Source organism: Lathamus discolor, chromosome 3 (genome assembly GCF_037157495.1).
Source record: "Lathamus discolor isolate bLatDis1 chromosome 3, bLatDis1.hap1, whole genome shotgun sequence".
Taxonomy (NCBI): Eukaryota; Metazoa; Chordata; class Aves; order Psittaciformes; family Psittacidae; genus Lathamus; species Lathamus discolor.
Genome location: NC_088886.1, coordinates 121,203,139 through 121,760,597, shown reverse-complemented (window position 1 = coordinate 121,760,597; position 557,459 = coordinate 121,203,139). Strand labels below are relative to the sequence as shown.

General features: G+C 43.0%; 20 protein-coding genes and 1 long non-coding RNA gene across 39 annotated transcripts; 8 read left to right on the top strand and 13 right to left on the bottom strand.

Moving 5' to 3' along the window:
* Window positions 1-4,292: 4,292 nt before the first annotated feature.
* ZNF148 (zinc finger protein 148) lies at window positions 4,293-48,466 on the bottom strand. 3 transcript variants are annotated; one of them, XM_065671386.1, is made up of 7 exons: window positions 47,925-48,466; window positions 25,085-25,430; window positions 23,735-23,860; window positions 20,608-20,731; window positions 19,861-19,944; window positions 13,731-13,849; window positions 4,293-13,387 (listed from the first exon to the last, which is right to left on the bottom strand). In XM_065671386.1, exons 2-7 carry the CDS (start codon window positions 25,412-25,414, stop codon window positions 11,795-11,797), a joined length of 2,376 nt encoding a protein of 791 aa, XP_065527458.1. In that variant the 5' UTR covers window positions 25,415-25,430; window positions 47,925-48,466; the 3' UTR covers window positions 4,293-11,794. The 3 variants fall into 3 exon arrangements, with proteins under 3 accessions (XP_065527458.1, XP_065527457.1, XP_065527459.1); XM_065671385.1 differs by lacking the exon at window positions 47,925-48,466 and adding an exon at window positions 35,537-35,813; XM_065671387.1 differs by lacking the exons at window positions 23,735-23,860; window positions 47,925-48,466 and adding an exon at window positions 35,537-35,812.
* On the top strand, window positions 48,016-58,811 carry LOC136010348 (uncharacterized). Its single transcript, XR_010610848.1, has 2 exons — window positions 48,016-50,343; window positions 55,739-58,811. It is a non-coding gene; the product is annotated as an uncharacterized LOC136010348 (long non-coding RNA).
* Window positions 58,812-71,625: 12,814 nt separating this feature from the next.
* SNX4 (sorting nexin 4) lies at window positions 71,626-107,697 on the bottom strand. The gene is given in 15 exon segments (XM_065671384.1): window positions 71,626-73,546; window positions 73,965-74,079; window positions 75,504-75,649; window positions 76,471-76,570; window positions 77,982-78,071; window positions 82,266-82,331; window positions 83,848-83,909; window positions 85,434-85,506; window positions 90,101-90,156; window positions 94,274-94,321; window positions 95,415-95,564; window positions 95,641-95,779; window positions 106,132-106,247; window positions 107,298-107,414; window positions 107,416-107,697. Coding segments are annotated over 15 exon segments (1,374 nt in total). The 5' UTR covers window positions 107,464-107,697; the 3' UTR covers window positions 71,626-73,498.
* Window positions 107,698-117,250: 9,553 nt separating this feature from the next.
* Window positions 117,251-150,555, top strand: LOC136010344 (TGF-beta receptor type-2-like). The gene is made up of 7 exons (XM_065671383.1): window positions 117,251-117,444; window positions 136,610-136,760; window positions 140,615-140,817; window positions 143,781-144,589; window positions 144,696-144,837; window positions 146,062-146,189; window positions 150,055-150,555. Exons 1-7 carry the CDS (start codon window positions 117,393-117,395, stop codon window positions 150,265-150,267), a joined length of 1,698 nt encoding a protein of 565 aa, XP_065527455.1. The 5' UTR covers window positions 117,251-117,392; the 3' UTR covers window positions 150,268-150,555.
* A 2,996-nt stretch (window positions 150,556-153,551) lies between these two features.
* On the bottom strand, window positions 153,552-198,543 carry OSBPL11 (oxysterol binding protein like 11). Of its 2 annotated transcripts, none has more exons than XM_065671382.1 (13): window positions 198,207-198,543; window positions 180,592-180,660; window positions 179,506-179,681; window positions 178,791-178,870; window positions 177,570-177,752; window positions 173,162-173,363; window positions 168,672-168,817; window positions 166,520-166,660; window positions 164,041-164,539; window positions 162,179-162,365; window positions 158,186-158,368; window positions 157,609-157,762; window positions 153,552-155,473 (listed from the first exon to the last, which is right to left on the bottom strand). In XM_065671382.1, exons 1-13 carry the CDS (start codon window positions 198,341-198,343, stop codon window positions 155,396-155,398), a joined length of 2,235 nt encoding a protein of 744 aa, XP_065527454.1. In that variant the 5' UTR covers window positions 198,344-198,543; the 3' UTR covers window positions 153,552-155,395. The 2 variants fall into 2 exon arrangements, with proteins under 2 accessions (XP_065527454.1, XP_065527453.1); XM_065671381.1 differs by lacking the exon at window positions 198,207-198,543 and adding an exon at window positions 197,846-198,060.
* A 4,181-nt stretch (window positions 198,544-202,724) lies between these two features.
* LOC136010053 (glycerol-3-phosphate dehydrogenase [NAD(+)], cytoplasmic-like) lies at window positions 202,725-227,352 on the top strand. Its single transcript, XM_065670659.1, is given in 11 exon segments — window positions 202,725-202,927; window positions 210,057-210,168; window positions 210,170-210,430; window positions 210,433-210,503; window positions 215,883-216,060; window positions 217,918-218,058; window positions 219,270-219,408; window positions 221,869-221,981; window positions 223,498-223,731; window positions 223,880-223,986; window positions 225,277-227,352. Coding segments are annotated over 11 exon segments (1,656 nt in total). The 3' UTR covers window positions 225,374-227,352.
* Window positions 227,353-227,464: 112 nt separating this feature from the next.
* Window positions 227,465-246,431, bottom strand: LMLN (leishmanolysin like peptidase). The gene is made up of 17 exons (XM_065671380.1): window positions 246,007-246,431; window positions 245,598-245,695; window positions 245,466-245,496; window positions 244,884-244,966; window positions 244,313-244,430; window positions 243,262-243,440; window positions 242,613-242,718; window positions 242,265-242,359; window positions 241,274-241,391; window positions 239,945-240,052; window positions 238,193-238,269; window positions 237,441-237,551; window positions 236,562-236,694; window positions 235,819-235,978; window positions 235,094-235,224; window positions 234,114-234,324; window positions 227,465-231,043 (listed from the first exon to the last, which is right to left on the bottom strand). Exons 1-17 carry the CDS (start codon window positions 246,178-246,180, stop codon window positions 230,949-230,951), a joined length of 2,028 nt encoding a protein of 675 aa, XP_065527452.1. The 5' UTR covers window positions 246,181-246,431; the 3' UTR covers window positions 227,465-230,948.
* Window positions 246,432-247,757: 1,326 nt separating this feature from the next.
* LOC136010340 (protein mono-ADP-ribosyltransferase PARP14-like) lies at window positions 247,758-271,835 on the bottom strand. The gene is made up of 17 exons (XM_065671379.1): window positions 271,597-271,835; window positions 268,224-268,363; window positions 268,099-268,132; window positions 265,677-265,943; window positions 264,459-264,695; window positions 261,128-263,412; window positions 258,724-258,960; window positions 258,245-258,466; window positions 257,753-257,816; window positions 256,628-256,777; window positions 255,896-255,958; window positions 254,675-254,842; window positions 253,231-253,419; window positions 252,516-253,124; window positions 251,829-251,974; window positions 250,331-250,505; window positions 247,758-248,800 (listed from the first exon to the last, which is right to left on the bottom strand). The coding sequence occupies exons 1-17, from the start codon at window positions 271,787-271,789 to the stop codon at window positions 248,511-248,513; spliced, it is 5,469 nt and encodes a 1,822-aa protein (XP_065527451.1). The 5' UTR covers window positions 271,790-271,835; the 3' UTR covers window positions 247,758-248,510.
* Window positions 271,836-272,960: 1,125 nt separating this feature from the next.
* Window positions 272,961-292,322, bottom strand: PARP14 (poly(ADP-ribose) polymerase family member 14). 3 transcript variants are annotated; one of them, XM_065671375.1, is made up of 18 exons: window positions 292,088-292,322; window positions 291,878-291,984; window positions 291,748-291,781; window positions 289,817-290,014; window positions 288,528-288,815; window positions 286,406-286,642; window positions 283,318-285,572; window positions 282,689-282,922; window positions 282,193-282,414; window positions 281,121-281,211; window positions 280,056-280,205; window positions 279,458-279,520; window positions 278,283-278,450; window positions 277,221-277,427; window positions 276,539-277,126; window positions 275,267-275,412; window positions 274,550-274,724; window positions 272,961-274,144 (listed from the first exon to the last, which is right to left on the bottom strand). In XM_065671375.1, the coding sequence occupies exons 1-18, from the start codon at window positions 292,278-292,280 to the stop codon at window positions 273,855-273,857; spliced, it is 5,646 nt and encodes a 1,881-aa protein (XP_065527447.1). In that variant the 5' UTR covers window positions 292,281-292,322; the 3' UTR covers window positions 272,961-273,854. The 3 variants fall into 3 exon arrangements, with proteins under 3 accessions (XP_065527447.1, XP_065527448.1, XP_065527449.1); XM_065671376.1 differs by lacking the exon at window positions 278,283-278,450; XM_065671377.1 differs by lacking the exon at window positions 289,817-290,014.
* A 2,649-nt stretch (window positions 292,323-294,971) lies between these two features.
* DTX3L (deltex E3 ubiquitin ligase 3L) lies at window positions 294,972-302,692 on the bottom strand. 2 transcript variants are annotated; one of them, XM_065671367.1, is made up of 5 exons: window positions 302,464-302,692; window positions 301,971-302,194; window positions 298,577-300,118; window positions 297,589-297,806; window positions 294,972-296,007 (listed from the first exon to the last, which is right to left on the bottom strand). In XM_065671367.1, exons 1-5 carry the CDS (start codon window positions 302,639-302,641, stop codon window positions 295,938-295,940), a joined length of 2,232 nt encoding a protein of 743 aa, XP_065527439.1. In that variant the 5' UTR covers window positions 302,642-302,692; the 3' UTR covers window positions 294,972-295,937. The 2 variants fall into 2 exon arrangements, with proteins under 2 accessions (XP_065527439.1, XP_065527441.1); XM_065671369.1 differs by lacking the exons at window positions 301,971-302,194; window positions 302,464-302,692 and adding an exon at window positions 301,741-301,870.
* PARP9 (poly(ADP-ribose) polymerase family member 9) lies at window positions 302,475-313,936 on the top strand. 2 transcript variants are annotated; one of them, XM_065671365.1, is made up of 10 exons: window positions 302,475-302,788; window positions 303,234-303,273; window positions 304,791-305,623; window positions 307,113-307,337; window positions 307,417-307,635; window positions 308,855-308,930; window positions 309,407-309,781; window positions 311,034-311,164; window positions 311,705-311,879; window positions 313,041-313,936. In XM_065671365.1, exons 1-10 carry the CDS (start codon window positions 302,774-302,776, stop codon window positions 313,346-313,348), a joined length of 2,397 nt encoding a protein of 798 aa, XP_065527437.1. In that variant the 5' UTR covers window positions 302,475-302,773; the 3' UTR covers window positions 313,349-313,936. The 2 variants fall into 2 exon arrangements, with proteins under 2 accessions (XP_065527437.1, XP_065527438.1); XM_065671366.1 differs by lacking the exon at window positions 303,234-303,273 and having other exon boundaries at window positions 302,476-302,788.
* Window positions 313,937-315,117: 1,181 nt separating this feature from the next.
* FAIM (Fas apoptotic inhibitory molecule) lies at window positions 315,118-322,309 on the bottom strand. Of its 4 annotated transcripts, none has more exons than XM_065671371.1 (5): window positions 322,075-322,309; window positions 318,432-318,567; window positions 317,850-318,078; window positions 317,048-317,097; window positions 315,118-315,585 (listed from the first exon to the last, which is right to left on the bottom strand). In XM_065671371.1, exons 1-5 carry the CDS (start codon window positions 322,272-322,274, stop codon window positions 315,436-315,438), a joined length of 765 nt encoding a protein of 254 aa, XP_065527443.1. In that variant the 5' UTR covers window positions 322,275-322,309; the 3' UTR covers window positions 315,118-315,435. The 4 variants fall into 4 exon arrangements, with proteins under 4 accessions (XP_065527443.1, XP_065527446.1, XP_065527445.1 ...); XM_065671374.1 differs by lacking the exon at window positions 322,075-322,309 and adding an exon at window positions 321,961-322,062; XM_065671373.1 differs by lacking the exon at window positions 322,075-322,309 and adding an exon at window positions 321,710-321,946.
* Window positions 322,048-333,666, top strand: CEP70 (centrosomal protein 70). The gene is made up of 16 exons (XM_065671370.1): window positions 322,048-322,281; window positions 322,721-322,820; window positions 323,119-323,242; window positions 323,556-323,736; window positions 324,051-324,220; window positions 325,406-325,465; window positions 326,124-326,223; window positions 326,623-326,711; window positions 327,067-327,141; window positions 328,219-328,321; window positions 329,017-329,187; window positions 329,827-329,973; window positions 330,499-330,667; window positions 331,938-332,052; window positions 332,989-333,068; window positions 333,458-333,666. Exons 1-16 carry the CDS (start codon window positions 322,273-322,275, stop codon window positions 333,517-333,519), a joined length of 1,755 nt encoding a protein of 584 aa, XP_065527442.1. The 5' UTR covers window positions 322,048-322,272; the 3' UTR covers window positions 333,520-333,666.
* A 565-nt stretch (window positions 333,667-334,231) lies between these two features.
* Window positions 334,232-367,950, bottom strand: ESYT3 (extended synaptotagmin 3). Its single transcript, XM_065671364.1, has 23 exons — window positions 367,603-367,950; window positions 361,442-361,483; window positions 360,430-360,564; window positions 359,808-359,884; window positions 353,493-353,559; window positions 352,812-352,901; window positions 351,712-351,767; window positions 349,002-349,122; window positions 347,798-347,971; window positions 347,203-347,285; window positions 346,678-346,726; window positions 345,936-346,025; window positions 345,009-345,071; window positions 344,846-344,914; window positions 343,221-343,286; window positions 342,053-342,139; window positions 341,122-341,271; window positions 340,143-340,585; window positions 338,873-338,962; window positions 338,227-338,358; window positions 336,747-336,852; window positions 335,832-335,881; window positions 334,232-334,963 (listed from the first exon to the last, which is right to left on the bottom strand). The coding sequence occupies exons 1-23, from the start codon at window positions 367,870-367,872 to the stop codon at window positions 334,927-334,929; spliced, it is 2,547 nt and encodes an 848-aa protein (XP_065527436.1). The 5' UTR covers window positions 367,873-367,950; the 3' UTR covers window positions 334,232-334,926.
* A 21,374-nt stretch (window positions 367,951-389,324) lies between these two features.
* Window positions 389,325-412,877, bottom strand: CFAP221 (cilia and flagella associated protein 221). Its single transcript, XM_065672851.1, has 24 exons — window positions 412,806-412,877; window positions 411,705-411,876; window positions 411,142-411,242; window positions 410,060-410,152; window positions 409,865-409,960; window positions 409,271-409,371; window positions 406,677-406,780; window positions 404,401-404,560; window positions 403,632-403,755; window positions 403,436-403,545; window positions 403,105-403,215; window positions 402,432-402,519; window positions 400,150-400,239; window positions 398,652-398,747; window positions 397,126-397,216; window positions 395,997-396,124; window positions 395,474-395,554; window positions 394,367-394,474; window positions 394,047-394,223; window positions 392,436-392,594; window positions 391,916-392,010; window positions 391,313-391,402; window positions 390,990-391,109; window positions 389,325-389,746 (listed from the first exon to the last, which is right to left on the bottom strand). The coding sequence occupies exons 2-24, from the start codon at window positions 411,841-411,843 to the stop codon at window positions 389,623-389,625; spliced, it is 2,586 nt and encodes an 861-aa protein (XP_065528923.1). The 5' UTR covers window positions 411,844-411,876; window positions 412,806-412,877; the 3' UTR covers window positions 389,325-389,622.
* Window positions 412,878-417,804: 4,927 nt separating this feature from the next.
* SCTR (secretin receptor) lies at window positions 417,805-437,662 on the top strand. Of its 2 annotated transcripts, XM_065672849.1 has the most exons (13): window positions 417,805-418,067; window positions 421,924-422,050; window positions 424,814-424,924; window positions 428,848-428,951; window positions 429,248-429,345; window positions 430,007-430,139; window positions 431,378-431,531; window positions 431,622-431,682; window positions 432,203-432,272; window positions 434,907-434,998; window positions 435,093-435,231; window positions 435,415-435,456; window positions 436,462-437,662. In XM_065672849.1, the coding sequence occupies exons 1-13, from the start codon at window positions 418,023-418,025 to the stop codon at window positions 436,636-436,638; spliced, it is 1,353 nt and encodes a 450-aa protein (XP_065528921.1). In that variant the 5' UTR covers window positions 417,805-418,022; the 3' UTR covers window positions 436,639-437,662. The 2 variants fall into 2 exon arrangements, with proteins under 2 accessions (XP_065528921.1, XP_065528922.1); XM_065672850.1 differs by lacking the exons at window positions 417,805-418,067; window positions 421,924-422,050 and adding an exon at window positions 422,057-422,187.
* Window positions 437,663-441,002: 3,340 nt separating this feature from the next.
* On the bottom strand, window positions 441,003-445,909 carry TMEM37 (transmembrane protein 37). Its single transcript, XM_065671355.1, has 2 exons — window positions 445,257-445,909; window positions 441,003-444,277 (listed from the first exon to the last, which is right to left on the bottom strand). The coding sequence occupies exons 1-2, from the start codon at window positions 445,557-445,559 to the stop codon at window positions 443,705-443,707; spliced, it is 876 nt and encodes a 291-aa protein (XP_065527427.1). The 5' UTR covers window positions 445,560-445,909; the 3' UTR covers window positions 441,003-443,704.
* A 7,846-nt stretch (window positions 445,910-453,755) lies between these two features.
* Window positions 453,756-457,010, bottom strand: DBI (diazepam binding inhibitor, acyl-CoA binding protein). Its single transcript, XM_065671363.1, has 4 exons — window positions 456,905-457,010; window positions 456,664-456,781; window positions 454,816-454,878; window positions 453,756-454,061 (listed from the first exon to the last, which is right to left on the bottom strand). Exons 1-4 carry the CDS (start codon window positions 456,911-456,913, stop codon window positions 453,988-453,990), a joined length of 264 nt encoding a protein of 87 aa, XP_065527435.1. The 5' UTR covers window positions 456,914-457,010; the 3' UTR covers window positions 453,756-453,987.
* Window positions 457,011-457,149: 139 nt separating this feature from the next.
* On the top strand, window positions 457,150-470,056 carry C3H2orf76 (chromosome 3 C2orf76 homolog). 6 transcript variants are annotated; one of them, XM_065671360.1, is made up of 6 exons: window positions 457,150-457,222; window positions 459,014-459,166; window positions 460,890-460,940; window positions 464,110-464,147; window positions 464,277-464,358; window positions 467,412-470,056. In XM_065671360.1, the coding sequence occupies exons 2-6, from the start codon at window positions 459,034-459,036 to the stop codon at window positions 467,486-467,488; spliced, it is 381 nt and encodes a 126-aa protein (XP_065527432.1). In that variant the 5' UTR covers window positions 457,150-457,222; window positions 459,014-459,033; the 3' UTR covers window positions 467,489-470,056. The 6 variants fall into 6 exon arrangements, with proteins under 6 accessions (XP_065527432.1, XP_065527429.1, XP_065527433.1 ...); XM_065671357.1 differs by lacking the exon at window positions 457,150-457,222 and adding an exon at window positions 457,250-457,309; XM_065671361.1 differs by lacking the exon at window positions 457,150-457,222 and adding an exon at window positions 457,265-457,302.
* Window positions 470,057-477,533: 7,477 nt separating this feature from the next.
* On the bottom strand, window positions 477,534-500,317 carry STEAP3 (STEAP3 metalloreductase). Of its 3 annotated transcripts, XM_065671352.1 has the most exons (6): window positions 499,347-499,529; window positions 491,501-491,550; window positions 487,662-488,145; window positions 486,688-487,215; window positions 484,978-485,142; window positions 477,534-478,993 (listed from the first exon to the last, which is right to left on the bottom strand). In XM_065671352.1, exons 1-6 carry the CDS (start codon window positions 499,512-499,514, stop codon window positions 478,703-478,705), a joined length of 1,686 nt encoding a protein of 561 aa, XP_065527424.1. In that variant the 5' UTR covers window positions 499,515-499,529; the 3' UTR covers window positions 477,534-478,702. The 3 variants fall into 3 exon arrangements, with proteins under 3 accessions (XP_065527424.1, XP_065527425.1, XP_065527426.1); XM_065671353.1 differs by lacking the exons at window positions 491,501-491,550; window positions 499,347-499,529 and adding an exon at window positions 500,219-500,317; XM_065671354.1 differs by lacking the exons at window positions 491,501-491,550; window positions 499,347-499,529 and adding an exon at window positions 499,790-500,000.
* Window positions 500,318-536,550: 36,233 nt separating this feature from the next.
* Window positions 536,551-538,375, top strand: C1QL2 (complement C1q like 2). The gene is made up of 2 exons (XM_065672848.1): window positions 536,551-537,254; window positions 537,633-538,375. Exons 1-2 carry the CDS (start codon window positions 536,616-536,618, stop codon window positions 537,810-537,812), a joined length of 819 nt encoding a protein of 272 aa, XP_065528920.1. The 5' UTR covers window positions 536,551-536,615; the 3' UTR covers window positions 537,813-538,375.
* Window positions 538,376-557,459: the final 19,084 nt, after the last annotated feature.

The following is a 557,459-nucleotide window of genomic DNA, read 5'->3' as shown; positions in this document are numbered from 1 at the left end:
GTTCTCCAGGCTGAACAAGCCAAACTCTCTCAGCCTGTCTCCATAGGAGAGGTGCTCCAGCCCTCTGAGCATCTTTGTGGCCCTCCTCTGGGCTCGCTCCTGTGTTGGGGCCCCAGAGCCGAACACAGGGCTCCAGGTGGGCTCTCACAAACACAGCAACATGCAAACTGATTTCCATGTCCACACGCAGCATGAACTGTGAACAAACGACACCATTTAGCTAATCACATCACTTAATAACCAACAGATGAACCCTAGATCAACAGTAAAATAGGCTATTACACATAAGGAGCATATTCCTAGACTAAATGAAGAGCCAGCATTTTTCTATTCATGCTTGCTCACAGTTGTAAACTGTAAAATGCTCTGCTTTTAAAATGCGTTTTTACCTGATTTTGTTCAGCACATGGGAACATCAGTTATTGATATAGTACCTAAGCATCACCACAAACAACAGTCTTGCTTCAATGCCTTAAAATGGACTCACAGGCAACAAGAACATCCTGTTCGGGAGCCAATGCTGCCAAAGCACATTCCCATACCCAGCGTGGGTAAACCCTATACTGTAAGGTCTGACATGGGACCTTATACTATCCTTGTGGTGCATTTGCAACTAGGTGCAACACCCACCACTCTAGCTACACATTCAACTAGGGGACCAGTCATCCCATTCACTTGGATTTGATTATTTCCTTTAAGCTAACAAATGCTGTCTTAAAGAAAATCCTTCTTTCTGAGTTCCAGTTTGGAGGAAAAGATCGCTGTGGCACACTGGTATCTTTGCACTTGCCTACCCATCCTTCCAAGCTGCAACTTTCTCCAGCTGTTCTGTCTGCAATTAGCTTTATAACAAAGATGATTTCAGGAACTGGCAAGACAAATTGAAGTAAACACAAGATGAGAGAAAACAAACAAGTCATCCTTTTAGCTTTTGATTACATCCTCTGCTTTGTTCTTACAGATCACTGCATGGTCAAGATTACCTTGCAATTGCCCTGAGCATACTCCCAACACTCATTGCTTTATCATCTCTTGTGACTCAGTTTATCTTGTGACAAGACAGGCTGATTGAGAAAGGGCTGCTCCCCAAGAGCATTCAGAGTATAAAAATTATACATTCTGAACAGGCATTACTCATATTAAAACACAGATTTTTTAATTTTTTTTTCATACATTACACTGCTAAAATAACAGTATCCCCTTGCTTTCACTTAGGCCAGGCTAGTGCTTTAGATTTAAGAGCAGTTATATGAGCTCTGCTACTTCTACCTCTCTGAAATGGCACTGATGATCACATCTGACCATGAGACTATTGTATGTAAGTAGAAGTGAAAACTAACATGCTCAGTGACAAAGCTTACATTTCCATAGCTAAGGCAGCTTAGCTATATTACCCCTCTAGGCAGCTATGTACAAGCTACTGCCAATGCACTGACCTATATCAAAAGATACCAGCACAAAGCTTGGTTTGGGACTAGGCACCCACATTCCTAGCTGAGAGGCTTGACAGGTGCAGCCACTGGCCAAAGCAAAGCCAAGCCACTTTGCCACCAGCAAGCAACAGCATACAATGATCACGCAGCAGCATGGCTCCCCTGTGTAAGACAGGTAGAGCTACCCAGGGAGATGGACTCCAAGTTGAAAAACCACGAGCTCCTTGTACACCCAGCAAACATCCAGAAGCAAGTACAAATACGGATGAACTGGATCTCACGCTTCTTGCATGATGTGCACAGCTGCTGACTCTGCAAAAAGTGATATAGTTGACTGAAGATGCACACACACATGCACACATTTCACCGTGGAACCTCACCAAATCCAGTGACTTGTACGTACATGCTTTCGACTTCCTCTGAAATCCAGAAAGCTAGAGCAGATGCTGGAGCAGGGATGTTACGAACCTGAAGACCAGCCCTGATGTAAAAGGGAAGAATGCTGCGGTGGAGACAACTTACCTGAATGACCAGGGCAGGGCTGCTGGCTTCTGACAGGACACGTGGACTTCATTTTAACCCCCTGTTCTGTTGGTAAGGCTGTCTTCTTTAAATGCCATATCTTGAAAACTAAAGCAGACAAAAAAGCAAACAATATTCGATAGGAAACTCTCTTCCATTGATTTGGCAAATACTATGCAGAAGATAAACAACAAATCGGACACTCTTCCAGACTACCTTCCTAAACCAACCCACCTCCGAATCTCTCCCTACTTCCATACACTGCTGCCTGTCCTGGAACTACAAAATAGTTTCTCCTGTGCAGTGTAAGAAAAATACTCATGTCAGAGAGAAAGAGTGAGAAGAGAGAGAATTTTTTTTCAGCCCTCTAAATAATGAGTCATTTTTACACAAACCATTTCTTTCTCCTAGCACAGAAATAAAGCTAAGCTCATGGACTGTTTTTCTCACTCAACACAAAATGTAGGTTCTGGCAATTCTTTTTAACATCAAAAGATTGAATTATTTTCAGTATCACTTTACTATTTGACAATCTTAATCATGAAAGTCAATAAGCAGAAATAGTTTTGATTTCCTATTTCTACTGCATAATTAAAACAAATAAAAATCAATACAACTAATGCAAATGGAGGTAACAAAGGTAAAGACGGACAGCGTGGCCAAGTACACAGACACTGCTTACTTCGGCATATTGCAAAATGCTCTCACAATTTAAAACTATTAAACATTAAACCATTAAAAGTAGTTCCTCTACCAGCTGCATGTTAACATACCATCCCACATTCCTGCCACTCTGCGTTAAAAAACAATCCCAAAACATGCACACTGGAGTACTATTGAAACAAAGTCATACCAAGTCATGTTACTGTGTGAAAACTTCATGAAACAGCAACACCTGTGGCCTCACACAGCTGAGAGGGACTGGGTAAGGACAGCATTCCTAAGGCAAATTTCAGATGGTCTATGCTGATTTAATCACTGGTGACCATCCCAGCTAGTGCTGCTGCCCCTGGGCAAGGCACTAGAGCAAATCTCTTGAATGCCCTTTCTCTGCTACCATGCAACTCCCATCAGCTGGGTTAAACAGCCTCAGGAGGGGTTAGGCTGAGGCCAGATGTAAAGCTCCTCTCATGGAGCCACTGAAAAGCTCCTCTCATGCATCCACTGCTGCCCAGAGGAGGGCTGGCCAAGAATGCGTAGGTAGTGACTCTGTGGGCTCCAGGACTGAGGCTGTACCCACCAGGTGGGCAGCCACTGGCATCTAGACCCGCACTGCTCTTTCTACAGTGCTCATGTGATCATGGCTCAAGTCTTAACACATACGTCACTAGATTTTTTTCTCTTTAAAAGCTATTGTGCAACTTTTACCATTTTCATAGAATCACAGAATGGTTTGGGTTGGAAGGCACCTTAAAGATCATCCAGCTCCAATTCCCCCTGCCATGAGCAGAGACACCTTCCTCTAGACCAGGTTGCTCAAAGCCCCGTGCAGCCTGGCCTTGAACACTGCCAGGGATGCAGCAGCCACGGCTTCTCTGGGCAACCTCTTCCGGTGTCTCACCACCCTCACAGTGAACAACTTCTTCCTTATATCTAATCTAAATCTCCCCTCTCTCAGTTTAAAGCCATTGCTCTTACACAAAGTAAAAGCAACAGAGCCACGCATTTCACGAAAGTCAAGTCTTTCTCAGTAGGGACTCTACCCAAAGATTCAGGGAAATAAATGCCTTTACCACATGAATGAAGGTGAGAAAACTAAATTATCAGTAATTAATGCACATTTCTGGTTTTGTAAGTGCATACATGCTGTGATCTTCATTATCTTTTAAATAGTTGCTGCAATGATAGAAAAATCTAAGTAACAAATACTCTGTATACAACAGACACTACAAAATGACGTAGTACACACATGGCATGTTGCTGCCCAACAGTCCTGAAAACTTGAATAATCAAGTTCACCCTTCTCACAACTGAGATTAAAAGAAAGTCCTGATTCTCATTTACATGAAGAATTGCTGGCACTGAATAAATTCTCTCTAGTGCAAACAAGAATCACAAGAAGAAAGCTGGTCTAATACTAGGTGTTTCTATTAGAGTGATTCCAGTGCAATCTTCTAAAATGACCCAGATTAAAATTAAAGTCTTCCATTAGGAAAGGAGGCCAGGAGATCCAAAAGGGCAAGAAAATCCAGTCAGTTTTGTATGTCTCGAATCAAGTATTTCAATATTTCATTTAATCAGTTCTTGCACAATGATACGTATCTTTACATGCCTTCATCCTTCTCCTCGAGAAAGCAGATTTGAAATGATCTACCATGAAAAATACTGCTAAGTCTATTCATAAAACAGTATTCTATATTTTTATTTTTCAAACAGCAAGTGACCACATTTAAAATGCATCATTTGCAAATATAAATTATCAAACTATTAGTTTAATTAAAAATAAAGCAAAAACATAACTTCCCTTAGTATCACAATACAGAGAAAGGTATTATAAACCCCCCAAAACTAAGTTACCCATAAGAAAACAATAATGTCAAAAGTGATGAAACTCATTAAGACACTTAATGAATAAATCAATCCTAAGAATACAATACCATTCACCATGATTATGTTAAAAAAAAAAAAAAGAAAAAAGCAATCTTTCATTGCATTATACAGATAAAACAATCCAATCCTTCATGCCACATTTTGTAAACCATGATATAAATTACACTCACAGTCAAATGAACAGGAAGAGTAACTCCCAAAATATTTTAAGTTGCTTTTAGGGCAGAAATAAAGGCAGAAATAGAATCATTTAAAATATATCAAGTTTAACCAAAATTCATTTGGTCAAGCCTGCTATCCAAATAGTTTTGTTTCCCGCAAAACTATTTTTGTCTTTTTTGAATTATGAAATTTAAATGTTTCTTTTACATATTAAATGCAAGTCACGTTGAGCTACATTAAATCCTTTTATACTTGGATCATTTTTGCCTTGAGACCCAAACATCTTTCGTGTATCTATACACACACACACACAAACACACACACTCTCTCTCTCGACATCAGGAAATTCCTCATTTCACAGGAATAAAGAAACACTCACATACTGATTTCTGTCAGGAACATAAGAAATATACAAATTCATACTTTTCAGGTTCCTACAAAACCATCTCTCACCTATATACAAACTTTTACTGATGGAATTGAGGCTACGGTCTTTGATAATAAAAGGACGGAAAAGATGTTGTAGGATAAAGAAATACTGTATAGTCATTGAAATAAACCTATTATCCTAATTTTATCTATATGCATTTTTTTTTTATTAATTGAAATACAAAGAAGGCATATGGACTTCTGGAAAATAACACTATATAGGAAATGCACTGTAATAGTGTTCCACTATATATATCATCAGGTTTTCATAATACAATTTCTTCTGTACACTAGATTTTGTACTGATTTCTCTGTCTTCAAATTCATCAATTTCCAGATCCAACTCAGCACTACATAGTATGCCTTCAAAATAAAACGAGGTCACTTGCTTTACTGAATACCAAGTTCCTTGCCAGACAGCATTAAAAAAAAAGACAAGATTACACAGACAAAGTCCAGTATAATTAATTTCTGACAATGAAAATTTCAACCCCTCATACTGTTGTAAAATTCCTCTTACTGAAATGCTTTACTACAATAATAATAATAATAATAATAAAAAGCATACATTACATATAAAAGATACCAGTGTACTAAAAGTGACAGAAGTGGACTAGCAAATCCTTCAAAGCACATATTATATAAATGACTAGCATTTAAAAACATTTTTTTTTCTATAAAATGTAGGTCATATACATTTATAAATTGGGGGTAGGGGGTTCTAAAGCAGTGATGACTGTTCAGATAGTTATGCTGCCCTGTACATTCTGTTATCTATTCAATTCAAACTATAAGTTTGACATATAGATTATTTATTGGAATATACCCATCTCATAGCTTGTAATTTGAAAAATACGCAACTCAAATGAAGACGTGACTTGTAAGTTGACTGTTTATCTGCATATCAAATAAGAAGAGAACTACTCCTTTCTACTGGAGGCCAAAGTCTCATCAGTTCAGTATCGGGACTTAAAGACTCCAGATTTAAGCGGAGGAATTGTCAGGAATCGGCACAGAAGCAGAATAGTATCTCTCATCCTTTAGAGACACAGCTATTCAACTTTTGCAGTCTTCCTCAACTTGCAGAGGTGCAGACAAGCCATTCATTTCTTAAAGTGTGTACGGATGAAGCCACAGATCTAAAGACTGTCCCCTATGTGACTGACATTGTGCTATGTAAACAATGTTACATACTCCAGCAGGAGTACATCTGAATTTATTTATAAAAAAATGATTAAGAATATTCATTAATTCAAACAAGGCTATTAACTCCCAAAGGTATTTTTGGAACTTATCCTTATGCTACTCGTAAAGTTAGCACTGTTGTGTATTATTGCTTACAACCAGTACATCATCATATGCCTTCTAACAGAGCGGTACTGTGATCAGTTCATAGGTATTTACAGGCTTTTTTGTTTTGTTTTCAAACAAGCTATAAAAACATTACATACTTTACAGACAATACAAATACTCAAGTCAAACAAATGGAATGCGTAACAATAAGAAACGTCAAAAAGGAAGACTGACATAAGTCCTTGATTGTCAAGACACATTTATATTTATATATAAACTCTAGCTGTGCAGAATCAAAGATTCAATCATAGGTACATCCTTATTTGATAAATCATATTTACAGCATGATATTGCATAAAAAAATAAAATAATGTTGTTTACACAATATTACCTTTCCATCCATTGGATTAAGGAAAGCAAGAAACAACTCTTAGAAATGTTTTCTTGCCTCAGTTTGTGTTTCCTACCAGAAGATGTAATTTTTTAAAGGAAACAAGGTTTTATATGCCAAGTAGAGCAAAAGCAACTATAAATTTATTTCCCTGACACAAAGCAAATTAAAACTGGACAAAAACTTAAATTTTAACTTAAAGACATCTTTCCATTAGCAGTAACACTTTCTTAGTATCTTAGTACTTGTCCTTTGCAAAGTGAGTTTTAGCTAAATGCATTACATGCCTAACATAAACATGCATTATCGTAAGTTGAATGAACTTTCAAAGTTACAAGGCTTCATTCTACTAAAAAAAATAACACTAGGAAACTGTAACGTTATTCGTTTGCTTCAGTACCGACCATGTAATTTGAAAGTTCACACGTGGACTGGTACCGACTTGCACAAACATATTTCTGCCCGTTAAAATTTTCACACGGATTCCCAGGAGTATTAGTTTTTTCCCTCTGAGTTGCAATGGTATTAAAACAAGCAAACAGAGAATAAAAAAAAAATCAAAGCTCTCAAAGCCAAGAAATTTGTTAGCAAATATACATACATAAAGTAGTCCAATGCTGCAAAATTCAGAGTGAATTCATCCAAATATTCTGGTTCATTTCAAATAGTTACTACATATGATACAAATACTATAAAAATATTCTGAACAAGCATGGTATATAATGTATCTGTCCATGTGGAAATTTTTCATAGGAGAACTGTATACTTTAGAATAAACTCCAAAAGTTACAGTAGAACCCCAATAATTTGCAGCAATGGCTGAGAAACCCTTTACAAATGATAATTCTGAAAATAGTGAAGAAGCAGGCAATGAAAGCAAGGATGTCACATCATAAAATGTACTTTGTTCATTTATTTTGACAACTGTAATTTAGTTTTCAATACTTCTTCTACCTCCCAGTATACTTGTATAAATTCTGTAGTATACTTGGGTGAAGTCATACAGTATTTCTAGTATCAGACCTCGCTACAGTACTTTTTAGACTATTGCAGAGAGGTGGGGAAAAGACCATTGGGGATGTATAAACCTACTGGATGCTCTGATCAGCGGTCAGCAAATTAGCAAGATTTTACTGTACTTCTCAATTAACAATGAAAAGCTCCCATCATCCAAAAAATTGACAAGTATAATCTAAAAATAATACAAGCGTCATTTCACATGAATACTTTCTTGTCCTATTTTCTTCTTGAAACACCATTTTCCTAAAGACAACACTAGGAGACACAAGATCATAAACATAGTTCTTTTATCATCCAATTTAAATTGTTTCGGTTGATATTCATAAACCAACATACAGTAACACACATGGTTAATCCTTCTCCCCAAACCTTGTAATTTATGATTAATTCATTCTCAAATCAAATGAAGAAAATGTAAATGCCTATTAGTATACCACTACGATTCCTTCATTGTCTGTTATATTAATGGTAAAACATATCAAAGGGTTCATGCTAAAAGGGACACTGTCAAGTAATTTAGGACCAAAATATGGTCTATTGTGTGTGTGTATATACATATGCACTGCACATATAGTTCGGTAATAAATGTAATCAATTTCCTCCTGTTTAAAATCATCATTGCTCTGTCACTAGGAGATATCCCCAAAAAATTCCACCTTACACACACACACACACACACACACACACACACACACTCTCAGTGCTTGCATGACCTTTAAGTAAGAGCGCCTGCTGTTAGATTTGTGGAATATAAATGCTCACCCCAGCTTTATGTGGACTGACTGAACAGTATCAGTCTATGAAAAAACAGAAAAACCAAGTTGCTTTTTCCCAGATATACACTGAAAACTAACAAAAATGAGCACAGACCAGATCAAAATGAAGAGTGTGACTCTGTAGCAGATTAAAAGCAGCAAAACATCAGCAGTGGAAAATGTTACTAAATAATGTAATTATTAACAAGCAAAAACTGCCTACATAGTTAAACCTCCCAGAACTACATACACACTTATTTCACAATAAGAGGGCATATGCTTGGGAAATCATTGCTGTATACAGTTGGTTATCTCCTGCAGTACAGAAAGCTTCAAGTATCAGTGGATTAACTACTCACACCACCGCTTTAATTGTACACATGGAAGAATCCTATAAGACAGTCCCTGTGGGCTAGACAGGGACTTCAACACCTATACTAAGGCACCGAGTAGAGCTGTAATGGCTCAGCAGCAGGCTAGAGAATAAGCTGCGACATAAAGAATAACAGTTCCCCAGGTGAGCGCCACATTGTTCTGAGCAAGTTCCTTCACTCTTGGAAGCCAAGAGCGCTTGTTCCCTCACACACGCCAGAAGTAATTCCCAAGTGTGAAGACGGCACGGAGTGAGAACTACTCCTTCCTACTCCTCAGTCACTTTCTCACAGCATACTATCAATGTAGTAACTGTTGAAAATAAAGCTGAGTCAATCTCCTCAGGGAGAAGGAGGTTTTGTTCCTCTGACCTTCCTATGGGGCCAGAGAAGTGCAGTAATCATCTAGCTATTTTTATTATTTTTTTTTAGCTTTTGCTGCTTGTTGTATTTTAAAAATACTATTATTAATGGCCATCTACTTGCAGCAACAGGTCATTAGAACAATGATGCCAACACTGTATTATTCAGGCAGCACAAGCTAGGATGTCATGTAAATGAAACACTGAAAACGAAACGCATTACAAGAGGTGGCTTCCAGGGATATTGGGGCCAGATGTATTGTGTCTGTGCAACACAGAATGGAAAGTCAAAAACCAAAACTGACCATAAAGGAAGAAAAACAGAGAGACATGAACCAGTTTTAAAATATCTTTTAAAGAAATTTCTTTACACATATCATTAATAATCCGTAAGAAATTTACTTTTCTCCCTTGATGCTCATTCTTCATAACTTAGGGCCAAATACTCAGACAAAATTACTGGCAAGTCATAGCATGCTGCAACACCTTCCTATATTATACACAGGATCAGTGATTCAAAACAGAACCTGTTTTGTTATACAAAAGTATTAAGAAGTTTACATAAATTGTATTTCTTGTCAGTATAAGAAGCAAGCTATGGATAATAAACATACTTTCTCCCTCAACTGTACCAGGTGAAGGAAGCACTGAAAGAGCGCTGAAACAGTGAACCGTTAGGGAAAAGAGACGGATGAGTTTCCTAGTAATGAAAATTACGAAAAATGCTGCTACTGCTCTGGGAAGAGGTGGGAACTGCTGTATGATCTTCTAAAGTCCGTTCTTAAAAGAAGGATGTATTTTAGCCCCTTGAGACGCAGTCTTTTCTCCTAGCTGATGGTTTCATCTGAGAGATACCACCTAGCAACAGTGCTATAAAAGGATGTATGCAATCCTATTTAAAAAAGAAACACAACCACCATATACATACATACCTATATATATATATACACATGTGTGTGTGTTTTTCCCTGGTTAATCAGCCTAAATTAGGCTTAAACTGCCTTAAACTACCAGACAGTGTCCCTTTAGGGAAGGTGCAAAAAAATGAACATACAGTTCAAAATCTGTAACTTGTTAACTTAAACTATACAATAGTTATGCTACTCAAATATTACCACCTTAAAAATGCACACATAACTACTTATCGTACCATACTGTATACTTCAAGACAAAGTACTATTCAAAAAAACATATTCATGGTACAGGGATAAACTTGGTAGTTTATTTATACGGTGAAATGCAACGAAAACTTCTGATCACTTGCCTATGCTGGAAAAAGAAATCCTGTTCACTAGCATTATTCAGCAGTTCTGGTTGGTAAAATTGTAATGACTTTCAATAAGCAAACACTAAAAAGGCAGGGAATTTGAATGCCCACTTCTTCAGCTTTCAGGGGTACTTCAATAAATTTAATTATCTGAATTGTCAACATTCTAGAAAGAGAATTAAAATGTTTTTTTATGGAAGCTAAGAGTACCCAATCTCAGGTATACTGAAAAGAATTACTGTATGAGTTGAAAATGATGCAACCATATCAAACCTAAAAATGGTTTTATTGTTTGAGAAATCAAAACTATGAAGTTGACTAAGTGCTCTGTGTTAATCGTTATGAGTATGTAGGGTAAGGTACAACTAAGCTTTTAAATCCTGGAATACACAATTTGTGTAAGCATTACGCAATTGGGAATGTCAGCTACAGAGTATTTTAACTAAAACTTCAGAATCTTGATATCTGCGTATGAAAAAGTCATTAAAAAGTTACATCTAGATTCAGCTGTACAAAGAAATACACATTACTTCAGGAATGAAGTAAAGGCTTTAGCAGTTAGGCATTTTGCTTTAAAAAAAGTGTTTAAAGTATTTTAAATTAATCAGACTTTTAAATAGTAGTCTACCAGAAATCAATTTTTCCTCCAAACGCAACTCGAGGTAATGCAAAGCATAAATAAAAGGGCACATGGTCTACAATTATTTTTGAGAGAGATGGACAAACGATTCTTTCTTTAGAAAATGCCATCTTTTAAAGCCATATTTGCCTGACTTTGAACCTTATTGTTTATTCTGTGTGTTCAGTACATGTTGATTCCCTGCTGAAGAGCAATGACTATGCTGACAAGCTTAGAAATGACAATATGAATAGTGTCAGACAATAAACTGTCCTCCCAAAGCATAGAAGGAAACCAGTAAGGAAACAATCATGGGGGAAAGTCTTACCCGGGGATTTTATTTATTTAAAATTTCATAGAAGGTAAAATATTTTCTGGATTCAAACAAGTGAATAATAAACTGCTTTTGATAAGGGCACCAACATCAGGCAGTTCAACAACTGCTGACTAACAAAATAAAGTAAGAAAAAAAAAAGGAAGCAGTTATTGGTCTTGCTAATATCAGCTTAGTTTTGTTTTAACATAGCGCTCTTAAAAGCTGTACAGAACTCCATCTTATACAGAGCAACCCCCTTTTGACAAATGTGTTCTAAAGTGCCAGTATTATTTACAAAGGTTTCTCAGCCAAAAGTCTGGCCTGTTGTGGCATCAGGTGAAGAAGTCATCCCAGCTCTGCTATCGTTTACATTCACCAAGGGAAATTCTGGGAAATCAGCACTTGTCCCTGGTCCCCGAAGGTTCACCTGTCCATTGGCAGTGCTAAACTGAGATGATATTCCAGCTCTTGCCCCATGGTACTGAGCTCTAAAGGGCTGCTCAAAGGAGCTAATTTGATATGCTTGATGAACAGGCTGTGCCTCCGCTTTCTTCTGAGAAGTTACTTGATCCAAGAAGTCCTGTGTAGAGGAGGAAGAAGAATGATTTGCCTCATCACCTGAAAACGGAAAAGGGTGCTGCGAATCGCCAACAATTAGTCCAAAATGAGACTTGTCTGGAGTTGTTCTTAATGGAGAGTTCATTCCCGATCGAAAGCTATTGACGGGTATAGACGTGTAGACCTTCTCCATGGAAGGAAATGCTGGCTGGGTTGTAAGAGTCTGGTTATCAGTCACAAAATTAAGGCTTGGGTTGTTCAAATAGGCATCATTTTGGCTAGTTCTGTCCAAAGCTTGCTGTAAAAACTTTGAATATTCTTGTAACATACTAGCTTTATCTGATGAGGAAGCTTGAGAGCTTGTTCCAACAGTCTCAGACTGGGTGACCTCAGATACTTCAGAAGAATTGATTGATATACTGGAAGTCACCTCAGTGTCAGCCACACTAAAAGATATCTCATGTTGTCCATTAGCCTTGTGTGAATAATGATCTAGCAGAGTCTGCAGTACCTCATCTGGAATGACATTTTTGTCATGGTTACCTTTAATTTCAACATTCAGTGCCTGTGTGTCTAATATTGAGGCTGTAGCAGTTTCATCAATGACGCTGGCCACAGCCGCCTGCGTTACTGAAGGTTGAGATGCTATGGTACTTACATTCAAGGCATATTCTCTACTGTTATTACTAGCTGCTTGTAGATATCTCTTTTTCTTTAAAAACTGCATTGCATCATCATAATTAGTGCTGCTGTGTACAGGCTTACTGGGTCCTTCCTGTAATGTGTCAACTTGATCAATGTCAGCATTACCTTCAGAGTCCAGTAAACTTTGCTTATCCACAAGATCAAAGGCATACTTTGAAACCTTGTTGTCTTCATATGTAGATAAGGGTGAAATGGTTTGACTTTGCTCAAGTGGCTGTTTCAGACTCCTCTTGCTGTTAACCTTTTTGAGAACAAGTTTAGGTGGGTGTATTTCTCCAGAGTTTGCTTCTTCTAAGTGCGTTCCACTGACCGAAGAATGTGGCATCTCAACAGCATATTCCGCTACCATATATTCATCTTTTACTTTAGTACTAGAAGAGTACAATGGCAAATAGTCATTTTTGTCCTTCTTCTGTTCCAATTTATCTGCACTTTCCTTATCCCCAGATTTTGTTTTCTCTGTTTTCTGCCTTTTCTTCTTTGGCAAGGAGCTGTCTTTCATAGGCGTAGAGAAACCAGAATCTTCCTCTGATGGCAAGAAGCCAACTTTGGTGGCACTTCTGTTCGGTTTCTTGTCGCGGTTTTCATGGCACATACGTTTATGTTTCAGCACACGATCAGTCCTGGAGAAATACTGCAAAAGATTATTTTATTTTATTAGTTATTATAATTTTTAGGAAATATACTGGTGAAAAGAAACTTTTCATTCTAACTAATTTACTTGATGATTCATCCACTTTCCTGATTTCTAATAACATGTCAAAAAACGGTATGTAATCAATAAAATTAAGCAGACAGTTGTGACTCTGCTCCACCTGTGCATCAAGACCACATACCTCAACAGAAAAAACATTTGTTATACGTTTATTTGCACATGCACATGACTACAAGACCTGGTGAAAATCCTATCTGTACTGCTTGGGAATTGGCTGGTGTTTTGTTTTGCAATTGTGAAAGATCTCACTAAGTCATCTTACCTGCAAACAATATTCACACTGGTAAGGCTTCTCTCCACTGTGCGTTCTTTTGTGCCTTTCCATGTGATACTTCTGAATAAACCTCATACCACATTCATCACAACGAAATGGCTTTTCACCTAATAAAAAACACATAGCAATGTTAATCTAAAAAAAAATAAAAAAATAAAAAAAAATCTATCTTCTTCCATACAATTACCAGCTCAAATATTACATTCTCTATCAGAAATAATAAAGAAGATTTAGCCTGTTGCTATGAAAAACAACATAAGGCTTGCTCATATCACTATTTTCCCATCACTCTGTAGTCAATGCCTCTAACTTACTTTAAGCTTTTACACTGGAAAAAACCACCCCAAGCCAGCCACCACCTTCAAACCTAAATTCTTGCGCCCTCTTTCTAATGTAGGTGCAGATATCTGTCTTAAACCTCACAAACGAAGAACTGCAAGGACAGCTTTCCTGAACTGCTGCTGCTGCATAATGGTTTTTTTTTAGGGCAGCCGATTGTATAAAAATACCTCCATTCTCTCACCAGCTCATTAACTCAAACCCATCCCTTCTAGAAAAGAATTATGCATTTCCAAGCTTTTAATTTAACATTTCTGTATCGTGCTCTGTACTTTCCATATTTTTCCTTTACCTGTATGTAGTATTGAAATAACTGTTCTAACAATAGCTATTTTGGTTGGAAACCAAATTTATTTATTATGAATTAAAACATTTTAAAAATTAAGCTGAAAACAAGGCACCTCTGTAGCTGAACAGGCATTTAGATACTTACAGGCTTTTCTGTTTGGTTGGGATGTTTTGCCTTTTTTATTTTTACGAAATAATTGTTCACACAATATTCATTGCCCTGAATTCATCTTCAGTTTCCCCCTTATTTTTCCTCTCAAAGAAGCTCTGCAGTGATCCTTAATGACCCTTTCAGAACCTGGAGTAACTCTTTTTAAAAAAAAAAACAACCTTTTTTCATACATCTTCCCTCCAGTATTTTCATTTTCTAGGTTTCTCTTCAAAAAGACCAAGTGCATTGAAAAGTTCGGTTTGCTTTTACAAAAGTTCACTACTATTTAATAGAGCTCTTCCTGAACAACATTAATATTTACTATGAAATAGTTTTGAACTGGATTGTCTTGGCAGCATCTTTCAACATCCTCTTTGTTCTGATATTGTACTGCACTGGGTTCGGGGATATACATAATCTATCTTTTGCATCCACAAATATGCTATATTTTTCTGAGGTAGTTTTATTATTAAAAATTATTTTATGGAATTATTTATTAAATTTTTAATAATAAATACAAAATGTTGATAAATTTTATTATTTACAGTGTCATTAGAGTGCATATTTTCCATTTAGAATAGAGATATTCAGCCATCCTTCTACAAAAGGAAATATGGTACCTTAAAATAAGATAAAGGTATTTACAGAAACTAGAATGGAAAATATCTGTATCACTCACACATTTGCTTCTAGTCAGATCATTAATGCCCAGTTTCAACCTTCTTAATTCCAAACTATTTCTATATCTCTGCCTTTTAAGCCTATGCCCTATTTCCAATTATTAATTCTTAACTCTCCATGTGGCTTCTCAGCAAGTCCCTTTCTTGGATTAAATTATTCCAATTTATTCTCTCCTAAATCAAATTACCTCCTCTCCTAAAATCTCAGCTTCTATCAGTTTTTTCCATAGGCTCACAACCTCAGCATCCTAAGTCTTCTTTCACATCTAGTCAGAGACTAATTTTTACCATTTCTTATTAATAATTACTGTAAAATTCTGGGGTTTTTTCAGCACCCTTCATAAATTATAGGCCCTACCATATAATCCTCTCATGTACTGTCTAGAAACACACCTTCCTCTCTGGCCTATTTCTTAACATTCAAACTCCAGTTTCATTCTTCATGTTCTCTTTATTTGCTATGCACCTTTGCTACTTTAGTGCTTTACTTCCACCAGCCCTGTTGAGACTTTTCTCAGTTTTTTCAAAGTCCAGTCCTTGTCTTCATTTTTAAAGATGAGCCAAGACGTTTAGTTTTCATTGTTCTTGTTTAATACACAGGAACTCTTCCATTCTCAAAGATGACTACTTAATCCTTGTTACTTACTGTTTTCTTTCCCTTTGCACGGCTATTCTACTTCGTGTTTCTTTTAAATTGCCCCTGCAAGCCCCTATAAACAACCCTCCTTACATTGCCTGGAAGTTTGCTTTCACGCTAAAATCTTAGATTTTAGGTTGGTTTGGTGTTTTTTGTTTGTTTGGTTTATTTGTTTTGGGGGTTTTGTTTGGTTTGGCTTTCTTTTCTTTTTTAGAGAAAGGATCAGTTCTTTGGGATGAAAACTCTCCTGAGCCTTAGGGAAACCAAACCATGACAGAGAAGCAAGACAGCTCAGCTTTGTTCTATCTTTGAACTGCCCCCTAAGGAGTTATCCTGTTATCCAAGAAAACGCAGAGCACTTCATTAATGCACTTACCTTCAGCCTTATACCCATTTCTGCAAATGAATGGTCACAGAGTTCCTTAACATTTGTCTGCTCAAGCTGGCTATTTGCTGGCAGAAGACTCTCCCACCTACCTATTCCCATTTCAAGGCTTAAATAGGGCCAAACAGGGGTTCTGAGTTTTTTCATTGTAGTATATTACCAACAACAACTATTTTGGAGTCTTCGAGAGTACATGGCGGTACCACTGCTGGCCACGCCTTAAGGGGAAGAAAAGTCTGGGGACACTGTCCTTGAATTTCAGCCCTTGAATTTCAGCACAACACAGAAAATAGTATTTTTCAGTAGAATTCCAGAATGCTCTGGAAGTAAGATTAAGAACACTTTGTGAAACTGATACCATACTTAATTTTTGCTTTAATCTTCACAAAGAAGATAATGTTAGGAAAAGATTAAAAATTAATATGCAGATATGCTTCCTATAATAATTTCTCTCTAGCAGAAGCCGGAAGCTTAAGATGCCTTCTGCAACTTTGCTGTACTTTTCAAAGAGGATCTACTGCAAATGGAAAAGATCATTAATAACAACCTTTCTGTAATGCAGTGAGAACCTAGGAGATATTTTTCTGAAACGTGTTGGTGAGTGGGAAAGAATCAGGTGTAGAAAAAAGGTCAAAATTTAAAAATACAAAACAAGAATTATATGCATTATTCTCAAAACCAGCCTATGTTTTGTGCCTTCATTGGAAATCTATTAAAACTGAGCAATAGAACTATTTATAAAGTTTAGTACAAATACCATACGTATGAAGGCTATAACAATCATAAACCCCCAGGCATTTTAAGTATCTAAACAGAGAAAATACAAATTATAAAATACCAAAGAAGGCAACGAAAAAGCAGCATGACTGAATAATGAGGCACTTGAATCGTTAACCCCAGTGTTGCTTTATTCTTTTTTAAATGTAATCTCATTTTTTGTGTTTAAAATGGGAAGTAGGGTGGGTTACAGAATTAGGACGCATGAATGCATGAGTGGGTAAGGTGTATAGACACATCCCCAAGAAAAAAGAAAGCAGACATCTTTAAAGAAAAAAACCCAAAACCAAAGCCATTCAGCATCTGTGAGCCTAATAAACTCAAAATATGAAAATATTTGTGTACCAGCAACTCTCCCCTCCCTTACAACTGACATGGCAATTTTCTGTATCATTAGCGACAAGTTTAGCAGCAGGGCTCTAGCGCTGCTGCCCTCCTCAACATACAATTATTTCTAGTAAGTGGATTTTGGCTTAATGCAATGTCTGCTTTTAGATGCAACTATTTAATTATTTACACAGAATAAGACTGTTCATTGATTGCTTCCTAACTCCCTCATAACATTTCCTTTGAAGGAGCAGTCTGGAGAATCGAATTCAAATCACACTGGAACTAGCTAGAGCACCTGTAAATTCAGGGCTTGTAAGAGGCATAAAATGGGGCTTCTAAGCGTTACCACTGTCTTCAGTGGAGTTAAAACAAACTGGAAAATTTGATAAACATCTTTAAAAGAGTAAGAATCATCCTGTTCTTTATCAGGGCTTTGAAGACTCTGCAAAAGTTGGTATTAAAAGTGGTTACACAGAGAGATAAAAATGCTAAATTAAAAGAAAAAAAACAGTATTGAATTTATAAGGAATATTTCTTTATAAGTACAAATAATACAAAGAGAGCTTCATTTTATTTCCATCAAAGTGAAACACAGACCCACTGCTCACCCTCTGGTGAGAGAAACAAGCTGAAAACTCAGCTGTTCTGGATGGGTTAAATTAATGCAGTCCTAAACAACAGAGTAATGCTACAGAAACAGCTAAGCCCCAGTAGTGAATATTGTCACATAGACTGAAAGCACAGACAGGTACCTAGAATGCCAATTAGCTACACTGTAACTAGGCAAACCCAAAAATTAAGCAGTATTTAAATACTTGCTAGCTAAATGGACTTCAAAACCATTTTATCCACTTGTAGAAGCTGGGTCTTACATTTTCTCCTAACCACCTACTAGGTGTCACCTAAGAAAACACCTGTAATTCAACAATTTAAAACACAAGCACAATCTTCAATTTCCTGAGAAACAATCAAATATATCTCAGGATGCTGAGGAAAGGAGGAAAACATAGTTATCTAATACAGTCAGATAACAACATAGTTAATTTGTTAAATGGCACCTCTTTCCCTGCTAAACAGAGACTAGTATATGTAAGAGCCAGGAAAAAAAAAACTGCAATCCCACCACCCCCTCCCTTCAAAGCTTACAATCAACACAAAATTCTCATTAGAGCTAGAAGTTGAATTAAAAAAGTAATTAAATCTGTTTATAAAATATTTGCAGTCAAGTGTTAATTAACTGAATCACCCAGACTCTCATTTTCAAAGCCACGTACAGGGAATAATCCTCATTCAAAAAAAAAAAAAAAAAAAAAAGAAAAAAATCATCTGAAAAACATGGAGACTGTACTTAAATTTTTGCCTTTTTTTGGAGGGTAAAGGGGAGAGGGCTGGCCAGATAGATGGAAGAGAGTGAATGAGTATTCTTCTCAAGAATAGTATCTACACAAAGTGGAGGCAGCATGGTTCACCAATTCAGAGCCAGAGGAAAGACTAGGAGCAGAACAAAGACACTGGACAGAAGAATGGAGGACTCTTCTGTGGCTGACTGGCTGAAGGAAACCTACTTAGTCTGGACTCATGGCAACCTAGGATACAAAAATCCCATAAACAACAGGGCATTTGTGCATGTAACTCCCTGTACACTGCTCTGAAAATTCATCTTGCAGAGTTTTTTCTCCCTCTCAACTCTTACACATGCACACACTGCACTGCATGTTAGTAGCTTTCATATCCATTTAAATAAATGCTACAGCCAAGAAACACTGTGCACATTCACCAGCTCTGCTTTTCTGAAAAAGAGGCTGAGAAACTGGCATCTAGTCCAAAGGGACCATACTACAAAATATTTAAAGAGGGATTGAAAGGCCATGCACCAAAATGCCAAAAACCCAATGAAGACAAACCTGTTAAAGAACGTGGTTTTGTGCAGTGCAAGAAGATAAAAAAATAAACATGTATAAACTGTAACTCTTTTTGGCTTAAAACTTTGGGCCTTATTTGACCTATACTGCCTATTTCTAAACTAAGCCTCTTATTTTTAGAACAGTTCTGAATTAAACCTTTCAAAAAAAAAAAAGAAGGCGAGAAGTAAATCTGATACCAACACCTCTGGGGTTAGGCATTTTGGCCATTTTAGTCCTGGCACTTTTCCATCAAATTCCAAAATAAAGAAATAAATCTACTGAAATGCAATTTGGAAGTCCCCGTTATCTGAATTAACTTGATACAACAAAGACAGAACTGCTTAACAAACTTTGACTTCTGCGAACATACAAACTTCATGGTTTGTTACTCCGTGATTCTTTACAGAATACTACTTTCAGATTTGCTTACTGGAGTTTATAGCCAAAGAAAAGTGGAGCAAGTTGAAAGCACAACACTAATTTCTTTTTTAAAGTTTTATAACATCTGTTAAGTTAAAGCAAACTACAACAGGGTTTTAGGCTGCATACTTATTACCAGAAACCTTGCCTGAGTGGGGAAACAGTTTTTAAGCACGCCAGTAAAGATACTCAAGGCACTATACTCACCAGTATGAATCTTCTCATGCCTCTGTAGCAGGTACTTCTGTATGAAACGCATGTCGCACTGACTGCACTGAAATGGTTTTTCACCTTGAACAATATAATGCCACATCCATAAGTTAATAACTACACACTGTTGTTTCTGATAACTACTTTTGAGGAATATTAAAAAGTCTGTTAAAAAAACAGCATCTGAGCAAATTCAAAAAATACTCTAGTACCAAAAAACATTAGTCTTACTAAGTATAAGAACTGCAGAATTCCTTCCATGATCCTAAGAGTCAAATTAAGACTAGCACGGAAGTGTGATCTGAAATGGCTGTAATTTCCTTATGAACAAGATCAATTAGGATGCTGGCATAAGACTGTATTCAGGATACTGGCAAGCTGTTATAATGGTAAGTACCTTTTTCACTTCTCCGAACCAGAGAGATACCTCATCAGGCAAATAAGCAGCCGGAACACATTTTACAAAGGGGTCAATATTGGCACTTAGGCTACAAGTCAACCCTTTACTTTCTGATAAAGAAAGAAAAGAAACCTTGTAAACAGTTAGGTCTTCAGTTTATTAAACACATGTTGATTTTTTGTTTCTGGTATTCTTTTGACACTTTGGTGCATGGAATCTCTAAGCTTAGATGCCAAGTTAGCTACACTCTTAAAACTGAAAATCGCATAGAGCTGAAAACATTGTTAACATAAGTAAACAACTCTTTATATAGTAGAAAAGACAAATTTGAAGTCAAGCAGTACCTGTATGAATGAAGACATGTCTCTGTAAATGGTAGTTGGTTCTAAAGGCAGCATTGCAATGCTCACAAACATGAGATTTGTGGGTTTTCAGACCAAGTGATCCATCCTCATTTATTGTAAGGATCTATTTTAAAAAGAGTAAAATTTGTTCTCACACTACCCTCTAAAGATGTCTTATTAACTACAAAAAAAAAAAAAACACATTAATTTTTTCGATGCAGAAAATTAAAGTATTTCAGGTAAAACAATTCTAATTTCTACAAAGCTACGTGTTAGGATTTTAGTATACATTTCCAATTGCAGTCCAATCCAACTTGTACCTCATTTTGCATTAAAGAGATATTTCAACAGGACGGAGACAAAAGCAGCTCATGGAAAATCAGCTTAGAGCTCCCCTATTCACAGCTGGGTTACTTTATATGCTACTGTTTACTTTGTCCGTCTGTTGGAAAGGACATAAAGTAACCAAACCACCTCTGGGCACTGAACCACCGATGGTCATGTTTTAAAGGAAAAGTAAAACATTATATCCTTTTTTTTTTCAAATTACAACTGTAAATGTTTGCTATAAGGCATTAAAACTTTTCCAGAAGAGTCATACGAATTATGTATATCTACATAATACCAGCAGTCCCAGAGGCAAAATTGTATTTTAAAAAGCAAAACCCCAAAGCCAAACAAGACAATAGTATTATTCTTCTCCCCTTTCAGGTTTTTCACTCAATAAAATATTGCTCACTCAATATACATACTGAAGCATCTCCTTGACGAATTCAACTTGCCACCCCCCACTGCTCTGCTGTCAGACAAAGCTTCTATTTTCATATCTAATTAAAAACTTGAACCATATCTACCTTATTCAATAAAGCTCATCACAAAATTTCTCTAATTTGTCAAAAAATCCAAACCCCAAACTCTCTACTAACTCTGGCAAGAGAATAAGAAAACCAGCAAACAAATTACAGTTCCAAAAGTCTTACTTAACTGGAAACAAAACTATAAAGAGCTTAAATAACCTTAAATAAAACAGTTTAGTCCCTTGTTATTAACAAAAAAAAATAAAAGTCTGCGGGGGAAACACATTTTCAATTTGATTAGCTACGATGGTTTAGGTTTTATGATAATGACAGTGATGAGAAGGAGAGTCAATAACTGAAACAGTATTTCTGCAATAGTAGCAAATACTATAGGATCTACTTAAAATTTTAATTCTACTGCATCAAAACGTAGCAAGAGCAAAAGTCTCAAGCTAACAAATTCTTGTGCATTCACTCTGAAGGACAAGCACGTTCATACGTTTGTAAGATTGGTATGTTACAGCTCCAGTAAGTCACAGATACAGGCAATTACAAAAACTGCTCTGTAACAATGTACAGCTTATGAAACATTGACTGGTTATGTAAAATCAATTTAAATACATGTTACAAAATGCTTCTTGTATATTGAAATTTTTAAATAATTGTGCACAAAATACACTTAATTTCAGAGTTATCCTAACCCTGGGCTCTTCTCCTGCATCCATTCATTGTACCACCTCTTAAATGAAGGAAGATAACTTTGTCAGTGCAGTTTTCCTAGTAAAAGCAACAAAAAAGCTTTTATGTATGTATGTGGTGTGCATGTGTGTGCGCATGCATGTGTGTATGTGTGTAAGCATGTGTCTGGGTGCATGGAAAACTACACAGGATAAAAGCTGATGAGTTTTTGATATGATGACTCCATAAATATAAAATTTAAGATGTTTCAGTATGTTAATTGACTTCCATTTGTAAAAGTCCCAGCTGCTCTTTGGATGGAAAACCAACCCCACCACTCTGGGAATGCTAGCTTAAACTGCAGGAGGGTCTCACCTACATCAGCCCTTCAGCTTCCTGCTGCCTTTTTACTCCTCTAATTTTGAAAAAAGGGGAAGGGAGCCTGAAAAAGAACCTGTTTAATGATTCATCTGATTATCTTTCAATCTTTTGTCATCTCAAAAGACTAGCACTGACAGACTGGGAGGTAAAAAGGAAGCATGCAAGTACATGTCTGTAGAAAGAGAGACACATGCCTCTCCTACCTTGCCATGTTTCCATGGAAGTGATCTGTGGACGACCTCAACCTAGATCTCCTTCTTCTACCAAAGCCATGCACAGGATTTGGAACTTGCTTCCACACCCAATCTGAAACAATGTCTCAACTTTCCAAGAATACTACAGATGCAACCTCATTTGACAATGCTTTGAGGAGGACTGAGGGGTCCCACTCCTAGGCCAACAAAAACGAGCACGGGGTGTTTTTCTTGGCGTTCAGATGAGTTTGCCTTCAATGGATACACAGTCTGGATTGATTTCAGAGTAAGTTTCTTTTAATGCTGCTGCATGATAGTATATAAAGCTGATTTTTGCCTATCAGAGCAGCCTGTATATGCTCTATTTTAAGCCTGAAGATTAATACTGATTTGGGGAATTACTAGAAGATATAACACTGCTACCTCATGAGGTGAAAAGATTCTGGGTTTATCTGAAGTGCATCTCAATAGAAGAAAATTGTTTTCAGACATACTGGGATACATACTCTTCATGAATGGATCTACAAAAGAAATTTTGAAGTAACAAACCAGCAGCTATGGTAAGAATCTTTTGATATAAAGAAATACATATATGAAGATGATTATGACCACAGGAATAATCCCTACTGGTAAGTTATTTTTTATATATTAGTAAACTTTTTAGAATTTTCAAAACTACCATTTTAGATTTCTTTTTAAAATCTTTTCACTACTATGCATGAAGCATATAAAATTATCAGGCTCACAGAAAAGCACAACTATTATTAGATAGATACAGAGTAACGATTTATAAACTGTATACAAAGCTACTCATAATTTAAAAAAAAATTATTTGGAGAGAGAACTGCCTGGAGAGACAGATGTTAAAATATGGCAAGGGTTCATGTTGCTAAAAAGAGTTCAAAGAAAAACACTGTTATATCAGGTTTTGGTTTGGGTCTCTGGTGAACTTCAGAGCTGCATCTTTACTGAGCAAACAAACAATTTCCAGCCTAACTACTTCAGTAATGAAATTAGTCATAGTCAACCAAATCTTCAGGTTCTTTTAATCTTGGTTTTGCCAAATCAATGTCTTACTTTTGCTGGTGAACGCTGTTTTCTTTTCTTCTTTTTCTGCAAATCTACTGGCTCTCGTATTTGTTTTTTGTCTCGTTTCTGTTGTTCAGATGCATCAGTAAAGGTAATTTCTTGCTTTACACTGATCTGTTAAGATACCAAGTGCCAGTTTCAGGTAAGGTTCTCACTACAGAAAAGCAATCTTTCAATTTTAGAAGATGACAAACTGCTGAAACAGAAAACCTTTTTCTAAGGGAATTAATCTCGTGGCTTCATTCTGTCAGAAATTTAAGTGAAAGGAATAAGAAGTGCCTTAAACAAAAAAAGGGCATAGTTAATTTCTACAGTGACATTTTGATGTATCCCTTCATTCATCTCCCAAGGTCTTTTTTCCTCCTGACCTGTGGTGATTTTGAGATCAGTTCTCATATTAAAATCACTTCCATCTGTAAAACCATCCAGGTTTTCATACCTATTCTACTTTAGTCTGTGTTGTTGTCAACACAAGATTTAAAGGAATAGTTTATTATATATTTAAGACAGAAGTTGGTTTCTTTTAAGGAAAAAAAAAAAAACCAAACAGTACTAATGAAGTTTTGGGGAAAAAAAAAAATCTTGACCTAATGTAAATTTTAATAAAGAACATGATACTCTTACATTTCTTTTCTAATGCCTCAACCACCTGATCTAAGAGAGTAGTGTTTTAACAATGCTACCTTTCTGAAGGTTATTCTTCGTGTATATGGCTATCTAATTTTAAAGTCTTGGTAACTCTCCTTTATGTTTGAAGGGTAACAGTGATGATGTGCTGCATTACACCAGACGCTGTTTTCAGAAGGAAGTCATCTACATTCTCTCTGGGAAAGCTGAGGTATACCTTCTATCAGGTATCGAGGAAGGGCATATTTATGGTCATGTATGAAGTGTCACAGTCCAACCTGCAGTGTGAATGCAATTGCTAAGCGTCCACATACTTTGAAAACATGCAAGATGCTTCCTATAGCAAAAGAAACTAAACAGTACTATGAACAGCATAAACAGTATGCACCTTTTAATAATGCTATTTATTCTGGTTTGTAGTTACCCTTGAACATTAAATATATTTAAAGGAGCACATTTTAATGCATTAATTCTATGGTTAACAGCCTGCTCATAAAATATTTATAAAACAGATACTGAAAGATTATGCTTAATTGGCAAATTTATCCATGGCCAGAAGCAAATGACATTTTCATAAATAGCATTCATTCATAAATGTTTTGATAATCAAAATCCAAACAAGCAATTAATAGATTCTTGCCAGAGTAGGATTAGACTACCAGATCAAGCTTCCTAGTAATTTCTCCAATATTTCACAAAGAAATTGCTTACAGGGACATTAACAGCATACTGCAGCCCTTGAGGAAGTCTATCTTGCGCATCGATGTCATCATCATTTTTTACCGTCTCCTCATGGACCATGAGTTCATCATGTGAAATCATCTCTTGCTGTCGAAGTTCACTCTCCTGTAACACTTCATCTGCTGCAAGAATTTCTTGGTGTGCCATAGTCCGATCTTGAAGCACTGCCTCTTGCCGTTCTCCCGACACTCCAGACTGGTCAGATACTGCACCCATCCCTACCATAGCCCTGGATGACTGCATTTGGTCTATGCCACCACATTTAAGAAATAATCCTCCCAGCTTGTCTTCAATGTTCATTCTTAAGTGCAATAACCTACAAAGAAAGTTTTAATAGTAAACATCTACAATTGGTGCTCTTGCTTTACATTTTTTACTTAAAAACATTTTATAAGAACTCAGTCAGCATTCAACATACACACATGCACTCCTAAAACTGACAGCTCACTAAAAGCAAAAAGTTGGACATCTCAGTTCAACATGAAAAGATTCTCCCTTCACACACATGCATGTGTACACAATTGAACACTTTCAAATAAAAAGTTCAAAATCAAAGTGCCTTTTCATTACTGGCAAAATTCTGGTAATTAAGCAATAGATAATTCTTCCTTCTCACTCCTCAAAAATCTGTTGGGTTTTTTTTTCCTGTGTGCCCTTTTTACTCTGCTCCCTTTTTCCATTTTGACTGTCTTTTACAAATGCTTCTTTCATATTGGTCATGTTCTTCCTACTTCCTTGTCCTTTAAGTGCCCTTTCACTGCTGCTACCCCAGGGCATACTGTAGCTGCTGGAACATCTAAAGACACGCTACAAGTGAGGGAAAATTGGGCTGCATCAAAAGAAGTGTGGCCAGCAGGCCAAGGGAGAGCACTCTCCCCCTCTACTCCATTCTGGTGAGAGCCCACCTGCAGTGCCACATTCAGCCCTGGGGTCCCCAGCATAGGACAGACATGGGCCTGTTGGAGCAACTGCAGAGGATGGCCATTAAAATGACTGGAGAGTTGAAGCACCTCTTCAACTGAAGACAGGCTGAGAGGGTTGGGGTTGTTCAGCCTGAAGAAGAGAAGGCTCTGGGGAAATCTTAGAGCAGCCTTTCAATACCTGAAGGGGGCTTACAGGAAAGATGGGGACAAACTTTTTAATAGGGTGATGTGACAAAGAGTAATGGTTTGAGACTAAAGGAGCTACTGTAGATTCAGGCTAGAGATAAGGAAGAAATTCTCTACTGTGAGGGTGCTGAGGCACTGGAACAGGTTGCCCAGAGAGGTGGTGGATGCCCCATCCACAGAAACATCCAAGGTCAGGCTGGAGAGGGCTCTGAGCCACCTGATCCAGTTGAAGATATCCCTGCTTTTTTTTTTGGTGGGGGGAACATGACATGACACTAGACGACCTTGAAAGGTCCCTTCCAACCCAAACCATTCTACAATTCCATGAAAATACAGCTTTCTGGCTTAATGTATATGTCAAATAAAGATTACAGAGAGGTCAAGTGTGTTAAGTGTGTTTATAAAAAAGGGATTTACTTTCACACCCACTAAGCAGGAGCGTTAGTCAGGAAATATGAATTCCAGTCATGAACAGCAATACCATTGCATTGACTTCTGGCATACAGATATAAGATCATGATATTTCAACAAATGTCATGACATTAATTGTTTTTTAACACATGGTGGCAGGCTTTTGCAAAACTGGAATTGGCAGCATCTTCTTATTCTACTTATATATGCAAGACAGTCTTAAAGCTCTCCTCCTTGGCAGGAAGCTGTCCTACTTGCTCCTACTGGCTGTCTAGTCACAGCAGTCAGCCTTATTCATCCTACTGCCCAGGCCAGTAACTCCTACCCATTCCACAGTGCTCTGGTCTACTCCTTCTGACAGACAGACATTCTCCCTCCATCCCTCTATCTTCCCACAGCTGGAGAGCAAAAATGACACAAAGGCTACAGCAGACACAGGGATGAGAGCAGAGGCACAGTGGAATTGGAAAACACACAGCGGGGCTAGCCAAAGCATTAGATGGGTCTCTTTGGGAGTGTTACGATTTTGATGCACTCAGAATTATGACAGTGACGTTGGTATGCTGTTATTCATCAGCTTCAAATTCTGTCCCCCTCAGAGTGCAGCACAGTGAAAGACTCCATCCATTCAAGTTTTAAGCCAGAGGCTATGCTGCTTTTCCTTCAGCTCTTGATGATGACTCATAACCAAAGAAATCAAGTCTCTTTGCCTATAACTTGCAGGGCCATCACCATGCAGAACTGCAACACCATACCCCCCTGCCAGTTACAAAAAGCAACACACAAAAAGACTGGATCAAACAAATGGGTAAATTTCAATTTTCAGTTTAATCCATTTCATCACTTTCCAAAAAATATTCTTCACCACAAAAGTATTTTGAAAATTCTCAATGATCTTAAACATCTGTTTGTACACACAAAACTACACTAAGTTTAGAAAATAAACTGCAGTCTTTTGTCAGGTGAGATCCTAGAGTACTTGGTAGGAATACAAGCCACCAGCAGAAACAACTGAAAGATCTTGAAGTTTTCCTTAATTATACTTTCGTTTCAAATACTAGTATTAATTCTTAACCTTCTGAAAGTAAAGTTCACTCAATTTCTTAAAAACAACGAAGAAAGGAATAAACCAACCCATCACACACCCCAACAAATAATCAAAAAACTCAAAAAAACCCCACCATTAACACCTTCCGGTAGCAACTCCTGTCATACAACTTGAGAGAACATTTGTCCCTGTTCTCTGTTGTGACTGGTTCTAAATTTCTGAATATGTCATAGAAAGGCTGACAGACAGAATGTTCTGACTTCTCAGAGTTTCAAATACTTAAGAGGCACACTGAAGAAAAGCTTTTCAGATGATGTGGTATCTTTTCTTTTCAGTAAGCCTTCACCAGCTGGAAGTTAGGAGGTCAGAGTCACCAGGCTAAATCTCTTTAAATATGACATTGTCATAGAAAACTTTAATATTCTTCCTTTCTATGTAAAAAGCACATTCTAGGGACCAAAAATGCCTGTGGCATGAGGACAACATGGGGAAAATTCCTGAAAATTCCTGTCCTGAGCATTTATGCTTGCAGTTTGTCCTTTTCTGTTCTTTTGCAGTTCTAATGTAAAGAAGTTTGAAATCTTGCTCTTGCTTTTCACAGCATCTGACTTCAAATACAGACAACAATTCCTTAATGCCTTGAATGAACTCAGGTAGTGCTAGGCAGCAATCCACTTTATAGTAAGAGAACGAGACTTCACATGCCTTCAAGGGAAAATGCATGTCCGGTATGCCACACAGCCACATGCAGACATTATATAATTCATGAAGTATTTTTTGGAGGTAACTGGGAAACCATACTGATAGTTTCTCAGCAATATCACAAACAAACAAACAAAAGAAAAACCCTGGCACAGCGCTACGGCTGTATTTTTTCCGCTAATGCATATCTCCCAGAGAGACCTTGCAACAACATCCTAAAAGAAGAAAATGAGGATGAATTTATTGCCTTATCAATGTGGAATATCCTGTGCTAAGTAAGAAATGTGAGAAGGAACTGAAGTTCTTAATCTGTCTCCCATGGAGCCATTATTTGATGAGAGATGGTGCAAAATAGATCTAAGGTTGAGACTGGTTTCTTAGGTAGGGAATTTTAAATACGTAGCTTGAAAGACAGGCTCCAAGGGAAACATGCAGATACATTTACTTATTTCAGCCTTTATCCCAAATTAATCCACAGTCAGGATACATCTCAGATTGTCATCACTATACTTTTGTTCCACACTACAGAAATATGACAGCATAAACTCACTGCAGATTCTTTAGAGAATGACGTAGACAGGTACTAGAACACAAGAACTCAAGATGCTGAAACACATTCAAAGGAGAACAAACAGTATCAAGTGTGAGAACATGGTGGCCCTAATCTGTCTGCTCAGGCCACAGCACAGAAGGTTGCTCCACATGGAGGATACCACCACACCATTCTGAAATTAGGTATGGATTATGGGAATCCTGGACTTAAAGCTAGGTAGACGAAAGCAGATAGAGAAACCAAGTGTTTAACGGTGCTATTCTCACCAACATAGGCAGGGAGACTCACAACATGCAGAATCTTAGGACAGCTGGCAAGATACAGCAGCTGCCCAGAAGACAGACTACCAACGTACTGGTATTTACTGGTGGTGTTAGTTTTCTCAGTTGCAAGGGATATGGAAACTTTTTTGTACTCATTCTGACTAGTTAGCTTAGCAGAGTCATGCAACTGAAAGCATTCAAGTTGTTTTCCAGTTATGATCTTGAGTCATATCAGAAGCTGGTACAGTAAGTGTACTGCTTATTAAATCAGGCTTTTCGTAGAAAAATAATGAGAACTCACAGCATTAGGCTGCATATTCTAAGTGATGAAACACAATGTAAGCTATGTGACACGCAGGTACTATTTTAAAATGAAAAACCACCAACAAAAGTAAGCTATTAATCCAACGAGAAGCATCCCAATTGCAATCAATTCACTAAAACACATGTAATTTGTCAAGTGACACCTTCTGGCTCACATAAAAGGTTTGCTATCATTTAAATTGAGTATGAGGAGAAGTGTTCTTGGAAGAATGACAGTGTGATAAAGAAAATGTAAGTTAAAAGCATTCAAACAAGCTCACTTTACCAAGCCTGCAAAGATTAGACCAATACTTTAAGTGCAAGATGAATCTGTGAAATAAAGATCAACTTATTTTGATATTATCTTGAAGGAAGCTACAATAATGCAAACCATGTATACATAAGCACATTTCTTGGCATAAGACATTGCACTCCTGATTGCAGAGATGTTTTCCATGGAATTTCAGAACTTCTATTAAGCTTCACAAAATAATAATATTATTTTTCTTTGAATTTCTAGTTCCCCTATACACTGACAGAAAAAGAGCTGTCAACAAAACCTTTAAAGTATCCTTGTTGCTTGGCAGAGGTTCTCCAAGCCTTTACTTCTACAAAAAACATTTCACACAAGACATCTACAGGCAGAGCCTCCTGGGCAGGCACACAGAGAAAAGGGGAAACTGGAGACACTGCATAGAAAAGGTCTCCTGGGATTACCCCAGCACCTTCCCTCTTCATGCAGTGCTCCACAGCTGATTACAGAACATCCACAACCAGTGAACCATGCTGCTTCGTTTCAAAAACTGCTGCTAAGCCAAACCCTATGGCAGTACTGCAGAACTATTCATTTCAGTAACCCTGACATCAGTTTTTCCAAAGATTTCTAGTGCAGTAAGTTGAGTGCTAAAGACAATATTCCTAATTAAAGAAACAGCCATTTAAATGAGAACGTATTAAATGAAAAGCATGATGTCCTTCCCAAGTCAGAATTAAAAATTAAAATACAATCAAAAGAAGACATTAATGGATTTTAAAACATCTGCTGGGATGGTGGACACTATGAAGTAAAGCTGAACATAGATCCTGACGGGAGGTGGCAAAACCTGTTAGCCACCGGAGTACAACACATGGTCCATCTCTTTTCCTTCACTTCAGCTGATAGTGGATAACAGTTTTTTGTCTTCTCTTTTCTTAAACAAACAGCAAAGGCTTATTTAATTTAATGAGCAAGCACCCAGAGATACTAACTGGGCTCACTTTAAAATTTGCATGTACAGCACTGTTTCTGTAGTTTGGATTTAAAAGATTATTTCTGGAGAATTGAAAAAAGAAAATATGCTTAAGGATTAATAACAAAGAAACAAAATATTAAAATTATCTGCATTTTAATATCTATTTGTAGAACAGAATTCATTTAATGTTTTTTTCTTGGTTTGGGTTTAGCTTTTGTTGTTTTTTTTTTTTTTTTTTTTTAAGATGGGCTTTTTCTACTTGTAAACAATTTCCTGCAAGTGTTTGTTAGCTCAAGACATCAACTTCTAAGTGTTAAAAAGCAGGATTTGCTACTTTCTGTGTCTGTATCCCACTCCTCTTCTTTCCCATATTAACTTCTCACTGTTTTTCCAAAGCAAAGCAGATTAAAGGAAGGTTGAATGAAACAGGAAATGAAAATTTGTTAAAATTTGATTATTTTCCTGGCTTAACATCTTAGATCCTTCTGAAGGATTCTAACACAGACTTGAGATAGAAATATTGCTTCCATATATAACCATAACTCCCCTTGACCGTATTTTCTAAGATCTAACAACCGGAACACAAGAGCCAGGATGCACAACAACAATTCTAACATGCCTTTAGCAGCTCGATACTGTCCTGACGAAAACATCTACCACCTCCAAAATTCCACAAAAGCCGACACAGAGCTCAACTGAAGCTGTTAAATGGCTTCAGGGTAACCTCACACTGGAAGTAGCCCAATCACATTATTTTAGTTCCACATTTTGGGAAGTATGTTTTCATTTAAGGTAAGACAAGACAAACTTCCTCATGAACAAATACCTGAAGCTACAGAATATGTAGCTGAGCACATTCCTACCACATCCTTGCTTCCACAACAGCCTTTGAAAGAACAAGTGCATGCAGAGCCTAAACAACAAACTGTATAAAGGCTACTAGTATAAAATTAACATACAATAAATTTTTTAAAAGGCAATCTATGGAAACCTCTAAGCATATTTTGCTTCTTAAGGCTCATCTCTATGGTCATACTGCAATGATTTGTGCTCCAACTGTAAACTTAAATGCATATAGCATATATAAATCTACAAGATTCTTTCTCCCCTCCCATTTAGTGTAATGCACTGTTGAAAGGTTTATTCAAAATTTTAAAAAGCCAATCACTACACAATCAGAGCAGTTTTACAGGCGTGACTACTAAAACCTTTCTAAGTAGACAAACTTCTACAAAATCAACTACAAATAATAGCTACCATGCCAAGAGAGGTCCACATTCTTCTTTCAGAAAGTGAAGATTCAAATAAACAAAAGCCAAAAGGCCTTTGCACTGGGACATTATTGTGTTCCCTTATTTAGAAAGAGGCAACCTAATTTCCTACAGTACAGCTGCAAGAAATAATCTGACACACAGTCTACCTGCCCAAAGGCGTTAACACCCTGCACTGCTCCCACAGTTAAGCCTTCTTGTTGCCTTCACTGGGTTGAGCACAGCATTGTGCAACTAAGGGAGTGAGACAAAACCGTACCCACCAGAAAAGCCATTAGTTTTCCTCTGGATGAGTAGGTCTGTGCAAGCAGGGTCTACAGGACATGGACAAGTGAAGAAGCAGGAAGGAGGGAAAAGGACCACTTGCTTTCAGAAGCGGTCAGCTGTTACATTGGATTAAAGCATATCAGGAAACCGCTCCACAAATGCAGTGTACACACACAAATAAACAAGTTACAGCTGTCACGCAGACACAACTATAACAGCTATGCCAAATTCAGATCAGGGGAAAAACGTGTATCTAAATTCTCAAATGCTTTTTTCCTAAAACAAAGTATAAAAGTCACAAATAATCCTCCAATTCCTACTGCTAATAAAGAAAGAGGCAGCAACATGGCTTAATAGCATCTTTAAAACTACTTATGTTTCATCATTACCATGAATGAAACTGCCATCAATGCAATCCTCTCCAGAAGAAACACTAACATCCACTTAAAAACCCTATCAGACCATGAAACATATTGAGTATTTTCACATCAGAAAACATATTTATTTGCACTATTAAAATATGGATATAGTCCAATATAAAAGGAAACTTTTATAAACTAGCTTTCACAATGTCAAAAGTTCAATTTTTAACATACTGCAAAAGCCTGGGAAGTAAAAAAATAACACCCTACTAGTGGTTCTTAATAAAGAACATTAAATAACATTACCTATTCTCCCTACTCAGAAAAATAAGACACAGCTAAAATAAATTTTGATTTCTTCTTTCTTTGATTTCTTTCTTCAAAAAAAAAGATTTTGAAATTAACCCAAAATAATTGTAAAAATTATTTAAAATGTGTTGACTTGCAAAAAGAAAGCAATCAAACAGAAATCACTGTGAAAAGGTTCACAGATCATAAAATTAACACATTCTAAAATCTAACATATGATACAAACACTCTTCAGGCTTGTTGCACAGTTATTTCTATATGCCCCATGTTGCTGAATGCATGCCAGTATAGGACCTGATCCCACAAGATTTACACTCATACTGAGCTGCGAATAGTCCTATTGCAATCAATAGGACTACTCACAGAAAATCTATTTATCTTGCATAAAATTAACCATGAGTGAAAAACTTGCCATCTTGCTTGTCCTAAAATCAGTCTTCCTAAAAGAAAATATAAAAGTCACAAATTAGTCTGCAATTCCTAATGCTAATGAAGAAAGATAACAACATGGCTTAAATATGCTATGTAGTAAAATCAGTCCTAGACCATCACCAGCATAACCATAATCTAATATCAAACATGGGTATTGGAAAGCTTTCAATAACAAAACCATAGTTACATGTCACACTCCACAGGGGTGTCACCCATGTAGCAAACACACTTTAATATTCTAAATATTATTATAGACAATGTTACTTAAACGACACTGATTTTGTGGCACTACATTATAAACTACTAGATAATAGTTAAATTTGAGAATTTATATGGGAATATCTACCACTGTACAGTCAATCTCAGAAGAAAAATGCAGAATTTCTGCCCTTACACTATGGAATTCAGGCACTTGGGAGTGCTAACTCTGGAGCACATTATAAACATCGTATGTTTATGATGAAATTTATACGCAGGAAAGCAAGCACTGCACATAACTAAGGCTACCCAGGATTGGAATCTTTGTGAAAATATTTCAGATAATACATCAAATGTTTTTTTAATTCGGTTTTGATAACAACGCAGTTATATGACAAAGCTGAGCCAATCTAACACCTAACTGTCATTGAAAGGGGCAATCCTGCTCCCTCCTCCCAGCTGTGAGAGTCCACCCTACATTTTGTGTCTCCTCTGATGCTTATATGAAGACACACTGGTTTATACACTTCACCAGCCTGGCAATTCTCCCCCACCCACCAGTTATTAATGTTCTGCCAGGTTAACTCACTGACTGGAATTACCATAAAGGCAGTGTGTACAAAGCAGCTCAAAACAGGGTGCATGGGTGGGCCCTTTGCTGTTCAGCATTCACAGCCCATCTCATATAATTACCCCTAGAAAATAAATGGAAAAGAAAAATATGCTGCTTTTTAAGAACTGTGATTGTTATTTTTTTTAAACAAGCCCTTCAATTCCTTGGGTCTCAGTACTCCTCTACCATCTGCAAATATCTGTGAAGCATCTCCTCATCACTAACAGTACACTAGTGTTATTCCACAGATGATGTCAACCTGCTGCTCCTATCAGTTACTCTACTGTCCCAAATGGCAAAGGTCTGTATATATGTATATATAACAGAATTTCTGGTGTTCCTTTCCAGACTGCTTTTAAGAAAAATCCTTGAAATAATATACGCTAAAACCCCTGGGAGAACACAAGAAGTTGCTTGCAAACATACTGAAGTTTGCAAGCATACTGAAGGGACTACCACAACTAAGGTACTTTGGTTCATCATAATTAACCTCTCTAGCTTGCTGACACTGATACTACTTTATTTTTATAAAAGAATCGCAGATATACATGGTCACAGATATATATGAGATCTGTATGTATATCTTTTTCTACAAAGTGTCTTTTCCTCCAGCACACTCGATAGAATGCTCCATAGAAATAGATGAAACTAGTAAGACAGTTTATGATATTCATGCTCCATTTAATGCACACGCTAAAACGTGTGTAAATGGGACACAGGGAGCAGGAAAACGAAGTCAAGACCATTTAAGCAGCTGAATGCTATCTTGCAAAATAGGATCCTATCCTTGGTCCTGCCAGAGATCTTGCACAACTGCACACAAGCCATTTCTACCAATCTTTTTTTTTTTTTTTTTTAATTTAGAAATACGTGATCAATAATTGTACTTTACTAATTTTCTGAGTGCTTACCCTGACACATTTGGGTCTTATTTACCATAAATGCTGAGTACTCAAGGCTGCAATTAAATCAATGACAGCCATACTCCAAAAATACAAAGATGAATGCAATGCTGTATGTTTGGTAAGTTAGTTTGCTGTTTTGTTTTGTTGTTTGTTTTTTGTTTTTTTTTAATAAAAAATGCTCTTAAAGACCTCAGTGGACATCCACACCAAACACAAACTTTCACCTTACTCCCAGGCATCAATTCTCCAGCCACAAAATAAGAAATATCCATCTCTCTTCCCTGAGGCATAGTGAAATACTCGTAATAACAAGCAACGTTCAATATAGGTCACAAGGGTGAACTAATCAGTTAACAGTACTCTTGTTCCTGCAGCCGGTACAGCTCCTGGGAAGAGAAGGCAGCACACCTAAGATGGAAAGGAAAGCCCAAACCAGCTACTTACATAACTTCTGTGAGCAGGTGGACGAGAGTGGTCTGGCCTCTCCTGGGACCTAACCACTGATCAGAAACTGCAATCAACTAGTAGGTTTCCAGCTAACATAGAGTAGCCACTTCTACAGAGAATGACTAGAGGAATGGGGGCACACATGTAAGACTGTCATCAAGAAAAGGTAAGCAAGACAATAAGACTGAAGAGAAACACTGGCTACCACCATGATTTTTTAACAGAACTGTAAGAGATTTGGCCTGTTTCTCAGTTCTGCTACTGCTGTTGGGCAAATCTGTTATCTTGGCAAGTCATTCCCCACCCTGTATCTACTTCCTGGCTTCAAAAACAAGGGCAATGACCCACCCAGGATTCAGGTGCAAAGAGAGCAGTAGGAATTCTCTATAAGGTCCTCACAAGCCTACTCATTACTGTTACAGAATTTCACAAAGAAATACATTCATTCTGCCTTTAGAGGAGGATTAAGCAGAGCACAGTAAGAGAACACGTTATGCAATGAGAAGAAGCAAATTACAGAGCAGCTGCTTATTCAGTGAGCAGCATGTATCCTGTACATTCAAGGCAGGGGCTTCCGGGGATGGGGGGAGGGGGAATACTGTGTTCATGTATCACAAAAGACTACAATGTAATATTAAGGTGCTATATATCAGTAATATTGTGAGGAGGGTAAAATTAAAGTGGCATAGGTAAAGCCCAAGGTTGCAACTTTAATGTCTGCATGCCTGACATACACCTAAAGCTGTTCTTTTAAGAACATTCTTTTCTTGCCTGCAATATCTTTATTTCAGCTTTATTGTTTCCTAAAAGACCATCTACATGCATTAAGGAAAAATGTCAATTACTGAAAAATTCAAGCCAATACTTAATACAACAATGTAGACTAAGTAACATTGGACAATAAGTTAATGGAAGTGTAATCAAGAAGGCTTTGACCAAACAACCTTGAAGTGAACAGCAAAAGCAGTCAGATTCTGGAAGGCATCCCTCATTTACATACATGACAGAATAAAAACTTTCAGGAAAATACCAAAACTAATTTAAACCATAGGTGAGGAGGACATGAATCACAATACAAAACAGATCTTACAAAGCACAGGCAGTATTTCTTACTTCAGTATTTGAAAGCATTATTTCGACACAGACCCTTAGGTTGCAAGAGCTATGCAAGTGGTTTAGAAGACAGAAACCATTCTCCTAAACTGCAATTTTGATTTTAGGACACCACCATGCACTAGGTACAGGCTTTTTCCCTAACTTCATTACAATAAACTTATTCAGGGTAAGATTCCATTCTGTGCAACATCTAGAAAAAAATTCTGCAAAATATTGTTAGCTCTCTGTAGACTAACTTTTCACATGGTGATACCGGCAAGGAACATTTTCTCATGTAAATCTGCTGAGGAAGCAGTGTCATACCCCAGCGTAACTTCATTTTTTATGGATATTTATTTCATTTCACCTGAGTTTCAAATATATCTTTCATCTACACATGGAACAATAACCTCAAAAAATCCAATTAGTCTGAAACATGACTGAACAAATATCTCTTTAACAAAAGATGCACTGCAGACACACCAAGGAAATTCTATACTTTATATATTGTTTTTGAAACATCACAGTGTTACCTTCAGTGGCCATCTTTCAGAGCCACCAGTGGTCTGGGCCAGAAGATCTGCAAAAGCCCTTCCTAAAACTTAAAGACATAGATCTCTGTTGACTGCTCCACTCCTCAAATGCCATAGGTTTACCTTACCCACAAAAAATATAAAGGCCTTTTAGGGACCAATTCCACAGGACTAACACGCCTATCAACTAAAAATTACAAAACTAAACATGAAACATAGAAAATAAACTACTTCACATAAATATCTACTTCACTTTTGTGAACATAAGCACAAGGTAACACACACATAACCATCAATGGAAAAAATAAACCCATATAATAATCCCCTGAGGAAAGAAAAAGAATCACAGGTGACAGTTATTAGTCATAATGCACAAGACATTTCCATAAGGTGTTTGGACCATTAACAGGTGACAGCTGCATAAGAATATATAAAAATAAGCAAAGTGACAATGATTTAGGTATCATTAGAAGCAGCATCTCTGGCAGTATGTTCTGGTGGCGGCCCTTTCAAGGAGCAGAGGATCTTGTGATTCTCTATCAGGGAGACCACTGACCAGCAATAAACAAACAAACAAACAAAAAAAAAACAATAACAAAACAAACAAACTGTAAAAAATCTATCACTGTTCTTCAAAGTATTCAAGCACTTATGAACTGGGCCCCAAGGAGCAATTTTAATGAGCAGAATCAGGGACTGCTGCGGCCTAAACAGCATTCTGTTACAACAGAACATTCATGTTGTCAGCTGATACGCTTTTCCATACCAGCCCTGAGTTCTGTGAGCTGCACATGGGGACAAAAGATGATGATGATCTCTTTCCTCTTCTGTAATAAAGAGTCACACTAGAAATGAGAGGGCAAATGCAGGCTTTCTCTAGAACACGCCAGCGATGTCTCCAAATAAACTGAAGGTTTCATTTTTTTAATAAGCTATGGAGTTTTAACACCACACACCAGCAGAGCTATAGTAGAGATATGTTTGAGGATACTGGTCCATGGCAAACAATAATGTGACTTCTTCCTCATCATCCCTGGAGGTACTTAAAAGATGTGTAGATGTGGCACTTAGGGACATGGTTTAGTGGTGGAATTGGCAATGTTAAGTTTACAGTTGGACTCAATCATCTTAAAGGTCTTTTCAATGGTTCTATAGTATTAAACATCTTCATCAAGAATAAGCCAGCACATAAACAGACACATGTTAGTATTTAAGGACAGTATGAAATCAGCCAAAGGGGGAAGGGGTAGAAATAAATGCTAAATTCATAGAATTTCCCTTTCTAAAACCCCCCTCTTGGAACACAAACATGTTACAAGCCACGTAAATTTGCCAAGACAACAGAGTTTTAAAGAGAACTCTTCTGTACAGTTAGGATTTTTTTCCCCCATTGTTGCAACAAATACCCACCACCTCCCTACTGATAACCAACATTTGTGGTCTGATTAAATCAACAAGAACTACTCCTATCCTGCTTACATAAAATTCCAGAACTGTAAATCAGCCCCTTTTAATCTAGCTAAACCTCGCTCCAAAGGAAAAAAGTCAAATCAAGTAACTACTAAACCCAGTGTGCTTCTGCAGTGTATCATCTTCAAAAGACTATCTACAACCCCAACAAGAACTTCCAGGTAACTCTTCACCTTGATACCCTGAGAACCGTATAAACAAGGAATCTCAGTGACTTCTATTACATACCCCAAGGTGATTACTCCTCATTAAAGTTTTACATTTCTCAAACAATTTTAAACTACTTAAGCCCATTTTCAGATCAAGGCAAGCCAACACATGAGATGTCTAGAAACCATTTTATAAGAGCAATAATAACACAGATATCCTGGTCCATTAACTAACATGGAAAATAATCCAAAAAAAGAAAGCACAAAAAACCTCAGACTTCTCAGGATTATACCCTTTTGAGTAAAACAGTCGTGGCAATTGGATTCTACCTCAATGACTTCTGTACCCGGCAGCTAATCCTCACTAATTAACTGCTAGAATGCACTAAAACAGAAATTTAGATTGATCAAAAGATATTATTCATGTTTATAATAACTTCTATAAGAATTAGGAACGAAAATCTTTTAAGGTTTTTGATGCCATTAACTTATAGGCCAACAATTAAGAGCTACCATCCCAAACAGATCTGAAATTCCTGAGAACCCATAGTGACATATCTTTATGACAAAGCTTAGTCTTAGTGAAATACATCTAATACAACCTCTATTAGTAAGCAAGCAGGAAACCAACCCGTTAAGTAAGAAATCTTCTTACTTTAGGATTCCGGTAGAAGAAAATCCCAGCATGTCCTGTGTTTATGGACTGCCTTCCAGATACTATTTTCTCATCCAACTGTGTTCAGAGTCTCAAATCCTCAAGCCCTCAACCTGCTGATTCAGCTGAATTCACCCAGGTTCCCTCAATGTACGGATGCATTCCATAGGTAACAGCACAACTACTTCAGGCATCCAGGATACAAGCACCAGAGCTGAGACCACTTTGCTGAACCTGCATCCAACCAAAGATGGGAAATGAAGAGCTGCCCAATGTTCCAGCAAATTTTAGGTCTGTAACACATAACTACAACAGATCCTGTGCTTTCCGGGTAGGCAGCCATACTGTCAACACCACCACAACTGTGGAAAGCCTCACACCTGTCCTGTGACCTATACAGAATGTAAACTAGGAACAACACAAAGACTCACTAGACAGGATACTGCAAGGTCATGCAAAGAACTGAGAGACAAGGACTTCTGTCAGTTTGTCCATTTACCTTGCTGTTCCTTGAAAAGTGACAGTAAACTCATACTTAAAGCTGCCTCATACACAGCGTATATAACGCTGAATACAGGTTCCTTATAGGGACCAGAAAAGCCTGAACACACCTAGTTTGCATGATCTACTTTTAACAGCAACAAGCCCACCGGTGCTGCCTACAAATTGCCACCTATTCTACATGTTCAATCAATTTACTCTGACAACTGGATGATCATCCTCTGTACACTCCCTTTCTGTAAATTCTATTTTATTATCCCCCTTCCCAATCCCTTAATTTCATGTAAGATATAAGTATTTCGTGACCATAAAAAATACACTTTATTTACATAAAAATTCTTTTCTATGAGTCACTTAAAAAGAAAAGTTCACAATTTCTACCAGAAGAAAGCAACATTAAAGCCAAGTAGCTTTCCCTTACTTCCTTACACCCCTTAACAATACAAGCTTTTCCTATCCCCAGAAGACAATCACTTAACTTTCACATCTCTTTCTTTGCTGACTCGGATGAAAATTCATCACAGAGCATAACTGTCAGGTTCACTAGTGACAGAGGAAGCTCCTGAGAACAGCAGCCTAATAAAGCTTTCCTCCTTGAGGTATGACGGCAGTCTTTTTAATGTACGGAACGATTTATTTTGGTTTGATATGTTAAAGCAATATTCATGCAGGGCATCTTCACGCTATATTTTACTCCCAAAACCAGTTATAAGGTCAGAACTAAGTTTAAAGCCAAAATTCCATGGACATGTCTAGAAAATCTGCAAGCGTTTGACACTGTCCACATGACATCCTTGTCTCTAAATCGGAGAGACACCAATTTAATAGGTGGACCACTCGGTGGATAAAGAACTGGCTGGACAGCCACACATAAAGAGTTGTGGTCAATGGCTCAATGTCTGGCTGGAGACCAGTAATGAGTGGTGTCCCTCAGGGATCGGTGTTGGTACCGCTCTTGTTCAACATCTTTGTTGTGGACAAGGACAGTGGGATTGAGTGCGCCCTCAGCAAGTTTGCTGATGACACCAAGCTCTGTGGTTCACTTGATACGCTGCAGGAAAGGAATGCCATCCAGAGGGACCTTGACACGCTTGTGAGGTGGGCTGATGCCAACCTTATGAAGTTTAACCATGACAAGTGCAAGGTCCTACACCTGGGTTGGCGCAATCCCAGGCACAGCTACAGGTTGGGCAGAGAAGAGATTCAGAGCAGCCCTATAGAGAAAGCTTGCAGGTGTTGGTCGATGAGAAAATGAACATGAGCCAGTTTCAGTGTGCGCTCGCAGCCCAGAAGGCCAACCGTATCCTGGGCTGCATCAAAAGGAGTGTGACCAGCAGGTCAAAGGAGCTGATCCTGCCCCTCTACTCTGCTCTTGTGAGACCTCACCTGGAGTATTGTGTGCAGTTCTGGTGTCCTCAACATAAAAAGGACATGGAACTGTTGGAACAAGTGCAGAGGAGGGCCACAAGGATGATGAGGGGACTGGAGCACCTCCTGTATGAAGATAGGCTGAGCAAGTTGGGGCTGTTCAGCCTGGAGAAGAGAAGGCTGTGTGGAGACCTCAGAGCAGCCTTCCAGTATTGAAGGGGGCCTGTAAGGATGCTGGGGAGGGACCCTTCGCTAGGGACTGCAGTGACAGGACAAGAGGTAATGGGTTCAAACTTAAACAGGAGAAGTTTAGATTGGATATAAGGAAGAAGTTCTTTCCTGTAAGGGTGGTGAGGCACTGGAATGGGTTGCCCAAGGAACTTGTGAATGCTCCATCCCCAGCAGTGTTCAAGGCCAGGCTGGACAAAGCCTTGGGTGCCATGATTTAGTGGGAGGTGTCCCTACCCATGGTAGAGGAGCTGGAACTTAAGGTCCTTTCCAAACCTAACTATTCTACGATTCTGCGATTAGCGACTGTGGTCTAAAATAACTGTATCACATCCTAGTAGCCCAAGGACTGACCCTCTGCAGTTTATCTACTCTGGTCATTACAAAAATTTCCTTCCATTTAAGATGTGTATGATTACTCTAGCAAAAAGGGAGTTGGCAGTTCATGAATCTTTCATCAAGAACTTATTTGTTTAAAGAAACTTTAAGGACACAAAATGAGAATTCTTACATTTATTTATAGAGTTACTGTTCTATCTAGAAATTCTTAGTGCTATAAATGACCCAACTTAAAAGCCTGACAATTTTTATTCATCTCACATGTGAGTCTCTGTCAGATTAAATATATGTAACAGTGACCTATGTTAGGAACCACGGTTTCTGTGGTCAGTAACAGAGGAGAATCGTACTTCAGGAGGCCAGCAACAGAGATGATAATTTGCTTCAGAGTACTTTTATCTAAGAAACTCTGAAATCGTCTTCTGCATCTGGAAATACTGACTGTTACAGTGTGCACAGACTAAAAAAATCATCTATGGATCCTGTGAAATGTATTCATTTCTTGGCTTTAATACTCATTTTGCTCCCTCTCCCCTCCCTTTACAAAACTGAAGAATGTTTGTGATGCAATAGTAGATTCACTTGTCGAAAGCAAGACTAAATGGTTTCCACTACCAAAGGAAGCCTGCAGAAAGCCAGTGAATTTCAAAGTTGCTTACTTGCTTTGCCCCTTCCCAGTAAACTACAGATCCCAGCTACATCCCAGGCAGCTAATCCACATAATATGGTGCTTATCATCTGGCAAAATACACCTTGCTTTATGCTGAACATTTCTCATACTCAGTGACTAGAGCTTTAGGCCAGACATCACCATGAATACATGCTACAAGTGGTTTATATATACACAGATGGATATCCACACATTTTAGGAGCATATCACCATTTTCTTCTTTCAAATCTAATCCCAACAAACAGAAAAGTAATCTGGTAAATTTTCAGGGCAATCACATAGCAGTTAAAATTCAGAGAGTGTAAAATGACATTTGTTTCCCCTTTCTTAAGCACTGCTTGTGAACACGTGACTACATTAAATTTGCCCAGCATCAATATTTCTCACTTCAACTGTTGCACTAAGGTCACATGACCTGGTCATGATGTTACTGGCATTGTAAACCTTTCTAATGATGTCTTTTAGATCCATGTTGGGGTACATAAGTAGCAAAATTTAACTTTTTGGGAAATTATTACAAAGACATTAAGATACATCTTTTTACCTTATAGATGTAGCTGGCATTTGAAACAATTTTAGAGAAGGCGGCTCATCAGCATCATATCTAAGCTCACTTACACGCCTATTCCAGCAGCCTTATGCATTAGTAATATCATGTGTTATATCAAGAAATTATCTTGGTTTACAGACATTTTATAGGCACCTTGATTTTTGGTGGTGGCTTTTTTTTTTTTTTTCCAATGCAAGAAATCTCAACAATTCATACTTGATAGGCTGTTCATAAATTATACCCTACTGCTGTTTGCAGGTTGGAACTTCTTCCCACACAAATTTCATTTTATCATCAGACTGTTTAATTCTGCACTTATAAAAATGTCATCCTAGTCATAAGTGAAGAATTAGACAGTATTGTCTTAAGGCTTTCTGCATGAACTGTGACAAGATGCAAATACTGTGATACTAATATGCCAGTAGAGTATATGAATTGAAGGATCAGGCCAACACATATACTCCATAAAGAGCTACGTCTTGCTGTTTTCCAAATGCAATAAAATCATGAAGTGATATAAATTAGTAATACATTAACTATATTACAGTATTCACACTGTTACCTCTTGATATCATAGCCTTGAATATATTAACATATTGATCATATGAGTACACTAGAAATTATTTTTGAGCAAAAGCAGTATTAGTCTCTATATCATCTCCCAAAATAAAATTCTGACAATATGGAAGAAGCTATCAGGAGATTCTAACCCCTCTGCATGTTGTGCTTTCCACAGTCTTTCTAAAAGACACTGAATTTCCCCCTAGGACACACTTATAATCAAGTTCTGTGAGAAGCTCTCACAGATATTCCCAGATATTTTATCCCACATGCTGAATGATAAATGAAAAATATCTCTATATGGAATCAAAGGAAGACAATTTAATCACAGACAACACTGGAATACTCATACTGGTTATTGTATCTTAATTTGTACAATAATTTGTAAGTTAAATATGTTAAGCCTATGTCACTTGTATAGTTCATGGCATTACTGCTGATGTATAAAATATTCTGTTCTATGTAGATGATAGAAAAAAATGTGTATTTAGAATGTATATAGAGTACTAACAAGCTAAACAGATGGAGCTGTGTTTTTAACTTCTCTGGAAAGTACAGAAATGCAGTAACTAACAGCATTTGTGCAAACGAAAATAAATTTCATGAAAATCTGAATGAATTTTCTTTTGTTAGACAGAAGTTTGTGCTTGGCATATAGCCATACATTATAGCCAATGGCTGTGTTTTGCTGACATAGCCTGTCAACAGCTATGTCTCAGCTGTTAAAAAACAGTAAGTCAAATGTATAAACTCAATACTAGTTCAAGGGCTTCTGCTTAGATTCCAATAAACAGGAGTGACAAAAAGAAAAGAAATTGATGACTATCAGTACTCCAAGAAATACTATTTCCCCAGAAGTATTTCTGTCAAAAAACAAACAAATTAAAGTGCAAGCTAATTGTAGTACTGATCCTTCACGTAAGGCCTGCAACCTGATAGAAGCAGACACCCATGGCTGCTTACGTCCACAGAGACTCTGTGGGGGTTCATTTGTCTTTAAACACTCAGCTGTGTAGATTAGACTGTAAACTGGAGGCTTGAATCTGTTTCACCATAAACGGTGCTGGTCTGAAAGGCACCTCTCATTAAATGCCAGGGAAAGGCAAAAAAAAGTACTTATTTTAAATAAAACACATTTATTTCTGTTAGATCCACTTAAGAGTCTTCAAAATAAAATATATTCCCAATAGCATTTACTTTTCATTCCTTGTCCCATTCATTTAATGTACAAGACATTATTAAGTTTGGATAAGAAAGCTGGACACTTTGGTTTCATGCTTAGGGTAACAGCAGTATGTTTATTTATCAAAGACATTACACTAACATCACTATTTCTTAACTTTTATTACTTCACAAAAGAAAAATGTATCTTAGATTAGAGCCAAAATTAAATCAAACTTAATCCTAAATTACGCTAAACCCTTAAAGAGGTTTGGATAGATTAAGGCCCACTCTATCAAGCTATTCCATACAGACAGGTCTCCACTTGTAGTATTTACAACAGGACACATAGTGGTCCTCACAAGAGAATGATTCTACAAAGATCCTAGTCACAAAAAGCATCACAGATCTCTAGCAGCAGATACGGAAGACAATCCCACTCTGCTTTCCCCCTAAATACTAGAATACAACAAGCCCTTCCTCCCCATGAGTAGATCTGAAAATATTTTACCTAAATCCATACACTAACAACCCATATCCTAAACATCACTATTTTCAAATTTACATTATCAAGTCTGTGGTGCAAAGAACCCATCTAGAAGTGAGATATACCCTTTCAGATGTACCGTCACCATTATTTCACTGCAGTAACATATTCTTAGTATTCTCATAGTTCAACTCTAGCATTACTTCCAACCTCAATGGTTTTACAATGCCAAATGTCTCCAGGACATGCTACACAGAGCTTTAAATCCTCATACAAATAAACTTGTATAAACTGAACTGAGACAGAAAACAATCTTTGAGAATCTACATAATATTACAGAAGTATGTGTTCCTTCAGATGAACAAATCAGCCTGCAAGATAACTTTTTGAATTGTAATTTTTCCTCCATTTTTTTAACCATTGTGGTTCTTCAAGTAGCTACTTAACTACTTATGCTTTGAATTCTTAATCTACTTTATTGGGGATTCTCCATAAATAGAGTATGTTTGCAATACAGTAGAAATTAAACACATTTGAACAAGAAGGACCATAACAGGAACACAGATTACATATATATCTGTTCTCTCAGGCCTTACCCTGAGGAGTAAAGACAGAAAAAGCACATGTGTACATGACAGCCTAAATGTAAGAGGTCAGCCTCATCTTTTTTAGCTTTATTCGTTACATGAGCCCACTGACTACATATTTGGGAAAGAGGGATATGCAGATATCCAGAAACAACTACAAAGAAAATACTTTGGAAACTGAATAAACACGTACATTCAGCTGAGTATTCATCAAGAAAGGCTATGACAACAGTTTTCAGGAAACTGTGCAGTTGAAAAATTACCTTTGTGGAGTTTTCCTTAACTACTGCAACAAAAGCAGGATTTGATTGCCTCACCTATGAATCTGTCTGTACCCTGTACCAGGAGCTACAGATCCCATGAGATCCACAGGAAAGCAAGCCTCGTGAGCTCTAGAGTTCCCAGCACAACCAAAGCTTCTACAGATGACAGCTGTCACTGGACACATGCACAAACCCCAAACACTGCAAGTGGAACACTGAAAAGCTGCCGGAAGGTACGCAAACTTTTTACATAGCAGAATGCATTTTAAGTCCTGATAAGACCATTCGTTTACCTAGTCCGATGCTTACAGAGTAAGAATTCCATCAAAAATTGATTAGCACTCTTTTTCCACCTCTTTCCTTTAGAAGGCATGTTTCATCAAACTCAAGGGGAATGACTGCAGTTGTACCATTTACAAGGATGAAATCTGATATGGACCCTCCAGAGTGTTTAAGTGTGACAGGCCCAAGTACATATTTTTAGCAAGCTCATAAAGCATTACCGATAATCTGTGAATAAGTACAGCAAATAAACAAAGCAGCTGAGATCCTATCAAAAGGAAAAACATAGTCCTCATAGTCATTTATCTTGTACCAATGGCAAAGACGCTGCTCATCAGGAATAAGACATCTCTCTCATCTGAAACTTCTTGAACCAGAATGCCACATGGATGCAAACAGAGAGACAGGTCATGCTCCAAAAAGACTTTCAAAGCAAGACTAAAGCTGTGATTACTGTATTCCACATATTTACTTCTTTTATGATTGTGCAGAGGTCCTTACAGCTGTTCTGTACAGTTTATGAAAACAAAGTAATCAGAGAGATTATTTACATTTGCAACATAAATGTCTTCCTTTTTTATGAGCCAGCTTACTACAGGCATCGCTACACTCATCCCAACTGAGGCTTGGCAGGAGTTAGGAGAGGAAAGATGATGAAGAGTGAAAGTGTTTAAAGCCCAACTAATTTCTCCTCAACTCCTACTGGTTCCCCCTGTCCTCCCAGCCACTTCTAGACAGGCACTTGTTCACATCTCCCGACACTGCAGAGAGCTCCCTTACAAAAGCTTCCTCAGAACAACTGAGAGGAGATTCGGAAAAGGTTATGCAAAAAAAAAAAAAAAAAAACCAAAAATTAAGCTAAATGAACGCTCACAAGTCGGCACACTTCACCTAGCTTACACCAGGAACAATGGAGACGCGGGCAGCGGGAGGATACGGCCGCCCGAGAAGACGCGGCCGACGGGACACAGTGCCAGCCCGCTTGTCCGTCAGTCTGCAGCTCCCCGGTTCTTTGTCTGTCCGTCTGTCAGACGGCTCCACTGGCAGCGCCGGCCCCATACCGACATCCCCGGCGAGGCCTGCTTGGCCCCGCCGCGGCCCCGCGGCTCCCGGCCCGACGCGCTGGGGGCCGGCTCCACCAGGGAAGCCCCGCCACCGGCCGGGGGAAGAGGAAGGGAGCTCTCGGCGCCCACCCCGCTGAGAGGAGCGGGGCGGGGGGGCGCCCGCCGCCTCTCTCCTCATCCCCCACTCCCCGGCCTCTCCGCCAGCGGGGCCAAGCGCGGCCCATGCGGGCGGGCCGCGCCGGGCCGCTCCGCGCTGAGCCGCGGCTCCCCCTTCCTTTCCTCCCCTCTGCCCTGCTCTCCTCTCCTCCTCCCTCCCTCTCTCTCTCTCGCTCGCTCTTCGCGCACCTCCCGCCGCCGCGGCGGGCAGGCAGGAGGGCCCAGCCGAACCCGGCCAGCTCCCGCTCCCGCCCGCCGGCACTTACCGGCCGCACAGCTGCGAAGAGAAGGCGGGCCGGGCCGGGGCGCGGCGGCGGCGGCTCAGAGTGCCCGTGCCGCGGCCCCCGGCATGGCGGGGCGGCGGCAGGGCGCGGGGGGGAGGAAGCGGCGGCAGCGGGGGAGGGGAGGCCGAGGGGAAGTTGGCGACGGTGGCTCCTTCCTGCTCCGGCGGGGCGAGCGGCGCCTTCCCTCAGCCTCCTCCTGGCGGTGACAGCGACAGCCTGGCCAGAGCGCCGCCGCGCCGCGGTGCACCATGGGAAACACGCCCGGAGGACCGGCGGGTGCTCGGGGGCGGCGGGCCGGCGGCGCGGCGAGGAGGAGAAGAGGGGAGGAAAGGCCGGAGGAGAAGGAGAGTCGGGCAGCGCCGCACCGGGCCGGGCCTCCCGCGGGGCCGGGACCGAGGCCGAAGCGGGCCGTGCCGGCGGCCCGGGTTACGCGTGGGTCAGGAGGCTGGCGCGGCCGTGGGAAGCCCCGCCGGGCGGGCTGGGGCGAGCGCTGCCCTGTGCGCGCCCTCAAGGGAGGTGGGGCGGGAAGGGCCCGCGGGCCGCGCGGCGTAGGCGGCCAGGCCTCGGGGAGGAGATGGAGCTGCCGGGGAGGCTGGGGGTGCGCCCCGGCTCCCGGTGTCCGTGCCAGCGGCGTCATTTCTGCGAGGAGAGGGAGACAGAACGGCCCGGTGGTGCCAAGGAGGAGGCTGAAGTAACCCCTGTCCCCTCGCACCCCGCTGCTTGCTTGTGAGGCCGGGGCATTCTGAGGCGGAGGGGCGCGGGCCTGCTGGGGGAGGCCCTGGGCCGCGGGTGTGCTTATGGAAGGGGTGGCTGTGGACCTCCTGGGGCTTCCAGAGCCCTCGGGAAGACCTGAGATGAGTTCTCTGCGCTGCAATCTCCATAACCGTGATGTTCTCCATGACCCCACACAGTAAACTCTGCAGAGAATTGCCAGAGGCCAGTCTTGAATCCCGTGCATTCCGTGGGGTAGCTGTCCACCTAAGCTGTGTGCGCCTTCACAGCTCTTGGCTGTGCATTGGTCTCTGTTGCATCTCTCAACTTCATCGCTTCTAAGGGTTACCAGCGCTTCCACGTTTCTCTAAATAAAGTCTTTAGGCCAGCAACGCACTTAAACACATTCTTAACTAAATTGCTTTATGTCACTTGCTTATAATTAAGCATGTGCTTAAACTCTCTGCCGGATTAAAGCCAAAATCTGCATAAGCTCTATTGGGTAAAATTTACCAGCTTCATCAGGCTTAGCTTTGTGAGTCATTCAATCAGCAGCAGCCCAAAGCTTTTTGCTACAAGCTTAGTTATTCCCAGGTTGTCCTACAGGATCACCCTGTCTCCATGACAAAGCTTATGCCCTTCGTTCAGGTCCTGTTAGAAGTAAGATGCATCTGCCTGGTGATTCAGCTTTATGTAGGGTTTCCATATCCTTTAATGAGGTGCATTAATAAGATTGTGTATCCTTATGCAAGCCATAGGTTGTGCCACGCAGTTACAGTGTAATAAGCTGCATTAGGAAGAAAATACTAATGACATCAGGGCCCAGTTTGAAGGTCTGCCCTGACTTTATGCAGTACGTGTATTTCAAGATGATTGCATCAAGTATTCATTCTGCATAAGCAGAGGAAGGAGTTAATAAAATGTGGCTACATTTCATGCAGTCATCTACAATTTTGCATAAATACAAGAAATGCTATCAACCTGCGTGACGAATAAAATGGAAAACTATTCAGTTTCCAAAAGTAGAGTTTTAGAAACTGAGCGAAGATGTACCTTTGTGCAGCTTTGATTTTCTTTTTTTTTTTTTTTTCTTCAAAGACACTTAATTTGGTGACTCTGTTCATTTTTACCTGTCAAAAAAAAAATCCTTTGCATTTCATTAAGTTTGAGTCAGGAAGCTCAGCACTAAGGCCTTATTTTAAGATACACTGTGGAATTAAAGCTTTCTGCAGAGTGAGCATAAGTCTTTCTCCAAGGACGCATCAGTTGGAACCTGCTTTTCAGAAAAATTTGTTTGGCAATTAACAGTAATATGGAGAAGAAACAGTGTCTTGTACTTAATGCAGAAAAGTAAGACTCAGCATATTTGCGTCCTCTTACTACTCTCCTACCATTCTTTTATGACCTTCATCAAGACATGCTCCAATTTTCAAATGTCAGTTTGGGTTAGGGTGGAGTTTTCTGTTGTTGTTTCAAGAGGAACTGAGTGCCTACAAATTGTGGTGTTGAGCGAGAAGCCTACAGTGCTTTGTTCATCTGGAAGTCCCCCCAAGCGAGGCAGAGGATAGTGAAGGAACACGTCAGACCTTGGACCTTTGCCTCTTTGCCACCTGGATTTTCAAATTATGACAGTTGCTCACCAAGCCACACAGCTGTGGCACTGATGTTCATATTGGTGTTTTGACACACTGTAAGTACTGTGGTGTTTATTAATGGTTTGACATAACAAAATAGAAAAGGAATATAAAAAGCCAATAGCTTGAAGAGCTTAAAAGAGCACTTGCATTTTAACCTTTTTGTTTGTTTGTTTTCCTTATGCCACTCTGGGAATAGCAGGCAAACACTGCTTTTCCCTAGGGAAGAAGTTAAGAGTCTTTAATATAATCTTCCCTCTCCCTTCTGAATTCTGGAAGTTACCCAGAGAAACCCTCTAAAAGGCAGTGTGTGTGCAGCGTGGAGCACAGTATGGTTCAGTTTACCTTTTTTTTTTTTTTTTTTCTCTTCTAGGAGGGCTAAATAATGGAAAGTGAAAGGGATTTCTCCTTCCTCCCCCGTTTTGTTAATTCCTTTTTCTGTATAAATCAAAAACCCGCAAGTTTTAGCACAAGTAAGCTATATATTAAAAAGTGTGGCTTTTGGGAAGCGTTGGAGAATATATGTGTGTTTTAAAATGTCTTAAACAGGAAGTGGCTTCAGAAGTAACTGTAGAATAAGCAGAACCATCTTCGTCTGACTTCCTGCGTGACAAACTGATGGGTTTCATTCATTCATTTATGCATCAAGCCAGCAACTTCTAATGAAGCAGCAGGTGATCTGGAAAGATCCAGTCTGGGAATTTGAGCAAGAAAGCCGCTGGTTAGCTAGGTTATTGAGATGGCCACTTAGCCCATCTCTTAAAATTATGCCTTCGTATTTGTCCCAGTTCATCTAGCCTGAGCTGCTAATCATCAGTTTAACCCCAATAGCTAAAAGGCTGTGTATCAGAATTTTTAAATCAATTTTCCAGGTCTTGCTTTATCTTTTTAACTCCTTTTAAATTCTCTTCCAGCTTTTCAAAAAGTATTTTTTGCTTCCTTGAAAATAGTGTTAGTGTGGCCCAAGATGAATCCAAGAGGAAGCATGGGGCGTTCAGGTGTGGAAATACACAGTTTGTCTTCCCCAGCCACACTAAACCAGCCTTTTCTGTGCTTGTGGAATCATCAAACAAGTCAAGTCAGTAACATCAGTGGAGGATGAGAGTAACTTGACTTTCAGAGTTAACAGATGTTTTTCTCCCTCACCCACTTGAATTATTCTTGTAGTGGGAAAGTTAGTTTAAGCTTGAGTGTCAGTGTGTCTCACCGGCCTACAGGCTGGGCATGACCTGAAATATGGCCTGGAAACCCTTTGCGAAAAATCGTAACTGCATAAAGGAACAGTAATCGTCATTAGGACTAAACCCAGCATGGAGAGCAAGAAGTAAATATAAATGGCTTGTTGCCACAGAAGTGGAGTTAAACACTACTTAGTCCTCATCACAGATTTAGGTCTTGTTCCCTGTTTGGCAACACAGCCAAGCACACGTCTAACTTCAAAAATGCAAATATCTCATTGAATTAAATGGAGGTATCAGATACTGAATCAGAAGGAAAACTGAATGCCTTCTCCAATTTCTCTCCTTCCCTCCATCCTTGGACCACTAAGGTCACTGTAGCCCTGGTTAATACTAGTATGTGCCAGTGATGAAATGAATGGTGCTTCAGAAATGCCTTGATGAATGCCTGACATTTCAACAGTTGATGCAGTTAGGGAATGATTGCTATTGAAAGCTAGGAAAAAATCCATCTATTTTTTTTTTTTTTTAATTCAAGTATTTCACCAGGGCTTTAACTAGCACAAATATTCAATGCAGAAAGTTAAGTTAGTCCATTGTCTGAGCATCTACTCACTTTGTAAATTGTTCCTCTTCATTTCAGCATCCCTGATTAATTTTTTTTTTAATTGTATTTTTTATAGTAGACTTTCAGTTCATGATCCCACATAAGCCTGATGCAATTGAGTCTGCGTTGCCCTATGTTGCTAGCGGATCAGGAATCAATAGTAATGCTGTCAGTCATGTAGTTGTATGCTATGCATGTGTTGACATTAAATAATGCAGAGAAATGTGATGGTACTGTATGTCTCAAAATACCTGTACATGTGATGCTTGTAAGCAAAAATAATTCATTATGGAAAATATTGGTCAGAAGCAGAGGGGGCATGCACCTGGCTCTTTAACTTGTTCCTGAAATCTTTCTGTTCCCAAATCTGTTTAGAATAAAAATCTGTTCCACCTGAGCCCTAAGGAAGTCTTCACATCAGTTTCTAATGCCACAAACACACCTGACTTGACTCATTCATTTATTTGACAATAATACAGCAGCTTAAAGTGCTTTAAAACTTGAGCTGAGGACATCACAGAAATACCAGAGAAAATGAGTAGTAATGGTTTGATGAGAGATACTCCTGTCTGAAACAAAGAAAGATAGCAAGGCAGCATCAGTCAAGACGGTTTCATGTAGACACAAGACATTCAGATATCTCTAATATGTTTGACTTGGCCACACACGGCATTCCTGTAAAATTAGCATTATAAATCTCAAGATTAAAAGAAAAGAGGATGTTTAATAATCCATGCTGAGATGCCTAATAGGCACAAAAAGCAACAAAAATGATGATAATGTAGTGCTGTGCCTAACATAAATTGTCAAATGTCACAATGAGGTACAATTTAGAGAACCAATTTCTTTGCCTTAAAACACAAGTTATAAACAGAGCAGAAAACTGTCTACTCTTATATTAGCTGTCTACATAAGACATTTAAGTCAAATTAACTGCAGATGGGAAAGTAAGAGGGCCTTAAACTCCAGCATGAACATTTTAGGATTAAACCTTTCAGAATTAACTGTAAAGGAAACGGGATATTTTATCTGTAAAAGAGAGAGGATCCACACAGAGATTTGGTGGACTTTAACTGATGCAATTTAATGTCACACCTTTACTTAATTTATCTTAATATTCCCCAAATGTCACACTGCAGACAAGTTCTTTAGTTTGAAGTATTATGGTGGGTCTGATTTGAAAGATAGCATTAGCTGAAGCATTAACTAAAGGCTTGCCCATATGGGAAGGTTAGTCAGTGCAGAGGAACCAGCTACTTAATACCTGCTTTGTGTCAATAGCCTTTAGTTTACATTAAAGTGGTGTAGGCTGCAACACATCCACCTCACATGCACTGAGAGTTTATGCAGAGCAACTACTCCATTTTAAATTCAGATTCACACCTCTTCATGAGTCTAAGATTTACCCAGTTATAGCAAGACTCAAGATTAAGAGAGCACGTAGGAGACCAGATTGTGATAATGGGAGATTGATACTTATTAACCAAAAGTTCAAAGTTGAAACAGGAAAACAAAACAAATAAATAAGCCAAGCCTGTGGGAGGTAACATGGAAACTCCGGAAAACAATGAAACCCAAGAGGTTGTACCTTCCCAGAGTGACAAGGATGAAGCCGTTATTCTAAAAGGCATGTTTCCTTGCATTATTTGAGCCAGCAGGAAAGCCAACAGAGTATAGAAATCTGAATCTATGAAAACCAGTAAAAAGGAAAATCTCAAATTTCAGTTGGCAGTGATGAAAGGGAAAATGAGAAGAGCACAAATGAACCTTGAATATGAAAATGGGAATGATTCTCAAAGTGAAGAAGTAAAAAAGCCATAAAAGGTTAGAATTAGAACTTACAAATTACTCAACACAGCAAAAAAGGAAGGGTATAGGGTTTTGCAGTCTCATAATAAAGAACACCATACAGTTGCCCTCCCTTTACTGGTCTCCTCTGGTATTTCAAAAATAGCATCAGAACAATAAGGAAACACTGGAACAAGGCCGCTATTAACCATTCTCCAAATCACATAGAGCATATCCATGACTGTCAGAAGCTGGAACAATAGGACTGCCAGCAAAGCTATGGAGCCATATATCTTGACCTGAAAATCAGTCCGAATGGTCTTTCAAAGCATTTGAAAGATTATGTTATGGCAAGGTTTTGTAAAATCAAAAAATCATTTGAAAATCAAATCTCATGAATCTCTTAGAATTATTGATTGTATCAGTAAGGTAAGAATATAGGGAAAATAAAAATAAGCTTATTTTGTCTTCCAGAATATATTTGACAATTTACAGTGTCAGAATTTGTCCAGGAGACAGAAGGCAGAGAGGAGAGTTAGGTGGTCACTTTTCATCAAGGCACTGGGTTAACAACAAAGGCCTCAGCCTTCCCTCCTAAACCCATTTGTTGTTACAGTGCAGATTGGGAAAAGACAAATGCTGAACTGGGACATGATAGATATAAAACATAGGTATGAATTTATGAGATTAACCAGGCCCCAGAGGGGATGAAAAGAAACTTCAGAGACCTTTAAAAAAGCTAGATGAATGGACAATGTAATCGCCAAGGAAGTTCATTATATCTGCAATAAATTATGCATTTAGGAGAAAAGGCAAACTGCTAAGATACCCCACAAGTGAAAAATGGCTAAGGAACAGCTTCAGGTGGGAGGTTCTTGTCAGGGAAAAGCAAGAAGGTAGAGCTGCTGCTAAGTAATTTTCTCAGGTGCCTTTCTCATAAAATGAGAAATGGACTAGAAGAAGTTTCTCTAAGGCCAATGCCAGCTAGTTATTAAAACCTTCTTGGAAGTAGTTATGACCGACTTTTCTTTCAGAATACAAGGATACACTGAATGGAATTGCTCAGGACTTGCACCAGACTATTCAGTGGTTCAACTGGAGAATGAAGACTACTAAATTTTCAGATTGCACCACCAATCTGGAGATGGCTGCAATAACGTCCACGGTCCAGGTTTAGGTTCGGCCGCCTTCTGTTAGTTTAGGAGTAAGGTGGAGAAGATGGAGCTCAGCTCAGTAAGGACAGAGAAAAGGACCTGCCCTGAATCTACAGCGGAGCCACAGGACAGCAGTATTTCAGAAGATGGTTTAGTAGGGGAGTATAGCTGTTCATGAGCTATACATGAATTTATCTGCACACCATCCTGTTACGTATGAACTGGCTTATACCTCTTAAGACACAAAGGGATCATTTCCATTCAGTCTATACAGTGTTGTTTTCAGCTAGAAGTATTATGTCTGGTTTGGGGCATGAAACTCAGGAAAGATATGTCCCAGTCAGAAAGGACAGTAAGAATGATAAGAGATCTAGAACACATGACCAAAACACCTAGGTGAACTGCAGTTGTTCCAGAGGAGAATGCTAAAGGGGAAACATGATAAGAGTCTTCAAATATGTAACAGGCCATTGCAGAGACAAGTGGAAAAAGCTTCCCCTGTCCATGGGAGGTATATAAATTGTAAATTGCAGCAAGGAAGCTTCAGGTTAGGTATTTTTCTGTATAGTAGAAAGCAATATATATATAATATATATAGCAAAGGTCACAAAACACTGGAATAGCCTATAGGACTGTTGAGTCACCAGAGGTATTTAGGAGCAGATTGGACAAATATATAGGGAATGCTTTAGGAAGTAACCTAGATCATTGTCTTTGCCCACAGGTACACCCAGCCTTGTTTGCTGTTGTGCAACAGAAAGCTTAACAACTCCATCCTTTCAGTGTGCAGATAAAATAGGATGAAGAAAACAAAAAGACAGACTATCTTGACACAGATCTGTGGTACAACCTCAAGCAGACTGCTGTGGTACAGCCATCTACAGCCATCTCAAAGAGACTGGGAACTTCAGAGGACTCAAAGAAAAGCAAAACTAGGATCAAGAGCATGGCAATTCATGAAAGATTGAAAAGATTTGGATTATTATCTTCAGAGAAAAACAGTGGAGAGAGAATAAAAGTACGTGAAGTAATGTCTGGTACAGACTGATCAGAAGGTTCTCTTTTTCCTGTCTCATACTGTAGAATAAAGGGACCTTCTGTGAGCTATCAAACTAAAGGTAGGATATTTAAAACTGAAAAATAGAAATTAAAACTAATAAAATAAAAAACCAAACAAAACAACAACAAAAAATCCTCACAACACCAAAGGAAGTACACAACAAGAGACTGAAGTGGAGAACTTCTCTGCTACGGTACATTCAAAGCATTGATACTAAGCCCAAAAGGATTCAGAAAGAAAATGTCTTACCAACATAGGTACATGAAACACCATGAACTCTGTAAAAAAGTCTGGGTCAACTTGCATGACATCAGCCCTTTGCACTACCCTCTGCTGTCCGCCATGGGCCCTTCATGGTTGCACTCCATCCCTCTACAGCTCTTCCAGAGAGAAGCAACATGAGCCCCTGAAGGAGGATACTCAGCCTTCTGTCACCACCTGCAGTGCTCCTGCCAGTGTGAAGACCGAGGCAAGAGCCACCAAACCCATCCCAGCCAGCAGCCCTCTAAACTACAGGGAAGTCCCACCACAAACTCCGCTTAGCTGCTTGCTGTTGCAGAACAGGCATGCAATAGGGGAAAGCAGCCAAAAAGCCAAAGTTTCAGATATTGCTGTTTTAAAAGACAGCAAAGGAGACAAAAAGAAGGACTGCTTGTTTTTTAAGAGGCTACTGTGCATCCAAGTAGGCTGGGGACTGGCTGGTTGTACTTGCACATCGCTGAAAGAACAGAGGATAGGTCTGATCCAAGTCCTTTCTGTCTTGGATATCTGGCAGTATCCTGAGCCAAAAACACTGCTTTGCCCCAAACAGGCTTCATAAAATCATCCTTGTTGTCATCCTACAAAAACTGATCAGGTGTATCAGGGAGGTGCATCAAGCTGTTTCTGTATGTCTGGTTTATCCAGTAACAAACAGTGACAAACATTGTACCTGTAAGCAGAACAGCAAAAGTCTTCATTGCAAAGCCTTACCCAAAGTTAACTTAACAAATATACTTAGTACTGAGTAACTCCAACCATTAAATTTTCAATTATTTATGCATTTCAGCTAGTGCATATGAAGAACTGAACTTGAAGGGTTATCAGTTTAAGGATGCATGTCAGACACATGCCAGAAATTTGTTTAAAACACAAAGCAAACATCAAGAGACCATTTTCTGGGAAGGAATGTGGTGCTGTGTGCAGGGATTAAGAAAAATGTGACCTTTGTAATGCTGATATTTCACAGTATTTGACATGAGGAGAAGCATCCTTCCTCAGCTTCTCTCCATGGGTCCAGTTTGGTAAGGAAGAGATGCTTCACATGGTATGATCTGTCCATAGATGACCTGATTATCAGCAGCAGTTGTTTTTTTTTTAACATGAGAGCTAGTCATGTAACAACACCAGGCTACTTTCAGCTAACAGCACTGATGTGATTTTCAGATTGTACATGACTTCCGAGTAGCTTGATGGAAGAGCACCATCTCCCCTGGTCTAGAGCTTACAGGCTGTAGAGCATCACAGCTGGCATGGCATTTGTGAAGTCCCTTTCACACTGACATAAGCCTCCAGAAGGCTTCATTGAGGAATAAGGAGAACTAACCGTGGCGTGCAGGCGAGACCCTGAAGGAGGACAGCACACCCTCACATTTTGTGCCCCAGCAGATTCAGAAAGCCTGGGAGGTTGGTCAGGAAGCGGACCCATACAACGCCAGCTCAGAAGGCCTCCAGAACAGCAATTACTGCCTGCTTGGGAAATCCAGGGAGCTTGGCTGAGCCTTAAGGACAACCTAAAATGAAAGTGGTCAGAAGAACATCAAAACAATTGACTGTGGGCTTGGAATATCCCAGGCAATAAAGGCTGTTTGGCAGTTGCTGCTTTCCATCTGCAAAGCAGATGAGACTTCAGTGCTAAGGATAATTTAAAAGTCAAAAAAATGATTTAAAATGGCTTGTAATAAATAAAACCATGTTTCTTTTAAAGTAAACTGCCCTTGTTTGCTGGCTGGATGCTTGCACACCAAGCCAGACAAGCAGATGAAGAAAAACTGGTCCCTGGGAGTGAGGGGAGGCTCTTTCTTATCCAGCCTGAGAGGAACTCCAGTGAATGATGGAAGAAACATCCCATTAGTGCTTCAAAGGACAAGTGGGAAAGGAGCTGGTGAGGGAATGAAAGCACGTAACTGGAGAGGACTGGATCTCTCTCTGGGTCAAAACAGCGGGGGGAAAGCCTTGTCCAAGACCAGAAGCAGCTTGCCTTTCCTGCGGCCGCTCCAGTGAGCTGATGAGCACTGCAGAGCTGCAGGTGGTTGTGCAGTTGGTCCTAACTGTCGGACAAAGTTAACTCTCAGTTTTCAGAAGCCAGAGGCACAGAGGAAATCGACCCTGATAAAATACCTCGCAGATAACCTTGTCAAAAATAGGGGCAGGAGATTCTGAGTCACTCATTGACTACAAAAGGGAAAACCCAACAAGGTAACCCAAAATCCATACATCTGCAGGGGAAAAAATAGCTTTTTTATGAAAGAGAAAAATCAACATATTATCAAAGACTCCTTATCAACACCAGTAGATGCAAGCTGACAGGGTGAAATCGATACCAGCTACCGGAATATTTAGGCATGAAAAAAAGCTGTGCCTTGCTTTGAAAAACGTGTATTTAGATGTTGATCAAGGATACTTTCATTTTGTCAGCTTGGCCATTTTTGATCACCTCACTGAGCATATTGAAGTAAAGATATGATAGTCGATCTCATTCCTAATTGCATGTGAAGTGGCAATGTTTTGCAGATTGGTTCCTGCTTGGGAAATGTGTCTGTTTGTAGTACAGCCCACTCATGTGCTAAAATGGCTGCTTTTCCCTCACAGTTTACAGAGACGTTTGCAAAGCTGGAGCTGTCAAAAAAGAAAACATCTTGTGCTCTAGCTGTGCATACTGATGAGTAGTCTTAATGGTGGTGAATTTTTCATGTAAAAATCAGTAAGTCAGTGTCCTGAAGAAGGAAGGAAACCGGGTCGTATTTAGTGCCAAAGTAGAGAATTGAAACCCTCTGGGAGAGACGGTGAGAAAAAAACCAAAACAAACAGATTAAAAACAACCCAAAAAACCCACAAAGCAAGTTCAAATAATCCTTGTTCTCTCAGACAGAATGTGTTATTGATGTAAGTTATGTTGGTAATACAAGTTATCTGAATCCCAAGTAGAGAACTAGAAGAGTAGTGTGTAGCACTGAGTGAGGCAGCATGAAAATATTAAATGCTAAAATAGCAAATGGGCCGGGTCAAAACAGAAAGAGGATGTCACTGTGTCTTCACCGCAGAAACGTTGATCATAGACATATAAAATGGTCAATACTGTAGCTCAAATTTTACTCCAGAGAAAGATGATTTTCATAACAACTTGGAGCTATAAGAATGTGTCCTTTGAAGTTGAAATAGAAGGCGGAAAAGGTACAATAATTGCACTTGACCTTGGAGGAGCTGTACCCTGAAGCCAGTGATGAACACCAGCCACCCACAGTTACATCAGGTCAAAATTCCTACAGAGTAGCAGCTCAGGGTGGTACAGCCCTTTAAAACAACACAGAGCAAAAAAAACCCAACACCGAGTTGTCTGTCCATCCTCAAGTCTGTTGTCAGATGTAACAACGCAACCACCGACAGGAATATGGTGTTCCTGATCTCCTGATGCTGAATTTGCACATCCTCTTACCATTCCCTGTAAGTTGTCTGGTATTTTAGATACAGCTAAATTGACAAATGAAGGAACGTTAACCTGAAGTCATCCACTGCAGCCAGGGAACCTGGGGGTGACAGAGGGAGAGCAGGGAGCTGCTGTGATCCTTCCCTGTGGTGTGCCTGACCCCGACCAGGAGCTGCTAGTAAAAGCACCACTTTGCACAGTCAGGCTGTCCCTTTGTGTTTGCATAGTCTCCAGTGAGGATCGTGGTTTCAGTGTCCAGAAAAAGAAACCAACTTCTCTGCACAGTGCAAGTTTTTTCACATGTAAAGCCTCTAGGAGCAAAACATCCACAACACAGAGCACACACCTAAATGAATTAGCAAGGTTTTGTGATTCATCTTAAATGGATTGTTCCCTTTTGCTCTTAGTAGGTCTTAAGTTTAAAGACATTTGCATCAGAGAAAAAGAAATCTCAATCACCTGCTAGAAAATGAGATGCTGGTCATTAAACGTTGCACTTAATTTAATTGTCATCATGTTGGGTTAAGAGCAGTGATGCTGGCACAAACTGCAGTTGAATTGTTCACAGAATACTCAAACTACACAAAATGTCCCCATTTGATCCCAGAGCCACTGATGCAGCAGCCAAGCCTTGAAACCTGCTCACAAGCCTTGTTTGAGGAGCAGCACCCCTGGCACCAACTTCAGAACACCACAGCGGCTGCTGTCTCCTGTGTGCTGCTGACTGCGCTGTGCCCTGCAGCCCCCTGTGTCATGCTGTCTCCCCACCTCCACGGGTCTCCAGCAGTCCCACAAAGGTCCCCTACAAGGCATCACTTCCTATAGCCTCAGCACATACTGGCACTCCCTTGTGCTGATAGCTGCAGGTCCTGGCTGCCCCCAGCCTCTACCCAACACCCTAAACCCCTTAAATCACTCTTTAAACTGCTTCCTCCCACAGGCACATCACAGCCTAGAAGAAGCTACCAGCAACCCAGGTTTATTCCCCAGGGACCTTTTCCAAGCTGGGAAAGGTGGGATAAAATACTGCCCACTGTCACATCACTAAGCACACTAAATTGTATCTAGGTTTTATTCTAGATCCTTTACAAGGTTCCCTGTGTTTGCAATTAACAAAACATACGAATAGCCAGGGTAGAGCAAACCTGGCACCAGGAAAACAGGACCACGCTGGCTGCAGCACCCCCTTTGTGGCATGAAATAAAGGGTTACTGCGGGTGAGGATGAAGCTGCAGCCAGGAGCTGGAGGAGTAAAGTACACATCATCTGGCAAGTCATAAGAAGAGGCAGTAAGAAACCTTTTGGAGATGTCGCACCTCCATCAAGCAGCTGCCCCCCAGCCCCTGCTGGGCACAGTGCTCTCCCAGCCAGGGACAGTGGCGGTCCCCGTTCGCCAGCAGCTCCAGAGGGAAGGAGAAGCCGCCAGGGCCGTGGGCTGCCCTGGACCATGCTCAGAGGAAGGAGGCTCCCATGGCAGCTGGCATGTTTTCTGACCCAGTCGCACACCGCGGGAGTTACCATATCTGGGGTTGGAGAGCACTGGTTAAACTGCCAGAGGAAGGGATTGTGAGTGGCTGCCATCTGCAGCAAGGCAGTCACAGAGCTGGGCAATCCAGACAAGGAACAAAATACAGGTGATTTCAGCCCAGAAGAGCCTTACCTGCCATCTCATTAATTACAGGCTAGTCACGTGATTCGTTGCACAACCTGAAGTAGCATCCCACGGCAGGTTTTCTCCTCCAGATGCACGGCACCAGGCACTGAGCTGGTACAAAATGCAAGGTTAGAGAACCATGGTATGAAGAGAGAACTTGCCTTCAGCTCATTTCCTAAAGTGGTGAGGCTGTGGCAGCCACAGCACTGGGCAGTTCGTCGCAGCATTTCCCCTTCCTCCCCCCATAACTTCTGCAGCTGCCAGGCAAAGTCAGGCAGGTTTGCACCTCCCTGGCCCTGGGGGATGCTCCAGTGCATTCCATTCCACATAGAAAGGTGCCTAAGGAGCAGCTGCCACAACCTCTGGGGACAGTCCTTAGCCTGTGGAGAAGGACTCTCCTCAAGGGGTGGAAAAAAAATTGTGTTTGCAGCACAGTGGGACCCAAGTCTGAGCCCCTCCTATTTTAAGGGTGCCAGCCAGTCCCAGTGCATCTCATAATGGCACCAACTTGCAGCCAGAAATAACTCAGACATGACAAAAGGCTGTGGACATTGCCAGTGTCCCAGCCAGGCAGTGAGCAGAGGAGACACAGTCCTGGGTGCACACAGGGAAAACATCCAACATGTGCAGCTCCACAGGCAGCACAGCCCAGATCAGTACTGCTCATCTCCATCTCCTCCCTGCTGAGCACAGAGGCACCCAGAAACCAAGGACAGCCTCTGCTGCAGCCCCACCAGTGTTGCATTAAATGAACTACTAGCAACTGAATCCACTCCTCTCCTTTTCCTGCTTTGTGCTGTAGACACCCAAAGTGGAGGATGGAGGTGGGTAACTAGCACATCCTCGTCCTTCTGCAGTTATTTCTGATTCACGTGCCCCTAACCTCAACTTAGCAGCCCAGCCTAAAGGCACATCACAAATTATTTGCATTGAGCAGACCCATGAGTGCGTGGCGGTCACTGGATGAGCTCCTACTGAATCTCAGGATTTCTGGTCACTTCCACACCAGTGCCATGACCAGGATGGCATGGACTAACCTGCAGCTTAGCTCCTTCCGGTGATCTGAAAAATGGCAGAAATAGCAAGGATGAGGCAAAGAGCATGTCACAGAGAGATACATTATCACACAATTGGAGGGGGAAAATGCAAACCTGAAGAAAAACGAGGGCTTGACTGTACCTGGGATTATGCAAGAGGAGGGGAAGAGGCATCTCCTACTTTGCTGGCAGAAGTCAGCACAGCAGAGGGCTGCAGGAGAGATGAGTACCTTGGCTGCACACTCTCTGCCCTGGGGCGTTTAAGTTTTTTCTAAGCAGAAGGTACAAGTTCAGGCTCTGCTCCCGAAGTTCCTGTTGGACATGGTCCCCAGCCAAGCAGGAGATCCAAAAAGCCTCTCAGAGCAGCTGGAACAAAGCTTTGCATCTGGAGCCACGTTTGACTGAAAAGCTCAAATCTGTCCACTCCAAACGCTGAGGAAGTTTGGATGAGAGTGGAAATGCAATGGCCAACATCTGCCGCTCTTCTGACAGGTTAGCCGTAAGCAGAGAAGTTATTTTACTCATTTTAACTCTCTAGGCCCACAGATGGAAAAGGTTTCTCTCACAGACACTGTCCAGTAGGAAAAAACTTGAGCTGAAGGATTTGCTTCGTGGCTGTAACAAAACCAATACATCAGCCTGCAAGGCAAGGCCAGCAGTGAGCGTGTATTAGATGGCTTTTCTTGGGGGTTAGATGATTTTTGGGTATGTTGTTGTTGGTTTACGTTTCTTTTTCAAATGAGCTTGCCTTTCAAGCATCACTTCCCTGTGAGTGCTAGCAAGTGGCAGAGGTGCTTCTCCTCCCCTGCGTTCCCCAGCACACCAATTGCAATGAAATAGCTGCCATTTGCAAATGCTTATCCCGTAACAGTGACTGCTGCACAAAAGGGTTCCAGATTTATTTCAATCCCCAAATTCATGGCAAGCAGCCTGATTTTCAGAGACAAGCTAAAGGCTAGCTAAGAAAGCCAAAGGAGAAGAAACGCAGAAACAACCATTCACCTTGTGAAAAGCACGCCTTAAATCCTTCTCTTTTTCTGTTTAGCTTTGTTTAGTCTAGTTTTGGGTTTCTCTGCTGAGGCCTGCTGGATGGAAAGGCACTTGCTCAAACAAGTTTTGCTTCACAGTCCCACACGCATGGTCACTGAAGCCATTCCAGGGGCTCACCCACCATGGGAGCAGCATGGATAGGTGACAGTGACATCCATCAGCATTTGTGCTGAAATGCTGGGATTTGAGACAATTCAGAAGTATGATTGCAGTCACCTGGGAGACAAACAAACAGCATGTGTGTAAGGAGAGCTGGAGAGCCGTGATGAGCAAACAGCGCTGTGGATGGGACGGGGCAGGTAAGCATGGGGACAGAGAGTGATCACACTGCAAACCCACATATGGGATGTCGCTGTGTCCTGCTGCCTTCGCACGCACATACTGACTGCCCCGCTGCTCTCCACTTGCACAGGATCCTCCGACCCAACAATGTTGACTTGGAGCCAGGCAAGAAGTGTGGCTGGTGGTGCCGGAACCCATGAGCCAGCCTCGGGCCAGGCTGACAGGCAGCGTTGCAATTTGGCCCCAGCAAGAGCAAGCAAGCACAGGTACAGACAAGATTTATTCTTCCTGTTGGAGCACATTCATCTGCAGATTAGCAGTTGCTCTACGCACGCAGAGCCTAGATACCACCAGTTAACTCTTCTCTGCCAGCCCGCAGCCACCCTGCTAGGCATAACACCTATACAGCAACAGCACCCGGCACCTGGCTCCTCTGGGATTAGTGCCCAGAACATCAAGCACATAAACTCGGGTGCCAGAGGCACACTGACCTGCATTTATCTATTTATTTTAAATTTTGAGGAAAAGAGAAAGAAACTTCTATAAGAGAGGAGTTCCCTTTCCTAGAGAACAGCAAAGCTGGTGTTTCTGGACCAAATCCAAGAAGGCTCTGTAAAATTCAGAGTTTCTAGTTTTTACAGGCAAAAAGGGGCTAAAATCTTCAAAAGCAAAAGCACAGCAATCCGCTACAGCTTCTGTTCCTTATTTAGGGTAGACTACATCTGAAATCTAATTATCTCTCTGCAACTGCCTGTGCAGTTAAGGCAGACAAAGAGGGTTCTCCAGGGAGCAATTCCTTCAATCTCCTTTAAACACCTACCTTGGGATGCAACCCACTCCCTCTCACATCTAGTGCCCAAGGATGCTACACAGAAATAACTTCAGAGCCTGTCTTCTGGGATATGCAAGTCAAAATGCACTTTTACACTTGGCAGAGCAGCTTGTCCTTCCAAATATTAGCCTCTTCAAACACTTGGAGGTGAAGGAACATCTCTGGTGTATGTTAATCCAAAGGACTAGCAGCAACAGTAAGATCAGTCAGCAAGAGGACTCAATTTCACAGTTTCTGCTTTGTTTTCCTTTCTTTCCCCAGATTATGGCAGTCTAATAACTGTATTCAGAGTTCCCATACAGCCATGCAACAGTCTGCTATTCCATTCCCTGGTTCCAGAAATGTCTCTTGTTCAGGGGCAGCTGCTGAGACGTGAACAGAATATGACACACTCCCATAGCCAGTTGGGGAAGCACACTTCTTGCCTGCTGCAGCGCGCCACATCTCTGACCTGCAGCAGGAGAGGTTCCAGAGGAGTGAACGCTGGTCATTGTGCTACAAGAACATCAGTAGTTTGGAAGACACGTGTTGACACAGCAGTTGAAGAACTCTCGGATAACTGACCCGGACAGGGCTTGCCTCTCGCTCTGTAAGGAAGATAAGGCAAAAAGAAGTGTCTCCTAAGGACATGGTTCATATCAAAGCTAAGCAGGAGTCTCTGCAGTTTTTAAACATGACACAAAAGGACAAAGTACTGTTGGCAGGACACAGAAAAGGAAAGGGCAGAAAGACAAAAGGCGAGAGGAGAAGCATTGCTGAATATGGTTGCCCAGTCAAACCTGAAAGGCACTCAATGCTGCTTAGAGAGCTCTTCAGTCACTGCAAAACCCCCGCTTCTCTCTGTGTATCGGAACATCATCCTTCAAGGGACTCAGTTCCCACTTTAAAACCCATACATAAAATGTAATTCAGCCAACTCAGCTCCTGAGCAGGGCCATCTCCTAACCACCACAGCTTCATGTGAAAGGCAGTCCTGAAGCCAAATAAACAAACTTCCACCAGCTGAGCCTGTGTTTGCCAAACCCAAACCTCCAGCTGGGCTTGCAGAGCTCTGTGGTTTCTTTCTCTGTGCTTATCTCCAAACCAGCTCCTATTAACAGCTAATTTCCCTCTATGTCCTTATCTGCCTACTGAAAGTGGGATTTTGCAAAGCAGAGGTTATCAGCTGCCAAAGGCAGGCCCCTAGGGCAGCTTACCACCCTCCATTCATGTGAGACCAGACAAATCCTGCCAAAACCCCCAAACCAGGAACCTGCTGCCCTGTGACCCTCCGAGAGCACCTTGGTTAGACCCAGCTCCCTGATCCCTGCATGTTTGCAGGGGATCTCCAGTAGCAGGGGATCTCCAGTACTGCAGTATAAAAGACATCCCACTCCAGGAATGGGTTGTAGGGAGGAAGAAGAAACTTCACCTGAATGAAGTCCAGAATTCTTCAGGACCAGCTGCTGAGGACTCTGTCCTGCTGCTCACATGCTGCCTGGCATTACAGCACCACTCCTTTGGCTTAGCATCTCTTTCACTGAACTCCAGCCCAGGAAGCTCCACAGTGGACATCAACATGAGAGAGAAAAAGGAAATGTTTTCCAATTTAAAAGTAACATGAAACCAAACAACCCCTAAATTGCCTTGTAATCGCAATCATGTCTGTTGGAAGGAAGCAGAAAAAGACCCAGCTAAGCACTATGTATTTAGCATTTTTAAGCTAAAAATAGCAGTAACTGCATCAGCAGGAAGGAGTTTGAACAGAAAGTGAATGATCACCAGCAATTATTTCTGAATATTTTAAGTAAGTGCCCCAAAACTGGAGAAGGCAACACATGTTCAAATCCCTGTCCTGGCTTAGAGGAGAAATAGAAACAGGTAAAGTACTATGGAGAGGGGAGGAACAGTAAAGCCAACCATAAAGACAAGTTAGAGGTTAGGAAAGGTCAATTATCTATAAGGACTAGATGTACTTAGGGAAGATTTAACACTGAGAAGGCTTTTAGATTTTGAAGGGAAGATTTCTCTTGTCCTCTAACAGTTTGGCTTCACAGACCAAGTGTTGTGTCCTCATCCACAAAGGAATCCCCTCCGCCACTGCATATTGCTGACACTTTACATGGTTCAAAGGTTAATTCAGCACTTCAGCTGTGAGATTCAGAGTCTGGTTACAATGTAATAACACGTTCAATACCTAAGGGTATGCTTCTCACTTCATTTAGGAGGATGATAAAACCAAGTTATCATGATTTCTTCCAAGTCACAGCCAAGGTGCAGTGCTAGACATTCGCTTCTTAAATTAACACTTGTATCTGCAGGTCCATAGATCTTCTTCTCAAGCTTACAGAAGTCCCAACATAAGGGATCTCTGAACCATGGATGCTGATTTCCAACAAGTCTTGAACTCCAAGAGAAATTCCACAAGGCTGGAAGAAGGCCAATATTTTGTTTGTATATAAAAATGTATAGTTAGACAGACCAGATCATTATAGGCCTGTCAGTCTGAAAGTAATCCCAGAGAAAGCAATACCTGATATCGAGTTAAAAGAGATTAATGCCAATCAACATGTTCATGGATAACAGATCTTATAAAATTGATTCTCATTTTAATAGATTACAGTTTCCTTGACAGAGCAATAGTATTAATGCAGCAACCCACCATACCACAGCTTTCCTCACTCAGGCTGGGCCAGTCCTGCTCTGAATAAGAAAGTAAAGCCAGCCCGGCATTACTTAAAACAAATTAATATCCGGCTAAAGGCTTAAGATGTAACTGGAAACAGGAACCCTCTGGGGTAGCAGAGTCCTGCTGGGATATGGCACTGACTCTGTGCTGGTTACCACCTTACTAACAGCCTGGGCAGCAAAAGCATTACTGAGACCATGGGTGATGGAGATGAAAAGATTAAGGAGACGCTAGAAGAAGAGGAAGCTGCGTTGCTGAGAAACGGTGACAAGAGTCACCTGATGGAAGCAAACAAGCAGCAGCTTGGTGCCAGACCTGGCACAGCCCCGTTCATCCCCAGCACACTCAGGCTGTGTGGAGAGCCGCTCTGAAAGCGGGAGCATCAGACATGGCTTGAAGCGAGTAGTGATGGCCCCAGGGGCTGACATGCTCCATAGAGGAGAGCAGGGAACATCACACAGGAGTGGGAATGCTTCTGTGACTGTTGCAATGCCTGCTCCAGTCTGGCAAATGCAGGATGAGAGGGATGTTTGGCTCTGCCGCATTGCCCAGGAGGGATCTTCCTGCAGCACGAGGAGCCCTCAGCTGTTCCCTGCTGTGCCCTGAGCATCCAGTGCCCACAGGGCCATTAGAGGCAAGCTGGCAGAAGCCTACCAACAATTCCCTTAGAAGATAAAGCAAACGAGACTTTATTTCCAAGTCTGTGCTCTCAGCCCCTGGAACAGCCATCATGAGATTTGGCCCCTCTCTTTCCAGAGGGATTAAAAACTACAATCAGAGAGCACATGCTTCAGAAAAAACTAATTCAAAGCAGCAATGGGCAAGAGTGACTTTGCCTTCTCTTGTATGGGACCGAAGTCTCGGGTCATTCTTTCTGTCTATGGGCACCACTTCCAAGCAGTTATTATATATATATATATACTGCTATCTCAGGAGCCTTTGCTTTAAGCCCAGCTCATGGCAGAGTTTACCCACTGTGAAAGGCACCTAAGGAACCTACACACAGGCTACAAATCACAGTGTAATACATGGTATTATCAATAGCAATTTACAGCAAGACATGACTTCATTACTAAATCCTGCATGGAAATCTCTGCCAGTACTCATCCTTTTGTACTTAGGCATCCATTATGCTATGGCTGTTGTGATGGCCCTCTTACCTCAGAGCAACAGGAGGGGAGTAGGTGGCATTTGCCTCCCTCCAGATGGAGTTTTATTCCAGCTCGTGCTGGAGACCCACAAGAGGGCGGTCGGGGTTGTGTTTTCCCTTTGACTACATTATTTTCCACCTCAGTATCCTAGGGAGGCTTACCGCAAGAGCCACTTTTGACCTTCTGTGGCCACTTACAGCTACTTTCTGAAGAGAATGTAATCGGTGTTATCATATGCCATGATAAGTACAGATGATAACAGAAAATGCTTACTGCAGATGAAGAAGCTATTGATTCATCACAGTCCTTGCGATGTTTGTGGTATGTGTTTTAGCCTGTTTTAGAGCTGCATGAGCCAGCAGGCACCCAGATCACATAATTGATCTTGCTGGTGTTTGTAGGACCAGGCTGTTCACAAAGTTTATGAGGGAAGCTTCTTCTCCTGTCTCTTCAGAAAATTCAAAGCAATCATACTAAAAATAGATACAAATATTAAAAAAAATTAAATCTCTCCTTCTAAGCTCAAGAGAAATGTTACACCATTACCAGTGTTGAACTCTGCTTTAAAACTATGGTCGGCACCACAGATTTCACTCAGATGTAGATAGTATCGTTATACTGTCATTAGAATTATACAGGTGTGCCTTTGACAGCTCTTGACATTTCCTTACCCCTGGATTCCACCTCCCTTACTTTATTTTACCCCTCCAAAACAAGGGCTGCACAATGCTGCTTTCCCCTCCTGCCCAGCCCATAGGTACAGCAGCTTGCCATCTGTTCTCCTCTCCAGTGCTTCCACCCATCCCACCTTGGCTCTCCCTTCTGTCCCTTCACTTTTTCTTGTCTCCTCCTTACCTCTTGTGCATCTCTCCTCAAAACCCTATCTGCCCTCACACACAGATTAACCCCCTCCTTGCCTCACCCAGCATGATGCCCTCTCCCCTTACCTCCAAATACTCTGCACTTCTACGGTCTGGAGTTGTTTTCCTCCAAATGCACCCAAGATCCTTTCCAATTCAGCTTTGATTTGTGTTTTAGATACCTTCTGTACCCAGTCAAAGCAAAAACATACTAAAAAAAAAAAATAAAAATTAAAAATTCAGCACTGGGAAGGCCAGTCAATGTAAGCCATTCAAAAGCAACTAAAACGCAGAAAGACAGATGCTTCTCCTCTGCGTTTGACCCTACAGAAGTCACAATTGCAAAATCCTTTTGATAACACTGCATTGTACCAAGAAGCTTCAGAAAACAGCAGCCAGAGAGTCACAATCCTTTGCTTATGCAGGAACTTGAGGCTCTCCAGACTGCCCAAGGCAGAAGGAGGTGCTCGCTGCAATCATACTGCCGAGGAGGTAGGAAAAGCTTCCCTGGTTCAGCTTGCATGATAATGAAGCCTGTGCCATTTAAAGAGAGGCATTTCCGTGCCCACCGCCCCTGTCCTCCCCGGTGACCACCCACTAGAGGGAAGCAGCTCACACAAGTTACTCTCCCACAGTACCCAGGAGCTGGATCAAGAGGTCGCATCCTTGGTGAGATGCAGCAGCCCCTAGAAATGTGAGCTCTGCTGTGGCAGCAGGAGGGAACCCGCCAGGCAGGAGGGCTCAAACCACAAGGCTTAGAGCAGACCTTGACTTTGCGGCAGCAGCAAAGTGACTGCTTACACAGGCAATCGCTTTCATTGGCGATATGCAAGTTTTCTGTACTTGGATTTGGCACCAAAGCCTGTGCTCCCATTTCACTAGCTCTCATTTCACTCCTTTGCATTATTTCTGCTGCAGCCCTGTACAAGGGTTTTCATTACCCAGATTGCGCTCCCCCACAGAGCTCTAGGAGCAAATACAAGACATAGACACCACAGATATGCAGAGCAGGGAAGCATAAGGAAACATGAATTAGAGCCCTGCCATGCCATTTCATGACAAGTGTGGGGAATTAAGACACATTCCTTCGCTGTAACCCTTTACGGGAATATTAGAAAGCTTTTCTCATTTCTTCAACTAAATGCACAAGAGAATTTCAGTGGTAGGGAGAATCATGCACAAAAACAGAGGGTCTCATCCCAGGATACAGTACTTACAGCACAACCAGGTGTTCCAGGACTTCAGCCTTGCTCCACTGCTCTGCCGTGCTTTTGGCCGCAGCCGCCACTTCCCTCTGGCTCACCTGCATGAGACAAGCTCCTCAGGCAGCACTCCAGCTCCGAGATTTGCTCTGTGCTTGCCAAGGCATTCCCTGCACACCACTGCTGGGTTATCTCTGCTTTGGCTGGGATGCCAGATATTAAAATAATATAACATTTAAAAAAGAGTTCATAAAAATACTCTATCATTCCATTTCAGCTGGCTCCCTTACTCTAGCTACATTTCAGGAGCAAGCAGTAGCAACTAAAATATACTGACATGTCAAGGTCCTGTGAGTAATGGGAAGGTCAGGGATACCATGAGCAGTGATAAACCACCCAGCAAAGCTTCTTGGGACAGAAGCAACAGCTCTACCTGCAAATCACATCATCCATGTAGGTGAACTCTTTCATATAATCACAGAGATGAAAGTTAAAATGTCTACCTACCTGCTATTATTCTCAATGCCTTCCACCAGGTTTTTGATGTTTACTAGAGAACTGAAGGAAGCTTGTTGAGGCAAAGCGTATTGAGTTACAGGAGTTAAAATACACACTGTAACTGGGAAAATGCATACTTCGCAAGTGTGCATATGTCATGTGGACTCTATTAACCACATGGAAATAGCCATTAATTAAATTATTTCCCCTTAAAGAAGTTAAAAGAGGGGGAGAAACCGTAATTTTTTGCCAAGATTCACAAGTACACAGACCACACACAATGCTTTTCTAGAAACAGCAGAAATAAAAGAAGTTATTGGACATTATCCTTAAATCACCTTTCACCCAATTTCTGTCAAACAATGCAAACCCTGTTCAAATGCATCTTCTCCTACCTAGATGAAGACACATGAAATTCAAAAAGCTAGTTCTGTCTGGGAAAAAACAAAGCAGGGATCAAAGCCGGCTTGTAAAAAGCACCTAATTTTGGCCTTAGCACTATGTTCTTCACATAAAAGGCAAATCAGCTAGCCGAAAGCCAAGATGGACAGGAACTTACTTTGAGAAATTGGAGAGCAATTGTCAGATTGGGAAGACGGCATGTTGTCAAAAAAACCAACATAACAAAAATATCAAAGAGCAATTTTATTTAGCTTATTTGGCACAAAACTTACAAGAACCGTTTTGTTCCCTTTTTAGATTTAGTACAACTAGCAAGGAAAAAAAGGCATACTAATACATTGAATAAGCTGTACAGGCAAGTGAAATGTGGAAAGAGGCACCAGAAAGTTCTACCAAAAATCAAAGTGCATGAAAAATACCTACTCTGAGCGCCTCATGGTATTGTATTAAGGCACCACTCCTTTCGAAGGTTTACTGAATACATCAAGTGTGCAACTTCTTGGTTTGGAATGTAAGAGTCCTTCAGCCTGTATCAGAACTGGATATGCAACCTTTGAACGAAACAATGCTTCTCCTTGTAAGTGTTAAACGGCAAGACTTCTTTCTGTCCAACATCATCTCTTGGCCAGAGGTGTCACTGTCACATGTTTTGAAAGAGCCAACACAGGTTACCAGGGTGACCAGCATTTTACTTCAGTTTTAAGCTGTAGTGTACACACACCAGGCCTATGAATTCTTTACAATGATTTTATAGAAAAGAAATGCTGCAGAGTAACATGGGACATACCAGTAACTACATAACTACATTTAGATAACTTATTAAAAGAACATTTAAGGACTTCCTGGAGTATCTCAAGAAAAAAAAAAAGAAAAAAAGTGTTATAATCCAGAATAATTACACAGACTTTGCAACAGGATTTTACAAAGCTTCCTTCAGTACTAGCGATCAAGTCAGACAAATTCCACGAGACCTCAGAAACTTTAAGTACGCAGAAAAAGACCAATATCAGACAATGGCAGTTGTTTTTCATAATTGGAAACATTTAACAGAAGTACCTATAACTGCTAAGCATGTTATAGTGGTGTATATATATATATATACACACACACATACACAGTGAAACATCATTACAGGCGCTAGACACCTTATCTCACTGTGGATTCTGCACATCACTGCTCTTGAGTACTAGAGAAGTTGCACCAGGATTTTTATTTCAGCATCTTCATTATAACTATTCCTTTAAGAACCGAACCACTTCAGTTACAAGAAGAGGTACCGCAGGCCAGATTCACATCTAGTGTAAACAGGTTCCAAACAACCAAACAGAAGTTGCAACCGCTTCTTACCAGCTTTGACTTTGGTTTTGCTGCTCAGCTGGATTACCAGTCTCCTTTACTTGCAGGAAGAAGTTTGATAAGAAATCAATGCCCATATCAAAACTTAAGTGGGAATGAAAAAATGCAGAATATTGTATCAAACCATTGTACAACACCTCTACTGTAGAGAGTTTCAAACATCTCAGGAGTTTGAGACTGCTTAACCTGAACTCTGGAAAAGCACATTTCTCTATGGACATGCAAAGGCATTTAAATATGCACCCTAGGCATTATAGGATTTCACTTTTTGTCCTCTTTATGGTGTAGACCTCAAGAACACAACTGTGTGTCCCATTATAAAACCAAAGCACCCTTGAGCATTAAAAATTCTAAACAGCAAGGGCTAAAAAAAGGTCATCTGGAAGTGATCTACACATCAGAGAGCATGGTGTTTCACAAGTCTCAGAACAGTTCAGTTCATACTTTCTGGGATAACTTTCCCTATACCTCTGCCTCAGTACAGAGCTGTAGTTTTCAGTAATTCTCTAACCCCTGAATTATTTGCTACCGCACATAAAACATGCCACAGAAGTGGCAATCAGGGCCAAACATTTAATGACATGTCCTTTTTTGTCCTTGAGTAACAATTACAATCAGCAGAAAGAAAAACTATTCACTCAACTCATTTATTTCATGATTCGTAAGTCACGTAGCAACTTGACATTGGTGTTATACATTTGTGCTTCTGTTCTCTGGCACTTGGAGGAGGAATTCATTTCCAGATAATTACATCTTGCTGAAGCATTCCTTTGCATTTGTCCAAACTTGAATTCCCTTAAAAAAAAATTAAAAAAATTAAAAATCTAGAGGTGGAAATACACTTTGTTTGCAAACCTCATCAACAGACTTCCTTAGACAGAAGTATCTACAAAAAAGTTGCAAAAAAACTTCATGCAAGAATAAGGCAGAGACCACACTGAAACTGGACCACACTGCCTATCAGATACATATGTATGTCTCTTTGTGTGTGTATACATATATATATTTATATCTATATATTTGTGTATATACACATATATCAACATTAACATGTCATTGAATTAGAGTAGGATGGAATATGTATGGGGGAGGTTTTACGCTAGTGACTTCCAACCTTCTGTGACTGCAATGTTCCTAGTTATTGAAAGTTTTCATCTGATCCCCTGCTGATATGATAAATACACCAGCCTGGCCTTTCACAAACTAAACGTACCTTTTTGCACATGCTAATCTGCATAACAGCATAGCTTATAAGCGCCTCCTTCAAATCGTGATTCTTTTGCTCTTTAAACCGTTCAATGTCAGCCCAGGCACTTTTCACAAAGTCTCTGGAATTAAAAGCAATTATTCTTGTTAGCAAGTGTTTTACATGTTCCATCCTCTGCCCATCTCCCTACCTCTGGACCCTCAGCAGACAAGCCATATATGACAACCCATCTTCCGGTCAGTAAACCAAGCCCTATAGTTACTATGCATTCCACAAAAGGGACACGCCTCATTTTACAATTGGCTCTACTACCTAATTCTTCATCTTCTTAAGGTTTTGAAAACAGAGAATCAGTTTCACAGGATGAGTTCAGACTGGTTGGTTGGTTTGTTGAGCTTTTTTTCCCCAGTAAGAATCACTGACACAGAACCAGCATAATCCAGAATACACTTTTTCCCTCAGATTCTGTTGGGGTAACCAAGTATCGATGCTAACGTTCAGCACATACAACACTGCATGTTTCTTTTTCAATTGTCAAGTCAAAATCTTAAGTCTTTCCAATGTGAAAACTTAAATGTCTCACTTCCTGATGACAAGCAAGTACAACAAACACAATGCAAATTTGACTTCATTCACTTCAGGAATTTTGTTGGTTTGGGGAATATATCTTTAGATCTCCTTAACTAAAGTGGAAGTAGATTTCTGTAATTCATAGTTTTCATTTTTGCTGGACTATGCGTACAAGTATTCACTTGAAAATTGCTTCCAGAGCTACAAAAGCACATCTCCAGTACTTCTGTCAAAATGATTAAGAAATTGCATTTACTGAAAGTCTTGTTGTTTTGAACTATTCATGAACTACTCTTATCTTTCCAGCTCTATTCCTAACATATTAGGGGATCCCATGTTTACCCCTTGTGTTATACAATGAACGTGTGCTGACACAATCACATTGCTTTAGGAATGTTAGCTCCTATTTTTCATGTAAGGTCCTTTCCAACCCTAACCATTCTATAATTCTATGTTTGCATTCCTGAAGAATATTTCACTAGAGTACCAAGAAGCAGCTACTCAAACACAGCTTGCAAGAACTTCCAGTCTCTTTGAAACAGGAGTTTGTCGTCCTCCATATAAGAAGTTGCAGAATATGAGCTCAGGACACATATACACAAACCAAATTAAATACTGTATTTGCAGCAAATCAGCTTTTGGGTCTTAGGCTATGCAGCTGCAGACCTACAAGCCCACCTGCTAAAGAAATTACTAGCTGAACATAAAAGCTTGCAAGTCAGTCATTAGAGTAGGCTCAGTAACTGGGAAAGTCATCAGGTTTTACATAAGCCATACACTCAGACCAGAAGCTAACTACACGTACTGCACTTTATTTCACAACTTGCAGCTGACAGGAGCTTTTATAGACAGCTCATAAACACCAAGAATATATTAAAAACACTTATAAAATGCAAACACCTTCAAATGCATCCAGTCAAGGACTTTTGCTAAGACAAGCCTTGTGTTTTCTTTGAAAAAGGAAAGCCCATTTACCTGCCCTCCAAATTTTTAGACTTCAGTTGTTCTTCTCCTTCCTGTATCTGCTCTTCTAGAACCTTTAACTTGGCTTCCCTCTGCTCAGGGGTTTCCTGCCCAAAGAGCTTGCTGGTCATCCCTTTCAGGGAGAACGTTCTCACAGTCTACAAAAAGCAGAGACACTCTAGGTTTGGGATTCCTGAGCACAGCCACAAGATATTATGTGGTTTTTAACAGCATTTGGGCTTATTATTCAGCTGACTTTTTTGCTTTTACTTCCAATTCATGAATGAAATTTTCATTAATAGGTAACTTATGGGAGGCATGGTGGCACACATTAGCTTGAGCAAAGTGGGAAGGCAGTAAATTGATGTTCAAACTCTTCAAGGCTGATCCGTGGACGGGACCATAAATGAGTCATTCCACTGATACAGGCAGCCTTTCAGAGCAGTTTTCCTACAGAAGTAGGAAGGAAACTAAGTCTTGCATTCTGTATGAGAAAGAAAAGCCATAAAGTAGCTCTGTATAGAACATCAACAGACTCAACAGCAATATTAAGAATTCTAAACACTTTTTTAAAAGTACCACTTTCAGATGATGTTTTAAGTAACATTACCTTCCATATAAAAGGGACTAACACCATTTATGAGTAACATCCACCTTTCAAAAGGCAGAGGAATCCTTTCATAATTCCCAATGTTTCGGTCTTTAAGATAGAGTTGTTTGTGTTATTCTGCTCAGGTCATATTTCCTGTAACCCTTTACTTGCTCAGAATTCAATAAAAGAAGTTTGGTACAAACAGCTTATGTCACCAAGAACCAAGTTACTTTAAAACCTCAGATGCTTACAGCTCATATGATACCACTTCTAAGCAGCAGCCAGCATGTTAGTGCCATTTAAATGTCATTCTAAGTAACTTGGCTCAAAGAAAAAGTAAATTTAAAAAATAAGGCATCTTGGAGAAGAAAGTGGAAAAAGACTCACTCCTGTTGCCAGCTCCTCACACTGCTGCTTCTTTGATGTTAGGTCCTGTGCAGCCATTTCCAAGTCATATTGCATCAGTTCGTGTTTCCTGCAAACTGCCCTGAAAAGTAAGAAATGAAAGCTCTGTCACGTAATACTTTGTTTTGCTACGTTTCCCTCAATTTAAACTTCACAAATGGCATCATGCTTTTTTTTTTTTTTTTTGGCAGGCAGCACATTCTGTTATTTATCTAGCTCAAATTCAGCATCCTTATCACAGAATGCGTAACTCTGCAAATGCTGTAGTTAATCAAGGTTGGATCCAAGTATAAAGTAAGTCCTTAGTACAGCAGCATTCTGTTCCTCTTTTCAGACTCATTTCAAGACACACTCAGCAATGCAAGACTTACCACCTACTTGAGGACACCACTGCAAAATAGTTTTATTCAAAATACATTACAGAAAAATCACAACTATGACAAAAGGTACCTGGAGACGGTACCTGTCACAGCAGCAACGTATCATTCAATCATAAATTCTGCACAGTTTAAACAACAAAACAAGAAATTGTGCTCCTAGATTCATATAGTGCCTTTCATCTGGAAAAGAGGAGAGTTTTCTCTGGCCACCTGCAGTAAGTCCCAGTCCTGTGTGGGCTGACAACACTTACATCCGTACTCCACAGCCGGATGCACATTTGTCTCCCAAGAGAGGCTACTAGTGTACTCAGTTCCCACACAGCAGCCATCACACTCACCAACCCAATTCTCTACAGCATCACTGGACCTTTCCAAGAGCTGTTCTCCATGGGCTGGCTCTGAACAATAACTTTAGGCTTACAGCATAAAGCAATTTGCTTTTCTCTCCACACTTGTAAAGGACAACTTCTCTCTAAAGGCTAACTTAAAAAATTAAGCAGATAAATCACTATTTAGATCCACAATATTGTACAGTAGATTAAAGTTATGTAGGGCACTTTGAAACTTGCTGGAGTTTGTAATGGCTGAAGCAGCTTTGTTTAACCTATCTTGTTTGAAAACTGAAGCTTTCAGTGCATTGTGGCACTATTATATGAGAAGCCAAGGGAATCACAGAATGGTTAGGGTTGGAAAGAACCTAAAGATCATCTAGTTCCAACCTCCCTGCCATGGGCAGGAATGGCTCACACTAAATCATGTCGCCCAAGGCTCTGTCCAGCGTGGCCTTGAATGCTACCATGGACGAAGCCTTTACCACTTCTTCAGACAATCTGTTCTAATGCCTTACCAGAGGAATAAACAGCATTACTTTCCACAGTATAGTGATTGTAACCTTTCTGTTATTTCAGGAGTTATCAGCTCAGTTCTAATTTATATTGCCACCTGCATGGCAATCAAATATGAGTAAGCAAACTAAAAGGTAAGAACATGGAGATTCCACAACACTGAATTTCACACTTCTTCGAGAACAGTGTATCAAACTAAATTCATACCAACACAATATTAGAGAAAAGGACTACAGCTTCCATTTGAGCTATACACTAATGTACATACCGTAGTGCTTCTGCATAGAAGAGATATTCTTTCAGCTGATCTGCATAATGTTCCTCTTCTTCCAGTATGTCATCAATAGAAGCTGCATACCTGGTGAAAAACAGGCATGGTTAAATATAAAGTTCCTTAATTTAACCTTTAAGGACTACACCTACAGTAACAACAGAAGACACCTGTCTGACAGAAACACTAGTCACAAAGTAAAACAGTGACAGACAGTTCCAAGAAGGGTTGCTTGCTTTTAATTAAGCTCTGAATCAGCTAATGTAAACATTCCTGCAGGACTGTTTCTTTGGTTGTTACTACAATTAATCTTTTGGCAAGTACAAAATCAATCATAAGTTTCCTGCTGAAGATGAGGCATTTTTTGTTAAAGGAAAGAAAAACGATTTATTCCTTCAGTGGACTATCGATAGGCAGCACCAAGGCAAAAAAGACACGGTGCAGAAGAAATCCTGCAAAGCTTAAAGCATTAAGGCATAGGAACTTGAACATCGTGCTTTCTGAAAAGCAAAGAGGCTGCTTTCATTGTTCATTATTCAGCCTGAGTACGACAACTCACAGCGGTGCTCTGAACACCGCAAATTTACGTCCTTCAGCTCCTTGAAAGTCTGTTGCTTTGTCTGCTGTGTAAGTCAGGCATGTCAATTCCAAGCAACAAGAAATTTAAACCTTCCTTTTAGGGAGAAACCTAAAGTACAAGGGCTTGGGCCAACTTCACAGCTCTTGTATTCAGTAAGAGTTTTGTCTTTTCGGTTGATGTCTCCTAAAAATGGCAAAAAGCACTTTCTTTTTCTAGTTTACATTGCTTATCAGACAGTACTTAACTAGTTCACACTCACCAAGATGACTCTGCCTGGACACAAGTGCAGGAACAGGCCTACAGCTAAGAGGTAACTGCACATCTCACTTGGCACTGTGACAGAAACAGGATGCCACTTTAGCCCACAATACAGAACATGTGTCACTGGAGATAAACAGAATGAATGAAAATCACAAATGCCTTCATTTATTCTGCTAACTCAGTCTGGATTCTCAAGTATGTGGCAATTCCCTACACAGCTGCAGGCTACCTGAAGCAAGCATGTGCCCATACTTGTCTAGTGACCAACACAACAGGACCCAAACGTGAATTACAGCACCTCTTGGCTTTAAAGTTTTTGCAAAATCTTTCGAGGTTTTTCCCTTTCTTCCCGTGCCTCTCCAGTAACTGGCTCTATGGAAAAAGTGGCAGTTTCAAGATGAACAGTAACTGGTAATGTGACCTGGGAGAGAACAAGAAATCCTGCAAGCTCTAAAAGGAACAAAAAGGTTACTTAAACCCCTGGGAATCTAAGGGAGGTATCTGAGGGAATACCCTCCTGCTGGAAGTTGTCATCCTCATGATGGATGACAACTATAGATAATATAATTAATACATAACTAGAGCATGGGCAGTAAGGTTCTTCAAAGAGCTACGTGCAGAATAGCTGGAAAAATGGGAAGACTGAGAAAGAGCTGTAGACATGCCCACCTGTTCATCAATTTTGTAAGTTTGCAAGGAAGATGAGTTGGTTTGATACTCTGCAAAATCAAAGAGATTGCACACCCAGGAAAAGCCCTACCAAGGCTATTAGTGATAAATAAGCACAACATGAAGTGACCAGCAACAGCAGATCAGTTTAAGTAGAAGGGAAAAAGAACAGGCAGAACAAGAATTCACATTATGAATCAAAGTAAGGAAGATGCCCAACTGCTGAAAAAATATACTTGTTCTGAAAAAATCCTACCACTACACAGGTCGTAAGTGGCTTACCCTCTCTATTTTTAAGTTCTGAAGTGCAACAGTTTAAGTACAGTGGTTAGATTTTTCAGGGCAGCAGACGGACCACATTTCATTCACAAGAAAGTTCTGAGTTTAAAGCAGTGCTAGAGTTCATTTGTGGCAGAGCTCCCCTGCAAAAATCAAACAAAAAGCCCCAGCAAAGCAAAATCCACCTTACCTGGACATGGTTTTCATAGTGACATGGAAGTTTGAGTTGAGAAACAAAACAAGAAAACCAACTGAAACCAAACCAACCAAAAAAAAAAAAAAAAACCAAAACCAAAAGTAATAAGATGTATTTCTGACTGCCTAAGCTGAAGCTGAAATACTGGTTTGTCCTAAGTAGGTAGGCAAACCAGAGAAAATCTTATGAAGAGACACTGCAGTAAGTTGTAAAGGTACCTAACTCTTCATGGGAATCATCAGCTAAACCCTGGGCTGAGTTTAGACTGGTTCAACCTGCAATGACAGTCTAGTTGATACAGAGATAAAGAATCTCTCATTAATAGACTAAAGGACAGAAGCCAAAGGTCCAGCATTTTTTTCTTTCATCTTTTAAATGCCAGAATTACAGCCATTCATTCAAGCTTTCTCAGCATACTCTGTTGTTTTCTATCACTTCAGCAAACTTCATCCTGTTATATATAGCACACATCCAGAGAAAGCTTTGGGATGTCTTCTCCAAATATTAAGCAGTTTTAGACCATACTAAACAATAACAACTTGAAAGTTTAAACAAACATCTAGTAAAGACTACAACATATGGGCTAGATAGAGGATAATTAAATTAGTCTTGAAGTTTAACATCTATATTAAGCAAACTTCTTGAAGTAGCTTTCTGTCGCAGTAAATTCCTGTCTAATGTTATGGGAATGGTAACTAGACTGGTAAATTATACTTTCAAGAGATCATAGATATGAACTTCACTGGCAGGAGACCACATGGGTCACTGAATTGAGTTCCTCAGTCTCACAGCTGCTACTTCTTGCTTGTCACCAAGAGATTATTGTTGTATGACAGTGCAAGAGCAGAAGAGATGACAGACAATGAAAGCTGCCTCAGACTTCATGCAGTGATTAAAGTTACCCAGAAACTCGCTACCATTACCTTGGATATTTAACCATAACTGTGTTACAGTCAGAAATAGTAAACATCTTGGATGTGTGGAGAGGGTCCAGCCTCCTGACTGAGAAATGTGACCCACTTCTTTTGGTTGGTTACGCATTTCTAACCAACGCACACTAAGATTATGCGTCTTAGTGTGGTATATCCAAACCACTGAAAACCTGTTTTATGCCTCCTTAACTCCTCTATATTATACTGTGTTTTCATTATCTCCTCAATTTCTGCATATTGCAGAAGGTGCTTAACATTGTATTCCACCTCTACTTCCATTATTTGCCTCTGAAAGCAGAATGCATTCTCCATTTCTTCTCACCAGAGTCCTCCACCTAAAAAAACACTATAGCTTTCTTGGTTTGCAAACCATGATGTTAGCCAAAATACAGAAGTGTGAACAAATTATTCAGAGGGTTTAAAATTCTTAAAGATCTGATAAAAACAAATTTTTATGAAGAACCTGAGGGCAGTTTGGGACAGCACTTCAAATCCTTTCACCTAACAAGGCATAACACCAATAACAACCAGGCAGTAGTACAGACATAAATCTGCACTGCAAACTAAAACTGGTAACTTGAGTTCCACACAAGTTCTACTTTATCAGTAAAAAGTACTGTATGAAGTGTCAAGCAGCTTCCATCTCTTGCTGGAGTTGTTACTTATCTGTACTGAGCAATTACAGAAGAGGAATCAGAGTGATGAGAAATCATACTGTTTCACTTACTATATATGACTACCTGAAAAGCAGAGAGCAGTAGCCTAGAATACCACTTCTGCGAGCACTCTGAAGTGCTAGACTCTTATTTTGAAGGCTGTGCTTTGCATACTCTGCCAACTGACTCTAAAGACGCAAAGAGGGAGGATTCTCTACTTTATTACTTCCAGTCAGTATTTGTTTCAAGAATCCACTGGAGTTTTGATGCTGATTAATTAAATTTCTTAACTCTCTGTAATTAAGTCCAAATCTGTGTACCATCTACTGCATGGTACAAAATGCTGCTATCAAAACTAAACTGATCTCATCAGGGCTGCAGTACATTAAAGTTGTATTCCACCAGTTTCTGGCATAGTAGCTTAAAAGAAAAACTGGAAGGATTCCAAACACTTCTACAATTTCAAAATAATAATAAAAAAAGAAAACCTTCTGGTTCTCCTGAGACCTTTTGAGCTACTTAATACAGTACGTGGATGCTAAAATTGTGCCTGCATCCAAATCACAGAAACACTGTACACCTAAAAACAATGCACCCCCAACTTTCTCTGTACTCGTATGTACTTTGGGGTTGAGGGAAAACAGAGGAAAGAGGGAGAGTTCCACATCTGGCTTACATCAAACTATCAGATATTCAGTCAGTACTTACACATCCATGTGGTGGCCAGCACTCTGCAACCCATCCCCCATCTCCTTTTCTATTGCACTCCACTCACTGTAGGAAAAACAAACGAGAAACAACATCACACATGAAGGGTAAGGGAAGTTAATAAGCTGCATCCTGTATATAGTTTCTTTCCAGGTGACACCTGAATGGAAACTGCCTCAAAGCTAAACCTGGCCAGACTATTTTCTTCCTCTAAGGAGGAACACGGACTATGTGGCAAGTCTATTTATGACACTCTGTTAAACAACTGTCCCTGACACCTAAACTTATCTTTACAAGCATGCTTAAGTTTGAGATTATTTTTGAGTAGAATGTCTCAGTTAAATACCTAAAACTCAATTAAAACCAACCAAATAAAAAAATCCCCAAACATACACCCACACCAAGCCCCCCAAACACCACTACCTTCTACTTAAAAAGGGGAGGGACAGAACTTTCTAAACCAGAATTTGGTCTAACATGCTCATCGAGAAGAAACTAAGCCTTCCAGAGTTGTTACACAAGCATCTCATTCCCAAAAAGAGAAGGTGGGATTTGACATTTGCAAGCATTTTACTGCTCCTGAAACCATTTGCTGTATGTTGTTTTCTGTTTTCCCAGCAGACTCCTGTTTAGTTCTATTAATTAAAAAACAAACAAAAAAAAAAAAACAACTTACAAACCATTTCATTACTGCAACTACCTATTCACATTAGGAAGATCATTTAGATATAGAAGGAAACAGAGCTACAATAAAGATAGCAAGAGACTGGTTCCAGACATCTAAGTATGTACACTGCAATTTTAATTGCGTTTTCAGCTTTGTGAAGCCTTATGAGATTTCTTAGTTACAAGAATTACGCCCACAACTCTTTACAACAAAAAAAGGAGGGGGTCCCCTTATATTTCACACAATTTATGTCTAATGCATCTATTCTGCCCTTCAGTTTTTCATAAACATTCCACTCAGCTGATGTTGACATTTGTTTGTCTTTGTGTTATTACAGAACTACACCTAATTTCATTTTAAAACCCCCAATGAGAAAGACATCTGCAATCCATTAACCCAGAGAATTAAATTTAGCACTTGAACAGTGTGTAGAAGCAGGAGGTTTCCCTTAACCAGAAGTTTAGATTCTTTAATTCTCCAGTGAGATGGAAAACTTGAGCATGCAATTCACTCACATAAATCAAAAAAACAACTGGCAAATTTGCTTTAAAAAAGTACTAAAATTCCGTAGATACAGTTGTTGATTTTTAACTGCTAAAAGGACCCAGAAACAACTGCATGAAAATAGGTACCAAGTTACTTTTTGAAGAAACAGAACGCCAACACAACGGCAAAAGTCCCAAAGGTCTGGAATACAAACCAAAAAGCTGAAGTCTCCCACTAGAGACTAAGCTCAGGCAATCCAGGGAGCACTATATCCAACACAGAAATCTCATTAGGACTGCAGTACGAAGTTTTCCAAGGTAGACACTGAAATGCTTTGGACATGCTTTTCAAAAGCATAGTAACATAATGAACAAATTCCCTTCTCTCTGTATCTCTATGTATGTACTTAAAATCTGGATGAACTCTTACCTGAATACTCTTCCATAGTTGCCATGGACTTTATAGACACCATATAGCCGGTCTGCTACCCTCTGAAACATTTTAGAGTTAGGTCTTGGTCATCAAGTGCAGTTACTTTGTGAAAACCCATATATAAACTTCAAGCTACATCCTTAATGTTTCACACAGGTAAACAAGATTAAGCCTAAATCTAATGTAATCCACTACTGAAAGAAAAATCAACAGCACTAAATCTTTGAAGACTGAAGTCACAATCAAGGCTATATGGAAAACTAGTGTTTCATGTATTGCTTTGGAAGCACTTATTTATAGGATATGCCTATGGAGACCACAAATAAATTTCCTTCAGTTTTTGATAACCAGATGTAAGGCATCCTTTAACAAAAAAACCCCACATATATACATATATACAATTGCTTATTTAACATAAAGACAGCAAGACAAAAGTCTGTCCTGACATCAAGATCGTAGGGAAATCTTCCGTAAAATTCTAAGTGACTTGATTTTTCCACCCAGCTCAGTGAAACTAAGGAAAAGAAATGAACTACCCGTTCCAGAATTTACTGCTCTAGCTAGATATGTCATTTCAGCTGTTGGGAGAGTGAGTACCTGTCGCAGCCAGCATTAAAGTGCTGGCAACCTCAGAAGGAAAGACCACATGTACACCCTGAAGCGTCAACTGTAGTCCAGATAATGCCCTCGTAATTGTGATGTACCAATGAATGAGACTGAAGTTCTGTAAGAGTTACTGAATTGCTCTGTCACACCAGTAAAAAGAAAACATAAGCAAATTGCCCATCAGATCTCACACACGTAGCTCTAAGGAAAAAAGGCACTGTCAGAACACCAGCAATTAATCCTCTTAAGGACCTCAACTCAACAGGACAATCCATTACTATCCTTTCTGCCACAAAGTTTCCATTAAAAGTTAAATCTCTGTTGAAGATACTAAAAAGCGTTATCATGCTCATCATTGGAATTGCAATTTCCTATTTCCTTTTTGTGAACCGAGGAGATAAAAAAAAAAGCTTCCATTCTCAACCCACAGAGTACCTTGATGCATGACAGAATTGTTCTCATCATTAGAAAGAACATTATTCATTACAGATTGAAGAACAAGCCAAAAAAAGAAAGAACGAGTTCTGTGAAGCATACAGGATTCATACTACAAGCTCTGGAAAACAAAGTATTATATGTCTGACCAGAAAACCAAGCTTTGGGGCCCTTCCCAGCCCAGACATCCAGCAGAAGCAACTTGTCTTGTGAACAGAGAGAAGCAGACATCTCAGTTTTCTTTAAAAGCATCTATCCATCTGATACATGGCCATCATGGGAAGGGCAGATTAGCAACATGGATGTGTTTACTCTTCCAATGAATGTCAAACTCAACCATCATATTTGGAACTTCTTTCTCTCAAATCTGTACAAAGCCAGCACCCCTTTGCCACCTCCTGCTCCACACTCCACAGCCGGACTCCCTCAGGCAAAACTGCCCTTATTCTAGAACACATATTCCAGTTCTCCCAACTAAACAAGAAATACTGCCTTATAAATAAATTATACTATTTGTCACGACACACATGGGAAATACTTACAGCTCTGACTCGCAGAAGGTGTGATATGACAGACTGCAGTTCATCGCTATAGTGTTTTAGCTCAGTAAATCTCCTGGGAGCAGGAAACAGATAGTACATCATTAGCCACCATGAAAGCAAGCTTTCACAGAATGCAAGATAGAGCCACAACACTACAGCCAGCAAGACAGAGCCTGGATTATGTTGAAGCGAAATTAGCTGAAGACTCCTAAAAGAAGTGACTGCAGAGTTTAATTTCCCTAAAGTGAACCATCCAACACTGGCATGACTGCTATTTTCTTTATATGCAATCAGTGAAGGTTCAGAGCAATTCAAGAGATAAAATTTTACGAAATAAAAAGTAGTTAACTGAAATTACTACATCTATATTATTGGGGTGGGTTTTTCTCTTCTATTTAAACAGGATTTATAAAAGCAAGCATTAGTTAATAGGAAAGTTTCAAATAAGTACGAAGCCAAAATCTGCTGAAGCATACTTCTTAACAATAACTTGTTCACATTCCTGACCTGACAAAGAAACTTTACTTTCAAGCTGCCATCTAGCCAGTTATAATTATAGCTTTTCAGGAGCCCAAGGAAACATTCACAATTATCACAATTCCTCTAAGGCTAATCCATACAGTAACTCTAAGCAGTTATAGATGAAACTCTATTGAGACTTGTACCTGCACAGGAGTCACACGTGGCTAAAAGCCATCAAATCACTACAATCTTAATAGGGTACCAGTCAGATAACCCGCTGCAAGTGATCATATACACACTGCTGGTCTGCCATTGCTGAAGGAAAGAGCCACCTCAGTTAGGCCCTGGTGGTAGTTTAAGTTGATACATTCAGCTTATGCTAATGACAAAGATGAATCAGTTGCCACAGCTTTTCTTGTGCCTGGTAACCAATTAATCCACAGCAACAGCCACTTCTGTATATGTAAACCCTCCCTATTATGCACAAGTCTAACTCATGACCTAATTTGGTACCCAAAAATGTGTTTCACCCAAATGGGAAGCCAAGAACAGCTTTACTTAAATTACTAAACAACGATCTGAAAATAAACAAACACAGAAGAAAACAAGCAGAATCAAGGAATGAGAGATGAAGATTAGCTTTCCAGGTTGATATTTAAGCCCCAAAAGCTACATTCCACTTCCCACTGCAGGCACACAGTCAGGCTTTGTACTTCAGAATAGCTTGTACTCAAGAGGTCTTACTGAAATAAGCCGGGTCACTTGTTTTGGGTGACAAAGTATGAAATTCAGGGGTTTTTCATTTAACACCTCTTCTTCCCCTGTAAAGAAGTCTTCCCCTACAATATTCTCATCCTTAAATTCAGGAAGCAAAAGCTTTATTGCCATTACTAGTATTTTTGCTCTCAAAGAAGCATCGTTGTAAGATCATGACACACACAGGGTTAAAGTACATAAAAAGATTTAAAAGGCAGCAGAGAAACTGTATGGGAAAAATAAATGTAGTCATTGATCTGCACAGTGGGGTTTAGAGAGCGATCTCTTCAGTTTACACTTTATAAAATATGCACCAGGGCTGTGTGTCGGACAGCTGCAGACACGTACAGTGAAGATACTTGAAATAACTGAACTGAAAACAAAAGATTAAAAAGCATGCCTTCAGCTCCGGAAGACTCCCTTTTCCACTCCAGAAATTTATAATGAAAAGTTTTATTTATCCTGTTTTGTGGCAAGAAAGCTTTAAGGAATGCTGTACTCCCTGAAGGCCGGAGTCAGGAACCTAAGAAGACTTTCAAGATCCTGGACTCTGGCAGCAATACAGCTTCTCCTGTGCCAGTTCCCCCTCCATTAAAAGATAAAATAGTAATAATTAAAAAATTACTACTGCAGAATCAAGCTGCCTTCTTTTTACTGTCTCAGAAAAGCATAAACCAAAGCAATGTTACTTTTGCCCAGTCTTCTGTGAAGACTGAAAATTTTACAAACAGAATTTTTCAGGAAAAACTGTTTTTAAGAGACTGGTGGTGTGGCAGATCAAAGGTTTAATTCCCAAGTAGGTGCTCAAGTCCTGCTTGCTGGGGTTTTTTGTAAAAACAAGAAAAAACAACACAAAAAAACAAACAAACAAACAAAAAAACCAAACCAAACCATTATAAAGTAATTTCCAAACTGAGTTTGGTGTAGCACAGAAAGGGACATTTACCTTCCAGTTCATAACAGTAGAAGTGTGAAAAAAGACACAGTTTTGACACTCAGTAACTGAGGCTTTTTTAACTAGCACTTTTCATTTGGTTTTACTGGTTCTGCAACATTACTAACAGTCAAGATATTTAACTAAGCTATTAAGTAGAGCTTCAGACACAAATGAAAAACAGATCAGGTCACATTTCTGTAGGAACACCACCAGGTTTCTCTCAAAAATATCCTTCTTGGTAATGGCAAAGAAGATAATTTCATTTACAGCAGACAGCATTTGAATATAAGTTACTTTATGCATTACGCTCAGCAGTACTAGTACTCCTCCTTACATCAGGGAGGGCAATGCTGTTTTCCTGTTTCGTAAAGGAAGACATCATAAGAACAGAACTGTTCACTAAAGAACAAGTCACTCGTCTGAATAACCAGACAGAAAAAAAAGAAGAGCTACTTAAAAAAAAAAATAATCTCCCTTAGGAAAGGATTTAGTGCTCTCTAACGAAATCTTTCACCAAGAAGAAACCTATTGTTTTGATTAAAGCACATAAAGAGAGCAAGACGATGGGTGCCATGAAGCCAAATCATAAGAGTTCTGCAGTAAACACAAATTTATCTCTGAATACCAGAATACAATATTTTTATCACCAATAAAATGTCACAATTGAAGATATTAATTGCTCCCCACAGGAAGAGGTTTAGTTTCCAGTCTACATTTGACCTCATAGAGCAACATTGTTTCAGCTGTTTAAGCTCCTCACATTGGCCTAGGCTGAACAGTGTGGCTTCACAGCACTGTGAGGCAATCCAGACTGGGAGTTGCAGCTATTCTTCACCTGAACCCTTCTTGGTCCAGGATCCTGAAAGCCTACACTCCACACAGCAGTCAGATCTCATTTCAGCAAGGTGAGCTCCATAAACCCATTTTAGCACCCAGTCACACAAGCACCAAAGGGAACACAAGTAGGGCAAGGTGACAGATTCCAGGCAGCTCAAGCATCAACGTACTAGGCAGAGCAAGGCACTATTCCTCCCGTTAGAGCTGCACACTGTATACTAAAATGTTCTCCCTGAATTAAACCAAAACAAAACAAAACCCCCACACAAGTTATGCTCTCAGTCATTTATTAAACAACTTGTATCCAAAAGTTCAATTTGGAAGCTATGCAGCTGGCACAATACAATAGAAAGCATGTGCCATATCTCTTCAGTGCTGTAAGAGGTCTCTGCTGAGAGACAGACACTCTGGGACTGTTTCTGTTACAAGCCCTTTCTCATGTTTTCCTTGTATTAACTCTTTTCCTGCTTTTTACCGAGTCACTTCTTACAATAGCTTTCCTTTCCTGAAACATTAAGTTATCTTGAAATGTAACGGTATATTCCTCATTTCAGCCTTAACCAGTCTTGTCCCCTTATGCCTACATTCACACTACTGGCAAAGTTTCCCTGCCATGAAAACAGGAAAAGCTAACTCCTCCTATCCACAGATGAAAATGACTGAGGATGAAGCATTCAAACAACGGTCCAATTTTATCTGCAGATAATGAGAGAATCACTATCATTTGATCTCGAAAGTAAATGTTGTCTTTTATATCAAATGCTAGCTAAAAGCTTCCTTGCTGCCACAGAAGGCTGTACAAACAAGCACAATAAAATGGAAGGACTGGACCAAGTCACAGATAAGTCTACAGAGAGGTTCAGAAAGGCATGTACCCTCTAACATCCTTCATACAATACCCATAGATGCTAGGGAAGTACAAAGTGAACAGACAACAGAAAACAGTCAGGCACATGCATCTTCTATTGCCACTGTTGGATAGCAGATGAACTGAGCAAAGCAGTTTGCATAGGTCTCCACTACTTACAGATGCAAAGATGCTGCAAAGAGCAACATCTCTTGACTATTGCAGAAGTAGAAACTCTTGCTTTACCCTCCCACATCACCTAGGGTGTGATCAACCTCCCACTACATACCCTGACATTTCTGACCAGCAGATTGCTCTAGTGCCTGTCCCAGAGCTTCCTAAACTGCAGAGCTGAACTGACCTCGGGACTTCCAAAAGCATCTGTGAAAATTGGCAGCTTGAAGAAAACTATGAACTGTAACACCAGGGTGCGTGCATCCAGAACTGTACACTAGCAGATTTTTGGAAAGACCTACTATCAATCTGTATTCTGTTCACGCTTGGAAAGATCTCTTTGCAAACAAATATTAAGAGGTTCTTTTTCTGGGCCTGAGTTGTTGGGTTTTCTTGTCACTTTCTTTTAATCTAACTAAAATGAAAGACTCATTTTGCATGAAGTGATGGCATTTTTCTGAGTATTTTCTGCTCCTAGAAACAGGATTTATCAAACCTTTTCACACTACCTCCTTACTGGGCTTCTGTTAAGATCTGAAGTGCTGAAAGATAAGTTTTCTTTTCTGAATGTATACTAAGGAGGTATTCTGTCATCTGAAGTTACAGTTGTAACTGGAAAAGGGAAAGTGAGGGAAGAAGGATGTGGAATCTTACTTGTCTGGGTTTTTCACTCTGAATGTTGCATTAAGAGCTTTTAATCTGGAATCTGCCTGAAAAAAGGGGAAAAAAAGCTTTGTTAATTTAATGCAATTAAATTCCAGTGACAAAAAAAAAAAAAATCTCAGCCTTCTGGCAGCACCAATAGAAAAAAATCCTGCTTTCTTCACATATTTAAATCTTCAAACATTGAACAAGTTAACACTAACTACCCTGCATGTCAGATCCTTTATTAAAAGGTCAGAAAAAAATAAGCTATTTTTGTAAGCTAGGATGTAACTGGTATCCACTATAATCAAGCTGGTAAAATCCAAATCCCACAAAAAAAAGTCCCTTCTTAAAATGTTACACAAATCACAGAGTTAAGATACACAACCCTACATTCTTTTTAGATGAAGCAATTAGGTAACATAAGACCATATGGACAAACTATTTTATATTTTTCAAACCAAATAAAACTGGTGGTAGAGTGACCCCTATATGCTCTTTATTACTAGGAACAGTTCCCCAGTGAAATCAAAATCTTATACATGGTGTTCTCTTGTTTTATGACTTGCTTTACAGAAAATATGTAATTTGTGTATCAGAATAGAGCTATTTTAATGCAATGTTCTCTTCTGTAAGACAACATGTATAAATCTCTACAGAAATACCTAATTAAAAAGGTAACTGGCTACCTTACTTTTTGAGATGTTGGTTTACCAATGATTGTAACAGCAGTATGGAACCTCTCTAAGCAGGTCGGTTTAACTGAACTTTAAGTTGTGCAGTGGTTATTTACTCTTAGTAAGACACCAATACAGGTGAGATACCCCAGCCTCATCTGCAGAGGTCCCACATCACCACTTTTCATTTCCATGTGGCATTTCACAGACAGCTCACTCAGGGTTCATCTGTACTGCATGAAATCTCCAACTCCAGGAAATCGCTTTTGAGCAAAACATCTCTCTTTTCAGTGAAACAAAACTAAACACATCTTGCGAGGTGTATAGATTTCCAATAGTGTACTCTTAGCTAACAGACTGTGCTACAACTGCTAGCAGTAACTTACTTCAGCAGTATGTGTTAGTACTGGTATATGACACAGGAATATTTTGTGCAATGTTAGAGCCACCTCGGAGCTTGAAGAGCTATTTTGAATTTGACAGTGAAGGGAACACGGTGTTTTCCCAAAGAAGAAAGTCCTTTCTTTAGGGCTTATAATACATATTTTAGAGTTTCCTTACAGTAACTTCTACAGATGAGACAGGCATGGTTTGAGACTGTTTCACCTCCCACTGCATCAGGGCTGAGCAGAAGATACCCATATTTGAATATTACTGCAAGTTGCTTTCATCTGGAACCACCTCCATACCTGGAGGACATTCAGGAGAGCATCCAAGCTGATGGAAAAGCAGCTTCTTCCTTGCAACTAGGATGAGAGGTACTGACGGAAATCTCACTAACTGTAGCTGTCCTCCTTCCAATTATGAAACCACCAATACAAAATCTACAAACTGAAAGGTAAGTGAATGAAACCTGCAAGACTAAGACTGACTGATACCAGAAGAAACAGGTTCACTGTCACCACTATGTGCAGTTCTCCTCTAAGAATATCTTGCAAAAGGAAGATAAAGGCGTCATGGGGAAGCATGCCCAAGATAGCACAAGGAACACAAAATGCTGCAGTAACTCCAAGTGCTAGCCTTTATGTTTATTCAGAGGGCTCCATGGGATTGTATGGGCTTGGATTCCCACTGCTGTATCCCAACGAGCTATTAACACAAGCCAGATTTCAGATCATTCAGACACATCTCCTTGTACTCTCGCACATTCTCTCCGAGTACAACCACCACCTAAGTACACTGATGTTAAACCAGTCCTTCTCTCTAATTAACTATTTCTCAAATTCCATATTTCTGTTCAAATATCAGGCACCAAAGCCATTTCAGTTTGTTGGAACAGCACACACTCATTCAACAAGTTTACACTTGATCACTTCCAACATTACAGTTACAAGGCAAGTTTTTGCCTTTCCCTTATCCCAGTCACAACCCACGCGCCACCTTCAGTCCCTGCTCTCCTACCCTTCAGCTCACTTAGGACAAGCCCTGAACTTCTCAAGAACCTTACGGTGGTGACAAACGCAGGCTGCCAGGGTAGCAATGGCAGAGAGTAGAGATCAGGACCTGATTTTCCCCCAGTAAATTGGGAACCCTTCTATTCACTATAGTTTTGAAAGTGTTAAAAGCAAGGGCAAAAGGCAACCCTGCATCTAGGGGGACAGACACATGTAGTTACAGACACATGTAGGGCTCTGAATAAGAGTTCAGTAAGTATACAAGCACTGTCAGGCAGAAACCAAGGTCCTGCAAACGCTCAACCCCTTTAAGTAGGGTTATTTCCTTCTTCCTCTTAACAGCACAGTAACTCCCACACACCACTTTTGAGAATTTGACCTGCACAGAGTTATGCTTCTACAAAAATGTCTGTCCAGTCTTAATTTAAGACCAAAGCACACAAGCATTTGAGAGATGAACTCCCCATCAAATGAGGTACTGTCAAGGAGTTTTCAGACAGTTAATTCCTACTATGATTCCATAATCATTTAAGAAAACTAAAGAGAGGGGAACTTTCTCCCTCCTAAAGGAAGGGTTGAAATCCCAAATGACAAATCCCTTAAAGAATAAAATTAATTGCTGGGGGTGGGAGGGAGGAAACGCATGATTTACTGACACAGTTGGCAGTGTAAACAAAGTCTCCAACATCAATATTCAACTATAACATGCCACATTGCATTAATGCCTAATTTAAAGCTTAGTAGCCTGGTTCAAACCCTTTGGGACAAAAGACACATCCTACTTTAATGCACCAGCAGCAGAGACAGCAGCAGCACGTAAACCAGTGACCTGATTCTAGTCTACGACATGTAGTAAAGAGAGGTTTGTTCTTCAGTGCAGTGCTAAATAACATCTAATCTTGAGGGGTTTATACTTCAGATGTTGAATTAAGGGAAGATACCTTTTCGCAAAAAGCTGGGAAAAAGTATCTTCTTTTTCTAAGGAAACAGGAACTGCAAAATAGAAACTATACACGCAACCAAATCTAGAAAGAAAACAGCACTTGCTCATCTCTCAATCTGCAACACACTTTCATGTGTGGAAATATTCTCAGCATTCTGCTATGGGTTTTCTTTCATATACACACCAGTGTGTGCACTCCTGGACATGCTGCTAGTAAAAATTTTCTGAACTCCTACGAGCATAAGCTGAAATAAAGATGTGTTGACTAGGAAAACACAACTTGAGAGCTTGAATTTTTTTCCATTATCAATATTACCAATATGCAAGCTTTGCCATGACGGAAGAGAATTACTGTCAACTTAAGTTATTAACATTAAGTGCCAGTATCAAAGCCCCTTGGGACACTGAAGATAAGAGCACCAGTGATTTTCTTTAGCTCTCACTATTCAGAATAATTCTTCATAATCCACCTAGTGTTCAGTTATGATTTCGTGAAAGTTGATCACATTATAATGAAACAAAAGCTCAGTATTTGTCCCCATACAGTAACTTTTCCAGACACAGCCAAGCAATCTATCAGCTTCTCACAGGTTCTTATCCTGCACAGACACAAAACCTTTGATCATTTATTCCTGCAAGCTTTCCACCCACCACTTTACCTAGCCATGAACTCACTGATGTCAATGGGGATAGTACTACTTCAAGACACATTCTGTTAAACAGTTAAGGGTCACCAAATCCACCTCTCCTAGTCCCTTTCAGCAATTTATCCTTGCAGAGAAGTCCTAAAATTCAGACCCCTTTGCTTACTCTATTTTTATTTTTTTTTGACACCTTGCAACTCTGAACAGGTTAAATCTGACATCCATGCTAAACTGAACCGGTATCAGACAAAAAGACAGCTATGGGCTCAAGTTCATTAGTTTTAAAGCTTTTGAGGATCATAATTCTACATTACTAGCAGAATTACAAGGCTGAGCATCACAGGCACATATTAACAAGCCTTCAAGAGAAGGCTAAGAACATGCTAACAACACTGGGTTTTGTAGTTATAAGTATACATAAAACAATGCCTTTAATTCATTGTAACAGCAAACAGCCTTTCATAAATAACCTAAAACAGGTTTGCTGGAGTATTCCTGTATCATAGCAGTCTTGAGACAATTACCTTTAACTGAAATCCAGTCTCATTCACCATTTCTTTCCATCCACCTTCCTAAAAAATACACAAGAAGAATGTTTAGTGAGATTTAAAAGTGCCACAGCTTTTGAAAGTCCCTGTATCAGAAGATCTTCTCCAGCAAGCTGTTTCAGCTACCCTCCCCATGTCTTTTCAAGAATCTCGGTTAAGAATAACATGTCATTCTGCTATGCTTACATACTAACCTCCCCCAAGAAACTCTCTCCTCTTCACTACTCAATTACCTCATTCTACCAACCAGGGGCAGGAACCACCCAGATTTGACTAAAGAAGTAGCTCAGCTCTTTAGAAAAAAAGGTAGCTATCATCTATTGCCTGTTAGATTATGAGCAGCTTCAATGACCTTTGCAACTTGAAGCAGAGAGTATAAAAAGAATGCAGAGGTGACAACTGTTTACACTGCACATTCAGTAACCTTGCTCAAGTGTAGTGGTTGGTTGTCCATTGCTTTCAGTTCCCATACACTGGTTCATCTATATACTATACTGTGCTATGGTAAATGTATCTGCTCAGTCTGCTGTTTGGGAATCTCTCATCAAAGCACAGAAAAAAAGAGGAATATCCAACTCCTCCTAAAGTTGAAAACTACAAAAATGCAATGCTTTAGCCGACAATTGGATCACAACTTTTGTGATAACATATTGTACTGGTTTTGGACCACAACACATATGAACAGATCACAGTTCAAACCTCAAAGCTGAAGAAACCATGGATATCCAAAAAGAGAACTGGAAGCCAATACTCTCTCTGCAGCCAGCAGTATAGAATGCTAACTATTTCAGCTTTAGTCCTAGGGAAGCTTTTTCAGCCAACAGACATTAAGTTCCCAATATGCCACTCCAAAGAGGTGGAAATTCTGTCTTAAGAGCCTTAAAACTAGACTGGAAAAAAGGCATAAGGTACATGAGAAGACTGACTACAACTGTAGATGGCTGTTAAGAAGCCTTTTAGATAGGTAAGCCTTTCCTACCTCAACTTTGTTCACAGTCTATTCTTGTAGACAAAGAACAAGCTATAGGTAAATAGGAGGGAAGAAGAGCAAAAGGACATTATCTTAAATAAATAATCACTAAAGAGTGTGATTAGAGAGCACATCACTTTACTATACCTGTGTTAAAAATGAATAAAAGATTTTCTCCTGACAAAGAACAGGATGTGAAGCCACACGTAACAAGAAGTTTTCCAAACCGATTCTTCTTCTTTCCACAAAATCCGGATCCATATTATCTGCTGATAGCTTATGCCAAACAAAGTCAGCCTATTTAAATAGAAGAGTGTTATCAGTAAGTAAATAACAAACAACACAAAACAAGTTGCAGCCACAGCCTCCTTACCCTTTTTTCTGGCAAAGGTGGAACAACAATATGTGGATAGGTAACTGACAAATAGTTCCTCAACAACTCAAATTCACTGTAACGTCGCCACAGGGAGTCCACTGGAGCACACTGTCCCTCACTCTGGGACTCAACAGCTCTGAAAGATAAAATAGCAAATTTGAGTGTTTGTAAGCTATTGCCTTTTCCCTCTTACCATCTGTACAGTTATAGCAAAGGCCCTAAAAATAGTTACCCAGTAAAGATTACTGCACAGCTTGTCCATAATCTGAGTAGCCTTAATGAATTTCATGTCTGCAAACTTCATTAAAAAATATTTATAACTCCTGCCTGATAGCACTAATTTTTTAGAAACACATTTTCATCACACCCAAACAAACAGGTATGCCACAGTCAAGTAAACAGTCACACAAGTGACTTAGTTCACATCACCATAGAATTAAACATGTTTCTCTTGAAACGGTGCTAGGCTCCAAGCCAGCACAATTTCATGAGCAGCTGAAGGATACAGAGTATTAGAAGAAGGAATTTACTACTTAATAAGAAAGTCTTTACTCCAGAGGAGAGAAACTGTCCTGCCTGCACTAGCTGGAATAGTTAAAAATGTAACTTCAAAAATATTAAGACATTTTAAAGGGTATTTTTAGAAAAATGTAGCAAATTTCAAAGCACTTCCAAACTTTTTTTTTTGTTTTTGTTCAAAGTGCTACCATTTTATATTTAAGGACCAAGTAGCAGTCTAACAAACTAGCTGAAGAGAGTAAGCAGGTGTAAAATTGATGCATCTGAAAAACCTGTTGAAAACTTAAAGCCAACATCACCTAGCAAGGTATTAAAGAATCTTATGGTATCATAAAAGGAGAAATCATGGAATATTATAAGATTGAAAAGTAATAAAAATGCTTGGGAAAAAATCATTATTCATATAAGACATTTAAAGCAACAGAAATACTTTGTATTATAAAATAAGCATCAGGTCAGTAACACTTCTTGGCAGTTATCATATGTCAGAATAAACACAGATAAAATTCAAACAAGGATTTAACAGAAACCAGTGATGTCTATGTCTACCTTAGTTCTTATATTAAGCAACTAATTAGTGTACAAAGCACTGGCATAAACCTACATGAAACAGTATTAACTATGTTATGAGATTAACACAGGTTACTTGAGGCTGGAAGGGACCTCTGCATGTCTGTAGACCAACTCCCTTACTCAAAGCAGGTGGCTCAGAGCCATATCCAGTTGGGTTTTGAGTTTCTCCAAGGACACAGACTTTACCACCGCACTGGACAACCCACTCCCATGTTTTGCCACCCTTGCAGTAAAAAAGTTCTTCCATTTAAGTGGAATTTCCTAAATTGAAATTTATGGCCGTTGCCTCTTGTCTCTGTGCATCACAGAAAGAGCCTGATTCCATCTCTGACCACACCACCAGGTGCTGATACACATTGCTAATACCCTGTAAGCTATCTTTCCAGAGGTTGGACAACCCCATCTCTCTAAGCCTCTCACTGTATGTCAGATGCTTCAAGTCCATAATCATCTTCATGGCCCTTCGCTGGGCTTGCTTCAGTAGGTCTACATATTGTACTGGGGAGCCCAGAACTAGGAACAGTAAGTTATAAACTACAAGCGCTTAGTCCCATGGTACTCAGCAGAATAGGGTACTACATTATTTCTTCCAGCAGAATTCAGGCTACACAGTTCCTGAATTCATGAGCACTTTCTGGACTAAAGTTTTAAAATCATCTAAATAGCAAAAAAGTAGTGATTTTTTTTAAGCTATTCTTAACCTACAAGTTTAGATTTTTAATGACCTTACTGAAAAACAAATAATCCCACTCCCATTCCTGCATGGTCCCAATTATTTGATACACTTAAAATACAAGAAGCCTTTGTCATCCATTTCTGAACTCTCATTAGAGAGGAAAAGCCATGTTTTACCCTTTTTTAAGCATAGTTACCCGTTGAGGTTGATGTAATACAGAATTGTGCAAAAGGAATTTTTTTAAATAAGGCAGGGCAGAACATTTTCTGTACATCCATCCTTGCCTTGCAGAAAGGACATTTATTCCAGGTGTCTGAATTTGTAGAAAAAAGAAATCACAAGGAAGAAGAAAAAGGATGCATTCATAAGCACTCAGCACAAACTGATGTAGTTTAAAACTGCCTGAGACTGACTTATGATTAAAAAAGAAAAAAAGGTGAGCATACTTCTGGCAGCCATTAATTCACTCTGCCATCATCCCACAGAATTCTTCCCTATCAGAGTATTTCAATTCAACACAGTTGCAACTTCAGTCACAGAGTTTTGAAGTGGGTAAGCTCACCTTAGTGCTGGGATGACAGGCTGTGCAGCATTCCTTCCTACACAAACACTGCACAATTTAAACATTTCAAGAACGCTTCAGCTAAAAGCAGGTATCTAGTGACTCTACTATTGCTGAGTTGGAGATAAACTTAATACATAGAGAATTAAGCTACTCTGCCCTAAAAGATCAGTTGTTCAGTTGAAAGCTGAAGGGTTTGGTAAACAAACTGCCCTTCCAAGCCCTTCCTTTTGTGTATTTGAAATACATAAAAGTATTTCAAAATTAGGGACCCTTTTCAGCTTCAGCAGCTGTCAACCAGTCGCACTAACTTACACCATGGATTTCAAGAGAACTGCTTCTGCATGGGTTATCATCAACCCTTAAGCAACATAGCCACCATCAATACATCATAGGATTACATGGACCCTGTCTGAAAACATACTGCACAAGCAAACATGAAGAGAGAGACAAGAAAAAACACAGGCTAGGACTGCCTGGAGACCCATCCATACTGCAGGTAGAGATGGAGCTGCACCAGCACAAAGACACCAGAGACTCACCTAGAGTTAGGCAGACACACTGCATAGAGTGAAGCAGACAGCAGCCACCCTTACTCTAAAAGCAGGAAGATTACAGATCCAGATCCCAAGATCTGGAACAAGGAGTTCTCTGTAATATAATGGATGTTCTATCAGACAAGAAAGAGAGTAAGAAAGTAAAACAAAAATAAGCCAACAAACAAAAAAATCTGCAGGATGCATTTCGTCTATTGCTATTAAATGTCTCAGTCACTCCTATGCATAACCATTTCCTGGCCGTGGCAAATGCCACCCTGCAACTGGCACAGGAGTTGTGTTTAAATAGCTCTTCATTCCAATTTTTATTTTTCTCTAATAGGAGAGTTTCATTATTCATCTGTTTTTAAAATTCAGCTGAAGTTTTAAGACTGACTGTACCACCTCATAACTAAAGGCAGGCTTGGCCTGCACATACTACTGACACTTCATGTCAGCCTAACACATTTCAGACATACAGTAGAGTTACAGAGGCTTACGAAGTTACCACCAAAGGCAAACTGCAAGAAGAATAGGTCAGTTTATTTTTTAAATATTATTCTTATTTTTCTTGTCAATACGAGCCCCTAAGGGAAACTACCGCTGGCTGCAATTATTTTTCATCTCCACTTAACTTGTTCTATGGGCTTACATTGCCATGAACAACTTCAAATATAAAAGTTTTCCACCTCCTGAATACAGAGTACTTAGAAAAGTTTGGCTGTTTCATTTCAACACAGTGCATACTGAAGTGTTGTCTTCTGCCCCTAACCCAATCAATTCCCAATGCAGTGGAAGTCCAATCTTAAATTTATCACTTTCTGAATAACCTACAACATCAATGAGATCAGAGAAGAATGAAAAGAAGTTTCTCTTTCAAGGAAGTTTCCGGTCCAGACATTCCTACTCTATATTCAAGTGCACTCCTACAGACATATAATTTCACAAGATAATAGAAAAGAACTATCCCAATTTTTGGCAGTATGCATTTGTAAGTGGCCTCTCTATAGCACTCAAATACAGTTTCGGTAATAAACATTAGCAGTATGGTTAGGCAGTTTATCTTACACAGTTGATCTGCCATAACCCATCCTGCTCTGGCATGCCATTCCTCTACACACCCATTTTTGTCAAGTCAGCTTTATCATGTAAAAGCTGATGTGTACTTTTCTTAGAACTCTCAATTCCTGCAGTCAAGAGAGTCCCATTATCATTTAAATTTCAATAGTTTTAACACCACAAGTGTGAGAAAAGAACTAAGTGCTCTGATACAAACTAACAGGAGAAAAAGAAATTAAAACAAAAAGAATGTCTTTGGAATTTAAAAGTGACTTCACAGATTCAAGCCTGTTTGTGGAACTACATATACTCTACTTCCGTAGTACCAGTTACAGGTTAGAAGAGAAAGCACTTATATTTAACATTCAGTTCTACAAATACTGAAGGAAGGCAAATACATGAATAGGATCCTCACATATTTTAATAGTGTAGCAGTCCATTTATCATTTGTAAGGGTTCAGGTCAACACACCATCAGTAAGCTGTCATTGTACAAGATCACAAGAGAACCTTCCAGTGTAAATTACTCTCTTAATGCTTCATGACTGTTTTGAACAGTTAATTATAAACTAGAAGCAGTGAAGACCATGTGGAGCCTTAACTGTGCAAAAACATTTCTCAACACGCCTCCTGTATCAGCTTTGTATTTCTCAGAATGAACAACACCACATTAGTTATTAACAAACAGAAAAAACCCAAACCCACGTAACAAACAAATAAAATGAAAACACATGAATCAGAGTAGTAACATCTCAGCCCACACATGCACACAAATATCAAGCAGAAAATTAAATAGTAACCAAAATTTTTTAAAGGTCATCTAGAAGTGTAGCACTTCAGCAGGGAAGGACCACAGCTTTATAGAGAAGCTTCGTTCATGAGAACAAACCGCTACTACCGCCACACAACAGAGATGCAGGTACCCTGTCACTTGAAGTTTTACATCCACAACGAGCCTCAAGAACTCAAGGATGAAGGAAGCAGACTGCCAGAAGTAAACTGTGCTACTCACCGCACTTTCCCTGCCCACACTGAAGAAACTATGGAAGTTTACTAGATCTAAAGCCTACTGTCATTTCTTTCTGACAAAGTCGATCTGTGGACAACAGGCTAGGCTTCCCTAAGTCTAAGTTAATCAAGCTTTTACAACCCTCATGAGGGGCACACAAGCCCTACATTATACCCTGAAGAAAAAGGCTAAATTACTACTAGAGAACCTTGAAGGTCAAACCTGAATGTATAGTTTGCTCTTTTTTAAACAGACAGCATCTGATACAATCCCCTAAACGCAGTCTGTGTTAAGGAGCCTGACGTTATTTCTCTTCCCAGATCATACTTACTTTCTTTATTCTAACATGCATTTATTCTCACCGTCTTAGAAGTGTGAATGCTGCCTTTTCTGGTTGTAGTTGTTGCTTTTCTCTTTATATAACACAGTTTTTGTCTCTTAACTGCTTTTCACCCAAAACAACAGGTAAAGGAAGCAAACGTGACAGCAAAACAGGCAGACACTTGCCCAAAGAAATGTCTGGATGTTCTTTGCCACTGCAAAAAGTTGCAACCTAACAGTTGCACCTCAGAAAGAGCCTGCCACCACACTCTACAGGGTAGACATCCCTGCTGCCTCTGCCACCAGAAGCACCTGCCCCAGTCTTTTTTTTCCCAGGGGCTGTGAAACTTCAGTTTAGTCATTTCAGGAGGGCAGTTCTGTAGCCCCCAACAAAGCAGCTACGTTTTATAAATTAACCCACTTGAATAAATGTAGCCCGCATTTGAAATTATGATACTAGTTAAGATTCTCCCTTACACCCAGGTTTTGATACAGTAAAAGCAGTCATATTCTGCTCTCACAGCACGGCTGTGTGTTGGGTAAAGGAAGGGAGCAGCAAAGTTCTTTGCAAAGCTGTGGTGGGAAAGTACTGTACAGCCCTCAATTATGAGCTTGAGTTCACACCACTGCCTTTTAAATGAGGTAATAAGAGTCTGGAACTGCATGTACAGATTTGGGACAGGCAAGCAAGATGATAGAAATCATTTTTTTTAATCACACCAAAAATGTCTCCACCTGGTTACATACAAGGCCATAAAATATCACCAATTACAACAGTATTTTTCCCCAGGAACCCCATTTCAGAAAGGAAGTAGAAATCCACAAAGGTACTCATTACATTTAATACCTTCATTACCATCTGATTTTTTAGACCACATTATGAACTCCATCATTAAATGCAAGTACTGCAGAGCAGTTTCAATTAAGATTATAATCACTTGTTGACATTCAGTCAAGCTTCTCAATTCGTTTTGGTTTTAAAAATACAATATAATACTTGTACAGTCTTCAGGCAGGAAAACCATATGTTTTCCCTCTAAGTACAGTTATAACAATGTGAGTTATTCATTGACTGAATTACCTGCCTGAAAAAAAAGACAAAATTGAAACCTTCAGCTTTTACGTTCACAACTGATGTTATCGTAAGTGATTAGAAGATTACATTAGTCCAAAAGTCATTTTCATTGACCTTAATTCAAAGTGCCAATGTGAAAACTTTAGTCAATCTAATTAACTCTTCCCATTTCCCATTTAAAACTAATTATCTGAAATGAGCCATTAAACAATTCTGAATGCAATAAAAAGAGGAATGGCTGCAAAGTATTAAATCAGACAAGAAGGAAATACATCTGTTTACTTCCTTGTAAAAGCAATCACCTCTTTGACTGCAGAAGCAGTAACTTCGCTTTCAGCCTTTGACCTTCCAGTGTACAAGAGACACTTCTACTCCCCGACAGCGGGCAAGGTTCACTCTCTTTGTAGACGAATACCGTCTTAAAGGGCTGGGCAACTTTTTACATTACCTCTTAGAAATGGTCTCTGTATTTAGGCTTCTCAAGAGATAGAAGAGCAATCATTATAGATCACCTAGGTGCTTTCTAAGACACCAGAAGTCACCTAGCAAGCTGTATGAGGAAGAAGCAGTTCTCTTGCCAGAAGATACATCACAGCCAGCTGATATTTCTTTTTTCCCCTGTCACCCAGTTTGCTGTATTTAATTAAAATATACATCTACTGGGCATGTTAATGAGTCACAAGATCAATTAAGTAAAAATCAGCAGTCAATTAAATTTTCAACTCTTCCATCTTCTTTCCCCTCCTGACTCTTCCCTGTTTAAAGCTCATACTGAATTCAGACTTTCTTCCCCTTTTCCTAACATCTCCTTTGGAGGGAGTAGACACGCCTTCCTGACTCTAAGTGACCAAAATCTGCATTGTTGTTTTATCAGAAGACAATATTTCTCTGAGGGCATTCATTCTGAGCCTCTCCCCTGGAAATGCACACCTGGGCTCTTTACCTAGCCCAGTATGGAACAGAAGACTTTGGGTAAGGAACTCAAAACAGATTGTAACAAAGGAAAAACTCTTCAAGTCCCATGGTGCAGCACGGCTGCTACTGAACTGTGACCTGGCTGGCTACTGATTTCCACATTCATTTCTCTTACTGAAACTTCTTTAAAATTCCTTATACTTTGGATGGGCAATCCAAGGTCTTAAGAGAGAAGCAGGTATCATTTATGTCACAATTGGAAAACTTTCCAAACACCGAAAGCAGAACTAAGATGAGTAACTTCCCCAGCCATGCTGGGGGAGTAACAAGGAACTATAGTGACCCACCCCTTCAAATCACTTCAAAAGGAAGTAAAGACTAGTAGGGCTAGAAACTAGGGATCTGGCTATTAAGCAGTCAGCCAGCAGGCTGTGTAAAGTTGTGTTACTTTTTCCTAAAGCCATATTAAAAACCAAAACAAAAAACAACACAAACCAACAAAACACACTGCAGTCATCATATTGTGACCAGGAGGACCAGACGGGGAATCTGAAAGTCAGCAGGGGTGGAAGCAAAGTTAACTAAATGAAAGTGTCCTACTACCACAGAAGAAATTGTTTACTTTAAAGGAGAACAGGAAAAAAAGGCACTAAAGGTACTAAAAGTCCATCAGCACAGAGCTGATTAACTTTCAGCTCTGAAATGAAAAGGGCACAAAACCTTGAGTCAAATTCTAGGTTTTATACTACCTTGGTTCTTGTAGTTTAATGAAGACTCTGATACAAGACACAGCTCTCTAAATCTCTAACAAGCAACCTAGTCTGAGTTTAAGTGAGATCCTGGATAGTTGCAATTTCCCTTACAGAAAGCAAGTGATATGCTGAGCACCTGTATCGCAAGAAGGAATACTTAGCTGTACATCTTCATTATAAGAATTTGTACTTGCCTTAATGCCATTTCCACAGAGGCAGAAGTGTCCTCTGTTCTCGCAGGGATAGTATAAAACCTAAGTTATTTTTAAGTAACTGTATAGTTTAACAGAAGCTGTGAAGCAAACTGACTTGAAGACTAATTGAATGGAAACAGCTCACCACAGAAATCTAGTTAGCTAATGCAGAAAGGTGTAAAGCAAGAAAAAAGGGGATGCTTTCAGGAAGCATGACCTTTGGAATTTGCTGAGACTCTGCAGTCTCCAGCAGTAGACTCAACAAAACAGAACTACACCGAGGTATAATAGCACTTAAAAAAAAAAAAAGTCAACAAAAGTCACATGAAAATGTGAGAACAATAATAAATCTTTTCATATCGAAAAGAAAAAGGAAACCACACCATCACTTGCATTTTTAAAAGAGGTTCATCAGCACTAGCAAAATTAACGCTCAGTTCCTGCTCTGTAACATATATACAGTGGTTGCAACTACACCCATCTTGTGTCTCTTACCCAGATGCAACTCTTCAGGTCAAACTGAAATTAAATCCTAGATAGCAGTAACGGCAGAACTCTAGCTCACACAAACATAATGCAACTAGTATTAAGTGGTCTTCCTTTTATATTACTATAAACTGAGTTTCATTCTTCAGCTACAAAATATCCTATTACCCACAGACAAATTGCTGTGAAGCCCATCTACAGCTACATGCTCAGCAGGAAGCACATTTAATAGCACCAACTATATTTATGCAAGAAATTTTGCCTTCTCAGCAGAAGGAAGAGAGAACCTATTTTATTAGAGATGTGACAAACCCACATTTTCAGTAATTCTGTGACAAACACGTAATTGGTCTTGGTATCTGCTGACCACAGAATAAAATAAATCTTAATGAATTAAAGAAATCTGGGCAGCAAAATACAGTTTTGCCACTACAAAAGAGCCACTGGGAAAGACCAGCAGGAGTGAGTGAGTGAGTCTAAAGTAATGGAAGAGAGACTGGGAAAGGAGATGCAGTCATCATATTCTGGGGCTGCATAAAGACACCTCCAGAGCACACTTCCCATCACAGTCAGACACCAAGGATACCAATTTTCTTCTCTCTTCCTTCAGAAGTATCATTAAAAGAAAAATAACATTACTTATGTGAGCAGATGTGATCTTTGATATCAATACATTGTAGAAGTATTTTATTTTTTCTTTAACATCTGAGCAACTGACAAAGAGCAACAATATCTGAAAAATATAATGTCCATCTATTTTGGATTTTATCCTTAAATGTTATCAAAAATATAGTAAACATACCCCACTAGGCCTGCAGTCAGTGTGACTGGTATGTTCCTTCATCAATTAAACAAGCAAAGTAACTTTTACCAGTAACTAGAGACTTATGTGATAGTATTACAGTTTGAACTCTTCAGAGCCTTTGCAAAATGCAACTGCTTTATTTCAGGAAGTTTTATCTGTACAGCAGATCATTCCAAAGGCAAAGCCCAAAGGTTAAAACTGTTATTATAAAAGAGAGGGAGAAAAAACTCCTAATAAAGTCTAAGTTCGAAATTCTTGCTTCAGCTGAGTAACACGATCCTGTGTAACAAGAGTTATCTGTAACTGTTTGAAAGTAACAACTTGGAAGATATTTTAAAGCTTCTTTTCACTACTCAAGACTTGAAGTTGCAAGTTATCTTTGTAGTACTAAGCATGTTTACCATAGCTGTATTATTAATCTTGTTAACACAAGAAGAGAAATAGCAAGCAGTAAGTTCTCCAGTGAAAGCTCAAGCTAGTATGAAGGAACAAAATAGTTAATTAACCTCAACCCTTTGAGGATCTACAAGGAGTATGTGGTGACCAGATCAAGCAAAACACTTCAAATATTAGTGGGGCAGTGAATTTTGACCACATGGCATAAGTCATGAGATTTCTTTATTTTCTTGTGATCTCAACCAAGCCCAACCATCACTTCAGACCTCAATGCACAACCTTTCTCACATACAATCTCATACGTAAAGTTTATCCAACCCATGTCTAAGAAACAACCAAACAGCTGTTGACATCATATTAAAGAAACATCTTTCGAGCACTCATTTTTCCACATACACAGTTACACAACATCAGCATTAGTACTGCTGCAGATCTGATGCCAAGTTTTCACAGGAAAAGATCCCCTAGAGTAGGTTGATAATTGCATAACAAGTCATAAACCAGCTAGATCCTTTCATCAGCTGTACCTGAATATTTTCAGGGGTGGATGGAGGGAGAGTATGTTTAGAATGGCACATCCACACACTGGAGAGTGAGCTCTCATCACCCACCTTGTCTCAATGAGGTAAGCGGTATACGTTTCTTGCATGTTCATGGCATTCCTCCCAGTCCGTTTTTCAGCTTCTGAAACAGTGATTTCCATTTTTTTTGCCAAACAGTCTTCCATCTTTTTAGAAGAGGAAAATAAAGACTCATGTAACATCAGCCACACAAGGCAAAGGCCACTAACCCTGCCTCCCCTTCTCCCACACCACATTCATTTAAATAAGACAGGTCTCTATAGGATAAAGCCTTTGGCAGGGCTTCGTTTTATACCTGTGTTCTGTATCACATTTGCAAATGAAAATAAAAAACCTGCTTCTGGGAAAAAAGAAGACCAACAAAACCTACAAATAGACAAAAGCCATCAGGAGCCAGGAGGACAGGAAGGAAAAACATTTTTTCTCACAGGCAACAATGTAAACTTTCCTGGGGAAAAAAACCCAAACAACCAAACAAACCAACAAACAAGTCAACTCCAGTACTTTCTACCCAAACACTTCCCAACTCCCGGTGAATCCCTCTTCAGGGCACCTAGGAGACACCTCTCCCCTTCCACAGGAAACAGAATACATCCGGACTGAGATGGTTTCTATTTAATCTCTCAGAGGAGGATCGTTATCTTTTACACATTGGTGAGCAGAAACCAGTCAGGACCACACACCCACCCTAGGAAGGCAATGCTGAATTGAAAGGGACGTGGGCTCATTTGTGAAATTTAAGGGGGAGGAGAAAGACAAATTGAGAAGATACTTAATAGCAATAAATAGTAACAGAGATGTGGCACCAGGGATGAGGACTGATCGCGCACAGAGCCCTCTGACCCGGTGCACAATGGGGCTGGAAGGAGAAGCCCGCAGCTCAGACGGTCGGGCTGCACAGCTCTGCCCCTAGCTCCCCCAGGCAGGGGCTCGGCCCCAGGCAGGCAGCGGGAGGGCCCATCCCCACCTGTAGCCCCTTCCCGCCGCGGCGGGCAGCGCCGGGCTGCCGTCCGGCCCCGGCCTCCCCGCGCCTGCCGATCCCCGCACCCCTCCCCGCCCGCCCGGGGCCAGCGGCGCGGCGCCGGGCAGCGTACCCAGGAAAGCCCGGTGCTCAGCCCCGGCGGAGTAGGCCGTGCCGAGGCCGGCAGCCCGCGGCAGGGACAGCGCCCCGCCGCCGCCACCCTCCGCACCCTCACCGTGGCCGCGGACTGCTCCGGGGGCAGGAAGCCGCTGCAGGGTGCGGCGCCGTCCTCCTCCGAGCGGCTACCGCTCGGCTCGGCCTCGGCGCTCTCCATAGGGATACGGGGCTCGGCCGCCTCCCTCCGCGCAGGCGCTGAGACCGACTTCGGCGGGCAAACTCATCGCAGGTCCTAGAGAGAGCGGCGGGGCGGGGGTGGGTCCGCCCGGGGGCTGGGGAGCTGGGTGAGGCGGCCCGGCCCGCCTCGGCCGCTGCTCATCCGCTGACTCGGCCCAAGCCCATTGCAGGCTGCCGGCGTCCTGAACGCCCTTCTGCCCGGAGCTGCCCTGTTAGGTGCCCGGAGGTGGGCACCGCCTCGGGAACACGGGGTGAAAGCCGCCCCTCGTTGTCATACTGCTCCGCTCGCCCAAAGCCCGGCGGCGTGAGCCTCCAGCCCAGGAGAGGGACAGCCCTCCTGCCGTGCCCTGGGCGCTTACCCTCGTTCGGAGAGTTGTGAATGTTCATTTCCAACGTTTATTTTTGTTGTCGTTCCTCTCTTAGCTCGCGGGTCACTGAGGAGTCCCTGATGCGCCCATGCTTTGTCTCACCTTTCATCCGCAGCAGGACGACTTGGCATTTTGCTTTATGGAGCCCCTTTCAGCAGCTGCTAACTTTCCCACAGGATGTTGGTCCACATTAGGCAGCTCGGGTTATTTTTTTAAAGCCCATCAGCCCCTTAACTTCCCCGCTCTCACTCCTTTACAAGCACCAAAGGACTCAATCATGCTGTCTTTGCTTTCACTTACCCTCCCGTCTGCCCTGCTTTCTCCATGGGCTCCCTCTCAGCGGCGGTACAACATCCAGAAGGGTATTCTCTGCCCACCATATACCTGCCGGCTAACACCAAAGAGTGTCCCATCCTACCACACTTCATCGGGAGGTACCGGAGTGGTTAAAATCACTGGAGTTCAGCCCTGCCATTTGTGTAATAAAAGCCTTAACTGTCTTGTGTCTTATCATCGAGCAGGAACAGTCCCTACTGTGCATTTCTGCCCGACAGCTCCTACCAAACAGCAGTTACTACATCAATACATGTATATATAAATATATATATATGCAAGGTCCTACCCCTGGGTTGGAGCAATCCCAGGCATAGCTACAGGTTGGGCAGAGAAGAGATTCAGAGCAGCCCTGCGGAGAAGGACTTGGGGGTGTTGGTTGATGAGAAAATGAACATGAGCCAGCTTCAGTGTGCGCTCGCAGCCCAGAAACCAACCATATCCTGGGCTGCACCAAAAGGAGCGTGACCAGCAGGTCGAAGGAGGTGATCCTGCCCCTCTACTCTGCTCTTGTGAGACCTCACCTGGAGTATTGTGTGCAGTTCTGGTGTCCTCAACATAAAAAGGACATGGAACTGTTGGAACAAGTCCAGAGGAGGGCCACGAGGATGATCAGGGGACTGGAGCACCTCCCGTATGAAGACAGGCTGAGGAAGTTGGGGCTGTTCAGCCTGGAGAAGAGAAGGCTGCGTGGAGACCTCATAGCTGCCTTCCAGTATTGAAGGGGGCCTGTAAGGATGCTGGGGAGGGACCCTTTGCTAGGGACTGCAGTGACAGGACAAGAGGTAATGGGTTAAAACTTAAACAGGGGAAGTTTAGATTGGATATAAGGAGGAAATTCTTTCCTGTGAGGGTGGTGAGGCACTGGAATGGGTTGCCCAGGGAGGTTGTGAGTGCTCCATCCCTGGCAGTGTTCAAGGCCAGGCTGGACAGAGCCTTGGGTGAGATGGTTTAGTGTGAGGTGTCCCTGCCCATGGCAGGGGGGTTGGAACTAGATGACCTTAAGGCCCTTTCCAACCCTAACTATTCTATCATTCTATGATTCTATGATCCTATGATCCTATATATATATTCATTACTGTAGCCTTTGGATTTACTCCGTCACAACCCCATGGTGCCCATGCAGTGTTCATGGAGCCAGCAAACTGGGTGGAGGAGTTCTTTCTGTTTACTACTTGTACACCAAACATCATTTTGGACACTCGTTCAGCCCCACCATTCTCTGGTCTACATATTACATCATTTCCCTAAGATTTCCCATTTTTGCACCAGATTCCTGTCCTTTGATTCAGACACTACGGTTTTTGTTATTCTCATGTAGCTTTTTTTCTTTTCCTGCCCTTTTCAAACCCCGGTTAAAGGCCACCTCAGGGGATTAAAGAGTTGATACTACAGGTTTTTTTGCTTTGCCTTTTTTCTGCTCTGAGGAGGAAATGTTTTTTTTTTAGTGTTGACCAGAGCTGAATTTGCATAGATTTTTCATCCAAAAATTAATCTTTTTCTTTCAACTACAACTAAAATAAATCTCCAAGTCCCCTTTGAAGACCCCCATGAATTAATATTTGGCGTCTGGTTTCTATTCTGTTGTCTTTAATGTTTATTCAACTTTTTCCTCAGATTGTTTGAACTGATACCTCAATCCCTTCTTTCCCACCCTTCCACTAGTGTAGCTGGATGGAGTTTCACAAGCTTTTCCACAAAAGGCTTTCCTAGAACAAAAGTTTTTTACAAGTATGTGAACTGCGATTTGTCCTCTGAATAGGACTGATGTAAGATTTGTTTTCTGAACCCAAAGTCCAGTTTAGATGTAAAAGCGTGATTGCACATTGTAAGACAAGGTCTGTTTTCCATTAGGGCATGGTTTTCTTATGTTTACTCAAGATGTACATTAAGATACATACCTTGTATCAATTACGCTTGCATTTGCAGGATGTGCATACTGAAATTTTTCTGATCCATATCAGTGATACAATGGAAATATTTATGTGAAGCTCATGCAGGATATCAGACTTTGTATTAAATATTTTTATTATGGAAACAATATTATCAATAAAGTACAGTCATATTTTCAGGTCTAACATCAGTCGTTTCAAAAGCTATTTTCAGCTTTGAGTTTTCTTCATGCTACTAAGAGACGTGTTAAGAGAAGAGTTAAAACACTATGTATGTAAGAGGAGGGTAATGACAGAAGTGCCTGTATCAAGATGACCAACAGCCTGGGTAGCCCTCACATGCGTTATACCCTGGGGAGCTTTAGAGGAGAATGTGAGATGTCCTATGCAATGAAGAGGTCATCCGTGAGCACCAAAGCTTCCAATGAAGTGCTCTTCCTGGGCCACATTTCACCACCTCAGCCTGCAAAGGAGGCTAGCAGTATTTCCTCCCAGAGGAAGGGTCCCAGCACAGTACTGCTTTCAGGAGTACCTCCAGAAGCTGTGCTGCTTTGGTCAAAAAAGCTGTAGTATTCCTCCCCTAGCTAGGCACAAGCTCTGGTGCAGCCACGCTCTCTTCAAACCCCCTCTTGTCAGGATGCGAGTCCGATTTCCTGCAGGTTACTGAAACCAGGACACTCTCCTGCTCTTCACTAGGTGGCATGTCCCTTGTTTATCAACCATAAGAAGCCAAGCTCAAATCAGCTTCCTACCTACAAGTCCCTTTAGTCTCTGAAGCTGTCATCGGAGAGGTAAATTTTCTCAGAAACAACCTTTTCACATGAAAGCACTACTGACTTCCTTACCGGAGAATTACATATCTTACAGGAGAGAAAGCAATACTCCGTGTTCACCAAACACAGATGCTTCTTTTTGCAAGTTTTAGTACACTTTCTCTAAGCCATGACTCCATGCAGAAGCAGCAGACTGCCCCATTGCCCTCCTCCCAGGTGCCCTTCTCTCAGTTCTTCCTGACTCCCAGCACAGTCTCTGGCAAACAGGGACCCCCATCTTTTTCTAATCTGTAAGTCCATTCTTTGTAATCCTACCGTTACTCTGGGTAAACTGCTTTTTTATCAAGCAAGCTAAGCGTTTACACTTCCCTTGTAAGTAGCTTCCTGATGCTTTGTGTAAGGTTATGCATGTTACCTTTCTTGCTTGAATGTATTGACAGCCTGGTTTGTTCTAGCAAATAACATACCCTAAACAAAAAAATAAATGCCATAGTAATGGGATTTTTTTCAGACAATTCCCCTTTGTTACAACACTAATTTTCAGTAACTTCATTTTGAGTTCCTTATCCCTTCAACTTCTTAGTAGTTAGAATTAAATGAAAATACAACCATCACCAGCTACCATCTCTTTGCTACTGAGAACTTAAATGAGAACACCTAAAGCAGTGGCTATGCTTTGCTTCTGCTCCACAACAACCATGGCATTTCAACAGCTTCAGGAAGAAAGAGCTAACCGGCCAATATTCCTGCTGATGAGAGGCATGCATCTACGAGCTGGTGCAGTGTCTAGCAGTGCCAGTGCTTGCAAGCAGTGAGGTACAGTACAAGTAGATTCATGGAGCAACACAGCTGGAGCTGCAGACTGCCATCGCACCACACATATTTTAGGGGATATTCTCTAGGGTGCCTCTTGCCCATTCCCAGGGACTGGTCACCCATCGCACCTTCCAGTTTAACCGCTACTGAAAAAGAATTTAGCGTCTCTGTGCCCTAAGACTGCCCTGTAGCGCAAGCCAAAGCAGGATGGCTGGGAGTGTCCCTTCAAAAGCACATTCCTGATCCTTGCTTCAGGCTCCCAGATCCTACCATAATTTCACTACCAGTAATAATAACGCAAAGATCAAGAGTCAGGCTCTCAAACTGCTCATGCCTCCCTCTACAGGTTAATTCCTTCAGACCCGAAGGCGCTTGCTAACCAGGGGCATCCAATAGCCGAAGTGATGCCATCTTGTGCTTTGGTCTTCAAAGGCTGATCATCACTGAAGATCCTGGCGTCTGTCTGCATGTGATGTCATTTGTATGATGGAACAAAGAACAGTGCTTGCTTAGGCTCCCTAAGAAAACAACACAGAGGAGTGAACATCAAGGAACTGTCAGTAAAAGGCATAAGTAGCTGCTTCAATGTGGAAGAGTGCAAGAGGAAAAGTAGGTTCAGAAAGAATATATGGGACATCCTCTCCTCACATGAGTTTAGGCTCCTTATAGACATAAATGTCTGTATGAAATGGCCCCTAAACTGTAAGAAAAGTTAAAAAAAATTGTTAATTATTCATTGAAGGAAAAAAATCATGAAAGAATAAGTGGAGAGTGGAAAAGAAGTATGGATGTCTTTTGGCGTGAGGGAGATCACCCGATCCCACTCAGTCTGAAACTGGTAGCAGGGGTCTCCATCCATTTCAGCAATGGCACATCTGGATCCATGAATACAAACAAGAAAGCTAAAACTAATCCACATTTTTTAAAGGATCTGTACAAGCAGGTCAATAGTATGAATGAAAATTTACTAAAAATGGCTTCAAAAGCAGCACAAAACAAGGCATGAGAAAAATTCAAAACTTCATGGGAAGTAAACAGTAAGACTTCAGACAGATTTGAACAAAAACCCCACCAACTCTAACACTTTATATAAATGGGCACATTAGACCTTTACTTAATCTTGCTGCAGCTTTGGTCAAGGGGCCTGTTGCATGCAGTCTAAAAGAAGTTGAAAGTCAGACCTTTGTTTCTGCACCACAGAACAACTCCAGTAAAAGTCAGGCATCACTTAGAAAATGCATTTATCCTGTGTGGCTCCCAAAACAAGTGTTAGTTGAGAGGCAGGAGGATGGGGAAGTTAGCAGGGCTATGGAGGAATGGTTGTGTCAATGCAGATAAAGCCACTGCGTCCAGAGGTATAGGTGTGTCCCTCAGGAGGTATTGCCAGCTTCGACTGTACTCCTTGTGCTACCTGATTGTGAAAGGTTACCACACTATCACTGGGACAAGCTGCGGCAAGAGAATGGAAAATGACAAAGGTGAAGTCATTCCTTTAAGTGATAGAGGGCACAAACTGTCGTACCATGTACGTGACCTCAAGCACCAGAACTCTATGAAGCAGTAAGGGGGAAGGTAATGAGAACTTTTCCTAGAGAGCTATGGGCACATTTAATGCCCACCAGGCAATGGTGTTTGAATTTATCCAGCCCTCCCAGAACTGGAGCCAGTGTCCTTGTGAATGCAGGATTCAGGCAACTGTTGCTGATGGCACAGCGAAACCAACGCCATGCTAATAAGATGCAGAAGTGATGACACTAAAATTCCTGGGGTTTAATGAACTGCCAGGACAACATGGGAGTAGTTCTATACAACTGCACAATATATGCACATAAATTAAGAGTAGGGATTTGTGCTTACTAATAGAAGCTGAGTCCTGATCCTATCAGGTAGCCGCTTTCCTTAGACCTGCCTTTTAAAACTTCAATGTATAAAGCAAATCCTCTTCACAACAAAAACACTCATGGACCTTATCTGAAGCCCAGCATCGATATTGGTAGCAACAGACTGAAAAAGAACAAAGCAGATGCTACAGATATTAGTCGAGTCATGTAACATGAAAGAAATCGAGAGGGTCAGGGGAACATCTGATTGCAGGAGTAAACCCAGCACCTTTTGTTGTAGTCAGTCATTTTAAACCCAATGCCCCTGCTATCATCTCTGGGGTCTAGCAAGCATGGAGGAGGTTCAGGAGCATTGGCCCTTGCATTAGAACTGTCCAGGGCATGGCTATCTGGTTCCCTTCTTCCCCTTCCCTCCCTTCATGCTCCTTTCACATGAAGGTGATCTTTGCCCCTGGGAAGAATAAGAGGTTTGACTCACCTGGGTCTGGCACTTGTCCATCATGATGGTACCCTGCACAAGAGTCTTTAGTGCCTAACTTGGGAGCTTCAAATCTATTGATTGATTGCAGAGCCTTACCTCCCACAGCGGAACCCCAGGCTGTTTGAAACCTTCGTTTAAATATATACTATATTGTTTCAGGTGTCCAAAGTTTTATTTTACTTCTCTAGTAAATATCTTCCCTCTCCCAGACGAGAACTTTGGGAAAACTGCTCCCACAACTCAACTTAAAAATCACCCTGCAGAGACCTTATGTTCCTCAGCCTAAATCCAGCCTTCAGTGTGTCTTGAGTTATGAGGTTGTCCAGACCACTAATAGAAGAGCAGGGGGATTTACACCAAAAGGAATAAACAAGCCAACAATAAAAATAACCATTTATCTCTTCTTCCTCCCCAGTGTCTCACTCCAGAGGTCACTGTGTTCTCTCATGGAAGCAAAGCTCTATAATGTGAGTTTAGGCACTTTAAGCTAAGTGAGGACTTGCTCACTTTCCCCTGAGTATGTTTGGTGGATTTTTAGTTTGCATTTTTCCCTTGGATAAGTCTGAGAAATAAGCAGGGGCCCCAGAAGAGAGCTGTTGGTCAGAAAAAAGTCCAGGTCAGTGGGGCACGTGCTTTGTGGCTCCCCACTCAGTCCGGGGTTACTCAGCCATTGTGGTAGGAAAGAAACAACCTCGCATCCTCATGTTCTTCCTATTTTGCATGAGGTTTGCTTACAATAGCCTCAGCTCAGTGGACTGAAAATGCAGGTTACAAGAAGGTACATCTAGCTCTGTGCAATCTCACATGCATCAAGGGCTCACCAGGCAGGTTCTCTCCATGCAGAAAGCAGCCTGCAGAGCCTAGCGGCCAGTTTATGAAAGCAAACCCCTGCCCAAGTCACTACAACACCATATTTTTCCAAGCAGCAGGTCCAACACCATCTAGAAATAAGTACAACAGTTTAGGAAGAGTGGGACAAACATCACTTCCCAAAAGCTTCCCCTTGCTGAGCTTCCTGTGGAAACCCAACTGCCTTGTAAAGATGCCGTTGCATGGGACAGCTACTGCCTTTCCTCTCATTTTGGTGAGCTCCAGCTCCAAATCTCTCCCTAAGATTATTCTGCAGACAGGATGAAGCATTCAACAGGGTTCAGTTTGGCTCAGAAGTTGTTTGGGATTGCCTGGGTTTTTGGAAAACACAGCTCCCACAGCTCAGGGTCCCTGGCTGCAGGGACATTGTGCAGGCTTCCTGCTGCCTTCCCAAGTTCTGCTGCTAAAAAAATAATACCCCTTGCACTTCCAAATCATACAGCGTGTTTTGTCAATGTCCACCGTGGTTTAAAGCCCCTCTGGGCTCCTGCTGGGGACATTATTTCTCTCCGAGTTTCAGAGGCAGCAGGGGATTCTTCCTGATTTTAAAGAGGGCTCCCATGGATCATGAATAATCTGTGACGTTCCTAACACAGACCTTATCCAGTTGTCTTGTAACACACAGAAGGGCTCACATGTGAAAGTCCAACTGGTAGTCTGAGTGACCTGTGAGCATTTTGAAGTGCTCTGCATCAGAAAGAGGAGATCTGGGAGGTCACCCAAAGAAACCACTGTGCACACAGCAGTTTCAGTACGCTTATTGGAAAATAATGTCTTTCTAAAAGTTTGCCAAACATTTGCTCATGTCCTTAGCCCTCAAAGGCTATACCTCAGCTGTTGTAACTCAGGCCAATGCATTTCTTCTTGATTAATACTACACAGCACACAGAAAGATGCCCAGTTTGATGTAAAGACAATCAAGTGAGGGACAGCACTGCAGCACCTTGCTTAAGAATCAAGTCAATGTCCTCCAGTGCTGTGAGCAAGAGGCAGCTCCCCTGGTCAGGCAGACCTTCCTCAGGTACCTTCTCTGTATACCCCACGCAGTATCTTCCCTTCAGGGCATCCACCCAGCTCTCTGCTCTTTTATTCCAGGTGCATATGGCCATTTCTCTATGGAGGACAGGCTAAGATAGCTTGCATCTGGGCACCCTGAAGCAGGTTGGAGCGCACCAAGCAACTCTCTGCAGAGACATGCTTTGTGTAGCCATGGCATAGGAGACACACTTTATCAGCTGTGCCTGTACCTCATCTAACACCTCCTGTTTTACTTTTTAAATACAGAAGAAGGGAAAAAAGATACTATTATTATTCAACACCCTAACAGAATAACTACTATAAATAGTTTTCAAAACAAGTGGGTGCAGTTTATTGGATAGATTCATACAAAGAAAGGACCTTGAAGTTCAACGGAACAAAATGCTTACTAACAATGATCACACATACGCATGAGCATATACAAATACACTACGTATCCACCATATACTGATTAATGAACTGAAAGATTAATTGTAAAATGGGTAAATAAAAAGCTGGAGAATCACTGAGTTAGAATGCTATATATGCGCTAAAAATGATTTGATGTATTTGTCAATAGCTGTAAAATATTAGACTCACCTTTGAGAAGGCATTTTGGCCGCAAAAAAGCCTTAATAACAACCTCTCTTTCTCTGCCACACACGAGTACATAGATCGTCATTTTAACAGTCTTCAGCATGGGGGTAGATCATAGGGCAAGAGTCTGAGGATTTTACTCCTCCTTTTGCCACTGGTTGATTGTGTTACCAAGGAAAGTTGGATTTCTGCTACATTTCACAGTTTCCCTTTTGTAAGTGGGATAATATTTCTTACAAGTTTTTGTAAAGCAGTTTGAGGTCTCGGGGAGAAAGCAGCTATTTAAATGCTCTATGTTATTATTTTAGGCCCTGATTCAGGAAAACATCTAAGTATATGTTTAAATCCTGCTGCTTTAATGGGTCGAAAACACCTACTTTAGGCTAAGCTTATATTGATGTGGTATTTCTGAAAAAGCTGCCATAAAACTTCTAATTATCCCTATTAAAAATAAAGCCTGTTGAAGCTTATTTAAAAGATAATTTCTAAAAGGGGGAGGAAAAGTAGCATATTAATGGCAGCTCAGCATATTGAAGCATTACCTTCCGTGTTTAGTTCAGATGAGAGAAGCATGCAGGAGTACCCATGCCTTTTTGATTAGATGCATGGAGCAGACATTAGGTCCCCTCCAAGGATCCTCAGACTTCATGGAGCTGGGAGCAGCTCTGCCTTGTCATCAGAACAAAAAGAAATCAAACTCTTTTCCTCAGAGCTGGGCTTCTTCCCCCGGCTCCCCCTCCCATATTTGTATGTATTTCAAGAGCAGAGTTGGGCTTAGCTTGCTCTTAAACTGCAGTTCCTGGGCGGACCCCACACACAGCTGGGCTTTAGTGGCTGGATCCGCCTTCCCGGCAAGCCTAGCCGGCAGCCTCGCAAACTCGGGGCTCTGGGCTTGACAGCAGAAATGCAGAAGACGGGCTGCACCGAGGGAAGATGAATTGGTCACCGCCGTGAAGCCCGGCTTCTGGTTGCTGGCAGGATCCAGAAAATGGGTTACTGGAGAAGACTGGGTCTGCTTCCCTTGCTGCTGCTCTCCTTCTGTGAGTACAAAAATGTTTCTGGTTAGGCAGAGTATGTTAAGCAACATACTCTGTGAGGTCGTTTATTTTTCCTTTCTCCAGCAAAATAGCTAATCTTTGATTTCTCCCCTGACAGCAATTAGATGGAGGATTGCAAATAGCTGAGAGTTTAGTAGAATACGCTGCTACGACTGCATCAGCTGTGTATTTCTCTTACGGCAAAGGGCGAGCGATTGCCTTGGTGGAAAGCGCTGCGTGCTCGCTTGAGCAGCTTGCAGATGTCAGTGTTTACAGTGCAAAAATATATATAGGTCAGCATTACTTGTTGGAAGTTTTTATTTTATTGAGGGAGATTAAAAGCAACTGAAGTGCACCGCTGAATGATCTGGCTTCAACAGTGTCCAGATGTGGTGATGTTTGCAGCTTAGAACTTTTATCAGCCCCGCTTCATGCACAGAATTAATCGAACTATTAAAGAAGGAAAGAAGTGGGGAGAGGGGGAGGAGAAGTGTCTTTGCAACAACATCTGGTTATTCAGCAAACCTTTCCAGCGCTTACGTAAAGATTTCTTTGTAATAAGTGCCCTGTATCAGTTTTGAGAGTGCTTTTTCAATACTGTAGATAAAACCCTTCAACAGCACTTGAAAATGTGCCCATCCATAGTTTAACTTCTCTGGTTTATATCTTGATGATTGTTTTATAACAGGGAATAGATTTGTATATAAGTGAGTGTTATATACACATCTCCTAAGTATGTGTGTGTGTCTTTCTGTATATACAGTGCCTATGTACGTGTATACACACATATATCCCTATATAGTATATATTTATATATTTGCATGGACAATGGCACTTTTTACAGTGAACTCTTTTACAAACACAGACCCGTTCCCCTTGCTGTGGAAATTCCAGTGCAACTGAGATTGCTTTTTGCTCAAAGCAATGAAGTAGGAGGATTATAATTCCAATATTTTTGCATCCAAGTGAAACAACTGGGGGCAGGGATCTGTATCTGCATTCACTTTACAGGGGTCCCTCTATCTACAGGAATAGGGAATGAAAGAATATGATCAGTTGGTGTGTAGGCAAATACAAGCCTTCCTGCAACTCTTGAAGCAAAGAGACCCAGATGGGGGGACTTAGGATGAAAGGCCTGGTTGACTTTTCAGAAAGTTATGGAGATACATAGAGTTCTTCATTGTAGATAATACCCTAAAGTGTGGCTTGAAATGTAGGACGCTATACTGATAACATCCTGCTAAATTAATCACATTTGGAGCAGAACTGAAGGAATTATTACAAGGTATTATTTAAAGCACAGCCTTGGGTTGTTTTTGGTAAGAAAGAAGACCACTAATTATCCTTCAGAAATACCTACTTTTGGAGTTATTTAACTTATGGCTTCCTTTTTCTGAAAGGCAAGGGTTTTAATCTGAAAGAAGCCAAACCAAAACATATTATGATTACTAAGTTCATCCAAAAGGTTACATGAGTGATATGATGACAAAATCTGCCTCTGTATGGGGAAGAAAAAAGTAAGCCAAAGCTTGCTTTCCAGCTCAACAATGATAGACGTCTTCTGGAGCTACATCCGCTTCCCTGAACATATAGTGCTAAGATTGACCCTACAGTCATTCTGAGGCAGTAAAGTGCCCTGGGATCCCACTTTGCATTGACTTTAGGGAGAAGGGAAAAGCAGGTTCCCCAAATTGACAGAAAGTAGATATCCAGCTGTTCTTCAAGCAATAAATCCCACAACTCAGCTTGGTGAGAGCAGCAACATCACTTATAGCACAGAGATTCAAGACTTGCCATGGCCCAGACTGCATCTCTCTTATCCCAGAATAACTCCATCTGAGCATCATTAGGGACTTTGCTGCTCTCCGTAAGAGTTTACATGAGAGCAGGAGAGATCCCAGTTTGTGCTCCACATTACCTGTCTCTATCCCTTTATCACTAATATGGTTGAGATCAGACAGCACATCTTGACTGCTTTCATCCATATGTGATAGAGAAAAGGACTGTAGACTGACAGACTGAGTTCACTGGAGTTACTGGATTTCCCCATTTTTCCCCGGCCAGCCCTAGCAAGGTTTCCAAAATCTACCCTTAAACTTCTCCGCAGTGGCAGTGGCTGCTGGAGGGCAGCATTTTTACATGGCTTTCTCAGCAGCAGGTGCAGACAGGAGCCGGAGTTGCACCACTGCTAACACAAACTCACACAGGTGAGTGGGGAATCCTTACAGAGCAGAGAGCTGGCATGGTTCTGGATTTACCTAGCCTAAGACAAAAAATTACAAGGATCATTGGGGATTGCAAAACCTGTCTTACAGTGCAGGGGCTGAGGGCTTTCAGTGTCTTTGGTTTGGAGAAGGAGCTGGGAGCTGAGCTAGGCATCATCTGTAACCAGGTCCCAGAAAGATACTTTCTGGCAAAAGGCTTCCTCTTCTATGGGACACAGGGAAAACAAGATTTACATGCTGGAAGCTAAAACCGGGTGCTTTTGTGTTAGAGCACAACACAGTAAAGTTGTTCCAACAGGTAATTACTCAGGCTCAGGATGTGGCGAATTTTTGTGCTCAAAGCCTTCAAGACTGCAAGACGATCTGCTCAGCAGACTAGAACCCATTCAGAAGCTATGTACTTGATATCAGGATTACTGTGTCGTGCACATGGAAACACTACAGCCTTAAAGTTAATAAACAGGAGTTTTCCTGCTCTGTTTTGTATCAGAATCAGGAAAGTCTCCCTTGTGATCTGTCAGGAATAGGGCTCAGGTCGGGACATGCAAGTATGGGGGTGAGTAAAATCTTGTCTCACAGAGACGAAAGCACCACAACTCTCTGAGCTGTTGAGACAACCTAAAGAACGTGAGCTAAGTGTCACTGGTGTGACGACAGCTCCCAGGGCATGAAGAGCCCCAGGAGCCCAGCCGAGTGCCTTTGGGCATTCAACCTCCAAAAGAGGATATGAAACTTACCATCTGCCAGGGCACGTAGCTCTTAGGAAGGGAGAGCTGTACCCCAGGGAATCTGCTGAAGCTCCAAAGAGAGAGAAAGAGGATTTGTGAAACAAGGGGAGGTTGCAGGTCTGCTGCTGCAAGTCCAGGTTGGGGTCTGTTTTCCCATAACTCAGTCTCCCATTAAAATGCTGGCTTGCTAAAATATCCTGACATGTTTTGGTGTGACTCTCCCGGACTCCCTTTGCCACTGTCCCTCAAGGCACTTTGATGGCTCCACAGAAAGCACATTCAAGGTGATATCTCTTGGTAGGTGGTGGCTCTCTGAAGCTACAGGCTCTTCCCTGCTTACACAAACCAGCCCCAGTTCCCGCAATGAGCCTCTTTGGCTAAATACATGTAGCGTATATAATTCATAAATCGTGACAGGGAGCTCCAGGGCTGTCAGGAAAACATCTCTGGCTTTTCATCTGCTCAAGAAGTCTCTGACCTATCCCAGGCTCCTCAGACAGCTCATTCAAGAAGTTGGCCTCTCATTTCTCAGGTCGCCAGAACTAAAACCAGGGGTCATACTGCCACCAAGCTCCAGCCTGCTCCTCAGGCAGGGGAGCTATTGGGACTGCAGCCCAACACCAACTATACACCCAATCCAGTAACATGGGGTGAAACATGAGCTAGTGAGAGCATGAGAGAAGGAAGAGGATGAACGAAGAGTCACCCTCCATTTCAAAAGTAAATGCATCCATTTGCGGAAAGGGGCTTTGCCTGTCCAAGGCTGAGCCGGAGCAGCAGAGCAGACCTCTCCTCCGAGGCTATGCAGCACATGGAGGTGGGTGCTGCCTGCCCCAGGACACATGGGTGTGGGGTTATGACAGTCCTTCTCAAGTGGCAGCATATTTTGCTTTGATGTTGTTTTTAAGGCAGCAAAAACACCAAGGAAGAGATTATCACCCTCAAAACAAACCAGGAGGCTGCAGGGGTCCCATGTCAGCTGGGTGTTGGTAGCTGGGTTGGAAGCAGGCACTGCATCCCACTGCCTGAAGGAGAAACTCGCCCATTCTACCATGAGGCTAAGTAAGAACAAAATTGCAATACATTCTCCAGTTAGGAAATGAAAGGGGAAAGCACAAGAAAAACCCTGACAGTGCAAACCTGGTGTCCTCTGCAGTGTTGGAAGTGGTGTAAGGCTCAGCAAGGAAAGTGATGGGCTATTTTGAATTTGCCTGTACACTTCTCCAAACCTGATGCTGCAGTTTCAGCCCCTGGTGCAAGTTAGACTAACTGAAGCTGGCAGTGTACAGCTATATCAGATTTATGAAAGCAGGCATTTCCTCTCCCCTTGCATCTCCAGCTTTGCTCAGGCCTGAGAGGGGCTGGTCATCATTAAAGCTACTCAAATCTGTGTTTTTGTGAGGGGCGTTTCAGAGGAATGTCCTTTTTGAAATACAATGCCACGGATCATGAAATCAAAACACACTATTTTCTAACAAACCCAAACCCAAACCTGATTTTTAATGGCGTTTCACTGGTGTTATCACTATTAATGATGGTCACAAAGACATTTTTGTGTACTAGTAGTAAAAAAGTTCAGCCAGCTGCAATCACATTTGTTGCTCCCATTAGCAATGGAGTCCTGAACAGATGTATCCCACACATTCACCGAATATGCAGAAAGCAAACATTGGCATTAAAAACAGGTGACTGGGGGCTTTTATTCTGAGAAAGTATTCAACTCTACTGCCTGTCCTCCACAGCTTTATATTGTTTCATGGTTTGTTCTGTCGAGCTTATTTCCTCGGGACATTATTTTCCTCTCCCCTTAGTGATAACTCTTTGCAATAACATTTGCTTTCAGCCGGGCTGCACAGTGTTGCAGTTTGCTATAAACTAATGAACTCTCCCATAGATTGTCGTGTTTTCAAGGAAGCGCAACATCTGATCTTTTTGTTAAAAAAAACCAGTCCCACCAAGGAGACAAAATCAGCAGCTCCCACACACTTTGCTCTTTTCACATCCAATGTTTAGCGCTGTGTGCCAAGTGAAAGCCTTGCGCTGGAAGGGGCCTCCATGTGGAGGGGAGATAACACTACTGATGGCTGCTTGCCTTATCAAACCTGTGGATTACAGCTACATTATGTCCATGCTGGACCCCAACTGTGGGATAACATTTCCTTAGGGATCTTCAGGGGGAAATGAAGGGGTGGCTGAAAGCCGTCTTGGCCCTGCTTGCATGCACACCCCTGAGTTCAGAGATGACTGTTGTGATCCTGCCTCCGGAAAGGGTCTGTAACCTCCACCAGAGTCATATTTCTTGATTGTCGGTTCATCTTTATGTTACAGCCCATGCAGGGCTGAATCTGTCTCCTGCCAACTGCTGGTAGCTGTTGATCTTTTAGAAGTGGGAGAGCCTGTTTATCGTGCAAGCCCCTCTGCGGCCCACACTCCCACCAGTTATGCTGCTGCAGGACTTACCCTTTCATGGAGCTGTTCCACTGCAGTGTTTTGCTTCCCATTGATAAGCCAGGAACACGCCTGACAAACAACAGCTGATTTATATACAAATGCATCTCGGCATTGGGGCAATTAATATATCCAGCTGTACACCACAGCCTGCCAGTCTGCACCGAACAGAGGACTATCGCCATGTGGATTCTAGAAGCTCCGAGGATATGCCTCAGCCCAAGTGTCACCCTTGACTAGACAGGATTATTTACATCTGGATTCAATATTAAAATAAAAAAAACATATTAAAAAGAAGACCATTTCAGCATTTGCGGTGTGCGATTTGCAGCGATCAGCAGGAGCAAGCTGTAATGGGGAGCTGATGTGCTGTTCCAGCAGTGGCAGCTGCTGAGTGTCACTTTGCAGAGTCCTGCGCTCCAGTTCAACCCATGCCTTGGCCACGACTCATTCTCCGCGTGGTTGAAGCATTATCATACGCTCTGCCTGGGCCTGCAGCAATATCTCTCACCTGCCCATGCTGTGGATGGAGATGTTCCTTTCAGGTCCATGTCATTTACTCTTCACTGGGCATGAAACTCCAGCCCTTCAGGGTGAGCAGAGGTCCAAAGAAAGCTCTGTCCAGCAGCTTCCACCCTGGCTCCAGAGTCAGTGCTGATGATATCAGGTATCTGAAGGCCTGCTTTCACTCAGCCTGCAAAGAACTGTTGTCCCTGACTTGCAGCATATCATGGCAAGTCCTCTGACCATGTCTGGTCAGAGCCTGGGAGCTCAAGAGTCCATGTCTCCAGGGCTGTCACACCCTAATATGTGCCCTGTGTGCAAAGCAGTGCAGGTGAGCTTGTGCCAGCAACTGGAACCAGTGCAACCATGGCAGTCAGCAAACAGGGCTGGTTTATTGTCCAGGTCTGGGGTCTAGGCAGGGCTGAGCCCTGAAGCAATCACCTAAGGTGACACCAACTGATCAGAAAAAAGTCATTTGATAAGGCATCTCGTTGCCCCAATATCTGAGCATCTCCTAATCTTTTCATGTCGGTGGACAGTAAACAGTCCCTTCAACACACCTGTGAAGATGTTCCCTCTGGGAACAACACACTTATGTTGCTGCTTCTGGAAGGCCCAGAGATATATGCCAAAGTTACTGGCCTGATGGTTGTTACATGCCTTTTTTTTAGATCAACAATGTGAAACTCAGATTTTGATACTGATCCCTTCTCATTTTAGCCATCCCAAACCAGAAGGCTTGACCTCAGTGCACTGTGTACCCTATCAGAAAGATGATACTGCCAATATGAATTCATACTGTGCCCAGCACTGGAAATCTAGAGAAGAATTTCTTCTCTTCTGCAAAATCAGGAAATCAGACCCCTTCCTGGAAACAGTTCTTAGGAGTGCCATGACCACGTATGCCACAAAGGTCTTTACGACTAATGCTGGGATAGATATTTCTTTCGAAAGATCCATTCCTGTTTTCAGGTGGATCTTTAATAAGATGCCACTCGTGCAGGATGAATGCCCATGTCCTCTGACAATGTTTGTCAGAGCAGGTCACTAGTTAACACAGCTGGGACACAATGAAGAACATCTGTCTGATTTTGCTTGATAAAACTTCCTGCCTGGGAGACTGTAGACACTAACACCCAGTGTGGAAGTAACTGAATCAGCTGCATAAAGCATTTTTTCCACACTAGATTTATCCCAAAATTAGTCCAACCAGTCCATGATAGCAAACAAGACCCTTCTTCTTACAATGGGAAGTGACACACAGAGCCATAAGCAATGAGCAGTTGAATGAATCATCCTTCTTCAAATAGACCCAGGGTACAAGTGTCCACAGAAATAAGACCAATGAATCCCCTGGGAGCTCAGTTCCTGCCATGCTTTTAATATGTCAAAAGGCAGTCAGTTGTAGAAAATGGTCGCAGACATTCCCACCAAAGGGGATTCCCACCAGAGGCAATGTTTGGCTACAGATCTCAGCTCACATTGAGCTCTGGTTTTGTGTATTTGCCCTGTGCTCACCTGTCTGCGAATAGCATCACAAGTGGCCAAGCTTGTTTTTCTCACCCATGCCAGGGCTATTACCTTTGTAACAGGCTGTGGCTTGGGAAGCAGCTTTTGGGCAGCAGCATTGCTTAGCGATATCCAGACTGTAACACCTTTCAGGTGGTGTCCTGGGGCAGGATACTGACTTGAAAAGACAACGCGCCACTGCAAAATCATGAGATCTCAGAGTGGGGGGTGGCGAACAGAGAACATTTCCCTCTTTGTCTGTTCCTCCATCCTAGAGCAGCAGCTTTGTCCCACGCACCTCATCCCCTGGAGCCACTGAGGCTCCCTGGAGCTGAGCTGCAGCACTGACCAGGGGCTGGGATCTGCGGAACCTTCACCTGCAAGAGTGATCCCTTGAGAGGTATCACACAGATGTGCAAGCGCCTGTTACTTTCATGTATAGAGAAAATGCACTTCAGGCCCTGTCAACAGGTCTCCTGTTCCATTCCTGCAAAAATTCCTTTCCAAAATCCTGCTGCCTCTGTCCTACCATAGATCTCTTCTGCTTAGAAAAACAGAAGATATTCACATTGAATTCTACTCTATTGGACAGTGCTTTTTGGTAAGTTAGAACACAAGCTCCTTAGAAGATATTTTTTTCAAGAGATTGAGAAAGAAGTGAAAAAGAATGCACCATTTATTTATACGCTAAATGCGGGACGCTTTAGGAGAAGCAAGAAAGTTTGTAGAGTCTGTAACCCAAGCTAGGTTCAAGTTCAAGTTCCCTCTGACAGCACAAATTACTTAATTGCTGTTAGAGCTGGTCTAAATGAGGGCAAAACTCATAATAATTTTAGCAGACATAAAGAATGGGCAGTGCTGGAACAACCTGATGACAGCACACGGACAGAGAAGTAACAGAACATGTCTGTCCCAGCAGCACGTCGCACAGTCCCTCGCAAGCCCCGCTTTTCTTTGGGAATACAAATAATGCAAATGCAAAAAAATCAAAACTACTCAATGAGGAAAAGTCCACCCGAGACTGGAAGAGCCGTTCCAGAATAACGTCTCTTTGTGGGCTCATGAAAGTCCTTCTAGCAGATGGTAAATCGAACGTGTGCCAGGAATTTCAAACACTCCTCCGGAAGTTCATGTAAACCATCAGTAAACCATTTGCACTTAAAACAGAGCGAACCCTGTTGCCCAAATGTGACCCAGATAATGTTTCTGACATGTTTACATCTTTGGACAATACCTTTAAATTTCAATTCCATCTTTTCATGGAGATCCAGGATTCCTGCAGAGCCTGAACAATATACACAGAACTGAATTCCAGAGTAAAGCGTGCTGATAAAAGTAAAGAAACCAAACCAAACCAAAAAACCAAACCTGCTGTATAGCAGTTTACTTGAGTTGCAGTAGTTAAGACAGAGCAATGTCTGCAACCAACTTCCAGCTCACTTGCTTTTGCTGTTAGGTTCATTGCTGCTGCTTTTCAAGGTAGAGAGGAGGACTCCTGTCTCCTCTATCTTCCTCAGAATAAGGTGCAGAAGCTGCTGTTAAATAGGATATAGGATAGACTGTTGGCAGCTCTGGAGAAACAAGAGCAACAAGAATTATGGCAACAGCATTGTGGAGTTTGTTGACTCTTACCCTCTGCCTTTCAGCTCCCAGACCTGCAAGTGCTGTGAAATCCTCAGCAATTTATGGAATAACTTGCAACAAAATGAGCTCAAACCACTGGTGCGTGCCCAGGCTGTGACTCCTTCTCCCAGCCAATGTGGGAGGAAGGCAGAAGGGACTCATTTTTGAGACCAGGCTTTAGTCAAAACTGGATCACTGCAAAGCGATCTTCAAAGGGCTGAAATGTCAGAGCCCCCTGAAAACATGGCATGCGAATCCCCATCATCAGAAGGCACTTTCCATGGGGGACATGCTAGCTTAGCCCTCTACAAACTTCACTGGCAGCATACGCACACCACACGACGGCATATGCTAAAGCATCGCTTTACCCTGCAAACCCCCCGATAAGCAGAGGCACTGGCATGGCTGCTAAATTTGCTCATGAACATTGTACACAGCAGTTTCCCCCCCTCCTTGGGCCTTGCATAAATTTCTCTGCTTTCCACCCTACACAGAGAAATAGCACGTTCCCCTCATGCGCCATCTGGGCTGGTGGGAGCTGCTGTGGCCGTGAGGCCATGGTGTGATGCTGGTAGAGTAACCACACGGGACTGGATGTATGCATAGCTTTTCCTTGCCTGAGCCCCAGCTGTGGAGTTTTGTCCCTCCCAGCCCCCAGACTTGTTGCTCAGGCTGTGCTGCTGGCCTGGCTTACCATATCAGGGCTTTTCCAATGCTGCACTTGGAGAGGAAGAGCAGGAAAAGGTGCAGAAGGTACAGAAGAGAAAGGAATGGGGGCAATAGGTTCAGTGAAAGGACTCATTGCCTGCAGAGATCTTGGGTTGCACTTTGAGACACAGGATGACAATGGGACTTGGTTTGCATCATAGCTCCTCGCATTTGACTTTCATAGCCCAGTACTTAAGCAGCGACCTCCAAATGCCTAATGGGATAAGTACAGTTATTATCGGGCAATCTCACAACTGCTTTTGTCTGTCAGGGAGGTTTTTGCCTGGCATAATAATGGTTCTGTAGGAACCTGCTATAATTACTGAGCAACCTGCGACAGCCAGCACACACTTGGCACTTAGGAAATGAAAAGATCCTGTGTTAAACTGCTGTCCTGTGTGACTTGAGGGACTCCTGTGCTTCAACTCTCCCTCAGGCCACCTTTTCAGTGACAGATGCACAGCATCCCTACTCTCATCCCAAGCGGATAAACAGGCCTTCAGAATGGCCCCCAAGCCCCTAACTTGTGGGTTCTCTTCTGGTTTTAGGACAGCTTTGCTCATTGAAGGAGTCAGCACAAGGCTACATGCACATGGAGCTGTGAACTTGCCCACCAGCATCCCCTTCAGGGTTGTCCTGTTTTTCTCCCTTAGGACCCATCATCTTCCCCTGGGATCATGGCTTGGTACTGACATTCTTTTCAAACAGCAGCCCAGCAAGTGGCAAATGCTGTTACATGATCCATCAGCCCAGCCAGGTGTGATTCAGCAACTCAGCTTAACTTGGATTTAGCTACTTCCCTGGGTGCCTTAGAGGTATGGAGAAAACCAGTGCAAATAACATGCACCTGGGTAACCCCCAGCCAGTGACTTTGCTGATGTTTCAGTGAAGAGCATCAGCAAAATAGATGCAGAAATACACACAACATCTTCAGACACTGCTGAATGTTTCAAAGACAGTGAGAAAAACAAATTAAATAGTGCACGGCCACTTGTGTTTCATCTAGTCTCTGTTCCTCCACCTTCAGCTCAGCATCTCTGGGTGCAAACTGGTGGTAATAGGAAGGATGTTGTCTGTAACACCAGGAAGAAGAACACTGCTGAAAGAGCTTGAGTTCAGAGTCTAATGGGAGTATAGTTTTTGCCTGACCTGGTGCTCCTAGTCCTTCTAAAGCTGAGCAAGGGCAGAACATCGTCCCCATCATGTTGGGCTGGGTCTGCTGGGCTTCAGGACCTCAGGTCTGCAGTGCTGGCTTGCTTTGCTTTTCAGACTTTGATGTTAAACTTTCTTTGGTGAGTAATTTTCACGTTTGAAGTAGCTCTTCAGCTAAAAGGCAAACAGTATGCAAGCATAACATGTTCCAAGGAGCAACAGAAGTCCACAAAGATGCTTAAAAATAATTAAGTGAAATAAACTTTATCTGAATAGCTTCTTGGGAGTAAACGGAGAGGATTTGCTTGTAATGCCCTGTCATGTTGAGCATGCAGTTTTTCCATAACTCTTTTCTAATGGTTTGCATGAGAGCATGGATGCAAAGCAGCCGAGTGGAGATGGGGAAGATCCTCCAGGAACTGCTTTGCATGTGGAAGTTAATTCCAGTTCAGCCACTTCAGAACATGTTTTCTGTTTACTTTCCACTGACACGGAATCAGCCGCAGTTGCGTCGCATGCGGGATTGGTTAGCCAGTTACATAATGCTCAATAAATCCAAGAGAAATAATATGAAACACATCACCCACTCTAGGAAGAATAACAGTACCTCAGCCGGTGTCAGCAACCCACCCGGGCCAGGCACCGGTGAAGCATCTGAACCGATGCTAGGGGGATGAGGGGTTGTGCTGCTGCACAGTAGATGTGATTAGGAAAAATGCTTGTGGTGTGTTTAGAAGCCTTGAAGACAGACAGATTGCCTGGACAGACCGTGTGTCATGGTAAGGGTATATCAAAAAGCAGAGCTCTCACTCCTGCGAAGAGGGCAGCTCACCCCATCCCACAGGGCAAGGCAGGCACGTGCTCGCGCACCCAGCTCCAGCTGTATCTGCTGCTCGTGTAGGGCATTACTTCACCTCATTAATTTTCCCCTGAGTACTTTGTAAAATCAACGGCCCTGTAAACAGAAAGAGCAGGATTTGGCAATTAAACTATTTACCACAGAGTGTTTCCTCAGTGGTGGCGTGGAGGAGAGAGGATGCTTTGCTGAGGTGTCAGTGCTGGTGCCCAGGGAGTGAGGAGGAAGGGGGACAACCCAGGATGGGGCTGCCAGGCTAAACACAAAACAGTGGTGCTGACTTGCACCCAGAAGAGTAGGGTGTGCAGGAAGACAGCAGCGCGAGTGCCCCAGCTCTCCCAGGAAAGCTGTCCAACCCACAGAACCATTGCCCCAAGCACACTCTACTGCAACGGACCAGCTCTTCTCCTCCTTTCCCACATTTCCCTGCCTGCTCTGGCTCCCTCACTTTACTTCTAATCCCAGGGGAAAGCTGCTGCCGCCTTCACCCACGCTGTGGTTAAATACCAGCAGAGGAAGAGCTAGGGATGAAGGGGTTAATTACTACAGGCTCAGCACAAGCCAAGTCTGTAAGTGACTCCCTACTGCTATTTCGAAAAGAAGCTGCCTGGAAAGGGAAAGGAAAAAAGAAAAAAAAAAAGAGAGAGGTTTACTTTACAACCATCATTATTTCATCTGCAGAGTTTATACAATGGAAAATAAAAGCCAGGGTACACGAAGTCAAATCATTTCTGTTTCATTAATGGTATGGAAATCGTTTTGTTTTTATAGGGGAAAAACAAATGTGAACTCGGTGTGTGTGTGCGCGCGCGCATGCAACTCCTTTCATTGCAAAGGGCAGAGCAGTGAAATCCAGAAATAAAAAATGACTCAGAGGCCGTAGGATCTATGAGTCAGTTGAGCTGTTGTTGTTTTTAAACACAAGCAAGAGCACAATATGGCAGATAATTGCCTGTGCAGCCCTCCGGTCACAGGCGTCCCCACCAGCCTGGCCATCCTGCAGCAGCATGCCTGCTCCCTGCCAGCCCACCCCAGCACTGGGCACCAGTCAGACCCTGCACTGGCACCCAGACCCAGAGGGATTGAACAGGGGTTCTCCCAGCAGGAGCATCTCTGGGGGAACAGAAAGTGAAATCCGGGGCAGGAAATTTGATATCTCCTGGAGGGGAAACATCTTGCTACTGGTGGAAGAGAAGGATCCCTGGGTGTTGCCCAATTTCATTGCCTTGGGCAAGAACAAGATGGGCTGTAACAGTGGATGGAGGGGAGAAGCAGTTCTAAGGGCAGAAGAGAGTGGGGTTGGGTGCACTGCCCCTGTCCTCACCCACAGGCACAGACATCAACTGACTGAAATCAAAGAGAAATCCCTCTGGCCAAATCCTCCCTGCCAAGTGCCAGCTATTGTCTCAGCAGTACTGGCTTTGTTGAGGCATGACCCTAGGGTATTGCTCTATGAAATGTCCCAGTGCCCCAGAAGAAGGGTCATAGCGCTGACGCATAGAGAATTTGTAAAGGGTACCCAAGCAACACCGGAGATTACCAAAGCAGAAGGACAGACAATATTCTGCAGAGCTCATCTCTCCCTGGGGTGAAGTTAGATCATGATGTAATTTAAGCATCTGAAAGAGATTGGAGAAGTCTGCTGGTACAATTCATACCCAATTTACTTTGTAATGGGACTAAGCAGAATTTGCTAAACACTTAATTTAAAGGGATATTTTCACAAAGGAAAAATAAGTGGTGGAATAAGTCACTTACCAGCCTGTTTGAAGAAGATCCAAGCAAACCAGAAATGTATACTGCAAGCCTTTCTGGCACTGGAAAGCACTGATGTCTAACGCAATCAAAATCAGCCTTTTTTTTATTCACCAGGAAACATTACTGGCTCATATCTTGCTCCATAGTGCATTCTGCCAAGTACAGTATCTATTATGCAGAACGATGTGGGACCACATACCTGAGGGCAGAGCCTGGTCTTCTGAACTGAATGCAGCCTGAGAGCTGCTGGGTTTCCTGGGGGATCTGGGTGTTTGTGTCTTGCAGGGGCAAAAAAATGGGATAATAAGTTTTTTCAGGTCCATTTGGTCTGCTCTACCTCTCCTACAAAGATGAAGATGCAATCTTTGTAAAACATATAGATAGAGTGGCTTGGTACTAAAAGCCTCTTTAGTTCAACAGCTGAAAGTAGCACCAGATACCACCACTAGAGAAGCAAAACTGTGTTGGAGGAAGCCAAGCTGCATCTGAAAGGAGGCACTGGAACAGATTGCCCAAGGAATGTAGCACCCCTGGCAGTGTTCAAGGTCAGGTTGGAAGGGGATTTGCGCAACCTGGCCTAGTGGAAGGTGTCCCTGCCCATGGCAGAGGGTTGGAACTGGGTGATGTTAAGTCCTTTCCAACTCAAACTATTCTATGATTCTATGAACATCTTAAGGCCTAGTTCTGGGGAGATCCTGCAACACTACAGTGAGACCAGGTGCTTTCTGACAGATCTAGCTCAAGCTTGAGCTGCCTGCAGGAAGTCTGGGGTCTCTGTTACGCAGCTCATGCTAGACAATTGCAATGGGGGCTTCTGACCCTGCATAGGACCTCCTTAAATCAGGGACATAGGAATTAACCTGATGTAGCCCATCTGTGGCACTAGTGGTTGTTTCATGGAGGAGGCAGCTCAGAAGCAATGTGCCAATGGAGAACACCTAGGTCCTGGTGTTCTCACATGGGTCAGCAAGACAGTGAGTCCATCAGCCCTGCTGTTGCTTAAATCCTAAAAACAGGTACTGGATATAATATGGAAGGAATTTGTTTCTTCTCATAATGCTTTTATGAGAGGCTCTGCTATTGTGTAGTCATGTCAATAGCTACGCATGAAAGCCCAAGGTAAAGCCTAATCCTAAACTTAGCAGTGAATGAAGGACTTGCGGCTGAGCCCAGGCTCACCCAGGTGGAAAAGCAGGTCTCAGCACAGACTGGGTTTCCATCAGGCCACCTACTGGGGGTTTCCAGGAGCAAAATGGCTGCAGGGTTGAGATAGAGGTGCTCCCCAATCCTGTTTTCTTGTGCTGCTGTCAGAGAAAGCCATGCAGCATGGCAGCTAATCTCCCAGGCCTTAGCCTCTCCAAGCGCAAAGCCTGGGGATTACAGGCTGACTGACCTGCATGGAAAAGATGATGCAGAGAGCTCCTGGAGCCGCTGTAGTATCGGCAAGTTGGGAACCCCTCTGCAACTGCTGAGTTAGCATCAGCTGCATCCCTGGGTGCTTAGAGAAACACAGGAAAGAGGGGGTAGACCTCACTGTAGAGCATTAATGACCTAAAAATGTTCATTCCTTTCTTTCTCCTTGAAAAATAAAAAACAATTTAAGGTAAACTTACTATTGAAAGATGGAGCATAACCTGGAGGTCCTATAATGGCAGTCCTATACGGAAGAGGCCTTGGACCCCTTCCTCTTCATGAGGAGAGCTGGGGGTGGTTCAAGTGTCTTAACACCTCATACCAAGCACCTTTCCTTAAGCCCATCTGGTGTTTAGCTGTCACAAAACAGCATGCTAGAGAGAATAATTGAGAATTGAAACTGCTTATTCTGCCCCACAGCAAAAATGCATTGCCTGCCATCACTTTGGCTATGAAGTGATAAAGGAGAAACTTTCCCTGTAATGTATGCACTGTGCCTCCACCTCCGTGCACCCCAGGCTTGCTCCTTAATGATTCATCCTCTTTGAGGGCTGCAGTGTGCAGAAAGCTGGAGCCAGAGTTCGGTGGTGGATGACCTACCTGCTTTCTGGGGCTGCACTGGTAGACACAAGCTAATGAGAGCCCTATTTATCCCACTGGGTTCTTACACTGCAGTCACCATTGGCAGCTGAGCACATGGCAAGCGAGCAAAAAGCTCCTCTGTTGGGAACTGACTGCTTCCACGTCTGCAGTGATGGAAGAGTATGAAATTCTCTGGGAGAGCTGTTTTAGATGACTCTCTTCTTGGGGGAGGAGAATGGGTTATTGACTACAGCAGTGGGCCTTGCAGGCAGCCAAGCAGAAAGCATGGATGCCCTGAGGACAACGAGAGGCTGGAGGGCTGCCCTAACATGCATGGAAAAATATGTCGGTGTCCTTGGGTGGTGGTATCGCCCCTGCTGCTCTTGCAGGAGACTCAGGCAGTTTTGGTGTAGTTTTGTCCTTTATTCCTCTCTACTTGAAAAACATCTCATATTCTCTCAGTAACCTCTCTAGGGTCTCCTTTATAGATACCAGAATACTCGATCCCCGTCTCGTGCACAGGAGAACAAGCCTTCCTATTGATAGGAAGCCAAGCTCACTGTGAGCCCACCTATCGGTGACTTCAAACCATCTTTCCAACTGTCATTCCACAGTAACTTTGACTAACTGTACTATTTATTGGCTCACATCACATCCTTATGGCTTCAATTTATTTTTGGAAAACTCAACCCACATTTAATTAGTTTATAGTTTGTTCCAAGTTTTGCTTATCCAGCTTTTTCTTTTTTTTTTTTTTTTTTGGCTTTTTTTTTTTCAAGTTTGTATTTTGATGTTTAGCATTTGCCTTGGCAACATCTGGAACCCCTTTATGGAAGTGTATTGTTACTTTTACTGCTCGTGCAGCTTTATTAAATCATCCAACTATTAATATTGAAAGTGTTCATCTGGGTCTAATCAGGGCCAAGATGAGTGATGTGGCAGTTAAATTGCACCTACCAGCTAATGGTTCAAGGACACAGAGTCCTGAAGGAACTTGCAGTGGGCTTTGTGCTCTTCTTTTTAGCTTCCTAGGAGAAGAATAAGTGGAGAAAAAAAAAAAAAGAGGTACTCCTGCTCTGACTTTTCTTGCAAAGCAGACAACAGAACTGCAGCCTGAGCTAGTTTAGAACCATTTCCCTCCAAAGAATTTTGTCCGGTTACCACTATATTTCTGGATCTTGTTTCCATATTTAACTCTTTCCTCTGCCCTGGCTTCTCCCCTTCGCAGAGCAAACGACTGCCAAGTCAAGATCCCTACCACACGAACCACCACAAAACTGCCAGAGCTGACGTTTTGCTCTGAGACCTAAAGTAACTCCTCGAGATAAATAAGTAAATAATATAGCAAGTGGGTGTATATAACAAGCTCCATCTCTCTTCTGCACCAGTGACTTCTACAGCCTGGATTTATACATTTGCTTCTCCTCCGCAGGGCCCTCACATATCCCTGGGATGATGGTGCTGAGCCCATGGTCCTGCATGAGCAGGAACCAGGGAATGAACAGGTTGAGCTGGAGGGGTGAAAGAAGAAATATGGCGACATCACCAGAGCACAGCCTGGGTGTAGTAGGGCTGGGTTTTGGGGAAAGAAACCAAGTTACCTTCAATTCTCTGTTCCCACGTACTAACACTGATGGAGCTTGTAGAGCGTAGTGGCTGTCACTGTGAATCAGGAGCCCCATGCAAATGCTGGGCTTAATTTCTGATCCACCTCCAAAACTCTTATCCATGAGAGGAGTTTTGCCCAGGACCCTTTCAGTCCTTCCCTAGCAGAGCGAGACAGGGAGATGTGGGTAGCTTGTGCTGGCTGCAATTGCTTCAAATCCCGGCTGCAGTCACCATTTCAGTAGCTAACCCTTCAACAGATGGGAAGCATTGGATTTGTTGAGGTAACTGACAAAATCCCTAGGTGCCTCAACAAGACCAGAGCAGCTCAATGGGAAGGTGGGATGCTGTGCAAGAGGCTGTGGACAGCATCCTCACTTGCTCTGCTCCCAGCTCCCCCCCTACCTTGCACGACATAATCCCTGCTGAACTGCATTTTAAGCCTCACATGGGTCATTTAAACCAAGATTTCCTCCTTCCTGCCTTCAGGTGCAACAGGCTTTTCTTCTGCAGCCAGGTTTTCCCTCTGCTGTTAACTTTGGCCCTACATAGGAGGCCGTGGGAGCTTGTAAATGGTTTATTTCTGTGTGGGCACCTTCCAGCAGCGATTTATAGCTGTCACATGGAGGGGGGTCTGGGACAACAAGGGAAGTTGAGCAGGGCCATGAGATGCTCAGAGCAGGCTGTGTGCCCTGAATTTGAGAAGCAGGGAAGTTAAAATGCCCTTTTTGCCATTGGGACAGTATACGAGTTAAAAAGGGACCATAGGCTTGGCCATTGGCCATGGGCAGGTCAGAGATATGACCACGAAAAATGCAGGAGGTGCTGCAGGTTGCCCACACAGGGTGTGCTCCTGTATCAGCAGAGCCTTGCCTGCAGGACTGAGGCTTTGCAAGCCACAGCCAGGGATCTTTCAATTCATTTCTTATTCAAACTAACGCTGGTGATGGAAAACCCCTGTGACGGCTGTTGCAGCACAGTGATCCATGACTGTCCCTTTCACAGGGGCTGGGAGCACCCAGTGCTGATGGACGCCGGCAGTAGAGAAGCACAGATGGTCCAAACCTTCAAAAAATTAACTGCTGAGTTCAAGTTCCTACCTGAAAACTCTGTTAGTGTGTTTAAATGAAAATTTATAAATATAAATTTCAACATAAGCCACTTTGTGGCTTCTTTTTTCTATATGTATATATAGAAAAAGACATTCAGCAGCCTTAAAACAGGAAGTTTAAATTTAGCTGGGATTTATCCCTTAACTGAGCATAGTTCATTCACCCTTTGCATAAAAATAGAGATAATTCTATGCCCGTGAGATACATGCAAAACAGCTCCACACAGGCAGCAGCTATTCCTGCCACTGCAGCTAGATCTGCCACTCTAGGGGCAGGAGAGCATCTCATGTTGGGCCAGGGCAGAGCAGGCAGCAAAGCCATGGAGGGAGCAGCCTCTGTTGCCCCAGAGCTCAGGAAGTCTCAGCCCATGGTTTATTGCCAAAACCAGATGCTTGGGGAGCAGGCGGAAAACACGTTTCCTGGATTGGGCTCATTGAACAGGCAGAGGGAGGATGAGGAGGCAGCAGGACAGGAGGAAGCTGCCACAGCCTGGTCATGCATTCCCCGAGGGAAGGGAATAAACAAAGACTTCATGCATGCAGAGAACTAGAGATGTCACTTTTCAGATGTGGCATGCACTCAGGATGAGGGGAGGCACTGATTTCAGCCTGGGTTGTAGAGGAAGAAATAAACTTGCCCTTGATGATAAATAGTATGGGAAACACAGCGGGAAAACGTGGTTCTTTGTGGCTTCCCAGGCTCTGCAAAGCTCTCGCCCATCAGGACCTGCCTCCACAGTGTCTGCATCCCTCTATCTCCTCTAGGCTTTGGCATCATCTAAAGCACATTTGACCAAGCAATGGAGCAAAATCAAAGCTATAAAAAATACAGTCAATTCGGGCTTCTTCACCACTGGTGTGTAAACCGCTGAGAACGGTGGTTACTTTTCCCCGCTCCAGGCAGGCATGGCCACACTCACCCTCCACCACCTCTCTGCCCCTGCAGCCTGCAGTGCCAGAGCTCGCCGCAGCCTGAAGACCAACCTGTGCAAGTGGTGTGACTCCACGCCACCAGCCTGCGAGGAGAAGGTGTGCTACAGCAACTGCAACCTCAACTCCTACTGCGAGGACCCCTACGAGATCTGTGTGGCCATATGGTAAGTGGCAATTCCCTTGTCCTGGTGGGACACGAGTGAAAAAGAGGTTCACTGTGCAGCAACTCCTGGGAACACACATGTATGTACCCCTACACTTGAACTATTGCCCATTTGAATAATTCAGGACTTTCTCTTCCTCTCCCTTTGACTCTATTATAATTAAAACTACAATTCACAGTAAAAAAAAAAAAAAAAAAAGGTCTGCCCTATAATTAGTACCTGTTTATTTTCTAAATAAATTAAGCATTTAAGTGCCTGATGCGAAGTGTGGCAAGTTTGCTCCAGGACCTCTAAAGCCCCATAAACCCCTCAATTTAGCTTTACAAGCTGAACCCAAGGGCAAAACCAGCACTCCTGACCCCCAAACCCATGATGTCCTCCCTCATCAGGCTGGTGAGACCCTGGTTTATGCACAGGGGTGCAACCAAGGCTGCACATGGACGTCTGAGCTGGTACCAAACTGGTGTTAATCCACTGGGTATAACTCACCTCCTTCCCATCCCTGGGAAAAGCCCTTTTCTGCTTCTGCAGGAGATACCTGGGAGGGAAACGCAATCTTGCATTTCAGAGCATGCATCCACCCCATCATTTGGCCGGGAAGAGAGCCTCCCCCAGCTTTTGGTCCCCATGAGCAAAACAAAGAAACATCCATTTTGGGTCTGCCCAGAGTGATTTTCCTCCTCTTCCCCTTTTAATTTGGCTGCCAAAATGAAAGCCAGCCAAGCACTTATCACTGGGCTTTATCTCAACCTGCTAATTAGCATGAATGCTGTATGCTCCACTTCCCGTAGGAGTTTGCCTCAACATAATTGTTGCATTATGGACTTTAAAAGCAAACAAATCACAAACCCAACAAGAAACCCAAACAAACAAAATCCACCCCCTGCCCTAAATTCCCCTACACACACATGGAGAAACCACCTTAAAACCCGGGTAGGCGATCCAGCACCTTGCTCGATTTTCTCATTGACAGCCTACATATACAGAAAAAAGCAAGACCCTCACAGCGTAAATCCCCATGCCAGGGAAGCAATCCCACTGCACAGGATGGGCCTGCACTGTGCATCATGTATTGGATGGGGAGAGGCAGCTGTGGGGTCACAAATAACCCACCAGCCCTGCAACCTCCTCCCAGCATCTCTCACCCCGTTTTAAGATTAAGATCCCCGCAGTCAGGGCTCACCTCCAGGCCAGCCTTGCTGCTTGTTGCTCACTTGCAGAGGCATATTTGGATCATATGAACTTGTCTTCTGTGGATATCCCAGTCATAGGTCCCATGCTCATAAGCAATGTGCTCACGTCCTGCAGCTTGCCCAGCCTGAGCAGCCCACAGAGGAGGTGCTGGAAGCTCCTCTTACAAATTACCTGGAAACCCAAAAAAATGTGAGGAGCACTGAAGCTGGGGGACTTCATCAGGGAGAGGACGGCAAATCAGGGTCCTTCCCTCAGCTCTTATGGCTGATTTCCCAGCTGACCTCGAAGGCATCGTGAAACCTCTCCATAACTTCACCTTCCTGCTTTGCACTACTAGGCTGGGAAGCAGAGGCTGTCCCTTGGAAAGTAACTAATGGTTGTAATTTCCTTTGAGTGCCCCCAGGAGTAGCTGCAATGCTTTCCAGCTGCCCATAGCTCCTGTAGGGCCTGTCATTCCCCATCACATATCCTCACCCAGGGCTGTCCTTCAGACCCAGCCAGTGCTGGGTTATCCTGCCTCCTCTGGAAAAGGCTCCAGAAGCAAGGACCAAACCCCAATGCTCTGCTCCCAGCTCTTAATTACCCACTGACTCTACAAGGCAGGTGCTGATCCTCCCCATAGAAGGGCTGCATCCCAGGTTGCATTTCCCTGATGGTGCCTGCAGGGCAGGAGCCATCTGTCCCCGCATTGCACAGCACGTCTTGCACGCCATGCTAGCTCCAATCTGGCCCTCCAAGGGTGAGAGGCTCTTTGGTGACACTAACAACTGTGTCCTCATCCCATTTCCATGCTCCAGCTCCTTTCACATGCCACCATCTGCCCCACAAAAGGACATTCTTGAGCCTACCTGGGCATCTCAGTTTTTGAGGATCACTTTCCTCACCCAGCTTGGTTAACAGTGAGTGGAGACAAAGCCATGGGTCCATCAAGGACAACTCCACAATACATCAAAAGAAGGGAGCGCCCAGCACTGGGATGTGGCTGTGCTGGATCCTCTAGCCAAGCCACCTCATCAACATCATTGACCAGTGTTGCCTGAATCCACTTGGAGAGCTGAGGTTTTCCAGCAAAACAAGCACCCTGTGCTTGAGGAGTCAGACAACAGCCAGAGCCAAACCCATCCTTTTGCTCTGCATGTGACACTTTTCCACGGCTTTAATGGAAACCCAATCTAGGTGCTGCTGAGCAAAAACTGTGGCATGTGAAAAGGACATAACTAACAATGCTCAGCAGCCAGACTAAGAAAAAGCTCTAAGGACATCGGCACTGTGGAGCTAGACCTGATGCTATGAGCCACATTTCAGTGAGTAACTGGAGTTTCATGAACAAGATATTTTGGTAATAAGCCTTAAAATATTTCACCTGTTCTCACTGTGCTTCCTGAGTGCCTGTGCACAGTCAAATGTATCACAAGCACTGGGGTATTTTGCATCTTCACCTCAGAAACGGAAAAAATCTCTTCAGAAGTCTTCACCCTGCCAGCTCTGTCTCTCAGCCAATGGGAGGGACGTCTCAGTCTTCCCTGGGTGATGTTATGACCATCTCTGACACAGGGTGTGTTAAACGGACCTCAAGAAATACACAATGATTGAAACAAAAAGGGAGAAAAATAACCCCCAAACCCAGCAGGTCTGTCCTTTCCTTTTGAAAGGAACAAATTCCCTAGAAATGCCAAGAAATTACACTTTAACCTGCATCTTAATGACCTAAATGGAAACAAGGAGGAGCTATGGTTTGTTTGCATCCCCAGTGCTCCTCAGTCCCAGACACGGTAAAGACTGGGACATCACCAGGTGTCATTTGTACTTGCTCGGTGTCTCAGGCCATGGCATAAACGCAGACAGAGCCCCGTGGTTGGGGAATTGTATTGCCTTCACGTTATAATTTGGTAGCTCCAAAGGTCAAGCCATTTCTAGAAATAGCCCCGACCAGCAACTGAAGGGCTCTACTGCCGCAGGCTGCTGGAGGCAGGAGCAAACAGTCCTGCAATGACAGGGCATGACAACCAGCAATTAGTCCAGAGAGAACCTGGGATGAGACGGCTCTTACCCACTCCACCTGCACACGCAGGCTGAGGGCAGCAGAAGGGAGCACCAGCCAAGCAGTGAGCAGCAGGCATTTTGGCCCCCACATTTCCCCTGTAGAAGTGAAATTTGGGCAGCAGAGACCCCAACCCCTGCTGAGGCAGAGATGTTACAGCTTGTATTGCAGCAGAGGTGACATACAAGGTAGGACCTCATTTTGGAGGGTTCCCTTAGGATCATGCAGCCCCAAACCTGCTGGCCTAGCACCTGGTGCTAGTGAAAGAGAAATTTTGCCCCGGGGCACTCAGCCTTAGGGTTGGCACTACCCAATCCAAGGTGCAATTGTGAACTGGTGAATTATCTACTGGAAACAATCAGAGCTTCTGGCTCACATCCTAGTATTGGCACGAACTAAACATTTCTCTTTTCAATATTTGGAAGAGACAAAGAGCTTTAACAAAGCCCCTCCAAAGCATGTGTAATTAAAATTATACCAGAACCACTGCAAACAAGTCAACCCCTACACAAATTTGCTTAAAACAAATGATCTTAAACCCAGGTTTAAGATGACACGCAGGTGACACAAAGGCTGAACAGCAAGACTAACGTTTTGTTGGTTCATTTGGCACACGCAGGAGACAGGACAACGAGAGCATCAGGATCAGCACGCTCTGCCACAACCCCCACCGCCCCATTGAAAACCTCATGGTCCCCAACTACAACACCTCGCGCTGCATCATGACCCATCAGCCCAGTGAAGAAGGGATCATCTACATCTGTGGCTGCGTAGACGAGCAGGAGTGCAACGATAAACTCATCTTTGAAAACCACACCAATGGCAAGTACTTTTGTTAATGTTATTTATGGGGGGAGAAGCACCCAACGCTAATGACAACTTGTATTTCCAACAGAGTAGGAAGCGTGATGCTAGAAAGAGCTCTGTCAGTATTTTCTTTGACCTCCCTTTGTAAAAGCTAGGTAAAATTTTTACCCTGTTACTGAGCCCGGTATTTTGGATGCTAAAGCATCCCTCCCAGCAATGCCTCCAGCCTTGGCCTGGAAACATCAGGTGATGGAAAATCCACCACCGTATCTCCCAGTAGGTTGTGCCCTTCAGTGCAAGGCGAATCGGCCAGGGAACCTGAAACCTGACACAACCTAGCGTGAGTCAGTGCTCTGAAAGCTTTAAATAAATCCTGTTGGAGCAAATCCTGCCCGGCACACCCACCGGAACTGCTGGAGTCTGCCATGGCTGCAACCAAAAAAGGTGGCCAGAGCCACCCCAGTGCTGCACACACACATGAGCACGGCCTGGCACACCTGTAGGTGCTTTTGCAGATGGCTGGAGATCCAACAGGAGCTGTAAATCCACATGAGGGAAAACTAAGAGGCAGCTCGTTTCTGTACCTTAGGAGTGTCGTACACTTTGGAAATGCTTTCAGCAAGATCCTGAGCCTCTGGGGGTTTGTCCAAGCCTCCCTAACTCCAAATGGATGAGGTTTATCTAAGTGTCCATCAGGAATCTGACCTGTAACAAAAGCAAAGTGAAACCCCTTCAATTTTCCATAATTACAGAACAGTGAGATGCTGAAAATGAGCCTAAGCAGACTCTGCAAGTCTGCAGCATAACTTCTCCTGCAACGAAAGGAAGAAAGTAAAAATCACATAAAATGCAAATTCTCAGAACAAACAAGCCACTTTTAATGAAGGAGAATGATGCTAAATTTGGCAGTTCTTTGCTGCTTCCTGAGCCAAACATAACAGGTACACACACTTCTATGGAAAGATAGTCAAATCCCAGAGCCGATGCTGGGATATGTAATTGCACACAGAAATGACAACTGGCTCATTGGAAATGCCGCCCCCTCCGAAGGCTTCCACAAACAGCCGCCTCCTGCCAGGCAGCACGCAAAGTGCTGCGAGAGCAGTGCAGGCCTTAAGCAGCTATCTCCTCCTGGTGTGGTTTGTGGGGCCAGCTTGGCAAGCCCCACACTCCAAGACTCCAGCATTTACATCCTTTTTGTCTGCTTTAAGGGATCGTTTGCATCTTAAATATTAACTTAGGGTCATCTTCAACGGTACAGACAACTGCTGAGCAGAGAAATATCCAATACAGATGAGCACTTCTCCGGCAGCTGAAGCAGGCAGATTGTTTTCCCATTTCTCTATTTCTTAAGCCCTGCTTCCACATTTGGGCTGCTGGGTGGCACTGCCCTAGCACCAGGGCTGCAGGGGGCCACATCAGAACTCGGAGACCACCCTACCGAACGTGCCAAGGCACCATTTCCTAAAGCCATGCAAGCAGAAGCCTGGTGGACACCTTGAGATACTGGGTAGGGTTGAGCATGCAGAGACCTCTTCACCCCTGCACCAGCTCAGCCTAGCCCTGGAGGTCCATCTCCCCTCAGCAGGGATGGAAAAACCCATGCAGCAGTGGTCAACAAAGTATGGGTTTCTAGACCTGTGGTAATCATCAGAGCAGCTTTGTTTCCTGTGAAAGGAGTCAAGCCATGCTGCAACTTTTCCCTATCAAAGCGCTTGCATCAGGAAGCAGCATCCTCATGAAGGAATTTGCTGAAGTTGTGTTAACTTCCCCTTTTCAGGTCTCATGCATGCAATTCCCTTAAAAACATCTCTTTCTTTAGAGTTTCAAAGATGGGATCTTAAGCATTGGGTAAATCCATCGAAGCAGTAGGTGATATCCAGGCATAACGCTTTCCAAGATAAACATATCCTTGAGTTAGTTATTGATTTATATCAGTTTAGGCTGATCTTGTGGTTTAAACCTGAAGCCTGTTTTAGAAACGCTTTCACAGCCTCGCAGAAATTAGCTGCAGCACTTTTTTGTGAAATTTGCCAAGGAAAATAGCTAAATGCTCTGTTTTTCCAGAACCTGAATTATGATCTGCACACACTGAGGTCAAGCAGCGAGAGTTCTGCTTATGGAATGATTCTTATCCCTCTTCCCCTGGGTTATTATACTTGGCAGAAAAACCTCTGACTAAGATTTTACTTGAATATCCCTACTGAAGTCAGCATGTTTATTCCAGGAATCGCGAACATCAAAAGATCGAACAATTGTATGTTGTGTGAGGGTTATGGCTTTGTGTGTGTGTGCCCCCCGCCCCCCCCAATGATTTGAAGGCTCACAGGGGTTTAAAAGAAATAAAACAAAAGCAGCCATGCTAGTCAGTTGAAGGGGATTAGTGGTGTAATATGGCAAGGAAGGAGATGCCAACACTGGCAGACAGCACCGCAACGATGCCCCTTTACAGTAATTATTGCGCAAAGCATCCCATGCTCCCCTGGGCTTGGTGGTCCTGTGCGCTGCCCAGGCCTCAGCACCGCCCATGGCTCTCTGTGCACCACAGGGGTCCAGCAAGGCTCCAGCCCCAAAATCTCTCCTAGATTTCCTCTGTTTCAGCCTTACCTCAGCTTTATCAGTGCTATTTCTGCCCCAGCTCCCCTTGCTGTGAGCACAAGCGTCACTTAGAAGCCACCAAAAGGCAACTGAGCCATTTTGGTGATGGCAGCAGGGTCTCACATGCTGCACTGCCCAGCCCAAGTAATGCTGGCCTGCATCCTGCCCTTCACTTGATATACAGAGCTAAATTTGTGACCTAACTGCCTACTTCTGGGTTCTTTGCCAGGATGGGATTTGTGTGCAGTGTGCATTGTGGCCTCGCAAAAGGCTGCGCGTCATTAATGGCTTCACCTATTTTCCTCCTCCACATGATGAAAAGGAGCTGTTGCAGACCCGTGGTGGCAGCATCCTCACCTTTGCTCTCCTCCTCCCCTCAGGTTACTCCATGCTGCAGAGCAAAGAGGTGATCCCGGTGGCCGCCATCAGCCTCTTGCCCCCACTGCTGGTGGCGGTGATGATCACGGTGATATTTTACCTCTGCCGCACGCAGAAGCGGCGCAAGAGAACCAAGGCATGGGGTGGGAAACCGGGACAGCCCCCGGCACTGCCGGAGGCAGGGAGGTCTGCCGAGCGGGAGGAGAAGCTGTCCGTGCTGATGGATGAGAGCCCAACCAGCGCCAACCCTACCTGCGCCAGCAGCCGCCCCGCCGAGCTGCTCCCCATCGAGCTGGATGAGATGGTGGGCAAAGGGCAGTTCGCAGAGGTGTGGAGGGCCAAGCTGAGCCATAGCCGCTCGGGGCAGTACGAGACGGTGGCCGTGAAGATCTTCCCCTGTGAGGAGTACTCCTCCTGGAAGAATGAGAGTCAGATCTTCACTGACACCAGCCTCAAGCACGACAGTGTCCTGCGGTTCCTCACTGCTGAGGACAGAGGCACGGGGCCCCGCCGCGAGTACTGGCTCATCACCGCTTACCACAGCCGGGGCAACCTCAAGGACTACCTCTCCCGCCACATCCTGAGCTGGATGGACCTGCAGAAGATGGCAGGCTCCCTGGTGAGCGGGGTGGCTCACCTCCACAGCGACTACACCGCCTGCGGCAGGCCGAAAATCCCCATCGCCCACAGGGACATCAAAAGCACAAATGTCCTGGTGAAGAACGAGCAGGAGTGTGTGCTCTGCGACTTTGGCATCGCCATACGCCTTGACCCTTCCCTGACGGTGGATGACTTTGCCAACAGTGGGCAGGCAAGTATGGTCCCCTGGAGAAGAACTTCTGCAAAGCAACCCTGGTTGCCCCTGGGTCAAAGTCCTTGCCCACCCCTGCTAATGCCTCTCTTCTCTTTATGGGCAGGTGGGCACCGCCAGGTACATGGCCCCAGAGGTCCTGGAGTCCAGAGTGAACCTGGAAGACTTGGAGTCTTTCAAGCAGATGGATGTCTACTCTATGGCCCTTGTTCTGTGGGAAATGGCTTCCAGATGTGAAGTGGTAGGAGGTAGGAGCATCACACTGGGGCTTCCACACACCTTTTTGCTCCCTTTCTCCACATACAGAGATGTGGCTCACCCCCACATCTCCACCAACAGCATGGGATCTGGTCTGGGGTGGCTCGGGTCTCTGCAGGGCTTCTAAGAGCTGATGGCAAATCCTCCCCCATAGCTGTCTTCCCTGTGTGCCATGGCTCGAGGGGGCTGGCTCAGTGGGAAAGAAGCAGGATGGGACCCCAGGGGTCATTTGGTCCAGCCCCTGCTCAGAGCCAGCTGGCCACCAAGTCACATCTGAGCCAGTGCCAGCAATGCAAAGCAAACCAAGCAGGAGGAGCCAAAGGTTCCCCCCTCTCCCTGGCCACAAGCACTTTCTTTCAGACAACACAGAGTTTATGTTGCAAGGGGGACTCACAAACTCCAGCCTCTGACAGAGCCACAGCCTGGCATCTGAACTCGCATGTAGCAAAACATTTAACTAACTGCCCTGCTGTTAGCCCCCACCTGCCCTTCTGCCTGCTCCCCTCTTTCCTTTTTACCTCTCTCCAGTTCCTTCCCTAACCCACCTACTCGCAATCCCGGCCCATGGACCTGCAAGAAGCTCCAGACCTTGGGGAGATAGCTGCCCCAGCTGCCCTGCATGCCCCACGCTTTGCAGTGGGAGACCCTTGCCTGGCTCAGATACCCCATGCATCTTTTGCTCCTGAGCCAGTGTCCTGGACAATCCTCTTCCCACTCTTATTTCAGCTACATTTGCATCTGGGCAGGAGCTGGCAGAAACCAGGGCGGCCTCTCATTTCTGCAACAGGGAGTTTCTCCATGGCCTCCCAAGACATGGGACTGCTCTTCTGGAAGGGCCATTTCTCCTCTAGCTTGATCCATGCCTACAGCAGGAATTGGGAGGCTGGTACTGTAGTCATCTCTCCCATCTTTCACCAGCACAACACAATTTTAGAGTTCAAAATATGTCTCACTCAAAGACAGACCAAGACCTTTCTAGTGCAACTCTTGGGTTCCGGAAAGTGGTCGGATGCTTCCTCGATCCTGTATCTAAAAACAAACTCCACATGAAAACCCAGCACTATGTTCCTGTGTTCAGATTCTAAATTGTTTCCAGATCTGTTTATTTTTACAGACTGATAAAAACAAATTTATTCTCATCTGGTGGACCATATCAAAGCAAAGCAGTGAATCCATTAAAAACATCCTGTAATGCAGATGTTGCTTCCTTGCAGAGGTAAAGAATTACGAGCTGCCTTTTGGGTCTAAAGTCCAGGAGCAGCCCTGTGTGGACACCATGAGGGACATCGTGCTGCATGGCAGAGGGCGACCCGAGATTCCGAGCAGCTGGCTGGTGCATCAGGTAAGATGGGATTAGCTGGTTCAGAAAAAAGCAGCCCACATTGTGCCACTTCAATAAACCAGCCTGAAAAATGATTGAAGTTGTAATCAAAGCAAAAGCGGGCAGAAGTCTTGGGTCCCACTTCCAGCTCCATTTCTGCTTGCCCATGTAAGCCCCACTAGACCCATTTCCCTGGGGTATAAAAGACACCAGCCACGGGTACAGCAAAATTGACTGATCAATAGCCACGATCAGAAAGTGTTATGAATGCCAAGTAACATTGTTCAATTATCCTGAAGATAACTGCAAAATGGAGCACTTTGGTGAAGAATCTTCTCATGAAAGAGTGAATCCCTAGAATCCACCCCACTTCTCCCCTAAGCGCCATATCCAGAAAGCTCTAGCTCAGAAAACATGCAGTCCCTCACACAAAACCGTCTCCCAGCAGGGACAGAGGGGAGGAAGGTGCATCCAGCCTTCTGCCTGCTTGGCTGGGAGGGTTTCAAGCTCAAGCTCATGACAGGTCATGACTTGGCATGTGAGAAGAAAGACTTCCACTTCTACAAGGAAAGGCAAAACTGGAAGGATCTCCCTCAAGTGAAACAGCCAGGAAACACACATGAAGCTACGAGCAGGGAACCTGCTAGTTTCAAGTCTTGCCAAGGGGAAGTCTTACTGCAGCCTTCAGAAGCTCTGAAAGCAAAGTGTTTCAGCATAATCTAGTGTTCTAGAACAAAGATACTTCAGCAACAAGATGCGCTCTGCTAAAACCATCCACAAGCACACCCAGACCAACCAGCTCCAGAAACATAGCTTTCTCCTGGCCCTGACAGGTCCTCTCTTCCCCACATCCAGTATTTTCTTCCAGCCATTTGGGACACAGGGGTAACAGGCACACTGACCACAATTTTCTAATCCTCCCAACTTTAGTACTGCTTAAATTTCATGTCTTGTGGAAAAACACCATCCACTGATCAACAATTCAGCCCATCTGAATACCAAGCTGAAACACTGAGCTTGCTGGCTCATATAGCCTTGCAGCATCCGGTGCTTCGTTTTGCAGTATCCACCTGTAAAACAGACTGCTGCTGCTTCCACTCTACCTGCATTGCACATAAAGCCTAGCTTTTCAAAAGGAAAGATATAACTTCGTGATCTTAGGAGGCCATGTGTTCCCTACAATATCTCCTCTCAAAACTGTACTAGTTCAAAGACCCACAACTGACCTGACTGACTAAAGCTGCAAACAGCATCAAATGAATCTGCAGTTTTTGCTGGGCCACCAGTGAGTTTAATCAGTCTGAATTTCACCTGACCTTTTCCCCTGATGAAATCAAATACAGGAACTTCAATCAGCACTGGTACAGTCTTTGAGTATTCATCTTGGACATTCACCTCCCAAAGGTCTCTGATAAACTTTGAAACCACACGAAAAATATAGCGCCTGGGTTGTCAAAAAGCACATTCTGATAGTGCCTGACCATAACTGCACCATTTGCTGAGCTGAAGAAGGGCTGACTGCAATCTCCACTGAGAAATAACGTTGCTGTAGCTGGGTTGGCCTAGCACATAAACAGAGCAAGGCTTTAAGGTAGCAACTTTCATGAGACCACCAGATGTTCACTAAGGAAGAGGAACAGAAAAGCTACATTGTGCTCCTGAAAGCCTCCCTCTGACGAATCTTAGGTGACCCAACATCTCCTTACAACCCTGGCTTTACATGGTTTTCCGTGCATTTTGCAATCGGTCTCCCCAGGATCAGGCATGGGGCAGCACCACCTGCTGGGAAGCAGCAGAAAGCCACCGGTTTGTGCCACTCCTGGGGTCAACGGCTTCATGTGGGAGGAAGCACTGGGTGACATCAAGAAAAGGTGACGAATTGCTCACCTGAATGGGAAGCTCCCGTAGATGTTCCCACCAACAAAAATAAGTTTGATGCAGAGCTCCAAATGCTAGTTCCACGTTTCAACCACCAGGATCACGCTCAGCCAAATGAGGACCTACATTGTTGGGCATGGTTTAAGATTTTCAGCAAACATAAGCATTAACCCCCTTGACAGGAGGGCTGACTCACCCAGCTTGCTGCCCATCAGCAGCTCTAGGGCAACTGCTTGCAATGCTGCACAATAAAACTAACTGAAGAAATGCATCTCCAAAGTTCTCTCAGATAACTTACGAACACCTTAAGCCCATGCTTCTACCTTGCTTCCCACTCCATCACACTGAAATAAAAAAAACAAAACCCAAAAGTGGTTATTTAGGCCCAGGTAAATTCCCGGATCTGGTTCATGAAACAGCTGAATAGACTCTTGACCTGGCACAAATGAAGGGCTGGTGCAGGACAAGAAGGAGCAGTGTGAGCTTAAGTCAATATTGCACTAAAAATACTCTTGTAAAACTCAGCATTCTTTGGAATGCTGGGAAATCTGAGATACCAAACATAAAACCAAAACTAAGTCCACTTTGTGAGCAAATCAAGACATTCCAGTTGCACCATTCAAAAGAGCATCATTGCTACTTACAAGGCAAACTGAAAATAAATGTCATGATTTCAGGGCAAAATAAGCAAAGGAAACCTAATGACTAAACCATATGACAGTGCCACATTCTGTTTGAGAAAAGGCTTATTTTAAAAGCTTCAGCTAAGCTAGCTCATTTTTGCATGTTAATCAATTATCCTCAAATCCTTCCAACTAAGCTAATAAATGAGTGACGCAAGATTTACTGAAACACACCATCTGTCAGTTTTACTGCATAATCCTGTTCTCCCTAATCCATATCCATTACAGAAGACTTAGTATAGTGAACCTTAGCAGAGAGCAGCGAGTTCAGACTGAAGTGCAGAAGGACAGAGGACACCAACAGTACATCTCTGTATTTTTCTCTTGTGTCAGTCCACACAACTTTCAGGTTGTCTTAATTGCAAATTAAGAAATACACAAAAACCCGCTGAATAACATGAAGCTCTGCTTAGAATAATGATTTTACCACTGTGTTGCAAACCTGGTTGCCAATGATGCAAAAAGCAGTAGCATGTGATAGGAATTATATAGGCAAAAAGGTTCAACACAGCTGTGTTACTAGATTAAGAGTGGGAAAATACCATCCAAATTTTGTTTCTAAGGCCAAAATATTGGCACTCCCTTCACGAAACTACAGTTGGAAGAAAATACATTATTGGGAGACATAGCCATTGTAACTGAGAGGAACTGAATGTGTTCTGGAGGATACTGAGAAGTATCTGATCCTACCTAAACCAAGACACTATTCATGGTGAGAAAAACAGTCCAGCTGCACTCTGCAATGAGTATTTGGCACAGCACACCCTCTCAGAAAGCTGCTAAAAAGAGAAGTTATGTTGTCAAAGTTTAATTCCAATCTTGCCTTTGAAATTTCTCCTTTCACACCCCAAACCTCCCCCCCATCCAGATGCAACAGCCAAGTGACAGGTTTGAAACCCAGAGATCTGGGCTCTGGTGCCAGCCTGCAGTTCTCCTCTCCCACCCTTCCTGATTTTAGGATGCTCTGATCTGAACAGGCAAGGCTCAGGCAAGAGTGTCTACTTCCTTCCAGCCCCTACAGAAGTTCCACAGTTAATACAGACCAGCTTCCAGGGAATATTTCCAGGGAGCATGGAAAATGCTTGGGAGTGAATCCCAGGTGAGCCAAGGCTACTACCCTAATACTAGCCGTGGCAGTAATGGGGCAAGCATTGGCACTCACCACAACTTACCAAGGCTGTTTCCTCGTGCTTAGGGTTGGCCAAAAAAAGCGTTTCTGCAGGAAGCTGTCGAAAGCATGGTAAACCACTGCTGTTGTGTTTGATCAGCTTCCAGCTCCTCTTCTTCCTGCCTTCAGATCTTAATTTCAGCCCTTCTAACTGCAGGGCATGCGCTTTCTGTGCGACACCATCACAGAGTGCTGGGACCACGACCCCGAGGCTCGCCTCACCGCCCACTGCGTGGCTGAGCGCTTCAACCTGATGGCACAGATGGATTGTGACGATATCCTCAATAACAACACAGACAACGAGGCCAACAAAACAGCTTCTCCAGGCGGGGAGCACCAGGACAGTGACGGCAGCAGAAACACGCAGTGACACAGCAGGCAAAAAGCCTCATCACGAGAAACAAGAGGATAAGTGAGAAGCACTTAGCTCATCGGAAAAAAACCTTGCTCCATTTTTCAAAATGGAACGAAGATCTAGTACATAACTTATTTATAAGATCTGTTTCCTCCCACAGATAAGTGAACTATGGAATCAATACTTTGGTTAAAGTGCAACCTTATATATGAACTGATTTTGTACTTACTTTAAATGTATAATGATGCAAAGCATTCATTTTATTATTTTTTAAAATAATAATGTTTAATCTTTTATTAATAAGCTCCAGAATTCCATGTCTATCTTTTGAAGTCCTTCCATACTGCCCATCACAAGTTTCTAATTGCTTATTCTGCAGAGATCAGGAGAATCGTCAATTTTCCTTTTTTAATGGCGTCCACACACAACACAAAACAAAAAATCTGTTGTAGCAGCTTAAAAAAAATAACATCTTGAGATGTTACACACCCTCAGTAGAAGAAATGCTAGCACCCAAGAAAATTACTCATTGATCAGGCAGTCCTAATATGGTGTAATGATAGCCAACAATCTAGTTAGCAAAAGCCTGATTTGCTGCAACTCCAAGATACCTTTTTTCACTGGGGAGTTCCTGCGTGCATTTGATAAGTTCAAGTGGGGCATGAAGTTTCTTTGATAGAAAACAAAAACCACCAGTGCAGACACTAAGAAGTCTCCATGCAGGACACCTAGACAACTCTTTCCCCATAAAACACTCCACTTTCCAGCCACTGTTAGGCAACAGATTTGTGCCACAGATATAGTGTCAACACAAATGTGTTGGCAAATTCTTCTTACAACTCTCACGCACCCCTCTGCTGCGTTACTCAACCCAAAGAGACACAACCAAGCAGAACCTGGAGCTTCAGTCCTGTAACCACCAGACCAAGCTAGGCTGCCTCTGCAGTGGAAAGGTAATTAAGGAAAGGTAAGTCACACCTCAGTCATGAACCCGGGTTCTGTGCATATCTTAATCCTTCCACCCTTGGGAGCAAAAGGTAACAAAAACCTCACCTGCTACTAAACCCTGCAAGCCCATACCCGATACTCACCTACACAGAGGTATATCTTCCAGGATAGCATCAGAGAGGAATACTTTGCTTGCCAGCATGCAGCTGAATGGATCAGCCCTACAAGAGAGGGGACTGAAGGCTGTTTTGGTTTTCCAAAATGCACAAGTATGTCAGCACCAGCCCATACAAAACACTTTTCCCTCAGTTTCCTCTTCTTTGGACCATTTCCATAGCCCTAAGCTATCAGCCTATAACAAAAATGCCTTTAAAACCTTCAAAGAAGGATGGAAAGGGAATGCATTAGGTTGCATCAAATCTAAATAATAAAAGCTTACTTCAGCTACCAGCGATAAGTCTCCACCTGCAATTGTGACAATATCTTTTACCTTCACCAATCCCCCACTGTCATCTTAGGATTTTTGCCTTTTCTTTTGCAGTTTATCCTCCCCAGTTCACCACAAACACATCCTTTCCACCTGACTTCAGTTTCATTTCTTTAATATATTGACCACTGCTCTACTGTATGCATGCCCAAGAGAAACAGAGAGCATGGGGCATGTTTTCTGACATGGAGATAAACTGTGGGAACACACCAAAACACCCCCGGGCTATCCCGTCTTTCCTTCCCATGCAGAATTTCACCTACCAAATTTTGCACCAAATTGTTTGGAAAGAACACCAATTAACGCTTACTTGTTCTTCAAAGTTCACTTCAAGAGGCTTTAAAAGACAGTCTGACCCATTCTTCCCACAGGTCAGTGGGTCAGAAGGGGATCAGCACACACGAACTAGACATTGAAGGCTGAATCTCTGATTCTGATAGCTGAAATGCAAATTATCCTGGGAGACAGACACTTAATGCTAGGCTTGACAGTTTATCCTGTCAATATGCTGACAAACTTCTCAGTCTATTCCCCTCCCCATTGATAAAATCTTGAACATTCCAATTTACATATTACATTTTTTTTCTACGAAAACTAAGTCCAGAGTCAAGCTTTTAGGATTATACACCTGAACGCCTGTGTTAACTAGGAGTGACTTGTTATACTCTCAGTCTTCCATCATCAACAAGGCATGCAGCACCTCTGAAGAAAGCCACTTATTTAACCTCCAAGATCTGTTTTTAACTCAGGGAGTCTAAAACCACCGAGATCAGTAAGAACTTTGCTCTTAGCTTCAGTGGAGCCCAATCAAGCCAAGAAGACAGAAGGGAACATAAGGTGAAATCCTACATTTGTCATGCTCCTTGTTGAACACACTGTGGTTCTAGCAAATACCTACATAGGAAGCAGCAGTGAGCCCTTCCCTTTGCTCCAGAAGGCACAAGATGGAAACAACAGCAGTTACACAAGAGAATCAAATCTGGTCAGAGTTAAAAATACCTCCATCAGTCCACAGCATGCTTTCAACTCTCAGAAAAATCACATAAATGTCTTACAATGTAAGCTGGATATTCAGCGGCTAGATTCACTTTTTTGAAACTGTTTTCAACTATGGCCTTTGTTTCTAGAGGTAACTAGAAGTTTGCATCATAACAAAATCCACATCAGGAATCCATTCCAGTTCTTGTGATCATTTCAGCAAAGGAAGGCTTTACTTTCTTTTTTTTCCTAGCAGTACCCCCATATTAAAAGAAATCGTTTCATGTATTTTAAAAGACTACTTCTTCAGTGTTGGGTCTATTTTTACACAACAAAATCAGTAACAGCTTTCTTAGTGTGAAACCACAAGAATACCATATGAGGGTAGAAGAAAAATAACTTGACTGATAATATTATATAAGTAACACAAATGGGTTTATGGTCAACATGGGGAGCTTTTCAGTCTTTTACAGCCATCACCTCGACAGATTCCCAAATCAAAATTTTAAGCAGAGCTCAGTGACTGAGTCGTAAGTCTAGATCTTAAGAAGCACAAGTTTGATCCCTGGAGCATGCTCAGCTGATAAAGGTTTGTTTTCTGAGCTGATCACTATATTAAAAGCTGGATGTTGGACCAGAGCCCTTGCTGTTTGTTTAAAGCAAATCTACCATGTGACACAGACAGAACAAGTATGAAACATACACAGTGGTGTCAGCTTATTTTCTGGTCCTCTACCACCCCAGTCTGGTGCAGGTACCAATGAAATATGGAAGTTCACATTGTGCCACCATGATTCCAACTCGAAATGCTAGAATTGGCCAAGGAGCACATCCCAAATATGCCACAGACCTAGAAACAAGGAGAAACTAATCCTACTAATCCCACTGTTTTCATGGTCATTTTTATTCCTGGTTAAATATGGAAATGCCCAGCAGATATCCAGAACTAACACAACAGGATGATTGTATCGAATACTACAAACAAGACAGCAGGGCCCAGAACGTTCTTCTGCTGGAGAATATAGTTACTACTGAAGTACATGGTACCAAAATATCCCACCATTAGGGGCCAAGGAAAGCCCAGACAGATGGATTTCCAGCATAAAAGACAACAACAACCCACTCCTCCTGGTCACCCAATCTCCAGGAAAGCAGACAGAACAAATGAGTCATTTTGTAGTTTTATTACCCCCACCCCCACTTCTCACAAACGGACTATGACTCGCATTGAGATCTCAGTGCACCTTACAGAAAATAAATGTACAAGAGGATCCAAATAGTTGTGCATAAACCCAACTCCTTTTCTGCACAATTTGCAGTTTGTGTTGAAAGTTAAACATGGTTATTTAAACCTTCTGATGCATTCTTACACTTGTATCTTCTCCATGACCTTACCAGATCACATATTTGTGAGTTCTCATGATGCCGCATCAGGTGCGGCCATTGCTGAGAAGTGGCAGATAGCATTATATACACTTACTGGAAGACTACATCAGAAGAAAAAGACAGATTAAGGCACCACTGTTGGAAAAATTAAGGTAGCTTGTAGTTACAACAATAACGAAAGCCATAGTAAGTACTATTCTTAATTGCCAGCAATTCTTAGACTTCAATAAAATATTTATAGAAAAAAAAAAAGGATGCTTGTACCTGAATACAGTTTCCTGATGTCTGATTGTTTCAAACCAACACCCAGTCCTCAGCATAATCAGCCTTGTTTTTTATGGTAAGATAAAAAGCCAGGACCTACATCCATGTATTCACAGGTCACATTTCACTGCTTTCTTCTGAATAACACCACAGGAGAAAAACAACCAAAACAATCCAAAGCACAGTTTGTAACACTGATACTTCATCTCTGAGATGATTAGATGGGCAGAGACATTGAAATACAAAACTAAGTTTTCTGTTCATTTTGAAAGCCTTAGTCCTCAGGAAGGGAAGGTGGAGGAGGAAAAAAAAAGGCCAAACTTCATTATGCTATATCATGAGAAAAACCAAAGTCGCTCGAAGAGATTTAATAAAATTAGGAGTTGAAAAGTGTTCAAATTACTTTTCCAATTCAAGTCAATTATTTCAAGTATATTAAAATGTTGCAGAGGAAAAATTTCTCCATGGTTACAATTCTAATTGCTTTTATAAATCCATAAAAAAGAAAGGGAGTCTCTACATATATCCCATATTCCTCCAATGCATGCATGCGTTTTCTCTGAAGAAAAAAAAGTCATCACAATCCAGTTGTTTCTTAACACTGATTTCAGGCACATCTTCCAAATACCCCTTCAGTTTTCACCAAAAAGGTTAAACACTGGGCATAAAAGCAGCAATTCTTTTTGTTGCTATTGTCTACATGGGTAATGAGCAGGTTTCGGTTATTAAAGAGCTTGATGCAGAGTCTGAAAAAAGTTCCCATGTCACTCCAAAATCCAACAGCTCCTTCTCCTCTGAGGCAGCTTTTGCAGTCAGATCTACTTAGAAGAATCTTACGCAATTCAGATAAAATCTCTTGGATCATACAAAAAACAAGAATGTACCTGGTTTGTCTCTATAGCTTCAATATTATTTTACTTTTCTTTAATACCTTTAAAGTGCCCTAGTATATTTATTTCTTTATGCTCATTTAAACTTTCACAATTACATAAAAAGGGAACACTCTGTGTGATTACTGTACTTTAAGAGACAAGAGGAAAAGGAGAGGAACATCAGAAAACTCATCTTAAAGCAGCTTTTCTAGTTAATATCCGTTTGCTGAGCTTGTGCAGCAGAGACTGTTTTCCAGAGGGGTTTATGATAAACCCAGCCATCTCCCTGCAATTTGAAGAGAAAATATGGTTACAATAAAGACACCACCCCAGGAGAATTCCTTTCACACAACTATTAGACTGATAGCTGTGAAAACCAGTGGGACATAGCTTATACCTTTAACTCCCACTGATTAAGACAGAGACCAACGCTGCAGGCTTCCAAGACTACTTCAGAACAAATATGGACTCTTGCCGAGCCACAGTGCTTTCTGGGAATAGACTGCACTTGTAATTAACCCAGATGCAAAGCCACTCTTCTCAACTTCATGATCCAGATTACTTTATGAAACCAAACAAGCAGCCAGCAGAGGCGCAGCTATCCAGGACCGTCAGCTCTAACACAGCCCAACTGCTTACCCAGAAACAAAGGAGCTCAGGATTACGTTTAAACATTTTCTGAGTAGATCTGTATCTAGTGTTAGCAACAGAATTTCACCTCTTCTGAATCTAGATACTAACAATATAAATATCTAAATCCGAGTTAGTAATACTAACATAACTTTAGAGAACAAAAAACTTCACTGAAGCTAGCACATAGTCCTGACCTGATAGTCCTGAAGTTATCATACCGGCAGTCCCCAGGGTTCCTGTGCAGGCTGCAGCTCACCTCGTTAAAAGTCTTATTGTATTATTATTACTACCATTACAGAATAGAGTTTAAGCCATCCAACAAATAAGCTCCATCCAAAATGTAACATACAAGAGCAAAAAAGTTCTAAGGTGTGAGAGCCTGATCTGAAATCAGACTCCACTGTCCATTGTTCCAAAGATTGGTCTGAAGAGTTGAGATGGGATTCCACCTATCTTTTGTCTCAGAGATGGGTGGGAGGAGTTGAGATAAGACTCCAATATCCATTGCCTGGGAGAAGAGTGTGTGGAGCTGGACTGGGACTCCACCATCCATTGCCTGATGGATGAGTGGGAAAGAGCCAAGACTACCATCCATTACCTCGAGGATTGGTGTGAGGAATTGCTACCCATTATCCCAAGAACTACCACAGACCTGGGGGGGTGGTGGGTGGGTGGGTGTGTGTACAGACATGTGCAGTTTGCAGTTGAAGAGCTGGCTGCAAGACCAGGAAAACTGGTCCACCAGGAATGTGTAATACACAACATGAAGAACAGAGGTACTCCCCCCAACTCATAATAAAACAGGGAAAAGATAATCACCAAGGGGCACATTGCCAGGGAGCCACTGCCATGAGGATGACTCCAGAAGGACAACTCCGTAAGGACATTCTCCACCTATGAGGACGTCACAGACATCTCGTGGAGTTGCCCTCACGGTGACACACTCTATGGGGTTCCTTCAAGGGGACTCCAGAAGGACGCCTCCATGAGGACACCCATCTCTGACGGATTCCTGGGGGACACTCTGCCCCGATACCGACTATGAACCCTGAAGAACTCCTACTACCAACAATGACAAAAACCGATCCCCAGGACACCGCTGGACCCACGGTGATGACTCTCTCTCTGCACTCCAAATCCTTGCTTCATTTTCTACCTTTTTTCCAATTTGTCCAATTGCTATTACCTTTATTACAATAATTTCTCTATTTTATAATAATTATCCTTTCATAATAAACAAACTGTCCAGTTACGGTACTTGACCCCGTTTGCGTCTTAATTTCAACTCTTGGGATCACGAACTGAAACAGGGTCTGGCACTGGGGTTTTCTCCAACCAGATCCTGACATAAGGTGAGAATGAACTCATTTTCCTTCATGCTAATAGTACTATCTTGGGTTCATACACACACACAGCATAAGCAAAATTAGTACTATTGATTATTTTCTTTGGGTATTTATGATTACAGTCTACTTACATGCGTACATGTAAACCTGTTTTCCATATACCACAAGGAAGTGCTTGGTAAAAAGAAACTGGACCACAAAACAGGCAAACATTTTGTTGCAAGGGAATCACAAAGTGTTTGGGAACTGAAGTCACACCTTTATATGTTTAGAAGTGCTTATGCCACCTTACTGCCAAGGATTCCATGGAGATAAACTTTGAGTTCTAAGGCCAAATACTCAGAATTATTCTGACAGGGCATGGACCCATACCGCAATGAAAGCGCCTGCCTTCACTGTAGTTCTACCTCCACCTTCATCATTCAGCTGTTTGGGAACTTACATCTTTAAGGAAGTATTTAGTACACCAGGGTGTTTCTGTTTCAGCACGAAGCCTCTCTTCGTTCCTCTGTCGCTCTTCAAGGGCTCGCTTGTGCTCTGTAGCCTTATCAATGTCTCCATCCCGCAGAGACTCTGTTACATGCTGCCACAGCTTCCTACAAAACAAAGTTTTCTCAGTCGTCTACCTCAAACTATAGGATTGCCTCATGCAGTTCTTTCAGAACATAAGCACTCCCTCTAGTTATACATGACAAACTAACCCAGATCAGAGCACGATGGTGGAGCGCATGTGGAAGGGCTCACAGCTGAGTCTTATAGCTACACTAACAGTTAGGAGCAGATAGAAATAGCTCTGAGGTTTTGGCTGTGCCAATATGATGTCTGTTTGTATACCCTGTAAAATTGTTATGGAAGTGATATTCAACAAGCAGTTCCTTCTGAGGCCTTCGCTTGTCAGGAGCTGCCCCACTATGTAAGCATTTTCCACAAAGGAAAACCTGAAAATGTAGATATTCTAAGGCATTCAGCAGACTGCTTAAGACAAAAAGGGTCAGGCAATAGTAAAACACATACTCTACCTAGATTCAAATGGTCCTTGTTTCTCAAGGGGCCGGACTCGTTTTCTTGTCACTGACAGCTTTGTCAAGTCCACATATTTTGTCTCCCCGTTGCTGTAGGTGAACTCAAGCACACTGTTCCACTCCCCTTGCACTCTGCACACTACTGTGTTTGTCATGTTCTGCTTCACTTCACCTGTGACCCTAGGAAAGAAATTTATTTTTTAAAGGCCATGGCTGAAAACACCCGAGTATTTTTCCCTGCATAATCATTCAACTTAATTCTGAATGAGTCTGCAAACTTGTCACACTGTCTTGAAAGAAGCTGGTTACTTGAACTGCATTTGTAAGGAGAAGCTCACAGAGCAAAGTGACTTTCACTCGTTTCTGTAGTTCTCTTCACGTTACCCAGCAAACTCTTTTTTGGCTTCAAACCTTTCAAACTTATTTCAAACCTTTGAAACAGAACTGAAAATGGAAAAGAAACTAACACAAGCTGGTTCACATGTAACAAGCAGTTAATTATTTCCACATGAAACTCAGATCCATAACTCAGACTTCAAAATTGAAAATTAAACTTTCTAGCAAGAATGTATCTCACTACCTGCTGACACTCTCTCTCATCTTTACGTTTTAATGTTCTCCATGTGTAGATGGTCTCATTTTTATGTTCCTCACATGAGGAGCAGACACACAAAGGCAAAAAGCAAGACAGGAAACTAGGAATCAGGAAAAATGCTTTTCTTTCTTGTCTCTTCCACAGAAAACTCTGCCAATAACAAGAAAACTGAAAAGGTCTTTCTAATATGCAGTATTTCATTCTAAGTGTTGCACTGATACTCAAGTATCACCATAATTACACACACTGATGCATATTTTCCTCCTGATCATCAAGACCTGTCCAAAGACGTCCTGACAGTCACATCATCCTGAATCGGGGAGTGGAAGTTTACTGATCATTGCCAGACAAGCAAATTACCATCCTCAAACAGAACTTTTCTCCTAGAAAAAAAGAAACGAAAGGGTCTGCACACTATGCAAACAAGACTTGTGACATCCTCACTTGTAAGGTGCTCCAGGATTCACAAAGGACACTATTTCCAGCTCCAATTAAACTTCAGTTGCCTGTATACAACCTCTCTAAAACACACTCTCCAGCCTCCCCTTCCTGCATTTTATCAGTGCCAACACAAAGCACACGTTACATCTCCTTTGACACTTACATTATGTGCAGCTAATTGCCAACTCGCACGCCTCTGGTTTGCTCTTATTTTCTTTGAACAACTGCACACATGAGTAGACAGCAGCACTTCTGTGCTTCCACCTTGCCCATGCTGGCTGTGAGATGCCACATTCAGAGCAAGAAGGAAGTACAGGACATGCAGATGCCACTTCCCTTCTTTTACGTACACCAGTTACTTCAAGGTGTGTCTGCGTCTATCCAAGTCGTGTCCCCCCCAAGCTTGGCATCTGTTTTCATGCGATGTGTTTGATGAGAAATTAATTTCTGAGGCAACAGGACGAGTATCACAGACTAGTTCCTCCAGCATAGACATGCCAGTCAAATCAGACCCGCAGGGAACCCCCAGGGCAAGTGGGGAAAGCTCACAGCCAGCTCGAAGCAGAAGGCAGCAGCCAGGGACTTCTGATATATCTTGCACATGGGGAGGTGGCTGGAGCTACATCAAGGTCCAGCAGCTCAAACCTAATCTAACTTCATTAGGGAGACCTTCAAAAAAAACCAAAACAAACAAAAAACCAAAACAAAAACCAACCCCAGACTGATAAGCATGTGCTGCTCACATACAGTTTTCTATTATAAAAATTAAAGATTTATTCAAGAAAACAGGCCAGAGTTGGAGCAACACGAACAATAAAAGCACGTTTACATTAAATTATTAAGGTGGGGTCGAACAAGCACTAACAGTTTCTGAAAACAGAGAGTAGGCAGCAAGCAAGCAGCCATCATTTTTTGCTTCTTTTTCACCCTGTAACCTCCACACCTCCCTGAAGCTACTACACGTGGTGGAGTCCCTGTCCTTTCCCCCAAGAGATCTCTGAACCGACTGAATCCACAGGATGCCAGAGACCAGCCTGTTCAGACTCTGCAGTTACATCTTCACAACTTTCAGTGCTTAAATTTTCCAAGCACCGTGTGGTTACAAAACAGTACTGACACCCAATATTTTAACACCAATCACATAATCACTGTCTCTGCTCAGCTTAAAATAAACAGATACATCGCTCACTGCTGAGGTACGGTATTGAGCTGCTACATTAAGCTCTCATTGCAACTTGCGTTTCTTCAGGTTGCATTGACACACAGCCATTCTCAGCACTGTAGATCATAGTATCTGCCTGAACTAATATTAGTGACAAAAATCTCCTAGCACTTATTTGAAAGCTTGGCAGGACTGATACATACCTAGCTGTTCACAATCACCATCCTCTATTTCATCAAGCTAAAGAGGTACAGGACCAAGGAGCCAACATCCAGCTGAGGTCTAACAACTAGGGTCGCTCTACCAAAAAAAGAAATCTATAACATTGCCATAGCAACCCACTTGCACTCTGTGTAACCATGACAACACTGCTGCTTCCCCATCAAGAGATTCTTCTGGCCATGTCCAATCATCACTGTGTCACATTTTCAATAGTTACAGTACCTTGAACAGATCCCTCTTCATAAAGCTTCTACATCCGTGACTAATTTCAGAAATACATAACAAAACATTTTCTAAAATTAAATCACTGAAGTAAAATTGCTTCCTCTCACTTATTTTTTATGGTACAACAGGAGCTATTGCAAGGTGGAAGATACATTATAGCAATGGGGGAAAAACCGTCTCAAATGATGCATCACATTAAAATTGTCGTAAGTGAAGAGTTGCATCTCCAGATGCCACTAAGATAGGGAGCTATGCTTGCAAGTTAAATTCAAAGCATGTATGGAAATTCATAGCGCAATGCAGTTTACGATGGAGGTTTTGGTGCATTTTTTTCTTTGTTTTCTTTAAACCAATAAATATGGCCTTACCCTACCATCTCACAGAAAGTGATTTAGAGAAGACTGACGATTTTTTGCAACCTGTGACAGTAACCCACGTTTAAGAAGTTCTGATGCTCAAGGCTGTTACATATTTCATTATTATCTCTAACACATTTAATCTAAAATAGGTTTAAACAAACATTGTCTAGTAAATGTACGAGTACAAAACGCTCTGAAATCAGATATTCTTTGTGTGACTACTTCTGAATTTTCTCCTTCCTCAATTGTCTCTATAATAGCACAAAGCTAATCTGTAGCAGTCTTACTACAAAACGTCTAAAACCATCAATGTTGGTGATTTTCTAAAGCTTTTGCACCAAGTGTGCCAACACTTCCTAGAATCTGCCAGAAGTAACGCTAGTCAAACTTTCCCTGGATCTTTTTTTTTTACCTGTTAGTTTTTAACCATGCATAGCCATGAAGAATTACCACTATGAGTACTGTCATTTCTGTCTTTAAAAAAAGATATTTTTACCTAGAGATTTTCTGTAAGTTGCTTAAACTTGATAGTCTTAGGTTTCTCATACAGAAATCCCATGACCAATAAGTAACAGAAGACCAGTTACTATTGAAACCTGCAGTGCAACTACAATGCATGTTGCAAACAAATTGCAACATTCAAGACAGCAAAATCAACTTCAACTCAAACAAAGAGCAAATCCAAAAATCGGAAACACTAACCAGCTTCTAACAGAACTACTAGAATCTGTAACAGCCATAAGTTCTGCTTTCCCCGTGGTTTGAACACTGAGTCAGACAAACATGGAATTTCCTTACTGTTCTTAAATGCAACCTGATACTGTTTAAGAGCACAGTAGTACCTCAAATATTTATAAACAGGAAAAACTACATTTTCTCAGACTATCATATAAGCAATATTTAACATACCGAACAGCTGAGTTACACAGATACTACAGTTCTAGAGCACAGACTACTAGTAAAAGGCAAGGGGGAAACATTCTTACCGATGCAATTTGCCACCATAGAAGGGCTTAGTGTGAAAGTTAATACTTGCAGAATACCCAGTCTTCACACAGTTAATGTTGACTTTTCCTCCCAGTTCGACCCAGGGAACAGTTAAAATTGACCGAGCGTATGCACAGGGCAGAGAGAACGTGTATTCTTCCCCATGTTCCAGGAGACTTAAGAGACCTGTGTGAAGAAATACAAGAATCTCTAACATGAGAAATCCCCAAATGAGAAACTGATAGCCAGGAACAGTGCTGTTCCTCACAGCCCCTCATACCAAAAAGGAAAAGAAAAAAAAAAAAAAAGCCACAAAAGTGACATTTATTACAGGTTCTAGACACATTTTCCTGAAAGTACTAACCTGACTAACATGCATTTCGGTTTCTTTTGGGAAGAGACACTTAACCTAATAATATTGCTCCATGAGTACAATATTGTGCTGCACAAAATACTTTCCGGTAGTATGTAAAAGGGCTGGACACTCTCTTATTGATGGTTCTGGAGCACTGCAACACAATACTTAAGAAAGTCTGACAGAAGTAAGGAACCCTGCAGGATCCTGAGGAAGGCTACTGCTCCTGTTCCGTTTTCCTTCCCTACATCTCACCCTATCTGAAGGCAGGCAGCAGAAACAATTCTCCTTACCACACCTCTCTGTCAAGATAAACCCAACTCTTTCCTGACAATAGCTTTTGCAATAAATGTCATGAATCTCAGAGAACACTAGAATTTTTCTTTGGGTTTTCAGATGCATGGGTTTGCTTGATTCCTGTTAAAACCAAGAAAAACCCAAACAGACAAAAAACACCACAAGATCTACCTCCTGCCCTTACAAAAACAATGACAACTGCTGCCTGCATCAACTCAGGCCTCTGTAGCATATAATCATTGCGTGTTTGACATCAGTATGAAAATCATGAGAAATTCTGAAAAAAATTGATACGATTTGAGAAATGCCTTAGAGGAGATACCAGCTTCAGAATTTACCTGGAACAGCCAAAGCATCGAGATGTGCCTTCCACACCCCCTGCCATGCTCATCCCCTTGTCCAAAGCTGACATGCCATAATTTAATAATAATTTTATGTGATACTTTTATATATATTATTAATGATATTAATAAGCCACAGTTTATATGCAAGTGCCTGGAATCCCTAGTTACTGGGCAATATACACAGGGGACACAGAATGGGAGATGCTGTCTCATCTCTTGCAGTAAATACTAGTACTAAAGGGAAATTGCAGCTTAAAAGCAGTTACCCTTCTTTTCCCCTAAAGGATCCAATTTCTCTAGTTAAAAGAAAATTAGAACTTGCATAGTAAAATACATTAAGTGCAGTACATGCAAAAACACTTCTATTGCACAAATGTCTGATGCAAATGAATCTGATGCTTTGGAAACATTAGTAAATATCAGTTCACATCACAGTAATTGCCCTTTGGTTTAAAAGTCAAAATTTTATCTCCAAGTATAATCCTGATTTTTGGCAAAGCATAAACCTGTCTGTTCCCCCATATGAAACCTTCCTGTGTAAATTTTCCTGCTACTACCCCAAGAAGGGCTTGTAGTACCTCCTGTACTTTGTAAAGAGCAAAAATAAATAAGAAATCACTGAATGACTGTACATTAAAGCCTGCAGACAACAGAAGAGATCCAGGAGTACAGGAAAAAAAATAAAATCTGAAAACCCAATGACATCTTCTGCAAGCAGTTTTTTTTTTTTTAAGCCTTTGAAACAAAACTACTGAGCAATATTCATGTGTATTTCTGCCAGAGGAATGTAACACCAAGTTTCCTATCAAACTAACAATATTTTAACAACCTTCTGAAATGAATAAAGGACAGAAGTTACACTTACCCTCACCAATCATCGTCACTCCTATTGACATTCCTAAGAATTTACTTTTTGTCCAGACGTGGGCATTAACACACATCTTTCTCTCTACACATTCAGCATAAAACCCTGAGACAGGAGGATGGTGGGACACTTGCTCAGCTACAAATTTTACTGTGTAGTAGTCCAGCTCTGTTTGGCCCTCCGTATCTTTAGACAGAGTTACTTGCTCTGAGGGGGAGTGAGCAGAGAAGTTACTGCCAGCATCAGTGGCTACATCGTTCTTCGGCATCCTCCAGGAGCAGTGAAACGTCTCCCCAATGATTGGATTGTATGGTTTCTTTGCAATAGCTCCCTTGCGACCTTCATGAAATGAAGTGAGATAATACTCAACAAAGCGGATCATCCTTTCCTCAGGGGTAGTGCCATTTGTGATTGCAATGAAGAGATCCGGATGGGACATGAAGTCCGCATACATCTCCAACAACGACCGCTTCTCTAAAATAAAAGTGGGAAGAACCACCTGCAGTAAAAGAAAATCCAGAAAACTCTAGTAAGGAGAAAGGCATTTTTATAAGGGAAGTTCTCAGGTGGAGGATTCTGTCGTATTTTAGATACCACACTTTCAGACACAACTTTCTTGTCCCTCTCAAAAGATGTAAGCAAAACACAGTAACCAGAGGTCCCAGAAAAGCAATTTGTAAGGAGAAGAAAGCCCAGTAAGTACTATTAGAACTGAAGAGGTTGAAAGGGACTGAGTATCCCTCAAAAAACATAAAAGAGCTGCAAGGAGAAAATGTGTCCCAAATTATCTGTGGAGGACAAAAACAAGCAGGAAAGAGCTGAAACTGTATCAAGGAAGGTTCAGAGCAGAGGTTAGAAAAGGTTTTGTCTAATGGAGAGAAAAGCAGGGAAGCTATGCCAGTGCAACTGAGAGCCTGCAGTCTCTCACCACAGCAACTATGACAAGCATCACTGAGAAATAACACAGTATAGGTTGATGCTCTAACTCTGAGCAGACAACCTTACACTTTTCCAGTTACATTCACCTCTATAAAAAAAAGGAGTCCTGCTTTTGCTGGGCCAAGAGCAATACTGTAGAATAAGAGGCTGTAGGTATCGGTCTTTTCCTTCCCTGCAGCAGCAACTAACCTCATGTAGCTAACCATTGTAAACACAGGGTGTCTCAACTATGAGATCACGAAAGTCTATTTAAATCAGCTGCACTTGGAAAGGTAAAGCACAGACTTCAGACTTTTAATAGACATAAAAGTTAAGCTGAATATGCTTGCCATGTTGCTGCAACACCAACCTGGAATATTAAAGTTGCTTTTCACTTCAGTCAAGTGCAATTCTAACAACTTCATTACCTGTTTTGAACTCAGGCTTGTCCCATTTCAATGCTTTGCCTGCTCTGAACTGAAGACAATTCTACACACACAGCCAAAAGTTGCAACTGGGAGACAGAATTGACAACTTGCTGCAACTAAGAGAAAATGATACTCCAAATGCAATCTTCAATAGAAGTGAAACAATGACTTAATGAATTCTTGATTAAGCAGCAGGTGCTTAAAGTTTGGCTCACAGGCAGCAGAGCCTGTTCATGCCACCTTTCTCCCTAATCCCCCCTCAAAACTGTGAAATGTAAGCTCCACAGTGAAAGTGTTTCTAGAGGCCAAGCAGCTAGTGCTCAAAAACACATAGCTGGGAAAAAATAGTTCGTAATTCCAAGAAGGAGAGTGCTTTCCTCACTCCATACTACTGTAGAACCCAGTTTTGATTTATTAGTGTCTAGTGCTCATGGTAAGAAGTCTTCACAGAACTGAACTGAACATAAACTGGTAGCAACCTAATTTTCCTAGTTTTCCTGTCCAAGTTGTCTAGTAGCAACCAAGTGTTAATTTTTTCAAAGCTGCTTGCTTTTGAGATTGGTGCACAAGTTTCAGACCCAATTCTCTCCACTATAACTTTGCTCCTGCTTGCTAAATCTGTGAGCAAACAGAAATGAGAATGGGACAAAGAGGCATAAACAGACATCTGAGGATAGATAATGGGGAACCAAAGGAAAATTTCTTTGCAGAAGCAGCATGAACACAGATACAGGGTTATGCAAGTTGTACATAAAAGCATTATTAAGAGAAAAAAATATGATGGAAGGAAATCCGAAAGACAAAAATATGAGAATACCGTAGAAAACTGTATGCAAAGAATAAGGTGCAAACACAGGAAAGAAAACAGGCCATTATGGAAAGGCCAACAAAAACACAGTGGAAAACACAAAGACAATGTAATAGAAAAGATACAGCCAGTTTCACTAAAGAAAATCACCCCCTCACCACGTTTCATTTAAAAACCTGCCTCAAATGGGGACAATGGATCTCAGAACTGCAAGCTGCTAGTGGCCACTATTTCATATTAAACTCAATATCGCTCAGTACAGGAGCTGAGTTTAAAATGCCACTTCACTTTTAGTGCAGCCAGTCTTCACGCTTCAGCCACTTACTCTTGTTAAGTCCATGCCAAGTTTCAGCTGAGACAAGAGATGCAGGATAACACTACGCTGTTCTTCTACCGCTCCTAGGTCATCTTCTTTATTATCACAGATATCCTCCAGCTCCTCATCCGGATTTATTTCTTCAGGTTCCTGGAATAAGAGCCGTAAGTATCACCTCAAAGATGTGACTGACCAGACAATATGCAAAAAAGTCTTCATGTTATATTTAACTGTCCATGTATTAAAAATAAAAAGACTAAATAAATCCCTGCAGAACACTACACAATGGAATCTACTGCCAAGATAAACGACAGCAGAAGAATTGAAAGGAACATTAAAATAACTCAGTGCAGATTTCATCTAGAGGATTCAGGCTAAGACTTCTTACCATCTCTCACATGGGTTGAGGCAGGGAGGTAAGCTTTAAAAGCAAGTATGACCTGTTTTCCTCTAAGTTTTGTGACCTAACAGAATGGCTAGCCTCTAACACATACACACCAAACTAGCAAAGTAAAATCCAGCAGAGATTCCAGCCACTTCAATAACACCCTTCCAATTCCACACCACTTCAAGCTTTCCAGTGTTGCCATCACCACTCCAAAGGCTGTAGCAAGTGGTAGTTCCTAGTTACTTGCTTACTGTCATGCCAAATGCCAAATGTATCTACAGGCCAGTTTTCACAAGCATTATCAATGTTGCTGCTACTGCTGATATGTAACAGTAAAGGAAAAAGTAACCTGGAGTTTCATAAACATTAGCAAAAAATATACCTCACATACACACCACAAACTCTGGTTGTCTGTTAGCATAACTAAAGCACCCAGACAGACCAGCAGAAATTGTCTTAACAGCCCCAGAAGTACCATTTTAACAACTGTCACGCTACAAGCAGAAAGTCGAACACTTCAGGTGGAAGGGATGGTCGTATTCCCAGGGCTCTGAGCAGCATCCTCCTGGGCCAAACAGCTGGAGGGAGGTAGATGCAGAGGGCAGAAGCACTGAATGCCACCGGGGGGCAGCAATATGCCTCTGCCTAAGCAAAGCCCTTTATCCTGGAACAGCTGGCCAAGCTCAAGGCAAATTTATGAACACTCAACCACCAAAGCCAGGCGGCCAAGCCCTCACAAGATCTCAAAGTTTGGTGAAAAAAGCAGTATCACACTGGTGACACCTTTCCAAGGATGCTCTATCATAAATAAGGGAGCTGAAAGTATCTAAGGGGAGTGATAATCCTAGTCATATCCCAAATACATTAAGCTTTTGAACTATAACTCGCATGATTATTGGAAGAAGGAAGGAATTAAGTGATTTTTAAAATCCTAATCCTGGCTTGTTTCTTTTTTTTTTTTTTTTTTTTTTTAATTTAGCAACCACGCTGATCCATTTAATAATCTATAAATAATACGCAACTGAAAAAAAAATCATTTCAATTTTGATTTTGCTAGAAGATAGTACAGTGCTGTTGCAGGCATACAACAATACACTATCTTTTCAGAAAGACAGTCTCATCCAAACAACTGTGTGAAACCAACTAGCATAAAAAGAATGTAATTATGATTTTGTAGCTTATCTAGGAAAACACATTCTTTACCATAATCCCTGCTGGTTTTTTACTTCAGTATACTGCACTTCAATTTTGACAGTTATGATGCAGACTCTAGCTGTATTTCAAATACATTAAGCCATCCTGAAATCAAGTAATGACAGCTGCTCAGATGAAGAAAAACAGATGCAGCAAGAGCTAGAAAAGAAAGATGGAGAGATTTAATAGCTGGAGACCGACAAGTGTGTCTTTCATCTGCTTAGGCAGCTCTTCTTGGGCCTGTTTTGAGTGTCATGAATTCCAGTTACGCTTTTTGTGCTTCAGTATCTACCTGGTTTAGATCAAAATGCAAGGGAATACTGCCTATTCCAACACCTTGCATTACCATCCCAATTGCCTCCCTCTACTTGACAGCTAGTTACAGAAAGCAACAAATGTTTATTGAAAAAGCAAGGGTGAAAGTTTCATTTACTGCAACTGTACTCACCCCTCCTCTGACACAGCTAATCAGAAAGCATGAGAAAAATTGTCACCAAATCATTTTCACATAATATGAAACATTTACAGATACTCCTCAAAATAATTCCCCACAGAAATGGGATATTCACATTACCTTACCCTTGTTAGCTGGCAGGGCTCTGCAGTGGACTGCTCTTCTCTGACAGATGCTGGCTTGTTTACCTCTGCTGGGAAATTCTGGGCTGATCCATTTTTGAAGTGGTTTGCCAGAGATATCTTCGGTTCCAACCAACTGATCGTTGTTCCTGAAGCAAAAGAAACTTTGCGCTGAAACTTGCTCATCCTCCGGAAGGTCAGTAAACAGCAGTTTTCACAAAAGAGCTGTTTTTTAAGGAATAAGCTGAAAGCAGCCAATTCCTCCTGCAGCCAATCCCTTCAGCAGCCACTAAACAAAGGTGGTGCAATGAGACACCACCTTCAGTGATCATTAGCACAAACACTGCGATTGGTGAGCTATAATACATGCAACTTGGACTGGAGAAACTAGTTGGTGTCATGAAAGGTGTAATCAGATACTACAAGACGAGCCCAGTATCACCGGGAATGTCAAATAACCCTTACAATTCTCTTTAACTGCTACCAAAAAAGCAGCCCACTACTTATCAGGCTCTCAAACCCAGCTTGGTTCTAGACTAAAGAGAGCTAAAGAAGAAAGTTTTGTTGCCAGTGTTTTCTCTGGAGTGGGTACTGGTCTATTCTCAGCTGCAAAGGAAGCAAGCACACACTGTTGAATAAATAATGGTTGCTAAAAAAAAATATATATATAAAGCTCCCAGGCTTGGACTTGGAAAGCTATTACCCCACTTGATGATTCCAGCATCTCTGGTTACTCCCAGCTAATTTATCAGACCAGATCAGGTTCCTCATCAATAATACAAATGTTCCATTCTTTTTCAAAGGCTAATATATTGGAGTGCCCTATACATTTATTTTACAGAAGAAAACACAAACAGACAAACTATCTTGGTTGGGTTGCAAACACAGAAATTACTGGGAAACCTGAATTTCTACCATCACACAGCAGTTTCCTGTGCCTCAGAACAGACACTGAGGTATCCGTCGTCTCTTCCTACATGATACACAATCCTTTATTTCCAGACCTCTATTACCTGGAACTAGGTCACACAGAATCACAGGATGGTTTAGGTTGGAAAGGACCTTAAGATCATCTAGTCCCAACCCCCCTGCCATGGGCAGGGATGCCTCACACTAGACTATGTCACTCAAAGCTCTGCCCAACCTGGCCTTGAACCCTCAACCACAACAGGCAGAGTGAGTTTAATGCGGCAGTATTTCCACCAGGAGAATACTGTGGCAATAAAAAAGTCCAGCTTTACAAATGGGACAACTTTTTCTTGTCTATTCTATCTTGTCTACTCTATCTTAAGACAGTCTATTTTCATCAAGTGTATTACTTATGCATCCATTACATAGTACGAAACAAGAATCCCTCAGTAGCTGAATCTATTTAAACAGAAGTTTTCAAGAAGTAAAAAAATAAGACGCACAATGTAATTGTCACACTTACCTTTTCATAAAGGTTTTACTCATCTTAAAAATCTCTTCATGACACCTGTTTTCTGAGCTGTAACTTTCAACACAATAATCTCCAATTGCATGTTCTAGGCTGCATTCAATCCATACTCTATATTAGTTTGAATTTAACAAGCAGCTTCCCTTTTATACTCCCTATCAGCTACTTCTAAAATAACCTTATTAATTTTTTTTTAATTTTGGCTACTAAATTCTAGGAGATTTAAGTGATTTGAGCTACGAGTTGCATTTTAATATTTGTGAATGGACAGAATACCAAATTAATACTTCTATTTCAATGGAAGATCATACTGAAATCTGCTCTTGACTATTTTGAGTAGGCACAAGCTATTCTCTTTACTTGTGATCTCCTCCTCCAAAAGTTTTCCCCCATCTTTTTTTCTTAAGCAGTTCTCAGTACTTCCCCTCTGCTATAACACAGGCCTCAAAGTGCCCATAGTCTTCACTTTTAACATTCTTCTTCAAGAGCTGCAAACTGTTGTTGCAATTCACAACATTATCAATAACAGCAAAGTTTTGGCTTTTTTAAAAATCTGTTACATTTCACCACTTTTCACTTGAATTAAGGAAAAGTTAACAGCTGCAACTTTAATTTTCTTCCCATTTGTGATTTACGGTGCACCTTGACGCAGTTGGGGCACTATGGTTTTTTGTCTTATAACAACTTACAGCAAACTTACATCTTTTACAATCCTTGGGTTTTTAAGCCTGACAAGCATCTGCCTGACACATTTTTAGCGGTCAGGTACCAAGCTAGCAGACCCAGACATTTTATTTTTCACTTCATGTTTAAATCTATGACGTTAGACAAGTCTCCACCATCACTTCTTGCTGCACAACAGCCACTTGTATCTAGCTGAAGTATACCGATCTGCCCTTATGATGCTAGCAGGATTAAATAGTGTGTTTGATAGAACAGTCTGCATTCAACATTTTTTCCTCCATCACTTTTTTTTCCTACACTTAAATATAGAAATGCCTCTTGCAGCATTTGAATTAAGCCACAAGCCTTTTCCTTCCTGTACAAACTTCTGAAGCCTACCGAAAATACTACACCAGTTGGGCCACAAGGAGAAGGATCACTCTTTAGTCAGAAGGAGAAATCTAAGCTAACTGGATTTAAAATAAAGTTCTTTGCAGTCCTTCAAAGGAACGAATGTATTACAGTGTCTCTAGAAAGGCCACACACATGGGACAATGGAAGGCTGCAGTGCCTTATTTTAATGGTCTGATTTTAACTCGGGTCCCAGTAATTCACCATCCAATCTGCTGCTCCTCCCCTCTCCATCCATCTCTTTAGGATGCCACCAGAAATCTTCTAGATTTTGACATCTTCAAGCAGTTTTTAGATTTGGCCATTAAGAAGCAGATACCAACTGAATAGCAGTCAGATGAATTGAACTTTTCCCCGCATAGCTTAAAGAAATGTAAAAAAACCATCAAAACACACACACAAAAAATATCTTGCTTGTAAGTTATTACAATGCTCAGTGCACTCTTCTTATTTCCCCCAATACAGTAATGGGTCAAAAAACCCCTCCTTAGTAGCACACACACAAAAATGTCAAACCAGAAAGACTTCTAATGTGCACCTCCCACAATTATGCATCAATAGTTAAACAAAAACCTGAGGGAACTGGAAGAGGTTTCTCAGTGTGTGTACCTTCAGCATTCAGACAAAGATCTGGAGAGGCTCCATCTGTTTTTTCATTTCTTAAATTTTTTCAATTTTAAAATTTTTGAACTCAAATACAGCAAAAAAGTTGATTCATCCTCCTCATATACTTCTCTTTTAATGCATGTGGTAATTTTTATATAGCTTTTATACTCTTATACAAAATATTTTTCCATCTTAGAAGCTAAACCAATTACAGCTCTGAAGTAACATGCACTGGCAAAGCAAGTACCACAAATATGAGAGGAATATGGGAAAGATAGAGAACTTCTGAGCATAGTTTGTTACATACTCACCCTATCATATCTGCTGTGTAAGAGAAGTATTTGAGAATCCTCAAACGCTTTTTGTTTACAAAAAGCCACAAAGTAAACACCAAAAAAAATCACAATAAGATGCAAAAAAAAATTACAATCAGGAAAGAACATATTCAGATCCACACACTACACACAAAATAGTGGAACGATTCTGGTAAGCACCTACTTGCACAGATGCGACCGATTGTGCAAAGGCAGCAATGTGTATGTTTGCTGTCTGGGAAATTATATTATAACCCAACCATTAGCAGAAAGTTTTGGGGTGGTTGTTAAAGAAAAGTATTCCGTTGGTTTGGGACTTTTGTAGATTGTTTTTTGGTAGGCTTTTAGGGTTGTTGGATTTATTTGGGGTTTTTCGCCTTTTGCACACACACCCCCTCGCCCCCCTCTTTTTTTTGTACCTTTAACCAATTTGAATTTGCTTACAAGTCTATCCTGACCTCGGAATGCAACACTCAACCTCCCAGTTTAAAACATGGACCAACTCAAAATGAGAATACTGATACATAAACAGTATTAATAATAACCTGTGCAAATGTAGAGCTTAAAAATGTAATGCTCCACAAAAAATGAAAACTACACACAAGTGAAAGTTTATAGTAAGTATTTAGAGTGCAAAAAAAGCCAGAAAAGCATGACATCTGACAGAGCTGTACTGGACACCACATACCCTAGAATATACAACTGCCTAACATTTCCTCTTTGCTATTACTGTGGGCAGTCACATCGCAAAAGCAGCCTTCTTGTTGTGGTACCTTTAAGTACTTTATTCTGTTGCGAGATGCTCCACAACAATTAGATGTTACATTTATGCACCTACTGCTGCCGCACCCTTCTTGATAGAATAAATGAGAAAAAAATTACGACATGCATGCAGTTTTACCCAGCGCTAGCAAGTCAAACTCTGAAAAAACTCACAACAAACCAGGCAGCTGGCAGTTTTCTCTGCCCATGTGAAACTGCAGTGGAACAAGCAACTATGCAAGAAGGAAAGGATGCATATTTGTTGCAGAGTTTTCCTCTTTGTGAGCATTTATACTCACCTGCTGCTAAGTATCCCTTTTGTTGAGAAGCATGTTGTAACTGGAGAATATGGAAACAGTCATTTAAGCAGTTCATAGTTGCCATGGAAGTTGCTTTGAGCATTAATAGGTCTTGATCCAAGGATGTAAGGTGACCAGAGACAGGAAGGCATTCTATGCTCCTGATCAAGTCTCTCTGCTGGCCCTCAGCCTGAGACATCATCTGTCAAACAAAGCAGTTATTTATCAGGTGATGGAAGTGTGTTGTGTGATACAGGTTTAGCTGTGCACAGAGAATCCCAAATGATTTTATGATGATAATAAAACTGTAAGATAATAGATGTATGTAAAGATAAATGAGCTTTTTTCCTTGATGCAGATACTAAAGAGTTATTAAGTGCATGATGAAATTCCCATGACAATACATCATACCTCGTTAACAAGCAACAGAATACCAAAGTGACTTAAAAAGAGAAAAAGGCAAAGAGGAATATGAACATGATATTTGCTGCAGTGAATATCAAACATTTTCATGCCTGGTTGATAAGGATGGGGTGAGGGGGAAACCACATACACACACACACTCTGTGTGAGGAGTAATTAAGCTCTGTGTTCTGCAGCTTAGAGGAGGATCTAATGAGGTACTACCCATAGATAACAAGATCTTTTTATACCCTACAAGAAGGGATCCCACACTTTAAAGGAAAAGACTTAAATCACTCAGTTTAGCTCTCCTTTATTGTCTGCACTGCCATCACACTTAGGTTTGCTATCTCAACATTTACTTTGCAGGGTGGGGGGGGGAGGGAAAAAAAAAGAATTTTCACTTACATTCTGTGTTCAAATTACAGCTGTTCCATTGTCATAGTCCCCCTTGCTTTCCCTCTTTCACACTAAGGTACACACCCCTACATCACAGAACCTGCAACAGCACATTTGCCTGCAAGAGGTATAGCAGCAAAGCACACCAGCCATTAAGCAGCACACTGCAGTCTTCCAAAAACCTATATACTTTCCTCTTTGTACTCACAGAAGCAAATTACTGCCCAATTTTGAATCACAGGGATGAAAGCAACCTTCTATATGTACTAGTCCCTTTTCTGGGGAGGTACAACAAACAGCACTAACGTAACTGGACAGCACGACTCTGCAATCATAATGTGTTCTGGCAGTTATGTTAAATGTAAAACCAGATTGATTTAGCAGCGCAGAAGAATTTCTTTAAAGAATCTGAGATGCATTCATGCAGTATCTTTTTTTTTTTTCAGTACCTTTGCCTGCAATCCCTTTCCCTTTCAATGTTTTATGCAATAAATACTTGAGCAATAGCGTATTCTTCCAAGTTCACAGTATGCGGTATTTGGAACATTTTAGGGCCTGGCTACATAGCATATTGTCCTGTGTTCAGCAGTAGCAGTCATTTTTCTCCTTCTTAGTGGCTGGTGCAGTGCTGTGGTTTTGACTTTCAGCCTGGGAACAGCGCTGATAACACCGATGTTTTTAGTTGGTGCTTAGCAATGTTTACTCTGACCAAGGACTTTCTGAGTCTCATGCTCTGCCAGGGAGGAGGGAAAGCCAGGAGGAAGAAGGGACAGGACACCTGACCCAAACTGACCAAAGAGGTATTCCATACCACAGCGCATCATGCCCGCTATATAAACTGGGGGCAGTTACCCAGAAGGGCTAGATCACTGATAGGGTTGGGCTGGGTATCGGTTAGCAGGTGGTGAGCAGTTGTATTCTCTCCCCTTGTTATTTCCCTTATTATTATTATTGGTGGTAGCAGTAGTGATTTGTGTTATACCTTAGTTACTGGACTGCTCTTATCTCAACCCATGGGAGTTACATTCTTTCGATTCTCCTCCCCATCCCTCTGGGAGCAGGGGGTGAGGAAGGGAGAGGAGTGAGAGAGCTACTACATGGTTCTGAGTTACTGACTGGACTTAAACCACAACACATGCTATGGTTTGAATTTACAGAGCACTGGCTCTTTGGAAGCGGAGCTAACTGTGTACAGTCAGCTTTAGCATGTCCCAAGAGAGACAGGACAGAAAGCTAGTAAAATGGTTGTATAGCCTTGCCTATGCAAACACACCAGTTACTGTCAGAACATGTGTCTTATTTTCTTCCAGTCGCAAATATGTCTTTGTTTGCAAGTTTTTTTCCAACACTGAAACACTGTTGATGTAAAAAAAAAAAAAAAGACAACAGATAATTAGTTGACAAGTAGCTACAATCATTCTGGTGATCTTCACTCTTAGTAATTTACTATGCAGTAGCACCTGAGCACTTCATTTCAGGACCAGGCCAAACAATAGGACAAGCCATGCTATGCTCAGCACTGAAGTTCAAAGGACACAGTTCACACATTCCTAAGTTTTTCCTGCTTATATACTTAGATTTGTTAAATAAAAAAGAAAAATAAAAAAATAAAAAATAGTGCCAGGGGAGGAAGAAGCACTGTGATTAAACCCTCAAAACCTATCAAATACACAGGCTGTAGTTCTCACTTTGCAAACACAGACAACTGCATTTAGTGGAAGTCAGCAGAAAGATCCTCTTAGATCTCCTGTTGTGCAGGGTATCCAAATCAGCATGGCATGTTTTCAGCCATGGGAAAGGGGAAGTAGAAAGGAAAGGGACTGACAGAAGACTCAACAACAGTGCAATTTATGGAGGAAAAAAAGAAGAAATACAATCAAAAAAAAGTCACCATGCAGCAGAAACTTTGCAGAGGAAGCTGCAACACAGCTTCTCAAACTGAATTGGTAAGTATTCAAGCTGTATCATGCTCAAGCGTAACAGGCATGCACCGGCCCGTTAAGTATTTCACTATATCTTAAAAAAAAATAAAAATAAAAATAAAAATAAAAAAAAATATGCGAACTAACTTTGACATTCAGAAAAGCCACTGTTATCGAGGAGGCTCCATCTGTACAGGTCAAAACATTTAAGCTGATAAATAATAATCATGCTGTGGCACTAAACTCAGTAACAATCAAAAGGGAACATGAATAGTCTTCTGTGCTCTTGACAGTGCTAAGAAAAAGCATTCCACTTCTCAGCCAGTGAGAATCTCAATTAGAGGATGCAAACCACTGCTTCAGTGCTCCAGCTCACACACACTCCTCTTCCCTCCCTCAAATTTTGAATGCCATACTGCCACTTGAAAAGTCAAAAAGTTAAAAGCCATGAAAAACAGGAGCCACAGGTACGCCAGCTGAAGTTCTCCTGGGTACCTGACAGGACTTCACAAGTTTTTGCACTAGCACTACAGGAGACTTTACTGCTATTAGAGGATATAAACAAGATGGCAGCAGCTATCCTTTCGCAAGGCATCTACAAGAACAGTCTGTTGCGGACAGAGATTTTCACAGATTCTGAAGAAGGCAGTCACCTTGTCTAGACTACCAAGTAATTATGCCACAGCACTTGATTTAAATCAAGGAACAACGATGATGGCAACATACCACATCAGGGAAAGCATTTTCGATACCTCCTTACAGCTTCCCATTGATGAACTTGACACATTATTTTACTTAGCCACATATTTTAAGGTTAATGATGCTCACAATATATAGCACTCCTCTATTCCAGTTTATCCAAGTTCAATTTCTAACTATTTGCACTTCATGGGTCCTTGTTTGCTAAATTAAAAAGGCCTCCACAGGAAACTTATTTTTGCCAAGAAATATATCAAGCTACACTTATTACACTGCTAACATTAAAATAATCATTAATAAATGCTATTACTAATATAGGTTTGAAATTCAGCAACAAATTCTCTTTTACTATTATCTTTAGATTTGCATCATCTACCCTGTAAATATTCACAAGCTAAATCAACCAGCAGTCAGTTCATTATGTCAGTCAAGATGGAAAAAACCCACACTTCTTAATTGTTCATTTTATTTTGCTCTTTTTTGAGTCACATTAATCCCTAGACAATTTGTCCACATGAATTAGCGTACCAGAAAGCAGTATCAGTATTCTTAAACATCAATCATGACCAATTTCTCCTTGGTTATAGGAGATACAGGTACAGCTTAGTCCATTCTTCTACAGCTTGACATGGGAAGAAAACAGTATATGATATAACCGTTTCATAGTACATGATGCTGTACTTCCTTAAGGATATTCCCTTGTCAACTAAAGTCCTAGGATTTGCAAGGATGAGGAGAACATGCAAAGCTCTACCTTGAGCATGAGGATCTTATTACAGAGTACAAAAGTCAGAATATAAACTACACAATTCTACACTTCTACAATTATTCAAAGCAAGTTACTTATTCTCACACAGCTACGCAATAATAGCTTAGGACATGCTATTGACAATATATTCAAATAAGAATAGCAAGTTTCTCTACAATCCTACCAATAGCAGCACAGCTCTTTCAAAAGATTATGAGATAATTTAAGGCATACAAACCTCTCTAACATCTACAAGGTGATCTGGCTGCATAATAGGAACTCTTTTTCCGGTTGGCAATCTATGATGTCCAACACTGAAAAAGGAAACTGCATTTTGACTTGGTCTTCTTTGCACACCAGGAGAGTTGGCACTTCCTTGGGATGCAAGAGAGAAGCTGCGAGATTTCAGAGGAGGATTGTTCTAGTGAATAAATAAGCATATTGAGAAACATTTACAATTAATTCATAATAACCAGCAAATATTCTGATTTGACACAGTAGAACAGTTTAATTCTTTTTTTTATAGAACAAGGACTGATGATGCAGCCCTAATAAGATATTAGTAGCAACTGATAAAAATATTTTGTGCTATCTGCTAACAGTTGCCCTGTTTTATAGCCTAATTATGAGCAACCTGTGAAACGATATTGATCAATATGTACCACTTCTCTGCCTTGAAAATTAGGCCACAGTAGGACTAACTGTTTTTACTTGTTAATGTGCAATAGTACTAGAAACTGACTCATAACATATCTTGCAAAGATATAGCTGGCATTTAAGAGAATGGGATTTCATATGGAAATATTCATTGAACATACCTCTTACAATAAAGCCTACAAGATGTTGATCTTATCTTGAAAGCAAGGCTTTATTCAGGTATCAGAATAGGTGCTACAGTAACTGGGAGGTTCTGTGAAATACACTATATTTACAACTATCACATGGTTAGCAAATGGAAGCAACAATCCTCAGATACAGAGTTGAGGACTTGCTTCTCAAACATGGGAATTAATCCTAAATGTATTTGTGGGATATTTAGTGGCTTAAAAAAAAAAAAAAACAAACACCAACCAACCAACCATTAAAAAGAAAAGCTCCCAAAATGGAAGGGATTCAAAAACACTGAAGACCTGTTTCCTCACTCATTAAAAAATGCAAAACATCTGGGAATTCTGGGATAAGATCTCATCTTTCATCTGCCTCCAATACCTGCTCACCAATACCTGCTCAGGGAGGACCATTCAGGTCTTCAGTGGCAAAAGGACTTCACTTTGTTTCATTCCTAAAGACTATTTCTATTATAAGTCAGTTATTACTCAGAAAAATACTTATTGACTTAAGATTCAAACCCAACCATATGCCCTTTTGCAGTATCTCCGAGGTAACAGGACAGCAGTATTTGCAGTTCTACAACCTGCCTAGCTTATTTCTGCCCACAAAAACAGCAGTTACACAATACCTTTCCAATAGCTTCCGTGTGATGCTGCGTGCATATCTGAAGTCTGCTAACCCAGTGTTGACGTTCTTTAGCATCAGTAGCTAATAAAAGCAAACCAAAAGGATTATGCAAATGAAGACATTTCAAAGCATGGGCAAAATAACCCTGCTTTTTTTATTTTCCTGGAATAAGAGTACAGTATGCTGAATTAGAAAGCAACAGCAAGTCTTCAAGGGAAGAAATACTAAAAGATGTTAGATACAGATATAAGAGATATAGGATACTAGATATAGACATAAAGAGCTATAAGCCCAGATTTCCATAGCCTACAAAACTCAGAGAATGGGCTTCTATAACCACTACAAGAAGGCTAACAAACTGAAAATTAGGAAAAATGTAGTTCTGTGCAACCATCTACACAGTACTGTTACCTACAATGATTTAGAACACTTTGAATCAATTAAAGGACATTATACATGAAGAGTAAACCCTGTCCTATACATCTGAAGTTTGTGGTCTTCTGAAAGTCACACTCAAAGAGTACAGAACTATCCAAAGGAAGGACAGTTTCTAACTGAAGAGCAGGATGAAAGTTTCACATGTAATTCTCACTGCATCAGTCTGAGAAACAAGTTCTTGGTTTGGCCATGCAACCAAACCCAGTAGAGCAGCTACAGATGAGAGCCAGGAGTGTCCTCTAGTGGAGGAACCCCTTGCACAAGAATCCAGGTCCTACCTCTGAGTTTATACTGCTCCCCGCTGGCAGCGTTGACTGTAAACGTATGAGAGTCTTCATCACTGGGTGAAATTACAGCTCCAGCTAGCTGCAGGGTACCCCTGGGCTTTAGATGTCTAGACTGCTCATTCACAAAGTACTCCAGCAGACCAGCGTCATTGTTTAAAACAAAAAATCTGCAACGAAAACAAAGTAAAAGGTAGTGGGAGAGGTTAAGACTTTCATTACAAGTTGGCACAGACAAGGTTGGGACTTAAAAGACCTGAGTCAGTACAACCCCAAAAATATGAATTATGTCCCCAGCAAGACTGCACAAAAATTAAGTTCTTAGCAGTTTTTTCCATAGAGGCCAGGGATCACACAACAGAACAGTGTGCCCATGGAAGAGAGCTATTCCAAAATTTTGGGAATCAAAAGAATATCCTGAATCTCTAAGGCTTAATACGTCATTAAACTACATTCAATCTCAATTGAATGTAACAGTAGGTGTACTGACACAAGTCATGGCATGCCACTGGTAGCACAGGAATTTGGCCAGCGTGATATGCCAAGGACTTGTCTCTCCAATACTAATTTGGTTGCACTGTGCTGCTCTAGAAACAGCATCAAACAGGTAGCCTCATCAGACTGTTTCACCTGTCAAAGAAAATGAAGTTATTCCAGGGGAGACAAGCAACCTGGGGAACTATGGCGAAAAGCTTGCAGAGTTTGAATTTTTTGTAAAGAAGCCTTAATAAAAAAAAAAAAAATGGTATGATGGTATGAATGTGAATATCACTAAGCTGAAGACTTAGCAGAAAAAAAACAAAGATAACCTATTTAATGGAAAAGGAGAAAAAAATTAATGCAGAGTTTTAAGCCATCAAATGAGTTAACTGCTTCATACTGCCTATGCATTTTTTCTTATTCACGCCTTAAAACAAGTATTATTCATCTACATATTAGCATAATCCACACTGAGAAAAGCATAACTCTTCCATAATGTTAGTCTAATAAAAGGGAAATACAAGTATTATTTAAAATATCTGAAATATGTTCATTTAGATGCTGCAAAAACATTACTAGGAAGCACCAGAAAAGACTTACCGATATTGCCAACCAGTGACAAGATTCGTGTATTTCATTAAGTAGCCATAAATATTTTCCATGTGATCACTATTAAAAAAGGGAAAAAAGAGAAAACCAATTGCACAATACCAAACAAATTTTCGATCTCCCCAGATTTTGATCATCACTATTTACTCTCAGAAAATGAATTTACATTTTCAATTTAGAATGGCAATACCATCTTCATAAAGCTACCAACACTTAACAGATCTTCCAGCCTTGATTCCAAGACAATTTCATAAGATTGTTTAAGCAGACACACCAAACTCCAAATAATTTCAAGGCACAATTAGTTTTACCTATACTTGAGTTTCATTCAGCAGGCATTTCTGGACACATTTGTACTAGTTTTAGGTAATTAGAGACTTAGTATTCATGTTGCTTCTGTTTCCTGCTCCCTCCTCTAAGCAAGCTTTGTGGTTTCTGACTCCTGAACAAAATTAACTTTCATTAGCTCATTAACAGAACCTTGATCATGATCACCAGCCAAAGCCAGTCCCCAGATACTCCTGCACCAGTGTGGTTTTATTTATCCTTAATGCCCAGAACCAGCCCCAAGTACATCAACAGTTATGCTCCTGAGCAGGTGTTCCTACAGAACACAATATGCAGGTGCAAGCCACACCAATATACTCCAAAATCTGATGCATGAGCTGAAACAGCTCCTCCTCCGGCCTGGCAGGAAAACCAGGTAATTTCTCTTTCAGAGATGCAACTTGTAACATCCACCATCTACCAAAAATGAGAACCCATTGAGCCATTCAGCAGAAAGGCTTAATAGCACACTACAGGCAAAACCACATTACCGCTTTTGAAAAATATCAATTGTCTTAAATAAGGCTTACAAGTCTTATGGCTAGAAACCAATCACATTTTCAAGCCACAGTTTAAATACCTACTGTACACCACACGTTCCGATAATCCTAGAAATGACACCTCAATGCCCCTGCCTCTTACAGTAGGGCATAATTCTACACTGAACGACATACTCTTGGTAGACATTAAGGTCCAGCACGAGGAAAAAAAATTCCTATTATTCCAATGAAGAAGTGAAACAATGACCCAAATATCAGACATTAACTACTTGCTTTAAAAAAAAAAAAAAACAAAAAAACCACACACTTGTTTTAAACTCATTCATATTTTAAACTAAAATTTCTGTAGCTTGCAGTTAATGTTGAAGATTAAATGATAATTATTCAAAGACTATTGGAGCAGCAGCCTGTCTTGGTCATTACAAAGATCAAAGTAGCTGCCTATCAGCAAAAGTAGAAAGATGGGGAAAATGGTACTAATAGAGCCTAGAGATCACCTCCCTTAGTGGGTTTTGGTTGCATATAGTGGGACTAAGTACTGGGGTTAACTTTCAAATAATAACTGAAGCTGCTGTCTGTATCTCATATATAGACAGTGTCAGTATCACCAGATTAATTAGACATCTGGCAATTTGATAAATATAATACATTACCCTAAGTTTCATCTTAAAGGAGGATATTTAGGATGACACTAATGAAGATAACCTCAGAGTAAATAACTGTCATATCACGGCCATTCAGTAATACTATTCAAAGAAGAAAGGCAAGAATCCACATTTTTGAAGAAAAAACAAGTTGCTGGGTTTTAATGTTACACTTAAAACCAAAACTGTGTTCTAGATTCTGCAGCAATCAGTATTGCAGTAATATCCTGCAATGGAGAGCAGCCAGCAGGACTATCTAGGAATTTAATTTCTAATAGCTCATTAAATGGTACTTACAGATAAAAAAACCAACCCTATAGATAAAAATGAAACCAGGGAGAGCAGAGGGTATTCAGGCTATGATACAGTTTAAACATAGAAAAATGCTAAAGAAGATACAACCAAATTCACCCTCTGCAGATGCTTCTCATTTGTTATAACTGGCATATAAGGGAAGCACTTTAGACTTGCTGTCTTAATATAGCTGAAGACTATAAGATTGTATAGTCATAAAAATGCATGAGCTTGGGTTTTAACCATCTGAAAATTGTCCCTAGTCACAAGTAGTTGTTTTTCAATTTCAGTGAATGCAAGCTTCACCCCTGTTTTTCAGTTAGACATCTTACAGAGCCCTGCACAATTGGGCTAGAGCTTCTGCACTCTCCCATTAACCAAGTTGCCTAAATCACAGGTGTCTTCAACAGAGACCAAGAAAATTCAGGAAAGTGACTTCAGACTGCAATGAAAACATCTGTGGCCTATGGAAGTCCATTCATCTGACAGTCTTTGCTTAAAATAATTTGACAACTTTTTTGAGCATGACAGATGAGATTTTGTCAGACTTTAGAAAAAGCAAAATGTCACCATAGAAGGGGGTGCAGCCCTTTCAGTGATGTACTTCACATCAAATGAACACTTGACTACATTTTGCCTTCATCCACATGTTCCTCTCTACTTGCATTTTCACTTTGACTGGACTCAAACTTCTCCAAATGCCTCCTCTTCAGTAATTCCTATCTCTAGCCTCAGCAGTCCCAGAAGTTGATAGTGTCACCAAAAAACTCTGAGAACAGCACCCCAGAGAAGTCTGAGAAAGTGACTGAGGATAAGCAAGACAGTCACCTCCAGCATTATGGACACCACTGATCTGGAAGTTGCATGTTACATAAACATGAACACAAGTGCACAATGTTAAAACACACTGACCAGCTGTGTTTCAGAATCCCAAACTGTATGCAAGGGGTCCCCAAACCCCTTATCTCAAACAAAGGAGCTATAACTCAATGTACAAGGTAAAGCTCAGAAGTATATTTAGCAGGCTTCCATTCACAAGCAAAAAGACTCCCATTCACAAGCAAAAAGACCTCATTCAAGGTCTGCATAAGATCATAGGTACATACTTAAGGACCAATGGCCAAACCTCAGTACAGAAGAGCCCAACAGTAGTGATGCACATCCCAAGACACACAACCATCAGCTCCAGGGAGAGATTCCTTATGGACTAGCCTCTGCAGCAAGGGAGGAATATAACATGTCAGCTGCAAGAGATAAGACAATGAGCTGTGGCTTGCTTTTTGGGAAACCAGGGAATGCCAGAAAAGCCAGCACCCAAAGATGGAGCATGAACAGAAGTCTCTGCTAAATGAGCTGCCTCTTGGACAATACTGATTATTTTCCTACTTAATTCTGTCCATACATCTGCAACAGAACTGCACAAACCCAAAGGACTGTACTTTTATGTATCTACATATAAATACATTTAGTTTTCATTCTGCCAAAGGCTGGGCAAACTTTTAGCACCCGTGCAAATAAGGGGTTAGCCTGTCTGAAGGGTATGATAAGCTTTGGCAATGTTTAAAACATTTCCTGTGTCAGAGCCTCAAGGCAAACAAATAAGCCAATGAAACAGTAAAGACACAGACATTATAAACACTAATCATACTCTCCCAGCCCAAATTCTCACACCACGTGGGCCAGGGAATTTTCAGCATTTGAACTAAGGATTATTTTTACATACATAACAATTTTATATGCTTAAAAAAATAGATTTAAATCCAGTCCACAAATTGCAATTCACAAAAGGCAGAACCTGTAATGGTACACAAACCTGTTAACTACAGTTAACCTCCTAATCTTCTTCTGGGTAAGTACTAGTACTTTCCTGTGAATACAGGAAACATTCTCAGTATTATTTATAGCAACAAGACCATGGAATTATAACTAGAACATTTCTTGAATGATTTTAAGATTAGTGCCTCCATAGCAAGAATTAAACTGAACTATTTGTTTTGCTAAAGCAGTGGTGTAAGGCAACTAACATTGTAAAAAAATAATAAATAAACCACCAAGAAATAAACCAAAACCACAAAACCCCAGTCATATTTCACTAGTAAGGGATTAATAGCAAAGCTCTTCAAAGCACTACAGAAAGCTTTTAAAATGGTAGACTTTGAGAACAAGAAGTTGAGGTTCAGGCACTGGCTCTGCTCACAGATAAACACAATTTGTAAAATAATAAGAGTAAGATCTTCCTTAAAGCCCTTTCCAGCATTGTTTCTAATGAAACAACAGTAAAACCTGCTTCAGAGTCATCTGTGTACTTCAGAAGTCTCCACAATTCCTCACAGTAGCGTTTTTAACTTCCAGAAAATAGATTTCAGAAGCAAATTTGACACTAAACACTGAGCAGTTTATCAACACTGACAGCGAGGCCTGGCTCCACCAGCATCCTTCCCAACTTTAAGAATACCTTTGCATTCACACTGCTGCCTACACGCATGTACATGTACCTATAGATACGTATGTCTTTTCATAGCCAAGATGCTGTTCTTGCTATTCAAAATCTTCACAGCAGTCTCAGATTGTCAAAGGAACATCAACAACTCAGCAATGATGAGTCAACAACCCCTAAAGTCTGTACTTCTACAGAAATTCACATCTTTCTGTCAAATGTTGGGGGGGGGTTTGTCATCCTTTAAGTGTTGCAACAGACCTGTCACAGCCTTCAAGATGTAAACCAAAATTCCATCTTAACTTTTGGTGGACTACTTTCAGTAAGGATACTGTGTAAATCACAATCCAGGAATAAAATTACACAGAAACTCATGGTACGTGTCAACTCCAGCCCGGCATATTTGCCACCCCCCAAAACCTTCTTTCTTTTTTTTCCCCCAAAGGCTGAACACCACTTTAACTGGCTGCCCATTTATCAGACTTCTTTAGTTCATAAATATTGAGAGATGGATTGAAACTGTCCCTTTAAGCAAATGACTGAAGACTATGAAAAATCACAAATCAGTTCATACTCTTGCCAGAAAACTATCCCTCCCCAACTTTAAAGATGTTTACCATAACCCAGATTTCTATGCATCTACGTGCTACTAAAATACAAGAATGAAACATCCACAAAGGATTACTGTTGTTTATTTGTGCTTTTCTAGCATGCCTCTTCAGTTGCAGCAGCTGCCAGTGCCTTGCAGGGTGATCTGTCCTGAGGGAGGAATGAGGTAATGATAGCTGGGCCAAATTCCCCCCATATCCTGTTTACGAGCAGCATCCAAGTCTTGAATGCAGGTGCTGAGGAACAGCAGTCCCAGAATGACGTCCTTCAGGAGTTTCAGCCAAGACACTCAGGCTCACACCTGACAAGGGTTGGGCCAACATTTTCTTCAAGAATAAACAGCAAGGCAGAAGGCCTCCCTGCCCCTTTTTCATGCCCCGCACAGTGCAGCTCTCCCTTGAAAGCCCCACACAAACAGGTCACCACTACCAGTAGCACAAAATTACACCCACCTAGAAAGCAATTACTGAAAACTTCCAAGGCTGCCCTTCTGGTGATTTTAGTTTTGCTGGGACACAGACAGCACCACGTGGTATATTTTGAGCAGCCAGGTCTGTGAAGGCCCAACAGCTGTTTGAACAGCAAACGCAGCAGCCAAAGGCTTCCCAATCTGTGTAAGGCTTGATTCGAGTCAAGTGCATTTGCTGAGTACATGTGGATTTGCTTCCAACAGGAAGGACGACCAAAAGACTGGAGCCTATGCAGATGTCAGGGAGGAGTCCTGAAGGGGGATCCAGCTTCCATAGCTGCCACCAGTGCTGTTATAACAGTGCCTTCAGGCCCTGGCTACAGAACAGACTCCCTCCTGCTGAGCTCACAGCAAGAGGCAAAAACGTGGTGAAAGAGACTGCCATCAGATTAAAAGCTAGCAAAGCATAAAGAAAAGGAAAGAAAGAAATCAGGATCTCAGCAGTGCAAACCAATGAGCGGTTTTGACTAGGTAGTTTGAAAAAAGCAATAACCATTTTCACTGAACATGTTCATCTCTATTTGCCCAGAGACTCACTGTTGGCAATAGCTCCCTTCATCACCGACCACTGCAAAGTGCTTATCGACAACAAACTAGTTCCCCTTTCTGTTAAACAGAGAGAAAGGGTGGGGAAGAAAAGGGGAAAAAAGCCTGTATCAGCAAGAGAAACTTCAGACATATCTTGTGCAACTGCAAAGATCACTTACTCCCAGGAAACTACCATCACATTAAGCACACGCCAGTGCCACAGCTCATTCATGCAAGAGCAGGTTCCCCAGTACGCCCAACAAGCTAAGACAGAAGCATATGTTGCTTACAGAGTACCTATATCAATAAATTTGCTCTGCTTTTCCATCAATAAATCTGCTCTTGCAAGAGCAAAAAACTAACCTTGCTGTTTCATTCATCAGCAGTGATCTACAGTCAATGGTAAAGTGTCAGCAAACCTCCTGCTCTTCAGCTCATGTGTTTGACTACTCAATTATAAGTTTAGAAACCAACTAATGCAAGGGGAAAAGGTCCAACAATATGACAAGAACAAGAGCCCCTGGGGATGCTTCAGAATACCACTTGGTTACAAGCATGCTAGTGACACACACATCCTCATTAGGTATGAAACCCTCTCTTAACATGTTACTCCTGAGAGCACAGACATGCATTGGAAGAGAAAGGCAGGCTTGCACAAAGGAAGGGTGCAGCAGAGCTGAAATCTGCTGTCCATGAGCCTGGCACCATACAGACCAGGCTTCCTATCCCAGGATGAGGGGCTCTCCCCACTGCTCAGCCTCCCCAGCTCCCTGCTACCAACATGGCCATTGCATTTGTACCCAAATTTTCTATCAATGCTAGTTCCCAAGAGGAATGATAAATCAAGCATACAGAGTTTCTTTAAAACCATCCTAACTAAACTTGCATTTGATTCTCCCCTTTCATGCACTAATGCCACAGGTCTATTATATACAAATGAAAATGTATTGTAATGCTTTTACAGGTTAGCAACAGAAAAAAAAGAAAGAGAACATTTAAGTAATAAGCAGCAAGCACTGCTCTCACTGGACCACTGTTAAGCCGATTATTTAACTACTTTATCATTTAGAGAACTCTTTACCTTTCAAAATACATCTGCCTGGAAAAAAAAAACCACAGTGAGCTTCAGCTAACCAATTTCTCTTGCACATACCTGAACACCTCAAGTCAGCAAGAACCCCACTCATGTACAGCTTATTTGTGGATTTGTGTCAGCATAATACAAGTGAATCTGGACCCAAGAGTCAACAGCCAACTCTGCAGATTTTTCTGCAATGATAACTACTACTCAAACTATCAGAGGAAAAATAACTGTAAATTTAGGCAACAACATTTTAGAGCTGGAGCACGCAAGAACCAGATACCTCAAAAGGTCTAAACTCTCCACTTGATACCTCTGGAGAAAGATTGTTGCCGATAGTTTTGTTACTGTTCACATTATCAATTTACATTAGCAAGCTATAATACACAGTTTCACACACTATTGTTACCAAAGCCTTCCCTTGAAGTCTGGTTTCAGAAAATTCAAGCAGTCAAATTAAAGCTACTCTGCTCAGCAAACATACTGGCATAATGTAAGTGAGGCAAACACGCTGATGCATCTTTGCAATTCTGGACTACCTGCTACCCACACAACCTCAGAAAGCAGGGGCCCTCCGTTAAGTGCCATTTACAGAAACTGGTGGAGCAAACCTCTGCGTCACTTAGTTACTCTTAAGCACAGTTCAACACTGTTTAGCTTACTACACATTCAATCCCAAGGCATCTTAGAATCACAGAATCATAGATTAGTTAGGGTTGGAAAGGACCTCAAGATCATCTAGTTCCAACCCCCCTGCCATGGGCAGGGACACCTCACACTAAACCATGTCACCCAAGGCTTCATACAACCTGGCCTTGAACACTGCCAGGGATGGAGCACTCAGAACCTCCCTGGGCAACCCATTCCAGTGCCTCACCACCCTAACAGGAAAGAATTTCCTCCTTATATCCAATCTAAACTTCCCCTGTTTAAGTTTTAACCCGTTATCCCTTGTCCTGTCACTACAGTCCCTGATGAAGAGTCCCTCCCCAGCATCCCTATAGGCCCCCTTCAGATACTGGAAGGCTGCTATGAGGTCTCCACGCAGCCTTCTCTTCTCCAGGCTGAACAGCCCCAACTTCCTCAGCCTGTCTTCATACAGGAGGTGCTCCAGTCCCCTGATCATCCTCATGGCCCTCCTCTGGACTTGTTCCAACAGTTCCATGTCCTTTTTATGCTGAGGACACCAGAACTGCACACAATACTCCAGGTGAGGTCTCACAAGAGCAGAGTAGAGGGGCAGGATCACCTCCTTTGACCTGCTGGTCACACTCCTTTTGATGCAGCCCAGGATACGGTTGGCTTTCTGGGCTGCAAGCGCACACTGAAGCCGGCTCATGTTCATTTTCTCATCGACCAGCACCCCCAAGTCCTTCTCTGCAGGGCTGCTCTGAATCTCTTCTTTGCCCAGTCTGTAGCTGTGCCTGGGATTGCTCTGACCCAGGTGTAGGACCTTGCACTTGTCGTGGTTGAACTTCATAAGGTTGGTATCAGTCCACCTCACAAGCGTGTCAAGGTCCCTCTGGATGGCATCCCTTCCCTCCAGCATATCAACCAGACCACACAGCTTGGTGTCATCGGCAAACTTGCTGAGGGTGCACTCAATCCCACTGTGCTTCTAGTCTAGTACTGCCTACCATATCACAAATACAAATATATGACCTTCCAGTTTGAAGATGTATTTGTGATTATGACTTTGAAAATATTTTATCGATAATTACACACTACCATTGTGGACTTTGCAGCAATAAAACACTGGATATTAAATGGAAGGTAAATACACCAATCAGCTACTCCAAATAAGCCTCTTGCCTTTTAAATTATTTTTTAACCCTTTCTGAGGCACTTCAGATTAAATACAGAAGATAATTATTACCACCTTCCAAGCAAGCAACAACACACTTAACTGACTAAATACTCAGAAAGACATGAGCCCGAAGTACAAGACAGGCAAAGAAAAAAAAAGCATGGACCAGCAGACTCTAGAAGCAACAGCCAATAGTTTGAAATCTAACTAGCAGTCACAAGTGGTGCACTTCAGGGGTCTACACTGCTAAATGCCTCAGAGCTGGCCAATGGACCACCATCCACCCTCTGCAACCTCTATGGTGAGATCAAACCTATGGGAGCAGTCAGGATGCAGTAGGGTGGGCTGCCTTTCCAAGAGATCCCAACTGTCCAGAGGAACAGGCTGAGTAAGACCACTTGAACTTCAACAAAAGCAATGCAAAGCCTTGTGCCTGGGATGGACTAACCCATGGATCAGTGCAAGCTATGCTGTGCCAGACAAGAACAGCCTGAGGAACCTGTGTCTTTTCAGACTCCTTTAGAAGCAGGGAAGCCTTACAGGGGGTCTCATCACTATCTCCCCTACATAGGGAGAAGATGGAGACAGACCTTTCAGAGATGTACAGCCGAAGGGCAAGAAGCAACAATTTCAAGTTGCAGCAAAACAAAATTTCTTGTTTGACACATGGAATAATCCTTCAAAAAGAGAGGGGTAAGCCCTGGGCCAGGAGTCCAGAGAGGCTGTGGTATCTCCATCCTTGGAAATGCCCAAACTCAATAATGGCCCTAAATGACCTCTTCTAACTTTGACCTGGCTCTGCTTTGAGCAGGAGGCTGGACTAGAGATTTCCCAGAGGTCACTCCCATCCCAAATTATAATTCTTGTATATAGAGAATTCAAAAACATTTCTACTTTAAACTTGAGGCATAAGGTATTCAGAAGGTTTAAACTCTAATTAAGAAAGCATGTGTGTTAACCACCTGTGATTATGACAACACACAAAAAGAGCGGGAATACTTCTAGTTTCATGCTTTGAGTAGACAGTTGTTCCCAGACAAGGAATTATTCAAAACCACTCCTTTTCATTGTGCAATGAGCATCAGGCATTATTCATCTGGCACTCAGGCGCTAATAAAGAGAGTTTCCTTGAGGTTTTCTTCTCTTGTGCTTGTGACTAACATTTATGAAGGAATCATGTACTGAACAATAAAAGTACAAGGACATTATCATCCCATTTTACACACAGAGAACTGACGCACAATGAATTTTCAGTCCAACTCTGAGATAGCTGTGGCCTAATTTTTGTTTTATTCATGCATTCAAATCACAGCTTTTGCTCGTTTCAGCTGCAAAAGTTTTGCAAAATCAGAGCCAACTGTTTCAAACTAGGCCTCCAAGAGAAAGAGGAACACATGGTTAGCAATTACAGGGGAAAAACAGCTTAAACAATATGACTGTTACCACAGAGGAAGCAGAGCCAGGGTCAGAAACCAGTTCCTTAATATAGCATCCTGCAGCTCTGCCCAGCAGATCTCACACTTTCTCTTACATCTCCACTGCAGGGAATAAAACCAACTTCTCAACACACACTGGGCTTTTTGGGAAACTGATCTGTCACTGCCTAAATGTTAATCAAGATTTTAGACATTTGCAGCCTCACCAAAAACTCATGAATTTATACCTGGGAAGAAAAAAATAAAAATGCATACCTGTAGCAAAAAGCCTGCCCCCTGCTCCAAAGCAGGTTGTCAAATATAACATTTGTCTTAACAAAGAAACACCACTTCTCCCATCCCACTTCAGCCTGCCCTCCCCTCCTATTTCAGCATTAGGCACAAAGTACAGAAAACCTGAAAAAATACACGCTTCGCAAGCACCCTGAAAAGTTGCCTGGCACCATTACCAGCAGGCAGTGATCCCCTACAGAAATAATTCATCAGCACTGGCAGGTGATCAGAGTGCATGTCAAGGCAACAACCTTAAGTAAACAGGGGTCCTTGCACACAGGCCTTAATTTTCATGGTACAATGAGCACAGCACAAGAACATGTGTAGGATAACCCAACAGCAGCAGCTGGTGCTTTCTGCTTCTGCGTTAAGCAATGTGATTAGGTCAGCCACTTGCAGTTTGTTTTTCATCTTCTCTCTGGGGAGAGAGGGTGTGTAGCAGAGCAGGATGTTCATGTTGTGGGCAATTTTAATTAACTTGCTGCTACATAATTACATTAGAAAAGGTGAAGCTGAAAAATCCCCTTTGCACTTAGTGAAGGATAGACATCTGTAACGGCCACTAACTCCTGCAGAAATCTATTCCATGGAAACCACAAGTTACTAGATATTTAGAAGCTATTCAGAAGTTTGTGCTTCTTCAGTTTAGCTTCATATGAACTCTGAACAGACAGCCCAGTATTAACACAAGTATCCTGCTATGCCAGAACCAGCTCCCACGTTTGTCACCCCTGCCCCAGCAAGTTTTACAGCCTGCCCCTTCAACACAGGGATGCTCAGAGAAGCACAAGAGGGACACTGCTCTTAACAGGTGTTCACTGAGGAGCCACAGAGCTAGAGAAAGAAACCCAGACCTTGCAGACCTTGGCTCAGGAATGTGAGTTTAGATTCCCTGCTAGAACATCAGCCATCATGAAGCCCTGCTTAAATTACCCAAACCTGTTTCCCCAATTCTATCAAATTACTACCCCTCACACAGAGATTTACTTCTTTTAATTTACAATGCTTCTGAGCTTCCACCTACTCCAACCCCAATCTTCCACGTCATACATACATGTGTGAACAGGAATGGCTCACCTGCCTTTCAAGAAGTGCTTGGGGCTTCAGCAATGGGTAAAATCAGCTTGATAAAAGATGACTTTAACGTTTTAGTAACATGGAATGGATCCTGACATGGATAACCATTTGATGACCATTCTAAATATGGGCTTCTTGTCTATTCTAATGAACAAATTACGCAAAATGCAGCATTTCTAAATTACTATTATGAATATGGTATACTCTGAAATGAGGATAAAGAAATCCAGACACCAGATTTTTCAGTCATTTCTCTCCAATATACTGAACAAATGTGAAAGTGGTTCTGTTTTTTAGTAAAAGGAACACAACATAAAAAAATCGCAAAAATAAATTCTGAATTTCACAGCAACCACTTGAAAAACTCTTCATTTTACCACCCAATTCATCACACCCAAAGGCCAGCAAGAAGTCTGAAAGCAAGCAGCTAGGGCATTCCAAAGGCTACGCAGTGGTAAAGAATCTTCACAGACCACTAGAAACAGAAGGAAGGAACACCAGGGCTCATTCTGACACAGGCTCAACATCAGAGCCACCATCCCAGCCTGAAAGCTGCCAGCAGAAGTATAATGGAAGGGGCAGCAGAACCCCCATCCCCATTGGTGGCTGGTGCCTCAATGTCACAATGCCAAGAGGTTCTTGCACCAGTGGGGAACCAAGGAGGTGGGGTGGGCTGTAAGAGAGCAGAAAATCAAAGCAGGAGCAGCCCTTCTCAGACCTCTCAGGTAACACCACAAACTTACAGCCTCTCACTCCCTCTGCAGTTGCACACAACAAGGAAGGTGTTTACACAGTTACCGATTACAACGAATATACAAAAACTCCATGTAGGATCCCAAATAATTTTGTTTTAAGCTGTACAGAAAAAAAAAAAACCCACAGAACAAGAGAGGTGGGTAATAAAAAGGAAGTACTAGGAGTACCAGCATCAGAGATAAAAGTCCTAGGATGGCACTAACATTTACACGAAGGTTTAGGAGGTTTCCTTTTTTTTTTTCCACTTACCAAGTCACAGGGACTTAAACTTGAATTCTGGCCTGCTCACAGGAGTCCAGAGTTAATCAGGTCAGCTAACACACTCTATTGCAGCCTAAGCAAGAATTAAAGGTTTACATTAATACTATGATGAGAAATGCTGAGTTCAGAGACAAGAACACATGACCAACAAGGGAGAGACTGGCAACTTGAAGCATTGTTGAACACTGTGCTGCCATTACCTCCTCTATCTATTCCTACCAAGCTGGTTTCAGCTTCAAAAGGCCAAACAGATGAAATTTATCCTCCCAAGATCAAACATTCTTGGAATTTGTTCATTTTCTTGCAACTAAGACTGACATCAACACCACCCTCAATAAAAAAAACCACCAAAACATTCTTATCAACATCCAGTCAGGATCACATCAGTTTCAAGACACTTTATTACTACTAATTACATCATTTTTGCAAGATAGCATGAATAAAAATCATAAACACTTCCACAGCCTAGCTCAGTCTCACTCATTTTGCTTCCATGTGTTCGACATATAAAGGATTGTCAGTGACCCTCCAAGTTAACTGGGATCAAACTCAGAAATAAGCATTTCCTTCAAAACACATTTCCTATGGGATCACTTGATGAAGAGGAGTTCATGATCATCTCAAAATGCACAATTAAAATATATTCATGTGTTTCAGCTACCAGTTCTTCTCTTATGTGTACCACACACTGACCTGCCTGAACACAGGAGACTGAATTAAGGTAATTGTTTACTCTGTTTTTTAGTATTTATAAAGAAGGCCTGCAGAGTGCCAATTGCAAAATAACCAAAGCCCTTACAAGAAGGCTGAAAACCATTTCACCTGCCTTAAATTTGTAATCCTTTTGCATTTGATACAAAGCAATTTACAGAGTTGCCAAAACCCTTTTTCTGCTGTTTGTTTGCACTTCTGTATGCTTACTCTCAGCCTCTCCTACTCTGGCCTAAAGCCACATGGAGTAATTCTGCAAGAGAATCTGCCTTAATTTGATAACCTAATGACAAGCAGAAGCCACCCAGCATGGTGCACCCTCTGACCTGCCACTGTCACCACTAGCAAAGAAAAAACAAAAGAAAAAACATATATAAAAAGTAATATGAGCCTAGAAAATTGGCTCCTTTACTTAGAAGCTACATTCATCCAAATGTTTTTCTATACAAACTCACAACTGCAGCACTTAAGTAAACTTATAGGAGCAGCTAACTAAAATTAACTTGTTCCTTTAAAAAAAAGAATATGCAAAAAGCCTGTAGCATTTTATAAATAGATTGGCTAAATCCATAGTAAGCAGATGTCAAAACCATTTCAGAAATAAGGAACAAAGGCAGCTATCTATAACAAATATATGCAGAACTGAAAAGCAAACAGGTTTTGAAATATAACTTGCAAGTTTAAAAATCATCAATCATCTGGGCAATTCATTCACATTTTACATGTATTTCTACCAGCAAGAGAATAAATGTTGGAAATCCTTTTAATACCAGCTGAATTGACTTATGTATCTGAGAGCAGAACCACTAAGAAAAATGTAAGAGGACGGCACATTAGCGTGTCTCCTACTGGGAAAGACAATCTTGTTTCTCTAGTCAACCACAGTGCTTTGAAATTCTGATTATGTAGATAAATGAGAACCAGTAATTGCAAGTCACTTCTCTCAGAATTATCTGAAAGCTCCTCAAGCCAAGCTGAAAGGACTTGTTACACTTCTCTGGCACATATTCTGACCAGCTCTCTATTCAGCTCATAGACAGAGATTCGGCTTTCTGGTTGTGAAATTTTTATGTTATTTGAATGACTACAATTCTCGTGTCACAGAAGTACCTGCCAAAACTGTCTCCCTTCTTTCACTGCTTTGAAATTACTCTGTTCATTTAAGCTAGAGCAAATCAAAAACCAAATGAAGGTCACGAGTAAAACCAGAATTGCTGAATGCAAATAACTCTTCATTTGGGCAACCCTACACTTACTTCCTAGCTTGGTTACTGCTGAAAATAGAGAACCTGTTTAGAAATATGTTATAATCTTAAACTACTTTATCAAGTAATCTTTTAATAATTTTAAGTTTTTCCTAAGTCTCACCTCATGGTAACTTTTGCCAAATGAAAATAGGGATAAAGGGCTTAGTGTGTGGCACAGCATCTCAGCCTCTCTTCATCTACTTAATTGCAAGTTCACATTCACACTAGTCCTGACCCCAGTCAGGAAAACGCAGCCAAGGGTTGGCTGGTCTCAGATGCACTCTGACACTGATCATGTATTCATAAACAAACAAGATCAGTTCCTGTCGGATGTCTAGAAGAGCCATTTCTCAAGAAGCCTTACCTCCCATTAAGTCAAGAAAAAGAGTATCTTCATGCCCTCTGAAGAAACTGCGCCCTTAGAAATTCTAAAGGAGGCACTGCTTTACTGAACTGCCTGAACTCACCATACATAGGCGACACGCAGAAAGCATGCAAAGAGACTCAGCTCTGTCTCTAGATCATCTGAGGCACTTGACAGCCTCCGATTGTCTCTTCTTTTCCTACTATGATAAATGTCTGGTGCAACTTTGTCACAGCTATTTAAAAATCTCCCTATCATTCCCCTGCAAAAATATGAAGTTTTACTTTCTGCTTCATTTTTTACTTTCAAGACATGCATTTAACTCCAAGAATGTTCAGTTTCCACCTCTCTGAAAGATTTAGTTTTCACTATCTTCAGGTTCCACAGTGCTGGAGATTTTTTTTTTTTTCCAATAGTCATAATTCCCTATTTGGAGCATTAAAGTATCAAGTTGTCTAAACTTGATTATCTTGATTAAAGGACTTGTCCCATTTGTCTGAAAACTATGCTACAGCTGTTTTGACAAGATGCTTCACTGAATACAGAGCTATACTTGAGCCCCAGATGACCAACTACTTCAGGACTCTACTTCTGATAAGCTGTGTGACCACACACTTCTCACAATTAGTGCTATAGAAGTTAAAGATCAAACTTCTACCAGAACCTCCCAGCAAACCAGTTTCTAAAACCCATATTTTAGACAATGATTTATTATGAGAGGTCTTTATTTGTCAAATACATTTTAGAATAGATGTAATACACAAAGTGAAAACTAAGCTACAGCATCCCAATCCAGGAAAACTTCATAGGAAGGCAGAGGGAAAAGGTGATATTTTGTGGGTAGTTAGATACAGAGACAAATGAGGAGCAAATAATTGATTCTAGAGCAGAGATTAACAGTGAGGTACCTCAAGCGTCCACAATAATACAATTAGTACATTAAACTTGTCCCAGTGATCCAGAAAGAAAAAAAGGACAATTTGCACTAGGGTATTAGAGCAAATTTAACCAGATATCAATAGGTGCACGCAACAATATGTACAGTTTCCACCTACAGCTGTGAAGCCACCAAACTCTTGCAAGCAGGCTCAACTTCTCCCCTACAAGCCACAGCAAGCACTTAAGGAAGAGACAAAACGCTTGGACGGATAATTTTAAAAAGTGAAATTTCACTGCACAGCACTGACCCATGACAACCATTTCACGCATACTATAGTAAAAAGGGGTTCAGGCAAAACAAATTGGGTATCTCATCTCTTCCACTACCTCCAATTCCACATAAAAATATCAAAATTGAAGTATTTTATTGCATAAACTAACTCCTGTGTTTCACAGGTGAAACACATGCACAGTAAGTGCTTGGTCACAGTAATACCAATTTTCATTAGAAAATTCAGACTTATCTTTGAATCTATAGGGCTGTTTTTTCTTTTAAAAAAAGTTTACAAGCAACTGGAAACAGCAGATAAGACAACTGGTAACTGGATCTGACAAGAAGCTTTCCCTATTTAAAAGCCTGAAATATTGGCCTTGAAATCATAACTTTTCTTTCCGGCACTAGTCACCAGAGAAGTAAATTACTCATGACCCAGATTCCCAGTGATGACCGAGCTGCTTGCTCCCTATTAGGATCATCAGGCACTCAGAGCCGGCACAGCCTGGTGCTGGTTTGTCTAAGACATCTGACGGTCCTCCATCCCGCACAACACACACAGAGGTACCACACTCCAGTTTTGCTGTCTCCACAAGCAAGAAACAGCAAGCCAGTCCATCTGGGCTGGCAGATGACAGCTCTGGAGAGTCTCCATTTGAAGAAGAAGTGTGCAAACTTCAAATCACAGCAGTATTTTCAACAGCAACATGGCAGATCTCCAGTCAAGGATGAGACACCTCAAAGCAGCGAGAGATTCAGAAACCTCTCAAGTGATGCCTCAGAGGGCCTCCTATCAGTGTGTGTCTTTCAACCTGAAACCACATCAGAAAAAAGTACACGAAAACCTCTACACCCCTCAAATGCACAGGCAGGTCATTTAAAGGAAGCACTTTAGTTTGAATCCATCTCGAATTAATGCTGTGTGCTCAGCTTCTCCTATTTTCTTTGCTCTCTTCTGCTGTATTTGCCGTATCTGAGTAATCGCCCTAATTTACGGTAAGCACATCCATTCTTAAAGTCAGATAAACCAGAAACTCCGTGCAGACTCAGTTTCGCTATCAGCGACAAACAGAAAATATCAATTAAGAAAAGCAACCTGCCATTATGTTATTACAGAAGACACACCGACCTAGAACTTGGCACAAAGTTTAGCTTTTTGGCAAGGCTGGAAAGCGGCAGAAAGCCTTCTACAACTTTCAGCTGGTGCCCACGCTCTGAGAGAGGAAAATAAGACCAAACCCGAAGGAGCAAAGGCACGTTCCGGGCAGTACCTGCAGCCCGGACGCGGGGCTTTGTGCTGGCACAGGCGTACGGAAAGCGGAGCCGAGTGACGGCCGGCCCGCGTGCCGCAGCCGCTCCGAGAGGACACTGCAATAAGAGAGCGGCGGCCGGGCTCAGCCCGGAGCCGGAGGAGGAGGAAGGGTCCCCGCCTGGCCCCCAGCAGCGGCGAGGGCGGCCACAGCCGGGGCATCCGCAATGACAACCACGCTCAGGGCGGGCAGGGCGTGGGCTGCCCCGTGACGGGGACGCGGGGCTACGAGCGGACCACGCCAGGCTCAGCAGCACGGACGGCTCCCGGCCCACCGCCCGCACCTCACCCGCCACCCGCAGCCCCCGGCCCGCCGCGCCCACCTGTACTGCCAGCCCTTGGCGCCGCGGCCGCCTCCACTCTTGCCGCCGCTCTGCCCCGCCGGCGGTGGCGGCGGCTGCTCCGGCTTGCCCTCGCCCTCCGACCCCTTCATGGCCGCCGCGGGGTCCGCGCACTGCATGGCGCCGCGGCTCCCCGCCCTCTCAGGGGCGCCCCCGGCCCCGGGCGGGCCGCCTAGCCGGGCAGGGAGCGAGCCCGACACAGCAGCCCGCCGGCCCCGCTCAGGCAGCGCCGGGGCCCGGCCGCGCCCGCCCCATGCGGGCTGCGATGGCGGCGGCTACCGGCACCCCCGCGCCCCGCTGGGCTGGGCTGGGCTCCCGGCACGGCGGCGGCGGGCTGGGGAAACCCGCCCTCTAGCTCCCTCACCCCGCGACCGGCCACACCACCCCTTCCGGGTCAGCGCCGCCGCCATCGTTAGTGCGGGCAAGAGGGCGCGGGCTAGGCCGAGCTCCGGCACTCCGGCTGGAAACAGCAAACCTTGACAGTGATTTCGAAGTCGTGGCTGCAGCCATTCCCCCTCAAAAACGTGAGGCATAAGAAGAGTGAGAGATCCAAGCTGTGTTGTTACAGTCCCGGACATGAGAGTCTGTGGCTGGGATCTTGCCGATTGTTGTCGCAGAGACCAAGCAAAGCCACAGCACATCCAGGTCCTGAGAGGAAATGCATTTTTCCTCCAATTTTTCTTCACGTTACTGCATATGGGCAGCAGCTACACAGTTTTTTTTTTTTCGTTCACAGGATGATGGCAGAGCTAACAGGGAGAGATTGGTTTTGTTATGTTTAATCTTTCAGGCCAGGCTTTTGGACAACTAAAACTGAGCTGATTGTGCCTGTGTTGTTTCTTAAAATCAGGGGCAAAGGATCTTGTTCTGGCTTTAAGCAATTGGCACTCGAAGAAGAGGAGGGCAGAATCAGACCATGGTTAGCAAGGTTCCTGTCCTGCTCCACATCTCATCTGAACTCCCTCCTCCCCTCTCCAGCTCTTACTATACACCTATAGTGTTGTGAACAATCATTACACAAAAGATGCTAAAAATCCCCAGTGTGAGAATGTAGATAGAAGCAAAAACATAGAGGGGAACATATTTCAGACACCCAGGGAGGTTGTGAGTGCTCCATCCCTGGCAGTGTTCAAGGCCAGGTTGGATGAAGCCTTGGGTGAGATGGTTTAGTGTGAGGTGTCCCTGCCCATGGCAGGGGGGTTGGAACTAGATGATCTCGAGGTCCTTTCCAACCCTAACTATTCTATGATTCTATGATTACTTACTGGCAGCAGCTTCCTACCCAATGACAGCTGCGCTGGCCTTCCCATCTTCTACCAGCACATTCCCACTTTCCCAGTAACATTCAAGACATCTTACCTTCTGCTTTCAAATGAGGATGGAACCTTATGAGCATCATGTCTTTATAAACTTTAATCTGGCTCTAAATTACCAGCTACCCATCCCTCCTCGCCAAACACACACAGATGTAATCTCAGCTAACAGACCCAGGCAAAGACTGCCAGTTGCACCTACATCTATTATCTCTCTCACAGAGATATGTTACTACTGGATAGGCAGAAAATCCCCCACTTCTGCCTTTACAGAAGCGTGCTTGTCACTGCAGGTGAAAAACGGGGCTTTTTCAGCTGTATTTTTGTCCTGTGGAACCACAGGCAAACAGATCAGCAGATTCATGTTGCCCATCAAAGAAAATTTTGATGAGAACTGCACTTCTCTTTCCCTCCAAACATGTTAGTTACTCCTCTGCCAATGACAATTTCAATTTTAATTGGCAATATAATGTAATTGCATGGTGTCCTAATGCATGCTAACACCATTTTCCACTGAGATATGCCTCGAAAAAAAATTGAAGTGAAAGGAACTTATGCAAGAATTCCACTTGTGTGTTTTATTTTCCCTATCCTTGAGGACAACCGCTCCCAACAGAGACATGTTTTTATCCATGCTAGACCTTCTGTAATCCTCACAGGCAGTCGGTCGGATGTTCCTCCACCTGTAACTTCTCCTGCACGTAAGGCAGGCCAGCAATCCTTAGTGCATCTTTCTGCACCCCCCCCCCAGCCTCTGGTCCCTGGGCAAAGGGCGGTAAATTCACATTTGCTTCCCCCGCGTGTTTGCTTTTGACTCTTTAGGAAAGGTGTTGCACTTGCAGTACCAGAGGCTGTCGTAAGATGGCATTGGCAAAACGCTTGATAGCGTAGAAAGGCTAAGAGCTTAACTACATTTCCTAAGGATTTGCAGTTCAAGCTGCCTCTCTTATCTTTACGGTTGGTACTATTTATAACTTGTGTTCAGGTTCACCGCTCTCAGTCTCCTTCCCCAGTTACAACTCAGTGGCTCAAAATGAACGAAATCCCACCTTGGCCCTTGGCAAGCACAGCCGTGGGTAGGGAATGAGGTCCCTCTGCGGTGCCCTGCCTGCGGCCTGCCTGAGCCTTTCCACTCACTGGGATTTCTAGATCGGGAGGAAGAAATGAGGAGGAGCTGCAGATCTGGATGAGGAAAGCATGGATAGGATACCATATATTTATCGACATTCAAATCAAATATTTGTAAGCCTGATTATGGCTGAACCGGATTGTGTTTCATTATAACTCATGTTAAAGCAAATTTGCCATCATTTATCATTCTCTTAATTTTAGGAAACTGTTCAGAATCTGATCAAAACTACGTACCACTCTTGCTGATTTCTTCTGAAGCTTACAGTCTGGCTTAGCACCTCTTCAGATCAGTACCATTTCTTCAGAGCGGCAAGGTCTTTCCATGTTCAAAGAGTAAAGCTCTAAAACTGAGCTCATTTTTCCTCACCTGTTTGCTTATTATATATATTATATATATGTATATATATATATATAAATGATGATACTCGTTTTCTACCACTCCCTTGTTGGTAGGACAGGATTTTTTTTTTCTTGACATAATAATTATGTTTGACTGAGACCAAGTTTAACAGTTTTAGATGTATGTCCTTCTCTGGTAGCTGATCCTCAGAAGATAAACAATTACTGCTCCTGTCTGCTAAGGGAACTGCATCCTCTACAGGCATGCGGAGGAATGACATCAATCCTGGGAAAGAAAAAACAGAGGTGCAGCCTGTCTTTATTGCAGGAGATGTGTGATTTTTTCTAATCATTGCTGAACTGGGAGAGCTGCTGGCTAATGTGAAAGTGACCAGGAAAGTAATGTTGCTAATAGCGCTTCACATCTGCATTTGTTAATTGTACAGTCCATGGTTCTTAGTGTTAGATTCTTTCTCAAGGCAACTCATACTTGAGTTTATTAATAGTCTGGAAAACATTTGAAGTTTTCTGGGCTCTTAGAATCATAGAATAGTTAGGGTTGGAAAGGACCTCAAGATCATCTAGTTCCAACCCTCCTGCCATGGGCAGGGACACCTCACACTAAACCATGTCACCCAAGGCTTCATACAACCTGGCCTTGAACACTGCCAGGGATGGAGCACTCACAACCTCCCTGGGCAACCCATTCCAGTGCCTCACCACCCTAACAGGAAAGAATTTCCTCCTTATATCCAATCTAAACTTCCCCTGTTTAGGTTTGAACCCGTTACCCCTTGTCCTGTCACTACAGTCCCTGATGAAGAGTCCCTTCCCAGCATCCCTATAGGCCCCCTTCAGATACCAGAAGGCTGCTATTAGGTCCCCACGCAGCCTTCTCTTCTCCAGGCTGAACAGCCCCAACTTCCTCAGCCTGTCTTCATACGGGAGGTGCTCTAGTCCCCTGATCATCCTCGTGGCCCTCCTCTGGACTTGTTCCAGCAGTTCCATGTCCTTTTTATGTTGAGGACAGCAGAACTGCACACAGTACTCCAGGTGAGGTCTCACAAGAGCAGAGTAGAGGGGCAGGATCACCTCCTTCGACCTGCTGGTCACACTCCTTTTGACACAGCCCAGGATACAGTTGGCTTTCTGGGCTGCAAGTGCACACTGAAGCCGGCTCATGTTCATTTTCTCATCAACCATCTTCTAGATAACAAATATGAAAGAACTTCCTATCCTTACTAAGAATAAACGATACCTGCCTACTAGAACTGTAGATGCCACGACACAAGAACAAGAATATAAATTCGGTTAAAAGAACAGTTTTTCTCCTTCAACATACTGAGTGCACAACTGTGTTCTCCTGACCATAGGTGAAAAAGATCAGTAAGGTCAGGTAAATGTGTCATAAATTATTTCACCCACCAGAGTAGTTTACACTGTAGAGATAATTTGAAAGAATATCTTGATTTAGGAGCTTTACAGCTATCACTGAGTCACTGGGTCTGTGACTTTGCTGTATCTTAACATGCATATAAAACACTTCTCTGTTTGACATGTGGGATCTCTGGTTCTCTTTTTAAATGGTTATTCATCGGTTCTTCTGTAATATTGATAAATCAAAACCTTTTTTCATTTGGGCTCTTCAGTGACTGTCAGTCCTCTTCTAATTTCCTTGCTCTTCTCTATCAATCCCTATGCATCATATTCTGCTGCAATGCGTGTCCGGCTGAAAGCACCAGACTCACAGGTGGCAGCAGCTGACATTGCCTACGAAGTTTCCATCTCTGTCTGCAATCCATTCAAGTCCTTCACACTCACATTTGGCACCTTTTCCAGTTGCCCTCAGCATGACTTCAGATTGGGTCATGCTCTGGGCTCCAGTATTACATCACCCCAACACGATCCAGATGTGGAAATGTAAACTGCAACAGCAGCAAAGACTTGGTTTGGCTGGAAGCCAGGAGTGTAATCCCAGTGGTTTCCCCCACTTTGAGGCACCCTCTGAGGAAAGGACCATGCCCTGGGGGCTCAGTGAAGAACACGAATGAAGGACCTTGTACTGCCTCCAGAGCAACTTCTTTGGGCTTGCTGCCTGTGTATGGCTATTTTTCTTTGATGCTTCTGTGTGGAGAGAAGAATAATTGCCACAGCCCAGAGCTGTCATCTTCATCATGCAGCCACGACACTGCTCTGCAGTCATCACTTGAGAGCACAGCCCAAGCCCCATCCCTCTCACCCACATATGATGATCACACACTCACATTGCTTTTTAGCTTTTAGACCTCAACAGCATGCGATTCAGCCCACCACCCGGCCTCACCACCTGGGAACAGTTAAAGCACTTACAGCTGGTCTTGGCAGGGACTTCCAAGTCCTTTCACAGACTAAAGCTTGTCCTAGAGAGGCAGGTTACCAGCAGCAGGAGATACTTGATGACCAGAGTTCAAGACATTTCTCTAACCACAGTACCAATAAGCACTTTGGCTCAATCCCTTTGCCTGCCTTTGCATGGCTGCCCAGCATGCAAAGTTTTAATCTGGCAGCCTGCTGGAGCTGCTGTTGACAGCTGATGTGCATCCTGGGTCTCCCCCAAGCACCAGCCCTCTGCTTGCTTAAGTCATCCAGGGACACCTCCCTGCCCTTTTCTCTCCGTCTCATGAGCAGTCAGAGAGCTCAGGGTATTGCCTCACCACTCACTGTGGCAGAGTGCAAGCTGTTCTAGCACAAAGGGCAATGGCTGGAGCCCATCATCCCTGTACGGGCCTTCTGTACCATGGGAGGGCTTGCCTTCTGCCTTGAGCTGCCTCAACAGCTCATGGGTGACTCTGCTCCCTGAGTTAAAGGCTATCTTTTCCACCATATTATTCACCACAACAGAGAGTGAAACAGAAGCTTCCTCAAGATAGCCCCCTACTCAAGGCCTTTGTGTGGGAAATTTAAAAATACACATTTGTCTGCTTAGGGCCTTACTTCTTAAATAAATGTAACCGCATGTGAGCTCGTCCCTGAGGAGTCAGTCCTGTAGCACACTGTGGGACCACCTAACAGGTTCTCTGCACAGGGAAGGTGAGCAGCTGCTGAATGAGCTGGACTGGGTCCCCACCTGAGCACATACAGACTTGCTGCAGGGAGAGAAGAGGCAGTGAAGGAAAGCATGTCTCTGTGCCACCAGCATGGGTTCAGTGTGTGTCCAGCAGATGTGAGGGGAACACATGCTGTTGTGGTTGAGGGACTTCACAGCTTTTTCATCCATCTCATGGCCATCTCCAGCTTTTCTCTAAAGACTTTTTCTGACCTATCTTACAGCAAAACATGGCATTGCTGCCTCCATCTGTTCTGCAGCCCACCATTAGGACTCCTTTCCTCCATGATTCTCAGTGTCCTGAAAAGCTAGTGTTTTTGTGGGGTTTTTTTATTAATGTCTTGACTAACCTTGACAGCTGCTGAGTGAATTCAGTTCTTCAGTCAATATCCCCTCCTCCTAGAAGCATTTCCTTTCCTTGCTCTACTCCTACACACCTTTCCTGCATGGTTTCTATGGCAACATTAATAACTCTCCATCTGCTGTGATCCCCATTATCATGTTTAGCTGCTTGTTATCTCAGTCAAATGCCATTTCCACGTGTAACAAGATCAGTTTGGAAACCAAGCCAAAGCACTTGGTAATTTTTTTGTGCGCAAACCTGTCCTTCATAATTTGATTGCTATGTTTCTATGTAAACTCTGCTTGTGGGATATTAATACTGAGCTGTTCCCATTTTCGGATCTCTTACTTGTATCTGCACACTCTAGTTCTGCATCTGCTTCGTAATTTCCAAATGACATCTTTCCTTCTTGTTGCAGCCTGTGCTGCCTACAGAGTAGGTATATTTGGATTCTGGAAAATCTTTGTAGGCCTGTTTGCCTGAGATTTCAGATCTATTTTACAGAAAATTAACTCTTCAGTAACCACTACTGGTTTTCTTTCAGAAAACACATTTTTCACTTCTGCTATAGTGTTGTTGCTTTTCCTAAAAACCTTTTCCATGAGATTACAGAAGGTCCTAAAAAGTATAGTTAGTTTACAGTTGGCTTCTCAGTCTGTTCAGGTTGAATTCCTTAAATTACTTGGACTTACATAGATTTCCATGGGGCTAAAATCCAGTCTTATTTTCTGCTAAGCATCTTTTTGGAGAACTAATTTAAGTGTGAAGAAAAAGTTCTTCCTACATAATCCCATCAGAACCTGCAGTAGAGAACTCAACTAAATAAAATGAGTGGAGTAAAAACTTCACTGTTGCTTTGTTTTCTAGATCCCATGAGTCAGTAAAAGCAGACTGCAAGAAATCCATGTGAAAGCTGTATGTAGATTGGACTGTCAGCTCTTAGGGACATAAATTGACATTATTTATTTGTAGCTTACATCCTGGAAGAGTTGCTTTGCATTATTACATGCTACTCAGTATAAATGGTTGTTATTTACTACTTATCATTAAAAATAATTAAGTGTGCAATAATTTAGTGGATTTATATATATATGAACCACTGCAAATCTTTCTAGAATCTTTTTCTAGAACATAACTGAGGGAAAGCTTATGTGCAAAAATTTTCCAGTGGGAAGCAAAGAGGCCTATGATATATGAGTAATTTGATGTCCATGAGGCTGACTAGCATAAGGTGATGGCTGTGTATGGTGCTTGCAGTTTGGGTAGACTTGAAGCATTTGGTTGTTGATTGTCTGCAGACCTCATCCAGGGGAAGGTTTCTGTGGACACTCACAACAGGTGAGCTCCTCTCACACACCCAGGCTGAATTTGGACACCTTTGTTCTAAACTCCAGACCTACCCCAAGCTTAAGTCTACCCATGGCTAAACAGGTGAGAAAATGAAATGTTTGAGTCCTGCTGACATCAGCCCACAAAGTTTGCAAAAAAAAAAAAAAAAAAAAAAAACCAACCAAAAAAAAAAAACAAACCACAAAACTTGATGTTCAACTCCTCTTTCCCTAAATTCTGAAGCCTGCATTCCTAGAGATGCCAGGGAGCAATGCTGTCTGGTCACCACCCCAGGGAGTGCAAAATTCATATTCTGCTCTGCTATCAAGTAGTCACAAGAAAGAAGAGACTCCTTCAATCTTACTTCTCACCAAAGGGATCAGACAAATTAAGGCAGAATATTACCTGTAGCTCTGTATGCCTGTATAGGATGAGAACTGTGATGCAGAGAGTGCAGGACATCTTAGGAATATGCAGAAAGCCCAATGAAAGAAGAAGGGAGTGATATGCAGAGAAAACTATCCTTCAACCAGCCAAAATTAAAGGTACGGGTAAAAATAAAACAAATCAGACCTGCATAGGGAAGGAAAACAAGACCAAAAGGGTTTTTAGCTGCATGATTACAAATGAAACAAAGGAAAGCATCACCAGCAGTAAGAGCAGGGCAGATACCTAAAAGCCAAAGGAATATATTGCTTCAGTTTCTATGACAAAAAAAATGTAACCCCAGAGAACAGAGGCAGCACACTTAATGGGCTAAAGGGCATGGATATGTAAATCACTGCATGCAACACAGCCACAAAACTCAAGGGCTCTTTACCCTTCATTTCTGAAGACTGAATAATCTTCATCACTGAAATCTGTAGGCTTTTCAGAGCAAATGTTAGCCATGAGTAACCAAAAACACTGAGGGAAGCAGAAAATAGATTAAAGTGCAAGCTAGGCATGTTATATGTAGACTACCCCAATATCTTTCTTCGATAAGATGATTGCATTTACGGACAAAGGAAAAGTAATAAATCTTATCAACCTGGACTTTGGTAAAGCATTTGAATTGGTATTATCTAGGTAATTATTAGTTAAAGTCAAGAAGATGAGTATTAACGTAAACACTATAAAATGCCAAAGGAATTATACTGGGGGTGAAAACTACTGATGGGGCTGGTAGCAGAATTATGGGGCTGAAGGAACTGGTCTTACTGAGTAATTTCATTAGGCAGCTCAGCACAAAAAATGATGAGTGGTGTAATGAAATTTGCTAACAGCAAGGTTGGGAGACATTTTCAATAGAGAGGAAATACCACAGGAAAAATTATATGATTGTTATGCCCTAGTAACAGACATGGGATGAAATGTAACAGCATAAAATACAGGGGCATGCACTGAGAGATTGATAACATTTCTGCTGTAAATTAAAATTTATGTACTAAACATAAACAGAAGAGGAAGAGCCATGTTCCTAGTGTAGTTATTAATAAAGTAAATACAGTCTTTTATGTTGAACATTAAGTAAATAAATACAAGGCACTGGGTAAAATTCTGCTGGGGTTTTAGGGCATCATTCAGCTTATCAGTGTTCAGCAAGCCTGAATTCATGCTGGAATAGGTACAGAGAAGTGCCATCCAGGTAATCAGAGGAAGAGAAAAGAAGAAAGACAGCATGTCTTGCTGAGCTTGGCAAAATGAACAGTGAGAAGGGATCCAATTCCTTTCTGTAAACAGATTTGGGGTTTAAGGCAGGCAGAGCAGGAAAATAACCACCGGGGAGAAGAATCATTCACATCTACAGACAGCACTTGTGCTAGAGCAGGTGGGCATAAATTGGATATGAAATAGGGAAAAGGGCTCTCACTGTGAAAGAAGTAATGGTCTCGAACAGCTTCACCTTAGAAGAAGGGGCAAAAAACCTAACCAGTATTAAGATGGAATATGATGAGGCTGGCATCAACAACTGGGCTAAGAACTCCAGCTCACGTGGGGAAGGAGAACAGAGGATTAACCCTATCCCATACTCATCTGGTATATCCTAGTCACTCAATTGTATAGAGCATGCAAATACCACCAACCAGTGGCCAAGGAAGCAAAGCATGCAATAGCTGTATCTGTACCTTAGAAGAGAGCATACTGATCTTTACTTTGCCCTCAAATCCCTCTCTACAGAACACCCAGCCCACCTGTCGTTGCTGTCCATCCTTGGCCTGCCAAGTTTGACATTTCTCAGCTGCATTTTTCAGGGTGTTCAAAGACTGCTTTGCTATTACAGAAAGAACCACACCTGGGGTAGGAAAAAAGTGCCCACTGGCTGCCCTGGCTTTGCAGCACTAACACTGAGGTTTTTCTGTTTGCAGCAGCTGTTAGGCAGAGGAAGACTGGCTGTGTAATCTCTGGCTGCTGACATATGTGTGACCCATAGGTGTGGGCAATCAGGTGAGCTTGGGTGGGGGTGGCCTTCAGAGGGTTGTCTTTGTCCTCTCTATTAAGCAGACCTAGCTTTTATGCCTGATGTGTACTAATGACTCACACATGAGAGGTAGTGCTCATGGGCTAATGTGAAAAGCAAACATTGTGCCTTTGCGGGAAAGGGCAGATCCCTCTTCTTGCCTGATAAAGCAACAGTTGTCAGCATCCCCCCAGTATGGCTCTGGGGCTCTGGTATCTGACAAAGGACCCATTTCTTGGGGCCATTCTGTGTCCCCACACAACCCTGTCACTGAGACAGCCTTGATATTCAAACCTGCCAAGTAACACTGCCTGCAGACTGCCCAGAACAGTCCTTTGTGCATGAATGGTTTCCCATCCATCTCCGTGGAGCAGTGAGTGCACAAATCCAGAGGGCAGTTCAGCACTACCACAAGTTACCTACTTCCACGGCCAGTTAGTGGAAGATGTATAAGCTAATGTGTGCTCTCAGACCCGGGCTGCATTGTCTGCTCTTTAGAAGTGCTGCTGTACCCATGTGCCTGCTCATCCCCTGCCAACCTCACCCCTGCCAGCTTCTGTGCACTGACTAAATGGTTAGTGCAACCTCAGTGTGGAGGGCACATATAGCCATCAGTCCAGAGGCCACCAAACTGATATAGTTCCCCGTTGTAATTAAAGCTGCCACATAAATTTATATGAAAACATTACAGTTTGCAATACTATATAGACTAGGAACACCTGTTTCATGCATTGGCTGTGGAAGCCAGTTCTTCACTGAGTGTGTCCTTTACTTGAGGCCTGGGGACTCACCAGGACAGAACAACAAGCAGAGAAGTTTCAGGGACTGAGCAGGGCAAGAAAGATGATGGCTCCTCCTCACCTCCGCAGTATGTCTCCTTCATGGAAGGAGTATAAGTTGAAAGGAGAATAGAGCTAAGAGGCACAGAGGAGCAATAGAGCAAGGGAAAGAGCAAATAATGATGAACAAGTAGGAAACTGGTGGAAATAGCTCTGTAACCGCAGAAAGGCTCTTGTGCATTGCCTGTGCTGAAACTGTGTATGTGGGCAATGCCGCTTCTCACTGAGCTCCCCATCAGGCTTCACACATGGCCAGGGGCCCAGCTACACCTTCCTTTTCAGCAACCTGGGATGGCCATTTTGTCAAGGTATTTTGTAGGCTTTTGCCCTAGTTTGTTATGTCTCCAAGCACTCTCACCACCACCAGGACGCACCAAATAGCTGAGCCAGTGAAGCTCAGAGCGGGCGAGCTGAACATATGTGTACCTCCAGAAACACCCACGGGCTTCTGAAATGCTGGCAGCCAGCCTCCATCTATGAATCATGGGGTCGGGTGTCCTTGTCACACACAGCCAGAAACCCACTGTGCCAAGCTCTGGTGCAAAGGCAGCAGATGTGGTCACTGCTGAGCCTACAGCCTCCCATAGGGGAAGGGAGCTGGAGCATGGCAGGATGAGAGGAAGGAGGAGCACAGACACAGGTGCAGGAGTGCAGGGGAGGTAGCAAATGCAGCTCTGGCTCAAAAATGAGAGAGAAAGGCTGCTTTGAAGAGGATGTGGGGTCAGTGGAGAGTTGTGAGGTAAAATGTGATAATTTGTAGGGGTTTATGCGTGGTTAGACCATGTTGGGGGAAAGGAACAACACTCCATTTCCTTCTTTCTTGCAGATAAATTTTACGGGATGCCCCATATTGAAAGTTGTGATATAACCCCTAGTTTATCAGCTGAATTTGTCTACGCAGATGCACTCATAACCTTTCCCTGGTGTGCTCCTCATCTATCGGAAGCATTTAAGCCATGATGCGCCTGTCTGGCAGAACGTGGGACCTCCAGATGTTTCTCCCTGCCCCTAAGGGCCCGGCGTTTATCCTTCCCAATCTCTGCCACCTTACCCACTCTACAGAAACCCCCTGGGCTACCGATGGGCGGGAAGGTCTCACACCACGAGAAGTGCCGGGCTGCCCTGCCCTCCCCACGCAGGTCCTCACCCCTGTGGATGCCGGAGAAGGTGCCCCTTTCCCGGTTCCCTCTCCAGGGCACTAAATAGCAGGGCAGCCCCTAGGGGAAGCACCGGCGCAGGCGGAGCTGGGGGGCAGTACCGGCACTGCCCCCCGGCGCCGCCGCCCGCTCATGCCCGTCCCTCCCGCAGGCGCCGGGGGCCGGGCCGGGCCGGGCCGGGAAGGGCGGCGCTGGCAGGCGGGCCGGGCCGGGCCGAGCCGAGCCGCCGGCAGCAGCGCCGGGCGGCAGGGCAGCCCGCAGCATGTCGCCGCTCCGCGTCTGCATCGTCGGCTCGGGGAACTGGTGAGTGCCGCAGCGCGGGGGACCGCGAGCCCCCCCGCCTCTTCCCTGCTCTCCTCCATTCCCCACTCCTCCCTTGATTCCCATTTCTTTCCTTTCTCCCACCCCCTCGTCGTCCTCCCCAACCCCCGCAGCGGGCGCACACCGGGACAGCCGGGCCGTACCGCGCCGCGGGCCGGCTCCCCCCGCCGCTGCTGAGTGCTTCGCAACAGGTCGGATGCTGAGACCGGCGGCGCCGGGGGCAGCCGTGGGTCTCCATGGTCCTGAAACAGCGGCCCCGGTGCCCACCATGTCGTGCCTCAGCCTCCCGGACTCTCTGAGCAGAGACAGCCGCCCCTGGGAGGTGCAGCAGGCAGTGAGAGCATGAAAGACACAGGGCTCCTGCATCGCTGGGCTGTGTATGCCATTTAAAGCCTGATGACAGGCTAGAGAGATTCACAAGAGGAGCAGAGCTGTGCCTCTGCGGCTGTGTATGCTGGTGACTGGGCCCAGGTGGTTCAAATTTAAGCATTCAGTAGTGATGCTGTTAGTGTTCCTTTGAAAGAACTAGGGCACAGGCTCCATTTAAAGCCATGACTTATTGGCATCTTTCACTTCCATCCCCCTCGGCATGTCATTTTGCATCTCGGTGCAGATGCAGCCCTGTACAAGCCTTGCATTCAGGTCCCCCATTTATCCTTTTCCACATTCATAAGAATATGTTTGCTACTGCTCAATCCCTTCTAGCCTGGACAGAAGCTCCAGGGCTCCTTGAGTCAGACCCCAGTGAAGGCAGTAAACCCTTTTGCACCGGACTTTGCTTCTTACTTCTCTTACGGTTTTTGTAAACTGAGTACAAACAAACAGACCAACGTGTATGTGCATGCATTTGGGATTAGCAAACCCAGCCTTCAGGTAGCTCTGTGGACTGTTTTTGTACCAGGCAAGCAAGCCTCTTCAAATTTTTAAAATATCTGACAGCTAAATGGAAGCAAATGCCAAAAAAAAAATCAATAGGTGTGGGAGTGGTTGCTTATGAGCTGCTGGAAACACAGCATACCTAAAGTACAGCTCTTTGCCTTCCTGCCTTGCAAAACCAGTCCATTGCTTTCCAAGCCCCCACGTGCATGCTCTTTCTGATCACAGGCTCTTTGTACATGACATCTCTCAGACACAGCCCTTGACACGTAACTGCACAGCTAAGTCTTCTCTGGGAACTCATCATCACGCATCTGCCTTTCTCTGTCCTGACAGATACAGTCCTGCCCCATGATTTCTGTACCAGCTTTTTTCTGACTGCTGCTTTTCGCATGTCATTCCAGGGCTTGCATCCCTGTCCTCTTTTCCTTCACCTTAACTTAACCACAGACATCCAAGCCTGTGCAGGCAGCTCATTGCCACTTCCAAGCCCCTGAACTCCCATGGCTGTACCCCTGGGAGTCAGCTCCATAGTTACAGCCTTCATTGTTTTCTTACTGCATCTTCAAGCAAGCACCCCCTGCCCTTCCCAAGGTGTCCTCTTGCTGTAAGACGTTCTTCAAAACCTCTTGGTTGTCTCCTTTCAGAAGCCATACTTGAGAAAGGAGGAAGTTTGCCTTTTTCACATGTACCTACAAACTTGAAAAGGGTTACGCCACAGACATACAGGGACCCCAGCCCATTCAATACTGTGTACTTACTCATGCTGCCTGTCTGCCTGGGCCCACCTCTTGCCATATGTACCATATACATAGCCTGTAAATCCTTGGGGAAGAGATAAACATTGTGCTCAGATGTTCAAATAACATCTATTCATAGGCTCTGTGGCAGAACAGGTTGTATTAGCACAACGTAGAAAAGCCATGTTTATCTTTGGCAAACATTTTTATTCTTATGTTCCTCCTGAATATTTGGGTGACAGTTCAGATCACTGCTCTTGAGTCTTTCCTGCAGCTCAGAAAAGAGGCTGACAATGCAGCATGTTGCAATAGCTCATGTCAGCTGCAGAAGTTCAGCAGGTCACTGGGACTTCCTAAGTCAACAATGCCAGGAGGCTCACGAGTGGTATGGTTAAACAAAGTACTGCACTGCATTTTGTGGTTGCCAGCCAGGTGCAGGAGGGTATGTGTTTACATTAACCATGGTTCAGTTACCTGTCTTTAAAAATCGAGGTTTAGTTCACTGACTGGCTTTTCAGAATCCAAAATCTCTCCCAAGCTTCTCAGATTTGCTTGGACTGCAGATTCTCTAGCAAAGCTCCTGCTTGAGCGAGGTTCTTGTCTTCAACATGGACAGATGGCCAGGCTTTTTGCAGAGGTGCGTGGAAGGAAAACAAGAGCCAGCAGTCATAAATTGAACCAGAGGAGGTTCTGACTCAGTGTATGAAGAGAGGAGATAAAAACAACTCTCTGAGAATAATAAAGCATTGGGGCATTTTGCCCAGAGAGGAGGTGGTTCTTGGAGAGTTTTCAAGACTTGATTGAATAAAGCCCTGGGTAACCCATCTGTGCTCACTGTTGTTCCCACTTTGGAGACCTCTGATGGCCCCTTCCAACCTGAGCAATACTATAATTTAAAAAACTTGAGGTGGTTGCCTAAGAAAGAGAGTGGAAGAAGACATGATCATCTTCAAATATCTGAAGGAGAAAAACAATATTCCACCCTTCTAGTCTAGAAATGGGCTTAAACTGTGACTGAGGTTAAATGTGAGGATGCTCTTCCTAATGCTGAGGATAGCAAAGACCTGAGATGGGCTGGTTGGGGAAGGGAAGAGACCTGCAACTGTTGAAGTCTTTAAGACCTCCTCAGAAAAACTATTAGGAACAGCATAAGTTCCTAATATACTTAAAAGTATTTAACAGACTAGCTGCTTCTCGGGGTCCATTAACCTTTATTCTTTACCAAATCTGAGGCATGTCTCAATCACTTTCATATTCACATATGTAAATAACAGGTCTGACTTGAGTTATTCTATATCAAAGCTTTCTTATTATACTGATAGAAAATCTGCAGATAAAAGCTTTTATTTTTTTAGCAATATGTAAATCACTTCCAACACGACTTAACATAATTGGGGAAAAAAGCCCTGATGGGCAGTTTTTACTTACTTGTAAAAATTATCTAAGTGGAGTTCTCTGCTTTCTATTAATCTTCACTAAATTGAGTTTTGGAGAAAATAAAACCATGGCAAAATCTTTCTATGTGAGCATCCTTGTTTGCATAAGCAGCCCTCTTCTGCCAAGCCTGTGTAGTCTACCAAACACCACCTTCATAGGCAAAACAATTCTTCTTCCCAAGGCTGGTGACTGAATTTTAAATGGACTAACTAAAACAGAGCATCAGGTTTTGAACTGTTTGAGGGGTTTGTGGTGACTGATCAATGTCTTTTAAGCACTAAATTCTTTCTGCCCCAAATCCTCATTCATCTAAAGAGAAACCAAAAGAAAACACTATTATTTATGGAGCTACCTTTATGCCTGAGATACCTTCACTGATATCTTGTCACTAGGAAAACACTTGGGTGGCAACACCAAAGTGTGGTGGTAATGACAGCTCTGCTAGATCAGATTTATCTGCTGAGAGTTGAAAGTCCCATTCAGTATTTGAGAGGTTAGAGCTGCAGTGTGCATCTTTCTTCAGAAAATCACATGAACTTGGTCATAGCTAGAAAAGTTGGTTTTATGGACAGGCTTGAGTTCTCAGTTCATCATGTAGGTTGTGCTGGAAACTCCGGCATAAGCTGGACAATGGATTTAGACCTCAGGTTTATCTGGGGAAAAACCAACCAACCAACCAACCAACCAAAACCACAACAAAAGCCCAATCAAGCAAAAAAACCCTAACCCTTTTCTTTTAATATATATTTCTTATGCAGAGCACAATTCATCCTCAGTTCAAGCTTTGATTGTGCTCTCTGTAGGTAGCAGGGTAAGAGAACCAGAATATAAGTGATTTTATAAATGATATGAATGTATGATATGACTGCATGTCTTTTTTTTAAAAAGCAGAACTCTTACAATAAAGGTTCACCCCTAAAACATTTCCCTACATGTTTTAAAGAGCTAAAACCAATCATCCCTTAAAAACCAACACCAAAACCCCAAACCAAACAAAAAAACCCCAAACAAAACAAAGCCAAAACCAACTAATCAAACAAAAAAGCATTATGGCAGCTCAGGATATAGCATATAGTCAACACTCAGCAAGTGAAACATGATCTCAGTAGTATTTCTTTATCATTAAAGATTAAGACGAAGTCCTTACTCTTTTATTGCTTATTGAGCAATTCAGCCTTGTGCAAACCTGTTATATCAAAAATGTGGTTGAGCCAAGGAGAGCCAGTTACAACGTGGTTTCCCTTTGAACCATTGGCAGCACAGACCTACCTGGACTTCGTCTTGGATATGCTGGGGACTGTTACCGTCCCAGAAAACATATCACAGCTAAATCCTGTTCATATTGCTCATTGCAGGTGTGTTATAAGTGGATCAGAGGACAATAGTATTGCAACTGGAGCTCCTCCTTCAGTCATGGCAGTAAAATGGCCAGTACTCAAAAGATTGAAGTAGCATGAAAATGGAAAGAGGGAACAGAGGGGTAAAAGTAATCAGCCCTCCTCCCCGTCTAATTTAAAGATCATTAAACAATACTGCCAATATTTTCTGTGGGGTTTTTAATTCTCTCTTGCCAAGAAAATAAGTGAATGTTTGCAATGCTACAGTGGTGATGGGGAAATAAAATTAGTGTCTGAGCTGAGATTAAAAAATGCTCAGCCTGCCTGAAGAAGAGTAAACTGGATGGTTAAAATATCCTCAGGCTGCAACTATTACAGACCCTGTTATGGTGATAAATAGAACAATAAATAAAGAGAACCCATCAGGCTGAAGAGTTTATTTTTAAGAAAAGAACAATTTCTGAGGATTTGGCTCTTACATAAAGTAATTGCAGCTGTTTGGTTATTGTTAGGAAAGCGGGATGCACCTGTTTTAGATGAGATGTACAAAGACTGTCACAGCAGATTGCTCAGCAGCGCTTTACCACCTGGGTTGTTCTACATTTGGTCATCTTCAGAAAAAAGAAAACAAATAATTAGCCAAGGATCAAGAGAGATTTTAACTGTAGATACTGTATTTTCAGTGCTGTTGATGGCACATCATTAATTCAACTCCTTACTCTTTAATGTGACTTCAGATCCCTTGGTTGCAGGTTTTTTTTTCTATTTCTACTTTCTGTGGTTTTAAACTGAAAGGGTTTTGATGGAGGGCAGTGGATAAAGCCTTCTGATAAATGTAGCAAGCACCTGAACTACTCTATAGCACAGGCCTTTTTTATGAGTTCTTATATTTAAAATAATTTCTGTTTCCAATTCACAATAAAACTTTTTGTTTTCTATTTGTTGTTTTGTTGTTTTTTTTCTTTTTAAAGGGGATCAGCCATAGCAAGAATCATTGGCCAAAATGTCCAGAAGTCCAACAGATTTGATCCTACTGTCAAGATATGGGTATTTGAAGAGATCATCAATGGAAGAAAACTCTCAGAAATAATCAACCAGGAACATGAAAATGTTAAATACCTGCCTGGATACAAGATACCCAAAAATGTGGTAAGTTGAAAAAAAACCCCAAACCACTGGAATACTTTTGTTTTGTAAGGGAGACAACATCTGGCAAAATTAAGGAAGTCATTCACTGCTTCACTCCGGTTTGCCACCTAACTCACTGGAATACAATTCACTTTTGTGACTTCTTGTCTCATGTGTCACACGTAACTTCAAACAGCCAACTGTCAGGTGCTGGTAACGCACCCTCCTCCTCTCTGGCAGAAATCAGCAGAATTCTGTAGATGGCAGGCAGAGATCTATCTGTCTGCACAGAGCTATTTCAAACCCACAGCATCGCCTGGAAAAAAAAGCAAAAGCTACTGCTCTCCCTTCTAAAAAAGGAACCAATAGCACAGCTAACAGCTGTGGCTTACAAGGGGCTGAATAATGAGCTATTGGCTCATGGGTAATTTCAGGCTAGCAAGACACTGCTATAATTAATAATGCTGTAAATTCCACCAAAAATATGAGGTATTTAATTTTCATCAACATTTAAAATACCGAGTTATGCAATTCTAATTAATTAAATTAATCAGCTGAGATGATTTACTGCTACTGAAGCAAGCAAGGTGAGGCGTTTTGCCTGTTTGGGATTTTGCCAAATGCCCCTGTTTTGTGAATTAAAAAAAGTAGCACCACGTTTCTGGAACAGTTGCAGTGGTAAAAGGAAGTTCAGACACCGCACGTGGTGGGTCTCCTTGCTTGGAGAGTGGTTATATTTAGTACTGCATTTAATGCTGCGATTGCATATTTGCACTCCTGTGGTTTGAACTTGGCACGCAGTTCTACTGGGGTACAATTGACTTATCACTTAGTTTTACAACCTTATAGCAGGTCAACAGGCTTGTCATCACCACTTGAGATCAGCCTCATCCTCTCTATAGCAAAGTCTGAGCCTTCACCGGCAGTAAAGCCTGGAGGGACCTTCACATCTTAATCTCTTACTGAGGGAAAAAACAACCAAACCCAACTAATTTTTTTCCTCACATTGCTCTACAGCATTCTGGAGAGAGGAACACAGTCTGTACAGCACTACCAGCCTTTGGCCCACTCCCACTTTGCTGTTACTCTGGAGAAGTAGCCTTGCTGGCAGCAGTTCTGGTTCTCCCACTAGGAATCCTCTTGCTCTAAGGCTGGGTGCTCCAAGGCTGCTCCCAAGAGTGATGTTTTCCCTAACTGTAGACTGCTTGTGATAGCAGGCTCAAAATCACCTGCCATTGCCTTTGCAGCCTGGCTTAAATTGTTGTTCTGAGTAATGCTAACATTCAGAGGAAGATAGAGTTTTCTAGTTATTAAGCATGCTGCACAGGGTTTTGTAACTGTTGATCAATGTTAGTATATATTTAAAACAAAGACACATAACCCCCAAAGATTATGCTAATCTCTGCTTTTTTATATAGTTTATTCCTAAATCTCAGCTGGTGACGCGTGGAAACTAAAGACTGCCGGAAGAGGCTCTGTCTCACCATCCCAGTTTGTTCCTGTGCTCCTAGTACTACCATTCACTCCAAAAGAACCATATAGGGTTGCTCAGGAACTGCCTGAGGGAGCTGATTCAGCAAAGGGGCTTCCCAGGGTGTTGCAAGTTTAGAAAGTATAGTGTCTTCCCCACATTATCCTCACAGGGCTGGGATAAATTACAAAAAAAATATATTAAAAATCCAAACCTAAAATAATCTGCTTTGGATATTTCAGAGGAGATCTGTAGCTGCTCAAATGAAAAGCTAGCAGCTGTGCCACAGTGCCAGTTAAAATTAAGGCTGTTTTTGCAACACGTCTGCAAAGGCTTCAGCACATTGTTATCTTGTGAGGTGTGAGGATTCCTACCTGGGCTCATTTTGGTTGTCACTCTTGTCCCAGGTGGCTGTACCAGACGTGGTTGAAGCAACAAGTTGGGCAGATATTCTAGTGTTTGTTCTGCCACACCAATTCATTGGACGAATCTGTGAGCAGGTTGCAGACCACATAAAGCCCGGGACATTTGGGATTTCCCTGATCAAGGTAAGTTGTCATTGCCACAAGACTCTATCTGTATGGAGTAAATAAATAGCTTCAACTTAAGGATAAGAGCTCCAGCCCTCAGCTGCATGCTCTGCATAAAACAAGCATTTCTTTCTGCAAGCGTTAAAACTTACACAGCCTCTGCCAACCCTTCTGCTGCCCATGAGAGGAAAGGATGGGAAAACTTAGCCAGGCTAAGAGTATCTGTCTTTGCCAGCCATCTTTAGCCTGGATAAATTCCCACTTGGACCAGCATGGAGGGGAAAATGGACAGTGAGAGGACTGCACAAGCTGATGCTGCTGCCAATAAAAATATTCAGACTACAGCCTCAATTAACTCTTAACTGGAAAGAGTGCTGGGTCAAAGTGCCTCTTCCAAGTACATGCTAAAGTTGTTCTTGGCAGCATTAAAATGGCACAATAACAACTAACGATGTTGCAGAACTGAGACCATTTCAAACTGGCATGAACTGAGGAATCTCTTTTTAAGGTTAGAGGTACCAGATTACGAGAATCTTAAAAGGAATTAATATTTTAAGAGAATCTCAAACTAAAAGCCAGAGGCAAAGCATAGGAATACAGTCTACCTCTTCTTCTTTTGATTGCATTACAGAAAATATACAATTTAAAATTGTCATGAAAGAAATGTAATTCAGGTTTTCAGACTGCAATACCAGCTCTTTCCCTCCCCACTTTGTTCCCCTATAGAAATTATCTCACAAGAAGCCGTACACAGAGGAGATGAGGTGGGGAAGGACAGAAACTCCTGCAAATTTACTTCTTTCTTTAGCTGAAAAAACCAAACCCAAACAAGACAGTTCAGTATACTCTGTAATACCAATGAAGCACTCTAATTAATACTTGGATCTTGCAAAAACTCCACTGGTTATAGGCTTAATTTAAAAGTCTGGTTCTGTACTACAGAAATTAAACACAAAGGAATAATACAACATTAAAGAAAGCAGTACTGGATGCGAGGCTTCTTGCAGGGTTACCTCACTGTTGCTTTCTTTTCCCTGAAATGGCCTTGAGTTTGCAGTTATCAAAGTGCAAACCGAGAACATTTGGGTCAATGACTAATGCTAGTTAATATAAGACACAGTTAAAATCAGAGAGCTGCAGGCAATAGGACACTTTCTGCTTTACCAGTGCTCCACTGCTGTCATTTTCTTATTCTAACAATTTGGCTTTGACTATCACCTTTTATTCAGGGGATTGATGAGGGTCCCGAAGGCCTGAAGCTCATATCTGACCTCATTCGAGAGAAACTGAAAATAGAAATCAGCGTGCTTATGGGGGCCAACATAGCCAAAGAAGTGGCTGACGAGAAGTTCTGTGAAACCACCATTGGTAACTATTGCAAAGAGCAAATTAGAGCTGCTGGCTACAATTCAACATCACCTGTGGCTGGGCAACAGTGATAACCTCTGGAGGAAGCAGGAGGATGTGATGGGTCCCAGGTGGTTCCCAAGTGGCACAGCGAATGTTGAGCTCATTAAGGGAGGCAGAATTATTTCCAGGGCGTTTGGTGCTGGCAGGATCAGATCCAAACTGACAGCAAGTTTCAGTGCTGAGAGTTAATTTAATCCATTAAAAAATTACAGCTTAATCCTGTTTCTTTAGGAGTTGGTGAGAGCCACCTTTTGTGTCTGTACAGCTCAACACTGAGTACATCAGCAGTTGATACACTATGCAGTCTAGACAGAGAAGTGTAATCAGAGGCTGATATGTGCTCATGCTCCCTGAGGTGTATTTCTCCATCTTCAAAATTTCTTTGTTTTTTAAAAAACCCAAGCAAACACCAAACCAAACCCCCAGTAACATTCTGTTCCTCCCTCCCATTCCGACTGCTTGCCAAGACATAGCCTCAGATCCTCCCAGCACTGGGTCTGACCTGATTTGGAAAGCTTATACAGTAGTTTTTAAAATCCATTGATTTTTAAAGTCAGTCAAAATTAAAGTTACATAGTTCCATAGCTAGGGAAGGAAAATAAAAGCAACAATACTGCTCCTTTGCTTGCGAATTTCACAGTGGTAGTGAAAACCGTACCAGCTGGGCATTTGTTGTGGGCAGAGCAACTGGTGCAAACAGGACTAGCCATGATTAGGGAAACTGAGCAATATTTATTTATCCTACACCTGGGTCAAAGCAATCCCAGACACAGCTACAGGTTGGGCAGAGAAGAGATTCAGAGCAGCCCTGCAGAGAAGGACTTGGGGGTGCTGGTTGATGAGAAAATGAACATGAGCCAGCTTCAGTGTGCGCTCGCAGCCCAGAAAGCCAACCGTATCCTGGGCTGCATCAAAAGGAGTGTGACCAGCAGGTCAAAGGAGGTGATCCTGCCCCTCTACTCTGCTCTCGTGAGACCTCACCTGGGGTATTGTGTGCAGTTCTGGTGTCCTCAACATCAAAAGGACATGGAACTGCTGGAACAAGTCCAGAGGAGGGCCACGAGGGTGATCAGGGGACTGGAGCACCTCCCGTATGAAGACAGGCTGAGGAAGTTGGGGCTGTTCAGCCTGGGGAAGAGAAGGCTGCGTGGAGACCTAATAGCAGCCTTCCGGTATCTGAAGGGGGCCTATAGGGATGCTGGGGAGGGACTCTTCATTAGGGACTGTAGCGACAGGACAAGGGATAACGGGTTCAAACTTAAACAGGGGAAGTTTAGATTGGATATAAGAAGGAAATTCTTTCCTGTTAGGGTGGTGAAGCGCTGGAATGTGCTGCCCAGGGGAGGTTGTGAGTGCTCCACCCCTGGCAGTGTTCAAGGCCAGGTTGTATGAAGCCTTGGGTGACATGGTTTAGTGTGAGGTGTCCCTGCCCATGGCAGGGGGGTTGGAACTAGGTGATCTTGAGGTCCTTTCCAACCCTAACTATTCTATGATTCTATTTCCTTGGACACAATTTAACTTCTGATGGCCCAGTTTGAAACCGTGCTGTGATGGTGATTGTGCAAAGAGCTTTGCCCCTTGTTTTTGTCCTCATGGTAAGCCACGTAGCCTAGAAACAGCCACCTCAAAGTGACTGGGTATCCCCGGCATCAATTATTGTGAAGAGTGAGAAGCAAACCCCAAATTTCCTGTGAGACAGGGCAGAAACCTCACAGCTACCAGAGTGTGATGCCCCAGGCTAGTAAAACTCCCTGCTGAGCATCCTCTGAAGGAAATTGAGGTACTTGTATAAAAATTAAGTGAAACCCCATTCAGAAATCTTTGCCCAGCTGGGTGCGGGCTCTCTGGATAAAGTCAGACCCCAGCCTCTTTACTGCTGAGGGCTCTTTTTCAACACCCGGGGTAAGCACTGTAATGACATTATACATGACCTCCACAGAACTGGCTACCAAAATGTTCCAGCAGTGCCAACATTCAACTTCATTATCTGTGGATCTCCCTGTAATTGGAAGCATTAATCATTTGCACCCCACAATAATATTTAGCAAGGACACCTGCTTACATTTTTAAAGCAGAAATTATACTGTTGTGCTATACAAAGTGATTTGTAAATATCATCTTTTGCAAGGTTTGTGGTTATACAAGATTTCTCAGGCAGAAAGTTGTGTTGGGGGCCATCTCCTTACAAATTCTTTAAAGTGTTGTTAAGCGATGCTTGATCAATGCTGTGTGACTTGCATACATTTAACACTGGCTCCCAGCAGCCATGAGCTGCTGTCACACGAATGTCTTGTTTAGTAGCACCCAGTTACTGGGACAACAAACCTAAAGAGATCCCTGGGACCTTATTTCAGGTTTCAGTTAATTGTGTGTACTCTGAAACACTGCAAACTCATTCTGCCATGTTACTTCCCACAGGCTGCAAAAACGAAAAACAAGGGGAAATCTTTAAAGAATTAATGCAGACCCCCAATTTCAGGATTACCGTGGTGCTTGACTCTGATACAGTGGAGATCTGTGGAGCCTTAAAAGTGAGTGATTTCAAAACAAAATGTTCTTATTAGGGCCACATTCTACCCTCACCTGAGTCTTCTGTAAGGCACAGGGTCTAATATGAGATACCACTGTGTGACTGAGTGAGCACAGATGTGTAGTTCATGTGCCAGTTTTCCAACCTGTAAAGAAGGGAAAATTTACTTAAAAATACAACTGCTGACAAAGTGTTTCCAAATAGTTGTATTTTTACTTTTATTTTATCAGAAGCACCTCTGCTGCTGAGGGCAGAATTTGGTCTATGTATTTTCTTGTCTGCACATTGTAAGCACATGAAATACTCTTACTACATATAGCAGCTCCCACTAATAACTTATTTCCATGGTTCAAGTAGTAACTTGCTAGAAAGTTTGCATCAGAAGCAATGCTCTGTGCTGGCAGCACATCCGTGTGGCATCCACCAATGCCCACCTCGAGATCCCAGGCTGGATCAGAAATGCTAACAAAATCACCAAATTTGCAATGAGGCAGCACATTCAAAGTTTGATTTTAAATGTGCTGAAAGTGACTCCAGCCTGTGATCCTTTGTACTTTTTTAGACATTCAATGATTTGTACTTCAGTAATTCACCTTTCCTTGGAGGAGTGGGGGAGGTTAGGAAACAATTGGTCCTGTTTAACCTTATGTACAAGAAGAAAGTTTTGTTTATGTACAAACTCCAATATCCCCTGATTTTGCTTTTGGTCACAGACTGGAACCAGGGGCAGGCATGCAGGGGAGAGGGGTTGTTTCTGCTTGGTGGGAAATCTTTGTTCTTCTCGAGATCATTGCTTTGGCATTGCCTTTGCTAAAGACAAAAAGTCAGCACTGGGGCACATGCATGTCTGGTGCAAACACTTCAAACACTTCAGTGGCAGTACTAGGTGACATATTACTCATACACAGTGAACTATATTTATGTAAGGACTTATTTAGGGCTGGGAATTGGAAGGTGGAAAGGGGGTGTGCAGAACAATGGTAAGGAATTGTGAAGATGTTTAGGATCCCGAAAGATTTATTTACAGCTGTAGGAAAGGGCAATTCTAGTGACTGTTTTTACATGTGAAACCCAGATTTGATCTCCTGCAGCATCTGTAAGTAGAACCCATGCCTGTCTGAGACCCCCAGACAAAACCTAGAAAAGCATGACTCCATGTGGGACATTTAAACTAATTAAAACAGAAAGGTCAGTGCATCCCAACTTGGAAGTGGCAGAAAAACAAAACATTAATTGCATACACACTACGTGATTGCAGCATATTGAACAAGATGTTTTGATTTTTGCCCATGAGAATAACAGCAGATACTTCCAAGAAATCCTGTAGTATTTCAGCTACTTTTGTTCAACAGTAACTGCTTGTCTACCTTCTTCATAAGATAAGCTCATGGCCATTGGAAATTGCAGACAGATTTGTGGGATTTACTTAAAGCTCAGTGCATGCTGATAAACTGCACATCTTGTCTGACTATTTTATTTGCTTTCCTCCTCTGTATTTCACAATGAACTGGTTGTAGAACATCGTAGCAGTGGGAGCTGGGTTCTGCGATGGACTGGGTTTTGGCGATAATACAAAGGCAGCAGTGATACGCTTGGGCCTTATGGAAATGGTGGCCTTTGCCAAGATGTTCTGCAGGGGACCGGTATCAATAGCCACTTTTCTGGAAAGCTGCGGAGTTGCTGATCTAATCACTACCTGCTACGGGGGACGCAACAGAAGAGTAGCAGAAGCCTTTGCTCGCACAGGAAAAGTAAGGAGGATTTTGAAATATTTTACACTAACATGAAGAAATCCCTCTGTATCTTACAAAGGCATCGTTGGCCATTTACCTTCTCAATAGCTGCTGGCATTGCAGCAGTATCCCCTGTGACCCAAGTAACCCGTCTCCTCTCTTCTAGTCCATTCAGGAACTGGAAAATGAGATGCTGAATGGGCAAAAGCTGCAAGGTCCTCAGACCTCAGCTGAAGTCTACAAGATTCTGAAACAGAAAAATATGCTCGATAAGTAAGTGCTTTGATTTAAAAACCCCAACTGAATCAACAACAAATTATGAGTGAGTCACAACCTCCTTAACGGTACTCCTTAACAGTACTTCTGTTTAGTTACCTTGCTCATTTCTGCAACAACTGCTGTCTACATCTTGGGCCACCATTAGAGCTCCTCATTGCCGTGGTCAGCAGAATGGGGTGAAGGCTAGACAGCATTAGAAGAAACAAGCCACACACATGTAGGAAAAAAAAGAAATAATAATCCAAAGGAGCTACCCAGACATCCCCATTCCCCTAGACAAGGCTGAAGACCATAGGAGTCAGCTTGCAAACATAATCTATGGGTCAAAGGGTTTCTTGCTCTTAGTATATCAGCATTACAGCTTGCAGCAATACTGCTGTCAGTGCAAATATTAATGAGGTTCTCTCAGTATAAAATTTGGGAGCATACTCCTAAATAAAACTTTTTACATGCATTGAATAGGTAATATGTGCTGCTATCGATGCTTTAGTGCCACAAATAATGCTGAGATAAAAAAGTACCTCTAATTCTTTGGGATTATAAAAGATTACTTATAATTTTAAACCTTTGTCTCAGTTTATGTAATAAAAAAGCTAAACTTCCTTCCATCCCATTCCCTTTCGTACATGAGCAGTACTGAGAGGCCAAACGCCACTAAAGGATACTTAAAAACCCTCCAATTATTAGAATTATAACAGATACAGAAAATCAAAGTGGCATTATCTTTCAGAAATGAGAAAATAAAAACTCCTTTTGACAGGACGTGAACTTTAAATCAAACTTGAGCTTATAAGTATCCTATAATTGCACTTAGTTACATATTTGGCTCCAAGTCATGTAGCGGGCTCATATTTTACCACATAATGACTAAGACAGCTTGGAAAAGGGAAAGAACCTCTTAGCCAGGAAAAGAAAATTGTTGGACATTTTCATTCTTTTTAGTCTTTTAGACCTGAATAATGAATGCAAATTATACCTGCATTCTGTACACAGGAGGAAAAAGAGGATATGCAATTCAAGGGTTTTTTAATAAAAAATACTGGGTAAGCATTTTGTCTCTAACACAGCTCTTTCTGCTGTCACCCTCCAAAAATTGCCCCTAGTTCCTCTTAATTGCCCTTTAGAGTGTAGATTCTTCCAGTAAAGGCACCTCTGAGTTAAAATTACATTGTAAAGAGAGAGAAAGAAGAGAGTGGGTTTTTTTCCTTCCCATTATAAACAGAACAGAAATGTTTATATATATCAACTTTTAAAACTATTTTCGTTGCTACTCACTCCTTTTAGGTTTCCACTATTTACAACCATCTATAAGATCTGCTACGAGGGTCTACCGATTCAGCATTTCATCGCGTGCCTGCAGAACCACCCAGAGCACCTTTAGAGATCCTCTCTCCTCACCCGGTTGCATTCTCATCTTCCCAGGACTTCTGTCAACTCCACGGCAAATAAAGTAGAGGAACAGGCTGTGTGCCAGTGCTTGCTGTAAAAGCAACAAAGAATGTATTTATGTATCCTCATTCTGGGGGTAAAATCTGCCTTTAAGTTTAACGCTATACCCCACAGGAGATGAATGTAAAATTTAACAGTATTTGAGTTACTAATGTGGCATTTCCCTATACTTACCTTCTTGTCAATTGAAAACCGTTCCCATTGTAAGGAACTCAGTCCAGCTCATGTGAAGCTCAACATTTTGCCTACTAATATTGCTTACAGAAGAGCACAAGATACAGAAAAACTGAAGGACTCATCCAAGCAGACAAGCTATAGTACAAAAAAAGGTCTGACAGCAGCAAAATGCAATCACACAGGCAAACGTTGAGTTTCCGTAATTCCCCTCAAGCACAAACAACATTTTATACTTTGTGTCATTTATTCCTTCCTGGATTTCATTTCCCAGCGTAGCCTTTTTTGGAAAACGGGCATTGTCACTGTGCTCAGACACACACGAATGTTCAGCTGATGTAGATATAAAACAGCTTTAGGGGCAGGGCAAAGGAGAGAAGAGGGTTTTCTTGCAGGGGGAAGTTTGCTTCAAATTCAGGAGACTAAGAAACCTCAGCAGTAGCCTGACCTTTGTTAAACTTACTGTACTCCATTGAAATACAGACAAAACAGTGGGAATAACCAAATACATTTGTGTTAGGGTCAGGATTTCTCAGCAAGTCATTGTCATAAACTGGTAGAAGCTGGGAGGGAAGAAGCAGAGGTTGGCAGGGAGGGTGTATGTGCAGTGCTGCTGGTCTGAGGACGCAACCAGTAACAGTGAACCCCCCCTGTGATACTTGACTTTTTATACACGCATCAAAACGACCGCTGCAGACGCACAGAAATGCTGTAAAACATGCATCTGATGCTGGGTTGCATTTTAACTCTGCTGGGAAGCGCCACTGGGCTGATACCAGCACAGCTTCCCGTGTCGTCCCAGGCTGCAGAATAATGCCTGTCCCTGCTGTAGCTTAAACAGCGCATCTCACAGCTGGGGAGGGGGGCTCTCTCTCCCCTCCTGAACTTTAACCACAAACCGGTTCATAGAGCAGGGGTTTTGTTTTGCTACCGCTGGCGCTAATGTTAGAACATTGAAAATTTTTAAACGTTATAGCTGCACTTGGGTAACTTTACATACCTGGTGTTTTTCACAGCTAAAGCCATCTATAGAATGAACAGTGGCACATTTTATAAGCTTTGATACCCTTTTGAAAGAGTCCTATTTTGAGACAAGGCGAACCAAAAGGAAGAGCAACCTACTTACGCTTTACTTTATCCAGTTTTCCAGAACAGCAGAAAGGAAGGCAAGTGGGGTTTTTTAATCTCTCTATGTATTTGTTGACGTATTGCTTAGGGGAAAGAGAAAAAGCAAAAGAAAAGCTAGATTATAAAATCATCTTTACTCTGCATTTTAGAGGAATGTTGTTATCTCTTTCACATTTATCAGAGTAATATATATAAATGTACTATAATTATAAATCTATTGTAAAAAGCTCAGTCTCCCAGCTAGCTCGGGTACCAGAAACTGCAGCGGCGCTGATCCCTGCTGCAGAGCAGTGAAGGCAGCTGTGTGTCTGGTCGCAGCCACCGCAGACACCACCACCATTCCTTCTGCTGAAGTGGGAACCATAGCCGAGTTCTTTACACAAAACTGGGAATGATGATCTCTCATTCCAAGTGGATAAAGACTTGAATATTGCATAATGTTTAAGCATCAAATACACAAGGATGGGATAGAGAATTCAGGAACCTCCCCTCTTCTCCAGCAGGCTGAACTTCTGATAAGTCATGTACGAGCTAATAATAACACAGAACATTTCAAATTCAAAGTGTATCAAATAACGGTTTAATAAAGTGATCATTGTGCAGACTTAATGTCATTTCATGTTTGAAAATTGGCTCAAAAATGACTGTTGCAATAATAGTCATTTATTGTGTTTATTTCTGTGGTTAATAACTGTCAGCTCAAAGGAAAGCACAAGAAGAATCAATTTTCTAAAGACATTTTATTGATGAACATTTTTTCCTTCTCTTGAATGATATACTTTTCTTAAACAGTAAAATAAGGAAATTTTTACTCCATAAATAACAAAAAATCAGCCCTTATATCTCAATCCCATCAAAATCTATGTAAAATAGTTTGTTCTGTATTTACATTCTGTACTAAAATAGGAAACACATGTTCAAGGTCAGCCAGTTCTCTCACAACAGTTGTTTTATCTCCAAGGTAAGCTTCACATTAAAAAGGCAACATTTGTGTTTTGGAAGTCTGGTAGTATAAGATCACATATTCAGCTTACAAATAGACCCAAATCCTGAAGACTGTTACATCTTGCAGGGGAAAGACCGTGACCTGCTCAGCCGGCTGAAAGTCACACCTAGGAAGTTCTCTGTAATTAACCTACATGCAAAGTCGTGACAGTCTCCCAAGATCTCAGCTTGGTTCAAGAGCAATGGGTTTCCATCTTTTCAGTGTGATTTTACTTGCTGCATGTTCCTCATCATAATTATTTGAAACGTTAGAAAAACATCTTCCTAAAATATGACTTGCCTTGACTTCTAATTGAGCCACTACAGATTGGAACTACGAGGGTAAAGAAGAAAGACTGCCAATTTACTTCCATAAGCAAACACAGAGCTAACCTGTGGGCATTACACGCTGAACATGTTTCTGCTACAGACAAGGTAACTCTCTCACCTCTGAGCACCATCTCCAGGGCTCCTGCTGCCCCACCTGCACTGGTGAACACACAAAGGAGTGTTTGGGCTGTATTTCAGAGTTTTCACACATCAGAGATGCATTAGGATGGACTTGCCACAATAGGGGTCAGGACACCTAAAGTAGCTGCCTCAAGCTTTGTATTTATTCAAAGCCAATATCGGCTTTTACAGGGCAAACTATGCTTAAGGCTACATAACTGATTAGTTTAAGCTACAGTTGTAGCTGTCTTCTACAGTCAGAAATGGCTTATGCTTCCTACTGTATGTATTTTGCTCTTAAAAACCTGAGATGTGTTTTTACTTCATTGTAAGATTTGGAAGTTCACAGCAGTCTACAAGTTTAAGTCAAACAGAACTGAGGTAGTCAGTTTTACTCAAATACGCTTTTTTGACAGTCACCAATTCATTCTCACTTTAACTTGAACTCAACACATCTCTTGGCAGTTCCAACACGGCTACAGCTGCTATTGCACTGACAGGACAGAACGCGTTGGATTTTGCTGGCTAAAACACCTTCCTTGCCCGACTTCCCAAAGCCACATCCAGTTCTGCAGTTCACAGCCAGTTGAAGGGCTGCACATCAAAGAATTTATGACTGATATTTCAGATTATTAAGGCAGTAACAGTTTTACTTCACGGATGCAGCTACTCAGCTAAGCCAGGTGAACCTGACTACAAGAGCTCTAACAGGCAGGCAGGTTTTCCCCTGTGGGTGCAACACCCTACAGCCTTTTTCTTTAGAGCATGCATACAATTCAGAAGTAGGTGAGCAATGAGTTTTTGAACCATCTCCCAGTAACTCTCATGAAGAGAGAATAAAAGAAAAACCCTCAAGATAAACAACTGTGTTGAAGACAAAAAAAATTCAATTAAATATGACAAATTTCACACTTACACAGACAGAAGACCAGCATATCAAATACCGAGCACAATAAATTAACATCAGTAAAAAAGTTTAACAGTTATAAAGTTAACCAGAAAGTTCAGACAGTGCAAATATTTCACAGTAAGAAAAAATAACCAATAATTTCTTTTCAAGTATCAAAAGCATTGTTTTGTCGAGGGACACCATTTAAACTGTATTATTGCACAACAGACAAAAAAATACAACATCAACCTCTGGGACCCAAGATGTATTCTCAAACCTTTCTGTTTTCTAGGAATCAATTGACACTGACTGCTGATTGTGCATATATTAAAATAATCAGTGTTCACTTATTAATCTGAGTGTTTCTTAATTGGAATTTGTACATATTTAAAGCATTTCTAATTTGTATTGCTTCTCAGAAACACCTACTTAAGGCTAGCCTAGGCCTTGTGTAATTCAAAGCAAACTTAACCTGCAGTTAAGAAGGGGAACTAGCCCAGTGCAAGGTACTCCCTTGACTGTGATGCCTTCAGACAGTTTTAGGTTGCAGCTTACCCACCTCAGTGGTGTTGTAAGGGTTTCTTTAAATAAAAAACCCGAACAGGATTATTTGCTATACATTATAGAGTCAGAAAACAAATACAAACGTCCTCACAAGTGTTCTATAGAGCAGCTGTCCTTAGGTAGACAGATTTTGCTCCTTTCCTTCCTCTTACATATTTTGTCCATCAAGTGATTAACTTTGTACCAAGCTGTGCCCCCATGTGGTTCAAAACGTCCAATTCTCAGCTTCTTACAAATATCCATCCATAGTATTTGTATGTCCAAGAGAAAAAGTGGAGGAAAAAAAAAAGCTAAAGACATATTTCTTTACATATGCGATGCCATTTTTGGTTTAGAGAACTCACATGGTCCTGTAAGATTATAGCTGCCATTGCTACTCGTTTGCCCTTGAACAAAAAGAACAGCTGCGCTGATGTTCATACTACTTAAAAGAATGCCATTATTTAAGAAACAAACCAACAAAATGAAAAGCAATCAGAAATCCGACCCCAATTTTACAGATTGGGTGTCAGTACTGAAATGCCTTTGCCTAGCAAGAGAATATTCAAACATCTGATGTATTCGATTTCACAGTAGAACTGGCACATACTAAACGAGAATGGGATTTCCAGAGTTGTCTTGGTTACCAGTCTGAAATTCTGCTTTGTGCACCTAGGAAGGTTTAAGTGAACCCCAAGAATTAGTCACTTCACTGCAAACTAGTATGAATTCTGAGAAGCCTCAAGGCTGCAGTTGTGGGGCAGTTGCCAACCACCGGTCCACTCTATTAAATTATTTCTTCTCCCCATAATTTGTGGGAATTGGCAAAACCACAAAATAAATCCCCACACCTATTCGGGCCTGGGTTATTAGCAGTGGTGACAACTGATTTTTACATGGCTTTTGACTGAACCACTGAGGTATATTTCTAGTTGAAGATGCTTTGCTGCCAGTCACACAGAGGTCATAACAAAAAAACCAAACTCTCAGTTCTGTAACGGAAGAGTTCTTGTTTCAAATCTTGACCGAATTGCCAGGTAGTGTAATGCAGTTGGCATAGTGCATCTCGTTACTGCCTCAAAAAAAAGGTAAGTCAAAGGTTGCAATCCAGGAAAATACTGGCACTTATTGAGATGACAAGGTAAATTTTTCTCCTCTCAGACTCTGTCTGCTTTTGTGAGCACCTCCATGACTACTGTCTGCACCGATACTTGCCAGGAGAGATGAGTTTCAGCAGAAGACAGCTGCCTGCAGAGACAAAAAAACTCCATGCTCCATAATAAGGAGTGCAACATGATGGTGTATCATCTTGGAAGAGCTTCTTGCCCCATGCTTAACTCTAAGCGCAGAGAAACAGTCCTGTTAGCAGGGGAATTAAATTAGCCATCAACAGCCAAAGGGTTACAACCAGGCCAGATGAGCAGGAGCATAAGTCTAAAACAAAAAAAACCCACAGTAAAACTTATAAATGTTATATTTAAAAAGATGATAAAATAACAAAGAGAACACTAAAAACCATCAAAAAGCAAAACCATATTTGTGGTAATCTGCACTGATTTATTCTAGCTTTCAAGGCTGGAACTCAAACCAGCCAAACAACATGATTATTCCCTTCATAATTAAATAAATTTCTGCATTCATTCACTAATAGCAATTAGGAGAAGAAATGAGAAAAATTTATGGGTGTGGCAAGGGAAGAGCAGGAAGTTCCCTACGGCATGAATGGGGAGAAGCAATATTTCAAAACCATAGACTCTCAAAAGACCATTTTATTAATGCTTCTGATCTGTATGGCTGTAAGTCATGTAAGTACCCAAGCCACAAAACCAGCAAGCTGAAGTGAGGGATAAAATAGGGGAGGAGGAAACCCCAATACATGAATCAGGGAGTCTGTCCATATGGTAAGTAATCCACACAGCCATGAGGCTTAAGAAAACCATGGACACACATGTAAACTTGAACAGATAAAAAATATATATATGTAAAGATTTATATATATATATATACACACACACACATATATATAAGGCCCAGTTAGAATTAAAGTTGTCTGGGGATGTGAAAGATAACAGGAAGGGATTCTATAATTGCATTGCAAATAAAAGACAGACTAGGGACAATGTGGGCCCTCTCCGGAAGCTTTCAGGAGAACTGGCTACCCTGGATTTGGAGAAGGATGAGGTTCTGAATGACTTCTTTGCCTCGGTCTTCACTGACAAAGGCTCTGACTGCACCGCCCAAGTCCTGGAAGGCAGACACAGGGACTGTGAGAATGAAGACCCCGGGCCCACTGTAGGAGAGGATCTGGTTTGAGACCATCTTAAAAATCTGTACGCACACAAGTCCATGGGACCTGATGAAATCCATCTGCAGGTCCCGAAGGAGCTGGCGAATGAAGTTGCTAAGCCACTGGCCATCGTATTTGAAAAATCATGGCAGTCAGGTGAAGTTCCCAATGACTGGAAAAGGGAAATATAACCCCCATTTTCAAGAAGGGGAAAATGGATGACCCAGGGAACTACAGACCAGTCAGTCTCACCTCTGTGCCTGACAAAATCTTGGAGCACATTCTCCTGGATGGCATGCTAAGGCACACGAAAAACAACAAGGTGCTTGGTGACAGCCAGCATGGCTTCACTAAGGGGAAATCCTGCCTGACCAATTTGGTGGCCTTTTATGATGGGGCTACGGAACCGATGGACAGGGGTAGAGCAGTTGATGTCATCTACCTGGACTTGTGCAAAGTGTTTGACACTGTCCCACACAACATCCTTGTCTCTAAATTGGAGAGATATCGATTTGATGGATGGACCACTCAGTGGATAGAGAACTGACTGGATGGCTGCATGCAAAGAGTTGTGGTCAATGGCTCAGTGTCCGGCTGGAGACCGGTAACGAGTGGTGTCCCTCAGGGATCGGTGTTGGGATCGGTGTTGGGACCGGTCTTGTTCAACATCTTTGTCAGTGACATGGACAGTGGGATTGAGTGCACCCTCAGCAAGTTTGCTGATGACACCAAGCTGTGTGGTTCAGTTGATAAGCCGGAGGGAAGGGATGCCATCCAGAAGGACCCTGACATGCTTGTTAGGTGGGCTGATGCCCACCTTATGAAGTTCAACCATGACAAGTGCAAGGTCCTACGCCCGGGTCGGAGCAATCCCAGGCACAGCTACAGGTTGGGCAGAGAAGAGATTCAGAGCAGCCCTGCAGAGAAGGACTTGGGGGTATTGCTCGATGAAAAAATGAACATGAGCCAGCTTCAGTGTGCGCTCGCAACCCAGAAAGCCAACCGTATCCCGGGCTGCATCAAAAGGAGCGTGACCAGCAGGTCAAAAGAGGTGATCCTGCCCCTCTACTCTGCTCTTGTGAGACCTCACCTGGAGTATTGTGTGCAGTTCTGGTGTCCTCAACATCAAAAGGACATGGAACTGTTGGAACAAGTCCAGAGGAGGGCCACGAGGATGATCAGGGGACTGGAGCACCTCTTGTATGAAGACAGGCTGAGAAAGTTGGGGCTGTTCAGCCTGGAGAAGAAAAGGCTGCATGGAGACCTCATAGCAGCCTTCCAGTATCTGAAGGGGGCTATAGGGATGCTGCGGAGGGACTCTTCATTAGGTACTGTAAGGGATAATTGGTTCAAACTTAAACAGGAGAAGTTTAGATTGGATAGAAGAATGAAGTCCTTTACTGCGAGGGGTGTGAGGCACTGGAATGGGTTGCCCAGGGAAGTTGTGAATACTCCATCATTCAATGTGGTGTTCAAGGCCAGGTTGGACAGAGCCTTGGGTGTCATGGTTTAGTGTGAGGTGTCTCTGCCCACGGCAGGGGTGTTGGAATTAGGTGATTTTAAGGTCCTTCCCAACCCTAACTATTCTATCATTCTATGACTCTGTGTGTGTGTGTGTGTGTGTGTGTGTGTGTGTGTGTGAGACAGAAACACCAAGCATGACTTCAAACAGATGCTAAGAGATGTGAATCGCCTAGGTTACTGTTTTCTCATTCTAAAATCTAACCTACAGGCCTCAAGTCAAGCTTTTTTCCTCCACCAAAAAATTAAACTGACAAATCTTTCATGTTCTGGGATTACAGTTCTGGGTTTACAGCATTAACATTGTCAGTGGGAAGTTATACAAGTGAGAACTCACCTTCCAGCAAGGTGTTAATTTTGAAGGTTATGATAATGATATGGCCTTCCAAAACCAGCTCAGATTTTCTGGTGACTTGCTAGGCTAAAGCTGGATTTCTGTGATGACTACCAGAAGGAGACATGACATGAAGTAGTTACGTTTCAGACACATTTCTCTTACGTTAACCACTAACTTGCACAGCTACACAGCAAGAAGCAGGATGCCTTTGCCTTCTCCCTTTAAGTCCTGTATCTAGGATCTTAGAACAGCCAGGCCACGGCTCTCCTTTCCTGCTCCCTGACAGTCAGAGCTGACACAAACCCTTAGAGTTTTCAGACATTTAATATAGTTTCACTTCAGCAAATAAGGCAACTTACCGATTGGTGCAATTCTTGTTAAATTAGAAGCTGGAGGATCTCGCTCTGGGGGACAGGAGTCACAGAAGTCTGAACAAGCTGGACAAATCAGATTCCCAACGTGTATCCAGCCATTCATCTGAATGCTCACAGTTAACACCTGACCTGAGCGGCTGCACAAGTACGCCGTGTCCTTGACCCACACATGCAGCCCTTGTGGAGAACAAGAAACCTTAAAATAAAAGAATGAAAGTCAAGTCTGGATTATGATTTCTCTGAAAAATGTTCTGCGGGTTGGAGGCTCTTTCAGTAAGTTAGTATCACATTCAGTAAACACTTGGTTTTATAGAGCATAGATTAACTGCAAGTGTTTTAATGCATTCAGAGCAAATATTTGGTTCAAGGAGGTATTAAAGGACTGACTGTACTCTTTCTGCAATTATGCAGCTCACCAACTGAGAACCAGAGTAAGATCCAGCTTCTGCCAATGACTACTTTTTTAGAGTTGTGCTGTTGTTGAAAGTGACACCTTTAGTAAGGTAGTCCTGAAGATAAGGAGGATAATGAAAAGTAAGTGACATGCACAGCACTTTCCACCTTTGAAAAATCAGAGGGACTAATTAACATTAAGCTTCAACAACAGAAGATTCCAGTGTAATTATTCCTACTTAGCTGCAGAGAAAGCGCCATACGGGTAAGACAGGTGAAGCCCCTAGCAAGGCTGGAAGTAACACACAAACCATGCCAGTGGTCACACATTTAACCTGATGCATGATCTAAACTACAGGTCTAAAATAATTAGAAGATAGTTATAAATAGAAGATAGATATAAAACACTTAGAAGATACTTATTTTCAAAGCATGTCATATAATCTAGTGATTAAAGGCAGAGAATAGAATGTACAGTGTCCAGGTGCAAAGTTCTAACTGTTATAGTCTGTATTTTATGCCAGACTTTTCCCTTTAGCATAATTAAAAAAAGAAAAAAAGGATAAATGTACTTGGTAACATCCACTACCCCAGTCAGGGTAACTGAGTTTCCTCCTGCACTGTTCCATGACAAAAGCAGATTTCTGAATCAGACACACAGAGTTTGGTCCATACTTCTCTGCACCATAGTTTTTGGTAGGATCTAAGGTAGAAAGAATATAGTAAATTGCAACTTACTAGGGGAACAGAAAATTCACATCAATTTAATATTCTATAATTAGTCAGTGTCTCCAAAGGCAATTTGAGGTTGGAATCTTCCAGACCATTAATCATTATCAATTTGGGAATTATACTGCCTTGAATATGAAGTGGGAAGAAACCCAAGCAAGCACTTTCCATCAGAACTATGTGCGTATGTTTGCCCCACAGAGAGTGCCAGCTGTGATTACTGGCTGGAGGGCAGAGGGTGTTTAGTTGGTTTTGAGACAATTGCACACCTAAGTAACATCCTACAGCATTCTGGAGCTCTGCAATATTGAGCATTCATGCACTATGCTAGGAGGCAAGCCTGTGACCTGGTAATTTGCAATGCTTCTTGCCTTGAGAAAAAACACACTTACATTGATGGAAGAGAATTATTTTTTCAGGAAGTTAAAAAAATAACCAACCAACCCACCCCCCCCACACGCCTTTTGTCTTATATTTGGATCATTTGGAGTTAATTTCTGTTCAGTTTGTCACTCCAGATTAACAAACATAGTCTCTTAAATACCATACTGAAGTCCTGAAAACTGACCTGGTTGGTTTTCAATTATTCTACAATCTGAGCTGCGTTGAAATTCGCCACTTAAATGCCAACTGAATTCTTGACTAAAGGGACAATAGTCAGCAATTTCTACTGAGCCACCATAATAAGGCAACTCTTCTGCTGGTACTCCATCAAGACTGTCAAAATACTGCAAAACAAAACAGGTAGTGAACAGTCTGTGCAAAGACAAGTGAACAACTTTTTTATATAGAATCAAGCGCTGCAGCTGTAACTACTCAGGAATGCTGTTAATAATAACTTACTATACCCATGAACCAGATGAGCCAGAAGTGTTTGAGAATAAATAATGCAGAAAGATTCACATTTGCATGTATCACCCCCCACCTCTTCCCCTGCCCCCCCACCCTTTGCAGTCATAGCATTCTCTGGCATGAAAAGAACAAATTTCTTAGCATGCAGTGACACAAAGCAGCAGACTGGGTGAAGAAAAAACTCTTAACAAAACATTCTGGGGTACTTACGCTGCACAGCAACATTTCCATCTGATATTTGGTTAAATGGCCAACTGATATCCTTATTGCTTTATTAAGATCACAAGGCTTCTTTTTCCAGCCTCCAGACTGCTTATAATAAGCTAAGCAGACATTTTTCACAATATCTACTCTGGTCTACTAGTTCAGAATTAAAAAAATGAAACAAATATAATCACCTGGCTGCAAAGCACAAGAATTAAACCAGTTTGTTACGTGGCAAAGCAAGATTCATTATACCTGATATTCCTGAGGTAACTGCTTTGGAAACTTCTGCAAGTTGCACACTGCTACTGCTCTTTGGTCCTGCCTGCAGGTTAACTGCAAAGGATTACTCCTCAAAGTGTCACAGTATGGACTGATTAATTGCCTCCTCAAAAAGAAAAGTCACATTAGATCAGTGTAACTGCTTATCATAATTTAACTAAGCAGCCTGTCAAGTCAGGCTGTTCCCGCTCTCCCCCACACTTGGTCAATCAGACACAAAAGCTCTCACTTCTTCTCTGGAGGCTAATTATTGTAATTTGTCTGGTTATGAGACCTTTCTAATTTGAAGAATATCAAGCCAAAGTTACAATGCACCTGTTTAATTTTAATGACATTGCTTTGTAAATTCTAAGGAAAAAAACCTAAAACATACAAGCAAAACAGGACACCACACAGCTGTGTCCTAGAAATTTACTAGTACTGTAACAAAGAAAGAAGAAAGGCTTTGTGTTGAAGATGCCTCTCAGAAGGCTTTGTTGTGAAGATGCCTGTCATCATCTTCTGTGGCTTTAAGTACAATCCAGTAACGCAAAATTACATGGGCCGCATTCCCAATTAACAGGGACAAAATAAGAAAGCAAACACTTCCAGATTAAGTCCCTCTTTCCTCTCTAAAGCATAGCCCTCAAAGTGTAGAATGTGCTTACACTACAAGATGTTTGGCTCTGCATTTATTGTGTAGGATACTTCTGCTCTTAATACATTTTGTGTGCTCCTTCTTGGGTGCACTCTGAAAGTACTTATGAGGGCATTCCTTGTTAATCTGCCTCTACTTCTTTTTACCGAGTTGCATGTGAAGGACAAATGTAAACAAGCATCAGAGTTTTGTCTTTAAAAAGACTGTATTCTTACTTCTGTCTCTTTTGGTCAATCCAGAATTTACAGCTCTTCATCACAAAGTCACAGCCTTTATTGCGTCCCCAATCTAATTTCTCTGCCATGCTGTAATTTGCTTTATACCAGCTGCAAAGGTATTTTGAAATGAGAACACAGTTACTTAAAAAAAAAAATCAGTGTTCTGATTAATAAAACAACAGTTCAAAGAACTTCAAACTATGCCTTAAGGTCTTCAAATGAAGAAAAAAAAAAAAAAAAGGAAGCTGCATCCCCTTCTGCCTATAACAAAATATATTGCAATTTCACAATTTTTCAAGTCACAATGAATTAAAAGAAATTTGCATTGCTTGCTTCTTCAACAGCAATGCATCGTGATCTTCAAAGGAATATTGCCTACAAGAAGATAAAAATTTTGACAAATTCTGCTTTTGATCTGCAAGAAGAGTTGAAAAATTATTCTACAGGTTTTATAGATGCAACATAGAAGACATACTAAGAAAAAAGTAAACAGATATTACAAACAGTACTATGCATTGCAAACTAATCCAAATTTTAAAGGCTAGAGTAAGAATAAATGGGTTCTGAAATACATAAAGAAAAATGAACATACTAGGTTTACCTCCTTGTATAATGCAATGCTTATTACACCCATCATCTACTGTGTTGCAGTTTGATAAGCACAAGTTCATCCATTCCAAGTAAAATCAAGTACAAAGAAAAATCAAATAACCTCTTTCCAACCTCCCCCCATCCATATCAATTCTTACCCTGTATCTTCCATTAAGGCTAACGTGATCCTGGAAAAGACTCGATTCTGTGTATGGGATCCAGTCATTGCTTCATTCTGAAAGTCATCAGTTACTATTAGCAAGCCACTGAAAAGCCTTATTGCAAGAAAATGCTTCCTATGAACGATTTTATTTCCAGTCCCTTCTTACTATCAACAATCAAATTCCAGCCTCTTCCATAAAAGTGATTAAAGTGCAACTTCTTTCCCTACTCCACCCTACAAAGCTTTAGAATTCCAGAAGTCAGAAATATCATTCCAAATTCTGGCTAAATCTTATCCATGACCAACGTGTACTTGTTTTTCTCTAGGCAAAATAAAACTCTTCTCTCTTCTAGCATATTTATCAGCAGCAATCACACCAGGTCTTGTCTCCTTTTGGCAAGATGAAAGCCAAACTCATTTAATTTTCTTGTGCAAGACTGATCTTTACTTTCCGCACAATTTCTAGTAGTCCTTTTCAGCATAGCCCACATGACTCAAGAAATACAGCACTCCAAAAAAAGCTTTATTAGAGTGGCAGTTGAAATTTTCCACCTCTTTTATAAGCAAGCCCACGCCATCCTCAAAAGAGGAACTCCGGTCACCTTTTCCTAATTAGTTTCTTAAGCATCTTATAACTGGCAACTGTAACACCCATGTCTTTTTTCCTGCTCAGTCATTTCCATCTGATAAACTTCAGGCTTACAGCAAAAGTCACTCACCCTTAACTACAGAACTCCGGGATTTCTACTACTGAACTTCATCTCATTTCTATTATTTCTTCAAAACATGTAGTTTTCCAGCCTTTCCTCTCCATTACTGCGATTAGGAGGAGTTACCACTAGCAAACTTAGTAGTATCAAATTTGCTTTCTCCAATGATAACCTGATCAAGACCAAAACCAAACTATACCAGTTACTTTCCAGATACAAAGTTTCTCTGGAAAGATAGAAAGGAGGCTAGTAATAGTATCCTATTACTATGTCAATCCTATCCAGCCCTTAGAATTATCCTCATTCTAACGGCAGACTTTCCATTTGGCTTTAAACTACTGTTCCACACTAAAGGTTACTGAAAAGCAGGAAAAGCTAACAATTTTGGCCTCAAGAAAAACCACATTTTTCAAGATTACTGCCAAAAAAAGTCTATGCTGAAGCATTACCTTCTTGTTTACTTCACTGCATATAACAGTAACTAGAAAGTGTATCCCTGCAAACACACTACAAAGTTATAAATGAAAATAAGCTTAAACGAATGAAAAGCGTTTTCAGGATGAAAAGCATTTCCTTGATCAGATAAGGTTCTGGAGTAGAGATAGCAAAAGCTAACCCCAGGGTACGTGAATAAAGATTAAGTCAAGATAATGAATAGACAGAACAACCAAATATTTGAGGCAGAGGGTGACAAAGTTGAAATTACTCAAAGGAATACCCCTTTTCCCTAAAAAAAAAAAAAAAAAGCATACTTTCTCAAAAAGGCAAATGGAAGACAAAAGTAAGCGAAATTAAGTCTTTCAGTAATCATCTTACCTCAAACTCATACTCTGAGACTTAGCAACAAGATAAGAAAATAGATTTATCTAGAAATGGGATGTTTAAGTATTTTTAGCTTAGTACTCTTTGTGATGTTTTCTGATGAAATTTGATACAACTGCTTTTCAAGGCTCCATTAGGTACCACTATAAACCTAAAAATAAAGGCAGAGGAACAGACGTTCCCACCCCCACCCCATCCCTAATATCAGCACTAACCTCCAACAATCTTTTTTCCCAGTGATTGAGCTCGGTACCCATGCCACCTTGATTTTCAAGCTCCATTCCCTCTAGAATTGGACAATTAAAATGTTTTCGAGCTTCTTCCTAGAAAGAAAACATTTCAGCTGAACGCTCATAATATTGAGATAGACACCCATATATAGTCCTCATGTTCTAGAATTCTCTCTTCAAAGTATTTTAGCATTTCTTTTTCTACCATCTTGATTTCCTCCAAGTATAAAAACACTTCTGCTGAGAAGCCGAGTAAGCCAGCAAGTAACCCAGCACCACATCTAACAATGTGTCTACTTATCTCCTGGAAATACATGACGAAAGTTTACAAGACTAAAACACCAATGGAATTAGCTGAGAATGGCATGCACTCACTTAAAAACATAAAAAAACTAAACAACCAAAAAAGCGAACAGCATAGGAACACTACCACCCTGCTTCTGCCAAATGTTTCAGATAAAAAACACGTTTCTACTTGGAACCTGTATGTGTCACCTAGTTTTGTATGGGGAAGTGTTTTCTGCAAGGTATCTGAAAACCTTCAGGGGCATCACAACAATGCTGTGGTTTCACAGTCAGGAGCCCAGCTACACTCTTGGTAGTGCCATTGAGGCACTACTCAAGAGCACCTTTAAATGCTCTGAAGAGTTTGTGCAGCATGGCCAATTTAAAAAACAGGGGTAACTACATCTGCTCTATATAGTAGGTTACATGTAAAACAAACAGGATTATTTGTGGCCAAATATGATTAACGTTGTAACTTGTTTCCAATCCAAGCATAGCTTAAGCATATGTTGTCTTGGAGGCGGGGGAAGCAAGACAGATTTCAAGAATACTTGAGGAATTTCTTTTTTAAATGTGACAAAACGTTCCCTGCATTATTTTGTAATCACTAAATTAGAAACAGATTAAAGCAGTGCTTTTAAAGAGAAAAGTAGAAAATAGGATGAACTTATAAAAGAGAAAAAGCGGTGACAACAGTATCTGTTAGGGCAACTAGATGGCTAAGCTTGTAGGAAAACATCTAAAAAGTAGGATTAAGGAATCTATTCAACATCAGTTTTTCTTAACCTTTTATAGCTTACCTCCCAGTCCCTTAATTGTCTCTTTACTATGTCAATTTACTTATTTCATGCCTTTGTCAACCATTTTCCACTTCACTTTTGAATCTTACCCTCTCAACTAATTATACTGTCAGGGAAAGCATATTCATTACTAGGTTATTACTTCCTAAAGGAGAAATATTTATGACTCAAGAATGTGATGGTAACCTTGGCATACAAAGTTTAAAAATTTAAGTTTATTCACACTTACTACTACACGAGGTGTTATCAGAAGATAAACAGTATGGCGCAGCATTTTTCCCCCACGTATGTCCCATAACCTCACTGCTTTATGAACGACTTTATTGCTCCACTGATACAAACCTAGACTGTAAGAACAACATTCTGGTTACACATCTTTCCCACAAATACATACTACTGAGCAAAGAATTATCTCTGTAAGAAACAGAATCATGAATAATTTCTGCACTTCCTCATGCTTTCCGAAGTTTAAATTTATTATGCAACATTTCTCCTTCGCAAGATATGCATTCATTATATGCACACGTCTGATTTAATAAGCCAAAGATTATGAAAAAGATACCTGTAGACTCAAGACGTATTCTGTGCAGTTACCAAAAAGTGCAAGGAACAAAATAACAATCCTCAGAAATGCTGTTATAAAAAAGGTGAACAAAATTCAAAGTTTTCTACCCTCCCACCTCCATAAATCGCTGGAACACTTCTACAGTATCAACTTAATGAGGAAAACAAAATGAATAACAATTGTTATTGAAGAAAAAATTTCTTCAGTAACAAGTCTGAAAAATCACACAATAGACTACACACATTCTGCAGCGTGTAGTCAGTTCTGCGTAATTATAAACCTTGACTGATATATGTCTTAAAAATGAACTGCACTGACATTAGACAGACTACAGAAAATACAAGTCTCAATTTAGTTAAGGTGTTCAGCAAGCATCAAACTTTAAGCATGGGTAGTTTTAATGCTTAACTTCAAGCCTCCTGATAAATGAAATACTGCCTTAGTTTGTAATATATGTGGATAATACAAGTGCTTACTGCTAATGTAAAGAAAGACTAAAAAAAAACAGCACACATGAATGTTTGAACATAATAAAGGGAAAAAATTCTAAAAATGGAATCAGGCTGAATTTTCAACAGGCAAAAATACATTCCAAAAAGGAAATGTGAAAATATCCTTCAATGGGAGTACAGAGAAGTCTCAAAAAATAAAATACCTTTCATTAAAAGGGGGGAGTCCATCCGCATATCTTGTTGTCAGAGGTTTTCCATCATCATTACGATAAAATGCAAACAGTCCAGCAGAGAAACCCTTGAAGTTGAAAACCAAGCACACAGAAACCTTTGGTAAGACATTCACATGCAAAGTCAAACACCATGAAAGAATTATCACACCCATCACAGATAAACTGGAAGTACCACATTTCAAGGCAGTTAACACAAATTGAAAGAGGCAAAGCAAGAGCTTTCCTCCACCAATCATCCTTCTCTGGCAACAAGCTGGAGGTACACGAGAAAGCAGGCACAGATTTCAGGGAAATACATTTTATAAAATCAACCCTTACCAGTGCATGGATAATCTCATGTTTCACTGTAGATAACATGCCAACGAACTCCTGAGCTTGTGTTGAAATCATATTTGGACACAAGTTAGCATATCCTGCTATTGGCCTGGAAGACAGTTTTAAAATTAAATTGTTTTCAGTAACATACTAGAAAATTCAAATGATACTCACTTGAAGAGGCAGAAGATTTAAAATAAAAATGAGTGCTTCCAAACAACTTCCCAGGTAATTTCTAAAATACCTGTTAACAATACAGCAACTGTGTTGCTGTCGGTTGAAATGGGGAGGGATCTCTATATTCAGTATTTGGCACAGGTGCTAGCCTGTGTAAGAGATCTGAATTTAGGTGAGGCAAACTATAGAGGTACAAAGTGTTACAATGACTACAACTGACATTCATTTCAACAGAAGCAGGATCTTGAGATAAAGTTTAGACAGAGGATTAGCTTTGACTTAAATGACTTTCAGCTTTGCAAGTTAAACACCACTTGATGGTTTTGTGGTTTTACATAAATACAGCACTTGTCTATTTCACTAACGACTTCTACTTTGCTGTATTATGCAACACAATTAAAACTCCACATCTAACCAATTTAAAACACTTGTAAGCTTAATTTAAAAAAGAGTTTGCAACACAGGGAATACTTGCCTGTCCATTTCAGCTTCCAGTTGGCAGTAGGCTGCATATGCAATGATGTTTTCATGGCCACACCTTTCGGTAGTGACAGCACTAACATAAAGTACAAAGTCAGCGTCTCGAACCCCTTCTTGGTCAGGTAAGCCGGTGGGCCCACAGTGCCATTCATTTTCACTGCACACCCTGCATTGCTTTGACAATGTTCAAATGGAACAATACAAATACTTCAGCAACAATCAAAATTTTGCATGACAAAATTCAATCAGTTTGAAGTCAAGAATAAATCCCATTGTAAGCAAGCAGAAATGAGAAAACTCCCTGCAAAGACCATCAATGAAACCAGAGCCAACTTTCAAATTACTAGCTCTTTTTACTTATTACACACCAGGAAGGTGGGAGCTTCTGAAGGAACAAAAAAAAAAAAAAGTTCCACAGAGCCAGATATCCCCAAAATAGCACCCTTTATTCACTACAAATTGAAAAATTCTTGGCTCACAGAAATAGTACACCTAAGTTGTAACTGCTTTTCACATGTAGTGTGGTACGTTTGTAATACTGTAGCTGAAACTTCAAGAGAAAGAAAGAAATCTACTGAACACATACTGTGGTTGAATTAAAAATTCATGCAAAAGAACAAGTCTGAAACATTTCCTGCACTGTACTGCTGGTTCAGAAGATAACCTCTTAAAATATGGTCTTGAAAAAAAAATAAATCAGAATTTATTATTAATTCTGGGAAAATTGGACAAATTACTCATGGACCAAGGTGAATTACAAAGTGAGTAGCAGTAATTCAACGAGCTTTGAATCTCATCCTCTTTGTACAGTTCACTGTAACACAGGCTTAGAGAACAGTAAACAGTCCAGTTCTACCTGACTTTTGGTTGAACAGAATAAGCTAAAGAAAATCCCACTAACTGAAGTTGTTCTATTCTGCCACTCAAATGTAGCGATCCCCCACAAAAAGGTCACTTCTGCACAGTTAGTAATATTAGCTTTTTTATTAATTTCCACAAACAATAATATTTCAAAGGTTAAGAAGTACTTGGATGGCTTAGCTTACCTGGAGATGTTTCACTGGAACTATAACTGGCCCACACCTTGTGTGGTCTGCACAGGCTCCTCGGCAGTATCTGTGAGGGTCCGCTTTCCTCCTTAAGTATTGGTTTGTGGCACACTGCCTTCAATAAAACATGAAAGACAGTCAGCACTGGTTTATTATTAAGCTGTAGAACAGTCTTACAGCACCCAACAGCACAACGAATACAGGTATTTAATGCAACTCCACAGTGAGAATTGTTAGTTACCCTGCTCTGGAAGATAATGCAGTTAGAGTATCCACATGTTTAAAGAGAGATTAGGAACAAGTTCATAAATAGAGGTATGTATAAAGGAAACCAGCAGCAGGTATACCCTTTAACAGCTCTGATACAACACATGGAGATGTTGACCATGGAAGGTAGGCAGATTTGTGTGTGCTCCCTAAATAGCATCTGCTACCACCACTGGGGCAGGTGGGTCACTGGTCTGATTCAGGAGGGCATTTCTTACACTGCTGTTCCCACTTCAAAGGCTATACAATGCAATGTTAAACATCAAATATAGCAAGGGATTTTCAACAAAGTTTCACATACCTGCTTAGTAATATAGTACCCGTGGATTTGCGCACTTGAAATGTCTTCTCCAAATAAGATATAGCTTGTGGAAAAAGTTTGCTCTGAATAGAACAAAAATAAGTCACCCAGCAGCAGTGCAGATATAGCTCACCTTAAAAGCATTAACTACCAAGTTATATGGTAGAGCAGAATAGCAAAAATCCAGACTTCCTAAGAAGTTTGACTGCTATAAATATATTTAGGAAATACTTTGTTTCAGTTCCAATATTCTGTTAATTCCAAATATTTCACTATTTTGTATTAGGATGGCAAAATAAGAACAGAACCAGCACTAACTTGAATGCACAGCTTCAAAGAGCATTCAAAAACTATATACATCCTGCCCACTGAAACCTTTACACCTTGGAATATAGCAAACACCTGTCAAACAACATTCAACAGAATACTGGAAGCATTTGAAATAGAGGCATCATCTGTACACAAAGCCTTAGTCTCCCAGACTAGAGGATATGAAATTGCTGGCATTCAAAGCCTTTAATTAAATTTGCACTAAGCTTAGCATCCATGTAACAAGCATGTACAAACAAAAATATGACATACCTTTATGAGGTGTCTTTTCTCAGGTAGCAAACTATTTTATAAACAAAACAAACAAGCTTTAGTTAATAGGATTTTAATTCTCAGATATGTGTGTGCGGGGGGGGGGGGGAATTGTCACAACACTATACTCACTCCTCAACACTTCTGTCGTAGGTGATGTTAATTCTAAGCTGCTGATCCACATTTCTCTTCAAGACATGATTTTCCTTTAGAGGGACTTGGTAGACAACCTGGCAGGGAGAGGACCAAGCCGCTGGAGGAGGCCAGCCACGCCGACGGGTGCTTCCGCTCCTCCTCACCTATGAGAGCACCTTTTTGTCGTCCCCCCCCCGCCTTCCTCCTCCCACACGGCCGGGACGGCCAGGCAGACCCCGCACCGCCCCCGCCACCCTCACCAGCGCTGCCACCAACCACACCGTAGGGGGGCCCAAGCGGCCAGACCCGCAGAGCTCTGCCCGCGCCGGGCGGGCGGGCGGGCGGGCACGGACCCCTCGTCCCCAGCCCCTCGCCGCAGCCTAAGGACCCCCCGCGGCGGCCCCACCTCCTCGCCGCTGGGCACCCGGTGGTGACAGGAGGAGGAAGAGGATGGAGAAAGGGCGGCGACACGGCCGCAGCCCAGAAGCGGCAGCAACAGCAGCGTGGCGGTAAAAGCTGCCAGCAGCGGCCGGCAGCAGCGGCACGGCCAGAGGCACCCATCGCCCGGCTCGGCGGCCATCTTCGACTGCCCTTCCGCCGCGTCGCCATGGAGGCAGCGCCGGTGGTGGTGGTCCCGGCCAATGGGCGAGCGGGGAGCACGGGAGAAGGCGGGGCGGAGGGGACTGACGCTCCTGATTGGGAGGAGCTCACCGAGGGGTGGGGCAGGGGCTGAGGTGAAGGTGACGGAGGGCGGCCGCCGCGGTGCAGTGTAGAGTAATGCGGCGTTGGCGGGGCAATACAGTGATGTGCGGCACGGCGCGGCACACAGTGCAATGCAATATAATGCAGTGCTCTGCAGTTGAGCCTCCTGCACAGTGGTGCAGGGCAACAGTGTGGTGCCCATGAGGCAAGGCAGTGCTGAGTGGTGGGTGGCAGTGTGGTTAGGGGCAGTGCGCCACTGTGCAGGGCAACACAGGGCGATGCAGAGCTGGGTGGCGCAATGCAGCGCCGTGCAGTCTGGTTGGATGCAGTGTGGCACAATGCACTGTTGTGGAGCGATCCAGTTGGGTCCATGCAGTGCTGAGGGGAGCGGTGCATCACGTTGCTGCAAGCCTTACAGAGCTTCAGTTGCCCTGCTGCTATTAAATGCCAGTTAGGGGCTTGGGAGCCAGGTGCCCAGCTCAGCAAGGCCCCTCATTCTCTCACCTAGACTGAGCTCCTTGGTCGCGGGGAATCCTGCACCTAGAGGAGTTTTCTCCAGGCTCTGAGTCTGAAATCCTACTGCTGGGAAGTAAAATCCTCTTGCAGCCAGCCCATTCCAGTACTCGAGTCTGGAGCTGAGATTTCAGTCTTCATATGTGATGCAGCCCTTTTCTCAGCCCTCAAACTCTGTACAAAGTATCCCTAAATTTCTAGTACAGAAACTAGTCAAGAAACTTGTAACACCACCAACAGGGATAACAATTGTCTGGGGTTGTGTAGTGCTTCATCTTGCAGCTCCTGCTGCGTTCCAAGGCATTCAATTATAATGAGGGCCATGCAAATAGAAGGTGGTGTGTCCTGGCTCACCCAGTAGCTCTGTGGCAGCAGGGGAGAAGCTGGTAGATGCCTGGTGCTGTCAATTCTCTGGCTAGTTTCAAAATACAGAAAAGCACCCAAACAGGCAGAAAAGGGAGAAAAGCATCCTCACCTTTCCACAGGAAGCAAAATCTATTAAAGCAGGAGTGGCTTAAACTCTGCTTTGCTTTAAATGGGAATTTATGCAGGACACGTGTCGCATGGGCATCTGCTATGAAGAGAAATTTTTTACATTGCTGCCTGTCACCTACAGATACCATAAGCATTTTTTCCCCTTTGCAGGTAATGAGAACATTTTGGTGGGGTTTTAAGACATGCTGGCAGCTATTTGCAGCACAGGTCTCCTTTGAATAATTTCACCTGGAGCCTGTATACAAATCTGTTACTCAGACAATACAAGAAAACAGTTTTGTCTTTTAAGCCATTTCTGCTTCTCACTATTCATAGCATCCCTATTACATAAAGGCATTCAAATGTAAAGCAACACATCTACTTGAAGTGTGTTCAAAATACCACACAGCCCCTTGGTCACTGTCCCCTGATGCCCCAAGTGGGATGCAAAAAGGTAAAACCTGCAGGTTGAGGTAAGAACAGTTTAATAATTAAGGTATAATCCTACTACTAATAATGAAAAGTGAAATAACAAAAAGAGAGAAAGCAAAAAAGCCCAAGTGCTGCGCAATACAGCTGCTCATCGCTTGTTGACCGATACCCAACCCAGCAATCAGTCCCTTCGGGTAACTCTCCCCAGTTTATATACCAGTTTATACAGCACAGCATGATGTGCTGTGGTATGGAATACCCCTTTGGCTAGTTTGGGTCAGGTGTCCTGTCTCTGCTCCCTTCGGGCTTCTTGTGCCCCTCCTCACTGGCAGAACATGAGAGACTGGAAAGTCCTTGATCGAGGTCAGGACTACTAGCAATAACTAAAACATTACTGAGTTACCAACACTGTTCTCAGGCTAAAGCCAAAACACAGAACTGAAACCAGCTACTGGGAAGAAAATTAACTCAGTCCCAGCCCAAACCAGGACACTTCATAACACAATGTAGCAGTTTGAAACTACTTTCATTAAAACTAGGTGTATATGGCTTTTGATAGGCAGTTGTAAGATTGTAACTATAATTAAATGTACAGCTAGCAAAAGATAAAGTTTTCAAGTGCTTTAAGCATGGTAACTGAGTTATGCACCTGGAGATGACCCTCTGCAAATCAGTAATTCTACAGAGGCGTTAATGTTTCCATACTGACCAGAAGACAAGAATCAAGAATTCCCCTGCTAATTCTCACATGTAAAAGACACTAGAATTTTCTGGGCTATTAAGAATATGCTAACATCTGAAAGTAATAAGGTATTCAGGATATGCCTGCATGTCACTAAATATGACAAACATTGCTGGATCTTTCACATTATCAACCACACTGTCATACGTGTCACTAGAATCTGCTGTGTTTTTTGCTGGTGGCTTGATTAGTCCTTTGCTCCCAACACAATACTGCCCAGTGAGGACCCGAGCCAAGTACATGTATTTTCTGCCATTCACATCTGGTCTGGAGTAAGTATCCTGAGCAGAATAACATGCATTAACAGCAAAGTAGGTCCCATTCCCAATGGCTGCAGCTGTTCGGAAAGACAACATTGGCAAATATAGTTAGTGTTCTTATTCCCTTCAGAATCCCTAAAGCTCCCCCACCCCTTCCTTTTTCTTTTTTTTTTTTTTTTTTAGTTCTGCAGAAGTTATAGATTTGATTAAACAGCAAATTCTAGTAATAATCCTTTGTATAAAGAAGCAAATCCAAATCCACTTGGATGCCGGCTCAGTATCAACACCCAGATTTTGACTGGTAGTGGATGAGAAAATGAACATGAGCCGTCTTCAGTGCGCTCGCAGCCCAGAAAGCCAACCGTATCCTGGGCTGCATCAAAAGGAACGTGACCAGCAGGTCAAAGGAGGTGATCCTGCCCCTCTACTCTGCTCTTGTGAGACCTCACTTGGAGTATTGTGTGCAGTTCTGGTGTCCTCAACATAAAAAGGACATAGAACTGCTGGAACAAGTCCAGAGGAGGGCCACGAGGATGATCAGGGGACAGGAGCAGCTCCCGTATGAAGACAGGCTGAGAAAGTTGGGGCTGTTCAGCCTGGAGAAGAGAAGGCTGCGTGGAGACCTCAGAGCAGCCTTCCAGTATCTGAAGGGGGTCTATAGGGATGCTGGGGAGGGACTCTTCATTAGGGACTGTAGTGACAGGACAAGGGGTAACGGGTTCAAACTTAAACACGGGAAGTTTAAATTGGATATAAGGAAGAAGTTCTTTAATGTGAGGGTGGTGAGGCACTGGAATGGGTTGCCCAGGGGAGTTGTGAATGCTCTATCCATGGCGGTGTTCAAGGCCAGGTTAGACAGAGCCTTGAGTGGCATGGTTTAGTGTGAGGTGTTCCTGCCCATGGCAGGGGGGTAGGAACTAGATGATCTTGAGGTCCTTTCCAACCCTAACTATTCTATGATTCTACGACTGTCCTTTCCTACAGGAGAAGGGTTCCACTTCTTTGGATCTGGTCCTTCATCTTTGAATGCCACCAAAAAATAAACCTGACTGTACTAGAAAAACTGGACAAAACAATCTTTGAACTAATGCAGAAAGTCTTTCTTCTAAATACTTAGTAATTGTCTGTAACAACTATTAAAGGGGGATTTCTTTGTAAATTACTTCAGAAATTTCAAGGGATTTCATGGGCAGGGGAGTGGGATCTTCTGATTGCTTGTACTGAGCTTATCTTTGGAAGCAACAGGAGAATTATCTGCACCCCTACTTTGCTAACTAGGAGAGGAGATACCAGCAGCTTGTGATGAATATCTCAGCTGAGGATGTTGAACAGCAGTCCTTGTTCCTTTCTCAGAGCAGATCATACAACACATTTCTCATAAGCTGCTCAGCCTTGATTTCAGAGTAGATGAACTTCTGAGGGTGGCATTAATCAACAAGGGATTAACCAAACACGTTAATTCCTCTGTCTATATAGAGTATGTTCTGGTGTTTATTATTTTGTTCTCCAGCCTTATTCTGCTTACATGTTGTGCTGACAGCACTGTAACATTGACATTCCCTGGTCATACATGTTTACAAAATTAACTGCTTTGGATAATGACTCACCATTCTTTCCAGCATACCCACGATCAAATCCATTGTAGTTGATTGTGTTCAATGAGGATGCAGCTGTCCCATGAAATAGCAACTTCTCATTATTTTTATTTTTGTTCTTTGCACAGACAGACGTCTTCTTTATTTGGTATGTCTGCCAGAGCAAGGGATTTTGTATTCTTTCGATCTGCAAAGTTACAAAATAGAACTGTATTTATACTGGTAGAGAGCAATATTTATCATGGCAGGAAAGCATTAAAACAAACCCAAACTTCAAGAATTACAGTAATTGTCAATATGCCTTGTTAGCATGTGGTTTGGGTTGGGGAACTGAATACCTGACCCTGCTGAAAAATAATCAACCAACATAGCTTACCAGAGCTTTTCAAGCTTGATAATTTTTGGCACACACTTGTTTTCCGCAGTATACCAGGTACACAGGCAACCACAGTAGCAATGCATTATAATTTTTAGAAACATGCTATTGCACCACTGCCAGAATCAATGATGTAAGATGACTTCTGTATATCCTAATCACCTTTACCTATGATTTTCTCAGTAAACAATAGACTGCAGCAATAGCATTACATTGAATTAAAGTTTCTTTTCTACATCTCAGTTTGGAAGTCAGAATTACTTCCTTTGCCGTGTAGTTTAGCAATCTGTAAGAATTACAGGTTCAACATAAGGCTTATGTAAAAATATGTTGGTGGAAAAATAGATGTTGCTGGCTCGTTATGCCAACAATGTGAATGTAGCTCAGGAGGAAACTATGTTGAAGTACAATCTTAAAGGCGTTGCTGTAACAGCTTTCCATTTTCAATGGAAAATGACTTCAGTGTCATTACCTGATTTTTTCTATTGTATTATTTTGTTCTATTTGTGTCTTAATGACCAAGCTCACTGAACCTCATGATGGAAGCAAATTTTTCAAACACATATTCTTACTCTTAATTTTATCATATTTTCTCCCATTTATTGCTCCTCCTGATTCTGAATAATTCCATCTTCCCCCTGGTAATTAAACCTCTGTGCACTGTGCTTCAGACTTTTCAACAAGCAGGATCAGACCTTGATACTTTGGATAAAATCAGATCTAGCTGAAAGGCTCTGGAACTGACAGGGAAGAAGTAGTAAACTAGTAAAAAGATTTGTGGCCAGTCTGCAATGATTTTGTATTTTCATTTGTATTCTATTACTCATATTGGCTTATGCTTCCATTTCAATACAGAATTTCCTAATTGGAAATATCACATTAACTACTGAGTACAACATTAGATGAACACAGAGTCAGCCTGAAGACTGATGGTCAAGGGTTTTGCACTATTAGAAGACAGAAATGGCAAGGCAAGTCTTAGGAAATTTATTTATATCCACCCTGTACAGTGCTGGAGAGGATGACATATGAAAGGTATATTAGGTTTCAGACACCTTATAAACAAATATTTAGAAACTATATTAACGTTTTCAGCCTAAGAATTCTCTTTTTTCCCTCCCCATAGTATTTCACCTTCTCTATGACACAGCTGCCACAGCCCTTCTTAAATCTGGACTGAACTTTCAGATATTCCTCACAAAATGGGTCGAGATTCACCACTTTGAGCTGTTCGTTTTGCATGTCTTCCCAGTGTGAAGGGAGTGTTATTGGCTGCTTATCTGCAAAAGAGACATTGCATTATCATCACAGATATCTAGCTCAGTTTTGTAGGCACATCTTACAAACCAATTGCATGTACAGGGCTGAGAGGACAATACCTTACACAATACTTTATCCCAAGAATGTTCTCTGTCTTTAATAGATCCCTGGCTCTGTAATGCACTGCTAAGACTTTACATTTTCTGTAGTCTAATTACCCCCATGCCAATATCTAACCAAAACAAGTTTGAAAACATAAAGGGATTTAATGTATTCTCCATATTCCACTTCCTTTGTGAGACTTAAGCATAGAATCTATGTTCAGTGTGGCATTTGTACAGATAATATTTAAAATAGGTGTTCAGACTGCAGTCATATCTGCCACTAATTATGAAAGTACAACTGCTGGCTATGGCATGCACAGGGGAAAGTCAAAAATTCAAAGAGAGAAAAAGAAAAAAGCTATGACTGGATTATTTCTTTGTCACAGCTGAGTTTGCATTTACCAGAATTATCATTCAATGATCACTATTAAAGGAAAGTTACAAAGCTATAATTTACCTTCATTCTTTGACACACGTTGAATGTTTATGTTGTTTCCTTGGTCATCATTAGCCTGTAGAGTATTCATATCAACCTTGTAGTTCTTCCCATTAATTTTGACTGCAAGATGTGGCTTTTTAGCTATTTTGGCATCCTCCAGCTGCATATTTGTAATTTTATCAAAAGCAACAAAGCTGTCATTGCTTCCTGGATACCTCCATTCTACCAGGTTATAAACAAGCTCTGCTTTGGATCGTTTTTCTTCAGTATCCTTAAGGTTTTGGATTATTTTTTGAACTTCCATAGAAACCCAGCAGACGTCCTTGGTGATACCAGAAATTTTAATGCAAGGAGGGGAAAGTTTATTTTCAAACTGAATGGTAACATGCTTTCTACTCTGGAGATCCTTCAAAGTGTCAATTTGCCTCTGATCAAAATGTTCAATTAGCTCATCTGAAATAATGTTTTCAAAATGATCTTTTAAAATTAAATCCTTTAACCAAGACTCAGTTTTATCCACATTTATTTGGCTTTCTCCACAGATTTGGAATGTGGCTAAATCAACTTTCTTCTCCAAATCCACAATCTTTTTCTTCCTACTTGGTTGTTTTTGAACCTGAAAAAATGCTGTGAAGAAATACATGTTAATTATTACTTTTAAATAAAAGATCTTTAGTTCCATGTGCCCATGCACACAGAAAATCCACCTGCTTACACTTAAGCAGAGACATACATGAATTTATTGCAGATGACTTTGAATCCTCTCTTTTCTTCATGCTTCTGTAAAAGTCTTTGAGCATATTTGTTTGGAAGATGACTATTTTAATTTTTTGCAAATGCTGTACTGATCTTTTGCTTGCAAATTCCACTATAGCATCCAACATGTCATCAGCTACCTTTGCTGGACTCTGTCCTGCTTGACCTAAACAAAAATAAAAAGCATGGATCAGTGAATAGTACTTAAATCAAGATAGCATCCAGAAAACAGAGACCATGCCCCCAGCTCATACAGACAGGTGTCCCTCTCTCCCCCCACTCCATTATGCTTTCTGGCCAAAGCCCCATGCTTAACCGCAGCGTTACACCTAAGACTGGAGGTCAGGGAGCTGACACCCTACACAGAGCCAGGAACCCCTTCTGGGATTCACCTTCATTTACTTTGAGACTCCAACAAGAACTTCAGCCTGAGCATCCCCCTGATATTTTTAATTCCACGCACCACTAACTCTATCCCCATCTTTAATCTGGGTACCAAAGTAAAACCAAATCAAAACTAGCAGAGGCACAAGCCTGCATTGTATTTCAACATACAAACAGGAACACCAAGCTCAAAATAATTGCTTTCATTCCCCTACAACAAGCCTGAAGTGCAACCTACAGCCTATCCTGAAATGTTGGTGGGAGCCCTGCCAATTTCAGCTAATGCATCCCTTGGACAGCCATCGTGACACCAGCATGCGGGTGACGTTGGCAGTCCAAGGGACCTGCACTGACCCGCACCCTGATGCACACACCTTAACCAGGCACGCTGAGCAAGGACCAGCTCATAATTTCTTCTTCCCAAGTCAATGGGAGCCTTGGTCTGAGAAGCACACCTTGCTTTCTGCAAGTCCCAATCCTCAAGCTAACCAGAAGCTTAAACCAAATAAGCTAGCCTGCCTCTAAGCCCTCCACTGGAGCAGGTAGGCTGAAACAAGATCTATAAAGGTAAAAACCACAGGTATTCTGTACCCAGCCCACAATTTCTATAGTCATCCAGTTTTGCTCTCAGGACAATTCCATCTTTCTTCATGTACAAACCCCAACCCCAGCCTTTATATGTGGCTGAAAGCCCAAAGCAAGGTCTATGGGAAGTTTGAAGGAAGTTGCAGGGTTGCCAGCTGAGATACACAGTCTGTTTTGGGGCAGAATGTCTTTTAGAGAGCAATACCTTTTCTTTAGGGGTTTTTGCTCCACTGATGTTAACTGTAATACTTATACTCAAAAAAAAAAAAAAAAAAGGCATTTTTGAAGTGTGCAGGTGGTGTTTGAACTGACTACAATGAACTTTCACAAATCACAGCTTACAGAGTTTCTTGTACAAATTTACTGTTGTCCATATCAGAGATATTAATTTTGCCCCAGTATCTGAACCACTCCCATCATGGCCTTCATCGCTTTCCTAAGAAAATGCAAACCTGTTCCAATTGCTGGGAAGGCGACAGATTTGTACATCCTTAGCTCGCACTCGTTAAGCACTTTGGAGACCTGACTGCTCACGTTCCTGTTGTGAATCAAGTGGATGATTTTACTGCATAGCAGTTTTCCACCTTGTGTAGTAATAAAGCCACTTTGAAACTGCCCAGCTGGAAAAGAGAAGATAAAGAAGGAGACATAATATTTTTGAAGTGGCTATCTCTCCTGATAGGACATCTGGTTATATTGATGACAGAAGCAGAAACAGTAGAAAGAAATCCATTGTGAGCTGTATTATTCTGATTTCAGTTGATTCCAGCTTTCTCTGTTAATATTTTGATTGCAGAACTTCTTTGAGAAAGTAATACAAGTAGTTGTATGTTTTCTAATTTCCCAAAATCTCTGCTACAAGGTATTTGCCTGTTAAGTACAAATTAAGAATTTATGTTTAATTTAAATAAAGCTCACTTTTATTTGAAAACATGCCAATAGAACATGCACAATTCATTTATGTGAGAAATCCTTTCTTTTATGTCACTTACTCCTTGAAAGCTCAAACCCTTATTCTGCAGAATAGCTGAACAGTTAAAATACCACCATTGAGATATCTAAGAACTGTGGTATGGAATCTTTCAAAAGATGCTTGTGTTTTTCAGAGCACTCATGTTTGACTGCAAACAGCTCAAAAAGGAGTTACACTGTGAGGATGAATGGACCGATGAACCATACCACTTCACTGGTCACAAAGGTTAACAACGGATTGTGTGATGCTCTGCATGTGCTGAGGTCAGGCTGATAAACAGGGAGAGCCTGCACAGCCAAAGTCTGGGAAAAATATCCAGGACACTCCACCTTGAAAGTTAACTCCTGGATTCAGAGCAGGAACATTTTGTTTATGCAACCAGAATACATTCCTTTCTGCACTCATAGAAGCCAACCACAGTGAGTCGCGATGTTACTGCTTTGCTGGTCTGGCAGAATGCAGACCACAGAAGAACTCATTATCAGGGTGATAAGCAAGGCTACACTATTTCAATAAGAAACAATAATGTATCTGTGAATTCATACAGCTCAGATTTACTATTAGCTTTTAAAGGCCAGTCCTGCACTTGCTTACACCAAAATACAGCCTTCCACCACTTTGTTCAGTTTCAAAACTTGAGCTCTCATGTAGCTGACAACAGACTTTTAAAGATTTCTAAAAGTGAAAGCTGTTTACATACCATACTGAGCACATTCTGCTTCTACCTCGGAACCAGCAGCAGCCATTATTGCTCTGAAGACCCCTTAAATTATATGAGAAAAGCATACACATTCATTAAGTCAACATAGCTATTTCTACTCAAAACTCTACCCAACTTCTGTACTCTACAAATATCCCGAATTCTCACATGGTAAGATTCCACAAAGTGCAAAACCTTGTCCATTACACTAATTCTGCTCCTTGACACACAACACAGCTGCAAAGAGAACACTGATTTCATTATTGATTAGAAATCTTTAAGAACAACTCCTATTTCATTGTTTCACCAGCCAGTAGTAAGCCCCTCACCAAACTCACCGACTGCTTTAAATTATACCACCTGATGTCTTCCATGCTTGCAATTCACAGTGCCACCAAAGAATCTCTGCTTCTTACAGGTCACTCAGCCAGGACTTTGGCTCACAGGAACAGTTTGTCAGGATTATATTTGATGTGAAAATTTCCTTTTATTTAAGCATTTTTGTTTTTATACAAGAAAAATCTGGTCAAATGACTTCTGTCTGAGTAGTCTGGAAACTAAATGGAATATTCAGGTCACATACAAAACCCGTTTAATATCTATCTCCTAACTAATCGCAAGTCTCCCTCATCTGAAAAATATTTCATGGAAGTTTCACATATGGACAATTCTTCCCCCTACCCCCTTCTAAAAAGCAGCCATCACTAAAGAGCTACATATTCAATACAATACCTGACGTGGCATCAAATGTTGGATTTGATATGTTTACAATAACCTCTGTATCTTCCTCGGTAATATCTCCACTGGTTACTTGGAGTGTAATGGAACCAATCTGCATTTCATGTACTCCCAGTGCGTCAGCTGAAACAGGCCTAATAATACCTACAAAGGAAAGAAAAATACCTTAACACACTTATCCTCTAGTTTGGGGTATTATTCTCTTCCACTGACAGAAACACCAACTTTTAATTTTAAGGAATGTGCTCTAGATCACTTTGATGGGCATAGAGAGTCTCTGCCTTTCTCTTTACTCCATTTCTGAAAGCAGGAAGGCACAGTGTTCTTCCCATTTACATACTGTGAAAGTGAAACTATTTCTGTTCTTGTAAATTCACGCAGAGTAAATTCAGAAAGGGACTCTTGGGGTCATCTGATCTGACTAGCTCTGTAACCAAGTTTCCCGGAATTAACTCTTTAACAGGAAATGCAGTATGCAGCCGAAGTATTTCCAGTAATGGAGATCCCATCAAACCAATTTTGTAAGCTATTTCATCTCTACCCTTACAGACATAAAATTGTTCTTTACTTCTACTCTAAATTTATCGAGTTAATATTTTACCTGCACATTCTTAAGTTCATCTCACTGATACTCAAAGCAACTGAGAAGAAAGAGCTACATATTCTTATGAATAAGGCTCTGCCACTGATGCAGTTCACTCATATGTTTTCGCTATTGTGTCACACTACCACCAATTAATAAATGGAATGAAAATTCTCCATTCTGTATATCTCTATACAGGAGATGTGCAGAAATACATGTTACTTATGGCTTATTTGGGAAAGTGACATGAAGTTCTTATACCCTTCAAGTAGAACAAAGTAATGGCTCTCCTACCAGGACATCCTCTTCCATGTGATAAGACAGGCCTCACTAACATAAGCATGCCCTCAACAAATGAAATTCCTCTATGATTTTTACAAATGGAGTTTAAGAATGCCAGTCCACTAGGAGGAAAAAAAAAATTGCTCTGTGTCTTAATGCCATTTTGTCTGTTTCCTGATATGTATAAAGCCTCTTTACAGTATTTACATTCTCCCGTGTCCCACCTCCTACTTGCTAGCCAATACACAACTTACTTGACCATGGTGCTGCAGCACTGCAACTTTCACCTGCTCTACGTTGTAGTTCCATGTTAAAAGCCTGAGGAAAAATAAAAAAAGAAAGGTACCAAACATAGGAATATTCAGTATGTAACTCTGAAATACTGTCATTAAGAGTCATGTAGCTCTTGCTGAGCCATCTGACATGCTTTACAGTCATGTTTAGGTATCATAAATAACAGTGGAAGTCTCAGTGTGAACACTGTGATAATAGATATCGTCTTTGCATTGCCAGACCTCTGTCAAAAGATAAGTGAGCATCTACAGGTGTTAATAGTGCCGGCAGAAAGGCCAATTTTGTCTGCAGCTTATGCTTGCTGAGAGTTTATATTCCAGAGATACTGGAGAGACAGCCCATTGTTACTGACCAACTGCTAAATTATTCCCCTTAGAAAGCAATGTAATTAAAATATTGTAAGGCATAACTAGAACAGTATGTGACATAGATGGCTTTCTCCAGAGAACTACCTGAATATTATCCACATCGTTCGGATTCAAGACAAAATGAACTTCCTGGAGAGTCTTCCGAGTGTGACTACTACTGAACTTGAACACCACATCAAACATTAGTTTAGAAACAGTATTTTTGGGAAATCCGAATCCTCCAGTCCCAATAGCTGGGAAAGTGATTGATTTCAGTCCAAGTTCTTCAGTTTTCTTCAAGCAGAGGGTGATTATATCTTCTAGCACCTGTAAAACATAGCAGAGGGGTTTTTTTTATCTTCATTTTTTTTTTTTTAAAGAAGGCATCATTTATCCTTACTTCCATAGAGACTATGCTGGTATGAGAAAAAGCTCTCAGTACATCAAAGAATCTTTAAGGTCACTCCAACAGAAGTAAATGGAGTTGAGTCATCTAAGCTATTTTAAACCCTGAAACTTCAGGATAGGATCCCAAATAAATCTGTCTTCAAAATTACTAATTTTTTTAAATAATTAAAAGATACCTCCATGGTCTGTCCTCTTCCTCGATTCCACATGGGAGTTATGGCATGTAGCACAGTCTTGCAGGCCAGAGCATAGCCACTGGTGCAGAGCACCCTTCCTTCATCAGCAACCTGTCTTTGTTTTTCGTTATCAAACTCTGCTTGGAGTCCTGGTCCTGCCTTTTCCAGCAAGGCTTTGCAAAGAGGCCCCACTCCAAACTTCAAATCTGTGCCAACACTGTTAACAATAACATCCGTCTGCAACAGAATTACAACAAAAGTATCCGTAGTCAGACTTCAAGTGAAATTACGCATCAAGCACTATCAAAGCCATGCACAGCATGAAAACCAAGATGGCAATGAAAAAATAATAGGATAAATTTCAGCACAGCTTTGCATGCTGAGCGTTCCTGGACTTGTAGTAACCCTGCGCTAGGCAGCATCAGACCCACTGGAAGTACCAGCACCACAGGTATCTACACATGAGCCGGGCAGGTAGGCAAATCTGTCAAGCCCTCAGGGGAGGTAAGGCTGTGACTATCTTGTCCCGAGCAGATACTAAATGTCTGGGCATGTGAAATAAACCCAACCTCTGCAGCCTGCCTCATCCCCTCTCTCCAGGCCCGGCCTTTCCTACATTTCCTTGTGAAGAACTGCAGCTGCATCACTCCTTCTTCTCTAGCATCATCGCATGATGCAAAATACACATATTGCATAAGGTATGCCTAATGTAGAAAGTTTAATGCCCCTTTCCACCTTTTCACTGGAAGTGGGATTATCTACACCTGATGAGAAAACCAGCACCTCATGTACCAAACCAAAGTGGAGAGAGGTTGTTGTGCTCTCATGAAGTAAAATGGGCAAAGCCTCAAATCTCGTATTTGCTTTGTTTTTTTCCACTGAAGATGTTTTAATTACCAAATATTTTAATAATTAATATTTCAATGTGCATCATACTGAGGGGCGGTTTACATCTAGTGTTGCTTTTTTATTGGTATGGCTTTTGCAGGCACCAAAATGACAAAAAAGAGCAACTAATATTGAAACATGGAACAATAATAATTTAGGGAAATTTTAAACTCCCAAAGTATAAAGTTAGGGGCTGTTGAAAGAGAGAGGTTTATCAAGACGCACTTTGCATCACTGAAGGGAAAAAACACAAGAGAAAAAAGCTACATCAGAGGTGTAAGTTGTGTCTTGATGGTCTAGATTAGTAGTAGTTACAGTCTCTGCTAGCAGAAAGAATGAAAAAAGAAAATAGGGATATGGGATATTAAAATCAGGCCTAGAGTTTGGCACAACAATCTAAGTATGCCCTCTGCTATGGGATCACTTTCCTAGCGCTCAGTAACTTCTTCAAAAACTCTGTCTTTAACCCATCCAAAGAGAAGGGAACTAATAAAAAATAAGCTCCATCCCCACTCTTAGCATGACTCACAGCAGCAGCCCAGACAGGTGCTGGTTTCCCATAATATCCTACCTAGGTAGGTACAGATCATACATACACTTTTAGAATGCATTTTATTATTTGCCCTGTAGAGAAAAGCTAAAAAAAAACCCAACCAAGAAACCCCAACCCTGTTTTACATGTTGACCTCCTTAGACCTGGAGCACAAATAAAACCGAGGTGAGAACAAAACACCCCTAAATTCACAACTGCCAACTAGAAACAGCTGCAGAGTGACAGATCCCAACCTGAAATCCATCAGTTTTGCAAGCTTGCATCCTTGCTCAGCTGGCACATAGCTGCTGTTTCCTTATGTAGCAACTGCCTTATAAAACAATATAACCTGTCCTTCCTTTTCTATTGAAATTTAAAGATCTTCATAGAATCATAGAATTAGCCAGGTTGGAAAAGACTTTTAAGATCATCAAATCCAACCTTTACCCCAGGACTTCCAAGTCCACCACTAAACCATACAATGAGGGCCCCATCTACATCGTTTGTGAACACTTCCAGGGATGGTGATTCCACCACTGCCCTGAGCAGCCTGTTCCAATGCCTGAGCACACTCTCTGTGAGGAAATTTTTCCTAATATCCAGTCTAAACCTTCCCTGGCAAATCTTGAGGCCTTTACCTGTTGTTCTATCACTTGTTGCTTGGAAAGAGACTGACCCCCACCTCACTGCAACCTCCTTTCAGGTAGTTGTAGGGAGCAGTAAGGTCTGCCCTGAGCCCTCTCCAGACTAAACCACCCCAGTTCCCTCAGCCATTCCTCATAAGACTTGTGCTCCAGACCCTTCATCTGATTTGTTTCTCTTCTCCAGACCTGCTGCAGCACCTCAATGTCTCTTTTGTAGTGAGGGCCCAGAACTGAACACAGTACTTGAGGTGCAGCCTCACCAGTGCTGAGTACAGGGGGATTATGACTTCCCTGCTCCTTCACATCAAGTTAGAGGGGAAGCAGAAAATTAAACACCTACCGTGGCTTCCTGAACATTTTTCTCCTCAACTTGGATGCAAAGACCTTCATTTGTTGTAACCATCTGCAGATGATCTCTAGCCATCTGAAGATGCTCTTTTCCCTCCTTCTTTTGGCTTTCTCTCAATTTAAGGTTTCCCGAGCTTGAAGTCTGCAGTACCGGGAAGGATAACTCAGCTGCAAACACTTTTTTAACTGCCTCACTCAGAGCCTGAACAATTCCTTCTGCATCATCCACAAGATGAATCTTCTTCAAGCTGATGTCCCCCTTGTACTCTTTCAAGGTCTCCTTGATGGAGGCTACAACCGAATACGCACACAGTTCCAGTGGGAAGCCAAAAATCCCTCCACTTATAGCAGGCAGAGCTATAGAACGATGATGAAACGTTTCAGCCAGTTGCAGACTTTTCTTCACTGTCTGTCTTAACAAGCACACACACTGCTCTGCTTCATCCTTCCTCCACCTGGGCCCAACAGCATGAATTATGTTCTTGCAGGGGAGTTTCCCTGCACCCGTGATAACCACACACCCAGGCTGCAACCTCCCGTTCCTCACCAGCTCATCATACTCCTGCTGTATCTCTGGACCAGCCGCTTCTAACAGCGCCCAAGCAACACCGCCGTTGTGTTTTAGGTCTTCATTACATGCATTTACCACAACATCAACGGGATGAGTGCACAAGTCATCTTTATAAACTGCTACTACAACTCCATCTGGCAGCATTTTCTTAAAGTAGAGCTTGCTTTCCTCTGTATCACCATCTTTTTCACCCATCTTTTCTTGTTGGTGCTGTTCTTCTTCCAGCCTAATCAAACAGCCAAATCTCTTCTTTGCTTCAAAAACACATGACTCTTTCCTCTCAATGAAGAGCTCTTTGGCTCCTGGCTTATCAATTTGCACAGTTTTCAGGTAAAGGGATGAGAGGATTTTTTCAAATGTGGTGACTGCATTTTGTACTTCTGCTCTTGGTCCACTCACAGAAATACATGGTGTCTTGGTGTCAAAACGTACTGTCATGCCTTTCTTCTTCAGCTTAAGATAAACACTGGATTTTTCCTGCTCTACAAACTGCACTACCACCACTGACTTAGCCGGGATTACTTTTTCCATATGTGTGTTTCTGTCTATAAAATCAGTCAGTTTCTGATAAACTCCTGCTACATCCTTAGAAAATCCAGCAATAATCACTTTATTCTCTTTTCCAGGTTCGTCAATGACTACGGTTTCCTGGGAAGAACGCAAGGAGGCAAGAAGACTCTTCCACTGCTCCTTTTTAATGACCTCACAGTCCTTCACACTGATGCACTTATATTCTAAGCCTGTCTTTATTTGCTTTTCTGCTTTTAAAAGATCTTCGGAAGCACCTCCAAATAGCATAACTGTATCATCCCCAAGCTCATAAAAACTATTAATTTTTTTACTAGTGAATAATGTCTCTGACACTGTTTTATTATCTACACGCTGTAGATAGTAGAAAACATGGGGATCAATGGTAACTGATGTACACGGCATATTCAATGCCTTTTCCAGTAAGTCAGCTTTGATCTTGGATACTTCTGCAGGTAATCCACACAACTGAACAGTATTTTTTGTGTCATCATAAAAGATCTTTAAGCGCGGATATTCTTTGTGAATGTTTTCTTCTAGCCCAGCATTGTGCAGAACAGCATACTTCCCTGGGGTCACCGACACAGAAATTTCTATGCTTTGTTTTTCCCTTTCACTTTGCTTCATGGCTTTTTCCATGCATTCCCTCACTTCTTTCTCTGCACTGTCCACTGCTGCTCTGTTGCCTGCAATCACCACCGTCTCCTCAGAAATCTCAGTTATGATCAAAGCAACATTTTTCATCAGTCTGTTTTTCATGTCTTTCCAACCCGCTGAATTTACTTTACATTTTATGGCGACGTAACGTGCCATGAGACGTGAGAACTCAGTAGAAGCATCTTGCTTCCACGTCTTGATCAAGTTAGTCATTGGCTTTTTCTGCTCTGAGAGGGATGATGACGGGCACAACATAATTTCTGGGTGTGCACAGTCTGTCTGGGGCCATTTTAGCTCACAATGGCAAATTGCCATTTCCTGGTTTATGTCTTGCATCAGTTTGGCCTGTCTTTGTAAAAACTGCCAGACATACGGATCTAGTGGCACCCCAATGGGGTCTGGCATCTTGACAGTTGGTCTTTCTTCTCCATAGAGAGCCGTTCCCAAGGAGTGGTAATATGGATGCACGGAAATTGGTGTCTGTTCCAGGAAATGCTGCTTTTCCAAGACCGCGTTTACATCTAAAAGCGCACATACAAACAAACACACGTATATCGTTAACTTCAAATCAAGCAAATGATTTTGAATAGAATTACAGTAAATAATGATTTCACTTCTTTTCATTTGAAAGAACTACTCTTACGTCTTTCTGATTTCCAAACTATTCTGTAGGGGACAAGATAAGAGGCTTGGCTCCAACCAGCTTGGTAAATATGCTTGTGCCTGTACTTAACCTGTACAGCTACACCTTGCTCTCATTTGCAAAGGAAACCCCACCCCGCAGCAGGGCCATACCAACATAGTGTTATGGAACGTTCCTTACTCTCAACTTACAATAAAATACTTTGTGCCACAGAAGTTTTGCTTTCCTTTTTTTTTTTTCTTTAACATTTCGGTGGGCACAGACAAAGGAAATTAATTATAGTGTTGGCGGGGATTTAAAACTACACGACAATGATCCAAGTTACCTATTAACTTAATGTACTACATAATCGTAAGCAAATTCTGAGAGTCAGAAGAAAAACAATCCCCTGGCAGATATCTTTAATTAAAGGAATTTACTAAGCCAGGGGTCTCCTAACCCAGAGATATTTACCCGAGGTTACACTGGCATAAAAACGGGATGGTGATTCAACAAAAGGCATAGTAACAAGTTTGCTCTTCAGCTCTGCTCTTCCCTCATAATGAAGATATTTGACCTCAATTAGTTTCTGAAAGCTGCCTGTGAGAACTGCAGTCATTGACAGATCCTGCTTCCTCTACCTGTAAGTACCACTAATGTTGTATTGCAGATAAAAGCCTGTGTAAATGGGGAAAACACAACAGTGGGAACAACCCATGCACAAAACCAGTATTGAGCTGACTTGGGTAACATAAAAACCAGATTGATTCTGAAAGCCTAGACATGCAGCAGTATTTGTAAATCCAGAGCACTTCCCAGGAACAGGACAGTGTACACTACTGGCTTTAGCGACTACAAGACAAGTTTCTCCTAATGCCCAAATTTGCACTCATTTTCTTTCAGGTCCTCTCCATGAGAGCAATTTGGTCAGGCTGAGAGTGTTACCTTTGTGATCAGAGAAAGTAACGATGGCGAAGTTCTGCTCGGGGAAGAACTGGACGTCTGACACAGTCCCCCCACCATTCCGCGCACTCTCAAAGTAGACGGTGATGTAGTCTGTGGAAACACCGGCTGGTATGTTTTCAGCCTTGATGCTGCAGGTCAGTTCAAGAAGCCTGGCAGACATTTGGAATTCTTTAACCCTCTTGTTTTGTGAACATTTTTTGACAAGTTCTTCAGTATCTGTAAAGAAGAACAGTACAAACTGACTGTGCGTTCCCGAGCCATTAGCAGCCCCAGCTACCCCCCTCTACCACTTCTGGCAGAGAAAAGAGCTGAATCTGCTTTTCCTTGTGTTTGCAGCAAAGCCGCCTTTGGTGCCAAGTCACTCTGTGGAGTAGAACAGGGGAAATACACAGCCAGGTGACTCTCAGCTATTCACTGCCACTATGCTTCTGTTCCCCTCTTACTCATCTCTTGTATCAACTAAGCGCTTCTCACTGTTCCACCGGCTTCTCAGATGGAGACTTTATACACTTCAGTAATTTGCAGAAATCATCTCCACCCTCAGTGTGCTTCTAATTCTGCTCCACCTAACTCAAAACAAGAGACACACAATGAAACTTTCTCATCCAATTTCAGTTAGTGAAGATACTACAACTTTTTCAGTGTAACACTTGGATCACAGGCATTTTCATGGAGGTGTATATAAAGACTTACATCTTTCTTCAGCAACTACAGTCCAGATACTTGTTTAAAACTCTGAATCTCTAACAGGAGAGGAATCAAGCTGTGTGTCCTGATTTAGGCTGGGAGGGAGTTAATTTTTTTCCCAGTAGCTCGTGCAGTGCTGTGTTTCAGCTTTAGCCTGAGAACAATGCTGGTAACACACGGATGTTTTAGCTGTTCCTCAGCAGCATTTACCCTGGTCAAGGACTTTTCAGTCTCTAATGCTCTGCCAGTGAGGAGGGGCACAAGAAGCCAGAAGGGAGCAGAGACAGGACACCTGACCCAAACTAGCCAAAGGGGTATTCCATACCATAGCACATCACGTTCAGCATATAAATGGGCGGGAATTACCCAGAAGGGGTTGGGGGGAAATGAGGAGTGTGAGCGAGTGGCTGCATGGTGCTGAGTTACTGGCTGGGCTTAAACCAGGACACTCTGAAAGCCATTACTCACACATACACATGGAAATGAACAATGGTGCTCATCCTGGCTTACCGATGCTTTTTGTAAAAGTAGCTACGGCAACATTTATTTCAGGTATCACTTCCATGGTGAAGTCGTCATCTGCTGCCAGGCCACTGATGCTCTCCAACAGCAGACATAAGCATTTTGGACTGCATTCCTGTATGTTTTCAAAGACCACTGAAGGCGAGGTCTCCTTGGGCTTCCCTGCGATGTTCGTTGCAGAGCCAGCTTCCTCCTGGAGTTCACCACTTGCAACAAAGCTTTCTGTTTTCTGCAAGGCTTCTGCATCATCTTCAACTGAGAGAAATAAGCCACATGACATATTGGTGCACATTTCCTAGACTAAGCAGATTTCACTCACCCCTTCTCTCCCAGTATTTGATTACTTAGAGATCACCTAGCTAATCAAATACTGCAGGATACCCGGGACATTTTGGGATCCAAACCAGCCCAGATGCAATATTCTGCAGGCAGCTTCTTCAGTGGCACAAAAATAGCCATGAGTTAAACAAGTCTAAGGTCACTGGTATGTCTCCAGGTCCAAGACAAATAAAGTAACATAAAATCCATTGAGATAATTGACCATGGCTGCTCAGGCATTGCTAAGGTTAGCGAGAGGCCCTGCAGCCTCTGCATCTGTTTCTTAGCCCAGGTCTAACAAAGCCTGCGCATAGCTCGGGACATTCGCAGGCACCACAGGCCAGCTCTGCACAACTCAGTGCAAAGCCTCATGATGACCACCGTGCGCTGCCATCAGCGCAGCATTACGGCCATGAAGAACCCATGTGCACAAAAGGCTGGCAGGGATGCAACAAAATTTTGCAGATGGACAATATAAGAGGGGTGCCCCCTGAGCACTCCAGAAGTCCAGCGGCTGCCAGAGAAAGGCAATTCTCTGGCCTCGCAGACACGTGAGGGTGGAGGCAGGAAAGAACCTCCAAATGGGAACATCCTCCTCTGCATGCCTGAGTAAACTAGAAGTGTCATGCGGTGACACAACTGTCCAACAGGCCATAGCAAGCAGCAGTCAGGGTGGCGAGGGACCAAAGGGCACCCCAGGGGGATCAAGATGGCTCAAGACTCACAAAGAAAGGCAGCTCCTCACCCCAGTGAGCACAGCCAGGAACATAAGCCCCTCTCACTTTGGTAACCAGCACATCCCTGCAGCATGGTGGGGAGATGACAATCGCATGGAGCCCTGGCACTCACAACCCTCAATGTAAACCTCTGGGGCCACCATCTCCTGCTGTGGCACAGAACACTGAACTGGGGGAAGAGGAGCTCAGTGGAGCAGTTGCACACCTGACCGGGGGTGGGCGAAAACAAGGTCTCTCCTTGCTTTTGCTCAGAACACCCAAAACCCCCTAAATCCTGGGGTAGTGCCCAACAGGCTGCCCGTGGGGGGCAGCCCCAAGGATGGAGACAGGGAAGGCTCGAGCAGGTGGCAGAACAAACAGGCTGGCTCTGCCTGCTCACCGGGTGTACAAGTTTTCCCAAGGCACAAGAACTGACTCTAAACCCATAACGTTTACAGAAAGCAGCTGCCTTTGAAGGCCCACCAGCATAAGCCAGACAAGAGCAAAGCAAAAGAAAGAATCACATAAGCAGCAGCTCTGCAGATGTCAGTTATTCATTTCTAGATTGCCGACAGGAATCATCGACTCCACTACGCATAATGAAGAAAGTACAAAACAGCCAAACCTGAGAACTAGGCTGACCCAACGAAGCGACCAAGAGCAGCACCTGTGGGTTTTGCAGGGTCCTCTCCAGTATAATTAAAAACCAGTAGGTGCCAACTTTGAAGACCTGATTTTGAACGGAGGAAAACCACCCAAACCAGCACCAAACAAAACTTCATTGAGAAAGGAAAAGATAGGGCAGTAATTACTGAAGTACGTCCTGGTTAACAGGTCTGTCTTGGGGCTGAATGCTTACTCTTTACAGATGTGTGTATATTTGGGTGTGCAGTACTGCTTTCGAGATTGCTTTCAGAATCATAAGGCTTAGCATAGCACTGCTGAAAGCGGACATAACCGGAGTCACTGAGGTACAGGGGAGATGCACCTCTTGCCTTTAGACTCTTGCAGTTAGACCCTTTTAACTGCAGGGAGCGAAATGACACCAGACCTTCAATCTACGTGTTTCTATGCAGATCTTAGAGCAGTCGTGCAGGATAAGGGAACTAAATCCACCTCTGGAGATGTCCCTCTGGTTAAAACGGCTCTTTTAGAAGCTAAACCCAGGCTTGTGCTCTAAGCCTGGCAAAGCGAACTCCACCCTTGGTGATCCAGCCTACAGCGTCCCTGGCCAGACATCTTTCCCTGTATCACCTGAGCCAGGCTGCCAAACGCAGAAACTTTCAGCACAGCTCCCCGCGGAACTGGTGGAGAAAAGCACCACCACTTTTGCTTTACGAAGAACCAGCACAAGGGTGATAATAACAACATTTTACCTTTCGGGTGAAGGTTGCTCGTGGCATCCAGAGCCTAAAATAAAACAAAACCAAGACACCAGTGACTGATTTGACACTCACACCACCACTGCAAAGCTCTGGCGAGGATTACAATTTTTATTCACCTTTGTGGGACTTAACTTTTCTTCAAACACCTCCTCTTCAGCAGCTAGTGCTGTGTCAGGCTCTGTGACAATCAACTTCAGTTTTCCTTTTTCTCCCAAATATAGCTCATGAGACTGCTTCTCAAGAACGCGTTGCTTCACTAAATAAAAACAAAAAACCCCAGTGACAGCCTGAAGGGAAATACGACTTGAATTATGCAGCAGTTTTCCACGATTACGTTAGGACACACGTGCTGTCCCCCACACACAAAATGGGAGAGCTTTAATCTCGTGACGCTAACAAAGAACACAAGAGGCTTCCCTCCCGACAGTACAGGAGAGGATGTCCCTTCTGCAAAAAGCCCACCAGAGATGCAAAGCTCAGCTGCACTACAGATCCCCGGTGGGCAGCCCTGCACGGGGGCTGCAGCACAAGCGCCCCAGTACTGGCCCCCGCGCCTTGCACACCCTCGCTCTGCCAGTGTCAAAAGGGCTTTGGGCTGTCTGTCCTGAGCTTACCTGCTGGGCGAGTCAGCAACCAGGAAGCACGATAAGGCAAGGAGGGGAAAAAAGTGTATGTATATATATGTTAATGCGCATGCATGTACATACACACGTACATGCATACATTTAACACAACCACAGCTAAATGCTTTCCACCTTGCTGCAAACTTTGATAAATACACACATGTTATACATAATTTTTAATATATGCCTGCACCACAAGCTCACTGCCCTGGACTTCAAAAGAGCAGACTTTGGCCTCTTCAGGAGCCTGCTTAGTAAGGTTCCATGGGATATAGCCCTAGAGAGCAGGGGGGCCCAAGACTGCTGGTTGATATTCAAGGATCACCTGCTACAAGCTCAGAGTGCTGCATCCCAACTAGAAGGAAGTGCAGCAGGAGGGCCAGGAGACCTCCTTGGATGGATAAGGAGCTGCTGAGGAAACTTCGAGGGAAAAAAGAGGCTTATAAAAAATGGAAGCAAGGGCAGGTGGCCTGGGAAGAATACAGGGATGTTGTCTGGGAAGCTAGGGACCAGGTTAGGAAGGCTAAGGCCCAGTTAGAATTGAACCTAGCCAGGGATGTTAAGGATAACAGGAAGGGATTCTACAGGTACGTAGCAAATAAAAAACAGACTAGGGACAACACAGGCCCCCTGAGGAAGCTTTCGGGAGAACTGGCTGCACAGGATTTGGAGAAGGCTGAGGTTCTGAATGACTTCTTCGCCTCGGTCTTCACTGGCAAAGGCTCTGACCGCACCACCCAAGTCTTGGAAGGCAGACGCAGGGACTGCGAGAATGAAGACCTTGGGCCCACTGTAGGAGAGGATCTGGTTCAAGACCATCTTCAAAATCTGAACGCACACAAGTCCGTGGGACCTGATGGAATCCATCCGCGGGTCCTGAAGGAGCTGGCGAATGAAGTTGCTAAGCCACTGGCCATCGTATTTGAAAAATCATGGCAGTCAGGTGAAGTTCCCAATGACTGGAAAAAGGGAAATATAACCCCCATTTTCAAGAAGGGGAAAATGGAAGACCCAGGGAATTACAGAGCAGTCAGTCTCACCTCTGTGCCTGGCAAAATCTGGGAGCAGATTCTCCTGGAAGGCATGCTAAGGCACATGAAAAACAACAAGGTGCTTGATGACAGCCAGCATGGCTTCACTAAGGGGAAATCCTGCCTGACCAATTTGGTGGCCTTCTATGATGGGGCTACAGAATTGATGGATAAGGGTAGAGCAGTTGATGTCATCTACCTGGACTTGTGCAAAGCGTTTGACACTGTCCCACATGACATCCTTGTCTCTAAATTGGAGAGACATCAATTTGATGGGTGGACCACTCGGTGGATAAAGAACTGGCTGGACGGCTGCACACAAAGAGTTGTGGTCAATGGCTCGATGTCCGGCTGGAGACCAGTAACGAGTGGTGTCCCTCAGGGATCGGTGTTGGGACCGGTCTTGTTTAACATCTTCGTCGGTGACATGGACAGTGGGATTGAGTGCGCCCTCAGCAAGTTTGCCGATGACACCAAGCTGTGTGGTCCGGTTGATACGCTGGAGGGAAGGGATGCCATCCAGAGGGACCTTGACACGCTTGTGAGGTGGGCTGATGCCAACCTTATGAAGTTCAACCGTGACAAGTGCAAGGGCCTACACCTGGGTCGGAGCAATCCCAGGCACAGCTACAGGTTGGGCAGAGAAGAGATTCAGAGCAGCCCTGCAGAGAAGGACTTGGGGGTGCTGGTCGATGAGAAAATGAACATGAGCCGGCTTCAGTGTGCGCTCGCAGCCCAGAAAGCCAACCGTATCCTGGGCTGCATCAAAAGGAGCGTGACCAGCAGGTCGAAGGAGGTGATCCTGCCCCTCTACTCTGCTCTCGTGAGACCTCACCTGGAGTATTGTGTGCAGTTCTGGTGTCCTCAACATAAAAAGGACATGGAACTGTTGGAACAAGTCCAGAGGAGGGCCACGAGGATGATGAGGGGACTGGAGCACCTCCCATATGAAGACAGGCTGAGGAAGCTGGGGCTGTTCAGCCTGGAGAAGAGAAGGCTGCGTGGAGACCTCATAGCAGCCTTCCAGTATCTGAAGGGGGCCTATAGGGATGCTGGGGAGGGACTCTTCATCAGGGACTGTAGTGACAGGACAAGGGGTAACGGGTTAAAACTTAAACAGGGGAAGTTTAGATTGGATATAAGGAGGAAATTCTTTCCTGTTAGGGTGGTGAAGCACTGGAATGGGTTGCCCAGGGAGGTTGTGAGTGCTCCATCCCTGGCGGTGTTCAAGGCCAGGTTGGATGAAGCCTTGTGTGGGATGGTTTAGTGTGAGGTGTCCCTGCCCATGGCAGGGGGGTTGGAACTAGATGATCTTGAGGTCCTTTCCAACCCTAACTATTCTATGATTCTATAATACATATAAAGTTATATTCCACATAAACTTCATTATTCCAAGTGCAATCTAGAGAACACTACTCTGTCAAAATTAATACACATATGCATATGTATATATATACACACAGGAATATATTTATTAACTTGTAGCCTGGAGCTATTCAAAATGCAATCTAGAGGCTAGTACTACCAAATTTAAGAAAGTACACGTGAGCAAATACGTATTATACATTCTACATTGCACATTACGGGATGTGTATGAGGCGTTATAAACTATAGATTTGTATATTACCTACCAGACTGTACATACCACATCACACTCAATAATTCAGTCACTATATAGATAAACTTGCGGACAGTTACGCCTCGTGAGTTACACCGCAGCTCACGCTCCGCACGCAGCCCAAGCACCAGCCCATTTCTCGGGGGAAGGCAGAGGCAACCCCGGCCGTCCCGGCCCCCACCGGCCCCCTCGCCCCGGCCCCCGCCCAGCCGCTCACCTTCGGGGTGCACGAAGCAGACGAGGAGCTGCCCGGCGCCGGTCCCGGCCCGCAGCTCGCACTCGCCGCCGCCCGAGCGCTTCTGGCTCTGGAAGTAGCAGAGCAGCTTCCTCCTCAGGGCGGGGGGCGGCTCGGCGGAGCCCCAGTCGCCGCGCACCAGCAGCGGGAAGCCGCCCGGCCGCTGCCCCGCCATGGCCGCCCGGCTCCTGCCCGTGCCCGCTACCTTTCGGTTTCGCTTCCCGGCAAGGGCTGGGGGGCGCGGCCCCTTCCGCCCGGCAGCGGCGGCCGGCGGGGCCCGGGATGCCGCGGGGCACGGGGAGAAGCGGGCGCTGCGCCGGGACGGGGCTCCCGCCCCTCCCGGTTTCTCCGCTGCCGTCTGCCGCGACACCCCCGGCCCGGGCCGCCTCCCCGCGGCGCCAGGCACAGCCTCGCACCCGAGCCAACGTTGCTTCCACCGGCAGCAGCCCCTGAACCACCCAAAGCCGCCCCCGGCACCCCCCTCGCGCAGCTAAAATGTCCCCCCTCTGCCCGTGCTGCGAGCTGGCAGCCAACAAGGTCATCCCGTTGTTCTGCCTCCCGCTTTGCCTTTAGGTTACGGTAAACTCATCTGGGGAAGCAGCATCCTCTACCCGTCACCTGCACAGAGCCCAGTGCTGCAGTTTCTGCTCTGCGCTTGGTGCCCTAAGCACCTGTAATGCAAGTACCGGTGAAAAAACGCCTTGGTGGTGACGCAGGGGCTGAGGACAGATGTGTTACTATCCTCTGCAGAGAAAGCCCCGACTGCTGCATGTGACCCATCAGCTGCCGTGCAGCACCCAGGGCCATCACCTCTGGCTCCTGTCACATCGATGAACCGGTGACTGCAGCTATTTGTCACAGGGATTGACTAAGTTTGTCCATTTTCAAAGCAAAACTTAAGACACTTGCCCCCCACACCCAGATCAAGCACTAGGAATTCAACAGTCAGCGTTTTCCAGCAGTTAGAAAACTGACACGATCCAACGCAATAAAGCCTAAAGCAAGTGGTTCCAGTGCCATTGCATAGGGAGCACTGGGGTGGAGTGTGAATGAGCAGCCTGATGGTGGTGGCTCTCCCATGATACTTTCAGGTTCATATTATTGCACACCACCCTCCCTTGGAAAACATGCCCTTTGGCAATGTTTACTGCTCATCTGGACACACCAACCCACCATAAAACTTCAAAGTAATAGCAACCTACCTACATAAAGCAAGTAGTGGAGGATTTTACCTGAATCATCCAACAAATGAAGTCAAACCTGAATCATTTGGAGGAGCCAAAGGTTTTTAGAATGTGGAAGGGCTGCATCACTGTGCTTTTTCACTGGAAGATCTTACAACATCAAAGGCTGCAAGAGGTTTATTTTTTAACTCTGTCAACATGCTACAAAGATGATGTTGCTTCAGCTCCCATGTCAGGGACAATACAAATACCAGACTCTGAACTTTGGCTTGTTTAATAGTTACCCTTCCGAGACAACACCCTGATGTAAACCTTAACTCCCCCACCCCTCTGTGCTTTCCTTTGCTCTATTAATTTATCCTTAAGATCTGCAGCTGGTATATGACAACAGAAACACCGTCTCAAGATTTACCTTCCTGTCTCTCTCAGGCTAAATAGCTCAGGCAACACCTGTAACTTTCTGTAGAACCACTTCTTACCCTGCTAAAGAGGGTTATTGTATTAAAAACATGCAACTAGGTCTTTGAGCCATCAAGTTCATTGAAGTTCACTGGTTGAAAACCCATACTAAGTGTTCAGAGAGATCTAGACAAACACAAGCCATTAACTACAACTAGTTCATTTACTGAAAACCACTGTATCAGAATTTACAATGCAGACTGTCACAGAGTGCAAGAAGACACCAGAAATGCAACACTGAGAGAAGATCCCTTCCACTCCCCCATCAGCATTCCTCACTGCCTAGTGTAACTCAGATGGCCATAAGGCTGAATGGAAAGGCTAATATGGGACAATAAGGATTGATATGTAACCTAACAGCCGTTTTCTGTAGAATATTGAGCTCTCGTGTTAAATATGTTAAACAGCTACGCCGAGTGTAAAGAAGCAGTCTTTCAGTGTGTCAGAAACTGACAGAGGTTGCTTAAATGTAAACAAGCTGTAAGAAATTAATTTGTTAAAACTACTTGTTCTTTTCACTGTATATTTTGTTATAAAACAAAAATTGCAATCCACCAAAGATTGCAAGACCAGAAATGATGGCTGCAATCAAAATGCTTATGCAGTGAAAGTGATAAGGTATTCTGGGTAAGCTTGAGTGTCATGAAATATGATGAAAATGGATGGCTGCTTCACATCATCAGCTGAACTATCAAACCGATCTGTAGAGCTACTAGCATTTTTTGCTGCTGGAATAATTGATCCTTTTCTGCCCTGGGAATATTCTCCAACAAGGACTCGAGCCAAGTACATGTACTTCTTCCCATCCATATCTGGTGTAGAGTAGATGGCATTGGCAGAATAGCTGGCCTTAACGGCAAAGTATGTTCCATTTCCAAAGTGTGCAGCTGTAGTCAGAAAAACAAATGTGAGCATTTCATTAGCAGCAATCATTCACCTGCCATCTTCAGAGCATGTGAGTCTCCTGAGAGTTTTGCTTTTTATTTTCAATAGGGAGATATCAAAATGGGTTCAAACTTCAACAGCGGAAGTTTAGGTTAGATATAACGAAGAAGTTCTTTACTGTGAGGGTAGTGAGGCACTGAAACAGGTTTCCCAGGGATGTTCTGAATGCTCCATCCCTGTCAGAATTCAAGGCCAGATTGGATGGGGCTTGTGCAACCTGGTCTAGTGGAAGGTGTGCCTCCCTATGGCAGGGGGGTTGGAACTAGGTGATCTTAAGGTCCTTTCCAACCCAAACCATTCAATGATTCTATTCAGGAAAATAAGAGTTGTTTTGAAATTCACATTACCGTGCATTCCAGCATAGCTCCGGTTAAATCCACCGTTGTTAATGAAGGTTAATGAATTCTTACTTGTCCCATGAAAGAGATGCCTCTCATTATTTTTGTTGCCATTTTTGTTATCCATTTCACACTTTTTTATTTGGTAGGCCTTCCACAGATATAGGTTCTGTACCCTTTCAATCTGCAGAGTTTGAGAGCAAAACAGAAAGAAAGAAGGTTGCCATCATCAAAAAACATGAGTGTATATCAACAATTCTGTCTGCTTCCAAGATTCTACTCCTAGACCTTATGCATATATGTCAACTATGAAATAAGTTAGTCAAGTCACTTCAAACTCTGGCATGATGGACAGCAGAATCCAGCCCAAAACATGACAGAAACACTCCATGGGAAAAACATAGGAAAGATTTGCAGGTTTCAGGGGCAGAGATGCCATGCCTACCTGCAAAGCAGACATGGCTTAAGCAAGCAATTGCTCTGCTCTACTATAGCAAAAACAATTTAAGGGAAGAGCGCACTTCCTTGGTGCTGGAGAATCAACAGCTTAGAAGTTGTTCCAAATATCTCAACCACAACATTAAACTGATGCTGATTAAAGTTACCGACAGCCATAAAGACTTGTACAGCTTCAGAAATCCCAGTGGAATTTATTTTTCCATTGTTAGTATTCTTCATCATTGCTATCAAAAGCATTTATGCTCAGACATGATGACAGGATTTTACCTTTTCAATTTTAAATGACTGACAGGTCTCCAGAAACCTTTTCTGCACATCTCTATATTCTCTTGTTTCTGGTCTTAGTTCCACTATTTTGAGTCGCTGGTTTTCCATATCATCCCATGTTGCAGGGAGTACAATTGACTCTTGACCTGCAGAGAAACATAAAGCATATTTGCCCAAATTCTCTGCTTAAAATGAAACATGCCCTACTACAAACCCTTCTAAACACCCATACATCTAGCTTATCACTAGTGCCTATTGCTCTTTTTCAGCCAAAAGTATTCCATGGGTCTTTTATGAGAGGATTAGGGCTTTGTAGTTTCTAGTTTGCCACTGCACTGGCAACTGATGTGCTCGAATAAGTAGTTCCTAGACAAGTCTACTCTTCACAGCTGAAGAGGGATTCTCTGCAACATCTTTTACTGGTAGCTTTCCCTGCAAATTAAATTTTTAAGTATAAGGAGCAAATGCATATTTACTGAGTAGTTAGTTCTCATCAGCTAAGAGACTAGTAGCAAAGCATTTGAACGAGGAAGGATTTCAATTAAAAAGTTCAAGAATATACCCTCCATCTGAAAAGCAGAAGACTTTTAAATGGAGAAGACTATCTTCCTTTCATCCCTTCTCTCATTTCACGTGAGGCCTACTAATTATCTGTGTTGTTAAACGGTAACACTGACTGATGCATACGTCGCAGACATCCAGCGTTATAGGTTCCTTCAATTAGAAGTGATATTTCTCGGTAAAAGAACAAAAAATTAAAACCTGAAAATATGTGCAGGAGGCATTACTAAAGCACTGGGGGCTGCACTGTTATTTAAACCCATCCACATTCAAGGGTTAAGTGGTCAAAATTGTTCCATTAAGATACAAAATGTGCCCCTGTAAAACTGGACAGGACAAAGAAAAATACTAAAGGGAAAGTCCTGTACGGATGAGTCAGGAAAAGGCAGCTCTTTCTATTGGAAAGGACCAGAAGTAAAGGGAAGAAGATACATCTCAGGAACTCAGAAGTGAGCTGAGATCTAGAATGATCACTGCTACAAACATCTATAACTACTGCCAGTAAGCCTGTTAAGAACCTCAGAATGCACTACCTACATTTAAAAAAATAAGAAAAAGTAACTGCAGGATTCTTTTATTTTCATTTCCCAGTTCAGGTCCCTCCTGCATCCTCCAGAAACGGACCTGCACAAAACTCCTAACAACATTTTGCCTGTTTTTACCATTTCTTACTCTGCGGGAACATCAGTCTGTCAAGATGCTTTTACTTACATTTATCAACACGTATAATGGGTGTACATTTTCCCTGGTCGTCCACAACATGTTTAGCTTCTAAATTCGCTGTGTATTTTTTCTCATTAATGATGACTGAAATTTCTTTCTCCTTTGCTAGGAAAGCATTTTCCAAGCGCATATTTGTGAGATTGTCAAAGAGCACATAGGAATCCTTTTCATAATATTTCCACTCAATTATGCTTTTAAGAAGTTCTGCACTGCTCTCTTTCAGTTTAGCATTTTTTACCCTGAAGATCATGTCTTGAATAGTTGAATAAGCAATGCAGACATCTTTTGCAACACCTGAAATTCTAATAGAGCTACCGGCCAAATAAAGAGCAATTCTTAATTTATTTTCTAGGTCATGTAGTTCTTCACTCTGTTCTTCAAGGAAATCAGAGATAAACTCATTTGTGATTTCTGCTTGAAACTGTTCCTTTAAGATTGCACTTCTCAACCAGTCTTCAGTTTCTTCCACTTTCTTTTTGCTTTCACCACAAATCTGCACAACAGCCGGCTCGATTTTCTTCTTCAAAACTGCTTTGGCTTTTCCATTTGGGGAAAGATTCTCAGAGCTCTGGAATGCTACATTGAAATACACAAATAATTAGTATTAACCATTATCAGCTGGTGCTAAACAGATTGATCTATAATATGTATTTAAATGACATTTACTTACACTTTAACTTGGAAAGCTGTAATCTGGCTGCTGTTTTAGCAGAATTTTCTCGTTTCTGCATGCTTGTATGGAACACACTCAGCAGATGTGGCTGAAAGATGACAACTTTAACAGTTTTCACATATGGAGCAGAGTTACTTCTTGCAAAGTCAGTTACTGCATCTAGCATGTCTTCAGCAACTGCAGCTGCATCACGGCCTGCCTGGCCTGAAACAAGCCATAAGTGTTTTGCCTTAAAAAAGCACCAAGAACTGTTACAGATAGTTAAAAAATCTCTAGAAGAAGTTATGAACGTACCACAATCACTTGGATCGTAAATATGTCAGAAAGAACTGCAGGCTACCAGTTTGGACAGGGAAAGGAGATTTGAGACACCTTTCCAGGAAGAGAAACATGAAAGCTTGCTGTTGTTGACATGGCAACTGATCAGGTTATGATGTAGACGTTATGGTTTGGTTACCTAATAAGCCATGGGCCTTAGGCTCAATGGCCCAGTGGCAAACTCTTTGCTCAAAAAGCAAGTCTAGTTTTATCCATGCAAGATGTCCCTGCATGCATGGGGCCTAGTTCTGGATTAGCTGACTAGGGATTTCTACTGAAGTGAAAATTACAAGAGAAAAAAAAGGGACAATCTGGCCTCTCTGACAGGTTCACATTCCATCCATAGGAACCTCACTTGTGTGGCTGCTAGCCAGAGCTGCATTATTTACTGATTTCAGCAATGGAGAAGCAGTTGCCTGGATATTCTCTGATAAGCTACCCACACATATTAGGCTGCTGCGACATACACATATGGTGCTCCAGGAAGTATAGACATACTTTTTAATCCCTGTTAGCGAGAATATGTCAGATCTAGAGCACTCATACTCTTCACATACCATCTGACTGCAAGGAGTGAACTTTTCTAGGTCTTTATGAACTTCTTCTAGTAGTTTTAAAGTCTGCGGTTTCTGAATACATTTTCACAAAGAATAACCCCTCCAGATAAATCAATTTCATCACTTGAACCCTGAGATCAGCAGAATCACAAACACTAAACCCACTTCACAAGGAGATAAAGACCTGTTCCTATTGCTGGGAAGGCAACAGAGGTGTACTGCTGAAATTCACACTCCTGAAGCACTGTGGAGACTAGCATCTTGATATCATCTTGGGCAACAAAATGAATTATTTTTTTGCATGGCAGCCTTCCCGCTTGGGTGGTGATATAGCTCTTGTTAGCTTGTGAAGCTGAAACATTAAGTAGGAGAACATAATCAGTCAACAATTATCCACACTATAGATGTGTACTAATCCTCATTGGGACATGATAAATCATGACAAATACTCCCCAGAATAAGCTTCAAGTCTCCTTCCACAAACTATGCATCCTCCTCTCTCTATTTTCACTTTCAAGGCACAAGGATCCATTTTATGTCTGCAAAACATTTGCCTCATTTGGCAAATTAATTTTGTGTGCACCTTTATTTGTCAAGTTTTCTCTGCAGTCTTTGAGAACTTCCTACAGGTTAGTCCTGTGCTTTGTCTTCATGCACACACAAGCGTGCCATCTGCCTTCACGCTGCTCAATCTGAGTTACCCGCTCGGCCTGCACAACAGAGATTTACCTCTCATACCCTTCACATAGTTCTTTTCCTTTGGTCCTCCAAGCTGACCTCCACACCAGCATCCCCCACTGCCCTTATTCTGAGGGCCACACACTTGTCCATCCTTACTCCCCATCCGTTACATCTGCTGTTCTAGCTGTATCTGGTTTACAAATAAATGCCTCTTCTGAGGCAGGAACCCAGCTTCCCCAGTTTTCCCCTTTGATAACACACAGGATGTGATTGCGATTTGCTGTTGGCTTAACTAGCAACCATTTTCTCAGGCGTGACAAAAGGAGTTGCTTTCAGTGGGGTAAGGCTTCTCTATTAACCTGTCAACATCATCCTTGCTCATGGCTCTGTTTGGTGTAGATTTGATTTGTTTTTATCATGGAAAGCTTTATTGGAATAACAGGATGCAATAATGAAGACATTTAGTTCTTTATAGATGCTTAGAAGCCCTCTCTTCAAGACATTTCTTTTACTTCCCTCATTAGACGTTTTACAAGTATCACATTAACTGATTAAAAACTAGCTGATGTAGCACAGTGCATAGTACAGATGGATGTACAGTAGGCACTGAGAAAGTATTCCAACAGATTCCTGCCATACATGAACACTTTCAGGAAGGAGGTCAGAAAGGTACCATACCTAGTTGGGCACATTCATCTTCAACTGCTTTTCCAGCACCGTTCAGAATTGCTCTAGAGACACCTTAAATGAGAAGAGGCATATGAATCCACAGTTACTACTGTTAATGCCATAAATTCCCATCTGAGGTAGAACTGCACACCACATAATATCTAAAATATCTCAATGCTGATAACAGTAAAGGTTATAAATGAAAAGCAGCCTAAATTTTAGGCTTATGCTTTTCAATTCAAAGTGATGCCTAAAGTAGCTAACAAGTTTCTCTGAGGTCAAAATGTCACTGAGGTTTGTCTTCTCCTTTAGTCTGACAGATGTTCTATGAAAGGATTACATAAAACAAAAATTGTGAGATTCCCTTTCCTCAAGAGTCTTAACCATGCCATCCTGTAGCATAGATTAACAAGAAAAAGGAATTTTCAGACACTTCCTAATTGAACCTTTGTACCCCAAGAAGCAAAGCAGAAACCACACTGTGAGACAAAAGGGTTTGAAACATTGTGGGGAGAGAAAGGAAGAAGGTGGAAGAATACTTCTTACTCTCCTTATCCAGCCCTTCCGATCACAAGCACTGCTTTCATACATAAGTCAATTAAAGTACCTATTTTGAGGCTGAAGGTTTTGTTTGTTATGTTTACAATAACATCTCCCTCTTCTTTGGTAATATCACCTTCTGCCACCTGGAACACGATGGAGCCAATAGTCATTTCATGTACATTCTGTGCTGGCATTGAAGAGGTACCAGAGAAAGCTGCAGGAAAGAAAGAGAGCAGAAGGGAGCAATGAAGTATGAGGCACTTGTTCGTGGGCACAATGCCTACAGAGACCACAGTCTGGCTCCACATTCAGCCTGTGAAGAAGACTGCTTGCCATGTTAACTGAAGATCATTCCTTCTTACAGGAGTCTCTTATCAACCTTCACCTATTCCCATCGTTGCTATTCATGCTGAGATGGCAGAAAAACTTGTTTCACTTCACACCCGGTATACAGACACTCCCTTGCAACATTTTACTGTATAAACCTTTGCAAACCGCCAAGGTAAGAGAGTAGCAAACTCGCCAAGTCTCACTCCCTTGCTCCTCTGTCACAGAGTTTTCAGGCAGGTTCTCTACTGTGTGACAGGAACTTTTTACCTATGCCTTATTTGTAAAAACTGGATTAAGTTTTCAACCATTTCCTACACTCTGCAGTTCCATTAGGCTGGATAACACCAAAGACATTTCACTCTGGTTTTGCTATTCATCTAAATGTGTAAAAGATTGAGAGCGTTCCAAAGAGGCCACTTGAAGACACATAGCCAGGAACTCACCTGACTTCCCAGGACATAGGAAGACACTGACCTGTTAATGATCTAATCAAGTACTGCAGCAATAAAAGAAACAGCCCTACTTGTGCCCTCAGCACACAGTAACTTCTGCTGAATGAATCACAGGTACTTTTTTTTTTTCCTTAGCATCTCCAACACTGTTTCAGACATTACAGAGATGCTCAGCCTGAAAATACTGTATGTTGTCTTTTCAGCAGCCATTTCAACTGCTACTTGGACTTTGGGAATGACATGCCCACCAAACACATATCTAAACATCCCTAATGAACACCTTCCCTGGAATATTTAAAAGAATAAAAATATCCAGCAGGCACACAACTTCTGTGAAGCAAGCTTACCTGTGTCTTGGCTAGTCTCGCTTGGAGAAGTCTTCTGCACTGTAACATCTACAGTATTTCCACACCTGCTCTTAAGTTCATCTGAGAATTCCTAGAGAAGGAAATTACAATCCACCCCTGTAGAAGTCCTTAGATTAGTTTTCAAACCTTTATTTCTACTGTCTAAAAAACCCCACACGTATTTAGGAAGAGCTTAATGCAAATTACTTCATACCATATGCCTAGATGCTCATGGCAAGTCCTGACACACAGTTGTTTTCAGAGAGCAAGGTTAGCCAGTGTGAGCAACAGACATAATTGATAAATAACTAAGTCAAAGCCCTAGTTACCATTCCAGACGGATACATTACTAGATGGCTCCCTTACACCAATGCCTAGTCTATCTTCCAGCTCAAATCTTGCAGCTAATACCACCCTTCTCTTTGCACAACAGCTGAGACTCTGGTGCAGTAACCTTCCAGTTTGCCTTTCAAAATGTATCAGCTACTGCACAAAATAGCAGAAGTCAAGAGATGCAGAAACATTTATTTGGGCAGTAATTCACAAGGGGTCTATTTTGAGAGATGCGTGTGTGAAATGAGTAACTTCAGAGCAGATACAGAAAATTTGTGCTAACATGATACTGAAGAAAAGGGGATATGGAATACTGATACGTTTCTACAGGAGACGTTTATTCTTCCCAAAAATAGACACTAGTACTCCATTGAAAGCACTCTTCTTTCCAAGAGTGAAGGTGTCTATGCAGGAGTTGCAGCAAATTCATTTGTAGGCAAGTCCTTGGTACTGAAGAATTAGACGAGTTCATGAGATGAAGGCACTTATATTTTCATCTATATTATTACCAGGAAACAGAAAAGGATGGAAAGGGAATAGGGCTGTACAGGACAGGCAGGTGATCATGAACAGAAAAAAGAACTTTCAGTACACACAAGAAAGAGACTGTCAGCAAACTTCTTTAGTAGAAGCCCAAGCACCCTGTGGATTCTTTGGAGATCATCACACAGCCAAGTATCAAGAGATAGAACCCTAGTAAACTTGCATATAATAGACACAGAAATATATGGTAACTCACCTGAATATTAGCTATGTCTTCTGGATGCAACAGAAATTGAACTTTCTCAAGAGAATTTACTCCGTTTTTACTACTGAACTCAAACACCTTGTCAAACAGTAATTTAGCAACAACAGACCTTGGGAATCCCAAATTCCCTGTCCCAATAGCTGGGAAAGTAACTGACTTTAAAGATAGTTCCTCAGCAATCTCCAGGCATTTTGTGATGATGCCACCCAAGACCTGTAAAGCACAATTGTTTTTTCAATTACTGAAAGTAATTTTTTCTTCCCAGTATATGCAATGTAGCACATCCCCTTTAGCTACCTCTTGGTATTAAAATACAGTAATTGCACACATTACAAGGAATATATTAGTAAACGAAGGATCAGGCACACAGTAAAGAAAGAATAGGCCACCTTGCTTGACACTCTCCCCCATTTCAAATAAAAAGTGGCATTAAACCCAGTATAAAGACCGGTTAAATTAGAGTTCAGGCAAATAAAACCCCTTGTACCTTTGTAGATGCGTATCCCTGTAACCACGCAGGTACAACAGCATGAAGCACAACACTGCAACTTAGATTGTAACCTTTTGTTTTCAACACAGAACCTTCCTCAGGTGTTTTTCCTAGGCCTTCTTCTTTTAAGCCTCTCTGAAGCATTGGCCCCGCCTTGCTTAGCAAAGCTTTGGAGAGGGGCCCTTTATCAAGCTGGAGATCTTTGGCAACACTGATGACAACGATGTCCGTCTGAAAAACACACAAGCAAAACCTCTAGTTTACAAGTATCAAATTCAAATCTCACACTGATGAATCTAGTACAGTCTGCCTGCTGATTTACAAAGTAAAGTTTTGGGACTGCTATCTGAGAGTGAGCAAAGAAGTTATGCTCAATCCTAGCAACACAAACCTGCCCAAAAGCTGAGTTAACAGTGAAATACATTTCAAACCAATGGGAGAAAGTGAAATTTCTGCATTCCTGGTCTACTCATTCTGCCTCCATTTGGAAAATGTTTATGCAAGTTTGTTCTCCAGGAGAAACTAGCACATCAAACACTGAGGTAAGCAGGACCTTACACATGTAGCTGGTTTAGAGAAAAAGGAGAAGCTTGGCATTTTAAGAGCAGGTAATTTAAAACACTTACTGTAGCATCTTCAATTCTTCCTTCTTTCAGTATGATGTCAAGACCTTCCTCAGTGGTTACCAATGGGAAGTTCTTGCTATTTTGAGAAATTTTCCTTTTCCTAGGCTGATGAACTGTACTGGTCTGATGCAGTGAAGTGTAGAAAGGTGGATAATCTGAAAACACTTCTCCAAGTGCCTTGCTGAAAGCCTGAATTTTATTCTGTGCAATATCCACAAGATGAATCTCCTTCAAGCTGATGTCCCCCTTGTATTCTTTCAAGGTCTCCTTGATGGAGGCTACAATCGAATACGCACACAGTTCCAGTGGGAAGCCAAAAATCCCGCCACTTATAGCAGGCAGAGCTATAGAACGATGATGAAACGTTTCAGCCAGTTGCAGACTTTTCTTCACTGTCTGTCTTAACAAGCACACACACTGCTCTGCTTCATCCTTCCTCCACCTGGGCCCAACAGCATGAATTATGTTCTTGCAGGGGAGTTTCCCTGCACCCGTGATAACCACACACCCAGGCTGCAACCTCCCGTTCTTCTTCACCAGCTCATCACACTCCTGCTGTATCTCTGGACCAGCCGCTTCTAACAGCGCCCAAGCAACACCGCCGTAGTGTTTTAGGTCTTCATTAGATGCATTTACCACAACATCAACGGGATGAGTGCACAAGTCATCTTTATAAACTGCTACTACAACTCCACCTATGGTCACCTGCCCATAGGGTTTACCTACATTACTATGTCCTTGCTGTTCTTCCACCTGCTCTTCTGACTGCTCTTCCAGCCTCACTAGACAGTTAAAGTCTTGTTTCGCACTGGCAGCAAAGAAGTGTTCTCGCTCCTTGAAATATGGCTTGGCTCCTGGCTCTCTAATTACCACACGTTTATAATGCAAGCCAGACAGAATTTGTTCAACTAAAGTAACTCCCTTCAGCACTTCTTTTCTTGGCCCACTCAAGGATATAACTCTACATTTATTCTGTGTGATAAAGTCAACTTTCACATCTTTATTCTGTAACTCACCCCAAACACTGGTCTTCTCTTTTTCAAAAAAGTTTATGACTGCCATGGGCTTTCCTACGATGAACTTTTGTACTTGCGTGTTTTTATCTATAAAGCTAAAAAGTTCCTCAAATGCTTTTTCTACTGCTTGAGAACAACCAGCAATAATGACCTGACTCTGTGCCTGAGTGACTGTCACAGCTTTATTAGAGCAGTTTTCTTTAGTGAGCATTCTCCATTCCTGCTTATGGAGGACTGACTCATCCTCCAATGTAATGCTTTTGTAGACCAGTTCCTTCTTTATTTCTTCTTCTGCTTTTAGGAGATCTTCAGGAGCATTCCCTTTCAAGATGATAGCGTCTGGGCAAAGCTCATAAAAGGCACTAATTTGTTTTGTCATAAACAGGCTCTGTGACAGGGTTTCATTATCAATATGCTCTAAAAACTGGAAAATATAAGGGTGGACAGTAACTGTTTTCTTTACCATTTTGTGTATATTCTCTAATATTTCCCCTTTTACTTTATAAACTTCCTCAGGCACTCCATATAGGTTAATTACCTTCTGCAAAGGATCATAATTTATCTGCAGGGCTGGGAACTGCATATGACTTTTTTCTTCAAGGCCAGTACTCTGTAAAATTGCATATTCCCCTGGACTCACCAACACCATTTCTTCAGTTCTTTTTTTTTCTCTTTCAATTTCTCTGGTGGCCTTTTCCATCAGAAGGGTCAGTTCTTGTTCAACATTCTTCACAACTTCTTTTTCACCTACTAGAACAAGTAAGTCCTTGGAAATATATGGGATTATCAGATACTCACCGTGGGTAAAGCCATTTCTAATGGCTTCCCACACCTCTGCACTTACTTGACATTTAATTGCTTTGTACTTTGATATGCTATGTGAAAATGCTGTGGAAACATTTTCATTCCATGTCTTGATCACTCTAGATACTGATCGCTTCTGCTCAGACAAAGTAGCTGAAGGATGCAAAGTAACCTTTGGGTCTGCACAGCAGGGTTCAGGCCACGTTAGCACACAATTATGCTTTGCCATTTCATAACTTATTGTCTCAATTAGTCTATTATTTTTCAGCAAGTAATACCAGATATATGGATCCAGAGGCAATATAATTGGATCTGGCTTCTTTATTTGTGGCCCTTCCTTTCCATAAAGAGCTGTTCCCAGCGAGGTGTAGAAAGGATAGACAAAGATTGGTGTTTTGTTGATTGAATGCTTCTTTGCCAAGATATTGGTTATATCTAAAAAATAAAAAATAAAAATAATAAAAAAATCCCGAACAATTATGCTAGCACTTAAAACCAAAGAGTTGTTTTTTTTTTTAACTCTTTTTTTTTAACTTTTTTTTTAACTTTTTTAAGAATTCCAAATTATTCAAGAATTACTGGTTTTAAATGCAAAAACTAAGAGAGACAGTTAAGAACCAACACTGTCCACCTCCAGGAGGTACACACAGCTTTGTCCCCACTTTTGTTATATGCTGTACTTGAAGTGTTCAACTCAGTAGTTATCTGGGCTATTACTCAGCAGTATAAAGTGATCACTCCTCCGTTTCCAACCTCCCCCAAAAAGAGCACCTACTTTCTTCAACTTCCTTCCAGCTCCCCCTTTCACTCCAACTCCTCCAGCTTCCCTCTTGTCCTCCACCTTCCACAGATGTTCATGTTTCTGTCACTGGCTGGACAAACCACAGCACCTGCTCTTTGACCAAAAACCTGCCCAAGAAGTTGTCCTCACACAAGCCAGACAGCACACATTGCCACGGGGCAGCTGATGGTGAAGGTGGTAGCTGCCGGGTATGTGTCCTGCACTAGGTAGGCCTCTGCTTTCTCTACTGAACTCAAACTGCAAGCTGAACTCTGTCAGGATCAAGGCCTGGATGAAATAAACTATTCTATGCTGCATGCTCAGCTGGTCCAAAACATAGGCTTGCACTCCAGTTGGCAGAGACCTGCTGACAAAGCACCAGACCTACTGTATTATGAGGGCAAAACAGGCATTTCTCTAGAAAATCCACATTTGGATCTTTAAATGAACGGATCTCAAAGAAGTAAGATTTGTATTTTTGCATTACCTTTATGGTCTTTGAATGTAATGATAGCTGCATCTTCATCAGGCAGCTGCTGAACATCTTCCACATGTGCACCTCCATTCTTCTTATTCTCAAAGTAGACAGTTATATAGTCACTAGGTATGTTTGGTGGTATATTTTCAGCCCTAATGCTTTTTGTTAGCTCAAGGCACCGTGCAGTGATATTTTGTTCCTTTGCTCTGTGGTTTTGATTAAACTTCTCAACAAATTCCTCTGCAGCTGAAACAGGAGAAGAAAAAAAGAAAAAGAAGCAGAAAAAGAAAAACCAAGATCAAACTAATATCTTGCTTTCTTATCATGATGGTAGCAGACCATCCTTGTGTGCATTGACCACAGCACTGAATTACAAAGCATCTATTAACTAAGAGGTGCCCACAAAGCTACTTCTTTCCACATATTAAGTATCTGTCACCTAGTATTCACCACATGGTTGATCACAATTGTTGACTACAACTACCGTAGCCAGAATCTGTCACTGGTTTTCCTACTGAGTATCACTGGGTCTATCCTAAACGAAAGTACGATCCGGTTCATTTTTGGGCTATGGCTTTATACACAACTAGTCAGACATAAGTCAACAGTTCAAATTTGGATTCTTTCAGGTTTATGATAAACACATTCTATTTTCACTGGGTTTTCCCTCTGTTGTCATCACAGTAAAAGGCAGTCTTTTACATTTGCCAGGCAAACACACGATTAAGTTTTTAAAGGATCTATTTCCTAAAGGCTACACCAAAAACCTGGGAAGGGACCACAATATGAAAGGCAAATAATTTCTGACTTCTAAACCAGAAAACACTTTCTCAGAGACTAAAACTTCTTTGGTTTAGCTATACCACAGACTAATCCCTTCACAACTTTAAGATTCCTGAGCAATTTAATTCTTACGTATTACCAATAATACAACTGTTCCTGCTAAATTGAGTCAAAGTGGCATATAACCTATTTTTACCACATTCTACCTTCTAAAGAGATGTACAATTTTTCCACACAGAAGACAGAATTCTCTCTTCTTTCCTGTCCCATCTCCTCACCCAGACTCCAGTACATGTAAAATCACCTTGTCCCTAAAAGAGCTCAAGTGCAGCAGCACTTGAAGAATCCTGGAACCAGTTCACCACGCCAGTGTAATTCAGTTCTCCTGGTAACACGGTGCTGTTATCTCTACAACATCAGCTATGGCATTGGCTTACACTATTTCTGAATCTGGTCTTATCAGATCACCCACTGTTGCCCATGTCCTGGGATGGAATCTGTTAATAATATCAACCATAAGTCAACCGGAAAGTGCCCCTGACGTGTCACTGGTGAAAAGTAGGAGCAAACACCTCTCTGTCACCTGGAAGATGCCTCTGCTGTAAATCACTAATAAGGCAGAAGAGAAAGTATATACTTTTTAGGGTATCAAATACCCTAAAAAAAAAAAATCACAGTAGGCACGCCGTACCTTTACAACTAGCTGGTACTGCAGCATCAGGCAAAGCACACAGTGTTAATCCCACACTTCACACAACTGACAGCTGCTACTCTGCATAAGGACAGCATCACTTGCCTCAGCATCCCAGGGTCCATGCAGTGCAGTCTCCAGCAATGACCACAGCAGGCATCTTTCTAGAGAACAGCTGTGAGAAGATGCTGCTTCCCTAATCCTCTCCCAGCCTCCAATCTATCACAGTAAACCTCACAGGCCTAATGCAGCTTATTTAACAATGTTGAAAACCTTTGTTCCACCTACTTGTTCAATTTTCCCTCAAATACATACAAACTTACTACACATGTGATACCTTTTGGCAAGGAGAGATTTTATCATCAGCCTTTCCTAAGACCAAATACATCCTTATATTACTTGCGTAAAGTTAGAGTTTGGTTTTAGTCCTACCTGTTCTGTTTGCTATCCAAATCAGAGGGTTTACTTACCCTCTTCTGTCTACCTTTTTTCTGTAAGGTATAGAGGCCAGTGCATGTCATTAACTTTAGCAGAGTAAATCCTCATTTAAAATTACGTAACATCAGATTAAACTTTAAACCTATGACAGAAAATATTAGTCTCCCTCACATACACACATGTAGCTAATAAGAAAAATCCACAACTCTGACTCCTTACCAGTATTTTCAGTAAAAGTAACTACAGCAGCATGTATTTCAGGTATCGTTTCCACACTGAAGTCACCATCATCCTCTGACAAGCCACTTATGTTCTCTACCAGCAGAATTAGCATGCAGTCTTTTACTGTCTCCTGCACATTTTCAAGCACAACTGTGGTGGAAGGCAGGGATCTTTGAGAGTCCTCCACTTGGCCTGGCTCCTGGAGAGTATCCACTTGCCATGGCTTCACAAGCAGGTCAATTTTCTTCACCGAGTGATTCTTCCTTTGCAAAACTTCTTGGGCATCTAGTTCCACAAGAAAACAAAGAAAGATATGATCTTCCCTTCCTGCCATAGCAGAGCAACATGCTAAATTATACTCTACTTTAAAAGCCTGGCCAGCCATATTTTATTACATCACAGAAGAACAGAAATAAGACACAACTACATTGAACGTTAGGGTCAGGATAAAAGCTACGGTATGTTCTAGATGTCCCCAGTGTCCCCCAAGAGAGAAAAGAAAAGAGTTATTTTTTGAGGTAAGTGCTGACTCCTGCTAGGACACCTCAAGCGCAAGAAACTGTTCTCCAGATCAGTACCATTTAATAAATAGCAAATAAAGAAACGGTCTTCCATCCTGCTTATCTTGTGTATTTAGCTAGTAACTATGTAACTATATTTGACCATGCTAAATATATATATATTTAACTATTCTTTCTGCATAAACAATTTCCTCTTTTTGCGTACATCCTTCACACACTAACAAGTAGCCAACAGCACTTTAGTGTAGAGGAAAACAGAGAAAAAAACAGATAAATTGAAGCTATTTTTAAAAATCTTTTTCACCATAAAGGTGAGCATTCACCTCTCTGTCTTATAAATACATAATATGTATTACAAATTTTCCTTCCAATTCTCAAAACCCTGGCAATTGAAACAAATATGAAAGAAAATACAACACAATAGTATTTACTCATGATTTGCAGGTAACAATGTACTATGCTTTATCCAGTCTCCTAAACTGGAATTAAAGCTTATGCATTCTGTAGTCTCCTGACATCATTTCTCCAGCATTATTCTCTGTGAGCCTTGATCTAAGTACTTGGGACAGCTCTAGAGAACCACTGTGAGAAGCACACATCTGTATTGGATGGACAGGCACATTTGTTCCTTTTTACATCCTGACAGACTTCGAAATAATACACCATTTCTGACGGATCAATGCCCACAAAGAGAGCCAGCACTGGTAAAGGCCTATTTTTAGAAGTGAGCTTTAGTAATGTAACAGCCAAAGGATACGATCATACGTTCCTCATCCTGAAAGGTGATGATAATTTGCTGATCTTTCTTGACGTAGGACTTAATGGTCCCCCCACCAGACTTCTTTTTATTTTCAAAGTACATTTCCACAATCTCATCTTCTATTTCCTCCCCAGAGGCAGTGGTTACTACTATGACAGATTTCCTAGGGCTTGCTTTTTTCACTTCCAGTTTCTCACATGATCCTGAAATGAAACATCACTCCCTAGTGCAAAAGTTGACAAAAAACCCAAGCTTATTATCTTCCAAGTTTTCACAGCACTTTTTGTTCAGATCATGGATAAGATGAGAAAAAAGAACACGCAAATAGTATTTCAGGTGTTGTTTTTTATTACAACAGCCTTCAAATCCCAAATAAATTGAGCATATCACTAGCATGAGTTGTTGTATAAATAGGTGAGGAGAAAAGGCTTCCATTAATCCCCAGGCAAGAGCAGCATAAATAATGGCTATGAAAGCTTCTTTACAAATCCACGATCAGAGTATCTATCACTTTTCTGCCTTTCCATTTACAGTTCCAGCCATTGCTGCGGTTGCTGGGTCTACACACGTTGTGCCACCAGAGCTCAGGTGTACCTGGGGTACACAGCTACAGATGTTCTATCACAGATCTCCCCAGCAGGGCTGGTGACAGCAGGGAAGCTCTGTGTAGGGACATTACCCAGAACTCAGCATCCACTGCATACTATCCCTAAGGAACTGACATGTCTGAGGTAGCCAGTGAAGAGGGGAGTTTCCTAAAGGAACTCATACAAAGGAAAAAAAAGGGGTATTTATTTACCTATTTAAGCTCAAGATCATTATTTCTACACTACATTAGAGAAACACCACAAGCCACCCAGGTGACCAGTGGACTATTGCAGCATAGAGGTCAATGAAAACCAATGAAGCAAGAATACAGTGGTGTCTGTTTGGTGTCATGCTTGCCTGTCTTCTCCTGCTGAATTCACACAGAATAAGTTTCCTTAGTCTGGCAGGTGGGAAGTGACACCTGAGGTTCATTAACTAGACATAAATAACAATGATTTCTCAGTCACTGGGTATTTCAAGAAGAAAAGAGTCGCACTCTTGCTGTACCAGGAGCTAGCACAGATTGAATTTAGTTTTATTTGATATTGTCAGAATCACAAACTTCTATATATTACTTTTTGCAAACCATGTGTCAAGTGTGGTCACAGAAACACTCTTTAAGCTCAAGAAGCCTCAGGCGTAATGTTAAAAACCAAACTAGCACACCATCATGCTTCATGAACCCTTGTAAGCACATCCTCCTGTCCATTACAGCACAGCCCTCACAGAGGAACTGTGTGTTGAACAAGAAATCTGTTGAGGACATTCCACCCTGGAAGGAAGCTCCTTTAGAAGTCAAGCGTCCCTGTATAAGTGTCTATCGTGATGTATGCAGACTCTGCACCACATCTCTACCTGCTGGCTTGAAACAATAAGGAGCATGGCTAAATTAGAAACCAAAAGGTAATGGCAATATCTGCCAAGCTGCTTTCCTGGCCTTGCATCCTTGGTCTTCACCTGTGCGCCACTCTTATTGGCACAAGTAACTCATTTGCATGTAGGATAAAGGTGGTATGTGTGACTAGCCAACTCTGGTCCGCAAGGAGAACACAGATGATGTCTGCTGGAACCACAACAAAAACTGCATGAAAGTTAGTTCGTTCAGGTTTTATGCATGCCTTGGAGTTTACTTAAGCGCTATCCTTTATAAATTACATTAAATTTAGGTTTTAAAAAACAAAGGGGAGTGGTGGAGGTGGTGAAATGACAGAGCACATCTCAACGCCAGCCTGGGCAAGCTCTCGACAAGCAGACGGCTCTGCCACCGTTCCCTTTCCCTCCCTTCCCCGGCCCAGGGGTGTCCAGACCCGGAGCCCCGGCCGCGCACCGAGCCTCACGAGGACCCTACCTGACGCCTCGGCCCCGCCAGCTGGTGCCACCTCCTGCAAGCGGAACCGGAGGAGAGCGGTTACGGCGGCCCCGCTCGCCCGGTCGCCCTGCACGCCCGGTCGCCCTGCACGCCAACCCGCCCGCCTCACCTGCGCCTGGCAGCCGTCCGGAGGCAGCTCGGCGACGACTAGCGACAGCTGCCCTCTGGGCTCCCACTCAAGCTCATGGACGCGCCGGTCGAGCACCCGCTGCCTCGCTGTCAACACGACACACAGCGGTGAGGGGAAGGATGCCACCGCCGGACCTCCCGTTCCCAAACGCGGATAGCGGCCATTGGTGGCCCTACCCCGGCCGCTCACCTTCGGGGTGCACGAAGCAGACGAGGAGCTGCCCGGTGCCGGTCCCGGCCCGCAGCTCGCACTCGCCGCCGCCCGAGCGCTTCTGGCTCTGGAAGTAGCAGAGCAGCTTCCTCCTCAGGGCGGGGGGCGGCTCGGCGGAGCCCCAGTCGCCGCGCACCAGCAGCGGGAAGCCGCCCGGCCGCTGCCCCGCCATGGCAGCGCCTGCACTGCCCACCCGCTCCCCCTTCAGTTTCGGTTTCATTTCTCCAGCGACGCGGACAAAAGCAGCGCCGGGCTCCGCCCCGCGCGGGGAGCGCTGCGGGCAGGAAGGGTCCTGCCCCCGGCCTCTGTAAGCAGACCTGGTTACACAGCCCGCTCTGCTCGGGAGGCCGTGAGCGTAACGCGGTACTTGCACAGAGCCGCGGCAGAACCTGGTTTTACAAAGGCAGCTGTTCTCAGTGCCTGAGCTTGTAACGCAGGCAGTGGGTAATACTCACTCTCCCTGCCTTACGTCTTGAACCCAAGTCGTGGCACAAAGTAGAACTACCTGTTTCCATCATTCTCCATCGGAAATACTTCTATCACTGTGCAAGATTGCAACGAATTAGTATTTCTTAGGAAGAAATACTGTGAGGGCGGTGAGACCCTGGACCAGGTTGCCCAGAGAAGCTGTGGATGCCTGTGATAAACGCATAAATGTATTGGCTTTCGCAAATCATAGGTGTTGCTATGTGGATACAACTGTATGAGATTGCAAAACTCGCTAAAGACACAAGATTAGACAACAAGCTGAAAACGGCCAGAACTCTAGAGCAAAATGGAGTCGCACAGCAAAAGAATTCGTAAAGGTCAAAGAAAAGGGGTGGGGTGAGGGGTGTGTTGATATGAGGAAAGCTAGTGCCTGGAAAACATAGGGTTAAAGTACTCTTAGCTTAACTTAAGTTGAAGATAAAGAACAGTATTTGTGTTGTAAGACTGTGGTGAGATAACAGAATTTAGTGGCCCCACTAAACATGAGTGAATTACTTCACACCATCCTTCTACTTAGTTTAGAGACAGTGCCTCCCAAACATCAGCTGGCTTTGGATACTCCTTGTCTGCCCATCCTGTTTTGCTTGCAGTAAACTTTGGCCGAAGGTCACACTGTTCTAAATCTTTGCCAGATATAGGAAAAATTACAGATATGGCTGGTTTCAGCTAGTTTTGTGATTACTGGGCCATCCAACTGTGCCAAAGGTGAAAAGTACACCATGAGGAAGGCTGCTTACTTCATCTTGGAGACCCCTGCCCTTAAGAGGAAGACTGCTTACTTCATCCTCAAGACCCCTGCCCACGATGACTGGAGAGCAGTGCGCAGACGCCAAGAGGAGGAGACTTACGATAATAAATTCCTGGAGCTAGTTATAATATTCCCTGCCTATATGCAGGAATTATGATTACGTGTATGACTAATGCAATAGTGAAAGTAAACCTGTAACAAATGCTAATCAGTGTGCCTCTGGCTACAGTCACGCGCCCAGTGCTTTTGCTTCTGCTTTATTGACTTTGTCCCTCCATAAAACTCTATTATCTTGATTAGAGGAGTGAGCCCCTATTTCACACGCCCCATCCCTGGAAGTGTCAAGGTCAAGTTGGATGGGGCTTTGAGCAGCCTGGTCTAGTGTAAGGCGTCCCTGCCTATGGCAGTGGGGTTGGAACTAGATAATCTTTAAGGTCCCTTCCAACTCAAACCAGTTTATGATTCTATGAAAGAGTGTTCCTCAGACCAACATGTCACCTAGCTGAGGCAGCTAGCCCAGGACTTTCCCTTGCAAAGTTTCAGCTATTTCTTGCTGTGTATTTTACTAATGTGCCCAAATCTGAGACACTAAAATAGCAGATAAATGAAAATTGGTTTTGTCAGACATGCTGACTGGGCCCATGGGGATGCCTTTGTTTCTCAGTGGGCCATTAATCTTTTGTTTCTTAATTTACTGTTCTCTTAACAGTTTGCCCAGGCACATGCTCTCCTCCCTTGCTGTAACCCAGGCAAAGTAGAATCATAGAATCATAGAATAGTTAGGGTTGGAAAGGACCTTAAGATCATCTAGTTCCAACCCCCCTGCCATGGGCAGGGACACCTCACACTAAACTATGTCACCCAAGACTTTGTCTAACCTGGCCTTGAACACTGGCCGGGCATAGAGCATTCACAACCTCCCCGGGCAACCCATTCCAGTGCCTCACCACCCTTACAGTAAAGAACTTCTTCCTTATATCCAATATCTGACTTTGAAAGCAGATCAGCTAAGTTTCTTTATAAATGGCACAGCTGGTTATAGGATAAAGGTCAGGGAGCTTTCAGAGACAGTCACCAGGACTCCACTACAAAACTCAGCCTGCAAACTTTGCCACAGATAAAATGGGAGCCAGCGAGTTGTCAGACAGGGGCCCAACACTGAAGAACTGGCTAACTGGGACAGAAAACAACACAAGTGACTGAAAGAAACTGGGGAGATTCGATATTCACGGCTTGTTTCACTGTGCAGAAAAGCACAGCCATTTAGAAACAACTGGAATGCTAGTATCTGACTGCACAGAAAAGGAGGAAACGTGAAATAGTGTAAAATGTGAAAACAAATGTGGTAAAACAAAACTACAGTAGAAAAGATACTGTAACCCACATGGAAACCAAACAGTGCTGATACTATGACACATGAAAGTCAGGGAGGTAAAGTAATACTGCCTATTTACAATGTGGGAACCTAAAATAAAGAGAAGAAAAAAGGAGGTGGCATGGGGTCCAAATCACCCCAAGTCGTGGTGCTGGTGGCAAATTCTTAAATAAAAAAACAAAACAAAACAGCAATACTTATTTAAAACAGGAGGGAAAGGCTGTACAGAAGAATGCAGAACTGGGCAGATGGTATTTTTATATTTTATTTATTGGTTATATTCAATAGTCTAACAAAAATGGTTTAACTCACTAAAAATTATGGCTGCACTATGCAAAAGTTACTTGTTCTACACCCCCCCCCCCCAAAAGGTAATTATCAAGGCTATTTAGACTGTGCAGAGCACAGCAACTAGGTATCTTTGTTATACAATTTAAAGCATATATTAGAACCAATGGGAAGAATATAGTTTTATAGTTGTAAAGCTGATGTAAAAGTTGTATTTAAGCTCAAACACGATGGAAGGCACAGAACCAGGACCCCCTGATCAGAGATGGCCACAGGCACCATTTACTTTCCATTCACTCAAACCTGCCTCAGCATTTAGCACTCCTACATGTTAAAACCACCACAGCAGCATCCACATATCCCTTTATAAATTATCCATGCTAATTTAACCTGTAAACCCCAAACCACTACTGCCATTTCTACCCTGGAAAAGAAAATAAGTGAAAGATCACAGCCTGATCACAGCTGATGCTGTAACAGCTGCATAGAAATTTTCTAGGCAGATGAGTTACCTGATGCTATCCATGATGATAGACGTAGTAACACAAAGCTAAAGCATTTTATCAAATAAAAGCTATTAGTGATCAGGCTGAGGACTTGTAGGGAAAAAAGTGCAGATCAGATTCACTGGTAAAATAAGATGCACAATCTGAAATTTGACAAGTGCAATGAGTACTCATACTGCACTCACAAGACCCAAATTCTGTAAATGCTACACATTTAGAGAAGCATTATTTGAGGAAGTAAATGATGTGTAAAAAGAGCATAAATCACTTGATGAAAAAGATTACTTTTCTTAGCTGACTGTGAAATACAAGTGGTTTAAGTGCAGCAGTTGAACAAAGTAATTTCTTCTTAGTGATTGAATAGTAAATTAACTGCTACATGTTCAGTTACTGCACTTAAGGGTTGACAGTTGATAAAATCCTTTATTCAATTCCTTTTGCTTTCAATTCCAATCGAACCCGGAGCAGATAATCAGGATCAGGATAACCGAAGCTAGGAGAAGAAAAAAAGAATACTTCTGCAATGAAGCACTTCACAGTTCTACAGAACCTTCTCATTCAAATCTCTTAGAACACTTTACAAATTTTACGCACTTCCTTCTTAATCTACAGAGAAAACAGATCCTATTTTGCAGATTAGAGAGGTAGTACATCTGTAAAGCTAAAAACTTCAAAAAAGGAACTGCTGAATTTGGTTGCCCAAACTGACACCGAGAACTTGATTTTCAAAGCCGCCAGCTGTCTCACTTGAAAATGATAGGGCACTTGGGCATGCATCTTTGTAAAAATCAGAGGTAAAGCGTACCCGTGAGCATCCAAAACACAAATAAAATAGCACCTCTGGATTTTAAGTAGTGCATCACCAAAAGCAGGTATGAAGCAAGTGATAACAAGGGCGAGCAGCTGGGCAAAGGAAGCAATAAAGTAAAACTGATACTTTCTGTCCTTTTATGATCCTAGCCCAAGAAGGGGGATCTAGACATAAAACTTGAGAGCTTGCAAGAAGACACCTGCCCCTGAGAGGTTTAAACAAGCTTGAAAAGATTGTTCCAAGACTTCCTCTTGTCTCTGTAAGACTTTTCCCAGGAGCCAAATTTTACTGATATTTATCTGCAGTGAATCGTATCTTTCAGAATGGCCAATGGTATGTGCATTAAGGGGTGGAATGTAGTGAATGTGGACCAGAAGCCTGTTATACATTGAGGAATTAGCGATCCACAGTTCACTGGGGCAGGCCCAGGCCTCTGCCATGCTGTGCTGCGCTAGATGTGCAGCATGACCTTCAGTGCTGTGTTGTGCTGTGCACATCCCATGGCTGTGTAACAGGCTCGGGCAGCTCCCACTTGCTCCTGGTGATTACACCACCTGTGTATCTGCCTTTATCTAGAAGTGCAGCAAGTCCTCAAGAAATACTGAGCAGAGTTTCTCTTCTACTAAGAAAATCCTGTAATAGCTCGAATGACAAAAATGTGGTAACCCCTCATATGGATGTGGTCGGCATGGCATCCTCTGCTCTGATTGGAAGCCCACTGAATGCTGTACAGCTCAGGGTTCATAGCATCTAAAAGAACAGAACCATATCTATACTACAATCTCTTCTTGCTGTTAGACTTCATATGTAGAATTTCAAATCACATTTTCCAGGGTCCGAGTGCTGTCTTTACTGGGGTCATAACAGACCAGTACCTCCTGGTGCAAACCAGCAGGTAACAGAAGAGGCCAGGATCAGAAGTCCAACCTTCACTGCTATCAAGAGCATGCTGTTCTGTACTACAAGTAGTTTCTAACCAGAGCAGTTATTAACTGAGTATGCTTTACACAGCTCACTGGTGAATGTGTGGCCTGTAGGGCAACAGAAGCCTGAGCTCATCCTGGTCAGCTGTTCGGACTGTTCAGTTGTCCGAACTGGTGAGGTCATTCAAGTCTGGATCCATAGAGCATTCCACAATCACTTTGTCAATGACAAAATCTGAATGCTCTAACATGGAAAATATTGAGGGTAGCCTTCCTGACTCATCTAATAAATAAAATTACATGAAGAGCAATAAAATTACATAAAGAGAAGACTACTTACTTGGTAGGTCCTCCCACCATGGAAGTTTTGTGGTGAATATCATTCCATGTGATAACGTCTGTTGAACCAGTAGTACGTGATTCTCCCACTGTGAAAATCAGTTCTTGGTTAAAGGCTTTTCTGAGGAGCTGCAGAATTTCTTGCCCTTCTTTATTGTCAGGTAAATAGGCTTTTCGAAAAGTTGAAGAATAATGTTTCCCTGGGTTTGGATGGTTGTTCTGTTTTGTAAAAAAAAAAAAAAAAAAAAAAAAAAAGAGAAAAAAAAAGAAAACAACGAAAAAACCACTGTATATCATAAATGTTTTGAAAACATGAAAATGACACATCCCAGCTTTTGCAATACTTTTTATCCCGTCTTTGATTGAGGAGGACATAGTATGACTGATGACTGATTTTGAGGAGTTTTCTCATTAGATGATTTCTTTCATAGAAGTTTCATTCACATTTTCTTGTCATCACTCATGTATCCATTGTTATTTTAAAATTTGTTTTCTTATCTTTGCTCTCTGAAATGCATGTCACCCCACCCCCAACTTTTTCATTTATCCCATTTTTAGTCTTAGTCATGACTCTTAAGCACACAACATAAGCTGATACCTCACCTGAAAAGCTTACAAGCCAGCCCGCTATTCATTTTGGCCCACTGGTGTCTGCAGCTAAGAGAATTCCCCCAAAAATACTCACTATACTCAGAAAATGTTGTTTAAATGATATTACTCCATAGATTTCAGTTCAGCTATCCCCAGTGTGCAAACTACAGGCAGGTAGCTCTGTCCTGCTGCAAATAAAATGGCTACTATTTAACTTTCAATTCCTACTGCATTACTTAATTGCACCCAAAAATACTGAATTAAGTACTTGCAGATTTGTACAGAACAAAGAAATATCTCTCCTGGAAGTGCATCAAAATGATAGGAAAACAGTTAATTTTATGTTCAATATTGGTTTTGTTGTGGGAAAAATCTCTTTTATAAATCTTTATACTTACAGTTTGAATACCACCTCGCATATTATATGTAATCTCAATAGTACCACAACTGGGATAACCAGGGAGAGCTGAAGACAGAATTCTACTTGACATTCTCCCCTCTGGCTGGTCTCCTCTCATGACTCCATAGAAAGTATTGCAAATAGGACAAGCTTGCTTGTAAGTCATGGCCTGGTCGATGCAACTTTTGCAAAATGCATGTTTGCACTTTCTCAGTGTTTCTTTGTTATTAATTATCTCCATGCAAATTGGACACGTATCTTTGTCATTTTCTTCTGTCTTTGCCTTAGCCTGTCCTTCAGAAGTAAGATTATTCTTTTGCCTGCCATTGTATTTCTTCTCGGATGCTCCTGTATCTTCTTGATAGCTGAGATCAGAGGTCGATGGTGTCCTATTTTTACTTTGTGTTGAGTCTTCAATGGGAAGAAAGTTCATAATGTACTTTTCAGCATCAGAAAGATGGTTTGGTAAGCCAATTAACATCAATTTGTCTTCTTCCTTCTTAAGCTTTACATGCAGATTTTCCAATTGTTTCCCATTAAGTAATATATTTAATCTTTTCTCCTGACCTTCTGAAAGCTTCAAGCTGATGATTTTTTCTCTTAACATTGCAAAGGCACTCTGAAATGCATTGATGAAACACTCAGTAGCATGTGAAGACATATCAAAAGTTTTGATCCTAGGCCTAAATGTTATCAGCATCTTCTGGTCATATGAAATGTCTCTCTTTTCAATTGTGGTATCAAATTTGTCTTTAATGTCTTCAATTTCTTTGCTTAATATTGTCTCCAACAACTTAAACATAGAAGCATCAACTTCAATTCCGTTCCTGTATTTGTACAGTTCAGATGACATTTTCAAATTCTTTTCAGCTTGGCTGTTTTCACCTTCTTCTGCTAGAATTTTTTTGGCAGCTAAAATTTCACTTGCGGGACCACAAAGTAGCAACTGATTCCCTTCCTCTTTGGCAAGAAGTTTACTAAATTTAGCATTTAATTTCGCTATTATCTCATTTAATGCATAGCTGTTTGCAACAGGAAGTTCTTCCTGTCTCAGGTTTTCCACATTTTTCTGAAAAGTTCTGATAAAAAAATTGCTAGCTTGTTGTATTGATGCAGGACTTCTGTCAGAAATGAAGCCTACTGATATGCTTCCATTGTAATGATCTTTACTTGTTATACACACCCCAAAACGTTCATGTAGTTCTTTGATTTGTTCTTTACAGGTATGACTGAAATATTCATAGAGAGCTGATGGAACTGTAAACTCATTCACTTCTTCAGTATTCAGACCATTTTCATCTTTCAAACCATTCTTACTTTCAGAATGTGAAAAATCAAGGTTCGGATCATTGCCTGAAAGGATATCCTTAAAGTAGCAATAAGCTTTTTCAATGTCTGCAAAATCTCCCGTCAGTTTCTCAACTCCATCAATATCAGGATTTCCTTCTCTCTTTAAATTTGGACATATAATGGTAATTCTCTTCCTTTGCTGTTCAGTGAACATACTGGTATTCAGAGTCGCAGATACTATAAGAAATATCTAAAAACATAAGAAGAAATCAGTATTTCTTTTTTCTAAGGCTGTATGCTTGCCGCGTCTATATTTTCAGTAAGGAAAAGCTCTGGTACATCTCAGTGGGGCCAGGTTACTATAGACACTTTTACACATACTATTTCTCTTCTGTCATGTATACTGACATTACGCATATGTAAGTAAAGCAATTTGCTTCCAAGTCAGCAGCAAAAATGGAACTTCTTAATGTCATCAGCATTGCAGGTACAAAGATGATAACTTTGCTATTTTGAGACTGTGACCAGTATCCTCTGCTCCTGACTTCCAGTTATATAGTTACCATAACTAATGCCATTTAATAAGACAAACAGCCATTCTCTGTAACTAAGCTGGTCACATATTAGTCCCTTTCCCTTCTCATTATCATGCCCTGAAGGTCCTGTGCATCAAGTACATGGAGCAAACAGACTTCTTCCTCTCCCTACAATCCTCAAGGTTCCTGAGCACCAAGCCAGCTACTCCTCTCCTTACTGGCCTTGAAGCTAATCAGCATGCAGTGCATTGTCTACAAAATCAAGCAGTTACAAGTCCCAGGTGGGAACCTGGATCACAACTGTTCCTGAGCAGTGAGACCTGTGAACCTCCAGTGGCCAGGGATACTTCCACCATTCTCTGCTTTGTCTGAGAACTGAGTAAATGACTCATACTTTCGTGTGTTTTTTCAAGTCTAGATATGTTACATCGATACAGCAAGCCAGGTACTAAGATTTGACATGATCTGCAGAAGTGATTAGAAACCACAAGCTAAGATTTGCTATAAAATTCAGTGCTATGCTATTTATAAAATTGTCCTACACGGATTCTGCGTGTAGAAATCCTGTGCTATTCTGATCATTAATTCTATGCTATGTTAATCATAGAATCCTTAAAAAAAAAAAAATAAAGCTTTAATTGTAAATATAACTTGGGGCCATCACCATTCTGCCAAGGTTCCCCAAAAGAAACTGCCTGTCCCCTTAGTGTCTAGCAGCAGAGCTACAAGATGTTTTAACAGAACATTTAATATTGCATTGTTCATTAATTATATTTTAAAAAAAGTCATGGTTTAGTAACTCAGGGTTAAGGCAGAAAACAGGATTCTGAAAAATAACAAGCATGTTCACATCTTTACTTTGCACAGACAGAAGGATAGAGAAATTTGGAGTACACTGCTACAGACACAAGGTAACCACTATGTTAGCACATGCTATACTTGTTATACTACACAAAACAGGGTACACCCTTTGGGGGCAGCTGTCAGTGTCTATGTAGAGTCATGTCCACATCATGTAAGGCGTAGCCTGGCCCTACCCCATGTCCCTAACACACAGTTGGTCTTTTTTGCATAACTTCTAGTTCAAAGTGTCTGAAATAGTGTTTGCTGTGCTGCACCAAATCGGAGCAGATATTTTTAACACTGAGGCAAAGGATGGAAGCAATTAGGGCTGTTGGAAGATGCAAAATGTGCTGAAATAGTGTTAGAGGTCTATGTAGCAGGGAGGGATCCAAATCTTATACCATTCTTCCACCTTTTGGGAGCAATCCTCAGTGCATTCTATTTCCTGAAACCTACCAGGGTGCTGCTTTGAGGAACAGTGGTTGGCACATACCAAAGCCATGCTGGAGAACATGCTGCCTGTTAGCATGTGTGGATGGTACACCATTCCAAAGTCATTCCTTGGCCCCATTTTATAGACTAAGATAATGTAGCTGACATTGAACATTCTGTAACATGAATGAACATGTCATGAAATATCGAAGCACAACATAAAGCAACACAAAGGACTTGTGAAACTACAAGCAGTCGTGGCACTGGTTGTTACTGCTCTTCCTGGTGTACCTTTTTGGTAATGACTTCTCTTGTGGTGGCTCCATGGCCTTCGGCTGCCTGCTGCTCCTGCTGAGGAGGTGGGGAAGAGCTGGAGGGGATGGGGCAGCTAGGGAATGCCTGCTTTGTAAACCGGCTTTTGCTCAGGTCTTCTTCTCCCCGCTGGATGACTATCTTCAGGTGCCTGGCACCGATTTCCACAACGTGATCCGTGCGAGATTCCACACTCTGCTTATCTGCAGTAATTTGAGGACAGACAGACAAGGCCGGTAAAGTTACCTGACAGCTTGACGGCTACAAGTGGTTGTCACAGAGACCACCTTCCCCTTGCCCACCCAGGGGTGCCCACGGCAGCCATGGCCAGCCCCCTTACACAGTCACTCGGCCGAGGGGCCTGCGTGTGAGCAGCCCTCCGGGGTGGCGGGGCTCGGCAGCGGAGCCGCGGGTCCTGCCGCCTTAGAGCCGCACCGCCCGCCCCAGCCCCTCTACCCAAGCCCGTACGCACCTTGCTCCTGCTGGAAGAGCACCCAGTAGGTGCTGGGCACGGGGCCCGCTCGCACCTCGCACTCGCCGCCCCCCGACCTCTTCCTTGACTGGAAGTAGCTCTGGAGCTTGAGCAACACCTTCTCGCCGGCGTCGGGCGCGGGGCAGAGCCGCACCAGCAGCGCCGCCGCCGCCGCCATAACGCCGCTGCCGCCGCCGCCCGCTTTCGCTTTCGTTTCCCGCTCCGTCGCTCGGGACCGCAGTTCTCCGCCCCGCGCTCTTCCCGCGGCCGAAGCTGAGGGGGAGACGGCCACGCCGCGCGGCTCCGGTTAATGGGGATCCTCCAGGTAACAGAGCAGGGCTGGAGGGGGTGGAGAGCTCGGGGCCGGAGGCAGCCCCTGAGGGGGTCAGGGGGGCTGCGGCTGGAGCTGCCCCTGTGCGACGCGCCAGGCCGGGGCCTCCCTCACAGCTTTGCCACCGGGCTTCAGGCCCTGGGGAATAAACCAAAGCCCAAACGGAAAACCCCAAAGCAAGCGCTCTTTTCTGGCCCGGCTCTCGGGAAGAAGTAAAATTTTCGGCTGCTCACCACCCACAGGTGAGCCGGAGCTATCGTAAGGTGTGGATAACTTCACGCACAGTGCTCCGGTCACCCCAATTTCAGCCCTGCATAGCACTTCAAATATCAGAACACTTCGTAGTTGGTTTTGGAAAGGTATGCTTGCAACAGAACGCCTCCTGCAGGACCGCGGCGGTCAGGCGGTAACATGCACTTCCTTGTCTTTGTTACAATAGAGTTACCGTCCAGAGACCTCTAAAGAGAAGAGCGGTCCAGGTAAGCCTCTCATTTAGCCATCTGCAAAGTGCGTTTCTGCATTTAAGTTGAACACTGCCAGACACAGCGAGAAAACTCGAAAATATTGATGTGAAATAGCCAAAAGCAACCTGGAATGTGTGAATTAGACACAATTATGACAACATTATTATTCATTGCTTCGACAGGATTTGCTTGCATTTCTCTTTAAAAAAGAGCTCAGAAGTGTTTTGATGAATCAGTGTGTATATAAGTGCAAAATGTTAAACTCTTCACAAGCAGGCAGCATGCTCCTGAGGGAAGTTTGATGAAACTCATACAAATTCATTTACAGTAATTAATACTGTATGTAGTGCTGCTGACATCTGCCAGGAGAGGGCTGTATAGCCATACTGATAATGTAAAAACAGCCCCACTGTTTACCATTGTTTTTTTCCCTAAAAAAAGTGGTTTCAAAAACCCTTCTGCGGACAAGGACCTGGGGATGCTGGTCGATGAGAAACTGAACATGAGCTGGCTTCAGTGTGCGCTCGCAGCCCAGAAAGCCAACCGTATCCTGGGCTGCATCAAAAGGAGCGTGACCAGCAGGTCGAAGGAGGTGATCCTGCCCCTCTACTCTGCTCTCGTGAGACCTCACCTGGAGTATTGTGTGCAGTTCTGGTGTCCTCAACATAAAAAGGACATGGAACTGTTGGAACAAGTCCAGAGGAGGGCCACGAGGATGATCAGGGGACTGGAGCACCTCCCGTATGAAGACAGGCTGAGGAAGTTGGGGCTGTTCAGCCTGGAGAAGAGAAGGCTGCGTGGAGACCTCATAGCAGCCTTCCAGCACCTGAAGGGGGCCTATAGGGATGCTGGGGAGGGACTCTTTGTCAGGGACTGTAGTGAGAGGACAAGGGGTAACGGGTTAAAACTTTAACAGGGGAAGTTTAGATTGGATATAAGGAGGAAGTTCTTTCCTGTTAGGGTGGTGAGGCACTAGAATGGGTTGCCCAGGGAGGTTGTGAGTGCTCCACCCCTGGTAGTGTTCAAGGCCAGGTTGGACAAAGCCTTGTGTGGGATGGTTTAGTGTGAGGTGTCCCTGCCCATGGCAGGGGGGTTGGAACTAGATGATCTTGAGGTCCTTTCCAATCCTAACTATTCTATGATTCTATGAAATCAGTAACAAAATACTAAAATAAAATGCCCTGGAGAGAGCAGAAGGAGGCTTCTGTTGGGAGAGAATAAACAGTAGGTAAGTGAGAGAGCGAGAACAAGCAGCAGGAGGAGATGCATCTTAACCAGGTTTCCTCATCAGGTAAACAGTACGGCAAACTCAAATCCTCAAGTCACGACAGGTGCAGTGACATTATTGTAATCTTTTAGTGCTTACTTGGGCTTTCTAAGCCTGTGGAAAAGGCAGAGATCAGACTCTGCCAAAAATTTTGTAGGTAATGAGAGTAGGATACAACTGAGAGCTATAAACCACACTTCCATATAAAAAGCAGTGTTCTGGCAGTAGTATCTTGGATTTCACTTCATATTATTCTGTATCCTAGGGCCAAGCATGGTAATGGATGAAGACAGCTTGATGATTCCCATCAATAAAGATGCCTATGAAGCTCTTAAGAAAAGAGAGGACTGTCTAAGTAAACTTGTTTTCAAAAAGTTTGCTTGTACATTGACCTTCAAAGATACAAAATGCACTGTTGAAGTATACAGGAAAAAAACCAAGCAGGGAATTGAGATCTGTGTTTGTAAGGATGATCTCACAAGACACAAGGCTGATGCTTTGGTGAATTCAGCCAATAAATTTCTTAATCATTCAGGAGGCCTTGCTTTAGCCCTTGTGAATGCTGGAGGGCCAGAAATACAAGCAGAAAGCAATCATTACATTCAAAAGCATGGAAAACTCACAGCTGGCAAAATAGCAGTGACAGGTGGAGGGAAGCTCCCCTGCAAAAAAATCATTCATGCAGTTGGTCCATTGTGGGTTGTTTCTGAAAAGGAAAGATGTTGTGACTTACTTCAGGAAGCTATTTGGAATGTCCTGAGGTATGTTATTGTTCCCAAAAATGGTATAAAGTCTGTGGCTATTCCAGCAGTGAGTTCGGGTGTTTTTTGCTTCCCAATCAATTTGTGTGCTCAAGTGATTGTAATGGCTATAAAGGAATTTATCAAGACCAGTCCACCAAGTTGTCTCAGGGAAATCCACCTGGTGAACCCTTATGAGCCTATAGTCGAAGAAATTAAGAATGCCTGTGAAAAGTTTTTGGGTGATACCAGTTCACTTGAGGAAACTCTTTCAACTTCATCGAGACAGCTTTCAACTTCCATCAGGCATGGAGGTGTTCACTTGAGCGTCGTAAGAGGTGTCCTTGAAGAGCAGAAGGTAAGTCTGTCCCATGATATGCTGAACAAGAAATTGCCTCACAATCCTTGCAGGATTTGGAGCCCAAGGGTTCAGAACACATATTGATCCACTAAGTAGTTATCTTCTCAGCCTGATGAGAAATTACAAATGGCAAATAAATTACAGCGGCAAGGAGTTGTTGGTTTTGTTTGCTGTTTTTTGGTGAGGTTTTTTGTTATGTTTGTTTGTTTGCTTGCTTGCTTGTTTATCTAAATGGGTATTAAAAATCAGAACGTTTTTATTTCTTTTTTGTATGCATGCTGTTATGGCATTATAGGAAGCAGCTAAAGATTGGATGATGAATAATAACTTACCCCTATGCTAATGTTTATCTTATTATAACATCATGGGAGTTCACATTTTATCATGCATTCCCTAGAAGTCTACTCTTATCTTCTGCTTTTTTTTTTTCTGTAATTTATGTTCTCATAGATGCCACTGCTGGAGTTACTCAGCAAACACTGCAACAGCTGAAAATAACTTACACAGATGATGTGTACCTTACCTTTAAACAGTGCACCATTGAAATTGATTCGTTCAAATTCTTAGCTAGAAAATATGAGACAAAATATATGAGTTTAGTCATAGTAACCCCACAGAGCTCTTGGACTGGAAGCTACGTCACAGGGATAGCATTTAGCCATTTCTTTAAAAAAACAGTATTTGCTAAACACAAGTCATAACTTTTATTTTAAAGAGGTATCTTAATTGAACAGAAAGTTACTTTTGTTGATGTGACAGTGAAAGATCGCAAAGTTGACACTGTGGGGAATTTTATTAAGCAATTATACAGCATTGGAAAATACCACATGCCTTCAAGACTATGAGGAAAATCTGCTCCAAAGTCTTACAACTCTACAAAATCTTCAACAATTAAAAGCGAGAACTACTGTTGTTATCAGCATTCTGAAAACACATTTTTTGCATTTTACATATTTAATTTGAAATACAAGAGACCTGTGGGAATCTGGTTTTTCCACTGGAATTTGAAGCGACCATAGCTTTGGAGTTCTGCTGTGTGCACTGACCCCACTAGTCTGGTGACTGCTGTAACAGGGGGAGCATCAGCAAGGGCTGGGATAACAGCCACAGCAATAGTTCTCTCCTGCTTGTTGATAATTGGCTGCAGAATTGCATTTGGTGAGGCACATATGGGTCACTTCCATAGCTGCAGTAATAACTCTGCTGAACACAGAAGACTGGAATGGGTCTTGTGCATGCTGTTGGTTTCTGAAAAAAATGTAGGCATTTACTGCCACCAGAATGTGCGTACTTTGATGTATTCCAGTGCTGTCCTTAGTAATAAGCAGTGCTTATTAGCAGTGTTTGAAAGAGAATGTCAAACAGCTGATGTGCTGCAGCCACGCTTTTTTAAAATGAATTGTTCCTAGAAAGAGTGCTCTCTATAGTAGCAAAGCTTGCATATTGTAAACTTGAATTATACTGAAACTTTGCTCTTTTTTGCCAGACTACAGATGTTGTTAATTTTGTATCTGTGAATGGCGAGCCTTACTCTCCAGTTGCAAGAACACTGCTGAAAAAAGCAGGTTCAGCTCTTCAGGATGAACTTAAGTCTCATCTTAAAGACCTTTTGTCTTATAAAATCTTACGAACAAGAGGCTATAATCTGCCCTGTGAGTTTGTGCTGCACACTGTATGGCCACAATACCACCACCCGGTGTTACTGTGTGAGGTAATAATCAGTTTGATTGGTTTTTAATTAATTTTCATCTTGAGTGATGTGGGGACTAAACCAGTTGCTTTTCATGCAGGAATTAAAAGCTGCAGTGACCAGATGCCTGTGTTATGTTTGGGACTGCCAATCTCCCTCAGTTTCTTTTCCAGCAAATGGCATTTGCTCATCAGTGCTGCCTATTGGTGTAGTGGCACAGATCATGATTGAAGAGGTTTTAAATTTTGCCAGGGCACAGCCTGAGAAGAAGGTAGATGTGCAGTTTGTCCTTAGCCCAGATGACAACAATGGCTATAAGGTAACAAATATGTTGCTAACTACTAACAATGAAAACCCAAAACGGTAAAAATATTCTCATAGATGACTACAAATTAAGAAAATCTGAATTCTGTGCTGCTTACGTTTGTGAGCAGCAGGTCTATTAATGAAACTATTTCTCTCATTAACAGGTATTACTGATCTTTACAGATCTTTATTTATCTTCACTAAACCCAAAGTCATCACCCTGTGGTTTGATAAACAAGTAGAAGGAGCTCTGAAATTCTCTTGACTGTCAGCAAATTTATAAGAAAGTCTACTCTTAACGTATTAAAGAATGAACTTATTCCTCCTTGGGAAATGTCTTTAACCATTTTATTATTTTCTTTGTATGACACTCCTAGGGCAAAACACTTTTACCATGTTTTATGACCTAGTGTGATAGAAGGGTTGCTAATAGACAGTGGGTAATTTTAAGTGCAGTGGGCCATTTTCCACCTTGAATATTTAGCTGATGTGATTAATACATACGTGTTTTAGATAGCTATAAAAATAGAGTTTGCTTTTGTCCCCATTTAACTTCAACCATTCATAGTTTCAGCTTGGTGCAAGAACTAGGTGGAGGGCAGTTGGAAGGATATGATCTTTAAGGTTCCTTCCAATGCAAACCATTCTATGATTCCATGATTCCAAGATCAGATCTGTCTTCTGTAACTGTCTCATAAACTCTCCAGAAAGCTGTATGTGCTTCTCACTTAATCCCTTGATAATCAGGGCACATCAAACTCTTTATGCTGAAAAAAGGAGAGGCAATTTGCCAGATGCCAAATCCACTGCCTAGCAGGGTAGCGCTTCTCAGAGGCTTTCCATGTGTGATCATGAAGAGGAATTTTGAGGTAAAGGAAGGGGAATAGTTTGGATTTTAAAACTGAGTAAGGATTCATCAGCATTAAACTGCAACTAATGAACGTTTGTCTAGTGTGGTTCCATGAGTTCCAGATATCCCACACAACAAGCAGTTGTTAGAGGTGCCATTCAGTGTATAAGGGGTGTCTTACCTTAGGAGATGTAGAAGAACAGGAATGCTTTTGGTACTGTCAGCAATAAAATTTGGGGAAAAGCTGACAAATGTCCAATGTCAATAATTTCAGAACTGGGGGGGAAGCAGCTGTAAACTGCTTATCTATTAGTTTTGAAAAGACAAATTGTGTATTTGACAACAGCGATTTCAAAATGCTCCTAAATGTTTTTCTTCCAAGGTTTTCCAGAGAAAATTCTATTCAGCGACACAGAAACTGGGAAAAAGTCAGTATTACAACAGAAGTGATCATTTGAGTAAGTAATGGGCAGAAGCGGCATTTCAAGTAAATGAGCATTCCAATCTGAGAATCTGAAATCACCTTCCTTTAGAAAGAGCTCAGTGTTTGCTTATGTGTCTTGCGGGAAGGAGGCAAAAATGTGAGCACTTTGCATTTTTACACTGATAGCAACAGAACTGGCCACTCCTTTATAAGATTTTAAACATAAAAATCATTGCCTCTGCTTAACCTGTTAGAAGTCATTTAATGGAAGGCAAATGAATTCTGCACGTGTGTTTTGGTTTGATTTTGTTCTTTAGTTGATTTGTGGTTGGTTTTTTTCCTGGAAACCTTATCTCCTGGTATCTAAACTCTCTTCTGTTTTGAGCATACCAGACGAGCAGCGTGTTTTCTGCACACTGCATCGTGGATTACACATAGGAAATTGTGACAGCGCTTGAAAGCTCTTCACTCTTCCAGTGCACTTCTAAAAAGAAAAAAAATTTCTTTCAGGTACAGAGTCAGGCAGTCAAAGTGTAAAAGAAGCTGCAAAGAATGAGCCTGCTATTGAACTTAGAGGGAATATACATATGGCATTGGAAGCAGCAGAATCATGGATCCAAAGCATGATACAAATTGAGGGAAGTCATCATGCTGTTATTGAAAACAACTACATTTTTAGCCTTGGTAGAAAGGAGTTTGCAGAGCTATCTCGAAAGCATCATTCTAGTGTATGTGTATCAGAAGTGGTGAAAGGTGGAAAAGCAAGACTGGAATTTCGTGGCCCTCCTGATGCTGTGATTGATGCAGTGCTCACAACTGAAAAATTACTGCTTCATATACAAGAGGACACTACAGCCAGACAAAAGGAACTGCTGTACTTAATGGGTATGTAAACAAGTGTCTAACGAAGTAAGTAAAGTAAGCGCTTAAATAAGGTCAAGTATGAAGCAACATCTATCTGTGTAATGCTGAGTGGACAGACATGCATTCAGTTCACACACATACTGAGCATAGCTTTAATTACTAATATTACTGTACTTCTACCTGAGCCCCTGAAAGACCATTTGTTATCTTTGGTTACCTTCTTGGCAGTATTTCCAGTTGGGCACAGCTTATAGTAGGGCTGGCCATCATTGTATAGCCAACTCTAACTGGCTTCCTCCAGGGCAGCATCACTTTACAGCCTGGCCACTGGTGACTGACAAGATTTGCACATGATAAACACACACCTTTGCTGAGCTCTTTTGCTAGCTACAGCTGAACCCTTGTTGCAGGACCCACCTTGGCCTTGTTCTGCAGAGTCTTTGACTTTCCTTGAGGATGATAGATAAGGGGGCTGGAGCACCTCCCATACAAAGACAGGCTGAGAAAGTTGGGGCTGTTGAGCCTGGAGAAATGGCTGCTTGGAGTCATCATAGCAGCCTTCTAGTATCTGAAGGGGAACTACAGGAATGCTAGAGATGACTCTTTGTTAGGAACTGTAGTGATAGGACAAGGGACAATGGGTTTAAACTGAAATGGGGGAAGTTCAGGTTAGATATAAGGAAGAAGTTCTTTACTGTGAGGGTGGTGAGGCACTGGAATGGGTTGCCCAAGAAGTTGTGAATGCTCCATCCCTGGCGGTGTTCAAGGCCAGGTTGGAAAGAGGCTGACATTGGGTGACATGGTTTAGTGTGAGATGTCCCTGCCCATGGCAGGGAGGTTGGAACTAGATGATCTTAAGGTCCTTTCTAACCCAAACCATTCCATCATTCTATGATTAAGTTGACAGAAGTAGTACATTACAGAAAGCTATCGAGTGGTCAATTTTTGTCTCATGTTTGTATAGTCATTCAATATAGATACCGTTATATAAAAGTTGGGCTATGGAGAGATGTAATGGAGAAGTTAAATTGTTTTCGTTTTTTTTTTTTTTATTGCCTTTCTTGTTTCTTTAATAGATACAGAAAAATTATATATAATATATATAATCAGTCCCTTTCAGTATTAGCCTCTGGCATTACTTCAAAGAATATTTAACATTATTTCTTTTTAACCAATCTATGAAGCTAAAGTATTGGATCCCTGGATCCTTCCTCATTGCCTGCACCTCAGATATTATGACCTATGAAAATTTTACTCCCTTATTTGTATCTAGGCCAAGCAGAAGGACACCTTCACAAGACAAATACTACTAAATGCATCCAGATTTCACGGGTAGAATTGCACCTTCAGGAGTTTAAAGACAGAGAGAAAGAGTTTGAAAAAGCTGGGCTTCGTGTTCTCAAGGTAAAGAGGGTATTAATGAAAAAAATAAATCTCAGCTGATATATTTGAACCAAGCATGCTTTAAAAACTCAGGTGAACTCTTTCAATATATTGCTTTTAAAAGCTGAGATCAAATCAGCCTAATCCTTAAAACAGATGCAGTCTTTACTGCTAATAAAAAGCATTTTAAAACATAATGCAACTCCAAAAGTGTGGTTAAATTCTAAGAAGTCCTTTTAACTGTATTGTATATTCTGTTTCTTATTTCATGCTTCAAATGTTCCTTTGTAGGACTCTAGAGAAAGATGAGGTTGGTATGTTAGAATGAGCACAATATTCCAGGTCATTAATGCAGCATGTTTGTTTTCTTCTTGGACATGGAATAGCAGCATGATTCTTTTTCTGTGGCTCAGTTGCACACTTCAAATACCTGATCTGCTCTGTGGTCAGTGCCTTTAAGTTAAATCAAAAGTTCTGCCACTATAGAACATAGCCTGACCAAGAGCACTCACGAATTTCATGGATATTGGTCTCTGCTTATACTACACTCTTATGTTACAGATTGAAAAGATACATAATCCTCTTTTATCTGCTGCATTCCAACGAATGAAAAAAAAAGTAGAAGAAAACCAGTATACCTACCAAATAACACACAAGTTGTACCAGTATGTTCCGGTGCAGTTCTGTAGCTTGGTGTGCCAGACTGGGTTTCACAGGATGTATTCTCCACCAACAGGTAATAATTTGTTTTGGCATCTTTAATCAAAATTAACATAGTGACGACTACTAAAGTTAGATTAAAATCAGAAAAAAATGGCATTGCTAAACAAGAACTGTCTTACCTGCATTTAGAGTCGTATGAGCTTACTTTTTTATCTGTGGTAAGATTTTCCTTCCTGATACTGTAAAGTCAGTAAGGCTCTGTGACGACAAGCAGGATTCTAGCCTAGCAGACACTGCTGACAGAATATACATACACATAATGTCATGTCCATGTTTTCTTTTATTGTGTCACTTTTTAAAGCCAGAAGTCAGCATCTTTATTTACCTGCTGCAGCTTGATGTTTTAAAACATCTTCAAAGGAATCACAGACTAATTGAGGCTGGAAGGTACTTCTGAGAGTCATCTAGGCTAACCCACTGCTCAGATCAGGTGCGGTCAGAATCTGACTGAGCAGACTGCCATTCAAACTAGAGCATGCTTAGGAAGAAAGTTGTGGTGTCTATGAAGTATTGTAGTAGACAGACATTTCCAGAAATGGAAAGGATAAGCATTTAGTTCTTCATTCTGCAACAGGTGAAGGGTCTGGTATTTTGCTGGTCAAATGCAGAACTGGGATTTCAGACAACAAAAAAGGGACGTCTGCCTTTCCTTGTCTATGCATATATGTGGGACATTTTCACCCTTTCAAAGTAATAAATAGGATGATGGTCTCATTTAATTTCTTTTCACTTCTCCAGGCCATACAGTAATAGCATTTTTATACAGCATTCTTAAAAATCTCAAAGCTTTTATTTTATAGCTTACTTTATTAAAATCTTGCTGACTTATCCAAGTCCTTAGTACACGCTGACTGAAGCGTTTATATAAATACATTATACCCTGATGTTTCTATCACTGGATTAACAGTTAAATCTGAATGGTCATCGCTGGAGCAGCAGTTAAATCAGAATGGCCATCAGCTGTCACTGCTCACGATTCCAGTGAGAGACCAGTGCTAGCATGAGAGCCACTTAATGCATATGTACTTGTGAGAGGATGGCACACATTCAGCTGTAATGTAAATGCAATAAAATGTAATACTGAATCAAGAAGCAGACTTCTAGTACTACCACCCCACAACAATCGATTGTTAAAGGCTTTTATTCTTCTAAAAATTGTTCTTTCTTTTTCCAGAACAAAAATATGGAGCTGGCATCTACTTTAAAAGGAACCTGAAAAGTCTAATTGAGGGTAAAACCACACAGGAAACAGACTCTAAAATGTATGTGTTTGAGGCTGAGGTATTAACAGGCTTATACACTAAAGGCAACTCATCTTATATCATGCCACCAGCAGTGGAGGGGGATGCCATTAAAGTATATGACAGCTTGGTAGATGATGTAAACAATCCTGACACCTTTGTCATCTGCAACAGTGCTCAGGCCCTTCCACGATATTTGTTGACTTGTAAGGAAACCAGCAGTATCCTGAATAAGAATTAATTAGATCTGTAGCTATTGTGAAGCCCCCTCAGAACAGGGTCTGGTACTTCTGGTACCCCTCTGGTAGACGATGTTTTTGCTGTGAGCAAAGTGCCTTGTGCAAAGTGCTCTGAAATATTCATAAACAAATGAAGTAAGTCAATATGTTAAGGAGGTTAGAACAAAACTATCTGTGAATTGAAGCAGAAAGAAAAGCATCACAAAATACAGTTTAACATTTATCTGGTCATTTACGTTATGCCTTAAAATGTTCTTAGTATGTGACTATACACCTGATGTTTGCATAGGTTGTTACTCTTTCATTACATTTTCTTAATCTGAGATATTACGTATGTTTGTGAGACATAATCTGAGATATTATGTATGTTTGTGCCTTTGATTCCTAATTTTTCTTCTGACTTAAACATGTAAATATATGACGTCAAAGCTATTTCTGACTTTGGGACATGCTACTAAATGCACATAGTTATGGTAAGTGTGAGGCAATACTTCATACTTTCTAACAGTAGTTGCTATTACAGTTTTTATTAGTTAAGATATTCCAAGTATTGTAGACATATGTATTCAAAATAAAAAGTATGACTGATACTATCGGCTAACCTGTTATTTTTCCATATAATCTTAAGAACATGACTTGACTGAGCTTCAAATTTCTCAGTGGCACTGAATCTCTTTGAAAGGCTACAGAATAGTAGAGAACTGATTCAAGCTGCAGCATGAAATTTCTCTTTAATTAATCTCCTTTACCGGTATCTTTTGAAGATTACAGTGTCATCCTTGTAGCCAGGTACCCCTATGCTGGGTCTGGAGTGACCCAAAGCCAGTGACTGGAAAAGTCTAAGAGCTACTATAACTTATGTTAATGTAAAAGGGGATTCAGTCGAGCTCTTAGGTGCTTTGCAACTTTCTGTACTAACACCTGAGCTATGCCTGGTGTTAACAGGGTTCAAAACAAATCTTTTGCCCCCAACTAAAAGCTACTACCAGATTTGTCCAATCTGAAGCATTTAAAACCATCAGTTACAGCCCTAACTAAACACCTACAGGGCTGTAACAGTGCTGTAATACAGAAACAAAGGCTTGTCTGTCAGTATCGGGCCTGCTTCTAGCCTGAAAAGCCACCTGTGGTTAAAATGGTAATTATGTGGGGAGAAGTGCTCACATAAAACTACTAGAAACTAACATCATCTTATGGAAAGCATTTCAGCCACATATAAAGCACTATGCTAACGGAGAGCAGTTTGAACCCAAAAATAGAGATGAAATTAGCATTTAATAAAACTTCTCCAAATAATCTATTAATTAATTTGTTTGCTATAAGGGTGCTGAGGCCCTGGCAGAGGTTGCCCAGATAAGATGTGGGTGCCCCATCCCTGGCAGTGTTCAAGGCTAGGTTGGATGGGGCACAGCGGTCTAGTGGAAGGTGTCCCTGCCCATGGCAAGGGGTTGGAATTGGATGAGCTTTAAGGTCCCTTCCAACCCAAACCATTCTATGGTTTTGTGAATTCCAGCACATTTGTACTGCACCCACAACTCCCAAGATTAACAGTCACAGTGCTAGGGACCATCCAAAGAAAATTAAGTTATAGAAGTCTAACTCTGAAGTCTTCAGTGAGGTTGCAAGTGGATTTTTTTTTTAACTGATTAACTACATTTTTTTAATAGAAAAAATGATTACTGAGAAAACTTTACCAGCTTACTCCAGTGCCCAGCACACACTTCCTCCTCCCTCCACGTACACCCGCAGTTTAAGGGATTCAGTCTTGCCAAATATTTATCTTCCATTTTATTATAGTGAGGTATTTTCTAGTATATAATTTCTACTTCAGCTCACCAGTATTCTGTGCACTTGGTGATATAATGTATATATTTATATACTTATATATACATAGCATTTTTAAAAAACGGTCCTGTAAGAGGTTGTATATAATCATTTTCAGCTGGTCCATAAAAGAATAATTCCATATACAGAAACTAGAAAATAAACCCAGGACAAACCAGATGTACCAAGTAGTACATATTAAAATAATTACCACAGTAATTGAAAATTCCTTATCTCAGTCCTACAATAATCAGTTAACTGGAGGCTACTCCACAGTCTCTGGGATTTCTCTGTCGTCCACAATAAGGGTATGAATAATTCCTTCCTTTCGTTTCCCACTACTGACAGCCTTAATGCAACAGCTGTGATCACCAACACTGAAGTGAGTTTCAGTCCCATCTTCTACAAACTCACCCTGGGAGAAAAGAGACAAGAATAAAACCAGACGTGCTACTTTAGTAAAGTAAAAAGCTCAAGCACATCAGACTGTTTCCAAAGTCAAGATCCCTCCTGGTTCCCACAATTACAGCAGCTGTGAGTACCTGTGCCAAATACAGTGCAAATGCTGAACAAAACTGCAGAATCTCAGACTGGGGCAGTGTTGAGGTGTCCAGTTAAAGATTTGTGACTATTAGGTGGCAATCAAAATTTCACATAATCAGAAGTGGTAAAACTGAAGCTTGTGAATCAGTATTGTTGATCCATGCCAGTAAAACAAAAATAGGAAAGAGAGTTTCCTTCTGAGTTGTGTAGTGCAATGAGTAAGTACCACACAACTGAGGCTGAAGTGGCAGTAAAACATGAAGTATTCAGTGGTGCCACCTACAGCAGGATGAAGAGATGCCTGACTGGAGCGTAACAGTTCTGCGGTTGTGCGGTTTGGATACGCAGCTCCTGCTGCAATCACATTATTTCCCATTATGGATTTTGCCACTGATGGCTGTGTTTTTGTCATGATCTTTGGGAGGGTAGAAAAATCCGTGTGCTACTCTAATGCAAGCAGTTTGACAATGAAACCTGTACATGTAGCTGGCAAGAATATCTCCTAGTGCATTTATTACATCATGGGAAAGGCTGAGAACCATCAAGAACAGAAATTCTGGTTCATTGAGAGAGGATGTTTCTTCCACTGATTACCACAGAAACATCTGGTGAATCTTTTCATCGTGTTTTCAAGCACAGCAAACTTGTTGATTTTACAATTTGTACTCATCCAGGGGCTTACTCGTGGCAGTAGTAAACACAGTGACAGCTCTCTAGCGAGAAAGCACATCATTTAAGGATGGGGAAGCCTACATAGTATGCATATTGAAAGCCCTTTATATCACAGTATAAAAAGACACCAAATAGAGTAAACATTCTAGCCATCAACCTAACCTAACAAATGATGCAGATGTGACAGAAAGATAAAAACTTGTATTTGTTCCAATGAAACTATTAAGCCCTGTGTTAGGAACCATCTCTAGGTGGAAAAAAAGTCAGACTACATGTGTTTAACTTTCAGTCACTGCTAACACGAACAGATTTGGAGGAGGTAGCTCTACACTCTGCATTATGCTCAAGTCCCTTCCATTCCCATGAAGGTTTTCTTGTGAAAACCCCGGACAACCGACCCACATTTATCTTGACTGTCTAAAAAGTGTAAACAGAAGCATTGTTTACCCTTAAATAGCTAATATTTGGCATCCTAATTCAAATATTGTCAGTTATAAGATACAGTGATGATCATTCAGAACAAATTCTTAGTGTACTGCCTGTCCAGGTGTACGCTCACACTCTGTGGTAAAGTGAGGTAATGTGCCCCTCTGTGGCTCACTTTGCTAAGCTTTGGTTACCTAGCCATAGCCTGTGAAAAACCTGTGGAGATGATCACCTACCGCTGTTTCCATTTTTTGACCATTGCACCACACATCCATCGTGTCCTTTTCTGTGAAGGAAACAGAAAACAAAAAGTAGAAAAAACAAGATATTTTTTTCCCTTACAGACAAGAAGATCTAAGAATTTTAGAGACTTACTGTGGAATTTTACTTTTGGTTCCCAAAACAAGCTCCTTGTTAGCCACAGTACCCAGGCTACAGGGTTTGTTCTCATTTTGGAGAGATGGGAGGCTCTGGCATCAACTGGCAAACACCTTTTGCTATCAACATAATTTTTTACCTCTCCCTAGACATGGCTACTGTTCTGTGTTGTTCTGAATATTGTCAGAGATATTCTGACATTCTTAAACTGAAAAATTTGAAGAAAGAAATTTTCTTGAAGAAAAAAATATTTATGAATTTTCTTTCAAGAAATTTTCTTGAAGAAAGCAGAATTCAGGAATTTCTGCTCATTATTTGAGTGCTGCTCATCCAGTGAAGCTCTAACATCTTCTTCCAGGTCAGCAGTGTTATTTAACATGCTTTAACTGGACAACTGTCTTGCTGCCTTGCTAGGGCTTTCTTCTCTGTTTTTTTTTTTTTTTTTTAAATCTAGACCATGCTGCCGTAGGCTCACACAGGTGTAACAAGACCATTATTTTTCAAGCTGTCCTTGGTATCTAATCCTAAACTTCAAGACCTAGGATTTTACACTGCAGCAGTTCTAGTCACTGAACTGTGCTTTCTCTTCATTACCAGTTATTAAATGCATACAAGTTTACTCAAAGGCAGGAAACACAAAGTCATTCAGTGTTTACTTACCTAGAACAACTCTATAGTCTGCACCACCCAAACTCAGTACCCAAGTATTGGTTGTTTTTGACCTGTTCTCCATATACTTCTTGAGGCTCTTCCCATTGATCTCCAAAGTATATTCATATGCAAAGCCACTGATGGCATCAATGTTAATAGTAGCTTTTGTTCTGGATGCTCCAACAGTGAATGTTTCTTTACCCACTAATTTAAACATCCATTCTTTTCTTATTTCTTCCTGCAAAATAAAACAAAGGCAATGGGTATTAATTGATAAAAACATGAATGCACATTTTAGTGTAAGAAAAATTAACTAGAACTTGGGAAACACCTCAGTACTTAACTATTATTTCAGAAAGAATGAATACATGGTATTATCTGTGTCTACAATGCCTCTGTGCAAGGACAGCAAAGCACTTCATGAATATTCATACCTTAACTGTAATTGAAAAAAGAAATCAGCTAATATTAATCAACTGAATACACCTCACTTGCATTTATTAGTCTTTTTGTTTGTTCTTATGCCTGTTGCATGGAAGTGCATTTATATAATCTGTATCATAGTGGATTTTGAGAACATAGCAATTTCACCTTTCCATCAACATAGACGACACGTTTTCCTGAAGTGGTCCCATGTTCAAATTCAATCTTATGAACACCATCACTTAAAGCTACTTCCCAAACAGCCACCAAATCTGTCATCTTCTCTAAGTGGCTGTACAGAGACCTATGGAAAAAAACAGTAACGTAAATCGTCATTGAAAGATTTCAATTACTGATGTCTATACTTCAAAGCTTACTGCATTAGGGCAAGTCACTTTTTATAAATGAAAAATGAGACTTGAAAGAATAAGCCTACATAATTGCTTCTTTTTCGTGTTTTTCAAACACTTAAATATGACAAAATATCACAAAATATAAACAGACACTTAAACAGACTCACTTTGACAACCACCATACAAAGACATATATATCCATCTAACCTCTCTAACTTCCTCTTCAGGTGACAGTATGGTTACAAAATTACACTTGGAATTCAGATGCTCTTGGACAGTTCTGCAATGTCTTGGCACGCATTAAAATACAGTATTTTGATTGGTCTCTGAGAAAGTGTTTTAGCATTTCAAACTTGAAAACTAGTCAGGATGACCAGTTTAGCTTTTACCTGTTTTAACAGCTTTCTCTGTCATCTTTCTCATACATTACGTACATCATTCAGCAATGCAACTCTGCACACAGAAACACTCACAAAGGCAGAGATCTGGCAAGATCATCCTTTCGTTTAAGTAATCTTTAAAGTTCAGATACAGTCAGAAGTGACCACTGGGACTATGGATATCTTTCCAAATCTGCCCATAGCACAATACCTCTTTTTCAGTTTAAAGTCATACCACAGTGATTTTTTACCTTACTTCATCTTCACAGATAGTAATCTCCTCTCGGGATGCCATAGTAACCTATTAATCCAATTAGCAGCAAGAAATAAAAGAAGAGCAGAATAGCAGCAGAGAAGCGCTGAGACCTAGATCTCCCCCGTTTACTCCATTCAAGATAAAGGACATCTTTTAAAGTGTCATGAACTATCATGCACTGCCATATAAATGATGACATACAAACATATTTCTTTCCTCTGAAGACAGAAAGGCAAATGTTAAGTATTCTTTTACAAAATCAGAAGGTGCAATTTACCCTAGCTTTATCAGCACATCACAGCTTTGTCAGTTACTTGATGGAAAAATGGTTTCCCTAACTTGTGAGCAAGAGTTTAAAAACAAAGAACTTGACCAAAACAGGAACCAATTCCAGATCTGCCCATCTCCATCACAAACTGAAGCAAACCAGGGACTGTTGCCACTTTTGGGAAAGCAACACAGAACAGGCAACAAGGCCAACTAACTCATTTGATTAAACCACTTCTATCTTCATTGTCTGTGCATATCAGTAAGCATAATTCAAGTAAGTGCAAATAAATTCATTTTTTATGAATTGCACTTTTCAGTAAAAATTAATTAAAAGTGAAGTTCTCGGGTCTCTCTTCAGCAGAACAGAGGACCCATTTTAAATGTACCAGCAGAGGTGCATTTAAAAACTAAACCTCCTCCACTCTGTCTTAAGCTCTTATTTTAAAACATGCTCAAGTACACCATAGTATTACTGTTGTGGTTTTGTCAGTATACACATTTCTGTTCATAAACTGCAAATAACGTTTTACTGTTCCTAAAACTTTTCTAAGGATCCAAGGATTTAATTCTTACAGTAGTGAGATTGTTTTGGTTGTTCCTAAAATTAAGGATTGGTTTCTGCGAAGGCTCACATCCTCTGGCACATGGTGGAAGTCAGGCTGGGTATATTTCACAGAATCACAGAATCGTTTGGGTTGGAAGGGACCTGAAAGCTCACTCAGTTCCAACCCCCTGCCATGGGCAGGGACACCTTCCACTAAACCAGGTTGCTCCAAGCCCCATCCAAACTGGCCTTGAACACTGCCACGGATGGCGCATTCACCACTTCTTTGTGTAACCTGTTCCAGTGTCTCACTGCCCTCACAGGGAAGAATTTCTTCCTAATGTCATCTAAATCAACCCTCTTTCAGTTTAAAGCCATTCCTCCTTGTCCTATCAATACATGCCCTCGTAGAAAGTCTCTCTCCGGGTTTCTTGTAACCCCTTTAGGCACTGGAAGCTGCTCTAAGGTCTCTCTGGAGCTTTCTCTTCTCCAGGCTGAACAGCCCCTGCTCTCTCAGCCTGTCTTCATAGCAGAGGGACTCTAGCCCTCCAAGCATCTTCGTGGCCTCCTTTGGACTCACTCAAGCAGGTCCACGTCACTCTTCTGTTGGGGGCCCCAGAGCCAAATACAGCAGAGCAGGGACTCAGAAATCAGCTCCCTCAACCTGCTGATCATGCTTCTTTCAATGCAGTGCAGTACGCAGTTGGCTTTCTGGGCTGCAAGTGCACACAGCCAGCTCATGCTAAGCTTCTCATCAATCAACACCCCCAAGTCCTACTCTTCAGGGCTGCTTTCAAGCTATTCTTATTTTGGCACTTCCCTCTTCCCTTCTCCTCAAAGGAGCGGGTGCCAGGCTTTCAGAGCAGACCCAGCTTCTCCCTGCCAATAAATCAATACAAGTGGCCTCAGGTACAAAGAGAAACGCCAGAAGAGGTGGCACCTGGAGCATGTCTACAGGCTACCCACAGCGATGGCATTACCCCCGGCAGGGTGCAACCCTGCTGCATGAATACTAGCAGGTAATTTAGGATCAATGCCGCAGGGGTTAGGAAGCATCCCAGAACATGCAATTTCCTTTCTTTTGTTTTCCTTTTAACAAACCATGGCACTGTGGTAATCAAACCTGAACTCAAACTCTAGGCCAGCTCTATGTCTTCTGAAGGGCAGTCGGTACCCAGGGTGCGAAGGGAGAGCCGTACACTGCCTGCCGCAGCCAGCCCTCCCACGGCCCCTCGCTGGCTCTCATCCAAGGAAACGGGTTTGTACGGACTGCCGAACGGCAGGCATCTCTCTGCGTGTTCCGTTAAACCAAGCCAGCAGTCCAAAATGAGACTTTCTTCTCTACCCATAAGGACTTGTTCTGAAAACTAGGCTAGGATTACCGCTCTGCATGCACCTAATCCATGCCTGGTAACAGGCAAGAAGGGATGGTGCACTAGCAAGTGTATGAATTACACAGACGGCAAGTTTCTCCACACCACCCACATTTACTGCCAGCAAAGACTGGGGGGTTGGTTTGTTTTTGTCTGAGCTCCCAGAGCCACGCTTCTGGACCCTCGCCAAGCAGCTTACTGCGATCGCCTCGACCCTGCATACCCCGCGGAGACACGCAGCTGCCCGACCCGCCGGCAACACAGCCCCACCTCGACCCCCGCCGCAGCACACGCCGCCGGACACGCGGTCCGCTTCCTCTCCTTCCTCCTCCTCTAGCCGCCAGCCGGTCTCCAAGGAGCCCGGGAGACGCTCCCTCCGCCCGCGCGGGCCCGGCCTCCCCGCCAGGCAGTGTCGGGGCGGAAAGGGCCTGAGCTCCGTGGTGCCCGAGAAGGGACGGGCCCGCGGGCGGGCGGGCAGCCGCGCGAGCAGCCCGGCCATGCCCGCACCCCGCCGCTCCTACCTGCGCGGGGCTCTCCTCCCCCGCGGCTCCCCGCGCCGCAAAATGGCGGCGTGCGCCCAGCGCCGCCCCGCGGCCGCCGCCTCCCTGCTTCCCGCCCCGCGGGCGGGCCGTTACCGCTGTCCGCGGCCCCCCGCGCTTCCCGGCGCGGGCAGTGCCGTAGGAAGCCGTGCCCCGCCGCTGACGCGGGCCTGCTGAGGCGGCCGGTCCCGGTGACCAGCCTCTTTGCTCTGCTGTATCCCGGTGGTTGGCTGCAGGCGGCGGCGCTGCGCCCGGCCCTCTCTGCTGGCGATCCGGGAGCGGGCGGCCGTCGCCATGACGGAGGTACCGTGGCGAACCCGAGGCGGATGTTGTTACTGCTCGGCAGTGAGAACAGAACGGAAAGAAAACAAGGAGTAAAGCCCCGAGGCAGGCTCCCGCGGCTGGGGCAGGGGGCTGAGGCCGGCTGCACCCCTGGTGCGCTGCGGTTAGCCAAGGGCCGGGCGTTGTAAACCTCCACTCATTGCACAGCCTTCTGGTAGTGATGAGGGCAGCTGGGTGCTCTGGGTACTGTTAAATACGCTTTGCACCAGAACTTGTTTCAGAGCCTATTGGGACGTCTCACGAGCCCTTCTACAGCGAGTGGGGCTTTGGGGGTCTCGGGGGTTGGTTTGTTTTTATTTGGGAGCATTTGGTACTTTCTGCTGCCTGCACAATAGGAAAGACAGGAGACCGTGAGCTGATCTCGGGAACTTCGGTTTCTGTCTCCTTCTCCCACCTGCAGCAGGAGAAGGCTGAATGGGAAAACTTAAATAAGCTACTAATGCATCATGGGTTGAAACCAGTGAGTCTTGCTGCCCCGCAAAGCTGCACAAATACAGCAGGTAAGGAAATGCTAATTGTACAAGGTTTTGTATTTTGAAATAGTAAGCCTAAGTTCATAAGGCATCTCTAAAGCTGTCACTTGCAAAGGGTAGCTGAGATGTGATCTTCTTCAGGTACTATCCCTGGCAGTGTTCAAGACCAGGTTGGACAGAGTCTTGGGTGGCACGGTTTAGTGTGAGGTGTCCCTGCCCATGGCAGGGGGGTTGGAACTAGATGATCTTGAGGTCCTTTCCAACCCTAACTATTCTATGATTAAAAGCCTTTTATTATGACTTTGCTTATTTTATGTATCTCCAGATATGATTGTCTTAGACAGTCAGTCTTCTCTAGGAATAAGACTTGCATTAAAAACACTGGTGGAAAACACTGACCGACAGCAGAAAATGATGCAGGGGCTTATGGAGACCAATCGTTCTCTTAGGTAAGGATAAGTAATGGAAGGAGCTTACTTGCTAATGCACAGGAAAAGCATTATCAGTGTCCTGCTCCTGACAGGTGGAGCTCTTGTTACACCAGCAGCTTAAAACTGTTTTCCTAAGATTATTGGCCAATATGCAGCAATGTTGGCCTAGTTCCTTCTGTGCTCTTCTGCTATTTCATCTGCTGCTGCTTCCCATACCTGCTGCCACAGGCTATTATTGAGCATCATCAGATAATACTGTCAGTCCTGTGCTTTCTTCACTGTCTTTAGTGAAATGACTTTAATTTAAATTAAGGATATATTTTTTTTTCAGAGATGAGATCCGACAGGAAAGTGGTCGGGCATCGCGACAAGAACAACGGGCTAATGATTTGGAAAATGTGGTGAAAAACATTAAGTCCAAAATTTGCCAGCTGGAAGACGAGACAATAGCTAAAGTTTGCCAGCAACAGAATCAAGTCAGAGAACTTCAAAAAGATCAGCAGGCTTCACAGGTAATTCAGATAGTGCTGTCTGAGGATTCAAACTTCTGACTTGTTTTGAAAGCTCTAAAAATATTTACATTGATCAAAACAAGCATGAGTTCTGGGCCATAGAGTTAGTACATTGTTTATAGCTAGGATTTTTCAATCTATACAGAATTGTATAGCAGTAGCTTTGAAAAATATCTGTATCCTTCTTTCACTGCCTGTTCGGTATGGCTGAAATTGAGCCTCCTTGGGACCAAGTGCCTACCTGGACACATACAGTACTGTCTCCAGTTTGTGGGGTAGAATAATTTCCTAACTCTCCCATTATCTATTCACAGGCAAAATATCAACAGCAGCAGGAGAAGCTGCAGGAACAGGAAGAGACAATTGCCCGTTTGCAGAAGGAGCTGTGCAAAGTTGGACTGGAGGAGCAGCAGCGTGTTGCCACTCAAAACAGAATGTTTTGTCGCTTTTGCAAAAGAGCTCCCAAGTCTCTTCTAGATCAGCAGTAAGCAATTTCCTTATGTTGGTGAGCGACCTATAACATTAAATGAAGAAACTGACTTTAAAGTAACTGTTCTCAATATTTGTATTTAAGAAAAAAAAAAAATAAAAGGCTCGAGACCTTAGGAGTGCAGGCTGAAATATGAATTCTTGCACAGGTACATCAGTGCAGGGATTTAAACAGTGTGATCTGTATAAAACCATGGCAGAAATTCAAAACGTACACGCTAGGTGTCAGCAAAGAGAAGGGAATGATCCACTCTACTCTGTTAGGGTGATTTCATCCTGGGACTCTTAACGTTTAAAAATGTAAAGTAAAAAACAACCAAAGAAGAAAACAAGAAAGACTATCCCCAGCCTCACCAGAAAGAGCCCTTCCAGTTCTGGAAAGTGGTCTTTGCACCTGCAGACTGAAGGTTTGCTGCAAGGCTTCCCAGGTACTTTAGGGAAAGTTCTGTGAGTATTCCAAGCCTGTGTCTCTTGCAGTAAGATCTCCATAGTTCCGCTGTAATCGGAGATTTGACAGCTCTTAGGCCCCAGGTAGCCACACTTTATTGGGCTGCTGTCAGCTGATTACCTAGTCCTGGCTAGCAATGTTTTCCTGGGTAGCATTTAAAAGGGATTGTGTGTGCATAGCCTTTTTCTTGTGCCCTCACTCTATGAGAGGGAGGATCACTGAGTTTGGTTCCCTGTGCATTCTCACGTGTTGCTCCAAAACAAGCAATCTCAGAATGCTTAAGAGGAAATTCAGTTTCTCAGCTGCTCATTTTTTTGTGGGTCTAGGTTTTGCAACCACTCTGAAAGCATATTTAGTTTCTTCAGAGACGGATGTTCTCGGGCTGTGTGGGACCTGTGCTTTCACCTCCTGCAATGGTCACAGAGCCCTAGCACTCAAGACTGTGCCTCACTGTTACACTTGCTGGGGAAACAGTCACAAGATAATGAGACTGTCAGGATAATTTAGCTTTTTTCTCCTCTTGAATAATTTTGCTGCCTTTTAGACTAGTGTGTAGTTAATGTCTGTTCTGTTCTGGAAAACTGTGACTGTGTTTGGTATGAGAGAGAACCTTCTTGAAGCAGTCACTTCTGGAGCATAGTGCAGATGTACAAACTGGCCTGTTCCAGGCATGGTTTTTACTGGTTTTGGAGAATATCTGAGATTCAGTAATGCCATTTTTCCTTTCTTTAGGTTCCTTTGTCTAATTGACTATTATGAATCTCAAATTAGTGAAATGAAAAAGGAGCTAAGGTAGGTCTCATCTGGTACCTTATGGTTCTACTGTTCAAAATTTTCATACTTCTTACTGTTCTTTAATCTTATAATGATAAATTTTCCGTGTTCCAGATGTCACTAGCATGTAAGAAACAGCAAAGAGTTGTAATGGTCATGGAAGTTTGGATTCATCCAGGGAATAACTGTCAGTCATACTAAGCAGCTGGTCATACAGGAGGCTGGGACAGCTAGGAAGTTGGGTTTTTATTCTTCCTTTCCTCTTTTGCCGTGGTTCCCAGGCAGAATTACTGCATTAGCTGAGCTCAGGTGACTCATTTCCCTAAACAAACAGGCTACCAGATTTTCATCTCTGTCGTGGGGCCTAAATGGTACAAAGCAACAAGCTGAGATACCTGAGGCATTCCTACCATCTGAGATTATTATTATCATGAGCAAAGAAATGCGATTTGCTTGTATGGGAATTTCTATCAAGGAATAAGTATACTTAATTAGTACAAGAAACAGCTTCCTAGAAACAATAGAGAAGAGCAGTGGATCTTAGGGCAAAATTTCTAATCTATTTACTTTGCAGTTTATGGAAATATTATTACCATATATACTGCCAACTAAACCAACATAGATCTTTGAGGTAAGCAAATTATAGTAAACTGAAACGATTTATGTTTCCCAATAGGCAGTATAAAAAAGATGAAGATCAGGTACAGAAAGAAGTGAAAAGCAAGGAAGAATTCTTAAATCTAGATGCTACTCCTAATTACAGAGCACTGCTCACGGTATGGAACTGCTAAGAATAAGTCTGTGCAGATCTCTAAATGGTAACTCTTAAAATGCCACATAGAAACATACATGTATTTGATGCCTATCCCCTTGTTCCTATCATGTGTTCTTAACTTGCACACTCTCTGGGTAGGGTTCACTGTCTTTATGCAAAGGTTCAGTGCTATTTTGTGAGTTGTCTTTGCTTGGGGACTGCATAACCTCCTTAATCACAGGTTCTCCAACTGTCGTCTAATGCAGCAGGCTCTTGATCTTAGTTGACTAATTCCTCATCCACACTGTCTTGCTGTATAGGGAATTGGGAGCTCTTCTTAACATGTACGTACTTTAAATTGTTAAAGCTTGTTGATTATGGAATGAGTGAAATAAGAGAAGTAACACAGCCTATGTTGCAGTCTTTCCAGAAACAACTTATTGAAACAAAAACCAGGAATGAACAGCTTTTGCTTGAAAATATAAATCTCAAGAAAGATTTGGAAACAAGGTGAGAAAGGATAAGCATCATCCTTTGCAAGGGCACTTCAGCAGACTGCTTTACAGAGAAAGAAGCCAAAGCACCATCATTGTAAAAGTGTAGTATGGAATCTGCCTTTAAAAGTGATACGTAGAACTAAGAAATGTCAGCAACAGTCACCCTTCCCTCCATATGCTGTTAGTAACAACAACTGCTGATGGTTAGTTTGCCATTTATTGCTCTTACCATGTGGAAATGCTGCAGAATTTCATTTCCAGAATGCTGCTGCGGCAGTGGCAAAGCTTGCTTACTTTCTCACTTGGCTGAGTTTTATAGTTACCTTCAAATGCAAGACATACAATATGGTACTTTTTCTTTCTAACAGACCAACTGCGCAGGAATTAAAACTTTACAAGCACCAAGTGAAGAAACTAGAGAAAACTTTAAAGAAAACTATCAAGTAAGTATATTTCTACAGTAACTTCTATGAATCCTCTGAACATCTGAAGGCAAAGATACTTTGCACCCTGAAATGTAGATAGCAGCTTATAAAGCATGTACCGTATCCCGATTTCTGGGAGCCTGGCTATAAGCAGCAAATGCTACTGTATCTCCAAAGACACACTCTGAATCTCTGAAATGATGGTGTGGTTTCTTTAGGGGGCACAGCAGTGTGTCTTTTTTTATTTCATTTTGTCTTTCTGGATTGGATTTGAGCGCTATCACAGGCCATATGGACAGGACCAAACTGTGGTGTTTGTTGCTTCCATGAGCTGTAAAGAAATCTACTGGTTACCTATGGATTATGAATGAGAAAGTATGAGTTGACAAAACATTGCAGCCACTGAAGTTATGTCCATATTATTCTTAGAAATTGACTTCGTTTTTTCTGAAACATTACTGAGAAAATACATTGAAGGTATTAGAAATCCAGTGTTGACAGAGTGTTTTTATCTGTAATTTCACTTAATCATTTGTTCATGTGTATAATGTATGATAAAAATTTTATAGTCTGAAAAGGACATCACTTGCTTAAACTTTAAAAATGTTCTTCATTTTACATAAGGTATATTTACATGGTCTTTTCTCTCGTGCAGTGGATAGTTTTATAGAAAGTCATCTCAGATTTGACAAGAATAGCGAGCTATGTATAGAAAGCCAGGAAAGATGTTCAAGTAGATAAACACTGTGAGCATGGCATTTGACCCTTTTGAGTAAAATTCTGGATTTTAAGTCTTCAGCTGTAGTAGAACCTCTGTAACATAACAGCTGTGCAGCTGGTGGTGTCCCTTCTGAATCAGCATGCAGTCTGGAGTAACCTCAGCCTGGAGACTGGAGATAAATTAATGATGCTTACATTAGGTGCTACATTTTTCAGCTAGCTCGGTTTGATCAGTTCTATTGGCAGGTGTCATATAATGAAGATTTTTACTTTGTAGGTGTATGTGTACTTCATACCTGGTTCTTTAATCAAGTTGAAAGTAGTATCTCCTGCTAAGGCTACTTATGTAACCCACTGTATGTATTTGGCATGTAGATCTTCGGGGAGTAGTACTGGAGAAAGAACAGAAGAAAAGAAAGAATCTGAGAGTATCGCAGGGGTGGATAGGCTGCAGGCAGTTTGCCAGCAGTACTTAAAGGTATGCAGATTTTATCTGTGCTGTGTGTATCTAGCACTATTACTACAGTGAAATATAACACACGAGTTTTGTTTAAGCATGTAAACTGAAGCATGCTGTTTTGAATCTAAGAGTTCATATGAAGTCCTCCACATGAGATGCGTAATGTTTTGGATTTGGCAGTTAATGTAGGCTTGTTCTTAATTTTCTTAATTGTTACATCTTAGTGTAAACTACCTGAAAATACAGCATGGAAGCAGAGAGTAGGTTGGGAAACATCAAATGAATGATTTAGCTGAGGTCTTTTCAGGACAGGGGATTTGTTCAAGGTCTTGTGCAGTACAGATCCCTATGTTACTGTTTTAAACATGCCTGAGGAGAGAGTGGCTTTTATTTTTCTTTGAATAAAATAAAAAGGCAAACATAATAAAACTTAGCAAAATGTAAACTGTGAAAAGAACAATGCCTCAAGTGTATAAATGTTACATATCCCCAAAGGGGAGTATGTTCGCATTGCTTTTATGTATCTTCCAGCTAGTATATTTTTAAATCTTTGAAAGTATTACATATTGAATGCTTCTGTAAAATTAATTGATAATAACTTATTGGAGCTATTTGTGATTTAACATTTAGACCATCATGACTGTGGTAGAGAGGGATTTTATTGTAAAATGTCATACATATTTGAACAAAACATTTGTTATTTGTTGTTGAAGGTTTTGTCCCATATTGATTCTGTCTTGCGAAGCCCAAGAGCTCCTCCGTTAATATACAGGCGCAGTAAAGGGCCAGTGCAAAATTACATTAAAGAGAACGGGCAGGAATGTGGATTTGAGCACCTTCCACTTACTGTAGAAATGTGGGCAGATCAGCTAATGGCCCTGAAGGTAATGCGTTATTGTACATGGCTTTATATTCTTCCTATAATCCAGTGACCCCTCCTTGGTCCCTTCCTGTGTGTAGGTTTTTTTTCTGTGTGCAGCTTTTGTTACTGCCTGACTTGGTGTTAAATTTTAAAAATGATTCTGCTATTTATATGCCATTTTAAAACATAGTGGGTGAAAAATGTGCAGTGTTCCTACACACCAAAGGTATTCCTCTGTGTATATCATCTAAATGGGTTTGTTCACTGCCGAAGAAGGCACTTAAATTTTAGAGTTGGTGTGCTTCGTGCATTAATGACAATCCATTCTCTTTTTCCCCTTTGTCTTGGCCAAACAGTAACTTTCTGATCGAAATACAAGTGAAGGAATTCTGGTTAAAGCCAAACTCTCTGTGACCAGCACTTCTTATTTCACTGAAACTGTAATATTTGAAGTACTTTAATTGTTAGACTACCAGGTTAAGCAAGACTGTAAGAACGTAAGCGAGATACTGTGTTGAAGTTCCATGAAAACTAAACCCTTACTGTCTCCAGTATGAGAATGTTTTTGCATGTGAGAAACAGAAAATCTGTCTGTTTCTGTAATAAAAACACCTTCAAGCAGTTACTAAAATAAGTTGTGTCCCCTCCTGTCTTTTAAAAGGATTTGCATAGGTCCTTGAGAAAACTGTCTCTGGAACTGGCACCCTGGCACACTGAAGACCCACAAGACAACAGGGAGTCCATACGAGTTGAAGACCTCCAGTTCATAGTAGATGCCATTTTGGAAGAAATAGAAAATAAGGAAAAGGTAATTCTTCCAGGGGTTTATAATCACAAGTTACTGTGGAAATCTCAAATATGGTCTTAGCACGGTGATTAGATTTGTGCATTTGAAAGCCTCCTGGGGTTTAACAAATAGCTGTTTGAAGACATTCAATAGTCAGAGACTATTTTAATATAATGGATAAATTCACCTCAGGGAGGACTGCTTTAATCAAAGTCATTTGACCAGCGAGGAATTTGCATTGCCCTGTAGTCTCAGGTTATCCTGTTCTGTCTGTTTCTCAGTCAGCATTGAGAACACATAAATGTACTTGCTAGGCAACAGAGAGGAAAACTTTAGAGAGTTTTTTTAGTTTGCTGGATATTTGTGTCTGAAAACTCTCTTTTCAGTATGTCTTCAAATTTGAGAATATTTGAAATGCCGTGGTTTCATAAGGGCAGTTACACCCATTTTTCTTCATAGACTAGTTTTAAGAATGTTTACTGTTTAAAAGAATCCTTGCTTTGTTAAGTAGTAACACTGACGAGTCGCTCCTTCTGCTTGCTACAGAGCAGCCAGACACCATCCATACCAACCCTGTTAGCAGTAGTCTCTCACTTCCAGAAGCTGTTTGATGTGAATTCTTTCAGTGGCATTTATCCACGAATGCATGAGGTTTACACAAAGCTTGGGGAAATGACCAACGCCATGAGAAATCTCCAGGAGCTCCTGCAACTAGGTAAAGACTTGCCACCTAGCATTTGTTCACACCATTTCCAAAGGGAAGGAGACAAGCAAAAGTCTAATCGCTCCACTGAAAATTTGGTGAGATGACAGGAAATGTGTAAACCAGGTATATTCTTCACTGGAAAGATAAAAATAGGTCAATTGGCAGTTTAAATAGCAAATCCCCATTATTTGTAAGCCTTTGGTAGTTGCTGAGGAATACGAGGGAAGCAGAACAAAAGAGTAACAGAGGAAATTGATTTAGTTCTTGACTATCTACTCTAAAGATAACAAGTTTAAGAAAAAATAACTCGGCCTCTGCTGTAGATTTCTCCTCAGTGATTCATTCTAGTGTAGTTATGTCCAGTCCTCAGAAACTTCCGACTTATGCTGCTAAACTTAGAATCATAGAATCATAGAATAGTTAGGGTTGGAAAGGACCTCAAGATCATCTAGTTCCAACCCCCCTGCCATGGACAGGGACACCTCACACTAAACCATCCCACACAAGGCTTCATCCAACCTGGCCTTGAACACTGCCAGGGATGGAGCACTCACAACCTCCCTGGGCAACCCATTCCAGTGCCTCACCACCCTAACAGGAAAGAACTTCTTCCTTATACCCAATCTAAACTTCCCCTGTTTAAGTTTTAACCCGTTACCCCTTGTCCTGTCACTACAGTCCCTGACGAAGAGTCCCTCCCCAGCATCCCTATAGGCCCCCTTCAGGTACTGGAAGGCTGCCATGAGGTCTCCACGCAGCCTTCTCTTCTCCAGGCTGAACAGCCCCAACTTTCTCAGCCTGTCTTCATACGGGAGGTGCTCCAGTCCCCTGATCATCCTCGTGGCCCTCCTCTGGACTTGTTCCAACAGCTCCATGTCCTTTTTATGTTGAGGACACCAGAACTGCACACAATACCCCAGGCGAGGTCTCACAAGAGCAGAGTAGAGGGGCAGGATCGCCTCCTTTGACCTGCTGGTCACGCTTCTTTTGATGCAGCCCAGGATATGGTTGGCTTTCTGGGCTGCGAGCGCACACTGAAGCTGGCTCATGTTCATTTTCTCATCGACCAGCACCCCCAAGTCCTTTTCTGCTAAAAAACTTAGCTAACATTAGTTTATTTCTGACCATAGGCACTTAGTTTTCTGTGAATGGTGGAACTTGTATGCTTAGGTGTGGGAAAACCGAATAAAATCTGGGCACCTGCAAGAACTGGATTGTATCAAAAAAACCTTCCTGTTAAAGCTGTTACAAGGAACATGAAGCGTTTGTTTTTCCATAGACAGCTCGGCTCCTCCCACTGTGGTAGTGGATACTGTTGGGAAACTGTGTGACATAATTAATGAGAACGTGGCTGAGCAGGTACAGCAGCTTCTGGGGACCCAGGACATCCACAGGTATGTGTGGCTGCTCCACCAGCGGCCCTTCTACAAACATCAAATCTAGTAATTGAGGGAACAGGCTAGAATTGATACCGAAAGAAGCTTCACTTATTGGTTACAAAGTCAGCAAGCTGTTGCAGGAAAGGAGTTGCTACCTCCTCCATAAAACAAGTCCTGAATATTTTCAAAAGGATAAAGGGGGCAGAGAGAAAAATTACAGCCAGAAGATTCCAAAACCCTTCCTTGGCTTGCATGGATGAGGTGATCAAATAATGTTTCATAGGATGCATGTTGCACAAGAAGACAAAGCAAATACTGCATGTGGGTAGGGAGGAGAAAGTCTTGCAAGGTTTCAGCTGTAACGTACAAGTTGTTAAGAGAGTTGGCTCAAGCTGACTGCAAATACTCTGGGAACCGGGCAAATCCTGTTGTATCTTCAGCAGATGATCACATACACACGCTTGGTAGCAGACACACTCAGCCTGTGCTCTGGAAATGTACTAACACAGAGGCAGTTAGGGAGCCTGACACATGCTGAGTTAGTGATACTGACTCCCTCAGCCTTCCTTGCACTCACCACAGTTTTAACCAGGGAATGGCTGCTTATAAAATATTTCCTGCTCCACCTCTAAGGCAGTCATATCACCCACCCCCAGGCAGTATATTTAGCATACACAAACTGATGTTCCAGTCCAAAAATTAGCTGGTGGCATGTAAGGAGGAAAGGATGTATGTAGGCCATGAAGAGTGAAATCAGAGCTCCTCTTTTGACAGCTAATAGTTGGCTGCAGGTTTCAGAACTTAAACCCACATTTTTGGTATAGATGGTTTTATATGCTGTTAAGCAGCAGCATTATTAGAAAGTCGTGGCATAGTATGACAAGCTAGCAAAGAGATGAATTAAAAATGTCCTGGCACCTTTTATCTGACAGTCCTGTTTGCACCTTTCAGTATAATCAATAAGTTAGAAGAACATGAGTGCTTCTTTCCACCATTTCAAGCTCTCATTCAAGATTTGCTCTGTCTTCTAGGTGAGTAATATTTGCAACAGTTGTAATGATCTTCATGCCAACACTTCTTCCGAAAACTTTAAATAGCTAACACGTTTTGTTTACTGTTGGTGTACTAAAACACAAGGAGGATGTGAGGCAAGGCGCCAACTTTTGCCTCACTCTCTTTCCATCTTTTCTCAGGAAGTGACCCAAATACATCATTTTTATTGAACAAGGGGTTGTATAGAGTCAATCCTATTACTCGTAAGATAAGCTAAATAGAAGGTTTTCTCCAAAAGTATTAGAAAATGTGAGGAGTTTATTTTATTTGCTAGCTGTATTTTTAGCATCTTAGTTAGAACTCCGGCTGAACTCAAAGATGTTCTCAATACACACACCTTACTGTCTTGCTTTTTGTTCTGTTTCAGAGATCTGTAACCTGGATGATATTTTACCAACAGTGCGAAAGTTGAAGCTGGCAGCTAGTTAAGGGTTACTGTGGTCTTCTTTAGCAGGATCATCTTACCTGTGATGGAACACACTGGTGCCTATGACATGACAGCTACCTCTATCCTCTATTACCCTAACCAACAGACTTTTAACATAATTAAAAGCTGCTGCATTTTTTTTTTTATTTTACTTAATTCTTTGTCATTTTAAGAAAAACTCACTATAACCCTGATCAGCCGTCCCTGAAAGAGAACCAGTATGCTCTGTATCAGCTCAGGAAACTGAACCCAGCCCAAGGCCAGATGTGCTCTAACCACTAAGCATTTTGAATGTTGCTGACACAGTAAGCATGAGATAAAGGTGCTCTAACTGCCTTAGCCATAACAGTTCCATCAATGGCCTGGCTTGGTTTGCTGGACAGCCTATTTTAAAATGTTTACATTTTCAGATCAGTTTGAGATGGAAGCAGATTTTTACTGGGTGAGTTATATATTGCTGGTTATGGATGGAGGTAGACTAGATTTATGTAATCTAAGCCAAAAGTATTTGAAACTTGTTTCAGGTGGTGGTTTATGGGCTTCTGCCTAGCACAGATTTGAAGCTATGTATTTCAAAAGTCAGTTTTAGAAAGGCATAGATCAAGATCATTATGCAAGACAGAAGTTTATTGTACAGAAACAATACACCAAGCTTCCAAAAATAGTTTTGGTATAATTTGCTCTGCTATTAAGAAAGCTTACTTTACAAAACTCTGCTGTTCCTCAGGCAGAACACTTTATTATCAAGGTTTACAAGATTTTGAAATGTACTGCAATAAAGAACAAAACACGTTAAGGCATCACAAACTGAAACCTTAATGACTTGGTGAACTGATCTCCCTCCTCTTGGAAGCTCGTTATATACATATCTGCAGCCACAATCTGCCAAGATACTTTTGAGTAGTGGAATACCAAATTCTCAGTTTCTCAAAAGCCAATTGCCATTAAGAGTCTGAAACGGGTTCTTCCAACGGCTTCTGTAGCCCTCAGATGAAGAATGCTGTTAAAATTTATTCTGTGGGAAGTACAAGGCTTTCATGTTAAAACACCATGAACAGGATCCTGGGGAAACGAGACCGCCAAGCAAAGTAATGACACTGAGCTGACATTCTGAAGGATCTCCAGGCACAACACTTCCTTAAGAGGGTATCCACAGTTGAGGGTTCTCTGGGAGAGAGGTGCCAGAAACAGCAAAAATAAAGAACTCCTTCTTGAGGGGCAATTTATTCCCAATGTGGGGCAGTTTTGTTTGTTTGGGGTTTTTTTTCAGAGTAGGATCCTTAAATTTACATGCCCTGAGCTGGAGATTGCTTCAGTTTTGCAGTGACTGTTCAAAACACGTTAATTACAGGAGATATGTACATTCTTACAAAGTTGAAAAATTAGTAACTTATGTACATGAGAAGGAATCATGTTTTCTTGCTCCGACTCCTTGTCAGCTCATACCTGCAAGACAGACACAGCACATAATTATAGTTGTTGCAGACTTTCTTTAATGTTTTAACTGGCACAATAGGGAGAACTTGGGCTGCTTTATGGCCTGTGCTTCACGGGCACCGTGGCAAAGGAGCTGCCGGGACAGGGTCAGCCTTCACCAGGAACTTGGGATGAGTCATTTCCTCCTGCTCCGTAATTGCCATATCCCTCTGTGAGGCACACAGGCAAGCAGGGCCAGGGGAACTTGGTTTTCCCACCCTGTCTGCACGGATGGCAGGCTTCTGGACTACCCGTGCTGCATTCCTTGGGCTCCATCAAAGGAGAAAGAAGGAAGAACTACCACTATTAACCACAGACACAGAAGGGGGAAAAAAAACAAACTCTAATTTCTCAATCTTTGCCTCATTCCAATGCTTAACTGAACCACAATGAACACACAAGCAAAATTGCAAGTGGCTTATTATAATAGTTTCTGTAAATGCTTTGTAATTAAAGTTTTATCATATATACATATTGCTGATCAGACTATTAATTTAGTTAAGATCTTTATCCAAGTTAAAATTTGTCACAAGGTTGCTTTAATAACCATAATTCTTTTACTTATGTTTCCCAGTGCTTTTCATGGTAATTTAAAATATGCTGAAGACTATAATTGACATACTAAAGTTGTTTCACGGGCCAGGTATTGCATAAGAAACTGGATTACCAGACAATTTAGATAAAACTACCAGATTAGCTCCAAGTTAGTCCTGCGTTTGTGGGTCATATGTTCTTGCTCACCAAACCACAGGGCCCCTTTACCAGCACCCCAACAAGAGGTGCACAAGCTCCAGCAAAACAGGTGGCAGGGTCTGAAAGCACGGAGATGAAAACTTACCACTGCGCAAAGCCTTTTATCAAGTCCTCCTGCGACAAGTCAATCCGCACCTTTAAAAAGCACATTTTCTTTCTGTGTATGTTAGCGTACAAATTGATTAGCTAAGCTAGCACTCCTCCCACGTCAGACACACTTAAGGTTAGGCCCAGGGAGAAGGAGCTTCCTGAGCTCCCAGGACCCAGGCACTAGCCAGCCTCAGCACTGCCCCTGGCTTTCTTAGTATAGAATCACAGAATCATAGAATAGTTAGGGTTGGAAAGGACCTCAGGATCATCTAGTTCCAACCCCCCTGCCATGAGCAGGGACATCTCACACTAAACCATCCCACCCAAGGCTTCGTCCAACCTGGCCTTGAACACCGCCAGGAATGGAGCACCCACAACTTCTTGGGGAACCCATTCCAGTGCCTCACCACCCTCATGGTAAAGAATTTCCTCCTTATATCCAATCTAAACTTCCCCTGCTTAAGTTTTAACCCATTACCCCTTGTCCTGTCACTACAGTCCCTGATGAAGTACCACAACTTGGGAATTTTATCTGTCACCAAAGAAGTGATTCCAGTTTACACAGAAAGATTAAAGCACCGCTGGCAAATTCTGGGTTTAATCACCCGTCTTTTCTGAGCTTCGTGTTTGCGCTTTTGGAGCCATTCCCCAAAGTGGCAGCAGCAGATCCCAGGAAACACATTTTTACTTAAGAAGCATCCCTTTGAAATGAAGCAGCGCACAAGTCATGTGAGACCATACAAGCTTCCACATGGGTACAGCCTGACTTCAAATGAAAATCTGACAGAAAAAGTTGTTTCCAGATCGCTAGTCCTACTCCTGAGGCTTAGTCACTAGAACCATGTTTCAGGATCCCGCGCTCAGAATGCTCAGCTCTATTAAACCAGTAGAGCAGCTTTGTTAAACTTACTTTCCCCAGCTCCTTCCTGTCCTGTGAAATGAATGGCCTGCTGTTCTTCACCGCAACGTCCAGCGTCCTTTTCTTGACGTCTTCCAAAGACTCAAAAAACTCAAACCTAAAAGTAAAGTTTGGAAAGGAGAGACTTAACAATTAAAATCCTATAAGCACTGGTGGCCAGAGAAGGAAGGTACAGAAAAGGCAATTTTTATTTGCATTGTAAGAAATCTCTTCCAGGCCTCACACAAGACTATGACACTGTTGTTCAGACTGCTCACTGTGCCAGGGGGAAGGAGGAAAACAAGCATCCATGATGAGATGCTATTTACCATCATTTTCCCCCTTCATGGAAGATCAGCATGTTTTCCGTGCAACCTGCATTACTCAGAGGAAGTAGCTGAGCCAACCCCCTAAGTTTACAAAGTCAGTTTAAACCACATGAAGAGAAGACAAAGGTTGAAATCTGTGGCAATTAAGTTCTTAATGGCTCCGACTCATGCCTCTGGCACATGTCAACACATCTGATGTCAAGTGAGTTTTGTCCATGCTAAATCACTGAAGTTCTGCCCACCTGAATAGCTTTTCCTCAAGTCAGAGCTGTAAAACAGGTAATGTGTTTTGGAGCTAAGTATTGCTCCACCTATTACACTTAATTGAGGATGTACAAGACACGTCAATACTGAGGATGAGGAAAAAGTGATGCTGTTCTAACAGCTGTGCTGGCACAAGATCAGTGGTGTTACAAAAGAATAGTAATCCACCACTTTAGTGTTTAAGATGAAGTATTTTAAACTCTTTTCTCCATTCCTGACCTATACGGACATGTACAGGAGGGACCCAACATAGGAAAACTGAGCCACCCAGGGTCAGCCAATACTCACGTACGTGTACCTTCCTCTAAATATGGGGTTAAAACAGCCTCTCAAAAGAGCTATAAGCATTACTATGTTTGGTTTTATAGAAAACACATTCCAGTTCAGTAGGGGAACTGTGGACATGACACTGTCAGCAGAGGTGGGAGCATTTCACTCTGCTCCCATCAGGTCTCGAGGAGAACATCCATCCGCCTGTCTCAAGAACAGCCCAGTCTCAAAAGGCTTTGTATTTCTGCCTTTGATTTTTGGAAAGCTGTCAGAGAAGTGTCAGGCAAAAAAGTACAAACTGAGAAAGTGGCTTTGTGAAGTATCTGAATGGAGCGATTGCCTCTGCAATAACAGGGAGTTAAACACGGGTAGGGAGATGTCTGCGTGCAAAGCAGCAAATGCAGGCTGCCCCTGCTAGGATGGCAGAAGGGGTGGGAGCAGACGCCACTGCAGACAGACCAAGGCCAGCCCCAAGTACTTGCAATCGCAAAGTGCTGGGGTTTTCCGTAAGACCTGCAAGTGTCCACAAGACAATCTTTAGCAGCACCAGGCACAAACCTTATGCATGCCCTTTCATTACACAGAAATCATAACTATTTCAGCAACAATCATAATGAACATTTTCTTACTTCTCATCATATTGGGGGTTCAGAGTTTTTTTCTTAACAGAAGTCTTCTTCCTGCTTGTCCATCTTCTATCTGGAAGCAGGTATATACGAACATATGGATCTACTCCACGATTGGAAGAGGGTACTAAGTTTCTGTTAAAAGAAATATAGTGCTGACAAGCAAGGTACATTCTCACACTGTGTCTTCATACCTTGTCTCTCAGAATCAGACTAATCCTTCGTGGGTTCATGGGCCAGAAACATTTATCTTGGGAATTCGAACATAAGTAAATAAAACTTTAAACAAAATTTTCACTGCTCGAGTGTGTGGTCACTTACTGGGATTCCTAAATTAATGTTAACAAATTTAGTCACAGGTATCCAGGCCTTGTTATGATGCCCATCATGACATCCCAAGGCATGCACCAGTTGTCAGTGCTGGTCAGAAGTAGTTCTGGGTCGATGAAAGCTAAGGTACCTCTGCTGCACTGCACTGACCAGAGCTGGGCTTAGCGAGGCTGCACAGACTGAAGCCACCCAATGCTGATGCATCTCAACTGGGCAGTTTACAAAGCACAAGGCTCTGCTCCATCTTTGCTGATCACCTGACAAGCTCAGAGCTCTTTCCCTTTCCTTTACAGACATAGCAAGCAACTGTCAGCATTACCTGCAGCCATTCACCAGCACGACGAGACTCTGCCGTATTGAAGCGTATCGCACCGTGAGCTGAATCTCTCCCAGAGGCATTTCAGTCCCACTGTAAGACAATTGCACAATCAAAGCTTTTAAACACAGCTATTTAACCGACCACACGCACAGGCCTAGCAGCACAAAACAGGACACAAAGTTGGTGCTGCATTTTTAACAAAAACTGATTTTCAGGGCACTGTTCTTCTTTCTGGCATCCTAAGGTTTGATGTCTAGAGAGCAGCTGGACCACAGCGGTTCCACAGAAACAATGCTCCTGGTGGTGCCAGCATTGCCTAGCCAGCCTTCTGTAACAAGTACCCCATTTCAGTGCCTGAGTACAAACAGCCAAAAAACACCTATTTGGCCTGCTGTAGATGGGGCAGCAAAGTACAGGTGAGCACATTACGCAGCTCCTCCAAGTATGCCAGTATTTGCAAAATGAGACCTTTTTTATATTTCATACTGCATGTTATTAAAGTGGCTTCAAATCCAAAACCATTGCTTTAAAATCGTTTAAAAATGGTTTCTAAATGAGGCCCTGCTCAGAGCCAGAGAATCTGCCAGTCCAGAAGTGCTAGACTGAGCAGCTGGAGCTGCGGTTGATGTTCAGGTTTGTAACTGCCCTGATGCTCTCTTAATTGAGGTGGACCTTCTTTGCTACTTCAGCTCACTAAAGATTCTACTAACTCCATTCTGCATCCCAGGAGAAACAGACCCAGTTCTCCATCCTCCTCGACAGAGCCAACTACCTGCAGCCTCACACTTAGTACAGTGGGAAGGACACACATGTCAGAGCACCTAGTCACAAAAACTTTGCTCACAGCATTCTGAAAGTCTTAAAAGTTTCTGGATAAAACACAGCATCCAAAACTTTAAGCAGCCAGATAATGCTTATCAAGATTTTATGTTTTTACAGAAATGGGATATTCAGACTTTCAATATCCTTTTGCTAAAATCATGGGCATTATGGAACCAAGGATATTCTCTGCAAGAGGCTCTTAAACAATATAAAGCAAACACAAGCAGCATCTCTTAGGAGAGCCAGAGAAGGAAACACTTTCTCTTCACACCTGAACTGATATTAAACTCGTAAGTTACTTTGCTGTTGACTGGAATACTTAGGTCGTAAGATGATTTGACACAAAATTCCAAATGACTTAGCAGTCATGAATGCAACCATATGCAACAGCAAACTATAAACCCTAAACCTTTCCACACAAGAACAATTCAGCTGGAAGAACACCTACTTATGAAGTTCCAGATTGCTGCTACTTAATTCAAAGCAAGAAGAAGGCAGAGAACCCAGCGAAGCAACACTGGGTGCAAGCCTCAGTTCCTGTACGACTGGCAGTGTGGGTGCTACCGCTGCTCTGCTATGCAGTGCTGATGATGTGTGATGCTCTGGATTTTGGCTGTGCTCTGCCTCATTAGGGCCAGCAACAGCTTCGCTTGGTACCGGTGCTGCTGAACTGTCCTTTGTGTCCAGGTCTTCTCTGCTGTCCTTTTTCAGCAGGGATTCAGGTGCTGCAGAGTCTTTGCTCACTGGAGGTACTTTTGAGACTTCTGGGTCTGGCGCGGAGATGACCTGTTGCTGGTTTCCACCCTTCTCAATGACATGCACAGGTCCTTGCTTTGAGGCACTGACACCAGCCTTGACTCTTTGTGGATCAGGTTCTTCAACATTCAAGGTCTAAAAATCACAAGGGAGAGAAATGAGTGCTGCTCCCAAAGCACCAGGGTTAATGCGAGCACTATGACCTGGGATGAAATTTCACCACAAAACTGTAACAGCATGAATCTGCCACTGGGAATGAAAGAGCCCTATGGGATTAGCTGTGGTGATCTCTTCCCTTGTCCTTCTGTGTACGTATTTAACGCTGTCTGAACACTAACGCAGAGCACAATGAGAAAACAGTTCCTAAGCATCTGTCTCCTTTACTGTTTAGCAGCTTTGATTTCACCAGCTTAGATTTTCTCAGTCCAACTCTTTATTTTCATGAGAAGGTTTTCAGCAGTGGTACTGCACTGTTTTAGGAAGCCTCAGGGATACATCTCAGCTCCACCATGCACTCTTAATGGCACTTAACGTCCTTGTCACTTTCGTTTCCTACTCATCTGTGAAGCAAAGCTGCATTTCTCTACACCCCACTTCTTCCTCCATCTCTTTTCTTGTTAGAGATGGGTGTTTCCATTGAGGAAGCCAAGTGAATACAGCAAAGAACTTACCCGCAACACAAGTTTCATCTTAACGAAGCTGTCTGAACTGGAATGGTCCAGCTGAAATCTTTGATCCAGAGTCATGTTTGGGTCCGTAAGTAAGTGGGAGAGACATACCACTGAAGATCCCAGGACACTGTCCCGATCCTTGTCTTTTATCTAGGAGCAGGGGGGAAGTTATTAGATGGCAAGCTGGAAAGCTACCACTGGGAATAGCAAAGCAAGAAGGTATTTCAGGCAGAAACCAAATTAACTTATTTACTCCAGGACATACTATGAAGTATGGTTACTTCCAAACGGGCGATGCCACTGTTTCAGGAGTGTAACAAATTAGCATGTTTGAGTAAAAATCACATCTCCTGTGTGATTCTGTGATTCTGTGATTCTGTGGAGAAGGAACTGCCTTATCAGGCCCTGGCATTTACTTGACTTTCCTTACTTGGGAGAAAATGTCCCAGGCACCAGGGATAACAACTGGTCTTTACAAGCTTTTTAGGCAATAGCTTGTTTAGCCTATTATCCTCCACATACCTTCTAAGTTGAAATCTATTTCTGTAGCCAAGTGAACAGCCAGAGAACTGGCTGTGACTGCAATGTATGCTGGTGAGACGCAGGATTTCTTAGTGAGACAAAATATCAAGGTGAAGAGATTGAACTCTGGTTGAGAATTATGAAGGCTGCAATTTCTGACAGCAAAATATTCATGGTTTTACTGCACACAGACCTGCATAAAACCTCCTTTGCACATGATCCTAGAGCAAAGGTAGATACCGGCATCACCTAACAGAGAATCACCCATGCAGCAACAGGTGCTGCTTCCACCTCTTAAGTAGGAGTACAAGCACACAGAAACAACCAGCACTGAGATCACATCCACCACAAAACGGGTTTCTTCCTAAGGTTATGCACTTGGTCTTCAAAGGAAAGGCTTTTCTCTCACCTCAACATGGAGTGACTGGGAATGAGCACTATGGACAAAGAAGGTGAAAGCCTGGCCCCATGTTGGATCTCTGCTGAAATTGCAGGTCTGCAACAAGAAGATTGCGGCAAATGTATCAGCTTATTCTATAAACAGCAAAGAATACCACAACACTGATTACCAGAGAGGTGACCCTCTTGTTTTATTCAGTGATGCTACACCCTAGCTGTATTGAGACAGTGAAATTTCCAGGTCAGAACTGTGCAGAAGCGAAGTCTCTGGCAAAATCAGAACAAGTTCTGTGGGGCATGGAAATGCCGACAAACAAGTTTGGTGAGCTGCAGTTGGCCCCAACCAGCACAGCCTGGACCAGCAGCCTACTTTCCTCCCACCCTTCCACCAAGAGAGTGCCAGGGTGCTGCTTCCAGCCTGCAGGCACCCGCAGCCAGCTCCCAGAGCTGCAGTGAGCTGGCAGGGAAGGGTAGGAAAGCTAGAGGGGTGGTTTGGTGGGTGTAGAGCTTGGGGGAAGAGTGTACAGCTTCAGCACCATCCACTTCAAGGATAAAAGCATGGAAAACACCCACAGGGGCTGCAGCTGCTCCATAAACCAGCTGCTTCCGCCAGGCCATGAACACAGCAGCTGCTAGGAAGGCAGAACTCAGCTGTTGCTCATGCTCATCAGGCAAAAGTAAGTATTAAATAATGAAAAATTAACTGAAAGTGAAGAAAAAGAGATCTGGATACATCTTGTCCAGGTTAAAATCAATAAATAAAAAATAAATCAGTAGAACTGCAAAACACAGGAGGAGACAGATGAGGAAGCAAATGCCTCTGATGACAATGACACCCTGCCCTCAGAAAGCATGAGCCAGATTGGAGACCTATCATTTTTAACTCTTCAACCCTCAAAGAACTAGAGTACCTGGCCCAACAGGACCTCATAACCATGAACACAAAACCACACATCTGTACAGCACTGGGCAGGCACCCACTAATCAAGCACAACCCAGTGACATGATGCTTCCACATGCTGAAGCGGACCCCCACATCCTAGCCTCTGCAGCTCCCCCTATAACTGCAGCTTTTCACATCAGCTTCACTGGTCCTACCCTTCCTAGGGGTTACTTGCTGATAGTCTCTCATAAAATAGAAAGTATTTAAGGAAAGCAGAGGAGTCAAACAGCCTCACCTTGCTTTTCAGAGTCTTGTTTCCTACTGTGAGCAGGACGAAGGAGGAAGGTTCTCGTTCCATCTTCTGTCAATACAAGGAAAAACAAAAATAAAGAAAGCAGGAGAAGTAAAAAAACCAACAAAACAACAACAAAAAAAAAAAAAAGAAGATACATTTATACTTTACAGGAAACAACATTAAACCACTACTTTTAGTGAGATAAGTTGCTGGAAAGCTGACACTAGTTTTCAGATGTGGGACATCTGAAGAATGCAGTACACAGGAGAGACTCCAGCCAAAACGCAGCACAGTCTTACCCTCTGCCATCTAGAGTACACATTTAAGCCACAGTTTTATGTATTTAGGTTTCAATAGGTCAGCAGTTAAAAAGTTGTCAGGAGCTGGAAGGAAACAGAGAAGAGAATTGAAGGCTCAGTGGAAACCTTCATCATTCCTGTGTGAAACAGGACTCTCCAAATTGGTTTCCAAGGCTCAGGAAACTTGCTGTGAAGCAATTAGAAGCAAGTCTTTGGCGTCAAGTAAGAATTCCTTCCAGAAGCAATAATACTGAACCTCTTGTATTGTGCTTCTTTGCACTAATGCTGTAGAAGTTAAGGCTGGTCTTGGCACAACACTGTATACAAAGTGGATATGGTGAAGTCCAAAATTACGGATTATCAAATGTGATGCATATGGCAGTGCTGGGAACTTATCTAAAAAGACTGCATTTAAGAGGAGAGCTACTCAGAGAGAATAGGAAGCTTTATCCATTGCTCAGAGCTGTGGTGATGTGTAGCTTGTTCAAGAAAAAAAGGAGAACGACATTGCTCCGTGTAACCGCCATTTACATCACAGTAGCAAAATGCAGTATTTGGGAAAAAGGAAAGCAGAAGCAAAGAGAGAGAAGGCGTGAGTGACAGCGTGGCTTCTGAATCCCTCTAAAACTGAGGGGAAGGAATCTGGTGGGGAGGTCTCCAATGGACAGGAAGGTTACCACAAAAAAGCATATTCCTCCCAGCCCAATGTGGAAGGTCACGCTGGAACAGCTCAGGATGGGAAGAAGCCCTGTATCAGCCAAAAAGGGTAACACAGAATCATAGAACAGTTAGGGCTGAAAAGGACCTTGAGATCATCTAGCTCCAACCGGCAGAGATGCCTCACCCTAGACCATGTCGCCCAAGGCTCTGTCCAACCTGGCCTTGAACACTGCCAGGAATGGAGCAAGCACAACTTCTTGGGCAACCCATTCCAGTGCCTCACCACCCTCACAGTAAAGAACTTCCTCCTTATATCCAGCCTGAACTTCCCCTGTTTAAGTTTGAACCCATTATCCGTTGTCCTATCACTACAAACCCTGACGAAGAGACTTACTTGGTTTGATGTCTGAAGGCTCTGTGTCCAAGGTATAAAATAAAAATAAAGACAGCCCCACACACAGTCAGATATTTCTGATTCCCCCTCGGACCTCCTAGAATTTCACTGTGGTGGGGGGTGGGCTTTCAATCACTATTTTGAACCCCAGTCAGTTTGATTGTGGTGGTGGTAAGATTATTTCTTCTTAACCATAGCTAGTTTCAGTTGCTACGATACCGCATAATCCAGAGTGTTGTTTTGCAAGCATGGGAGAAGAATACAAATTTTACCTTGAGGTACTTGTTATTTTTGATCTTCTTTGCTCCACATTCCCCATTCGAATACTCAAAGTGGTTTTTCTGAATTATTAAAAGAGTATTTAAAGCCAGTTAAATTTGTGGGCTTTGATAAAAGGTTAGGAGTGAAGGCTGCCTGCACGTGATTTGTACTTACTGGAAGGTTGAAGGCACTGTCCAAGTAGACTATCAGAATAGCTGTAGACAGACCCTTCTTATCCTGTGAAGGCCAGAAAAGACAAAACACAAGGTAGGCATGATCACCCATCAAGGACAATGTAAAGCACAACACAAATTCAAAACACAGTTTCTGAAAGCTAAGCATCTCTTCACCTTTCTCCTAAAACTTGCAGTTTAGATGAGCACAAGCCAAAACAGCATGACAGTTTTAAGCAGACCAGGAAGAAAAGCTGCAAGTCTTTTCAATTCATTGGCCTTAATGCTTTTCAATCTTTCTAATGCAGAACTGCTTGGATTCCCCAGAGCAGCAAGACACCTAAATATACGCTCAGCCACATACATCCACATCAGTGTCAGCAGAACAAAGCCTGGAAACAAATTTTATTCACTTTAGTGGAACTCAAATGCTTTTGCTTGATTCCGAAGCAGCAGCATCCCTGGGAGATGGGCTTTATCCAAGCAGTTCTGCTGGACAAACAAGCCATCACTGGGAAGCATGGCCCTACCAAGCACCAGTGCTGGGTTACTTGTCTGAGTGGTACAGGTTAAAGACAGGGGTCCTACACAGATCCTAGATGATGAGAGAAGTGAAAAATTATCAAAGAAGGGAACTTTGCAGTGAGTAAGTTCAAGCTTTGTTAATTCAAGTAAAAAGAGCTGCCAGATTTGGGTTACACCTGAATTACCAAGGGACCTGGGGCAAGAAAATACCCTTCGTCATCAGGAGGGGCAGAGAGGTGAAATCACATCAAAACTTTTTCAGACCAAAATAGAATCATAGATACACAGAATAGAAAAATAAGCTCCTGTGAGTTTGCCTCGTGTCCCTGATTTCACACTCCTTTGTTGATCACTGGATGGACAGAGGTCAGAGTACTGGAATCCTTTAAGAAAACATACTCACCTCATGTAGCTTTTCTTGGTCATTTATTAGTGAAAGCCACTCCAGTTTTAAATGGAGGTGTCCACTTGTTGTCTTACTTAAGGGAAACCACTAAGTGGAAATAACAAAGAGTAACTTGAGAAAGGTGAGGCAGAATAAATCTTGCGTAAATCTTGCATTCTGAGACTTACATACAATAGACAATATGAATTGTACCCTGAGCGCCTTAGCTTGCATTTTTGATACTTAGATTGTAGCATGCCCATCTACTCAGAAACACGAGCCAGAAAAAAACAAAACCAAGATACCACGTACATGCAAAGCACATGGATATTTCCCACCAGCAGCACAAGACAGGCACCCTGGCACTGTTTGCAGAGTGCTGGGTTACAGAATGAACCACAAGAAGACTGGATCATTTCTTCCCCCAGCAATCAGACTGTTTCACCAAACTAACTTGCAGCCTTGTACAAAACGCTTGGTACTTACAGGACACGAGATACCAACATAAGATACCTCACTGCTGGCTCAGCATAACCTCAGGGCTGCCTGAGTTTGCCAGCTTCATTGTAAAAATTATTGTAACGGCTACTTGAAGTTTTATGAGTAAAGGTATTTTCTCTTTGTGAAAATACCACAGTGCAAGCATGCAAGAAATCTTTAAGCATGCAGAAACAATGCAGTAGCAGAGGGAGAGCACAAATAAATACATGTAAGCATATACTGCCAACCACATACAGAAATATAGAGCTGTGATCTTTACCTCATCAACAGTTCTGTCATTCATTACATCCACTAGGCTTATAAGCAAGCTGAAATACAAAAAGCAAACATTTCAGTGTATATTTAGGCATGCAACATATTGTTGTTGAGGGAAAAGCCACCACCAATAAAGCCCACACTCAAATCTGCTTCAAGTAACACCTTCTCTGCATTACCTATGTGCATGCGCGCTGGAACGCACTTACACTTCTGAAGTCTCCCCCTTGAAATACTTCCAAAACTAAAGTAAGTTGAAAGTAAATCTCAAGTTGTATAACCAGCCTTCTAATGGCTTCCTAGGATTCCCTGAAGGAGTCTTGGACCATTCTCTACCTTGTTCAAAGTTAGCTGCGCTAAGAACTAATAACTTGGTATCAATATGTGGACAAATGGAAAAACTTCCTTCAATATTATATTTCCAGTATGAGTAATCTGGGTGTTCTGCTGTAGAGGTTACTAGACCCTAGTAACCAGTGCAACAAGGGTCTAGTAACCTCTAATTTACCTGCCCTCCACCTTAATTTACCTGCCCATAAAGTCATCTTTATCTGGATCTTCATCATACAAGTCCACTTCTAAGTCCTGACCAGGCACTTCATGAACAACAAACTGGAAGAGAAAGAAGTATCGATTAAAATTAAAACCCATTTACATAGGTTTATATATGTGACATGAACACTTCACAGCTCTTTAACACACTAAGGACATTCCCTGCTGTTTCATGGTTAATTGTGAAAGAAATACAATTGATTATAGGTGAAAATATTTCAAAACCAGTTTGCTTGGTTTCGAACTGCAAGTTAAACCTCTCAAACTGGTATTCCTAATAAGCAGAGAAGAATCAATACTAGAACAGATTACAGCTGCACAGACTGCTGTACTGATTGATATTCAAAGCAGCGCTTTGCACCTCCTCCAAAAACCCACATATGGAAATCAGATCAACCTGAATGACATTTCAAGTTTGCAATGTAAATTTGAGTTAAAGGGAAAGCAGTGCCTCAATCAAGTAACAAGGAAGTCCACCTGCTCCAGTGCAGTCAGCTAAGAGAAGGTCCTCCAAGCACAGGGATGTAAATGGCTGTGCATCCTACAGATGGAAAGGTCAAAAGATTCAGTACCTCAAATGTCTCATTCCAAATGGGATTAAGGTCTCTGGAAACTGTCTTGCTTCGATACTGCACCGTGCCAACGCGAAGAAGAGCATACGGGTCCGACTTCCCCCTGATTGCACCAAGGAAACTGTCTTTCTGGACAAGGTTTTCAGCTTCTAGCAGATGAACCCTTACTACTCCCTGAATAAAAGAAGATATAAAATTGTTCATGAAAAGGTGATCTTTGAATAATTATAATATGCTAACTCCTAAAAATAGTTATTTCAGGCAGCAAGGGTAGTCACCATGACAGCTTTGCAAAGACATGTATTTTGATGCGGTATATTTCTAATGACAGTTGTATTAAAACATTGTTTGCAACATTTACCTACAGGAGTAAAATAAAACCCAACTCAAAGAAGCACCTTAAACAGATACACAAACCAGTCTAGATAAGCGGGTAGAAGATATTCTTCAATTTGTTTTTAAATCAGAAGCATGCTTATGCACACAGCATTACAAGTAAAAATAAAAAAATAAAGCAAATCAAAAGTAAAAATCAATTCCTGCTAACTGAAGGAGGAACTAAGCACCCATCGACAGGTTCTTATTTTCTTGTGGAGTGCCCATTCAACTTCAATTTGGTGATGTAAGTTTGTAATCGGGAGCATCCCTTTGTCATTCATTCATATTTACCCCCATTAACGAGTGAATTAGGTATTTGATGGATAAAGGAAACTGAAGATCTGGTTATGTCAAATGTTCAGATTGGTTATTGGGTTTTTCCCTGATTCTTTTTCCTGTAACAAAGAGAAGTCACCCTCCGAGCTGCCCATTTACACACCTTCACAGTGTTAGCAACAAAACTAAGCAGCCTGACACTCACTGCTCGTGTATTTACCTTCTCTAAGTGAAGAGCTGTGGTATTCTCAAAGGTGACCAAAGTCTTGAGTTGGTCAGTGACTCAGTGTCGAAACAAACTTCTTACGCCACATAGAGTAGGACCCTTCTAGTCCCACCTCTTCCCCAAATTGTAAACCACCCAACATCTGCTTTTATATTTCCGAAATGCTGGCTACAGAAAGCCTACAATCCAGGTGGAAACAGCTGATACAGGAGCCTAAGACACTAAGCTTGTATGCATCCACATTGCAGCAAATGCAAATTCAGGCTGATTAACACCTCTGCCGAAAGAAAAGAAAAAAACAACCCAAAACTGAAACCAACTCACATGCGGGATGGGGAACCTCAAGTGGGCAATGTTCATGTTCTTTTTCAGAGGCACTGTGATCCTGTTCGGTAGAACCAGCCGTGCAGCAATGAAGTCTTGAATTAGTGAGTCTGACATTACACTGCATGTGGGGGTGGAAAAAATGCAACCTAAATCTCTACAGTCAGTCAGAATTTCAGTTAGAAGGAAAGAATGAGGCACAGTGAAATAAATGGGCACTGTAAAATGAATTATACTGCTTGCCTTCATAGAATCATAGAATGATTTGGCTTGGAAGGGACCTTACGGATCATCTAGTTCCAACCGCTGCCACAGATCAGGTTCTAGTTCCAACCCCCCTAACACCTTTCACTAGACCAGGTTGCTCAAAGCCCCTTGGCCTTGAAAACTTCCAGGGATGCGGCAGCCACCTTCTCCCAAAGAGTTATCAAGCACTGGAACAGGCTGTCCAGAAAAGTGGTGGAGTCACCATCCCTGGAGGTATTTAAAAGATGTGTAGATGTGCCACTCAGGGATATGGGTTTAGTGGTGGACTTGGCTGTCTTGGGTTTATGGTTGGACTAGGTGATTTTACGGTCTTTTCCAATATAAATGATTCTGTGAGTGCCTACATACAATTGCACACAGGCAGAAGAAAGTCATGCTTGTGACTTAGCTTAGAATAAGAGGAAATGGACAGTTCAACACCAAAACCAACCACCAAGGGTGGACATGGATCACTGCAGAAAGTAAGGCTGTCTCCTGTCAGTAATCTGTATCCAGCTGAGCTGCTGCAAAGAAGAACATGAGCATGTGGCAGTCTCTCAAGATCTCTTTCAATCTATTCCCTATCATTCTGCAAATTAAGTGTCATTCCCTTGTGGCACACACTGTGCAAGTGCCCACTTGATGCAGGGATGTTCCACTCTAGGGTTACTAGGGCTGGAGGGGAATTCAGATCTACCAGGCTGTAAATAATGAATGGAAGCATAGGCCATATGATGAGGTGGTCATACCCCCAAACAAGTCATACAAACTCATGTGCCTCATGTGTTTCCTTGGAATGCCAACACCAGTGACAGACAAGGCGAGGAGGGAATCAGTAAGCTGCTTCATTTCACAGGGGGCTCAGAGACCTTGCTGTAAAATGGAAGGAGAAGCCAGCCACATTCAAAACAAAATAGCTTGGCTTATTTTTGCATTAAACATCTGAAAGACTTCCATCCTCTTTGATAAACCTAGTGCTTACAAGGTAGCTTCTCAGGGTAAGACTGCACAAAACTATCACAGCTCTCAGATGAGGCTAGATTCAGAGGAAAGTCCTCTCCTACTCCAAATGTGAAACCAGGAGCCTGAAAGCCCTTGGTCAGGCTGTTGGCTTTCCTATCATAAAAAACCAACCAACCAACCCACAAGAAGGTCACAGAACTGTCCTTTCTCTTGAGTCTCAAGGTACACCCAACTAAATACAGCTTGTACACGAGGCCAGACGACTGCATCCAGTTTCATTACTCTTAAATAAGCGCAATTCATTTGAAAGGGGGAGCTCTTGTTTAACCTGTACTTCAACCTATTCGTGGTCAGGCATGTTTTGCTCCTGGCTTTCATGTGCAGTGCTGACGATCAAGAAAGGCTTTCTGTGTTCAAATCCCTGTGAGAGAACCAGGGAGTGAAAATTTAGGACACCACATTTGCACTTCATTATACGAGAGGCTGTAGGTTGGAACACCTACACACCTTCTCCCTGCAAGGATTAAGGAAAACATGTTAGAAAAGGCAGATTAATTTCTCTGATAAAAACTGGAGCTCCCAAGGCTCACTTCAGGGCAAAAGGCCACTCTTGCCTCAAATTAAGAGAAAAAGAAAACTTCCTCTTACTCAACATCAAAGGTCTTCAGAGACCCTTTAATGCATAAACTGGCACCTGAAGCAGCCAGCCACTTCCTGTGAGTCTGCAAAGCATGAGCTGGAGAGGAAGAAAGGGGAACAGAAGTGTCTGCAATTGCATTTAAAGGGAGAAAGGCAATGGCTGAGCAACCAAATGTATTTTGCTCTTCTGTAACAGAAATTTCTGCTTGCACTAAGGAACAAGGACAAAGTGAACCTCCAGCCTGGAGAAACAGTTTGAAGCTTAGTACTGAAAACCACTAAGATTTTCATCCTTGCTCTGCAAGTTTTATGTACAAGATCAACCCAAGAGGCACTGGGGAAGAACTGCTACATTTTCTGAAGAACCTACAGGGTGAGCAGATTACACAGACAGAGAAGTACATTTCTTGCTATAAATCTGGTGCAGTTCTCTTTATCATGGTTTGTATTGCAGTTTGTCAGAGGGACGGCAACTTTGTGATATCTTGCCTTTTTTTTACTTGAAGGCAAAAAAAGGTAAGCTCAGACTGCCAGTCACCTAGGTCTACCTCATCTACCTTTGCAAGTGACTGGCATGTGGAAAACATAAGGGCTTGCTTTTTAGTTTACAGAACAGTGTTGTTTTGAGGATTTATTATTTCCATCCTAAACGCAATGAAGTGATTGAAGCGATTTTGACAGATTGTAAAAAGCACACTCCTCAGGTTTGCAAACTCCACAGCCAGATACAATGGGATGAGTATCAGCACATCTTTTACACAATGCTCCTGAGAATAGCTTTGATGGTTACTGAAGAATGCAGTTGTCCCAGCTTCCAAAGCTTTTTTAAGGAAGAGTAAAACGAAGCAAAGCGAACACTCACTTAATCCCTGGAACATCCAGGAGGTTGCTCATGCCTGCCCAGTTGATTTCCAAGTGCTACAACAAGATCAGGGAGAAAAATGATACAGGACTATTAAAATTTATTTCAGAAAAAATGTAGACTTTAAACGGGAAGCAAATGCTTTTAAAACAAAGCCAGCTGTTTAAAGAAAGCAAAATCTGCCCCAGTGACTGCATCTGTACATTGAGACCAACAGCTGGTACCTATTCCCTTATCTATTTTATCTGCCACACATGAAATAAGGGTATCACTTGGACTTATCCTGCAAGTACAGGGAAAGAGAGCATTCAGCCCCTAGCAATGGCCACTGGCAGATGCCCTGGGGTTATACATAGTAAATCTGACAGCTCTACTGAGACTTTGAAGTTGTTTCCTCATCCTTTCACTTAGGGGTTGGCCTATACCCTGAGGCAGGGGGATTTACAAACACCACCTGACATCAGGAGTTTGTATTTCTATTCACACAATAAACAAGGCTTTTTTCATGTGCTAAAGTAATACTATTATATCTAAACACAAAAACACCTCATCCAAGATCAAAAGTGTATGACTTCCATGAACTCAAGCAGACCATAACCCACAAGAAGCAAAGCTGTGTGCTGTAAGATAACTAGTTTTTACAAGACTAGAAGGTTTCTCATATTTTATTAAACCACAATTCAATTACAAGGGGAGTGACCTTAAATTTCCAAAGCACAAGCATGACTGAATGGTCTCCCAAGATAAGTGTATTTCAAATCTATGAATAGGAAGAATTAAAATCCAGCTGCCAGGAAACTTGCAGCAAAGGCCTAGGAAATAGCTCCTGTGCTGTCACCATTGGAAAGTCCTCCCATTCTTAGAGTGAAGCAAGTAACTTTTTAGGTATTACTACAAAACAGGGCAAAATCATTCCTGTCCTCTTGGAGCTCAATAGAAGCATTGAACAATCAGGAATTTGCTATTCAAACACCTTCAACAGTTGCACAGTTTGGGTTACCAGGGATGGACAGCTTGTGTCACTCACTGAAGACCTATCCATTCATCAAGATAGACCAAGAAGCAGGAACGCTGCAGACTGAAGCTCACTACAGACTCACCGGTTTCTGCATAAAAAACAGGGTCACTGCTCCAACGAAAGGTGCATCGGTTAGAAGAGGTTCCAGTATCACCCGCAATGTTCCATACAACTGCAAATAGAAGAGAGCAAGGAAAACAGAGTCTGAAGGTACTTTCAGGATGCAGTTTCAAAACTGTGAGCTTTTCAGTGATGGAGATAATTTTAAAAACCCTACTTGAAGTAATTTTACTTAGAATTTAATGACAACAATAACCTCCTCCCCCCAGACACCACTGTTATTGGTATCAGGCAATGCTTTCTAAGTTTGTGGCGCTTCTCTGCAACCCTGACTGCCATATAATGCAGTGACCTGCTTATTAGCTTTCAACAATGTAAGAACCAATTATGAACATCCTGACAAATCCATCTCTTCTGAAGTTCTCTACCAACCTGCAACTCTTTTGAGTGCCAGTGGCAGCAGGTGTCCTACACGAGCTCGATGCTCTAGCACTGACCCTGTTTAAAAGCCACATCAAGAGGTACTTGGGTGCCTTCCATGGAAGGCAACATTTGCCCAGCCAAAACCAAAGCAGGTAAAACTGATCACTGCAAGCCTACTCGTTGGTGGTTTTCCAGTTAAGTGTCGTGACCCCCCGCTCCCACTGGTACATGCTAACTCCTGCACCACAAAGCCTTGAACAGACATTAGCGCTGCACGCACCTGTACGCCTTTCACTCCAAGGTTAAATTTCGATATGTCCATGTGAATCTCACAGTCCCCTACGTAACTGAAAGAAAATTCTCACGTTAATCCACAGCCTGAAAATTTTAGGCTGCACAGAGTATAAATGAAATTAGGTTCATTACTGACAACATCACCCCATAGGCAGAGATGGATTTTCAAGTAGCTTAAAAAGGAAAGTTGAGCAGATGGAACAAGGCTCAGATCTTCACAAGAGAAACGATGCAGTCAGCTGCAACTGATCTACCTGCAAATTGTCAAATCAACATCTGTATTTCCATTCTTAACACTCACCATTAGCTGAGGCAAGCTTGCTCTAAGGAGGAGATCAACAGCCTCATTCAAGTCTCAAAGTGACAGCAATTGTCCCCTTGCTCCCTTCTCTGCCAAAGGCCTGATCCCACCCCACCACCTGGTGATCCAGCTCCCAAGTTAATGCAGAGCCATCCTACCATTACATATGGGGTCTTCACCCTGTCCACTTGAAGGACAAATTCTTCACTAAAAATAACCTGCTTTCCTTGAGGCGGAATTAAAAGACAATGATTTGGATCAGATTTTGGTCAGTTGCCATGGAGAACATCAGGCTTTAAATAAAACAAATGCTGAGGGTGGTACTTTTGCAACTTAGAAACCACCTTAGACTTTAATAAAAGTACAAGCATCACCTTATGCAGAAACCGATAGCCACTCCCTGGGAAGCAGAACCTGGCAGATCTGTTGATGCCGCTGGCAGAAAACAATTGAAGGGAGCTACCAAGCTCCTTTTCAGTCCACTGAGAAATAGCTCCTTCTGGATGCAGACACACAAACACCCTGCAGGTAAAGCAGGGTGTAAAGGTACCGCAGCACAGTGAATGTGCTGTGCTTGCCACCTGCATGCACAATTTCAGCCCATAATCAAAGGACAAGATTTATCTCTGACCACATGTATATGGGCAAACAGTGCTGTAGTTGCCAAGAATTCACCCTGTAATTTGCACACAGACATATTACCTCTCCCCCAGAAAAATGTCAGGAATGAGTAACCTGGTGAATTTGTCTCCATTTTGCAAGCAAAGTTCTCAAATATTTATTTACAGTAGTCACTTAACAGCATTTTAAAAGCTCATAACACACAAATCAAAGCCTTTATGCTAGAACATTCTCATTTTTTCAATAACCAACCTCACAGGCCATGCCAAAGTTAACACAATCTTCCCTATGAGCTAGTCACGTAATTAAGCTTGTTTTTACGTTTATTAGTTTCTACAATTTTGACATTATCTTACAGCCCATTACACTGGGTGCTAATAGAGTTTTGTCACAAGAGAAGTCTAAATGAGAAGCCAAAATGAGTTCTTCAATTTGCAGTAATTAATCCAAAAGGATTTAATTCAGCCATTGCCTGTGTCCATCACAATGAATAATAGCTGGGTGTTTCAATTTACAACCTTTATTGCTTTCCACAGAGTCAAAATCTCTTCCCACCCAGTCCTAGATGTCTCTTTTCTCCAGTAACACTACAATACATGCAAACTGTGTTTTAAGATGTCTGAGAAGTCTTTACCTCTTTTATCAGAGCCTGAACCTTCAATTATCCTTAAGTCTGCTTCACACAGGCATCACCCCCACACCAGGATGCTCAGTGAAAAGGATGCATGCTTTGTTCACTAGTTTTAGTCCTCATTCCCAGTCCAGGCTGCTCATGCCTTCACCTGCCACCTCTGCTTGGCGTAACTTTGCTGTGCTCTCTGCTGTTCTCCCCCAGACAGAGCACCAGGTAATGCAGATAAGCACGCCTGTGCCATGGATGTGAACTGGAGAAGCCTGTATAAGTGGATGTATCTGTATCTGTTCTGTACTTGGGTGGAAAAGCTAGGCCCAGTGTTTATGATACAATGGGTGAAAGCACGGATGCTACAAGAACACATACTGACAAGTTTGATTAACCTCGGTATCTATGTGTCCCTTTAGAAAAGGCATGTGCAATTCCTCCCTCTGTAAAGTAACTCCACACAAGCCTTATCTTCTCATCAGCCCACATGCAGAAAGTCAATCTGGTCCATCCTTCTCAAGTGCTTTGTAAAGCAGACACTATTGCTTAGTCTGCCTGACTTTGGACTTGGGTAAATGAGCAAGCAGCATTAGACTAATAAGAGAGACAAGAAAGTGTGACCAAGCACAAAAACAGGCCACCTCTGCCTTTTCCCTTTGCCTATCAAGTCAGACTCCCGAGGGCAAGTACTCCCTTTTTGCTCAAGACTGACAAGTTTCCAAATTGTGTTTAGCTCCCGTAAGATCCTACAAACTTAGTTAACCCAAACTCCACCAAAGCTCTTAACCTTCGTGCTTCTTTTAATTACTTTCCCCAGTTCCGCACTAGGTGACAGAAACTGTCTTCCGTTCTAAAACTTGTCCATTAGAAAGTCCAGAGTCTCTTCTAAGAGTAAATTGCAATGCCTATGTATTTTTATACATATTTTTTCACCATTCTTCTGCGACTTCTTATGTACTGTAAATGCCACAGAAGAGCCTGGAAATGACAATGTGAAACAGTTCTTCTGGAAACTAGATGATCTTAAGGTCCTTTCCAAGCCTAACTATTCTATGAGTCTGTGGATTGAAATATATTCTTCTGGGAGGTAACAGTGCCTTCAAATACTTTGAAACTTCTTATTATAGCCAATGATTACATGGCTACACAGTAGCTCAGGCAATTGCAGAATTAGTGGGAAGAAAAGCAGCTGTAGGAGATCAAGTGGGTGCACTTGAAAAGTTCCCACTTTGAAAAATGCAGTTTTGGAGACCATTTCTGGAACGCTTCAACTTGAATTCATTTGGAAAATGCAACTGTCAGTCCCCTGTGCTCAGGGGACAGATCCATGATTTGGATCTAGGGCAAATTGTTTAGAGCCCCCAGAGCATTGCCAGTTTATTTCCAGCTGGGATCTCGTATTTCAGGTTTGGGGATTTCAAATCCCAGTCTGTCAGGGATCTCATATTTCATTTAACCACTGCAAGAACCCTGATTCTTTCTTACATGTCATATGAAAGCTGCAGATTGGGTAAATCTGTTGGAGAGCAGATACATGAGCAGAATACAGTCACCAGCACCTTCAGACAGACAAATGACAAACTGTGCACAAAAAGACCTGAGGGTACCCTGTATTCCTGTTCAGTCCTGTAAGCTGAGACAAAGTTTACACAGCTTAATTCCGCCAATTGTGCGCATCATCTCAGGGACCAAGCAAAAGATTTTGAAAGATTTATAGCCTCCTTCCTTGCCTTTGCCAAAAGGCCTCTGTGCCTCACAAGTAATCACCTCTGCGCCTTGGTTCTCTTGCCAAAAACTCAAGTACAGTCCTTTCACATGGGGCAGCAAATACTGTAATGAGGCAGCGCTGTACAGAACCATTTCCAGTGCTCTGATGCTACAGACATGTAATCTGTTGACAGATTTAATTAAAGCAGCTTCTCAAGTTCTGCTCCGTGCCATACCAGATCTATTGCATCAGTGGCTCTGCTGACAGCTACTGCCCATAGAAATAAGGGATCTCTATGTGCTATTTTTCACAGTTCCCATGTCAAGGATGTAATCTGTGACATCACATGACAAATTTAACACAGAGGAAGTGCTTCTTCACACAGCACAACCCTGAACCATAGCATTCAGCACCACACCATGTTCACCTATGTGAACCTCATGAAGTTCAACAAGGCCAAGTGCAAGGTCCTGCATGTGGATCAGGGCAACCTCAAGCACGAATACAAGCTGGGTGGAGACTGGACTGAGAGCAGCCCTGAGGAGAAGGACTTGGGGGTGTTGGTCGATAAGAAGCTCAACGTAACTCACGATGTGCACTCGCAGCCCAGAAAGACAACCATATCCTGGGCTGCATCAAAAGGAGTGTGACCAGCAGGTCAAGGGAGGTGATCCTTCCCCTCTATTCTGCTCTCATGAGGCCCCACCTGCAGTACTGCATCCAGCTCTGGAGCCCCCAGCATAAGAAGGATAGTGAAACTGAAAGCAAGAAGCATTTACAGAGCACACTGAAATTTCTGGATGCAAGACACTGCCTAACACAAAGGGTAACTTGGCACTGGAGTGGGGCAGAGCTGCTAAGGCAGAAGCGCTGTCCACAAGGATAAGAGCATCCTGCGTGAAGTAGCTGCTCAGCCTTCCCTGCTGCAGCCACCCTTGTCAGTGGTGAGCCAGCCAAGAGGCCAGCTCACATAGGTTCACCAGCGACGGAACTCCCAGAAAACTACAGCTAGCAAGCACCAAGACAGAGAAGTCATGTTTATAACATGGAGACATGTTAATCCTTTAATGTCCACTGCAACATAGCCACACTTCTCTGAAACCTAACCCCAGAGAAGAAAGTCAGTCGCTGTGGTCTCAGCATTGCAAAGTATACCACACTGGCACCCACAGCACATTGCTCTCTTCTCCAGAACTGTGATGCCAGGCTGCAGCTCTTTGGACAGACCCAGCCATTTAAACATCACCAGCATGCAGCTGGCAGAGAGGCAAGAAAGGTAGTGCAAAGGGCAGCAGATTCACATCGGGCAGTTCAAGTCCACCTCCTCTAAGCAGCTCTTCTCCCAGCACCAGCTGCACTAGTGCAAGCACTCACTGCTATTCATGTAGCTAAGAGAGCCTATTTTGTAATGGGGGTTTGCCTCATTATTTCCATTCCAGAAAAGTGGAAATTGTCCATTTCTTTGATTAAAGAAACAAAAAAAAAAAAAAGTAAAAAAAAAAAAGGTTACTTTGGCAATCCAGAAAAAGGCAGGAAAGCACCACTACTCGTATGCTCATAGATCTGCTCCTCTCCATTTGCGGACTACACTACCTCCTGTGGACACTGTACATTTCACAACTCCCAGCTTAGTTGCTGATCTTAGTCTATTAATGTAAGAGAAACTGGGTCCTCAACAGAGCCCATCAGAGAGACAAGGTAGTCTGAACACTCCCTGGAGAATACAGAGAATACTTGGGTTATCAGATGACAGTTCAGGTTAAGTTATCAACAGATGAGGAACAGGAAGTGTCTGGCCATTTGGAGATGCTGACGGGTCTGCCAGAGGGACAGGAATGAGGAGGTGTGGGAATCCCTCTGCAGAGGATTGTTAAAAGACAGTGAAAATGAGTATGTGGGAGAAGCAGCCTGGAGAAGTAGTTTAACAGGGAGCAGCAGCAACCTCCTGCAGAGCCTTGAAGGCATCAAATCCCTCAATGTCAACGTGGAAGGCAGAAATGACTTGCCAAATGCTCCTAAACTGGTCTGGCTATTACAAAGAGCACTTCACTGACAGCACTGAAGCACAACATGTTCTGGATGAAAAATCAAGCATGTCATTTTGCAGGGAGTGATTGTGCTCTGCCAGGGCTGGGGATGCTGCCATGCCGTTGCCACATTAAGCAGCAGGCACAGTTCTGAGCAGCTCTGTGCTGTTGCCAAGACACTCTACAATATCACAACTGCCTTTTTCTGGCACTACCATGAAGAAAAGCAGTTTAAATTAGGCAGCTCAAACTGCTAAACATACAGAGCTACAGCACCATGCAAGTGGCAATTCCCCCAGTAATTCCATTCTCCAGGCTAAGCAAGGAGAAAGTTTAGCTCTACATTACCTCTGTTGTTAACAAAACACACAAGCTCATTCAAAACAGCCTGGGAGGTATGAAATGTTTTATCTAATTTTGCTGTTGTTGTTGCTAGTAGAGCTAGAGGCAGTTTTCTGCTCAGAGAACAGCTGTGATCAAAAAAGCAGATGTGCAGGGTGGAACATGCAACAAATGGTGATTAAAACAAGAGGATTAATCTAGGGGAAGGAATTGAAAAATAAATAGCATGAGTAGTTCTGGAAGAACTGGAGAGGTTGCACTGAACAGGAACCATAGTGGGACAAGACAGACCAAGTGCCTCCATGCCTGAGAGCTGTCAGAACAGAAAATACAATTCCAAAACTTGGGTTCTTACTACTACAAATGGCAAAGCCAAGGGGAACATTCCTATGCCCATGGCAGCAGTGATGGGCCAGAGCAGGTAACACCTAGACCTGTGCAGGTGACACTGCTTTCTGACTTAAAGGCTGCTGCATAACATCTCACTTCTCCAAATATTGAGGACATCCAGCCGGGGACAGATTATCTTGCATCATGCTAGTTCAATGTAAAATAAGGACGTCTGCACTTCGTGCTGATCTTAGTGGCCCACATGTTCAGTCCAGCATGACAACTTATGTGCAGGTGTCAAATGGGCAGTGAGTTAAGAACCATCTACATAATCAGTGATATAACGTTACCATATCTGCAGGTCTAGGGTAACTTGTCTTCTGTCGACTTCTTTGGTGTAGGCTTTTATTCCATTGATTCGAGGACACTGAAATAAAGACAAACAAGATATGACATAGTTAATATCTTTGAAGTTAAGCCTAAGTGAAAAGTCCTCCTAACTTCAATCAATTTGATTACAGAAGCATTCATTAAAGACTTCGCACAACTGCATGTGAAGTACAAGTAAACTATACTAGTTTTTCCCTTAAAGAGGCAGTGTGAGCAGCTTTTGCAGTCCTCAGATCCAAGGCTGGCTGCAAGCACTCCAAGCTGCAAGCTTTAGGAAGCACTGAAAACTCCTGTCGCAAGGGTATTACAAAAATAAATGTGGATACATGCCCCTTTTTCCATCTCCAATCCCGTGATACTGACAGCTGGTGGGAAGGAATCTGTGTGTCTCCTGTACATTTCTTCCTTCATGGTGAAGACACTCAAGTCAACATGAGGAGGGAACGAAGGAGGCAGCAGTGTTGTACCAATACCATTTTATTACACATTCAGGGCTATTAAGGAGCTGAACATCAGACTCCCCTTGCATCCGAGTTTTTCAGAAAAGACTGACCTGCAAATGTTGCAAAGGATTTACACTACCTTCTCGCCAAAGTGGATCTTGGTAAAGGTGCATGTTTTCAGGTGTACATTCTTTGCTCTGATTTTTGGTTCAACAATTTCTTTAAATGTTTTTTCCAGGATTGTCCCAAAGTACGGCCAAGCCTGTACAAGGACCTAAAGAATAGCAAAAGGGGAAACACTCAGAACTCTTTGTATAAGATATCTTTTGTTGAGAAACAGACACAAACATTACAGAACACCTGGCTATTAACGTCTGTCCTTTTACCAAGTCACATTTGTGCAGTTAAGTCATCCTTATGGAAGGATCCATCTCAACTCCTCAGCAAAGGAATTTGTTTTAGGAACTGAAGGGTGAGTTTTCAGCACTATATTACATAGACTATAGTCTATTGACTGCTTCTAACCTCAGGGGCTGAGCCAGCAAAGCCCAGGGTTAAAGCTGCTAAAGCACAATAGTTCATAATTGCTCTAAAGTGTCACAAAGCTCCCTGGGGTAAGGTTTATTTAAAAAGGAGCAGAAATGAGCTTTCTATGAAGAGGAAAGTTTGTTAAAAAGAAAACCAGGATAGTTACCAGGTGCTAATTTGCAAGTTCAACTGTTTTGCTTTGAATTCCAGAGTCCAGCTCCAGTCAGAGCCTGACTAAATCTGCTTATAGGAGCACCTGCCTCGGCGTTCACTGGGGACCTCTCTGGTAAGAGGAAATGCAACTGTTTTTGCTAAAATGATAATACTGCCACACATATGCATACAGACAGGCATACACAAACACACACACACACTCCTGCTTGCTTTTATTTTTTTAATCTCAGAATGAAGAGTTGTGGTCAAAATTCATCAAGCCTGTATCACCAACCAGGCACACATCTGGCTCTCACCAAAACCTCAGTGGCAACTCTATACTAGAGTTGGCTCCAAGACTGAAGTACAGACACCCATATGACTGAGCTGTACTGTAGTGACTTGATAACTTTCTCAGACCTGGCCCACAGTTTGTGCTATGATGCAGCTCAGAGCAGACGGCTCCTCACCTTGTTCAGCCACTCCACTCGTTCAACATCAGGGAAGTGAACCTGGATGCAAAGAAAAAAGCAAAACAAAACAGTGAATGCCACGTGCTATCTGTTTCTGCATACTGCAACACATGCAAAACATACCATAGCGCATGAACAAGCTTCAGAGTAAGTCGAGATCCCTCTGCCCTCCTACATACATCCTTCATAATTTACTACCTCGAAAAACAGTAAAAGGCAAAAGAACACACGTGCACTGATACACCAGCATGCCTCTGGGCACACTTGTATAATTAAAGCAAGTATCATATCCTGTTCATGGCGTACAGCATCATTAGATTTCTCATCCTTCTCTTGGTCATGCCTTGGGAAACCATAAGGACCTGCTTCCCTTCAAGATCATGAGCTGTGCGGGTCCTGTTTCCTGTACTGGCTCACCTCAACCAGGACACTGTGCTTTGGAAAATAAGAACCTGCTTAGGGAACTCAGTTTATTGGTTGTGGCAGCATTTCTCCACCAATATTAACATAGTGCCAATGGCTTCAGGCAAAAGACGCACTGTGCCTATTAGCACACACTATCATGTATAACACTCCAGTGTTCTCATATCTCAGAGCTTTTTAAGAGACTAAGGACAGATTAAAATGAAGTAGTCACTTATGCATCATGTTTTCAAGTGGGATGCATTGAATGCCAACAGGAAGCATATGTGCCCATAACAAAATCCTCCAAGTTCCCTGAAGTGATGACTTGTTTAATCACCATCAGGACAGTCCGATATGAGGCCACTCACAAGTTACTAATTGATCTATCAGACCTCATCAAGAAGCTGCTGAGTGAAGAGCCACAATCACCTTACTACAATCGCACATTAAAGTCTTATGGATGTAGTATTTTCAGCCAGCGCTAAGAGCTGGTACCAGGTTATTGCAGAAGGGAAGGACAGTGCAGCAGGCGGCATTCAAGCCCTGCTCAGCTCCACAAGAGCACCCCAATACAAAGCGACTCCTTCAACTATCATCTAGCTTGATAATAGTCGTTGGGTAGGACAATATATTACTTCCTTGTACAAGAACTGTGAATTACACTCTTCAAAGGCTTGCTGTTTGACTCAGCAGCTTTCAGATAGGTGCTCAGAGATGTTCAGATGGAATGGAGAGTAGCTTGCCTTTTATTCCAGTTTCATGTATGATTTCAGAGCCCATTTCCCCTGCTCAAATAATGTTCCAAATTATCTTCAATTATTGCATTAAAAAAAAGTAATGATATTACTGCATTCTTTACAAGCAATTTCTTTTGATGCTCTAAATAGCAACTTTTCCATTAAATAAGGCAACACAAGACCACTGAAATGTCAGCCCACCCAGCTCTATTTGCATGATAAAGTGAGAATACAGCACCAGGAGGGACAATCAATACTGAAAAAAACACTGCTGACATTTTACAGTAAGGCATATTATGCGAATTGGGGACCTCCACTTCACCTGCCAGCCTTTCATCTTTCACCGAACAGTCCTCTGCCAGGACACATAAATCCTGGGTAGCCTGAAGGTAGCTGGTCCCCAGCTCCTACATAACTGCCAAGTGCCAGTGTTCCACAGTACTGGTACCACAGCTCTGGATCAGTCACAGGCAGGGCAGAGAAGTTATGGAAGTTGCACGGCAAGCTGTCCTTCAAAAGACCTTGCAGCAAGGAGAGAGATGTGACCCAAAAGGAAGGATAGACCAGGACTCAGGGCAACAGTTAAGCTATGACTTTCTCACCACATCCCAGTGAGAAAGTCACATCCCACATGTGAGATCCACCAATGTTAAGGGGAGAAATGTAGCACAACATAAACCACAAAAGATGGCTGGGATTATTCACTAAAGCCGAAGCTGCTAGAGATGCAACTGCAAGAGGCAACCAAGAAGCAAACTAGTGGCTTAAAAGACCTAGAACTGCACCCAGAAGCATCAGGAAACAGGCAAAAACCATGAGAAGGAGGCAGCAGCTAGATCCAGCTTGAGAAAAAGCAAAACTGAATTCACTATTTGGGCCACAGACACTGGCCAAACCAGACAGCCCACGGCAAACTCCAAAAGCAACCACAATGAATCACTTACCCCTGTGTCACACCTCAGATTGCTGTGATAGGATTAGCAGCCATTTGCGGTACACTTCCATCCACCTGACACTGCCTCATGCATGTGTTTGCAACACAGCTCCTACCCAGGCACCCTATGCCTCAGTTTCCTTTGACAGATAGAAGGAATAGCGTTGCTGTAGCTCTGTGGTACCAAACACCACCAAGAGCTCCTTGGCTGACACAGCAGGGCTCTCACAGAGGCAAGCACCACAAATTGGCCAACTACAGGTTTCTGGTGAAAACCAGCTTTCTGCCTATTAGGAAACACCACCACGTATCCATGGGTTCCCAGTGCCAAAGGTCAACTGAGCAGTTCTGCAGAAGAAGCAGAGCTTGGTATCCAAGTGTTACATCTGTATTATCCACTGTCTAATAAGACATAAACTCTGAGCACAGCCTTTCTCACCCACAGGGTATTCTTATTATGTGCATGTCCCACTAGTAGAATAAGAGCTCTGCTCTAGTTTGGCCTGGTGACACTACCAAGCTCTGTTCTTATCCCAACAGTTTACTGCAAGAACTTACTGTATCCTAATATGTTTTGGGACACACACCCCCCCCCCCCCCCCCCCGAAAAAAAACCCAACCAAACAAACCATCTACAGTTCCGTATTTTAACCACATGCTCTGGACTTCAGACTCACTTCTGACCCTTGTTACTGGTGACAGCCCTAGCCGCAAGGTCTTGTCCTCAAGTTTGTCATCAGTACAGCACAGGTAAGAGAAGCTCAAAACACTTCCTATTAAGCCCAGAACGAGCCACAAAGAGCTGCCAAAGTTAACACTATCCCAGAAGAAGAGTTAATCCTGAGGCCTCGGGCAAGTCACACTATCAAAATCAGTTTTCCCCACTTACAAAAGCAAGCCTACTTCTTGCCAGTATTTTTGGAATGATGCAAAAATTACTTAGCATTTGAAAAGAGCTTTGAAGATCAAAACCACCAGGTAAGGGCCAATTACCATCAAGTAAAGAAAATGTGTAAGTTTCTGCATGGCTCCACCTTGCCCTAGAGCAGGGAACACCAACAATTATAGCAACAACAAAACCCATGTCTGACACTGTTGTGTCATTCTCTTCAACACAGGAATCTATCCATGGGGGGGTGTGTATGCGTTTGCTTGGGGTGCTGTTTGGGATTTTGTTGTTGTTTTGTCTGGGGGGTTTGGGTTGGTTGGGGTTTGGTTTTGTTGGGGTGTTTGTGGAACACACACACAGGTTTTTAGCTCCCTGTGCAGGGGCAAAAACAAAAGTCTAAACAAACCTTTTGGAGGAATTAACTGGCAAAGTTTTAAAAGGACTGCTCTGTACCCAGTAATATCCATTCATCCTGGTAAAAGGAGTTTAACATCAGGAAGAAATCCAGCATGCTCAGACATTCTCACCTGCAACCTGCTAAAAGCTGCAAGAGCAACGTGGAGAAATCACCACCGCCAGAATGAAAGAGCCAGAATGAAGGTGGAAGCCCAGCTACCTCTGTGCCAGGCACTGACTGGTTTTACAGAAGTCCTGCTAAAGGCGGCACAGGCTGAAGTCACCTCTCCAAGACACAGACCTGGCTCTGCTCAACATGAGCAGATTTTCAGCCTGGTCTCCTGAGGAAGCACAGCCTGCCCACGTAAGATGTCTAGCACAGGAATGCCTCTATTCCAAACTCACTGGCTGGTTTCAGCCAAGAAACCGGTGCTGCAAAAGAACCGTGCAAGCTCCCTGAAACAGATGGTTGAGTAGATGAGGGAAACCCTCCCCGCGCCCCCTCTGAAGGAAAGGCTGCAATGTGAATGCATCTCCTAACAGCCGATACCAGGACTGAGCAGAGCCCAAGTCACGTCTGAAGGAGCCACTGCACTGCTCTGAGGGAGAATGGTTTTTAACCAAGCAGTGCAATCAGTGATTGGTCTTAGCTCTTCACTGGATGGACCCTCCTCATTTTACCACAGGGCACATGAGCAGACAACTATTCACCAGTCCCCTAAGACACTGCCATTGCTTCACAACTCCAGAACCTTTTCTAGGATTACAACACTGCACATCCAACCCTTGCTTCCCTGAGCCTGAATTGCATTCCTACTCCCACCTCTGCATGTCAGGAGAGAAGAACACAAGGGACATTTTTAGAGCTGTTTCAATTGAAGGTTCATGAACCGTCCCTCCGGGAGTAGGGGGAGGACAAGAAGGGGGGGAGTGAGAGAGCGACTGCGTGATTTACGGCTGACTTTGTTTAACCACGACACACTGAAAGGCGAAAATTAAAGATAAAAAAAGATGACACCCCAGAGAATGAACACAGAGGAGGTGAGACTCAGTCCCCAGGACAGGCACAGGGTAGAAGCAGATGATCAAATCAAAGAAGGAGATAGAAGAAAATTTAAAACAGGAGTTTAAGAACCATGTCAAGCACAAATGCGGTGTGGAAGCAAGCACCACTGATGGAGAATAAAAGTTACCACCATAGAAAAGGAGGAGAAGTGGCCGTATGGATAAATGCTAAGACTAAAAGCACACAGTTGCAGCCCCTTTATCCCTAGATCCTACATCCTGCCTTCCAGCAGCCAACTCCAAGGATTCACAAGTCAGCAGCGAGGCCTCTGAAGACAGTCTGACCGCACCGTCTCTATGAGTACGTGCTAGGCCGTTGGAGACAGTGCTGAGAGCCCCTTAAAGCCTTCTCTTCTCCTGAAGGGTGCTGAACAGCCCCAGCTCTATCAGCTTCTATTCACATTCCAGGTGCTCCAGACCCTGATCATCAGAACAGGCTCCGCTGGAGTCTCTGTCAAAACCCTTCCTGTGCTTGGGAGACACAGCGCTCACTGTGCTGCCTCCTGAATGCTGAGTCAATGATCCTTTCCATCACGCACTAGCAGAGCCTGACACTTTCAGCCACAAAACCCAAGAACTTTGGAGGGAGGGAGAGAGTGTTGTGGGGGGTGATGCTGATTTTTCAACACTAAGAAGCTCAGTTTCTTGTTGCAGGATTCAGGGCACTTGAGGATAAAATACAACACTATTCTTACATGATCAGGGCAAGAACTGACACCACCCCGCTCTTTAATGCTCAGGGTTGTGTTAAATGCTCTGTCAATACAAACAAGCAGAAACCTCATTCAGACACAGGCTTCTGTGCCCAGCGGGAAGGAATATGTGCAGGGAGCTGCACCAGCTCTGCTAGGAGACCCTGGCCTCACTTCTCAGAAGCGCCAACTGCTTTTGTTTCCCACACTATTAAGAAAAGCCAAGTGCTGTAGGCTATATAAAACAGTTCGCTGACTATAAATGTCTCCATGCAACACTCCTTACAAATAGAGCTCTTTGATATTCTTTCTTACAAGAAAGGCATTTCCCTACCAGTCCCTGACATGTCTTAAACGCTAAGCAAACGACTATGAAGAAGGAAAAAAACAGTCCTCATCCTTTTCCATTATCAAACCAAGGCTACACAACAAATAACCAAAGACATAGAATAAAACCTGCAGCTAGTTTTTTGAGTTTCTTCACTTTAAAACGTAGAGTAGCTAGGAAAATAAGTGAAGAACAAACAGGGGTTGGCTCTCCATACCATCAAGAGATGCCTCTAAATATTGTTTCTGGAGGCAGAGAACACTATGTTTATAGATTTTTGTCTTCTTCCAATGACACTAAAGAGAAGGGGAAAAAACCTTCTGGATGAGAAGGTCTAAAGTAAGTAACATCTACACCAAAATACCTGCAATGCAACAGCAGATATTTGAAAGAAGATTTCTCCAGAGATACGGCAGTGTCTTCTACCAGCGTGGTTACAGCAACATGCACACCTCCTCGACTAAAACAGCTTCCAGTTTAGCATTCACTTTACTGAGCAAGACCTCAAAATCAGAGACGGCACCGCTCGGTTCAAGGCATCGCTGCAACCTCTGTTCTTTGCCCTTCGGCGGCTCGCTACGGAGCACCCCGCTCCCCGCGCTGCTACGGCTGCACCGCCGGCCGCTCCCCAGCTGCGCAGCCGGGAGCCGCCCGCCGCACACCTCGCAGCGCGCCCGCTGCCCGGGCTCCCGCCGCTTGAGTCCCCACTCACCCAGGCGGGCAGGTGCGTGGCGGCCAAGCCCCGGCACACCGCCTCCCGCTCGTCCTCCAGCAGCGCGAAGGCGGCAGCCAGCCGGTCGCGCTTCCACCGCCTGTTGTGTCCCCAGCAGAGCCACAGCGCCAGCCCCAGCAACACCCAGCTGCCGCTTAGCCCCAGGTACCCCGCCAGGTAGACGGGACCGAGCCACAGCAGCGTCCGTGCGGCGGACGACAGCAGCAGCCGCGGCAGGGAGCCGGCCCGCCGGGCAGCGGCGGGATGCATGGTGCGAGCACGGAGCCCCCGGCTCCGCGGGGTCGCCCCTGCCGAGTGCGCCGTCCCCGGGCGGCCGCTGCCGCAGGTGCCCCCGCCCGGCGGGGAGGCGCGACCCCGCCACCGGGACACCCGGCCGCCAGCGCCAGGCGCCCGCCCCGCCCCGCCCCGCCCCGCGAGCTATGGCGCCCCCCAGCGAGCGCGCCGAAGGGGGCGCGCACACAAGGGGCAGGCGGGGGCAGCCCTTCCGCAGCAGGGTGGTGGTGAGAGGGGGGTCACAGCGCCCCGCAGGGAAAGGGGTGGGAGTGGGGAAGCCCACCACAGGCAGGCAAGGCGCGGAGCAGCTGACGGGCTGCTGCTGGAAAGGCGTCTGTCCCACCTGCCGGAGGCAGCTCTGCTGCAAGACACGGGGTCACCCACCACTGAACGGGAGACTGACCCTAGAAGGGCCTGGATTGCTCCACACGTTGCTATGATCCAGTTCTTTCGGAGGACCTAACCAAATCCTGCTTGCTGCTTAAGGATATAAAGCATAAACAGCCTTTGGGTTCTGAACAGCCTTGCAGCCCAGAGCAACCCACCTGCCCTTGCTGCTTGGAAGAATAAGAGTATTTTTCTCTCCTCTTTTGATTTTGATGGGGATGTTGGGGTGGGGGTTGGATTTTGAAATACTGGGAATTATGAATTAGGGAATGAAGCATTATTTGGGCACCATGAGACACTTTTTGAGACGCTTTTACTCCCAGCAATATTAATTCTAAAACTTTCTGTACAGACCTTAAAAGAGAGGCTGTAATTGTATGGTTCGACACTGCGTTTCTGTGTTTTCTACTGCAGCTGTCCCTGGATCAGGCAAATGCCACTCTTTGTTCAGCGGATAAGTCTGGAACATCAGTGAATGATGTTTTGATTGTGGTGCCTCTCTGATATTGGATGCACAAGATAACAAGTGATGAGCCAGACACAAGCCTCCAAAAAAAAAAAGGAAGCTGACCAGGGCTGGGAGAACTAGGTTTGGCCTCCATTTTGCCATGAAATTGGTATTTAATTATGGGTCAGTCAATAAATCAAACACCACCACAAGTGATCCTCATTTGTATGTCAATCATTTCGCATGACTTATCAGGAACAGAAATTAGTTCAGGCATCTGAAAAAATCAAGCCTTAAATACCTTGCATTAGACAAACTCATGCATGAGAGATCTACTATTAACACGCATTTTTGGAAACAATCCCCCAGATCTTTCCCTTCTGTTAAATGAGGATGAATATGCTCTTCTTCCTGTGGGTGTTGCAAAGGCAGGTCATTATAAAATACACTTAAGAAAGGGCATCTTTACACAGTGGCCAGTAAACCTGTAGAACTTGGAGGAGGCTGCAAGGCAGACAGGTCCAAAGTGGGACTGGATAGATTCTCAAACAACAAGGCCCATACATGTCGTCCCTAACATCACAGATACACCAGCTGCGGGTGCTGGGGGAGTCCATGGGGAAAGCACTGCAGGAGGGACGGGGCCTCCTCCGTAAACAGCAACTCCTGTAACCACTGAAAGCAAGTGGACTGACAGGCTGGCCCCAGAGGGCATTTCTGTTTGTAAAGCTATAAAGAAAGACCAGAAGCTGGTGGATCTAAGGACTAGAGTAGCTGCCTTCTTGATATCATACATAAAAACCCCATGCAATGGTTATTTTGCACGATTATACACATCAGGAGATTTGTTTACAGGCAAAACCACACATGGTTTTGTTCTAACTGTGATCAAAGACTGAGGCTGACTTGTTATTTGGTTTTCCTCGCTGCCATTTAAAGCTTTGTAAAGCATTTTCAGTGTGACATCTCAGCCAGCGGATGAAACTTCACACGGATAACCTCAGCCCCAAAGTCTGACCTTTCCGAAAAACAGAAGCTTCTGAAAAAAAGGGAGGCTTTTTAGGGATTTGAAGCTTAGAAGGTTGCTTTTGCTGCAGGAGAAGCTATAATAAAAGGTGACCAGTGTTTTCCTCCTTCAAATTACTACTCTTAAAGAGTTTGACATAGCTCAAACTTGGAGAGCTATGCATTTTAGAAGCACCAACAGGTGGCAGACTATAAAGCATGGAAAACAGAGGGGCTGCAGTGAAATACGTACTGGATAATTTCATAAACTGATTTTTCTTGTTTCTTTCTTGTTTTCTTATTCTTCACTCAGCTGATCACAAAACCCTAAGTTCAGATGAAAGGATAAGAGACCTCCCTCTGAACAAATGAACAGGGCACTTTCAGTCCTGCAGCACAGCCCACAGCTGCTGTTTCATGAAGGAGATGCTTCCATGAAAGCAGAACTCTGTCTCATCCTGCACTGTCCCCCAAGACCCCAAGCTCAGAAACAGACACACTGTCTTGGGCACTGCTTGTTCCTTTGCTGCCAGCCCTTCACCTTGTGAAAAGATGGTTCCTTTCTAGAGCTAAAGAGGTTTTAGGAACTTTAAACAATTACACAAATAGCATAGAATTTCTTTACACTTTGCCTCATGCTACTTAAACATTTTAAAGTTAAACAAAAGAAAAAGAGGAGTAGAGGTGAAAAATTACTTTTATCTGAACAGGTAACACAGAGAGCTGTTCTCAAACCAAATACTGTGCCCATGATAACATGACAAATCAATAGCCTTTGAGAGCTCTGTTTATGATGGATAGTAGTGACCCTTTAAAGAATAATTGTTTCCTGCAATTTTCGTAAATGCCAGAGGAAATACTGAATCACCAACCAAGTGGACAACTTAAGACCTACCAGTTTCCTACAGGCAAAAGTATGATCTTGACGGCAGTAGACTGCTTTCAAGCACCAGCTACCTGAGCCACTTGAAGCCAATCTTGTTTTCAGTTACAGGAAAATTCACAACCTGTTTCTCCCGATATACACAAGACAGTCACCAAGGTAACAACCCACAGCTATTGTTCTGGCCTGTGACAGTCTTCACCTCTGATTTGCAGATATCACCAGTGTAGCTTATTAACACAGGTAAAAGCGTATGTTGTAGCTGATTATGACACAGGGATTTTACAGAAACTGTGAGGCTTTGAAAATGTATTAGTACTAAATTTGCTGTCTCTCAAGCTGGCCGTGGTAACTAAGGCAACCCATTTTAAAGGTGGGGAGCTATGAAAAACCACTGCCAACGCTTTTTCTTTTAACTATAGAAAATATGCAAAGGACTTAATCTGAAATATCAATTGAAGTGCATACCAATGAGCTATCAAAGGCTTTACTGAAGATGACTTTCTAACTTAACTTTCTTGTGGCTTCAAGGTTTGTGATCAGTGTGAAATTCCCACATTTATGCTAGCAAATATTACAGGGGCACTATGTCTTTTCTCTGTGCATCCACAGCAAAATAGAAAACACTTATGTAAGGATAAAACCTTACTCCTTGCGGTAACAGAATGACTTCTGTATCAAGACCTGATTAAAGCAGTTGCCTCTTTTGGCACCCCTTGTCACTTGACAAGAAATTGTTATTTAGTGTCCTCTAAGTTCATAGTCTCCATCCACACACTGTTCACCCTGTCAAGCAAAGCCATATCAAGATTTTGCCATCACAGGGCAAAAGCCTTGTATCTACTCCTACTCTCTGTTCTCAGGCAAACAATCCCACTGAGTCCAGAGCGCATTTCCCTGGGGAAAGCTGCAGCTCCTTCATTCTGCCTGGTTCTGTCTGGAAATTGAATGTGAGCTGGGCAGCTCAAAAGAGCCCATGTTACATTGTTCAGCCAGGTATATTATTCTGGCTGGAGACATGTAATATGGTCATAAAAATAATTATGTGTGTATATCTTGTTTTGGGAATCATTCAATTGGCATAAACAATATCAACCTCAGGCCTAGCTATGGGATTCTGACTAGCTAAACCAAGACTGATCTAGGGCTAAATAGTATTAGCTATAAACCTGGTCTGGACTGGTAAAGCTAATGGGATTTCTTCTCAAGTGAAAAATGATGATGTGCATAAGACTGCAAGACCAACGCTTTAGTTGGGAATATGTGCAAAGCCAGGCTGGGATTACTATTGATTTTAAAGCCTCTGCACCACTGTGCTCACCCTCTCATTCTGTGCCTTCTGTCTGCCTAGTTCGTGGCTTCTCACTGCTTTTATGCCATGGGGAGTGAAAAGAGGTACTGAATAGCTGGTACTTTTGGCAATATAATAAAACCAGAAACAGCAGTTTATTTCACATATCCACCTGTTCTTTCTACATCAAGGCCATTAATATGAGGGCAGTGCAGTAGGATGCAGAGTATCCACCACAGGAGGTAATGGGTGGTGTGGTCCAGCACCCCTTGCTCAGCCTCGTCCTTCCTGTCAGCAAATTCCACACTGGTCTTACACTGAGAGGCGCAGTGGACACCTGGGTAGGCAGGGCGCTGAGAAAAGCTGTGTTTTGGGTACACAAACTGTATAACTGCACTGGTGAGGCACGAGAAAGTGAAAGAATACAAAGTGCATTCTGTGACGATAGCAGAAGGAGGAAAAAAATTAACTTGCTTTACGGTGAGGACACGATTTCCTAGTACTTCCGAGTCGGTCTGCGAATTGGAGCTGCCACTTTCCTGCTCTGGGTACGATTTTCACAAGACACATCATCTTACCTTTGTGTCACCTCGGAGCCTGCGCTGACCCGTAAGCAGCTGGTGCCACCTCCTGAACACAGCTTTTGCTTCCTGAAGGCAGGCGGCAGGAAATAGAGCTATCAGAGGGTAGTTGGGGCCTGTCCGCCCAGATCCGATCCCTGGATGCTGTCACAAGGTGGCTTTGCATCCCGACATTGATGTCAGTATGCAGTCCAGATTTGGTAGGAAATTTATGATCTGGATTGAGGAAAAATAATTTTTGCTTGGGAATCAAATCTTGCTGAAATTAGTCTGTATTTCACACCTAACAGAATCAGCAGAGAACTGCAACGAGCCACAGGAACTCCCATTTATTTTTATAAGTGTTTGCTGAGTACAACTTCTGTTACTGTACTATATATTTTAATCTCAGAAGCACAGCCTGTTAAATCTGTTTGGTTTAAATATTGCCATTGTTATAGCATCAATTTATTGTATTTTGCTGTTTGAACAACTGCATCTTCAGCAGGATCTGTGAGCACAAGATACAATGTCTTCCATCTAAAAACAGCACGACAGATTACTTGGAGGATAAAATATTTCATAAATTTAGTTATGTCAATTAGAGAACAGCAAGCAAGAAATTCCTAGGGAAAAAAACTGTCTCCACAACCTTTTAAATCCTTTTCTACTTTGCTGAATGAAAGAGCATGCTGGTACCGGCTACTGAAACACATTAGGCTGTAAAAATTGCCTTTCAGTGTGTGTTGAATTTCCAGAACAAGCTTATTAATAATTTATAGCTTAGTCTGTAATCTGTACACTTACATCTTGCTGTATTTTAAGTGCTTAAAGGGCTTGACTGAGGTCACAGAAACCTCTTCTTTATGGAATTCAAGTGCTCAACCTTTGTGAAACACATTTAAAATGTCAAGCAGTGGAAAAAAGATAATTCATGAACTACAGAACTGCTGTCCCAACTGGCATCTCCCCATCAGCTGTGAAACCAGGAATAAGAAACATTTCTTGGAGGGCTACATCTCATTTAGCTGACACTTTCCATTTGAGGTGTCACAAAACAAAAGCGTTTCTTGATAAACTGGACCTTGTCACTCTCTACAACCACAGGAGGTTGTAGTAAGATGGGTTGTGGTCTCTTCTCCCAAGTAATAAGTGATAGAACAGGAGGAAATGGCCTTAAGTTCATCAGGGGGAGGTTTAGATTGGAAATCCAGAAAAATTTGCTCACAAAAAGGGTTATCAAGCATTGGAACAGGCTGTCCAGGGAAGTGGTTTAGTGATGGACTTGGCAGTGTTAGGTTAATGATTGGACTCAATGATCTTAAGGGTATTTTCCAACCTCAATGATTCTATGATTCAATGATTCTACGCTGTACCTAAGAACACCATCCCTACAAAGCTAGTTTCTTTGCACACAAGCTTTGAAGAAGTAATGGATACCTCATCTGCTACACCTTCTCTCCACAGAAGGAAAGGAAGGAGGTAAAAACTGACACTTTCTGCTCCTTTCTTTCTTCTGCAGGGCTCTGTCATAACTGCATATTTAAAGTACAGCTTTGCCAGAAGATTCTTTATGTCTGTGGTCTGTGCTTGACACGGCATGGGACACAGAACATATTCAGACCTACAGAGCAGCAGCAGGAACAATGCATGTGAAACTGACAAATGCTGTTTGCATTTTTGCCTGCTCAGACATCCCGTCATCATAATGGATCCTGACACAGGAACACCTGCCTGCTGTCTCCTGCTTGGAGTGTGGGCTGCCAAAGATGGCACAAGCACGGTTTGCAGTGGCACAGTCAGGCTGGGGCAGGGTTGGGAATTCAGTCAGTCAGAAGCCACTTTCTTCAAGCCAAGTTATTGCTGAGGAGCAATGACAGCCTCTTGCCTCTATGCCAGGCTGCACCTCCCAGCTCCTGCTGAGTTTCTGCTTAGTGTGCTTAGCTTTTTCTTTGAGAATGGAAAATATATACAGCCTGACTCAACTGCTGCCTCTGAAGAGCTCCTACCAACTCTTTTTAGGGTGTGTTTTCAGCAAAAGGTTGATGCTCTAAAATGAAGACCTGAATCTGTGGGAGTGCTGCCTTCAAAGCCCCAGAAAGGTCAGTGAAAAGCCTGTTCACAGCAGAATCAGTGCTGAAGCCATTAGTGTCCAGAAACCTCTCTGAGCAGGCAGAGCTGCTGTGTGACAGAGTTTTGCAGTTGAAGACATGCACTGAGTGAATTTTCAGATGACTTTTCTTAGCTTGTTATGACCAGCTGCAGCATGCAAACAAGCTCAAGACCTGACAGAATTGCACAGTACTGTGGAAGCAGTTTACCAAGCAAAAAAAATGGTTTCTTTCACCCAGTGCTTCTCCCTTTGCAGCAATGGGTACCCTAGAACTGAATAAGGCTGGGCACGGAATAATGAATTGTTTGAACTGGAGAAAAACATGATGGTATTAGTTGGGTTTTACAAAACACAAAGTGGCTGAGAAGAACTTGAGGAAAGAAGACAACTTTGGAGTAAGCTAACACTGCTGCTCACAAACACAAAATCCCCATCAAGAGAAACATGAGATTACAGTAAACTCAGCAGATTCAAAGCCCACCTCAGCCACTTCACTGCATCTCTGTGACACAGACAGCTGGGCCTCGTGGGCTAGACCCAAGCTTTTAGTACTATCCTTCTAAAAGGGATGACAGGTGACATCTCAGCATGACCATTAAACCCTGACAAAAGCATGCTGACAGTGTGCCTTTGGCTAACTGTACCAAACTGCACAGTACAAAGTCCTCCCTAGCACTGTGCACAAGAATATCCTTTTTATAAAGAGTTTTCCCTCTGCACCTGCTCCAGGTCATTGCTGGCAAGTACCAGCCCAATCAGAGAGCAGACCAGTGGCAAAAGCAATTTTCATCCCAAGATTATTTTAAAAACCTTGGAAAGTTTGAGAATCTTCAGAAGATTCCTTCTTTTTTGTAAAAGTCCTAATCCATAGCCCAGGTGCTATCTTTCCACCAGTGAGCATGCTGATCAAGGTCTCCAGGGCTTTGTACAACAGCTCTTCTGCAATCTCTTAGTGGCCTCTGCTGGCCAGGACTGAGATCCTGGCATCTGTTTAAGTGTTAACAATCCTGAATCCAGCTAAGATCTACCTAGGTATTTCATTGGTGACGACAGTAGAGGCACAGTCTACAGCGCTGTATTAATATGCAAACATCCCACCTGATACTGAGCATGTTGCTCAGATCAGTCACCGTCACCAATACAGTATCAAGGGCCTTGCAAAATAGCCCAGATTTTCCAAGTCTTTCTTACTTCACTTCTGCATGCAGGTGCAAGCAGCCTTTCTAGTATGTGAGGCACTATAAGCGATGTCCTAGAGAAAATTCTTTCCAAAATGTTCTTCACCCAAAGCTTTGGTAAGTGATAAAAGTGCATAAGCGGTATGCAAAGGCGTAAGTTGTATGTTGAGATTGGTACTCAAGGATAGATGTCCTCCATTATGGATAAAAAGATAACTGAAAAGGAAAGTAAGAAAACACTTAACACTGAGGAATATGAGAGTAAGTGACCAGAAACACATCATTGGCTGTTGCAAACTGTTATGGCTCCATTACATGTAGTAGAGCCAGATTAATACAGAGCAGCTGATTGTCTGACCTGCAGTTCAATATACATAGCACTAATGCTATTAAAGCCCATTTCCAAAAGCGGAAACTGAAGTAGAGAAGTTAAACAACTGGGTCAGTAATACAAGGAGGAATCCTAGCTGGTCTGCGATTTCCAAGCCAATGTTTGCACGATATTTGTGGCCCTGGTCTTATTCAGAGAGCAAGAGAGAGAGTGTTAATGAATCGGGGAAGCCAGCACTACATCTGGGCTTATGTTAACTGGAGTAATTGTTCACTGCTCTCTTCTAAGGTTTAAAAAAGACAAAAAAAAAAAATACAACCTCTAAATGAATATTTTTTTTCTTTATGTAAAAGCGTAGTAGTTGATCCAATCTTGTTCTTCCATGAGCTCCATTTCAGAGAGCAAATACTGTTCATTCTTAGGGTAAATCCAGTGTTGCAAATTAAACACTCACAAACAGGTGTTAGGAAGTAGCATTTGGAGCTCTGGACATCAAATTTTTATGTTTTCACTGTGTACTTGCACTAGAAAAAGAAAACATTTGTCTGGAAAACCAGCTAGCTCCTGCCACTCAGTTTCTAGAACTTCAGGCTTATTATCTTTATTTGTAACCATCCTTTACCAGGTCAAATTTAATACACAGGAAATTTGAGGAACAGAACATTTTCCTGAGGAAGTATTTGTCAATGAGAGATGAAATTCTCTCCCTGCAGAGAGAAGGCACAAGTGTCTGTAGTTTCTCAGAGAAGGACGGAGGGGTACTGTCAGAGACTGAGACAGTTTCTTTAACTCAGACAGGAAACTTTATTAGCAGGAGGAATCATTGTTAGCAGAGGGGCTGTGCTAATTTTTGTGCTCTTTACTTTTTGTACAGTGCTATCCTATTGTATGTTTTAGTAGACTCTGAAAAAGCTTGAGACTGGGAAAAAATCAATACAGAAATGAGTTACCTGCTGTCCAGAAAATAAGAATTTGTATCTCTGTGTTACAGCATATGGTGTTACAGAGGAAACATGGGGAGAAGCACTCCACGTCCCTTGGTCTTGGTGCCCTCAGCTCTGTGGCTTGGAGCAAGCTTTGTTCATTATGTTTCTTTCATTTTGGCACAACAATTAAGAGATCCATTTTTCACCTGGCTAGCGAGCAAGCTGTCATATATGATGAACTGCTTCCATCACTGTATACAAAGGAAAGACCTACTGGAGGCAAACTTTCTCATACTAGCATTTTTTTCCCTATACAGAGAGTGCTTGCAGTGCAAGCCATTTGCTGCTGCTAGTCCTGCCTGGCTCACAACTGTGATCTATGGGATACAACCTTGTTTCCAGATTGCAGCAAGCAACAAATTTAAAAGTAAAGGATTGCTAGTCATATCATATTTTTTCTTGAAGTCGTTCATTTGCATTCTCTCACAATATAGGCCAGTCTAATATGACACTAGTAATACTCTATCATTATAAACATATTTTTCTCTTTGCTTTTTTCTATGAGGGCTTGGTTGTCTTTCACTGAAGCATTTCTCTTCTAGAGATATCATAGCTCCATGTTTTTTCTCTTACCTTCTGATCAGTCTTCAGTTCCTTAGAGGCTCATGATTACCTATCAAAAAGCTTGTTGAAGCATGAAGAGAAAGGTGGATTATTTTATTTAAAAAAAAAAAAAAAGAAAAAAAACCCAAACCTATCTCCTCTTCCACTCAGGAGAATTCCTACAAAACTTGCTTTTTGTATATTATAAAGAAAAAAAATTAATAACGGAGAGAGAAAGGGAGAAGAGTCAGGAAAATTCCAAGGCAGCGATGTTCCTATCATTCTTTCCCACATTAAAGAAAAATCGTGAATCTTTGGAGAAAACACGAGAGAAGGTTCTTTTTGCTGTGGTAACAGAACTCTGGAGCCCCTTGCCAAAGGAAACTGGAATGCTAAAAAATCACATGGATTCAAGGAGAGAATAGACATGTACTGAGTTTTGTTTAACCTCAACAAGTCTGTTGAGGTTTAACACATGAGGCTCAGGAAATCCCTGAGATGAGAACAGTTGGAGGCTGGGAGAGCTTTGGGGGAGTACTGTAAGTTCTTGTCCTTACACTCCCCTAAGTGATTGCTTATGGATACTGGGATAACTCTTGGTCTGAACCCTTATGGCTGTTCTTATGGTCCCATGATGCAAAGCAATAGTGTTGGGTGAGAAGCCCACTTATCCCCCTACAGGATATGATCATAGCATGATGCTTTCCATTACACATTGTTAGGGGAGTAAGGCAAGGGCTAAGTCCACCTCACTGAACCATTCAGCAGAGTTAGTGGCTATTCTGTGAGGGCAGCTATACTCCCAGCTGTACACTCAGCTCCCTCAGACTTCCATTTACAGTGGCTGGGGGGCCAGATGCCAAACCAGGTCTATTTGTAGTTCTCCACCAACAGAACTGCTCTGCTGTCTGTTTCATGACATCCACTGTGGTGGCAATAGAAATCACAGACAGAAACTGAATCCTGTATATTTTTTTTTTTTTTGGTGAATTCTTTTGCAAAAGGCTAAAATATTCCATTTCTTTCAAATAAAGTGCCATCTGGGCATGCTTCTTCAATAATGGCAGGATTAGAGTACCAAGGGCCCTGGAGGCTAACAGTTGTAAGAAAAGGCTGTCCTACACTATTTACCAACAAAACCTGGTGAGATGGGATGTGCCGTTCACAACGGACTGAGTGTGATAAAAGTCCAAGATTCTGTTTACTGAGTGTGCTGGGTTCAGCAGTAGCAGTCTTTTTTCTCCTTCTCAGTAGCTGGTGCAGTGCTGTGTTTTGACTTTTGGCCTGGGAACAGAGCTGATAACGCAAATGTTTTTAGTTGCTGCTCAGTAATGTTTACTCTGACCAAGGACTTTCTGAGTCTTGTGCTCTGCCAGGGAGGAGGGGAAGGGGGGAGGAAGCAGAGACAGGACACCTGACCCAAACTGACTGAAGAGGTATTCCATACCACAGCACGTCGTGCCCACTATATCAACTGGGGGCAGTTACCCGGAAGTTCTAGTTCGCTGCTCAGTCAGGTGGGGTATCGGTCAGCGGGTGGTGAGCAGTTGTATTCTCTCCCCTTGTTATTTCCCTTATCATTATTATTACTGGTGGTAGCAGCAGTGCTTTGTGTTATACCTTAGTTACTGGGCTGTTCTTATCTCAACCCATGGGAGTTACATTCTTTCGATTCTCCTCCCCATCCCTCCGGGAGCAGGGTGAGGGGGGGAATGGGGGGAGAGAGAGACTGCTTGGTCTGATTTACGGCTGGGCTTAAAGCATGACACTGAGATAATGTTCCTCTTCTGAGCACCATGGCCTATAAAGTCATGATTGATTTCAAACTGAAAACGCAATAGTAGCCCCGTCTCTTTGTCCAAGTCTTTTTTATCTGTTTTCTGTAAATTAGCTTATAGCTGAAAACCATCTTTCCACTGCCTGCATTTGTTTCTAGTATGTTTGTTACCACAAAATCTTTTGCTCAGAGGAGCAGAGCAAAGGCCCACTAAACTTATCTCCTTGAAAACTGTTCAGCTTTTCCAGTAGTACTGTGTGATTTTGTTTGGCATTTTTCAGTAATGCTTTTTCTTACAGAAAATTTAAGTCAGATCAAAGTGCAGAAAATACATCCACAGGAGGGCAGGCCTGAATCTAGCAGTACATGCTGGAAAGGCATAGAAAGAAAGATAAAAAAAAGTTGTGTTCTGCTGAATGGAAGCTGTCATGAGTCAATCAGAACCCAACAGATAAAAACCAAGAGATGGTCTTTTTTCTGAATGGTTTCATGACAGCAGATGCCTGTAAAACTAAGGCTCTAATAAGGGTTCATGTCTAATAAGAAGGCTCCTAATGAAGCTTCTGACTGACTATAGTTTACTATAGTTAAACCTATTATGACAATTATTGGTTGAAGTGAGGAAATCCAAACAGGACTGGCCCCAACAGTGCTGACCAGACAACCACGAATTGAAATGAATAGAGTCGAATTCAAGTGCTCAACTTGGCCTGTGGGTTTCACATGTCTCACAGCAGTACTACCTTCCAGCATGGGCAAGCAGGATTTGTGATCCGAGCTAGCTGGGGGGAAAAGTGCCTCACAGGAGGTCATTTCTATGCCTGTGCATGCAGTTCATAGGCACATTTGATGTGCACAAGCAGAAGTGGTGTCTGGCTCCACAGCCAGACTAGACCCTGGACATGCTCAGGAAAGAACTGCCATGAGTGGGCACCTGATGTCCCACTCCCTGGACATGGAGTCTGTGCACTCTCACTGCCAGGTTCCCTACTACCATGGAGATAGTTTTGCCTCAGAGTTAATTACACGTGACTGAATCAAATATTTCATACTGTACTTGTTTCTACTAAAGACAGTTTGACATTGCAGTTTGAGATGCTAAACCTTTCATAATCCAGATACATTTTTTGCTTTGAATGTCATCAAAGTCAGAACAAAAGTAGAGAGTTTATTTCATGTGGCAGCTGAAGTTCCCGTACTTATTGCTGCCCAACATTGTCAACTCTCCGTTTTCTTTCAGTCAACTGAAAACTCAATTTTCTCTCTGCAGTTTTCATGGGAGCATATTAAATAAACTTCCTCTTTTCATCAGTGACTCACTCCTGGAAAGGCTACTTCATGAACAGTATTTCCATTCCAAAGGAAACAAGCTGTTCCTTCTTACATTACTCAAGTAGCTGAAGACAAACTAAAGTACATTACGTCAAAAGATTTCAAAATGGATTAGATACATAGCTCAGAGACAGGTAGCTTTTTATCGAGTAGTTTTCTGATATGAATTGATGTCTTCTAATGAAATCGCTCAAGCCAAATTCTAAAATTGACTAGAAATTCTGGGTGCCTGGCTGCAGACACGATCACATGGAGTCCATAGGTTCATATCCCTCTCATGGTGTTTAATGTTGGTCACACAAAATATCAATAGATTTTTTTGCTATCATGCCCATACAGAATGCAGCTAACAGGATTAGGTAGAAGCCTTGTGTGGGATAGTTTAGTGTGAGGTGTCCCTGTCCATGGCAGGGAGGTTGGAACTAGATGATCTTGAGGTCCTTTCCAACCCTAACTATTCTATAATACAGTTCTACAGAAATTCTTTTATCAATTGAGTGCTAGTCTAAATTAGAGTCAGGATCTAAATCATCATACCTGGTCTGAGATTGCTAACAGCCACTGAGACATCTGTTCAAGTCTGCAGCTGCAGATTTTATGTAAATTAGTATCTGTTTTCTGAAATGTGAACCTTACCTGGAGATGTGAATAAGGTGATGATATGGGTACTGTCAGTAATGATTTCGGAAGTGTTTGGGGTTGAGCTGCACTGCTAATGTTATTAAGGAAAAGATGCTAAGAATCCCCCCAACTGTTAAGTCCCCAAATAAACAGTTGGAAAAAGGTTATCTTAACCCCATGGGTCTGAAAAAGTCAGGACGTTCTTGCTGAAGAAAACCAGAAGTACAATCGTATCTTTAAGCAAAGAGAAAAGAGAGAAAGACTTTTATAAAAACCAAAATATCTCCATGGCAGTGTCTAGTACAACATAAGAAAATGCAAAACTGTCATGTTACATGTCCGTCACAGGTAGAATGTACTTGAAGACTCTGGGGAACATTTGCAAAAGGCAGCACTCCTTAAAGCATGCAGTAGTTCAAGTGTTACAAGTGACCAGGAATCTTTCCAGCTGAAGGAAAGCCCATTAGAGCCAAGTAGCTTTCTGAGATCTGGCTACTGTGGGTAAGTCCAAAGGCTCAGTAACTCCAATGCAACACTGAGTGATAAAATTAAAACATTATTAGGGTTTTCTCCATGAAACACCAGGATTGTTCTGCTGTTGGCAGTGTAAGAATTCACCTCAGGTGTATCATTTGTAAGTAGGCCTTCCAAGAGTGCTCCATGCCAAGAAGGTATTATTCCATTGCTATCAGTGGAAAGCTTTGTTGTTGGACTTCTGCTGGATAGTTACGTGCACTGTTTCTGTTACACATAGCAAGTGCAACAAATACTCAAAAGGAACAAGATAAGAGATAGGCAAATGCAGAAATTAAAAAATAAAATAAAATAAAAGTATGCAAGACTTTCCAGTGTTGAGCTGTATAAAAATGACTTTCAAACTGATCTGAGTTCTGCCTGAGGCTAAACAAATAAATGCCGATATAATTAGTTATTTTTGTCTCTGTGTCATCATGTCTGGATTTCTTTACTTTCAGGGGCCTGAAATCAGATAGCAAACATCACTTACTCATATTTGCATACTTTAATAGAGACAGACTGGTACATACACTTGTCTTAAGGATAAGAGAGACTACCACAACCTCTTGCATGATCAGTGTGCTCAGTCTCACCGAGTAACTTTCACTTTAAGCCAAAAAGTCCAGTGATCAAACACAGGCATCTCTTTCCATCACTGATACCACTCTTTCTTTGGTTTTATCACCCTCTTATGAGACTTAGATTGCTCTGGTTTAGTGAAGAGACCCTTTGGGAAAATATTTTTTCAACTAGGCCACTCTCACGGACTTTATCTACTCTCAGTTCAACCTTTTGTGAAGCACTTTCTTCCACTATCTATCTCCCCCCCCCCCTTGAATATTTATTCTAATCTAATACATAAACTTCACTTTAGCAATGATGTTTGATTGCACATCAATCTTCAACTCCTGAAACAGACACTCACTTGAATAATAACTATAATAACAGTAATAATTCATCACTCCTTTCCCACAAGTACATGAATAGCTTTACTTCTCCTGTGTGAGATATCATCAGTATACAGAGTGAGAAATTTTGACATCTTTCAAGGTACTTACAAAGTTATGTCACCACGTTTCATTTAAAGGAGATTTTACTGTGATCTGGTGTGCTTGCAGGGTTGGAAAAGCAGATAGGATAGTTGTGCTTTTCCATTGCCTCCTCCTTGATATTTTCCACAGCTTTTTGGTTATTTTTAAAGTGATGAATATAAATTAATAATGTTGCTCTGTCCCTTTGGGAGTCTAACACACTCCGGAGTAATAAGCACAAACAACCTGTGGGGCCTGAGAGACTGAAAGGAGCACTGTCCGTAATCAGCAAGTTGCTGCAATGTCTAAGGCATTTATTTGTTCACATTCTGGCACAGCTCTTTGGGCTCAAATCTACGAAGATATTTCGATGCCAGGGGCAACAAAGGGAGTTAGATACTTGAATTCTTTGCCATCTGCTCTCAGTGATTTGCAGCAACCTCTGATGCCATTATAAGCACATAAGATTTAAGAGAACATTTAACAGCATTTAACAGCAGAAGTCAAGGCTTTCTAAGGAAAGCAGGCTACTGTCAGACACTCCCTGTGTAATCTGAGCCTAGAAGGATGAAGTGGTTTCTGAGGCACCATGTTCCAATCTATCACCTTAAATACAGGATTATGTCAATGGCAAATATTTAATGTACCAAGAAACAGAATAGCCCAAAAGGGCTAATGCTAATGCCATTGATGTCAGTAACAAAATGCCTGTTGTTTTCAGCCACAGCAGATCAGAGCCAAAACTCAAAACTTCTGAAGAAAATTCAGTATGTAATTTTTGCAAAATTAACTTTCCTTTTATCTGCCTATTGGTATAAACAGAGTCTTCTAAATAATACATCAGGATAATGAATCCAGGAGTGGCTAAACATAGTCATAATTATCACACCACATCCACATGTGACCAGGAATTTCTCAAACTGTGCAGCCAACACAGTTTGAGACTCCAAAGGAAATGGCAGAAAAGTAGTTTTAATGTTAACACAGACTCTGCTGTTTACAGTTTAATTCTTAGAGAGGTATTCTGCTGGAATTGTCTTGGGGCCTGCTGCTCCCTTACTGCACCCTCTTTGGACCAGAAAGCATCAAGGATGGCAGCCAGTAATTTCAAACACTGACAGGCAGAAAGAATCAAATACATCTAAAACTGTGATTTTTTCAGAGGCTCGATTATTCTCTTAACGGCAGGACCAGACCCTAAACCAGTCTTCAGATGAAGCTGGTTCATCTTTATTGATACCAGGACATAAATACCAGTTTTAGGGCAGAGCAGTAACAGCCTGGAGTCTCATAGTGTCTGGTGCTGTTATAAATTACTGTTTAGTGGATGATTAACTAACACATTTTTTAATTGCATAACTATGTAAATATTACATAGCTGCTTTGTTCCTTTTCAGCTGTTCTACAGTATAACCAAACTACTAAAAATTCTGCTGTGTTCCAGCAGTGGATGGAAATACATTGACATGGATGGGTTATTAGCAGGAAGCACTGAACTTCCGGAGTTTGAGATTCCCTGGTCTGTTAGCTACATGAGGAATCAAAAGCTTTTTTGCCTGCTAGCTCCGGGGCTGGATATTGGTTGTCAACAACATTTGTCTGCATCCTGAGCTGTATCTGGCTTTCTTGTACCAATATGTAAAATGATTGTCCATGTCTACCAACAGTACTTGCACAAAGACGTCTGTGCCTATTGTGCTACCAGAAGTAACAAGTTTGTTGAAGCACAATGCTGCCTGCAGGGAAAGGTGCTTCAGAGGCAGGGAAGCAAAGAGAGAATTGTTCGAAAGCAAATCTCTCTTGATAGTTGATGTCCATTTTCAGCATAACATACACAGAACTAATCATGCAAATCCAAACTTAAGGGAAATAAGCCTTGATTTCTTCATCTGGTGTTCTGAAATTCAGCCAACAATAAACACAACCAATATCCCTGAGGTAACAAGGTGCATTGCTGATCTGTATGCAATGGATATGGGACTACTGGAGACTCCACACTGTGAAATTGTTATAAACCAGTAATGAGTTGGTGATGGAAGTATAAATTTGGCTCAGACTTCTGAAGCTAGAAAAAATCAACTGATGAAAAATAATGCACTGCTAACTCAGTCCCTTGTGCAATTAAAAACTCACAGAACCTAACTGAAGTAGAAGGAAAGGAAGGAAGGAAGCGGGAAAAACTGTAACCATTTAAAAATGTGCCCAACTAACAGTAATATTGGGTTCTGGAAATTTTGTTTCTTTAAGGGCAAAAGGGCATGCTATTGCTCCTCATCCTAGAGAGCCCTCACTCAAATGCAGTTTAACCTTTGGACAGTAAAACATGAATGTGTTGGAACTAAACAGTGTCTGGCACAAGTGAGCAGCTCATCAGATGTTTTTCTGATGTACTAGCACTTTGGAAAATTTATTCCTGCAGGTGTTCTGAAATCACCTGGAGTTTTACAGGAGCTGCTTGATTTAATTTGCAAGTCCCTGCTGTGGTCATACAGACATAGTCTGGGAGGACCCTCACAACCAATTAGCTTCTGCAGGTGTTAAGTGGCACAAGATAGCCCTGTCAGATGTGGCTGGCTTTGGTTTTTTGTTTGGGTTTTTTGTGTGTTTTTTTCCAAATCCTGTAATTTCTTGATCCTTTTTGTGGTTCAAGTTATCGTCATGATATTGGGCTGGTTTTGGTTTTGATGAATTCAGCTTTCTTACAGGACACAGAAGGACACAGCCAATGAAAGGCAGCAGTACAGCAGTATTTATGGGAGACTTCTGACAAATTACAGCTTCACAGAATTGACATGTTACTTGCGACATCCATAAAAATGAAGACTCACAAGGCAATTTTGACCAAAGTCCTTCAGTCTGTGGGAGCAGTATGAATGGGGATCCACTCCTGCGAACAACAGGTCTCTTTCAAGCACATGCTGAGACCCTGCCACTGACAATACCCCACACCACAAGGTCCTAAGAAGAATTGTTTGTGACTGTACACTGGATTCCTGATGGCTTTCCAGGGCCTACACCAAAGCAGCTACCAGTGATCAGTCTTTAGCACAAGTAAAGCTGGAGGAGGCCAAAGAAGTTTCTCAGGCTAGAAAAGCTGACTCCTGTGCCACCAGACTAAACAGTTGTAGCCTCTGCTCACTGCTTTAAAAAGTTCTCTCTGAATGCTTTTCACATTTCACAAAAAACCAGAAAAAAGAAACAAAAAATTTGAGAAGATTTTCTTATCACTGTATACTGCTAGTTGCAACTGCTTGAAGAAGGGGACTTAATCCAAGCAAGCAGTGTTGGTACTCAGTGCACAGGCTGACAGCAGGAGAAGCAGAAAACAAATGAGATAAAAACATTGTTTAAACCAGTTCTGCCTTAAAGTAACTTGTGTGCAAAACCTAGGTACAGCAGTGACAGGGATGGTTTTCAGAGGTCACAGAAGCCCTTAGTACATCAGCTGTTTGGTGTCGCTACAGGGACATTACAAATTATGTACTTAGTGATTGCAAATGCTAATAAACAAATAAGTTTACCCACACTAAGCACACAGAGAAATCCTTATTCTCTGCCTTTATCCACCTTCCTAAGGAAATGCCATTGTGTATATCTTACCTGCTAAATCCTAAACCTGCTGCTATTTCCAACCAAACTGAAGAAACAGAAGAGATCTCAGCAAGAATTAAAATTCTCCACAGTTAAACAGATGGAGAGAAGCCTTCACAGTGTTTCCATAAAGCAAAAGATGCAGTGTAAGCACAGCTCTTATTAAACACAAGAAAACCTGTGCAAAAGAGAGTCCAAATAAATGCTCAGACCACAAGACAAACTTCAACTGGAGTTCGGAATAATTGAACCTTGAATTATAAATCCAAAGGTATCAAGGTTTCTTTAATTTGGGGTTCATTAAACTATTCTTATGAGCTGAAAATACAGTTTCACCCACTTCTTTACATTAGACACGCACTGCTGTTTTTCTCCCAGCCGTCTTATAAAATAAAATTAATTTACATTTTATAGACCTGGATGAGTTTTCTCTCATCATGGAACAGTTAGTGAGATTAATAACCCAGTTACTAGCACTTCAGATCACGGATCATTTCCACATAAAAACATTAACTTTTTCTTAATTCTTAAAATGCACCTTTTATTTGGAGTTTAATGCTCATTTCTTATGTAATAAAAGAGAGAAAAGCTAAAGGATGAGTCAGTATTTATTAGCCTTGATAATAAGACAGGCTTTTTCAGGCAAGATGGATATATGTTAACTGATAAAACTGTTCCATGGTTATTTAGCCAATTAATCCTTTCCAAACAAGGGAAGCAGCAGCAGTTTAATTTGCAGTGAATAGAAATAAACTTGTCACATTCTGCATATCAATTTACACTCTTATTTCCCAGTTAGCTCAGTAAGAAGGCAGTTCTTTGATCCCAAAAAAAAGGCAACCCACAAATTAACATTAGAATAGATGGAAATATGCCTATATATATAGTTTTAATTTATCTTTGTTTGCAATCTGTATGTGAACTCAATTGGTCCATTCATGATATTAATCTAGAATTGAATGATACATTTCCTTTAAAAGAGAGTGATTTCTACCTTTAATAGAGGCATAACAAAGCACATTAAAAGATGCCTTAATAGACTGTTTTCCAGAGTTTGTAAAAACAAAGGCCTAAGGCTGAAGTTTGCACTAAGGCTGCTTTAAATATCAGTGATGTTGGGTGTTAGCACTTCACCCAATTGCTATTGAATTGCTAGCTGATCCTTAAAAAAGACCCTACAGAGCATCTGAGTGTTTATTAACAGGTATTAGCAGTCTGTCAGAGACAACTGCATATCTGTCTTTTAAATATAAAAACGCACCAGAATGTATGCTCTGGTTCAGTACATTATCAATTATAAATGATAATCCAGATAAAAACAACTGTCAGAACTATTACAGTGTGCTGGGTAATGTTACACCAAAAGCACAATTTCCATTACATCATTTCTTTTTCCTCTGATTTATTTTCTTTAATACCACAGTCCTTTGCGTACAACACTGAATAGGCTTAGAACTGTGAATAACCACCAACTGGAGGTTAGAATTCTTACAGTTTATAATTTACAGTTATATTATAAAATTCTTACAGTTTATATATTCTTACAGAATTCTTACAGTTTATATCCAATTTCTAAAAGTGTTCTGTAGTCAACCAGAAGAATACTTAACTGGCTTCAGGTGAAAACCTAAGACTTCTAATTATTTAGCCAAGTTTCACGTTCTTAGACACAGCTGGATTGCCTCTGATAGATTAGCACCTTGAGAAGAGTTGGCCTTGTACTATGAGGTATCTTGGAGGGAAGTAATGTACAGAAGTTTGTGTATTCCTAGCTGTCCCCTTGGATTTTAGGAACAATTTAACAGCTTTTCCTTACCTCCTCTGCATACTGAAACCTGGCCCTTAATAAACTTAAAATGCAGAAAGAAGAGTTGCTTAAACAGCAAGGAGGTTCATTTCTTCAAAGACTGGTGTCTCCAGTGGAGAATGGAGAAGCATGGCTAATTTCCATTGGGATAATGAAGAAACTCTATGAGGAAAGAGGATACTACTGTAAGAAAAAAGAGATCAATTTTGGTTGATCACCAGTTTTTGAACATCTGTTCCATCTTTCCATTTTTTGTACTCAAAAGAAATTCTGCACATATCCAGGCCTGCATTGTGAACTATCCTTTGCCAATTATTTCTCTGAAGTGCGCAAAAATAGTATGTAGCTAGCATAATAGAGGCTACTCTGTGGCATTATTTTCACCCTACTTTCCCACTGTCTATCTCCCTGGATAGTTTGTCTACACTGATCTCCTCTATCTGAAATAAACTTATTTTCTTAGGGGTTTTAAGAGTGTCTGGAAAGAAGTATGGGTTCTAGGAATGCAGTATGTATTCCTGGATTTTCCATGCCTTTTAGTTCAGAAAATTTATGCTTTTCAGCACAAATAGCCTAGAGCACTCTTCAAAATGAGCCATCAACTCACTATGGACAAAACCAATTTTGTCTGATGTCCAGCTTGCCCACAAGAAAGCAAGAGACATCTCAGCTGAAACAAGATACGCTGATGTATTTGCTTTCCTAGGGAATACACCCTGAGCATCGCAGGTCTGTCATGAGGCTCTGGAGTTCATTCACACAGTCCATATACCCTACTGCCAAAAGAGCTATACATTGATTTAACCCTCTGAATATTTAATGAGATCTGCTTGGACATTTATGGACAGCAATTGTGCTCAAGTCTTCCCTTTTATTAAAAGTCTCAAGTGTGTGATTCCCAGTCAAGTCTGAGATTCAGTGACTTACCTGCAAAAATTCAAGGCCAGGACATGACTAAAAAAACCCCCAAATCAGAAGAATTTGGTCATGGAGACTTTTTACTTTTTATTTGTAAATATTGGGCTGTACATTAATTACCAAACTATTTATATGGTGGTACTGTGGTTTTCTGGTCCTTTGCACCAGGACAAAATCAGCAGGCACATGGCTGAGGATTCTCGCTGGAGCAATTACTGGGGGGGGGGGTGGGGGGGTGGTAATGGTCACAGTGAAAGTCCTTGAAAGGTGGTATCACTGGTGGTTCTCTTCTTTCTGGATGAGAAGTTGCTGACCTCACTGAACATAAGTATATGTAGCAGGGACATAGGCAGCCTCATGCACTGATAGGATAAGCAGTGCCAAGCCATGGACTTTGTAAAATTATTCTTATTCCAGAACAAGGGTTTTATTAAGTGCTTTCAGCTTCATTTCCTCCACATGTTTTTGAACCTTCTCTCTGAGCTTACTGTGTTGGAGTTGAAAATGTCCATCTGGATGCTTTTGCAGGTCTCTGCAAGAAGTTTAAAATGTCATTTGTATTTATAATAACCAGGGAAGCTACTTAGGAGTGCTGACCGAAACAAAGGAAGAGACACACATAACTTCTCTATCTCTCTCTCTTTTTCTTTATTTTATATATATGTGTGTATATATATATTTTATATATATATAAAATTAACACAGAGGGTATTTCATTACTTATGCAGAACTGGAAAAGGAGTGTAACTATGAAACGAACATTCACTCTTGGCCAGTTAGGATTTCCTAACCAAAAGGAACGTGACCAGCAGGTCGAAGGAGGTGATCCTGCCCCTCTACTCTGCTCTTGTGAGACCTCACCTGGAGTATTGTGTGCAGTTCTGGTGTCCTCAACATAAAAAGGACATGGAACTGCTGGAACAAGTCCAGAGGAAGGCCATGAGGATGATCAGGGGACTGGAGCACCTCCCGTATGAAGATAGGCTGAGGAAGTTGGGGCTGTTCAGCCTGGAGAAGAGAAGGCTGCGTGGGGACCTAATAGCAGCCTTCCAGTACTGAAGGGAGCCTATAGGCATGCTGGGGAGGGACTCTTCGTCAGGGACTGTAGTGACAGGACAAGGGGTAATGGGTTAAAACTTAAACAGGGGAAGTTTAGATTGGATATAAGGAGGAAATTCTTTCCTGTTACGGTGGTGAGGCACTGGAATGGGTTGCCCAGGGAGGTTGTGAGTGCTCCATCCCTGGCGGTGTTCAAGGTCAGGTTGGATGAAGCCTTGTGTGGGATGGTTTAGTGTGAGGTGCCCCTGCCCATGGCAGGGTGGTTGGAACTAGGTGATCTTGAGGTCCTTTCCAACCCTAACTATTCTATGATTCTATGATTCTAACTTAGCCAGTTAGGAAAGCTAAATACATACTACACTGAGTTTTACATTTTACCTGTGAAAGAACATATGATGTAATGGCCAGTACAACAGCATACACATGAAAAAAACTGATTTGCCTTAAAGAGAAAATGTTGAAACTGCTGTAAAGGAGCAATGTATCTCTGTCCTCTAAAGAAACATCACCCTACCCATAACAATGAAGAACCTTCTAGTGACAAAAGAAAGGACTGGGACTTCGTTGTTTACTGATATTTTTTTGTTTCCCTCTTTACAAAGCCAAACAGGGATGGCCCTAGAGCATCTCAGTATGACTTTCTACATAATTCTGAAAGGGATGCTTGTCTTCAGATTTCCTCCCATTCCTCTCCCTAAACTTCAAATCATACCTACCTTTCTTCTTTTGCTGATTTCTCTTTGCTTTCTTCTGAGAGTGTCTGCCCAATTTGTGGAAATTCAGCTTTTACCATCTCTGGAGTAAGAGTAATTTTGAACTCATTTTCATCTGTCTCCCTAAAAATTAATAAGTTAAAGAACAGTTGTTTTGATCCTTTTAAAAGTATTTTTTAGCGAACAAAAAATGAAAGTATGTTTCATGTAAGAGCAACTGTGCTTTTGCCTTTGGGGACCTCTTGGGACAGGTTTAGGTACATCCATACAAGTCTTTAAGAAATAATAATCAGTCACATTTAATTCAAAACAGAGGAGAAACTTACTGGTCGATTATATTCTCCTTGTCTCTCTCTGGTAAGTCACATAGCATTGGTGGTACATCTCTTGGAAGCATATCTGAACTGTAAGGATCCCTGTGATGGAAATGGTATTAGTTTAAGAGGGGAAGAGAGTAACTGCACTAAGTGTTTATATTTTGAAGCTTCATAGTAGTAATTACAATGAAGATGATGTAGTCAGCAACTGCTGTGATATGAGGGAACATGAGCCTGAGACATGCTGGCTACTACTGAGTACAGGTGCCCATATGTTAAAGGTTTTACCATTCATACTTCTGCAGGACAGACAAGAGTTTGTAGCTCCCAGGCTCTTCTAGGACTGAACCAAAAAGTATTCAGGAGAGCTATTATTGAAAGTCCAGACTGGAATTCTTCCAGGGCTAGGTATTTCCTCTAATAATATGGTTCTTAACTCACCTTTCAATGAGGTCAGCAGGGGTTTTTCCCATTGGTTTTGAATTTCTGAGCAGCAATGAATTCCACCTGTAGCCCCATTTTTATCTGTGGGACTAGTTACTGGTCAATGTAGTCAGAGACAGCAGAAGCTAGTGCTGGGTTGAGGCACTGTACACTCAAATTCTTTCTTACCTAGGTGTTGTACTTGTCCATGTGGGAGTGTTAGAAAAAGTAGAATAAACCACTGGAAAGAATCTTTTCCATTCCATTACTCCAGAAATCACATCCTGAAATGACAAGTGCTACAGCAATCAGATCTCTAATACATAATGCAGTGTATGCAGTGTATGCAGTGGAGGGAGAGACTTGATGGGCAGACTGACTTCTTGGCTGAGAACTGAATCTGGCAAGCTGAAGTTCTCCATATTTAAAAGATGCTTCCTCCACTGCAAGGTCATGAAAATACAATAGACAGTGAAAAGAAGGAAAGAGCAGAGAAATATCCAGGGATAAATAAGAGGCATGGATAAAGACTAAAAAGAACAAGTTATTTTGACCCATGTACTGACTATTTAGGTGTTGCATAATTTACATTTGAAAACGTTTTCTATCTAGGATGACTCTTGATCTTCCTTTTAGATTACTTGGAACAAATTCTTAGCAAAAACATACCCAAGCCTGGTACTGATACAATAAACTCAAAAGGCCATACCTTGTGATGTAAAAATTTCTTTTGTGTGACTGGAATACTAGATCCTTTGGGACATTCCTTGGTAAAGGTGTATTTTGGATGAGGACAAAGATGATATTCAATATTTGTTTCAGAATAGGCCAAAGGAATTAAAACTGGAACTAATCCTGGAGCAGGATTCTAAAAACAAAGAAGAGATTATCTTACAAAATCACTCTGAGCACCATAAAGAACTAAACTGATGAAAATTCAGTTCTTATAAATGATGTAGTCTCCCCAGATTCACACCTGTGTCTCATTGTGACTGTTCTGTTTGGTCTGACCATTCATTTCCTGTCTCTTCCCCTCATCACAGACCCATAATCTGCCGGTTTATCCATGCTCTCTGCTGTCTAAAATACAGCAATTTAGGTGTCATCTCCAAGTTTGGAAGAAAAAACTGTTTCCTGATTACTCCAAAATCCATTGCTGATTCTCTGAACAGTTCAGAATGGGAACTGACTTTGCTGTGGTGGAAGCTAGTGAGCATTTCGTCATCCATTTTACTGCATTAGCATCTGTTTCTGAGTAAAGACTAATTCTGGGTAGTGTGGGATCAAGCTGTGCCTGGCTCTTACACTGACATGACAGAGGGATGAAACTGATGTGAGAGTGATGCAGAGAGGATCTCATCACTAAGTCCACTGGTGTCCTGGCTGCATGCAGTGAGTACAAGTCTATACCATATATGTTATTCCAAGATCACAATACTAGCACTCTGGGCTCTGGCCCATTGCAGCTAAGTACTGCTGAAAGACAAAGCCAACCAAGTCAGACACAGTGACTTGCTGGCTTGGAGATGCTGCCTGTACCCATGCACGGCACTTCACTGAGCTATACATCTGTCTTTGTCTGCTCAGAGAGACCTCAGGGACCTCCAGGCTGTGATGCGCTGTCAGGAAATACTTTCTGCACTCTATGCCAAGTAGCACAATTTACATGACAATTAACAGAAAATCCTCCCACACACGTGGCTGTGATTTTTTGAATCTCTGTGCATAATAACTTGGAAATGTGGTTTTCAGATGCTATCAGAACTATTGGAAACTCTAGGGCAGCAGGACACAACATGAGTAAAGAGCTTGACTTCACTTTTCTCAGTTTACCTAAGGATCAGGCAGAACTGCAGTCACCTAGCTGAACAGAAGAAAGACTGCACCTGTCCCAACTACCTGGGCAAGAGCATGAGGTTATAGAAGGACTGAAATGCCAAAATCATGGCTTTTCTTCTAATGTCCAAGTGAGGAAACAAATGGAGAAGATGGGAGAGGCCCCATGGTGTTCCAGGGAATCCTGGGATCATTGACCATTTGTGGAGTGTGAGACTGGAAGGGTCTCCTGTTCACTGGCAAATTTGCTTTATCATTCCTCTCCTAAACTGACCAAATTCCATCTTAAAATGAAATGGTACCCCTCTCAGTGCGATTTGCTCTGTGACTTCTATCTACAAGGGGGATTACTCTCACTGTAGATAGGTTTATGTACCAAACTGAGTAAGAAAATTGCCCACCAATTCCACATCAGGCTTCTGATGAAACAAACCCCTCTTCCCCTCTGTTTTTAGGTTCTTTGTGGAAGTCAACTTCTACTTACAAAAATACGAAGTGGGATGCTCTCTGTAGGGTGGACTAAAGCTTGGGGAGGAACCAGTTTTAAGAGGCTGATATCCCTTTCTGCCACTTCTTCTGGGGATGGTTTGTGAAAATCTGCCTTCTGGGAGACCAGGTCAAGGTGCCCCTCAGGAGAAGCAATTACTTGAATCAACTCATCCTTGAAAAATACAGACGTCAAATGCTTTCAGAGTATAGTAAGCCTTTTGGCATAAAATGTTGAGACAAAATGAATCAAATAATTGTAAGAATGTAGGGCTGGGAGTGACTTCAGCAAAGTTTGTATCTGAGATGACTTGTTACCTGGGCTCCCTGCCTCAGTGGTCGGGAAAGTTTTTGAGGTTTGTAGCTTGTGGCTGCATAGTGTGTACAGAATGGCTGATACTTCATAATGCTGAAATGCTGAGGAACCTAAGTGCAAATAAAAAAGATATGCTGCAGGACATGACAGTAACTAACCACTACTGATTAACTCATAGGTGGAATGGAGCATTACAGCTTTATCACACACATCACACCTCTGTGGTAAAAGACACTTGGATCACTATTCTGGAATGTGGTGTATAACAAAGCTTTGAGAAGCCATACTTCACCAGGACAAGCTGAATGAGGGCAGAAAGGAATATTTCCATTCTCACTTTTCTATAAAATATCATGGATTTAATAGGGTTTTGCTCTAATATTCTGAACTCAATTTGGTGGACAAAAGCTGTGTTAAGTAATATACATAACAGTCATAGATGAACCAATGTGTAATAAGCGTAAAAGACGCTACAAGAATGCTTCTAGACTTGTTACACCATCTGAATAAAAGAAAGAAAAAGTGAACATTGAGCCCAAATCTGTATTGATTTGAACTTGGGGGAACATTTTGACTTCAATGGGGTGCAAAATTTGAACTTTTGTTATTCAAAATTGGAGAGAAAAGGGTTTAGAAGTCAGGAGAAAAAGAAAAGTTTCTGTACTCATAAAGTTGAAAAAAAAATATATATTTCAAAGAGATCATGCAGATCTGAATGCCAAATAAACAGAAGACTTCCATTACTCTCTAAAAGGAAAGACACTTCTATAATATCACTTTCATGAAACTCTGAAATCAAAGGAAAAACTGTGTGGTGTGCAGGGCTTGTAGTATCTTTATTCATAGAGGGATTTTGTTGGTTAAAATATAATAATTTCAGCTGAGGTGGTTCACCTCTATCTGGAGAGACTACTGCTGGCTACAAGCTTGTTACTTATGGAAACAGGTAAAATTTGTTTTTAATAAAAACATGATAATCATACAGCTGTATTAAGACAACATTTCTACTGGGCTGCAGACTGGAGCCACTGAATCAGGCAGAAAACATGTCTAACTGGACCGGTGAAAGAGAGAAACATGATACATCTGGGGAAGCTGTTCTGACTCACCTTCAAGTCGTAAAAAGGAATAACATGTCTCACTTTCACATCTACAGATTCAATAGGAACTAGGCCAAGAGCATCAGGTGCCTGAAAAAATAGAGTATTTAAAACCCGGTAATATGATGGGTCTTTGTTTTTGCATTGTCAGCAATCCATAAGCACAGCTACTTGAAAACATATGGAAATAATTATGCAAACATTTTGTTTGATATTTCTCATGTCCTGTCTTGGACTTTGGCATTTCAGTTGCTTCTCATTTCTTTCCTTCTGCAAAATCATGGATGTTAACTAACTCTGATCATGAATGTATTATTCAGAATTTTAGAATGCCATTAAGAGAATGCAAAGGTTTTTTACTCTTTTCAGCAGCAGCCTTAGTAAATCTGAAGTCCTGAATTAATTTCTCAGAATCCCAGAACACCAGTCACATTGTGAAATTTTAATAAAGGCAGTACAGCGCCTGAGGCCAATGTCCACAACAAACTTCTATCATCTTGAGTGTGAGCTGTCATTTCATTACTGTACCTACCAAATCTTGCTGCAACTCATAGGAACTGTAAAAGGGAAATTCAAAAGGCAATATACGATCTTCAGTTATGTTGGAAGAAAAGCCCTTACATTCTTCACTCTTCTCTGGTTTGCTGAAACTCCTGCTTTCTGTCGTGAATGGAAAGCAAATACTAAGATTTTTTTAATATGTGTCAATACAGTGTTTCAAAAATAGAATCAAGCCACAAAATATATTTAACATCTTCATAAGACAGTTTATGTCTAGTAATTTTAATATAAATTTTAATTTATTAATTTATAGCTTGATATTTATATATTGATTTCTAAATTTATAAATACAATTTTTTAAATATATACAAGTAGACATCATTCAATATAAAAAGGTAATATTTCTTACAGACTTTAAATGCCACATCTACAATATAGCAGGCACAATATCTTGACTATCAGACAGAACTAATTTCCCCTTTTCTAAAAGGACATTAAACCTCACATATTCCAGCACGGTCCTCTACCTCATTCTGCTCAGCAAGGCAGAGACAGGTTAGAAGGCCTCTGTTACACTAACTGCTGTTATGCCTTCTACTTGAAGCATCCCTGCAATTTCTGCATTCTGGGAATTATAAATGCCTACTTGCAGAAGCAGGAAAAAGCCTGACATGGAAAGACATTTCAGCAGTTGTCAAATTGTGTGTGTACAAGGGAGTGGGAAATAAGAAACACAAATTCTCTTCTGTCCCCAGTATATCCAACTGTGACTGCCATCCAAGGCCAGTTTCCTTCTATGGCTGTTAAACAACAAGTAACTTATCCAGGCCAGCACTTTCATTTCACTGTAAAGTGATTTTTTGAAAGCACTTGTATGAGAAAATTATAAGGAGGAGAACTCCTTATAAAAAAAGCCTTATCTAGTTGAAGATGTCCCTGTTCATTGCAAGGGAGTTGGACTAGGAAGGTCCTTGAAAGGTCCCCTCCAACCTCAACCATTCTGTGATTCTATGATTCTACCTTGTCACACTGCTCTCTTTTCTAGGAAGACTCCTTTTTAAGGATTCTGTCTTTATATGTAACACACCTGACACACTGCAGTACAACCTGGATTACCATAATTCATAGCCAAAATATCAACTTGTTCTTCTATTCCTTACCATACACAAAGCCTTCCTCCAAGTCTCTGGCTTCTCTGCTTAGCCCACGGAACAGAAGCAGTAAATGATTTAGCCGATTCTGCACAACAATCTGAGAGAATGATTTTTAAGTTTAACATTCAGCCAAACACTGTAAGATTTACAGCTGTAGAAAGAAACATCCATTAGAACTGTATTTATTCTACAGAGCTCACTTGGCCATCTCTCAGATTTTTCAACTATGGTTAGTTTTCTGATCAGGAGAGAGAAAATGGGAAAAGAGAGATGCAGAATGGATCTCAACTAACATGACATTATTCAACAAAACCAAGTTTTCATTTAGTCTTACAGGTTAATCAGACTTTTTAGCTAGGTCTTAATCCTTCAGCTGTGTCTGTTGGCATATACAGATTTAACAGTGGGTAGGTAGTCAGTTGATCAGGGCCATATGAATAGTTGTGGCTTAATGAATGAAGAGAATAAGTATTAACCTGCACTGTGAAATTTGCCTAGTGCCATATACCACAATGAGGATTCCTAGGTTTTAATACCAGAAGGGGCCATTTAACTACCTCCTTATTTGTGCGATAGAGGAAAGAGTATTTCATTTCAGAACCTCTGTATGGAGCCTAATATTGTAAATAGATTGGACACTATCCAAACTGAACACTAGGAAAGTAGGAAACATCCATATTGCTTGCTAAATTTAGATTTATTGGAAAAAGAGCAGTGGAGATGCAAGATAATATTTAAATCCACTGAGTTAAGTGATTTTACTGGTTAGTCTTTAACTTCCATGTTGGAAAGTCCTAGTCCAACCTCCTGCTCCAAGAAAGGTCAGTGACGAGATAAGACCAAGCTGCTCAGGGCTTTACCCAGTCTGGTCTTGAAAACATCAAAGGATGATGTAGACTGTACAACCTCTCTGGGTAATGTTCTCCAATGAATGACTGTCCTCATGGTAAAAAAGGATTTCCTTATAGGTGGTCTACACCTCTCTTATTTGAATTGATGCCCATTGTTTCCCATACTCCCACCATGCACCACTCCAAAGATACTGGCTCCATCATCAAGAACTTCATCAGAGTTGTTGGAAGGTACTGTTCTCTCTCTCCACTTTCCCTCTCCAGGCTGAGTAAGTGTCTCTTCACAAACTGAGTGCTCAGGACCCTGTCCATCTTGGCGGCTGTACACTGAACTCACTCCAGCTTATTCATGTTTTTCTTGTCCTCGGGATCCAAAACTGAGCAACTATATGCTTTTTGAAATCTGCTCTTTAATACGTAGAAGTATTTTTCACTTAAAAAAAAAGTCTAAATCCATTTGCATTTACTTAGCATTGATTGCAATATTAAGCACCAGCAGGAGCACCCACAGAATACAAAATTTACTCCTAATTCTTATTTCCTGGTGAAACAGGGATATATTCATTAAACTATCAAATCCCTGGCTAGCTGTGAAGACTCCTTATGTTCTGGCTTGCATGTTCTCTTGTGCTATTTCCAAGGCATCATGCCATCACACCACATTCTGGTTGTTCACATTACCCTGTATGCTGCCTGTTGGAATTTCCTGAACATCCTGTTTCTGTTCTCCCAAGGGTCATTATGGAGCAGGTCAAATGTGGGATGGACACCTGGATACTGCATGGTATTTAAAGAACAACAACAAAAACAAAAAAAAACAAAAAAACAAACAAAAAACAAAAACAGAAACAAAACAAACAAACAAAAAGCAGAAAAGAAAAATCACAACCCTTTCACAATTACTGAGAAATTTCTTTCAGCCCGAGCCATTTCTTGGCCTGAATCTGTATGCTGTTTCTAAACACTGAAATTAAGTCAAGTGAAAGCATTTGCAGTATTGGAATTTAACCAGAAGCCTTCACTGCAAGGCTTAATGGGAGGTAATAACCGAATATTTTCAGATGCAGTATGGGAACGCAGAGATAACGTGGCAGGGTTTGCATCCACACACATGATAACCACATATTACTCCAGTGTAATACATGGGCAGTCAGACACTGAAGAGAATGTAGTAGTTCTCTACCAAATCCACACTTCATCTTGTATGGATGTGAGCTGTAAGCGCTCAAACCAGTGGCCCACCCTGTCTCCAGTAATGGCTGACAGTACACACATAGAGAAGGGCAACAGACAAGGATAAATTTAGAGTGATAATTCCCCAGAAAAATGTCCCCATATGTAGTGATCTCTGGTTCTGGACATACTTGAGGAAGAGGTGATGTCTCTATATTTAATGTCTTAAATTGTTGAAATACTCTTTGAACACAAGTAAATCTTCCTGATGCATTAATCTCTTTTAAAGATCTAGTTTTAAACTGTAACAGAAGAACATGGCACTAGAAGAGACACCAGTGCTCCCAGAGTACAGTACCTCTCAGGAGGAGAGCAGCTGCTCAACCAACATTTAGATTAGGAAGGCCCCTAGAACACCACCCCCACACAACCTCATGCCATGCCTCACCAAACAATGTTATAACAGGTGTAAGAGTACAGCAAAAGACAACTTCCACAGCTATTATGTTCCTCAAGAAGGCAGTTTGTGTTACTGCCATTAGAAGTTCATTCAGCAGCAGGTTATCTATTAAATAAAGCTCCAAATAATCCTAGGAACTCGATGTTAGGAAGTACCTCACACCACAGAGAAGGACAAAAAAATCTAAGTACCAGAAAGGTTCCTGTCAATCTGACATGCAGGTAAAGCTTGTAAACCTTGTGATATGCTTAACCTTATATTTAGGCACGACAAAGGTACTCCTAAGAGAACTTTCATAAAGAAGCAACATGAATCTGAGGTTAGGCCTGCAAATATCCACTTGTCTCTCATATTAGAGTAGAATGTCAGAAAATGTGTTGTGCATGTAGCACAGTGCTACTGTACTGAAAGTAAAATGGGAAATAAGACACTGACACAGAAATACGAGTATTAGGAGAAAAAGTATGCAGTGCCAAATATCTATCTGTTTGTTAGCTTAGTAGGTGATAATAACATATGGCAGACAATAACAACATATAAACAAACCTGGTCAACAGGCCGGATAACACGTCTGAAAGAAACTTTTACTTCATTCCTTTGAAATTCCTGTTCTACGATAGGATCTCCTCTCTGGATCTAATTTATCATCAGGAAGAACAATCACATTAGAACAAAGCATCCAGTGGATTCTTTCCTCCCTTACAACTAGTAGAATTAATTTACGCTGTAATCTTCTGGAGGTGCTTGTTAAAACACAGACTTCATTCCCTTCTAGATAGTGATTACTGCAACCCTTGAGCAAGTCAAACAAAGTTAAATAATGTCTTTTTGGGTCTGGGTTTCACTCAGATCTCTGCCCTAATGAAATACAGTTTATTTTGCATAGACAGATTCAGCCAGAGAGGGGTTATGGAACAGATACCAAAAGTTAGCACTCAAACAGATCATGGCAGCGCTACATAAATTTCCTGCAGCTTTTCCATGTTCTGTGAACATCTCCTGTCATGGTTTCCAATGGTGCCAGCTCCTTAATCTGCTCATGTGTGAAAGTTTACTATTGATATCATTTCACTTCTTTGAGACCCCCTCAGTGTTCAGGCATGCTGGATGAATACCAGTGCTTCTTTTCATTGTGCTGCTTTCACCCCAGTCCCACTCACCTATTGTTTCATTTCCAACATACTGTTATGTCTTAAATAGAGATCTCGGCATTATTTTGCAGAGTCAAATTTCCATGATTTTCATAGACTGAGGTTTTAGTTAGTACAATGGAAGACAGACCAGTTAAAGGTCTCCAGGACAGCCACTCCCAGGCTGTATAACAAAGTGGCCACCCGAGCAAATGATAAAAGGATAATAAATACTCTGTGAAGCCTAACGACACTCAAGGTGAAAAAACTGACAGCATGAGTGAAAATATGCCTCTATCAGGGAGTCATGGGGGCAATTGTGAAATCAGGCAGGGATCTCCAGATCCTCTATGGTCAACATGTAGGTAAATAAATGTTTCTAAACAAAGTTAATATTCATCTAATTCAGTCATACATCAATCTCACAACTTAGATTCCCTTTTTACTCACTTGCTCCTTTGCATTAAATATAATGTTTGAATGAATTCACTGTGCCTAATTCACTGTATAAATTAAGCTTTTACCATATCTATAATTTTATTCCCATAAAAAGCTTCTTGGCAATCAATGGGATATCAAAAGCTACTTGAATATCCAGGAGGCAGGATAAGAGGGACAAGCCCCACCTGCCCCTGCAGGCTGTGCCACCTGGGGAAAAATACTTCCTGCCACCATGTATTGATGCTGTCACCTCTGTGGAAGATGACTTGCAATCTGGGATGACCAAAAGAAGCCAAAGAGAGAGAAGGTGAAGGTCAGAAGACCAACCTCATGAAACACCTCCTCATGGCTCTGTGTGAGAGTACTGACTGTGTTTTTAGCTCTTTGACTGAGCCTTTCAGGACATCATTTCTTCAGAGATGTACAACGTAAACAACAGGTTGGATTCAGACATGGTGCTGACAGGATTACATAGCAATGTTGCACTGTGATGTGGCTGAGTGCAAATCTGCAAACATCTAGTTACATTTCCATTAATAACTTATCCTCAACATCAAAATGGACATGGAACTGCTGGAACAAGTCCAGAGGAGGGTCACGAGGATGATCAGGGGACTGGAGCACCTCCCATATGAAGACAGGCTGAGGAAGTTGGGGCTGTTCAGCCTGGAGAAGAGAAGGCTGCGTGGGGACCTAATAGCAGCCTTCCAGTACTGAAGGGAGCCTATAAAGATGCTGGGCAAAGACTCTTCGTTAGGGACTGTAGTGACAGGACAAGGGGTAACAGGTTCAGACTTAAACAGGGGAAGTTTAGATTGGATATAAGGAGGAAATTCTTTCCTGTTAGGGTGGTGAGACACTGGAAAGGGTTGCCCAGGGAGGTTGTGAGTGCTTCATCCCTGGCGGTGTTCAAGGCCAGGTTGGATGAAGCCTTGTGTGGGATGGTTTAGTGTGAGGTGTCCCTGTCCATGGCAGGGGGGTTGGAACTAGATGATCTTGAGGTCCTTTCCAACCCTAACTATTCTATGATTCTATGATTCTATGATTCTCTGTGTCTACCTCCAAGAGAAAAACCACCTCTGAAACAGTGATACACAGGCATAATAAAGATATAACTACAGTAACCTGTACTACCAGTACAGGTTTGCAATGGATGTATGAAGAAAAACTGAAGATGTAAAGAGCTTGATGCAATTCACTAGCGCACTGTGTAATCTGAAAGTATAAGGGGGTTTTTAAACTTGTAGAAAAACTAACCTTGTATTGTTGTTCTTCCCTCTGTCGGTTTTCGATAATCTGTTCTTTAAATTCTACAGAGATTGGATCTTGGCCTTTACGAACTTGCCTGCATTTACAATGGAGACAAGAAATGCTTTACTCAATGCACAGTTTGCTTTATTTAAAGGCTAACAGACTTATTCTTCTCTTCCTAAGGGGTCCAGGGATCCATAATGTTTAGCATAAAAGGCAGATCTGCGGATTGCAAATGAAACCACAGTGTGCTTACACACATGACTATGTGTTTTGCTTTATGCCATTTGATGTACATATGCTGTTCTGTTCACTCCAGTGTACATTTTCACCCAGATTTATTGACAACCATACCAAAAGCTTCCTTTGCCTTTAAGGGCACAAGATGAGATGTCTGAGAACAAGGTTAAATGAACAAGGTTTTCAACAGGTGTCTTTCTGAACACAACCATAACACAATCAAAGACCTCATTGAGTACTACTATGGATTACTGCTGAGACTACACCTATGTAGAAAAAAAAAAAAGAAAGAAAACAACAGTAACTTAACTGTAAAACAAACCTATCAGGACATGAAATGTCAGCATTATGCACTAAAGGATATTGCATACATCATTCATAGAGGCCTTAGTTAAGCAAATCCCAGTTTCATTAATTTGGTTAACTAACTAACACTTACCACTTCAGATGACTTGCTTCCTCTTCCTGAATATTTTGTTTAACTTTTAGTTGAAATAGAGTTTCCTTCATCTGTCTTGTTTTTATTCCTTCACAGCCTTGGGAAAGGACCGCAGGAATATCAGAAAACCGTATCACACCTCAGCCCAGATTGAATTTTGAATTGCAAAATCCACTGTTATGATAACTGAACTCATTAAGACACAAAGCTAAGGTAAGATTTGTTACAGAAACTACAGTAACATCACCTCAGCAATTCTGGAGCAGAATTCCTCATAAAAAATCTACAAATAATGCTACAACCAAGTTTATGCTGCTTAATTACATTACCTTCTTTCAAGTCTTTAATCCTCAATTTGCCTGGTTCCTGATTCAAAACAGTAGCTACAGCATATGGATTTGACAAGTCTGTGGGGAATCTGAGGTTCTGGTATTCAATTTCCTATGAGATATAAATTAATAGGAAGAAATACAAATAAAAAATATTTTCAGCCCAGAAAAATATTTGAAATTATTATCTGTTCACACCTTTACTTTTTGAATAGGCCTTGCTCGTGGTCGACTGAATTGGTTTCTTCTCCACATCACAAATTTTCCTGAAGACGCAGCTTTTTTCTCTGGGTGACTCTGTAGTTTGTCAAAATGTTCTTTTCTAGGTGTCAGAAGGACAGATATTGCTCTTGTAAGTATTCTTTAAATGGCATATAAGTCTAATACATGCATTTACATCCCCTTTAGATATACATGGAGACGTAAATGTATCTCCCAAATGACGCTTGGAAGCAAACTTCCTACTCTTCAGAGTTCACAAAAAAATTAGTGCAGCCCAAAAGACTTCATTGCTCAAAATGCCCTGTATGTTGCAAGGCCTCAGCAGTAAGAATAACACAGAACAGTTACAATAGAAACTGAGGATGATCAACACTTCTTTAAGGGTATGTTACTTTTCATTATGCTCCACCCCTGGCAGTGTTCAAGGCCAGGTGGGATGGGGCTTTGAGCAACCTGGTCTAGTGGAAGGTGTTCCTGCCCATGGCAGGGGGTTGGAACTGGGTATTCTTTAATGGCCCTTCCAACTCAAACCATTCAATGATGCTACAATTATGTTTATTTTGGTACAGTTTCACTTCATACAGATTAAGGACATTCTGAGCAAATGATGTAGAAGAGCAAGGTACATGTACTAACAGTCAAATTACATAAGTGCATAGATCCAAATGCTTGAAATGATTACAGCAAACGGATGTATCTTTTAGCACTGGGCAAAAATACTCAGAGATCAGTCAGCTACACATACGTTAGACCCAGATGTGGTGTTGATGTTCCTGTGAATACACATACATAGGGTTTTGACTTAAACTGTGAAATCTGTAACTGCATTGTCATTTGTGCTGTTCCATATCCAACTGGGGAATATTTCACAGTTAATTCCACTTTCCCATTGCCTGGAATGATTCCTATGATTAGAAGAGAAAAACAATGAGTCCATCTAACATGAGCCCACTTAAGTATGCTGAAATTGACTCTGGACTACATTTTTGTTTTTAAAAACAGTATTAATATTTGAATGGATGGCAGTAGGCCTGGAAAATATTTCAGGTCTCAAAGCATTTTTCAAGAACTATCCATTGCCAGATAATTGGAGATATTTTGCAACAGCAGAAAGATTTGACAGTAAGACTATAGTATTTCCTACTATTGTGAAAAATGATTGCCTCTTTGTATGTAGAAATTCTTCACTTGCTTCTGCCAGTCCTAAGTCTCTGGCATGTCCTGCTTTCATGAACAAGGCATTATAAACATATTCCTCTGCCTCCCTCCAAGTTGGGGAATCATCTGGATTTGATGCATTACCTGTCTCTACTTGGTCTTTTTTCATTATTACCTACTCCATTATTTTCTCAGCCGCTTTAACCACCCTTCATATCTGTAAACATTCAGTGGAATTCCAGGATGCAGGCCCTGATGCTCCTAAGCATTTTGCAACAAATTTATTCAGCTCATCCGAAATACTAAATTCTCATCTCTGTAAAGAGACCATTTCCTGGTTTTCTGTATCCTGCTGTTTTAAACACCAGTTAGTTTCATTGGGATGTTTTGGGGGTTTGGGTATGTGTGTGGAATTTCTTTTATTATTTCATCATATCTCACAACACAACAGCTTGAATAGGCGCTAAAACTTCTTAGTGCTTTTCAGATATCATTCAGTGCTTCAGAATTCCCAGCTACCAGTTTCTGACTTCACTGTTACTGGGTTGATATTTTTTCTGGCATATTTTGTTCCCCTTTCTTCCAGAACTAAAGCAACTTAGAAAGCATGGATTAGTTCCAGCTACTTTTTCTATGACTGTGCAAAACCACAAAAACTTCCTGAGGAATTTTACAACTTCTCTCTCATTTTATTCAGTTGTAATATTGTTCCTGTCCTCACTTGATATATCAAAACTTCTTTAAGCACAAAAAAAAGAAAGAATATTATCCTGAAAGAATGACCCTAATCAAGGCAGCACCATAGTTCATCTTTGTGAACCACATACCTGATAGAATCCAACTACTACTTCTAAAAAATGAAAATCCATCTGGCAAGACAGGGAAAAATCATTGTACATACAGAAACAACTGCAATTTTTATTTCATTACATAAATAATCAAAGCTTAAATTCCAGTTTCACAAATGGTGCCAAGTGCCAGATTTAAGGTTTTTATTTATTTAGATCTTTATGTATTTCCATGGAATTGACCAGAATGCGTAGGTGAATTATGCAGCTAGGTCTGCACAAACATTTTTGTCGGAACACTTGGGCACTTACTTGCATGCTTCTGCCAGCATCTGGCCAATGTAACAATGACAGCACCGGACCAGCAAAGGTATGTCTGTCTCAAGACAGAGCCGATCCAGCATTACACATGAAAATAGCTGAGCATACTGTTCCAAAAGTCCCTGCCTCTTGTAAAGCCTACACACAGAAGTCTAGACTGACTCTAACATCCATGCCCTCCTACGAAACACCTGCAGTGGTGTGTTTTGTGCCCTTCACTGTAACAGCTCCTGAAGCATCAGATACAGCTCTTTAAAAATTCTTACAGACCGCTAGCGAAAACCAGGTATGGGAGTATGTTTGATAGAGCATAAGTCACCTTTTATTTCCTGTACCCCCAATCAAGTAATCTGATGCATGCCTACTCCACAAAGACAGATGTTCCTTCAATGGGGCAGGAGACAGACAGTCCTTGGGAAAAGGTGTGATAAAGAGGTGAAGGCTGGGCTTCTTGCCCCTCTCCTTTCAAAAGGCTATGCTGGCAAAGAAGAGAATACAAAGGCTGGATGGACTGCCTGGGACATCCTGTATTTTGCAGAGGTCTGCAGCTGGGCATTGACAAAAAAAGAATCTACCAGCCACAGAGGGCTATTTGCTATGAGGCTGCATATGACTCCTAATAATTATCCATCATGTACCTGGAAACACTCTGAAGCAAAGACTTTTACTGTACAGCACTGAATACACTGTCACAAGTAACCACACTTCATAAGTATGCATTTAACATTTAGAACTTTAAATAAGTTCAATTTACCATATGTTGGCTGGACAGTGAAGGCTCTGTGAGGCTGAATTAAATCAACGTGGAATTCAAAATCTATTGGACAGCTGCACTGCAATGGGATAACATACTCTTTACTGGAAAGAGAGAAAGGAAGAAATAAATTAATAAAACTACAGTTGACCATCAATTACAAGTTGGAAATTTACATTATGCACAACATGCACTGAATTTATCTGTGTTCAGAGGAATGGGTTACTTATTAGTGTGAAAACAGTCATTCCTTGTTCCAAAACAGCAAAGTATTTCAGACATTTCACTCACTGAGGAAATGAGAGCTAAATCTTGATTCAAATGATGGATATTTTACATCTTGACTTACTTTCTCCTACCCATACAGAATCTGATTACAGTAAAAATAAAAGAATTACTTTTTAGAAGTTATTTATGTGTATCCTCAAATTCTTACAAACTGCAATATCTAGCAAGTACCAACAATCCAAATGAGAGCAACGGTAAGTACAGAACCAGAAATCAGTCTTCTTCTGTGGCTCTCCTTGTGAAAAATGATGAGAAAACACTGCGCAATATTCAAAAGTGTTGAAAACTGCAACACATCAAAATGACTGGATTTTAACCACTGGGGAAATAATGATACAATGGCATGATTTTCATAAAAGCCTTTTATGTCTCACACAAGTCATGTGAGGGGTTTTAGCACACATCTTTTCAAACTGTCTTGCTTTTGTATGCATCTATTTTCATGTATCAAGTTGAAATGCAAAAGCATTGGTGTAATACCATCTATCATCCTACAAATCAACACCAATTTACCTAGGCTTGTTTCTGGTTCTTGTAAACTATCTGACTGAAATCACACCCTGCTGATTAGCAAAGAATGCATGTTATACAGTTGTTCCTTTGGAAAGCATATTTTGAAATGCCTAAGGAAATAAACAATAATAACAAAGTGCTTTTTACTCTGCTTCCATATGACCTATTCACTTAGAAGATGCAACAGCAGACTGAGGAGGCAATTTAAGGTTTAGTGTGGCTTGTACGGTAACCAAAATGCCTTAAAGCCAAGAGAGTTATGCTGGCTGCTGCATGATGGACCTTCTGTACCTAAGGAGAAAGCTGGGTGTTAGAACATAGGATTTATCCTACACTTACTGGAAGTAAAAGGCAGTTTTTCCATTGATCTCAGTGGGCTATGGATTGAGCCCATAGTCCCTTGAGCTCTGTACAGTACCAAGCATTTCAGAGAGCTTTCATTTTCAGGAAAGTTTTTAACAGACTAATGATGAAAAGTACTTGTGAAAGTTAAGGTTTTACCTTAAAACCTTAGGTTTTAAGAGAAACCATCAGTTTTCTCTTCAGGAACAATTCCAAATTCCCTCAGGGCATCTCTGACCATCCCTGTTGCATTGAAAAACTTTCCCATTATTTAAAAATGTATTTTGCACTCTGTCTAATCTCTTCTTTGTATTCTGAGAGTATGAAAATTCTGTATACTTCAACACTTGTAAAAATGAAGGAAATAAATAGAATCACATCATGCCTAGAGGCACCCAGAGAGTCGGGAGTTATGTCCAGCCCCGTGAGAAAGCTGTAACATCACTTTTGGTATATTCACTAGAGTTTAGCAGATTAAGGGGGACTAGAAAAACAAATGAACAAAAAGACGCGAATGTTCATTCTGCAATGCTGGGCCCATTTTTACTGCAGAATTTTGCATGTTCCTTGTAGGTGCTTTGCCTGTTCTTATTTCTATCTTTCAGTAAAATTCATGAGTTACTTTCACAGGTGTCCTGGGTTCAGCATTACCAGTTATTTTTCTCCTTCTTAGCAAGTGATCCCAGCTGCTTGGCTTCACTACCCCTCCCGGCCTCCCAAAACCAGGCTAAGAAAAAAACCCTAGCTGCTAAGTCCTTCAGTTCCTAGGTTTCACTCACATCTTTACAGCGACACATATCACCATCACTACAACTAATATAGCCAATATACTACAGAACTAGACCCTAATCAACAGAATTTCCCTTCTCCTTTCCCCCTTCCCAGTTCCTATTAGCAATTACTGTGATTATTTCATGAGAACACTCAATGTTACATGTATGCAACAGACAGAGTAAAATGAAATCTCCACTATTTAGAGCTCCACATCAAAAGATGCACATCAACTATTTTTAAACAGAAGAAGTAAATATAATGACTGATCAAAATCTGGAATGAGTCTAGCTATTTGCTGTCACTTACACCTACCATAACTTCATTTCCAGAGTACTTCATCTTGAAAGGAAGATCCATTCATATACTAATGCTAAAAAGACATAGCACTTGGAGTGTACAGGTTACAAACAGCAGCCATATTGCTTCACATATGATGAGTGAAGTGAGTCAGCACAGATTCAGACTGATGCCCCAGTTACATCTATGTATATGTTTAGTTTGCACAACATTTACTTTCCTGTGAACATGTGCGTGAAACTATTCATATACAGAATTATTCTACAGTCCAGATGGAGGCTGACTTCCTTAAAGCTTTCAAGACATTAAGTTGTACAAATAGAGAAAAAGGAGATTTTGCAGATTTTGTGCATGTGGACAGATATCTGTCCTTAACTCACCTCTGACCAACTGGTACATCAGACAGATTTATAAATGATGGAAATTCTACAACATTCATAGCAGGGTAAGCATGCACAGGAACAACTAATGTATCATCTCCCTGGGGAAAAATAAAAAATAAAAATGAAAGTGGTAAATACTTATTTCTTACAAGGAATAAATGCTATGAAAAGAAAATGTTTCTGTAGCAGTTGGCCAGTAAGTGGGCATAAAACATTTTTGAGATCATCACTGTGTTGCACCTCAAGATTTTGATATTCTACCCACTTTCAGAATCCATCTGTATTTCCATACTTTCAGCAACTCTGTAGAGTTCCTCTAAGCCTGTTCAGCTAAGACATTGTATCAGTGTGGCACAAAGACTGAACCACTGGCAAAGAATAACAGAATAAGGAAGATATTCCACCTACAGCTTCGGGATGTTTACAGAGAGAAAAATTTTAAATGCTTAAAATGAAATACTCCAATCCAGACTTACTGGGAGTAAATCCATCCAGCTCTAGGAGATTAACTGTACCTTTACTTTATCATCATGTCCTAATAGTTGTTTCATTCCATTACAACTGTATATATATTTTATAATAAATCCTCACCTGACAGTGAATTCTGATGCAGTCATAGTAGTACCGCCACTCATCAGGACAAAAATCAACAGTAACCACATATGACAAGCCAGGGACAAGCCGGTACTAGAAAATGACCCAAAATAAGGCAGAAGACATGTAAAAGCTGCTTATATGACACAAAACCAGTGTTGCATGCAAAGAGCAGTGTAAAGGCTTTCTGACACTTACTGTTTTGTTGTATTTGATCTGAAAATACTTTGTCTGTGGTGGTATTATGTGAAGGTTTATTACATCAACAGAAGTATTTATTAGCTTCTGTAGAACAAAAGAAAACAAACCACAAAACACTTTACAATGAGGTCAACTGAGAATGCCAACTGTTCTTTTTGTAAAACTATCCATAGCAAAGAAGTAACAATTTTTACTTTAGAAGAAATAATTCTGAATATGCTCTGAATTTAAAAGAAAATCAAGTAAAATTTGCATCCTGCTGTTTCAGTCTTTGTAACTAAGTCCCAATTCCTTACCTAGGAATAAGTCTTGCTAAAGACAGTGCTGATGTTGAATCAAATTCTGGTCCTGTTTTGCTTATGTGCAAAAAGAACAAAAAATGAAACAACCTGTTGACTTCACTTTTACACAGGTCTGAAACAACAGACATTTTGTAATATTCCATGGGTTTGTTTTGCATCACAAAGCAACAAACTGTCGGATGGTGTCAGTTCAGCCTGTAAAGTCTCCTGCATCTTGTTTATTTTCATTATATCTGGAGAACTTAGTCCACCATAATCACCCAACCTCTGCCTTAAAACACTTACAACATGAATAAAGAAGGCAGTCAAAGGGAAAGAAGAGAGAAGTAAAGGAAATACTCAAACTAGGAAAGGTAATCAAATCCATGCACTGTTTCTTCCCTTAGATTAAATTGCTTTTGGCAGAAGACCAGAGTTGCTTTCAAAATTTTCCCACCAGTGAACAGGTTTGCAGACACAATGACAATCCAAGTACATTTTGAGAACAGTCTCTTAAGGAGCTCAAGAATGAATCCTTCAATCATGATGTGCAAGTCACATTCACTAACAGTACTTGCAGACACAGGAAGCAGAAAGGTAAAACAGACAAAGGTAAAGGACAGTGATACACACAGCATGGTACTCATCTGTTTTGTTACCGCAGGGCCACTCATTTTAAGTGCTGCTTTTTAGAGCAGTCTAGAGAGCAAAAGGCCTCACAACCACAAGCAGTCTACTCAGCTTCTGTTATCCTTTTATGAGCCCCAAGAGGATCCCTGCTTGGACACTTACAAGTATCTGTTGGTGATGTTTTCCAACTTCATACCCTCCATAGTGTAACACAGCAGGCTCAGCCTGTACGATTTTGCTCCTGTGACATTCCAAATAAATTTCTATAGAGACAGAAAATAAAACAAGGAAAAGGAGACCAGATGAAATGCACATGGTGATTGTTACTTATGTTGATAAAGCATTTTATGCTGCACCCAATGTATTATAGAGAAAAAAAAAAAAAAAAGAGAAGATTATTTCTCCTGTAAGTAGGCATGACTCTTTGAGTGGAAAGTTATGGCAGCATCTATTACCCCAGCAGAGCCATGTCATCAGTTTTCTCCTAGCATCATGGCTTCAAAAAGCCTCCCCAGAATGTGAGGGTCAACCAGAATCCTCACAGCCACTATTTCTTTCTTTCTAGTCATTCTGACTATCTATCCTATGATTTGGGCTCACAGGAAGACACAATTTAAGCAGCAGGATGGGAGTTTTGCTTATGAGTTACAAAAAAATATAATGATAATGAAGTGTCTCCTCGAATTGCTCCAAGGTTGGGAAATAGTCAGAGAGCAGAAACTTACTTGTTTCCAGCAGGTGATGGGGAACAGCATGTCTTTTTTTAGGTTCCTCCACTAGGCTGTCCAGAAGGATACTGGGCATTTCCTTGAAGGATTTTTCAGCAGTCGTGATTTCTGTCGAGGCTGATCGAACTACATTCATGTTGGACAGAAATGGAGTCAGTTTCCTCAGCACCTGGGGTAAAATCAAAATAACATAATGATCAAAATGTATTCCCTTGCTCTGATAGAATTTGTTACCTAAACCTGCCTAAAGACATTAGGATAGGGAGTTACTTTCTTTCCTACTGAAGTAGGTTTCTCTGTGTGTACTAAGTGCAAGGGCTGACTGATTCCATGAAACATTGCTCCCACTGCAAGCCCTAGCACTTTGGCCATGTTCTAAGGCTTATCAGGGACATTTGCCTTTCACGACTGTGTAAAACATCTCTCTCTTCCTTTACATCTCCCATCACAGAAAAGGAGAGAAGGTTCTTCTGATAAACCTGCTATCCAAACTGAGTCCTACAGAAATATTCTTCCAATCTCTCATGAGTGTTTGGGTTGTTAACTTGCAGATTAAGTTTTTATTTTTAAATATTAATATGAGGGATAAGAATATTGGCATCTGAATCTTTTGTTCGGACAGCATCATCTGGGTTATTTAATGAAGATAACTGTAAATCCAGAAGGCCTGGGTATTATAGAACCTGTGTTAAGTAAGCACAGTTATCAGAACATAAACTTCTCTAATGACAAGTGCAAATATGCAACAAGGAAACCAGACACAACCTATCCACAAGAAATTATCTTCATAAAAATAGCATATAGCTTTTAGCTCTCCTATGAACCAAAGAACTTATTTTTGGAAAAAGCATGCTCAAAAGCCATGCTGACCTTTTCAGCCTTCAAGAAGGGAGTTGAAACCCCTTCATTTTGTCTTTGTTTTTCACGAAGGGAAGGTGGGTGTGCAGCTCAGGATGGTGCTGCATTATTATCAATGGGCAACTGAACTCACCCAATGCTTGAATGACCCTGAAGGGCCCCAACTTAAAATTAACACTGATTATTAAAAGTTTGAGGGAAGAAGGGCAGAGGGGAGAACCAAAGTGATGCCCAGCATACCTGGATCAAGACTTCTGAGGACTGAAGAGGTCCACCTCCCCTGATCCATTTTATGGTCTCATCTCCAGCATTTGTCTGGTTTTCTAGCCTGTTTTAGATCTTGCAGAAGTTGAGAGGTGCTTCAAACTCATAAAGTGCAGCTTTGATTTATGGCTTTGTGCAGTACTAAATAATAAATAAGAAGCCTAAAATAATGTTCTACCAGAACCCTGCCCTCAAGAATATTTTCCACTCTATGGCTCCAAGTGCAAATTTTCCATTTGCAACAGAAGATCTGTAAGAGGAACTGTATTATTTTGCACAACAACAGTAAATTTCTGCTGAGGTAGTGACACCAACCAAACTCGGATGGAACCATACTAAAACAAATTCTAAGCACGAGGTTTACATTCTTTCCACCTGCGTTGTTCAACTTTAACTTGTATGACTGTCACCCTCCTTCTCCTGGTCAGCACTCCCCCTGAGGAATACAGCTTTTGAAAAGCTGTAGACAGACTTATATTAGCAAAGGATTTCTGGTGCAATCTAAACCGTAATTTAAAGTGATGTCACCATCCACTCACCAACTTTAATGACACACTGCAGTATTCCTCAAAAGGAGAATAATGGATGAATGTTTACTTGCCAAGGTCCTGGAATCTCTGAGTGATAGAGTGATGATCTTAAATTTTCCAGATACCTGCGTCTATCCTTAACTTTTTTTCGTGCAAAGCCCCCAGCAGGAGAATCCTGTACAATCCCGGTTTCCTTGGAGGCAACGGCCAAACTCACCCCAAATGCCCTCCAGCCTGGATAGCACTCTTCTTCTGTCAGCACTTGGGTTTTCTAATCCCTCGGTGCCTCAGAGCTCCTAGCACACCTCACCACCCGAAAGGGGCGCAGTTTAACGCTATTACATACTGCGTGAGTCTTGCAAAAGCATGGACGTGCTTTGTGAGCAACACGAAATGTGCTTTTAAGGTTCACTCTATGTAATTAGACTAGCAGAACTGCTTAGCGGGCAGAAGGGCTTATAGCTCCCCAAAAGGCAGCCCTGCCAGTGCCACATCTGCCTCAGCCTCCAGCGGTGTCGGAAGGGAGCTGGACGTCCCACCCCACCTTCTTTCTGCCACTGCGAGGGAAGCACCACGCCGAGACTGAGACTGAGACAATCTGCGCTTCTGCCCTTGTTTTCCCGGCCCGGAGGGAGCCCTGCTGACCCGCGCCCTTCCTCACAGAGCCTCCCGCCGGCCCGGCAGCCGGCCCGGTCCCCTGCCCGCGACCCGGCCCGGCCCGGCCCGGCCCGGCCCTCACCCCAGCACCGCGCCGCGCCGCTCCGGTTGCCAGGCAACCGGGCAGCCCAACTGGACCGCACCACTCGCGGTTGGAGGGGGTGGTAAGTGCTGGAGCGACCCGCAACGCTCGAGTGCGCCCATTCGGGGCGCGGGGGGGAGATCCCATCAGCTGCAGTTCATCTGGCTTTGACGGCAAAAGTGCAAAAAATAAAAACGAACCCACTTTTGTTTCGTAGTAAGCGTCGTTTTCAGGATCCACAGTGTGGCATCATTCCTTCAAAAAATCGTCATTCCTTAAAACCACAGAAATTGTTCTTCCTTGACAAGGCTCAGACAAAGCTTCTTCTCTGAGGTGAGGCGATACAAAGCCAGCTTGCATCGCGCAGTGTCTGTCGGGGCCTGCGCTGGCTCCAGACAGACTTGGAAAGTTTTATTACAGTATTTTAAAATTGACCATCTCTTCCCACAACCTATACAGTCTCACTTTTCAGCAGTAAAAAGCAGTCCTGTGAAGCATAACCCTGACACCATTTTGTCAGTGTATTGCTCTTACCACCCACAACTTATTTCACATTTACATATACGGAGGACAAGGGAAAGCGCAAACAGATTGGCAAGACTGAGAATAAACAAAATTATTATCTAAGAATAAATAAAATTATTCTCTTTCAGCTTTATAACATGGAGATAGAATGTGACCAAAAGTAGTGCAATGCTCAATTTCAATGAAAAAGGAAGGAAGAAAAATTTCACATCATAAAATTCATGTCCCTAAAAGTGGTTCCATACTTAGTAAAATGTAATTGCTGTTGATTAGGAAAGAATGACACCTGCACCCTTGACAAGGCGGGGGAGAGATGACCAATGATGACAGCATTCAAAATGGGCTTAGGAGAAAGTTCAGGATCTGCTTCTACAGTGCCTTTGCATGAGCTGCGACAGCCACTACCCACCATTTCACAGCATGTTGTCTGTCAGAGCTGGTTCTCACCTCACATCTACATGTGCCCAGTGTGCTACATCACTCTGAAGGAATGTCACCCCTCAGAAAGGTGCCTGAAACATCTCTTGCCTGCCAAAACTCCTGTCTCAGCCTTCCTTTCCTGCATGCTTCCACCTCTTCCTCATAGCTCCATGTGCGCAGCTGTCTGCCTCTGGTGGAGATTTGACCATTTCAAACAGTGGGAGTGAAAGTAAGCTAGCACGGTTCGAAACCATCCATCACCTCAGCTGGGTAAACAGACTAAGGCAGACAGTTTATTCTCCACCCAACAAGCTGGAGAGATGGTTTGACAATCTTTTTTCTTGCAGAATGGATCTGCTAGAGAGTTCTCACAGGGGACTACTGCAGTGCCCCGTCCCTGGCAGTGTTCAAGGCCAGGCTGGATGGGGCTTAGAGCAACCTGGTCTAGTGGAAGGTGTCTCTGCCTGTGGCAAAGGGATAGAACTAAGTGATTTTTAAGGTCCCTTCCAACCCAAACCATTCGATGATGATAATTATAGTGATAACTGATGATGATGACGATGATGGTGGCGGTGGTGACTGGGCTGCCTGAAGAGGGCTCCCTGGCCCAAGGGGTGTTGTCTCTGCAAAATGCTGCGTGTTTTGTGTGGCAATAAAAGTAGATGCACACAGCCAAGTGCAACGCTACATTGTTTAATTAGACAAACACCCCATTTCAGTATATGCGAATTCTTGGTAATAATTCTCTGTAGTCTGCTGCTGCTGTTAGGTTTCCCAGCCCGTGGCATCTGTCCCACTGTGCTGACTTCTGCTGCACTGTGAGTCAAGCAATGGTTTGCACAGGTGAGAATTTTCCAGGTTTAGTTTTGCATCCAGCTTCTTTCAAATATTCAGCCTGCACATTAATATAATGGGAGGGTCACAAAATGTTGCCTCTTCATTCACACTGTTGGTGTTTAAATCTAGCATCATCTCCAAAGCTCCATTGCCTATTTCAGAAAATGCCCCACATTCTGAAGTATGTTCAGGAACAAAGCTCCCTCAATTACACACACAAACATGAGGAGGAGTGGTGGTTTTCAGGGGAAGCTGTTACAATATGAATGGAATAATAAAATATTCCTTCAGCCAAAGGAAGAGAGAGAATGACTTGGCACCCCACTGAGATAATGCAGCATTGCCAACTTGGTTTCTTCAGACTACTGTAATGGCATTGTCTGGCTGCCTCTCAGACCCCCTTTTAACAATTTGTTTAACCCTTTGACCAGTTTCAACCAAAGTTTGTGGAAAAACATTGCTTTTCAAGAAATGAAAGTTACTACAAGTTTAGTGTGGACAGGGGCAAGGAAGACTGAAACATTTGCCCTTTTCAGGGGAAACGATGCTGTGTGAGCATGGCAGCTGGGCATGTGAAACTAGCACATGTGAAAGGGCAAATCAGGACAGATGTAGTGTGGAGTTAGAGCAAATGCTGCCAATTACTCCTGCTCTAGGGATGTGTGGATGTCCTGGTTAAACCACAACAGGAGAGAGGTGAGGGTGGCATGCAGGGAAATGGAGAGCATTGCAATTCGACAGTCCTAAGGAGCATGTATAGAGATGAACTAGAGTTACTGAGGTCAGAGTGGGCATAGAAAAGGAAACTGGATTCCTTCATTGTGCTCTTCAGTGGGTAACTTCCTTAATCCAGTGGCTGGATTTTCAGTGCACAGGAAACACTGTATGTGTTATGGCCATAGTCATTGACTTTACTGGTAGATCCTGCATTCTGGACAGCTCCTCATCTTATCCAACTTGTCTGGGATGATGGGCACTGGTAAATTGGAACAGGAGCCAGAAGATGTTTCAAGGCAAGCAAAGAACAGCAGTGCTTTGAGAAAGAATACTAGTGCATGTGTAAACTTTGGCTTTTTATTGAAGCCATACTCATCGTGCCTACTCAAGTGAACCTAACAAGCTGGGACCCCACAACCCCACAACCAAGGTAAGCACACAGCCCCTTTATAATAGTTTTGCCACAGAAACAAAATCTGGAAAAACAAGTGCTGTGATGCCAGGGAAGGGAACTGCTGAGGAACTGCTTAAGGGGAATGCAGGATAGCTGAAATCTCCCTCCCGCCAGCAAGGTAACACAGAGATCCAAGCATGATGACAGCTTGCAACCTATAGCATCAGGACAAAATGCAGGTTTGCTGTTTCTCTAGATGTTGTATGAGAGGCTGAAGTCCAGGGAACATTTATAGTCCTCTTTGGCATGGGTGGGAAAAAGCAGACCCTTCATTTGCCCTTTCCGTGGTGCTTAGCCCACACTCAAGGTTGTCTTCAGATCCAACAGCTCTGTTTGCCTGGGCTTTGTGAAACACGCAGGTAGCCAGCTCACCTGCAGCAGGCTCTGCCAGCCTTCTCATTTCTGGCTCTCAGGGATGTGTGCTCACTGTGGGAGGCATGTGCAGCGCTGTCGAGAGCAGAAGCAGTGCAGACAGCCTTAATCACATTCCTCCAACTCTGTTTCTCAGCAGGGCATTTATTCCAGGGCTGTATTTCCTCTTGATTGATTACCTCTGCTATTGTGGGGCTGACATCTTACATGGGAGTCCTGCTTGGTTCCTTATCATGGGAGCATGAGGAATGGCCATTCCCCAGCAACACCCGTCGATAACAGTGAATAATAGCCAGGAAGGGAGGAAGGCGATAGTAGGGACATGCTCAACAGAGGTGCTGTTATTCTTGGGACAGGAGGCTTCTGCAGAGGAGGAGAGTTTGGGGGGTGAACAGGGAAGGGTGCTGCTGTTGCTGATGCTCTCTAGGGCTCAGCAGCTGGAGAGAAACATTGGCTAAGAATGGTCAAAGCTGGAACAGAAAAAAAGGAAGGAGGGAAAGGGATGAAGTGAAAGAAGCTAGGAGCCACACTGCAGAGCATACAGACAGCCCAGTGTCCGCTGGTGTGTGAGGGATGAAGGAAACAGACTGTGATTGACGATGTGGATCATCTGGGTAATCATCTTCTGGATTTCAGCTGTCCTGGTAAGTGTTCAGAGCTATTTATTCTCAATTGCATGGAATCACCTGTCATATGAGTAAGTGCACCTCTATTCCATGAAGTTGTGCTGTCTTTGTTTAAAAAGGTCTGTGTAGAAGCTGGAATATTTTTTATTTTATTCTCACTTCTGCTGCTTCCTGCACAAATTGACAGATGGCTGGATGCTGGATGCCTCAGTTTCCCGACCTATTTAAATAGCAGTATTACTAACATGTTTTGGTAAACATAGCAAGTTCTGTGATAAAGAAAAGATTTTATGTTATTTGGAAAAACTTTGCTGATTTACACCAGCAAGCAATCCCCTAAAGGGGAAGACACCACTACCAATGCCTAAGTTGACTCAGAATGAGGGAATGCAAAGCAATGCTTGACTCACAAAGTTTGGTTTCTTCCTTTTAGCTTTATCACTTTATTGGGATGTTTACTGACAAATTGTCACTGCTGAGCTCTGATTCACCCACAGGGACAGCAGAACCTGGGCTGTGATCTCCAGGAGCTGCTCAGCTTATTCAGATTTTGAAAGCATACAAACCCAAAACTGAAATACATCCAGCTTGGGTGTGAGATGTTGGGAAAGGATCAGACTCTCGTCAAACGCAAAAAAATTACTGTTTCATTACAACTACTGTAAAAATCATTCTGTTTGTCCCAGCAGGGGACTTGGTTCACACTCTGAGAAAACCTGAGCTTTGTCTAGACATTTTAATTACATAGTAAATGCAATCTGCAAACATTTTTGCTTTTTGAGTGTCTTCCACAATAAGAATAGTGACTTTTATGGGTTTCTTGTCATTTTGCTTTCTTATAGTTAGGTACTACCTAAAGGACTCTGTAAACAGATATGATTGTTCAGTGTGCCACTGAAAGCATCTCCTTCCACTTGTTCTTTTCTAATCCTTAAAAATATGTATTTTGATTTTCCCAGGCATCTTTTATTCTCCTTTCAATCCTTTCATTAAACTAAACCCACTTACATTCAAATTAAATATCTGTGAATTCTGTGGCTGTAAATATTATTTATATCAATTAATCTATTAATTTCACAGGTTAAAAGCTGTAGTTGACTGTTGCTATCAATATCACAAACCGCAGCATTCAGACCATTCTAGTTATCTGGACAGCTAATAATCACAGCTATTTCTATGTGAAATGGTTATGGTATCTTATATTGTGTTTAAACAAAGTAGGAGGTTGTCTTACCCTCTCATCAAAATCTGACACCCAGTGAGCTGGGAGCTCTTTCAGTGAACTGTTGAGGAAGAGACCAAGAAGCTGCATGTAAAGGAGCCCATTTACCTCCTTAATTTCAAGGTTCAGGGGCAGACTGTTATTCCCAGTTGTGGAGAGTAACAGGAGCAACACTGAGTATAGTCAGTAGCAGAGCGGGGTTATCTGCCCATGGTGTAGGAAGCGGGATTTTGCATCGCTCAGAAAACAACCATGCTGGACCTGCAATGGCCCTGCTCATACCCAGCCTGCCCCTTCAGATGCCAACATTGGCAAAGACTGACTGAGGACCATGCTTGTGGAAAACAAGGTCTTTAAATCAGCACCTGGGGACTAACCGCTTTCTTTGGGTTTAAAATCCTGTTACCCACACATCTTCTAACTGACAGTAGTGTTTATCTGATTAGGAGAATAGCATGTCCATCACTTGGCAGGGTAAGACAATAATTGTAAGACATTAACTATATCGTATTCCTGCTTGAACAAAACATTTTATCTGAGAAAATAATGCCGTATCAGATCAGCAGTGTGGTCTTCCCAGATGAATGTGCTAAAAGCCTGTAGCCTCATTCTAGTTGTAGAGAAATAACATAGGCTTTAAATCTCTTTCTAGAATGAAAGCTTTCTTAGGACCTACATTCCTTAAAAGAAAATGGTGCCTGCAAGATGCATAGGCTTATTTAAGATGAAGAATTTTCCTGTTTCTGAAAGTGTTAGTAATGCGATTGCTAGCATTTATTTTTACATATGTTAGTATCATCCTGAATGACCTGTGTACAAACCAGACCAGTTCTGTTGGCCAGTTCAAATGCTCACCACTAATACTGTTTTTTAACATATTTTCAAGGCAACTTTTGGGCAGAGATACCACAGAAGTATCTTGTAGGTCTTAACTGGCACATTTGTACTTGTGAACTCTGAAAATGTACCAAATTGCTTTACCGTTGGTAATAAAATACATAAAAATAGAGAGTGACAATGCACATTTTAAAAATCTGTCCATTTTTAGAAATTATCAAATTCAGCCTTCAGCTAACAACTGGAACTGCTAAATGCAATTACGTTTCTTTAGACATGTTGCTCCAGTCAGATATTTCTATTTTTATTAAGATTAAATGGATTTTTAAAATCTAATTTCTTCAAATAATACATAAAAAACATTTAAATCCTGGTATTGAAAGATAGTTTATTTCTCCTGAATTCTTTGCATGTGTGATTCCAGGAAGTTCATTACATTAATGATAATACATTATCGTTACTAAATATTTTTTAGTTTAGTTATTTCATGACACAAAGATGAGGAAATAAGATCATCAACTAAAATACAACCAACTGAGGAGATGATGCATGATACACTGCTGAAAAGATCAGACATTTTTCAGAAATACAATACCCAGAATAATTCCAGCCAAATTGTCTGTTGGGCAAAAATGTAATTTTAGAAAAGCAATTGTTCTCATTACAAGGTTTTCAGTGATCATTCTGTCTCTTAAATCTAATCTGGAAGTGATCAGCGATGCTACAAGATTGAGTATGTTGAGTAGTATTATGATGCTGCTGGATTGACTTTTCCACACAAAGTACATTAAAAAATTCTAATTGATGCTTTTCAAATAATACATCCTGGTGACTTGTTTTTAATGGTTTAAGCATGTGTGCATATACACGTATGCCTATATATGTGTGTGTACATGTAAGTTCCATAGTGGGAATTTATAAAGATTTTGGGGTTTGCTCATGAAGGAAGGATTATCTCACCTGTTATAATGGGAACCTGCTTATATTCAGTATTTTTATTGTCAAAAATAACAGAAACTAGTAACATAATAGAAATGGTGAAAGTACTTTTTTACTGCAAGACATAACAACAGGGAACTTGTCCTGCGAATGATTTTTTAATATATGGCATTTTAATGGTTGGTAGCTGGTTTTTACATTTGTTTTGATCCAGCTACATATAGCATAACCTGCACATTTAATTACTACATCAGTACTAAGTTAAGACTAACATTTCCCACACCAGTTTGTGAGAAAGGAGGATGAGGCAAGACGGGAAGGTGAAAAAATTACCTTAGGACAAATTACTACCTAGGTTCTCGCAAAAATCTGGGTGAGATTTTGTTTTTAGGTTGGCTCCTGCAGCTTCCTTATCAGTAGCAGTGAAACAGGCTTTGGTGGTCTGCAACCTGTGGACATATTTGGATCACTTGTGCCTGGGAAAATGACCCGCCAGGTCTATTGTTTAATGCTGCCAGGGGCAAGTAATTAATTCTTTGTTGCTCTAGGAGAATCCAGCAGTGCCTCGGATGTCTCTCCAGTCTTTTGGAAGAGCATCCTGCTCATGTACTTAATTTAGCAGAATAACACATCTTTCTCAATAACAGTAATGTCAGCAAAAGAGACAAGGCAGAAACTCAGACTGTGCTTGCCTGCTGCTACTATAAAAAAAGCAGACTTACTTAGGAAAACTGACTATTTCAATTGCCCAGAAATACTGCCCAGAATCAGTTTATAGGGTTGCGTGGGGAGAATGAGCATAAGAACAGCAAACCCTGCTGAAGGGATGTGAGTTTTAAGAGAAAAAAGTGATTCCAATGCTTTTAAAATTTGCAGATCAGAGCTGTCCCACCTGTCTGTGACCTCCTGAGTGTCCTGAAAAGAGAGGAAGAAAACTGTGCTGAGACTCTCTCCCGGGAGGCAAAGAATAGAACGACAGAAAATGATCTGCTCCTGAGCTCAGGTAAAGGCTGAATGCGTGTGCATGGCAAAAAGTGCTTTCAGATGAGCTAGATGGCCTCAAAATCAGATAACCCCACACTCCTTCCCATAGGAGGCATGCACCTTGTATACATCTCTCATTTAGGAGCGGAAAAATGGGTAAGATCTGTTGTAAGGCTCCGAGAGTGGGATTTTGAACTTACTGTGACAGCAATAGATGTAGGAGCTAACTCAGCTGCTCAGCTGCAGTCCTCACAGCCAGGGAGCACATCAGCAACAAAATCTTGCATATTGCAGAGGATTTTCAATTCTTCTCACCTTGGACAAGGATGGAAACAAACTGAGTGCAGGTGTGGACCAGCACTAGCATAAATTAGCAGGCAGTACTGCTTTCCAGATGGTGTTGTTTTAGTTCAGTCAGATAATTCTACCTTCTGTGCCCGCTCTCCCGAAATCTAGAGAAAGAGAAGTTAAAACTATCAGATTTGTTAAATCTTTGAGAAAACATTTCCAGTGGCTGTCAAAATTGCTCTTTTAACATTGTAAAGCAGATTAAACAAGGCATACTGCCATGAGCTCAGAGATACCCACATGGCAGAAGGCTTTAAGCTGAAAGTGGCCAGAATGTCTGTGCCCCTGTCTCTGCAACTCTGCAGACACACCTCTTGGCAGTGAAACCCCAGAGGAATAAACAAGGGTAAGATGTACATCTTTCCCCAAGTAATGCTTCTCAAAGAAAGAGCCCAGGAATTTCCTTTTGCTGGTCTTTGCTCAAGGAGGATTTGTTACCTTGATGAATTATGAAGTAATTCTGGGAAATCATGCATCTGAAAATACCTCCTTCTGGGAGGATACCATCCCAACATTGTAATTTTTCCAGGTATTTCTGTGCACTGAGTCTGACTTGGGGACTTTATGCCAGTGAGATTGGCATGAAGGTTCGATAACCCAAACAATGCTGCATGGCTAGGTATAAATATCACCCAGTGTGATGTTTCATTTGCTGTTAAACTGTTGCTTTGATGTAAATGGGTACCAAGTTCCGCAAACATTTGCACAGGGAGGACACTGGAGCTGAAGTGCCCTGGCTGTGAAAAGCTCTGTATTTTCCGGCACCAGGACTGCTGTGCAGGAGGATATCAATACACTTCCAGAAATGTAAATATCTTTGTTGGGATAATGGAGGCTGGCCTTGTAAAGCATGAAGTGTTTGAAGACAGCATTCAGCACTTTCTCCCCTCTATTTTCAGTGAGCGTGCAGGGTATTTGGCACACAACAGGACCTGCCAGGCATAGGGTGGTCCTTGTATGCTTCAGTGGCCTCTCTTTTCCCTGTCATGTTACAAACGCCACAGAGAAGGCTTTGCTAAAACCAGTGATAGTGAGCAGAGGCAACAGGGACCTAGTCTAGATTTCAGACTATGTCTGGAGAAGGACAAAATAAGAAAGGCCAGGATTGCAGTTTGTAGCACAAAGGACATCAACTGTAGGTCTTCTCTATTAACACTCTGCACCACAGACCAAAATTTACCTATGCCAGCTTGTAGCACCTAAGCAAGATGTCAAAGTTGAGATCACCATCATGCTGTGCTGCATTGACCACCAGCTGCCTGACGTATCTCTACCAGTCCTGCTAAAAGGCAACACAGCCAAGCCAAGGGCACACAAAGCTTCCCTTGCACCCTGACTGTAGTAGGGGGACCACAACAAGGCCAGCCTTGGCTGGGGAAAATGGAGTGAATCTGAGCAGTGTCAGCCAGTCCCTGCAGCTGCTAGAGGCCTCAGCTGGCAGAAAGTGCAGGCAGGGCAAGGGAGCCACAGGATTGTGCCTGCAGAGCCCAGCAGGGCTCTAGGTTCAATGGCTGCTCTGACATGGGTCCTCCAGCAGCTGTGTCACACTATCAGAGGTCTGGCCTTGGACAGAAAAACAGTATGTGCAGATTTTGCCAGAATATTGGTGTGTATCTGTGTTTTGCCCTGGCCTGCAAATGTGAATTCTTTCCCTTTAGAGTCCCAAGGACTGACAAAGTTTGGCAAAGCTTTGCTCTCCTACAGTAGAAAAGCCATAGAGCTCAGCAGCCAAGCCCAGACGGTTGGCATTATACATTTCAACACAGTCCCAGCATAATGAAAGAGATAAACAAGCAGAGTGGTATTTATGGTGATAAAAGGATGACATCGATACTATTCCTCTCTGCCCTTTCCCCAGTATCATTCTGAAGCTGTTTAAACTCTCAGTCAAGTTATATGTTTTTCTGTTTACAGAAGGATTATGTAAAGAAAACATATGTGGAAGCTTTAGAAAGCTTCACATGAAAGAAGATGTGGAAGCTTTAGAAAGACTGAAAAATGAGCTAAAAAGTTCACATCTGGTTTCTTTGATCTTTCCAGGGCCATTCAATAGTTACTAGAAGACAGATGGATAGTCAAGGACCTGATAAAAGATCACAACGCCCCAAGTTGCTCTTTGTCTGGCTAGTATATATCAGTGGACTCAAGGACCAGAATGGGACAGGCCTACAGCTTGCTGGGGGGTGATTGAAGCAAGCAGGACCTGTTCTGCCCTATCCAGTTGTCGACAGGTTTCAACAGGTCTTGCTCTGTCTCATCCAGGCACTCTACTGTTCAGAGTACTGAGCATCTTTGCTCCTGTAGCTGCCTTGGTCCCTGAGAGATGCTGGCTGGTGCTTTGTTACTTGTTTCATTGTGCTTTATTGTTGGGAGAAGTTTCATGGTGTTTCATCACTTGGAGATGCTGCATGGTGTTTTGCTGTTGCCCTCTCAGGCAGATGTCCTGGAATGTGGGACAACATGAGCTGCTGGCCTTCATCCACTGTGGGACAGATTGTCAATGCTCAGTGCCCTGAATTCTTCCAAATGCTGACTGGGAAAAAAGGTAACACTAAAGATATGCTTTTATTGCCCACGTATGCTTTATTAAATATGTTATTTACAAAGATGCCACTGTCAGTTCTGAGCTTGAAGTGAAATTGTGTCCCTGCTTCTTTTAAAGAGCAGTGTTCACTTAGCAGCTGCATTTCCAACACTAAACTGAATGTGGGAAAGTCTGGAATTGAAGTAGCAAAGTGTTTTAAGTGTTTGCTTGTCTTAATCAGGTGGAAAAAAGCACAGGAAGTAAATGTCCTGAAAAGCAGTTCTTAGCATGATTTCTTAAGGGAAAAAGTTTTCACCACTCAGCCTCTGTGTTTATGTATTTCTGTCTTTCCCCTTCTAATAACTCCCAGAGTCAGTGGCTGATCTCAGCTGAGCTTGACACAGACAAAAATTCATACATCATCAAGTTCACACAAGTTTTGGCAAAACAGCCAGCCAGGTGGGGGCAAAAGATCCTTTTTGAGCTTCCGTCGAGGAAATCTGTACCAGAGTGTTAATCCCTTGGCTGTGACAGGCTCCACACAAGTGGCACAAATTCATGGAAACTCAGATGTCGTGGCTTACCAAACAAGTTACTCAAAAAGAGATGAGCTCAAGCAACACTTCTTGTCCTTTTCCTAGGATTTTTAAGATAGAAGTGAAGCGAAATTTATTCCCAGTGTGCTGCAGTAATCATGAGCCATTAAGTAGGAGTTTCTGTCTGCTTTCTGTTCATTTCTACTTTTCAGCAATGTCCAAGAAATGTACTTAGATTTTTCTTCAGCAAGTTAATGATCCAAATTGAAATAGGGTTTTGCATTCTTGAATTATAGGACACAGATTAATAAGGTCTAGTACTTACAGAAAAGCAGACATTCATTTTATGGAGGAAGGAATGGGAGACAAAGTATTAGATTGTCTAATAAAAATCAGAGAAGACAGAGGAGAAGCACTTAGAGCTCTTTAAATAAAAGCAGACATGAGACATTCAGATTAAAATAAATACTGTGCTACTTTCTGTACACACACACAGTAGCTGCCCATCAGGTCCTATAATCTGGTTTAAAGACAGAGGATAAACTACACAAAGACACAGATCACTGCTGAAGAAAGCATCCATCTGTCATGTGCTCACAAATCTTTGAGTAGTGATAGCAGCTCTTAAACACATTAAATGAAAACCCTGCTGGTACAGCCACTAGAGGGAACTGCACTCTGGCCGCCTTACCGGGAAGGAAAACAGGAATTTGTACATCCAAAGGTCATAATTACATGTCAAGTGTGCACTGCGTTATCTTGGAGATCGTCTAACAGCTTTAAACTTTAGTTGCCCTCTTTATCGAGAGGCTAGGAGCTGAACAGCTTCTGATAAGTAATAATCAGGGTGACAGTGTTCAAAAGACATGGTTCATTGGAATTTGCATCTTATTTCAGTCTCTGCATCTGGCATTTTGGGTCAAAGTCAGCAAAAGTTTATTCTCATTCTCATAGCCACATTCTCCTCTGATTTTATACTGTGGTTGGCTTGTGACTCCTGCGTTTAATTACTGTTAAAGTCATTGCCCTGTTTGAAGCGATTTTGCAAAAGAAAAACAGAGATCTGTTTGCTTGGAAAAAAGGCAAAAGTTTTCTCTCCTCACCACTGACAATGCAGATGGGTAGCCACAAATGCCAAAGAACCATACGTTAAGGGACACAGATAGCTCTGAGGTCTGACCAAACCCCTGGTCTCTGTGCTTTGTGCTGACATCTAGACTTGCATCTGCAGCCCAGACTGTCTGGCCCCTTCCCATAGAACAGACCAAAGAAACAAAATAATCTGTAACCTTAACAGTAACATAACCAAAGTTCACGTGCAGACCTGCACGTTATGTCTCAGGCAAGAAATGTGGAAAGGTGCAATAACTGTGGGGATTTGGAGTCAAAGAAGGCCACATCAGATGTCCCCAGTTCCACAGCCATACCTTTAGCCAGTGTTCCCCCTTGCCTAGGCAACTCCAGAAGACTCGAAGTCACCAGTAAACACCAAGAACTGATTGTTAGATGGACTGCAGGCCCCAAGTCCACTCTGAGTGGGGCATGCTGCAGCTTCCCCAGTGTGTGTGCCACCCATACGCAAGTACCATTGTTAAAATTTTGCTCATAATCTTCCATCCTTTGCATATAACGCAATCACATGCACACACCAACACAGAACTTCATGTCTTCTGTCTGATATACTTTGACATCCTCAGGCAAAAACCAGTTACGGACATGTTTACAAGCACAACACTTTGCTCTGAGTTAAGTATGTGTGTCTCAATAATTGAAGCTGAAGCAAAGAATTTACCACCTTATGACTCTCTTGCTGAGTGCCAAGACAGGTTGGGGAGAACTGTTTGGAAGAGCTATTTCTCTCCTGTTGTTGCTACACTGCAGCAGGACATAGAAAACCTGGCTTAAAAAGCAAGCCTGGCCCTTTGAAAGATGCTAAGCTGGAACAAGATGTTCATAAAAGCGTCAGAATAATGGTCTGTTACTGACACACCCAGAGCTCTTTCTATTTGGAAGTCTCAGCATGTTTGCTGTGCCTTGCAGTTTTACAGACGTTGAGCTCAAATCAAGTGCAGACATGCTGTCAGGTCACCAGAATTAGCCCAGAGGTAGCAGGAGCCCTGACTGTCCTGACAGTTGCAGCAGGGCTTCAAAGAGCATAAACCAGTGCCAAACACTGCTGCAGACGCATCTACCTCCCTTCCCTCCACACTGCGGGAATGCTTTGCAGGAACTGGATGGCCTTAGAGTCTTCAGGGACAAATGTGTGGGAAAAAAAGTGGACTTTTATGGTGCCTTCTGGCAAGGCTTCTACCAAGAAGGGCTGCTGATTTCAGGTCCTCTCTAAGTCCTTGCTAGCATTGACATTGCTGCAGCAAAGCCAGAATTTCACTCCATGTTTCTAAAGTGTGGCTCCTGCTTGACAGACTAATGTGAGCAGGATAGCAGGTACTGGTTTTACTTCTTTGTAAAAAGTTTCCCTTCTCTTTAGCACATAACCTACATTCCCGCTAGGGTCATTTGGTTCCAGTGAGATTGTAAGGTGTGTAGGGCAGGACTTCCCACTTCCACTTTAGTCCCAAACATGAATATGAACATGTTCAAACCTGTCCTATTCAACCATGTGCAACTTTCTGGGGATCCATCTCACTCAGCCTTAGGAGCCTACAAGTCAGACATCCCAGCAGAAGTGGGTCAGACAAACTATCCTCTGCAGATGCCTGTCTGAAAATGAGGTGAATTCCACAAATGCCTCTTTTTTCTCCATTGACTAGAAAGACATCCACGAGGGACACGGTTGGACTCAAACATGCAGTTTCCAGAAGTCTAACTTAAGTGAGGGGAATCCCGTCCTAGCCTTTAATTTACAAGTAAGCAAGGAAATCAACAGTGTAAGATGATGCCAGGACCCGCATATGGGGACAAAGCTTTCATTTTTTTCATTGAAATCTCACAAAAAAGCTGTGACCATCTAAAGTCTTGTGTTCTCTTTGGACCATAACAAACCACAGTGAGGAGGCAGGAGCATTCAGGAAAGTACCAGTTTTGCAGAGTATGAATCTGTGATTGAGCAAGTCATGTGTTTGCTGATCTTGGAATACTGACAAAGAAATACCAGATGTACTGAACAATATTATTTATGTTGCAATTAATAAAAACACATCCATCACAGTCATCCCTGAGTGGGCAAACAGTATCATAACCCGTACAAGTACACTAAGCAAGTGTCAACATAATGAGCTCAGCTGCATTTTACTTCCAGCTATGCAGAGTGTATTGCCTGGGAGGAAAATGTTCTCTTTACTCTTGGAGCAACCCTATAGGTTGGTGACTGACCCCCGAGGAGACCAAAGATACAATTTGAATTGATCATGCCTGATTTTGTCTTTTTTTTCTGTTGTTACCACACAGGTTTTGTCTACCGAAACTGTACAAGTGAAGGTTGGTCTGACCCATACCCAAGACCTGATATCGCTTGTGGCTACAATGTCAATGACACAACGAATGAGGCAAGAGTGAGTATGAATGCCTATGACCACAGATCTGCTGCTCTGGGGCCTTGGGGGAGGAATATGTTATGAAGAGACTGAATGAGGTTGTGATTTAGCTCCGTTGGGGTTATGCTTAAAAGTGTTTTTCAGCATAAATGCTTCCTCCAAATTATCAGAATGGGTTGCTCAGGGTAAAACTTCAGTAGCTGATTTTACAAGAAAATTTGTTTATTAAATAGGAACAGACACCTTTCTTTTGGTATGGGCTGATTTCTACCAGACAGTCAAAAGTAAAGATGTGAATATGTGTTCCTCTGCAGCGCTCCTATTTCATGACTCTGAAGACCATGTACACCATTGGATACTGCACCTCCCTCGTGACGCTGATGATAGCCTTAGCAGTCCTGATCTCTTTTAGGTGAGGAGAAGCATTTGGCCAGGACCTCTGGTCATCTCAGCCAACACAAGATCCTTCTGTTGGCTTTCAGGGCAAGTAAAAAATTGAAGTATACAGCAGCAATCTGTCACTTTATCTTCACACAACCTTTTAACCTGGAATTTGTACCTTGCTACTTATTCAGTGAAAAAAGATTCCCTTACAGTAAGTGACAGAAGGGCAGAAGGAACCCCAACTATTTTGCAAACTTGTCTTATGGCTGCACAGCCTCTGGACCCAGATTATGTGGAGACTTAATATAGAAAACGTTGCATGCACAAGTGCACTGTGCAAGCAAACCAAATAAATCCACCCAGGTGTGGATAAACAGCTTTGGTTCATGTTACTCCAGAAAGAAGGGAGGCTAGAACAAGCGTATCGGCATGAAACCATAATTTTTCTGGCAGTGTTCAGCTTGTTTAAATATCTGAGTGGAGCAGAAGTGACTTCAGCTTTTTAAGGTCTTCTCCAGGATATCCCTCTTGGGAAATGCATTAGTCTTCCTTTCTCAGGCAGAAAAACAGTGTTCTTAATTTTTCAGTTCAGCATTAATAAGGGTTGAAACCTGCCATTTACAGCCATAAGCTACCCATGTTAGCTAGGAATGTAACTTCAAGGGACCTCTCTCTCTTTTTTGCAACAGAAGACTTCGCTGTACGAGGAACTACATCCACATGCACCTCTTCACATCATTCATTTTGCGAGCCTCATCCAACTTCATCAAGGATGCCGTTTTGTTTTCCTCTGAAGACATAAATTACTGTGGAGCATACATGGTAACCTCTGCCTTCTAGCTTGCTGCATGCCTTGGTTTCCTTGGAGGATCCTAGCAGTAGCTAGGGTGCAGGAAAGGAAATCTCTGTCCCAGCTTTCTATTCAACATATGGGGTTATGGAAGAAAAGTATGCCTTTTCCCTAGTCTGTCAATTGCTGCCACATCTTGGTAGTTCCTGGCTGAGGTTTCTCTGTTTGGGAGTGTTCTGGATGACTGAGGAAAGCATGAGGATGCAAAAGCAGCCCAGGCTGGAGGATACACACAGAAACCCAGGTGTAGTTTCTCATATAGGCTATAGATGCCCTTACAAATATTGGAACAGAAGGTATCCAGGTCAGTTTGAAGTAGATTATTGCATTCATCAGTTCAACTGTGTTAACTAGATGGCTGCAGAAGACACCAGGAGTTCAGCACATTGACCCAGAAATGCCTAAACATGGGTGTCTCAGGCTTTGAACACAGGATACACAACCAGGGTGGAGATTATTACACGGATTTTAGATCCTGGTAGATGGGGCTGGCAGGAAAAGTATAAGAATACATTAAGTCTTGCTGACTTATACTGCAGGGTGAGACCTGATAGTAAGATATGGGTTTGCACTCATATCTTGGGAAGGCCTGGAAAAGAAAAGGAACCTCCCAAATTTTGAATTGTTTTTTGTCTTTTTTCTTGATTGGCAGCAAAATATCTTGAAAATTGGGAGTGCAAGTGAGCACTGGAAATGTTATTCAATACTTTAAACCAAAAGATAAGAATTAGGGGGGGAAACAAAGAAGAAAAAAACCCACATCACAAAAAGGCCTTTTTTTCTTTGTTTTACCCACACTCCCCCCAGTTTTGCTGCGTTCCTGGTGCTGACCAAGAATGTTTTGAGCAAATTTGAACTCATCTTTATTGACCCTTTTTCTTAGGAAAAAAATACTGACAAATACATTCACGTGCTTCTTTAAGGTGGTATTAGTGCTACTGATACTAATAAGGTGAAACCTCCTTTAAGTGAGACAGTAACACAAACCCATCCCCATGACACCTTTGATTCTTGCTAGTGAGGCAGTTGATTAATGCTTTTACGAATGCCAACCTAGCTTTATTATCATGTGATCACCTGTCTCAAGGCCACCTGTTCAGTCCCCTAATTGCTATAAAATCTCCATTTGCCAAGATTTATTTACAACTCTCTCTGTGCTAGAAGGTAGATGCAAACCCAGGCAGAAGCTAATTATCCTTTCTTTCCTCAGGCTGGGTGTAAGCTCACCATGGTCTTCTTTCAGTACTGCATCATGTCTAACTACAGCTGGCTCCTCGTGGAGGGACTGTACCTCCATACTCTCCTGGTTATTTCCTTCTTCTCAGAAAGGAAGTTCCTCTGGTGGTTCATCGCTCTCGGATGGGGTACTGGTTTTCCTTTCAGTAAGAATAGCTGTGGATTTGTTTTGCATTTGGGATGGACTTGTAGAGCAGTAACTAGTTTTCCAATTGCAGGTGCCCCAACTGTATTTGTGGCTGCATGGGCGACTGCTAGGCAACTCCATGAAAATATTGGGTAAGTTGTGTGGATGTGGGGAAGGTGGCAAACCATGGGGAGCATGCAGCCCCTGCACAGGCTGCTCATTCCTAGGCACTGGCAGCCAAGCAAACCAACCACCACCCTGTTGTGGTGTGAGCCTGGATCCTGGTGTGGGTGGGAGTAGAGGTCCAGCTAAGCAGCCTGAGAAAGACCCTCAGATTTGATCTGAGCATTTCCAGGGGTAGGAGGTGGCCTTCAAGTACAAAGTCAGTCCACAATGTTTTCAGCATCTGTATTTGACTTTTTGATCAGTGAAACTTTGTTCTTTTCTCCCTTCCAGAATCTTGAACAGGGGTTGTACTCTAAGGGCAGGGTATACTTTTATCCAGTGCAAGTGGACAGTTTTCATCAGAAATGTTGTACCTTTAAGTGAGAACAGGAAATTAATTTTGTAGAAGGGAATAGTGACCTATCTGAAGTGCAAAACACACTAAACCTCTTTGAAAAGACACCAGTGTTTTGATAACTGACTGCATCTTCTCTTCTATTTTTACAGGTGTTGGGATATCAACGCTAATGCCAATACCTGGTGGATCATTAGAGGCCCTGTAGTTTTGTCTATTTTTGTAAGTCTTTTCTGGGACATGCAGATTCAAACTGTATTTTCAAATACTGTGAAGTCAACATGCTTTAGAAGCGTGTTAATGAACTGATTTAGACATGTGCCTGAACTGGTGTGACACATAGTGCTTAAGCAACTTCTGCTCAGCAGGATTTAGTCAGTAACTAATGCCCCGAAGCTGAGTTCACAAGGAAAGCTAGAGTGTCCTCCCAAGAAGCAAGAGCCTGAAGAAGATCGGGTTTCCACATCCTGTTGATTTCATATGAACTTGGCTGGCTTGTGGAAGCTTGTTTTGGACTGTTTCAAGGAAGGCTCTGGAGGAGAAACAAATGGACTGTACATTTCAGTACAATCGCCTTTGTGTCTCCTGGTCAATGCCCCTCTCGGCAAAGCCAAAACCAACGTGCCTTACATGACCAATAACTTTTGCTTTCAACAATGAAAACAGCTCACATGCTGCCCGCACCATATGTTAGTGGCCTGTAATTACACTATTATGGAATTGCTCCCTGAAATGAGCATGCACATCCAAATTTGGTGTGAATCTGCCCAGTACAAGGCAGTAGCAATGTCAAGAGCAGTTTGGTACATATAATACTCAGCCTCTGTGGTTTGAGCATTTGCTGGTACTCAGGGTCTTAGGTACCATGGGGCAGAAGCTGCCTCTTGAAGGTAGTTGTTCTGCCCAATGGAGATGCTCTGGGGCAGATCACTATGCAATGACCTATCTGAAGCCAAAGCCCATGTACAGAAACATGCAAAGTGCTAGTTACTCTCAAGTAACCTGCTGACACTCCAAGGCAAGAACCCAAGAGTTGGTCTAGGTTTCTGTGTTGCCAGTAGGAGCCATTATGTTTGCAAAACACAAACTGCAACACTTGCATGCTGTTTTGGAAACCCAAGCAGTAGTGATGGTGGTCTAAAGTTCTGCCCCCATTTACCCCAGAGCAACCCTTCACCCCACAAGAAGAAGCTGAAGGCCACACAAATGATTCAGGATCAACTTAATGAGGCCACAGCATTTATTTTCCTTAATGTTGTAACCCTGATGCTCCAGGAGCTACGTAGCAATAGTTAAATGGCACCAAGGCCCAGGCACCATGCACAATCTTCATTTACTTTCTGAAGGCCACCACCCTCATCCTCTTCCAAGTTTCATCAAAATCCTGATCACATCTAGCTTAGCAGGAGCTGCCTGCATGACTGTCTCTTTACCTAAGAGAGGCTTTTCTCAAGCACATAGCCACAGACAAACAGCCAGTCCTTCAGAATTCAGATCTAATCTCTTTATTCCTCACAGCACACCATCTTTAGCAGTTCAAAGGCCAGAAAATCAACACCGATAAACTCTTTTGTACTCCTAGGCTAACATTCATTGCTGTGCTGCTCGGGGGCAATCTCTCACAGCAGGAATCCCGCTGTCACCCCTTCCACAGTAGTTCTTCATCAGCAAAAAGTCCTGCTCAGCCTACACTGGCCTAGTGGAATAAGAAAACCAGAATCCTCAAGCCTGAGCCTCCTTCCCCCACAGTAGCCCCAAAATATTTCAGTCTTTCCTTCCATGTTTCCCAGCCCTCTCCAGACACTCTCAGCTTCCCTGACCACACAGGGAAAGTTGCTCCTTCTTCATCCAATAATTTAGGGAACACAGGGACACCCTGGATCTGTCCCATCCACAGTAGATCCACTCCTTTTAGGGAAACTCACCACCTCAGAGCCCTGCTCCAACACCCACAGGCACATCCATGCCATCATGAAGAGGATGCATCACTGCGATGGTGCTCCCAGGCAGAGGGGAGAGTTACAGTGCAGGGTGTTACAAAAGGGGCTCAGGTCTGCAGGCTGTGTGGGAGCAGCATGATGCTGGGAGCCCTGGTGCAAAGAGCAGATAAAATCCAAGTCAATCCCCGGTGTTACAAGCTGGCCGTGGGAGAGAGGCATGCTCAGGCCAGCTCTGCCTCCCCTGGGGCTCCTGCTGTCTGCCTGAGGGTCAAACGAGCACAAACAGCTATTGCTTCATCTTCACCCAAACTGAGCAGCCAATCAGCATTTTTATCTGATAACAGACCTTGGAGAAGGGGAAGAATGCAAAAGGAAGAGCTTGAGTATCGACTCTCTCTTATGCTCACTTTTAACTACTTTGCCTCCATCAACCCAAACCATGCTGTGTCTTTTGGCAGAGAGCAAGCAGCATTTTCAACCCCGCTTAGCAAGCGGTAGATCCAGCACTGCCCTTTTGCAGTGGGGCCAGACTGTGTAGAGTCTGTCTGAACCCCAGACATAAGGTATCCTACCGATGTGCTTGGTCTCCTTGCCCTTTGGTCCTTTGTCCAGATAATAAGCCCTGATCATCCCCATAACTAAAGCTGCAGCAAACCGGCAGGGAAAAGCAACCATCAGCCAAACCCAGGGGTGGCTGGACAGACTGGAGAGGCAAGGACAGGAACTGGGATGGGGACAGAGACTTGGGCAGGCCAACCTCTGTTTTGGCTGTTCAGCCTAAACACCCAATTGCTCTGCTGATACCTGACAGTTACATAAGTGTTTACTAGGCACTTGGTTTTGCTGTTTGGTTGTGGTTTTGCTTTGGTTTGGAGGGTTTTTTTCCCATCCTTTTTTTCTTTTTTTTTTTTTCCAGATTAATTTCATTCTTTTTGTCAATATTTTAAGAATCTTGATGAGAAAGCTCAGCTCACCTGAAGGACGGAGCAGTGATTTCAACCAGTACAAGTATGTCCCTTACATCATGACTTCATGCACATTAGCTCACCTGAGCTCTTCTTGCTCCTTCTACATCAGCTTTCCCCTCTGTCTTTGTTCTCAGGAGGCTTGCAAAGTCAACACTCCTCCTCATCCCTCTCTTTGGGATCCACTACATAATCTTTGCCTTTTTCCCTGAAGATGCAAGCAGCGGCACAATGGAAATTCAGCTGTTTTTCGAATTGGCTCTTGGATCATTCCAGGTAATATTTGATGAGTTCTTATTTCTTTAAAATAAGAAAAAGAGGTATAACATGTAAGTCTGCCACACAGCAGAGTCCCAATGACAAAATCAAGCTCTTTGATTGCCCTTGAGCTGCCTCATCCCTATTCAAAATCTGACACTGCAGTTCTAATTCTGTGACCATGGTTCTTTTATCTTCCAGGGCTTTGTTGTGGCTGTACTTTATTGTTTTCTTAATGGTGAGGTGAGTTTTGTGTATATAACATTCTTTTTTTATTGCTCAAGCATGCCTCATTAATCAGTACGATACCTCCAATGAATTACATGTTTTAGCTGAGGGTTTTCTTCCTAGCTACCTAAAGTCACTCAAGAAACACCTCCTAGACCTGACAAGCTTGACTAATTGTATGCCAGATGCAAACTTCACCTCTCAACTACTGCAGCTCTTTCATAAATCAGATACAGCATTATTACTGTCTAGGAACAGAGGGTGGGAGTACCAACCTGCACATGGGCACACTGACAATCAACTGATTCTGACATACTGTGCTATTGGCTGTGATCCCACATCTGGCTTTTGTGTTTGATCCTTGGGTGGCAATTTATCAAAAGCTGTACTCAGTCCAAGTTTATTAGGACTCTCATAAGGTAAAGCTTCTCAAAGAAGGACCATTTTCTTCTAGTCATAGGATAACTCCCAGGCTTCAGGCCTAGAACTTGCACTTTGAAATACTGCTGCTGGTAGAGGTGGGGGAAACATTATCCAAACCTGGGAGATCCTGAGGTTACTGGAAGTGAATAAAACCAAAACAGTGACCAAGTTTGGAAGAAAAGTCACTTTGAAAGGGAGGAGGGGTTTGAAATACTCTGGCTGATTCTTCAGCAGGGTGCAGGAAAAGTTGTTTCGAGGAAAATCTGCCTTTTTTTTTTTTTTTTTTTTTGAGTGTCAAAATGTCCCATTTTATAATTAATACAAAGATCTTGGAAAAGTCTAAACCAAACACTAGCTAAGGCCAGCTAGACTCTATGAACAGGAAAACAGGTTAACAGAAAATTGTGTAGCTGCAACAACCGTATCACTAGAAGTGACAAGAAACAGGCCCTATCCATACCCCTTAAAAGGGGGGTTAAACAAATCCAAACCTTGGCAAAAGGAGCCCTCTCTCCTTCTCGTGTTACACTGCTCTCTGCAGTGTGGGTCTCCAAGGCAGACTAGCTGAACTAAGTATTTTGTGACCTCTCTACCTAGGTTCAGCTGGAAGTTCAGAGAAAATGGAGGCAGTGGCATTTAAGCAAACACTTGCGTCGGCATCTCAGCACCTCAGCGAGTAACGGAGGAAGTGGCTTAACTCAAGAGATGCAGATGGTGAGGTCGAGCCCACCAGGGCACAGGAGAGCAACACTCCAAAGATCAAGCATGATTTAACACTGCATGCCTGGAGGATACCTCCATGCTCAGATACACATGGGTAAGTCCCACGGACTGTACTGGGAGCCTTGTGTATGTATCCAAAAATGGGACTTGGCTGTAGATCAATGGTTCTTGAAGCACATCTGTTCATTTATATCCTGTGTAGCACATCAGTTATTTTGCGAGGCAAAATAGGCCAAAATATTATGCTCTTCCTTGGGCTTCTGACCACAGTCATTTATGTTTCTTTCCACACCAATATTTTTCAGCTACTTCTACTTTAAAGTGACTTTTCATTTTCCACGAGGCTGTCCATGTTCCAAGACTAAGCCAGCTAGTGACTTTTAGATGTTCTGTTTTTTCTGCTGTTGAAGCTGTGAGGACATTCCATTTTATATTATTAAGGTTACATGCCACCCTTTAACACAGCCCATGGGCTTGAAACATAAGATTAATTAATCCCTAAAATTCAAAAGTTTTCTGTTGTGCTGATGGATGATGGACACTGAGAACATAAAGCACAGCTGAGCTCCTGTTTCCTCTCTGATTGTACAGCCATTGCTCCAGTGACAGTGGCAGGTTCAGACAGTTTTCTTCCTTTGCCTCTTCTAACAGTGGAGACCTCAGAAATAATAGCATCTAAATTTGTATCTTTGTAGCTTGTTGAAATGGTAAAAAAGCCGTTGTAGCACATTCCAAGGGCTGACAAGAAAACTTCAGTAAGATGGCTCTTTCCTATTGTGTCTGTGCCTCTGAGACTTGTTCAGGTACTCTTTGAAGGGAATCAGTGAAAGCCCTTGAGACATTTAAAACTCAATTGAACTGGACAGGACAAGGTATCTTGTGAAGAGCAACATCAGAGTGTTTGGCAAAAGTCTCTTTAAAATCTACAATCACTCAGCATGCTGAAAGCTGTAAGACTGTGCACTGTAATATGCTATAACAAGTTATCTGAACTTCTGTTACAGCTTGATGCTCTTAAGGATAAAAGTGTTAAGCAAATTTCTCCAGCTTGAGTGGCAAAGGATAAAATAAACCATCTGGCAAATGCAATCAAGCCTCCTACCTGATTTTGTGTCTGCATTTCCCCAGTTGAGGCAATTCTTGCCTGGTTTTCTACAAGGACAAAGGTGACTAAACAGAAAGCAAGTGGTGCTTATCATGCTTCTCCCTCCTCACCATGCATGGTATGTCAAATGCTGAACAATCAGCATTCCCCAACTGCTCTGCCAAAACTGCCCTGACAGCATTTATTCACACCAAGCCATTGTGGTAGACTCCTGCTATTTTACTGGAAGGCAAACATGCAGAGAAATCCAAAGCATACTTTCAAAGCCAAATTACCTGTGCAGAAGCAGGTTTTTGAGTGCCATTAAAACTGCTTCAAACCCCGAGATTCAGGAAAAAATATCTTTTTTTCCTCTGCCTGCACTGCAGGCAGCAGCACTGATGACAGTCAGGCAAGGGAGAACACATCAGTAGAAGGGAGGGTTTGGTGTTTGCTCTGGCTTCCTCTGCCCCATTGGCTTTGCCTACTGATGCAGATCACCCAGCAGTAGTGGGAGAGTTGAACCTCTTTAAAACCAAGAAAATAAAAATCAAATATAAACTGGCAGCTGTTTTCAGGAGTTGATTTTAAACTTAAGTTTTTGGAAACATCAAGGTTTTGAGTTGACTTTGTCCTTTAAAGCTCAGCCACAGCAAGTGGAAGGAAGAGCAGAAGCAGGATCAGTCCCACGACCAAGGGAGAAGTGAATGCCCCTCCATGCATGTTTGGGTGAAAGATCCCACTTCCAGCTGACTTACCCAAGCCAAGCAGAGCCTCCAACGTTCTTGGGGGTTCACTGTCCCAGAGCATTTAGCAAGTCAGATACTTCCAAAAAGATAAAGCCAATAGCCTAATTTTCTCTCTGACATGCAAATAAGACCAAGAATTGTTTAATAATTTGCATGTTTCCTGCGAGAGAATTAAGCATTTATCAGTCAAGCCAAAGCAGCTATTTGTTTTAAATGCAAGTGCCTCCATCCAGCATAAATGAGGAAATAAAGATTCAGAGATACACTAACATGCAATTAATTAGATCTGATGCAGTTATTGGCTCTCCCACAAGCCAGTGCTCAGCCGTGCAGTGTGTAGTTAGGACCAGCACTGATGGCACAAGGTCAGGTAGAGCCCAGGCTGATACTTAATTGTACAGGAATCCTATTGAAACAGGGGAAAACCACATGCCCCAAAATAAAATGATGCTGGTTTTTGTATTTTAAAAAAGTTCTAGCATAAGTCACTGCTTTAGACAGCCTTTTTTGTTTTATTTAACTTGCCTGAAATGGGGAGGGAAAAAAAAATGAAGAGGAAAAAAAGGAAGCATTCCCAGATTCTGAATTCTTCAGGCATTGAGCACCAGCCTGGTCTGTATGAAGAGCTGAGGCTCCATAAAGACCCTTAGATGTCAGTTGCTACGTGGAATCCTCACCATTTTGGGAAGAGCATGTCCTTTAGGCAGGTGCCCCCAGGCATTACGATGCTGTGACCAGGATGTAGAAAGCTGCTGTCAAACACCACCGTAGTGTGATGGGTCTCACCTCACCCATCTTCTGCACAAGGGCTGCAAAAGCACCCTTCCCTGCTGGGCACCTCTTTTGATGAACTGTACTGAAAAATATTAAAGAAAAGAGTAACTTTGCTTTGGGAATGCTGTCATGTTTATAAGCAGAGAAACAGGGAAGTAAATCTCAGCAAGCAATGCAAAAAGTGGGAGATGAACGGGTGCAAGGCATACAGACTCCAGCATCAGTGGCCTTAAACCACTGACACAAACTGAACACAAACTCCATATTCAAAGTCCAGCCACTTCCCTTTCTCTAATACTTGCTCATTCAGTGTAATGAGCTCATCCAGTGACATTTGCTGCCAGTAAACAGGACATGAGGACCATCTTTCAGACAACTAGTTATCATTGTGCAGGGTCGCTGCTGATAGCCTCTGGTTTGTCACTCCGGATCCCCTGAGAAGCCAGTTGCAGCTCTGCAAGCCAATGGTGCAGGCAGCAGCTCCAGCAGCCTGAGCATCAGCAGTTCAAGACCTAAGGCTGAGTTTAAGAGGAAGTGATTAATGGATTTACTCTCCCAACACAGCAACAAGGAAGTTCCCAGCAAAACTATCAGAAGCAAAAAGCAGTACTGTTGTTCAGTGAATTATTACATTGTGCAACGCCTCACTGGGTATCAGGGGAGCTGAAATTAGCTTTTTCAAAAAGGGAAGGTTCAAAGGGGTTGGAGCCACAAGAAGGTGAGAGGCCCCAGGAATCCAGCCAACACCCCTTCCAGGACATCCCCCCGGGGCGGACCTTTCTTTCACCCAGAGATGAGGACCTTCTTAGGCGTTCAAGCCGACATGAAAGATTAGGAAGGGCCATTACCTGCTTACATAAACCCCAGCAGAGGGAAAAAGAAGGCAGGTGAAGACACTCATCCTCTGTTCATCACCTTTTCCTGACTCACAAAAGCAAGCAAGACTCAACCCCCAGACCAGATGTCCTTCCACGCACAGCTGATGAAGGTACTGTAGACTTAAACATGCCAGTAACAGTCCAGTATATTTCTCTAGCTAGCATGCCATGTACTGTTATTTCCCTCTTATTGCAAGCAATGGTTTGTGCACAAGCTTCCAATTAAAGTTGGTAACTGAGTAAGTCTAAACAGCTCATTAACAAGAGGTGACATTCATTATCCTGCTTTTAAGAGATATTAAACCATCTGAGACAGGCCAACAACCTCTCCCATCAGAAAGAGAACACCAGGTGCTAATTAATTTACTTGAGATTACATAAACTATTTCAGTGGTGAAGAATGGAAATGTTTTCCTGACATTTAACTAAGCCTCCTAGTACAATGAGCTTGAGAAAAAAACTGTGTAAGCACATTTTTACTCATATACCACTTCTGCAGGCCAAACAAGCAGAGCTGGGGAAAAGAGAAAGGATGCTTCAGACACAGGGTGCAGTGTGGGAAAAGGGAGGTGAAGGACAGAGCTCTTTAGCTGGTAAACAGAGCACATGCAACAACAGGAAATCATTAAGATCCTGCAAGGTTATCTGCAATTCCCATGGAGCAGCACAGCTGACTGCCCATCTTGTTTTGCAAGGCAAGAAAGCAAATCTGGCTCCTTGGATTGGTGTGGACACTCTGGAGGGGGAAGGAGAGGGGAGTGTGCAGCAGCCACAGCTCCCTTGGTCAGAGATCAGCAAAGCACCATGCAGTCATTTCTTCATTGTCTACCTGGGTAAACACATAGAATGGCAGCTGGGAGATTATGTAAACTCCACTCATACCCTTAAATCTGCACCCCAGTATCTAAATATAAAAAGAAAGAATTACAGTTCTCTTATTTCAAAGAAATTTATTTAACAAAGTTCAGGAATATTGCTTGACACTTCCACAGGCTTCAGAAAATGAACCCATTGCTGCACAGGCTGCTTTATATGAGGATATATCCGAGACAATGAATTTAGCTATCAAAACAGATCTTCTCCCAGCATTAGTAAGTCAAGCAGTACTATACAAAAACAGTTGGAAAAAGGTTACTGTGTTTTCCCTAGAGGATTCCCTACCCCTAACAAAAGGGCTCTCCTTCGGCTAGCAGAGGGCATACTAAAATCATTCATAATTGCACCAAGTCTTGGGTGAACCCAGTGGCCAGTTTCACTGCTTCCTTCTAACCGGAGTGGGAGGCACCAGACTGGGATAGAGTCAGGGTACTGCCCTCCTGCTAGCAAGTGAAGAATTGATTTCCGGTTTTGGATGTCAGCAAGAAGGCACTCTGAGGTTACACCCACTTTTCTAGACAAGCCATGGACACTCTTAACCTTTGGTAGGTGAACTGTCTTGCCTGGCGTAGGCACCGTTAGGCACCACAACTGAGTTATTAGTTAAGGCACTCTACACCACCTAGTAACTCCACAGTGCAACAGTTTGGGACCAGAATTTGCAGACTCCCTCCAGGATGAGTGGCTCTGCTAAATTCAGCAGCACTGTTCACACTAACATGTACACGTTCAGCCCACTAGCACATCTTGAACAGTGCAATTCAACAAATCACAAGCACCTTCACAGAAACACAATCACAGTGCAGTTTTCCAGAGGCAGGTGAAGGGCACAAGTCCTTGTCCTTAAAAGCAGGTCAAGAAAGCCTAACAAAGCCCCAGCCATTGCAAGAGCTTCAGAAGCTGGCTGGGTAGCACAGCTCTGTGCATTATCTCACCAGGAAGAAGGGCAGATTCATGTGCAAAAGCACAAGTGACAGTGTCCAGAGCAAGCCTGGTCTGAAACTGCATCATGAAACAGGCATAGGAGTATTGTCTTTAAAAGTTATGGAGATCTGAGAAGGAATGGAGACTGTCCTCATGAAGGCAACCAAGTTCACAGGAGCCCATCCGGCAAGTGCAGATGTATGCTTAGGCAGGACTTCAGATTCTCAGCTTTCAAAGACAAATCTGTTTACTCGTGGCTCACTTTCACAGCTTTCTTGGCCTTGGTGCTATGATGCTTTTGTTTCAGGTGAAAAATTGTCGAACTTGCTGCACAGGAAATGAAAACCTTGCTCAACAGCTATCAGACAAGCTACAGCAATGAAACATGTAGAAACATTTATCCTAAAACACAAATACAAGCGAAGTTACCAGTGGATACAATACAAGCTTAAACCAGAAACCCTGAAATACTCTGAAGACATTATCACTGGCAGGCAACAGAGTGCTGTATGCAAGACAGGAGGATATACATAGTAGGGTAACCAGCCCCTGGGGTCTCCTGCTGAGGTCTCTCTTTTTACATCAGACACCATGGGGAACTTCAAAGCTGCATCAATTTCAGAGATCTCAATTCAGGCATTGGCAGGAGGAGAACCTGCCTTAATGCAATTTTGACCAAGACTTCTTGTGTTTCCACCAGCTGTGACAGATTAGAGCTGCTGTCATGGGCTCCTTCTCCTCCCAGGCCCACTGTTACTCAGGGGAAGAGTGGGACTTTGGTCACAAGGATTTAGAGCTTTCACCTCCTAGAAGAAATGCTACAGGAGGCTCAGCTCCAGGATGAGATTTCCTATTGCCCAAGCAGGGAGCCCCGACAACCAAAACACAGCCTAGAAGGTTTGATGCTCTCAGCATGGTCTGCCCAGCCACAACACCCACCTAAAGCCCTGCAGAGCTTGTCCCTTTTCTCCCAAGTGGACAAAAAGGAAACCAGGAAGAGCAGCAGTCCATTATAGTGAACTCTGCAAGGGCAAAGGGAGCCAGTTTGGGTGACCTATTGGCACACATCCTACAAGCATGGCAGAGGAGTGGTGACAGTGAGTAGAGGATGTGAGCACAGGAACATACACTGCTGCCCAATGAATGCATCAAAATCCTTCCTTCTACACCTGCATCACACCCAGAGACTGCCCTTGGCCCCAGGACAGCTACATCTCTCTGCCCCTGTCAGACCTGTCCCAGAAAAACAGGTCAGATACAGGGAACATGCCAGCAGACACACAAAATGAGTAACCAGATCAATCATGTGTGCCTTCTCTTTTGAAACAGAAGTGGAGGAGTGAGATCCAGTTGAGATTTTCAATACTCCATGCCACTGAGCATGGCCAGCCACAAATCATCTGTCGCCAAGGCAGAGCAGAGCCACGACACACACCAAAGTTATGTCACTATTCACAGGCTCCAGAGTACAGGGGAATCATAACAAGACCAAACCGATAAGAGTACAGGCTTCGTGTAAGCCTCAAAATAGCCTGTGTGTGTAGATCACAGACTGCTACCCCTCCACATGTTTGACAGAACACCCTCTTTTAATCCACTCTTCCACAAACTGCACTGCAGCAGTCAGTCCCAGTCTGCTTTGCTCCTGTTGTGCAGCCCTTCACGCTGACCAGTGGGTGGGTAAGTCTTCTACAGACATCAAGAGTGACTCATGCTTCCCCACCTTGCACACAATTTAAGACATGCTGTCCTTTTCAAGCTTCATTAGAAACTCTTTTTCCAGTCTCATTGGCAAAGCTGATTACACAAAGGTGGAGGTACACCCTTTGCACCTAGATCTTGCCTACCCTGTTCCTGGGGTGTGTGAGGCTGTTGATGTGAAGTCCGCTGATCCCGTTAAGGAAGAAGAGAAAGGCAGCAATGAACTCGCACCAGTATGTCAGTGTGAAGCCCGTGAAGGTGAGGTGATCCTTCACAAGGATGGAGAAGCTCAGGACACCGGTGGCTGACAGCAAAAATGAGGCAAGGATGAGAACTGAGCCCATTGACCACTTCCGCCTTGCACTGGCATCCTCACAGACCTGGGACACCATCAGCAGCTCCAGGCCAAATATGGCAACCACAACAGCAAAGGACACCATGCTCCTGACAGGAATCACCCCCATGCTCAGCCCCTCCACCTCGGCCAGGCTGAGGTCAGTGACACACTTCAGGACACTGCCGTTGCTAACGGTGCAGAAGTGCCACAGTCCGAAGAGCTGCCCCTTTGCAAAGAGCCAGCGGCCATCGCAGACAGAGATGGATGACAAGACCACTGCTATTGCCACGCACAAGATGATCAGGCTCCTGATGAGTGTCTCAAAGAAGGATTTCTGCGGTCTCCGGTGTGCCAGCAGCCTCTGTGCCTTAAAGGGTAGTGGGGAAAATAAAGCCTGGGTTAATAGCACTACTTAAGGGTGAAATGAAACCAGAGGTACAAAGCTATGGGACTTCAGTACTTGAAAAGATCTGCTTGTGTACATCAACCCCCTTCTCACGGGGTAAGGTGATGCAGTCACAGACTGTACCTAGGAGAAAGGAAGGGTGGGTGAAGCTCTCCCGGTTCCCCTGCTGCATGAACAATGAACGCTTCCACATCAAGGCCCGGGCTCAGGATCACAAAGGCTGTGGGCTGAGCAGGATACCAGCCCCGCGGCCCCCACCGCACAGCCTCCTGCTCTGGCAAGGCTGGAGGAAACCACCGGCCCCTGGGAGAATGGAGCCGACGGATGGCCGGCAGAGGAGACAGAAGCGGGGCGGAGAAGAGGGGAGCACCCAGTTACCAGCACTGCCCTTTTTTCCCCACAGCCATTTCGGGCTGCCGCCAGCCGGGCTCTCCTTTCTTCCCCCCTTGCCAGGGGCAGCCGGGGCCCGGACCCGGCTCCTCACCCATCGGCGGTACGGTTCGGCTTTGCCCGGGGCTGGGCTGTCCAGATGCACCCACTGAGGACCTGCTAGGGCAACGCACAGCGCTTCCTCACCGAACCCCTCCAAGAGTACCCGAGATCTTAAACGCCGAGCCAAGCACCCCGCAGCGCCCTCCAGCTCTGCGCCGCAGGCGGTGGTGCTCAGGGAGCCGGCTGCGGGCACGGCTGCGGGCACGGCTGCAGCCCCGCCGGAGACGAGGAGGGAGCTGCGGACCTAGGGAGCTGCTGCCCGTCTGGGGAAAGCCCGGGACGTGCCGGCTGCGCCCCGCAGCTCCAGGAAGGGCCGCGGCGTGCCCAGCCGCGCAGGGACGAGCCGCAGCAGCTGCCCCGCGATGGGCAGCCTCGGTACCCGGAGGAGCCTTCCCCGAGCCCCCCTTCCCCGGCGCTGCCCCGGCGGCGGGAGCAGGGAGAGACGTACCTGCGCCCCGATGGCGGTCATGGTGCCGCCAGAGCCGGAAGACGCGGGCGGGCTCCGGCCGCCGGTTTTTATGTCCCCGGAGGGCAGTGGGCAGCCAGCCACCCCCACTCCCGCCCCGCCCGCGGGGCCGCGGCACCCTCCGGGCCCTCCCGCAGCTGAATCAGCACCGCGGCCCCGACGGGCGGAGCCGGGCCGGGCCCATAGCAGGGAAGGCAGCGCTGCCCTGGCCCGAGGCACAGGCTCGTCCCGGCCAGGTCTGGAGCACGGCTGCCCTGGGAGAAGGTGTCCGGGCAGCAGCCGCATCCCCTGCCCGTGTGTCACCGGCTGCCGGAGAGCTCCAGGTTTGTTTCTCGGCCCGATGCCAGGCCGGCATGGGACGGGGCACGAGCCCTAGACCTGCTTGCCCTGCTCCGGGGCGCACAGCCCGTGTCTGTGTGCAGCCCGCTGGGCGGCGGGTGCTGCCCTTCACCGGAAGCGCGCCCCTAAGGAGACCCGCTGCCCCGCTCCGGAGCGGTGCGGTGCGAGGATACCCAGGCGCTCCAGTGGACACAGTAACACGCCATCCTGCTCTACCCCTCCTGCGCCCCCGCAGGATCTGATCCCGCTGTTGTGCCGCCGAAGCACATTCGAACACAGGCTGTCTTTGCTGTGAGCTGCTCACCTTGCGCTGTGTGCGCACTCTTATCTGGTACCGGCGTACTTAACCTTACGTATCTCTACGTGTACCGTCAGCAAAAAAGTTTCTGCTCGTAAAGTTCTATGTCCTTGATCTTTTTCTCGCTCGTGTTTTGCCATCTTCTAATGAATTACTAATTGCTTTACTTTTTTTTCGGTCAGAAACAGCTTACAAAAGAAAGCCCAAGGAAGCTGGGTTCTGCTGTGTCATCAGAAACTCGTGTTCTACTGCCAAATTCTGATTTCAGTTCCAGCGAGAGGTCTGTAACAGCTCCACAGGGTCCAGCGGACAGACGCACAGGTTGTTGTTCTGGGCCTCCCTCGTACATAGCCAGGATCAGAATTCGACCATTCCCTCTCCGGCTGAACAGAGCTGGAAGGATCTCCTTCTCCAGCACGGGCTGGTAGAAGTTACCATAACTTCACCTTTCTTCCAGCTTCCATTTCTGAACAAATCAGTTGTCTACACAGATTGGCTCCTTATGTTAATCTCTGCACAGTTTCACGAGGGCTTTCTGTGTTTCCTTTAAAAATACACGTGTGTCTGCTATGATTTGGCTGGGGATGTTTTCTGTAACACTACTTCTGGTAAGAGTGAGAGCTCTGCAAAACATGTTTACTTCAGTTTTCATACAGAGCATATGGTGATACATTGACCTTTCTTTTTCCCTCTTCACGCAAAATCTGTGGTTCAATTGTCGATGGTCTCCGCTGTATACCTTATTAGATTATATTTCTATCAAACACTGAATTGGGGTTTTTCTGCTTTTGCAAGACATGGCAAATTTTTGCAAGGTCTGTTGTTAAAACTTCTGTGCAGGGTTTGTGGTCTGCAACATTTTTTGTTTCCTGAACATGTTATCCAAGCTAGCAAACTTGATGCTTTGCCAAATCCCTTTCATTTTAGGTTCATCAGATGATAGAATAGCTTTATGAACATCTGGGACTCCACAGGTTAAACAGCATTTCCATATTGCAGTGTTCAGGCTGTTCACATCAATTTGCTATTGCATCCTTCCACTTCCAAATGTAATGATATTTATGGGGTTTTTTTTTGCTCAGAACCCACGAGGAAGTCTTGTCTCATGTGCTGCACAAGCTGGACAAATGCTGCTTGCACTTAACCGTACCAAGCAAACGCAGGCTCCGGCCAGACAAAATACACCGACTCTTATCTGGCAAAACCCTCACATGATTTACACTTTCTGTAACACAGGCTCAGTCCTGCAATGCATTAGGTAAGGCCCTCAGTTAGCAAAATCATTATGCATAGATCTGCTTTAAACAGGAGTCATACCAATGACTTTAGCAATTAAAGAAAAATAACATTTTAATAGTGAGGTATCTCCCACTGAACAAGATGTTTCTTCTTCCTGTAAGAGCCAGTGGTAAGGCTCAGATGAGCAAACACATTTGCTTTGTCCAATGAGGAACTTACAGTGGTTACTTTTGAAACCAAAACTGCTCCCTGTCCTACTTGGATTCTTTAGTAGATACAGAGTTTTCTGCTAAGCTGGGTTATTGAGGAAAAGGGTGGTTTGGGGATGGTACTTTTGCTGCAAATACAAAATTGCTTTAATATTTTGTATTTAATTTAATTTACTTTTCCCAAATACAAAATATACACCAGAATTAAACTTGACCTGTAATCAATAGCAGTGTTGAATTGGTACTTTCAGATTCACTCTTTGCTGAAGTCACCCAGGACGATTGTAACAGTTGTGTAAATCAGACAGTAACAGTTTATTAGCACTTAGTTTCTGCTGTTGCTTTGCCTCCTAGTAAAGGTGTCTGGATTTAGGAAGCCTGCTAGAACTGTGCACCCTTTTTTCAAAGGGAAAGGAGTTTATCTTCATTGTCTCACAACAAAACAAGGCAAGCTCTGTCTTTTCAAGGTTAAAAAAACCCAATAAAGTTGCTTGAAAAGATGAATTGTGGGAAAGTGCCTCAAGGTTGCTATTTTGGAAAATCATTTGTGAAAATCAGTGTCTTACAGTTGAAAGAGCTCAGTGCTTTAAGAGAAAAAAAAAGTTTGTTTTGGTTTCCCCCCTCCCCTGAAAAATACATTACCTACGTCACAACAACACAGTAAGTGACCTTTAAAGTACTTCAAAAGTATTTTTGGTTCAACTCTGTTGAGTTCTTGGTATATTGCCAGTTTCATTATTTTGTTCAGAAAGTCCCTGTTCTCCATTGTTTAAGTGGGTATTTCACATCCTATCCCTGGACAGAAAGTTTTCAGGGAAATGTGTTCATAAATAATGGAAATTATCAGAGACTGTTGTAAAACATGGGGACAATTTTATCTGGTTCATTTAAAGGTATGAGAAGTTTAACACTGCAGAACCTATTCCAGCTTTTCTCCTGCAGAAGCCTGAATAAGGTTCAGGACAGAAGCCTGAGTATCACCAGGGGCTTAGGGAACAGTTACCTAAAGGAGTATTTCACTTCAAGGTAAAGCAAACACCAGTGCCCGAACACCACAGAACTGCATTCATCTAGTCTTGAAACTGGTTACATCTCTAAATGCATTTTTCTGTTGAATAAAATTCTTTCTGGTCATCTCTTCAACTCTTGGCATAGCAACTGATCTGGCTACGCACTGAAGCCCTCATCTTTGTCAAATCCCTATTTCGTCTTTCAAAACAGAAGTTGACTAGATCTTGGAGACAAATAGATCTCCAGTATCTCAGACTTGAGACTTTGGAAGATGCCCAAAACCTATATGAGGGACAAAATGATTTTCTTTGTGTCTTCCTCAAAAAGAGAGCATGTAGAAAATGTTATAAGGAAGAAGGATGAGACGAGCTGCCTCGTGTCACTGCTTTTACTGATTTTTATTTTCCTTTTTTTTTTTTCTTTTTCCTGGCAGAAATCCAAGCTAAAGAGACTGCATTCAGCTCTGCTTGGTTCAGTCTAGCTGGGCTCAAACAGAGCTTCTTGGAATGGGGCAAAAATTCAGCAATTGCTCAAGGCAGCACGTGTAACAACGGGAGCTGGGGTTATCCCAGGCCCGTATAGCTCAGACCAACCCCCTATCACAACTACTTCAGGTCATGATTTTCCTCTCACCACTGCAAGTTACTGAAGCCAAGTGGACAGCTGCCTCCTCCCAGCACATAAAAGAGAAGCAGTTAAGCACGTGAAGAGGAGAGAGCTCCTGGGCCAGATGGTTTCACTTTGCCCCCTGCCTGGACACCTCTCCTGTGCCACTGGAAGCAGACTCCTTACCCAGTCAGAGGCCACCACGTTCACCTGCAGTCCCAGGTTCTCCCACTCCCTGCTGGATGTAGCGAGAACATCCACCACCAAGGTCTAGGATCCTGTTTTTCATCCAGATCAAACAGTACCTGTTAAAGCACTCATAGCTGGGTTAGAAACATGCCAGTAACGTGCTGGTCCATTACAGTGACTTCAAGCCCTACCCCAATAAATGCAAAGAATAAGAAGAGACTTTAAGCAGAAGAAGAGGTTTAAAGGAATGCAATTTGTATCCTGGAAAAATTGTTTCTTCACTTCTGATCAGTTTCTGGACTACCTCAGCAGCATGTTGCAGAGGACCAACGTCGGGTGCTTGCTCACTCACGCTGCTTTGGATTCAGCTCTGTTCAGGGACCTCTGGTAATAGTCATGCTGGCTTAGAACACCCCTCAAAGTATTCGCATCTGTCCATTGAGACAAAGTGATGCTTTGAAATATAAATTCACTACAAAAAATAAAACTCTAGCCCTTTTAGCACTACTGGAAAAATTGGGATAAGTATTTCAATAGTGCATAAGCTGGGTGAAATCACATTATTCAGTTTCTCTGCTGTCAGAGATACATTTCTTCTCTCAGTAAAAAGCAGACCAATGCAGCTAAATACTCAGATTTAGAAATACCAAGTATGTTACCTTTCAGATTCAGAACTCATTCACAAGTGGTGTTTGTTAGGAGCAGGTGACATCCATCTATCTTAGCCTTTTGGGGAACATGGTACGAGTCAGTGCCTTGCACACTGTGCTGGAGACAAACAAGATGTCTCTCTGGCTGCATTAGCCAAGCAACGTAAGCTGCGTTTAACTTCCGTAGATGCGCTAGTTCTAGAGGAAATATAAGATCATTCTATAAATGACAAGACTCATGCCTAGAATGGATTACTGTTATATTTGCACTTTAAATGAGCAGCTGAAGATTGGCTAATTTATAGAGCAGTTACGTGAGCCTGAGGATAGCTTACATACTTGTGGGCAGAAGGAAAAAAATAATCAGATTCTAACTTTTGTTTGATTCTACCAACTTTTACACTTCTGAGTTTATTATTGCAACTCTCAAGTTTGTTATGTCTGTGTCATACCAACTTATCTTAACCTCTAAGCAGCTTCGACACTTTGTAAGACTAAATAACCCTTTTTAGGTGCCAGCTGTGCTATTCAGGAATTTAGTCAAGCCAAAATAGACATACATATTTTTTGGTCTCTCCCAATTTATATTTAATCCCACCAAACCCATAAGATGGCTCAGATGCATAGTCACCAAGCTCGAATGGCTAGTTGACCCAAAGTGTTATTGCCCAATACTGTTTGCTCTGAACACTCACTCAGGGAACAGAGCAAATATTTTAAACAGCAGCAAATAAAATTGTCATTTATTTTTAGCAGTATCATCACAGTCAAATAAGTTCAAAGGTTAAAATACTTGCATTGTGAAACAAGATCACTCCAGATGAGGACTGAAGAATTGTGACAGAAAGAGGTGCACACTGCAGTCAGCCAGGGAATGCTTTTTAGTTGAACACAAAAACCAGACTTTTCAACTCTGTGACGTTATGGGCCTTAAGCAGCACACCAGTAGTGATTTGTTATATCTGTGCTGGAAGAGTTGCACCTTCACGTATGTTTGCTAAGAGCAACCAAAACCTAAGGAAAACAACATCCCCTTTACAGCTTATCCCTAATCACACCGGGTGCTAACCAACTAGTTTCTCTGTCCAAGAACTAATAGCAGAAACATGATAGAAGGAACACTGTCTTATCAGACAAGTAAGTTAACATTTATTATTGCGTATCCAAAGTCCATATTCCATCCTGCACACTAAGCTAAGTCAGCAAACCAGACCCGAGCGCACACATGCCAGCTGGCCTCTGACCTCCTCTGTGTTGCGCTTGTTTCAGCGCACGTCTCTTCCCCTTCGCAAGAACTGCAAGGATCAGGATGTTGCTGGTCTTTCTTTGAGAATACAGAGGAAATAACAACTCCCTGAATGGGTGTCAGAACAATCCCGTTTTGCAGCACTGCCCTGCCATCAAAAGCATCTGTTCCTCAATCAAGAGGCCTTTACTGCAGACAGAGCAATGGTTCTGAAGTCGTATTTTGGTTTGAGGCTTGCCACTTTTGTTTCAAATGCTGAGGCTGTACACCTTAATGGTTGTCTATTTTTACCACTTTAATAAAGTGATAAAGTTTATTAGAGGCAGTTACCTCTACCTACAAACCTGTTCGCAGATGTCCTTAAACCACCGTTCCCCTAGCATCACTAAATAGCCAAAGTGCTATTTATGCAACCCAGGAGTCTCACACTCATACTAGCAAGCACTGCGTGGTCAGGAAGTCAACAACATTTCCAGACAGTCCAACATCCCATCTGCTTATAGACATTCATCCTGCTGCTACACAATCAGCCCCCCTGAGTTGTCTTTTCCAACATTTCCCCTGCAGTGGCAGTACCCACAGTTAATAGCTGTGCAGCCAATTTGCGTGCTGCTGCTTCTCATCATGAACACTGTGCAGATATCAGTACCTTTGTCTCTGCCTTAGTGCCTTTCATACAGTCTCTTACTGCATAGCTCTTACTTCCACAACATGAATTTTTCAGCTTACTCTTGAGGTGCCCAGTTGACAGCTTAAGGGTAGATTCATTGCCAAAGGGTAAGCTACCTAGTGAAACTACTGCTGTTACTTTCCTAAGAAAGGTGAAGCTGCAAGCAGGAGAAAGGTGTTACTACAGTAAAAGTACCTGAGTAAGGACATCCAAGGTAGACCTCTCAGTCTCTGCTATAGACATATTATAGCAGTGATAATTAAATAATAACAGCATTATTTAAGTACAAGACAATGTGTAACAGCCTGGCCAAGGCCACTCTAGGATTAGTACTGGGTAGATAGTGATGTTTTCCTAACGCCAGATGGGCATGAGAAAACAGCACTGTAACAATTACTTAAGTCTCACAGGGGAAATAAAGCCAAATGAGGACCAGAATATAGAACTTGCTACTCCTAGACCACTCTTTAAACAGAATCCAATTCCACTGCTTTAGCAACCAAAAATTCTGAAAACACCAGTTTTGACAGAAGGCATCTTAGCAAAGCACAGCACACTCACAGTGTATCAGCTTCCAGGAAACAAGAGAAGGGGAAGCATTTGCCAGTATAAGCTACAGTCTGCTACAGGCTGGCAGAATCCTCCATGGATAAACAGCTTCACAAAACACAGCTGTGAAAAAGGAGCTGGCTGCAGAATTTAGGGCTGGCAAAGAACTAAAATGATCTCTCACACTGAACATCTGCTTTTACCGCTCTTTAGCAAGGTGAATGTAATCAACACAATCTCAAATAACTAACAGATATAAAAAAGGGGAAAATAAGCCAACCACAAATACTTACATTACTTACCCAGAAGAACAAGAATAAACCACCTTTCTCCTTATGAGAACAGGGAACAAACCCTTCTTTATTGTAACAAATTTTTAAGGATGAGCGAGTAGCTCCAAGAACATTTCCCATTAAAAGTAGCAAAGGGAGGGATTTATAATTTTTGAAAGCATGTGAGATGAACTTATCTCTCCATTTCCTACCGGTGGCATAAGAAAGTACAAGTTAGATACCACACACAGCAAATCCTGTGTAACCTAGTACAGAACTATGTATTTATCTAAGCAGATATGTAACAATATGTTTCATCCCTATGTATTTCTATAAATCAAGTGCTTATCTGAAGACCATTTCATTTGAAGCCCTCACTTGTTCAGAGGCTAACCAGTACAGCTGGAATTAGAATGCCTTATTCCTGTGAAAATCTGAGACTTGATTCTCATCTGCTCTATCCTGGAATAGTTCAACATCACATTTTAAAAGCAAAGTCTCCCTTTTCTGCATCAGCAGCTCCAAGAGACCATACAAGGAAGACCAAAACAGGTAAACACCTACTAGAGGTGGTCTCAACTGCAGGCTTTGTAGTAAAACTTGTTGATGGCGACTGTAAGACTTCCTGTTTGAGCAGCCTTGCTAGTGTTAAGCCAGCCTATATACAGCTGATTCGCTCCTCACTGCATCCTCAGCATATGGCAACACCAGTACTCTCTATTTACAGCAGCAAAGTATCAAGGGCATCGACACTGCTCTCTGCAGAGCCTTTTCTTTTACAAAGGTTTTATGTTCAGCTGCCAAGTGTTTGCCTTCTCTGCAGAAGCCTAACATTGTTGTTGGGAAATAATACCTCTGAGAAGTGTTTATGAAAGATTATTTGGCAATTGTTGAGTGAACCTCTGAAAGTCCCAGGCAACCAATATCAAGCATCTTGTTTTAGTACACACAGCACCAGACCTAGCCTTTTCACAATAATCTTCGGGGTGCTCCAGGTTTTGTGGGTCACCACTCATCTACGCGAGAAATGAGCCGAAGCAGGATCAGGCATCACCGGGTTGGTTTGGGTGCTGTGTGTTGCACGAAACAGATTACTGAGCCCCCTCTAGTGGCATAACGACTGGAGAGGCTGGCTTGCGCCTTGCAAAGGGCCTTCGGCAGCTGCAACACGGATGGCAATTGAGGGATGACCATCACAACGGCTAAAGTACCAAATGCACTTTAATGAGTTCCATTTTGTTCCCAGAAGGAATTTATACCGTGTCAGTACATTAGGTGGGTACACAGCTTCCCCTGAACTACAGGCATGAGTGTAACCGACTACAATATACTAGGTATTTAAAATTACTCATTATTCTCAGAAACCATTTTTCCACAGTATTAGAAATAAGGCATGTTTCATGTTTCATGTGCAAGTTGCTGCTATATCCAGTCCTCAGATGCCATATTTGCCTTTTAGCTCTTCCACTTTTGCTATGTAGGCTTTCATTGCATCTTCTTTGGACATTCCTGAAGGACAGAAGACAGGAGCAGTCAGATACCTTCATATGCAAGTCACAATTCCTTGCTATAGCACGTAACCACATGCTACCAGAGTGCAAAGGAGCCAAGAAGGTCACTTCACTACAACTCTAGTATTAGTTTTAAATAAATGTATTCAGCAGTCATGAAGAAACAGTGTTTCAAAGCAAAGTTATATTTATACAGACAGTAACAGTGTTTAGTTTTATTAACTCCATTCACAATTATTACAGGACAGCTATTCAGTCAGCTTTGGCTGCATTTAGATGTAGCCCTTAAAACACCAGAAAAATCCCATTTTCAGAGATAAGACCACTTGTTTGGCTCCTCATTTACAGGAGAGCACAGCTGCAACCTCCTCTTAGGAGGCTGCAAACCTTTCCTGTTAGGAAAGCTTTAAAAGAAACAACTGGGTGGATAGCTTGGTCTCTGGGGTACTAGGCTGGGACTTGGAAAACAGATTTGGGTTTCTGCTGCTGTGGCAGTTCTCCTTTGGGTAACATCTTGGGCCAGCTGGGCATTTTGCACCTTAAATCCCTTTCACACATGCTACATTTTTCAGGATTACTCCTGCCTTGTAGAGGTAGTCAAAAGACTTTATTACCACAGCATTCTGAACTTCCAGAACTCTTGTCTGATAAGGCAATGCTATTTGTTTTTCTTGCTGAACCACATACACCTTTTCTGATTAGTTTGCCTGTGACTTTATTTACTTATTTTTCATTTTTAAGCAGACACTTACCTTTCAATGCATTCCAGGCATCCCACTTTGCTTTGCCTTTGAAGTCCAGCATGCCAGGGCGGTCTGAAAGAGACACGATAAGCAACAGAGAAGAATTAGTTTGTGTGGTCTGGGTGTAGGTACTGTAGTAGGTACCACACTACACTACTACTGTAGTGTAGTACCCACTCCTTTCCTGAAGGCTATTTAGCTCTTAACTAAGATAAAATACAACAATTGGTCTTTGCAGCTATTACTTACTAACCTGTGGTTAGGAGATCACCTCAAGGGAACCTGTTGTAATGCTACTGGTAGCAACGGAGATATTTTCCAGTTGCCTTAAGACAGCAATGGTGTGATTTGGTTTTATTCTACTTTCTGAAGAGACTACTGTTGTGTGACAGCTACCCAATTAAAGAACATCAGCTCCACAGTAAAGCAGAAATGCCCTAAGGTCTCTTACACAGAGACATGAAAACAAAAGCTAGTAGCATACAGCTTAGAACCCCTTATCATGCAGTTAATGGTATGTTTCTAACATATAGGTCTTATTTTGTTCTGTCATTTAGGGGTACCAGCTTTGAATTTTAACTACCTTCATGTAAAGTCCCCTCTGGGTTTTCCCTTCCTGACTGATTCCTTAAAGACAATTCTTAGGCTTAACAAATGGAACTGGACATTAGCCACAAAAATACCCTTGGCAATATGACCTGCAGAGCTAGTTGGCAGCTTTGCTTCTCTGCAACAGGAATCATATTAGCTTACTCTTACACAGACTGATTTTCCAGCAATTTGTGTTAGCCACTGCTTCACAAGAATGCAGCAACTTACAGAAACGTTGGTATATTAACAGCTCCAGAGCACCATTTCACCTTGAAAAACATTAATAATGCCAAGGTCCAGCCACATCGAAAGGATCAGATCTTAAAACCAAGGTCCATGCTGCCCATCTTGGGAAAGAGACTGCAAGGTCGCATACACTTCACTGCCAGCTTTTAATCCAAGCAACACACAATAAATTTCACCAGCAATTGGGTCAGGAGGCCAGCACTCCAAACAAGCGACCTTTTCCCCTTTCTAATTCTAGTCACTCAAGCGTTACACAAGGTCAATAGAGACAGACTTCATTCTCAATACTATTCCTAGGCTGAGCTGCCACTGGCAGAAGTGTAGTAACAGAAGTAGCAGGAGAGAGTTTGTACAGGCACCTGCAGAGATATTTCTGCTACGATTTTTCCAAGAGATGGTATTTAATTGCAGCTACTATAAAAACTTTCTTCGGTTCTTCTGTTTTGGCTTTCCAATACTATTTTTAGCAGCCAATCCAGTTTAAACAAACTGCCCCCCTCCAACCCATACTGCAGTTCTGCACTTACATAGTCTGCTTTGCTGTTTAAGCCTGTTTAACTGCTAAGAGTTTGTATTCAGGCAGCATTCCTTAACCTAAGCAGCTACTTCATGATAGAGGACTCCTAAAGCCCCAAACCTAATATTCATACAAAACTAATAACAGAAACGATTCTCAGACTGTTGCTGTACGATTTAGAAGACCGCAGCTGGGTTAATCTAAAATCCACAAGTTGCTCAAACCCTTATCGGGTCAGCTTATGCCTGCCTGCATATAAATCTATGCCAAGTCGGTACGGAGTCATTTTGGCTCACCCGTGGGGCTGCGCGAAGCGAGGCACGCAACAGGGGAGAGGTTTTGCCTCCCAGAGTGCCTCCAGCTCAGCCCTGACCTCAGCCGCCTCTCCCCCGCCAGCCGGGCCCCAAAAACAAGCACAGAGCCCAAGAGGGTCGCGGGGCGGCGCTGCCCAGCCGTCGCCGCCACCACCACCCCGCCCGGTGGGGGAGCGAACCGGCACCTACCCGTGTTCACGTCGCCCACCGTAGCCTGCTTATAGAGGCTGTAGACGTCGAGCATCTCCTGGTCCGTGGGCTGGGACTTGAGCTGCTTCACCTCCTCGGCAGCCTTCTGAAACGCAGCCTAGAGACAGAAAGGCCCCAGGGAGAGGCTGGGGTGAGCACCGGCAGGCTGCAGCTGCCACCACGGGGAGAGGAGACACCCTCCACCCCCCGCACTCCCCACCGGCCTGGCCCGGCACCGCACCTCAGACATAGCGACAAGTCCAGCACGCTCCTAGCCCCCCAGAATCTGAGCACTCCACCCCCGCCGCTCGGCCGCCTCACCCCTCGCCAGAGCACTGGCTGGCCAATCCTAGCGCCACGGGAGGCACGGAGCCAATCGGTGCTCAGCAGGGGCGGGGAGAAGGCAGGCAAAGGGCCAATGCGGAGGCGGCGCGGCATGGGTGGTGAGCCGGGGTGCTGTTCAAAGGGTGGGCTTTGGAGGGGGGGAGAGGACCTGCTGCGGCTCTGCTGCGCTGGAGGGGGCGGGGACAGGGTGCCTAGCAGCCAATCCCTCTGCGCGGTGGGTTGGGGTGTAAGGCAGTGATTGGTGGGGCTGTATGAATCGGGGCGAGGACGGAGACCCGGAAGTGCTGTGGGGAAGTCGGTAGTAAGGCTGCGGGGTGGTGGCGGGCGCTTCGGGTGGGGTGGGGTGCTGTGGGGCACGGTGCTTGGCCTTGAGTAGATGTGCTGGGGCGGGCGGCTTCCGCCGCGGCCCTGGCGCCGCTAACGGCGGGCAGGAGCTGGGCGGGCAGCGGGAGGTGTCTCCTCACAAGAGATACCGGCCGTCGGTGTCTCAAGGAGGGTCCGCCCTGAGGAGGCGCGCGGTAGTGCCTCGTCGCAGCCCTAAATCGCGTCCCCCTGGAAAATCGGCGATTTCCGGTTGGCTGTGCTCCCCAATCTGTATTCCTGCGAACGATCTTGTGTGCTGTTCAGGAGAAAGTGAATTGAATGCTGTCCCCTTTACACTGATACATCTCATGCCCTTGTAGAATAGCATCAAGAAAATACCCATCTTTGGTGTTTAATATTAATGTAGCTGTTTTCGGGTGCAAACCATACTTCTCTTTATTGGTGTCTTTTATTTATTTATCACAGTTTATTTACAATGAAAATGGAATTGGACCTTGGGGAATTATTAACCAAGGGGATGTAAAAGCAAGTTGCTCTGTGATATGGAAGGTCTGTGTCCCCACAGTGCAAAAACTAAAGAAAGTATTGCCGGTTTGCTTTGTCAGGATACAGCTAGGGTAAATACAGTGAGACTGGAAGGTACTTGGATATCTATATGATATTGTGGAGCTTAAGTCATCTCCCCTCGCAGCAACAAGGGTGGGGTGGGGAGAGAAAGACGCACACAAAAAGAACATAGAGGGATCAATAGGTAAGAGAATCCCTTGCAGGAGTGGAACTGGTGACTGAATTGGCTGCTAAGGGATAAGAGATGCAGAAGTTGTGCTGTACCCTGGCTGATTTCACAGCACTGAAGTCAGCAGTCCTTGCTGGTTGCTGCAGCAGCCCCGACAGTTTAGCTTGTGACCAGAAAGTGAGGTTGTTAAGGGATACCAAGCACCAAAAATAGAAAAGGTTGTAGAGATGAGAAACAGCTTGTTTTCCTGTAGAGAGAGAGAGCCCAACAGAGCCACACACTGGCTTGTTTGAAGAGGGGTTTGGGTTGATAAGGGGATTCTGTTACAGATGCTGCTCTCTGTTGAAGTAGTGTAAGCCCTGTAGAGCCATTCTAAAGAACTACTATTATAAGTTAAATGAAATCCATTAATTATATAGTAGTATGTGAGAGTTATTTGCATGTGTACATGGGGGAGGCTTTTCCACTTCCTGTAGCGAAATTAAAATGAGCATTGTGTAAGAGCTTAGGCATTTTTCAGGGTATTATGTTCTCTACAACATAAGTATATTAAAAAGGTTTTGGTTCTGTTCATGTTAGTACATTCTTTTATAGCACAAAGTTACTTGCCTAGCAGAGTTTTCAGTCACTTAAACCCCAGACTACGTACTTGCATTTAACTGTAAGGTTTTTGTGTGTTTAATCGGAAGTCTGGTGCTATATTACACAGCACAGGTACAAATACGGGACTATTTGGTATGCAGTATCAATAATATCCTAGGTAACCCTGTTTTGAGAGCCTGTTACTGTTTCTGTAGAAATAATAAAGTGATGTCCTGAAAGGCATAAAGCTGTTGAATTTCTTGCCATGTTTTAATCTTTGCATGAGGCCCACCTGCACCTTGTTTTCCAGCTGTGGTCATGCATAGAGGAAGGGCAATAATCCCTCTCTTTAATGTTTTCCAGATTATTCAGAATTAATTCTCATGTCAGCAGAAAACCCAACCATCACAGTTCGTCTTGTTCGTTCTTTTGAACACCGGAATTTCAGACCTGTGGTGTATCATGGAGTTAACTTGGATCAGACAGTAAAGCAGTTCATTACTTTTGTGCGGAATGGTAAGGGGCAGTTCAGTCCCAAGGCAGTTCGTTTCAGTCCCATTTGTTGCTGTCTCTGCACAGGAAAGTGGAGGGGAGCAAATGAATGGGAATTCTGCAGCATTGGTAGAGATGCCAGATTTGTGTGCTTTCTTCGCTTGGATGAGAAGTCTGGAGCTAATAACAGCTTCCATGGTCAGTGCGCCATGCCTGAATTTGGATAGACTGCTCTTCCTGTCCAAATCCCTATGCTTAGTCAAAAAGAGAGGAGGGCATTGCTGCATTTGGCTCAGTGCCTCAGGCTCCTTGAGTAGTGCTGTCAAGCAGCTATTCATAAATTAACAGGAGTAAATTAATAGAATTTAGAGAGTCTTTGATCCATAGGAAGTACACCAATATGTGGAATGTGGGAATGCAAGTCTGTTTGCTATTTGTGAGAAGAGAGGATCTTGAAAAATTGTTTCTGACACTGTGAAGTCTCACAGTGCATGTTTGCCTCTAAGTTTCTGTTTCTATCTTGGGCTTTGTGGTGCAGGTTTACTCATCGGTGGGCTTTATGTTTCAGAAGCCTTGTTGAATGTGAGAGTGTATCTAAAGATTAGTGTAGACCAGCCCATGTAGTGACTCAGTAGGTAGGGTGTTGCCCTAGTCTTGCAGATGTATTTCTACCCACCTAAATGGAGACATTCAAGAGGCGCAAAATAACATAATTTGATATTTTTGCATGAAGTCAGATTAAATAAGTCTTGAATTATTATAGCTGATAACATCTGAGTAGCTCCTAGGACATTGTCTTGGGCCCCATGGCTGTATTGTGTTTTTAGCCGCTTCCATAATTCTAGACAGGGATAGGCATGGCAAGATCCTAGGATGCTTTTACAAAACTACAAGCATTTCCAGAACATATGGTACAGCTGTTGTTATGCAGAAGAAAATAAAAAACAATGCTAAGAAATTTGCTTTTGATGTGTGCAGAACTGCAATTCGCTGTTATTTGAGACAAAGCTAGTGTCTTGAACAAGACTTTTTGGAACCTCATTCCACAGATGGATAATGCTGTGCCTGGTCCAAAAGATATGTTCTTTCCTTTACTATAATCTGTTTTGAAGGGAGAGTTTGAGATAAATTGTTAAACTACTGGTGAAATTATGGTTTCAGCCACCTTGTTACCAAGCACCCCTTGGGTGGCTGGTCCTTCCAAGGCCCTGGTTAAATCCCTGGGTGTCCCTGGGAACCCTGGCACCGGGAAAAGAGTTGGTGTTCTCACAGTTGCTTATGGGCTGTGTCCTGCATGTGGCTAGAGAGTTAATTTTCTACAGTTTGGCTTTATTTTCCTAGCTGTTTCAAATGACTGTGTTTACTGAACAGTTCAGTTACGAATGACAGTTGTCAGCTGTTTGTATAAGGTAGAGAGAGATGTGCAAACCATTAACAGGATGTTCCTGGCAGATTTCTGAAGGATCAGACTGCTGTGATGTCCTAGTTGCATCGACTCGCTGTCCTCATGGGCTGTTTTGTTTAGAGGGACTTCATGCTTAAGTGAAGTTAATCAGATATGGAGTTACTATAGAATCTGAGCCAAAAGTTGTGTTTTAGTATTTGATTCTCAAACAAGTCTTATGTATTGCAGATTTATTTTGATGTAAAGGATGTCCAGGATGCATACATTGCACAATAATGGAAAATAAAATGTTGGAAATAAAAAAGACAACTTTGTGTTAACTCTGTGCTTTTATTTTATCAGATGTGTCTTCAAGAACAGGTCTTCCTCCTCCTTTTAAAAATTACAAATATGGTAGGTGTTGTTTCTCTCCCCCTTTGTTTTAATTTCTGTAAAATGCAGATGTAACATTTTATGCCAGTTTTTATAGAATTTAAAAGATAACTGCTGTAGAATACTCATGTCAATGGTAGTGCCTGCCTACGTTTGCAACTCTCTCCAGCTCTTGTAGCTGGGATTATGCCACTGGGATCATGTCTACAAAACTTCACCATTATTTTGGAGTTCTGTATTAAACTTTTAATTAGGCTACATGTTATATATTACTTGCTAATTGATACCAATGGGTATTGGTATTACTTTGAAATTACATGTATAAGTGCCTTTTAACTATGTTTTTACTCTGGCAAGCAACTTGTGGTCTCGGATGCTTTGAAATTGTAGTTCTTTATGTGCTTACATATTTCAGTCTCTGTTTACTAATTGTGAAGTCAGAAAGGTTAGAGAAGCAGGAAGTGAAGGCAGTAAATAGAAAATGCTTAGGACTTGTATACTTAAATAATTTACACAATTTAGGAGAAGTAGGGGAACTGTGCTCAGGGTAGATATGAAAACTTTTTAAATACAAGCTGATGGAATGAAATAGCTTGGTGTGAAATTTAGGCTGACATTATCCTCTAATGTAAAGCTATGTGTGTATTTGCTGTCTGTGAAGACTGGCATGAACATAAGCAATTCATCTGGTTGGGACAGAATATACTTTCAGAACAGATTAAATTACTTCCTTTCTGGGAATTTAATTCGGATGTCAGTAACTTATCTTTTCCTAAACTTGGCAATTCTAAAAGTTCCCTTGGAGTTTTGCTGCAAGTGATCCTCCATCTTCCATGTTCTTGGAGTCGACAAACTCATTCCTCTACAGTGATTCAAAGAATTGAATGAGGAACCTACTTAATACATGTGTATGGTAATAGACTCTATTTGCCTTTAAAAAAAAAAACAAAAAAAGCAAAATCAAGAAAAGCCAAGCATTTCATTCTGTGTTCGTGCTGATGATGAAACAGTGCAAAATGAAGGCAGATAAAGAGTTAGAAATTAAGATTCATAATATATCAGTGGCAAGGATTTGAACGTTACTATTATTTTTAATATATTAGGTTCTTAAAATATAAATCTAGGTAACTGTAAGTTTGCACTTGGAGTTGCCCTTCCTCCCTCTAGTATCTGTGGCTTTGGCTAAATGAGGGCGTCCTATCTAGAACTGCAGCTATCAGTTGTGTTCCTGGTGTTGCCTCACCCTGCTGCTAGTTCTTTCATCACTTAAAGCATCTGTTTAGTTTTTCCCAAGGCATATGTTGTGGCTTAGCACCTGGTTGCATGTGTAGGACTAATGTGTGTGAAAAACACTGCATAACTTCAAAACCTGTTGCACCAGTTGGTGCAGGCCTACTTTTACTGTGACAACGCTAGCTGTGTGGAGATTTACACATGGGAAAATTCACAGCTGAATTCCTCACCTTCACTTCAGTCTGTGCATCATCCAGTTTCATGTCTTTGCCATCTCTTTTGTTGTCTACTGTCTATCTTGTGTTTTGGTGATGAAAGGGCAGTGAAACTTCTGCATGAATAGTGCTAGTGAGAGTCAGATTTTTCTTTCCGCTTTGGCAGTGGCAGAAATCTCAGCTGGACCTGTCTATGTCTCACTTTACCTGTTTCAGCTTCCTTCTCTTCAGAATCCAGCACCATTTTGTTATCTCAGTATGATGTGTAATACCATTGCATTTTTCCTCTTCATTTGGTGCTCTAACTCACATCTCAAAGCTTATGACTTACATTTCTCTTAATTTCTTTACACGCATCATTCTTGTCCTTGGTCAAACTCTTCTCAGTCAATCTTCTCATCTTCCTACCCTGTCATTGCCATCTTTTCACTGATGGTGGCAGCCTGGGTGCCAACTTGTCTCATAGGCTGCTTCTCATTTTTTTTTCCTTCTGTGAATGTGGATCAATATGATAGATAGTTCACAGAATCAGATTTAGAAATCTATTTCTTAATCAGCTGTCATGGAAGATCTGTTACGAGAAAAGGAATGATAAAAATTTGGGAATATGACTGAATGGAACTATATGGGGATGAAATAGCAAAGGGTGTTTAGAGGACATACGGCTTTAGCTAGGGTGAGAAGAGCCTACAGCTTCATCTCTGTAACAGAGTTACAGAAGCTATTTAGTAGCTCAGATTAACACACGGTAAACTGCTGCATTTGTGAACAAGTATAATTGAGAAAATAGTTCAGAGAATGATGGGCAAAGGTTAGAGAAAAGGGAATGTGACAAAGTAAGTGAAGCTTAAAACTAACAGGCAAAGGCTGGATTGTATTTGCTGTGGTAGAAAGCTTTCATGATTGCAGTATTTTGTTTCTGTGATTGCTTGGTCTTTTTGCAGTGCTTCTATGCAACATGAACCCTGGTAACTGCGATTTAATATATCTCTTGCTTTTAATACTGCAATTACTACACCAGGTTGGGCAAAGCCTTGGGTGACATGGTTTAGTGTGAGATGTCCCTGCTCATGGCAGGGGCGTTGGAACTTGATGATCTTAAGGTCCTTTCCAACCCTAATTATTCTATGATTCTATGCTAAGCCTGCCTTCTCAGTGCCGCACTGCACAAACATATCAGAGGTAAATATTATTAAAGAGGGTATAGCATTAAGAAGAGGAGAGGCTGTACATGTTCATGGAAAATGGACTTGCTTAACAAAATTTCTACCATGGGTGCTTTCTTCATGAGGAGGAAAATTTCAGTGAAAGGTCTGAAGTGGTCAGGTTACTGCATCTTAATCACTTGCTGCTTATCAAATTAACTGTAGTAGTTGACAGTGCATAAATATGTTTGTCCTGCCCCAGCTGCATGTGTAAAACCTGTTAGGTTAAAACACCCTAACTGGCATTTAAATTTGGTGTGTTTTGATGGGCAATTGGGATGGTCATTAGTTAGTTGTAATTCACCCAGCAGAAAGAAGCCCAATAGGATGTAGTAGTGTAATGTTGGATTGACTGGTTTAGGACTGTGGCTGCAGCACTGGGAAATTAAGATGTTTTCTTTTAGGTTTAATAAACAAAATTGTTAGTAATAAAAGATTTCAAACCTTATCCTTTTGTCTGTCTCTTTTTCCCCAAGTACAACTTTCAGTATTTCCTGCCTATTAAGCCTTATTTTAGGAAAATGTATTTTCTTTCAGATACAATGAAGATCATTCACCAAGCACACAAGTCTAAGGTATGATTATTAGCTGTGTTCTTCCTCTTTTACATGCTTTAATGCAGGCAGATCTCTGCACTGTCAAACAAGACTGGGCAGAGGCAGCAAATTCTTATTATCTTTGTATTCTGGTTCTCTGATTTGTAGACTGGTGAACTTGTAGTGAGTTTGGAAGATGATGACAAACTGATTTTGAAAGAAGACAGTACGCTGAAAGCAGCTGGAATAGGTAGGAGTGCATTTGTATTGACTGAAGGTGCTGTTCATTGTGGTTGTCATTAAACTGATAACTGGCTGATTATGTTTGGATAGCCTGCTGAAAAGTAAATGCTATTCCTGATGCTCTTTACACTACTTGATAATTATTCAGGGAAGAAGGGGGGATAATGTACATTCAGATCATTGGACTGAGGGCAGCAGGTATCTGCACTCCAAATGTTCAGAATGCAAATTGTGATTTTTAGAGGGTATGCTTATAATTCTGCTGAGAGTAATTTTAAATGATTGACAGATAGGTTATTAGTACCATGTCTGCTTAGTCTTATCAGTAACATTTAAACTGATGTTTTGGTTAGAAATGTAAGTAGTGGAACCAGCATGGAATAATGAAATAAGATTAGATTTGTTTAATGTGCAGCATACAGTGCCTGATAGCCAGATTGCTCAGGAAAACTCAAGCAATATCATTTAGAGAATGTGCTGAACATAGCAAAGACTTGAAGCTTGACCTGATTTCTCACATTTTGACAGGGGACTACATATAGGGCATGTCTTTTGGTAATAATGTAAAGACATGTCTGTCATGATAAAATTGATGGTCCCTGGATGTCCTTTGGGCTTCTAATAAATGTGGCTGAATGACTTTGTGGCAGCAGGGTACTTAAGGGATGTAGTTCCATTCCACCTCGATATGGACATTCACTCATTTGAATCTGATTTGCCTAGCTGGAACGCATAAGTGCCTGTGCTCTAAGTGCAGGGGTTTCACAGAGAGAGCTCCATCCTGCTCCCAATGCCCTCTGATTGCTCCCCAGCTAGTGAATGGGATTTCTTTCTCATAGGTTTCTTGGCTCTTTTGTTTTCTCCCATTTACTTTCTGATTTTAAGTGACTTGGGATGTCTCTCTAATGTTTTATTCTGGGCAGCACTGCAACTGGCCTAAATATACCTTTCCTAAAGTCTTTGGGTGTTCCTATGATATGAATGATAGTTATTCTCTGGTTGTACTAAACTAGGTCTTTTTATCTAGAGGGAAAAATAAAAAAGGTTCCTCAGGAAGTAAGATTTCTGGCATTCAAGTCTTATAGATTTGTAATTTAGTTAGCAGAAGATTCATTTAAACATGATTTTTATCTACCAAAGGCATAAGACACAGCGTAGTTCAAGAGAGGGACTGATGACAGTACTAAATGTTGAATTAGAAATTACATTGTCTACAGCTGCCTTCTTTCAAAAAGGTAGTGATAAATATTTGTCTATATATCCACCTTTGAAGCTAGGTTTGTAGCTACAGCAGTGAAACAGTTGGATGTGATCTTCAAAAACATGTCAAAACATCAGAGTAAATGTTACAGTGAAAGGAAATCAGAGTAGACCAGCTTGTTCTGTGTCTCTATACAAAGAAAGTGGTGGCTTATTCAGGGCAGAAAACAATGTAAAGCTGTTTTCAGAATAACTAGCAGCAGTTAGTCAATAATATATACTGGGTATTTGTAACACAAAAGAACTCTCGTTTTGTAAAATGCAGTGTGCCATTTTGCCATTTTGAATTTTGATACTTTCCAGTGTGTCTTGACAAAAGAATTAGCTAAGTTAGGATTGGGTTCTTTATACTAAAATCTTCAAGATTTTACTTTTCTTCAACAAGAAGTGGAAAAGAGTGGAACCAAGGAAATGAAGACTGATAGCAGATACTACTCTAGTCTGCATTTTGTATGGTTTCATTTAAATCAAAGAAAATTTGAAATCTCCTCTTGACATATTACATTTTTCCAATATCTAGTCTGGACAAGATTTCCTAGACTAAAGCAGAGAATTGCTGTTAGAAAACCTCGGAAATTCTGAGACACAGAGAACATTTTTTTTTCTAAGCTGTAGTTGATTGCCCTTGGCACTTTACAGGGTTGGGCTAGAGAGTTATAAATTATGAGGACATTAGATAAGTATCCTCGGGAAAGCCTCTGTGGTAGTGATTATTATTACAGTTATTATCTAGCCAGCAAAGTTAATGCTTGCCTGATTTTTTTTTTTTTTTTTTTTTTTAAAGCAGGGTGTATGTTAATCAAGTGTTCAGTATTCATTGCAAACAGTCTTGTCTGTTTTCTGGTTGAGATTCTGAACCCCCTTCTAGTCTTTTTTTCCTTTTTTTTACAAGACAGGCAGACTTCATTAACTTCAGGTTTAATTTAAAAAACAAATGTGGAACTTATTGGCTCAGCACCTTAAAGAATTCCATGTTTAATAATCGTGAAGGCTTTCCATCAGATTTGTCTCTGTTCTGAATTAGTAATGTTGCTGACTTATTGTTTTAGAAGAGGAAGTCCTTGACCTACTGGGTTGAAAGAATTGTGACTGCTCTGAACCTTTGTGGGTCCTTTAGCTCTACCATATCCCCTGTGAATAATTAGAGGTATTTGAAGGTATTGCTGGAGAAGCCAATTTGTGTCTTTCACTTTGCATATTGTTGAAGCCTCATGAATTAATCATCATCAGGGCAAAAAATTAACTTCTTCAGACACATATTTTGATGTGTCATGAGGGAGAATGTAAAGTGATCTGTAAAATATTCTACTGATCCTCTAAGTATTATTATACCTACAGGCTAATTTAATAGAAAAAATAGTTTCCTTCTCCCTTTCCTAACAGAAAAATGCACAAAAGAAAGATAAAATCATGCTTCATTGTTTTTCTAGCATGAAGGTGTTAGAAATGCAGTCACTTGTTTGTATAAGCATTCAACAAATTAATTCTGTGAAGGCTGTGTTAAACAAATCTTGAGGAGGCTTGTGTACATGTTTATTTCTATATATTCAGGTTCTTGGGTTTTTTTTGTGTGTTTTTTTTTCTTTGTTTGCTTTTTTATTTGGTTTGCAGTATCGTTAAATGACATCTTAATACCAGAATCTTTTTTGCAAAAATAAGGGGAGTGGAATGTGTGGTGATTTATAATTGTCTTTGACTAAAAATTCAATTTTTTTTAGTTGTTTTCTAAGGTTCCAAGTAGGTGGTTGCTGGATGATTCATTTGCTGCTGTGCTAAATATTTATTTTTTATTTGTTCTAGCAAATGAGACTGAATTAGCATTCTTCTGTGAGGAAGATTACAGAAACTACAAAGCTAATCCTGTTTCGGCCTGGTGAAGATCCCGAGAGATTGTTTTGTTTTCCCATACCTGTTGTAAATTTTCCTTATTCTGCTTAATGAGATTTTTCTTAAAGATCAATAAATCCTGGAGGATTGCTTTGCAAACAGTGCAATTCCCTTCCTATAGAAATTAATTTCTGCCAATATGCTGAGAGAAGGAAAACTGGGGGACTTTCTTTCTTTCTCACATTTCTTTTCCTTTGCTTGCCTCAGGATGCAGGCAGTGCAATTTCTGACCTGTGACACATTCTTTGTGTGATCCTACAGCAGATGTTAGCTACATATGGAGATTATATAGTACACAGTAAGGTTTCATCACAGTACTGACTTCTAATGAAAACTGAGATGTTTTGCAACCAAATCACTGGGTGTTTTAGAGAGCTTGAGAAGAGACTCTCCCTGTTTCAAGTCAGAGCTTTACTCCTCACATTTTATGTTTGGTCTCTTTTGTTTAAATAGTGCAGACTGGCAAGTGTTCCATGCTCTTCACTGGTGAATGCTTTCTTTGATACTTTCAGTCCTCTTTAGCATGCTGAAAGGGACAAATGACTGGGAGGCTTTTGTGTTCAAGGACCAGCTTGCCTGTTTCTAACTTTACTTCATGGAGACACCTTCATGTAAGAGGTATCAACCTGAGCTGTGCCAAGCCATCAGTGTACATAAGCAGGAGTTGGGCATTCTTCCAAAGGGAGTGAAATCTCATGGTTTCAGTTTTAAGAATAGAACCTGAATGATTGCACTGTTGTGAGTAGAGGCACAGTCTGGGAGCCACATGTCTTGAAGATTGGAATTGATTCTTTTCTGCTTTCCATGAGCCAGATACTCTGTTGCTCTGTTCCTGGTAATTCCAGGCTTTCCTACTACATTAACTAAATCAAGAATAAGAAAGAGACCAAACATGCACCGAGTAAAGCACCTTTGGATAGATACTGCTTGTGAAATTGGGGTTTAGAAGGTATCAAGATGGGACACTGTGCCTTTAAGGCTCTCTTCACTGAAGTAGAAGTGATGCTGGCTCTCTGCCTTAGCAGGCTTTTTGGGCATAGGCTCTACTGGATCAGACAAGACCTCATGTGCAATTGCTTTAGATGCCCACGTCTATGCTCAGCTCTGGGTGACAGTTGACAACACCATTTCCACAAGAGACTTTCCATAGAAGTAAGCTTACAGTTTCCTAGAGCTTTGATTATTATTTTTTTTTTTTTGACGTGATAGCAAAAGCAGATACGTGATTTCCAAAGAAGCTACATGAAAGTTCTCTTTATGTCAGACGTAGGGCTAAAGAAACCTCTGTTTATTGTTCCCACCTAATTTTCTTCATCCTTCCTGAAAACTTGCTGGTTTAGGCTGGTTTTGGTAGCTGGTATTACTCGCCAACAACAGCTTCAAATAGAGTTTTATTCTCTTGTGAAAGTAGTTTACCACTTTGTCATCTGCAATTAAACAGATGATTGTATCTCTGTCTTGTGAGAGGAGTCATGTATCACTGTTCTCTTGGGATTTAGATGCTGTTATGCATGTGCTGATGAATTTGTGAGGAGAGCTTACCACTTGCCTCCTCTTTCTGTCCAGGCTGCCTTTCTGTTGCTGGTACCTGCCCCCCCATACATGGGCCGATGTCTCAGTTAACTTCTTACAGAGTCTGTCATGTTTTCAGATTGATCAGGCTTATACAAGTTTGTACTCGTCTTCTCAGATGCATTAGCTCAGTTTAAGCTAATGCATTGTGCTTCAGAGTATACCAGCCTTGTTCTGCTGAACTTACAATGACGAAGGTAACTTTGTAAGAAGTAGATGGCATACTGGAGAGATCGATGTCTCAGACTGTCCTCTCAAGTCATCCAGATGACATCTGTGAGCACACTCGGGCTCTAAGACTGAGCAAACACTGTAATTCTTTTCCTCCTGTTCTGGGGATTTGAATTTTGTCTCCAGCCGTTTCAGACAGATTTGGATTGGTTTTTCAATCCCTTTTCTCTAAGGCATTTGTATTTGAAAGAGTCACCCAATTTTAGAAATGATCTTTTCTGGGCTAGTACAGCTACAAATGTTCAGTGCCACATCGAGTGTGGCACAGTGAAAGAGCAATTCTACAGCATCAACAAAATGGTAAATGTTTTAATGCAAATATTCAAGAATTATGTGCCTGGACTCCAGATTAGCTTATCTTTCCAAGGGAAGAGTTAAACTACTGCTTTGTGAGCTCAGTTCACCCTGGCAATGGCACTTTGTTGGCTTCTTTCTGCAGCAGCACAGTAGAGCCTTTTGTAGTGCTCTCAATGGCCATACTTGTAAACTGTTTTCTTCCTGAAGTGTTTTTTACTGGTTTGGTTTTTTCTTTTTTATTTTTTTTTATTTTGCTTTTTAATTATATTTGGCTTTTAATAATGCTTCTTTCAAATAAAGCCTGCAAAACCATAGTAACTAAGAATTTGTTAAGATAGATGTTCAAACATTTTTTAGTGGGATATGGTATAACTTTGTGTCAAAATAGATTTTATTCCAGGATTGTTGAATACTGAATGAAATCTGTGAACACTGGCTAATAAATTACTAAAGACTGAGGTGTTTTTGCCCATGTTGTTACAAAATCCTCTTTCTACTGAAGGAAACCACCTGCAGAGTTGGTACCATGGTTTGTTATCCTGGCAGAGGTCATGAACAACATAGAATCATAGAATGGTTAAGATTTAATAAGATAACTTCTCCTGGGTTATAGCACTGTAGCACGGAAAGGCAGTCAAACTGGAAGCTGGGAGGCAGGAACGGGGTAGGGGTAGTGAAATGTGGGGCTTGGGTGTTTCTTGGAGAAAAATCACTTCAGAGAGACTGGAGTTCTGGAGGTATGAAAGAATAGCTGCTAAAGGAGAAGACAAGAAATTAGGAAAGGAATTATTATGAAGAGGAAGAAGAGGTAACAGTGTAACTGAATAAACACGCAAAAAAGAACACACTTAGCACAGAAATAATGGAGTAGTTCTTTTTACAGCACTAAAGGTATCGAAATGGTGCATTTTAATAATTTTTGGCATTGAACTCATAAACTGTTTGAATATGCATCTTGGATTTTTTTCTGGTTTTGTCACATTGTACTTTCTGCATGCAACAGATTTTGTGTATTTTTCTGTCCAGAGGTAGTTGTGTTGCCTCTTGAAGAAAGAGCTAAGAAAACTGCTTGATGTTGATAGCAGAGTTCAATGCTGACAGTTATCAATGGCAAAAAGAAGTCCTCAAAGGTCTGATATGCACCACTGTTGGGGAACTGCTTTATCTGATGTAAGCATTCTGTCTTAAAGGTGATCCAGAGATACGCTGTAAGCTGTTGTGTTTCTCTTTCAGACTCTGGGAGTATTCAGCACATCCTTTGACAGTTCATTTACTTAAAAATTAGCAAGTAACAGTCCAAGAATTACCACAGACATGACAGGACACCTGTGGGTTCTGTCCTTGGAAACTAATAGCCCCAGAAATCCTCAGTGTCCAGAGATCAAGAATGAAAAGCCAGAACATGCAATACTCATGCTTGGTCTCATATGACTGATGGCATCCTGGCCCCAGAGTAATGGAGGCTGGAGGCATTACGAATGATTGAGGCAAGTGCACACTTTTGCTTACTAAACAGTTTGGACTGAGCTCTGTCTTCCTGGCTGGCACCTAGTCCTCCTTTTTGTAGCGTTAGTTGGCACAGATTTGCAGATTAATGACTCGAGCAAGGCATTGACTTTTCCCTGCTACTTATTTTCCTATTGAGTTAGAGAAACTTTTTTGCATGTTTTCCCAGCCACTTCCCTTTCCTTCTTGCTGCCACCTCTGCTATCTGCAGTGCTGCTTTAATGATTAGGTTTGTACCTCATCTGATATGCAATAGCAGCATTTCCAGTGGCAGTGAATGTACATTTTTATTTTTTGTATTCATGAAGAAATATGCTTTGAAATAGAGGAGATCTATACTACCCTAGTAGTGCACAACAAAGGATCCTTTGTTGATTTACAGGAGGACTTGCATAGGATAGCACTGTCCACTGGTCAGTGGAAACAAATGTTTTTACCATAATGCTTTGTATCTGGAAAGGAAGCAAGAAGTTATATCAGGAATGTAAAAAGCAGTGAAAAAGCTAAGACCTCTTGCGATAAACTGTCTTTGCCTCCAGAGAAAGCCACCAGATGTCAGCACAGCCTATTCTTTCATTCTGCACGATCTGTAAGCCAAGAAATACATATGTTTACATGCTTATCTGTGAATTGGTTTAGCCTGCAAAGTCTGCACTAGGTTTCTGGTGATGAAAGCGGAATCTTTCCTTGCAGAAAATACTTCTTTTTATATTAAAATCAAAAAGTGGCTAATTGAACTGGTATGAGTGCTTAAATTCCTCTTGTTGGACAGCATCCTTTGCAGAGTGAGTTCCAGCGTATTTAAATCTTTGCATGCTATGAGGAGGCATTTGCAGAACATTCATTTGAAGAATTGTCTGGAAAAGATCAGCGTGAATTTGCTGAGATTTTGTAAAGTAGACTTTAAGTGCGCCTATATTTTCATTTTATTTTTCTTTTAACCCAAGGAAAATGACCCAGAACAGACACATGAAAAGCAGATCAAAGCATCTTCAGCAACACAACTTAAACACACAAATGTATTCTCTGTGCTTCTGACCCTAAACTCCTGCTAGTTCTTCCTTGTAGTGCAAGGGGTAAGGAGGAACTGCACTGTGTTCTCTGGGCCACGCTTTCTGAACTGTTACCAGCTGAGATGGGATATGAGTTTCAGAGACCAAACCCAAGCACTGTGCCCAGCTTTATGCCTCCAGTGACTGAAGTGTGAATAGATTATGCCTGGTTAAATGGGTAAATTTGAGTTGTTGCACAGAGTCAAGGTGTGACAGAGCTTTCACTAAGATTCCTATCACTTTTTTTGCAGCAGCTTGGAGATGCCAGGGAGACTATCAAAGAAAGTCAGGTAGAGCCTGGGTGACATTTCTGTTTTGGGCTGCTTCTTTAGTTCTTTTCTTCTACCCTCTTAGCAGTGGTGCCATGCTAGAGGTTTACCACAGCTTGTTGTGTATGAAAAACTGCTTATTGATTCTGTGTGTATGTGTGCAGCCAGCATGGTGTTGCAGGTTGTTTGGGAAGCATTACCCTTGCTTCTCTTCCTTCTGCACAGCACCCAGTTCTGCTTCACTGGGGACTGGGACCTTATCTTGAAGCATGGTGTGCATGGCAGATAGCTGAGAGGAGGGGTGGGTGTTTCGGCAGTGGGGAAGAAGATGAGGCACAGAGCTTTTATCTTCCTATAGATACGGTATTTTTAGTCAGATGTGGGTTGCACCTTTTGTTTGCTAGCATCCTCTCTGTCTGATAACAAGATTCTTCCCTTTGAAGTGGGCCAAAAGCAGCTAGCTAGAAGACTGGGAGTTTTAATTGGTAGTAAATACTTTCAAAAGCTCAGTATGACGGATTAATATGAGAATTTACCTTTGTATGTCCATTTCTGCTCCCTGGCAGGTGACTTAGAGTCATGGACCAGGAATGTAAGCAAGTTCTGTAAGAACTACTGCTGTCTGCTATCATTCCACATCTTGGAAAGGTTTAATTCTGCTTTCTAACCTGAAGCCTAGGAAACATATTACTTAAGGGCAGTTTGGGAAGCCTTTTTTTTTTTTTTTTTTTTCCCAATGAACAGAGATTTTTAAAATGGAAGGTGTGGTATTAGTCTGTTTTTCACACTACTTTGAGGTCACATCTTTGCCTCTATGCATGAATTTGTGTCCACCCAACTGGGGGACATCAGTTTGTTTCAGTTAGCAGCAATCTGGAAATGAAAGCTTAATATCCTAGCAGTTAGTATCATGGCCATTTCTTCACACTACTCCCCTGCCCTATCCCTCCCAAATCAAATAATCCTGGTTCTGCAGAAAGCAGATTTGAATCTTGCAAAGCAACTTTGTTTTCTAGAGCACTGAATGAGACAGCTACTTAAAAGCAGACATCTGATTGTAGATAGCTCTTTAAGCCAGCAGGCTGGCATGCAGCAGCTGAAGCTAGCTAATTGCAGATCAGATACAGGAGACAGATAACGAGAGTAACTAACCAGCTGAAGAGCAGCTGTAGTGGGTCCTCCAGTGTTGAGGTTTCTAAATCTAAAGCAGATTATCTTTCTAGGAGTACAGTAGTGCCACTTGAAGTCTTTGAAAGGTTCCAGTAATACTATGGCCTATAATATATGATCCTCATGACTGACCAAACACAATGGTTATTTTTAGTCTTTGATTATGAAAGTACTGCACATGCTCTGCTAACAAGAACTGTCCCTAATCATAGATGGTATCTTCCTGCTGTATATTGTATGCTCAACTTTAAAATAAGCAAGCTTCTGACTTGCACAAAAAAACCTTTTGCAGAAATTCTGTGAAACTGACGCTGCTTATTAAGGCAGAAAATAAACAGGTAAAAAGAAAATCTCTGTGGGAGTAACATATCTTGTTCCTCAAAGCTGAGGTGAGGCCTGCAGGTCCTGCTAGCCCAGTGCATGAAACCTGAGCTCAAGGATACCACCAGGCTCCTCATGCTCTTTGTAGCAGGTCATGGCAGCAGTGCTGGCCATGGTGGCGGGACTAGAGGAAAAACATTATGCTGAGGTGCTGAAGCAAGTGCATCCCCCTAAAGATTTAACTGTAGTTTGATATATCACTTTGTAAGTAAGTCCCTGAAGAGCAAAAAAACCAACAGCACTGTTAAAAGCTTTGTATTATAAAACAGAAGGAGAGAGAGAACTGTACCTACAGAGGTTAATCTTCAGCACAGGAATTTAAATGAACTCATTAATATCAGCTTACAAATTAGCTCATTAAAATGCAGCGCTGCAGATCCCAAAGTTGGTTGATCTGGTATGACACTTCTATGGAGGAGTGACTTAACAAACAGAGAACAAATTGTTAGTATTAAACTCCCTTTTTCTTTCCAGTCCCATAAACCCTCATCTGGAACACCTTCTTCCTTGAACTCTGTACCAACGGCACTTTCTGTTCGGTGAATTAAGCTTGTTTGATCCTGTTCTACAAGCACTGTGTAATATCACTGCCTCAGGTGATGAAATGCGTGTCTGTACACACTTGTGCCACCCCACACGCACAGGAACCCTGTGGCACCCGTGGTCACAGCAACGGTTTGGTTTCTTTCTTTGCCAAGGTGAGCAGCTCCAGAGAGGAGCCTTCAGCCCCGGAGCCTCAGCTCTGAGCGGCGAGAGCCACCGAGGGAGCAGAGCTCGGGGTGTAGAGGGTGCCGGCACTGGGCTTGTGAGGGAAAGGAGCACGATGCCAGGGCTGTGCCCGGTGTGCCCTGGTGGAGGCCCTCCTGCAGCAGGGGCTGAGCTGTGGCACTCTGTCAGTAGCTAAAAGATGTCAGGGGAGCTGAGAGGAAGCAGGACCTCTTGCTCCAGGCCAAACTGTGCAGGGGCTACAGGCACCCACCATAGCGCATACAGAAAAGGCGGAGGGCAGTAATCCAGGAAGCTGGGAGCTAGTAACGAAAAATAACCACAACAAAGCAACACAAAAAGGAGGCAGAGGACAATTAAAAGCAAGGGGCTTCCTCCCAGATCTGATGTCCTCATCCAGAACTGCAGTTCTGCAGGGGACTAATGGGGAAATGTGCACCACACCAAACGAACAAGCAGCTGACACGCTAGTAAAGAGGATCACTACTGGTGCCTCCAGGAAAAAGCGGTGGGTCATAGTAGTGGGTGACTCTTCAGGAACCTGCTTAGTAAGGTTCCATGGGATATAGCCCTGGAGGGCAGGGGGGCCCAAGACTGTTGGTTGATATTCAAGGATCACCTGCTCCAAGCTCAGGAGTGCTGCATCCCAACTAGAAGGAAGTGCGGCAGAAGGGCCAGGAGACCTCCTTGGATGGATAAGGAGCTGCTGAGGAAACTTAGAGGAAAAAAAGAGGCTTATAAAAGGTGGGAGCAGGGACAGGTGACCTGGGAATAATAATAATAATAATAATACAGGGATGTTGTCTGGGAAGCTAGGGACCAGCTTAGGAAAGCTAAGGCCCAGTTAGAATTAAATCTGCCAAGGGATGTGAAAGAGAACCTGAAGGGATTCTATAGGTATGTAGCAAACAAAAGACAGACTAGAAGGTGGGTCCCCTCCAGAAGCTCTTGGGAGAACTGGCTACCCTGGATTTGGAGAAGGTTGAAGTTCTTAATCACTTCTTTGCCTTGGTCTTCACTGGCAAATGCTCTGACCACACCACCCAAGTCTTGGAAGGCAGATGCAAGGGACTGTGAGAATGATGACGTAGGCCCACTGCAGGAGAGGATCTGGTTCGAGACCATCTTAAGAAGCTGAATGGGACCTGATGAAATCCAGCCATAGGTCCCAAGTGAGCTGGTGGTTGAAGTTGCTAAGCCACTGTCCATCATATTTGAAAAATCATGGCAGTCAGGTGAAGTTCCCAATGACTGGAAAAAGGGAAATATAACCCCCATTTTCAAGAAGGGGAAAATGGAAGACCCGGGGAATTACAGAGCAGTGAGTCTCACCTCTGTGCCTGGCAAAATCTTGGAGCACATTCTCCTGGAAGGCATGCTAAGGCACATGAAAAACAACAAGGTGCTTGGTGACAGCCAGCATGGCTTCACTAAGGGGAAATCCTGTCTGACCAATTTGGTGGCCTTCTATGATGGGGCTACAGAACTGATGGACAGGGGTAGAGGTTGACATCATCTACCTGGACTTGTGCAAAGCGTTCGACACTGTCCCACACAACATCCTTGTCTCTAAATTGGAGAGACATCAGTCTGATAGGTGGACCACTCGGTGGATAAAGAACTGGCTGGATGGCCGCATGCAAAGAGTTGTGGTCAATGGCTCAGTGTCCAGCTGGAGACCGGTAACGAGTGGTGTCCCTCAGGGGTCGGTTTGGGACCGGTCTTGTTCAACATCTTTGTCGCTGACATGGGCAGTGGGATTGAGTGCGCCCTCAGCAAGTTTGCCGATGACACCAAGCTGTGTGGTTCGGTTGATACGCTGGAGGGAAGGAATGCCATCCAGAGGGACTTTGACATGCTTGAGATGTGGGCCGATGCCAACATCATAAAGTTCAACCAAGCCAAGTGCAAGGTCCTACAGGGCAATCCCAGGCACAGCTACAGGTTGGGCAGAGAAGAGATTCAGAGCAGCCCCACAGAGAAGGACTTGGGGGTGCTGGTTGATGAGAAAATGAACATGAGCCAGCTTCAGTGTGCCCTCGCAGCCCAGAAAGCCAACCGTATCCTGGGCTGCATCAAAAGGAGCGTGACCAGCAGGTTGAAGGAGGTGATCCTGCCCCTCTACTCTGCTCTTGTGAGACCTCACCTGGAGTATTGTGTGCAGTTCTGGTGTCAACATAAAAAGGACATGGAACTGCTGGAACAAGTCCAGAGGAGGGCCATGAGGATGATCAGGGGACTGCAGTACCTCCCGTATGAAGACAGGCTGAGAAAGTTGGGGCTGTTCAGCCTGGAGAAGAGAAGGCTGCGTGGAGACCTCATAGCAGCCTTCCAGTACCTGAAGGGAGCCTATAAAGATGCTGGGCAAAGACTCTTCGTTAGGGACTGTAGTGACAGGACAAGGGGTAACGGGTTCAGACTTAAACAGAGGAAGTTTAGATTGGATATAAGGAGGAAGTTCTTTACTGTGAGGGTGGTGAGGCACAGGAATGGGTTGCCCAGGGAAGTTGTGAGTGCTCCATCATTCAATGCGGTGTTCAAGGCCAGGCTGGACAGAGCTTTGGGTGACATGGTTTAGTGTGAGGTATCCCTGCCCATGGCAGGGGGATTGGAACTAGATGATCTTAAGGTCCTTTCCAACCCTAACTATTCTATGATTCTTACAATGATAATTTTCACTTATTACCTTGATAATGAGACTCTACCAGCTTCTGGCAGTAATGAGCTTTATTTCCATAAATTTTAGGTAATCATACAACTCTACTACTGCCATTACAGTAATAGTATTATTTAAGGGGGGAAGGGAAGAAAGACTCAAATGAGATCTGATATAATTATATAGATGAGTTCAGAATATCTTTTATAAACTATGGATGCCAGTGATTAAAACTGGCCTTACTCTTACAGCTTTTCAGTTGGTTCTTACATATCCCAGAGGCACATGGTAGGCAATACAGAAAATAAAAATATAAAGAGTTTACATTCCAGTTATATATTCTGCAATAATATATATATCTGTGTGTACATATATACAGAGAGAGAGAAAAACTCCAAGTACAAAACCAATTTTGGTACATTTTAAGCTAACTTCACTGAACCCCCATCCACATTAAAAATGTGTAGGGAAAAGGTAGCTGAAAAATTCCTCAAGCTACTTCTCAGTGTTCCAGAATCAGAAGTTACACAAAAGGTTGTGTCAAAGCTTTTAAGGATCAGTCGCCTACAGAGGGCACCATTTGAAATGCTGTTCTGCATTTGCAGGAATTGGTTTCAGTCCTTCAAAGGGACGGTGACTTGCTGGACAGTATGTCGGCACAGGCATTACCTGGAGACACTTGACCGGCGTTTTTCTGGAGGCTGTGGAGAGGCAGTTATTGTGGGGATTTTGAGCTGGCTCGTCTGTGTTGTGTCCATCTGAAAAGCACCATGCTGACTCACTGACAGAGCCAGCTCCTCAGATAGGTCCAGGTGCCTGGCTCTGCTTCTGCTCATGAAAATAATCCCTTTGCCATTGATGGGAAAGGGTACGTGTATGTGAAAGTCATGTAGGCAGAGCAGAGATGCAAAACTTACTTCTGCTGGGCAGAAAGGTGAGGTTTTAACCTTGCAGTGACTGTGCCACTTCATATTAAAAAAATAAAAGGCATTGAAATTTATGAATGCAGCTAGGGAATCAACTGAGAAGTACTGGTCTGGGGAGCTGCCAGACAGCACCTCAAGTGACTGATCTGACTAACAGAGTCCATCAGTTTCCCATGTATTAGTGCTGCTAGCTCAGCTTTCACAGTCATTTTTAAGGCAATAACTGTCCTAGCAAATTGGCAATATAATTTAACTACTACTATCTAAACTAGTTTCATGGTCATCCATTTTTCTAAAGTCACCAGGTTTTATTATTTTCCCACAATTATACCAAAACATACACATATATAAGAAAAAGAAACATCTTTATAGAAATGTTGATAGTGCTTTGTAATCCTCTGTCACAGCCAGGGCTCCATTAGACATTGCTAGAGGTCTCCCTGCTTGAATATTCCCCTGTTGCACTGGGCAGAACAAACTTCACGTATCTCCCCTTCTCCCAGCCCCTCCTGATTCGCTGAAGTCTTTGCTGGATGCAGGGCAAATTGAAGATGACTTTTGCTAGAATCACAGTACATGGGACAAGCAGCGTGAGCGTGTAGGTTGGAGGCAGGTAGAATTTGTACTGGTTCTCATCAAAGGCCCGCGACCATCCGTACGTGAGCGTGTGCAGAGTGCTGATTACCAAGGCAATAAATCCAAGGGTGGACTAAAGGGAAGAGGAACACATGCTAGTTAGCAGAGGATCTTGTGCCTGGCTATTTTCCTGTATTTTTTTACACTATTTAGTAAATGTACATAGCACAGAGAAAGCAATGAGTATTCCTGCATTTCTCAGACAGAATAAAACACGACTGGAAGCCTTTCCTGGGTAGCACTCCAGACTGCAGTTTTCTTTTTCTAATCAGAGGTTAAGTGTAATATTAGAAACACAGCAGGAGCTTCCCAGAAGATGCTGCCAACCCGGCTGAGAGGTGGGCTCTGCCTCTGTGTGAAGCAGCAGCCCCCAGCTCCTGTCGAGCACATAAGTGTGGGCAGCTTGCAAATGCTCCTCCCAAGCTGCAGCTGCCAGCTCCACTGCCTGCTGGTCCATGGCTGGCAAGAGGCTGCTGACTGGTGGGGTGAAGCTTCAGTATTGTGGCTCTGGACCAGCAGTTGGCACTGTCAGACGTTGGTGAAGCTGCAGCTTCACACAGAGCAAAGATACCTTCAGGTAATTGCCATCATCTACAGGGAAATGAGATTGTGGAGACAGAAGTGCTCTGTTCTGAGGTTGGCAACAGCCCTGAAGGTTTTCCTTCTCTGTCCTAGAGATCTGTGTTGGTTCATGACCCAGTCTGTCATGCATCAGGCTGTGTGATGGACTTGGTTCTTGAAATGGGGAGTCAAGAGCCCTTTATCACTCAAGGAAGCAGCAAGAGCCCAGCCCCTGTTCTGCAGACACAAACTTACCCCATTTTCAGCTGAGACCATGGCTCCCAAGCACCCAGAGACAATATTTTGCCTGAATGGTTCCAGCTCCCTCTAAGGGTTGCTTGCAAGAGGGGTTTTAAACTGTGGTCCCCTCACTGGTGGTTTCCTGCCACCATCAGAGATGGTGGCCCCCAAGTTTGCCTGCTGGCACTCAACAGGAGCCAGGTACTCGCTTCTGATGGCATCTTGAAGTGTAAGACTTTGGTGCTGTGTTTTCAAATAAAAGCTTGGGAGTATCGCTCAGCTGCCCAACTTTGAATGATTGGTCTAAGGCTGCAGTAACAACCAAATTTCAGGATGCCTAGACAGGGAAAATTTTGCTGCTGATGTCCCTAACTTAGGGAAGGAAAGCCTTTACAAATCAAAATATTTGGCTTGGTGCACCTTGGCAGAAATCAACAAGAAACATGGTCTTCCTTAAGGTATGTCCAGGGAAGACATATTGAGCTGCTCTGAGCTTCTCTCCAACAGGCAAAAAACAATACCTGGGTGGCAAAAGGCTGTAAATACCAGCTTGAGCCTCATCTGGCAGAGCAGAGATGTAAAGCAGGGCGGGGGAAATGGGACAGAGTGAAGTCCAAGGGCAACAGATGTTTTCTGCCCTGGGTGGATGCTGCTTTTCAGCCCGAGCAGGGCTCTATGCATAGCAGACATGTCAGAGCTGGAAATAATTTGTTCCTCTACAGTTCCTCTTTCAACCACTGCTGGTACTGGGGGAGAGTAGGAGTGGGAATTACTGGGACAAAAGGTGATAAACAATCACAGGTGCTCAGTGACCCATCTTTGTGCACAGATGGCAGGGTGCATGAGACTAAAAGAGCTAATTGTCAAAAAATGTGGATAAACTGCCCGTGGCTGGAAGCAGTGCTGGCAGCTCCTCAGACAGCAGCAAGGGGCTGATCCGCTTGTAACACACAGAGGGGCTGTCTGCTGAGAGCAGAGGGTACCTGGGAAGGGTCCCAGTGCTGATGTTGGCTGAAGGAGCTGTGGTCAGCAGGGCCCCATGGCTGCACCCACCAAGCAAGCTGTCAGCCGTGTACAGGTTGGGCTGTAAGTGCATGAGAAACAAAAGTTTTGCTGATGGCAGCCTGGGTCAGTACATATAGCTCAATATATACTCTGTGTAGTGCAGTGCAGAGCCTGCTGAGCACCCCACGAGAGCTGATTTGCCAACATGCTTAGCCCTGACACCACACTGAGTTTTGAAGCTCTGCTGTCGTTTATCCTCCCCATGCAGATCCTGGCTATGAATCTTCTTTTTTTGTTTTAAACTGTGGCAGGGGTTTCTTTTGCACTGTCACAGCATGGGCAATGTGGTGCCACCACCCATGTAAGGTGTTAAGGCCCTCTGCAAGACAGCTGTATGGAAACGGTATCTTTCTAATGCGGGCTTTGCATGTATTTTCTATTCTGTATTAACTCTTCTATCTTCCCCATCTCCCTGGTGACTGTGAGGCTCCCTGTGAAGGTGATTCAGTCACATGTGCCTCATTTAGAAATGTCTAGGCAGCATCCAAAGCAAGCAGTCCCTTCCTGACCCAGATACATTTCTGACTTCTGCTGTCATCAGTCCCATGAAGTCATTAGCTCCATGGAAGTGGCTCTGGCTCACACTTCGTCAGCAGGAGGGTTAAGAAAGGTCTGATGACAGATTCTTTACATCTTGAAATACATAAGCTAATAAAGAAGCCAGGTCAATTCAACCTTCAAATTCCAGGAGGATTTCTGAGGATGGGAAGGTGAAGGCAATCATACACATTTTTGCTTCTCAGCCAATTAGAGTTGATTTGTAAATCACTGGGGAACGTTAAAGATGTCTCCTATAAGTTGAATTACATATGAATCATTCCTGTTACCTGGTGTCTAGATTCTCTACCTTTTCTGTTAATCAAAACAGGACATATAGTGGAACAATTTAACAATATTTAATTGAAATTTGTATATGTGGAAACTATGACAAAAATTAATCACTTTTGTTCCTAAAACCTTAGCAACAACCTGAACAGGATTTTCAGTGCACCAGGCAACATATGCGTATTTTAAGAGCATGGCAGTATCCCATGACACTAGTACAGGTGCATACACTGCTGCTGGACAATGTCAGACTTGGGAAGCTTCAGATAAGGAGGGAACCAAAGTGGCTCCTGAATTTGTACTAAGGCCCAGCCCTCTCTCAAATGCGGCTCTTGGTGCAGTGTCTCAAACACTCCAGGCTGTTCAACTGAGATGACAACGAACTGCTGTATTTTCTGGAAAACATCTGGCTGGGGCAGCTGTGCTCTGCATTTTCCCTCTCTTCACTTTTCCCAGGCACGGGAAGCCACAATGCTTCTGATGCAGTGTAAACAGATCAAGTGCTAGACATCCCAAATATTTGAGAAAGCAGCCTCATGCTTCACCCTTCTGTATTTACATGCTGCTGCTGTGCATTAATTCAGGGAGGATCACATCGCACTATGTGAATATTAACCTCTAGAGTCTGGGAGCAGTAGCTGTATCTGCTTTAATTTCTTCAAGAAACTTATTGAAGAGTAAATAATTTAGAAGAGCCCTCATTTAAATAAAAACCCCCAAAATAAAAAAAAATAAACAACCAAAACCGGAAGCTAACATGCTAAGAGATCTGTAACCTCCTCTTTTGATATGACATTTCCACAGTAGGTCACAATACCAGCTGTGCCTCTCCTGCACATGATCAGCTGGAAGCTCATGTTGCACTGTCATACTTTATCCCACAGGAATAGAAACAGGCATGGGTGTCTTTCCATGAACTAGGCCAGCCAGCTCCCATACAGGGCAGCCAAGAGCTATTTTGGAGCTGACCATCATGTATTTGGTCTCAGCGCTGACATACCCGTAGAAAGATGTAGGAAAAGGTCCCAAAGGGTAGATGCAACAGTTGTGTTACATGCACTGGTAGGAGATGGCAGCACTACCTGCCCCAACAAATAACAAGCAATAGTCTAAGAGGAAATGGCCTCAAATTGCAGCAGGGGAGGTTTAGATTGGAAATCAGGAAAAATTTCTTCCCTGAAAGGGTTGTCAAGCACTGGAACAGGCTGTCCAGGGAAGTGGTGGAATCACCATCCCTGGAGATATTTTAAAGATGTGTAGATGTGGCACTTAGGGACATGGTTTAGTGGTGGACTTAGCAGTGCTGGGTTAATGGTTGGACTTGAACTTAAGGGTCTTTTCCAACCTAGATGATTCTATGACAACTTATATACTACATGACACAATGCCGTCACCCTCCAGGAGTGCTGCCGGGCTGCCAGGGTAACAAAAAAGAAATGCAGGGGGTTTTAATGCCTTACTCCAGGCTGCAAGGAAAGACTTTGTTTGGGATTCCTGGTGTGGGATGCTTAAGCCAGGAGCAATTTATCCAACAACCCAGCAGCTGCAGCTCTCCCCTGAGACATGGTGGCAAGAATTAATATGCTTCTGTTGTCCGATCTGAAAGAGAGGTTTATAGCTGGGTCTCCCGTCTCCCTGAGGGACAGTCTCCTGGGATCAAGCTCTCCTGGTGAGGCTCTTCTACTCAGTGCAAATAGTTACTTACTAGCCCACAGCAGGAGAGGAAAAAAGACAAAAACTGACTTGCTTGTTTGGTGATGGGGGCATTTGTGGGGGAATTGGAGGGAGCAGGCTTCAAACTCCTGCTCTAATGAGTACTGAATTATTTATATGCTGTGGAAGAGCTTCAACAGGAGAGGCAGCATGACAGGTATTCACCTCTGCACCCGTGAACCCTGCCCTCCCCTTTTGAAAGTTTAGGTGTGTGCTGGTGTGATGCACAGAGAGGGTCTGCAGGGAAGATACAGCGGGACGCGGTCCCATGGGGGCTTACACATGTTGGGGTGTCTCATGGTGCCACTGCAGCAGAACAAGAAGCCTGGTGCATGCAAAGCAGCAGTGACATAGGAGACACAAATAACAAGGGATTTTAGGGCTATGGGATATGACAGTGGCATGGTGAGTGGAATGTGACCTCAAAATCCTCTCTAATGTGCAGGTAATACTTGAGGAGTATTCTTATTCTTGAGGAGTATTATGCTATCCTTAGTTAGCCTTATGCCTGGTTTCAAGCACATCCCTTGGAATGTTGCAGCCCCCAAGTTTGGGGTTTGTGAATGTCCCACGTGGTGGACTCAGGTCACTGAGGGAATTTGGCTCTTGAGAGCTTGGACATTGCTGCAAGTGGAAAGAAGGCTCCTAAACCACTGACTGATTTTGGAGAAAGAAAAACTACATTCCTAATTTACTTTTTAGTATCAGACATGGTCTTTTCATTCAAATTGTACTCAGTTCTCTGTGCTTCTTGGGCTCTGGCATTTTTATAGACCAGCCGAAGCATTTTTGAACCTATTGAGTATTTGGGTGTATGCAAGCTCTGCCAAACCTGACCTTCCCCTGCTCTCTCTTCCCAGGTGCTTTCCTTGACAGAAACTCACTCTGTCTGAAATGCAAGGGCAGATCTGTGTCTTCCAGCCAACCATCTCCTTGCAGGTTACCTTCCTGCCCTCTACAGCCTGGTGCAAACTCCCCACAGCAGCTCCAACATCTTGTGCATGACTGACATGCAACTGGTTCCAAGGGGGATCTTACCCATGGAGGTGAACAACCCTGCCCTCTCAAAATAACCCCAAGGCTTTCTGCCTTTCTACTTTGTGTGACTTAAGGAGATTTTTAGCTATGAATGGCAATGCTTCTCCCAGCCACGGAGTGAGGGAGAAAAGGACTCTGCAGGTGGGTGTCATGCAGGCAAAGCCCATGCTGTTTTTTTCTCAAGATCTCTAAGTAATACTGCCAAATGCAGGGTGAGAAACCAAGACATTAAAGACTCCCTACTGCTAAGCCTGCCGCTAATCCTCATGTAGGTGCCCATGGCACATTATGTTCTACCTTTCCCCCTGGGAGAAGCACCCCATGCAGACAGGGTGAGCCCTGAAGGAGAGCAGTATGCCCCCCCCCGGGACACCCACATCCCTATGCTCTGCTATTGATTCTTGGTGTCACCTCCTGAGCAGGGTGTCTATGGCACTGGGGTGCATGGGGAGGTGTGGAGTGGCAGGCTTTGCCCCTGACACTGATGTGCAGCTTGCAGTTGCCGTGCTGGAGCAGGGATGTACTGGATGACAGGTCAACTTTTACCCTCTGTGGTCTGTGTGAGGGTCAGACTCTGCAAAATCACTCTCTGGCATCGGTAAATACCAACTTTACCTGAATGAAACTGAATTCTCTCCAGTTAAGAGAGTTCGCGATGGATGGAAGTGAAGTGACAGCAAGCAACGACAGTAAGCCCAGGGCAATTATTCCAACAGAGATATAAATCTCCATCCTCCAGACTTCCTCCTCTACCCAGATATTCATCTTCTTATCCACAGCCTGGAATGACAATGAAGGTTTGTTAAAATGGAATGCTTAGGAATAGAGGAGCTGAATTTTGTCTATTTGTTTTGGTTTTGGAAGCAGGTTTCCTCAATGAATACTTGGTCCTATTCATGCTACCAGCACTATGTCTATGTGGGAGGTGTGGAAATGCTGTTCTATCCCACCACCATTTGGTCAAAGCTAGGCTTGATTTGAAGCCTACTAGGAACACCTACTGAATGCTTTCAGCTCCCATAGCCTGTAACCACAGCAGCAAGCCCCAAAGTTGCATTTGGAAAGATAATCAGAATGAGAAGTCAGTTTAAAGCCATGAAAACAAATATAGATGCTTGAATATGCAGTACTCTCCTAATAACTTTTGGTTTAAGTGCATTTAGGGGGGAAATTGTTCCTGCTAATGGAAGGGAAGATGGGTTTTATGCTGCATGCAAAGAGGAGCATTTAGAACTGTCCTCTTCAGCCCATTAAATGGGCTTAATTTACTAAACAAAGATGTTGCTAGAAAACAGGAGGTAGAGGGAAATGAACACAGGATGTTTGTCTGGGATTAATGTGTGTGGCAGTGAAGAAGGACCTGCTCAAGGCTGGAGCTGAGAGGTTGGGAATGTTGTTTGATAGATGCTTTGGACAGGCACTGCTGCCAAAACCAGCCATCCTGCTCCCCTCTGCACCCACAGCCCTTCCCCTCCTCTTGAGGCAGGTATCCCAGTAGAGAAAGCAGACTGATTGTGGGGCAATTCCTTCATTAGATTCCCCGCTCAGCTGCACAAAGCTTGTGCCATCACATGAGAGTGGAGTAGAGCAGAAAGAAGCCAGGGGCAGAAGGGCAGAATGCCATTTCCTCATGACACTGCCGAGTTACAGAGCTGGCTGAGCTGCCTGCAGGTAGCACTCTCACACTGGATGAACACTGACAAGAGTCTCAATAAGGCAGTAAAGTCCTTTTCCATTTCCTCCTTCTCTTAGACTATGACCAGTTCTCCACCATCCTATTGTGAAACTTGTGGAGGCACATTGTGAGGGCACACCTTCTACAGAACAACTGCCACTCCCCTAATTATGACTTGGTCACTCCAGCAGGCACCTACTGTGAATGTCGGTGTGCACAAACAGGGCTCTCGCAAAATCTAGGAATAAAATTTGAGTACTCTGTTTCCTCCACTACTGGATTTCTCCTCGCATTTTTCCTGCCTCTGCACCAGTCTCATACATGCCAGGTGCCAAGGCACGGCTGGTTTCAACGGCTTGCTCATGCTTCTGGGGAGCTATGGCACAGGGGAGTTTGATCCTGGTCCTGCTAAGATGCGTGTGCAACACCCTGCTAAGATGGTTGGTTCTCAGTTTGGGTAGGTGCATGCCTCATGCATGGTGTGCGGTTGCCCCATGGAGGAAGAGCTCATATAGATAACAGCTTATTTCCACTGTCCCACCCATCCTTTGGAAAATGAATGAAAAAGCCAAGATACTAAGCCTATTACCCAACATCTGATGTGTGTAGAAGATTACTACAGGTGCTGACCTGAAGACTACCCACATTACCTGCTTGACGGCTGTCTCAATTAACTGGTAGCGGTGGGAGCGGCGCATGGGCAGACAGAAGCTGTACACAGCATGCAAAGCTGCACAGAAGAAGCTGAGGAGTCCAATCTGCTTTCGGTGCTGGAGCCACTGGTCGAGCCAATCTGGAAAGCGCCTGTATTTGGTGCCATAATAGAGCTGTGAGCAGGCTGCCAGCACCCCAGGCAGGTAGACAAGAGACAGCATGACATAGGCCACGCAAGGCAGTGTTGTGTTGACCACCTCAATGGGGATCTTGTACAACTTGTTCTTCTGCTCCCTGATATAAGGGTGGATGACCTGCCGGATCAGGTTGTAAGTGAAGAAGCAAATAAAAAGCCCCAGAGCCAAAAAGATGGGGATTTTCCAGGCTGGCAAGAGGCGCAGTGGAATGTTCTCGATCTCAGAGGCTGATGACATGCAGCCCATATCTACAGGGGTGAATCCCATGACTTGAGCAATTTCTGCTACAGTGCGCTTGGCTTCTTGGTTATTTGAGCAAATTAGAACCTGCAATGAACAGAAATATAAACACAGGACAAAGAGAGATCAGGCTGCTAGGAACAAGTGTGGCAAGAAGGATACTAAAGGGAGCCTATGTTAGGAGCACCATGCTTCCTGGCAGGCTTTCTGATGGGAATTTACCATGGCTGCCAAAGCCCTCTCTCCTGGACAGGCTTCCTTTCATGTGTGCATCACCAGTTTGTTTTACTGGTTGTGTTTAGATAAACAAATAAACACTTTTCACTTAGGCAGAGGCTCCATAGACTACAGAGCATGAAGTAAGTGAGGGTGCTTAATTTCTGAGCAAAGAAATGTGGAAGCTATGGGGTGGTCTCTGGATGCCACAGCAAGCACCCGGGCCCCTTCTGCTGGAGCCTAAGGCCATTTGCTGGTGCTACCAGACCTCAGCTGCTGAAAGCTGGGATTTGGCCCTTGTCAGAAGAAAACAGTACCTGCTTATTTCCATCCCTGGCACCTGACTGCAGTGTCCATGCAGAAACCACATTAAATCCCTTGACCACAGTGCAGGCTGGGAACAGGGAAGCCAAGTACTCAGCATTGGATTCTTTGCAATGGTTGATCTCAGTGTTGTTACTAACGTCCACCAGGATCTTGCCCACCAGCACGTCAGCCAGGTCACAGAGGGTGGAGTAATGTTCCCTGAAAACTGCCACAAAAATGACATCCGTCTTCTTCACCGCCTCAGCCTGCAAGGTAACTTCTGCTGCAGAAGGGAAGAGGCCAGCTTTTCGCCTTGGGTTGCGGCTGCCAACCACCACCTTGAACCCGGAGCACACCAGGCGGATGGCCAATGACCGCGCAAAGTCCCCACTCCCCAGCACCCCAATGGTACGGCCGGCCGCAGGTGTGATGCTGGGGTCACCTTCTATGGTCTGATGGCCCAGGAGGGGTTTGGCCATGTCTCTTCCAGACATCCTGGCAGGAAAACAAAGGGAAATGCAAGTTAATTGTGAAGCTCTAACAGAGATCCAAACCACATCTGTGGTCATGGGGAAGAACCTCACTTGGGCCACTTGAACAAAAGTGCATGTGGTTTTGGTTCCAGTAGCTCAGGACCCACAATCCTTAGTGGGTGCCAAACCCACCAGCAAGTGAGTGATAATGTGCAAGCACTACTGGAGTGGGAAAAAACACTACGATGGGTTGGAAGGCAAAGGGGTTTAGGATGGTTTCTTGGATTTGTGTGATCCAGCACCTGCTGGATACACTCATCCGTCCTTTGCTGTTCTTCATGCTGGCATCTCACACTGCAAAGCTAGGGCAATGCTAACAGCGACCAGGACCAGCAACTCTCAGACCTCCATGAAGCTACCAGGCATCTTTCATAAAGCACAGAGCCAGGGGTCCATGAGGATCCCTGAGCCTCCATTTGAGAAAGCCAGATGGGTTGCTTCTGATTTGCAGAAGCAGAACCTAGGCAGCGTGTTTCAGTTGAAATGAAAGTATCCTAAAAGAGGTAAACGAAGAGAGCTACAGCCTTTGCTTGTTTCAATATTTGGGTCTGGCAAGTGCTGTTTGCTTCAGCTCCTCAATGAGTAATGAGAATTTACTCATGACATTTAAAAAATATATTAAAATATGATGGGATTTGCTCATGAAAGATCTTGATGAGCTTTACAAACATTAATGAATTTTGCCCTGTAACACTCTGCTCTCCTTAACGAATTAGATATTGAGCCACAGAGAGGTTTAAATCAGATCAATAAATTCACAGACAGCACACCAGGCAGGCCTGGAGGTCAACAGAAACTCAGTCAGGGAACTGCCAGGCTGCTGCCACCAGCTGTTCAAATCTGCCTCTTGGCCTAAGGAATGGCAAATTTGCCCTTAAGGAATGGGGAACAAGACAACTTGGTTTTGGCAGAGTACAGTCTTGCCTTATAGCTAGTCAAGTTCTTTCAAAGTGAAGGTGACCACTCTGATGGGGTGACCTGGTCCCTGGCATGGGCTGTATTTTTCACGGGCTTTTGGAAATGTTCTTCACCCAAGGCTTTTCACCATTGGCACAGTAGTGGAGCAAAGGGGAAGGGCATTTCTGCATGAATAGTTACCAATGGGAAACAAAGGGTAAGAAGAAATACTTTTCATAATGGGAATAGGTTATCAAGAGATTTCCCTGAGGATCTGTGTTCAACATGCTCATAAGCGATCTGGGAAAAGGAGTGAATATTGAGAAGATGAAGCTTTTGCGTGATGATCACTTAGGACAGTCAGTCATTATTGTTGAAGAATCTGCAGAAGTATCTCCTCATTCAAAGTGCCCGAGCACCAAAATTCACTACTGACACATGGCAAGAGCTGCCTATGGGCATAAGCCCCTCACCCCTAAATATATGTGCACTTTAATGAGCTGTAAATCTGTTAAGATCACTCAGAAAAATGATATGAGGGTTGCATTACTCTGAAAATACCAGCTCGGTGCTCCCAGGCAGGCACACATCAAGCCAAGCCTGAGTTACTGGAGGAGAAGATCTCTTGCACAGGTATGAAAATCTCTCAGTCCTGCTCCTCATGAAAAGCCTACAAAACACCTTCAACAGATGGATGGTGAAACTATGATTCACTATCCTGGATACAAAAAACATCACAGCTTCAGTGACAATAGTGTTTCAGTGGCAGAGGTCTGCTTGCTTTCCTTGCCTCTCACCAAGTATCCCTTGTCCCAGAGACCAAGATACGTGTTCATGGAAGAAATGCTTCTAGGAGAAAACAAATGCCAAAGGAAGACATGCAGACTTCTCCCCTTTAACAACACCTTTCCTCTGCTCCTCACACATCACGTAGACTTTCTCTCATGCTCTAGATAAGAAAGTCCTGTTAAACTCAGAATTACTCATACTTCACTCTGAAGTATGTTCCAGACCTGCAGAAGGGTTTCAGTGCTGCAGGGCTGATTTGGTGATGCTGGCTGTGTCAGGTTGGTTAACCCAGGAAGCTGCCTGTGCACAGACCCCTGCCAGTCACTAGGACGTTAGTCATCCAGGAATTAGTAGGAGAGGCATACAAAACAACACAGAAAATGCTATATACCACTGTATAAATCCATACTGAACAGCACACTGCAGTTGTGCTCACTCCACTGCAAATTAAAAAAAAGGAATAAGCCTAGAAAAAAGCCGTAGGGAAAGAGTGGGTGTCACACTGCCTGGAAAAGGGTGTCATACTGTCTGGAAAAGGGCTGTCAGCCTGGAAAAAAACCACATGGGTGAGGAGAGAGAAGGGACCACCTGGGCCCTCTCAAGGTGAAGAGCAACCTCACAAATGGAGCTCTGGTCAATTGCTGGAGGGCATCATGGAAACACGTCCTCTTTGTCCACAACCAGCTGTGCTGCAAAACCACTACTGTAAAGTAAAGCAGAGCTATCTGAAAAGATGTTGGGTTGTTTTTCCTGGCCCCTTCTTATAAGGGTCTTTATCAAAAGCTCACTGCTTTACTTCTTAGAAACCTTCTTGCTGCACCTAAATTTATTTGTGACCAGAACTGTTTGTTCCAGGGCCAACTCTATTGTTCAGCCTAATGAGCTTTCTTTCCTACACATTTCCCCACCTCCTTTTCCACCACCTGGATGTCTCTCTGGCTCTCAGCCAAGGGGAGAGAAATCAGCATTCAGGGTGACAAAGTGGTTGTTACCCGCAGACACATTTCACAATCGATCTAAAGCACCTCAGAAGCACTCTCCGTGCTCTCACCGGGACGTGAATTTTGCTGCAAGCTAATTTTACTGTAGTGTGTTTTCTCTGTCCTGTAACTGCCACTGAACATGTAGAGAGATGTTGGCAATGTTTGGAGATAAACAGCTTTGCTGTCTCCAGTTATTTTGATTAAAAAGGATGACAGAAGTAAATGGCCTTTGAAGTCAGCAGGATAGTTGAAAAGTAAGAAGCCTCAAAATCTTTTATGTGGATCTTGGTGTGATTATTTGTAATGCTTTGACTGTCAGAGCTTTGGAGCAGGACCCATCCCTGCTGTATAGCCCTTGGTAGGATGGCAGCATGGTCCCTGCTGCTGGCTGCCACCTGCCATCACTGCCATGCACTAAAATCCTCCCAAGGAAGGAGGAGAAAATCCCTCTTTCACTGTAAACGCACATCACCAAGATAAATGCTGTGGTCTCTGCCTAACAGATGCCTGGAAATGGAGTGTCTGATTAGGCAACAGTTTCTTTCACTTCTGTATCTCTGCAGAGCACGCAGACCCCCTGTCTCCTGCTGCTGCCCCATGCTTACCATGTCTACACCGCTTTTTCTGCACCTATGGGTAATGTGTTACCTGCTTAAAACAAAGTGCAAAGCACTGTGGTCAGGATGCTGCAAAGCCACCTGGAAACAAAGAAGGCCAAGAGTGAATACCATGGTGTTCAGACACATCTTTATCATGCTGCAGCCCTAGATAAACCTCATTTCCTGATCTTCCCTACCAAGGATACTGCAGCCCTTCTGAGTTATGGCACGTGCAATTCAAGATCAGTTTCTCACCAAGGAAGCAACAAGATGATTTAAAGCACAGCCCTCTGGAAGTAAACTAGCTTCAAGCCTAACTGGGAAGCAGTACCCTAATTAAAGTATCTAATGCAGTGTAAAGCTGCCCTTCAGCTAGACTATTAACGACACATATCACTGCATGGGGGTGCTATGTCCAGCTCTAGCTTGCTTGTTCCTGCGTGCAGTTCACTGACTGCATTGCAATTACTGCTATTATTTGCAGGACAATAGCAGTAATGGCAATGAGCAAGATGGGGAGCTCCCCCTCTGCCAGACACCCTACCAAAACTGGCCAGAAGGCCCGCCTGCCCCAGAGAATGGGATCAGACAGACAAAAGCTGGGTGAAACGAAGCAGTCAAATCTCTGTTGCCCAGGCAGAGGGAGGGAGGGGCTCTCACAGAAGAAAAACACGGATAATTCGATGTGTTTTGCACCTGAGGCTTGGCCGAGGCTGTTAGCTTAGGCTCGGTGCCAGGCAAACAAGGTTTTTCTGCTTCCCTGCCCACACTGAGGGCCCTCGCTCAGGTTTTGCAGCAGGACAGCAGGATGGGATGGAGCTGGGCTGCAGGAGCCCACTCAGGTGTCTTTGGGCTCACAGTAGAGTCAATCTGCCAAGCAGATCGTCCCCCACCGCTAACGGGGAGCTGGCTCAGTCGTTATCCTCTTTTGACAGACGTGGGGGACCGAGATACTGATGACAACAGGACTCCAGCAAGTTTGCCTGGGAAGACCCAGATATTCTTGACCACATCTTTAACAACAAGACCACCTTTTTGGGCCCCTTTCACTTCCTCTGGTACAGCAGGATAGCCTAGCTGTCTCCTGCAATTCGCAGTCTGGAGGTGCTTGAGTTACAAACCCTGAAGGATGGATTTGTGGTGGCAAGGCACAAACTTCAGTTCTGGCTAAAAGAAATCAACTCATTTCACTGTCTTAGTTTTCAGATTTATCAGATAAAAGACAAAATGTTACCCTAACTCTAAAAAGGCAGTGTCTTAAACATATAGCTGTCAAACTGTGCCAAAATACATGGCAGCAATCTCATAAGGAGCTCCATGTAATGGTCCTGCCCAGTACAACTGGCTCCTGTTTGCACAGAAGCTCATCTCTGAGCTCAGCCTCATGTAGGCAGGCAGACCCAGCAGCACCTTGGCTAACACAGCTGCTTTTGTGTCTTCCCCCAAGGTTAGCTTTAGTCTGACCACAACTGAGCCTTGAGTAGCTGTGAATTCAACCTGACGCAGGTCATCACAGAGCCTGCTCTGTGCCTCAGCTTCTGCATTGGGAGTTATTTGAGATAAAGCACATAATTATCACCTACATCCCCTAATGAGCACTTGGGTTGAAAGATCAGCAAGCTGCATGAGGAATCAGCTGATGTAGCAGAGCACTTGGTTAAGTCATTGCAGAGGAACATAGTGCTTTCTGTACCGCTATGGTCCCTTTGGGTGCTGCCAGCCATGACTGCCACCCAGCTCCATGGAGCATGGCCCCACAAACACACACACTGGAGGAACAGGAGTGATCTTTGTCCCCAGGGGACTTTTGGTCTGCATGGAGAGACCTTTGAACCATGAAGCTGCCCTATAGCTTCTGTTTGCAAAGCATCTCCTGCTGTGTTAACCCCTTGAGAAGCCCCAGCAGACAAGGAACACTCAGCACCTGAAGTCTCAATTCAGGTCTTAGTGTGAGCAGAAATACTCACTTTTTTGTCTAAAGCTGTTTTGTTTCCAGATAAAAGCATTTAAGACTCTTTTCCAAATAAAACCATTTAAGACTTTTCCACACCTGGAATGCCCCTTCAAGGAGCACAGCGAGTACTGTGTACCTGTTGGGACTGGAACAGATTTAAAAAAGAAAAGGGCTTATCCAAAGCTGCTTTAACCCCAGCTCTCGTGCACCTTTCAGGAAACTTTTCGGTCCTGCCCAGGCTGACTGGAAATAAGCCCTCTGCTCTGCAGGAAAGGGAAGGAGGGGAAAAACCAGGCTTGCTGCCCCTTTCCCTCTTTCTCATTCCGAAGCAGAAGGAACTCCCCAAAGGCACAAACCAGGAACTGGCAAAGGGAATAAATCACCCTTCAGTATTCAGTCAGAAAAGCCGTGTTGCAAACCTACCCGGGCCACCAGCTAGGCCTTAAGAATGAGGAAATGCTGGCAGCTGGGCTCCTCCCGCCACCATCCTTCATCCCCTTCGCTCATGGGGCACATGGGGCATGGAGCACTGATGGGGAACAGGTGGGTTCACCCTGCGCCTGTACTGCAGGGTAGGGAGGTGGAACAGGGGGAGATGGTCACACCGCGACTGCTGGGTGCTGAGGTTGTCCCCTGCGATACTGTGGGGACAGATCTGCTGCGAACTCCCCAGGTTGCTGTGACCCCAAACCTGCTGTGGGACCCGTGGGGTTGCTATGTGTCCCCCTGGCACCGCTCTCCACCCTGATGAACTTTGCATTCCCAGGTCCTCATCCCCCCCCGACCAGGGAAAATGTTTCTGTTAAAACTGAAGCTCCTACAGAGCCCAGCTTTCTTTCCTCTGTATATGTTGATCCAATCAACCTCATTGCTTCCTCTTGTACCCCCAAAGGACACAGCAAATCATTGCCCCCCCCTTCTCTGCAGACACGTTCTGCATCTGGAGAATGGGTTTCACATCTCCACCAGTTTTTCCTGTACAAGTGAAACCCAGCTCTTTCCTCAGAGCTGTTATTTGCCAAATGTCCAAAAACTCAGCCTCTCTTCCTTGTTCTCATTTTCCTTAGAGGACTCCCAGAGCTGCATATTCCAGTCGAGCCACTGAAAGGCACCAGCTGGAGCAGAGATGCCACTTCCCCGAAGTGCCACTTCTCTTTCTTCACCCCCGCAGGCTGTTTGCTTTTGCAGAACTGTGTGACACTGTTGACTCATGAGCCACGGTGCCCATCACCCTGTTCTCTGGCTTGTCATGGCCACTGCCTGGCCGGTCACTCACCCAGCGTCCACGCGGTCGATCAGTCCTACCACACAGGTCATAACATGTGCCTTTTTTTTTTTGTACCAGATTTCCATTTGCCACAGTCTTTAATACTTAGTCTCCCCTCTAAAATATTTCCAGTCCCTCACAGCTCCATATCACCTACAAATTCAGTACGTGCCTCCCTTCTGCATCACCTGCTATTGAAAACATGGGCTGACAGGCACTGACCTTCCCCGCTCCGTACACTCTCCTGTTTAAACATTGATAAATACTGAGGATGTTGGTTTTGGAAGCCAGCAGTGAAGCCAAAGGCATGTCCTTAACCCCGAGATGTTCTTCCCCATCGCCAAAATTCAAAAACATCTTTCAAAACAGGGAAGGTGGAGGAGAAAGGGCTACCAAAGTTTCCCATGGGGGCAAAATAACCTCTTTTTCCTACAGATGCTCAGACATTTTGGGTACAGTTTTCCTATAGAAATATATCAGACTCTGGTCACTTTGCAGGAACAATTTCCCAAGGTTACAGATGCAATATTAATGCTGAGCAGAAAAAACACCTGCCTGTGACATGGAACTGGAAAGCAAACTTTTGGCCTGTTATTTTCAACAAAACTCATAGTTGCCCAATGATAGATAGTCCCCAAACTCTCCTCTCCCACATTTGTCTCCGAAGGCAAGGGGCCCCTCTTTGCAGTACCCCTTCTCTGCAGGAAAGTCCTTGTCTGAAGAGCTTCCTCTGCTCTTCCACACAAAGATGTTGCTGCCTGTGCCTGCTGTGTTGACAGAGTAATGAGAAGCCTGAGAAGGACCTGCCCTGTAATAAAACTTCATAAAATGGGAATCAGAAAGTCTGGGAAGCCCAGTCTTCGTTGTAAGACAATGGAGAGCACACACCTGAACCAAAACAGGGTTTTGCTACAGCAGTGCTGATGCTGACATATCGTACAGGATGGGTTATTTTCCCTGCTTGTCATCTCACAGTTATCAAGTGACATAAAGGGGTCGTTTTACAACAACTTCAGGTGTTCTAAAGTCTTATGTGTCTTCTCTTGCTTTCTTTTGGGGTCTTAATTCACTTGCTGTTCTTACCAAGTTAATGGCTATCTCACCCATTTCTGAGCATTCCCCTCCCCGAAGTGCAGGGAGAGCAGGGAAGCAGCCAGAAGGCCAAAACGGTGGAAGTTTCTCAGGCAGATCTAATAATGCCCTGCAGCCAGACAGGATGGGAGGAGGTGCTCCTGCCTGAAAGAAGCTCCTGAGCTGGAGAAAATCTCTTCTGCTGTCTTCCGGGCAGTGTGTGTGCTGTTCTGCCAGCAGCTTGAGGGCTTCAGAGATGGTGAGACCTCACTTCAGCAGTCACTGCAGGGAGCTGGCAGGCTCCAGCTGTTTAAAACTTCTTTGTTGCTTTTCAGGAAAGACACAGAGGAATTCCGCTGTGTGTGCATGCAGATATTTGGATTGGCTATTCCTTCACTGCAGTGACTGTTAGAAGGGTCTCCAAGATCAGCATTCCCTCACAGTTCTTATTTTGCCTCTCCTGGTGACTCAGAAGATGCACAGGACCACATGGGGGGAGAAGACGGCCCAGGAGGCAGTGTGGGGTGGAGATGCAATCTATGGCACGGGGTCAGCCCGGCTCCCTACTGATCTCTTGTTTCCCTTCCTTCAGAGCACAGGCACAGCACACAGTGCACAGAGGTAGCTCTGAGCCAGCTCGGAATAAACACAGGAGTGAAAATGGGGTGCTCTGCCCAGGAAAGGTCCTAATGTAGGGCCACGTTCTGCTGCTTCTGCACTTCCCAGCAGCTCCTGGGAAGCGCCTGGGAGAGAAGGGGGAAACGCAAAAGGCTGACCACATGGTTCTGTTTGGGGATCCAGGTGGCTGGGAGACAGAGACTGAGAGTCAGCTAATTGCCCTGGGGTGAGCATTCTGCCTTCCCCTTCCTACATTGTTTGCTTGTGCTTGGCAGAAGTGTAAGCCTTTGGTCCAACATCCTGGGGAGCAGAGCTCACTCCACCTTTTCCCTTGTACAGGCAGGGATCTTGCAGGTCAGCCCAGGGAGATGAATACACCTGGACCCTTCAGTTGAGGGACGCTGAGCCACTGGTGTCTTGCTGTCTGGGTGCCATCTATTTTATACTTCTTCCTACTTTTCTTCACTCCTTCAACTAGGTGAGACCAACAGGAAAGGAGGAAGAAGAGAGAAATGTTACTGACCTGGGAGAAGATGGGAGGAAAAGCAAAGGTAGACATCAGGTGGCTTCACCAGGAAAGGATCACAGAAGGATGATGAGTATGGTGATCATGCTGCCTTGTGAATATAGCACTTGTTTTGCCTGAGCACACTATGTTCCCATGGGCAGGTTCAAGACATGCCACAGACATACCTGCTGTGCTGAGCAGAAGAGGTGTCTGAGAAGGAGAATACGTTGGTATAAAGCAGCAGCCGCAGAAGCTTCCGACTCAAGGGTACCTTTTCCAGGAAGACGGATTCTGGTGCACATTTGCACATGTACAGGAGCAGGTGTGCACAGTGTGCCTCCCCCCAAGGACCCCCACAACTTAGAGGGACCCATGTGTGCTGGATGAGGACAAACACCACCTATTTCACCACTACTCAGGTGAGCCATCCTGTGCCAAACTGTGCTGGCTGCTGCAGAGGGAATTAATGCTGTCAGCTTGGTCAGTTCTGTCCATCTGGGATCCCACTTTGATGGTCTTTAATGTGCTTTCTTAAAACCAGCTCTTACTCTAAGTACATGAAGCAATACATGTTGGCATCTATTAATGCTTGCACATGACCATGGTATCAGCATACTTCAGTGGTGAACACATTAGCTACAGACCCTGATTCTTGAAGCCTGTGGTCCATGGGGAGCTCTCAGAATATTTTTTCCAAAGACTACAATGGTGTGCTCATAGGAACTAAATAGAAATGCACATGTTACCACAATCAAGGCTTTAGAGAGACTCATTGAAAATCTGAGAACCCGGAAAAGGAAGGAACTTCTGTTTCAGTTCCTTACACCCTGGGCAAAATCATCAAAATGTTCAAGGGATTTAGGCCCCAGAATACCTAAGGCTTTTGGAAATGTGATGTAGGCTCCCACGTCGTGCTTTCAAAATGTTTTATCCTTGCAGTTACGCTACATTTCACTTTAACTTAGATGACAATGGGAAACAGCTCGATCCACTGTAGGGCTGCAGGGAAAACTACTCTATGAAGAAGCAGTGAATTAAAATATGAAAATAATTAGCATTTTCCTCCACCATGGGCTTGACAAAAAGCTAATTCTAATCAGTGATGGGAAACTTAGTTACAGATTTGTGGTATGTGACATATACTAGTTCTTGATGTATATTATTTCTTGGTATGTGACATCTCCTACCACAGCTGCCGGTGCCTTTGCTGCCTCTTGAGAGTTGGTGTGGCTGGCCTACTTCTTCCACCATCGGAAAAAATGTGTTTCCCCTGAATCTAAACCTGCTTCTATTTATGGGTGTGATGTTACAAGGTCACAGTCAGAGCGCAGTTCCTAACAACAAGCGAAACAAACCAAAAACAAAAATAAAAAGCAAACAAAACAAAAAAAAATATTATGCTTTCCAGATGCTTTTTCTCCTGGGGCTTGGTGGGGTTTTTTTAAACAAAGACTTGTTGAGTCATCAACATTTTCTTTCCAATCACGGAGGAAATCAAATATGTGCAATGACTATGGGATCTTGTAGTTCTGTACATGTTTCACAGTAAATGTGATTTTAGACAAGGAGAAAACTTAAGCTTGATGGAGGACTAACAAGATTTAAATACTGCATCTCCTCAGCCCTCAGGAGTATTGATGCAGGAGGCAATGGCCTTCCTCTCCCACTGTCTCAATTTTGGTTTCTTGCCACAGGAGGCAATTTTCTCGGTGTTAGTTTTATTTAGACTACACTGAGGGAAATTATCTGGGGTCCTCAGTATCAGTCCTTCCCCCTGCTTGGTTCAGTGGTGTGCAGGCATTACAAACCCAAACGTTCCCCCCAAGTTCCCTGTTCATCACTGCCTCATGCACCCTCCAGGGCAAATGTTACACCCTGTGGGATGGTCCTATTACAAAGTCAGCTCTCCAGTTCCTTCACAGCTTGCACCCTTCGGTACTCCAACACAGATCCCATGCAGTGCCCCCATAGAGCACTCAACCCTTGTACTTTGTGTAAGCTCTGACACTGCTACAGAATCCACGTCTGCTCCCTGCTTGCCTGAGGGACCGTGGGCCCTGGCCAAGATTTTCCCCAAGTTTTCTGTATCTCACTGCTGATATCCCCCTGGCTGGATAAAGCCACTCATCTCCTCAGAGCATATGTAGAGCTGAGAACAACCAGACTTGCGTATCTATCTACGTGTGCCACCCCACCGTACTCAGGAGGACCACAGCACGGGTCTACCTGGACAGCAAAACCAGCCCCGGTTCAGACGGGTCTGTGCCCCGTGCCAGCAGCCTTCCTCCACCTGCACGGACGTATTCGGCAGCGCCGGGAAAACGCGCCCAGCAGACACCCCTCACCGCAGCCGTGCGCACTGGCCAGGGACGGGCATCCCACCGGCCTTTTACTGCTGATCACAGCATTTGGGACACACCGACCCCCCTGGAAATTTCTGGCCGGGACCTGGCCCCAGCCCCAAACCCAGCACTCACACCGAGGCGGCCACAGCCAAGACGGCCCTGGGGGCCGCTCCAGCTGCCGGCCCGGACCCCCTGCCCGAGCCCAGGGGCGGAGCGGCCGCGAGCGGGACCGGAACCCGCTCCCCATCTCCGCCGAGGGGGAGCCGGCGGGAGGTGCCCCGGGACCGGGCGGACAGTCATCCCGAGCGGGGGCACTGCCGGCTGCACCTCCCTGCCGAGCCGAGCCGAGCCGAGCCGAGCCGAGCCGAGCCGAGCCGAGCCGAGCCGAGCCGAGCCGAGCCGAGCCGAGCCGAGCCGAGCCACGCCACCCCCTCCCCTCACTGCACGCCCGGCGGGGCCCGGCGGCTGCCTGTTCGAGCCGCGCCGCCGCTGGTCCCCGGCCGTGGGCAGACCCGGTGCGCCGCGCCGTCCGCGCAAGGGCGAATCCCGCTGCGCCCGTTCCCCGCGGTGCTCACCTCTGGGCGGCGGGAGGGCGAGCGGAGCCGTCCGGTAGCGGTGAGTCGGGGACGGTGATGTCAGGCCGCGTGCTCCGCCCTCCCGCCCATGTACCCGGCGGCGGCCGCCAAGGCAGCCGCGCAGCACCGCACCGCTCGGCTTGGCACGGCTCCGCGCGACACGGCGCAGTTCTGCCTAGCACGACACAGCCTGGCCCTGCACAACTCCGCACCGCCGGGCTCGCCTCATGGTGCAGCACAGCGTGGCATAACCTGGCCGGCTCGGCACAGCCTGGCGTGACATAGCCTGGCCCGGACAGGCTAACTGCATAGGTCAGCACTGCCCGGCCCAGCGCTGAGAGCAGGAGGGCAGCAGCCCTGGCCGCGGCGACTGTCCGGTTCCCCGCTGAGCCTGCCCGGGTGGCACTGCCGTGCCGAGGTTAAACGCACCCGGGCGGGAGGGCATCGCTGCCAGGGCTGCATGGCGAGGCGGTATCCATTACAGGTGTAGCTGAAGGCAGACCTGAATTCTCTATTTGGAAGTGCATTTCGGAGCCAGCCAGTGTTTCATTTTCACGGGAGGGTGGGTGCGGCTTGGTGCGCCTCTCTCCGTGCTATCAGGGGCTGTGCACTTGCTCTCAAAAGCTGTGCCACGGGGCGTGGAGCAGATAATGGTTCTTACCCCGCACCGCACTGGGAAAAGAGTTGTCATGTTGCATGCACCCCTAACCCAGCTGCACGGTCCTGCTCCGGTAGACCAGTGGTACCATGCTGTTAGGCTGCTGAGAGCTGGCACTGAAAGTAGTGCTTTCAGGTAAAAACACTGGGTCAAACCCACAGGGATTGAAAAATAAATGAACAAAATCCCTCTGGAACATTGGTTATTCATTAGAGATCCAGGGAGGGGAGGGACATGAAGGGATTGTCTCATCTGCCCCTAACAGTTGAAGTGATGTTGGTGTGATCTGATATTGAAGTCTGTGCAGAGGGATGTGCAGCCTTTCTGAACTGAGCCTTGTGTGAATGGTTTGGATTGGAAGAGACCTTAAAGATCATCCAGTTCCAACCCCTTTGTCATGGGCAGGGACACCTCTCCGTTAGACCAGGTTGCTCAAAGCCCCATCCAACCTGGCCTTGAACACTGCCAGGCATGGGGCAGTCACAACTTTTATGGGCAGGCTGTGATTTTAACTATCTCAGCCCATTCTCATTGCTGGCTGCTGCAGATGTCCCCCCTTTCCTGGTTTTGTGCTGCTTGCAAATGGGGCCCACTGCCAGCCTGGTGTTTCCCAGCCTGGGGTACCCATCACTTTCTACATCCACTATCACGTCAATGGGGTGGGAGATACAGAAACCTGCTAACATGGGAAGGCAGTGGGAAAGACATGGGATTACTTGGGGATGCACTGGTGACTCTTGGTTGCTGGACCTTGTATAAGAAAGTTTCAGAGGCTAAGAACGTTCAGGCTGCAAACTTTGAGATGCTGCAAGTTCCCTGGGTTTTGGGCAGTACTGGAGAGGTGAGAATACCTATTGGCATGGTTAGAAGGATTATTGGGATGTCTGTACGTCATCATGCCTCAGTGAAGTCCATCTGTGAGTTGATGCAGCTGAGAGACCTTGATTACTCCTTACCCCCTTCTTCCCTGTTATGGCCCCTGCCACCTCATGTGTATCTCGATACCTAATTTATACACTGTGATCAGCCCTTTGAGGAGACTGAAGGAAATCGTTGAACTCACACGCTTTCTGTATCTTGTTACCTGCACTCCTGCATTATGTAAAATACGAATTTTGTCATTTATTTATAGAGCCCATAGTCATTGCCTTGTTTGCCCTGGTCATTACAATCAACCTTATGTGACTCCTCTTTGACCTTTCAGGTCTCTGTAATGCTGCATTAGCACCATTTTGGTCTCCCTCTGTCCCTTTCCTTTGCATGAAGCAAGCCTATTTTTCAGGTTTATGGTCATTTCCTTGGGTTATGACCAGCCCTCTGGGATTCCTTTACCCTGAAGCACTGAAATCTACTTTTCTTTCTATTTCTGGGTGTTTTTTGTTCATTTCCCTAGAATAGCAAACTCTGGAGGTTTTCCCCACCATTTTCACCGAACATCCTCTGCTTTTCCACTTCTCTGTCACAAAAGTGATTCAAAATGAACACACACTGTATACCCGTCTCCCTCTTAAACCTGTGGCCAACCCTGTCCAGGCTATCCATCTGGTGGATGGTTTGAGTCCTGTAGCTCCATTTTTACTGCAGGTGCCTCGGTAGGTGGCTGAAGCCTCCCCAGTTCCTGGTCTGTGACGGGCTTTACTGATTGCTCCAGAAATGCCCTTGGGAGTCTGACAGGGTGACCTGTTACGGGCTTGCAAGGTGGCTTCATTTAATTTCTACCCAGAGCTACCCAGTGTTCAGTGCTTGTGCTGGACTTGGCCAGTGTTTCTGTGAGTTTATCTGTTGGTTTCATTCCACTTCCCCTTGTTGGTCCTGAGCAAGGTTTTCCGTGTCATATGGACCTTCCTTCTCCCAGCAGTCATCCTTCCCAGCCCATCACTGTGTTTGGAGCTGCGGCTCTCCAGCAGTACCATCTGTGTCCCCATGCCCAGCTGGCCGTGCCCCTGCTGTCTCCTCAGCCACAAAGCCACCTGTGCCCCCTCCTCCCTAGCCTTCCCCACCGTGGAGCCGGACAGTTGCTTTGGATCTGCTCAGGGCTGGGGCTGGCAGACTCCACCGGTGCCCATGTGCCAGCACAGATGAACCTTGGCAGCTCCTGGCTGCTGGGCCAGGGAGCCGTGGGGAGCCTCCACATCCCACGCTGTGTCTGGTGGCTCTTGCTGGGATGCTCAAACCATCCAAAGTGGCTATATAGAGGGGTGCCCAGGGCCAGCTCACCTCCTAATCAACAAGGTGGGATGCCCTTCCCTGTCCCAGTGCATGCCCAGGCTTTGCTGTATCCAGATACCAAAGTGATAGTCCCTGAGCCTCCCTGTGACGCTTTCCTCTCACCAGTTCCCCTAGGTGCACAGGTGTATGTGTGCACTGAAGGCCATGAGGAATGCAGCGGGGCAGCTGCGCCTGAGCAAGTACACTGTCAAAAGCGAAGCTCGGGACATGGTCTCACCCTGTCACCCACAATGCTGTGACAAGGGAATGGCTTTGCTTTCTCCTGAAATCCAGGGACAGTGCCTGGCAAACTTACTGTTTGTAAACCAAACCTATCTGGGAGGGTGTTCAGTAAATATAGCTCCTCCTCTGGCCTTTCCAGAGCTGTGTTTTGGGTTGGCAGCTGCTTTCTCGGGGCCCTGTGATACCGTTTATGTTGGGAAATGGGGTTATAAGCACAACAGGAGTGTCAGGTGGGTTTGCTGTCATGGTGCTCCAGATTGGCATGTGGTCTGAGTGCCAAACCTATGGAGCCCAGAAAGGAGCTGGTAAAAAGGCTGGAAGGGCACATGTTCAACACAGGCGGGATGGAATTAACATATGGTTAATTATTGCCATCGAGTGCAGACCAGAAATGAATTTGCCATAGTTGTGCAACAGGAAGCATGTGCAGGGAGGATGAGCTGGGGGCTGCAAAATTGGGTGCAGGGAGAGCAGCAATGGCTCTGTGATGCTGGAGTTGGGCAAGTGGTGTTTGTTGGGTGACAAACAGTAGTAGCTTGTGTTGTCCCTTGATTCTGCTGGGGTTATCTGGAAGTACTGAGACTGTTCCTGAATCCTGATAGCACTGAGCACAGACCTGGCTATATATATCCCCATGGAGCTGCAAGGAGGGAGCAGGCAGAGGGGAACAGCTTGTGGGCAGGTAGCAGGTGAGACAAAGCACTGCCGTGTTCCTCTCGGAGTATCCCAGGTGAGGAGGGGTGGGCTGTACCCCCACAGTCCTCCTCCCACCTGAGGGCTGGGCACAGGTAATGGTGGCAGTAGGGTGGTAAAAGTTGATGGGGGTCTGCATGCACACCGATTCCCTGCTCCCCTCTATCGCCTGTGTGTTTTCTGCTGACGACCCAGAAACACTAGGGAAATGCCCTCCTGAGCACCCTGGCAACACAGGGGGGTGCTTGGTCTGGAAGTGTCTGTAGAGGGCTTATGCACACCTGGGGTACCTCAGATTCAGGTTCTGGTTGGGTGCTGTGCCTCCCCAGGGGTCTGCCAGCATCCCCTGGGGATCGGAAAGCTCAGTTAAGGGTGTGCTACCGGAAAACTGCTTCCTGCTCCTAGTCAGCTCCAGGAAGGTGATCGCTTTCTCAGCTGCCTGTCCGCGGAGATCTTCATGAAGTAGACCTGGTAGATGTACTCCACGGTGGCGCTGCGAGAGCTCGTCTCCGCCTGTCACGCAGGCGCCATCTAGTAGGAAAAGGAGAAAAAGACCAAAACCGTACGAAGGTGGATGCTGAAATGCCCTTTCTTCCGGGGGAACAGCTTAATCCAACACAAAACTGCTCTGGGCCACAGCTCTAATGTAGAGCCAGTGGGCTGGGAGCCTGCAGGAGAATTCCCTGCTTGGGAAATGATGACGCATGGAGATCTGGAGCACAGCTTATGCAGGATGGGTCCTGATTTATTGGATCTTAAGATAGACTTTGACATAAAGGATCATTTTCAGGCAGCTCTTGATAACATCGTCAGGGATGGATTTGGTTAATTAGCTGTGTGGGTTAATTGCAACATACAGGTTTGGGGTGCTGCCTTCAGCTGTAGTGCGTAGCAGATGCTCCTGTTTCCAGCACTGAAGTCATCCCCTCAGCTGGAGGTTTTACTTACTGCTAAAACCTTCTCTTTTCTATCCCTGCATGTGTGAATTCACATCATGGAAGCATCCGTTTGGTCATATCACATGATTTTACCACGAATTCCACACTACTGTCATCTTTGAACAGTCATATGGATATGCAATATGATTTCCCAGACCTAGGGAACCAGAAAAAACCTCTCTCAGAAAGAACCAGAGAAAGCCTCTCAAAATCAACCCCTCCCAGGGTGAAATAAAAGAAACCTATAACATTAACTTGATTTAAACAGGAACAACAAAAAAAAAAAATCAGTATTTTATAACAATCCCATGATTTTTAGACCAGCTTGACTCACCCTTTCCAGTTTTGGAAAGAGATAATGCTGGATGTCTGTTATCTGCTGCCCATTAATTCCTGCTGGCAGGCAGTCTGTCCTCCGCTGCAGGTACATGGATGCACATCCCCATGCAGCAGGTCCCTGCAATGCAAGTGTGATATGGAGAGTCTTGCTCAGGGCATGTCTCCCTCTGGCCTTTCCCCTTTGTGTTCCCAAAATATTGAGTACCAGAGGCCAGGGATGCTGCTGTGCAAGAGACATCGCCAAATCCCAGGTTCTGGTGGCTTCACCCTTCCAGGGACCGCACAAGCCCCACTGCACTTTGCCCAGAGCAGAACCTTTATTCATCTCCACTTTCACAGATAAAAGCCTGAATTAATTAAAGAAGAGAATAGAAACCACTTTGATTTCCAGAACACCAGAAACTCCTAATTATCACAGTCCCCACAAGCACTGCTATAATTAAGGGGTTATCACTGTTTCCACTGCAGACCCAGTTTCTGCAGGGATTTACAAACAGTGTCTATATTTTCTGCTTTTGGTGAAGTACAGCAACTCAGGACATGGATTCTGGTTCCAGGTGCATCCCCGTAAATCATCTACAACACCACCGAAACAGCATCTAATTCCCCCATGGATTTCTTCTTAGAAATCCAGAGTGCCCAGTGACAGCATGCTACCGACAGAGTCTGCTCCCCAATTATACTCTGCTTATGCAAAATAATAAAATTGGTGGCCTTTTTCTTTGCCTCCTGGTCTTTCAATTTTTGAAATACACTTGGGGGCTGCTTCTAGCTGTTTATCATAACCAGAGAGAATAAGCATTTATTAGTATTTAAAAAAGATGGCAGAAACAAAGTCTCACCTGATCACTGGTCCTCTGGTTCCTGTAACCTTTCCAGAATCGCTGAAAGCATCATGATGATACCAGTGGTGAAACAGCCAGGGTTTGCTACAGCAGCAAAACACCCTTAATGCGATAATAAGCAAATCCCTTGGGATCATCTCCCCTGCAGATGCCAGGTCTGACAGCTGATGGGCAGGGCAGGGTGTTCCCAGCTGCCTTTTATACACTTGCATAGAAGTGGCAGATAAAGGTGTAGTTGACAATACATCACCTCTGCATATGTTAAGGTTTATCCTTTGGCGCTGCAGCTTTCCTGGTGTTATCCCTTTTCTAAGTGTTGTCTGAAGTGTGCTTGCTGCCAACAGTTTTCTTGATGGATGGCAGCTTTACCACCTCTAAGGTGGTTGGTTCTCCTGCTCCCTGGGTGCTTCACCACAGCTGAAGACAAAACTGTCCCAAAAAATCTGCTGACGGCTGCTTTTCCTCTCTGGTGAATGGCCCTGGTTTTCCTCAGGTCCCCCCATCCTGATCAGGGGTAGGATCTGGCTGCAGAGACCCATGTGAGACTGCAGAGTTGGTGCAGGAGGGATGAAATTGATCCAATGTGGGCTGTGCTTGTGTGTCTGGAGTGCTGCGTGTCCTGGGGAAGTCTCTGTCAAAGGGTTTCTCAAGAAAAAACATCTCATGTATAGCTTGGAGCTACCCTGTGCCTCCATTGCCGGCCTTGGAATGCACTTGAATATTGGACACTTGAAATCAGGAGTCTGGCTTCTGTCTGAACTCCCCCAGGTACTTGTAACCCATGTTTGACAGCATGTTTTTCATGAAACGTTTCCTTTTATCCCTCTAGAAAGGCTAAAGAGGTAAAAGCTGTATTTTGAAGGGTCACTTCAAAGAGCAGAGGGGTGCTCCTTTCCCTCTAACCTGACACCGACCAATGAAGGTGGAAAGCCTGCTCCAGCCTTGCCATCCCATGTCTCTAGGTTTTCTCCCTGCCCACTGGGACCACGAACACCCTGATGTCAAGCAAAAGCAGCTGACTGGTGAAAAACATACTCCCCCCCTCCCAGCAGCGTCATTTTAGTAGCCACTGCTTGTGTATGGGCAACACAGATGTGCTTCAGGATCAGACCAAGCCATGGCTCTGCTCTTACTCAGTTGTCTTTGCAAGGAGAGGGTTTTGTTAAGCCCAACGTCACCAGCTTGGGGGGGAAAAAAAAAAGGAAAATGAAAGGAACAAAGGCAAAATTTGTCCATGTTAGACATGCAGGGAAGTATAGGAAGTTAAGAAGATCACAGACAATTGAATTTAATTGAAAAATAAGATTAAATAAGACTTGAGTATGAAGAGCCAATTTGAATTAAAGAAGTAAGCCGATTGCCTGAAGAAAGAAGTTAGAGGATGAAAATTCTATTTTGTGTCTGTGTTGCAGCTCTGTTTATACCAGGATGGCTTAACACCCCCTCCACCAGCAACTACCCCCCATGGTGGCTTTATGCTCTGTCCTGGTTTGAGCAGCAGCAGTCAGTTTTCTCCTTCTTAGGAGCTAGTACAGTGCTGTGTTTTGATCTTTTGGCCTTGGAACAGTGGTGATAACGCCGATGTTTTCAGTTGCTGCTCGAATGTTTGGTCTGGCCAAGGACTTTCTGAGCCTCATGCTCTGCCAGGGAGGAGGGGAGGCTGGGAGGGAGCAGAGACAGGACACCTGACCCAAACTAGCCAAAGAGGTATTCCATACCACAGCACGTCATGCCCAGGATGTAACTTGGAGTGACCCGGAAGGGTTGGGACTGCAGGGTTGGACGAGGTATCGGTCGGTGCTCGGCTGGGGGGAGTGGGGCGAGTTATTGGTCGGCTGGTGTTGAGGTGTTGTATTCTTTCCTCTTGTTATTTCCTTTAGCATTATTATTATTGGTGGTAGCAGTAGTGATTTGTGTTATACCTTAGTTACTAAACTGTTCTTATCTCAACCCGTGGGAGTTGCATTCTTTTTGATTCTCCTCTCCGTCCCTCCAGAAGCAGGGGGAGGGCAAGAAGGGGGGGAGTGAGTAAAAGAGGTTTGTGGTTGGGTTTAAACCACGACAGTTCTTTTTTGGCGCCCAACGTGGGGCACGAAGGGTTGAGATAACGACAGAGATGATCAGATTAATAGTCATCACAGTGCTGATTTATTGGCTCTCAAAGTTGTTTCTCTTGCTCTCAGCGCTTCAGAATGTAGTACATTACATAGAGCCGGTATTCCCTGTGTTCGTGTTTATCAAGTGTGGGGCTTGGGCTAAGGTTTTTGTTTCACTGTACTTTATGGCAATGGCTTGTAATACGGGTGGGCTCCAGCAGCAGGGAGAGATGGACGTGGCCGTGGACTTGTACCGGGCCGTCCCGCTGCTCTTCACTATCCTGGCCCTCGTCCTCGCCTTTGTCTTCGTGAAGCTGCGGGGAGCTGAGGGGGAGCGGCCCCGGGAGCCGGCGGCGGCCGAAGCGGCCGGGGAGAGCGGCCCCGGGGACCAGGCGGCGGCGGGAGCGGGGCCCGAGCCCGGGAGGAAGGCGGCTGCTGAGCAGCGGGAGGAGGCGGCGAAGGAGCCGAGCCCCGCGGAGGAGCCGAGCCCAGCGGAGGAGCCGAGCCCAGCGGAGGAGCCGAGCCCCGTGGAGGAGCCGAGCCTCGTGGCGGCCGAGAGCGTCCCCCGGCAGCCGCCCGCCGAGCCCCGGGAGGATGCAGGAGCCCGGGCAGCATTTCGCAGCACGGCAGAGGAGGAAAAGCAGCACCCAGGAAGAGAGAAGCTGGTGGTGGGAGAGCCGGCAGGCACAGCAGCTGCACCAGCCCCAGGGACAAGCACAGCAGCATCGTTTGAGAGTTCTGAAGGGTCTGAATGGCCTGTGGGTATCCTTGGGACCTGCCTGCTGATTGTGGTGGGGATCAGCATGTTGGTACACACACAGAGCGTGTTCTACCCACGACCATTTTGTCTGATCTCAGAAGTCAAGCAGAGTCAGGTTTGCTTCTTGTCTGGGGTTAGACCACAATATGGGAGGACCAAGAGATCTTCCCCAAGGCTGGACAGTCATGAGTGGCAGGGTGTGTGGGAGAGTATGAGCGAGTATCTGGTCCACTGGGCCCCTCCAGTGCTTTGGAAGCATCGGAGATGGAAGGCAGCTCTATGGAGTCCCCAGCAACAAGCTGCAGAAACTGCTGAAGGGGACAGTGAATTATTCTGAGCCTGGTGGGCCCATGGCACTTCAGGCCATCAGGGCAGAGATGCAACATAGAGATGGACTCATGATCGAGGGGTGGACTTAGCAATGGACACTATTGCCCAGGTTATTCACGAGTGTGAACACTGCACACAGCCTCTCCTGCTCTGAGAGACTGTAACAAGAGATGGAGCCTGACATCATGGACCAGATGGACTCAGCAGCTTTATAGGTCCATGCACTAAGAAATGATCTTTTTCTCTGTGTGTACGTAGATGTATATATATAAGAGTGATGGCATATTGAAGATGTGGTATCTGAGCATGACGTGAATGGTATGGAATAAGGGGTGGATAATGTCCTGGTTTGAGCAGCAGCAGTCAGTTTTCTCCTTCTTAGGAGCTAGTACAGTGCTGTGTTTTGATCTTTTGGCCTTGGAACAGTGGTGATAACGCCGATGTTTTCAGTTGCTGCTCGAATGTTTGGTCTGGCCAAGGACTTTCTGAGCCTCATGCTCTGCCAGGGAGGAGGGGAGGCTGGGAGGGAGCAGAGACAGGACACCTGACCCAAACTAGCCAAAGAGGTATTCCATACCACAGCACGTCATGCCCAGGATGTAACTTGGAGTGACCCGGAAGGGTTGGGACTGCAGGGTTGGACGAGGTATCGGTCGGTGCTCGGCTGGGGGGAGTGGGGCGAGTTATTGGTCGGCTGGTGTTGAGGTGTTGTATTCTTTCCTCTTGTTATTTCCTTTAGCACTATTATTATTGGTGGTAGCAGTAGTGATTTGTGTTATACCTTAGTTACTAAACTGTTCTTATCTCAACCCGTGGGAGTTGCATTCTTTTTGATTCTCCTCTCCGTCCCTCCAGAAGCAGGGGGAGGGCAAGAAGGGGGGGAGTGAGTAAAAGAGGTTTGTGGTTGGGTTTAAACCACGACATGCTCAAAATTACAATTTGTTTTTGAGACCATCACAGTGCATGGGGAAATGGGGCTCTCACCTGAATCTGAAACTATGATTCTATACTATGCATCTATACTATGAAACTATAAATCTGAACTATGTACAGTAAAATGGGAGAACATCTTTAACTGCTACACACCTGCACTTTGTACGTGCATAAGCCAGTCACAGCCTATCTATTGCCTGCCCATTCTCACTCATCCCTGCCATGTCCTTCATCCCCATCCTCGGTCCCTGCCTGACTGGCACCAGCTCCATTCCTCTGCCATCCCGAGAAAAGAGAACCCGGACAAGGATGTATTTTCTCCAGTGCTCTAGGCGTGAGCGTGAGCGTGAGCATGGTGGTGCACCTTCTGCAAGTTGGTCTGCTAGCACATCCCAGAGTGGAGCAGTAACCTGCCCTGCACCCCAGAGATCACAATTTGCCCAGTATTGCATGAGAATCTCATTTCTGAGCAAAACCCAGCTGTGATTTTGATGAAGGGGCTCCTTGTGCTCAATATTTAATTTAACACAAGAGCGTGCGTTGAGTTCAGGGTGTTGTTAACCACAACTCTGAGATAGAGGGGAAATTACCAGTATGGGAAAGTGCAGTCAGTATTTCATGGCAAGGAGTAATTGAGCTAACAGTTGACATATGGAGTTGTGTGGGCAAACTAATTAAATTTTACATCTTCCCAAGCATTTGTGAGTTTTATAAGCATTTGATTTATATATTAATTAAACCTCAGAGTGAAATAAAGAGGACATAACTATACTGAAAATGTGCCCATCAAGAGGAAGGGCTTCACTGTATTTTCAAACAGACACTGAAGTACCTGTGAGTCCCCAGCTCAGCTCAGTGGTGGCAGAGCAGGCCAGAACCATCTCCCAGCCCATGTCCTGCACTGGCACAGGGTGCTGAGCACCCAGTTCTCAGCATGCTGTTGGACATCCCTTCATCCCTGAGGGTGCCTATGCCTCTTCTTAACTATCAGGAGTGAGCTCTGTGCTGCCCAACAGGTTGATATCTCCCTGGTGGGCTGCAGAGCACATTTCCCACTGATCTGGGTGCTTTGAAAGTAGCTAGTGAGAAAACTAATATGCGATTTAAATATTTATCTGACCCATTAGCATGGCACTAGAGGTGGTTACAACATGTCCTGGGATGACCTTGCTGAGGATTTCTGGAGTTGCCTTATTCATGTGATTTCATCTGTAAAAGGAACTGGGGTTGTGTGTGTTTGCAGCTAGACAGACGGACACCTGGAGCATATATAGTGGTCACCATTGTTTTCAGCCTGACTGATGTTCTGAAGCAAGGGAGTTCCTGAAGCTATGCAGTGAGTCCTGCTCCTCACAGTTTGCACCCTGGGATCTTGGGCAAGGGGACATTTCTGCAACTCAGAGAGGATGGTATTTGGGTCCAGTGACAGTGACATGTCCCAGATTGCCCAGCCTGGGCCCTTTCTCCTATAGGCTGTGGGTGCACTCTCCTCTGCTGACACATCTCTCTGGAGGTCAGCATACTTCTCAAGGTCTGTTTGGGTGAGCCCAGGGGCCAGTTATGAGCTGACGATGAGGCAGCCCTGGAAGGTGCAGGGCTGCCTGGGGGTTTCCGGCCCCTTACTGCCCTGTATGGTTTATTGCCAGTGGATATGGTGCCTGTAAACCCCTCTGATTCCAAAATAATAAAAAAAGGAAATATTTCTATTCTGCTCTGCCATGCCATAGCACTCACATCTATTTCTATATTCTGGTTCTGGCATCCTGATGCTAAAAAATGAATCTACCCTTTATATTCCTTTTTATTGATGGGTTATTTTTGTCTCTTTTGACTGGAGAAACAGGGGCCGTTTATGTCAGCAGTGACACAGGATTCAGAATATATTAGATTTTGGGAGGGAAGTGGAATAACAGCTAAAACATGGGTATTAAAAGTCCCTTAAATTTAGTAAACTATTCATAACAGGTACACAGCTGATATTCAAATCTATCAAAACTATGAAATAGATGGTAGCTATATTTTAAGAGCCATTCTGTATGTCACCTCACCATCCCACCTACCCTCCTGGGACTCCATCAATCTTGTGGGGGCTAGTGATTCCTGTTTGTGGTGTCAGTGATTAATATCTTGACCCACTGGAGAGCAAGGATTACAAAAGCTTAATGTCTGTGTGCAGTGTAAGTTAGAGGTTGCTGGGCCAGGAGCTACCAGGACCAGGTTGGAATTAAAATGGGAAGGAAAAGAATGCCTGGTGCTCAGTGTCAACTGCTTTTAAGATTCAGTGTATAGGCAAGTGACCTCTCAAACACTGCAAAAGTGCAGCCCACTGCCAAATATTTCCTGTGAGCTCTAACCCATATATGAAGAAAGACTCACTATGTGAGAAGCAAACACCTACTGAAGCACATGCCCATTCACCTGGATGTGATTGAAACATATTCATTGTGCAGGAATAGCTTTATGGGAAATTAAATCTGTGTGGGAGCTTGTTGTCTGGGCTCTGAAGTTCAGCTTCTGCTGCACGTACATGCTTGTGTTTGGAGGAGACCAGGGGCTAATCCACCACCAGTGATTAAGCATCCTTAATTAAATGGCTGACAGCATCTATAGCAGGACTCAGGGTATTGACAATCCCTGGAAAACCTGGGACAAGCAAGTTCTTGATAAGGATAACATCACCCATGGTCAAACAGACCTGTATCAATCTACCACACAGGATCTCAAAAACGTTCAGCAGGAAGTACACCAACCCATTTTCCTCCCAGTTCAGCCTGGCTATTAATACACCCCGGAACAACTCCCATCTCTACACAGCATTCCATTTCACTGGCATTTTATATTAGAGTACAATGTGCCTCAATTTGTGCATTCAAATAATAGAGTACAATGTGCATCAATTTGTGCATTCCTCATCTACAAATCAATGTAGCTAATACAACACACACCATCTTGTATTTGGTGGACTCTGGTTGTTTTGCTAGCATCGTCAATACATTAAAACTAGAAAAGCAACCAGCTCAATGAATTTTAATTTCATATAACAGGACCTGTAGATCTCCCCTTCACATGGTATTAAATCAGACTGTTAGAGTGCTTTGGAAACAACCACACACTGTATGGTGGAGAGACAGAGCTGGCAGATCACCTTGAAGCTGATCTAATTTGATGCTGCTGGAGTATCAGATATCATCCTAAAGGTCCTTTAGTCAATGGGGGCTTTTGCATAATGTCACAGGTGGAATCAATAACAAACCTAGGGGACTACAGAGATGAAGCAATGTAAAACCTAAGCAGCATCTGTCCTCTGCTGCCACTGATATTGAATTGGCCCATACAAGGCTGCTCTTGGGTGTCCTCTGTAAGTGCCATTTGTCCTGCCAGAGCAGGTAGCCAGGCTGATGCCACAGCCATTTCTGGGGCTGGGGCTCTGCAGGAGGTGGGAATGCCTGTCCTAGGATGGCTTCGCTCCTCAGCACCCTTCAGTCCCCAGTGGCATCGCTTACCTTTCCCTGCACAGTGTCTCTCCCCCTAGCTGGTTTCAGAGAAATGGGGACTGGAAGAGATCTGTTGATCCAAAATAACATTTAAATGGGAGGTGAAAGGTCAAGGCTTCCGACAGAGTAATTTTGCGCACAGCAGCAGGAAACTTAAGGAATGAAAGACCCATGTGATGAAGCCACTGATCAGCTCCAGGTAACATGGCCTTGGGCAACCTTCTGGTTTCTGTTTCATCTCTGTTTTTTGCAGACTGGCCTGTCAGACCTCACTTACCGCCAAGACCCATGTGCAATTTTAAAGATGTTGTTAGCTGCCCCTATTCCTCCTCTGTCCTAATGTGAAATCTGTCATCGCACTCTATCAATGTGCCTTTCTGCCTGGATCGTATTTGAGCTCTAGATTGCTACTGGTAGGCTGGATAGCCACAACAATCTTTAGGAAATCTGTGATCTGGTCCTGAAATATTTGACAGATAACACTTGAAATACAAATGTCAAAACGCATTTAGGTTTTTTCCTTTTTCTAACTCGCCCTGAAGAAAATGCAAACTCTTCTTGACAGAATCAGTTCAGGAGCCTCCTCTAAGCCAGGCCCTGAGTGTTAGGAGAATCTGCCTCTTAAAGCCATATAGATCCATTCCTGTTGTATAAAAAAATACTCTTTACCCACAGGCAGAATTAGTGAAGAAAATCCTGACGTGATTAGACACCACTCTTCAGAGAAAAAAGCAAGTATAATATTAAAGGATAAATGAGATGCTGCATAAACTGGCAGTATTTAAATGACTTGGTATCGCAGTTCTGAAACGGCAGTTTGGCATAAGGACACAAGGAAGGACTGGAATATTTTCTTCGTACAGCTGTGCAGCTATGCTGTAGCCTGAACATGTTCTGCTGGAAGCACTTGCAGGTGCTGCAGATGCCCCTGACCCGCTGACATGAGGTATGTTTGGGCTCTGGACTGGTAAGGTTCATAAACACAGGCTTGAAAAATTGATAACAATTAATAAATACATTGATAACAATTTATGCATGTGCTTTCACATGCAAGAGTTCCTTTTTCCTCAAATCAGTATAATGATGTCAGTTAAATGATTATCTTACAGTATCTAAGAACCTGGCCCCCTGTTCTATTTGACAATACACAAGTTAAACACAAAGCCAGGGTCTGGTCCCAGAAGTGCATAGGGTGAGTGTGAACAGCATAGGTTATATATATGTGTCTACACTAGTCAGCAATAAATTACGCATATCTAACTTTAAGTCAGTAGATTTAAGCATAGTCTTAAACACCAAGCCCTGTCAGGGCCTTAATTAAGAGTATCACTGAACTATAGGGCCTGCCAGCAGTGGTATGCTGAGAATTTTATATGTAAATATCAGGTTCAAACAAGTCAGAATAGGGATACTGGGGAGGGACTTTTCATCAGGGACTGTAGTGACAGGACAAGGCATAATAGGTTAAAACTTAAACAGGGGAAGTTTAGATTGGATATAAGGAGGAAATTCTTTCCTGTTAGGGTGGTGAAGCACTGGAATTGGTTGCCCAGGGAGGTTGTGAGTGCTCCATCCCTGGCAGTGTTCAAGGCCAGGTTGGATGAAGCCTTGTGTGGGATGGTTTAGTGTGAGGTGTCCCTGCCTATGGCAGGGGGGTTGGAACTAGATGATCTTGAGGTCCTTTCCAACCCTAACTATTCTATGATTCTATGATACTAATATTTTTAAAGTCAAGATACTGTGTTAAGTAATATTCCATGCATGTATATAGTTATACATAACAGTGTGGAATCCCTTTAACCTTCAACTATCAGGTAGAAAGGCTAAGCCTATAGACTTGGATAACCACAGCCTTTGCTGGCTTGCATAGGTTTTGGGGGGCAGTATAAGTATTTTGTATTAGATCGGACCTCAGATCTGACCAGCTTGGATAGCTCTTGGGAATACGTGTGATTAACCAGGCCAGCCACAACATGTCACCAGCACTCCACAGAAGCAGCTCTGCTACTGCTGTGGAACAGGGCCTCTGTGCTGGCAAAGGGGGAAAGCAGTGCATCCTGTAGCTGGAAGAGGGAAAAAGATCAAAGGACAGAAAAGAGACTTAACAGCAAGATGATCGAGAGGAAATGAAGATTCCAGGAGAAATTATTGCAGAGCCGGTGAGGTTAGTGGCAGGTCAGCTAGGAGCTGCCCTGCTTGCTCATGGAGCTGCATGGGCACAAGGAGAGGAACTGTCCTGATCCCTAGGGTGCCTTAGCACCCCAGCACTGGGCTTTGCAGGCTGCAGCTTAAAAGCACTCATTTCTTCATCTTTGCTTTCCATTTTAAAGCGCTGTTTCTCCTCCTGCTCATATTAAGCCTCTCCTGCTCAGAACAAAAACTACTCAGTACACTGATGAATTCCTCTTTCCAGCGCTAGATCAAGCAGTGGGGATAACAGTCAAGTGCATGCGCCACCTCTATTGCAGAGCAGTTGCTGCATCTGAGAACGGACTGAGCTCCTGCATGTCCTTTCCTCTGCAGCCCAGGGGTCCCCTCTGTCCATGGAAACCACCCAGTCAGGTGGCTGGGTGTGGATTTAGCTGACTGCTCTCCCATGACTGCAGGAAGGGTGGTTGAGGCTGTGCTTAGCACCAAGCGGTGGGTATTTACCAACAGAAACACCATCAGAAACACAATGCACGAAAATACTGGAGCCTTGGCAGCTAAATGCGAGTGTAAAGAAAATACAACTCAGTGCAATGAACAGGGAACCCTCATAGAGCATGACCTTTGTAATGGGCTAGTAATCATTCCTTGCAGAGTTTGCTTGTGAGGATCAGGAAATGTGGGCTGTCCAGGGTCCCCATGGCCGAGCATCATATACATGGGGTGGCTGCAGTAGCCCTTGTGGCTCTCAGCTACCTGCACCAAGTCTCAAAGCACTGATGGGGATCAGGGGCTTCACTTGGGATCCTGATGGGTTTGGAAGGGAAAAGATATGATGCAGCCCTTCCCAGCCCCATAGTGGAGTTCCCCTCTTCCCTCCACAGACATGTCAGAGTCACCAGGCCACATCACTGCTTGGCCAACTGGCATGGGAGACAGTCCTTCTGCAGGCAGCTGGAGGTGCCCCACTCTGCAGGTTAGCATGACTAGATTTTACGTGCTGATACCACTGGAAACATGGCAGGGGTGATTACCAGGCATCGCCTGTGATTTAAGCAAGCATAATGCATTGAGAAATGGAAAACAGGATTCATCTCTGGATTTTCTGTCTTGGTGCTATTGGGTTATATATAATTTCCAATTTATAGGACGATATACAGTTCACCTATGGATGTGCATCAGTGTGTTCAAAATATACCTTTTTATGCCTTTATATGGGGAGAAAAGCTGAGACCAGGGAGGAGAAAACCATTTCTGACAGACACTTAAAAGCTTGAATTAACTTGCCTGGCACTACATGGATTTGGGGACTCCGAGGAAATTGAGAATGATTTGGTGAGATGTGTGATGTTGAAGTACAGCACTACAGCATATGTGATGCCAGGGTATCTCAGTGGGCAGTGAGGACCCTGGCAGCCCGCACCAGGAAGGGTGTAATTCCACTGCCAAGCAGCCCAGCAGAGAGGCTGTGTGTGGGCTGGGATCTCTTCGTAGCTGAGGTGAAGGCTTGGCCAGCCAAATATATCATGAAACATAGCCTGAGAAGTGTCAGGTGTTCTGGCTCTGTTTTTCATAAAACTTTTTCTCTAATACGAGCTACTAAATACAATTATGTACTGAATAGCAAAGTGGTGGATGCAGTAAATAAAAGCAGGGACTGTTCATGCTGTCTGATTACAAGTGCCAGATTTAAAGGCTTGGTTTTGGGGTCTTTCTGTAGGCTATGGATAGATGTTCCCCCAAAGCATCCCCCAAAACATCACAGCAGTGATGTGAGTGCTCTGAACTCTTCTTCTCCCTGAGACTCTGCAGAGACACTGTTTGCCTGTGATCCCCAGGAAGAAGAAAGTCACTTCCTTGGTATCGAGGTGGATGCCTTGGTTTTGCAGCTTCTGAGCTATTTTTAGTGGTGTGTTCATTCTGATACCCAGCCTTCCAGGTGGCCTGTGCTGTGTCAGGCTTGCTTGCTGTGAGTACACCAGGGTGTCTGACACAAGCTCAGGAGGCTCCACACTGCCAGTGTAAGGACATCTGCAAGAGCAAAGCCAACTTCTGGTTCACGCTGCCAGAAGGGTAAACCCAGAGCTTTATGGAATGGTGTGTGCAGCACGGCTGGCCCAATTAATTTGGAAAAGGATTACCGGTGTGACGAGATGCAGCTGTGACAAGTTCAACCCCTGACGGCCAGTGTGTAATGTAGCATTGATATGTATGCTTCTGCTAATATGCAAAGCATCCCAAATTGTCAATGAATTAATGAAACCAGGAGGAGGAACTCTGTATGGGCAATTAAAACATTTAAGTCAGCATTGATATAAGGCCAACATCTCTTCCAGATATTGGGAGGAGAGGAGGATTTGAGACTCAGCAGTGCCCCTGCTGCAGGCACTGAGGGTTTTGGGGTGGGAATAGCCATGGTGCAGGAGGCATGGCTCCCCAGGGATGTTTATAAGGAGACTCTGGAGGATGTTGCTGTGCTAAAGCAAAGTGCAAGCAGCTCACACAGATGAACAGGCAGTGACAATCTGGAGCACATTGTCTCTCTTTTTGTATCTGTGTTGGGGACAGGTTTTACAGCTCAGCTCCCACTGCAGCGCTGTCGCTCAAAGGGAGCCTCTCAGAGCTCTGTGTACGGGCTGAGTGACGTGCGACTGGTGCCACTGCCAGCCTTCAGACACGTCACGGTTCCTGAGCAGCAATACAGGTGTTCTGGTTTCTTAAAACAAGGTTCAATTCCAGGAGAAGTTCTCCAGTGACATCTCGACAGCAGATCCTGTCTTTCTGTGGCACCTTGCTACCACAGCTGGAGAATTGTGCTTACCTATGCCCAGCTCCCTCCCTTCTGGAGCAGCCTGTTGTCTTCCCTCTGACTCTCAGTCCCTTTGCTGACAACCAGTGTGTCAGGAGGCCAAAATACAGATGATTTGGACAATAAAAACTCCTTTTCTTTCTCTCCTTCTCAGGGTCCTGTCAGCCGGGTCACAGCCCTGCCTCCTGTGTTTGCTTGGTCATGGGGCTGAGCACAAACTCAGGAAATTAAAGTGACCAGTGAAATTGTGATCAATAGCTCAATGTCCAGCTGGAGACCAGTAACGAGTGGTGTCCCTCAGGGATCAGTGTTGGGACCGGTCTTGTTTAACATCTTCATCGCTGACATGGACAGTGGGATTGAGTGTGCCCTCAGCAAGTTTGCCGATGACACCAAGCTGTGTGGTCCGGTTGATACGCTGGAGGGAAGGAATGCCATCCAGAGGGACTTTGACATGCTTGTGAGGTGGGCTGATGCCAACCTTATGAAGTTTAACCATGACAAGTGCAAGGTCCTACACCTGGGTCAGAGCAATCCCAGGCACAGCTACAGGTTGGGCAGAGAAGAGATTCAGAGCAGACCTGTGGGGAAGGACTTGGGGGTGTTGGTCAATGAGGAAATGAACATGAGCCGGCTTCAGTGTGCGCTCGCAGCCCAGAAACCAACCATATCCTGGGCTGCATCAAAAGGAGTGTGACCAGCAGGTCGAAGGAGGTGATCCTGCCCCTCTACTCTGCTCTCATGAGACCTCACTTGGAGTATTGTGTGCAGCTCTGGTGTCCTCAACATAAAGAGGACATGGAACTGTTGGAACAAGTGCAGAGGAGGGCCACGAGGATGATCAGGGGACTGGAGCACCTCCCGTATGAAGACAGGCAGAGAAAGTTGGGGCTGTTCAGCCTGGAGAAGAGAAGGCTGTGTGGAGACCTCATAGCAGCCTTCCAGTACCTGAAGGGGGCCTATAGGGATGCTGGGGAGGGACTCTTCATTAGGGACTGTAGTGATAGGACAAGGGGTAATGGGTTAAAGCTTAAACAGGGGAAGTTTAGATTGGATATAAGGAGGAAATTCTTTCCTGTTAGGGTGGTGAGGCACTGGAATGGGTTGCCCAGGGAGGTTTTGAATGCTCCATCCCTGGCGATGTTCAAGGCCAGGCTGGATGAAGCCTTGTGTGGGATGGTTTAGTGTGGGGTGTCTCTGCCCATGGCAGGAGGGTTGGAACTAGATGGTCTTTCCAACCCTAACTGTTCTATGATTCTATGATTCTATGAAATGTTTTGTCACTGCAGCAGCATTTGTTACTTTGTTTTTATTATTTTATTTCAAAGGAAGGGATTCTACAGGTACGTAGCAAACAAAAAACAGACTAGGGACCAAATAGGCCCCCTGAGGAAGCTTTCGGGAGAACTGGCTACGCAGGATTTGGAGAAGGCTGAGGTTCTGAATGATTTCTTCGCCTCGGTCTTCACTGGCAAAGGCTCTGACCGCACCACCCAAGTCTTGGAAGGCAGACGCAGGGACTGTGAGAATGAAGACCTTGGGCCCACTGTAGGAGAGGATCTGGTTCGAGACCATCTTCAAAATCTGAACGCACACAAGTCCGTGGGACCTGATGGAATCCATCCGCTGGTCCTGAAGGAGCTGGCGAATGAAGTTGCTAAGCCACTGTCCATCATATTTGAAAAATCATGGCAGTCAGGTGAAGTTCCCGACGACTGGAAAAAGGGAAATATAACCCCCATTTTCAAGAAGGGGAAAATGGAAGACCCGGGGAATTACAGAGCAGTCAGTCTCACCTCTGTGCCTGGTAAAATCTTGGAGCACATTCTCCTGGACAACATGCTAAGGCACATGAAGAACAACAAGGTGCTTGGTGACAGGTCGAAGGAGGTGATCCTGCCCCTCTACTCTGCTCTTGTGAGACCTCACCTGGAGTATTGTGTGCAGTTCTGGTGTCCTCAACATAAAAAGGACATGGAACTGCTGGAACAAGTCCAGAGGAGGTCCACGAGGATGATCAGGGGACTGGAGCACCTCCCGTATGAAGACAGGCTGAGGAAGTTGGGGCTGTTCAGCCTGGAGAAGAGAAGGCTGCGTGGAGACCTCATAGCTGCCTTCTGGTACCTGAAGGGGGCCTATAGGGATGCTGGGGAGGGACTCTTTGTCAGGGACTGTAGTGACAGGACAAGGGGTAATGGGTTAAAACTTAAACAGGGGAAGTTTAGATTGGATATAAGGAGGAAATTCTTTCCTGTTAGGGTGGTGAGGCACTGGAATCGGTTGCCCAGGGAGGTTGTGAGTGCTCCATCCCTGGCAGTGTTCAAGGCCAGGCTGGATGAAGCCTTGTGTTGGATGGTTTAGTGAGAGGTGTCCCTGTCCATGGCAGGGGGGTTGGAACTAGATGATCTTGAGGTCCTTTCCAACCCTAACTATTCTATGATTCTATGATTCTATGATTCTAAGTCCTGTTTTTTAATTCTTGCATGACATTTGCAAGGAGAGGGACTATCTAAATGATCAGGCACTTGACCCATTAGATCTTAATTTTAAAATACTGCTTTGGAAATAAACACTCTCAAATTATTGGGGCTATAAAATGTTTCACATTTCTCCATCATAAATTAAAGCTATTTATCGCTTTGATGCTGAAGCACCTAAACCAAGATTTGTCAGTCATGTACATCACCCTGCCTGGAGAACTGTAACTGGAGTTGGAACTTTGCATTGAGGACAAGGGCAATTTCATCTGTCATACCTTCGTCCCCCTAAACCCACAAGCAATACCTGTGGAAGAAATAAACATTGAGGTTTTCCCCTTCATGTTACAGTTATCAAGCAGCCACAGTGGGATCACAATGCAGCCCCGTAGCCTGAATGCTTGTGGAGGGGGAGCTGAATAAGCCAACAGCAGCGAACAGCAGTGGGGTATAAAATAGAGCCTGGAGCTGGAAAGAGCAAAAGGTACCAGTTGCATCTCCCTCTGAGTTGCTGTGGGCACAGCGGTGATGTCCTGTGTTTTGTCATTCTTCTGGTTGTCCAAAATTGCTCCTCCTTCGTGCCCTCCGGTGTGACTGTAGCTGCTGGTGCAAACCTTGCTGTCCTGCTTAGGTTTTGCTTTGATACTTTTTCTGCTCGAGTTCCTTGGAAGCTCCAAACGGAGTCAGGAGATGGACTTGACTTGGTATTTGTAGGAGATGGCTTCACCAATAGTGACACCGGGAGCCTTGTCATATGGTGTCAGAACACATGCCTTGCCATGGAGGCTGAAGTGGGCTAGAAATTCATGCATGGTTGAATAAGAAATATGACTGCTGCTGCTGAACCCAGGACAATATACAATATATATATTAGCACAATGTGTAGATGAATATGCAATAGGATTTTGAGGAGGGGTCAGGGAGTCAGGTCCTTGTGCTGTACAGCCTTTATCCAAAGTGCCATCAGCCTTTTCTCTGTGCTGGAGTCACAGAGTGATGGGATTTGGTGTTTGCAGGGTCACAGCCCCTTCCTTAACTGGGGCAAGCCCCCTGCGCTGGCTTTTTGTGTCCTGTAAAACACTGCCTTAGTCTAAACCTGCATATAATGAATAACAAGGATGGTACTGAAATCAGCCAAGAGGTGTCCATGGACCCCATCAGGCTGTGAGCAAACAACTAAGACATCAAATGAACCTGGGAGCAGAGCAGCTGGGACAAGATGGGGATCTGATCCCACAACTTCGAACTAGCTGAACTTCATTTTTACATCATGTAGTACACAACCCCTCGGACAAGTCAATGGGAAAAGCCCACTCTATCCTTTTAGCACATTTGTTCTACATATTTTGCTGTTAATGAGGACAGGAATCAAGGTGGGATTTTGTGGTGGCTCTGTGGGGCTCACAAGGGTGCTTCCACAGCTGCAAGCGCCCCTGTCCCCACACAGGGCTGTACCACTGCACCAGCTGCAATGTGCAAGCAATTTAAACTGCTCAGTAATGCACATGGATCTCTTATTACATTTTCCACCCTCTTCTTTTCCATTTTTATAAGTGGTAAGCAGGCAAATGCAGCTTTTGCAGAAGTCCTGTCTGGGAGTCAGTAGAACCTTCCGGCCCACCCATCTGTCTAAACGTGTTTGTAGTGAAATGCTGTCGGTGTCGGCAAACTCAGAGGATGGGGATCCTCCAGGCATCTCCCTTAAATGACATTTTCAAAGGCAGATCTACATACACACTGCATCAGAGATTGTTTTAGAGAGCACGCATAAAATCCCGGTTAAAAGAATCACATTCACTAATATTTTCCCTCTATTCATTCTGGGTCAGCGTGCATTATAGAAGAGGCAGAGATGACCATGTTGCACAGCTTGATGAGATAACAGCAGAGGGAAAACAGATGAGTTCAGAGAGACAGGAGATGGGAGATGCTGAGCAGTTTTGTAGAGCAAGGTAAGATTTGCAGGATATCGTTCAAAATAATTGTGAAAAGCATAACTGAAATGATGGAAGCAGAACAAATCTGAAGATCACAGTTTTGTGGCAAAACATTACTTTTAGCCAACGTTGATTTGGTTTGAAAGGGAGTTTCAGAGGAGTAAATAATAAATGAAATATGAACGTTGTTTTCAGAATTCTCTGTGATACAGAATGACATAGAAATTAGTCCTTATGTTGTAAATAACACAGACTGTGATGTCTAATTAAGATTTCTAAACATTTTTCATTATAAGATTATGGTTTTCATCTATGACTTTATCAAACATTAGTTCTTTGCAGGGAAGTTTTTCAGCTTGTGTATGGAAACCATACATATTGTATTTGCTTGTGTGTAGCAATGCAAATTTTCAGCTAAGAGAATGCAGTTATTCTTGGGAATAAATTTAGAGAAAAGCAGGTGATTTTTCTATATTCTAGAAATTGCTAGTCAACTGTTTTGACTAGAAGAATCTCCATGCTTTGGAATGGAAGCCCCAGGTCTGACTGCAGAGGTGCTCTCCAGGCTGTATCATTCCTGTTTAAAACCCCAGTCTGGGTGAAGCAATAAATCTGAAAGAGGGAAGAGGGCCCAGCAGTTCCTTTCCTGAGGGACTCTGCCAGGGCCCAACACAGACCTTGTGTGCTGTGTGCACTGCTCTAGAGGATGGTGGGAGAAACCAGGTTTTCCACCTCCTTGCCCATCCTTTTGGGATGCTGGGTGCAGCCTGGGGACTGTCTTCCAGTGGTCTCTGTTGCAGGAGGGATGGACCATGCCGGGATACTGCCATTTGAAAGGTGTGTGGAACAGAGGGATGAAAGTGTTAAATGAGAGCTGGGGGCTAGATTTGCTGTAGGGGACACATCTCATTGGATTTGGGCACAGTGTGAGGAGGTGCGGAGCCTGAAGAGCTAGGATGGGAACTGGGGTATGTGAGAACCTGGATGGAGATGGAGCAGAGAGGATGGAGAAGGGAGGACTGGAGTGAGACACAGCTCAAGTAGGGAAAATGGCATTAGATGGGGAACAACAACAAAAAAAGGGGAAGTGGTGCTAGTGAGGGTGGAGGAGATAGCCCAAAAGTCTGTTAGAGAACGCTCCTCCAAAGCCTGGAGCTGGCCCTGATTTGCCTTGGTTGGAGAGAGCAGGGAAACCCACTGAGAAAGCCTGGTTCATGCTTCCCTCTAGGGGCTGGTTCTCTGGCAGGATGCACCACGTTCTGCTCACCATCACCCTCAGTAGCAAAGTCTGGGCTCTGAGACCTAAATTCCCACTTCTGCCGGCTGCCCTCACCCTGGGCTCTCCTGGGCCCCGTGGAGTGAGGACAGTTCCTCATCAGCAAGCTTTAGAAATCCTTTGCTTTTAAACATCAGAGGAAAAGACACACTGACTTCAAACCTATTTCCAGCGGCAAGGTCTCCCATGGCCAGGCCAGAGACTCTCCCCAGTGTAATTTGATTTCCTCCTGCATTTGCATTACATGCTGGGCTTCGGCTGACTTACAAGTTTCTTTTGCAAGAAGCCATTCCCTGTGGGGGTTGTTTTGCCCAGTTATGGGATGTGGTCTGAGAAGCCAGAGGTGCTGGGGGACCAGTACCAGTTCCCCTCTGCCACCTGCATTGAAGTGACTATGGGGAGAGGTTGAAGCAGATGAGTGGAGTGATGGTGTTGGAACCCACCAGAGCAAGATTTGCTGGAGCTCATTTACTGTCACCTCCAGTTAATAACCTCAAGGGGGTATTTTAAGGTTGCATTTGTTAGTATCTGTAAGAAATTAAAACGCTTCAGTGACACAGCTGTGGAAAAGTACAGGATGAAATTTGTGCAGGATTTAGATGCACTGAATAAGATGTGTTGATTGATGAAGAACAGAAGCCTGTATTCCAATGAATTTGTGCATTTTTTTTCCCCTCCATCACCTCCTCCCTCTGTATCACAAATGCCACCCAGTGAGTGACATTGCTGGTGGCTGGCTGAAAGTGTCCTCACCTGCCAGAGATGGTGTAACTCTTGGGAAGACTGTCTCCTCTCACCAGAGCACCAATTCATGCCTCTGATTTCCATGACACTTGTCAGAACACAGCTTTTTGAAGGACATTGTCATGGTTTGGTTGAAATTGAGGGTTTGGGGTAAGCACTGATGGAGAGACAGCATGGTTACTGAAGTTTCATCTTTTCTTTAGTAACCTGGCTAAAGATCCTCCTCGTCACCAAGGCATGAACACCATCCAATCCTGCTGTCCTCAGGGAGTCCTGCATCTTACTGCTTGCACACAGGCAAGGACAGAAGAGTGTTACTTTGCCGTATATTTAATGTAATATATAACAAGGATAAGGAGGATGCAGAGCAAGTTTTTGTAATGTTTTTTGTTACTGGCAATTTTTTTTGCTCTTGATAACATCATTTTGGGGTCAACTGATACCATAGTGCTGGTATCCATCCAATGGAGTCAGATACGTGATTTTGGATTGGGCCCAGTGACTTGAAATAATTTTACTCCTGATGTAGACAAAAGCAGAATGTAGCTGTGAAAGTCTACAAATAGCAAGAGCTAGGTTCTCAATAAGTCTATAGCATTTTTTGTGGCATTCACCTTGCATAAATAAAGACATTTACATAAATAAAGAGAAAACTTAATAAGCCGCAGAAAGGTTAGACTGTTTCCACTGGATTTTATGTCTGTTGCATAAATCCTCCCAAGTAATTCCTTACTTTTTGCAGAGATAATTTTTTTATAGCATAAATTCTATTAACACTCTCATGCCATATGTACCATATATTAAAATGAACAGCCTCCTGCACTCCCAGTAAATCACTGGCATCCATCCCTGCTTCCCAATTCCATCAGCATGGATCCATTGGGGAGTGTGGTAGTGGGAGGTCAAGTGTGGAGACTAGGGGCTGCATTCAGCTGCAAAACCAGCCTGCTTGGGCTTCATCACTGGCTGTAGTGTATTCCTTCCATGATAAAAGGTGATTGCTGTGATCCCATGATGAAGATGCTGGACTTGTTGCATTGGCTTTTTCTCTTCCCTTCCCTTCCCTTCCCTTCCCTTCCCTTCCCTTCCCTTCCCTTCCCTTCCCTTCCCTTCCCTTCCCTTCCCTTCCCTTCCCTTCCCTTCCCTTCCCTTCCCTTCCCTTCCCTTCCCTTCCCTTCCCTTCCCTTTCTGCCTCGCCTCCCCCTCTTCCTCTTTCTCTTCTCTTCTCTTCTCTTCTCTTCTCTTCTCTTCTCTTCTCTTCTCTTCTCTTCTCTTCTCTTCTCTTCTCTTCTCTTCCCTTCCCTTCCCTTCCCTTCCCTTCCCTTCCCTTCCCTTCTCTTCTCTTCTCTTCTCTCCTCTCTTTTTGTTTCTCTACTTTCTCCGACAAGGAAGTACTATTGTTAGTGTTATTTAGGGAAGTGTGTGCAACCTGCTGGTCACGTTTCTTTTGATGCAGCCCAAGATGTGATTGCCTTTCTAGGCTGCAAGTGCATATTGCCAGATCATGTTTAGCTTCTCAGCAACCAACACCCCCCAGTCCTTCCCCCTGGGGCTGCTCTTGATCCAGTTTCCTCCCAGCCTGTATCTGTGCTGGGGATTGACCTCATCCACGTGTAGGACCTTGACTTCACATTGTTGAGCTTCATGAGGCTGGCATTGGCCCACCTCTCAAGTTTGTCAAGGTCTCTCTGGATGGCATTCCTTCCCTCCAGTGTGTTGACTGAATCACATAGCTTTGTGTTGCCAACAAACTAGCTTTAGCTTAATGAAAAGTGATTAAAGGTACACTTAAATAGAGCACAAAGCTGCAATTCCAAAAGCTTTGTCCATATAAACGAGTTAGTTGTTACTAACTCTTTGGTTCCAGAACAGCAGCAGAGCCCACATTTTGCTGTTACAGGTGCTCTGCAAACATAGAGTCAGAGACTATCTGTCCGGAATACTCTAGGTTGATAATGGTATTCTTTGTGTCTGTGAAGATCAAACCACCATAAAATAAGATCAAGTTTCTTTGCTCAACACAATCAGTGGCATGATTTAGCACTTTTGAAAACTGGTTTACTTTGGACAGCAGGAGCAGAGCAAAACGCCACGTTTTCAGTTACGGTGCCTTGCAGTCTTGGGATTGATGTCTTTTTCTCATTCACTTCACATAACTATATCCTTGCCATTTTTCCTTCCTTTGGACAGAGCTCTTGGCTTTCAGACAATTCCTGCAGACCCTGCAGCAGTTGTGTCACCATAAGATGTGTCACCATAAGATGTGTCACTCATACTGGAAGCAGTCAGGTTTGAAAAACAAAGAACTGCCTGACTTGCATCCTAGGTGGAGCAGACAGTGAATGAGCAGACAGCGAGGGTGATGCAGGCAGATAGTGTCTTTTAGTCTTAAGTAAGGCTTAATGTGGTTAAAATCAAGACTTAGATACGGCTCTTGATGATGCCAGTAGTACTTATTTGTGACTCCTCAGAAAGAAGTGGTCATCTCATTTTCTGATAAAACAGGTTTACAGAATGATTGCTCCCCTTTTCCTAGATGTTTCAAAGTGAAGTCTGATAAGGAAGGAGCTGTCATTTTCTTTTTTGAAAAAAAAAACCAACCCTGAGATTAATTATATTGTGAATTGAATTGTGAACTCAGAACCAAAAAAGATCCATCTTTTGTTCTGAGTTTGCATAACACTTTGCAAAGAGGGTTACCAGTGCACGACAAGCATCCTGGCAGCTACCAGAGCGTGCAGTACTCATATACTAAAGGGATAAATGATAGACAGCACACTTTTATTTTTGGCAATAATCAGTTGTGTCGCACAAATATAATTTTCTTCTTTGTGTGTATAGCAAAGCAATAAACACCCTATATCTCAACATTTAAAAAGCTTTTAATGCTGTTGCACATGATATTCTTGTAGGTAACTAGGGAAGGTTGATCCTAACGTTGCAGGAACATCCAAAACATTGTAGGATCACTACAAAACTGCTGAACAGAGAGGGCATCAGTTGGTCGTTGCCAGTGGGGAAGGTGAGACTTGCTAGGGTCTGGTACAATTTATACCACCAGTAAAGACACTGGTGATGGGATAGGGAACACTTATTAAAAGCAATAGGTGACAGCCGGCAGGCTGAAGGAGAGGCTGAGAAGACCAAATAATAGTGGAAAATCAAAGATGACATGAGAAGGAGACCAGAATGTCATTCAGCAGCACAACTGGGATGTGATGCCTTCAGGGATGTACAGGGCACTGACTGCTCTTTGGAGAAGGATTTGAGGGTAACGGGGATCACAAGCTGGATACGAGTCAACAATGATGTGCTGATTTGAAATAGATTAATAGAAACATTTGTCCAAAGACTCCTGTGCCCCGTTTTGAGCACTGCACATCAAAAACCATGTGAACCATGGGAGAAAGATCAGGGGAAGCAGTGGGAATGATCAGAGCTCTGGGAAAAAAGAGCGAGGAAGAAAGGTGGAATGGACAGAGCTTCTTAAGGATGGTAGTGACCCAGGAAACCAAGCTAGCAGTTTTCAAGTGTGTGAAAGGCTAGCATGAAAAGGGAGGGAATCACCTGCTCTCTCTGTCTGTGGTGGATAAAACAAGGAATCAGAGGCTTAAACTGCAGCAGAGAAATTAAGATCAGATGCTGGGAAAAGTTTCTGATAGAGATTATGAAGCATTGTACCAGGTTTCTTGGTGAGGCTGTGAAATTTCATCCCTGCAGAGATTTCAGTGTGTTGGACATTGATCATACCCAAAGGCAGAGACAGCAGTGGAGCACCCACCTTCTAGAGATGGCATTGACCTTCTGCTACTGTGAATTACAAGAGACTGGCCTTGCAGTCAAGGGAGTGGCAAAAAAATGGGATTCATGTTTAGATCTCAGGTGTGCCAGATTTCCTTTGTGAGCCTTCACAAACAGCCAGCCTCAGAAGCCACCTGAACCGATGAGTCTACCTCCAAGGATTCTTGTTTCTGTCTTCTAGGACTTCCTGGTTTCCAGGGAAATAGTGTGCGCTGTCAGTCACTAGCACATCGCAGACCCATTCTCAGAACAGGAATTAAGGTGTCACTTGAAATCAGATCTGTAAGAGTAAACTTTTATTGATGAAAATATGTGGCCATCTGTGATGTTACCTTTTCTGTCGAGCATAAACTAAATGGATTTAATATTTACTTCATCTACAGTTTTGCCTATGGAGCATAGTTACAAAAGTCAGCAGGCCTCAGACCCTACCTCATAGGGTGGACACTTCTGGCTCTCAGAAGTCCATTAACTCACACCAGGCTTTTCTTCCACACCATGTAAGGAGCGGAGAACAGCTTACAACCCTGCTGCCCTTGGAGGAAGATGACCAGACATTCCGTTATTGCCTCTCCTTCTTCCATGTCCCTGTGGTCTGCAATTGGCCCTGCTCGCTTAGCAAGAGATGGCTGGAGGTGAGCACTTCGGGAGGGCTCTCCTCCTCCTTCCACCTGTTTTTCATTCCTTGACTCACTGGCTTTAAGCCGTAAGCAGTGACGTGACAGCTGAGTCATGGACGCACCACCTGGATGCTGTCAGCATCAATCTCTCTTATAAGGATCAAAGAAGAGCAAAATAGAGAAGACTGTTAGGGCTTCTCATTCGTCTTTCTGCCAGCGGGGCACCAAGCCCTGCAGTGCAGTCTCTGGCTTTGCCCAATCTCGTTCTCGAAATCCCAAGCAGGGGGCTTCCACTGCTCTCCCACAGGAACCGTTCTGTGATTTAATGAACGTATTACCAAGGAAAGCACTGCTTTCATGCGGCTATTATTTAGCCTAACTTTTACTTACATGAGCAAATAACTTTTTACTGATGTCCACATTAGAGGATTTTTTTCTTGTGAAGAAATTCAGTAATGTTGCAGGATTGTAGTTTTAATGTTCTGTTTGTGTTTTATTTAACAGTTTTATAGTGTCCCTGAAGCATGCATTGTTGTACAAAGTGGATGAAAAAAAGGAGAGATGCAGTCTATGCCCTGGAGAACTTACACTTTTCATTCAAGCAAGATACAGTGACTGAAAATGACAAGTAACAAGAAGGCAGGACAAGGGTCATACCAAAAAGGTCAGGATGTTTCTAAATAAAGCCTATTGTTATGCTTTTAATTTGGGTTTATATTGAAGAGTTGTCATAGATGGCTCCATATTTTGGGACAATTTCACCATGTCTTAATAAAACACTTTTTTTTAAATCTCATAAAGCCATCATACCTACTTTGTTTTGGTGCTTATTTAAAGCTTTTTTTTTATGGAAGTCTGTGATTTTCTCTCACAGTTACTTTTTCTATCAGCTTAACCAAGCTTTTTCAAAAACAGTTGTCACAGTGTGGTTATTAGTTTATTGAGTATCCCAGAAGTACAGGAGCTGATCTATACCACCGTGCCGGGCTGATTCTCTTTGACCTTTGTCTCTGGCTCTGTCTCCTCTCTAGCAACACCCTGAATTACCCGTACTCCAACCAAACCGCTTCACCTGGGGCTGTCTGTCTGAACATAACAAAGCAGCTTGTCTCTGCACAAACCCTACAGCTGCCTCTGCTCAGTGGAATGACGCCTCTCCATTGGACATCAGTAAACCACAGCAAAGCACCACGGAGCCGGGCCATCTGCCCCACCTTGCCCATATGCCTTCCTCCAACTTGTACACCCTGCTAGCTGTGTGTTTCCTACACCCAGCGGAGGTGTAAAGCCAGTTCCTGACATCCTTAGCTTAGGGTCTCCAGTCCTCATATCTTCCTCTTTGTGCTACATGATTAACAGAGGAACACATTTAATTCTGGTGGGCACAGGGTAAAAGTTTATCCTGGTAACTGAATGTTATTCCAACAGATGTCCATTCAACACCATCTGTCACACCTGTGGGTTTGGCTAATATCTCTTACTAATTTTATTCTTGCCTTTGCCTTCAGGAGACAAGTTCTCTCAGGTACCTGTAGTCACTACGGTTTTAGTAAACTCCCAGAGGGAAGCCCAAATGCACTTCAAAAACATTTTTAATGTGTGTCTTTCACCCTGGTGAAACCAGCTGCCCATGCACATCAATTCCCTGCAGCAGTTTTCCCTTCACAGAATAGAAATAAGCAGAGCCATGGTTGCATATGGAAATTCTGTTAAATTTAAACAAGGGATTTGTATAAATGGGCTGATTTCAGTGCTCTGACCTTCCAGCCTCCCCCTTCTCTCTCCTGAAGTCATGAAGGCTTGAGAATTGATTCCCGCTGGGTATTTCAGAGGGTTCGCAAGGGTGATAGGTGACTTTCAGCTGGAATAACACACTGTGGAAAATCCCATCTTACGTCAAAGAGAGGTGTGCAGTATTTGTGGGAAATGATGGCAGTTAACAGAATAAGCCTAACCATTTCTAATTGTTTCCCTCTATTATGCAGAAATAATCAGTATCATTAACGGATTAAAATTTTCTTTCAGTACAAAGTGTGAACATTTTAGCATAAGGACTATATATATTATGTCTATATACAACAGAGGTATGTCTGCATACAACAGATGTCTACAACAACTAGATGTCGAATACATGGAGTTCTAGATAGTTAATTCTGGCAAATGAGAAGTATCTGTGAGTCTTGTGGTGTGAGAAAGGCAATGAATGAAGCACTTCAGAGGATCAGAGGGTAATGTCATCCATAACGTACATCAGCCATGACCAAAGATAGCAAACCAAAGCTACTCATTGGGATTGGTGAGGGTACTGATCTGGGATGGGTGAGGGTACAGATACAGGGTAAAGTCTGTGCCTTTACTCACAGTAATCTTGATTTCAGCTTCTTAAAAGTATTTCAGCGGGGTTCAGGAAGTTCTTAACCAATGAATTGCTGGAGGTTGAGAGAAAATGCCAGGGAAGCATCACCACAGACTTTGATCTTGACAGTTTTGCTTAGTAAGGGGCCTGAGCTGGTACAGCTCTTACTACATTTTCAAATTAAGGGCCAAATCCAAAAGGAACTGAAAGAAGATATTAAAGCAGAACTTAAGCACCTAAACCCATCATTGAGATAAAAATATTCTCTTGGCTCCTGTGTAATCCTAGAGGCACCTAACTCAGCAGATAGCTACTTTGAGCCTCCAAGGCCCTCAAATGTACAGTAGCAAACTTGCAGATGCCCAGAACCACCACCACCTCGGTAGTCCTGAGTCCTGCTTGGGTCTTGCCAGGGTTACCGTTTTAGTCAGGGGATGGTCCAGATTTTGCCAGATGCGGAGAAAACTATGTGCCTCAGTTCATGAGCTGTTTGTGCTGAGGATGTGTAGCTGAGAAGAGGAAGGGGGAAGGGAAAGAAAAAAGACAAAAGAGAACCTTCTTTGAGAAAAGAAACAGAGTGCAGAAGAGTCTTTAGCTCAGCAGCTGGGATGATCCTTCAGGAAGGGGAATTGTACTTGCCAGAGCCACCTTCTCTATTTCACACTGCATTTGTCCCTCACTTTCCTAGCTGGAATTCACAAACAGCTCTTGAAGGAAGACTGAAAATGCAGATCAGGTAGGTGCTCTCACCATTGAACTCAAAATTATATTCACCTTTGGTCTCCTTCTCCTTTTAGCTCACTGAATCTTCAACTCTTTTTATGCAAGGAGGAACAGATTCAACATAAGGGCATGCGGTGCTCTCTTCCCTGCTCTCCCTATCTCCCCTGGGTAGCTTGCACCCTGAAAGATTGTGGCAGCCTCTCAGGGAACACAGGTTGGGTTTTCTCCGGCAACAAATCAAGCTGAAACCAGACCTCCTCCTTGTCACCCTGCTGACAACCTCCCTGCGAAATGAAGACGGCCAGCCACAGCCTGGAGGAGTGTCCTGTGCTTGCCTCCTGAACGGACAGACTGTGGTCGTACCATGTAAGGTGGCTCAGCCTTGGGGACAGGCATTTTTTGAAAGCTCAGCCCTGAGCCACTTCAGTCATCAGCTTGCTTTCTTCATGTCTCCTGGGAGGGACCCCTAGCCAGCCTGTGGAATTATTCTTCCTTCCTCTGCCCTTATGAATATTTCACTATTTTTACAGCAGAATAAATCCTAAAGAACAAGCTGAAGATCCAACTCATAACACCCTGCATCTGGAAAGTTAAGTCTATTCGCCGGGAGTATCAGCTAAATGGTGAAACACTGGAACAAATCTTTAACATCCCAGGTTGGTGTCCTCACCTCTACCTTGTGTGTATTGGCAAGTGCATGCGATAGTTGTGAGAGGCCCAATCCAGCAAATGCTCTGGAAATGACTACAGGAGATGGATCTGATGGAGCAGAAACATCTTTTGAGGGTTACTAGCAACCCAAGCTGTCTGTACTTTGAAGCAGAAATTAAGGAGGAGGTAACCGATGGAAATTCATGTGCCCCTGGAATTTTGGAGCTTCAATGTGAAGTGTTCGGATTCTTGACTGTGTAAACTTGGGAATTGTGCCTTATCTGCCAAATGCTTCCCAGAGTGGCCAGGATCCTGAATACTTACACCACATCTGAAAATGGAGTTTTGAGTTAGATCCACACAGACCTAAAAGGTACTTAACCATTGCTTTCGCCGGCAACAACAATCACCAAAGCTCCTGCTTAGCTGCCATCTAGTGCCAGGGTCCCGATGTTTCACCAGGGATGCTCTGTGGGTGCCTTCATCTCTTTCTCTTGGCACACCTGACTCAGAGGCATTTGAGTCTTGCCAGCCCTGAGTAGCCTGCAATGGAGCACCAGCCTCACTCTTTTGAAGATGCGAAGTGCCTAACTCTGACTTTGGTACTTGCCACCTCACATGAAGAAACGCACCTCCTTGTAGGGCAGGCAGTACTTCAGACACTGCCTGATTAGCTCCTTGTGCTGATGTGATGCTTCCTATTGCATACAGAAAGTAGGCACCTAACAGCATAATAGCAGCTTGTATCAAAATTGTAAGCTGAAAGTTGCTAAGTACTGTTTGCAACTGTATTCCTGAATACTTCCTAGTATAGCATCAGTAGGATGTAGGAGCTGCCTTATAGATCACTGCGCTGCTACTCGTTGGGGCTCAAGATGCATTACATCACTCAGCCCGTAACTCCAGGCCTCCAGGAACATCGAACCTACTGAAATTATACATGAAAGTCACTCTGTGTTTACCTTAAGGCAATCTGATGGAGGGATTAAATAGGTGATCGATCCATCTCAGCATATCACAGAGGAGTAATTAAATCATTCCCAAACAAAATTACTATAATTTGACACCTAACCTTAGTGCTGATATCTCTGTAATCTTCTCTGCCTGCTTGTTTAGGTGCTCAACTGTTCATATTAAGAACTGTGCAATTTTGTCCTACTGAAAGCTAGAATACATTTCTTCTTCGTCGTCTGTCCTTGTTGATCTAAGAGAGTAACTAGACCCCGTCGCATAAAATTATTTGGGCTTTGCAGAGAGGCTGGTGGGTCCCTACCTGAGATATAGTTCCAAGCACCTGTCACCTCATTATAAAAGTGAGTTAATACAAACAGGGAGGTTGCAACAGTGGCCAAATGATACAAGAATTTTAATTATTTAGAAAGAAATTTAATTATTCAGAAAAGGGTTAGAAAAGCTACACTGTGGCTGCTGCCTTTCTGAAACAGGAGATTAAGAAAGTCAAGTTAGGCAGGTTTGCAGAGCTCTGGGGGAATCACGAGGACTCACATACACATACACAGGGAGATCTAAGCCAGTGACACATACTAGAAAAAAAAAAGGTAAATTAACAGAAGCTTAAGTAGGGATAATCAGCAAAGGAGTGCAATTTATTTGTGAATTTATTTGTATTTACCACAGTTAATATATGGAAAGTTATACCAGGGCTGTAACAGAAACAACTATTAGAAATAATTTTACAAGGCTTTAGACAAGTGTGTGGGCTTATAATAACACTGTGGGATGCAACTGGTAATTCAGAGGAGAGGAAAAGGACGTACATCTTCATCACAATCTCATCTCTTAAAACATTCAGCTGCATTGTGTTAAGTAAGAGACACGGTTACTTTAATTCGGCCATCTATACAATTCTCAGGGAAAGGTTTTCATTTACAGGGCTAATTTCCCTTCCAGCTTCAAATGCACAGATGCAAAACCAGGACTGAATCCTGATCTCAGTAGCAGCAGAGCAAAGCCCCAGTAAGCCCAGGAAGAAATGCTGGATGTACACAAAGATGTAATTGAGATGAGATCTGGCGTTGAAGTGCGTGCATTCCAGATGGGAAAACCTTGATATGCCCTCCTTAAATTTCAAGGAAAGCTAACAAAAGAGCCCCGAGTCCTTTTAGGGCACTTCTGCAGTTCTCGGAGGGAGCCTGTATGTCACCACTCGCATGTGATGCCTCCAGGCCATCAGCTTCAAACCAGCGCTGGATCAGGCTGAGCGGTTTGCTTCCTGCGACCTGCAGTTTTGCTCTTGTAAGATAAACCAGATAGCCTTCAACTCGGTAAACCCGCTGGAAATTCACCTTTCTTACGCATCAAGCGAGCGGGGGGACCCCGAAATGTTGCCCTCAGAAAATCTGTGTAATCACTGTACCACTCTTCTCTTTCTTCCCAGGATGACTGCTTAAGATATGTGGGAAAGAAAGCTTACTCTCCAGAGGGGATATCCCTGTAGGCAGTTAACGGTGCACAGAGCTCCCGCTGTGACTACCACCGTGCACTCAGAAAATCAAAGGCAATTAATCACAGTTTCTAAACTGGAGGAAAACCCGCTTGATTCGAACCAGTCATTACACGGGGAAACTTACAAAGTACTGTGCTGTAACTCAGCTTGAACTCTGCTAAACGTATTTCTCCCCATGGCTGCCTTTCCACCCGGGCAAGTCCCGCTCGCCTTCGGGAAACTGGGACGGGTGTAACGGATTTTAATTACACGTGAATGTGTTGAGGACCCAGATCCACACGCGACCTTGTCCCGCACGTCTTTGAGCCGCTGAGGCTGGGCGGGGGGAGGCTGAGGAAGCCACGGCGAACACTCCGGGGCAACCTCTTGCCTGCGCGGGGCTTTCCCCGGCACCCTCCTGTAGAAAGCGGTGCGGCTCGGCGGCGGGAGGGAGCTCACGCTGCGGGACTGGGGGCTTCGGCCGCGGCCCGTGCAGTGCCGCAGGGACCGTCCCGCAGCGGGCAGGTATGGGTGTGGGGTATGGAGTGATATAGGGATGGAGCGATGGGAGGGAGGAGGCAGTTTCGAGTGGCAGGCGCGTCCCCCGACCGTCCCGGTTTCAGTGTGCTCGATTTGCGGGACTGTGCCGGTGCCGACCATCGCGGGGCTGGAGAGCCCGGGGATGCGCGGGACGCACCGCCGCCTCTCCCCTCCCCGCCGCCCGCCCCTCCCGAGGGGCCGCGCCGCCACCGCGGCTCAAGGCGGCGGGCGGGCCGGTGGCGACAGACGGGCGCATCGCGGACCGCAGCGGCTGTGGCACCCTGAGCCCCCCCGAGAGGCTCCGCCCCGTCCCCCCGCGCCCGGCTCCGCTGGTGGGTCCGCCCGTCCCGCCCCTCCCCGCTCGGCTCCGCGCCCCGCACGTCGGGGCGGGCGGACGGGTTCCCCTCGGTGGCGAGGGGCAGAGCCGGGCAGCAGCTCGGCGCGGAAACACCCGCGCCGGCCCAGCCTCTCCGGACGGACGGGGCGCAGCGGCCCCTCGGAGCGGAGAGGGGCGGCGGCGGCTGCTCTCGGCGGCGGCATGGCGGGGCGAGCGGCCGGCCGGCGGGCGGGCTGAAGCGGAGGCCGGGCGGGGAGGCGCCGGCGGCGGGGTCTCACCGCCTTTTCTTGCCGTCCCCCGCAGGGAGCGGCAGGCCCCCCGCGCCACCATTGCCTCGCACGGCAAGGAGGACCTGCTCGCCGTCGCCGCCCGGCTCTGGCAGCGGAGGCGGCGGCTGCTGGCCGCCGCTGGGCTCGCCCTGGCCATGACCGTCGCCCTGCTCGTCGCCTTGCCCCTGCTGCTGCTGCAGGCGCCAGCCGAGAGCGGCGCCCACTACGAGATGATGGGCACCTGCCGCATGATCTGCGACCCGTACAGCGGCGGGCGGCCGCCCGGCCCCGGCAGCACCGCCGCCGTGGAGGCCCTGCAGGACCTGGGGGCCAACCCCCCGCCGCCCTTCGTTCAGGGACCCAAGGGGGAGCCGGGCCGGCCGGGCAAGCCGGGGCCCCGCGGACCGCCCGGGGAGCCTGGTCCGCCGGGTCCACGGGGCCCGCCGGGAGAGAGGGGCGACGCTGGGAAGCCGGGGCTGCCCGGGCTGGCGCTGGCGGGCGCGGGCGGCGGCGGGAGCGGCGGCGGGGCGGCTGCGGGCGGCGAGACGGCGGGCGGGCTGAGCGCTGCCTTCAGCGGGCCGCGCATCGCCTTCTACGTGGGGCTGAAAAGCCCCCACGAAGGCTACGAGGTCCTTAAGTTCGACGACGTGGTGACCAACCTGGGCAACCACTACGATCCGGCCAGCGGCAAGTTCACCTGCCAGGTGCGCGGCATCTACTTCTTCACCTACCACATCCTCATGCGCGGCGGCGACGGCACCAGCATGTGGGCCGACCTCTGCAAGAACGGGCAGGTGGGTTCCCGCAGCTGCCCCGTTCCTCCTGCCCGCCCCGGGTGTCCCGTCCTGTCCCCAGCGTCCCTGGCGCCGCCCGCGGGCACCTACCGCCGCCGCTCTCGGGGACGGCAGCAGCCGGAGCATCCTCCCTGCCGTCGGGGCGGGGTGCACCGCGGCAGCAGCTTCAGAGCGGCGACAAACTCCGGCCTCCCGGCTTGCAAACTTTCTTGCCGGGGGGATGGGTGATGGAGAAGTGATGGGGGGGGCGGGGGCAGGAGGTAGTAGAGGGGCTCTGGGGGCTCATGGAGGGTCAGGGGAAGAGGAGATCAGGGGGCCGATGGAGGGGCCGGGGTGGAGGGCTCAGGGGGCTAATGTACTCCGCGGCTGTGTTGGCAGGTGCGCGCCAGTGCCATTGCCCAAGATGCAGACCAGAACTACGACTACGCCAGCAACAGTGTGGTGCTGCACCTGGATTCTGGCGACGAGGTGTATGTCAAGCTGGATGGAGGAAAAGCTCACGGAGGCAACAACAATAAGTACAGCACTTTCTCTGGCTTTCTTTTATACCCTGATTAACACAACAAGCAAGCAACACAACTGGCCCTGCCGCCGACGTATGTGGGGCTGTTTGGTGTTTCTGTACCCCTTCATGGTGTCCACTGTCTCCGCAGGTTACTTCAGCTTCATTATTAGTTTGTATGTTTTGGTTTGTTGGGTTTTCTTTTGCCCCTGTGGAAATGAAATAGAAGTGAAACAAAGCAATCCTCTTCCTTACTCTCCCCCATTTCCTCTGACCCCCCTTCTTCTGCCAGCTTCAGTATTTTGTGTGTCACATTAGGAACCCAGCATCTTGAAACTCTCCAGTGGTTCCCAGAGGCTGTAAAAGAACCCAGAGTTCGGACTGTGCTGCACATAGAATTCAAACCGGTCACATTTCTTCATCAATGAAAATTAATTATGACGATGAATTTTCAGATCAACTATTCACAAAGTGGGACTGGATGATAAATGGTTTTTCCTCTGCTGCTTTGTTTGTATGGAGTCAAGTGTAAACTTTTCTGTGCAATGCAACGCTCGTGTGAATGATGGTGTCACTAACGTCAAACTTGTTCATGTCTGCGAAAGAATTCAGTTGTAGACCACAGTCACCACAATATAGCATTAAATTATGTTTTTAGACAATGCCTTCTTGCTTACTGTCTCTTCCAGTGCTGCAAAGGAGCACTGTGGTGGTGCCACGGGAGGGTGGGAGGTAAAGGAGGAGGTCACTTCAGTCCCTTATGTGTGCAGCAAAATGTCAAGTTAGGATGGAGTACCTTGCTCAGGTCTTGATTATGGTTCAAGAGAGCTGGGAAGAAGCAAAAGGAGGAGAAAAAAGGCTTCACCTTCATTCAGTTTTGTGAAAAGAAGGCATGCAGACATCAAGAAGTGAAAGTGGGGGTGTGCAGCTGGTCTGCTAAACTGATTTACTGTGTCTGAGACTGATCCAGAGGTTAGTGAAGTACAGGAAAACCGGTTTAATCACTGATTATGGAAAGCTGTGTTTCTGTAACACACTTGACAAATGTAAGAAGGCAGCAGAAGTCTGTCTAAACCCCTACACTTGCAGTGTGCATGTGGGTTGGAGACCACACCTGACTCTGTGGTCCTGAGGTGGGACGGGAGAGGGACCAAAGACTGCTGGATTCAGCCTGTTTGGAAAGGCTCCTGCTGAGCCATGGTAAATCCCAGCCACCCCAGGTCCTTTTCAAAGTGTAGAGATGTGTAAGTACTGCATGTGGTTCCCAGCCTTTCTTGGAGGATGTGCATCTTTCATCATCATCACCCCAGTAGGTAACCTCCTTGGCTGCTCTGCTGAAGCTAAAAGAGCTAAGTTGATTTATAAAAGCACTTACTTTCATTTTACTGTCTTGTCATTTCACTTCCCCCCTGAAGTTCTGACCTCCCTATCAGCTTACTGCCCATTGCCGCATAAGTTCAGTTTCACAGGTAAGAGAGAGACAGGACATGGACTGCAACGGCTCTGCCACGGCTGGAGCTTTGCCCTTGCCCTGATGTTGCAGAAGGAAAGGGAACCAGAGCGAGGATGGACTTGTTCCAGCCCCACTTTGGGGCAGCCCAGTGATGACCAAGTTCTTACAGTCTCTCCTGTCACCTACCTATTTTTGGTGGGTATTGTCTTCTTGTTGGCTGAAGCGGAGGGTCAGGGAGGGAAAGCAATTCCTTCCTTCATCCCATCCTCAAACATCCACCCAGCTGAAGGAAGCAGAGTTCATAACCAGGTACATGTGTTAGACACTTCTCAATCTCTAATGTCTTGTCAATTTGTACTATTTAGAATATGATTAAAACCGGTGTCTGAGACCCAAATGAAGTATAATTGCTATGGATCCTCAATTCCCCAGGGATCCGTAATCCTTTTTGACTATTCCTCCCCTCCCTCCAACGAAATGGAGCTTAGACACAAAGCCCTTGGTTTAAATTTCAAAAAATTAAAATTGACATGCAGCAGCATTAGCAGGAGCCAGGAGGAATTCTAAGGAGGTGCCTGGGCTCTGCTTTATCCTTTGCATTAAGAAGCAATTTGTACTTCTAACAAAGACCCAACTGTTCCCCCTTGGCAAAAGGGCAATGAAGATGCCTTGCAAGGGAATTGCTGTTCACAATACTTAAACAAATTTGAATCTTAGATTTTTAAATCTGTATTCCCTGGTGGAGCCTGCTTCTCGCAATTCAAATGCAGGGCTGGCGGTGTGTGCCTGCCAAGGTGTCAGTAGCTAAGCGGATGATGGATTGATGAGGCAATGGGAAGACACAGGCTCACAGTGGCGGTTTGCCCCGACAGTGATCTATGTATCTGCACATTATCAGTGTCATGAGGAGGCTTGAACCACCCTCGCTAGATGTCTCATTTTCCACTTATCTCTTATGTACTAATTATCAGGCTGGATTATTCCCTAGGATAGAAACGAAAAAAAACCTTGTTGCCACTCCACTGACAGTTTACACAATCGATAGAATGAACGTCTCCCCCAGCTGCTCGCAGGCTTTTTCCTTTCCTCTCTTCATCGCAGGGTCCTCTGAGATTGCCTCTGTGGGGGGTTGATGGCTCTCACCCAGCATTTGCGGCACTGGTGCTTGGACAGGGTCCTCCATCCAAGTCATCTTGGTAGTAGCTCACTGTGTGGGTTGTTTGTTTGTTTTGGCTTTTTTTCCTCTGGAGTAACAAGGAAAAGCAATTGGGAGATGAAAAATGTCAGTGTTTGGTGGTGCGGCTGTCCAGAAAAGCAGAGGCAGTGTTGTGGATGGGTACACAGTCTACAGTGGGCTCATCACTCTCCGGGCTTCAACTGAGTCTTCTTCCCTTAGATGTGGCCCAAGGATTCTGTATGTTTCGTGGCACAAAGAGAAGGGGCTGTCTGTAGTGGGGATACCCTGGTCCCCTGGTCTGTAATGGAGGAGGACAACACATGTATACTCAGTGGATGGCTTCAGATTTCTCTGGGACTGGCTTTACCAAGTGAAACTGATGTCTCAAATAGCCATTAGTCAGTGTCTGCTCTGGAGGTCTGACCCTTCAGAGGTGTTATTTTACTTGATAAATACAGTAAATGCCTTTAAAAACGTGGAGTGATCAGATGTTGTGCAAATAAGGAAACATCCCTGAAGGGAGAGGAAGGTTGGAGTTTTAGACAAAGGGGACTTCTGTTTTATGCTCAGCTGTGTGCTCAAGTTAAAGAAATGGGAAAAAAAGTTAAGATTAAAAATAGTAGAAATGGACAGGTGTTCATGCTCTCAAAGCAATATAGATATTGAAGCAACAAATCCCTGATATTTGTGGTGCTGGTGTGAATCCTTGACCATGCCTGGCAGCGCTGGGTACGAAAGGGATGCCTGGAAAAGAGGGGAGCAGGAAGAAATCTAAGCACACAAAACACCCTGGAAGGAGAAACAGGGATGCTGCTGAGAGCCCCAAGAGGGGTGCCAGTCACCCCTCATCCGAGACAGTTCCCTGGAGGAAGGTGTTTGAATTACAATGCTCTCCCACAAGCTGAGGGGCTTATGGCTAGGCGCTGGATTTAGCCTCCATTGGCCCGGGGAGCTCCTGGAAAGTCTCTAGAGAGATGGGTGAGGAAAACCTTCTTTAGCTTGAGTGAAACAGGTTAGCTGCTGGGGATAAGATTTTACCAGCCAGTGTACACAGAGAGTTTTTTGAGGAACCCATTGCAAGAGCAGCTGCATGCCTGGTATCCCATGCACAGATTTGTGCCTCTGTATTTCCCAGCATATGGACTTGCAGATTTTCTCCTTGATGCTTATCCCCTTGTGGAGTAGGGCCTGGGTTGATGGGGCAGAATAGCCCTATGTCTGAGTTCTTCTCTTTCCCTTTTGCTGTTAGAAAAATGAAGTGATGCCTCATGGCTTTACACACATATATTGAACCATGCTTTGGGCTTCTGCTTACTGCTTTTCAAAGTCACTCTGGGCATTTTTCTTAGTGATTTGATGCTTGCTTATTTTTCTGCTTGTCTCCTTCAGTGTCTTACAGAGCCCAAATAGGCCTAATCTGTGAACTCACAGAGTAGGGAGTATGGGTTTGGTGGATGCTTATATGGTCTTTCTCTGTTTATGCCAGAGACTAATTATATTGAAGGGATCTATGGCAGATAGAGGCAAAATAATTCATAAATCTATTTTAAATCTAGTATGTTTTGTTTATATTTTTGGTTTTTGTTTTTTTTTTTTGTGGGGTTTTTTTTTTTGTAAGAAGATTTTTTTCTTCCTTATTGTAATTGGACTGAACTCTGAGAAGAAATTCCTGCTAAGATCCTGTGTCTTAGTATTGTCTCTGGGATAAAGGAGCCTGTCAGAATGAAATAAAGACTAACTGAATTTTCACTGACTTTGAGACTGAAAGGAGTTTGGTCCTTTTTACTGTGAATGTCTACATCGTACAGAGACTTGGGAGATTAATTACAGACGAGAGGTGAACTACCATGCAGATACCCTGGTACTTATGGGTAAGAGCCTGCTCTCAGCTGGTTTCATGTCTAATGGCAGAAAGAGGTTCGACTTGATTATAAACTGTGGCTAACATGGAAATGGGGATCCATTTGTCTAGACCAAGCCCAAGCTAGTTCAGAAGTTAATCCCTTGGTCACATAGCAGATGCCACAGCAGAAATGGGGGACATGCTTCATTGTTTCTAGAGCCCACTTGCCCTCGAGTGAGCTTCGTTTTTGAAAGCTGTGTCTGGGATTAAAGCCAGGGGCTGAGCTCTTTCTGATTCTTCTTGATTCAGGACCAGTTTGTTGCTGGCCCTGAAGATGAGTTACGAAGACGACAGTAGAGGGCGGTGCTGGTTCCCTGGGATGACACAGGGGACAGAGACGCTACATCTTGGGTATGCAAGAAGCTGAGGCTGCGGTATGATTTGATGCTCTAGGCTTGAACATACATCTGACTTACCCTTCTTTCGCCTATGTTCCAGGCTGAAGCCCTGAGAGCTGGTGGTTTCAGGTCACAGCCTGTAAGATGCTGAGCCACTGCTCTGTCCTGGCCCCACTGCAGAGTGCTCTGCAGAATCTTGCTCTCAAGGTTTTGCAGACTATAATTCCAAAGGAGCTGTGAGTTACATCTCTGCTTCCTTGAGAAAGCCATAAATACTCATCTTCTCTGGGTTATTTCAATTGTAAAGTAACCTGTATTAACCATTACGTTGTGTGGCACAGCTCTGTACTCTCATAAATAGGAGTAGGTTTTCCTCACAGGGGGCTGACGACATATCCCTCTCCTGTTTTGGTTTTCTGGCATGGGCAAGGGTAGAAACAGAAAAGGCCTGTTTGATTGCTGTGATCTGCTGCTCTATTAATGCAGGATTATTTCCTCCAGTGCACTGTGAGCACGGAGACATGGAGAGCATGGCTTGCCCGCAGCCTTTGGCTGCGCTCCCCCCAGTGAGGGGACATTCACATGATCCTGGTTCTTCTTTTTGCTTGCAGCTGCCAGATCATGTCTAGAAAAACAAACAAAAAATATCTAACCCAAATCTAGAATGCAGCTGAAATGTTTTCTTGGTGTCATTTCTCTTTGTCAACAAATTGCTTATTGCTTAAGTGTCGTGATGTGATCCCCATCCTAAAGAAGAGAGATCTGCTGCTGAGAATGAGAGGGAGGTGCCCAGGAGAATAACTTATTTGAAGATGTGAGCACAGACTTTATCAGCAGTGATTCTTTGTCCAATATTAGTTTTAAGGCACAATTTCGACGGTATGATAATGCAGAAAACGTTTTAACTCCTTGGGGAGGCAGTTGCTTTTCAGCTAGTGTCTTGCTCTTCCCTCATTATTGTAATCCTGCTCCTAAAACTTCACATCAGCCACGCTGTGCTGCAGCATGTGAATGCATGAAGTGGTGGAGATCAGATCCAGGTGGGTTTCTTTCTGTTTTGTTTTGGTATACAGTTGGATTCTTGACAATTGCTTCTCCTGGCACCTCATTTTTCATGGAGCTGTTCTTCCTGGGGGCCCAATGACCAAATTCTGCTTCCAGGTATACTGATCTAATTCTCCTCAAACTTTTTTCCTCAGTATCCGTGGAGTCGCAACCAATGCTTAAGTATATTACATGTAGCTACCCTCTGACTGACAGTGTGGCAACTAGTTATCTAGTGTTTGCTGGTATATTATAATGAATCTTGGCCTTTGTACCCCAGAGATGGAAATGATCCAGGTCCATTTTGTGTCCTGCCCAGCAAGTGTCACTGTGTAAACACCTTTCCGCGAGAGCACAATTAGTAATTGCAGAGAGCTCAGAGCAGCTCCTTTTGCATCTAGCAACTTGCCTAGGAAAGAGAGGTGTCAAGTATCTTTGAAGTGCAACTCCTCCAAGCTCCTGCTGAGTACATTGCTGCAGTTGAGAGAGCTTGGATCGTAAACTTCAGCATCCCCTCTCAAAAGGGAAAGCATCCTCAAGGAGTAACACTGCTGCTATTTATCAATTTATGTGGGAAGGAAGCTTGAACATTATCAGAACTGAAACACTAATTAAGCCAATAAATTCCTGTGCGTTTTTGGGTGTGTTTGCAATTAACATGCAAAATCCCATTGATTCCAGCAACTCCATAATTCAAGATACATAAAGTTATTACATACTGACAGCTTCTACACTGTGAAATCTCTAGAAGACACTGCTGTGCATAGCAAGAATACTGCTGTGATTCCAGTTAAACTGTTACGAGCTGGGTGAGTCACGGGGCTGGAGCAGGTTCTACCAAAGCCTTGGCTGTCGATGAGGGGTAGGAAGTCCACACACAAATATGTCTCTGTGGAGCACACACTGTGTCTCAATAAGTTATGTGCACTTCATATTGCTTTATGAATTACCATGAAAAAGAGGAAAGGTGTTCCAGCTGATCCTTAAAAAAGGCACAAACTGATGCAAAGAGAAATTGATTGTAAAGGAAATACACATTTGGATCAAAGCAAGGCAGTTCTTTAAAACAGTCTTAGCTTTAATTCATTTCTGATCTTTCCTCAAAGTTTGTTCAAAGCTATGAGAAAAGAGAGTTGGGGCAGGAAGGCTGCTCAGAGATGTAATGTTTTCTCTCTTCCAGGGGAACTTTGTTTTGCCAACCTAAGACAGGACAAGAGTCCATGACTGCTGAACCCTGCAGTGACTTTCTCCCTAAAATGCTTTTTACAGTATCAAAATAAACTCTGCTTAAATCTTTTCCAACATCTTTCCCTAGGGCAGCAAAATCAGGGGGACACTGTAAGGAATAATTGTCTCTTGGTCACAAAATACTTAATTTGTGACTTAATTTGTTCATCTGCGTGAAACTTTGTTGCCTGTTTTTCCTTACACATGGACTCATTAGCCTCCCCAGATCTGTAATCAGCTCTGCTGTCTAAGTGGAAGGGCTCAGGAAAAGCCATTGCCTGGTGGACTAGATATTCTCTGTGGAGTTGGTCAGATCCCCGTCAAAGCTGGTGAGCAGGTGCTCAGTGGCTTTAGTGGGGCAGGATCAAGGTCAGGTTTAATCTTCGGTTGGGATTTTGTGGTGGTGGTCTGTTTTGTTGCTGTTCTCAGCTCTCCTGAAGTCATTTGATTTGGTCTTTGTATAATCAATAAGCCTCTGTATTGATAAGTACAGTCTTTGAAGCCTGTGGAGCAGAGCATGGGATGGATGTGCTTTTACTTCAGAGCAGCACAAATCAAATATGTAGCTGTTGAATAAATTTGTGGTTGGTGCTTTCTGAGAACTGCAATTGAGATTTCCTCTTCTGTTTCCCACCACCATCCTTCCAAAGGAAACCAAACCCAACCCAATCCAAACCCAAACCCAACAAAACCACAAAAACAACCAAACCCCTCCCCAACCCCAAAACCCAACACCAAATCCAAGACAGGGAGGTAAAACTGAAGCAATTGCAGACTAGTGTGACCACCATGTATGCAGAGGCCATATGATGGTTTTAGAGAATGGAAGATGAACAATATACAGGGTGCTATCTCTGATTTAAGAGATAGCATCTTTGATTCCAGGCACAACAATGAAGCAGAATTCTTGATAGCTTGTCCAAGCTAATTTTCTTTTGAGTTAGTGCACTAACTACCTACCTACAACTAACCAGAAGCCATCCTTTTACTTTTCTCTTCTATTAGTGGATTAATAAGACTGCCAAGTTTTACTTTCTTAGATGGGTCTTAAATAGGAAGCAGTTTGTTTCACGGAAACAAGATGCCAGGAGAATGAATTTATGTCATCTTGTAGCCACCAGAAACCTCTGTATCCTAGCAGACTTTAAATTGAAAAATGGAGCTTGCTTCTCATACTAGATTCCTCAAACTACTTTCTGCAAGCAATAGAAAAGCAAACTTGTCAGGTAGGCAGGGATTCATTGCAATAGCCAAATTCTGAAGTATCTCTAAGTGTTCATCTCTTGATTAGCTCCCGGAAATCTTCGAGTGAAATACGAGAGCCTCAATTGCTTAAGAAGGTCAAACAGGTGAATGTAACAGTCCTCTCTGACCTGAAAGATCGATGAACTGTGTTGTGAAATGAGGTATGGACAGTGGCAGAGATGAGTTTCTAAAAACTTGCCTTAGCTGTCACAGAGTGGTGGTGGGAGGGAGCAGAGGGGGAGGAATAAGGCTTGTGGTTTACAGAGGGGCTTGGGTTAAGACTAGGTGATCATCTCTACCTGCAAACTGAGGTCAGTCAGTGCCCTTAGACATTTTAAACTCACTGTATCTACAAGGCATGGATACAAGTCTTCTAGGGGCAGAATGGCCTCATGATTTCCCATGTGTTTCCTTATGGTCTTCTTTCTTGGTGACAGTTCCTTGGGCAAGCATCAGAGTTGGCATCAGGTAATGCAGAGAAAACCGTGAATTTAACATGTGTTGAGCCGTCTTCTTCTTTTCTCTCTTTTATTGCTGATAAATAAGAAAATTATATGCAACTGTGGCAAATTACATTCAAAACAGCTGTGGGAATACTGCAAATATTGGTCATATGACTTAGATGAATCTTCTGTACAGTGATTTAAATAGCACTGAGTAACATACCATGAAACCAGATATGGATGCTGCATTGCTAAGAGAACTAGTATTGTGCGGGACAGTGCCAGACTGTCCTCTGTGCTCTCCTCTATTCAGTACCGTCATTAGTGCTGGGATGATTAAGTACCATACCTGTCTGTTAAATCTGCAGATGACATGGAGGCAGAGAAGCGGATTCAATTCAAAATTACCTTGACCAAACAGAGGAAAGGGATTTAAAAAAAAAACAAGGATAGAATTCAAGGTGCAAGTTACCTCTACCTGGAGGCAATCCCTGGCATGGACATGTGCTAGGAAGCCAGAGAAGCAGAGGGGATGGTTTGGAACTGTAGCCAGGGAGCTGACTCTCAGGGGCAGTGTGGAGGACTACTGACTCAACGCGACGTGACTGTGTATGCTGTGGAAAAGTCTTACATATAGAGATGTGCTGAGCCGGGCCTCCAAGGGAGGGCTCTGGGAAGATTTCACCTGGAGCAGTCTTCACTCGTGGGCACCATGCAACCAGAAAGATGTGAGATGGCTGGGGATGGTCCAGGAGACAGCCAGCCAGTCTGCAACCTGGAAAGTGCAACCTGAGAGGAAAGAGGGGTGGATTGGGTTGCTCAGCCTGAAGAAGGCAGTGTAGGGGACAGAAAGGGATGGTCCCTAATGGCAAAAGAGGAAAGAAAAGGTGTTTTGTACCCGTTTTGGACAGGAAGATGTGAGGCTCTTGAGATGCAGTAGCAAGGTCAAAGAGAAAGAGAATCTTTCAGATGGTGAGTGTGGGAGCAGGTTGCCTGGGAAGGCTGTAGATCTCCAGCATAGAAGGACTCTAAGACTGCATTAGACATCCATCAGATTTGGCTGTAGCATAGCTGTGTTGGCATGGGGAGCCAAGCCAGATGACTCCTTGAGTTCATATACACTATTGATTTTCCATCAACTTTTCTTTCCCCGTGTATCTGCAGAGATATATACACCTGTCTGCCAGCCTGTAATATAGTCCTCTAAAAATGAAGTTTGGCGTGTTTCTGTGCCCCAAGTGATGCTCTTTCTGCACACCAGAGTGACTGCATCTCTGATAGGTCCATTTTGGAAGGGTTAGATTTTCCTGTTAGGGTCTTACCACCTTCCTCCCCCAGGACAGGAGTCATTTGCTGGGAATGAGTTGGGGATGTGGCTGGCCTTGAGGGTCACTCCTGAAGAGAATAATGCCAGGAATAGCAGCCCTACCAAGCTGGGCTGCCTGCCCAGGCACTGCCACTGTTGCTGGAGCCAGGGCTGGGTCTGGAGCGGGTTAGCTGGTGATGTAGGGTGGAGGGCAAGGACTGTCCCCATTAGTGGTCTCACCTGATTGACTGTATGCTTTGGCATCATGGCAGGGAAAACAGGTGGCAAATAGCTTTCCTTATAGGCTCTGAGGTGCAGCAGTTTTGGGGGTCGGAGGAGGTGGATGTGTGTGGAGTGATGGGGTGTGGGTAAGGTGATGCTGGTGGAAGGGCTCTTGCAGGGAGTGAGTCCCTGCATCATCCCTGTTTTCATAGCTCCAGACTGCCACGGCCTGTGCTGCCTGAGATCCTTCCAGGTCCTACTGAGTGACCGTGAAAAGGCGTTATCACTGCACTGGATGCTCTTTTGCCATGACCTCTACAAATCCATCCAATCACATTGTTTTTGTAGCTGCAGTAAGATAAAAACCTGGACCTGCTGGTTTCCAAAGGCATCTAGTGCTCAGATCCCTTTGAACTTCATGGATATGAGAAACTTATACACCTCTGAGCTCCAGGACCCCTACGTGTGTATGTGCCTGGTGCACCAGAGCACAGAACTGTGGGGCTGTGACCGAGGGGGGCTGAACACTCACTGTTTTCACCATAGTGCTCCCTTTCTCAAGTGAAGGTGCCCCAGAACGTTATACTGTACTTCTTATCTGTATAATCTTCAGGTTGTCTGCTAAAAAACAACCAACATAACCCCAAGATTTTTCTCCATGTAACTCACCATTAGTGGCTCTGTGTGAGTGATGCAAAGGTTTAACTCAAAGCTCTGTCTCCCTGGTTCCCTGTCACTTAACTTTCCTCTTCTTGTAGCCCCTTTGCTCAGCACCTTTGTGTTTGGGTGGGGGCTTTCTGAGGTCTCCAAGTTCTATTTCTCTTCCACATGTGCTAATTCTATGTATGGAATACACAGTGTTCATTGAAAGAAAAGCTTTCAAATATAAAAAGAAAGGGGAGAACATGGACACCCTGCTTGTGGGTTTTTTCCCCCTCTTATCAGCTGAGATCACAAAAGGGGAAAATGATAATTTTGCTTAAAAAAATAAAAAAAATCCCACTGTAAAAATGTTCGCACTTTTCAAGTCTCAGATTAGGGTTTGCTTTTACTTCATTCACAACAGTCTGACTGTCCTTGTTTCCATCCTGGGCTGGAGCTTCTATATTTAAGCCTCTGCAGGACACAGTTGACAGTGGCGGTGCTGACTCACACTTCATTAGGAGTCACAAACAGTGACTCCTGCGATGCATCAGCCACTGCCAGGACCCTCGCTCCTCACGGCCGAGCTGGGCAGAGCCCAGTGCCTTGCAGGGCTGAGCCAGTCGGAGAAGGATGTAGTGATATCAGCCACCGCTGGTTTGACATTCGGCTGAGCTGGCGTCACCGGCTTCGCACATTGGGATGGCAGTGGGATATGTGACAGTGACAGAAATGAGATCCTTGGGAACTGAAATCGGATTCAATTGCATTAGAAATTCATGTCAGATAAAGCTGGCAGAGGTACTGCAGAACTAGCAGACCATTACTGGGCTCACTATACAGCTGGTTGATATATTTATTACATATCTCTCCCAGATTGACTCTGGGATTAAATTAAAAAGAAGAAAAAACTTTATTTTCCCTCTTCTTGGTTCCTCATCTGGTGGTTTTGTAATATTTGGCTCTTCCCTGGTGTTTGATTGGATCTGTGAACTTAGTTGTATCAGTGAAGTGATCAACAGAAAGATGGAGTTAGGCTTGGCACAGGGAAAGAGTGTTTCAGATTTTCCTGCTTCTTCTGCACACCTCAGGTCTTGTTTTGGTGACCCACAGCAGGCTGTACTGACCCACTGACAGTTAGTCTGTATGGCCCAACAGTAACACTGACTGAAATTCACATTAGCTGTGTAGCTTGGATAATACTCCAAGTCTGATTGACTTGCAATATGCTGGCAGAGTACAGGTGTCAAGGCAGTCTCTGGCGGGACCTGCCTTTTCTGCCCATGGGAGGTTTCCTCTTCCAGCCTCCCCGGGAAGCTTCTTGCTGGGGTGCTGCCTCCTGCCCTGCTCCTGGCTGACAGGGGATGCATTTATTTTGGCGATAACAGCACGCATTGCTGTAGAGCTGTTCATAACTCATGGAGCTATTTGACTTCCCACCTCTATAACTGAAATAAAACATGATCCATATGTGTTTCTAGGCAGGAAAATCACCCTTTCTTTGGCTAGGTCACTCATTTCCTCTCCTTTACCATATTCTTTCTTTGTCCTGTGTGCTCTGGTGTCCTTGAAAACGTGCCCAGCTCACTGCCGTCACCCCGACCACAACCTTTCTGCTGTGTTCCTGTGCTGCTTAGTCTCTGTCTCCATCCTGTGCCATTTGTCTCTGCTCACACCAGACAAGGATGATCTTGTGTTTGCTGCCTGAGTGGTGTGTGGTGGGGCCATGGTCCAGGGTTAACATACAGACATTGTACAAGTCATGGAGTTGGCAGGGTTGTACTGCTAGCGTGTCTTGGACAGCAGAGTTTCAGCCTTTGACTCTCACAGCAAAGTGAGTTGTACCCCTGGGAGCTTTTGAGATACCTTCCCAGAGCTGCTCCCAGCCTGCTGCGACCTAGCTCAGACTTTCGGGTTTGAGGTGGCAGCTTTGTATCATTTTCTCCATCAGTTCCTCTGCTTCCCAAGCGATGCTGGTGTCCCCACCACCATGCAGTGATGGCTCCCCACATGTGATATGTGCTGTGTACAGCAGCTCCTCTTTTGCTCCATTTGAGATTTTGTCCCATCGCTTTGTTGACTGCTCTGCTCCTTCTGCGTGATAGGGCACGGTTCCCTACCCTCTTGTTTTCCCAGCTCGCTCTTGCTCCTGCTCTTCAGCTCCCGTGGAGAAGGATGTCTGTAAGCAAGGCCCTGGAGAGCAACACAAGTCACTTTGCTCGGTGTTCAGTGGTCTTTGTGCTGCACCACAACTTTTGGTGCAAGCAGCCCAGCCCTGCCTTTAAAAGTACTACGGAACCTATAAACAGAGCATGTATGGAATAGAGAAGTGAAAGCATCTTCAGCCCCAAACACCCACACTCCAAATTAGCATTTTTTTGTGCAATCTTGGCTGTCTAGGAGTGTCCAAAGGGCACGATCTCCATGGGACAGCTTTATTTTAGCCTGTGTGGGCACTGGGAGCCCCAGTAGCCACAGGGTGAGGAGGTGAGGCCATGCTTTGAATAGAGCTGGCAAAACCCTGGCAGAACCGCCACTTACTTCAAAAGGGGTCTCTATGGTCTGTTGATTAAAATGATTTTAATTTAAGCCAACGTGTTCCTTGTTGCAGGGATTAAAGAGGGAGAGAAAAGACAAGGATTTGACACTGTTCTTTTAGCCTGTGTGGGGTGGGGAAACATATGCTGACAGCAGTCCTCAGGGGAAAGCTTCTTTAAAATATTCCCAATAGCTTTTTGGCCAACTAAACAAAACCAGAAAACAAACCCACCCTTATAGTCGGTGCTTGCGCTTCATGGAGGGTATCTCAGGTGTAATTTCATCGTTGATCTCACCCCAGAATTAAAGGGATAACAAAACATCAAGATTGAGGTGAACCAGCATGATCTGGAGAGATTAAGAGGAGTAGGTTCTGTGACCTGCAAAACATCAGAGTCTAAAGCAAATAATGCTCTGTGCATATGGAGTGCTGAAAAGCATGGATGGGGCTGGGGAAGAAGGGTGCATCAAGAATTACCTGCTAATGCAGACACCCACCGGGCTTGCACATGTAGTGGTTTGTATAAACACTGACTGGGCTCAATCGGTTTACCCCAGCTGCTGTTTCAGAGGAAATCTGCACACTGCCTCTGCCAAAGCTTTGTGGACAAAAACTTGAGAGGGATGATGCACGATCAGTGTGAGTGAAGAGTGTTTTATTATCTTATACCGCTTGTATTGCCTACACCTGACTGTTAATTTCTGCTTTCTCTTCAAGGGAGGCTGCTAAATGCAAATTATCTCTCCACCACCACAGAAGCTGCTAAAGTGATGGTAAAAAATACATAGAATAAGTGATGCTAAGCAATGCATTTTGCTAGAGACAGCAGGGGGAGGTGGAGGGCACTGTAAATATCCTTTATGTATCTCCCTATGTAATCCCAGCACAGTAGGGCAGGAGAGGGCCATGGAGCATTGGGGTTTACCCAGGCACTTACATAAAATAAGATGCAGCAACAGCAGCAGTGTGTGCTAGAGCTAAGCCATAATTAAACACCTCCAGCTAGTTTAAATGAGACGTGCACATTCAGGAGATGGTTTTTAGTGGTTCATGCCATCATCTGACTAGCAGAGAAAACAAACAGATGTACTAAAAAAAGATACAGAGCGAGAACAAAGTAGCTTCACAACTTAATCCTTGGTTCTGCTCCAGTGGGGAGGGGAGAAGGACTGCCAGTGTTTCCAGCACCCAGCAAAGCCTTGGCAGGGGTGGGTGGGTGCCACTGGGTTTATTCATGGTTTAACACTAAATTCCTGTCTAACACTTCCACTTTCCAGCACTGTCATCTGCATGATGACTGTGGAGGATGCATTGGCTGTGGGTTCAGATGTGCATCATGTTTGTGCAAGGATATCAGCGTGTTTCAAGCTGATGCTTTCCACTTTCGTTCCCTGTCCTGGTGGGTGTAATTCACCCCCTTGTTCCCAATCCATCACCCTCTGATGTCACCTGTCCTTTTGTTTTGCAGGGTGATGGAGGGCAGCTGGGGCTGTGGTCCTGACTGCATTCACTCACCAGCCAGGTTTCTTCCCTTATGAAGGTTGTCACTTTGTGAAGAGCAGCCAGGCAAAACCCAAAACATGAAGGCTCAAGGCTCTAGAACTCAAACTGAAGCCAAAAACAAGGAAAGAAAAGTCCAGCTCCAGCACTGTAAGCTCCTGGGGAGACTCAAAATGGCTAAATATCTTGTGGGAGTACTCGCAGCTTGCTACAAACATTGTGAAGTCTCCCCATCAACTCCAGCAAGTAAGAGGAGACCAAGCTTGTTGGTGACCATACGCTGTGCACTACTGGGGTGTTGCATTGATGCTGACTTGCTGGGACCCTGCAGACTCCAGCACTTCATCACTAGTTGGGACAATTGACTTTGGCAGGGTTACATTCATTAACTGTAAGTCCTTGAAGAAATGAGCAATTCCTCTGTAGGATTAAGTATTTTTCCCCATCCTACCTTCTGCAGAGCTCCTGCAGGAGAAACCTGCAAAACAAGAGGCCAGGTGTCATCCCTTGTTGCACTTTCCAGGACTATTGTTTGCATGATGACCACAGAGGGTGCATTGGCTGTGGGTCCAGATGTGCACCATGTTTGTGAAAAGATGTCAATGTGTTTCAAGCTGATGCTTTCTGCTCTTGTTCCCCATCCTGGCAGCAGTAACTCACCCCCTTGCTCTCCCTGCATCAACCCCTGATGTCGCTTGACCTCCTGTTTTGCAGGATTCTACTGCAGGGGCTCTGCAGAAGATAGGATGGGGGGAAATTCAGAGTGGGGCCAGCAGTCAGCCGCTTGATGTGTCAGTGGTACCCTTGGTGCTGGGAGAGCATCGTCCTTGCCTGCGGAGACAGGAGGGGAAAAAAACAAAAAGCCACTGCTCCCAGTGGCTGTGCTGGAGATGCCGGCCAGAGTTAGGAGGCCAGAGTTGGGACTGGCTTGATGGCTCCTGATGGTAGCAGGAGGGAAGCCTGGAGGCAAGTTAACTGTGCCTTTGCCATCACTATGGTGGCTTCTGTGTGTTCCCAGTCATGTTGTGAATCATGGACGCTGTATTAGGATGTCAGCTGGGGCAGTCTGGTGTGTGGGAGCTCGTTGCATCCCAGCCCTGTGACTGCAGGGAATGCGCTCAGCCTCCCTGCCTTGGAGCTTTGCTTCAATATTTACATAAACATTGACACATGTTTAGAAAAGCTCCAGCTGGAATGAGAGAGGCCAAACACTGCTGTGGGAATGTCACCATGCCCTTTTTTAGAGGCAGCGTGGGGGGCTGCCTGTTGGGTGCAGAACTCACCTGGGAGAGCAGCAGTTTGAAATGAAGCTGACTATGTAGCAGTGGATGAGCTTTTACACAGGACAGAGGAGGGAGACACAAAAAAAAGGGGTGCTTGGATCTGTAGTACTACCTTGAAAGGTGAAACCAAGCCCCACATTGGCAGGCTTTGACAGGGGTGTCCCAGGGAACACAAAGACCAGTTTGGGATGGAAACCAAACTGGCTTCAGGTCTACCAAAGGAGCCTTTAGTGATACAGGAGTGCACCCTGACTGGGAGCAGCCCTGACCTGTCAAAAGAGATTATCCAAGGGGACCCTCAGAGCCAGCTTGCAGTAACTCCTTGGGCAAATGCTTGGTCCCAGCATAAGAGTTGCCATGATTATTCTGCACCAGGAAAGCTTTATTTTACTTAGGCATTACACAGACAGCTGAGTAAAGTGTGGTGTCAGCTAAACAATTCCAAACCCCATTAGGGATTTATTAATGGTGCTGTGGGCTTGTTTTCCAGCATTCTCTGGAAAATAGTTTGGGGTGCATATACATGCATGTGTGTAGAGCTTAGCATCTCTCCAGAGAGGGAAAGGGGCTAGTACATCACTTTGCTATTCATTTCCAAAGGCAGGATATACAAACAATATCAATATTTATTAGGCAGCTTTGTTTATGCCAGGATTGTAACAAAGAAAGTGACTTAGACTGTGGTGTTTGTTGTCTTTGCAGTGTCCTATTCCTCATTTGTGATTGCAGGTCTTTCTTAATGCATATTTTATTTCCCTTTTCTAAAGACAACTGTAATCAGAATAGCTTAAAAAAGGAAGTGGCACTTAGTTGATGGCTGGCTCAGTAGTTGTATCATTTCTGTTTTTAAAAGCCCCCCTCTGTGATAAAGACAGCAGCACTTACCACCCAGGCTTACAGCAGCAGCTTTCTTGCCAGATTTTGCCCTTCCGCCTTTCCTTCCTTCCCCTCAGCTGCTTTAAATAAACAGGGAAGTTTTAAATTACAATGAGACCAGTAAATTTACTAACTCCCCACCTGTGAATGGCTTATTTTGTTCATTTCAGCTTAAATCTGATTTCAAGTGACATCAAGAAGAAGAAAAAATCCCCAATCTCCAAACCCACTTACAGCATCATGAAAGTGCCCAGCCAGCAGTTCCTGCAACAACAGCTTTGCTGGAGGCTGTTTGCTGTGCCCCTTGCTGTCCATCCCATGGAGAATGCAGAGGGGAGTTTCTAGGCATCTCCTGAACTACGGAGATGAGAGTTTAGGTGTTTACTCTTTATTAAAGATGCAAAAAGTCCGTCTCACGCACAGAGACTCTTTGCCACTGCTTGTTGCATCCTTACATGAGATGGAAACATACTGCAAGGCGCGATGCTGCCACCTCTGAAAGCACAGGACTGCTACCAGCTGCTCCCTTTAAATTAATTTCCCCAAAGTCAGTCACAACATGAGCAGAACGATAATCCTAGTGACGCTTCCCAAACAATTAGCACTGGGAGCAAGCGGCACCAGAGGACTCGCGCCGTGTTCTGCACTGAGTGTCTCTGGTATAAATAGCCTGGCTTGAGGATCTTTTGCCCAAAATGACAATGGAAGGGTGATTTTACGTTAATCCAACATGTCAGCTTTTCTGCGAGCTGTGTTTGAAACCAGGGACCCCAGAGCTCTCTGCTCTGCCTCCATCAGGAACACTATGCTGATTAAACTGAACACAGAGCAACATGAGGGTTGTTCATAGCTGACTGGTGGGCATGAAGGCTCTTGGTACAGGCAGTGTTGGGCAGGTAGCTCCTAGGTACTTCACAAATTGCTTGCCATGTCCTCTTTCACAAGGGAAGGCCATGCTCTGTGCGGTGAGGACACAGTCAGGACAAGGAGCCCTGCTTTGGAACCATGGGGTCTGTACCTTCTGGTAAGGTACCAAATGAGACCACAGAGATGTCACATCAGGAAAGGTTCAGGAAGACCTACCAGCCTGGGGCGTTAGAAAGTGCTCATGACAGCCTGATTTCACCTGCAACTATTGACAAACCCAGCTCCTGCCTGTGGTTTGCAAAGCTTGATCCCTAGGTGCTTTGTAGACTGGGTTGGAAGCTGCAGGGACCTGCTGCTGGTCCAAGAGGAGCAGCTTCTGCAGGAGGACACTTGGTCATCTTAGGTCTTGTGCCTGCACCACCTTCCCCAGGGAAAAGTCAGTGGAGGGGATGTAAAGCCCTTGGGATGGAAAATGCTACTTACAGTGCCAGGAGTTTGCTGTGTCTTTGGCAGAGGTACAGTCCTTGCTACACAAGGATTAGCACCCAGCTGAAATGACTGAGACCAAAAGTCCTCCAGAAAGTCTCTCAGTGGGTGGTTTTCTTCTCCTTCCCCTTCTGTGTTTTGACCAGCCGTGAGCAAATGGAAGGAGAGATGAGAAAGTGAATAAACCAGGGAGAACACCACCATGGCTGAGACATGAGCTCACTAGTACTTCAAAGGGGGCATTGAGGCAATGTGTGAAAACTCACATGAGCATGGACCTACAGTGATTTGTGTTAAGTACCTAATGAGCAGCCTGTTGGAGGGGAACAGACTTACAGACCCCTCAGCCTTCACCACAAAGAAAGACCGGTTGTAGTGTTGAGCTTTGTGTATTACTTGTGGTAGTACACAAAGTACTTGGAGAAAGATCCCAAAGTCCGATAATGACTGAAAGCAAATGCTGATGAAAAGCCAGCCCTCACCTGCTTGCAAGGCCTCCAGGGTTTTCACTTGAGTCATTCTGGTGGGGAGAACATGTATGAATGTGGAAATCGGCTGTGGCATGTTGGAGCTCAGCTCTTCCTATCAATGGGGCTCCTGCCTCATGCTCTTCAGGCATCTGGTGCCTCCAGCTCACCTTTTCAACTTTAATAAGAGCTGTGCATGTGTTTCCCCTTCCCCCCAATATGTTACATTTTCAGATCAATTTTAAAAGTAACCTCTTTAATATTGAATTATTCCTGATCTCTGTTGTCACTTCTAGCTGATTAGTTTAAGGACTGTTCTTGGTTTGTTTAATAACCTCTTGACACTAAACAAATAATCTTGAAAAGGGAACAATTTGCAAAACATAAGGAAAACAAATAACCTTACAAGGGCACCCTCTTCAAAATAGAAAGACTGATTACATTAAAATAGCAAAATAATTCCAGACATTAAAAGAAAGTATATAGATATTGGCTTATCTATATTCAAGGAAGATTTTAAACCACCACAAAGTTAAAGTTTTCATTAGCAATACAGTGAAGTCTCTCAATTAGAATTCCTGAAGCATATTAAATGGTATTTAGTTTCTAACTCAATGCATCATTTTCTGTTAAATAATTGATTGTGGTGCAGTGATTGTGTTTGTGTAGTTTAAGAAAGCGATTA

Bases quoted from the DNA above. Each gene is read 5' to 3' on its own strand.
- ZNF148 (XM_065671385.1), bottom strand. The intron at 23,861-25,084 runs GTAAGCAATTTC...GTATCTTAACAG, and splicing joins AGTATGCTGTTAATGTCCCT to ATCAGTGTAAAGCAAGAAAT. The intron at 13,388-13,730 runs GTAAGATGACTT...AATCTTTTGCAG, and splicing joins AGTGTGAATATTGTTTGCAG to TATTTCTCCAGGACTGATCG.
- LOC136010344 (XM_065671383.1), top strand. From the start codon at position 117,393: ATGGGTTACTGGAGAAGACTGGGTCTGCTTCCCTTGCTGCTGCTCTCC. The intron at 117,445-136,609 runs GTGAGTACAAAA...CTGCCCCTGCAG, and splicing joins CTTGCTGCTGCTCTCCTTCT to CCTGCAGTGCCAGAGCTCGC. The intron at 136,761-140,614 runs GTAAGTGGCAAT...TGGCACACGCAG, and splicing joins GAGATCTGTGTGGCCATATG to GAGACAGGACAACGAGAGCA.
- OSBPL11 (XM_065671381.1), bottom strand. From the start codon at position 198,045: ATGCCCCGGCTGTGGCCGCCCTCGCCGCTGCTGGGGGCCAGGCGGGGA. The intron at 168,818-173,161 runs GTGAGTATAAAT...CTTTTGCTTCAG, and splicing joins AAAGGGATACTTAGCAGCAG to GAACAACGATCAGTTGGTTG. The intron at 166,661-168,671 runs GTAAGGTAATGT...CTCTTATTCCAG, and splicing joins AGCCCTGCCAGCTAACAAGG to GAACCTGAAGAAATAAATCC.
- LMLN (XM_065671380.1), bottom strand. From the start codon at position 246,180: ATGGCCGCCGAGCCGGGCGATGGGTGCCTCTGGCCGTGCCGCTGCTGC. The intron at 244,967-245,465 runs GTATGTCATATT...TGTTCTATTCAG, and splicing joins AGAAAAGACACCTCATAAAG to AGCAAACTTTTTCCACAAGC. The intron at 244,431-244,883 runs GTATGTGAAACT...GTTTTATTGAAG, and splicing joins GGTACTATATTACTAAGCAG to GCAGTGTGCCACAAACCAAT.
- LOC136010340 (XM_065671379.1), bottom strand. From the start codon at position 271,789: ATGGCGGGGCAGCGGCCGGGCGGCTTCCCGCTGCTGGTGCGCGGCGAC. The intron at 263,413-264,458 runs GTAACACTCTCA...GTGCGCTTTTAG, and splicing joins TACTTTCTCTGATCACAAAG to ATGTAAACGCGGTCTTGGAA. The intron at 253,420-254,674 runs GTTTGCATTTTC...ATTTTTGTTTAG, and splicing joins CTTCCCAGCAATTGGAACAG to GTCAAGCAGGACAGAGTCCA.
- PARP14 (XM_065671375.1), bottom strand. From the start codon at position 292,280: ATGGCGGGGCAGCGGCCGGGCGGCTTCCCGCTGCTGGTGCGCGGCGAC. The intron at 286,643-288,527 runs GTAAGGAGTCAG...CTCCTGTTTCAG, and splicing joins TACTTTTACTGAAAATACTG to CTGCAGAGGAATTTGTTGAG. The intron at 278,451-279,457 runs GTATGGTACCTT...TTAATGTTTCAG, and splicing joins AGATGAATGTGCCCAACTAG to CTTCACAAGCTAACAAGAGC.
- DTX3L (XM_065671367.1), bottom strand. From the start codon at position 302,641: ATGGCGGCGGCGGCGGCGCTGCTGGTGCGGCTCTGCCCCGCGCCCGAC. The intron at 297,807-298,576 runs GTAAGTATAAAG...TTTACAAAACAG, and splicing joins TGCGAGGTGGTATTCAAACT to AACAACCATCCAAACCCAGG. The intron at 296,008-297,588 runs GTAAGTAGTCTT...TTCTTCTCCTAG, and splicing joins ATGGTGGGAGGACCTACCAA to CTTCGGTTATCCTGATCCTG.
- PARP9 (XM_065671365.1), top strand. The intron at 305,624-307,112 runs GTAAGTCTGTCC...CTTTTTTGCCAG, and splicing joins GTGTCCTTGAAGAGCAGAAG to ACTACAGATGTTGTTAATTT. The intron at 311,165-311,704 runs GTAAAGAGGGTA...CTTATGTTACAG, and splicing joins CTGGGCTTCGTGTTCTCAAG to ATTGAAAAGATACATAATCC.
- CEP70 (XM_065671370.1), top strand. The intron at 324,221-325,405 runs GTAAGCAATTTC...TCCTTTCTTTAG, and splicing joins AAGTCTCTTCTAGATCAGCA to GTTCCTTTGTCTAATTGACT. The intron at 326,712-327,066 runs GTGAGAAAGGAT...TCTTTCTAACAG, and splicing joins AAGAAAGATTTGGAAACAAG to ACCAACTGCGCAGGAATTAA.
- FAIM (XM_065671371.1), bottom strand. From the start codon at position 322,274: ATGGCGACGGCCGCCCGCTCCCGGATCGCCAGCAGAGAGGGCCGGGCG. The intron at 318,568-322,074 runs GTAACGGCCCGC...TTTTTTCCATAG, and splicing joins GCGGGGGGCCGCGGACAGCG to GTCTCTGTACAGCCACTTAG. The intron at 315,586-317,047 runs GTAGGTGATCAT...CTTTTCTCCCAG, and splicing joins GTCAAAAAATGGAAACAGCG to GGTGAGTTTGTAGAAGATGG.
- ESYT3 (XM_065671364.1), bottom strand. From the start codon at position 367,872: ATGCATCCCGCCGCTGCCCGGCGGGCCGGCTCCCTGCCGCGGCTGCTG. The intron at 341,272-342,052 runs GTGAGAGAAAAG...CCCTGCTCCTAG, and splicing joins CCCAGTCACTCCATGTTGAG to ATAAAAGACAAGGATCGGGA. The intron at 338,359-338,872 runs GTAATGCTGACA...TTCTTTTAACAG, and splicing joins GTGCTGGTGAATGGCTGCAG to AAACTTAGTACCCTCTTCCA.
- CFAP221 (XM_065672851.1), bottom strand. From the start codon at position 411,843: ATGAATGTAGTTCGATCAGCCTCGACAGAAATCACGACTGCTGAAAAA. The intron at 406,781-409,270 runs GTGAGTTAAGGA...CTCTCTTTCCAG, and splicing joins GATGTACCAGTTGGTCAGAG to TAAAGAGTATGTTATCCCAT. The intron at 403,546-403,631 runs GTGTGAACAGAT...TATATCTCATAG, and splicing joins GGCCTATTCAAAAAGTAAAG to GAAATTGAATACCAGAACCT.
- SCTR (XM_065672849.1), top strand. From the start codon at position 418,023: ATGTGGATCATCTGGGTAATCATCTTCTGGATTTCAGCTGTCCTG. The intron at 418,068-421,923 runs GTAAGTGTTCAG...TAAAATTTGCAG, and splicing joins TCTGGATTTCAGCTGTCCTG to ATCAGAGCTGTCCCACCTGT. The intron at 428,952-429,247 runs GTGAGTATGAAT...GTTCCTCTGCAG, and splicing joins ACACAACGAATGAGGCAAGA to CGCTCCTATTTCATGACTCT.
- TMEM37 (XM_065671355.1), bottom strand. From the start codon at position 445,559: ATGCGGCTGCTGCCCGGACACCTTCTCCCAGGGCAGCCGTGCTCCAGA. The intron at 444,278-445,256 runs GTACGTCTCTCC...CTACCCTTTAAG, and splicing joins TGACCGCCATCGGGGCGCAG to GCACAGAGGCTGCTGGCACA.
- DBI (XM_065671363.1), bottom strand. The intron at 454,879-456,663 runs GTAGGTGCCGGT...TGTCTCTTTCAG, and splicing joins GGTGGGCGACGTGAACACGG to ACCGCCCTGGCATGCTGGAC. The intron at 454,062-454,815 runs GTAAGTGTCTGC...TCTGTCCTTCAG, and splicing joins TGCCTGGAATGCATTGAAAG to GAATGTCCAAAGAAGATGCA.
- C3H2orf76 (XM_065671356.1), top strand. From the start codon at position 459,113: ATGGAGTTAACTTGGATCAGACA. The intron at 460,941-464,109 runs GTAGGTGTTGTT...ATTTTCTTTCAG, and splicing joins TTTTAAAAATTACAAATATG to ATACAATGAAGATCATTCAC. The intron at 464,148-464,276 runs GTATGATTATTA...TCTGATTTGTAG, and splicing joins ACCAAGCACACAAGTCTAAG to ACTGGTGAACTTGTAGTGAG.
- STEAP3 (XM_065671352.1), bottom strand. From the start codon at position 499,514: ATGACTGTCCGCCCGGTCCCGGGGCACCTCCCGCCGGCTCCCCCTCGG. The intron at 491,551-499,346 runs GTGAGTGCTGGG...CTTTGTTTCCAG, and splicing joins TTGGCTGTGGCCGCCTCGGT to GTGGCTTTGCAGCATCCTGA. The intron at 478,994-484,977 runs GTAAAGTTGGTA...TCTTCCCTTTAG, and splicing joins GAGAATTCAGTTTCATTCAG to TCCACCCTTGGATTTATTGC.
- C1QL2 (XM_065672848.1), top strand. From the start codon at position 536,616: ATGACCGTCGCCCTGCTCGTCGCCTTGCCCCTGCTGCTGCTGCAGGCG. The intron at 537,255-537,632 runs GTGGGTTCCCGC...CTGTGTTGGCAG, and splicing joins ACCTCTGCAAGAACGGGCAG to GTGCGCGCCAGTGCCATTGC.